Here is a 461017-nt window from a genome sequence, read left to right as displayed (position 1 = left end):
GCTACTGATTTTTTGTACATTTTTTAAATCCTGTAACTTTACTGAGTTTGTTTTTTAGTTCTAACAGTTTTTTTGGTAGAGTCTTTAGGGTTTTCTAAATACAAGGTTATGGCTTCTGTGAACAAAGATAATTTGACTTCTTTGTTTTCAATTTGGATGCCTTTTCCTTTTTCTCTTGCGTGATTGATGTGACTACAGCTTCCAGTATTATATTGAATAAAACTGGTGAAAGTGGGCATCCTTGTCTTATTTCATATGTTAGAGGAAAGTATTTGGATTTTTTCCTGTTAAGTATGATGTTAGCTGTGGGCTTGTCATATAGGTCTTTATTTTCTGGACATGTGTTCCTTTTATATCCATTTTTTTTTTGGTGGGGAGAGTGGGAGGTTGTTTATCATAAAGGAACATTGAACTTTATTGAATGTTTTTTCAGCATCTGTTGAAATGGTCATATGCTTTTCGTTATTAGTTCTATTAATCCAATGTATAACATTGATTTATTTGCATATGTTGAGCCATCCTTGCATCCTTAGGATAAATCCCACTTAATCATGATAAATGATCTTTTTAATATGTTGGTGAATTTGGTTTGCTGATATTTTGTTGAGGACTTTTGCAACTATCTTCATCAGGAATATTGGCCTGTAGTTTTTTTTGTTGTGTCCTTGCCTGATTTTGGTATCAGGGTAATGCTGGCCTAATATAATGGGTTTGGAAGTATTCCCTCCTCTTCAATTGGTTTGAAGAGTTTGAGTAGAATTGATATTAGTTCTTTAAATATTTGGTAGGATTCATCAGTGAAGTCATCAGTTCCTGAGCTTTTCTTTGATGGAAGATTTTTTTTTTAATTGTTGCTTTACTCTCATTACTTATTGGTTTATTCAGGATTTTTATTTCTTCTAGATTCAATCTTGGAGAGTTGTATGTGTCCAGGAAGTTATTCATTTCTCCTAGATTTTCCAGTTTATTGGCATCTAATTGTTCATAATAGTCTCATTATATATTGTACTGTAATTGTGATATTGTACTAAAGCTATATATATATATATTTTTTTTTTTTTGAGACGGAGTCTCGCTTTGTCACCCAGGCTGGAGTGCAGTGGTGTGATTTCGGTTCACTGCAAGCTCTGCCTCCGGGGTTCACGCCATTCTCCTGCCTCAGCCTCCCGAGTGGCTGGAACTACAGGCGCCCGCCACCATGCCTGGCTAATTTTTTTTTGTATTTTTAGTAGAGACGGGGTTTCACCGTATTAGCCAGGATGATCTTGATCTCCTGACCTGGTGACCCGCCCACCTTGGCCTCCCAAAATGCTGGGATTACAGGGGTGAGCTACCACGCCCGGCCCTATAGCTATATTTTTTATATTAACAGTTAGGGAAGTTGATTCAAGACTACAAGGGACTCTTACAACCTTCTGTGAGACTATAGTTATTTCAAAATAAAAAGTTTTTTAAAAATGTGCATGTGAGATGGGAGAGATTATTGCTACCACCTCAGAGACAAGTTGCACACACCTCCAGCTAAGTGAATAAATAGTAGTAGGGAGACTTAGAACTTGGGCCTCTGGAGCCAGGAAACTCAAATCATGATCCCAAATGATACACCTTTATTTGGTTGAGAGTACAGGGACAGAAGTCCTAGATAGCTCTAGATATTTGTTGGCAAAAACCATTAGGGGCTCTTTCTCCATTAACTCAGGCTCAGGATTTAGCACCTGTCTTTGAGGGTAAAGAGTGTACTAAATAGGGCAACTAACTGGCAAGAATTAAAGGGGAACCTAGGCAGAGACCCAATCCTGTAAACAAGACCAAATTGCAGAAAGGAATGGGCAACATGGGGATTAGGCAGAGCCAAGGAGTTTTTGCAGCAACTAACCTGAGCAGGGATAATCTGAACTAGTGGATCCTGTGTTGGTCAGTGGGACTTCTTACCAAATTCTACATTGTGGGCTTCAGAGGCAGATGAAATATACAGACTCTTGAAGATCTCTGAAATTGGGACAGACCTGAGCCCACAGAAGATGTCATGGTAAAGGGCTGGCGAATGCCTGCAGTGGAAATCAAGCAAGGGTCAAAGCACGATGAGAAAATAGGCACTTCCCTTTCCCCAAGGAATCCTAAGTTTTACGTGTTTTTTTAGAATTTTTTAATTTTTATTTTTTACCATTGCATCTTTTGCACGTTTTCAATTTAGAGATGACTATGTCCCAGCTGCTCAGGAGGCTGAGGCGGGAGGATCACCTGAGCCTGGGGAGGTTAAGGCTTTAGTGAGCCATGATTGTTTCACTGGACTCCAACCTGGATGACAGAGATCCTGTCTCAAAAAAATAAAAACAAAACTACAAAGTACTATACAGATTGTCCCAGACTTATGACTGTATGTCAGTCGACTTACAATTTATTGGCTTTGTGATGATATAAAAGTGATACACATTCAATCGAAACTGTAGTCAAAATTTTGAATTTTGATCTTTTCTGGGGCTAGCAGTATGCTTCATGATCTTCTTTCTTGTGATGCTGGGCAGTATCAGTGAGTTGCAGCTCCGAGGCAGCCATAATATCACGAGGGTAACTAACCAGTACTCTACAGTGTACTCTGTACCAGATGATTTTGTCCAACTGTAGGCTAATGTAATTTCTGAACACCTTTAAGGTATGCTAGGTTAAGTTAGGGTGTTCAGTAGGTTAGGTGTATTAAATACATTTTTGACTTATGATATTTATCAAATTATTGTTCAACTGTACTGCAATATGCTTGTCAGCATACCATGGCCTTCCCTGCCTAGTATTGCAATCTTCCAATAAGAATCTTGTTAACACCTTTTCCTTATTTCAGTGAGTTGCCATCAAAATTAGTTGTGTTTTTTTTTTTAAATACAAAGCTCTTTGAAACTCTTTGACATAAGTGGGACTTATTTTTATTTTCTATTTGAAAATAAGCCTAGGAAAGGAAGACACAGATCTGGGCCCAGGCCATATATAGCTAACGGTCCCCTTCAAACATTGTAGAAGAATATTAAGTTACTGTGACTCCTTGCGGAAAGCACAGACATGGCCAGACCCTAGCACTAGAAAGCTCAGGACGGAGCCAGTATGATAAACTGCTGTCAGAACAACCAAAACTATTTTCTATTTTAATATAAGAGATCTGAAAATACTTTTTATTAGAAAAGGAATATACTTAAGAGTTGTGCCTGTTTTGTACTTGACCCTGAAATCTTGGTTTCATGACTCTTGCCTACAAAGTATCTTTCAGTACCTTCTAAAGAGATTTGAATGACTGAGTATGTATTGCCAGGGTCTGCTAATCACTGCTTGTTTTAATGGAAGAGAAAATACGGATACTGTTTGTATTCTGAAAGTCAGTGAAGAATTAATCAGACTTTGTTCTGAGCATTGAGTAAAGGTTTTAGTAACCAGGCAGGGAGTGGAGTGGACTTCATTAACACACCTTCACTGGGGTAACTTTTACTTGGGCTAAAACCACCAGAAAGATATTTATAATTGGCCGTACAATGTGTAGGATAGCGCCAGTGTAGGATATTTTGACTTGGTAATATAACAATGTTTTCTTTGTCATTATAGATATGGTTACATTCTGTAGATGACTTTGCAGTTGATCTTGTGATGAGTTTGCAGGTCTTTTATTGCAAGATAATATGGTAAGTAACGCAAAACAATAATTTGTATCCGCCAGAATACACTGACATACACTCGGTGGCCAAAAACTGCTTGACATTTCTGAAAACATACTTTAGATGGCAAGCCTGACACTAAGCAATGAGTGAAGGGTTTAGGTGTTTCTGCAATAATTAATATGGATAAGAAACATGGTAGAACCTCAGGAAGACTAAAGCTCTTAGTTTTGGTAGTGAGGACTGCAGGTGGTTTTGCTTGTGTTAATGAAAGCCAGAAACATTGATGATGTGGCTTAAGAAGATGTTTTGACACCTGAAGTGATTTATGGTGTAGGGCTTTAGGACTTCCTATGAAGAACCAGTTTCTTCCCCAGTGGCTTTGTGTCACCTCCCATAAAATGTCCAGTGGAAGCTTTCAGCCACATTAACTATTTGAGCACTGTAATCTCACAATGCATGGTGACCACAGCAGTTTTGGCCAAAGGCCTGGATAGAAAACCCTGGCAACTCAAGAGATCAAGCAACCTGAATGGTTTGGGCTCTCTAGGAAAGTATTCAGAGGGTCTGCTTCTTTAAACAAAAAACAACAAAACTCTTCCCATTTCTCACTGAACCATCATTGATAAGGGCTCCTGGTGTCCTCCCTGTCTGTTCACCTTAAGAGAGGGGCACAGAAGCCTCTACTTAGCTGCTGTTTCTGAGCCACATTGTGTGGAGGAAGGAGGGTACTCAGACAAACAAGGCTCACTAACCATTTGTTGTACTGTTACAAATTGGGCCGAGCCCTAGGTGTCTTTTCTAGCACCCTTGAAAATAGCATCCAATTCTTTGGCTAATTCCAGGCGAGGTGAAGAACTATGGTAAGCAGTAGCATCATCACCATGGAAAACCAAGGTATATGGGAAAAGTTAAAGATGTGGTGTTCTTGTAACTGTGGCTTATAATCAATGGAAGTAAGGCCCCTATTTACCAATAGTAAAGAGCATTTGTGTTTAGACTTCAAACTGCAGCCCTTCCTGGGTTCTGCTTAAACTTGATTTTTAGTTTCTTGAAGTGGTTTTGGAATTATAGTTGAGATAAAGATAGTAATATCACAATATAGATTTAGCTTTTAAATTGCATCAAGTAATATTGGAAGGCTTTAAAACTTACTTTAATATTCAAGCATAGAACAGGAGAGACTCAGACTATTTATACTTTCGCATTGGAGCTTGAATTGTGTACAAGTATGTATGTGAGTGTTTTGAATGTTTTCTGTTAGGTTTTTAGCTACGATAGGGCACATCAACTTATTTACACTCCAGCATAGTGAGCAGCAGCATAAGCCTTGGATCTGACAAAGCCGTGATTCTGTGGGAACATTTATATCACGTTTTCTGTCTCTCTCTCCTAAAGGGCGACTGAGGGAACCGATCCCTCTGGGACTTTTGCATGAGTCATTTGGCAGTCAGCATTGCTGCTTGTGAGCTATTGACAGGCAGTAGCCACTCCTCCCTCACCATTCCCTGTTCTGAGAAGCATACCTTTATCACTTCCATGCTTTTCTTCTTCTGTTCTGAAATTTTTTTAACAGAAAGGGTGTGTGTGTGTGTGTGTCTGTGTGTATGTGTGTGTGTGTGTGTGTGTGTGTGTAGGGTGAGAGAGGAAGAAAAACAGGTGATTTATATGCTTTAAATTCCTTTTCATTTTGCAAGGAGACCACATGCCATTTCCAAGACAGAGACATCCTGTGAGAAACAGATTTCATTAGAGAGTCTGAAATGACAGGAATGGTTTAAATTCAGCATCGAGGAAGAGAATGCTGCCTCTAGGTAATGCACAGCTAAAGTGGTTCCAAATGTTTTATCTGATGCCAGCTGTGCAGCCTTCTGGATAAATCATTTCACATCATACACTTCAGAGCATCCAGTGCGGATGTATCCCCCTGCCACAGAGATCCTTAACTGGAAACAAGCAGCTACTGCACTGCTACTGCCCCAAAAGGAGCTGCTTCCTCACCCCCTCACCGTTTCAGCATTTCCAGCACCATCACCTCATCCCAACAGCTCCATGACGGAACTCAGAGTGATGCAGACCAATAAACTCTGCCCATTGGGACTGAGTTTCCCTGAGTACACTAGCCATTCACTCCTATTTATTTTCCTTTAGACATGGTGAATCATCTTTTGTGCCGTCTTACATTGTGTGACTCATTGCAGTCTATTTTCTGCCCAGGCTCAGCCCAGTGGCTCATTTCTGGAGAGGCCCCTTCCATGTCTTAAATGTCATGGATCACAACATTGTACTTTGTAGGAATCCCAAGCTCGCTTCACCGGAGATTAGTGTAGTTAATCAGTAAGAGGATGACAAAGAAATTGCCTTTGTATGGATGAAACTACCCAGGTCTCTCAGACACTTATTTTAAGACCATAATTTGCATATTGCTTTGTGGTGATGACAGTGTTGGACTTTGTAATTTCATTCCCTTTGCTTTTATCAGGAGACACGTGTATCAAATGCAGCATGTGAAATCAACATCTGCTTAAAGAAGTTTCCAGCACAAACCTTAGCTAGTGGTGGCCTTTGCTAATGGCCTCCCTTCCCCTCCCCTCTGCTCTTCCACTTACCTTTTCTCCATGTACATGTTGGAGCAAAATAATTTTTATTTCTTCTTGATGCTCTTTCTAATTTATGACAAAATAGCTTTTCCAGATGACATATTACTAGTTAAATCAGAAAAAAAAAGAGTTTGTCCAGTATACTTAGAAATGATAAACTTCACATTCTCTGGAGATTTGAGGAGCTTTTGGTGTCTGTCTTTGATAGTAAAGGAACCAATAGTAGTCTCTGCTTCTCCTAAAGGGCCAGGAAGAGATGCAGAAAAGTCTGGTGTCTGTGTCAGGTGTGAAGGAATGAGCTTGGCTGCCTGCATACCTTGGCCACGATTCCTGATGGCTAGGCTGGCTGTGGCTATTGGGCAAATGTTGAATCTTAGCAGCAGAACAAAGCAAATCTTTTTCCAATTGTTTTATTTAATCACATTTGTTTTTCAGGGCAAATTTTGGGTTTATGCAAGGGTAAGACTCAGCTTTTCCTGGATTAGGAAATGGATTATAAAATATTTTGCTGGGTCAGTACACGAAATACCTCACCCTGAGATGAGCTCAGGCGCTTGCTCAAGGCCCGAATGCCTCGAAAGTTTAGGTTCTGAAGAAAACATGACAGGAAACAATTGCGTCTCCATGCTAGACAGTTACCTAATGAACAAAAGAGGTCCTATGTAATCTATGCAACAGTCCTGGTGAATGGAGAGTGTTGCTTTTAATAGAGTGCTCTCGACAAAGCCATCACGCGGGCTTAGAGATATGCAGCCCAGAGAACGTAAGGCATGCCATGCTTTTGCTGTGTGTTTTAAATTAGCTTAGTCAAGCTATAAATATTTTTGGTAATTTCTAAAAAACGAAATGTTTCTGTCTAAGCCAGAAGACTGGGTTGTGCAATACAAATTAACTTCTTATGGAGTTGAGGTCTGGAAAAGAGGATGGAAGTATGTTTCTGCCCCTGGCTGGCCCAATAGGGTTAATTATAATTGGTCAAATTTGCTCTAATGATTTCTCAGTTACTTCAGGAATGAAATTCACATTTCTGCCCATGAACTCTAATGACCTCCATGGAATGCCCATGCCAGCTTCATATAAGTGTCTGCATCTCTTGATGCACACCTTTTCATGAGCTGCTTCTATCTGATTGGTTTTGCCTCATCTCAATGTACTTTCTCTAACTAGGGTAATTTCTGTCTTCCTTTCTGCCATGTCCTGGGTCTTCATTTCACTTGTCAACACCAACTGAGACTCTATTTATTTATTTATTTATTTATTTATTTATTTATTTATTTTTTGGGGGGACAGGGTCTCACTCTGTCACAAAGGCTGGAGTGCAGTGGGGTGATCTTGGCTCACTGCAACCTCTATCACCCTGGTTCAAGCAATTCTCGTGTCTCAGCCTTCCGAGTAGCTGGGACTACAGGTGTGCGCCACCACGCTTGGCTAATTTTTGTATTTTTAATAGAGATGAGGTTTCACTATGTTGCCCAGGCTGGTCTTGAACTCATGTGTTTAAGTAATTTGCCCTCCTTGGCGTCTCCAAGTGCCAGGATTACAGGCGTGAGCCACCGCACCTGGCCCCAGTAGAGGCTCTTATTCTAAGAACCTTTTCTGAAGAAATTTGAACAACTTCTAATCATTTATGCTTACTCCTCTCTTTTCATTCTGTAATGATTATATATACAGTAGACAATTGGCATTAACTAAAGATCCATTCTGATGGCCATTGGAACAGGAAAATGCAACAATACCATATGATATTAGAATGATGATGATAGAGAGTGTGGAAATGAAATGACATATATGTAGCATTTATTCTCTTTCTTCTCTCCTTCTATTGCCTCACTGCCTGAAAGAGATAAGGAATCATCAAAGATGAAGTTCTTGAACTGGACACACCTGCGCTGGAAACATTGGGCTAACTGATTGATGCTGAGATTTTTCTAGACTTTGGAACTAGTTTTGATGTCTTAACTGGAGCTCTGGTTAACCAGACTTCTGCTGGGGCTGTGGCGGCATTACCTGTGGGTATTGTTGGAAGTAACCACGTTAGGGTTGTGTGGGAAGGATACAAAAAAGAAACAAAAGAAACATAAAATTCTACAGTACTTCAGATCATCTTTTTTTTAGACAAGGTCTCACTCTCACCCATGCTGGAGTGCAGTGACATGATCACAGCTCGCTACAGTCTCGACCTCTCGGGCTCAAGCCATCGTCCTGCCTCAGCCTCCCAAGTAGCTAGAACTACAGGCATATGCCACAATGCCCATCTCATTTAAATTTTTTTTGTAGAGATGAGTTCTCATTATGTTGCCCAGGCGTATCTTGAACTCCTGGGCTTGAGCGATTCTTCCACCTCGGCTTCCCAAAGTCCTGGGATTACAGGCGTGAGCCACCATGCCCAGCGTATCATCAAATCTTTATCGTGTGTTGGATTGTGTCCTGTGCTGTGATGGATACCATCCAGTAGCAGTTACACAACTACACTTTTTTGTCCTAATGATTGAAAGGGGCACAATATTATGGGAATTGGATTGAAGAAGTCGGTTGGGTATGAGAATTTAGATGTAATAACAGGGTGATGAGATGTAGAGAGCTTGAATTGGTTGCAGGTGAATGGCTGGCAGGAAGGGGAAGGCTGGTCTGGGGTGCCATTTAGGTTTTCCTCCTGGGAGACAGAGTGGATTCTGGTGTCATTCACCTAAGAAGAATACGTCAGCCTAAATACAGCACTGGAGTCTACCAAATCTGCATTTACTGGGACCACTAAAGATGTTGCAAACTTAACATGGCCAAACCAAAGCTCTTAATTTCTATTCTTCATCCCTAAACCTACTTCTTGATCATTTTTCTCTATCTCAGACAATAGCATCCACCCTATCAAAACCTCAGGGTAATTCTTGGTTCTGTTTTTATTTGCTTTTCCCTCAACAATAACATAAATTGGTCCACTTCAAAAATATATCCCAAAGACATGCCTTTCTCTCTATCTCCATTTCTACCATGTGTCTACCTATCATAGAAGGTTAAAACAATAGTGTTTTAATGGCATAATCTTAATTCTCTTTTCTTTGAACAAAAACAGAAAACTACCATCAGAACGTGGGGCTATGAAGCCTGGGGGCTCAGGTATATCACAATGTCTTATACCCTCTTCTTTTCCAACTCCACATCCTTGAAGAGTCACCAATGAACAGTATTATGTATGTGAGATCTCACCTTGACAGGGGAGAAAGAAGACACAAGAGGACTTTGTGTAACTTTGGGGAAGGCACATTTTTTTTCCCCGTGTATTGTGGTAGGGTTTATGAGGTTATGTCTGTATTTTTGTGAGCTTCTAGGGGAATGCCCTCCTTTTCTCCTTCCCTCTTTCCTTTCCCATCCCTCCTCAGCCCAAATTCTTCCCATGAGTCCCTCTCATACCCTTAACAAGGGAATCTCAGAGCACAAATCTTATGGTACGTCCATTGGCCATTGTAGCTTTGTAGCTATTCATCTGGGATAGTTCTGTCAGAAAGAAGAGAAAATTGAATAATTCCTTCTCAATCTCAGGGAAATTCAGGGTAGAGACGAGATGGGTCAAATATTTTTTTTCTTATATTTCTTTGGAGTAGTAGATTGTAATAAAATTTTAAGATTTTCTTTCAAAATATCTGCAGTTTTAAAAACTCTCTTGATAAGAGCACATTTGATCTATTTAATTTTAATTTCAGCTGTAATAGACATGGAAACTATTTTCTAAGACAACCCTGCCTCCAACAAAGTAAGTCAAAATAGTAACCAGTCATGCTATTCAATTTTTACCAAGTAGATTTGCCATCGAGAATTTTTTAAACAACATGACTGTTAAATTATCCTATTTCTGAGAAATCCAAAATATTTCATAGGATTCCTAAAGACATTTTAAAGAAAGAAGTAAAAAATGTGAAGTCTAAACAAGAAAAATAAATTGATGCAGCTTTATAAAATTAACATAGCTTCCACAAAAATGCCCAGGATTCAATACTTGTTCTTTATTCATTCCATCAATACACGCATCTTCCATTCTTTCTGAGTTCAAAATAATTTGAACACACTTTTTTTTCCTATTTAGTTAGGGCTGAATTCAATAACTATATGGTTTTTGATGTGTACTTTTTGAGAAAAAATATGTAAAAAGTCTACTCATTACCTTATATGCAATTATCTTTTTGTGTTATTATAAATGCTTATGCACAAAAGACTTGGATTATAGTTAGAAAACTTGTCCTGAAATTCTTTTTAGGACACAAAGAGAAAGAGAAATGTCTACAGGACAGAAACGTAAACTCACCCAAACCCATTTGTGAACTTTTTCAGTGACATTATTTACTACTAAATAGCAATAGAAAACCGGAAAATTTAAGCTCCAGACCTATATGTGATGGCCATCTGTACAAATCTTACCCCCACATCTTAAGCAAGACATAACCCAATTCAATCAATAATTTTTTTTCTAAACCTACTCTCCAATTGATGCCTTGTTACAAAACTCAGCACACAATAAGAGAGGATCTGTAGTCCCTTCAGGATCACAGTCCAAAAACCTAAAATATGAAAATTTCATATTGGAAAGTTGCAGGGGAACATAAAGGATTAAAAATAAGAGACACACATTCTAATGTAATTGTCCTAAGTTTGACCTAGATAGAGGAGAGGAAATGAGTCAATTAGCTTCTAGAAGCCTTTGTTATATCTGTTTTATTATCAAAATGTATGTTTTTATATGCTGTCCATTGTACATGTAATGCCCATTATCAATAGACCATGTTACTTATCAATAGTTTATTTTTTGAACAGTGCAGTAGACACACTTATACCCATCTTACTATATTGTTGGCAAAAAGTTGGTGGTTGACTTGCTATGAGACAAGTAGAGTTATTTGATCTTTATAAGATGGGTATTCTTGATCTGAGACTTATAGCAGTGCTTTGCTAAACCAGTCTCTGTTGTCTTTACAACAGCACCAATTATTATTCTAGTGATTCAATATTAATATGTTCATTCATTTTGTTATTCAATAAGCACTTATTTAAACACTTACTGTGTGCCTGGCACTATTCTGGACACAAAGGGTATAGTGATGAAACTGTTCTTGTCCTCGAAGGGTTTAAAAATCAAGAACTATAATACAGTGATAAATTTATTTTATGAAGATATATGCAAAGTACAGTCAATATAGAAGCCCCTATTTTCTCTGAGATATTCAGAGAAGACTTTACACTGACAAAGATGCTTACCGAGACTTTAAGGATGAAAAGTCTTCTTGTTACATAAGGGAGGAAAGTACACTTGAAAGACACAATGTGCAAAGGAATGGAAGCATAAGAGAGGATGATGTGTTCTGTACAAATAGTTTAATATAGTTAGAAGGCAAAATTAGAGTGACGAGAGATGAAAGACAGAAGATGAGAGTGAACATGTTGTTAGAGTTCAGATAAAGAAAGTCCACGTGTAAATTAGAGGAATTCAGTTTCACCCTTTGGACAATTAGAGCCAGTAAAGAATTTTGAGCCAGCACGTATAATAGAAAGGTCTCTCCACAAAACCCGGGGAAGATAGATTAAAGGTGCGTAGGAGGATCTAGAGACAAAGAGAACATTCAGGGTTACTGAATGTACAGAAAAGGATGATGGTTCTTGAACGAGTGAGTAAGGATTTGGGAGATATTTAGGAAGGAGACTCACAATACTGAGCTTTCATTAGAGAGAGGGTAGAGGCAATGGAAGAATGTAATATGACTCACAACAATCTAGTCTGGGTGTGCCAGTCATGGACAACAGCAGTATAGGTGCAGTAGCTTTGGGGGAAAGAATGAATTATAGTTTAGAGATGCTTGGAAGTCACTAATATGTAAACGTATAAAAGACAAGTGTATATATAGGTCTGGAACTAAAAATAAGTCTTGGCTGGAGATAAATAATTGAGGATTATTTGCATTTTCATGGAGAGCAGACCATGAAACATTTACCAGTCCACACTGCATGTGATCCAATCTTGGCCATGGACCCTGGGCACAGTCTGCATGGTTTCTCCTGGAGCGGGGCGGGTGTCCCCTTTGATAAGAGATACAAGAAGAGATCCCACTACCAGTCTTTCTGCCTTTGGACTACATTGAATGAGGAAGTGATGCCTTGGGATGAAAGCTAACATGGCGAGTATTGCAGAGTGGAATGATGGGAAGAAGTTGGGGCCTTGATGCCATCAGCTACTGCATCAACCTTTAAACTTCATGCTTCTTGTTCTATGAGTTTGTATATTCTTGCTATTTAAGCCACATTCATTTTAGTATTCTGGTACTTATAGCAGAACTTATCCAAACTAAAAGGCTTCTCTTTGTGAGATATTGTGGAAAGAATTAAAAATGGATGGACAAGCACCTTATTTTGTGCTAGATGGGCAGTAGACTGAGAGAGCATTCTTCTTTTTTTCCTGTGGTTTAAGAAGCTAAATGATGACAGAGGAGATGACATTGAGGATTGATGACAGTGGTGAAGGCAATGGGAGGGGATCTGTCTGGAGACATGCAATAAGATTGTCGTCTGTTTGTTTGTTTGTGATGGGGTGTCACTTTGTCACCCAGGCTGGAGTGCAGTGGCATGATCATGGCTCACTGCAGCCATAACTTCCTGGGCTCCAGTGATCCTTCCACCTCAGCCTCCTGAGTAGCTGGGACCACAGGCATGCTCTACCATGTATGGGATGGGGTTTTGCCATGTTGCCCAGGCTGGCCTTGAATTCCTGAGCTCAAGTGATCCACCTGCCTCAGTCTCCCAAAGTGCTTGGATTACAGGTGTGAGCCACCATGCCCAGCCAAGATTGTCAAACAGTATGTTGGGGATAGACAAGGCCAAAGATCACATGAGACAATGGTACTAATTTGTATAATTGTATAATTTTCTCCATGTTGTCTAGGGTGGATGGGAAGGAAGTGTGGGTGGAAGACCTGATATACTTGTGAATCATGTAGTCAAGGGCCTGGAGAACATAATGAATGAGTGATCCAGTGAGGGCACTAGAGGGATAAGAAATTATGGCCACAGAATGGGCTGTTGGGGCCTATAAACATTCAACAATGAAAATAGGTCCAAGCTGCCCATGTATAGGATGCGGTAAAAAAAAATCTGTGTGTCTGGAATATAGAGAAGAAAGTGAAATGAGATAATAATGGAGAGGTGGACATAAGCCAGATGTTGGAGGGCCTCCATCTAACACCTAAAGTTGAGGGGTTTTTTTATCTAAAGGAGCTAGGAAGCCAATGACGGGACTTAGGCAGGTCGATGACATGATCTTATATTTTTAAAAGACCATTCTAGAGGTTGTATAGAGAATGAATTATAGGAAGGCAAGAAAGGAATCAGGATGACAGTTGGTGATTGCAGTAGTTTAGGCAAGAGATAATGATGGCTTGGACCTAAGGGTGATAATGGAGGCAGACAGAGAAATGAATAGCTTTAGAATATAATTGGAAGATGGAACCAATAGAACTCACTCATGGATTAGATTATTGGGTAAGGAAAAGCAAAGAGTCAAAGGTAATCTCCGAATTCTGGTCTTAGCAAAGTAATATATAGTGATGCCAATTACTGATAAGGGAATATTGGAGGAGAAACCAGATTTAGTGAGGGCATATGGTAGCAAGAGAGGGTTAGCTTGGTCATGTCACATGGAGATGTTAAATTCAGTCATGCGTCACTTCATGAGAATATATTCTGAGAAACGTATCATTAGGCAATTTTTTAAATGGTGTGAACATCATACAGTGTACTTACACAAACCTAGCTGGTATAGCCTACTAAACATTTAGGCTTTATAGCATAGTCTAGTCTACACACCTGTACAGCATGTTACTGTGCTGAATACTGTAGGCAATTGTGACACAGTGCTAAGTATTTGTGTATCTAAACATGTCTAAACATAGAGAAGGTACAGTAAAAATATAGTATTATAATGTTACGGTACCACCATTGTACATGCAGTATGTTGTTGACTGAAATGTCATTATATGGCAGTTGACTGTAAATAGTTGGATACTTAAGTCTGGAGCTCAGAGGAGAGAAAAAAATAAAGCATCATTTTGAATATTATATATGGGTATAGTGGTTACCTCCCCACTGTCCCTTCTTTCCTACCACTATCATGTGACACCCATATTATTCAGAGGGAACCGACTCCTCACCTGGAGTCTGGTGTAGATATTGATTGTGGATACTCCTTCTTCTTCCACATTATGGTTATTTATTTTTGAGACAGAGTCTTGCTCTGTCACCCAGGCTGGAGTGCAGTAGCGCAATCTCGGCTCACTGCAACTTTTGCCTCCCAGGTTCAAGCAATTCTCAGCCTCCTGAGTAGCTAGGATTACAAGCATGTGCCACCATGCCCAGGCTATTTTTTTTTTTTTTTTGTATTTTTAGTAGAGATGGGGTTTCACTATGTTGGCCAGGCTGGTCTCAAACTCTTGGCCTCAAGTGATCTGCCTGCTTCGGCCCCCCAAAGTGTTGGAACTACAGGTGTGAGCCACTGTACCTGGCCCACATTATATTTATTGATTAAAGTAAACTAGATCTAAGCCATTCTGCACATGACATTAACCTTTCCAAAGAAATTGGATTAGGAGTAGGTCTGTAAAACATTTGGCAAATAGGACATGTAGAATCTCATTTTCTGGGATCTTCTAAAAAATAATATTTTATTCCCCTTGGAGAACACTGAAAAATCTACCATAAATCAAATTTCCCTCTCATTTTGGATGATATGATTTGTGGATGTGAAGCCTGGAACTGCTGCAGCCACTTTGTCAACATAAGGGACATTGCTTTGAGGATGAAACTAATAAAATAGAAGGCAGGACAGAGAGCTGAAAAGAAATTGATCCTCTGATGACATCATTGAGCCTTCAGGATTATCTTGCTTGAGGAATTTTCAGTTATGTGAGCCAAAAAAACCCTTTATTATTTAGGACAGAGTTTGATTTTTTGTTATTTGCAGTATGAGAGTCCTACTTGATGACTCCTTAGTCATTGGAACATAAATAGCATTAAAAGCCATGAGATTTGATGAGATAACCCAAGGAGATAACATACAGTAGGAAGACTGAATCCTGAGCCCTTCTAATCTTAGAGATTGGGCCAAGGATGAGTAGCACATAAAGAAAGAAAATAAATGGCAGAGACATAGATGGAGAGTAAGGAAATTATGGACTCATTGATTCCCTAAGAGGAAAGTGCTTCAAGAAGAAGGGAATGGTCACCTCTTTGAGAGCTGCTGAGAGTTTATATAACATGGTGGCAGATAGACCCTTGGAAGTACAATGTACAGCTTGTGGTGACCCTGGCCAAAGCAGTCAGTGGTGTGTAAGATGAAAGACTGATAGGAGTAGACTGAAGGTTAAAAGGGGTTAGGAAGTGAAGACTGTGAATGGATGGATACAAGTTCAAGAAGTTTTTCTGTGAAGAGAAGCAGGGCAGTGAGTCAGGTATTGAGGGTTCCGTGGGATCTAAGGGAGTTTGCTTTCATTGCTATTGCTATGTGTTTTTTGAGAGTGGACAACAGAAACATGTCCATGTGCCAATGGAGTGATCCAGAGGGAAAAAATAAGTAGAGGATGGTGGAAAAAAGAAACAATTGCAAAAGTGATGTCCTTGTAAAGGTAAAAGGGTATGGGTTCCAGAGAATAAGAGGAGATATTTCATAGGGAGGGACATTTCCCTCATCAAAGGAGAAAACAAAGAACATGAGTGTGGATAAAGGTAGATTTGTGACAGGTAGATGAAGAAGTTGCTGTTTTAGTTTTAGTTGAGAATGAATGAGCATAATCTACTGAGATAGAGGAAAAGAGCATGATGAAAACACTAATCCCTTAAATTATTACTCCTCTGTGGGACAGAAATTTTCTTTATCAGGCTCTTGGAAAATGACCTTTTATGTTCTTGAAGTAGCAAAACTAACAAATTTATTGTCTATCAATTTCTAAAGCGTTGCTTTATAATTTTTTGCAAGTTTTGCTATGCATAAATGGGATTGGAAGAATGACGGAAGGTGTTTCTTTTGTTTGCTATTAGCTTAAGGTTTAGGCAACCGGATTCAGATTCTAAAGGGAATCTGAAGCTAGTAAAAAAGAAATTTAAAAATTTCCATGAAATATTTACAATTCAATGACATATACGTTCTTTTCCTTCTTTCTTTCTTTTTTTTTTAATTGAGATGGAGTCTCGCCCTGTCACCCAGGCTGGAGTGCAGTGGTGTGATCTCATCTCACTGTAATCTCCGCCTCCTGGGTCCAAGCAATTCTTGTGCCTCAGCCTCTCAGGTAGCTGGGATAACAGGTGTGTGCCACCATGCCCAGCTAATTTTTTGTATTTTTAGTAGAGACATGTTGGCCAGGCTGGTCTCGAACTCCTGACTTCAAGTGATCCTCCCACCCCGGCCTCCCAAAGTGCTGGGATTACAGGCATGAGTTACCGCACCCAGCCTGTTATTTTCTTTCTTTCTTTTTTTTTCTTTCTCTTTTCTCAGCTTCTTTAATTGATGCAATACTGTATGCAGTAATAATTATAATAATGGGTTGAGTTTGTAATATATATAGCAATAATAGTACAAAAAGGGGGAAGAGGGAATAGAGCTACATAAGACCAGTATTTCCATATCTTAATGGAACTTTAAAAAAATTTTTAAATTTTAAATTTTTATTTATTTATTTTTAAGTTCTTTGATACATGTGCAGAATGTGCAGGTTTGTTACATAGGTATACATGTGCCATGGTGGTTTACTGCACCTATCAACCCATCATCTAGGTTTTAAGCCCTGCATGCATTAGATATTTGTCCTGATGCTCTCCCTCCCCTTGCCCCCCACCCTCTAACAGGCCCCAGTGTGTGCTATTCCCCTCCCTGTGTCCATGTGTTCTCATTGTTCAACTTCCACTTATGAATGAGAACATGTGGTGTTTGGTTTTCTGTTCTTGTGTTAGTTTGCTGAGAATGATGGTTTCCAGCTTCATCTATTTCCCTGCAAAGAACATGAACTCATTCTTTTTTATGGCTGTATAGTATATTCCATGGTGTATATGTGCCACATTTTCTTTATCCAGTCTGTCATTGATGGGCATTTAGGTTGGTTCCAAGTCAACATACTAGAATCTCTGGGACACAGCTAAAGGAGTGTTAAGAGGGAAACTTATAGCTCTAAATGCCCACATCAGAAAGCGGGAAAGATCTGAAATTGACCCCCTAACATCACAATCAAAAGAACTAGAGAAGGAGGAACAAACAAATTCAAAAGCTAGCAGAAGACAAGAAATAACTAAGATCAGAGCAGAACTGAAGGAGAAAGAGACACAAAAAACCCTTCAAAAAAATCAATGAATCCAGGAGCTGGTTTTTGAAAAGATTAACAATATAGATAGACTGCTACCCAGTTATTTTCTTTCTTACGTGAAGTTCCTATTTGCCTCAGCCAAGTTTGCTTATGACTGTGGTCTTTGTTTTGTTTTTGTTTTTTTTTTGAGACGGAGTCTTGCTCTGTCACCCACGCTGGAGTGCAGTGGTGCGATCTCGGCTCACTGCAAGCTCCGCCTCCCAGGTTCAGGCCATTCTCCTGCCCCAGCCTCCTGAGTAGCTGGGACTACAGGCTCCCACCACCATGCCCGGCTAATTTTTTGTATTTTTTTTAGTAGAGACGGGGTTTCACCGTGTTAGCCAGGATGGTCTCGATCTCCTGACCTCGTGATCCGCCCGCCTCAGCCTCCCAAAATGCTGGGATTACAGGCGTGAGTCACCACGCCCAGCCACGACTGTGGTCTTTGTTAACACAGCCTTAGCCTTTTCTTCTTTTTTTACATTTCCTCCAGTTCTTTGGTTGGAAGAACTTTGTTAAAAGTCAGAAAAATAATTTATAACACTTATCCAAAGCTATAACTAAAATGTATATTCTTAATAGCCTAGATAAATACTAAAATATCATATTCCATTTTTCTGGACAATTTCATAATAAACATCAAGTGGCAAAACAGCATGATGTTTCAAGATGATTGGCTGTGACTTCTAGGTTGTAAGTTACTAGGAAGTTTTCATTATATTGCAATGATAGGTTTTAGCTAACAAAATAATTTAATTAGATTACTGTGAAGACCATCTGGAGGAGGAAAGAGTGTGGGTTATGGTTTTGTGAACACTGCTGGGTTTGTGCTCATTTTAGGCAGTACGAAATAACTTGTGTTGCACAAAGCTACTTAAGGGACTTGAAATACTTCTTTTGTATCCAGCCTCTCTCTAGCTGTGCATTTCTGAAGAGCCAGCATATCCATCATGTCTACGTGAAGAATTGGTTTTAAATCCTGATGACACATGGCTCAGAACAAGGACTAGTTTCATTCAGGTACAGTCAAACCTAGGTCAAACCCATGGTTCATGAACCAAATAACTTTTTGGCAGAGATGAAAATACAAGACTTATTAATTATGTTGTTTAAAACATGTGGCCCAGGAGAGAATAAAATAACACATTCATAAAACACAGTCACTGGGCCAGTTCCTGGTTTTTTAAAGGGCACCAGTTAAAGCTACCTTGAAGATGTTTTATTTAAATAGAAGATATCAATCATAGTCTCTAGCTATCAACATGTAGCTATTATATAAAATTATATATAATGTTATGTAAAATTCTATGACATATAATTTTAAGTTCAAATTTATGTGTTTTAAGTTATATAACAGCAAGTGTTTTATATATATTAAATATGTATATGTATATATATACACACACATACACATATATACATACATACATATATACACACACATATATATACATATATATACACACACACATATATCCATATACACACACACACACACACAAACACACACACACACACACACATATATATACAACACATGGAGCTCAATCCTCAAAGTAGCATAAAGAAGAAAATCAAACACTGTATGTGTGTGTGTATGTGTGTGTGTATATACAGTGTAATGTAACTTTTAATGAAGGGACTTTCTTTTTTTTTGAAACAGAGCCTTACTCTGTCACCCAGGCTGGAGTGCAGTGGCACAATCTCAGCTCAATGCAACCTTTGCGTCCCAGGTTCAAGTGATTCTCATGCCACAGCCTCCCTGGTAGCTGGGATTACAGGCATGTGCCACCACACCTGGCTAAATTTTTTTGTATTTTTAGTAGAGTCAGGATTTCACCATGACTCTACTACATGGTCAGGCTGATCTCAAACTCCTGACCTCAAGTGATCCGCCCATCTTGGCCTCCCAAAGTGCTGGGATTACAGGCGTGAGCCACCACACCCACCTCTAATGAAGGGACTTTTAATGGTGGGGCAGCGAGAGATAAGATAGGGTCCAAATAACTGTGATGTTTTTAAAGCTGATTTTGAAAGTCTTTTTCTTACTGCACTGAATAGGTCAGGAGCCTTAAGTTATGAGTATAAAGATATTCCTTAAAGAAGAGGAACCCAGTGAGTGATCCTTATTCCTGAAATGTTTGATATAGATTTGTTGGGATAGAGGTGTTTTAGGGATTATTAGTAAACAATTCAATGTGCTTTCAGCTTGCAGTCAGGATAGTGAGGTTTAGGATCAGTAATTAGCCAAGTAGTAATTAACATACCTATTATTTTTATTTTCCTTAATTGGGACAAGTTACCTCTGTCCCCTGCCTGGTACACAGAAGTGAAAGAGGGAAGGGCAATAAGAGGGAAAAGAAAATAAAGTCTCTGTCATTAACCTTGGATTTGTGCCTTTTTTCTTGAATCTTCTTTTTTTTTCAGTAGGTGAATGCCACGTTCTATCATTGGGATTTTGAAGCCTTTAACCAGCTTTGTTATTGGTTCAAATATAGCCCATAGTTAAGTAGTTATTTGGACAAAACGGTTTGCTTTTTATCAAGTCATGCAGACCTATCTGCAGTGGCATGTTGGCAAGGCCGAGTGGGGATGTGTACATAGCCCTGTCAGAAAAGATGAGCCAAGTGCTGTGAAGAGGGCAGGGCATTGGTGATTTACATTCACTTACAATGCATGGAGCTCAATCCCCAAAATAGCATAAAGAAGAAAACCAAACAAACTCTGTTCTCTTCTACCAGATGCAGGCAGATTTCTGTTTTCTCTTGAGTAAGTCTGACAATCAGAATTTTTAGGCAGAATATAATGGAAGATTTAATGTTTCTCTTCTTTTAAAAATATTTAGGCATATTAAGCTAGAGAAGTGAAATTTTGGACAATTCTACAATCATTTTATTTACTGTTTTTCTCAAATTGAAAGAAAAGTCTAAATTATAAGTGTAACAAATTTGGGATAGAATCCAAGATTTGAGTGTAATTTTGCACTGCCCTGTTGTTCTGGTTCCTTCTTCTACCATGGGAAATGCAGGGTGCCCTAGGCCCAGAGAGATTTTCATCTTCTGTGTCCCTAATGTGGGGTTTCTCAAAGTGTGTTTCTAGAACCAGTTGTGCTGAATGCTCCCTGCTGGAGGATTATATATCTTCATGATTTGCTTGACCTTCATGACTTGCTTCAGCCAATGAAATGGCACACGGGGTGCTAGGTGCTACTTCCAGCAAAAGCCTTAAACCATCACATGGTTCTAGCATTTTCTGTTTCCTCCTCCATGAGACTGGCAATAGCCAGATGAGAAACTGCTTTACGCTTGATCCAAGAGTGAAGAAAATGCTGACTAGAGCTGCAGCCAACTAACAGCTGCCATGTAAAGTGAACAAGAAATAAAGCATTGTTGTCAGAAAATACTGAGATTTGTGTGTGTGTGTGATTTGGTTACCGCAGCATTACCCAACTCAAACTTATCTGAGCTAAAGGAGGAAGTTCGAACCCATCGCAAAGAAGCTAAAAACCTTGAAAAAAGATTAGACGAATGGCTAACTAGAATAAACACTGTAGATGAGTGCTTAAATGACCTGATGGAGCCGAAAACCATGGCACGAGAACTACGTGATGAATGCACAAGCTTCAGTAGCCGATTTGATCAACTGGAAGAAAGGGTATCAGTGATTGAAGATCAAATGAATGAAATGAAGTGAGAAGAGAAGTTTAGAGAAAAAAAGAGTAAAAAGAAACGAACAAAGCCTCCAAGAAATATGGGACTATGTGAAAAGACCAAATCTACATGTGATTGGTGTACCTGAAAGTGACAGGGAGAATGGAACCAAGTTGGAAAATACTCTGCAGGATATTATCCAGGAGAACTTCCTCAACCTAGCAAGGCAGGCCAACATTCAAATTCAGGAAATACAGAGAATGCCACAAAGATACTCCTCGAGAAGAGCAACTCCAAGCCACATAATTGTCAGATTCACCAAAGTTGAAATGAAGGAAAAAATGGTAAGGGCAGCCAGAGAGAAAGGTCGGGTTACCCACAAAGGGAAGCACATCAGACTAACAGCAGATCTCTCGGCAGAAACTCTACAAGCCACAAGAGAGTGGGGGGCTGATATTCAACATTCTTAAAGAAAAGAATTTTCAACCCAGAATATCATATCTAGACAAACTAAGCTTCATAAGTGAAGGAGAAATAAAATCCTTTACAGACAAGCAAATGCTGAGAGATTTTGTCACCACCAGGCCTGCCCTAAAAGAGCTCCTGAAGGAAGCACTAAACATTGAAAGGAACAACCGGTACCAGCCACTGCAAAAACATGCCAAGTTGTAAAGGCCATCGATGCTAGGAAGAAACTGCATCAACTAACGAGCAAAATAACCAGCTAACATCATAATGACAGGATCAAATTCACACATAACAATATTAACCTTAAAGGTAAATGGGCTAAATGCTCCAATTAAAAGACACAGACTGGCAAATTGGATGAAGAGTCAAGACCCATCAGTGTGCTGTATTCAGGAAACCCATCTCACGTGCAGAGACACACATAGGCCCAAAATAAAGGGATGGAGGAAGATCTACCAAGCAAATGGAACACAAAAAAAGGCAAGGGTTGCAATCCTAGTCTCTGATAAAACAGACTTTAAACCAACAAAGATCAAAAGAGACAAAGAAGGCCATTACATAATGGTAAAGGGATCAATTCAACAAGAAGAGCTAACTATCTTTAATATATATGCACCCAATACAGGAGCACCCAGATTCCTAAAGCAAATCCTTAGAGACCTAAAAAGAGACTTAGACTCCCACACAATAATAATGGGAGACTTTAACACCTCACTGTCAACATTACACAGATCAACGAGACAGAAAGTTAACAAGGATATCCAGGAATTGACTCAGCTCTGCACCAAGTGGACCTAATAGACATCTACAGAACTCTCCACCCCAAATCAACAGAATATACATTCTTCTCAGCACTACATCTCACTTATTGCAAAATTGACCACATAGTTGGAATTAAAGCACTCCTCAGCAAATGTAAAAGAACAGAAATTATAACAAACTCTCAGACCATAGTGCAATCAAACTAGAACTCAGGATTAAGAAACTCACTCATAACTGCTCAACTACATGGAAACTGAACAACCTGCTCCTGAAAAACTACTGGGTACATAACAAAATGAAGGTAGAAATAAAGACGTTCTTTGAAACCAATGAGAACAAAGACATAACATACCAGAATCTCTGGGACACATTTAAAGCAGTGTGCAGAGGGAAATTTATAGCACTAAACACCTATAAGAGAAAGCAGGAAAGATCTAAAATCGACACCCTAACATCACAATTAAAAGAACTAGAGAAGCAAGAGCAAACACGTTCAAAAGCTAGCAGAAGGCAAGAAATAACTAAGATCAGAGCAGAACTGAAGGAGATAGAGACACAAAAAACCCTTCAAAAAAATCAATGAATCCAGGAGCTGGTTTTTTGAAAAGATCAACAAGATTGATAGACCACTAGCAAGACTAATAAAGAAGAAAAGAGAGAAGAATCAAATAGATGCAATAAAAAATGATAAAGGGGATAGCACCACTGATCCCACAGAAATACAAACTACCATCAGAGAATACTATAAACACCTCTATGCAAATAAACTAGAAAATCTAGAAGAAATGGATAAATTCCTGGACACATACACCCTTCCAAGACTAAACCAGGAAGAAGTTGAATCCCTGAATAGACTAATAACAGGCTCTGAAATTGAGGCAATAATTAATAGCCTACCAACCAAAAAAAGTCCAGGACCAGATGGATTCACAGCTGAATTCTACCAGAGGTACAAGGAGGAGCTGGTACCATTCCTTCTGAAACTATTCCAATCAATAAAAAAAGAGGGAATACTCCCTAACTCATTTGATGAGGCCACCATCATCCTGATACCAAAGCCTGGCAGACATACAACAAAAAAAGAGAATTTTAGATCAATATCCCTGATGAACATTGATGCAAAAATCCTCAATAAAATACTGGCAAACTGAATCCAGCAGCACATCAAAAAGTTTATCCACCATGATCAAGTGCGCTTCATCCCTGGGATGCAAAGCTGGTTCAACATACACAAATCAATAAATGTAATCCAGCATATAAACAGAACCAAAGACAAAAACCACATGATTATCTCAATAGATGCAGAAAAGGCCTTTGACAAAATTCAACAGCCCTTCGTGCTAAAAACTCTCAATAAATTAGGTATTGTAGGGACGTATCTCAAAATAATAAGAGCTATTTATGACAAACCCACAGCCAATATCATACTGAATGGGCCAAAACTGGAAGTACTCCCTTTGAAAACTGGCACAAGACAGGGATGCCCTCTCTCACCACTCCTATTCAACATAGTGTTGGAAGTTCTGGCCAGGGCAATCAGGCAGGAGAAGGAAATAAAGGGTATTCAATTAGGAAAAGAGGAAGTCAAATTGTCCCTCTTTGCAGATGACATGATTGTATATTTAGAAAACCCCATCATCTCAGCCCAAAATCTCCTTAAGCTGATAAGCAACTTCAGCAAAGTCTCAGGATACAAAGTCAATGTGCAAAAATCACAAGCATTCTTATACACCAATAACAGAGAAACAGAGAGCCAAATCATGAGTGAACTCCCATTCACAATTGCTTCAAAGAGAATAAAATACCTAGGAATCCAACTTACAAGGGATGTGAAGGACCTCTTCAAGGAGAACTACAAACCACTGCTCAATGAAATAAAAGAGGACACAAACAAATGTAAGAACATTCCATGCTCATGGATAGGAAGAATCAATATCATGAAAATGGCCACACTGCCCAAGCTAATTTATAGATTCAGTGCCATCCCCATCAAGCTACCAATGACTTTCTTCACAGAATTGGAAAAAAACTACTTTAAAGTTCATATGGAACCAAAAAAGAGCCCGCATTGTCAAGACAATTCTAAGCCAAAAGAACAAAGCTGGAGACATCAGGCTACCTGACTTCAAACTATACTACAAGGCTACAGTAACCAAAACAGCATGGTACTGGTACCAAAACAGAGATATAGACCAATGAAACAGAACAGAGTCCTCAGAAATAATACCACACATCTACAATGATCTGATGTTTGACAAACCTGACAAAAACAAGAAATGGGGAAAGGATTCCTTATTTAATAAATGGTGCTGGGAAAACTGGCTAGCCATATGTAGAAAGCTGAAACTGGATCCCTTCCTTACACCTTATACAAAAATTAATTCAAGATGGATTAAAGACTTAAACATTAGACCTAAAACCATAAAAATCCTAGAAGAAACCATAGGCAATACCATTCAGGACATAGGCATGGGCAAGGACTTCATGTCTAAAACACCAAAAGCAATGGCAACAAAAGCCAAAATTGACAAATGGGATCTAATTAAACTAAAGAGCTTCTGCACAGCAAAAGAAACTACCATCAGAGTGAACAGGCAATCTACAGAATGGGAGAAAAAATTTTGCAACTACTCATCTGACAAAGGGCTAATATCCAGAATCTACAAAGAACTCAAACAAATTTACAAGAAAACAACAAACAACCCCATCAAAAAATGGACAAAGGATATGAACAGACACTTCTCAAAAGAAGACATTTATGCAGCCAACAGACACATGAAAAAATTTTCATCATCACTGGCCATCAGAAAAATGCAAATCAAAACCACAATGAGATACCATCTCACACCAGTTAGAATGGCGATCATTAAAAGGTCAGGAAACAACAGGTGCTGGAGAGGATGTGGAGAAATAGGAACACTTTTACACTGTTGGTGGGACTGTAAACTAGTTCAACCATTGTGGAAGACAGTGTGGCGATTCCTCAAGGATCTAGAACTAGAAATACCATTTGACCCAGCCATCCCATTACTGGGTGTATACCCAAAGGATTATAAATCATGCTGCTATAAAGACACATGCACCCGTATGTTTATTGCGGCACTATTCACAATAGGAAAGACTTGGAACCAACCCAAATGTCCATCAAGGATAGACTGGATTAAGAAAATGTGGCATATATACACCATGGAATACTATGCAGCCATAAAAAATGATGAGTTCATGTCCTTTGTAGGGACATGGATGAAGCTGGAAACCATCATTCTCAGCAAACAATCACAAGGACAAAAAACCAAACACCACATGTTCTCACTCATAGGTGGGAATTGAACAATGAGAACACTTGGATACAGGGAGGGGAACATCACACACCAAGGCCTGTTGTGGGGTGGGGGGAGGGGGGAGGGATAGCATTAGGAGATATGCCTAATGTAAATGACCAGTTAATGGGTGCAGCACACCAACATGGCACATGTATACATATGTAACAAAGCTGCACGTTGTGCACATGTACCCTATAAAGTATAATTAAAAAAAAATGTTTAGACTTTTAGAATGCAAAATCCAGAGATACTTGCAGGTTGTTTCTGATACAAGCTCTACCCTTCCTCCATCCTCCAAAACATACTCAGAGCCCGACCTGCTATCCTAAGACAATAAGACCAGAGCCTACTACTGGTTTGAAAGTGGGGAAAGGAAAGGGGAAAATACAGGGAGAGGAAAATACTCCACAAACTAGTATCATCACATATTGTTCCATTCCAACAGCTTCATCCCAGTTATGTGTTGACTTAGATAAGGAAGAGCAGACTTTTCCAGCAGTGACATGAGAGACAGCGTCTAAACGGGTGACAGCCTAGCCTTGTGCATGACTGTGCAGGCCCATCCCTGGCTCCGTGTGTTAAATGGCGCACGATGAAACACCAGTTCTACCAGCTGCTTCTGGTAAAAAGCTCTTCCCTTCCTCCATCCTCCAAAATCCAGAGATACTTGCAGGCTCTGTTTACCAGAACAGAGAGCCATTCCCCACGCTCTGGCCACGTGGCCTGACACCTTCAAGGGACATTGGCCTGAAGTGGTGCCATGTAGCAATGAAGGGAACTACGGACAGGTTAAAAATTCTAGAGATTCCCAAAGGGAGAAATCATCTGGTAAAATCTCTTGTTATCATGATCTTCACACTGGTCGACCTAGTTCTGCTTGGTAATTTCATAAAGTATATGTCTCTCTTGGGGTCCAAAGAAGAGGTGACTACAGGCCCTGGAAAATGGACTGTGAAGTATAGAGCCTCTGAGAATCACAGGCAAAGCAGGACTCATATTTTCTTTTCCGAGACATCCTCTTGGGAGGGGGGCAAATAAAATGAACAGTTTCTAGTTATTCAGTGCCCTTTTCTTTTTTTAAAGTGCACTATGCATTTTCTGTGCAATGTTTAGTTTAACCTTCATAATAAATCTGCAAGTTTGGAAAATCCCTATTTTAAAGACAAGGAAGTTGAGCCACAAAGAGGTTAAAATAGTCTTCCTGATTCACACACCTCTAAGTGGTGGAAACAGGGTTAATCAGAAAAGAAGGCTCAGGAGGTGAGGTTGTCAGGGCTCCGCCCAATCACTACTATCTAGTGGTGATACAGCTTGCCTATCATTACTAAGATCTTCTTCATATGTATCCTCCTACTGGGGGATTCAGGTGGCTTTAGAAAACTGTTCAGTGAAAATTAGAAGTTGAAGCTTAAGGCTATTATTAAAAAGCAGGGCTGTGTTTGACATTTTTGTTTCCCTCCAGACACCATTCACAGCATCTCTCATTGCAAAAATGACTCTGAATAAGAGCCAGTAATTACCAGAATGGATATTTAATATTTATCATGTTAAGTTCTTAATAACCTTTAATCATCATTAATCATGTAAACTTATTAAGAATCCCAACAAATTTGTGAGGAACCATTTCCTGGGGTGATTTATAAAATCACAGAGGCCATCAAATTTCAACAGATCATTCCATGAAGTGAAAATAATTTAAAAATGAATATAAATCAAAACAAATTTTGTGTCTGATTTTGACTTAAGTGGAATATTAATGAAAGTTCTTTGATGCTATTTCTTAAGTCATGGAAAAAATAACTTGAGGTTTTTATTACTAACAATAAAGCAATTTTACTCAAATATTCATGATTCTGAAAAGCTTGCCTGCAAAGACTCAATGGTTTCCTGGTCTGTAACGTTGAAGTTGGAAGATCATTGCCCGTAAACATGAGGTTTGCTTTGTTTTGTTTTTTTAACTGGCCGCTTACATAGGACAGTGACTGAATTTAAAGAAAAGGTACAAGTTCAGTGCAAGTTCAAACACAAGCATTGATGGATCATATATTAGGAAATTTGAATGCATACTTTTCTAATTTGTATGCTTTGATGATTAAAATCTCAAAATCTTACTATTCTCCTTTTCACTTTTGAATGATAGTTCCTGCTTCCCTATGCATCATGCTCCAGGACTTTCATTGACAGGAATGCTCCATGATAGATAGACATATTTTTTCTTTCTTTCTTTTTGTATTCTTTTGAGAGACAACGTCTTCCTCTGTCACCGGGGCTGGAGTGCTGTGGCTTGATAATAGCTCACTGCAGCTTCGACCTCCTGGGCTCAAGCGAGCCTCCCACCTCAGCCTCCCGAGTAGCCAGGTCTGCAGGGATGCACCACTATGCCTGGCTAATTTCTGTATTTTTTTATAGAGATGGGGGTTTGCTATGTTGCCTAGGCTGGCCTCAAGCAATCCTGGCTTAAGCAATCCTCCTGCCTTGGCCTCCCAACGTGTTGGGATTACAGGTGTGAGCCTTTGTTTTTTCTTTTCTTTTTTTGAGACAGGGTCTCCTGTCACCCAGGCTGGAGTACAGTGGCATGATCTTGGCTCACTACAACCTCTGCCTCCCAGGTTCAAGTGATTGTCCCACCTTAGCCTCCCAATTAGCTGGGACTACAGATGCATGCCACCACTCCCAGCTGATTTTTGTATTTTTTGGTAGAGATGGGTTTCACCAAGTTGGCCAGGCTGGTATATTTTTTCTTAGTGGAAGAAAAGCTTCTTCATATTTTGAATTCCTGGGTTAAATCAAATGCTTGCTCTCCATCTCGTGTGTGGACAATTATAGATTCTTATACCTGGTTAGTCCTTCTGCTCACTATCTAAAAGAGGAACCTAGATTCTGTTTTCTAAATAACTGGGTTGTCTTTGAATACAACTTATGTAAATATTGGCCTGACTGGACACAGATTCTTTTCAAAAAAACTATCATTTGCATTTTATTTCTGATTATAAAAATTATGGCAAGAAATCTGGAAATTTCTGAAAAGTTTAATGAAAATAAAAGCAGAAATTCCATCATGTGGAAAGAACCGCTGCTAGCATTTTCTATGTTCTCTGTATGTTATTTTTTCTTTTTAACTACTACCACTAATTACATGTAGGATTGCCAGGTTAAAAAGAGGATGACTAGCTAAATTTGAGTTTCAGATAAACAACGAATAATTTTTTGGTATATGTATGTCCCAAGCAATCTTTGGGACATACACTAAAAAATATTCATTGTTTATCAGATATTTAAATTTAACTGGACATCTTCTATTTTTATTTGCAAAATTTAGCAATTATAAATATATGCTCATTATACAAATTTTTATGTATAATATACAAAAAGAAAGACTTAAATCACAAGGATTCTCATATTCTCTTCACTCTAGATTCCTTTCTTAATCCCTTAATATAATTGGAACTCTTTTGCGTATTTCCCAGCTACATTTCTGTAAATGAAAATGTTTTCTAAATGATTATTCTCAACAAATAATAACAGCATCTTTATCTTCTTTGGTTTTTCGTTCTTTCCCTGGAGCCATCTCATTAAGACGAATGTGGATGAAGCCCAGAGCAAGAAACACTGACACAACTATACATTTTCAGTCTGTTAAGAATTTACTAAAATGTTGACAGCAGACCCAGGTTATGATTTCCATCTTTGGCAACCAAGAGAATGGCAGGGGTCGCACAACTTGTGCATTGGTATGCATCTTGATTCTGCCACCTGCCTGAAATATAATTGATGGAGAAAAAAAAATACAGTGCAGAAAAAAAAATTGAGCAAATGTCCCTCACTGCCTATTTCTTGCTCCATCTAAACAAGCTATCTATTCATTCTGCTAACATAGATGGGAGAATGGGCATTGGCTTTCTGAATAATGTTTGTGCTGTGTTGGATACCATGATACTCACAGGAGTGGTAGATTGCATGTATGTGTCTCCATCAAAGGGTGGGCAGAGAACAACTTGTGGGGTAGGGATGGCTCCTTAGACAGCAAGATCTAATGTGGACAGAGCACATCTCCTGGGATTTCTATGTAGTGCCTGCGTGTATCAAGATATCAGTACTATTTTCATCATGATTTTAATGAAGACTGGAATTGTTTTTCAGGAAGTAGGTTTCCATAATTTCTTAAGCAAGGAGTAGATTTCTAAGGAAATGTTCAATGCTTCTCTTCCTCTTTCTCTCCCCCAGCATAAGGGAAAGAGTATTGTGTTACCCTCAAGAGCAAGAGTATTTTGTTAGCTTGCAGAGCTGGGAGGTTTTTCCCCTGTGCTAAGTTAAGGGATTAAAAGCCTGATCCTACAAGAGTTGGGTCTCTCTTTGGCCCTTCTGACTCCTTTGGACTTTTCACCTACTTCTACTTGAAGGGCTAGCTGTGCTCAAGGCCATGAGAACAAACTCTCCCATTAACTTCTCTTTTGGTTATTAGTCTAATATCAAAGACCTTCCCCTGCTTGCTGTGGCTGCTTTTCAGTTGTGAATCTGAAGGATAGCCAGATGCTTTCCTTTAAAATGTCATAGGTATAAGAGAGGCCCTATGATTAAATCGTTGAACTCTTTGTATCCATCTGCTGGCCATTCTTAAGTTCATGCCTAGTTAAAGAGACCCTTCGCCTGTCTGAGCAGGGGTCCAAAAGAAGATTCTCTTTAGATGGATCCCTTCAATGCTTAACATCTGGTCAGGGTTACCCATTTTTATGCCAGGCACAGAATAAGTTGTTGGAGAGAAAACTATGAAAGTCTCAGTACTTGCCCTTAAGGAGTTCATCTGGTAAAGAAAACAGACAGAGAAGAAACAAAAATTGCAATACGAGAAATGTTATGGAGACTATGGCTATGGAGGTGCCAGGACTACATGTGTATGTGTATGTGTGTGTGTACTGGAGTGGTGTGCGGTGGTTTGCTGGAAGAGATGGTATTTAAACTGAACCTTAAAGACTTGTAAGAGTAAGCTAAATAAGAACAGTATTCCAGGAACAGAATTAACAGTACATTCACATGGAGAGACGGCACATTCAGGGAACTGCAGATCAGTGCATCTGGATTTTGGAGCAGAGGAGAGATAAGTAAATGAGACCCTTGGGAGGAGTACAGGGACCATCACAAAGGGCTTAGTGAGCTTTGTGAAAGGGATTGGGGTTGTACTGAGAACCACGGCAAGCCATGAAAGAATTTTAGGAGAGCGTCATATTTGGACTTAAACTTTAGAAAGCTATCAATTGCAACAGCAAGGGTAAGAGACTAGCGGAAGGATAAACAGAGGTAAGAAGCAAGAAATCAACTAAGGCCTGATGATAGAGACAGGTACAAATGGTATTTGCATCAATAGAATTTAGGAGTAAACAGGAGAGGGAAGCAGAACAACTTTCAAGTTTCTGATTTGTGACCTTGGGCGGATGGTTATATGATTCATTAAGAAAGAGAAAACAGGAGGAGGGATTGACTTTGAGGTGAGTTTATGGCATTTTCAGTGTGACTCTTGTGAAATATTTAGATAAGGCTTTGAACTTAGAAAAGAAGTTGGCTAGATTTTTAGGTTTGGGAATAAGTGGTATGTAACCCTAGAACCTATCTGTAATGTTTAGGAGTCTCTGTAATAGGCCGAAACAGGCTTTAGTACATTATTTTAATATTATTTTATGTAGTTCTTTATAGATACTTTTATAGAGATTTTAATATTTTTATTTTTAATATTTCACAGTTGTTAAAATAATTCTGAAAGATGCTAGAAGCACTATTAGCCTCATTTTATATAGAAGGAAAGTGTCATTTTGAATGATGTTTCTGAGGTCATACAGCTAGTAAAGTTACCCTGGTCTGACTTCAAACTCAGGACTCTTTCCTGTGCACCGTGGGGCCTCTTATATTACAGTGAATGATTGCATAACTCTCCACATCCTCCTTCCTGTAGCAGGCAAATGTGGATCCCTTAAGAGTTTTAAAGCCTGAAGGTACAATACTCACACAAAGATTATACCACAACACTTTTGGCATACATAGCACCACACTAGAAGTTCTTACTTTGTTGCCAAATACATTCTTCATACGTGCTTGTTATCTGGACTACACTATAAAAAAGTATGGTTACATAAAGGGCTTCAGCTTATCTGGGTCCTGGTTAATACTTGACTTTCAGTGCCATGGAAAACAGAGCCCCTGGGGTTGGCACAACTTTGAGATGGAATTACGCTCCTTTCAGCACTGTGCCTCTCCCACAGCTCTGCTGGTATCATGTGGCCACTGGAAATGCATTTTGTGGGAGACGTATGAGAAAAGCATATGGTTGCATAGTGAGTTCCCTATTCCATTTCTTAGGTCAAGAAATGACTGTTCATATTAGTTATGAACTTCTAATTTCCCCCTCTCCACTCATAGGTGAGGCCGCAATCTCTCCCTGAAAACCCCTTAACTTCTGCCTTTTTCTTTCTCCCTGAGCTCGATTGCTCTGACGTCCTTAGGTCCCGCCTCTCTCTCTATGGCGGGCCTTCCTGGAGCAATGTGTTGGGTTGGAGTGTCTGGACCAGCCTTTCAGTTCATGCTGCACACTCACATCCCTCCCAGATTCCTGAACACCCTACCTGACCCACAACCTTGGCTTCAACAATAGACAGGTTAAGACAGTCAAGTGAACTCAGGAGGACTTTGGACTTCAGGTTCTACTTTTTCCTGACTTCAGGCATATAATAGGATCATTAAATGTTCTACTTCATTCTCACTATAGTTGACTTACCTATTTCCCTGTCATTGGAAATTTCAGTTATTTATAAATTTCTGCTTAAAATAATAGTACAACTATATTTGTCCATAAAGTCTTTTATTCTGTTGAATTTTAACAATTTTCCACAATTGGTATAGGTATTATGAGTCCTGTGATTTCTTAAGAATTTCTCTCCACCAAGCTCCTTTCTTATGCCAAACCCACTGATAACTCTATTTTATCTCTTTCTCATCCTTGTTTTTATTTCCCAACCCTAATTCGGTTCCTTATTATTTTCCTTTGAACCCTTGCAATAGCTGCCTACATAGTCTCTCTGTCTCAGGTGAAACCTTCCTCCTAATATACCATCGTACCAGGTCATTTCTCCTAATAGAGATACTTAATGTATAAAAAGACTGAGAGTCCCCAGATAGAAAATGAACAGTCTTAGTAATTCAGGAGATCTATAAGCTAAACCACCAGGAGATCTCAGAACTCAAGACCATGGTTTCTGACAAACACAATCCCTGGGTATTTGGCTGCCCTTCATGAGCAGCAAATAGGTGGGGGTTTCCAGAGCCTACTCTCCTGGACTCTGTGCCACAAGCTTGAATCCGATACTAGTCAAGGATTTGTGATTCTTTATTTTGGTTTGTGCAGCTGAACTTCTGATCATACTTGATTAATACTTGACTCTTCTTCTATCAGAATGAGACTAAGAAGAATGCCTTGTTCCCTTTGTGCAGGTTTTTAAAACTCCCAATTAAAAAAAACTGGAAAAAAAACCCCAAAAAACAAACAAACAAAAAATCCTCCCAATTCCTGTCTAGGGCTATGTGAATCTCCAAAAGGATTTTAAAAATAAGGGACCTGTGTTATGATTCCTTCTTATATGAAGACCCAGGATCAGAGTAGAGCCTGGGAATACACGAATTAATCTAAAACCACACTGTATTCCAGGAGTCTTTGATGATGGAGGGACATAATGTGTAACTCCTAGCCTCAAAATCTCCAGGCCCAGTTCATCTTATTCATGTATTATAACTCAGACATTTGGAAAACCACTTGAGTCATGCTCAATCATGCAAACCTGTGATATAGCTAGAAAACAAATCAGATTCTCTGATTTTTACTCCTAAATGTCAGCCTTCCTTCCTACAAGCCTAGAATCTTTAGCTTGGAACTACTTTAAATCAGCTCTAGGATACCTTCAGCTTATTCTTAGTGATTCTAATATCAACACTTTCACTTTCCATATCCTGAAAACATACGTATTCAATGAAAAATTAATACAGATTCTTGAACATGCTAATTATATGCCTAACTTTCCTCCAGTTTGCACCAGACTATCTAAACCTTACATAACCTGAGATCTCCAAATAAGTGCTTTGAAAGCTTTACAATTTAGCAGTGCGTCCTTGGCTTTTAGGCGTGTCAGTGGAAGAATGACCATGTAAAGAAGGAATCTACACTGATGATTACAGTGATGCTGAAGAGGAACCCATTATAGTGTTATCTATAATCCTCTGACTGTGATGTTCTGCATGGGATAACCTCAGCAATCAGAGCCAGGAAAATCTAAATTTGGAGAGAGACATCATTTGGCCCTGTGGATCTAAATTGCACAAGCTGGGGTCTCTGGGGATCGCCCCGCATGGAAAGGGACTTGGGAGAAGACACTAGGACAAGAGTGTGTACCCCCACCTGAAAAGAAAAAGATTCATTTGCTATTCTTACACTTAGAAACTTCTGGGTCAAGAGCATGTGATTTAAGGCATCAAATGGTTCTGAGATTAATTTTTGATTCCATCTCTTACTAGCTTTGTGCCATTGGCCATGCACTCTACCTCTCAACAACTTAGTTTTCCTATCTGCCAGTGGGACAATTAATAAATAACAGCTACTCTTGAGGCGATGTGTTGAGGATTTACTAAGACTTAATGAGATTAAAGATGCCCATTACATAGTTTGTACCCAATAAGCCTTCATTTCTTCATCTCCCTCATCTAGGATTAGAAATTTCTAGAAGGCAGGTTCTGTGTCTTATTCCTCTTTGTACCTCCATCTCCTAGTACAGTAGTTTTCAACCTTTCCTGTCTATTTAGCCTCACTGCATTGAACAAAATTCCCAGGCTTGCAGTTCTGCACATAGATTAAAAATAACCTACAGTGTAATTGATACTCAGTAAGTGCTTTCAATTCTTGGAAAACTGTTTCTGCCATTTATTGATGCTACAATACAACACATTACATTCTTGTTTTTTTGCTTTTGCTGCCGGAAAGTTAAATTCAGTTTTGCACTCAGCTGCTGAAGATTTCCTTAGTTTAGGTTGTCTGGTACTAGTATCTTCTACCAGGTTTATTATTCAGCACTATAAATAATTCCCATTTTTATTTTGGTTTTGCGGTTTTATTGAATTTCCATTGTTTACTGTATGTCACCTCCAGAATCATTTTTGGAAATATTTAGTGCATAAAAACTTTAAAAAAGTGAGTATAGCTCTTTACGTATCCTTTGCTCCTGCCAAACTGGGGTTGACCTTCTTTATGCTTTCACTCAAAGTGTCCTCTTTGCTTGAAATGCCTTTCCTTCTATGACCTCAGTGGTCGAAATCCCTGAAACCTTCACAGCCCAGTACTAATGCCCTGTTCTTTAGGAAGCTTGCTCTGAATTTCCTTCAATGTTTCAATGAGGACTAGTTCAAAGAATACCTTTGAACTCACTTTGGCATGACAAGATCAAACAGGAGGTTAAGTCTGTCATTTAGTATTGTGAAATGAATCATTTTCAGGAACTTTTACCAGGAGTTGTGAGCTACTAGAAAACACCATAAGTTCTAGGTCTCAACTGAGGAAGCAGAGGCAAACAGTAGGGACAAAGAAGAAAAAGAATGGGCGCCTGGAAAATAGACGTGGACTTGAATCATGGCTCTTTTACGTATCGTGTGTGACTCTGGTCAGTTTCCAGGAGGTTCCTCATTTACAGAGATGAGTGTGTCAATTAGAGACTGTGTTGGGCTCAAATGATCAGAATGACACCTGCTGAAACACACAGGGCTTTTTTCTTTTGCCCTGACACCCTTAGTTCAGCTACTCTTCCTCATGATTGTAAGATGGCTCCTCTATTTCCCAACACGGTGTCTTCAGGAAAGGAGGAAAAGGATGAAGGGAAAGAGGCACGGGCTGGCCACATTTACTCCCTTTAAACAACGTTTTCCAGGAACCCACCCTATCACACACCGCTTACATCTTAAATCGCAACTGTGTCACATGGACATCTGGAGTTACAAGTAAAGCCAGAAAATGGTGGTGGTGGTGTGTGTTTAACCTGAACACAACTGCTTCCCCTAAAGTAAGAAAGAAGGGGAGAATGGGTACTGTATAGTAGTGTCTACTACAGTGAGAGTGATGTGCTCCCTTGAGGACATGGAAGCAGCACAGAACCCAGAACGCTCTGGATTTTACTTGTCAGCCTCCTGGGTTAGTCTGTAACTCAATTTCCTTCTGTATTTCGCCATTTCTTCTTACATTGTGACTTTATAAATTGAAGGGCCAGGCAATATCACTATTTCAAATCACTTCTCCTTTCCCATAAATGATGATTACTCAATTCATGTTTGATATTCTCAAATTGTGATAGAGCAGTATCAAGTAGCATTATATAGTTTTATTATTTTATGAAGATTTTGTTTTTCCTTTTGATAAGATGTATTTATGTTAAGCAATAAGGAAACTACTGATTTGTAAGGCAGGACAAAACACTGCTTAATTGTAAGATGTAAGTCTCAGTCAGCACAGGCTGGAGTGAATTTGCTCAGTGACTCCGGTATTTTCACATTGTCAGTTTTGCCTGGAAGTAGATGAAACCGTCTCTTAGGTTGGAGATTTTGCGGATGGCCATTCAGCCTTGGTGAAAAAGAAGTTTGGGCACCATTATTAGGAGAAAAAAACATCCAGTGGTCAACTCGGACTCCTCTTTCCTGCTTCCTCTAAGAATTTCTCCTTCTACCCTGATGCTCCATCTTTTGGCCTCAGATGAAGAAAACACCATATCAAGCACACCTCTCTGCCCTCCGCAAAGTGAATCCAAGGGAATTTTAAGGGAATGGGAAATTACATAGAGAAGATGATCGTGTTCAGGATCTCTGGACTGCAGAGCTGGAAAAGGCTTGTCAGAAACCACGATGGTTGACTCTGTAGTGACCTCTGCCTATAAACCTGCAATAAAGAGAAAACTGTTGTCTGAACCACAGTCATTCACCCACTTCAAATTGTATTGTGTTAGTTTTAGTTTAACCATAGTTTTGGTGGTGATGGTTTCCCAAAGTTATTTCTAGCTCTAACTGATAGTATTTATGGTTAGAACAATCAGACCTACTCTATCCTCACTGATTTTCCTTCAGGCATCATTATAGGATTAACAGTAAATTCCTCTAAAAAGATTACACTTACAAGGGAGAAGGGGAAGGAAGGAAAGCATGCACCACATCACATTCTATTCTGAATCGTCTCCTTGGGGAAATCTTAATTCTAATTTAGAATGTGATAGTCTGACTTCTGTAGTCTATGAATAAAAATCAGTTATTTAATATGAAGCTAATTAGAATTTGAAAATGGAAAATAAAGTCTATTTTCAAACAAGCTTGACTTTGACTAGGTACTAATGTCTAATAAGCCATTAAGAAAATGTTTTTTTCATAGTTACACTGAGGCCTGAGCAGGAAGTAAACAACAAAATCAAAGTGGAGGATAGTTCCACTTGAGTTTCTTTTCTGAGCGCCTCATTTATTCATTCACTCAGAATAATTCACTCCACAAACATTCCTGAGTACTCAGACCTCAAGGTGACAATCCTTGTTGCTAGCTCTTCTGTAACTCTGAAATGGAAGGTGATGGGCCTCAGGGGTGTGATGTCCATCTTATCACTAGAGTGGCTGTCCTGGGGTTTCAGTAGCCACTGATGAGAATCATTTTCACACAGCCTGTTTTCAACAGTAAATTACAAGTGAATGTGATATTATGCCTTCTTTCTAAAGACTGCTGCCAGAATCTATGAAACTCAAAGTGAGAAATTGTAGAAAACCACTCTTTATCACAGCTCCAAACTTTTGCATCTAATTGTTAATAATGCTTTCCTTTGCCAAGTGACTTTTACATGTCACTTCAAGAATGTCTGGCTCTCAACACAATAGTGTTCCTTTATTTCTTTTTTTTATGAATACCTAGTATTAGTGGGGTACATGTGATATTTTGTTACATGCACAGAATGTGTAACGATTAAGTCAGGGTATTCAGGGTATCTATCACCTCAAGCATTTATCATTACTATGTGTTGGAAACATTTCAAGAGCTCTCTTCTACCTGTTTTGAAATATACACTACATTGTTGTCAACTATAGTCTGTGACTATAGTTATCTGTAAACACTAGAATGTATTCCTTTTATCTAACTGTATTTGGCACACATTAACCAACCTCTCTTCATCCCTCCCACCCACTCTAGCAACCCTTCCCAGGTTTTGGTAACTATCATTCTACTCTCTACTTCCATGAGATCAGTTTTTTTTAGCTTCTTCATATATATGTGTGAGAACATGTGATATCTGTCTTTCTGTGCCTGGCTTATTTCACTCAACATAATGACTTCCAGTCCCATCCACATTACTGCAAATGACAGGATTTCATTCCTTTTTTATGACTGAAAAGTATTTCATTGTGTATATATGTCACATTTCTTTATTCATTCATCTGTTGATGGGCACTTAGGTTGATTTCATATCATTGCTATATGAGTAGTGCTGAAATAAACATGTGGGAGCATTATCCCTTTGATATTCTAATTTTTCTGTCCTTTGGATAAATACTCATTAGTGGGATTGCTGGATCATATGGTAATTCTATTTTTAGTTTTCTGATAAATCTCCATTCTCCATACTGTTTTCCATAATGGCTGGACTAATTTACATTCTCACCAACAGTGTATAAGATTTCTTTTTCTCCTCATCCTCCCCAGTACAGTTTTTTTTTGTCTTTTTGATATTAGCCATTCTAACCGTATTAAGATGATATCTCATTGTGGTTTTGATTTGCATTTCTCTGATGATTAATGATATTGAGCATTTTTTCACGTATTTGTTGACCATTTGTAGGTCTTTTTTTGAGAAATGTCTCTTCATGTCCTTTGCCAGCTTTTTAATGGGGTTGTTTTTCTACTGTTGTGTTATTTGAGTTCCTTGTATATTCTAGATATTAGCCCTTTGTCATATAACTAGTTTGCAAGTATTTTCTCTCATTCAACAGGTTGTCTCTTCACTCTGCTGTTTCCTTTGCTATGCAGAAGCTCTTTAGTTTAATATAGTCTCAATTGTCTACATATAGTTTGCAAATATTTTCTCTCATTCAACAAGTTGTCTCTTTACTCTGCTGTTTCCTTTGCTGCACAGAAGCTTTTTAGTTTAATATAGTCTCAATTGTCTGTTTTTGTTTTTGTTCCCTGTGGTTTTGAGGGAGGTTTTAGCCATAAAGTCATCACCTAGACTAATGTCTTGAAGTGTTTCCCCTGTTATCTTCTAATAGTTTTATAGTTTCAAATCTTACATTGAAGTAAGAATTTACAAGGTCCCATCAAAAAAAAAAAAAAAAAAAAGGAAAGAAAGAAAACAACAGGCCAATATCCCTGATGAAGATAGGCACAAAAAATCCTGAACAAAATACTAGCAAATTGAATCCAGCAGCACATATACATACATGATCAAGTGGGATTTATCCTAGGGATGTAAGGATGGTTCAATATACACAAATCAACAAACATGATACATCACATGAACACAATAAAGGACAAAAATATGATGATCTCAATAGATTGATTTAAAATTCATGTGAAGTTGATTTTTTTATATAGTGAGAGATAGGAGTCCAGTTTTGTTCTTCTGCATATGGAAATTCAATTTTTCCAGCATCATTTATTGAAGAGTTGTCCTTTCCCCAGTGTATGCCCTTGGCCTCTTTTTTGAAAACTAGACATTGTAAATAGATGGATGTGTTTCTGGATTCTCTAGTCAGTTCCATTGGTCTACATGTCTGTTTTTATATGATTTTCATGCTGTTTTGGTTACTATAGCCTTGTAATATATTTTGAAGTCTGTTAATGTGATACCTCCAGCTTTCTATTTTTTTGCTCAGGATTGCTTTGGTTATGTAGGCTAATTTTAGGATTGTGAAGAATGTCATTGGTATTTAAATAGGGATTGCTTTGAATCTGTAGATTGCATAGGTAGTATGGTCATTTTAACAATATTATTATTCTGATCCATAAGCATAAGATGATTTTCCATATGTTTGTGTCCTCTTTAATTGTTGACATCAGTATTTTATAGTTTTCCTTGTAGAGGTGTTTTACCTCCTTGGTTAAATCTATTCCTAGGTATTTTATTTTTTGTAGCTATTGTAAATAGGATTGCCTCTTTAATTTTTTTCATATAGTTCAATATTGGTGTATAGAGATGCTATTGATTTTTTAATGTTGATTTAGTATCCTAAAACTTCATTGAGTTTGTTGGTCAGATCTCAGGGTTTTTGCTGGGGTCTTTAGGTTTTTCTAAATCTAAGTTCATATCATCAGGAAAGAATGACAATTTGACTTCCTCTTTTCCAATTTGGAAATAAAAGAAAATGCCTTTTATTTTGTTCTCTTGCCTTATTGCTCTGGCTAGGACCTCTATATTATGTTGAATAGGAGTGGTGAGAGTGGATATCCTTGTCTTGTTCCACTTCTTAAGGGAAATGTTTTCAGCTTTTTCTCATTCAATATGTTAGCTCTGTGTTTGTCATATATGACCTTTATTATGTTGAGGTATGGTCCCTCTATGCGTAGTTTGTTGAGAGCCTTCATCATGAAGGAATGTTAAACTTTATCAAATGCTTTTTCAGCATCTGTTGATATTATGATATAATTTTTGTCCTTCATTGTGTTGATGTGATGTATCACATTTATAGATTTGTGTATGTTGAACCGTCCTCATATCCTTAAGATAAATCCTACTTCATTGTGTATGTGTATGTACTGTTGGATTCAGTTGGATAGTATTTTGTTGATAATTTTTGTGCCTCAATTCATCAAGGACATTGGCCTGTAGTTTTCATTTTTTTGTTGGGTCCTTGTCTGGTTTTGGTATCAGGGTAATGTTGGCCTTATAGAATGAGTTAGGGAGAATCCTTCCTTCTCAATTTTTTTTTTTTTTTTTGGAATAGTGTAGGAGAATTGGTATTAGTTCTCCTTTATAAGTTTGGTAGAATTTGGCGGTAAGGCCATCTGATCCTGGGCTTTCCTTTCTTGGGAGACTTTTTATTTCTGATTCAATCTCTTACTCATTATTGGTCTGTGCAGGTATTCTGTTTCTTCCTGATTTAATCTTGGTAGGTTGTATTTGTCCAAAAATGTATCCGTTTCCTCTAGGTTTTCCAGTTTGTTAGAGCGTAGTTGTTCAGTTGTTCATGGTAGCCTCCGATAATCTTTTGTATTTCTGTGGTATCTGTTGTAATGTACACTTTTTGTTTCTAATTTTTATCTGTCTCATTTCTCTTTTTTTGCTTGGTTAGTTTAGCTAGTGGTTTATCAATTTTTTTTCTTTTTTGCAACCCCTATCCATTTTTACCTATTCAAAAAACTAACTTTTTATTTTGTTGATCCTTTGTCTTGTTTTTATAGTCTCTATTTTATTTAGCTGGGCTCTGATTTGTATTATTGCTTTCTTCTAATTTATGGCTTGGTTTGTTCTTGCTTTTCTATTTCCTAGAGGTGCATTATTACATTGTTTATTTGAAATCTTTCTACTTCTTTGATGTAGGCATTTATTGCTATACACTTCCTTCTTAGCACTGCTTTTGCTGTATCCCATATGTTTCGGTGTGTTGTGTTTCCATTTTTATTTGTTTCAAGAAATTTTTTTCTTTGGTTATTCCTCCATTGACCCAATGGTTGGAGCTTGTTGTTTAATTTTCATGTATTTGTATAGCTTTCAAAGTTCCTCTTGTTACTCTGGTTTTATTCCATTGCAGACTGAGAAGATACTTGATATGATTTCAATTTTTATAAATTTGCTGAGACTTTTGTTTCCTAACATATGGTCTATTTTGGAGAATGTTCCATGTGGTGACAATAGGAATGTGTGTTTTGTAGCTCTTGGATGAAATGTTCTGTAAATGTCTATTAGGTCCATTTGGTTTAAAGTGCAGTTTAAATATAAGGTTATTTGTTGATTTTTTTTTTTTTTTGTCTAGATGATCTGTCTAATCATGAGAAGGGGATGCTGAAGCCCCCAGCTATTATTATGTATTGGAGCCCATCACTCTCTTTAGATCTAGTAATATTTACTTTAAATATCTAGGTGTTCCAGTATTGGGTGCATATATATTTAGAATAGTTATATCCTCCTGCTGAAGTGATCCCTTTATTCCTATATAATGACCTACTGTTTTTTACTTAAAGTCTGTTTTATCTGATATAAATATCACTACTCTTGCTCTTTTTTGATCTTTACTTGTGTGGAATCTTTCCATGCCTTTACTTCAGTCTATATGTGACTTTGGGCAAAATAAATTTCCTGTAGGCAGCATATAGCTGGATCATTAAAAAGAAATTTATTCAGCCTGTCTATATCTTTTAATTGAAAAATTTAATTGGTTTATATTCAAGGTTATTATTGGTACATGAGGACTTATTCATGTCATTTTGTTAATTGTTTTCTGGTTGTTTCATATATCCTTTCTTCTTTTCTTTCTTATTGTTTATTATTACTGTTTGGTGGTTTTCCGTTTCTTGTAGTGGTGACATTTGTGTCTTGTTGTTCCTCATTTGCATATTTGCTCTATCAGTGAGTTTTATACTTTTGTGCATTTTCATGATGGCAGATATTTTTCTTCTGCTTCCAGGTGTAGGACTCCCTTAAGCATTTCTTGTAGGACTGGTCTAGTGGTGATCAGTATCCTCAGTTTTGCTTTTCTGGGAAATACTATATTTTTTATTTATTTATGTAGAATAACTTTGCTGAATGTAGTTTTCTTGTCTGGCAGGATTTCCCCCACCCAGCACTTTGAATATATCATTTAATTCTCTCCTGGCTTGTAAAGTTTTTTCTGAGAAATCCATTATTACTCTGATGGGAGTTACCTTGTATGTGACTAGATGCTTTTCTCTTGCTGTTTTTAGAATTATTTCTTTGACTTTTGACAGTTTGACTATAACGCCCCTTGGAGAAGACATTTTTAGGTTGTATCTGTTTAGGAATCTCTGAGCTTCCTATATTTGGATATATAAATCTCTTGTTAGACTTGGGAAGTTTTTAACTATTAATTTGTTGAAAGATTTTTTTTTTATTATACTTTAAGTTTTAGGGTACATGTGCACATTGTGCAGGTTAGTTACATATGTATACATGTGCCATGCTGGTGTGCTGCACCCACTAACTCGTCATCTAGCATTAGGTATATCTCCCAGTGCTATCCCTCCCCCCTCCCCCCACCCCACAGCAGTCCCCAGAGTGTGATATTCCCCTTCCTGTGTCCATGTGATTTCATTGTTCAATTCCCACCTATGAGTGAGAATATGAGGTGTTTGCTTTTTTGTTCTTGTGATAGTTTACTGAGAATGATGGTTTCCAATTTCATCCATGTCCCTACAAAGGACATGAACTCATCATTTTTTATGGCTGCATAGTATTCCATGGTGTATATGTGCCACATTTTCTTAATCCAGTCTATCATTGTTGGACATTTGGGTTGGTTCCAAGTCTTTGCTATTGTGAATACTGCTGCAGTAAACATATGTGTGCATGTGTCTTTATAGCAGCACGATTTATAGTCCTTTGGGTATATACCCAGTAATGGGATGGCTGGGTCAAATGGTATTTCCAGTTCTAGATCCCTGAGGAATCGCCACAGTGACTTCCACAATGGTTGAACTAGTTTACAGTCCCACCAACAGTGTAAAAGTGTTCCTATTTCTCCACATCCTCTCCAGCGCCTGTTGTTTCCTGACTTTTTAATGATTGCCATTCTAACTGGTGTGAGATGGTATCTCATTGTGGTTTTGATTTGGATTTCTCTGATGGCCAGTGATGGTGAGCATTTTCTCATGTGTTTTTTGGCTGCATAAATGTCTTCTTTTGAGAAGTGTCTGTTCATGTCCTTCGCCCACTTTTTGATGGGGTTGTTTGTTTTTTTCTTGTAAATTTGTTTGGGTTCATTGTAGATTCTGGATACTAGCCCTTTGTCAGATGAGTAGGTTGCAAAAATTTTCTCCCATTTTGTAGGTTGCCTGTTCAGTCTGATGGTAGTTTCTTTTGCTGTGCAGAAGCTCTTTAGTTTAATGAGATCCCATTTGTCAATTTTGGCTTTTGTTGCCATTGCTTTTGGTGTTTTAGACATGAAGTCCTTGCCCATGCCTATGTCCTGAATGGTAATGCCTAGGTTTTCTTCTAGGGTTTTTATGTTTTTAGGTCTAAAATTTAAGTCTTTAATCCATCTTGAATTGATTTTTGTATAAGGTGTAAGGAAGGGATCCAGTTTCAGCTTTCTACATATGGCTAGCCAGTTTTCCCGGCACCATTTATTAAATAGGGAATCCTTTCCCCATTGCTTGTTTTTCTCCAGTTTGTCAAATATCAGATAGCTGTAGATATGCGGCGTTATTTCTGAGGGCTCTGTTCTGTTCCATTGATCTATATCTCTGTTTTGGTACCAGTACCATGCTGTTTTGGTTACTGTAGCCTTGTAGTATAGTTTGAAGTCAGGTAGTGTGATGCCTCCAGCTTTGTTCTTTTGGCTTAGGATTGACTTGGTGATGCGGGCTCTTTTTTGGTTCAATATGAACCTTAAGGTAGTTTTTTCCAATTCTGTGAAGAAAGTCATTGGTAGCTTGATGGGGATGGCATTGAATCTATAAATTAGCTTGGGCAGTATGGCCATTTTCATGATATTGATTCTTCCTACCCATGAGCGTGGGATGTTCTTCCATTTGTTTATATCCTCTTTTATTTCCTTGAGCAGTGGTTTGTAGTTCTCCTTGAAGAGGTCCTTCACGTCCCTTGTAAGTTGGATTCCTAGGTATTTTATTCTCTTTGAAGCAATTGTGAATTGGATTTCACTCATGATTTGGCTCTCTGTTTGTCTGTTATTGGTGTATAAGAATGCTTGTGATTTTTTTACATTGATTTTGTATCCTGAGACTTTGCTGAAGTTGCTTATCAGCTTAAGGAGATTTTGGGCTGGGACAATGGGGTTTTCTAGATATACAATCATGTCGTCTGCAAACAGGGACAATTTGACTTCCTCTTTTCCTAATTGAATACCCTTTATTTCCTTCTCCTGCCTAATTGCCCTGGCCAGAACTTCCAACACTGTGTTGAATAGGAGTGGTGAGAGAGGGCATCCCTGTCTTGTGCCAGTTTTCAAAGGGAATGCTTCCAGTTTTTGCCCATTCAGTATGATATTGGCTGTGGCTTTGTCATAGATAGCTCTTATTATTTTGAGATACGTCCCATCAATACCTAATTTATTGAGAGTTTTTAGCACGAAGGGCTGTTGAATTTTGTCAAAGGCTTTTTCTGCATCTATTGAGATAATCATGTGGTTTTTGTCTTTGGCTCTGTTTATATGCTGGATTACATTTATTGATTTGCGTATATTGAACCAGCCTTGCATCCCAGGGATGAAGCCCACTTGATCATGATGGATAAGCTTTTTGATGTGCTGCTGGATTCGTTTTGCCAGTATTTTATTGAGGATTTTTGCATCAATGTTCATCAAGGATACTGGTCTAAAATTCTCTTTTTTGGTTGTGTCTCTGCCCGGCTTTGGTATCAGAATGATGGTGGCCTCATAAAATGAGTTAGGGAGGATTCCCTCTTTTTCTATTGATTGGAATAGTTTCAGAAGGAATGGTACCAGTTCCTCCTTGTACCTCTGGTAGAATTCGTCTGTGAATCCGTCTGGTCCTGGACTCTTTTTGGTTGGTAAGCTATTGATTATTGCCACAATTTCAGATCCTGTTATTGGTCTATTCAGAGATTCAACTTCTTCCTGGTTTAGTCTTGGGAGAGTGTATGTGTCGAGGTATTTAACCATTTCTTCTAGATTTTCTAGTTTATTTGCATAGAGGTGTTTGTAGTATTCTCTGATGGTAGTTTGTATTTCTGTGGGATTGGTGGTGATATCCCCTTTATCATTTTTTATTGTGTCTATTTGATTCTTCTCTCTTTTTTTCTTTATTAGTCTTGCTAGCGGTCTATCAATTTTGTTGATCCTTTCAAAAAACCAGCTCCTGGATTCATTAATTTTTTGAAGGGTTTTTTTGTGTCTCTATTTCCTTCAGTTCTGCTCTGATTTTAGTTATTTCTTGCCTTCTGCTAGCTTTTGAATGTGTTTGCTCTTGCTTTTCTAGTTCTTTTAATTGTGATGTTAGGGTGTCAATTTTGGATCTTTCCTGCTTTCTCTTGTGGGCATTTAGTGCTATAAATTCCCTCTACACACTGCTTTGAATGCGTCCCAGAGATTCTGGTATGTTGTGTCTTTGTTCTCGTTGGTTTCAAAGAACATCTTTATTTCTGCCTGCATTTTATTATGTACCCAGTAGTCATTCAGGAGCAGGTTGTTCAGTTTCCATGTAGTTGAGTCGTTTTGAGTGAGATTCTTAATCCTGAGTTCTAGTTTGATTGCACTGTGGTCTGAGAGATAGTTTGTTATAATCTCTGTTCTTTTACATTTGCTGAGGAGAGCTTTACTTCCAAGTATGTGGTCAATTTTGGAATAGGCGTGGTGTGGTGCTGAAAAAAATGTATATTCTGTTGATTTGGGGTGGAGAGTTCTGTAGATGTCTATTAGGTCCGCTTGGTGCAGAGCTGAGTTCAATTTCTGGGTATCCTTGTTGACTTTCTGTCTCGTTGATCTGTCTAATGTTGACAGTGGGGTGTTAAAGTCTCCCATTATTAAGGTGTGGGAGCCTAAGTCTCTTTGTAGGTCACTCAGGACTTGCTTTATGAATCTGGGTGCATATATATTTAGGATAGTTAGCTCTTCTTGTTGAATTGATCCCTTTACCATTATGTAATGGCCTTCTTTGTCTCTTTTGATCTTTGTTGGTTTAAATTCTGTTTTATCAGAGACTAAGATTGCAACCCCTGCCTTTTTTTGTTTTCCATTTGCTTGGTAGATCTTCCTCCATCCTTTTATTTTGAGCCTATGTGTGTCTCTGCAAGTGAGATGGGTTTCCTGAATACAGCACACTGATGGGTCTTGACTCTTTATCCAATTTGCCAGTCTGTGTCTTTTAATTGGAGCATTTAGTCCATTTACATTTAAAGGTAATATTGTTATGTGTGAATTTGATCCTGTCATTTTGATGTTAGCTGGTTATTTTGCTCGTTAGTTGATGCAGTTTCTTCCTAGTCTCGATGGTCTTTATATTTTGGCATGATTTTGCAGTGGGTGGTACCGGTTGTTCCTTTCCATGTTTAGCGCTTCCTTCAGGAGGTCTTTTAGGGCAGGCCTGGTGGTGACAAAATCTCTCAGCATTTGCTTGTCTGTAAAGTATTTTATTTCTCCTTCGCTTATGAAGCTTAGTTTGGCTGGATATGAAATTGTGGGTTGAAAATTCTTCTCTTCAAGAATGTTGAATATCGGCCCCCACTCTCTTCAGGCTTGTAGGGTTTCTGCCGAGAGATCCGCTGTTAGTCTGATGGGCTTCCCTTTGAGGGTAACCCGACCTTTCTTTCTGGCTGCCCTTAACATGTTTTCCTTCATTTCAACTTTGGTGAATCTGACAATTATGTGGCTTGGAGTTGCTCTTCTCGAGGAGTATCTTTGTGGCGTTCTCTGTATTTCCTGAATCTGAATGTTGGCCTGCCTTGCTAGATTGGGGAAGTTCTCCTGGATAATATCCTGCAGAGTGTTTTCCAACTTGGTTCCATTCTCCGCATCACTTTCAGGTACACCAATCAGACGTAGATTTGGTCTTTTCACATAGTCCCATATTTCTTGGAGGCTTTGCTCATTTCTTTTGATTCTTTTTTCCCTAAACTTCCCTTCTCGCTTCATTTCATTCATTTCATCTTCCATTGCTGATACCCTTTCTTCCAGTTGATTGCATCGGCTCCTGAGGCTTCTGCATTCTTCATGTAGTTCTTGAGCCTTGGTTTTCAGCTCCATCAGCTCCTTTAAGCACTTCTTTGTATTGGTTATTCTAGTTATACATTCTTCTAAATTTTTTTCAAAGTTTTCAACTTGTTTGCCTTTGGTTTGAATGTCCTCCTGTAGCTCAGAGTAATTTGATCGTCTGAAGCCTTCTCCTCTTAGCTCGTCAAAGTCATTCTCCATCCAGCTTTGTTCTGTTGCTGGTGAGGAACTGCGTTCCTTTGGAGGAGGAGAGGCGCTCTGCTTTTTAGAGTTTCCAGTTTTTCTGTTCTGTTTTTTCCCCATCTTTGTAGTTTTATCTACTTTTGGTTTTTGACGATGGTGATGTACAGATGGGTTTTTGGTGTGGATGTCCTTTCTGTTTGTTAGTTTTCCTTCTAACAGACAGGACCCTCAGCTGCAGGTCTGTTGGAATACACTGCCCTGTGAGGTGTCAGTGTGCCCCTGCTGGGGGGTGCCTCCCAGTTAGGCTGCTGGGGGGTCAGGGGTCAGGGACTCACTTGAGGAGGCAGTCTGCCCGTTCTCAGATCTCGAGCTGCGTGCTGGGAGAACCACTGCTCTCTTCAAAGCTGTCAGACAGGGACATTTAAGTCTGCAGAGGTTACTGCTGTCTTTTTGTTGTCTGTGCCCTGCCCCCAGAGGTGGAGCCTACAGAGGCAGGCAGGCCTCCTTGAGCTGTGGTGGGCTCCACCCATTTGGAGCTTCCCAGCTGCTTTGTTTACCTAAGCAAGCCTGGGCAATGGCGGGCGCCCCTCCCCCAGCCTCGCTGCCGCCTTGCAGTTTGATCTCAGACTGCTGTGCTAGCAATCAGCGAGACTCCGTGGACGTAGGACCCTCTGAGCCAGGTGCGGGATATTATCTCATGGTGTGCCGTTTTTTAAGCCAGTCGGAAAAGCACAGTATTCGGGTAGGAGTGACCCGATTTTCCAGGTGCGTCACCCCTTTCTGTGACTTGGAAAGGGAACTCCCTGACCCCTTGCGCTTCCCAAGTGAGGCAATGCCTCGCCCTGCTTCGGCTCGCACATGGTGCACGCACCCACTGACCTGCGCCCACTTTCTGGCACTCCCTAGTGAGATGAACCCGGTACCTCAGATGGAAATGCAGAAATCACCAGTCTTCTGCGTCGCTCATGCTGGGAGCTGTAGACCGGAGCTGTTTCTATTCGGCCATCTTGGCTCCTCCCCCCGAAAGATTTTCTTTTTATTTAACCTTTATTTTATGTTCAAGGGTACATGTGTAGATTTGTTATATAGGTAAACTTGTGTCATGGGGGTTTGTTGTAAGATTATTTTGTCACCCAGGTATTAAACGTAGTACTCATTACTTATTTTTCCTGATCTTCTCCTACCTCTCACCCTGCACTCTCAAGGAAACCCTAGTATCTATTGTTTCCCTTTGTGTATCCATGTGTTCTCATCATTTAGCTCGCACTTATAAGTGAGAACATGCAGTATTTGGTTTTCTGTGCCTGAGTTAGTTTGCTAAGGATAATGGCCTCCAACTCCATCCATGTTGCTGCAAAGAACATGATCTCATTCTTTTTATGGCTGCATAGTATTCCATGGTGTATATGTACAACATTTTCTTTATCCAGTCTATCAGTGATGGGCATTTAGGTTGATTCCATGTCTTTGCTATTGTGAATGGTGCTGCAGTGAACATAGGCATGCATGTGTCTTTATAATAGAATGATTTGTATTACCTTGGGTATGTACCCAGTAATGGAATTGCTGGGTCAAATGGCATTTCTGTCTTTAGGTCTTTGAGAAATTGCCACACTGTCTTCCACAATGGTTAAACTAATTTACACTCCCACTAACAGTATATAAGTGTTCCTTCTTCTCCACAATCTTACCAGCATCTGTTACTTTTTTGACTTTTTACTAATAGCCATTCTGACTGGTATGAGATGGTATCTCAATGTGCTTTTGATTTGAATTTCTCTAGTGATTAGTGATGTTGAGCTTTTTTAAAAAATATCATTATTGGCTGCATGCACATCTTCTTTTGAAAAGTGACTGTTCCTGTCTTTTGTCCACTTTTTAATGAAGTTCTTTTTTTTTTTTTTTTGCTTGTAAATTTGTTTAAGTTCCTTATAGATGTTCCTTTAGTTCCTTTGTCAGATGCATAGTTTGTGGAAAATTTCTCCCATTCTGTAGGTTGTCTGTTTATTTCATTGATGTTTTATTTATTTATTTATTTGGCTGAGCAGAATCTCTAAAATTTAATTAGACCCCATTTATTCATTTTTGCTTTTGTTGCAATTGCTTTTGGTGCCTTTGTCATGAAATCTTTGCCCATTCTTATGCCCAGAATGATATTGCCTAGGTTGTCTTCCAGGGTTTTTATAGTTTTGGGTTTTACACTTAAGCCTTTAATTCATCTTGAGTTAATTTTTGTACATGGTGTAAGGAAGGGGTCCAGTTTCAATCTTCTGCATATGGCTAGCCAATTATCCCAGCACCATTTATTGAATAGAGAATTCTTTTACCATTGCTTCTTTTTGTCAGATCTGTCAAAGATCAGATAGTTGTAGGTATGTGGCCTTATTTCTGGCTTCTCTATTCTGTTCCATTGGTCTGTGTGTCTGTTTTTGTATCAGTACCATGCTGTTTTGATTACTGTAGCCTTGTAGTACAGTTTGACATTGGGTAGCATGATACCTCTAGCTTTTTTCCTTTTGCTTAGAATTGCCTTGGCTATTTGTGCTCTTTTTTGGTTCCATATGAATTTTAAAAGTTTTCTCTAGTTCTGTGAAGAATTTCAATGGTAGTTTAATAGGAATAGCATTGAATCTATAAATTGCTTTGGAGACTATAGCCACTTTAACAATATCAAGTCCTCCAATCCATTAGCATGGAATGTATTTCCATGTGTTTGTGTCATCCCTTATTTCTTTGTACAGTGTTTTGTACTTCTCTTTGTAGAGATATTTCATTTCCCTGGTTAGCTGTATTATTAGGTATTTTACTTTATTTTTTGTTGCAATCGTGAATGAGGTTGCATTCCTAAGTTGGCTCTCAGCTTGACTGTTGGTGTATAGGAATATTTTTGTGATTTTTGCACATTATTTTTTATCCTGAGACTTTGCTCAACTTATTTATCAACTTAAGGAGCTTTTGGACTGAGATTATGGGGTTTTCTAGATATAGGATCATGTTGTCTGCCAACAGGGATAGTTTGACTTCCTCTCTTTTTATTTGGATTCCCTTTATTTCTTTCTCTTGTCTGATTGCCCTGGACAGGATTTCCAAGGCCATTTAGAATAGGAGTGGTGAGAGAGGGCATCCTTTTCTTGTGCAGGTTTTCAAGGGGAATGCTTCCAGCTTTTGCCCTTTCAGTATGATGTTGGCTCTGGTTTTGTCATAGATGGCTATTATTATTTTGAAGTATGTTCCTTCAATACCTAGTGTGCTGAAAGTTTTTCATAATGAAGGAGTGTTGAATTTTATCAAAAGCCTTTTCTGTATCTATTAAGATAATCATGTGGTATTGGTCTTTGGTTCTGTTGATGTGATGAATCACATTTATTGATTTGTGTATGTTGAACCAACCTGATATCCCAGGAATAAAGCCTATTTGATTGTGGCAGATATACTTTTTGATGTGCTGTGGGATTTGGTTTGTCAGTATTTCATTGAGGATTTTTACATTGATGTTCATCAAGTATATTGGCTTGAAGTGTTCCTTATTCATTGTGTCTCTGCCAGGTTTTGCTATCAGGGTAAGTTGGCCTCAGAGATTTAGTTAGGGAGGAGTCCCTCTTCCTCAGTTTTTTTGGGAATAGTTTCAGCAGAAATGGTATCAGCTCTTCTTTGCACATCTGGTAGAAAATTCAGCTGTGGATCCACCTGGTCCTTGGCTTTTTTTGGTTGGTAGGATATTTATTACTGACTCATTTTTGGAGCTCATTATTGGTCTGTTCAGGGGTTCAATTTCTTCCTGATTCAGTCTTGGGAGGGTGTAGCTTTGCGTTGCAGTTTCCTGGAACTGGGGCATGGGGCAGCACAAAGAAGCACCTAATGAATAACACACCTACAAGGAGAAGGGAAGGACATTTCTCTCTGAGAGCTAGTGATGAATCTAAGCTATTCGCCCCAAGCCTGCTCAGAGTAGGGCCATTCCAAGAGAGAGAAAAAAAGAAGCAATAAAATGTTAAGAGTAAAAAAGGGAGAGTCAGAGGGTACTCTGTAGGGACACACATGCATCCCTGATCATGCCAAGTGTCCATCCTCTGCAACAGGGCTCCATTAATGCCTGAACCTATAACCCTCTGAGTAAAGTGACAGTGGCAAAAAGGGGAAGTTATGGGCTCTCTTTTAAAGCCAACTGCCATTTTCTCCCTTTTTACACCATATCTCCTTGATTAACCCTATGACTGCTAACCTAAATCTCTTCCGGTAGGACAGAGATCTATTCTCATATGTTGGCAACTGTTTCTTTCCTGCACAACTCATTTCAAAGTTCACCTCATCAGTAAGTAGTCAATGTTATTCTCACTCTACTATTGTACTGATTGTCATTATCTCCTAGTCTCTTGGAACTTGCGTAAGTTAACAAAAGTAGAGAGAGAATGAACCCCCAGGTGGCTGTGTTATCACACCTTCAGGGATTGTGCTTTGTGTGTTATAAGTAGTCAGTAAATATTGAACCATCACAACAAATATGATTCATAGAAAGAAAAGTGACTCACCTGACATAACACGAAGAGAATTATTCATAAAAATAGACCAGAGATCTTAGTTCCAAACAATCTTCAACAGTACCTAGTTATGTGTTTTATTATTATTATTGCTTTCTTTCATTCTTTTATCTTTTTAAAGTCTAAAGTATCTCCTTACTGAGACATAAATGTCAACACCAATTTTATCTAGAAAATTTGCACTATGGTGCTTATTTATCTCTTTATTCTTTCTTTTGCTTTTTTTTTTTTTTTTTTTTTTAGAGGGAGTTTCACTCTTTTCCCCCAGGCTGGAGTGCAATGGCACAATCTTGGCTCACTGCAACCTCCATCTCTTGGGCTTAAGTGGTTCTCCTGCCTCAGCCTCCCAAGTAGCTGGGATTACAGGCGCCTGCTACCACGCCCGGCTAATTTTGTATTTTAGTAGAGATGGGGTTTCACCATGTTGGCCATTGGCTGGGCTGATCTCAAATTCCTAACCTCAGGTGATCCACCTGCCTCGACCTCCCAAAGTGCTGGGATTACAGGCATGAGCCACTGCGCTTGGCCTCTCTTTATTCTTTAGCATTTAAAATCTAAAATTCTTAGAGTAGTTTCTAATCAAATGCATGTTTGTGGGAGGAATTATTGCATCAGCACGAATAAGAAGGTTAAAAAGAGGGCTGATATGGAGGCCCTGTTTTCTTTCTCTGCAATGTGGAGGCAGTAAGCTCTACCATTCAATGTTGTTCAAGGCTAGAATGAAATATTATACCTGAAGGTGTTTCTCAAACTGTGAAAAACTAAGGAAATATGTTACCACTACAGAGAAAAATTTTATTAGTCTATTATTCCCAGTCATACTTTAAAAATATACTGCAATGTATTGTTCAAGGAAAGTATCTGATACTGTGAATTCCAAGCATTGTTTCTTAACCTGTTCAAAATTAAGCAAAATGTGAGTATATACCAAAGAATACTTTACTTTTCCATAATTTCCATATTTGAAAAAGCTGCAAAAATTTATGGAAGACTGGGCTACATGCTGAGTTTTATGCTAAAATGTATGATAAAAACAATAAATGGGCCAGGCGTAGTGGCTCACACCTGTAATCCTAGCACTTTGGGATGCTGAGGTGGGCAGATCACCTGAGGTCAGGAGTTTGAGACCAGCCGGGCCAACGTGGTGAAACCCCATCTCTACTAAAAATACAAAAATTAGCCAGGCGTGGTGGCAGGCACCTCTAATCTCAGCTACTCGGGAGGCTGAGGCAGGAGAATTGCTTGAACCTGGGAGGCGGAGGTTGCAGTGAGCCGAGATCACATCATTGCACTCCAGCCTGGGCAACAAGAGTGAAACTCCGTCTCAAAAAAAAAAAAAGTAATAAATATAAAACATTTGTCAGATCACACACTATTCAGATAGAAATTAAGATGTTCATTCTTAAAAGTAAGAGTTAACATAGATTAATAAAACACCTCTACTTACCTCAATTTTGGTATGCTAGTTTAATGACTTGTAATCATCATTAATATTTATGCAGTTTTATGTAGTTGGTTTTTTGAATCATTTAAACCAAATAGGGGTATACCATATTTTATATTATTCCAAATGCCCTCTAACCTGTTATGTATAATATTCCTTTCCCATCCCTTAATAACATTTGTCTAGAATACTTTATTTCCTGTCATTTTCAGTTATTTAAAAACTCAATCTGGTCCAATATGAAATGTAAACTTCTAATTTCAAATTCAATTCAAATTTTGTCTCCTTATTCCCACCTATGCATTCCCATCCTGTGGTAGCTCATCTCCAAAGCTGGCCCTCAATGGATCATTCCCTTCTATGTCCCCTTCTGCATCGAATCTGCACTTGGCCTGTGACTCATTAAACAATAGAATGCAGTGGAAAGGATCCTGAGCTGGTTCTGTGCCTAAGTCATTAGAAGGCCTAGAAGCTTCTTCTTTTGTGATTTTGGAAACATTGAGCCACCATTTAAGAAATCTGGCATGTCCACATATCATATAGAGAGACCACATGGAGAGGGAGAAACCCTGAGCTTTCAAGGAGAGACAGAGAGAGACCCCGTTATTCCAAAGTACCAGCTCAGCCCCATCTTCCAGCTCTCTCTACCAAGGGACCAGCTATGTATCTTGGGTATGAGAGCTTAGTCAAGCCAGATGATTGCAGCTGCAGCGAATTTCACATGGAGCAGAAGAATTACCCAGCTGATTCCAGTCAACCTTCATACCCGTGAAAGAAAAGCCACTACTTTTTGGGGTAGTTTATTATGTAGCAGTAGATAACTGGAACATTTCCCCTAATATGGTTAGGCTTTGTGTCCCCACCCAAATCTTATCTAGAATTTTAATCCCCATAAACCCCACGTGTCAAGGCAGAGACCAGGTGAAGGTAATTGAATCATGGGGTCGGTTTTCCCCATGTTGTTCTTGTGATAGTGAGTGAATTCTCACGAGATCTGATGGTTTTCTAAGAGGCTCTTCCTCTTTCACTTGGCACTTCTCTTTCCTGCCCCCTTGTGAAGAAACTGCCTTGCTTTCTTTTCACCTTCCACCGTGATTGTAAGTTTTCTGAGGCCTCCACAGCTATGCTGAACTGTGAGTCAATTAAACCTTTTTCCTTTATAAATTACCCAGTCTCAGGGGTATGAAAACGGACAGTATTAAAATGGATTAATACATCCCCTTTCCTTTTTTATCTGGCCTGGGGACAAAATTTTTTTTTCTCTCTCTTCCTCTTCTGCTTTTAGCTTTTTGTATTGGAGACTGGTAAGAGGAATGAGGGAATAGAAGCAAAGTATTTTTTTCTGAACTGGTCCTGCCTCAGATGATGTCCTAGAGTTGACTTGTATCAGCTGATTATTAAAGTTACAGAAATTTTATGTGCCAATTGTTAAATGTTATTATTAAAACCAAATTATATCAAATTATATTGAAAACAGGCAATAAATGCTAACAACGTGTCACTTCCTAATTATTTTACTGTCTTACTATTATCTATTCTTTTATGGTTATTTAGGTGTATCACACTTTTATATGGTGGAAATACTTTTGTAACTATATGCTGTTGCTTATGTCTTCCAACTCCAATCAGTCATATCCCACTGATAGCTTAAAATCACACATGGTCGGTGTGTTTATACAATGGAAATAAGCAAACATTACGTATCAGTGCTTTTTCCCCTCTGCATTGATTTCTGGTTGTCAAACGTTTACTAGCAAACCACTGCCTACAGTTCTCTGTTGTATATATTTGTATCATCTTTGACCCATCCTGGCTGGTGAATGCAGTCTGTGTGGTAAACATGAAAATGTTAGCTGTCTTAAGGGGATCATCCATGAGATTTTTGAGGGTATCCTTTGAGACACCCTCAACATCACAGCTCCTAATAGGAGAAGCTCCTGCTCTACCTCCTCATCTTTACCTGGAGAAGAAAACCTCTCAGCCTCTTGCTACTAGGTCCCTTTGCCAGTGGCTAGCCCTCATTTGTGTAGCATTGGCAAAACAGACCAAGCCCCATCTCTCTTTAAGTCCACTTGACTCATCAAATAAAGTTAGGCCTGAAAATGAAAGGATATGATTATTTGGATAACGAGTTTACTGTTAGTCAAAGTAATACTGTCCCAATTGGGTTCCCCAGCAAGAAAATTCTGAGTTGGAGCTAGTGTACAGAAAGTATATTAAAGTGGGGGTTACAGAGGAAGAAAATTGGGCAGAAGGAGAAGTTGGGCTGAGGGGCAGTCACAACAAAGCCTCTACCTACACTGTGGCAGCTCTAAAACTAGAATGGCCTTTTAGAGTTGTCCTGATTTGGGGTGAGAAATCCAGGCTTTTACAGTGCATTAAGTGGTCTTTTTTTTATTATTATACTTTAAGTTTTAGGGTACGTGTGCACAATGTGCAGGTTAGTTACATATGTATACATGTGACATGCTGGTGTGCTGCACCCACTAACTCGTCATCTAGCATTAGGTATATCTTCCAATGCTATCCCTCCCCCCTCCCCCCACCCCACAACAGTCCCCAGAGTGTGATGTTCCCCTTCCTGTGTCCATGTGTTCTCATTGTTCAATTCCCACCTATGAGTGAGAATATGCGGTGTTTGATTTTGTGTTCTTGCGATAGTTTACTGAGAATGATGGTTTCCAATTTCATCCATGTCCCTACAAAGGACATGAACTCATCATTTTTTATGGCTGCATAGTATTCCATGGTGTATATGTGCCACATTTTCTTAATCCAGTCTATCATTGTTGGACATTTGGGTTGGTTCCAAGTCTTTGCTATTGTGAATAGTGCCACAGTAAACATATGTGTGCATGTATCTTTATAGCACCATGATTTATATTCCTTTGGGTATATACCCAGTAATGGGATGGCTGGGTCAAATGGTATTTCTAGTTCTAGATCCCTGAGGAATCGCCACACTGACTTCCACAATGGTTGAACTAGTTTACAGTCCCACCAACAGTGTAAAAGTGTTCCTATTTCTCCACATCTTCTCCAGCACCTGTTGTTTCCTGACTTTTTAATGATTGCCATTCTAACTGGTGTGAGATGGTATCTCATTGTGGTTTTGATTTGCATTTCTCTGATGGCCAGTGATGGTGAACATTTTTTCATGTGTTTTTTGGCTGCATAAATGTCTTCTTTTGAGAAGTGTCTATTCATATCCTTCACCCACTTTTTGATGGGCTTGTTTGTTTTTTTCTTGTAAATTTGTTTGGGTTCATTGTAGAGTTTGGATATTAGCCCTTTGTCAGATGAGTAGGTTGTGAAAATTTTCTCCCATTTTGTGGGTTGCCTGTTCACTCTGATGGTAGTTTCTTTTGCTGTGCAGAAGCTCTTTAGTTTAATGAGATCCCATTTGTCAATTTTGTCTTTTGTTGCCATTGCTTTTGGTGTTTTAGACATGAAGTCCTTGCCCATGCCTATGTCCTGAATGGTAATGCCTAGGTTTTCTTCTAGGGCTTTTATGGTTTTAGGTCTAACATTTAAGTCTTTACTTCATCTTGAACTGATTTTTGTATAAGGTGTAAGGAAGGGATCCAGTTTCAGCTTTCTACCTATGGCTAGCCAGTTTTCCCAGCACCATTTATTAAATAGGGAATCCTTTCCCCATTGCTTGTTTTTCTCAGGTTTGTCAAAGATCAGATAGTTGTAGATATGCGGCGTTATTTCTGAGGGCTCTGTTCTGTTCCATTGATCTATATCTCTGTTTTGGTACCAGTACCATGCTGTTTTGGTTACTGTAGCCTTGTAGTATAGTTTGAAGTCAGGTAGTGTGATGCCTCCAGCTTTGTTCTTTTGGCTTAGGATTGACTTGGTGATGCAGGCTCTTTTTTGGTTCCATATGAACTTTAAAGTAGTTTTTTCCAATTCTGTGAAGAAAGTCATTGGTAGCTTGATGGGGATGGCAATGAATCTATAAATTACCATTTGCAGATGACATGATTGTATATCTAGAAAACCCCATTGTCTCAGCCCAAAATCTCCTTAAGCTGATAAGCAACTTCAGCAAAGTCTCAGGATACAAAATCAGTGTACAAAAATCACAAGCATTCTTATACACCAGTAACAGACAAACAGAGAGTCAAATCATGAGTGAACTCCCATTCACAATTGCTTCAAAGAGAATAAAATACCTAGGAATCCACCTTACAAGGGACGTGAAGGACCTCTTCAAGGAGAACTACAAACCACTGCTCAATGAAATAAAAGAGGATACAAACAAATGGAAGAACATTCCATGCTCATGGGTAGGAAGAATCAATATCGTGAAAATGGCCATACTGCCTAAGTGGTCTTTATATGTGGTGTGCCTGGAAGGAGGCATGATTTTGGGATGAGGTCCTCTTCAGCTGAGGCAATTCCCAAGGAGGACTGACACTCTACAACCTTCTCTTGAGCTGGGGAGATACATGTTTCAATCTTGCAGGGAGAATCTGACTGTAGCACTGCATTCATGTTGGCCCATTCCTTATACTGCTTGGTTGTACTTCAAATGAATTCTGGGGCCAGTTCCTATAGGATTCTGGTGGGCCTGTTTTCCTGAGGCAGGCTTAAAGAGACTGGTTAGTGAGAGAAACTATTGCCCCACCACTGCAGTTAGCTTCAAGGCCACAAATGATACTCATTACCTCCCTCCTCTGCTAACCATTCAAAATTCCCTTCACCTTTGGCTGATCTATGGGAATTACTTGGTGAGAGGTCCAGACTCTCAACCCTAAGGAGTTCAATCTCCCTTTTCAGGAGTTCTTGCTGCATCATCATCAGCATCATAATTAGGCAAGGGAACATTAAGACAAGCTCAAGAGGATCATCTGGGTGCCAACCTTACTCCTTTCTGCTCTCTTTGTGTAACAGCAATTTTGCATCCTTCCTGATTGATGATCAGGGTCCATTACCCCTGCCAAGATGATTTCTTTTTTTACCTGCTAGTCCTTTGGCATGTGTTGCCTGTAGTGCTTGGACAGCAGGTATAGCTTAGTATTCAGTAGGATTCTTGCTAGGTTTCTTCGTTGATGTGTTTTCTCTTGAGGACTAAAACCTCTAAACTAAAAGAAGTCGAACTAGTAGGGATCAGAAAAAAAGTTCACTAAGGGAATGTTAGGAAGTGTTTCATAGCCTTAAATTAACAAATTAAACCTGTTTCAAACATCCTCTTTTGTGTTTTACTGTGCCAGAAATTGGAAAAGATCAAACTTTTACTCATGTGAGATGATAAGTAAAATATAAGAATGATGGAACTGGGCTGGGTGCAGTGGCTCACGCCTGTAATTCCAGCACTTTGGGAGGCCGAGGCAGGTGGATCACTTGAAGTCAGGGGTTCCAGACCAGCCTGGCCAACATAGCAAAACCCTGTCTCTACTAGAAATACAAAAAAGTATCTAGGTGTGGTGACTTGCACCTGTAATCCCAGCTACTCAGGAGGCTGAGGCACAAGAATCGCTTGAACCCAAGAGGCAGAGGTGTCAGTGAGCTGAGATCATGCCATTGCACTCCAGCCTGGGTGACAGAATGAGACTGTCTCAAAAAAAAAAAAAAAAAAGGATGAAACTGAATCCTAAACCATTTATAGATTGTGAAGTAGTAAAATATGAATCCTAAACCATTTATAGATTGTGAGCAGTAAAATATAAAATAAACCAATTGATGTGAAATTTTTCATGAATAAATTTTAGAGGTAATAAATTGGCAACATTTGGATCCTAGTACACTGAGACATAGGTCTTCCATTGGATTCCTTTCTGTATGACTAATAAATTCGTCCTATATGGGATAAGTGGAGCCCCAGAAAGAATCAGGAGAATATAGCCTAGATAATAAAACACATTCAGTGTGCTTCTTTATACATATGTTTTATTTTACATATATATTTGAAACAGGGTCTCTTTACCCAGGCTGGAGTTCAGTGGTGTGATCATGGCTCACGGCAACCTCTGCCTCCCGGGCTCAAGTAGCTGGAACTATAGGCATGTCCCACCATGCATGGCTAATTTTTTTGTATTTTTTGTGGAGACAGGGTTTTGCCAAGTCACCTAGGCTGGTCTCGAACTCCTGGGCCAAGGCAATCCATTTGCCTCCGCCTCCCAAAGTACTGGGATTATAGGCGTGAGCCACTGTGTCTGGCTTGCTTCTTTGTATATTTATAGCACAATGCAGGTTTTAATTATCATTAAGTCCACAATTTGTAATTTTCTTTGACCCACCTCAGTATACTGCTCTGCTTTTTCTTACTTTTAGTCTTGCTAAAAGTAAGAACATTCAACAAATTTTTTCCATGCCCAAATCGCTACTAACAGTGGTATTAAAACTAATTGTGTATTAATAATGGTAAGTTTTATTGAGTGCTGTGCTAAACAATCTATATATATTATCTGCTTTAATCCCCAAAATAATATTAAGAGGAAAACTTTATTATTTTTATTTTACAAATAGGACATGGGGGCTTAGAAAAGCTAAGAGGAATAGTTAGTGTAGAAAGAAGAGAGAAAAGAGAAGTAAAATTTCTTTGAATCCTCTGCTTTTCATTAGCTTCATTGTTTAAGTTCTTGTGTTTTAGTGATTACAATTGCCAATTCAAAAATCAGGACACAAGGCTTAACAAATGCTTCTTGTGCCTCTTAAGGCCATACAAAGCAGTCTGTGCTGTGAGTATGAGGAAATGTAGAGACTAGTAGTGCAGACACAGAGGCAGGCTGATTGAGTCACACTAGGCTCTGTTTCTGTGTACCACTTATGAGACTCTGGGCCAGGTACCCATTTTAAGCTCTGGCTTCCCACATGCAAAATGAAGTTAATGAAGGGTGGTGTCTTATTCCATTCAGTGTTGCTATGACAGAATACCCGAGACTGGGTAATTTATTAAGAAAAGTTTATTTGGCTCAAGATTCTGGAGAGGCTGGGAAATCCAAGATTGGGCAGCACATCTGTTGAGGGCCTCAGCTGTTTCTACTCATGGCAGAAAGCAGAAGGTGGAGCAGGGTGAGCGCAAAGGGACCAAACACAGGGAGGAGCAACTTGCTGTCTTGGTAATTAATTCAGTCCCACAAGAGGAAGAACTCATTCTCAAAAGATCATTAATCTATCCATGAAGGATCCACCGCTGGGAGCCAAACACCTCCTAGCTAGGCCCCACCTCCCATCACTACCACACTGGGAATAAAATTTCAACATGAGTTCTGATGTAGGCAAACCGCACCCAAACCTCAGCAGGTGGTCTTGACAATTAGGCATGATATCCAACTTAAAACACTTAAACTAATATCTCAGTTCTGTAGTTTCAGTGTCAAGAGTTCTGGGTTATTTTTGAGCTTTATAATCCATTGAGGATGACATGTGAACTATTTCTAAAAATGCAAGACCCATGATTGTTCTTTTTAAGCTTATCTGAATTTTTGTCCCATTCCTAGCTCAGAATTCAAGGCTGTTATGGTGCTTGCATTTTTCTTTCTTATTCTTAACATTTTATTTTCCAGGCATCCAGAGCTGCTTCTCTGACCCTCTGGTTTCTTGGCCCAGCTGATAAGATAACCCCTATTTGTCTGTTTGAATTTCCATTATTTCGTAGCTTCTGTACTGTTTATCTCATTAGTTTTCTTTCATTAACTACTTTGACTTTAGCTTCTCAACTAAGAAACTCGGAGTTTTTCTACTTAAAAGTTCATCCTAATGATCATTACAAATTCCGGCACCCAAGGTTAAGATTTTAGATCCCTGAACTCATTTTATTTACTGGTAAATTCAAAATTAGGAGAGCTACCTTTGTAGCTCTGGGGCACATTGGCTGGCATTTTTGCTTTAGGAGTTTTTTTGGACAGTGTCCCTTTGCTCCTTTTAGTTAGACTAACATCAGTGACCAATTAATTTCTAAACAGAATAGCTAATCTTCAGCAAGTAAGTGCTCTGAGAAACCTTCAGGGTTTAGCCAGATATTCTGTCTTCTTGGGCATGGCCTGTGTGGTTGTACTGGGCTATGTGCTCGTTCTACACTTGGGTTTTATGAAATGCAGTCACCATCTTGATTTTCTTAATTTTATCTTTAAATTTGTGTTTTATAAGTGATGTCTGATGGGACCATAGAGGGTGTAGAAGGTCTTGGAGCCTGCTTCACACAAGGTCCTGCTTCTTGTCATGAGGCTTCTCCCAGGGACAGGTTCTCAGCTGCTCATTCCCCTGCCTCTGCCTGGAGATCACTGTCCCCATATGTCCCCACCACGGTGGGCTGGGTACAGATTTGAGGAGAGTCAGAGGCAGGTGTGCAAACCCCATGTGCTGAGTTGGAGAGGTTGGAGAGAGTTGGGGACTTCACGCCTATGAAGATCTGTACTTGCCTAGTGAGTGTCTCTGTGCTCAAAGAAGCAGGACATTAAATGGCAAAAAAAAAAAAAACAAAAAAAAACCCACCATGACAGGTTGAGAAAAAGACTTCAGAAAAAAAGAAAAAATGGCTTTTTTTTTTCTTTTTGAATAAGAATCCCCACATTTTCATTTTTCACTGTGCCCTGCAAGTTAGGTAGCCAATCCTGCGGGAGTTGTACTCTAAGGAGGTGCAGGTGGTTTTAATTTATTTTTTAGCATCTTACAGGGTCTGTGATGACACTGCAGGTATACCTTTCCTAATAAGCAAGACTTGAGCACTAGTCAGGGGTTCCATGGCCTCCGGAGGCTGTGGCAGGGCCAGATCTCCCACAGCTCTGTGAAGTGGCAGGTCATCCATTGTTAGGCTCTTCAAGGCCTGTGACCCAGCCTCGTCTTCCCTGTAGCACACTTATTACGGAATTACATTATGTGGTATACACATCATGTCTATTACTGCTTCTCATTATAAAGGCAGGGATGATGCAAACATGTCTTTGCGGAATTTACCCAGTAAAGTTGAGTTCCTAGATAATTCCCAGTACTATAATAAAGGACTGAAAAGTTTAGTGAAATTCTTGCTGGCTTGTTTCTACATATATTTTTTTTCCTATTTTCTATTATTTAGTTACATAATATTTATATAAACTATAACTTAGTGCCACATCAGAACATTGAATTGCCATTTCAGTGACTAGTCTTCAGCCTGGTCATTATGGCTGCATTGTGAGTGCCCAGCTCTTTTATGTAGGTTGGTAATCCACACCCGGAAGGAGTCTTGGGTTCCTTTTCAAGTCCATCTAGGTAAATATTTGTGTTCAATATGACGCAGGTTCTCCCTAGGGAAGTTAAGCTGGGTGGTTCAGTTTAGTTCTGTTTAGGAGGGAGTTATCATTAACTTTGGCTTGTTTCTCCTTCTAAAGAAAATAGTCACTGTGGACAGCCCCTATTGAGGTTGTGTATACTCACTGCCAAAGTGAAAAGTCTCATTGTGTTCAATGCAGGAACTTTTAATTCCACACAATGTCTCTGAAAGAAATTAAAAGCAAACTGTTCTGGTTCTCGGTTTTAGCAAATTGGTTCAAAACATATTGCATAATGCCTACCAAACAGCCCTGAGAAAGATTTCCAATTAAGGTCACAAAGCCAGTGTGGCACTTTGGTATCCCATGTTTGGTTCAAAAACTTGGGTTCTAACCCTTACCCTGTTGTCGATGAGTTGTAGAAAGAAAGAGATGACATATGAGAAAGGGACTGGCGGAGTCTGGGACAGAGTAGGCATTTAATAAAATTTGTTAAAGGGTCTTAAAATAACTTCAAAATTTTTATTTTGTAATTGACAAATAAAAATTATGTGTATTTATGGTTAACAGTATCATGGTTTGAAATATGTATGCATTGTAGAATGACTAAAACTCATTAACATATGCATTACTGCACACACTTTTTCGTGTAGTAAGAACACTTAAAATCTACTCTCGGCAATTTTAAAGTCTACTACACATTGTCATTGACTATGTGTAGTACCATATAAATTTCTTGAACTTATTCCTCCTTAACTAATTTAAATTTTTTATCCCTTGACCCTTTGACCAACATATTCCCAATCCTGCTCCTCCCTTCCCCCAGCCCCTAGAAATCACCGTTCTACTCTCTGCTTCTATAAGTTCAACTTTTTTAGATTCCACATAAAACTGAGATAATATGGTATTTACCTTTCTGTGCTTGGTTAAAATAACTTTTGTTTTGTGTGCTTTAAAAACCTCACTTAAATTCTTATTATCTACCAGAATGGAAGAAGCATATATGTTATTTAATAATACGATTGATGCTATATTTAAAGTATAATTTGTTTAAGTGAATCTGCATGCATAACGGAGGGGTACTACACTCCCATTTTGCCATTTAGTGTACAATTTCCACAGGCAGCAACAATGGAGATTGGTATTTCCCACCAGTGAGCTCCAGTCTGCCAAGTGTGTCACAGAGCCTAGCTCTTCAGAGGCCACATGGCTGTGGAGTCTCAGTGGCTCCTAGTGGTGCTCAGCAAGAAAGCTCACACGGTGCCTCCTCATCATTCATCTCCTATCACTCAGCAGCAAGCAGAAGCTGCAAACGTAGAGAGCAAGCTGCCACCGATCACCAGGGAAATCACAAAAGTAACTTGGAAAGCAAACGTGGCTTCTTCTAGGTAAGATATTAGGAGTTCCAGGTCTTAAGGCTCTAACTTCAAAGTATCAAGATAAAGAAAGCTTCCCATAGCAAATTAATTTTAAGAAAAACACAACAACCATTCCATACGTGACGTTAGAAATCTGTTAATTTATAGTAGGTTGGAAAGTATGAAATTGCCAAGATTCGATTGTTTCTGATCTAAAACATAGCAGGTTAATATGATTCTATTAAGTAATAGTCACATACATTTACCATATAACAATTTGTTTTGCTAATCTTGCTGATCAGCTGAATCCTAAAGCATATCTTGTTTTAGTATAATTTTAGTATTAATTATATCTTTAGACAGAAAGTGTCATTGAGTTTTGTACTGTACTATGGCACCTTGTGCTTTGTTTTTGTCCTAAACATTCAAGTCATACTAGTTTTTATTTTTATTAACTTTTTTTTTCTTGGTAGAGACGGGATTTTGCCATGTTGCCCAGTCTGGTCTTGAATTCCTGGGCTCAAGTGATCCACTCGCCTCCAAGTCATACTAGTTATTAATGAACTGGAATGTTTTATAGTTTGAAATCCTCATAGAGAAACTCACTATCATACCCAGAATACTGTCCATAATTTGACCAGGACCCTTATTATCTGGACTTGCCAAATAAGGATGTTCCTAATACTGGAAAGTTCAAATCTGTAATGTTTTGAAATGTTCCCAGAGTGATGATTACCTAGCGAAGGGCTGTCTGATTTGAAGCTACACATAATAAAGCTATTTCCTCTTGATTTTGCTCCTGATTAAAGAGCCAGAGAAAATGACACCCATCTGAGAATCATTGTGCCATTAGCCAGAAAAAGCATGTACCATTTTCAGAATGTTGGCCAGTAAGAGCCTTTCATTGATGCCAGAAGCTTGGGACCCAAAGCCATCTTTGTGTTTTTTGTCTTTGACGTTTCCTTTTAGAGACAGTAAGCTTAATCTTCTCTTCTATGCATAAGTGCATGTCATCAGTTATTACAAATATTGGGCTGATGTTATCAGCAAGGTCTAAAGACAAACTGACAGATAATTTAGCTTCAATTGCTAACCCACACTAATCATCCATCCGGTTACATAAAGATGAATGACTGCAGTGTGCCATCTGGGAATATGAATGTTGTATTGTTATTTGCATTGGGAGGCTCTTCACAAAAGCTTTATTATTTTACAGAGGAAATGCCAGCTCTAAAGAGAATAGGGTCCTCTTTACTCTTTTCCTTCTGCCTGATTGTCACCAAATGTCTGACCTTGGCTCTTTGTACCTTAGCTGATAAAATGAAGAAGTTAAAGGAGGCTTATGAAAGGTTGGTAAGGGCATAAAGAAAAGGCTAGATTTCTTTCCCATACCTTTATGTACTGTAGCCCCCAGCATGATTCCAAGAGGCCTAGCATTTTGAGGTCAGAAAGAGAGATTATCTAACAAGAGGAACATTCCAATCAATGTGTCTTTTACTGTGGACAAAAAAAGTATTATATATGGGCTTTCAAAAGAAGGAAATGCACGTAGAGAAAACAATTTCCCGTATACTAGACTCTACTATTTATACTAATAGGATACAGTTGTCTGATATCAGGAATTAACCAAATTTCTCTTTGTTTCAATTTCCTTATTCCTAAAATAGGGATTCAATAGTACCTACTTCATAGGTGGATGAAAAGATTAAATGAGTTAATATATGTAAAGTTCTGAGAACAGAAACTATGGCCCATGAGCCAAATCAATCCAGCAGCCTGTTTTGTTTTTTTTTTTTTTTTTTTTTTTTAGTGATCCATGAACTAAGAATTAAAATAAAATGTTTTAAATGATTGCATTTGAAGTGGTTGTATAAGTACTTACATAATATCGTCAATTTTGCCTTTTGGTCCATAAAGCCTAAAATGTTTATTATCTTAAAGAAAAAGTTTGCTGATCCTGGCATAGGACAGTGCTGACACATGGTGAATACTTTTAAAGTATGTACTAGCTATTATTAATAGTATTCCTTACTATACTACATTATACCATATAAAATTATACTCTCATGCTCTCTAAATGAATTGCTAAAGTCAAGAAGAAGGGCCCAAGTATCAAGTAACACTTCATGCAGGCTTTTCTGTAGGCTCAGGACCACCTCAGTTCTCAATCCTTCAAAAGGTACTATGGTTCAGTGAGAGTTCACTCAAGACTAGTGCCCAGATTCCAGAGGCAGGATTGCTATCCTTATAGATTGCTTATTTATTAAACGTTTGCTTAGTGGTCTCCATGTCTTTTGTTTCTGATGGGTTCATCAGGAAACAAGAGTTCACAGCTTGACAGAAGAGTATTTGGGTTTCTTCCCTAAGGATAAAAGGTGCAGGGTGCAGGCCTCCTTGGGTTCTTTTTTTATAAATTAAAATAAATTACAATAGAGACGGGGTCTTGCTATGTTGACCAGGCTGGTCTTGAACTGCTGGCCTCAAGTGATCCTCCCATCTTGGCCTTCCAAAATGCTGGGATTATAGACATAAGCCACCATGCTCGGCCAACACTTGGGTTCTTTATTTGGTTAATTTAAAGGTAGAGAATGTCTCTAAAATAATTTTAGTCAATTTACATTTTAAAAGTTCCATCAAGAGAGTCAAAGTCTTACTTCATGTTAATAATAAACTTATTAATAGACCACTTATTAGTTAACAGACCCCTTAGAGACATCTATTTCTGATATTGCATATTCAAATTAGCAAAGCATTGGTTACTGATCAAGAAAAAAGGAACAGCTCTCTTAGCACAAACTTTGGAGTATGGGCTTCCTGAATAGAACACCAGTATGTCATTTAATCTGGATAACACTCAGGTTACAGTTTAGCTTAAGTAATCCACTTTAGGTCACATTGCATATGCTGAGTGGTTTAAATTATAGACATTGAAAATTACGTATTTAGAAAATATTTGTTTTATGACATTTGTGTATAAACTTGACAGCAACTAGATTTCTGCTGATTTCTGTGTATAGTTCCTATATTAATTCAAAATGGCATGTTTTATCTTTTAAAAGCAGAAAATTAAGTAGTCTTTTGAAAGATTGACCAATAATTCTGCATTTAACAATCAATAGCTTTTAAAGTGCACCGCACTAAACCTGGGACACAGAGTAAATTTTAAAGAACACATTGCACTCTCTTCTGAAGAGAATCTGTTATTATTTCAAAGTACATTTGATATTCAGATGTGTGTATGTGTGTATGTGCATTGGAGAGGTGAAGTGGAGAGTGGATTGAAGGAAGAAAGACAACAGGGAATGATATGTTGGAATGTTTTTGACAAGATGTATGCATGCCTCAGAGCTGAAGACACAAGATACTGAAGATAGCATAGTGTGTAGACTGTTAAGTTGTAGCCAGGTTTTCATATGTATTTTCATTATGCTTTATCTAGGTTATAAGTTCCTGGCATCAAGAACCTTGCCTTATGCTCCTTTTACCTGCATAGTCTTGAACAGTGCCTGGGTATTCAAAACTGGGCTCAATAATACAAATATCCATTAACAGCACAATGGACAAATTAATAAATTATACAGCAATCAAAAAGAATAAACTACTGCTATAAACAACAGGAAGAAACTGCACAGACATATTAATGAATAAAATGTATCCAAATTCCATTTTTATGAAGTTCAAGAGTAGGAAAGATTATTCTATGGTAATAGAAGTCAGAAGAAGTGGTTAACTCTGGGGAAGTATTGACTCAGAAGGGATAAGAAACATCTTTCTGGGGTGTTAGAAATATTTTTATCTTGATCTGCCTGGTGATTACATTAGCGTGTGTATATGTGTGTGTATGTGTGTATACATGATATAAATATGTATGCTTAAGATTTGTGCACTTTATACCTTTTATATTTCAATTAAAAACCAAAGAAAATGAAAAATTAAAACACCATCTTTGTTGATCTAGGGTTGTGGTGGAAAAATTGCTGAGAATAATACATATAGAGAAATGATATATTTTTACTGAATCAGAGGGTGAGTTGAATAAATGTGATATTTCAAATAAAAGGAAACATTGGGAATGGATTCATTCATTTAAAAAAAATTTTAACTTTTACTTTAGATACAGGGGGTATATGGGCAGGTTTATTACCTGGGTACATTGTGTGATGCTGAGGTTTAGAATACCAATCCCATCACCCTGGTGGTGAGCATAGTACCCCATAGGTAGTTTCTTAACCCACTCTCCCCACTCTACCCTTTAGTAGGGTCTAGTAGTTTGGTGTCTATTTTTCCCATATTTATGTCTATGTGTGCTCATTGCTTAGCTCCCACTTATAAATGAGAACATGCAGTATTTGGTTTTCTGTTTTTGCATTAATTTGCTTAGGATTTTGGCCTTCTGCTCCATCCATGTTTCTGCAAAGGACATAATTTCATTCTTTTTAACAGCTGCTTAATATTCCATAGTGTATAGTATTCCATGGCATATAAGAAAATATACATTTTCTTTAGCCCATCTACCATTGATGGACACCTGGGTGAGTCCATGTCTTTGCTATTGTGAATAGTGCAGTGATGGACATACAAGTGTGTGTATATTTTTGTAGAACAATTTGTTTCTTTTGGATATATACCCAGTAATGGGATTGCAGGGTAGCTCTGTTTAAGTTCTTTGAAAAGTCTCCAGGTGTTTTTCACACAGGCTGGACTAATTTACATTTCAAGGTATAAGTGTATACATTACAAGGTATAAGCGTTCTCTTATCTCAGCAGCCTGGCCAGCATCTGTTGTTTTTTAATTTTTTAATAGTAGCCATTCTGACTAGTGTGAGATGGTATCTCACTGTGGTTTTGATTTGCATTTCTCTGATTAGTGATGCTGAGCATTTTTTCATGTTTGTTGGCCACTGGTATGTATGTCTTCTTTTGAGAAGTGTCTGTTGTCCTTTGCCCATTTTTAAAATGGGGTTATTTGTTGTTTGTTTGTTGAATTGTTTAAGTTCCCTGTAGATTCTGGATATTAGGCTTTTGTCAGATGCAGAGTTTATGAACATCTTCTTCCATTCTGTAGATTGTCTGTTTACTCTGTTGATAGTTTCTTTTGCTGTGCAGAACCTCTTTAGTTTAACTAGGCTGCAGTTGTCTATTTTTTGTTTTTGTTGCAATTGCTTTTGGGAACTTAGCCAAAAATTCTTTGCCAAGGCTATGTCAACTAGACTATTTCTAGGTTGTCTTCCAGAATTTTATTTTATTTTGAGGTAGAATTTCACTCTTGTCACCCAGGCTGGAGTGCAGTGGCGTGTGATCTTGGCTCACTGCAACCTCCACCTCCCGGGTTCAAGCGATTCTCCTGCCTCAGCCTTCCGAGTAGCCAGGATTAGGTAGCCTGCTACCACATCTGGCTAATTTTTTGTATTTTTAGTAGAGATGGGGTTGTGCCCTGTTGGGCAGGCTGGTCTTGAACTCCTGACCTCAGGTAATCCACCAACCTCAGCCTCCCAAAGTGCTGGGATTACGGGCATGAGCCACTGTGCCCAGCTGTCTTCCAGAATTTTTATAGTTTGAGGTCTTACATTTAAATCTTCAATCCATTTTGAATTAATTTTTGTACGTGGTGGAAGGTAGGAGTCCAATTTCATTTTCTGCATATGACTAGTCAGTTATTTTAGCACCATTTACTGAATAGGGAGTCCTTTCCCCATTGCTTGTTTTTGTCTGCCTTATCAAAGATCAGATGGTTTTAGGTGTGCAGCTTTATTTCTGAGTTTTCTATTCAGTTCCATTGGTTTCTGTGTCTGTTTTTGTACCAGTACCATGCTGGTTTGGTTGCTGTGGCTTTATAGTATAGTTTGAAGTTGAGTAGTGTGATGCCTCTGGCTTTGTTTTTTTTTTTGTTTTGTTTAGGATTGCTTTCGTTATTTAGGCTCTTTTTTGGTTCCATATGAATTTTAGAATAGATTTTTCTAATTCTGTGAAGAATGACGTTGGTAGTTTGATAGGAATAGCACTGAATCTGTAAGTTGCTTTGGGTAGTAGGGCCATTTTTATGGTATTGATTCTTCCAACCCATGAACATGGAATGTTTTTCCATTTGTGTCACCTCTGATTTCTTTCAGCAGTGTTTTGTAGTCATTTTAAAATGACATCTGGGGTGAATTAAGCATTGTTTCTTGGACTGAGGACTTTCATTGTTAAAATAGGAGAAGGTAAATGAATTTTGAATAGTTTCAGCAAGTTCACAACTTGTTGTTCCATAGATAAACAATAATGTAAACCATTGTACAACATTGTAAACAAAAGTTCATCTATAACTTTATGTGTTGTTGCTTAAGATTCTAAGTGGAAAGTGGAAAGTGGGTTGAGTTAGGAGGCTGAGAACAAAATGTATGTTTTATTCTCAAATGGAATGCTGAATGATTTTATGTGTGCTCTTTAACAGATGTGTTTTTATAAAGATAATCCCAGAAAATATTTAGAAGTTTGTAGAGTACTGAACTGGAGGATATTTTCAAACCTGAGTGTGAGCAAGAATCAGCATGAAGGCCAAGAAACACACTCAACTAGCTGGTTTCCTCAATTAGTTTGGTCAGGAGCAGTCTTTTAGAAATTTATCTTCCTTCTTTAGAGAATCATTGGCATTCATCTGTAGTGATTGACACTGGTTAAAGTCAAACAGTCACAAATAGTCTAAGGAGGATTAGGTTTTGTTGTTCATTTTTTTTTCCGGAAATACTTACTATTTAAAATCTTTGGCTGGGCATGGTGGCTCATGCCTGTAATCCCAGCACTTTGGGAGGCCAAGGCAAGTGGATCACTTGAGGTCAGGAGTTCAAGACCAGCCTGAATAACACAGCAAAACCCCATCTCTACTAAAAATACAAAAATTATCCAGGTATGCTGGCACACACCTGTAGTCCCAGCTACTTGGGAGGGTGAGGCATAGGAATCGCTTGAACCTGGGAGGTGGAGGTTGCAGCGATCTCCACCAGAGATCGCACCACTGCACTTCAGCCTGGGTGACAGAGTAAGACTCTGTCTCAAAAAAAAATTAAAATAAAATAAAATAAAATAAAATAAATAAAATAAAATAAAATAAAATAAAATAAAATAAAATAAAAATCTTTAACATGAGGAGGGCCATAGATTGTGGGACCCAGTACAAAATAAAAGTGCAGGGCCTCTTGTTCAAAAAGTAAAACCTTCAAGATAGTAATAGCAGAGCAGTAAACTAAGTATAGAGTGCTTCTAAATGTGGGGCCCTGTGCAGTTGCATAAGTCCCATGCCCATGGAGCTGGCTGTTTCCTAACAGTGCATTTGAACTGTTTGTGACCATGGCCCTGGCATGCTCTGCAACCTCATCATCTACCTCCTTCCCACATGCTCCAACTATTTCACATGGCTTGCAGTTCTTAGGATACTTCATGTTAGCTCATGTGTCCATGGCTTTATGCATATGGTTCATTTCCTTCCCAGAATTTTCTTCACTACCAAGGCTGACTGATACGTTCTATTCATTTTTGTCCATTAACTCCCCTGAGAGTTATCCTATCCTTTGTTGAGCCATCTCTGATCTTGTGAAGTCTTTATTATTATGCTTTACATATTTTATTATATTTTTGTTTACTTGTTTCTCTTCTAAAATATGAGCTCATTGCGGTGAGAAATTGTTTTATTTACTTCATTGCCTAGTCCAGAGTGGATATTTAATAAATGTTTATTTGTAAATGAACAAAGGGGTAAAATTCTAAACATACAATATAAAGGTAAGCTATATTTAAAATAAGTACAATTTTTTAATTGAAATAGTGTGACATACTTAAAATTAAAAAAAAGGAGTGACTCGACTTAGTCTTTTCAATTTTTCCCATTTCTTATTCAATTAATCTTTAACATATATATATATATATATATATTTAAAAATTATTTATTTTTGAGACAGAGTCTTATTCTGTCGCCAAGGCTGGAGTGCAGTGGTGCAATCTCTGCTCACTGCAACACCCACCTCCTGGGTTCCAGTGATTCTCATGCCTCAGCGTCCCATAGCTGGGACTACAGGCACGTGCCACCACGCCCGGATAATTTTTGTATTTTTAGTGGAGATGGGGTTTGCCATGTTGCTCAGGCTGGTCTCGAACTCCCATCCTAGGAACTGCAAACGATCCACCCACCTCAGCCTCCCAAAGTGCTGGGATTACAGGCATGAGCCACAGCCCCTGACCAATCTTGAATAATTTTTATATTCAAATTGGTAAAATAATTTGACCTCGTTCTTACACTCTGGTTTACTCTATTTTTACTTTCACATTTTTGTCTTTTAGTGCTAGGATTAATAAGTCCACTTCACATAAATAAGATGACAAGGGAGTTATTAGGAGTGATGTTTTGGAATAAACTTTTCTGAGAGATTATTATATCCTGAATGAATAAATGAACCAATAACTGAATGCTAACAGTAGCTGGACTAGCAATGATTGCTTTCCTTACGTTTTTATTTATAGTTTTTTATTGTTATTTCCATACACCATGGCCAAATTCTTTCTTGTTCCTTTGCAATAATTTCCACCAACTGCTGGAAAGTTAACAGGTATGAACTGAAATATAAACTGCAGTTTCTCTAGAGTTTTGTGCTGCCTTTTCACTCAGTGAGACATTACTTTCCAGTCCCAAGGGTCAAGATCATGAATCATTTTATTATTTTATTTCCTCTTTTTTCTTTTTCAGGAAAAGTAATTCATCTGAGAAGGCTGACACCCTCTGGGCACTATAAAAAGCTCTGTTTAATAGCAAGCAAAATGAAGAAGGGAGGAGACACCCTTAGCTGAGTAAAGGGTAGACTGAGGATATTTCTGGCCCTGACTGTAGTCTGTAAGAAAACAGAAAAACAGAAACAAGTGGAAATATAAAGAGGAGTAAGCCTCATCCAGGCAGTGGTAACCTGGAGTAAGGATAGTCACACAGAGCGCTGTAGTCCTCAAAGCAAGACTGTTCCAAATCATGTTTATTGAGCATTCACAATTTCAGAAGACCTGGTCTCAGAGCTGCTGGAGCCTAAATCCTAAGAAAACAGATGAACAGAGTGATCACTGCATGATGTTTTCTCACATTTATTTCATCCTTTATTCCAGGGTGGGAATTGTGTACTGATTATGATTATGGTAGGTAGGAAAACACTTTAAACTTAAGTTTTGTGAGAGAATTGAGGTAATCATTGGGGAAAAAAGAGGCATGGGAGAGAATTATGCCAAGCATATTGGATGGGATGGAAAAAATAAGAGTTTGAGGAAAGCGAGGGTTATTTTATGAAACAAGTGAACATATATTTTTTCTTATATTATTTGTTTTGTGATCAATTCAAAAGCTTTTGCTTTTCACATGTGAACCTTTTTAAAAACTTTTATTTTAGGTTCAGGCATACATATGCAGGTTCATTATACAGGTAAATTGCATGTCACGGGGGTTTGGTGTACAGATTATTTTGTCATCCAGGTAGTAAGTGTGTAGTACCTGAGAGGTAGTTTTTTGATCTTCTCCCTCCTCCCCACCTCCACCCTCAAGTATGCCCTGGTGTCTGTTGCTCCCTTCTTTGTGTCCATGTGTGCTCAATATTTAGCTCCCACTTATAAGTGAGAACATGCAGTATTTGATTTTCTGTTCCTGTGTTAGTTTCCTTAAGATAATATGTAAGCCGATATTTGAGAAGGAAAATTAAAGAATGGAATGGAGGGAAATAATATCAGTAGGAAAGCCTGAAAACAAACTGGGACAACTAATTTTATTCATTCATTCACTCATTCATTCACCCATGTAATTGTCTAATGCTTGCCAGGCAAAATAACAGATCCCACTAACTTTGTTTTGTTCCTTTTTTTAAATAGAATGGCAAAAAGCTGGAGCTATTCTTTTTTTTTTTTTTTTTTTTTTTTTTTGGAGATGGAGTCTCACTCTCCCGAGTAGCTGGGATTACAGGCATGTGCCACCATGCCCAGCTAATTTTTTTTTTTTTTTTTTTTTAGTAGAGACGAGGTTTCACCATGTTGTCCAGGTTGTTCTCAAACTCCTGACCTTAGGTGATCCACCTGCCTCGACCTCCCAAAGTGCTGAGATTATAGGCATAAGCCACCGTGCCTGGCCAAATGGAGCTATTCTTAACCTCAGCTCTGCAACTGTCTGTTTATTGCCATTTCTCAGCCAATTTACATGTCTCCTTTTCAGTCAACTCCACTAGGATCTATAGGCTCACAATATAAAATCAAAACTATACATATAATTAAATCATACAAATATACTATCTACTTTGTTATATTTTTATAATAAATACATACATAATTGACCAATATAGAATGTATATATTTGAATTGTGGAATAAAAAGGAAAGTAAAATATCTGATTATTTTCGTGATAATTTTCTATGTCATATATTTATCTGGATGATTAATTTCCCATTGAACTTAAGAAAATCTATTTTAAAGTATAAAAAATTCCTATTTACACCTGAAAGTAACATAGCTATTACTGGTATAATGATAGTGATAATAATAGCTAGCATATATTGTGTGCTTCATACCAGGTGCTATTCCAGATACTTTAAATATACTACTTTAGCTAATCCACACAACTTTTTGAAGAAAGTACTGTTATTATTTCTATTTCCTAGATGAGGAAACTGAGGCTCACAGTGTTTAAATCACTTTCCAGGGTGATGTGGAGAGAGAAGAGCTTGTGTTTAAGTGCAGTCTGGCTGGCAGGAGAACCAAGCTCTAAACTCCCAAACGCTACTGCATGTGCAGTGTTTATGGTTTAGCAATAGCACTTAATAGATATGTAATGTTGCCAGAGTGGCGTGGTGCTACTTCATATCAATTCATCAGGAATACTTCATGGTGCAGAGATGCATCTTGTGCATCAGCACACAGAAAACTGGAAAAACACAAATATTTTACACTGTTCTTGATCTTTCAACTGTAGTCATTTAGGAATTTTACCATTTCCTTCTTTGGCCTGTGGGCCATTGTTATTTCTCCTACTTACAATTCAAATTCCCACGAGAATAGAATTAGGAGGTTTTCCTTTTCCCTGATAGAGAGCCAGACAGCTGACAGGAAATGCTAGAAAGAAACCTAAGAATTTGAAGAAATAATTTCCAAAGTTACCTACCATTCCTTTCATTTAATTTACTTTTTCCCTCTTAACAACTTCTCTCCCTTTCTATTTCTTCTTCCCTTCCCTCAGCTTAAGAGGTATAATGGTTTTTTCTTCCTTTTTTTTTTGAGATGGAGTTTCGCTCTTGTTGCCCAGGCTGGAGTGCAATGGCGCAATCTTGGCTCACTGCAACCTCCGCCTCCCGAGTTCAAGGGATTCTCCTGCCTCAGCCTCCTGAGTAGTTGGGATTACAGGCATGCGCCACCACACCCAGCTAATTTTGTATTTTTAGTATAGATGGGGTTTCTCCATGTTGGTCAGGCTGGTCCCAAACTCCCAACCTCAGGTGATCTGCCCTCCTCGGCCTCCCAAACTGCTGGGATTACAGGTGTGAGCCACCGCGCCCAACCTCTATTTCTCTCTTTTTTTTTTTTTAAATTATACTTTAAGTTCTAGGGTACATGTGCACGACGTGCAGGTTTGTTACATATGTATACATACGTCATGTTGGTGTGCTGCATCCATCAACTTGTCATTTACATTAGGTATATCTCCTAATGCTATCCCTCCCCCAGTCCCCCACCCCACAACAGGCGCCGGTGTGATGTTCCCCACCCTGTCCAGCCTCTATTTCTTTAATCTTCCTCAGACTCATCTCCATAGGTTATCTGGAATATCTTTTTAAAAATGTTATTCTGGAGGAAACAATCACTGGGTTGTGTAAATATTGTGGCAATATTTCTTTTCTTTCAAACTTCAGATGAGTTTGGGAGTCAGCGAACAAGCCATAGGATGTGTGTAGCTTTAGCTGTGCCAAGGGCAGTGGACTGGAGTTGGTCACTACGAGGAGGCCCAGGACTACATCCTCTCTTACAGGCACCATTGACCATGGGGCAGACAGCGCAGGTGGTGCTAGACAGGAGTAGGCTGCTTCTACTGTGTGAACACTCACCTCCCACAGGGCTCAGTCGTCAGGGCAAACCATGCTTCTTATTGACTGCTGAAAGGATTAGTCTGGCTTTTTTTCTCCTTTGTTTATCTGCTGTGAGTTCCCTCTGATATTTCTATTTGCGCAGCAGTGCCATCTACCTCTGTACCCTAACCCATCTCCCCATCTGCTAATTCCTCTGCAAGCTGGCACTCTGTCCTGAAGGTGGGAAGTAGTTTGACAGTCTTTGATAACACATCTCTTGTAAGTGACAGGCCAATGAAGAACAGCCATGCCAGGTTGGTGACTTGTTCAGATATGACTGCACAAATGTGAGTTCCATGCTTGGACAGAAGTCATATGGGCAGCTTGAGGGCCCTCTGAATTCAGATTTGAAGAAATGGACTCGGATGTTAATTCTTTTGGGGATATTGGACTGTATGCCAGAAGATTTCTAAGTTATTAAGTATTATTTCTGATGTTGTCAAAGCATCACATGTTAACTTTCCCAGTGAATGAAATTTATTTCCAAAGTGGTATACAAACAGCAATGGTTTCTGCCACTTTTGCCTGAAGCTACTTTAGTTGTTTATTCATAAATTTTATAGAGACTTAGCCATAGGTTATACGACTTCTGGTAGAGCTGAAAATCCACCTTCTGTGTGTATGTGTGCATGTGTGTAATGAATCCTTCAGAAGCCAGTATGGGTTTTCAGTGCCTTGGGCCCAGACCACAGGTTCTGTCTGAGTGCGCTCATTTCCAAGTGATGTGCAAGGAGTCATTGCTGTGGAATGATCTCATTTATGATGTGGATGGGAAATGGAAATTCCAGTTCTGTTTTTGCTTCAGAATATTTCTGCTTTTTTTGGTTTCCATTTAAATACTGAAATATTTAAATGCAAAACACGAGCAGATTTTTTCCCCAATGTACCTTATTTCATGCTTAACATTTTATTACCAAATTACGTTTACTCGGTAATAAGATATTCCTGGATAAGGATGCTACATAATGAACTTGGATCAGATTTTATTACCTGATTATCTTTTTACCTTGGCCAGGTTGGCAGCTTGAAATCTAGTCTTAATAAAATTTTGCTTATTTGACTTATTTATAATTGGTTTTTAAAAATAAGTTCTAAGGGGTGGATTTTGATTCTTGCCAGTGAAAGCTTATACTAATTTATTTTTTCCTGAAGGATCCTGAATGTGTTTAAAAAGCTATATTTAGGAAGGGCTTCATGCAACATCTGAGTAGTTGTGCAGCAGCTGGGTAACTGCACATAAGGAACTTGACTCAAAGCTCAGAATGCTAATTGAGAAAGAGCCTGTGTTTAGTTCCAAAGTCAAGGGGAAAGCAATGTGGGAGGTAATTATCCAATTTAGGATATTGCTTGTTTAAAAGAGTTACTGTGCTAATAAAAATATAATGAGGTCTAGTTCCCTGGTGCTGCTGTTTATTTTTGCATCTCTCCCCAGGAGATATCTCCAGGTGCAAGATGGCTCAGTGAGACCATGTCCTACTCTTGGCTCTGACTCAATTAGAAGGTGGGCGTCTACTTCCTGAAAAACACTAAACCCAATACTGACATGACACTGGGAAAGTAAATAATGTACAAGAACGGCAAGATAATCCTCTTGCTATTCTTGGCATTGGTGAGGGTCTTATGTCAAATTCTGGTTTATCATTATATTTTAATTTCAAGAGAGATTAGTGATAGGGAAGAATAAGAGGATGAAAATAAAGATTTAAAAAAAGGATTTAGGGAGGAGGGTTAAAGAACACAGTCATTGGTTTGGAGAAAATCATGTACATTTATAACATGTAACTTAAAGTGAAAATGTACTATGAATCTCAGGGGAATACCTCTGAAACAGGACAGTTAGAAATTTACCTGGGAAATAATCTAGGCCTCCTGTTGTACTGCAAACTTGAATAAATAAGATAGCTTTGGAAGTAAATGGCATTTTCAATATAGGAAGTAATGGATAAGGAAATTGTTTTTGGTCCATCTCAAAAATTCCCTTCTCTTCTAGCGTGATTTGCACATCGAGTGGAAGGGCTTTTGCCCTCTGGTCTGTTCTGGTTTTCAGTAACATAACATTAAGATTCTTTCTTTTGTGTTTCTTCTACATGTTTACTCCTTCTGGCTCCCACAACAGTCCTTTGCTCCCCACAATCCCTAACCTTCTACCGACTGGTCCCCCCCATCCCTTTACTACCCTGCATCCCCTTGTTGGCTTCTCTCCTTTCCTTAACAACCTTGATTCTGAGGCCAATTGTCATGTCGTTCCCTTATGTACACACTGGGCTACCCTTCGCCTCTCTCGTTTTGTAGAAGTCTCTTAGAAAGCCTAGAGCCCTGGTTCAGTCCAAGAGTCACCCTGCTCGGTGCCTGCTCTGTGCAGCTGGGCTTGGCTGGAGAAAACACTCAACTCAACCCCTTTAAATTCATCACCACACACACTAAATAGAACTTGGCAGCCACTGGACAGCCATTCTATACTTTCCTAGCTATTCACTCTCCCACTCTCCTGGACATGTATTTTACATCTTCTCCTCTCTTTGCTCCAAACTCCAACACCACCTCTTCCATCTTGACTCTCAGGTGAGGACCCCAATTCCTGCTTCATGAGTATATTGAAGTAAATAGAAGAGAACTTGCACAGATGACTACTGCCCTACCTATCTGCTTGGCAGCATCCACCTCGTCTGCCTTTGGTCTGCACCGTAGGAGCTCTGTGTCAATCCCTGTACTCTTGCATAGATCTCATCTCATCTTGCTTCCTCAAGGACATAGCTCCAGCAAGTCCCCTTTCTTTCTTCTAAGTTGTCATTTTTTCCTACTCTTCTCAATTGCCACCATCAGCATATATGTATGCACTTTTTCTTTCAATTTCAGAAGGCTTTCTTTCAATCCTCCTTCCCCTGCCAGCTGCCATATCATTTCATTGCTCCCCTTGTGTTAAAACAACCCTAAAGATATTTCTGTGCTCACTGTCTGCAAATCCTCTTTCCTCATTCCCTCTTAAGTCCACTTCAGTCAGGCTTATGCTCCAAATACTTCACCAGGATGGCTCTTGTCAAAGCCACCAGTGACCTCCTTGTTGGTAAATGTACTCAATAATTCTCAGTCCTCGTCTTACTTATCCTACCCATGAATCTAATAAAGTGGAAGCACTCCCTCCTTGACATCCTTGCTTTGCTTGCAGGATACCCCAATTTCTTGGGTTTCTTCCTATCTCATCAGTTTCTCCTTTTTTGTCTCCTTTGCTGCTTGTTCTGCTCTCCATTTCTCCATTTCTCTCCACTCCTCAGGTACTGTGGGTTCTGTTTATAGATCTCTTTTCTTTATCTATATTTATTTTCTTGTTGACCTCACCGAGTTTCATGATTTTGAATATCATCTGTGTGCTGATGTACTGTAATGAACATCTTCAGCCCATAACCTCTCCTGACCTTCAGATTTTTGTATGCAACTGCATACCTGACGTATCTAGTTGGATATTTAATAGAAATCTCAAATTTAATATGCCCCAAATACAGAGTCCCTGATCTTTCCTCCCAAATCTGTTTTACCTTCAACCTTTCCTATCTTGGTCAATGGCAACTCCATTTTTCCATTTGCTTACATACAAAACCTTGGAGTCACCCTTGACTATTTATTTCCCCTCATAACCTATGTCCAATCTATCAAGAAATTTTATTCTCTCTACCTTGAAAATATATCCATAATCTAACTATTCCTCGTCCCTAACACTGCAATACTGGCCTGTGCTATCATTTCCAGTTAGTCTCCTGGTTTCTACATTTGGTTTTCAACCTAGTATCTTTAAAAAAATGAAAGTTAGATGATGTAACTTCTCTTTTCTGACTCTATAATGGCTCCCATTTTTCCCAATTAAAAAACAAAGTCCTTATAATGTCCTATGGAGCCTACCTTAATTTCCTAGAGCTGTTGTAACAAAGTATCACAAACTGGATGGCTTGTAACAATGGAAATATTCTTTTACAGTTCTGGAGGCCAGAAGTACAATACCAAGGTGTTAGCATGCTCCCTTTGAAAGTTCTAGGGGAGAATCCTTCCTTGCCTCTTTCAGCTTCTTGTGACTCCTGGTGTTCCTTGGCCTGTGGCAGTGAAACTGATCTCTACTTCCCACTTTACACAGCCCTCTCTTTTCTCTTATAAGGACACTTGTTATTGTATTTAAGCCCCTGGATAATCCAGGATCATCTCATTTTGAGATGATTAAATTATTTGCATTTGTAAAAACTCCTTTTCCAAATAAGGTCACATTTACAGGTTCCAGGAGTTAGGATTTGGGCATATCTTTTGGGGGTCCCGCATTTATCCCACTCTAGATCCCCACCTTCTATGAACCTGTGTTACCTCTTGGACCACTCCTCTTCTTGATCACCTTTTTGAAACTACACTGGCTTCACTGATTATCTCAAACATGCCAGGTGCTCATAGATTAGGGCCTTTTGCACTGGCTGTTCCCTCTGCCTGTTACACTCTTCCTCCAGATATTGATAGGGCTCACTCCCTCGTTCATCTTTCTCATGAGGTCTCCCCTGGATACTCTATTTAAAACTGTAATGCTCACCTTCCTTCTTACCTTGCTTTTATTTTTTTTTTCTCCCATTTTAGTTGGATAGGACAATCCTTCTGCTTCATGTGGTGTTGCCTGGGGTGCTAGGATGGCTTGAGGGTCCAGATGGCCTCAGACATGTGGCTGGCAGTTGATTCTGGCTGCCATATGGGAGCTAAGTTGAAGCTGTTGGCCGAGGGCCTGGGTTCTTTTCCATGTGAGCCTCTCCATGTAGCTGTTTGGGCTTCTTCACTGATTGGTGGCTGAGTTCCAGGGAAGAATATTCTAAGAGGAAGGAAATAGAAGCTGCCAATCTTCTTAAGGTCTGGACTTAGAAGTACACAGAATATTATTTTCGCTGTATTCTTTTGGTCAAGGTAGTTGCAAGGCCAGTCCAGATTCAAGGGGAGAAAAAATAAACTCTGCCTCTCAGCTGAGGGAATGGCATGTTGTACACCAAAGACAGAAACTGATGTATAATTTTTAGAACTATCTACCAAAAGGACCTTCCTGGGTCCCTGATATTAGGCCATTGTGGCTGCCCACAAAATGGACATCTTTATCTTTGTGTTTATTCTTTTTCTTTTCTTTTTTGAGACGGAGTCTCGCTCTGTCACTCAGGTTGGAGTGCAGTGGCGGGATCTCGGCTCACCGCAAGCTCCGCCTCCCGGGTTCACGCCATTCTCCTGCCTCAGCCTCCCGAGTAGCTGGGACTGCAGGCGCCCACCACCACGCCCGGCTAATTTTTTGTATTTTTAGTAGAGACGGGGTTTCACCATGTTAGCCAGATGGTCTCGACCTCCTGACCTCGTGATCCACCCGCCTCGGCCTCCCAAAGTGCTGGGATTACAGGCGTGTTTATTCTTTTTATCCTGCCATCATGTTATTGACAGATCGCCCTGATCTTTAAAAAAGCAAATAAATAAGCAATATTTTTTAGATTTTAAAATTTGAAACACATAGATAAATCAGTTTATTAGCCATCCTCACTGTTCCATGCATGAAACTCATGAAAATTATTCTGTGTGCAGTGGAAGAAGATAAATCAATTTATTTTATTTTATTATTTATTTATTTATTTTTGAGATGCAGCTTAGCTCTCTCACCCAGGCTGGAGTGCAGTGGCTCAATCTCGGCTCACTGAAAACTCCTACTGCCATGTTCAAGCAATTCTCCTACCTCAGCCTCCCAAGTAGCTGGGATTACAGGCACCCGTCACCATGCTCAGCTAATTTTTGTATTTTCAGTAGAGACCAAACCATGTTGGCCAGGCTGGTCTCAAACTCCTGACCTCAAGTGATCTGCCCGCCTCGGCCTCCCAAAGTGCTGGGATGATAGGTGTGAGCCACCATGCCTGACCTGAGAAATTAATTGTTAAGCCTTAAAAATTAGTGCAAGTTTTATATAGTTTGCCTTAGTTTCACATTCAAAGAAATTACTCCTTGACATTATTACTGCTACTTGACAGGGTCCTGATCTATAATCATATAGAAGAGGCAATCATTATTATAAATAATATTTTGAAGGTCTCAAGCCATTCTAGTGATAGTGGATTTTAGAAAATCTCAATATAGTTAGGTAAGATTTTTCTGCTCTTACCTAGTAAAAATCAGTGATTAAATAAGAGGATATCTAATGGAAGCTAAAGTTTATTGCTTTTTGAAAGGGGTTATGCCACCTCCATTGTGAAACTACATTTCCTTAAATTGAAAATAGGGGATGTATGTCTTTTGTTTATATCGACTTTTCTGTTTCAGTCTGCTCTTACTGCCAAACAAAATATTACAGACTGTGTGGTTTAAACAAAAAACAATTTATTTCCCATAGTTCTGGAAGCTAGATGTCTAAGATCAGAGTGCCAGCGTGGTTGAATTCTGATGAGGGCCTACTTCCTCACTTGCAGACAGCTGCCTTCTCTCTGTGTCCTCACATGACAGAGAAAGGGAGGAGGAGAGAGAGACACAGAAAGAGAAACTGAGAGAGTGCGCACGAGAGAGCAAGCTCTTGCTTTCTGGTATCTCTTTTTTAAGGGACACTAATCTCATCATGAAGACCTCACTCTCATGACCTCATCTAAACCTGATTACCTCCCAAAGGCCCCATCTCCAAATATAATCACACTGGGGCTTAGGGCTTCAACATGTGAATGTGAGCTCATAGCATTGACTTATTTTTTTCATCTCTTCATATAGACTACTGGTAGCAGATGAGAATGAAACATAAATGAAGCAAAGAATACATTTCAACATAAGTTCTGTAAAATTCATTCACCAGTCATAAAATTTTATTTATCACAAATCTTTTCATAAGCTTATTCTCTTCAATATGGGAAATTATCGTTCAGCCAGGGATATGTAAAATTGGCATAGTAGAAAGACTAATGGCTTTTCAAAGGTGTCCACATCCTAACCTCTGGAATTTGTGAGCATGTTTTCTTACAGAGCACAAGGCACTTGGCAGATGTGATTAAGGCTACAGAATTTGAGTGGGGAAATTATACAGGTAGGCTCAATCTAATCACATGAGACCTTAAAAGTGGAGGAGATTGAGAAGGTCAGAGAGATTCAATATTAGAGGGGCTCAACCCACCAGTGTTGGCTTTGAAGATGCAGGAATGGGACCTCTAAAGGCTGGGAATAGCCCTCAGCTGACAGCCAGCAAAGAAACAACTACCTCAGCCTATAACCTGTAACCAAAAGGAACTGAATTCTGCCAACAACCCTAATGAGTAGGAAATAGATTCTCCCCTAGAGCCTCCAGAAAGGCATATGGTCTGCCAACACCATGATTTTAGTTCAGTAAAACCCATACTGGACTTCTGGTCCACAGAACTCTAAGACAATGCAATTGTATTGTTTTAAGCCACTAAATTTGCTATAATTTTTTATGGCAGCAAAACCCAAAACAAAACACAAAAACACACACAAAAAAACCTAACACCATTTGTTATGAATTAAAGACCTCAGTTTCCAAATTCTAAAAAGTCACCCAAACATGGCAGATTTTTCTAATCAACGAGAATAGTTGACACTTATTTTAGCAACTATTCTAGGACCATCACAGACATTTTTTGAATCACTGTAGTACTATGTTCTTTGAAAGCAATTACATATGATCCCTCACTTATGATGGTTCAACCTATGATTTTTCAACTTTATGATGGTGCAAAAGTGATATGTATTCAGTAGAAACTGTCCTTTGAGCACATATCCAACCATTCTGTTTTTCACTTTTACTATAGTATTCAATAAGTTATGTGAAATATTCAATACTTTATTATGAAATAGGCTTTGTGTTAGATTATTTTGCCCAACTGTAGGCTGGGCAAATGTATGTAAATGTTCTGAGCACATTTAAGTAGGCTAGGCTAAAGTAAGGTGTTCGATAGGTTATGTGTAGCAAATGCATTTCAGCTCACAATATTTTCAATTTATGATGGGTTTATTAAGATGTAATCCCATCATAAATCGAGGAGCATCCGTGTATCATTTTGAACTATGGCTTTTGACGTATTTCTAGGTGAGCTGGGAAACACTATGTCAGATTAACAGCTGGATTGGGAGAGTAGATAGGTCATGCTCAACACCAAGGAATAGAAGTTAGTGGAGGCATTCTGGAAAATTCAGAAGTTGTATAGAGTCTGAAGTCCTTAGTTCTTCTACTAAAATATTCCTTATTAAAGAAAACTGTGCTTGATTTCAGAGCACGACTCTAAATCCACGGTATAGTTGGATTCACATTCATCATGTAGCCCCCTCCTCTTTTTTCTTAACTTTCTAACTTTCAAGATGAAGACATTGAATACAAAGTCAAAGGTGACCCAGGTATTATAGTGTTGTTTTAATTACCTGGGAGCAAAGGTAAGCCACCTTGAGTGGACTTGTTTTAACACACTGAGGAGCTATCGGTAGGTTTTGCCAGATTAAAAACAAAGAAAAATTGGCATCAAACATAAAAATATTCAAACAAGAAAAAAATTTGCCAAATAATATTTTAGGCTACTTCACTAAGAAGCACTTTGGCTTTTGGTAAATGGATGAGGAATAAAACTAGAATCACGAGAGAGATTATTTCATGTCAGGCAAATTATTAGAAATACAGAGAAAATTAAATGATCTACTAAGCAGTCATGTGACTTAGTAGGCTATGCTAAACTATGATGTTTGATAGTTTAGATGTAATAAATTCGTTTTCAACTTACAATATTTAGGCTTACAATATTTCAACTTATAATATTAATATAGTGAATTAATTTTCCATCAGAAATTTTGAATCTGGGCAATGCAAGTTATTACCTTTGTTACCCTGGACACACTGAGCCTTGAACTTCATTTTCCTTATCCATAAAATGGGAATAATAACAATATTTGCCCTATTTATCAACTATGGCTCAAGGGAGAGATACTATGTGGAAAATAGTATTTTAGCAAACATAAAATATTGGGTATTCCAAAACATTATCATTAACACAAAAGACTTTTTATTACTTGTTTAATTTACTGAGAGAAATTATTGCACCTCTTCAAAAAAAAAAGTATATTTTTTGTAAATGTTTGGTACTTGTTGCTTTTTGTGTGATAGAAGGAAGTGTTTCAATTAGCCAAGTGTGGGGGTGCACACCTCAGTCCCAGCTGCTTGGGAAGCTGAGGTAGGAGGATCACTTGAGCCTAGGAGGTGGAGGTTGCAGTGAGCCGAGATTGCACCACTGCACTCAAGCCTGGGTGACAGAGTGAGATCCCACCTGAAAAAAGAAAGAAAGAAGCGTTTGAAAGAATATATTTTCTCAATTACAAAGAGGTCTAGTAAAGAAATACAAATTTTATCTATTAAAATGTACAGTGTTCTCTGAGGACTGAAAGTGTTTTTATGAAAATGCAAGTTAGTTATGTCCAATTTGTTTATTCATTAGTAACTCTATGGAAGAATAGTATAAATATAGAAAGCACTCTAATTACAAGTGTGCTACTTGATGGTGTCACCTATAAAATGATCACCCCCGGTAAGCAACACCCACATCAAAAACCAGAATATTACCAGCACTCAGAAACCCTCTTCTTTGCCTGCCTCCTCATTCCCAAGGGTAACCACTTCTAACAGATTATACTAGTTGTGCGAATTTTATACTTTAAATTACTGGAATCATAGTATATATTTTGCATCTGGCTTGTTTCACTTGACATTGTTTGTGAGACTCATCCATATTTTTATATATAGTTATAGGGTGATTATTCTCATTGCTGTATGGTATTTTGTTGTGTGAATATATCATTTTGCTTATTCTTTCTATTGTTGTAGGCATTTGGGTAGTTTCCAACTTGCAGCTATTATCCATGTTCTATGAATATTCTAGTACTGTCTCTGGTTAGCACATGCACACGTGTTGATCATACGGTACACGTATGTTCAGCTTAGCAGATACTGCCAGTTTTCCACCCAATTAACATTTCTACCAACAGTGTATGTGAGTTCCTATGACTCTACCTTTTCACCAACACTGTTTTCCTTCTATGCTATTTTAGTCATCTTGTTTGTCTAGTCATATCTCATTGTAGTTTTATTTTGTATTTCCCTGATGATCAATGAGATTAAGCACTTTCACATTCATTAATTGCCCATTTGGATATTATGTTTTGTGCAAGATCTGTTCAGGTTTTTACCCATTCTATTGGAATGTCCTTTTCCTTAAAGATTTGTAGAAATACTTCATTGAAATTCTAGACTGGGCACGGTGGCTCATGCCTATAATCCTAGCACTCTGGGAGGCTGAGGTGAGTGGGTCATTTGAGGCCAGGAGTTTGAGACCAGCCTGGCCAACATGGTGAAATCCGACTCTACTGAAAATACAAAAATTAGCCGGGTGTGGTGGGATGCACCTGTAATCCAAGCTACTTGGGGGGCTGCAGCAGGAGAATGACTTGAACCTAGGAGGCGGAGGTTGCAGTGAGTGGAGATCAAGCCACTGCACTCCAGCCTGGGTGACAGAGCAAGACTCCGTCTCAAAAAAAATAAATTCTAATATTTTCTTCTACTTGCAGTTTTTCTGTTCCCTCTAGTATTATGCTTTTTGATGAATACAAATTCTTATTTTAATATATTAACATTTATTAATTTTTTATAGTTAGTTTTTTTCCTGATTAATAACTCTTTCCTTACTTTGTAGTCATGAAGATATTCTACCTACAGTATTGTTTAATAATTAGAAGTCAGTATCAACAATAAAGCTATATAAAGGAAAAAACATTCAATTTAGTTATTCAAATGCAATTAAGCAAGTGACTTACTAAGCAGTGAACATGAACAGACGAATCTTTAGCTCCATAATCAATCATTTCAAGCAGTCATGTCAGTTTTTTAGGGTGAAGTAACAGTCTTGTTTTTTTTGTTATTTTTTTGAGACAGGATTTCACTCTGTTGCCCGGGCTGGAATGCAGTGGTGAGATTTTGGCTCACTGCAACCTCTGCCTCCCGAGATCAAGGCATTCTCATGTCTCAGCCTCCTGAGTAGCTGGGACTATAGGTGCGTGCCACCACGCTGGGCTAATTTTTGTATTTTTTGATAGAGATGGGGTTTCACCATGCTGGCCAGGTTAGTCTTGAACTTCTGACCTCAAGTGATCTGCTCACCTTGGCCTCTCAAAGTTCTGGGATTACAGATGTGAGCCACTGCGCCCAGCCTTTTTTCCCTTTCTTATCCGTCTGATTTTAGCAGTATCAGATTACCTGTCATGACAGGCTTTACACTTTCCTACACGCCACCAAAAAAGATAGCTTCTTACCTAATTCTGGAGGACACAACTTGCATATTGGATAGTGAGGAATTTCGAGATTGGAATTAAGAGACAAATAGAAAATGTAGATTGTGGTTCGTGACCTAAACTGCAGGCATACATACATATTGAGAAAATTGAGTAAGGTTTGAAAACAAAGCCTTACTCCTTTGTTTTCATCTGTTGTCATTTTTGGTAAATATTGAAATTAGGGCAATTGCCATTTGGTGTGTAGGGTTTCCGTCTTTCTTTATGAATGTAAAATATTTTTGAACACCAGACTGAAAGATTCCCCATCAATCTCCCCTGGCCCAATAAAGCTAGTGGTTTGCTAGCTTAAAATAGCATTTAGCGTTAGATAGAATTCAGGTTTGCTAGATGTAAACCAGTCAATGCAAGCATGTGTTGAGCCACCTAAAGGTGATTCAGAATATTTTTGGCAAATAAAAAAGATACTTAATGTGTATTATCTCCCACCAAGGGTGTGGGGAGAGGTGGTGGTGGTGGTGTACAGTTTCTTTGAGAAAACATTTATTTGTGATTTACATGAGAACTCTCAGAAGCTAAAATTTGCTTTTTGAGTTCAGGGATTTTCGAGAATAGTTGGGTATAAATATCTGAGGATTCTTTACAGGAAGACCTTAAGATTTTTAAATGAAACAATTGAAACTACGCTGGTAGACCAGCACAAAAATCCTCATTTACTTAGATGGCTCCCCTGATTCCCATGAGTTTAGGCCAGGTGGAACCAAGCATCTTGAGGAATCAATTCAGCTTCTCCAGGACTTAGTACCGCCCACTTGGGATAGTCCACTGTTTCTCTGGATCACTGCTGTTGGGTTGTCCCATTTGCTGTGATAGTGGCCCAGAGATTTGGGAGGTTCAGTTTATGTTTGCCATGGAGGGGTTCATCTGAATTTGTTTTTGTAAGAGACTTCTTATTTTCGGTAATCATTTGTTTCGAGAAGGCTAACATTGTTTGGCCCCCGTACAGTTTGAGAAAGAAACAAGGAATCAGGGTGGACACTGAGGGCTCTAAGTTTTCTTCGTTTTCAGACTTGACCTTTCTGGAACAGTCCTGAATGAATTAGACCCTTGGGGGCTTCTTCACAGTGCATTTTAGAGATCCAAATCTGAGCTGCACAACTCTTATCTTACAGCCACCTTTCTAACCACTTCCTAACTTGGCATGTCTTCAAATACCTACAGAATTAAAGCAGATCATTGTTTGTTTTTCCTTATTGTGATATGCAGATAGTGATACACATTAGAATTTACATTTAAAAATTTTTGGATTGCAGAAAGACTTCAGCAGTGGATCACTGAAGGAGACCAACCATAATAGAATGTTCACTGGGGGTTTTAAGAAGTAAAATAATGAAATCAAGTGCATTGATGCTTTAATGAATATTTTTTAGAAATCAGTGTTTTATTGTTACCTGGGGGATGAATTTTAAATGAACCCCTGAAGGGCTTCAACCAGCACTTTCTTCCACCTCACAAAGACCAGTAAAGGCCCCAAAGCAGCTTGGACCAGAGTGTTTGGGGAGTGGGAGTGAGGCAAACACGTATTTGTGAGGATCCTCCTACATCCTCCCCTTACCCCTCTTTGAAGGAAGCTAGCTCTCTTGGAATGTGTACTATTCCTTGGCATCACTTGGGAGGTTGTCACATTGATCTAATTTCAAATGTGACATTGAAGACATGCCACAGAAATGTCTGTCTACTTCTGCCTCCAATTCAAAAGCCATCTCTGGAGTGGCCATTGGTGGTGGAAGATTTAGGTTCTAGCTGTCTAACATCTATTGCTATCTATAACTCCTCCTGTTCACAAGAACCCCTAGACCACTGAGCTTGGTTCTGCCCTCTCATATGTGAACTATCTTCCTCTAATTTAAGGACTCTCATGTGTGTTTTACTGATGGTAAGGAGTATGAGTCAAGAAATAGCACGGGAGTGGATGTATGGTGTCCATGTACACAAACGTGCTTTTAATGACTTTAATGTTCATCTATAAATTCATTAGCTTCTTGAAGGTTTAGTTTACTCTCTATATTTCTCATGCTACTTAGCTTGGTGCTTTGCATATTGAAGATAATGAATATTATGGAATGGACCATGCTTGTATAAATCATGTAGTAGCATTTACAAGTGGAGTTAAATGCTTTGTTTCTGGAGTCAGATAGCTTGGGTAGATTCCTGGCTATGCCACTAGATAACTGTGTGACTTTGGGCAAGTCATTGAACCTCCTGTGTCTGGACTTCCTTATTCAGAAAATGGGAAAAATAATACCACCCACCTCATAGACTGCTGTGAGCCTTAACTGAGTTAGTATACATAAAGTAGAACCGCTGTTGACATGTGGTAACAACTTGGTAAGTGTTAGCTCTTGTTGAAATTATTATAAGAGCACTTTCAAGTTTAGAGAGCTCTTCCTTACCATAGCTCATTTGATTCTCACAAGAATCCTGTAAAATGTGAAGGACATATATCTTTAGTCTTGTCATTGCCCTGTCTCTACCATCACACACCATGTATCATTCTGGAGGGAATTAAATAATATATGCACATTAAATTATATTGTTATGAGGGAGAATCACAAAGTTATGAGAGCCTTGGCTTCTGGGATCACACTGGGAGACCACATTGATGTAATCCTTCCATGGTCTTATGTTTCTGGCCAGATGGAGTGAATTGCACAGGAGGCAGCCCAAGTCCATGGGGATGGATAGACATGGCTCCCGATGGACGTGGATTGGTGGGAAGACAGGCTGTAAGGTTGCTTTCCTCCCTGAATTCAACTACTCTGAAGAATGATGAAAGCCAAGCTGGTCCTTAATAAGGACCTGGGGAATGGGGCAGAGAAAAGGCCAATATCTCTATACAGAAGTTTATGTTCCTGAGGCTTGTGTGTTACCAAGGTCTTCTCTCACTGTCTCTGCCATGTCCTCCCTTCTGTGCCTGATGCTTGACTTGGCAGTTTGCATCTAAAAGATGTTCAGTAAAGAAAAGCTGAATAAATGAACAAATACTCTTTTCTTTTGATTATTTGATTGCCAACTAGTAGGTATATGAACACCAAAATAAAAAGATTTGAAATTAGAAGTCACTTTAGTTATATTAAATATTCGACTAAAATTGGACTAATATTAGCTATCAGCATACTTAGCTTTTTAAAATACAAAATTTCACCCAATTTAATACCACAAGAAGTACCTCTTCCAGTAATCCCAGTTCCCTTTATCCTACTTTACTTTTCTTTCTGTAGCACTTACTACTTTCTATCACAAAATATAATTTACTTATTTATTATGTTCATTATTGATTGTCTGATTGTCCACCACTGGAACTCTACTCCCTCAAGGACTGAGAGCTTTGCCTGCCTTGCTCAGTAATTTATCTCAGATTCCTAGAACAGTTCCTGGCATATATTAGCTCAATAAGTATTTTTTAAAAATAAATTTAACAAACATTTAATGGCTCCCTTTTATGTGCAAGGCAATGTGAGTGGTGTTGCATATAGGGATAAACAATGAGTGAAAGACCATTTCATTGAATATGTATAAATGCATATATATTCACTGATACAAAGGGCTGGTATATTTTTATATGTAAATATATGTATATTAAATAAAGTATTAAATATGTGCTACATATAGCTTAGTATACATATGTACTACAGATAAACTTAAGTAAAGGACTGTGCCCAACATGATCAGTTTTGACCTGATTGAAGAGTGTCTTTGCTTTCCTGAGTAACCCCTATCACCCTGTAGATGACATTCTCTGGGGTGTGCAGGTCAACTCTGCAGGAACTCACCCAGCCGGCCATATGGCCCTCTCTCCTCCCTCTTCCTCATGCTCTAGAACGCAGCTCACAAACTAGATGTCTAAGGGTTGCATCTGGCACCCATATGTGTCTTGTTGGGCTTGCCGGGGGTTTGGAAATTCTTTAAGTCAATTGCCAACATTTAAAAATCTGGAGAATTATCATAAATATTCAAATTTCCTTCCACCTTCTCTTGCAAAGCCTCAGAGTGTTTGTCAACATTGGGCTGGCCTTTCTATGTGGCCTGAGCAGGCTGGGGCTGAGCAGCATCTGGCCCATCAGACCAGCAGATGAGGCATCTGCTCTCTTCCTTACAGGCATTGCCACTGGTAACCTCGCCCATTCACTTCCCTGCCCAGCACCTGAACAGGCTGAGCATGCAGCCCCTGCTCCTTACTCATCTGCATCTCTGGTAGGAATTTGATACTGCTGTAAACTGCTAGGAAGAGGCTAGTAGATAATAATGTTCAATTCACACTGATTGGTAGCTACACACGCTTTTTCTTTCTTTCCTTTTTTTTACATCTAGGATCCAGTCCAAGAATAAGTAAATGGCATCCTTCCAGTGGAGAGCTGACAGCTGGGATTGAAACAAGGTTTGTGATTCTTTCACTGCCCTTCAATACAATGTGCTCATTATGAAACAATCTCAAAAACAGTGTTCTTTTTTTTTTTTCTGAGAAAAAAGTGACATTAGAGACTAATGGCTAGGCATGTCGCAAAACACCTTTCTGAGGATTTTTCTTCTGCCACTTGAACTTGTCCAAGCTTGTCTGTTAGGCAAATGTGCCTTTTTGCTTTTCAAATAATCCCCCCCGTACATGTCACTTTGGGCAAAATATCACCATAGGCTTTCCCATTCTGTTATCACAAAGAGGGGTTATTATCTGATATTTGAAGGCAGCAAGATGTACCCCGAACACTTGTTCCGATCCAGATGAAAACATATCGAAGCCAACATCTAACCATTAGTGGATGAGAGGATACCACTTTTTTTTGCGCTTTCTTCTCTGAGAGAAGAAAACATGATATTAATAAATCTCCTTTGGTTGTTTATTCTTTTCTTTTCCTTCCTGCTGACAAGGATTAGAAGGCTATAATGTGAGGGCAAATTTGTGTCAGGTGGTACTGAGCCATTTACAGGAAAGTTTGAGTGTAATCTGAAGTTTTCATTCCTTTTAAACAACATTGCTAAGCAATTAACTAAAATGTTGTCACTGATTGCCCTACCACAGTTTAACCCAGTGCTCAGTAAAGGGTAGGAGTTTTAAGTGAAAGAGAAAAACAAATGGCTCAAAACATTAGACAGCAAATAAAGAAATTTGGGTAAGCCATCCTAGGGTTTGTTCCTGATGAAAGTGACCCAATTGGGGTCAAAGATGCCTGGTGATTTCAGCACCCAGGGGGAGTCTGACTTGGTGGGTGGGTTGTTGCAGTTGAAGTCTCCAGGAAATGCTCATGGACAGGTGCACACAGCAGCCAAGGGGTCAGGGCATAGAGTTTAGTGGCCCAGAAAGAAGGGAGCCACAGGCAAGAGCTAGGCTGTGTGTTGGGTGTCAGCCAAGGAGCTTGAGAGAAACAGGGTTCCAGGCCTTGAATGGAGAGCAAAAGTACAAATCAGGAAAGTGAGGCAGCTGCCTAGTCCCATGGGTTGCACAAACTCAAAACGGGTGGGAAGGCTGTAGCTCCAGATACTCACAGGAGCCCAAGGCTCATCCTGGCCCTCAGAGAACCACAGTAGCAAGATCAGTTCCAGACTCTACCAGCTAGTGGGAGCTCTGTCTATTGTTATATTATGGGTCTTGACCACAGAGGGGTCAGGATAAGGCTGAGGCAAGACCAAGAAGCCAGGACCTTACAGGCATCAACACTGGCAAAGACACCTGAAAACACACATACATGCACACACACACACACACCACCCTCTGGAAGTATATACTCCAAAATATTAACAGTGGTTAATGATTTGGTGGTAGAATTATGAATGGGTTCTTTGCTGCTTTTCTAAAATTTTATTTCCATGTCCGTGTCTGCTTGATTATTTTTTACCATGAAAATAAAATGACTATAAGAACTTCCATAATAAGAAAAAAGGTTATTAAATTATGCAAAATATATGATTCACTCTAATTGAATTTATACTTGGAGCAGGTTTAAAGGTTGTTAACGTGGAAAAAAAAAAGAATGGTGAAAGTTCTTTTCCCCACACATAGGTCTTATTACAATCTAATCATGATTATACAATTACCCTCCAACCCTCTTTCTGTCCTTGCAGGTGGAGTAGGAATAGTAAAGGTAAAAGAAGAGAGATCATACAAAATATTTTTTGAGGATTTCTCTGGAGTGGCCTTGTAGGGAATAAACTGAAAGCTGCCAAAATAAGAATTAGCGTTTGTATTTGAATTAGTAGCAAGATCTTATCAGTCAATGTTTTAGTCTTTGCTTCCAAGGAAATATATACTGCTATTCTCTTTATTCATATGTTCTTATTATTTAATTTATAGAATTGAATCTCTTGGTAACATCTTAGCAATATGATATCTAGCTCTCAGCAAATACCAGCCTATGCTTATTCACTGATTTTTAATCTGAAGGAAGTAGAGAGGTACAAAGCTATATTCGCTGGGGTCTCCAGCCTATCTCCTTCTATTCTTACTCTTCTTGTTTGAATTGTACTGTTCAATTATAGAAATGGCAATAACTGCTCATAATTGTGCCTTAATATGCAATTAATGTTTTTGAATGATATCAGCACAGCCCAGTACCTTGGGATAGGTTCATTTTCAAGGTTGCCTATTACAATTTATTTGTGTTATTCAGTTTATTTATCTAGGCTAGAGATTGGGTGATGGATGGATCACAGTTTTTTCAAAGGGTGAGAAATCTGTCTTGTACTCTTCACTAAGTGTAACTCTAGGTGAATTGTTCAGTCTCTTGACATTGACATTCTAATCTGTAAAATGGGGTTGGATTTAGTGATCTCTATAACCTGCCTTCTACAATAAAAAAATTGGCTTTAACTTACCAGCTTTGAAATAATCTGGGGTTGGAAATGGGATGTCTTCATGAGTGGGGTAGTTCAACTTGTACGTGGTGATGAGAGGAAATATCAGAACCAAAAAAAGGTTTGACTAGTAGAGAGACATTAGATTTCAGCTGAAGATAATTCTCTTACTGCTGTCACTACAGATGTGCTGCTGCCAGATCTCTTTCTTTGCTTTCTCCAAAAGGGAAATGCTGATAAGAAAAGCAGAAGCAGGGAGGGGTTGTCTCAGCGATGGGATTCCATCCAAAGCATGGACATCCCTTCTAACTTCAGACCTACAGTTGATTAGTTTCTAGTCCTAGTATTTGTCCTTTCTCCTCTTTTCCAGACCTTGGGGACTGGCTTATCCATATCATAGATTTGACAAAAGTATAATAACGATTCTGGCCACCTCTCAGGAAAACAGGAGGGAAACTCTTACTTTTAACTGGAAGGATACTTGTTAGAACTCAGATGTTACACCTGTTGGGTGAAGCTCATGTCTTCTGAACACCTCTTATTCTGCCACCACCACACAGTTCCTGGGGATGAGGCAGCTGACTTCAAGGGTCACCCAGAAGGGAGAGTTAGAGGCTCATGCTTGCTGTTGTGCTGGCATCCACACCCATAATCTCTGGTCAGTTTCTCTTTCTGGACCTGTTTAATTATTGTAGAACTAAAGGGCTGCCCCCAAAAAGGCAGAATCTTGAATCATCTAGTTTATTGACCATCCCTCATATGTGATAAAATTGCTCCCCCAATCATAGCTGAGTGAGAAGGAAGTGACAAAATCAGTAATTGACTGGACTTCAGGTGTCAGTAAAAGTCTGGGATTGGCTCCTGACACTGAAATTCTGATAGATAATACAGACTTAATAAATTTAGGGTGGAGTGTGACCATTTGTCTTATTAAAAAGTTAGAGAATGTCAGGAAAAAAATAAGAAAGAAGAAAAAAAATGGGAGGTGAGTTCCCATAACAGGTTATCATGACCTTATGAACTATTCTGGGCCCCAGTTTTATCCCTTGATACCCTTTGGTCAGTTGTTATCCTCTGGGGAGAGTCAAATATTTGGCTAAGGGCTGGAGGGTTTGTAATCCTCCTTAAAATTCTACCTTTGAGGTGGTTTTTTTGTTTGTTTGTTTGAAGAATGCTGTACCATAGATTTTTGGATGCTACTTTAATGATCTCCATGGAAAGAGGTCAGATGATCATGACTGCAAAGAGTAACAGAGACACAGATTAGTGGTTTGTAGATGAAGAGGAGCTCTAGATCAAACCAAGTCCTGCCTGCAGGGGACCAGGTGATTATAACATTGATGATAGTGCTGGTATGATTCTGTCAAATGAAAGCATGATTCAAAATCATTTTTAGGTAAACTTGTGGGGGAGGGGAGAATAAGAGATTCCTGGCTTACTTGCCTCAGGCCCACTGATATGGTTTGGCTGTGTCCCCACCCAAATCTCATCTTGAATTGTAGTTCCCATAATTCCCTTATGTTGTGGGAGGGACCAGATAGGAGATAATTGAATCATGGGGGCAGTTCCGCCATACTGTTCTCATGGTAGTAAATAAGTCTCACAAGACCTGATGGTTTTATAAGGTGAAACACCTTTTGCTAGGTTCTCATTCTCTTCTCTTGTCTGCTGCCACGTGAGACATGCCTTTCACCTTCCAACATGATTGTGAGGCTTCCCCAGCCATGTGGAACTGTGAGTCCATTACACTTCTTTCCTTTGTAAATTGCACAGTTTTGGGTATGTCATTATCAGCAGTGTGAAAACAGATTAATACACCCACAGACCTCATGCCCCACTCAGGCCAGTGCCCATCTATGCCAGAAAGCCTTTCCTAGATACTTGTTTCATCATCCCTGACACCATATCCTCCTATAGTTGATACAGGTCTTCTCATAACACCATGCTCTCTTGTGCCTGTACATCTTCGCCCATGTTATTCCCTCTGTCTAGATGTTCTTTCACCCCCTATTTTGTCTTTCTAGAAAGCTCTTATTTACCTTTCAAGGCTCAGCTCCAAATTTTATCTGCTTAGTCTTTCCTGACCTTCTTTTAACTTCTGTGTTCCACATCAATAGGTTAAGGTTCTAACATATTGATAATGACTGGTCTCCTCTCAGGTTAACAGATTTGCCTTTTTTTAGTCTAAACTAGAGTAAAGGTTGAAGGCAGATTCAGTAATAGTCCCTTTTCATAGGAAGCCTGCAATCTAATTGTGGAAATAAAAACTGACACACTTAAATATTACCATATTGTGCACTAATTACAATATGATACGTTGTAAATTTATAGGAGCTGCAGAAATTCTAAAAGGACTGTTATAATCTGAGAAGAAATATTATGAACAGCATTAAACCAGTAACATTTGACAACTTAGATAAAACAGAAACATTTCTTCAAAATGCAATTTATCAAACTAACATGAGAAGAAATGGAAAATATAAATAGTTCTATAAAATAAATTGAATTTGTTACCAAAAACCTCACAAAGAATCTATACATCCAGATAGTTTCACTGGCAAAATCTATTAACAACTTAAGAAATAAATATTGCCAACTTTTCACAAATTCTTTTGGAAAATAGAGCTGAAAGGAATACTTTCTATATTATTCTATGAGGCCAATATTACCCTGATAATGTAGCCAGACAAAAACATTGCACACAAAGAAAATTATAGTCAAATATCTTCCCTGCACACAGACATAGAAATCCTTCACAAAATAATAGGAAATACGATTCAGCAGTATGTTTGTTGTTGTGTGTGTGTGTGTGTGTGTGTATGTTTGTGTGTGTGTCTGTGTGTATGACTATATCATGATCAGGTGTTTGTTTTCAAGGAATAAAAGGGTTTGTTTAAAATTTTAAAGTCAGTCAACATAGTTCACCATTAAGAAAAGGAGAAAAATCATATATTCATTTCAATAGGTGCAGACAAAACACTTCACAATATTCAACATCCATTTATGATTAAAAGCTTTCAGCAAGTTAAAGATAGAAATTTTCTCAATCTCATAAAGAGGACTCACTAAAAATCAACAGCTTATATTTAGTTGTGAAATTGAATGCTTTCCTTTTAAGATTGGAAACAAGAGTGTTTGTTTTTACCATTCCATTTGTACTTGAGGCACTAGTCAGTGCAAAAAGACAAGAAAAAGTCACAAAGATCAGATAGGGAGAAGTTATTTTTCTTCTATTTATATTCACAGGAGAAATCATTGTTTACTTAGAAAATCCTAAAGAATCTACAGAAGAACCACTGGAACTGAGAAGTGAATTTAGGAAGGACTCAGTATACAAGATCAATATTAAAAGATTATTTCTATATGTTAGTCACAAACAATTAAAAAACAAAACAAGAAAACATTTTTATCCTTAAAGCACTCAAAACATAACATTCTCAAGAATAATTTAAACAAAATGTATACAAGACCTCAACATGGAAAACTACATTGTTGAAAGAAATTAAAGAAGACTTAATAAGAGATATAGAACATTTATGGATTGAAAATTCACTATTATTGAGATATTAATTCTCCACAAATTTAAATATAGATTGAATCCAATTTCAACCAAAATGTTGGTTCTACATGTTTAAAATGTAGACATTAAAAAAAACTGATTCCAAATTTATATGGGAAATAAGAGGCTCTAGAATAGCCAAAACAATCTTGTAAAAGAACAATGTTAGAGGCTTCATTGTACCTAATTTCAAAAGACAGTCAGCTCATATCTGTGGGTTTTGCATCTGTAGGTTCAACCAACACAGGAAACATTTGAAAAAAACAATAAAAATAACAATACCACAATAAAGATAATGCAAATTTAAAAACAATACAGTATATCAACTATTTACATAGCATTTACATTGTATTATTATAAGTAATCTAGAGATGATTTAAAGTATATGAGAAGTATATGAGAGGATGTGTGTAGGTTATATGCAAATACTATGTTATTTTATGTAAAAGACTTGAGCATCTGCAGATTTTGGTATCTACAGGGTGTCCTGGAATTCCTCCCCTGCAGATCAAGGAATGACTACACTATTAGGCTGTATTGCTTAAGACATCTTGAAATTGGTATCAACATAGACAGAGAGCTAGAACAGAATAGAGAGTGCAAAAGTAGACCTATATATACATGGTAAACTGATTTTTTCCAAAGGGATCAAGGCCATTTAAAGGGAAAAGAAAAGTCTTTTCAACAAATGGTACTAGACTGTTTAATTTTATGAAAAAAAGGGTATTAACACTACCTCATGCATACTCAAAAATTAATTTGAGATAAATTATAGATCTAAACAAAAAAGTTAAAATTAAAAAGTTTCTAAAACACATAAGAGAATATCTTTGCAAATTTGGAGTAAAGATTTCTTAAATAGTATAGAAAAAGCACTAATTATAAAAGAAATTAAAAAATCAACTTCATAAATATTAACTTTTTAATATCTAAAGACGCCATTAAGAAATAAAAAGGCAGGCTGCGCACAGTGGCTCACGCCTGTAATCCCAGCACTTTGGGAGGCTGAGGCTGGTGGATCACTTGAGGCCAGGAGTTTGAGACGAGCCTGGCCAACACAGTGAAACCCTGGCTCTACTAAAAATACAAAAATTAGCTGGGCATGGTGGCACATGCCTGTAATCCCAACTACTTGGGAGGCTGAGGTGGAGGGATTACCTGAGCCCAGGAGGTGGAGGTTGCAGTGAGCCGAGATTGTGCCACTGCACACCAGCCTGGGTGACAGAGACTCCATCTCAAAAAATAGAAATAAATAAAAATAAAAAGAAAATCCATAGATTTGGAAAGTATATTTTCAATACATATATTTGAAATTTGTAAATATAAAAACTCCTACAAATCAATAACAAAAAGTCAACCCATTCAAAAATGAACAAAGCTTGAACCAACATTTCAATGCAAATAACCATTATGCAGAAGGATAGGTGCTCAACATTGTCTTGGGGGAAGTGAATTTTACCCACAAAAGGATACCATAGAAAATATTCCACACCAACTAGAATAATCGAAATTGAAAAGACTGACTGCACTAAATGTTGGCCATGGTATGAAACATTATGGACTATCATACATTCCTGATAAGAGTATAAAATGGTATGACCACTTCAGAAAACTGCTATTTTTAAAATAAATTAAACATATGCCTATGCTATGACCCAGCAATACCACTCTTAGGTATTTAACCAGGAGAAATGAAAACATATGTTCACAAAATATTGGAAACAAATGCCCAAAAATAGGTAGGTAGTTAAATAAATATGGTACTGATGAGCTACCCCAAAACATTGGGCATTTGAGAAAGAGCAGAAGTAGGAAGGTCATTTTTCCTTTTTCCCCCTTCTCCCTGAAGCAGGGTATAAATCCTAAGATGGTTACTTTCTGACTTCCCACCCTTCTCTTCTGAAGCTGGTCATAAGACTCTCACTTGAGAGGTGCCCTTCTTATACCTGGAGAAAAGGGACACAGAGAGGAATCTTAACAAACAGGCCTTTCTAAGTTCCCCCCAGTTTATTATCATTAGATCATACCCCCTTGGCCCAGACATACTTCTCCATGGCTATCTACTTTTCCATCAAACCTAAGTGTAAAAATATGAAAGTTCACCTATTTCTTTGAGTCTTTATTTCCTTATGAAGTTTCCTGTATTATCTAAAATATATTAAATACATGGGCATGCTTTTCTCTTGTTAATCTGCCTTTTGTTATGGGGCCTCAACCATGAACCTATTAATGGATGAGGAAAGAATCTTTCCTTCCCTGCAGTACACATACATAATTGAATACTATGCAGCTTTAAAAACAAAAAGCAAAGTTCTCTATCAAATGGCATAGCGTGATCCTTCCAAAATGTTCCATTTTTTAAAAAGTGCAAAATATATATAGTATGCTACTTGTGATTAAAAAAAAGAATTGAAACACGTATTTACTTTTCCAAAAAGGGGCCCAGGAAATATAAACCAGAAACTAATGAAATTGCTGAACAGCAAGAGGTTCGGTATAAGGGAATGGAGCAGAAGGGTTACTGGAGGGAGAGAAACTTCTGAGTGCTCTACTTGCTTAGAAACAGTAACGCTTCTGCTTTGCAGATGAACTAACCTAGAGCCCAGGTATTGGTTTCTAAATACCATTCCTTACTAAAAGGAACTTAGGCTATTTGGAGAAATGACTGAGTCCATGGCTGGTGCAGGGAGTATACAAGCTGAATCCAGAACATCTTGTGGTACTTGAAAGTAAGAAAGTGCTCAGAATAAAAGGATGGGGTCATGTCCAAAGGACAGAGGAGCTAGCTTGAGCAAAATCTGGGACAATGTGAGCATCAGAAAATTGTAACTCATTAAATAAAGTAAGAATCCATGAGTCTACACTGCTAACAAATAGATAAGGAAAATAGGGAAGAAGATAAAACTCTGTGAAAGTAGAATGCCATCTAGTAAAGTAAAAGAATAGTCGTACATTCATCCCCAAATTGCACTGGTGTTCAAGGATTATAATTGGGTTGATATGAGTCTGCACTTTCTCCTGGGGACCAGGCACACCCTCAGGCCCCCTCTCAGCACGTCTTCTGCGCCAAGCACCAAACATGGACAGGGATTTTACACTCTCCAGCCCAGCCCAGGTGGTTCTTATTTAGGCCAAATGAGCACCTTGGACTACTTTGGTAGTCAAAGTTGATTACACCTTGGAATCATCTGGAGAGTTGCGGGCCTAACAGTGCCTGGGCTTCACCCTCAGAGATCCTGATTTAATTGGTTGGGAGTGGGTGCAGGTGCCAGCATTTTAAAAAACCTTTCCAGATGATTCTCTTGTACAGCCAGGTAGAAAACTACAGACATAAAAAAGAGTAGAGATTCTGAATTTAAAGAAAAGCTGAAGGATTTATTAATATTCTAGATCTTGCCTTGCTACATAAAATTATCAAAATCCTTATCCTATTTGGGTGCTTAGTCCCAACCAGCTTCCTATTTGACCACACCTGCTTCAGAAAGGAAGATGGAGGTTGAACTTCACACTGGTGAGTCACACATGATTTTGTTTTAGGGCGAACTTAATCCTTTTAGGATGAGTGCTCCTTTAAGATGATATTCCCTCCCAGTCCTTTCAGTGAGGTCAGTAACTGGGATTTCCACAAAGCAACCCCCTAGGTCATTGGTCATCCTTGCTTTTGTTGGCAATGGCAGGACCACTTTGAAATAACAGGTGTGTGAGTGAGGGTTAGAAGGGGGAAGGAGCACAAGAGACAGAAGTGATTAGGTGACATTGTCACCCTGCCATTTGTCTGCATGTCAGCTTGGCTTTTATATTCTTATTTCCAGGTCAAAATGTTCTCTTTACTTTTTTACCTGGAGCACTGAAGGCAAAAAACATCAGAGGGTTTTTTAATGGAACAACTTTGATGATGTAATTTTTAAAATTCATTGGTCAATGAGAACTCACTTCAGCTATTAGGGAATGATATTTGGCTGGGACAAACACAGACAAGCACTAAATTATGTTGTAAGTAATGAAAAAACAATTTTATGGATTTTGAAACCTAGTGTCTCTTCAACCCACTCACAATCAAATAAAGCTCTAATGTTAATCTTTGTGAACTGTCACCACGACACTTGCTACAAACTGCCATCAAGGTTGATTAGGTTGCTAGTGGAAAAAAGGGAGATAATGTGATTGGCAAAAAGTGAGGCTGTTTTATCATCTGTCTGGTCAATAGCTGAAGTCTTGTTTACTACCAATAGCTATCAGTTAACTTCTTTCTAAATTCTGATCTTCATTATATATCTTCAGTCTTCACAACTGTTGGAGAAAGGTCTGTGTGAGTGAGCAGAGGTGGAAGGGATTGCCATCTCAAATTGCTTAGGTCTATTTAGAATCTAAAATATGGCCCATTATTTAAAAAGAGCCACAGTGTGGAGGATCTTCCTTGTATTTTGGAAGTGACTTTTTCAGTGTGCAGACTATCTTGTTAGCTTCTATACCTATTTCCAATTTGCATACATTCAATTTCTTTTCTCCCTCTGGGGAAATAGTCTGGTTCTGTTTCTTCATTTTCTATTTTTCCTAGTTTTTCTGTTTTTCAGGTTTCCCCATACCGATTTGGGCTTCATGGCTTCTGTAGTCTCCTGAAGCTCTTGAAGAATGTACTCTAACATTTAGAACAAATTCTGGTTTTAGTGCTTCTTGCAACTTTATATGCATGTCTCATCTTTCTAACACAACTTTAAGCTTTTTTGAACTTTAACCCACTTTAGGATAGAAATATATACTTCTGAATGTTTCTCAGCATCTAGCACAGCATTGAGCATATTCTAGGTAAAGACTTTAGTTAACGGCCAATTAATGTTGGGCTACAGAGATTTTTGCATAATAAATTTAGCATGGTGCTTCCTGTTGGGATCCTGGTTAGTACAAAATGATATATCATAATATAGGTAGGTGTATAAAGGGATGTAGTCATTTTTAAAGTGCTACGACCTTTTCTTTTGTGGAGCTAAATATCTTTTTGTTAAAGTGGAGAATCACTTCCTAATTTATCATTTATGGAGCATCTATAATTTTTGAGGTTTTTTATTTAATATGAAATTTCTCCATAGAACTAAGGAAACAAAAAATAGCAAAACCATGGAGAAGGATAACATTTTACAGATGGTGTTATTTTTTCTGAACACAGGTCTAGATGTGTCTGGGTTTGGCGGTACAGTTTATGTGTTGTTCAGTTCTCAGTTTCGTTCCCACACTTCAACCCCAACTCAGGACTCATCTCTCTGCCCTCCTCGGCTTCCTCCTTCTCCACCCCAGGATAAGTTGTGATTTACACTCTGAGTGAATTGTGTGGATATTAGGCACTATGGCCTCCTTTGGTCTGAATGAGTCATTACGGTTTCCATTCTCAGAGAATTAAAGTCCTATGTGGTCTAGTGACTCTCTGTTCCATGACCTTATATGACATTGTTCTGCATGACTCTTTAAAAGATTCAAGTCTTTCTCTGGAATTTCTTTCCTGAGTCTTTCCCAATTCATTTGAAGTAATTCTGGTCTGTAATGCTGAGTAACCATGTCTAAGTATAACCTTTGAAATAGGAGATAAAGAAGAATGGGTACTGCATATAATTCAGCAAGTCATGAAGACTGCGGGTTGCAAATTGTACCAGGGGTCATAAGTATTAGATGACTACCACAACTTGCTTGCAAAACAGCTGGAATCAGTATAATGTCTCTGATCTGCAGCCGAATCAGACATTGAGGTGATCTCAAGCAGAACCATGCACCAATATTAATGTTGTACATAACTTCTTGGTAGTTACATACAGGGCTGCTGATTTAGCATTATTTGTCCTTTGCAGAAATCTTCTTAATAATCCATATAATTGATGAAAGTCAAAAAATAAACTCATGACAGAGTAGATATTCTGCCATGACAACTGAGACTGACAGAGCAAACAGCCAATGAGACTAATGCTTACCTTCAAATAGGGGAGATGGAAAGGGTAGCAGAGAGATTTAGACGTTGGATCTACCATCCTGAACATTTGCAATAGAATCCTGTGATATTTTCAAACACTGAAATGGCGTGAGACAGGGATACTGTGGTAGTGTTTGCTAGTGAAGAGTACCTAACGTGTTCTGTCTCTCTACCTCCATCAGAAAGCAGTCTGAAGTCTCATAAGACGGCAAATTCCTGGGGACAGGGCAGCCCATTCCCAACTTTGGACTGCTGTAGCTATTGGCAATTTTTTCTTTATATTTGGCATTTATATTTATCGTATTCAAGCTTTTCTTTTGCATGTCTGCTTGGAACTTTTGCCCAGTTCAAGAAATGTTGAGGATATTTTGCTCTGTATTTTATGTAACTATATCTAAATTTAGCCAGTATAATCCCAAAAGTAATGGCAAAATGAATTGTTCGGTAAGATTTGACAACTTGAGAACATAGAGGGATTACGTGTTTTATTAATGATCATAAATAATATATTTAACTATGTAACATAATTCACTTGTTTATTTCCCACTTCAATTTACAGATTTTTTTTACACATTTGTATCACAGGGGACAAAAGTAAATGATAAAGTATTAATAGAAAGCCAGGACCAAGGGGAAGAAAATACAACTATGCTCCTCATATAAAATGACATAATTGCTGGGTGATATGGTTTGGCTGTGTCCCCACCCAAATCTCATCCCGTAATTCCCACATGTTATGGGTGGGACCCAGTGTGAGATAATTGAATCATGGGGGCAGTTTCCCCCATACTGTTATGGTAGTGAATAAGTCTCATGAGATGTGATGGTTTTTATAAGGGGTTTCCTTTTTCGATTGGCTCTCTGATTCTCTCTCGCCTGCCGCCATGTAAGATATGCCTTTTGCCTTCCACCATGATTGTGAGGCCTCCCCAGCCACGTGGCACTGTAAGTCCATTAAACTCTTTTTCTTTATAAATCACCCAGTCCCAGGTTGTCTTTACCAGCAGTGTGAGAACAGACTAATACACTGGGGTAGGGCTTCAAGTTTCACTCTTGGTGAAAAAGGTGAACATAACCAAGGAGAGAGCAAAACAATTCTTGAGCAGAAGCAAGCTTCATTTTAGCACTGACATGAAGAGATTCACTCAAGGACCCCTATACAGTGAATGATGATTCATGTCATTAATGATGTCCTCAACAAGTTTTACAGTAAACAAGAAAATATTTTTTATGGTTTTTCAAAGCAATATTTGGTAAAAGCTAGCACATTAATGTTAGCACTTGGTGAAGTCAATTCTGAAAGGAGCTAGACTTCACCAAGTGCTTCATTATACAATCTTTTAGAGGCATTGCTGGACTCAAAGACAGCATTCATAGACTCTCAAATTACTTTAACTTTTAAAAAACATTTTGGAAATAATGCATGTATACATATGCACAGATAAATTACAAGATATTGAAATGTATAAAATTAGAAGTAAAGATCTCTTCCTTACTACTTCCTGTTAAGTTAGTCCTACTCCCCAGAAGTAGTCCCATTGTCTTTTACTTTTTCTGGAATTGACATTATAATTTTAAGTTCCCAATTTATCAACTTTAGACCACATGCATTAACCCAGTGATTTATAAGATGAGGGATTAAAATAAATTTAAACAATTCTATTTTTCTTTCTTGATTTCCTAAATGTGTTGGTTATATTATTATTTTCAGTTTTTTTCTGGTAGTTGAAGGACTGTGTTTTGATTTATAGATTCACAGCATCTATTAACTCCCACAGAAATGAAAGTTTTAGTGTACTTACACTTCTCACTTCCCTTGACCTGATTTTATTTATTGTAGTGTTTTCACATTGCCAATATTTATATTACTGTTATATTCTTTCCTTCCTTCCTTCTTTCCTCTCTGTTTCTTCCCTTCTTTTCCCCCCCTCAACCACTCTTCTATATAGTTCCTACAGCATCTTTCTTAAGCACTTTTTGGACATAGGTTAGATCACCTGGACTGTTTTCTATGTTTTTAAACTTATCTTCATATTTCCCATTTCTTTAAATTTTTTCTGTTTTGGGAGACTGCCTTTATTTCTCTTTCTGCTCACTGACTTCAGATTTATAGATTTTATTATGCAGCTTTTTCACTGCCCTTATGCAAATATATTTTTATTTTTATTTTTGAGACAGAGTCTTGCTTTGTTGCCCAGGCTGGAGTGCAGCAGTGCAAACTCAGCTCACTGCAACCTCCACCTCTCAGATTCAAGCAATTCTCCTGCCTCAGGCTCCCAAGTAGCTAGGATTACAGGTGAGCACCACCATGCCTGGCTAATTTTTGTATTTATTTATTTATTTTTCAGTAGAGATGGGATTTTACCATGTTGGCCAGGCTGGTCTTGAACTCCTGACCTCAGGTGACCCACATGCCTTGGCCAACCAAAGTGCTGGGATTACAGGCGTGAGCCACCATGCCTGGCCTCAAATATATTTTTAATTAGATAAATACCTTGTTTTCTGATTGCCCTCTTTTTCATACCAGTTATAAAAATGATATTCCTCAAATGTCTCTGAAGATACCAATTGAGATTTAAAAAAAAAAATACCTCTTCTGTCCTGTTGTTTACTCCATAGCTAGTTATTTTATCTTAGACACTCTCTTTCATGATGCTAATTTTTCTTACTTTTTCTGGTAATCCTTTGTGGTCCACTTATTTTTGGTGTAGGTAGCTGGTAGGCATTTCCTCTGAAATTCAGTTAATGAAGGCTTTTAACAGTACAATTATTATTGATTTTGTCTGGTTATAAATAAATGCAGACCTATTGCATAACATATACAAAATGCAGAAAAAATAAAAAGTTTAACGTGCATCACCTAGAGATAACCACTGTTAACACTTTTGGGTATTTTCTGGCACACACACACATGCAAGCAAACACATACATACACAGGGCCCATCTCTCACTATTTCAAGATAAGTAGCATATACTGGAAAATAGAAAGTCTCTGCTGACATGAAGATTATGGTTTGGTAATAGAAAAGATAGAACTAAAATAGTCACATAGATTAGGCATCATTACAAATTGCTGTAAGTGCCATGAAGAAAAAGACATCGTCCCATGATTTCATATACAAGTAAGAAAAGAACATAGAGCTGAACTGGGGAGACAGGAGCCTTCTCCAGGGAACTGAGATTATGTCCTGAATAAGTCTTAACTAGATGAAGAGAGGGAGATCACTTTAGACAAAAGAAACATATAAAAAGGCCCTGTAGCAGGAAAAAGAAAAAAAAAACTTCAAAGGAAGAGAAAGAAGCTAGAGTGCTACAGTGTGAGAATGAAGGAAAGAAGCAGGTAGAGGAGGCTGGAAAGGTAGTTAGAAATGAGTCTGTGTAGGGTTGGCAGATTGTGTTTAGGATTTTTGTCTTTATCTTAAAAGCAATGGCAGGACTTTAAGCATACGGATTGGTAAACTTAGATTTGAGTTTTGAAAAGGTCACTCTGACTGCAATGACGATAGCCATCAGAGGAGCAGAGTGAGTGTTAGGACACAAGCTAGGAAATTATTACAGTCACCCAGATGAGAAGTGATTGCTTAAATGGTGTAGTGACATGGGAAGTGGGGAGAAGTAGTTAGAGGGAAATGCCCACAAGTTGCTGAGATTTCCAACTACAGCAACTAGATGGATGGAGTTGCTACATACCACCATGGAATGCTATCAGGAGACCAACTTTGTGAGAGTTTTGAGTTCTGTCTTGAACATGGATGGATTTCAAGAATTTTTGAGACAGTCAGGTAAAGATGTCAAGCTGACAGTTGATTATTTATGTTTAAATATTAAAAATGGATCTGAGCTAAATGGCTGATTTACATTGGAAAACCATAGGCCTAGAGGTGAACTAAAGCTATGGCATGGGGGAGATCTTAACGTATGGAGCATTCTCTGAAAAGATGGCACTGGTTTATAATGCATCAATAGCATAAGTGTACCTGTTTTTCCACACTCGTAACAATAGAGTTGGTCCTTGAACAATGCAGAGATTAGGGGTGCTGACCCACATGCGGTTGAAAATCCACCTGTAACTTTTGACTCCCCCAAAATTTTACTAATAGACTACTGTTGACCGGAAGCCTTACTGATAACATAATCAATTAACACAAATTTTGTATATTATATGTACTATATACTATATTCTTACAGTAAGGTAAGCCAGAGTAAAGAAAATGTTATTAAGAAAATCATAAGTAGAAATTTAGTAACAATTCATTAAGAAGTAGATCATCATAAAGGCCTTCATCCTCATCATCTTCATGGTGAGTAGGCTGAGGAAGAGGAGGGGTTGGTCCTGCCATTTTAGGGGTGGCAGAGGCAGAAGAAAATTCACATATAAGTGCAACTGCACAGTTTAAACCCATGTTGTTCAAGGGTCAAGTGTACTTTGTATTGTTAAATTTTTGAATCTTTTCCAAATTGACAGATTAGAAAATGGTAGATCCCTGTTACTTTGGCCTGAATTTCTAAGGGAAATTGAGCATCTCTTTTTGTGTTTATTGGCCATTAATGTTTTTTTTTTTTCTGTGACTCTCCATGTAATAAGAAATTACATTTTTCTACAGAGAAAGGCCATAGATTCATCAATTCGCAAACTGACCCTCAGATGGTTCAGAACCACTGATTTGGAGTTGCTCTAAACAAAGGAAGTTTAATCTTCCACATTTCAGCCCTTCAAACATTTACTGGCTGCCATCATGGCATCCTTCAGCCGCCTGTTCCACAGGTACTGGGATGAAGGGTATTGCAGATTAAGAAAGGGAGGAAATTTCCACAGGAAATTTTTCCATTTCCTCCCTGTCTTAGTTCACTAAACCTTGAGATGTCTGTCTTCTCAAGTTGAGCCTCTAAGTGTGGCTGTGATTTCACTGCCTTGACTTTGGGATCACTAGTGCAGACTGGGACAGATCTATCATATTCCACATTCCCCCTTTCTCCTTTTTTATGTATACAGTCTTCCTGCTTCTAACACTTTTCTTCTCACAAAACAAGGAAGAGCTTGTTTACTCTGTGACAGACACTCATTCCCTTCAGTCTGTTAATTTCTAGATATTGGGTTTGCCGAATATTTCTTTCTAATCACGGAAAACAGCAGCAGCATATGTGTCAGGTGGGGAGTGGGGAAATGAGGTGCCCATTCCTACAATCAGCAGCATTCAGGGCTGGCTCTTTTTGCTGTCAATGAGCTGTGCTTTAGGCCATGAAAAGGTTTCCTGAGGCTGTCACTAGGGGGAGTGTGAGACAAATTTTTCACTTAGAAAATGCCAGAAAGAGGGTTGGAATGGTGGGGCATAGAAAACACTGAAAACTTAGGAATTTCTATGCTGGGGCATAGAAAGCACTGGAAACTTAGACAGTGGGGCTGTGTCCTGCCAAGGGCTATGCTTCCAGCAGGTCCAGACCCACACTCAGTCCTGTATACTGTATAGTCTTGTATACTGTATAGTCCTGCATACTGAGTGGGGGTCTGGTCGTGCTGGAAGCACTGCCCTTGGTGGAGGATTCACCAGCAGCCAGAGACTCAAGACTGGGCAGTCCGAAGAGGCCAAGGAGGAACAGGGAGGACTGACATTCTCTGCCCCTCTAGGGACAGTGAGGGCTGTAGGGCTTGTAGAATTATTGCATACACTATCCAGGTAAGTGTATGCCACTTGGATCTTGCTTTGATTCAGGCATGCAGTGTCTGCTATAGCATATCTTTTTGGATGTGCCATATGGTAACAAATGAAGGAAGTTACCCCAAAGCATGAGCTCAGGCAGCATGATATGAAAGGGTAAAAAAACATTTCGTGAGTCCTGCTTGGTACAAACCATGATTCTAAAGCCAATTGAGGGCAGATAAAAAGGAAAGAAAAAAGGAAAGCTATAATCCTTGGACTTGCGCTTGTTTGGAAGTTCGTAGTATTTCCATTTCCTCCCTTTCTTTATTTCAATATTGCCTTCTTTATCCTATATCGTTCACGTTTGTTTCTCTCTATGTCTGTATTTATAAATAATTTTGTGTCTGTTTCTCAGTCAAAAAGAGACTTTTCTCAGTCTGACATTGTTCCTTCAGCTCACCCTAAGCCCTGCCCTATTGCTGTCCCTTTCCACAACCAGACTTCCTGAAAGTGGTCTCATGGCCATCACTTCCTAATCAGTCCAGTCCTCAACCCACTCTGCCTTGGCTTTGCTTACATCACTCCTAGAAACACTTTGGGCAAAGATCGTAAAAGATGGCATCCACCAGAAAGGATCCCTGCACCCCTATCTCCTAGCCACTCAGTTTCTCTCCACACAGACAATGATGGTGAGGATTTCGTGTGTGTGTGTTATCCCATAAATGTTATATACATATCCAATAAAATATATTAATATGTCTTCCCCTTTTACATAAAGATACCATGCTGTACACATTGTTTTGTACTTTAAAAATATGTGTTGTATCTTGGTGACCTTTCCATTTATGGAAGTTCTTTTTTGTTTTTTAAGTGCAAGTGTATCATATTGTGCTGACAATGTAGCCAACCTGCTTTTAGTGGGTATTTAATGTTTCCGGTAGTTTGCTACTAGAAACAATGCTGAAATGAATAAAGTTGTACATATGTCAGTCTACGTGAGTGTGAACATAACTGCAAGACAGAGCTCGAGAACTGGGACTGCTAGGTGAAAGGTATGTGTGTTTTTAATTTTAATATATATTACCAAATTGATATTACTCCTGCCAGAAATGTGTGAAAATGCCTGTTTCTTCACCCCTCTCAAACTTTTTTCTTTTTGCCAATCTGATAGGTGAAAAACAGTATCTCTAAGTTTAACCGAGCATCTTATGTGCTTAGACTAAAAGCCATTTAATGTTGATTATTTTGAAAATACGAATCAGATCATATAAGAATTTCTTGATAGTTCTGATAGGTCTTTACCCTTGGACCCAGCTCAAATTCCCAAGGTGGTCTTTCCTCTACCCTCCAGCCTCCTTTGTCACCCCACCTCTTTCCCACGCTCAGCATTCCAGGCTCACTGGGCTTCTTTCCGTTCCTGGAACAATGTGCTCTCTTTTGCCTCTGTCTGCAATACCCTTCAACTCAGGCTTCATGTAGTTAACAACTGTTGTCCCTAAAGACTCAGCAACGAGAAGCCCTCCATGCTGTCCGCCTCCATATGCCTGGGCTTAGCTCCATTAGGTTCTTGCGATTTTTTCCATCTCTAGCACAGTTCCTGGAAGGATGTTGGCCCTTAATACATATTTATTGGATGTATGAAAGACTGTCACTACAACTAAATTTCCTTTGTAATTAAAAAAAATTCTGATTTCCAAGCAGAATTTCAGTTGCCAAGTGAAAATTTCCAGATAAATTTATCCTTTTGCTATTGCTATCCACAGATTTCCTTTTCTGTTTTTTCTTTTTCCCCTTAATTAAAAAAAAAAATCCTAGAAATAAAAGCCTCTCAAAGTCCATGCAATTCAAATTCATTTTTCTCTGAGTTGTGATGATTTAAGGGCAGCATGCTTTTTGCTGTGGCTTCTATTAAAGAAAAGATCAAATGTTTTGAGATACTATGTAGTTCTAACTTTCTTTTACTGGGAATGGAAAATACTTGACTTGTCCGTTTGTAGGAGCCGTTAAGGCTGATTGGCTTGAATTGGCCACTGGGGCTCAAACCTGATTCCCTTCAGTATGCATGTATCTCATGGCTCCAGTTTGACTCCAAGGGAAACTGATTTTCACATCATGCTTTAGAGAATGTCTGTTCTGGTACATACAGAGAAAGCTACACTACTGGGAGTCAGCAGGTCTTGTTACCGATCTTGATGCCATTGGTTGACAACTAGCCATAGGACTGGAAAGTTCTCTCACCAGCAAAGCAAGGGGTTTAGATTGGTTACTTACTAAGCTCCCTGGTTCTGATGTTCTCTAATTTTAAATATCTTTCTGTTAAACTTTACTAAAATATTTAACATCTACTATGGGAAAAAACCTATTTTCTAAGAATTCAGTTTTACTAAGTGTGATTATTCATTCATTCATTTTCCAAATGGTTCCACATCTAGTCTCAGACAAAATGATGACAGATTAAACAATAAAACCAAATTTACTAGCTAATGGCAGCCATTTTTTTTTTTCATGTAGGAACTCTATTCCCGTGAGAATCCCATTCCTGTTTCCAGGACACACTGCGAGGTGTCCTCTGTGAGTTCATGATCTGTGTGGATCATTTCTAGTTCCCTGTGCCAGTCTAGGAATGCAATGAGCCTGAGATGCTCCAGCATTTCTGTCCTTGTCTTTACCATGCTGAGAATCCTTTTCCACAATTTTTTTTTAATCTCCCCCTGAGCTGAAGCCTGAGGAGTAAGGATGCTGTTGCAGCTGAGAGCTGAGCGGGCACAGTGGCCATCATCTCTCCTAGGCTCCAGAATTCAGCTCCCTGCTGATCTTTGCAATCACCTATGTCCTTACTCCTGAGGCTGAGGAGTAAAGGATACTCTAAGATAAAGTGATGTGCTCTATGAAAATGCACCAGAATTAAGGCAGATTAGGCCTGATTTCTCACCCAACTTAGTTTATTCATCTACTATTCATTTCATGCACCAGAAGTAAGGCATAAATTCCAATTGTGGACATGGTTTGAGTATTTTTTTCAAGGAGACTTTTAACCCTTAGTTAGGTTAACGATTGTAGAATAGATATGAAGGAGTTTGGGCTAGGAGTAGGGTGAGGTTCACTTAGGTTCACCTGCCAGCTGTGTCAAATTTCAGTTTTGGCTAGCCAGAACCCTAAGTATAAATTCATTCTACAAATGTGTTAAACGTATTTTTATAAAATTATCTATTTTTTCCAGACACTGTTTTAAGGCACAATTGGGTAAGTTAGAGTATATAAAATATAGCTACAGCACTAAACAACTTATACTCACATTAGTAAGTAACAATAAGTGATAAATGTCAATATGAAAAATTTAAAAGATAGCATCTATTTAGGGAAATATTATTTTCAGAGGCTGAATAGAGAAGGGATTCATAGGAGTCCTCCTAAAGCAGCTGGTCCAGGAAAGACGGGAAGAGCTTGGTTTGTGGAAATGAGAACCAGAGAGATTCAATCAACAAATATGCCTGAATAAGGGCTGCAAATGCCAAGAGTGAGGAATGTAAAGGGGACTGTGGAATGGTTCATTTTGGCTGAACTGGAGTAAGGATAGGGCAAAGAGATTAGTAGGAAATGAACACGGCTCTAGATTGTGTTCTTAACCATAGAAAATAATAATGCCAATTTATTAATAATGGTAAAGTTAAGCTTAGGAATTGAGAAAGCAATAAAGAGTGTAATAGCACTTTAGATTCCATTTCACCAAATTCATCATGTTTAAAAGCATTTTGATACTTAAATAAATTAATTATTCTCTGAAATATTCATATATATGGAACCCCTGAAAAATACTGACTATACATTGGGCTTTATTGCTTCACTATTTCTGAATCATGCTGCTTTTTTTTTTCTAGTGCATTTCACCAAAATTCACATATGCAGTATTGAACATTCCCTTGGGACACTAAAGGAGAGAGTGCTGTAAGTGGGTAGTGGCATCTTGACCTATGCTATGGGCAGAGTCCAGGAGAGGCGAGGCATAATTGTGGTGGTCTGGGAGACACAGGCTGTCTCCTGTGGGAGGGCCATGGCTATCACTTAGAAGTGGCATCTTTCCAGAAGTACAACAATATCACAGCTCAAAGTTGTACATTCTTCCAAAGTCATTTGAGAATGTAAAAGTTTACTCTAACCTATGCCACTGGTGCTGTGTTTCATAGGGGTCCTCATAGTTGACTGCTGCAACCCTCTGTGATGTGTTCTCCAGGATTTTGCCCCACTAAGGGTCTGTCACTGAAAGGCTTTTCTGTACAATTACTACTCCATTCAGTAGCTGTTACACTAAGAGAATCTTCTGATTACATAAGAATAATACATTCATCAAACATTTCTTATAGTTGCCTCTGAGGAGTTATGTTAAAATCATTACATCCTTACATATATGTATGTGTGTGCTTATATATGTGTATATGTAAAGTTTTCATATATAAAATCAAATTCGAGAGGACAGAGCTTTTCATTTCATAATTGGAATCTTGGCCTCCAATATGAATCTTCTTATGACTTACAAATGTAATATAAGAATCTTTTGTGTTTTGACGGGAAGTAGATCAGAACTCCAAGAAAATTTTCCTGGCACCTGGTCTCACTCAAGGGCAATAAGTAGGTCAAAAACCTATGAGACCTGCAGAAGAAAGATGGGCTCTCCTCCCAACCTCCTCAAAGCTGCCCAATGGCCAAGAGAAATTCTAAACTCATGTATGTGGAAGCTGTGAATATCAGTCCAAAGAAACATGGAGATGCTATTTCAGGGTATTTCATTCCAAGAATGTGGTTTCTTTTAAATGTGCAATAGTGTACTGCCCAGGTTTGGTAGAAGAAAAAAATAAAGATGGATATATGTAATTAAAATAAAACCAGGGCCATAGGAGACTGTTTATAGAACAGTAAAATGTTTTTACAGGAAAAATCTGAAAATCTCAGACCCAAAGGAGAAGCTATTTATTTTTCTTCTATATAATTTATCCAATGTTGAAGTTGCATCAACCCTGGTGATGGGGTCTCCAGAGGCAGAGGCAGGCTGCATTGCCAGCACCAAGGCATATTGCATTGTTCTTAGCCAGTCTTCTGTCATTTCACCTGGCAGAGACTGCTTGAATTCTCTCTGACCTTTGGTGAAGAGACTCATTCTCAGCTGAGGATACTGGCAAATTGAACCAGCATCCCAGGAACATCCTACTGCTCAGTGGTATGAAGTAGAATTCTCTGTTAGGATTGTGGGTTAGAAGTGTGGGTTATATTTAACAAACTAGAGAAAATAATTAGCATCCCACCCATCTTAAGCTTTGATCAACTTAATATTGAGGTGTTGAGGCGTTAGAATTTGAAAGATTAAAATAATTGGCCAGGTGCGGTGGCTCATGTCTGTAATCTTAGCATTTTGGGAGGCTAAGGTAGGAAGATTGCTTGAGGCCAGGAGTTTGAGACCAGCATGGGCAACATAACAAGACCCTATCTCAACAACAACAACAGCAACAATAACAAAGTAGCCAGGCATGGTGGTAAGTGGTGAGGTATGATTGTGCCACTGAGTTCTAGCCTGGGTGACAGAGCAAGACTCTGTCTCTAAATAATTAAATAAATAATTTAAAAATGAAAAGAAAAAATGATGAATTGCAAAAAGTCAAAGATTATGATATTTTATCACTGCAGGATTAGAGTCGATTTGTTTCCCCCAAATGCTTTTCACCCAAGAGTCCAAATCAATAAAAGCTTGTTCTTTTGGACATTATTTGTTTCCATTGTTAGCCAATTTAGTGGGAGTTATTTTTGAAGGGGCTTAGGAAGGCCACCTAAGCTTGTTTGGTATTTTCTAGTCATTTTCTAAAGTGTTGAGATAATCTTTCCCTTCTCATCTCACTCACTCTACATTGAGTGAGGAAACTCACTCCTCACTCTACATTGCCCACAACTTTTTCTCTGCTCCTCTCAAGGGTAAATTACTACTTTGTCTCAAGGATAACAATGTTTCCTGACCTCAGGGACCACTGATGGGTCATTTGAAGTACTTTCTCTCAGCGGCAGGCTGCCCCTACAACTTACCTATTCTCTTCCTCTCCAGGATGAAGCCCAGAGCTAGGGTTTTCAAATCTGAGCTTTAGCAAAGTCATGTGATGCTCTAATTATAGGAGACATTTGGAGACACTCAAATATTTTGTTGCAACCCCCACTTCCCCCTCCTCATCTAAGAATGTTTTCCCTTAAACTTGAGAGATGAGTCAGAGATAGTGATAGTGAGAGCTAGAAAAAACGAGTCTCTCAGGAGACCTGGCAGTGAAGGTCTGCCTTCAAAGCAAGTTCCTCATGGAAAAAGTTTTTTCTCAAGACTACCAAATATATTAATTATGCAAGAAAACTTTGGATTGGCTATTGCTACCCACATGTGTTAGCGTCTGTCAGCCTGCCAATGTGTGAGTCTTGGAAATACTCCTTGCACCGTCTGTTTTTCTCATTGGGCTTGTTGACATACACTGCAGCAACCCTGGCCTTCTCAACTACACCATGTCAAATATCAGTTAAACTTCACTTTCTGTCTTGACCAAATTCCTATGAGTCTGGCCCTATGTTGCCAAGGGGGAATGCAAACTTGGCTCACTGTTCCCTGTCCTTTTAAAGATGCTGTCATCCCCTGAGATTCCTCTGTTCAAACTAAGTGCAGGCCATTACACAAAGCAGGATGGTCCACTTAGCATCCAGCAAAGGCAAGTGCAGTTCCACACATAAATGCAGTTTTGAGCGAGGTGCATAAAAGCACATCCATGGTAAGAGTCTTTGAATCCTGGAAGATAGAGTTGTAATTGGTTTTGCTATTAAGTATATCTTTTGCATTCCCATTCTTTGAACTCTGATATCCGAGTATGACATATACAGTTACTTTCTATTGATAAAAATTTGATTAACTGGTCTCTGATTGGATAATATCTTTTACAGCATTTAGAGTAGGTATTATTTGAGGAAACTGTAGTTTTTTAAGGAGCATTTTTTGGTGCCTGATTTTTACTCTGGGGGAAAACACAAATCCATTTTATTTTCTTAAAGAGACCTTTAATTAAAAAAACCCCAATATTAGGCTTTTTATTGTCTAAAAATAGGCTTTTCAAATGTGCAGAAGTTAGAAAGGAAGAAGATGATATAGAGGTGGGTTTATATGTTTTCTGGGCATCTAAAATACAATAATGGTCCAATGTAGGCCCCTAAACCTGTTTTCCCTTCTGTGGTCCCTCTCTGAGACTGGATCTACCGCAGGTCTGAAACATCTCATTGGTTACAAAAATCCCACCAGTTCCACTTTGAAGGTGATGGCTCTGCTTGGTCATGGCTTTAATTCAGGTCCTTCCCACCTCTTTCCCCTCACTACTCCTCACTTCTTCTCTAGCTCACATCCTCCCTCCACATGGCAGCTGGAATCATCTTCCTGAAATGCCAAGCTGAGCCTATTACTTAAATGCTCAAAATCTCTCAGTGCATTTTTATTACCAATAAGAAAAAGCCTTTGCTCCCAAGATGGCCCAGAAGGCCCTTTGAGAGCTAATTGTTTTTTTCTTGCTTCACCTCTTGCTATTCTCTACTCCTGGTACTTTATTTCAGAACTATTTAATGCATTGTAGTTTATCAAATCTTCAATTTTATTTCTTGCTTTCCTGCCAGTGAAGATTCTCCTTGGAATGTTTCTCCATTTTTTTGTGTGTGTGTTGAATGAACTCCTACTTATCCTTTAAAACCCCACTCAGTCACTACTGCCTCTTTGAATTGTTTTTCTGTATGTTAAATCTTCATGGCATATTGTATATATTATTCTGTAATATTAATACATTCTAGTTTATCTTCCTTTAGATTTTAAAATCATTTGTTGCCACTTACAGTAGTCATTAAATGTGTATTGAAATGAATATGGTAGAGAATTTTAATGAAATTGCTATTGCAAAAAAAAGTACTTGAGAACTTAATCCTAAATCACATTCCCTAGAAGGTGAAATTATTTGGACTTGGGAGCCAAGCAAGTAGCCTCAAGCTTAGGGATATATTACATCTTGGATCATACGAAGCAATGTCATGAGTGTGAGTGGGCTTATGGAAATAGTCTTGAATAACTGCTTACATGGTACTCATAATTTCATTCATAATATAAAGCTAACATTTTACATGTAATAATTAATATGCTGGTTACTTCCTTTTTATTTTGCATGAAAGTAAAAAAATCTTTGTATATGTACATTTGGCTTATGACATTTGGCAGAGATATTTGCACATCCCCATTTACAGTAACTATTATTGTATTTTAATCAGTTGCTTTTGGTTTCAGCCTGTTAAGCAGCTACATTGGCTTTTTCTTGCTTGTTGTCTTTTAAAGTTGAACATCCCTATGCCTTTATACTGTCAAAGTATTTCCTCATTCCCTATGTATGGATATTCATCAGTGTCACAATTTTGCATCTGGATAAAACTGTTAAAATAACCTCTGTTTTTTTTTTTTTTTAAATAACAGATCAAATAGAAGCAGAAAAGTGTTTTGTAAAACCTTGTACAGTTGTTTGGTGGCCCAGCCAAGCCCATCTGGTCTCCTGACCTATTTCAAAGCTGGTGCCCTTTCCCCTGCCCATATGGCCTCCTTCTATTGGACATCTTCGTTGGATCTCTTCTTCTCTCCAAACCTCTTTCAGAGCAGTCAGTTCACTTTACCAGATTAGTATCTGTGTTTTCCGTTTCCTCTATGCTCCTGGGTATTGGGGGAAAAATGTTGGTACTTATTGAATTTTCTATTTCTTGTTCTAGATTTCATCTCTCATATTTCTTCTATAAAAGTTGAAACTCTACTTTTGTTTTAAAATTCCTGTGACTTGGATAAGGCTTTCACTTTCCTTTATTTGATTCTGTGGTTTTTCTATATTCTTACTGAGTATATTTTATGTTTACTTAAACCATCTATTTTTTATTTGTGGAGTTAAAATATGCAATTCCTCTCATTTTTCTTTCCTCCACATTGTCTTTAATAAAAAAGAATTCCAAATTTTGGTTAGCACATTCCATTTCCTTATAAGATATCATGTGTTATTTTGTCTGGACATTAACATTCTTTACTTAAATGAAAATCTTCTTTATAGAATTCTTGAGTATCAAGGTCAGAAGCTTCATGATCCAAGCTAATTTCCAATGCTTTGATTCCTCTCTCTGTGTTAAGCCTTTGCTTGAAGACATCCAAAGATAGAGAATTCAGTATTTCTCATGAAATCCCAACTGCCTGTGGACACACTACCTTTTAGAATCTTCTTTTCATCCAGTTGAATCAATCTCTTTTAGTAATATAATTCTGACCTCAGAGCCATAAAAAACAACTCTTGTTCTACTTTCAGCCAGCTGATTGTGTATTTGAAGGCAGCTTTCATTTCCCCCATGACTGTTCTTCCTCAGGCTAAACATTCCTGTTTCCTCCAAACCAGGCTTCAATCATTTGGTTTTAAGTTCCCTCCTCGTGCTGATTGCTTTCCCTTGTATGTGTCTGTCAAAGGCCCAGAACTGACTGCCATTCCCCGGGTGTTTTCTGTCCAGTGAGGCTGAACTGTCCCTTTCTTCCTGATCTATGCAGTCATGGCTTTCATGATTGGCAGATTACTGTTAATTCACACCGAGCTGTTTGTTATGGGCTGAATTGTGTCCTTCCAAAGAGATATGTTGAAGTTCTAACCCCTAGTACCTCAGAATGTGACCTTATTTGGAAACAGGGTCTTTACAGAGGTGATCAAGTAAAATGAGGTCATTAGGGTGGGCCCTAATCCAATATGACTGGAGTTCTTATGAAACGGGGAAATTAGAACATAGTGACAGACATGCACAGAGGGAAGGTGGTGTAAACCCACAGGGAGACGATAAATATTGCTGGCAAACAAGCTAGAACAGGCAAGGAAGGGACAGCTGCCAGAGAGAGCATAGCATTGCTAGTACCTTGATTTTGGACCTCTGGTCCTTAGAACTGTGAGATAATAAAATTTCCATTGTTTTAAGCTACCTAATTTTTGGTACTTTGTTATGGCATCCCTAGAAAATTAATACACTATCCTTTCACTAAAATCCCCTGTTTTTTGTTCCCCATTCTCTAATATTTCTCTCCCTCTCTTTTGTAATAATGCTCCAGTTCTTTCAACCCATGTGAAAGGCCCTATTTTTTTATGTTTAATTTTTGTTTGACTTGGCTCATTATTTAAGCCATTTGAGATCTTTTATGTCCTGTTTCTGTCACATGGGTATTTGCTATCTGTCTCAGCTTTGGCACTTTCAGAGTTGAGAAACCTTGCTCAAACCACAGGTAGAAACATTGCATAGGATAGGAAAGATGCTCTTGGAAATCCCTTTAGGTTGACACTGACTTCTTCATCAAAGTTATTCAACCCATTTTAAACTCAACTAACTCCCCTTATCCAATTTATAATTCTCTGCCCTGAATACAAAGTGAAATATTTTAAGAGACTCTGTCCAACATCTTGCTGCAATCATGATATGCCATATTTAGATCATTATTTCCTGCCAACTTAGTAACTCTACCAACAATTAGTTTAATCTCAGTTGATTTATTTCTTATTATCCCTACTTTCTTTTCAAGTATTAAAAGGCAAGGTTTTAATAATCCAGTCAAGAATCTTGCCCAAAATGAACATCAAATCTTCTGGTTTATGATTTGAGGAATTTGTCTCTCCTCTTTGGAAATGTACACCACAATGGCCCATTCTCTGTTTTTTCTGGCTCCTCAAAAATTTGTTTCTGAGAACTCTTCCCCCACCCCAAATTATTCATGTGATTTTGTTCAGATCATGAGACTTAAGTTATTTTAGAGCCACTCTTAGAATCTCTATATTGTTCTTGGGTTTTGGGTTTATCTTATCCTTATTCTGATCTTTCCAAGCTCAAGATTGTTCTTCTTGACAAAGAAGATGAAAGCATGAGTTTAAACTAAGTGTTACGCATATAGAAACGTGATAATAATTATGTCTTAAAAGTTTTTACATTGTAAAATAATAAAAGCATTTCTGACACATACTCAATTCTCTAGATGGGTAGCTACCATTATCACATAGGTTTTCTTGCTTAAAGTTTTACTTGACACAAGGGTCAGTCACTGAATATTTCTTTAAGCATCCTTTTTCTCAGTGTTGGCTATAATTATCCCTTGTCCACTTGATAAAATTTCAGAATGTCCTGGTATAGCCTATCACAGTTTGACTAGATAATTCTAGAAGATGGCAGAATATAAGCCAATACCAATATATAAGTCATGTGCATTGTAGTATATATTTTTATGAGACTGTATCACACTAGAGAAAATAAGTTCCATATGTAATATGCCAAAACACTCAGTACTTATCTGTTTAAGGTGCATCACATAAAATTTGAGTTGTTTAAGGAAATCAAGTTCAAAATAGGTTCCTTGTCAATAGTAACACAACTGTAAAAGGCATTGAACCCAGAGTAGATGTCCTTGTTGACCACACCTGCCTACTACCTAAAGTAGGACATGGCAGTGGATAGATGAAGACCTGACACTAGGTCATCCTCACTGGATGACAGCCTGATTGGCAGCCGAGCTGCAGTCACACAAGCACTCATCTTATCATTCAGAAAAATCGCCATCCTTCTCCAAATTTCTAATAGTATTTTCTCATATTTCCTTTGACATTTGCTACAGTAAAAACCACGATATTTATGTGTTTATCTCTCTTATCGGGCTGTAAGCATGTTGAAGAAAGAAGCCACATCATAAATATATTTGTATATTCTTTAAGTTCTCAAGGTAGTCTGTTGCACACCAAAAGTGTTCAATAAATGTTTATTGAATAATACCTTAAAGTGTGCTTCAAAGGAAAAGTTGTCATTATTAGTTTGTTCTTTGAGTTATATAAATCCATCTTCTGTACTGAAAATAAATTATCTAAAATCTGTGTTTTGAACTTAATATTAAGCATATAATCCAGTGAATGACAAGCTTCTCTGGGAAACATTAAACTGAAATTGCTATGTTCCATCTCTTCAATCAAATGTGAATTTTCTATTAAAAAGAAAAATTATACTTTTAGAAGGTTGAGTAGGATGGCACTTTTAAAAGCCTTCCAACTGCATAAATTTAGAACAATTCAAGGAAATTCTCTAACTCTGAGCCCACATCTTCTTCATTTATTGTCAATTGGAGCACTTTCATTCATTTTAAGTTTTCCTGCCTCAGCTCTGTGATCTCTAGAAATGAATGTTAGAGATGAGGACTTAGCCAGATCAGCACTCAGATGGACAGTGGAGCAGAGGTTGTCTCTATAGTCTTAGCGGAATATAACTCACTAATGGGGACCCAGGTGAATACAAATTGTAACTGCTGAGGGAGGAGAAGGAGATTGACAGCAACCAAAACAAACAAACAACAACAACAACAACAACAAAAAACCCCAGTCGTCTTGATTCAAGAATGTTCAGCTAACTATCAATGCTTAATTATCATTACTAGACTGGTCAAATATAAGAGCTGGAGATGCAGTGTAAACCCAAGGTAAACAGTTCTTTACCAATAATTCACTAAAAATGAGTGTTTGTCAGGCTCCCATCTTTAATCAGCACTAAACAGACACACTCACTGAACGAAAAAGAGGAGAATTGCTGAAGTCATTGCAAGCACTTCTCCAGCATCAGGGGAGCTTAAAGTAAATGAAAATGCCTTCTGCTGCACTGTCCATCTCAACAGCCTCCACCTAACTGAACCCTCTTCTCTAAAATTAGTTTTTAGAGATCACAGAATTCCCAAATATCATTCACCCCCCCAAAGTTTGGGTCTTATATTCTTTTTAATGTGTACTCTGCTCTATCTGGATCAGCCCTAGCTCTATCCCTGTGGCCCTCCCGAAAACCGGGCTCCATTGTTCCCTTTTTGTCTGTTGACTGGAAACTTCAACCAGAGAAGCTCCATCCCACTTTGGTAAACATACAATGTAGAATATCAGCTGACTTCTCCCATTATGAATTCATATCATTGTGCTTCTGTTTTGTTCAAACTTACTGTTCTATTCAAAAACCCAAACCAACAGTTTCAAAATTTCATTTCTGTAGACTCACAGCCTAGGGAACTTACTATTTTCATAGAGAAAAGTGACAGTTTACTGCACATTCACAAATGTTATTTGTTTAGTTATTATTTATTTTAGAATATGTATTTATTTAAATTGTCAAATAAAAATTGTGTAGATTCATCATGTACAACATCACATTTTAAAATATGTATATATTGTGGAGTGAATAACTTAGCTAATTAACATATGCGTCACCTCATTTTTTGTGGTGAGGTAATGCATATGTTAATTAGCTAAATTTACACTTAAAAGATAATCATTTAAAATTTACTCTCTTACCAATTTTAGAGAATGTAATACATTGTTATTAACTATAGTCATCATAGTTCTTATTTCTTGACTTGCTAAATTGTACCAGAGGTTTCCTTTGCATTTGTATTTGTGCCAATTTGTAGTTGTTTCCTAATAGTTTTAGTCAAAGAGGTATATTTCCTATTCTAGAATATTAATTTGTAACACTTGCACTAAGGTTCTATTCTCTTTCACACACGTACACATATACAAACCCTTCTGACATCTCTAGTCCTGTTAAACTTCACTCACTCACACCTTCAAACATCACATTGACTACAGCTTCTGAGCCCTGAATCTGGACATGTTGTGTGACAAATGATTTGTCATTTCCAGAGTAGAAGATGAATCTATCTTCTATCCATTCATCTTGATTTTTATCTGTAGTCATACAGAATAACTCTTGCTTTCTGTTTTGCATGGTTCTCCTGTATAACTGTGGTGATCAAACCTCTTAGTTCTTTTCTTTCCTATTGCAAACTTTCCCTGTTCAGTTAACATGTTTCATTTAATATAGTTTTCAAACATTTCAGACTTTTCAATCTCTTTATAATGTCGTGATAAGAAATTGTGACAATACTAAAGATGTAGTCTGTTTAGTGTTAGGTACTATAGACCTACTCCTTTCTTTTGTGTACACCATATTTTATCAATAGAACCAAGATAACATTCACATTTTGACCAGCTTATAAAACATATCTTGGCTTATATTGTACCTGCTTCAATTAAAACCTCAATGTCCTTTTTGTTCAAGTCTCTTGTTATGTGACTGTATGTTACTTTACAGTAATATAATTTGTAACTCGAGAGTTCCCCTCAATTCTGTAGTTTTGGGTCATTCAGCAGGCAGCAAACATTTACTGAGCCCCTGCTGCATACATGGCACCATGCTTAATGCTAAGGGATACAGTGGAGGAGCTCACAATCTCATGAAGGAGAGAGACTAACACGTATTTTTAGTTCAGAGTAAGAAATGCAGCAGGAAAGATATCTGTAAGATAGACTTCTACCCAATTAAAGAGGAGCAAGTAGTTATCAATGTGCTAAGAACTTTAAGTAGAAATGTTCAGTCATTGGAGCTGGGAGAGATTTAGCCTAAATTTAAAGATGGGAGCATGGTAGACTTGTCATTTTGTACCCACTTATTCACTGTTTCTTCCTTTGCCTTTGAGACACAAGCCTTTCCCTCTTTAATACAGCCAGATTTGGATTAGCAATTGACATATGCTCCTTCTGTCTCCCTTACCCATGGGATTATGATATGTCCCAGTGAGACCAATATGATATTCAGTTTCTGGAATTTCAGTTTGACCAAGGAGCTGAAATAATTTTCAGCCAATTTATTGAAGTTGCTGGGTCCTGATGAGACTTCTTTCGGTTCCTACAAGCTTGGTGCTGAACTCCATCTAGGTCTGTTTTTAAGCCCAAGTCTTTAGTTTCCCCTTCAATTATGTGAGTTACCTCATATCCTTACCACAAATTCCTTTTCAGCTTAAGTTGTCAAAGCTGGTTTTCATTGCTTGCAACTATATAATTCAATTAAATAACTTATTGATGCAAGTCTGCATTAGCTTAACTTAGTTGTTAATGTCATTAAAGTAGATAGGATAGTCTTAAGAACATAAACTCTGGAATCAGTTTCCTGTATTTAAATGCTAACTCTATCACTAATTACTCTAATAAACTTAAGCAAAATACTTTATTTCTTTGAGCATCAGTTTTCATATCTATTGAATGAAATAGATATGAAATCTATTCAATATCATAGATATTGAATGGTTTTTAAATAACCCTATCTGTCTAATGTGTGGTTTTAAACGTAAAGGAAGAGAATGCACATAAAACACTTAGCATAGTGTCTGGCATTTACAAAGTACTCAATAAATGTTAGAGTGGAAAGGGATTAAATGTTTCAGGAGTTAGTAAGAATATTACTCAGGAAAGATCAGAGTAGGAAGAGAAGAAGTGGGAGAGAGTGGAGTCATGGATTCAGAAGATGAGATTATCTGGTCAGAATGGGGCAAATGCTACAGGTAATCAAATAAGGTAAGAACTAAAAACAACAATTTTCAGCAAGGAAAAAGCCACAAGCAACCCAATTCAAAAACAGGCAAAGGATTTGAATAGATATTTTTTTCAAAGACAATATCTAAATGGCCAATAAGCACATGAAAAGATACTTAACATCTCTAGTCATTAGGGAGATGCAGATCAAAACCCCATACTTTCCACCTACTAGCATAGTAATTATCCAAAAAATAGAAAATAATGTTGATGAGGATGTTCAGAAATTAGAACTTGTTTGTACTGCTGGTCAGAATGTGAAATAGTACAGCCACTGTGGAAAACAATTAGGTGGTGCCTAAAAAGTTAAACATAAAATTAACATAAGATCCAGCAATTTTACATCTAGGCATATACCCTAAAGAATTGAAAGCAAGAACTCGGTCTGATACTTGTGCACCAATATTCATAGCAGCATCAATAACAATAGCAGAAAGATAGAAACAACACAAATGTCTATCAACAGATAAATGTATAATCAAAAGGTGGTATACACATACAATGGCATATTACTCAGCGTTAAATGAGGGAAATTTTGACACATTCCTTAACATGGATGAATCTTGGAGACATTATCCTAAGTGAAATAAGCCAGACAAAAGAAGGACAAATATTGTGAGTCCACTTATGTGAGGTACATAGGGTAGTTGAATTTACAGAGACAGAAAGGAGATAGAAGTTACCAGAAGCTGAGGGGAAAGGGGACTGGGAAGTTACTGTATCATGGGTACAGAGTTTCTGTTTGTGATGATGAAAAAGTTCATGCAAATGGAGAGTGGTGATGGTTGTACAACACTGTAAAAAGTACTTAATGCCACAGACTTATACACTTAAAATGTTCAAATTGGTAAATTTTATGTATATATATTTTACTACAGTAACAATATTAAAAATACAAAAAATGGCTATGTGCCTTAAGATGTTATAGTTGACCTTTCCTAGTCCGTTTCAGAATGTAAGGGCTAGAATCACAAATTTACTGCGTGCTATGATGGGGGAAATGGAAAGGAAGGAGGTAAAGTCATCAAGAACAGTTGTGAAGAGAAGGATAGAGTGAAAGCTATAGGGATAACGCAGAGTTAAGAAATAGTTTGCTGAAGATATATTTGGGCACGTTTTTGTGCTGAAGAGAAGCAAGCAAAAACAGGGAGGTTGGTTATACAGCAGAAAGAGAGAGTCGATAGAACAAGGTCCTGAAGAAGTAAGTAAAGTTCAGTGGGGTGAATGTAGCTTGGTAGATTGGGTGGAAGGCTGATGAAAGTGCTTATTCCCACTGTGAAGTAGCAGGTGTGGCCATTAATAAGAATGAGTCTCATTCTCATTATTGAGACCCTAACCCTAATGTGGAGCTGAAGAGGGGGCTGGAGTTTGAAGTAGTCACTAAGGGGGCTGGAGAGGGTGCCGATCAAGAATAAGTCAAAGGAATGCTGTTCATTGTTGAGGGCACAGGAAATGAGAATCATACATTTTTGTTGTGATTGTATGATTTTTTCCATTTGTGTTTAGCATACCGCGGAGGAAGGGACAAAGTAGATTATTGGATTCACTCCGTGTTTAAGGCTTCTGGTATAGGGGCAGTAGGACACATAGTCAAGGAAACTGAAATCCAGCCTTGATGGGAGAATGGTTTAAGTGATGAAGGTCCAGTCTGATGAGAAGAGGAAATCAAATGAGGAGGAATAGAGACTAGTCATTGGCAGTTTCACCAACTAAGCCAGTGGAATTCTGCTACTTCTCATGAAATGGATATGGAAAGATCATGGGCCTTAGAAACCAGGAAGCCTGTGTTCTAGACACAGCTCTGCTACTAACCAGTTACATTGCTTTGAACAAGTCATTTCATGTCTTTGGGCCTCAGTTTCTGGAACAGAGATCAGATGATATGTGACACTCCTTCCAGTTTTAACATTCCGGGACCATAGGTCAGGTGATTCATTTGATTAGTAATTCTTACAGTGCTCTGGAGGGGGAAATCCTTTCATGTGGACTTTTTCTTAACACCTAGGATGGAAGTTTCTTAACAAAAAATTTGCCCCTTATACACTGTTAGAGGAAGTAATCCAGGAGTCAGCTAATACTAAGAGAATATCAGAGTTCAACTGTCTAAGACATGTAGCCACTTCTACTCATCAGTGTTGGCATTCCTGTTCTATGAGTCATTTCAGGAAATCTTAGCTGCTTTCATGAGGGCACAGTCCCTGCACCCTGCTCTCCTTTTCCCTTGCTTTTCTTCCTCTGTCTGTTTGGCAATGGTCTGTCCTGTAGCATGTTATTGAATAGATCGGAAGATATTTATCAGGGGTTCCATGAAGTGCCCTGCTCTATGCTGGGACACTGGAATTCACGATGGTTGACAGCTGTTTCACCCTGTGAAACATATTCTGGCTGAGGAGATAAGACCCAAGCACGTGAAATCTTAGCAAATAACATAAAAGAATATATAGTGATGTTCCAAACTGAGAAGTAAAGACAAATACTCTAGGATTTCAGCAGTAACAGGTCATCATAGACCTGTAGAGCAAGTGGGATTTGAACTGAGCCTTGAACATTGGATCAAAATTTGGGAGAAGTCTCTCAATCAAAAATGGGTAGCATCAGACTTGGCAGCGAGAAGGAACTTGCTTTGGCTTTGTTGGTCATTTGCTGATTCCATCTTTTTGGTGAACTTTCAGTTCATTGACCGTTCCCTTTCTCAGTTTGATGCATCCAATTTCTCTCCATAAATCCATAGTTCCTCATATATTATACAGATATCTGAATGAATACAGATATCAGTTTATATTTAAAAATAACCTGAAGCCCTCTTTATGTTTGGAGGTGAGGTTGCAGAGTCAGCTGCTCAGATTGCCAAACCACGTGCACTATTGACTCTTCCAGATACTCTCAGGGATTTGCCATATTATGTTAAAAACAGCTCTTTGCAATTTTTATTGCACACTTGTTATGTGTTGATAAGCATGCATTCCAAAATAGCATTTCTTCTGCCCATACCTTTTACATGTTGCATATAAAACCATATTGCAATCAGATAAAACTATATTCTAAAATGGGATGGCAATGCCTTTCCATTGATAGCAATGCGAAGCTGGGTTTGAGGTGGGATTATACTTCAGGAAGAGACAAAATTCTCACTAGAAAGTTAGTGTAGATAACTCTAGGACTGAGGAGGGTGGGCAGCATATGACTTAATTTAAACACTAACCCAGGATCCTCAAAATGTATACGATTGACTCTATGCACTGACCTTGGAACTGCAAGGTTCAGACTCACAGTGTGCTGGGATAATCATCACTTGGCTGCTTATGTCCTCACTAATTTGTATTTCTTAAAATGCAGAATGTTTCAGGTGGAGAGTGAATCTTCCTGCATAGCACTCTTTGGGAAACTGTCAGAATAGAAAATACTTTGACAGTTTCCATTTTTATGAAATTGATGGGGGCTGAAGGTACACACATATGCAAATTATTTAATAAAGCTTATGGAGAAGTCTATAAACCAGAAAAACTTAATTACATAATAATAATGACTGTATGTTGAATGCTTACTGTGTCCCAGGTACTACTGAAGTTCACAAGAGCAGAAAGAGGTGTAGGATTAGCAGAGAAGAGTGAACTTGTAAATCTGGACCTTCAGAATGCTCTCTTCTAATATTCTTTTCCCCTCCTCACTTGCCCTTCAGATATGTTCATCCTTCAAATCCAAGTGATCTCATTCTTCAGATAATTCTTTAACATCTAGAACTTCACTATCCTATATAAATGACACTAGCTGGCTATTTAAATCTTTTTTTGCCCATTTTATTTTTATTTATTTTTTAAAATTGGCACAAATGTATAAGGTACATATGCAATTGTGTTATATGCATAGATTGCATAGTGGTCACATCAGGGCTTTTAAATTAAATTAAATGAAAAATTTAGTTCCTCAGTTGCATTAGCCATATTTCAACTATTCAATAGCCACATGTAGCTAGTGGCTATCATATAGAACACTTTACAGATATAGAAAATTCTATTGAACAGCATTGACTAGACTACAGATCTCTGTAAAACATAGCTTCTTTTATAATGGTCAGTGTACTTGAATTACTTATATTGCCCCATCTTGCCCACCAGATTGTACATCCCATAAAGTAGGGACTTTTCTATCTTCCTAACTAAACATGGTATATCCGTTATCCAGCATAGTGTCTAGCATGTCTGGTGTCTGATGCACAATAATATTTTTGATAATTCACCAATGCATAGGAGGAAATTTATTACTGTCTGGATGAGTCAGAAATTGTCTCCCAGAAGAGAAAAGATTTGGGTTGGATTTTGAAGGACAAATATGAGCTTGTCAGCTTGAAAAAGAGATAGGCATTCAGGAAAACAGACCAGCACAGTCAAAGACAAAATCATTATAGGTTATGTTTAAGAAAAAGATCAAGTAAGAAGTTCATGGTGGCTGAAGCAGAGTTTGTATGTGTATAGAGTGGGTGTACTGAGGTGCAGAGAATGGTCTGGGAGTGGGTTTATGTAGAAGATGTACAGTTGGAGACAGATAGTGAAGGAGATTTTTGTTATATAATAATTTTAGACTATTTTCTGTAAAGGTGACAGGCACCACAAACAGTTACAGGAAGGAGATTGGTATGTTCAGATTATACCAATTCATTCATTTATTTTAGGAGCATAATTATGGGAGCAATGTGGAAGATGGAATAAACAGGAGAGAAACAAGAACAGAAAAATAAGCTATTTTCTAGTTGTGATACCTGCAGCTATAAAGGAAAGGCTGCAATCAGGGAATAGTCCTGAGGTAGAATAGACAGGATTTGCTAGCTTGTTAATAAGGTGGACGGTGACAAAATGAACAGAGATTATGAATATGGAAGGAGAAACATATTTGGAAAAGAGAATAATTGATTTGATGTGCTCAAAGGCAATACAGTGGGTTAGGAAATTGGCAATATACTTGTGGATCCCAGGAGAGAGGTCCAGGCTGGAGATACAGATTGAGGGGTACAGTTGCCAGCTTTTAGACTGATGGAAGCAATGGGAAGCTCATGAAGAGGCTTGAAACTTAACATGGAAATGAAAGTCAGATACTAGAGAATGCTAACATTTAAAATATCTAAACAGAATAAAAAGCCAATGAAGCTGGTAGAGAAGGGGCAATCATAGGCGCAAAAAAATTTAAGAAGTAGAAAGCAGTTGATAGAAGTCACGAAAGACTAAATGTTGGTCATTAATATCTAGAAATATAGTAATAACAAACCCTGCATTCTTTTCATAGTCTTTAGCATGGTCAACATTGATGCTACATCAATGAAGTCAATACCTAGGTAAATATTTTCCAGCACTAGTGGACTTTCTTTCCTATTTTTCTTTGGTTAGAAACTATTCTCCTGTTCTTCTCTGTCAAAAGTAGAAAACTTACAGCTCATTGTGAAAAATATCTTTGACTGATAGGAACTTCACATTGTGTTTGTTTTAGGGGCATTTCATAGGAATCATTTATTTCCAGAGATAAGTATTTAAAACTGAAATTTTGGCTTTAAATCTGATTTGGAAGCCATTGATATGGGAAGACCATGGTCTTCCGGCATCCTTAAATGTTTAATTCAATAGTTGGCTCCTGATTTTAGAAGGGCGATTGACCTAGGGTAGAGCTAGAGGAGAACTACTAGGATAATCCTAGTAGCCATTGAAGGACAAAACCTTAAGCCATGTTATAGTTTGAAAGATCCAGGATTGTAAACATGAGATGATACCTAACAGATAGCTGAGGGTGTTAAGTAGAGAAAGGACTGAATTTACTCTGTGGCACCTTAAAAGAGAACCGTGAAAGAGGGGTGACATGCTAAAGGGAGGCTGATTGTGTTTCTTATGTTGGACTGTCAGTTTCTTGAGAGTAGGATGTTTTATCATCTAACTCCGTCACTGGGCAATGCTTGACAGATAAAGAAAGTTTTAATATCTGTCTGTTGTACTAGTAAATTGAACCACTCAAATAATTAATTAATTAATCATTCATCCTGCAAGCTCATGAGTTGCCTGTATTAGAACTATTTGAACAGAAGTTAGATTTATCCTTAAAAGAGTGCGTTAGACTCCATGCGTGGGGGAGGGCTGTATTGGAGGACTTTGATGAATTCCTTCTCCACTTTGCTATAGTCGTATGCAATGACACTTGTGATGGCTGGAAACTTGAACTTCAAACATGCGCTGTCTGCAAGTGTTAAGGGGTAAGAAGAAGGAAATGATAAGAAAATGATGAGTTTTGTAGAGATCTGGCATTCATATTGCCCACCTGTAACTCAGGCATTCGACACACAAAAACTCACCATCACACAAGTAAGTTTAAGAAAATAACCACAGAACGTGCTGAGTCTCTTGGATGCCCCTGACTTGTATCCTTCACTTGAATGCACCCAACCTTATTCCTGGAATGTGCTTTTTTTCTGTGTCCCAAATGAGAACAGATTAGTTGGGTAAGAACATATCTCAGACCTTTAGCGTGGCTCAGAGAAACACTGGCATAGTTGATTCAGGAACTAGGAGCTATGTCTTGGGTGCATTAAAAAACAAAAACAAAAAACTATAAATACCTAAAGAAAAGTCTGATGGTTTTGCTGTTCAGTTTTGGCAGAGTTGAAATTAGCTGTAAGGAATCTGGAAATGTGATAATTTGGAAGATAATGAAGTCTCAAGATGCTCAGGACTTACCTGTCAAGGTGCTGACATCTTTGGAATTCTATCTTCAGTGCCATTTCCAAGTTCTAAAGAGAATATAGGCAAGAGTTCAAGCTGAATCTTATTCTTGTCCCTGACCTCCAGAAAATTACTAGTATACTAAAAATAAAATTTCTATTACCATGGTAGTCATAAGAGACAGTAGCGAATGGTTGAAAGCATGGGTTCTGGCGGTTGCCAAACTAGATTTGACTGGGGGCCCAGCTTTGTGATTTTTGGCAAGTTGCTTATCCGCTCTCCAAACTTTAAATTCTTCATCTGTTAAAATGAAAATACTAATACCTACATCATAGGGTTGCCTTTGAGAGTAGAATTAATTATTATTAATTCTATACAATGGAATTAACTTATAAACTGATTCTTCAACACAGAATATTTTTGGAGCACTCAATATGGTAATTTTCATGTGGATTGGATAGATTAATCATACCCAGAATGGGCAGAAATATTTTGCAATGCTCACAGGGGAGACTGAGAAATCCCAAATCAAATCTAAAAACTTTACAATGGCATGAGATTCCTGCTTGCTCTGTCCCCTTCTCCTGTTGCCTATTGAAATGACTGGGAGAGCTGTTAAGCAAGTGCTTAACTCCTCAGGGATTGATGAGTCAGAGTCAGCAAAGAGGACTCTGCTAAGCCTCTGTGACCCTGAGCCCTCCCTTCTCCCAGGTTATGACTGATTCTTGCCCAGTTTTGCATTATTTCACCATGGAGACAAATGTTCTAAAGAGGGAAGGAGGATTTGCTGGGCTTGTTTATTGCTGTAATAACATCTGTCAGGTGTTAAGCAACTACCTTCTCTCCAGCTGCCCCCTTTCCTCCTGTTCCTTTGAATAAGCCTAGATAGTTACCCCAAATACCATTTCTACTGTAGATAGGAGAGTTGCCTCCAAGATTGGTCCTTGGTTGCCAGCTGTGAAAATACTGCCACATCTCCAGTGACACACTATTGTGCAGTGTTTATAACCTGGGGTTAGGCATCAGACTCAACAAGGTTTCCATCTCAGCTCTAGTTACCAACTTAACTTCTCTTACTTTCAGTTTCTCATCCATAAAATAGGATAATAATAGCTTATATTTGATGAAATTAGAGGAGATTATGGCTTTGTAGTAACCATTTCACGTATGTTAGCTTCTAAGATCATTATTATTAAAAATGTTCTCTGGAGCTTTAAATTTATTTTTGGAACTACTTATTCTGGATTCCAAACAGCCCTGGTAGGAGTATAAACTCTGAAAACTACTGGCTCAGGCTCCTGGCTATCTCCAGATTTATGTACATGCCTCTCTTAGTAGGCAAAGTGTCTGGCCAAACTATTGATTGAATGACTCTGTATCAATTATCTTTTGTTGCAGTTATTATTCCTGATGAGACTGTTGGCTAGCTAGATAGTTTTGGGTTCTGCTTATCTGATCTTTGCTTAGTTCTGCTGAGCTCAACGATGCATCTTATGTCTGCTGTTGGGTCAGTTAGAAACAGGCTGATATAGAATAGTGTCACTCACATGGCTGGCTATCAGTTTGGGTGATATGGAGGATGGGACTGTGTATTTCTTCTCATCCAGCAGGCTAGCCTAGGCTTATTTTCATGCTAGAAATTGGGTTCTGAGACAAGAGAGAGGTAAAGCATGCAAGGTTTCTTGATTGTACCCCATCATATTGCATTCTGTTGGCCAAAGCAAGTCACAAAAGCGAGCCCAGGCATAAGAAGCATGAAAATAGACCTCAACTAGCAAAGGACGGATATGCAAAGGCATATTGCAAAGGGTATGGATACAGGGAGTTGTGAACACATAGGGCCATCAGTTTACCATGTACTCACCGTAAAGTAATCATTAGCCCTGGGCATCAATATTCTTGACTCAATAACTGGAACATAAAACTGAACTATTAATCCACTATATTCCATTCAATGTGTTGAAATTGTTGCCTTCTTTCAGTGTTTCAACAACCATTTTCCCAGTGTAGGTGCAAAGGAAGATGAACATAGTATTCTGAATAGGTCAGAGTTTCTGCTCTTTCCTTCTTTTCCACTCTTCCTTTTCACCCACAATCCTGCCTACTACTGAATGTTCTTTGAACTCAGTGATCTTCTCTATTCTGCAGAGTGTAAATCAAGTGTAGAAATAGGTAGGGCAAAAATATGAGAGTAGAATTTAAACTTCTAGAAGTTCTTTCTTCCACATTTGCTCTTGGAATCACTGCATAGTCAAAGTAATGCACAGTTGTCACTTGCCATTCAGTTTTGAGAAATGAGTCTCTCTTTTTCTTATTTCCCTCTCATGCCTATTGCCAATATTTATTTTTCACCATGGAATGGTTGTTGTGAAATTTTTCCTACACTGAGTACTTTTTAAGTTTTTTTATAGCACATAGACCCACTATGGCTAGCATCTCATGGCTCACTTCCCATTAGACATTTGTGAACATGGTCTTTGGATGGTACTTAAGTTTTCTGGAGTGGCAGCGTAAACAGGAATGGAAATTCAGAACAAAGCATCAGAAGGAAATGCTGTGACGTGGGGCATGATGTTCAAGGACCAGTGAAACAAAGGCAAAAACACACAAAGAGTGACCCTGGAATGATTGATTTCATCAACAAGTATGAACCTCAGAGAATTAAGATTACAAAGTGCCATGAAAAGCCAGAAGTGTGATGCCTTTGTGCACCCAAAGACTTTACAATCTGGTTGTTAAGGCAGATCCTGATAGAAAAATATACAATGATATAAGAAGATCATTAAGGGCAGAATTGAGAGGGGTGGTCTGTAAAGAACAAAGTATTATAAGGATGGCTTGGAGTGGCCGAGAAAGGTTGACAGACTCTGGTAAACTGAAAACCCAGGTTATTTCTGAACTGACTCAGAATGGCTGTGTCACCAAAAAAAGGACAAAGGAGTCAAGGAGACTATGTGTACTTCCTTAATTATTTTTATGGTTTGCTGATTCATAGACTGATTGAGCTGCAGGGTTGGAGGGGACTGTAGCTGTCATCTAGCAAAGCTGCTTTCTTGCCATCCAATGTTGGAAAATATTGGAAGCCTTCTTCCACCGTCCTTTCCTTCAGTCCTTGAGTAGATCAGCAGTGCTTCAAACCTTACTGTATGGAATATTGACTTTCTGTGTCTCTGCTGACACACCCTGAAATGGGTAGAACTTAAGGCTCCTTGGAAGAAGACAGTTCATTTCCTGAGTCAGCACAGACCCATCACCTCAGCCTCAAAGCTCTCATTTTATATCTGAATCAAAGGGTGTCCTAAACATGGAACACAGCCCTTCCCTTCCTTTTTTTCCCCGTCAAAGTGAAAAATGGCTGGGTAGGAGCTCTAATTATGTGGAACATGCTGGACACTCTTTTCATGTCCAAGTAAATTGGTGTAACCACTGTCCTTGAAGCAATGAGGTGATGCTGTGGTAACCACAGAGATGGGCTGGTATGCTCACAGTAGCAACAAAATCTAGTATTTGCACAGTGTTTTATAATTGTAACGAGTATTTACATATATTATTTGAATCTTGTTAAATTCAGTACCCTAGACCTGATAACTATTATTATCATAGGCTCTCATTTTTTGAATCTGTAAACTGAGGCTTAGAGAAGTATAACTTGACTTAAATAAGTTAGTAATCAAAACCTAGAACCGAGATTTTTTTTCTCAACTCTCAATTCAGTGCTATTTTTACTACACTGTGATTATTTTTTCTTAATAGTTCATCCCATGATTTTTATTTGTTTGGTAACTTACTGTCTGTAAAAACTCCCCCAAAATAAATTAATGTCATTGGTCTTCATATTTTTCTTAAGAAAACTGGAAAGACTCCAAAGATTTGTCCCCTGTGATCCATTTTGGAACTTTAAGATGAACAAAATAGATCTATGGGAAGAAAAAAATAATATTTTAAAATTTAAGCAATTTTCTTTCTGTCTACTCTAAAAATATGAGTCTATTGCTTGTTAATGCTGACAACATCCCAGTGAGGTAAGGAGGTCAGGAACACTATTATCTCTCTGTTTTTAAAAGCGGGTACACAGAGAGGAAATAACTTGCCCAAGGACATGGTGACTCAGTCAGAAGAGGAGCCAGGATGAAAACAGCCCTCATTTTTTGACTTTCAATACAACCAAGACCCTGATCCAGATGGGTTACGGGATTATGGCCCTTCACAAATAAGTGCATATTAGTCAGATGTGGAAATAATTATGTCCCTTTCACATTCTGAACAGAAAGTGAACTCTCAAATATATTGGCAAAGGGGAAGCCAAGATTCTCCAAGACTTTTTCTTTCCTTCTTTTTATTTTTAAGTCACAGATGGCTAGTCTGAAAATGAGGGAAAAAAAACAACCTTTCCTTGTCTTTTCTCTTAGGCCTGGCCTCACATAACACCCCCTACCACACCCCTGTGGGAAGAAGGATTACACTTTCCACTATTCCCTAGAGTAGATTTTGTTCTTTTAAAATAAACAAACACTTGAAAACTTTTTTTCTTCTAATATTAGCTTTGGTCTTGAACCAGAATTGATTTGGCATGGAGTAACTAGAAAGGATGAATAGTATTCTCCATGAGCAGTAGAGGAGATTCTCTTTCCACAGAGCCTTTTAGAATCATCATTCAATATGATGAACCCAAAATGAGACTAATTTTGACCAAGAGAAATAATGACATGAGATAACCACTCATCATCCCTGTTGGCTGGGATTACCTAATGATGCCAAGTGGGGTGGCTGCCTACATTCCTATTTTCCCCACACCAGAATGACCATGTACCCTGGGTCTGGTTGTATAATAATAAATTATCCTTTTTTTTTTTAACTCAAGGAAGGATTGCCTTTTTCAATTCACACAAAGATTCTTCACAGTGTCTGGTAGAGGCCCTGATCCAGTCCTTCCTAGTGGCTCTATTCCTCTACTCCCAAATTAAACCTGCTTTCTCATATGCTGGCAAAGTTGGATTACATGGCAGGTTAGTTACTTGCTGAAATGACTCTTTGGTATTTGATCCTTTTTCTGCAACATGTATATAGTTTTCTTACAGATAATGGGTCTATAACTTTATAAGATTATAAAAATAAGATCATATTTGTAGGATAAACATTTAGAATTAGAACCAGTGTGGTGATGGAATCCTCTTTATCTAGTTATCTAGGAAATACAACCTTGGAGAGAAACTATGAATGGGTAAGTGGAGATGTGAACAGCCCTGTTTTGGTCTGCTAAAACTATCATAACAAAATACCACAGCCTGGGTGGCTTAAACAACAGATTTTATTCCTAACGTTTTGAGAGTCTCAGGAGCCCAGGATCAAGATGTTGGCAAAGTAGGTTTTATCCTGAGGCCTCTTCTCTTAGTGGCTGCTTTCTGGCTGTGTACTCACAGAACCTCTTTGTGAGCTTGTGAAGAGGGAGAGAGCTCCTTGGTGTCTCTTATAAGGACACTAATCCTATTGGAACAGGGCTCCACACTTATGACCTCATTTAACCTGAATTACTTCTGTAGAGGCCTCAATTGCCTGAATAGCTGTTTGAAAACATGATATGGTGTTAAATAGTCCTAGAGACTATTCAAATGAAAAGAAAAATTGTTCTACCTCATATTTCAAAAGAAGAGAGCTTGCACAATTTTCAGTGTTAACTCTCCTTTTGTAAAACATTATGAAAATCCTATTTTTCAAATGTTTTCCTGTATTACCTTGGTATGCATTCTGTCAACTTAAAGGGCTTTTTTCCCCTTTCCCATAAAACATAGTATGTGGCAATTTTATCAAGTAGAGACTGCATCTTTTCTGTTTACTTAATTTCTTTTTTAAAAAGACCAACTTATTTAGGTGTAATTGACATATAAATAGCTGTATACATTTAATATATGCATCTTGACGAGTTTGGGGATAAGTATACATCCATAAAACCAGCACCACCATCAAAGCCATAAACACATCCATCACCTCCCAAAGTGTCCTCCTGCCCTCTTTGTTGTTGTTGTTATTGTCTTTCTATAAGAACCCTTAACATATGATCTACTCTCTTAGGAATTTTAAGTATGTAATGCAGTATTGTTAGTGATGGGTGCAATGATGTATAGATCTCCAGAACTTATCTTACACAACTGAAACTTTGTACCTTTTAATTGTTCTTTTCCCATTTCTTCCTCTCCCTATTCACTGACAACTACCATTCTACTCTCTGCTACTGTGAGTTTGACTATTTTAGATTCCACATGTAAGTGAAATCATGCAGTGTTTATCTTTCTGAGTCTGGCTTATTCCATTTAATATAATGTCTTCGGGTTCATCCGTGTTGTGCAAATGGTAGGATTTCCTTATTTTTGAGGCTGAATAGTACTCCATTGTATGTATCTACCATGACTTTTTCATTCATTCATCCATTGATGGACAATTAGGTTGCTTCCATATCTTGGTTATTGTGAATAATGCTGCAATGAACATGGGAATGCAGATGTTTGTCTCTTCAAGATCCTATTTCAACTGTTTTGGATATATACCCAGAAGTGGGATTGCTGGATCATATATTAGTTCTATTTTTAATTTTTTAAGGAACTTCCATACTGTTTTCCATAATGGCTTTATGCATTTACATTCCCATCAACAGTACAGGGTTCCCTTTTCTCCACATCTTTGGCAATACTTACCTTTTATTTATTTACTTCTTTATTTTTATAACAGCCATCCTAGTAGGTGTGAGATGATACCTAGAGATTTCAGTTTGCATTTGTCTGATGATTAGTGATGTTGAGCACATTTATATGTACTTCTTGGCCATTTGGATGTCTTTTTTTGAGAAATTTCTTTTCAAGTTCTTTGCCTATTTTGTAGTCATATTTATTAATGTTTTTCTTTTCAGCTGTATGAATTCCGTATTATTTTAGATATTAATCCCTTATCAGATATATGGTTTGCAAATATTTGCTCCCACTCCATAAGTTGCCTTTTCATTTTGTTGATCATTTCTTTTGCTATCCAGAAGCTTTTTAGTTTGATGTAATACTACTGGTTTATTTTTGCTTTTGTTGTCTGTGCATTTTTTGCTAAAATTAACTTCGAGGAGCTTTTCCTCTATATCTTCTTCTCTAAGTCTTTATTTTGAGTTGATGTGGGTGCTTGGTGTAAGGTAAGAGTTTGTTTGTTTTACATGTAGATACACAGATTTCTATTCAATATTTATTCAAAAGGTTATCTTTCAATCTTGTGGATTTCTGGTGCCCTTGTCAAAAATTAGTTGCAAATGATGGGCAAAGACTTCAAGACTAAAACACCAAAAGAAATTGCAACAAAAGCCAGAATTGACTAATGAGATCTAATTAAGCTAAAGAGCTTTTGCACAGCAAAATAAACTATCATCAGAGCCTACAGAATGGGAGAAAATTTTTGTGATCTACCCATCCGACAAAGGTCTAATTTCCAGAATCTACAAGGAGCTTAAACAAATTTACAAGAAAAAAAAAAAAACCATCAAGAAGTGGGTGAAGGATATGAACAGACACTTTTCAAAAGAAGATATTCATGCAGCCAACAAACATGAACAAAAGCTCATCATCACTGGTCATTAGAGAAATGCAGATCAAAACCACAATGAGATACCACCTCATGCCAATTAGAATGGCAATTACTAAAAAGTCAGGAAACAATAGATGTGAGGCTGTGGAGAAACAGGAACACTTTTACGCTGTTGGTGGGAATGTAAATTAGTTCAATCCTTGTGGAAGACAGTGTGGCAATTCCTCAAGGATCTGGAACCAGAAATACCATTTGATGCAGCAATCCCATTACTGGGTATATACTAGAGGAAAGTAAATCATTCTACTATAAAGACACATGCATATGTATGTTTATTGTAGCACTATTTACAATAGCAAAGACTTGGAACCAACCCAAATGCCCATCAATGATAGACTGGATAAAGAAAATGTGGCACATATATACCATGGAATACTATGCAGCCATAAAAAAGAATGAGTTCATGTCCTTTGCAGGAACATGGATGAAGCTGGAAGCCATCATTCTCAGCAAACTAACACAGGAATAGAAAACCAAATACCACATGTTCTCACTCATAAGTGGGAGTTGAACAATGAGAACACATGGACCCAGGGAGAGGAGCATTACACACTTGGTCCTGTCAGGGGGTGGTGGGTAAGGGGAGGGAGAGCATTAGGACAAACACCTAATGCATGCGGGGCTTAAAACCTAGATGACGGGTTGATAGGTACAGCAAACCATCATGGCACATGTATACCTATGCAACAAACCTGCACATTCTGCACATGTATCCCAGAACTTGAAGTAAAATTTAAAAAAATTAGTTGCAAATGGATGGGTTTACTTCTGGGCTTTCTATTCTGTTTCACTAGTTTATGTTTTTGTTTATGCAACCACTATACTGTTTTGATTATCATAGCTTTGTAACTTTTTTTTTCAACTTTTACTTTAGATTCATTGGGTACATGTGCAGATTTTTCTTTACCTGGGTATATTGCACGATGCTGAGTTTTGGGGCATGAATAATATCCAACCCAGTTACAAAGCATGGTACCCAATACTCATTTTGCAACCTTTGCCCCACTCTCTTTCTCCTCCCTCTAGAAGTCCCCAGTTTCTATTGTTGGAATCTGTGTTCATGAGTACTTGATGTTTAGCTACCACTTATAAGTGAGAACATGTGGTATTTGGTTTTCTGTTCCTGTGTTAATTTGCTTAAGATAATGGCCTTCAGCTATATCCATGTTGCTGCAAAGGATATGATTTCATTCTTTTTTGTGGTTACATAGTATTCCATGGTGTATATGTACCACAATCTCTTTACCCAGTACACCTTTAATGGGAACCTTTGTTAATTCTATGTCTTTACTATTTTGAATAGTGCTGCAATGAACATGTAAGTGCATGTGTCTTTTGGTAGAATGATTTATTTTCTTTTGGGTATATACCCAGTAATGGGATTGCTAGGTCAAGTGGTAGTTCTGTTCTAAGTTCTTTGAGAAATCACCAAACTGCTTTTCATAGTGGCTGAACTAATTTACATTCTCACCAACAGTGTAAAAGTGTTCTCTTTCTCCACAGTCTGGCCACTACCTGTTGTTTTCGACTTTTTAATAATAGTCATTCTGACTGGTGTGAGATGGTATCTCATTGTGGGTTTGATTTGCATTTCTCTGATGATTTGTGATGCCAAGCATTTTTAAATATGTTTTTTGGCCACTTGTATCTCTTCTTTGAGGAAGTGCCTCTTCATGTCTTTTGCCCATTTTTAAATGGGATTGTTTTTCGTTTATGCAATTGTCTAAGTTCCTCATAGATTCTGGATATTAGACCTTTGTCTGATGTGTAGTTTGCAAGTATTTTCTCCCATTCTATCTAGCTTGTCTATTTACTCTGTTGATAGTTTCTTTTACTGTGCATAAGCTCTTTAGTTTAATTAGGTCCCACTTATACGTTTTTTTTGAGGACTTGGTCACAAATTCTTTTCCTAGACCAATGTCCAGAATGGTGTTTCCTCTGTTTTTTTCTAGGATTCTTATACTTTGAGCTCTTACATTTAAATATTTAACCCATCTTGAGTTAATTTTTGTATGTGGTGAAAGGTAGGGGTCCAGTTTCATTCTTCTGCATATGACTAGTCGGTTATCCCAGCACCATTTTTTTGAATAGAGAGTCCTTTCCTCATTGCTTATTTTTGTCAGCTTTGTCAAAGGTAAGATAGCTGTAGGTATGCAGCATTATTTCTGGATTCTCTATCTGTTCCATTGGTCTATGTGTCTGTTTTTGTACTAGTACCATGCTGCTTGGTTACCGTAGCTTTATAGTATAGTTTGAAATTGGTTAGTATGATGCCTCTGGCTTTGTTCTTTTTGTTTAGAATTGCTTTGGCTGTTTTGGGCTCTTTTTTGGTTCCATATAAATTTTAGAATTTTTTTCTAGTTCTGTGAAAAATGATGTTGGTAGTTTGATAGGAATAGCATTGAATCAGTAGATTGGTTTGGGTAGTATGGCTATTTTAACAATATTGATTCTTCCAAACTATGAGTATGGAAAGATTTTCATTTGTTTCTGTCATCTATGATTTCTTTTAGCAGTGTTTTGTAGTTCTTCTTTTAGAGATCTTTCATCTTCTTGTTAGATGTATTCCTAAATTATTATTTTTTTTTGCATGGCCATTGTAAATGAGATTGCATTCTTGATTTGGCTTTCAGCTTAAATGTATTGGTGCATAGAAATGCTAGTGATTTTTGTACATTGATTTTGTATTCTGAAACTTTACCAAAGTGATTTTTCAGTTCTAGGAGCCTTTTTGCGGCGGCGCTTTTAGGGGGTTTCTAGGTGTAGAATCATATTTGCAAAGACAGATAGTTTGACTTCTTCTTTTCCTATTTGGATGTCTTTTATTTATTTCTCTTGCCTGATTGCTCTGGCTAGCACTTCTAGTACAATGTTAGCAGTGATAAGAGTAGGCATTCTTTTCTTGCTCCAGTTCTCAAGGGAAGTGCTTCCAGTTCTTACCCATTCAGTGTGATTTTGGCTCTGTGTTTGTCAGAGAGGGTTCTTATTATTTTGAGGTATATTCCTTCTTGAGGAACATCATTTCTTGAGGTTTTTCATTTTTTTTTAATCATGAAGGGATGTTGGATTTTCTTGAAAGCTCTTTCCACACCTATTGAGATGATCATATGTTTTGTCTAGTGGTAATGAATTCCCTTAGTGCTTGCTTGTCTGAAAAAGTTTCATTTCTCCTTTGCTTATGAAGCTTAGTTTGGTGGGACATGAAATTCTTGGCTGAAATTTCTTGTCTTTAAGAATGCTGCAAACAGGCCCCCCATCTTTCCTTGCTTGTAAGATTTCTGCTGTTAGCCTGATGGGCTTCCCTTTGTATGTCATCTGACCTTTTTCTCTAGCAACCTTTAAGAGTTTTTGTTTAGTGTTGACCTTGGACAGTTTGGTGACTATATGCCTTGGTGATGTTTATTTTGAATAGTATCTCACAAGTGTTCTTTGGATTTCTTGTATCTAGATGTCTACCTGTCTAGCAAGATTAGGGATTTTTTTGAATTATTCCCTTAAATATGTTTTTCAGGTTTTTATCCTTCTCTTTTCATTCTTTCTCAGGAATGCCAATAATTTGTAGGTTTAGTCAATTTACATAATTCCATATTTTTTTGAAGACTTTGTTCATTAAAAAAATTCTTTTTTCTTGATTTTTGTCTGGGTTAGCTAAAGAGACTAGTCTTCAAGCTCTGAAATTCTTTCTTCTGCTTGATCCAGGCTATTGATAAAGCTTTCAATTGTACGTTGAAATTCCTTAAGTGAGTTTTTAAATTCCAGAAGCTCTGATTGATTTCGTTCCATGATGTTTATCTTTTCCTTCATTTCTTAGATTGCTTTAGAAGTTTCTTTGTGTTGATTTTCAATCTTACCTTGGAGCTTGTTGAGCTTCCTTGCAATCCATGCTTTAAATGCTTTATCTGTCATTTCCGAGTTTCCATTTTGTTGGTGACCATTGCTGGAGAGCTAGTGTGATTTTTTTGGTGGTGTTACTACATTCAGATTTTTCATGGTGCCAGAATTTTTGCACTGATTCCTTCTCATCTGGAGACACCGGCACTTCTAATTTTTGTAATTATTTTTGTGCAGGAGGGATTTTTTCTTTTTCTTTCTTTCCCTGTAATATATATGTTTTTCCTTTCTGTTTCCTTCTTCCCCTCTACCTCACCAGGGGATGCAACTGTAGAGAATGCTGAATAGGGTCTTTTGGCTTTACTTCTATAGTCTTATGCACTGTTTTTGGCAGATTTTATATTGGGCTGTGCAGTTTGACCAACGAGCCAGCAGATGGCACTTATAGGTAAGAGCTGGCTGTGGCCAACATGGCTGGGTATATACTTGATCCTTGTTTACTGGCAGAAGCTCTTTGTTACCTGAGGCAATGGGCTGGTTCATGGAATGCACAGTGGTGTGAGTTCTCTGCTCAGCCCGGAGGCAGTGGGGGCAACAATTGGTGGGACTGAATTGGGCAGGTCCCCTGATGGCAGGCACAAGCACCTGTGCTGTGTGAGAATCCAGTGGGTAACACCAGGCACGCAGAAATATACCTTGGCACAGAGCTGGGAAGCCTACTCAGCCCCAAGTTCTCTGCATGGGGATGTGTCTCGTGTGTGTGTGTGTGTGTGTGTGTGTGTGTGTGTGTGTATGGTGGGGGAGGGGTCTAAACTCCTAATCCAAGATAATGGGTACTTCAGATGCCTGGAGATCTGCCTGGCATGGATCAAGGAGGGTTCCCCTGCACCAAGATCTCTGCATAGGAGGTCTGGCACTCTGCATAGGGTAGCTCTGGCAGCTGATCCAGGCAAGCAGGTGCTTGGAATGCCTGGAGATCTGCCTGGGAACGGAGCAGAAAAAGCTTCGCTGCACCATGATCTATGTCCAGGAAGGATAGGGTGAATCAAGCTGCTGAACCAGACAAGTGGGTGCTCCAGATGCCTGGAGATATGCTTGGGTGTGGAGTGGAGAGGGCTGTGCCACACCATGATCTTAGGGAAACAGCCTAAGGCCCCAACAATGGCACATGCAGACCAGTTCTAGGTGGCCAAGATGGCTCTGGCTTAAGTCTCACTCTTCAGCAGAAGCTACAGCTATAGCAGTTCTCCTGTTCCAGTCTTGCAATGGAATGGAGGAGAGCAGGTGCTCCAATCTGAGTCTAAAATGCCTGTGTGAGCATGCCAGCAAATGTCCAAAGAATGGCTGACTTTGTATTCACCTGAATTAAAAATGGTGTCCAGTTCTAGGTCCAGGTGTGGGAAAATTTCTGTACCTTTTCCCGGTGTCTTTCCCAGTGTCTCGAGTAGCTGGCCTTTTCCCGAGTTAGCGCCAGGGTTTGGGAGAAACAAAGCGCACTCTCTAGGTTTGGGTTGCTCAAGGTTTGGGTTACACAGATCCCCAGTGTAAAGAAGAGTCACAGAGGATGTCTCTGCTTCTTTCGCAGACTGGGCTTCACTCATGTTTATCAGTCAGACACCATCATGGGGGCTGTTTGCCAGCATTCTCCTTCCTGGGATCTGGAGTGTCCTTAACGATTCTGGAAGATTCCTGTTTTCCTTCTTCTGTAAAATAATTTGAAATGAGGAAGTGTAATACTTTCAGTTTTGTTCTTTCTCAAGGTGGCTTTGGGTATTCAGGGTTCTTTGTGAGTCCATACAAATTTTAGAATTATTTTTTCTATTTCTGTGAAAGTGCCACTGGAGGCCGGGCGCGGTGGCTCACGCCTGTAATCCCAGCACTTTGGGAGGCCGAGGTGGGCGGATCACGAGGTCAGGAGATGGAGACCATCCTGGCAAACATGGTGAAACCCCGTCTCTACTAAAAATACAAAAAAATTAGCCGAGCGTGGTGGTGGGCGCCTGTAGTCCCAGCTACTCCGGAGGCTGAGGCAGAAGAATGGTGTGAACCCAGGAGGCGGAGCTCGCTGTGAGCCGAGATCGCCCCACCGCACTCCAGCCTGGGCGACAGAGCGAGACTCTGTTTCAAAAAAAAAAAAGAAGAAACAAAAAAAAAAGAAAGTGCCTCTGGCATTGAATCTGTAGTTTTCCATGGGTAGTATAAACATTTTAACAATATTGACTCTTCCAGTTTATGAACATGGGATATCATTCGGTTTATTTGTGTCTATTTTAATTGCTTGCATCAATTTTTTTTTTTTTTTTTTTTGAGACGCAGTTTCACTCTTGTTGCCCAGGCTGGAGTGCAATGGTGCGCACTCAGCTCACCGCAACCTCCGCCTCCTGGGTTCAAGTGATTCTCTCCTTCTTCAGCCTCTCGAGTAGCTGGGATTACAGGCATGCACCACCACACCCGGCTAATTTTGTATTTTTTAGTAGAGACGGTGTTTCTCCATGTTGGTCAGGCTGGTCTCGAACTCCTGATCTCAGGTGAACCCCCCCGCCTCGGCCTCCCAAAGTGCTGGGATTACAGGCATGAGCAACTGCGCCGGCCACATCAATGTTTTATAGTTTTCACTCTGTAGTGTCTAAAGAGTGTGAAAAAATATTTTGTGGTTTTCAGAGTATAGATTTCTCATCTCCTTGTTAAATTTATGCATAAATGTTGTGTTGTTTTAATGCTATTACAAATGGCATTGTTTTTGTAATTTCTTTTTCAGATAGTTTGTTATTGGTGTATAAAAACACAACTGATTTTCATATGTTGATTTTGTATCCTGCAACTTTACTGAATTCATTAATCATTTCTAACAGTTTGTGTGTGTGTGTGTGTGTGTAGACATTAGGATTTTCTATATGTAAGATTATGTCATGAGCAAACAGAGACAATTTAACTTCTTCCTTTCTGATTTGAATGGTTTTTATTGCTTTTACTTTCCTATTTGCTCTGGCTAGGACTTCCAGGATTATGTTGAATAGAAGTGTGAGTGTGCACATACACTTCTTTTTCCTGACCTTAGAGAAAAAGCTTTTAGTTTTCCACTAATAAGTACGATGTTAGCTGTGGGCTTGTCACATATGGTCTTTATTATAATGTTGAGGTGCATTCCTTCCTACCTAATTTCTTGAGAGGTTTTTTAAAATCATAAAATGGTGTTGAATTTTACAAAATGCTTTTTTTTCTGAATCTATTGACATAAACATATTATTTTTTCTTTCATTCTGTTAATGTCTTCATGTTTATTGTGTCTGTTGAACTATCTTTGCATCCCAGAGATAAATCCTACTTGATTATTTCATATGATTATTTTAATGTGCTGTCGGTTCAGTGTATTTATATCCAGTTTGTTGGAATATAATTTTTTAACAGTAGAATTTTATGGTTCTTTATGTGGTATAAATTAAAATGCTTTCCCTTTAATTTATATTTTTACTTGGGTTTCCTCTCTTTTTTTCTTACTCTAGCTAAAGGTTTGTCAATTCTGTTTATCTAAAAAAAAATTCTTATTTTTGTTGAAGTTTCCAATTGTTTGTCTAGTTTCTATTTCATTTATTTCACTCCTAACATTATTTCCTCTCTTCTGCTAATTTTGTGCTTCATTTGCTTCTTTAAAATCCAGTTCTTTTGGCCAGGCACGGTGGCTCACATCTGTAATCCCAGCACTTTGAGAGGCTGAGGCAGGTGGATCACAAGGTCTGGAGATCGAGACCATCCTAGCTAACATGGTGAAACCCTGTCTCTACTAAAAATACAAAAAATTCGCTGAGCGTGATGGTGGGTGCCTGAAGTCCCAGCTACTCCGGAGGCTGAGGCAAGATAATTGCTCAGACCCGGGAGGCAGAGCTTGCAGTGAGCCGAAATTGCACCACTGCACTCCAGCCTGGGCAACAGAGCAAGACTCTATCTCAAAAAAAAAAATAAAAAAATCTAGTTCATTTGAGGTATACAGTTAGGTTGTTTATTTGCGATTTTTATTTTTTCTTGATGTAGACCTTATAGCACCAAACTTTATTCTTTGAGCTTTTTTTCCTCAGCACCCTGTAAGTTTTGTACGTTATATTTCCAATTTTGTTTGTCTCAAGATATTTTTTGATTTCCCCTTTGATTTCTTCTTACACTCATTCGTTCTTTAGGAGTGTATTTGTTAATTTTGCATATTTATAAGATTTCCAATTTTCCTCTTATTGATTTTTAGTTTCATACTGTTATTGTTAGAAAATATACTTGATATAATTTCAGTCTACTGAAATTTGTTAAGATTTGTTTTGTGGCTTAACATGTGATCCATACTGGAGAATATTCCTTGTGCCTTTGAGAAGAATATGTATTGTAATGCTATTGGATAGAATGATCTGTTTATGTCTGTTAGGTCTATTTTTCTATAGTGTTGTTCAAGTTCACTGTTTCTGTACTGGTTTTCTAAATGGGTAATCTATCCATAGTTAAAAGTGAGGTATTGAATTTACCTACTATTATTGTAAAGCTGTATATTCCTCCCTTTAGTTCTGTTAGTGTTTGTTTCATATATTTAAGTGCTCTAATGTTGAATGCATATATACAGTCATTCCTTGGTATCCTTGGAAATTGATTCCATCACCCCATTTACAGATGCTCAAGTCTCATATAAAATGGCATAGTATTTGCATATAACCTATACATATACTCCTATATACTTTAAATCATCTCTAGATTACTTGTGATATCGAATACATATATATGTGACCCAAGTAGTTGTTATGCTGTATTGTTTAGGGAATAACTACAAGAAAAAAAAGTTCTTACATGTTTGGTACAGATGTAACCATTGTAACCCTAACTGTATTTTTAATTTGTGGAACTGGTGGATGTGAAAGCTGTGCATACAGAGGATCCACTGCGTTTATACTTGTTATATCTTCTTGAGGAATTGATCCTTTTATAATTATATCACATTCTTTGTCTCTTGTGACAGTTTTTCACTTAAAGTGTCTTTGATATAAATATAGCTACTCTTGCTCTCTTTTGGTTAGCATTTACATGAAATATCTTTTTAATGTCTTCACTTTAAGCCTAAGTATATCCTTAAAACTAAAATATGTCTCTTATAGGCAACATCTAGATGGATCTTGTTTTTGTTTTATTTTAAATCCATTCAGCTAGTCTTTGTTTTTTGGTTGGAAAATGTAATAAATTTAAACTGATTTAAAGTGGTCATTGATAGGTAAGGACTTACTATTGTCATTTTGCTAATTGTTTTCTTTTATTTAGAGCCACTTTTCTGGCGTCTAATAGTTTTCTTACTGTGTTGTAGCTCCTTTGTTCCTTTCTCTCTTGCTGTCTTTCTTTGTTATTTGAATCAGGAGGTTCTAGCCTGATTTTTTTGTAGTGGTATGCTTTTATTCCTTTATCTTTTGTGCATCTAATACAGATTTTTTCTTTGTGATGATCATGAGTCTTACATAAAACATCTTATAACAGTATTTTAAACTTATAACAACTTAATTTTAATTACATATGAAAACTCTAAACTTTTATTCACCCCATTTTATGTTATTGATTTCACTACTGACATCTTTTTATAATATGTAATCATTAACAAGTTATTGAAGCTATATTTTTTAAAACTTCTGTCTTTTTAACCTTAACACTAGACTAAAAATGATTTCTGCACCATCATTACAGTATTATTGTACTGTGAATTTACTCTATATTTACTTTGACCAGTGAATAACAGCTTGCTGGATGCAATATACTTGGTTGGTGATTGTTTTCCTTTGACACTTTGAATATATCATTCCATTCTCTCCTGCCTGCAAGGTTTCTCCTGAGAAATGTTCTGATAATGTTATGCAGCTTCCTTTGTAAGTGATGAGATGAGCAGCTTTTCTCTTGCTGATTTCAAAATTCTCTGACTTTGATTTTTGACAATTTGATTAAGATGTGACTCAATGAAGATCTCTTTATGCTCAACCTATTTGGAGTTCTTTGGGTTTCATGTAGCCACATGTTCATTTCCTGCTCCAGATCTGGGAAGTTTTGTGTCATCATTTCTTTCTTTCTTTCTTTCTTTCTTTTTTTTTTTGAGATGAAGTTTCATTGTTGTTGCCCAGGCTGGAGTGCAATTATGTGATCCTGGCTCATTGCAACCTCTGCCTCCCAGGTTCAAGTGATTCTCCTGTCTCAGCCTCCTGAGTAGCTGGGATTACAGGCATGCACCACCATGCCTGGGTAATTTTTTGTATTTAATACAGACAGGGTTTCACCATGTTGGTCAGGCTGGTCTTGAACTCCTGGCCTCAGGTGATCCACCCTGCTCAGCCTCTCAAAGTGCTGGGATTACAGGTGTGCACCACCACACCCGGTCATCATCATTTCTTTAAATAACCTTCTAGCCTTTTTCTTTTTCTCTGATCCTTCTGAGATTTCCATGATATGCTTATTGGTCTGCTTGACAGTGTCCCATAAGTCCTATATGCTTTCTTCACTCTTTTCATTATTATTGTTATTATCTTTGTTCCTCTGACTGGGTAATTTCAAATGATCTGTCTTAGTGTTTGCTGGTTCTTTCTTCTACTTGACTGATTCTTCTATTGAAGCTCTCTATTCTTTTTTTCACTTTAGACATTGTATTCTTTGGCTCCAGAATTTGTTTGGCTCTTTTTTTGTGGTTTCTCTGTCTCTATTGAACTTCCGATTTTCTTTTCATGTATTGTTTTCCTGATTTTGTCTAGTGTTCTGCACTCTCTCATAGTTCACTGAGCTTTAGGATGGCTATTTTGATTTACTTATCATGGAATTTATAAATCTCCCTTTCTTTGGGGTTAGTCCACTGGAGCTTTATTTTGTTACTTTGGTGCTGCTATATTTCCTTGATTCTTTGTGCTCCTTGTAGACTTGTGTTACTCTTGTTGCATTTGAAGAAGTAATCGTCTTCTCTACTCTTTACTGACTGGCTTCAAGAGAGAAAGACCTTCACCAGCAAGCCCAGCTAGAGATTCTGGGAGTCTCTCAGACTTTTTCTGGATGTATCAATTTTACTCTTCTTGTTCTCTATAAGAGGAGAAATTTTAGGGGTTGTGTGCTGTCTCTGGATTCTGCAACACCAGGTCTGGTGCTATGAGGCTCCCATTTATTTTTCCTAGGGCAATGTTCAAGGTTATTCAAATCAGCAGGGTTGAGCTGTCTGCTAAGATCCACACCTTCTGTTGAGATATGTGTGCTATGAATGGGATTTTATGTGGGCTATGCACAGGGTACTGTCCATGGGGAGGGCATGTGGGGTCCTGGAGGCATGTGTCAGCTGATTATGATGGTCCTCAGGTGAGTCATTCTGCGGGCAAACCTCTTGGTGGAATGTGAAAGCTGATTAATAGGATTTATGTCTAGCCTTTTCAGTGCGTCCACTCTTGGATTTTGTGTTCCCCTGGAGTGCTGAAATATCAGTTAGACTCTGTGATTCCCACAAAGATATACTCATCCATGGGTAGTTACCAAAATTGGTGTTTTGGCGGGGCATGACATCTAGAATCTCCTAATCCATCATCTTGCTGACATCCCTCCCTGTTTTCATTGTTGTTATTTTATTTAATTAATTAATTTTTTTTTGAGATGGAGTTTCACTCTTGTTGCCGAAACTGGAGTGCAAGAGCACAATCTCGGCTCACTGCAACCCCCACCTCCTGGGTTCAAGTGATTCTACTGCCTCAGCCTTCCCGAGTAGCTGGGATTACAGGTGCGTGCCACCACACCTGGCTAATTTTTTGTATTTTTAGTAGAAACAGGGTTTCACCATGTTAGCCAGACTGGTCTTGAACTCCTGACCTCAGGTGATCTGCCCGCCTTGGCCTCTCAAAGTGCTGGGATTACAGGTATGAGCCACCGTGCCCAGCCTTCGTTGTTCTTATTATTATTATAAGATGTCCATTTATCTTCATGTATAGCTGATAATGCTCCAGTTTTTATTCTCATGGTGATTCATATGGGAAAAGTTAGTTTGTATGATTATTTAGGAGTCATCGTTCCTTCATTTTAGACAGTTTTGCTTACTTTTTAGGAAAAAAAAACAAAATTTGATCTAACCTAAATGTGAATTATGATTCAGAAGAGTGGAAGGCATTATCATTTCTGTGGCTTCAAATACCAATGTTGCTTGTTTATCTGTGTTGCTAAGGTTGACTTTTGTTGCTCTCCCTCATGTATTGGGATTAACCACACTGACTGAATGGGGATTCTTATGGTTTGAATTCTGTCCCCTCTAAAAATATTGAAGTCCTAACTCCCAGTACCTGTAAATTTGACCTTATTTGGAAACAGGGTCTTTGTAGATGATCAAGTTATGGTGAAGATTGCATCTTTATAACAAAGAGAAGTTTGGACATGGAGATACATGCGCACAGAAAGAATGTCATGTGTAAATTGGAGTTAGGCTCCCCAAATCCAAGGAACTCCCAGAAGCTAGGAGACAGACCTGGAACCATCCTTCTAAGGTTGATGCCTTTGGGGTGAACATCCTGCTGACACCCTAATCTCAGGTTTCAGGCCTCCAGAACTGTGAAACAATAAATTTCTGTTGTTTGAGCCACTCGGTTTGTGGTACTTCGTTAAAGCTGACCTAGAAAACTAATAAAGGGCTATTATATAGGAATCCATACTTTTCATGGTTGCCCCATTAGCACTCTATATTAAAAGTTCTATATTAGGAGAGTTTGAGGGAGCACAAACTGTCAAAACCACACCTAGGAGAAGTTTATTTCAGAAACAGAAATTAAAGAGTCACTCAAGCTGGTAAATGTACTGAGTCTTTAGGCCCATTATACTAATCTGTCTCTGATGTGCCTGGCCCATGGGAGTTACTTGTAACTTATGAGATGCAAAACCCTGTTGGGCTCATATGTGACTGGGAAGTGCCCATCATTCATTCATTTCTATTTTATTAGATCTTAGGATATTTAATGTGCCAGTATTCAGAGTAATAAAGATAGAGCTGTGAGTAAAAGTCTGCCAGGAAATTGGTAATGAAAATACTTTTGTGGGTGACACAGCAATTTCACCCACTCACATTTAACTGAAAAGTTCTCTTCATAGAGACCAGATAACCCAAGCTGTGCTGTGCTGTTTGACACGTACATATTTCCCCTTTCATCATAATTACTCTGCTGGCCAGTGTGTGGGTACTGTTTTTTTTCCCCTTGAGGAGCAAGTTTTTTTTTTTAAGAGAGGAGGAAGAAAGACAGGAAAGTTGTTTGCTTGAGTGTAGAAATGCCATCGTGAAGTAAGACATTTTAAAAAATTCTCTTATTTCTGGCATGCTGCGTAGTTGTAATTCCACAGTATATAGATTACTTTAACATAGCTAGAAGCAGCTTGATTACATTTTATATCGGGGTAAAAATGCCCCTGGCTATTGGTATACAGCTGGGAAGGAATTTTATGGCTGAACTGAAGCAAATCTGAAAAGTGAGGAGGCCTGACTAAACCCTCTTTCATCATGCCACTAAAATCACTGTTTAGTGTTAGTTTCTGAACCAAGGTATGAGTCACAAATTTAAAAAGCCTCAAGAATATGTGCTTGCAAAATAATGTGTACCACTTTCCTTTACTGGAAAAAATTAGCTGATATACATTTAAGACTTATAAATGAGATATAAAGTCAAATAGTAGTGCATGCCTGCTATGTCTAAGGACTTTGCTGGGCCCTGTAAGAAACACAAGGAAGGGTAAGTTAGGTGTCTAATCTGAAGAATCTGAATGCCTATCCAAGAAGTCAGGTCAAATATAGTTAAAATGTTAACAGGAGACTGAGTAGTATATAATCTGAGTCAAATGGATGATATAGCAGACAGTAAATGCAATAGGAATTCAAAAGAAGGAAAGGTCACATTAACTCAATCAGTTATTCATTCGTTCTTTTGATCAGCAAATATTTATTGAGTATGTATTATATGTCATGTACTGGCCTGAGTGAAACAATTTAATATGCACATGGCATCCAGTATGAATGCGGCAGTCTAAGTTCTTGATTACAGTCACACCTGTGATCTGACCTTCTCATCTGACCTCTACTTTAACCCCATTTTACAGATGAGAAAATCAAGACTTAGCACTCAAAAAAACAAGCTAACTAATTCAAATGAGTATTTGAGTTAAACCTGATGGTTTGAGTAACAGTTTTCAGAGATGACTCAGAGGTATGAGGTCTGGGTGCTTGAGAGGCCTATGAACCAAAATAGTCATCGAGTGAGTGTGTGTTTAGGGGAGATGAGAAATTTTATTTTAAATATATTGAGTTAAAAGCAATGGTGGGATGTCTATGCGAACCAACCACTTCGTCTTTGGAGATGTGGGCCTGCATCTTTGATAGCTAAAGATTTGGGTGGCATACATATAGAAATGATAATTGAAGTATTAATAGTCAATGAGTTTTCCAGAAGAAGTAGTATGAATATTTGAGAGAGGGGGCAAAGGTTCCAACCTTGTGAAAAGCCTGTGTTTGGGGAGGTGGGGAAGGATTGACAAAAGCAGTCATCAAAGTGACCAACAAGAAGGAATAGCTTCAGGAAATGCTGCCTCATCCCAGAGGTTGATAGCATTACTTCAAGATGAAACATGTTAAAAACTACAAGGAATGCAAGGAGAAAGAGGGCAAAACAGAAACAGAAAAAGGGCCTTTGAGGATAGCAACAATGCAGATTTGTGGTTCTTGGGAAGGTTCAGTGAAGAAGGAGGAGCCAAACCAGATTACTTTAAGAGATGGGAGCATAGAGAGGAATGAAAGTAGTGGATATAAACTATTCAACTGGGGGGAATTTAAAAAATTTAAGTGTGAAATCTTTCAACTGAAAAGTAATTATCCAATGTTGTTTTTCACTTTGTCCAAAGATTAGATTAATATTACCCTCCTAATGAAATGAAAGCAGCATTCTACTTTCCTGATTCCTTTAATTGCTCTTACTGCAATGTTGGCAGACTGCTTTAGGGAATTATCTGAAATCTGATTCCTATTAGATTCAGAATTTAGTCATCATCATGGTTCAGAGAGTAAGACATGGAAGAACAAAATCAACAAAGATCATGCCCTGTGCCAGATCAGAGAGAAGAGGAATACTGTGCTCTTTCATGGCAGGTCCAGTGCTTTTGGTAGTCTCCATTTATTCCCACTGCCCAGCAAGTCTCAGCACGTGGCAAATGCTTTACAATATTTATTTGATGTAATGTGGAAGTATTAATTGTGGAGATAATGATTTTACTGTGCATACTTCTTTTTGGACTCTTTAAACATGAATTACCTGGTGGCATCCAGGATCGAAGGCTTAAAGGCAGTGTTTAAACCAAAAGGCCATCACTAATAAGCTCACTACAAAAACAAAGACTACATGAATCTAATGGCTTTATGCTATTCTCCAATTTGCCACCTTTTTAAAGGTTTTTAGAGCTTAGATGTGGAAATTTTTCAGGTGAGTAGAGTTAAGATGATGCTGTAATGCATCAACATGACTTAAAGCAGATGAAACATTTTCTGTTACCCCTCTTAGAATGACCAAGTCATGTTTTATTTACAATTTACATTCACCTTTTCCTAAAGGGGTTTGATGTGCCATATAAAACTATATTAATGTAAAAGTTACAAGTAGGATTAGAAAGAAGAGTAGAGCAGCAAGCATCTGTAAGGGACAGAGAGAGGACATGTTTTTAGACTGTTAAAATAAAACCTTTTTTATAACAGGACATTGAGTTTGCCTCTTTGTGTTTCCTGGTAGCTCAGGCAAAGCTGAAATAGTTTGGATATAATTTTATTGTTGGTTAAAATAATCACAGGAACCAAGCTCTAGGAGGAATCTGTCATGCAGTTTCTTACATAGGTGGTTTGGAGGAACACAGCAGTCAGTGTTTTAAGCACAAAATCACGCAATACCCAGGTAAAATGTTGAACAAAGTACCTTTTATGTTGCCCTCTATAAAGTTTGAAGGTGTAACATTAAATTGAACCCCAGGGAAGATACTTCCACTGGAGCATGGGAGAGAGTAGTTGCCAGATAGTGAATTGCTTTTTTTAAAAAAACTGTTTATATACTTTTGTATTATGAAAGTAATTCAAGTAGATAAATCTATAAAGATAAAATAAAAAGAAATGCATTTATAATTTCAACATCACTTTGTCGAAATATTAGCAAACTAATATTTGCTTTGTTGCCACAATGAATAAATGCATGTGTCTAAACATATGAATATAAATTTACATATGGTATACAGATGTATATTATGAATGAGAACATATAGTGCATATAAGCATTTGGAATTGAGATATATCTATGTCTATATATCTATATGGATATATGATTTTGTATTAGTCTTCCATTTAATAAAAAATCATGCCCATTTCCTCATGAAAACTATTTTAATGGTTAATAATTCTTTATGCAAATAATTTATAATTCATTGAACTCTCAGTTGTTGGGAAATTTGTGTTTTATTTTATTAAGGATATTATCGCTGTGATATTTGTTGCAAATACATTCATAGTTTATGATTTGCCTTTTAATTTAATCTTTGGTATTAGAAACTTTCATTTTTATTTAGTCAATCTTTTCCATTGTAATTTTGTTTCTGCTTTTTTTCCATAAAGTCTTCCTCGTCTGGTTCATTTTTCAACTTTGAAAAGCTGAAATTTAGCTAGGCAATGATTATGCCTACTAAAACCTAGACTTAGGCAAGTTATGATTTTTAACAAGAAAAATATAATATTCCCAGGCAGAAGAATGTAATTTTAAGTAGTGAAGAGAAAAAAATATGACCGAAATGATAAAGTCCCAAGTCTTACTAGGAAGACTTTTCCCTTTACGTTTTCTTCTTTGCTATAGTTTGAAATGTCTTCCCCACTCCAAAGTGGTATGAATGTGTTTCTAAATTTTCTTCTAGTTCTTTTATACTTTCACCTCTTACACTTAAATTTTATTCATTTGGATTATTTAACTTGGTATATGTGAATACATCTAAATTATTTTATTTCAAAATGAACCTGAATCTCAGCACCATTTTTAACAAATCACCCTTTCCCACTGATGTGAAATGTTATTTGCTAATGTTCTGTTACACTCTATTTCTTAGGACTCCTGCCCAGTCCTAGCGTTTCTAACCAAAATTGTGTATAGCTTTCTCTTTACATCTTTGTCCTTTTAATTTTGTGAAATTTTGATATTGGGAATGGCTTTGCTTCACTAAATGTATTAAAAATAGCATTCCAAATGTTTTAGTACTCCAAAATGGCTTATAGATCGTAAGAAATATCTGTTCCTTGACAGTTGAAGGATCTTGCTTATAAAACTGTTGGATTCTATAGCATTCTTTGAAGGCAATTCTTCAAATTAAAACATAATGTCCATAGCTATGGGCCTGTTAAGATATTTCACTTCTTTTGAGTCCATCTTGATTATTTATATTTTCTCACAAACTGTCCATTACACACAATATTTATAATTTTATATTTTAAAATATCTATAACATTTTGTATGGAATATTTGCATATGATATTCTTTCATACTTTTAAATAATCCCATGTTTCTTGATTATATATGCTTTCTCATTAATAATGTTTGTGTTTTTTCTCTTCTGCTAAGTTTATCAAAGTGTAAATCTTTTTTAAAAATAACTGAAAATTTTACAATCCATTTCTATTATGTTCAAATTTATTCAATTATTTTAGTAATTGATTACTTGATTATATTTAATAACTTCTCCAATTTTTTTCTTCCAATTTTCCTTAGGTTCTGTCTTGATTTTCTGACATTTTGAGTTCAAATAAAACCTTGAAGACTATTTTTATAAGTAAATTTGGCCATATATCTGAAGTTTCTATTTTTGTTTTTATTCTCATTTTTACATGAGTATTTCTCAAGTGACAAATCTTAAAACTTTAAAAAATGTTTACATTAAACTGTGTCACAAGAATTGTGTTGGTTTCAGAAAATTTATTGAATGGCTTTTCATTTTTTATTACAGTCGAGTAATAGTATGAAATGAGAATTACTTGATCTTTATAATTTGATACAAGAAAGAGGTTACTGGTAAACTGGCCCTAAATCATTTTTAAAAAGTAATTTTTAATACTTTTCATTCTATATTAGCTTTGTAAGAAGTTTTTCACTGTCTAAGTATTCTTTGTCTTCAAAATGAGGTCTTAAAGTTTATAAGTGATATGTTTAATTTGTCTTGTAAGAGTTTTGTTTTTGCTATTTTGTTTTATTGTTCCCTTTTTTGCTTTTTTACACACTCCTTAACTTTTTTGCGGTCTCTAAAAGAACTATTTCTAAACTATTTTTATATTGTAAATTTTAAAATACAGTGATTTTGAAGATTTACATTGTGTTTCACATTCAGCTTGTAGCTACACTTACATTTATTCAAAAATATTCTTCAAAGGTTCTTTTTAATAATCAAAATCTAGTGCAGTTGGATCTTTTGAATCTTTATTTCCCTGTTTTATGTGAGATATTTAGCATGCTTTAATCATCTTCCCTTTTAATATAATTTGTGTTTTATTCTGATTCTTATAATTTTAAATTTTTAATATTACGTATGTTTTTTCAGTTTTTTCTACTTTGTATTAAGTTTTATCTTAATAATCACAAACTCAATTATTAATTGGTTTCAGTTTCAGTATCAATTATTAATCTTTTTTTAAATCATGACCTTCTCATTCTTAGATTTTAAATTTGGATTTATCCCTTGGTAGAACAATGTCAAGTAATTTTTTTCAAGATTGTGGATATGTTTTTGTGAATATGCCTGCACTTTATAATAACTTTCTATTTCCTTCATGCGTGAATGACAAGTTGGCTTAGCATAACATTTTAGTTCACCACCTTTTTTCCTTCAAAATTCTGTGGTTGCTTTTTTCGTTACCTCTTGGCATTTCACATTGCAAAAGAAGAGTCTGAAGCCAGCCCAGTTTTGATTTCTCTGTTAGTAACGTGTTTTCTGGAGGACTGCTTGTTAGATGGTTTGTTTATTCTTGTAAGTCCAATATTTTGTCACTCTTCGGTTTCTTTTTAATAATTTATACTAAGCCCCTCTCAATCTAAGAGTTATCTTTGAAAATTGTGTCCATATTTATCTTATCAGAATGTCCTGTTGATTCTTTACCTCCATCAACTCTGGAATTGATGTTCACTTTCTTAATCTCCTGTTCCCATCCAAGGTCAAACCACTGATATCTCTTACCAGGAGTCTCACTATAAGAGCCTTAGACTTGCTTCTTTACAAATCTACACATTGTAGTCATAAAGATTGTTTTGTCTCCAAATTCAAATCTGTTCACATCATATATCTGCTTAAATAAATTTGATGGCTTTTAGATAAAGAGTGAAATCTCTAACATAGATTTACTATAGAATTTTTTAAACTGCAGGTGGGGATCTATTGATGTGTCATAAAATCAATTTGTGAGATCATGAAAGCATTAAATAAATCATTATACAGATGGAATATACATGTAAAATATAAATAAACCTAAACAAAAGATTTCATGAACTGCTACCTACTTTTACAATAAGAAAAGCACTCTGGTATGTTCCATTTTATTCTGTTCTTTCATTTTTTTAAATGCTCTCATGATCTAGCAAATTGATTTCTGTATATGTACATACGGGTTTGTGTACTGGGCTATGATATAGAAAGTATTTCTGACTTTAGGTCATGGTGTTAAAAAAAAAATGGTTGAAGTCGTTGACCTACAGTGCGCTGGATAATCTAGCCCTTGCATGTCTCCCCAGTTGTCATCTCATCCATGTTCCTCTTGACTCTAGCCTTCTTGTTTCATGGGCCTTCTGTTCCTCAGCCATACCTCAACCTACCGTTCCTCAACCATGCTATGCTCACTTTGACTATAGGTCTTTGCATATGCTATTCTCTCTACCTGGGACTCACCTATTCCCTGGTTAATTTCCACTGTCTCTCAAACCTTATATGAAACATAATTTCCTCAGGGAAACCTTTTCTGACCTCCTGATTAGCTCACATCCCCGTCACATGCTCTCATATCACCACCTACTCTCTTGTCCTGGTTGTAATTTTATGTTTAGTCATGTGATTATCTGTCTGTGTTTCCTAATTACTCGCAGGGTAAAGATATCCCTTTAAAAAATTTATTCTCAGTGTATTTTGTATAATGGTACCCAAGTAATTATTTGTACTTGTATGTAATAAATGAATGCATATTCACACAATATTTTGTCTTAGTTTGGGAAGACTTTTTCATTGTACTTCTGGTTACTGCTTTGTTTCAAACTTCTTTTTTCTTCCTATTCTTGTATATTTCTTGTGAATGTCTAGATTTTTTATGATGGACATATTTTTTTCCTTTTATAGTGACTCAATCTGTTAATATCTACTCTTATCCTCTGCACTCTGACATAGCTTCTCAACTCTGTTTTCCTCATCAATTACTGGATTTAAACTGTGAATACTGTTTTTTTTTCTACCTCTACTTTTTATTTACTGCATCATAGTTTTCAAGCTCAAACCTGTTATTTTTTAAATCTCACTCTGTTATGTTTAAATATGTTTGTTCACTCCTTATTACTTTATGTTACTTTATCATATAGACCATGTCTTCTTTTATTTTATTGAGGAATCCAAGACATTTTCTAAAATTTTGTTCTGGATTTTATCATACCAGTTTCCAAAGCTTATTTATTCTTTTAGGAATTGGGAGGATGACATTGCCTCTATTTGGGCTTCAAGATCTCTCTCTCTCTCTTTTTGGACAAAACAGACTGTGTGTGCTACTTACTGTCCACTTCGGAGCTGTAGATTTTCAGATCTCTAGCTATAGGACAACATGATATGCAAAATGCCTAAGCCAAATTCAGTTATCTAATGAGGTTCTGTAGGCATGAGATGGAAACTTCTGTTTTGCAGTATAGTTCTCTGATGCACATCATAATTTTTCAGTAGTTTTGTAGATATTGAATGAAGATGGATGGGAATTTTATTTTGGTTGGTTCAGAAATTTGGCAGAATATTGATAAGCAAGCCCTCCTCATTGTTCAGGTTGATGGAGAATGCGCTCTTCTGAGTTGGGGGATAGGTAATGGTGTGTTTTGGTGTCCTTTTTTTGCCTACTTCCTGGTTGGCAGGTTCATTCTGTTTAATGAAGTAAAACATGGGTGTACAAACGCTTGTTTCTGAAATGAGCTCCATTGTCTTTGTACTTAGTAAAAATTTCTCATATACGAAAGCAATAGGTTAACTATCAATCTTAGATTTTATCTTATATATGTTTTCTACTTTATATGTTTTAATGTATGTTAGGTGATGAAATTAAAGTTATAGGATTTTAGAGTAAATTTCACAGATTGACTGTTCTTAAATTTGAGAAGATAAAGGAGTTTGCTTTTTTTTTTTTTGTCAGGCAGGAAGTTATACTTAACAATCTCTTTTAGGATTAGTTGCTTAAACTGGGTTGGGAATACTTACACATATTGGTCAGATGCTAAATAAATCTATAACAAAATATCTTTTCTTGGGGATATTTTTATTTTTATAAAATTGATCACATATTACAGTCGTAGATTTTTCTGTCTCAACTCTGAGGTTTTTTGGAATCTACAAAATATGAAGTACTCATTCTATACTGTGAAGCAATCAAAATGCTAGCGATCTCCTTAATACTTTTGTTTACTCGAATTACCCAACATTTTTTTTTAGTGCTTAAGATCACCAGATTATCATAATTCTCCTAGTAGTCTTTGGAATACTTGAAATAATGAGGGGATTTCTACTGTTATATATTTATTTATACATAAGCCATATAGTTTTATAATCCAGCAAATAACAACTGAGTATGTGGAAAGTTTTCTGTTTGGACTTTCTTGGTGCTTGGCATGTTTGTTACACTGACACTCAGGTGAGATATCCCAAAGATTGTCTAGTTTTCAATGGATATGTATGTTTTTATCATTTCTTTAAAAAAGTCTTACCATGGGCAACAATTTGCCAAAATATTTTTACTGATTGTTGTCACTTGTTATTGAGCCTTCTTTTCAGAGCTATCTTTTTGAAACAGATATGAACTTTATGAGTCATTGAGTGATTTAAGTTAAAATGAATTTGATAGCTTTGGGGGAGTTTGCTCAAGGGAAAAAAGGAGACTGTGTTTTTGTCTACACGTATTGTCAAATCAAGACATAGGAGAGCCAACTTTATTCTCCCAGAAGAGATATGGTCAAGATTGGTTTCAGCCTATTTTCTATCTTATATATATATTTAAAAGAATTTGTTTTTCCCACAGATGATTTTGAATAAAAAGTTGTCAATTATTTTCATCATTATTAATCTCAAGTCATAGTAGTAGAAATTGTCATTCCACCCTAGTCGGCTTAGGCCTATAATATTGCTTGCTCTAATAAGTATGTGGCAACACATTTCCAGCAGTGTCAATGAAGTTCATATTAAGTTTTAGGAAATCATTTCACATTTTAGTATTTCCAGGTGAAGATATTGCGGTGAACTGAGTTTACACATTTAATAATATTAACCCCTTAAAAATGTATGTGAAATTACATTTCAATTTATCACAGAGATTGCATTTAATATGGTGAAGTTATGAAGATGAATTAGCTTAAGAAACTGTGCTCCATTTTTTATCCACTTTGCAGAGAAAGACCTGGAAAGAATATGTGCAGAATAATCTAATAAATTTAGATTTAAACTTGGATGAACAGTCCAAGATAAAGTATATTACCTACCAGCATTGTGCTATTGCCTAATGAATATTTGGAGGATATAATGTTCGGTTATTTATTACACTGATTTCACACACAAAAGTGTATCTTGTCAATCAATATATAGAAATTAAGACTCATCATACTACTGTCTTCTGGAAACTGGAAAAGTACCAAAGAAATATGATCTTCTTATATCAATTCAAGAGTTTGAAGACTCCCTTTGTGATGTTGGCTGAACTTTGATGTGTATTAAATTATTATTTTTTCTGTTAGCTTGGATTTTAAAGGGGCCTGACCGTTTGGAAATGGCAAAATTGTTTTCATGAATACTTCAGAGATTTAAATATTTTCATTTACTTTCTGTATTAGTTCATTTTCACGCTGCTGATAAAGACATACCTGAGACTGGGCAATTTACAAAAGAAAGACATTTAATGGACTTTCAGAAGCTGGGGAGGTTTCACAATCATGGTGGAAGGTGAAAGGCATGTCTCACATGGCGACAGACAAGATAAGAGATCTTGTGCAGGAAAACTCCCCCTTATACATCATTGAATCCTGTGAGACTCATTCACCACCACAAGAACAGCACAGGAAAGACCTGCCCCATGATTCAACTACCCTCCATCGGGTCCCTCCCACAACACATGGGAATTCAAGATGAGATTTGGGTGGAGGCACAGCCAAATCACATCACTCTCCATATTGCTGTATTCTGAGAAACAATATTTAGTCGCTGAAAGATTTGATTAAAACACAATTTGGGTCAAATAATATCCATTTATTTTCGTGGGGGATTTGGATTATAAAGTTCCACAGTTGTTGGGTTATTGATTGTGTCACTATTCCTGACACTTGCTAAGCTCAGTTGGGATGGGTTGAGATAAAGCATAATAGTACCGTTATTTTATTAAGGGAGTTAAGGGGCTTTAGATTTCATATTTATTAAGGGAACTAAGTAGAATCTAAGGAATAGGAGGATTTAGAAAGAAGTTAGCTGAGGCATTGATTATGATCTATCCTTGGGGAGAGTGGTGTTTGATGAAAGTCTCTTTACTGGGTATATCCCCAGAAGAATATAAGCCATTCTATTATAAAGATATATGCACATGTATGTTCATTGCAGCGTTATTCACAATAGCGAGGGTATGGAATCAACCTAAATGCCCATCAATGATAGACTGGGTAAAGAAAATGTGGTGCATATATACCATGGAATACTATGCAGCCATAAAAAGGAACAAGATCATGCCCTTTGCAAGGACATGGATAGACTTAGAAGCCATGCTCCTCAGTAAACTGACACAGGAACAGAAAACCAAACACTGCATGTTCTCACTTATAAGTGGGAGCTGAATGATGAGAACACATTAACATATGGAAGTGGGGAAAATACACACTGGGGCCCATCAGAGGTAGGGTTGCGGGAGGGAGAGCATCAGGAAGAACAGCTGATAGATGCTGGGCTTAACACGTAGGTGATGGGATGATCTGTTCAGCAAACCACTATAGCACACTTTTACCTATGTAACAAACTTGCACATCCTGCACGTGTATCCCAGACTTAAAATAAAAGTTGAAGAAAAAAAAAGTCTCTGTGAAGTATGACCAACCAGAAATGTAAAGACCAGCCAGAAAGAATCTTGACTGAAAAAAATATATGGAAGAACATGTTGTCCTTAAAATGTTGTCACATTGAAGTTCACAAATGGAGACAAATTTCCACTCCAGGGTGTGAGCAAAGTAAAAATGAACAGAATATTATAGTGATCAGAAACTTCAGGGAGCAATCATAATATCATTCACATCAGCTTCCTGACTCAGATCCTACGTATTGGTCAGTTTTGTAAGGTTTTAAAGAATTTTATTCATTTATTTAAGGATTTTTAAAAATGTAATATTAGTCTTAGAAGGATGTAAAAGAGATTCAGAATACACCTCTCTGTAATATCCTATATAGAAAGATAGGACCTAGAAGAATAGGATTTGCATTTTTAGGAGACCTCATAAAGTCTTTGAATTATAGCTAAGTGTTGGTTTTCACAGTCAATGTTGGACTCTTCCAGATGGAGATTGGGATAATCTCACCGATTTCTAGCACCTTTCATTCTATGGACCATGCTGAGCTTCTAGCCCATTCGAAGCAACATCTTTTTATTTACAAAAGAATAAAGAGGAGAAAAGTGAGGAGTTCAGGCAGTAAGAGATTTCTTCAGAAGTGCTGTCAAGTTGAAAGCTAGACAATTTTTTCTTCAAATATTTTGAAAGCTTAGTACTTTTTTTAGGTTTATTCAAAAAGCTGAGTATTGTGAGAAGGACTCTCATAATAAACCTAAAAATACTATATTTAATGCCTCATCCAAAATCTCATAGATTCAGAACTGCTGTTTGTTTTCCTCTTCTACGATCAGACTTTTGGAGCCATAGCTGCATGGGTCATCCTGAGCCATGGCTTCCCACCCATTTCCTTCAGGTGAAATAAGAAATCTTGGTGACGTACTGCACATGCACCCTAAAACTTAAAGTATATTAAAAAAAAAGAAATCTTAGTGAAGTAAAAAAAGATTGAACTCACTCAGAAACAAATGAAACTTGATACATGGGCCAAAAAGAATCTAAATGCCAAGGAGATTATGTAGCAGATGTCCTAAGGCAATTTGAGAAATTAATGCTGAATCCCTTGAAAGGCACAAAGGGTAGAATTTCTCAAAAAGTAGAATATTAGCATCTAGAATACAAGCTAGATAACTTATAGGATGGAGGACATAGATAGAACCTTTGAGTTTTTCTTCCCCTTTTCCCAAAATGTGTCTGAACATTGAACCAGAGTCAGAGGCTTTCTCATGTTGTAACTGTAGGAAGCCAGACTACATGAACAGGTCCTGCTGCTATCACCTGGTCTCTTGCAAATTTCTATTTCCTTGCTCCTCAAATAATTCTGAGAATTAGCCCTTCTCAGTTTAATAATGTTCAACTCAGGGCCCTGAATATTATAGATTTATATGCTGAGATTTTTGATCTACTAAATTTATTTCAACTGAAGATCAAATGCTTTTGGCTGGTGTTACAATTGAGTTTTTTTTTTTTCTGGGAATAAAAAGTTAATGTCACCTCTCAATTCAGCTTCATTCTTCAACTCACCTCTCTTGGCTAATGAACACAGCCCAGGCATTTCAGCCACCAAATTTCACCTTGCTGAGTTTAGCAGATATGCAAATGCAAAATGCAAAATATCAATAGCACAGCTGGTGCTTGGGTTTGCGATTGTAGTGAAAAGAGAAGAAATGGGAACCATACAACATCTAATGTCAGAAGTGGGGTCCAATAACTTTTCTAGTTTTTCTCTTTTGATATAGCATTTATGTACAATGAAATGCACAAATCTTAAGTAGACATTCATTAGTTTTGATCAATGTATATATTTGTGTAACCCAAACTTTTTTTTTTTACCACCACTCCAAAATGTCCTGGAATGCCCCTTCCCAAATAATCCCCTACCCACCCCTCAGAGGTAACTACTTTTCTGATTTTTTTCACCTTAGAATAGTTTGCCTGTTATAGAACTTCATATAATTGGAATAATTCAGTATGTACTCTTTTGTGTAAGGCTTCTGTATTAGTTTTCTAGGGCTGCCATAACAAAATGCCATAGATTGAGTGATTTAAACAACAGAAATTTATTTTCTGATTTTTCTGAAGGCTGGAAGTTTGAGATCAAAGTGTCAGCAGGTTTGGTGTCTTCTGAGGCCTCTCTTCTTGGTTTGCAGATGGCAGCCTTCTCACTGTGACCTCAGAGATGGTCACCCCTCTGTTTATATTTTGTCCATGTCCTAATCTCTTCTTCTAATGTCACCAGCATATTGGATTAGGGCCTATCCATGAGACCTTATTTTTCCTAATAACCTCTAAAGGCCCCGCCACCAAACATGGACATATTCTGAAGTGCTGGGGGTTAGGACTTCAACATATGAACTTTTGGCAACACAATTTAGCACATAACAGCTATTTCAATTATCAAACTGTTTTTGAGATTTATCTGTGTTGATTTTATGAGTAGTTTTTTCTTTTTATTGCTGAGTAGTTTATTGTATGAATGTGTCACAGTTTACTTGTTATTTTAACAGACACCTGGGCTATTTCCAGTTTTTGGTTATTGTGAATGAAGTGACTTAAACATTATGCTTCAAATCTTTTTGCCAATGTATATTTTCATTTATTTTTGCTTAATACGTAAAAGTGGAATTACTGGCTATATGAGCAGATGTTCATTTAACTTCATTAAAAACTTCTCCCAAATTTTCCAGTGTGGTGGAAAATTTCTCACTATCGGTTTATGAGAATTGCAGTTTCTCCAAATCCTTAGCAACATTTAGCTCTATAGGTATTTTAAAATTTTATTCATTTTGGTGGATGTATACTAGTATCTCAATGTGGGTTTAATTTGCATTTTCCCCCAGTGACTAATGATGTATTAGGTTGGTGCAAAAGTAATTGAGGTTTTTGCCATTAAAAGTACTTTTGCATCAAACTAATAGAAACAAAATTACTTTTTTGTTTCTATTATTTGTTCCATTACCAACAAAATTACTTTTGCACCAATCTAATAGAATACTTTTGCATGTACTCATTGGCCATTTGTGTGTCAGACTTTTAATTCACATTAAGTAGAGGGCAGCTGGGGGCACAGGCAACATTCATGTGAAGCAAATGTTCTCAGCATGTTTATCACCTAAGTCCTCTAAAGATCCAGTTCTCATATTTCACCTGATGTTTGTGACCTCTCTGAGCATTTCATGTGTGACTTGAAGAAATTCAGGCATAAATTATCTAAGAGCATGACATTGACCTTAAAAAAAGAAAGAACGGAGTGTGTGTATGACACCACATTTTCATATTTATTGGTGTTCCTTCAAATTACAAATATGCGAGAAGAAAGAAAGTACTGTAATTAAAATTGGCCTAGATAATAACTGGACAGGCAGTTGGAAAACTGTGATGTTTGGATCTCTATCTCACCCCACTCACAATATAAATTCCAGATGGGTAAATAATCTATTTTAATTATTTTTAATCAAATACACATTCATTTTTATGAACTCAAATATTTCTTAAAAGTTTGTAATGGAAATATTAGTCTTTTACTCCACCTCTTTTCTAGCCTCCAAGTCCTGTTATCCACAGGCATTTCAACTATGCTTGTTTTTTTTTTCTACATAATATGGCTATATAGCTGTTTTGGCTTATCAATTTTAGACATTATCTGTTGACTTCCCTCCATAGTAAATGAAGACTTATCCTTCTGAAACACCTCTCACTCCTCTTAGCCCTATCTCCCCCCTCAACATAATAATAGAATTTTGGTTAGATCACATCCGTGTTTAAATATTATAACATGAAAATATTGTTTACTGCTTTCCCAAAAGGCATTCTATAAGAACATAACATTTCATTTTTAATCTCTCATTAAGTGATTTTCTTTTGCTCAATTACATCCTTAAATTTCAATTAAGCTTTCTGAAAGTATCTGAAAGTATGATTTGCTAGAACAAGGAATATAATGGATAAACGCCAAAGAATAAAATAAGACAAGGATGAGTGGAGAATCAAGCCATACTGGTACATGGGCTCAGCAGACAAACAGACTTGAGATGGAATTTCAGCGTTGCCACTTGCTAGCCATGTGACCTTAGGAAAATTATTGAACTTTCTAACTTGTCTCAGTTTCTTAATCTGAAACATGAGAATGATAGAAAATATAATTTATGGAATACCTACCATGAACCAGGCATAACATATATGTGCAAAGAGAGAGAGAGAGAGAGAGGAGGTGCACCAGGCCGAAGGTGTACTGATTTTATTTGTAAGCTATACAGCATCACTATAATGGCATTTCATTCATTAGAGGTGAGTCACTAAGGCTGGATCATGTTCAGGGGGAAGGAAACTAGATTTCACTTCTTGAGGGGGAATGGCATGCTTCTGGAACAGCATATGGAACTAAAAATATTGTTGTGGCCATTTTTGGAGACTGTTCTGTTTCTGTTTCTGTGTGTTTCATAGTGGAAGGGAAGAGGTGAGGGCAGAGATTGATGAAAGAGAAGTCTAAAGAGGTAAGCAGTCATCAGGTTATGTATAGTCACTTAGATCATTCTAACAGAGTTAGACTGTATCAAGAAGGCAGTGTAACATTTGGAAGGGGAATGACATAATTAAATGAAATGTTTATCAAAATTATGTGGATTGTGGCATGAAAGAGGCAAAAGTGAAAGCAAGAATTTCAACTGGAGGCTGTTGTAGTAATCCAGTCAAGAGGTGATGCTGCCATAAACTGTTGAATTTGGAGAAGGGTGGAAGACAGTTTTGAGATATTTTGGAGGTAGAATACTTAGTACTTAGAGAGTGACTGGGGCCAGAGTGATAGAAAGCTTTCTGTCTTAGGCAACCATAACAAAGTATGTTGGGGAGGGTGATATGACACCATTTACTAAGATGAGGGACACAGGAGGAGGAGCAGGTATGAGAGAGGGTGAAGAATAAAACATAATTTAGTTTTGTTTATGTGAAGTGGGGGCAACTGTGCTATGTCCTATTGAGATACCTTGTTTGTTATTAGCAAAAGCTGTGGAGCCCAGCAACAAAATAAAGTTTGTTAGTCATCAGTCTATAAGCTTTAATTTAAGGAATAGAAGTGGTTGAGGTCACTCAGCATTTGTGAAAAGTGAAAAGGGAGTTCTAGAAAAGACCCCTGTGAAACATTACAACTTAAGAAAAATGATAGCTACCTAAACCAAAAACCAAACATCTTCCCAAAACTATACAGATAAGGAGAGCAAGTAAAACTCTATGGACCCATGCCCACCACATAACTAGGAGATAAAAGATACCAAAAATTTCATTTACATGAAAGAGGGGAAATAAACTAACCAGCAAAGACAACTCTGGAGCACACATCAAAATGGAAATCAAGTGGAGACTTCATGGTAAAAGGAAGGCGGGGTGTTTAGCGGTGATAAAACAATGAATTAAAAAAATCATCTCGTATGTCAGAATGCTGGCTGCAGGAATTCAAAAGGAAGTGGCTCAAAATGCAGGGGATCTAAGATGGAAATCTTGGAAGAGTCCCATCTGTGGGGAATTGAAAGGACTTGGTGGTGAAGGAAATAAGAGAAAAAAATCATTGGAAAATAGGATCCAAATAAACAAAAGAAGATTACTTAATAAAAAGTCAAACTGACCAGGCGTGGTGGCTCATACCTGTAATCCCAGCAGTTTGGGAGGCTGAGGCAGGCGGATCACCTGAGGTTGGGAGTTTGAGACCAGCTTGGCCAATATGGAGAAACCCCATCTATACTAAAAATACAAAAATTAGCCAGGCGTGGTGGCACATGCCTGTAATCCCAGCTACTCAGGAGGCTGAGACAGGAGAATCGCTTGAACCCAGGAGGTGGAGGTTGCAGTGAGCCAAGATTGTGCCATTGCACTCCAACCTAGGCAACAAGAGCAAAACTCCATCTCAAAAAAATAAATAAATAAAATAAAATAAAATAAAGTCAAACCAATTCTTCTCTTAAAAAATGGTGCCATTTAATAAAATTACATTTTATTATATCAACAGAAGAGGGTGCTCTTGAACTAAAAAACTAGTAAGCCACCAAATGTCTCACATTTGTCAACACAGAATTATTCCTTATTGTTAATCCAGAAAATACAAGATATTTACTGTAAACAACAACCATAAAGGTTACTATATAAAGAAGATGGAAAATAAGAATCAAAATGTTCCTACTGATGAAAATTCTAAGAAAAATCCGTGAAGAGTAATAAAACTGAATTAAATAATATTATTTTCATATGTTAAGAAGCCCATCCCAATAGAAACTCAAATATTCAGAAGAAAGGGGCGAAAGGATATGAGAATTAAGCTAAATCCAGAAAGAAATAGGAAAAAAAAGGATAAAATCATTTTAGGAATGAAAACTAAGCTACAGGGTAACCAAGAGAGAAAGGAATCAATGACAAATATCACAAGGGAAATTGAGGAAGAGAATTAAAATAGCCAAGAGAGTGAAAATAACAAGAAAAAGAAACAATCAGCAAGTGATAGTTATAGAAGATAGGCAAAGAAGATCTCACATACATACAATTGGAGTCTTTAAATCAGAAAAAAACAAAGCAGTGGAATAACAGAAATGTTATTTAAAATTATTGTTTTATTATAAATTTAAAAACCTGAATCCACCTATGTGGGACTAAAAGTGACTTAGAATGATCAACTCAGAAATATGTGCTAATGAACTTTTAGACTTTAATGATTAAAAAATAATCTCAGGTGTTCCAGACAAAAAGACAATATAATTTACAAGAGAAAGAAATAAAGTTTAAATCAGAGTTCTTGACAGCAAGATACAAAGCAAAACAACTTTGAAACAAGAGTTTTTAAAAGCAAGAACAGGAAGTGTGAGTGAAAGCTTTTATATCTAGACAAGTTAGTGTTAAACCACCAATGCTATATAAAAACAGTTTTGAAGATAAAGTGTGAGAACTGAAGGAGTGGTATATTCACAAATAGAACAAGAAGTTAAGCTTTATCCAACCAACAGAAGACTAGAAAAACTCTGGCAAATGAACTGATAGTATACATGGAATATATTTCAGTGTAGTCCTAACATTAAAACAAATAGTGGAGAAAGAGTGTATAAGCATTATACAATCTGACAAAGTAGAAATAAGACAACTCCCCAGAAACACAGAGAAAAGTGAGGAGAAGGTGGAAAGAATAAACTTATTGCTTTATAGGTAATATGTGCAGTCCAAGTATATCAATTAGAGTTGACAAACCAAATAGTAGAAGCCTCAGAAAGGCAAAAGTGGACTGAAGACATTACAAACAATATTAGAAAGAGGTAACCACTGGAAGAAGATCAAAACCTTCCTAAATACCAAGAGAAAGAAACAGTAAATATTACTGATATGCCAGTAAATATAACATAAAATTGACTTGAGCCAAGATATATTGTCAGTAGAAAGAGCAAAGTATAAGAAGTGTATATGGTATGGTAGCATTGTGAAGAAATATAAGTGAAAAAGAGTATGTAGTTTTTGCAAAAAAAGAAATTCAAGAAGAATGTCCCAGAATTGAATAAAAATGATTATATATTAGGGTTGGGTGCAAGTGGGACAGGATTGATAGGTTGAGAGTATAACTTTTTTGAGCTTACCTTTATATATATTTGTATCATGTAAAAGTTTGTAAATATGAAAAAATGAAATTTTAAAAATGAAGAAAAACTAATACAAGTAGAAATAAATGAATCTTTTTGTCAAAGTGATAATACAACTATATATATGAGAATAATGGATTCAAGTAACTTGGATCACAGTACTCTGATTGTACACTTTAAATTAAATATATTCTAAAGACAAAAAGAGTTGCAAAGAAATGTTAATCTTCACATGGTAGGTTTGTTTTTGGTGATGAGACTGTAATAATATAAAACAATGTTTTGGTCAGACATTGTGCATATGGGACAGTCATCTCATAAGATTATAATGGAGCTGAAAAATGTCTATTGCCTGGTGATGTCATAGCTATTGTAACGTCATAGTACAATGCATTACTCATGTTTGTGGTGATGCTGGTGTAAACAAATCTACTGTGCTCTCATTCATATGAAAGTATAGCACGTAGGATTATGTACAATACGTAATACTTGGTAATCATAATAAACAATTATGTTATTTGTTTATGTATTCACCACACTTTCATTTTTTATCATCATTTTAGAGGATGCTCCTTCTACTTATAAGAAAAAAGTTAACAGTAAAACAGCTTCAAACAAGTCCAATAGGAGGTATTCCAGAAGAAAGCATTATTATCATAGATAACAACCCCATGCATGTTATTACTTCTGAAGACTTTCTAGCCAAACAAGATGTAGAGGTGGAAGACAGTGATATTGATGATCCTGATACTGTGAAGGCTTAGGCTAATGTGTGTGTTTTTGTCTTAGGTTTTAACAAAAAGGTTTAAAAAGCAAAATAAAAAAGTTAATAAAGTTATAGAATAGGGATATAAAAAGGAAATATTTTTGTACAGCTGTATAATGTGTTTTAAGCTAAGTGTTATTACAAATGGACCAAAAAGTTGAAAAAATTTAAAAGTTTACCAAGTAAAAATATTACAGTAAGCTAAAGTTAATTTATTATTGAAGAAAGAAATATTTTAAAATAAATTTAATGTAGCTGAAGTGTGCAGGGTTTGTAAAGTCTAGAGTAGTTCATAGTAATGTCCTGGCCTTCACATTCACTTACTACTGACTCACTGACTCAGCCAGAGAAAATTCCAGTCCAGCAATTTCCATTCATAGTAAGTGTCCTATACAGGAATACCATTTAAAAATTGTTTAGACTGTATTTTTACTGTACCTTTTCTGTGTTTAGATGCGTTTAGTTACACAAATACTTAGCAGTGTGTTACAGTTGCCTACAGTATTCAGTAGCATGTGCAGTAACATGCTGCACACGTTTGTACTGTAGGAGCAATAGGCTATGCCAGATAGCATAGGTGTGTAGTAGGCTATACAATCTAGGTTTGTGTAAGTACACTCTATGATGTTCACACAGTGATGAAATCATTTAACAATTAATTTCTCAAAATGTATCACTGTCCTTAAGTGATACATGACTGTACTGTAAGATAATGCCCATGATTAAGTCTATTGCTATTGTTGTAGGAAACTAGAGTTCTTCAGACAAATATAAAATTAGGAAAGGTGAAGAAGAATCCTGCAGTGTTAAATTGGAGGAGAATGTGGGATGAATGAATTTTTAAAAAATTAATTGTAGAAGGCTTAGTATGTTGTGTGTTGGTGGGTAGAAACTAGTTGATCACATTTCTTGATTAAAATATAAGAGAAAGGGGATAGTGTACAGAGCAGGTTCCTGAGGGTATGAGAAGAATGGGAATCTGCATCTGAGTGAAGGTTAGCCTTAAATGGGAGAATAAATAACTCTTTGTATTAGGCCATTCTTGCATTGCTATAAAGACATACCTGAGACTGGGTAATTTATAAGAAAAAAGATTAAGTGGCTCATGGTTCTGCAGGTTGTACAGGAAGCATAACACCAGCATAAGACATACCTGAGACTGGGTAATTTATAAGAAAAAAGATTTAAGTGGGTCATGGTTCTGCAGGTTGTACAGGAAGCGTAACACCAGCATAAGCTTCCTGGCCTCAGGAAGCTTACAATCATGGTGGAAGGCATATGCTTCGCGAAGTTCTCGGGAGCAGGCACATAATATGGTGAAAACTGGAGCAAGACTGAGAGAGCTGGGGGGAGGTGCCTCATATGTTTAAATAACCTGATCTGGACAGCACCACACCATGAGGGATCTGCCCCCATGATACAAATACCTCCTACCAGGCCCCATCTCCTGCACTGGGAATTACAATTAAACATGAGATTTGGGCAGGAACAAACATCCAAAGTATATCACTCCTCTGTTGAGGCAGGAGGAAAAATGGAAAGAACAGAGACAACACAAATAAATGTATGGGTTTGTGTAGGAAGCTCAAAGATTTCTTGAATGATGGCTTCTGTTTTCTCTGGGAAGTAGAGGAAGTAATCAGCTAAGAATGACAGTGATGATATGGGGGGATACGAGGTTTTAGGAGAGCACAGAAGGTTTGAAATACATTATGGAAAATGGGAGAGGGACTTGATTGGAGTATCATGAAAGGATTGCCAGATGCTGTGGATCTCATTGGAATTAAAGGTTATTAATTTGTCTTGGCACCAACAGACGTGTTGTTTTTTCTTTCGTTTTTTTCTTCTAAAAAATAATGGGATACACATGCAGAATGCACAGGTTTGTTACATAGGTATACATGTGCCATGGTGGTTTACTGCACCTATAGACCCATCCTGTAAGTTCCCTCCCCTCACCTCCCAACCCTCAACAGGCCCTGGTGTGTGATGTTCCCTTCCCTGTGTCCATGTATTCTCATTGTTCAACTCCCACTTATGAGTGAGAACATGCGGTGTTTAGTTTTCTGTTCTTGTGTTAGTTTGCTGAGGATGATGGATTCCAGCTTCACCCATGTCCCTGCAAAGGACATGATCTCATTCCTTTTTATGGTTGTATAGTATTCCATGGTGTATATGTACCACATTTTCTTTATCTAGTCTATCATTGATGGGTATTTGGGTTGGTTCCATGTCTTTGCTATTGTAAATAGTGCTGCAGTAAATATACCTGTACATGTGTCTTTATAGCAGAATGATTTATATTCCTTTGGGTATATACCCAGTAATGGGATTTCTGGGTCAAATGGTATTTCTGGTTCTAGATCCTTGAAGAATCACCATACTGTCTTCCACAATGGTTGAACTAATTTACATTCCCACCAGGAGTATAAAAATATTCCTATTTCTCCATGGCCTCCCCAGCATGTATTTTTCCTGACTTTAAAAATAATCACCATTCTGACTGGCATGAGATGGTATCTCATTGTGGTTTTGATTTACATTTCTCTGATGATCAGTGATGTTGAGCTTTTTCTCATATGTATGCTGGCCACGTAAATGTCTTCTTTTTAGAAGTGTCTGTTCATATCTGTTGCCCACTTTTCGATGGGGTTGTTTGTTTGCTTTTTCTTGTAAATATGTTTAAGTTCTTTGTAAATTCTGGAAATTAGACCTTTGTCAGATGGACAGATTGCAAAAATTTTCTCCCATTCAGTAGGTTGCCTGCTAGCTCTGATGATAGTTTCTTTTTCTGTGCAGATGCTCTTTAGTTTAGTTGTGTCCCATTTGTCAATTTTGGCTTTTGTTGCAATTGCATTTGGCATTTAGTCATGAAGTCTTTGCCCATGCCTATGTCCTGGATGATATTGCCTAGGCTTTCTTCTAGGGTTTTTATGGTTTTGGGTTTTACATTTAAGCCTTTAATTCATCTTGAGTTAACTTTTGTGTAAGGTGTAAGGAAGGGGTCCAGTTTCAGTTTTCTGCATATGGCTAGCCAGTTTTCCTAGCACCATTTACTGAATAGGAGATCCTTTCCCCATTGCTTGTTTTTGTCAGGTTTGTTGAAGATCAGTTGGTTGTAGATGTGTGGTGTTATTTCTGAGGTCTCTGTTCTGCTCCATTGGTCTATATGTCTGTTTTGGTACCGGTACCAGTACCATGCTGTTTTGGTTACTGTAGCCTTGTAGTATAGTTTGAAGTCAGGTAGCATGATGCCTCCAACTTTGTTCTTTTTGCTTAGGATTGTCTTGGCTATAAGTGGTCTTCTTTGATTCCATATGAAATTTAAAATAGTTTTTTCTAATTCTGTTAAGAATGTCTATGGTAGTTTAATGGGAATAGCATTGGATCTATAAATTACTTTGGGCAGTACGGCCATTTTCACGATATTGATTCTTCGTATCCATGAGGATGGAATGCTTTTCCATTTGTTTGTGTCCTCTCTTATTTCCTTGAGCAGTGGTTTGTAGTTCTCCATGAAGAGGTCCTTCACATCCCTTGTTAGTGGTGTTCCTAGGTATTTTATTCTCTTTGTAACAATTGTGAATGGGAGTTCATTCATGATTTGGTGCTCTGCTTGCCTGTTGTTATTGTAAATAAATGCTTGTGATTTTTGCACATTGATTTTGTATACTGGGACTTTGCTGAAGTTACTTATCATTTCAAGAAATTTTTTTTGGCTGAGATGGTGGGGTTTTCAAAATATAAAATCACGTTATCTGCAAACAGACAACTTGACTTCCTCTCTTCCTATTTGAATACCATTTATTTATTTCTCTTGCCTGATTGCCCTGGCCAGAATTTCCAATACTATGTTGAATAGGAGTGGTGAGAGAGGAAATACTTGTCTTGTACTGATTTTCAAAGGGAATGCTTCCAGCTTTTGCCCATTCGGTATGATATTGGCTGTGGGTTTGTCATAAATAGCTCTTATTATTTTGAGAGACGTTCCATCAATACCTAGTTTATTGAGTTTTTAACATGAAGAGATGTTAAATTTTATCAAAGGCCTTTTCTGCATCTGTTGAGATAATCATGTGGTTTTTGTAATTGGTTCCATGTGATGAATTATGTTTATTGATTTGCATATGTTGAGCCAGCCTTGCATCCCAGGGTTGAAGCCAACTTGATCGTGGTAGATGAGTTTTTTTGATGTTCTGCTGGATTTTGTTTGCCAGTATTTTATTGAGGATTTTCTCACCGATGTTCATCAGGGATATTGGCCTGAAGTGTTTTTGTTGTTGTTGTGTCTCTTCCTGCTTTTGGTATCAGGATGATGCTGGCCATAAAATGAGTTAGGGAGGTTTCCCTCTTTTTCTACTGATTGGAATAGTTTCAGAAGGAATGGTACCAGCTCCTCCTTGTACCTCTGGTAGAATTCAGCTGTGAATCCATCTGGTCCTGGGCTTTTTTTGTTGGTAGGCTATTAATTATTGTCTCAGTTTCAGAGCTTGTTATTGGTCTATTCAGGGATTCAACTTCTTCCTGGTTTAGTCTTGGTAGGGTGTATGCATCCAGGAATTTATCCATTTCTTTTAGATTTTCTAGTTTATTTGCATAGATGTGTTTATAGTATTTTCTGATGGTAGTTTGTATTTCTATGGGCTCAGTGGTGATATCCCCTTTATTATTTTTTAATGTCTATTTGATTCTTCTCTCTCTTCATTAGTCTAGCTAGCAGTCTATCTATTTTGTTATTTTTTTCAAAAAGTAAGCTCCTGGATTCATTGATTTTTTTGGAGGGTTTTTCATATCTCTATCTCCTTCGATTCTTCTCTGATCTTATTTGTTTCTTGTCTTCTGCTGGCTTTTGGATTAGTTTGCTCTTGCCTCTCTAGCTCTTTTAATTGTGATGTTGGGGTGTCAATTTGAGATCTTTTTAGCTTCTTCATGTGGGCATTTAGTGCTATAAATTTCCCTCTTAACACTGCTTTAGCTGTGTCCCAGTGATTCTGATACATTGTCTCTTTGTTCTCATTGGTTTCAAAGAACTTCTTGATTTCTGCCTTAATTTCATTATTTACCCAGGAGTCATTCAGGAGCAGATTGTTCAATTTCCATGAAATTGTGAGGTTTTGAGTGAGTTTTTTAATCTCGAATTCTAATTTGATTGCACTGTGGTCTGAGAGACTGTTTGCTATGATTTCAGTTCTTTTGCATTTGCTGAAGAGTGTTTTACTTCCAATTCTGTGGTCGATTTTAGAATAAGTGTGATGTGGCACTAAGAAGAATGTATATTCTGTTGATTTGGGGGTAGAGAGTTCTGTAGACATCTACTAGATCTACTTGATCCTGAGCTGACTTCAAGTCCTGAATATCCTTGTTAATTTCCTGTCTCATTGATATGTCTAATACTGACAGTGGAGTGTTAAAGTCTCCCATTATTATTGTATGAGAGCTAAGTCTCTTCATATGTCTCTAAGAACTTGTTTTATGAATCTGGGTGCTCCTATATTGGGTGCATATATATTTAGAATAGTTAGCTCTTCTTGTTGAATTGTTCCCTTTATCATTATGTAATGCCCTTGTCTTTTTTGATCTTTTTTGGTTTAAAGTCTGTTTTATCAGACTTTTTGCTTTCCATTTGCTTGGTAAGTTTCCCTCCATCCCTTTATTTTGAGCCTGTGTGTGTCTTTGCATGTAAGATGGGTCTCCTGAATACAGCACACTGATGGGTCTTAACTCCTTATTCAATTTGCCAGTCAGTGTCTTTTAATTTGGGCATTTAGCCCATTTACATTTAAGGTTAGCATTGTTATGTGTGAATTTGATCCTGTCATTATGCTGTCATTATGCTGCTATTTGGTTATTTTTGCACACCAGTTGATGCAATTTCTTCATAGTGTCATTGGTCTTTATATTTTGGTGTGTTTTTGCAGTGGCTGGTACCAGTTTTTTCCTTTCATATTTAGTGCTTCTTTCAGGAGCGCTTGCAGGGTAGGCCTGGTGGTAATGAAATCCCTCAGCATGTCCTTTGTAGGGACATGGATGAAGCTGGAAACCATCATTCTCAGCAAACTTGCAAGGACAAAAAACCAAACACTGCATGTTCTCACTCATAGGTGGGAATTGAACAATGAGAACACTTGGACACAGGAAGGGGAAAATTACACCCTGGGGCCTGTTGTGGAGTCGGGGGAGGTGGGAGGGATAGCATTAGGAGATATACCTAATGTGAATGATGAGTTAATGGGTGCAGCATACCAACATGGCACATGTATACCTGTGTAACAAACCTGCACGTTGTGCACATGTACCCTAAAATTTAATGTATAAAAAAAAAAAAAAAGAAATCCCTCAGCATTTGCTTGTCTGGAAAGGATTTTATTTCTCCTTTGCTTATGAAGCTTAGTTTGGCTGGATATGAAAATCTGGGTTGGAAATTATTTTCTTTAAGAATGTTGAAAATTGGCCCCGAATCTCTTCTGGCTTGTAGAGTTTCTCCTGAGAGGTCCTCTGTTAGTCTGATGAGCTTCCCTTTGTACTTGATCTGTAGGAAGTTCTCCTGGATAATATCCTGAAGTGTATTTTCCAGCTTGTTTCCATTCTCCTCGTCTCCTTCTGGTATTCTGATCAATTGTAGGTTTGGTCTTTTTATGATGTTCCATATTTCTTGGAGTCTTTGTTCATTCTTTTTCATTCTTTTTTCTCTATTTATGTCTGTATCAAACTCTGCTATCCTTTCTCCTGCTTGGTCGATTTGGCTGTTGATGCGTGCCTATGCTTCACGAAGTTCTCGTGCTGTGTTTTTCACCTCCATCAGGTCACTTAGGCTCCTCCCTAAACTGGTTATTCTAGTTAGCAATTCCTCTAACCTTTTATCAAGGTTCTTATCTTCTTTGCATTGGGTTAAAACATGCTCCTTTAGCTCATTGTAGTTTTTTATTACTCATCTTCTGAAGCCTACTTCTGTCAATTTGTCCATCTGATCCTCCATCCAGTTCTGTGCCCTTGGTGGAGAGATGTTGCGATCATTTGGAGGAGAAGAGGCACTTTGGCCTGTTGGGTTTGCAGCATTTTTTTATTGATTCTTTCTCATCTTCGTGAGTTTGTCTAGTTTCGGTCTTTGAGGCCGCTGACCCCTGGATGGGGTTTTTGTGGGGGCCTTTTTGTTGTTGTTGTTCATGATGCTGTTGTTGTTCCTTTCTGCTTGTTTGTTTTTCTTTCAATAGTCAGGACCCTCTTCTGCAGGGCTGCTTCAGTTTTCTGGGGATTCACTTCAGGCCCTATTGATCTAATTCACTCCTGTGCCTGGAGATGTCACTCAAGGAGGCTGGAGAGCTGCAAAGATGGTTGCCTCCTCCTTCTTCTGGAACCTCTGACCTCAAGGTGCACCAACCTGATGTCAGTAGGATCACTCCTTTATAGGGTATCTGACAACCCCTGTTGGAGGGTCTCACCCAGTTCGGTGGCATGAGGATAGGACCCATTTAATGAAGCATTTTGTCCATTGTGGAGAGGGTGTGTTTCACTGGGGGGAAACCCACTCATCTGGGCTGCCCAGATTCGTCAGAACTACCAGGAGGAGAAGCGAAGTCTGCTGGTCTGCAGAGACTGCAGCCACCCCTCCCCCTAGGGGCTCAGGCCCAGGGAGATTCGAATTCTGTCCCTCAGCCTCTAGTTGGACTTAGTGGAGATCCTGCAGGGAAGCCCCACCCGCTGAGGAAGGATAAGTCAGGTAGAGGCCTGAAGAGGCACTCTGGCCACAGCCTGCCACAGCCCGTGTGGTTTTTTTGGGCTGTGGGGACATACATGTCTTGGGTCCAAACCCTCCAGCCTCCCTGGCTCCAGCAGGAGAAAAGCACAGCCTGGAGTTACAGAAATGGGTGCTACCCTTCTCCTAACCAGGGAGCTTAGCGTGTTAGACAGTTGCCAGTCCCAGTTCTGGCTGCTGCCCCTCCCCCACGGAACTCAAGCAGCTTAGACGCCAGGCATCAGCAGCCTGTGCTGGTCGCCCCTCCCCCTGGGAGTTCGGTAGATTTAAACAGATTCTAGCTGTGAGGCTGTAAGAATCTGTGTGTTCCGGGGTTGAGACGCTAGGCCTGGTGGCGTGGGTTCGCGAGTGGGATCTTCCGATCCGAAGGTTGCACAGTTCTGTGGAAAAAGCAGTTTCCCCCGCTGGGTAGCGCGCTCACGCACTGCCTCCCTTGGCTGGGGGGAGGGGATTCCCCTTCCCTGTGTGGCTCTCAGGTGGGCCGTGGCACCACACTGCACTTCCCTCTCTCAGTGGGTCACACCAGCCTTCTAGTCAATTTTGATGAGAGAGCCTGGATACCTTGATTGCTGGTGAAGGATTCACATGCTTATTATAAGTGGTTTTTTTTTTTTTTTATGGGAGCCTCCGAATGCTGCTGCTTCTAGTTGTCTATCTTGGCCCTGCCACTCAAATTGATGTGTTTTCATGATATTCTTTGGCCAGGTTTTGCAGACTTAGAATATAGACAGCGTAGATGTGTGGATTGGTCCAGGATTGGGGTTTTGCTAGTCCATAGCAATTCGAAGGGCAGTGGGCTAGTGTTATGAGAATATTGGCAAGAAAATATTGATGTAATGAATTATACATTCCTAGATGGATAGGAAAGGAAATGGATACAGGAAGGTGGAGAGAGGGAGAAAGTAGAGTTATCAGGTGGTTAGAGAACTCAATGAATTTGAAGAACGTGTATTGAGGAATCACTGAGTAAGGGATATGGTAGGAAATGGTAAGAAGTTGTGGTCGGAGAATGAGATGGCTGAACTTAGGTTTTCAGAGGTGGAGGAGTGATGCTATGGTGGCTGAAATAAAATGGAGAAGTAACTGAAGATGAGAAGGTCAAGAATTATGAAACTTGGGTATTGCATGGACAGGATGTCATCCTGAATGATGGTAGGAAGTTGCATGGAGAGAAAGACTACAGTTATGTGCAGAAGTGTTTAGTGAACATGAGAAAATTGTCCATGGAATCAGCAGACACTCTGGGTACAAGGGAGGGTGGAATGTGGTATGTCTGGATAACTTGAACCTTCAAGGATGGAAGGATTTTGCATGAGGATTGGTGGTGATGAGGACTGGTTTGAAGCACTGCTAGGTGAAGACGATCTGAACTCTGCTTCCTTATTCTGAGATACCAAGGGTTGTTGACAGCCACATTCTTCACTTGGTGAGACTGCTGGAGAAGCAGTGTCCTCAGATAGAGAAAAGCTTTAATTAAGGCAAGAAGGTGGAGTGAGTTTAGTGGCAAGGCTAGGGATTGAGGGCTCCAGGAAGCATAATGAAAGTACTGGGAATGGGAAGATGGTTAGAAGTTGGGGTCAGGAGAAGGAAGTCACAGAACACTGTCATAATGCACACTTCTAATTTCGTTGCCTAGAATGGGAATCATGACAGGCTAGTTCATGTTCTACAACCACACATAGCTAGTTAAAGAAGCAAAGGCAAACTAAGACCTCTAAGATTTAATAGTGGCAGTGTTTAGTCATACTATACTGACATTCATCTTTTTAATGGTAAGTTTAATGCAAAATAAAATTTTATTTTCTCAATAAAAACACATTTAAAGGAAGCAAATACTATAAAACACAATTTGAACATTAAAATGGAGCTCAATGTAAAACCTAAGCCAATAATAGTTTCTAAAGTATCATCTATAGGCATATATGCATTTATTTCAAAATAATCATGGCCAATGAAATTAAATGGACAGTGGCTTGAGAAAATTGATTTTTAGAAAATGAGTCATAAAGTTGGAACTCAATCTTATAGTAACACAGTGACCCAGAACTCCTAGTAATCTATAAACCTATAACTAGGAAACACAGAAATAAATGTCTCTTAGGAAATGTAGCTATAGAGTTCTTAAAACATGGAAAAACTAATGAAGCCACTGGGAGAAATTACTGAGGCAAAATCAACATTTAAACAATTTGTTATATTACAGAGGTCATATTGGAAGAAAAGAGACCATATTCTGATATATATATACACACACACACACACACACACACACTGCAATATATGCATACATATATGTATACAAGTATATATATATACACACACATATATAAATCCTACATATAAAATAATTACATATATATGTGTGTGTGTATATATATACACATATACAATTTTGGCAGAAGTACATGGCAGTGGCAGCCAAAAATCTTCTCACAGATTAGTAAAGAGACAATAATTTCCTAAGACAGAAGGATTTATTTAAAAGCTCTTTATAAACATTTACCTTTAGTAAAGTCTCCACATTATAGAAATAACAAATGATCGGCATGTTAAAATCTAAAGCTTCTTTTAAATGCAGCAGGACTATGTGGGAACTTTCTCCTCTTTAAAAGTCATTTTCTTGAAGGGATAAACGTCACTATATCCTATGAACCTTATAAAATGTTTGACATTCATATGCACATATAAAGATACAAAAGGTCCTTTAATTCTGAACATTTTTTTTTGCAGTGTAGCATTAATGGATTCTCTTAATTACATTATTAGTATATGCCCTCTATTTTCCACTTCATTCATTCAACAAATGGTTTTGGGGTAGCTACTCTGCCCCAAACACTGTTCTGTGAAATAGGTGGGAACATAGTTTTGAATGATGTTAGTATAAAATATGATACAAGGTTTTTGTGGAAGACCTCTCTTCTGAGTTCCAGTTTTCTTCATAGTCATGCCACTTGGAGGATCCCCAGGCTCCTCAAACTCACTCTTATCTTGTAAGTGAAATCAGTGTTCATTCTACCAGGGAAGTGTGATTGTTTCCTTGTGTTCCTCTCTCACCTGTTAGAAGCTTTCCAAAATGTAAACCTGGCCACAATGCATCCCTGTTGCAACACTCCATGGCTCTCGTGCCTAAGGCAATATTTCAAAAAATATATGTGAATGCACACACACACACAAAAGAGTAAGCTTGGAGGAAAGAGATCATAAGCTAAAATGGTGACCACAACCGTGGCATTTTTCCAAAATTTCATGATTTACCTTTATAATTTATAAAGTTTTGCATATTAATCTACAGTGTATCTTTATTTCTTTTTCCTATGTTTGAAAATTCTCACTGTTTAACATCTTCTCACCTATCTGAGTAAAATTTTCCCTCATAGGTCTTTCAGTACCATTGATTTACTGGGCAAATGGCTACATATATTCTCTGGCTTTATGTATTTCTGACTCATATGCTATAGTTGGAGAAATAGAGACCTAAGGGATATAGCTCAGATCTTGATGCACGTCAGATCTTGATGCACAGCATTCATGAGGAGGCAGTGTAGCCAAGCACTTAGGAACCTGGGCTGTGGAATTTAATTCCTTATTTGAATCCTGACTCTGTTGTTTGCTAGTTGTTTGATCTTGGGCAAGTTATTTAACTTCTTTGGTTTTATTAAATAAGCCTTGTAATAGCATCAACTTTAGGGTTATTATTGAGACTATGAAATGATATAAATAAAGGGTTCATCCTAGTGCCTGGCCATAATAAGTGTTCAGGAGTGTTTATTCATCTCTTGTTAGACCCCCAGGAAATAACTTGCAATGTCTTTCACATGCCATAATATTTCATGTAGATCTGCCTTTGGTCTAGAATATTCCACTCCCATAATATTGTATATTGTATCACCAGGGAAGGAATAGAAGAAAAACAAGTTTCTGTAACTTCCCTAAAGGAAGAAAACCAACCAAACAAAAAAACCAATAACCCTGATATGACAGGTATAATGTACATAAAATTCATTATGAGGATAGTAAAAGGTAAGTCATCTCTCTTTTTTTAATGTAATAATGTAAACCTCACCTAGTCTTCATCAGAATAGAAAATAAAACTATGAGCATTCTATCTTGGGAGAGGTTGACTGGGTTTCACCAGGATCGCAGTATTAATGGCAGAGTTAAGCATGACAGCTATCACCTTATAGCCCCATCCCCATGTTGTGTTCTTCCTTGACTCATCCAACCTTATTCAGCAGTTGAATTTCCACTCTCTTCCTTCTTTCTCATCCCTTTACCATCTTTTTCCCATCCCTTTTCCATCTTTAAGTGGAAGGTTGAATACATACTTTCCACTTAAAACAAACACGCAGCTCACCAGTTCATGTAACACATCCTTCCTGGAGCCTTCACTGACATTAGAAGATCCTGATAAACTGACATAGTGAATTAGGACCCTTCAGCTTGAGAAAAGTTCACTTAGCCAAATAATGTTGGCATTTCTATACTGTGAACCTCAGAGTAACCTTTATACACTCTACTAACAGAGCCTGCATTTCCAACGTACACCCTAAATCTTGGAGCCCCGCATGGCTCAGTATCCATATAGAATCACACGCAAAGAAGCGTGATCTGGCAGACCAAAAGTGACTTTATGGTATATTTTAACTTTACTTTTATCTCTCAACAAAACAACAGAGGGGTTCAACTCCTGTCTCAGAACAACTGTTATTGGTATTTTCTCCACTCTTCTGCTTTCTTACCCTTCACTTCATAAACTCTTATGTTCCAGAGTTGCTTATATACCAGCTTCTAAACTGCTCTCTTCAGCTTTAGTGCCAAGTGACTTCGTTTTGTAACTTACTACTTCATTCCTTCTCTTTAGGTAGCCCAATTTAGCCTCTTCATCCTTTCATCTAATTACCTTTTCCTATCTCTTCTTTCTTCCTATTTTTTCTAATTTTGCTTCTCAAAATCTTAAGCATTCAAGTTAGCAAATACTCTCCTATAGATGATTAGTGTGACTAGAGAGATTGTGAGTTGAATGCAGATTGAAGATCTGGTCCCCATCCACATATTTATTTGTTTGTTCCTTCGCTGGGTTGGGAGTTTCTTGGGAGGATGTCATATTCACCTTTGTGTCTGCGGTACCCAACATAGAGCGTGGCACAGAATGACACTCAAAAATTGTTGAGTAAATGATAAAAATTATTAATCTCTATAAAGCACTTCTTAAATAGAAATTCATGAAAAAATAAACTTGGTTTAATCTGTAACATAACCAATGTAAATAAACTTTAAGGGGCCTGTTGGGACTCTAAGTCTCCTTATCCATAGATTATTTGTTGTGACATCAATTGGCCAGAGCGGTCTTTCCACGTTGTCAGATAGTCTATTTCTTCACCTCTGTCTAGATACCATCTTTGTCTCTGGTATATCTGCTCATAGGTCATTGTATAAAAGCAGCATTTTAGTTGACAATTTGCATAAACTTTGTGAAACGTTCAAATTATGAGTTCAGCTTTAGCCACTTTTGGATTCTGAGTTTTGTTAGGTTAATAACATTGAAAAATTTGGTATGAAGTGGGGCCACTCAAGGTTGACATGGTGGCCCTTTACCACAGACATAGATGTGAAAAGACCTGGGCAAGAAAGCTGTGGGCTCTTCCTCACCTTCAGTTCAGCCTGGGTGGGCTTGTCCCCTTCCCTTCCTCTGCCATCTTTGCAACCACAACTCCTGTAATATTTGCGATTGGAGGCTCAAGTGAAAACAAGTATGTGAGGCTGTATGGCGAGGGCATCACAGAAACACTTGATTATTTAACTAGGACAAAGGCTCTCAGCATCTTCAACATGAAGCATTATCTAGTGTTTTAGTTTAATTCAACAAACTTATAGTGCATGTAACAAGAATAGAAATTAAAGTGAACTCCTTGAGGAGAGGGACTCTATTTATTTTTCTTTATATTGCCAACCAGCAGTCCTGTGCTTGTTCACAGCTGCCACTTCGTAAATGTTTGTTGGATGAAAGAGTAAATTAAATTTATCCTTACCCTTATGGAGCATATGATATCATGCTGAACACATTGAAATTGGTATATACAGTAATAGAGGTGGAGCCACAGTGTGACGGGAGCAAAGAGGATGAGGAGATTAATGGTTGGTATAAAAAATGTTCTGAAACCTTCCATATTATATGCCCAAATTCAACAGCAGCACTCATAAAATGAAAAGCCCTATAATATGTTTATATGCCAAAATTTTGATTGTAGGTTGCTATGCACAGAGGGAAACTAAAATTAGAAAGAAACTGCATGGGTTTTGATATGAAGAAAGAATATAGTTTTTAAGAACATACTTAGGAGAAAAACCAAACCCAAAAGACGGAAGCAACCTCCATTCTCCTAAGGCATTGGGTGGAGGATCTTTAACTAAATGAGGTTCTCATGCAGATTATAATGGAGGAGAGAATAAAAGAACAAAGCAGGGTAGAGTGAGATGACATAAGAAGGAAGAAAAATGATCAAATCTGACAACTCTTGTCCAGAAGAAATGCCTTTACTTTCACTCCACAGCCTGAATATTACCTTCTCAGAAGGTATTTAGCCCATATTTATTTCAGTAAAACAAAAGAAACTCTACTCTCTTAAGCTCCTTTTAGTTTAAAATTCACTCCTTAAATCATTCGTCTCTTTCTTCATTCAGGAACACTGGTGTATGAGACCCTATCCTGGTAAGTTTCAACATGGGAGTGCCTTTGGACCTTAGGTCAGGTCTCTGAGTGACGTTTAAACCATCCTGATCCATTCAGATGAATTGAAGCAGGCTTTCCTAGGCCTCAATACCCAATTGTTTTTGGTGTTAGAAACACTGTTTTACACTTTTATGATATTGACATGACTGTGCTCAGAGTGACAGAATGTTATGATGTTTATTTCTCTTCACTGTGGTTGACTCTTTATAGTCAATAACATGTAATAAAAAGTGAGATATATTGTCTACTTTATATTGGGCCTTTACAATTAATCATGTAATATAAAGCATTAACCTTAGACTGAAAAACAACATTTCCATTTTTTATATTACAGAGAAAAAAATGTAGTGACACGTTTAGTAATTATTGAAAGTATCTTAAGCTGAGAATTAAGACTTCTTCCCAGGCTTAGGCCGCATATGTTGGCTGTGGAGTGCACTGGCATCCAATCTTTTTGCTCTAGACTTTGGATGTTGAAATCTGGATTCATACTTGATGTAAACAGGATGAATCTCTTTTGCCTACAGCCTTTAAAATATGGTTATCTAGTTTTGGTCAAAAGTCTCACCATTAAGTTCATTGTTAAATTGAATAAACTATCTGAAATCTGGGGGAATGAGAAAATGGATATTTTGGGTAATTACATACTCTGTTGGATAACCAAACATAACATATATGGGCTCTTCAGGTTTCAAGTCAGTAGAAGGTAATGTGACATTTTCTGATCAGACTGTTGGGATTTTTTGTTAGTTGCACCTCATGTTTACCTCTGTGACTAGCCTTCACCAAGCAGCCATCCCTTCCTTGAACCGATCCCTCTCTCTCATGCCCCTTTCCTTGGTACATTCTCTTCCTTTTGTCCAGAAATACTTTTTCTCTTCTTTCTGTTTAGATGTCACCTCTTCTGTGAAGCCCTTAGTTCCTTCACAAGAATCTCCCCAATCCAATTGCTTGCTCTTTTATACTCCTATAACATTTTTTTGGTAATTTTTTCATAGTGGTAAAATATACATAACATACGATTTAAATTTTATCCATTTTTAAGTGTAAAATTGAGTGGCATTAAGTACACTTGCTGTTGTGCAACAACCATTAAGTCACTGACACTGTTGTGCAACAACCACCGCCATCCATCTCCAGCACTCTTTTCATCTTCCCAAACTGAAACTCCATTAAACAATACCCTATTAAACAATAACTCCCCATAGTTCTTCCTTTTAGCCCCAGGCAACCACCACTCTACTCTGTCTCTATGAATTTCACTACTCTAAGTATCTTGTATTACTGGAATCGTCCCACTAATTGTCCCTTTGTGACTGGCTTATTTCACTTAGCTTCATGTCTTGAAGGTTCATCCGTGTTTAGCATGTGTCAGAATTTCCTTTATTTTTAAGGCTGAACAATATTTCTTTGTATGAGTATGTCACTTTTTGTTTATGCTATCATTCATTGACGGACACTTGGTTTGCTTCCACCTTTTAGCTATTGTGAATAAGGCTGGTACAAACATTGGTGTGCAAGTATCTGTTCAAGTTCCTGTTTTCAACTGTTGTGGGTATATACCCAGGAATGGAACTGCTGGATCATATTCTATACTTAATTTTTGGAAGAACTACCATACTGTTTTACGTAGCAGCTGCACCATTTTACATCCTTACCAGCAGGGCACAAGGGCTCTCATTTCTCTATATTTTCATCAACAGTTTATTTCATTCTTTCCTCCTCCTCCTCCTTCTTTTCCTTTTCTTCTTCTTCTCTCTCTCTTTTTTTTTTTTTTTTTACAGTAGCCATCCTAATGGATGTGAAGTGGCATCTCATAGTGTTGATTTGTACTTCCCTAATTAATAGCAATGTTGAACATCTTTTCATGTGCTCATTGGCTATTTGGAAAAATGTATTCTTTGGAGAAATGGCTGTTTAAGTCCTTTGCGCATGTTTTATTTAGGTTTTTTGTTGTTGTTGTTGAGTTGTAGGCATTCTTTATACATTCTGGATATTAACCCCTTGTCATATATGTGATTTGCAAATATTTTTCTCCCATTCCATGAGCTGACTTCTTATTTGGTTGGTAACACCCTTTGATTCACAAAAGTTTTTAATTTTAATTTTTATATAGGTTACATATATATATATATATATATATATATATGTTTTTAGACAGAGTCCTGCTCTGTCGCCCAGGCTGGAGTGCAGTGGTACAGTCTCGGCTCACTGCAACCTCCGCCTCCAGGTTCAAGCAATTCTCTTGCCTCAGCCTCCCAAGTAGCTGGGCTTACAGGCCTGCACCACCACACCCAGATAGTTTTTGTATTTTTAGTATAGACGGGGTTTTGCCATGTTGGTCAGGCTGGTCTCAAACTCCTGACCTCATGATCTGTCTGCCTCGGCCTCCCAAAGTGCTGGAATTACAGGCATGAGCCACTGCACTGGCCTATTTATCTTTTGTTGACTGTGCTTTTGGTGTCATATATAAGAAATCTTTAATAGATCTCATATTATGAAGATGTTCCCATGTTTTCTTATAGAAGTTTTATAGTTTTAGCTTTTACGTTTAGGTCTTTAATTCATTTTGAATTAATTTTTATATATGGTGTAAGTTAGAGGTCCAACTTCATTCTTTGGCTTGTGGATGTCCAGTTTTCCTAGCACTGTATATTGAAAGCTCCCTTAATATTTTGCACATATATGTATAAGTTTTCCTATTTAAAATGATCTGTTTGTAAACTGGCTGTCATGCAGGGAGGGAAGCACTGATTTGCAGAATTGGTAATTTCCCTCGTATGAATAGTCTACCATGGCCAAATTTAAGCTAAGATGATATCACTGAACAGGGAGTTAGAAAGAAATATTAGTTAAGGGGTAGAGGCCTGGAATTATTTTACTTTGTCTTTCTTGCACCTGGCATATACTAAATACTCAAGTCTCACTTCATAGATTCTTATTTGACAAATATTTCAGAGTGCTTTCTATGTGGCAGGTAATTGTGCTAGATGCTGGGTACACAACGATGAAAATAAAAGCAAAAACAACAAACATACATGGTCCCTACCTTCATGGATATTATAATCTAGAGATATGAGAAATAATTTAGAAGTAAACCAGAAAATAACTAATAATTACTCATTATCAGCTGGGTGTGTTGGCTCACACCTGCAGTCCTAGCACTTTGGGAGGCCAAGGCAAGTGGATTACCTGAGGTCAGGAGTTCGAGACCAGCTTGGCCAACATGGTGAAACCCCATCTCTACTAAAAAGTACAATTAGCCGGTCATGGTGGTGGGTGCCTGTAACCCAGCTACTCAGGAGGCTGAGGCAGGAGAATCCCTTGAACCCGCGAGACGAATGTTGCAGTGAGCCGAGATCGTGCCACTGCACTCCAGCCTGGAAGACTCTGTCTCAAATAATAATAATCATAATAACCCATTATCAGTAAGATAAAGTGCACAGTGACAGAATTGCTTAAGCATTCCTGTCTAAAGAAGAGTTGGGGGGAGAAAAGCAAGCATGATGCTCTATACCTGGAAGGAGAGACGGAAATGATTATGTAAAGTGCTGAGGAAGAGCCTTTTAGGAAGGGGGCCAAGAAGGGCAAAGGCCTTGAGCCAAATGACCATAACCACTGAGTGAAGCTCAAAGGAGGCCCATGTGGCTGGGTTAGAAAGAGGAAGGAGAGTGCCCTATGCTAAGATGAGAGAGTTGGCGGGGGCCATATCATACATGGCCTTGGAGGCCACTCTCAGGTATTGGGATTTTATTCAAAGTAAAATGAAAACCCATTTATGGCTTCTAAAAAGACAGCGGGCATAATTGGATTTTTTAATACGAATTCTTTCTGTCTGTGTGAATAGAGTGGGTTTTTGAAAGCCATTGATGAAGTGGAATTGCAGTAAAGAAGCTTTTGAAGTGCTGCAGATGACATAGAAAGAAGTGGGCAGATTTGAGACTTTATTTTGAAGGGAAAGTAGAGACTTGATGACAGATAACATGTCAAGGGTGAGGCAGTCAAGGTGTCCTTCAGTCAAGAACTTGGGGAAAGAAAGTTAGACAAAACATAGTTCATTCTTTTTAAGAAGCTGTGTGCCAGCTAGCCCTGAGCTAGGGACTTTGAGTGATATAAAAGAGGTAGATAATGTATTATTCATACACAGAAAGTATAAACCTTGCTCCTAGTGAACCTTTTAAAATAAATTTTCTATATAGTTTTACCCAAATCTGCAAACTATAATAAATCGGTGTATATAAAGGTGTAAACTACTGCTGTATTTGAGGTCGAGAATATTAGTGTGAAAAGAATTCTGACAGCAAAAATCCTAGTGGGTTGATTAGGAATGAAAGTTTCATTGGGGTTAAAGTGTCTGAAGAAATTACAAGACTTGGGGCAGTGGTTCCAAGATGGCCGAATAGGAACAACTCCAGTCTCCAGCTCCCAGCTTGAGCGACGCAAAAGACGGGTGATTTCTGCATTTCCAACTGAGGTACCAGGTTCATCTTACTGGGGCTTGTCGGACAGTGGGGGCAGGACAGTGCAGCCCACCGAACGTGAGCCGAAGCAGGGCAAGGCATTACCTCACCCAGGAAGTGCAAGGGGCCAGGGAATTCCCTTTCCTAGCCAAGGGAAGCGGTGATCGACAGCACCTGGAAAATCGGGTCACTCCCACCCTAATACTGTGCTTTTCCAACCGTCTTAGCAAATGGCACACCAGGAGATTATATCCCGTGCCTGGCTCGGAGGGTCCCACGCCCACAGAGCCTCGCTCTTTGCTAGCACAGCAGTCTGAGATCAAACTGCAAGGTGGCAGCAAGGCTGGGGGAGGGGCACCCACCATTGCTGAGGCTTGAGTAGGTAAACAAAGCAGCTGGGAAGCTCATGCTGGGTGGAGCCCACCTCAGCTCAAGAAGGCCTGCCTGCCTCTGTAGACTCCACCTCTGGGGGCAGGGCATAGCAGAACAAAAGGCAGCAGAAACCTCTGCAGACTTAAATGTCCCTGTCTGACAGCTTTGAAGAGAGTAGTAGTTCTCCCAGCATGGAGTTTGAGATCTGAGAATGGACAGACTGCCTCCTCAAGTGGGTCCCTGACCCCCGAGTAGCCTAACTGGGAGGCACCCCCTAGTAGGGGCAGACTGACACCTCACACAGCTGGGTACCCCTCTGAGATGAAGATTCCAGAGGAACGATCAGGCAGCAACATTTGCTTTTCAGCAATATTCGCTGTACTGCAGCCTATGCTGCTGATATCGAGGCAAACAAGTCTGGAGTGGACCTCCAGCAAACTCCAACAGACCTGCAGCTGAGGGTCCTGACTGTTAGAAGGAAAACTAACAAACAGAAAGGACATCCACACCAAAACCCCATCTGTATGTCACCATCATCAAAGACCAAAGGTAGATAAAACCGCAAAGATGGGGAAAAAACAGAGCAGAAAAGCTGAAAATTCTAAAAATCAGAGCGCCTCTCCTCCTCCAAAGGAATGTAGCTCCTCACCAGCAACAGGACAAAGCTGGATGGAGAATGACTTTGATGAGTTGAGAGAAGAAGGCTTTAGACGATCAAACTTCTCCGAACTAAAGGAGGAAGTTCGAGCCCATCGCAAAGAAGCTAAAAACCTTGAAAAAAGATTAGACTAATGGCTAACTAGAATAAACACTGTAGATAAGTACTTAAATGACCTGATGAAGCTGAAAACCATGGCACGAGAACTACCTGACAAGTGCACAAGCTTCATTAGCCGATTCGATCAACTGGAAGAAAGGGTATCAGTGATTGAAGATCAAATGAATGAAATGAAGCGAGAAGAGAAGTTTAGAGAAAAAAGAGTAAAAAGAAATGAACAAAGCCTCCAAGAAATATGGGACTGTGTGAAAAGACCAAATCTACATCTGATTGGTGTACCTGAAAGTGACAGGGAGAATCGAGCAAAGTTGGAAAACACTGCAGGATATTATGCAGGAGAACTTTCCCAACCTAGCAAGGCAGGCCAACATTCAAATTCAGGAAATACAGAGAACACCACAAAGATACTCCTCGAGAAGAGCAACTCCAAGCCACATAATTGTCAGATTCACCAAAGTTGAAATGAAGGAAAAAATGTTAAGGGCAGACAGAGAGAAAGGTTGGGTTAACTACAAAGGGAAGCCCATCAGACTAACAGAGGATCTCTCAGCAGAAACTCTACAAGCCAGAAGACACTGGGGGCCAATATTCAACATTCTTAAAGAAAAGAATTTTCAACCCAGAATTTCATATCCAGCCAAACTAAGCTTCGTAAGTGAAGGAGAAATAAAATCCTTTACAGACAAGCAAATGCTGAGAGATTTTGTCACCACCTGGCCACCCTACAAGAGCTACTGAAGGAAGCACTAAACATGGAAGGAAAAACCGGTACCAGCCACTGCAAAATCATGCCAAATTGTAAAGACCATCAGTGCAAGGAAGAAACTACATTAACTAATGAGCAAAATAACCAGCTAACATCATAATGACAGGATCAAATTCACACATAACAATATTAATCTTAAATGTAAATGGGCTAAATGCTCCAATTAAAAGACACAGACTGGCAAATTGGATAAAGAGTCAAGACCCATCAGTGTGCTATATTCAGGAGACCCATCTCACATGCAGAGACACACATAGCCTCAAAATAAAGGGATGAAGGAAGTTCTACCAAGCAAATGGAAAACAAAAAAAGGCAAGGGTTGCAATCCTAGTCTCTGATAAAACAGACTTTAAACCAACAAAGATCAAAAGAGACAAAGAAGGCCATTACATAATGGTAAAGGGATCAATTCAACAAGAAGAGCTAACTATCTTTAATATATATGCACCCAATACAGGAGCACCCAGATTCACAAAGCAAGTCCTTAGAGACCTAAAAAGAGACGTAGACTCCCACACAATAATAATGGGAGACTTTAACAACCCACTGTCAACATTAGACAGATCAACGAGACAGAAAGTTAACAAGGATACCCAGGAATTGAACTCAGCTCAGCACCAAGTGGACCTAATAGACATCTACAGAACTCTGCACCCCAAATCAACAGAATGTACATTCTTCTCAGCACCACATCACACTTATTCCAAAATTGACCACATAGTTGGAAGTAAAGCACCCCTCAGCAAGTGTAAAAGAACAGAAATTATAACAAACTGTCTCTCAGACCACAATGCAATCAAACTAGAACTCAGGATTAAGAAACTCACTCAAAACCATTCACCTACATAGAAACTGAACAACCTGCTCCTGAATGACTACTGGGTACATAATGAAATGAAGGCAGAAGTAAAGACGTTCTTTGAAACCAATGAGAACAAAGACATAACATACCAGAATCTGTGGGACACAAAGCAGTGTGTAGAGGGAAATTTATAGCACTGAATGCCCACAAGAGAAAGCAGGAAAGATCTAAAATTGATACCCTAACATCACAATCAAAAGAACTAGAGAAGCAAGAGCAAACACATTCAAAAGCTAGCAGAAGGCAAGAAATAACTAAGATCAGAGCAGAACTGAAGGAGATAGAGACACAAAAAGCCCTTCAAAAAATTGATGGATCCAGGAGCTGGTTTTTTGAAAAGTTCAAGAAAATTGATAGTCTGCTAGCAAGACTAATAAAGAAGAAAAGAGAGAAGAATCAAATAGATGCAATAAAAAATGATAAAGGGGATATCACCACCGATCCCACAGGAATACAAACTACCATCAGAGAATACTATAAACACCTCTACACAAATAAACTAGAAAATCTAGAAGAAATGGATAAATTCCTCGACACATACACCCTCCCAAGACTAAACCAGGAAGAAGTTGAATCCCTGAATAGACCAATAACAGGCTCTGAAATTGAGGCAATAATTAATAGCTTACCAACCAAAAAAAGTCCAGGACCAGATGGATTCACAGCTGAATTCTACCAGAGGTACAAGGAGGAGCTGGTACCATTCCTTCTGAAACTATTCCACTCAATAGAAAAAGAGGGAAACCTCCCTAACTCATTTTATGGCCAGCGTCATCCTGATACCAAAGCCTGGCAGAGATGCAACAAAAAAAGAGAATTTTAGACCAATATCCCTGATGAACATTGATGCAAAAATCCTCAATAAAATACTGGCAAACTGAATCCAGCAGCACGTCAAAAAGCTTATCCACCATGATCAAGTGGGCTTCATCCCTGGGATGCAAGGCTGGTTCAACATACCCAACTCAATAAATGTAATGCAGCATATAAACAGAACCAGGGACAAGAACCACATGATTATCTCAATAGATGCAGAAAAGGCCTTCAACAAAATTCAACAGCCCTTCATGCTAAAAACTCTCAATAAATTAGGTATTGATGGGACATATCTCAAAATAATAAGAGGTATTTATGACAAACCCACAGCCAATATCATAATGAATGGGCAAAAACTGGAAGTATTCCCTTTGAAAACTGGCACAAGACAGGGATGCCCTCTCTCACCACTCCTATTCAACACAGTGTTGGAAGTTCTGGCCAGGGCAATCAGGCAGGAGAAGGAAATAAAGGGTATTCAATTAGGAAAAGAGTAAATCAAATTGTCCCTGTTTGCAGATGACATGATTGTATATTTAGAAAACCCCATCGTCTCAGCCCAAAATCTCCTTAAGCTGATAAGCAACTTCAGGAAAGTCTCAGGATACAAAGTCAATGTGCAAAAATCACAAGAATTCCTATACACCAATAACAGACAAACAGAGAGTTTGTCAAATCATGAGTGAACTCCCATTCACAATTGCTTCAAAGAGAATAAAATACCTAGGAATCCAACTTATAAGGGACATGAAGGACCTCTTCAAGGAGAACTACAAACCACTGCTCAATGAAATAAAAGAGGATACAAACAAATGGAAGAACATTCCATGCTCATGGGTAGGAAGAATCAATATCGTGAAAATGGCCATACTGCCCAAGTTAATTTATAGATTCAATGCCATCTCCATCAAGCTACCAATGACTTTCTTCACAGAATTGGAAAAAACTACTTTAAAGTTCATATGGAACCAAAAAAGAGCCTGTATTGCCAAGACAATTCTAAGCCAAAAGAACAAAGCTGGAGGAATCACGCTACCTAACTTCAAACTGTACTACAAGGCGACAGTAACCAAAACAGCATGGTACTGGTACCAAAACAGAGATATAGACCAATGGAACAGAACAGAGCCCTCAGAAATAATACCACACATCTACAACAATCTGATCTTTGACAAACCTGAGAAAAACAAGCAATGGGGAAAGGATTCCCTATTTAATAAATGGTGCTGGGAAAACTGGCTAGCCATATGTAGAAAGCTGAAACTGGATCCCTTCCTTACACCTTATACAAAAATTAATTCAAGATGGATTAAAGATTTAAATATTAGACCTAAAACCATAAAGACCCTAGAGGAAAACCTAGGCATTACCATTCAGGACATAGGCATGGGCAAGGACTTCATGTTTAAAACACCAAAAGCAATGGCAATAAAAGCCACAATTGACAAATGGGATCTAATAAAACTAAAGAGCTTCTGTACAGCAAAAGAAACTACCATCAGAGTGAACAGGCAAACTACAGAATGGGGGAAAATTTTTGCAATTTACTCATCTGACAAAGGGCTAATATCTAGAATCTACAAAGAACTCAAACAAATTTACAAGAAAAAAACAACCCCATCAACAAGTGGGTGAAGCATATGAACAGACACTTCTCAAAAGAAGACATTTATGCAGCCAACAGACACATGAAAAAAAGCTCATCATCACTGGCCATCAGAGAAATGCAAATCAAAACCACAATGAGATACCATCTTACACCAGTTAGAAGGGCGATCATTAAAAAGTCAGGAACCAACAGATGCTGGAGAGGATGTGGAGAAATAGGAACACTTTTATACTGTTGATGGGACTGTAAACTAGTTCAACCATTGTGGAAGTCAGTGTGGCAATTCCTCAAGGATCTAGAACTAGAAATACCATTTGACCCAGCCATCCCATTACTGGGTATATACCCAAAGGATTATAAATCATGCTGCTATAAAGACACATGCACACGTATGTTTATTGCAGCAGTATTCACAATAGGAAAGACTTGGAACCAACTCAAATGTCCATCAAGGATAGACTGGATTAAGAAAACGTGGCACATATACACCATGGACTACTATGCAGCCATAAAAAGGATGAGTTCATGTCCTTTGTAGGGACATGGATGAAGATGGAAACCATCATTCTCAGCAAACTATCACAAGGACAAAAAACCAAACACCGCATGTTCTCACTCATAGGTGGGAATTGAACGATGAGAATACCTGGACACAGGAAGGGGAACATCACACACTGGGGCCCGTGGTGGAGTGGGGGGAGGGGGAAGGGATAGCATTAGGAGATATACCTAATGTAAATGATGAGTTAATGGGTGCAGCACACCAACATGGCACAGGTATACATATGTAACAAACCTGCACGTTGTGCACATGTACCCTAGAACTTAAAGTATAATTAAAAAAATGAAAAAATTACAAGACTCATACTGGTGGACAGGAGGAATCTGAGGTTCTTACAAGTATAGTCAACTAGAAAATCACAGAATCTATCTGGAGCGCTGCATGTGAGGTGGGTGGGAAGGTAGCTGGTTCAACTACAGAGCTGCTTGATCTAGGTTAGTGGAGAGCTAATAGGAACTGACATTACTATCGGCAGAGCTTTTGGTGCTTTTCCTACAGTTCACAAGGTGCTTTCCCTTGATTTACTTGTTTCAGTCCTTACAATGAAATAGGTAAGGCACCAGGATATTTCCTTATTTTATAATCTGGAGTTGGGTTATTGCAATCGTAAGGTGTTTCACTCAAGCGTATATGTCCAGGGTTTGTATTAGAACTGGAATCCAAATCTCATTCTCTGAATTTATCTTTTTCATAAACAACTTATTCTAAGTTATTAATATTTTTGAAACCACTATCAGGAAAGCAAATCTTGCCTTAAAGATTTCCCTCTGAATTAACTGCATGATTTGAAAGAGCTAGAAGCCCCTAGCTGCTATCTTCAACTTCAATAGAATGACTGAATAGCCAAAATGTGATTTTTTTTTCTTTTTTTTTTGAGATAGAGTTTCTCTCTTGTTGCCTAGGCTGGAGTGCAATGGCGTGATCTTGGCTCACCACAAGCTCCTCCTCCCGGGTTCAAGCGATTCTCCTGCCTCAGCCTTTCAAGTAGCTGGGATTACAGGCATGCACCAGCACGCCTAGCTAATTTTATATTTTTAGTAGAGATGGGGTTTCCCCATGATGGTCAGGGTGGTCTTGAACTCCCGACTTCAGGTGATCCACCCACCTGATCACCTCAGGTGATCAGCCTCCCAAAATGCTGGGATTAAAGGTGTGAGCCACTGCGCCTGGCCAAAATGTGAATTTTATATGACAATGATTATCTCAATTTTCTTTAGGTCATTTTGTCTACATGATGGTTTTCATAAAGATTCTGAGGTTTTAGGAAGGTGGTATTTAACAGCAAACTTTAGAGAGCTGAAACATACTTTACATCATGACTGTACTTCGTGGGCATTATAATTTTGTTGGTTTCTGATTTTCTTAATTAGATACCATATTCTATTTTAAAACAGTTGTGTGTAGCTCATGTGTGTCTATCTATCTATCTATCTATGTATGTATGTATGTATGTATCTATCTATCTATCTATCTATCTATCTATCTATGCATCCATCCACAAGAATCATGCTTGCTTCTTTTAAATTCCACAAACACTTATTAAAAGTTCACTAGCAGCAGATATTATGACAGTGGACCCAGAAAATTCTTACTCCAGCATCGAACGTAATGAGTACAGTTAGCATGAGAGATAGTTACAGAAAATCAGTGAGGTGAGAAATCCCTGTGGTTGAAAGGACTAGGGAATATTAGGCATTTAAGCAGCATCTAGATTTTAGAAGAATAGATAGAATTTTGTCAGGTAGAGGTGAAGGTAGGACATGCCCATAAAGGAACAGTGAGGATAAATATCCAGAAGTGAGAAAATGATAAATGTATTCAGAAAACCAGGAACAATCAAAATTTACAGTTTCCTTTGATACAGGTTGGGTAGTAGAAGGTAATGCTGGAAAAATGTTTAGGTCAGAATAAAAAATGTGAACTTAATTTGGCAGGCAGGTGATGTTTAAATATGTATGAAATTGAAATATATCTAAGATAGAAGACTGAGAAAAATCACAGTGACCTTGGAATATAGATGAGATTGGAGCAGAGAATATCACTTGCTGTGGGATGGACTAAGGAAGAGCTCTAAAAAACCAGCTTGGTTTTAATGATCTGATCAAGGATAATGGCAAATGACAGAAAGAAGGAATTGGTGGGATAGATTATTTTTAGTGATGTGATGCATAGCTGACTCATGGTCAGCTATGGTTATTTCTGCCTTAAGTACATTTAGTCAGCCTTTCTTTACCTTTTATCAATGCAGTATGTTTTCCCCATGAGTGTAGTTTTCTAATCTGGCTGACATCCTGTATGAGATCAAAAGTGTGAGAAGCAGAGGCCAAGCAGCTTTCACATTTTCGTCTGTTCACTGGGCTAATTTTGGTGAGCATTTCCTTCCTCCTTGACTGGTGAGGGCATTCTGAAGCTAAGGAAAAGGACAGCCTTAACCTGTTAAGGGGCATCCTTTAGTTAAGATCATATAAACCACAAGGGTTAATTTGTGTAGAAGGAAAGCCCTGAGGCCAGGGTAGGAAATTCTGATGAATATCAAGAGCTTAGAGGAAGGTCTAGAAGTCAATATCCAGCATATATCCTCCCTTCTCTGCAAATCTGGTGTCTTTTAACCTACCTAATGGTCCAGCACACACTTTTCCAGGATCTTCATGAGCCCCGTAGACCAGCAATTGATGTCTTGGTATTGAGTCAACAGCCATGCAATATTGTACCAGGCATGGGTTAATAACCTACTTCTACTTTGATGGTTGTTTTCAAAGTTCTACTCTAGTAAATCTTTCTGGTACTATGCCTCATTCTTACTGTTCTCCTGGATCCATGAGTCTGAATGTATGTCCAGGTTCCTGACATATCACCTGATAAGTAACTTACTTGCATAGCCAGTATCACTGCTATTGTCTGAATGCTTGTGTTTCCCCCAAATTCACATGTTGAAACCTACCCGTGAAGTGTTAGGTTTGTAACATCTTGGTAGCTAGGTTGATGGTATTAGAAGGAAGGGCTCATTGCTTCTCAGCCTTTTGGCTAAAATCAAGTGTAGAAGGAAGGGCTCTTTCTAAGGTGATTAGATCATAAGGGCTCTGACTTTATGAATGGAATTAGTTCTTTTATAAAAGAGGCTCCAAAGAGTTTATTGGTTTCTTCTAATATGTGAGGATGCAGCTAGAAGGTGCCATATATGAACCAGACAGTGGGTCCTCACCAGACATTGAATCTGCCAGTGCCTTGATCTTGGACTTTCCAACCTCTAGGACTGTGAGAAGTAAATTTCTGTTGCTTAAAAGCTATCCAGTTCATGGTATTTTGTTACAGCAGCCCAGGTGGACTGAGACAATCACCCACCCTTCTTTTCTTAAAGCTTTTTTTTTTTAACCACCTGTTTAAGATGTCCAGCTGTCATTCTCTTACCTTGCTTCTCCTTGCTGCTGGATTGTGAATGGAAGGCCATATTCTTCAAGTCCTGCCACGTGAGAGCCTCCAGATACAGCTCCTCTATCACTCTGTCTACAAAAGGATTGTTTCTTTCAAATCTGAGCCACTCGACACTTCTGATGTTCCTGGCTTTGTCTGCTGATTACTGAATTCAAACAGAAAAAATAAAGTTTCAAAAGTCAGGCCCAAGTGAGGAGCTATAGGGGTTTGGGACAATCTTATGCAAGATAGATGGGAAATGTAAAAACAAAAGCTGCCAACTTTATAATTTGCTCATTTTTCTTAACATAGGAAACTGAACCTTGAATCACTTTGAAGCTCTTCTCCAGAGCAGAACTGGACTCCATATAGTTTTATTGTTGTTCTTTTTCTTTATTAAAATAGGGGTTTATTTTCATAGTAACAAAACTTATAGCACAGTATTCAGTCTGATACAATATTTTCTTCACCTAGAACTGCAAAAAGGAGATTTTCACTGAAATGGTAGGAATATAGGGGTGGGCAGTGGTGGGAGTACTATTTGTATTTATGTAATGTGATTATCATGAATCTATGAATGCTCAACTTGGTTCTCCTTGATTATATTTGTAGGTAACAGTGTTTTATCATTTATATTAGTTATGCAAATTGTTTACATAATGTATAGAGGTAATGACTCTGTGAGTGATGTATGTGTGTAGACTAGTGCTATTTTTAAAGAAAAAATATTTAAGTATTTGGAGCAGGCTAATTGAATACTGTGATTGTAGCCATCCTCTTCCTTTTAAAGGAAGAATAAATCATTCAGTCCTGAGCATGCTGCTGAGCCAGATCATTTCTCAAATACCCTTCTAGTTAGCTGTTTTCATTTTTTCCTAGGTGAGGATGTGTGGCTCCAAAGAATTTATTGGTTTCTTTTGTCTTTCTCTTTGAGAAATATAGAAATCCAACTGTGTTTCTATTGAGGGAGTCAGGGAGGACATTTGTGTAGTTGGAAAATAACATATTTCAAGAAGACTAGGTATTACTGAAACTCAAAGATGCAAATCTGAAAACACTACTCAATAGAATTTATTCAGGATAATCCTTGAGAAGAAAAAAATTATTGATCTGTAATAGGCAAAGTTACTAAGGTTGACAGTAGTAATTGTTGGTATAATAAGAATAATAATTGCCCCCCTGAGCTATTATGACTTAAAAAAACCTGAAAATGCTTAATATTCTTATTAGAGTTATTAATAGGAATATTGTGTTAACCACTATGTCAAAGACAATATATTGTAATTTAAATGCTACTCAGTATTTCAATTTTTTTATTCAATGAATGTTTGTTGAGCATTTACTTACTGTGTGTCAGATACAATGGTAATGCTGGGGATACAAGGGTAGACAGGACAAGTTCTCTGCTCTCATGAATTTCCCTGCAATGACACTAACCACTTAGGTACTTGTGGTCATTGATTCCTTTCCTTTCCTTTCCTTTCCTTTCCTTTCCTTTCCTTTCCTTTCCTTTCCTTTCCTTTTTCGTTTCTTTTTTCCTTTCCTTTTTCCTTTCCTTTCCTTTCCCTTTTGAGACAGAGTTTCGCTCTTGTTGCTTAGGCTGGAGTGCAATGGAGTGACCTTGGCTCACTGCAATCTCTGCCTCCTGGATTCAAGCGATTCTCCTGCCTCAGCCTCCTGAGTAGCTGGGATTACAGGTGCCTGCCATCACGCCCTGCTAATTTTTTGTATTTTTAGTAAACACAGGGTTTTACCATGTTGCCCAGGGTGGTCTCAAACTCCTGACCTTAGGCGATCCACTCTCCTTGGCCTCCCAAAGTGCTGGGATTACAGGCATGAGCCATCACACCTGGCTGGTCATTCATCTTAATAGAGTTACAGGAGTTTAATTTATTCACTTAGTAGGCAAATGATTATTGACAACTTACTATGTAGAGGGTATGCTGAGGATTCAGCACCAACAAAATATCAGAACCTCTGCCTTTATGAAGTTGAATATCTATTAGTGGATGTAGACAAGGACATAAGCTCTTAAAATACAGTGTTTTAAGTGTCATATGAGTGAAGTACCTTGTGGTATGGAGAAAATTTGAGGGGAATCTAACCATACCTTCAGGAGTCAGCAAAGGAAAGGAGAAAGGTCCAAGCTGAGACACCAAAGATATATAGGAATTAGCCAGTGCTTCAGGTACAGAACAGCTCATGAAAAGGACTAGAAACAAGAAAATTGAAGGAAATACAGTATTAGTGGTGTAGAGAACATCCAGGGAGGGGACTAGGAGTGAACTATGAGGCAGGAGACGTGGGATCATTAAGGACTTTGCACGCCATACTGAGGCATTGGACTTCATCCTACAATGTAACAGGGAACAACTGAAGTGTTTTGAACACAGAAGAGACACAATTAGGAATAGCTCTGTGTAAAGAGTATACTTACATTACTGCTCCATCTTTAAAAGCTTCACAACCCCAAAGGATGGTTTTTATGTATGTTTTAATTTGGCATGGGATTCGGGCTCAGATGTTTCAACTTATCTGAAATCAAATGTCAACTTAAAATTACTGTTTACAGAGTAAACTGCCTTTTTAGTTTGGATGTTTTTCCTTGCTGCTTTGCCCTAGTAAGCACCATAATCTTGGGTCTCTATTTAGACGTCCCATAGTGGATACTCTCCTCATTTAGAATGTGAGCGGGCAGGTTCTAGTGATCCCACAAAAGGCCAATGCTTGAAATGTTTGTTCCTGTCACAAAATCTATTCCAGAGATGCACAATTTCTGTCCAAAAATATTCTTTAATGCCTCCTGTTAACATCTGGGTGAGGCCTTCATCTAAATACTAACATGTCTTCAGTATCTGCTAGTCTCCACTTTAATAGCAGAAGGTGGGGAGCCTGAGGCACACAGCCTCTGTCAGGGAGCACAGGGAGCTTCCAAAACTAAAATCCTGAACTGGAAAAAATAGGGAAGTTGTGAAAATGAGGAAATCCAATTATTAAGTTTAGTTCATTACAAAGGAGTTAGAACCCTATGGCGGTTCCATTTGTATAATGGAGATCCAGCTCTCCTTTGAATTTCTCAGTTAAGGTGGTTTATTGTTGTGCCTCTGTGGTAAGAGAACATTTCTGTTTTTCCTGAAATAGGAGACAAATGTCTATGTCACATACAATAAAAAGTCTTGTCCTGAGTGTGTTTGATGGATCACTGGACTTTCAGTATGTGATTTTGGTGTGTCATGATGTTTTAATCTTTGGTGGTGTTTTATATCTGCCTTCAGAAGAAATCTTTCATGTATCACATGCAAACTGAGATTTTACTAATGTGCCTTCCTCTGTCCTCCTCTCTCTTCATAATAACCTAAAGAATGCTGCTTCTGGATGCAGTGCAGGGAGGCTCAGGGCTGACGCCACGGCCTGAATTGGAAGTGCTTTAAGGAAAACACCAATCAACCTCATGGTTAAAAAAAAAAACAACAACAACAACCAAATATAAGTTTCTCCAGGATTATACTGCTGACCTAACACAGACAATGGCATCTTTTAAAAACTTGTTTGAATTACAGAACAAATGACAAAAGAGACACATACAGAAAAATAGCTGCTGCAATCTCTATTTACAATCTCCAAGGCTAAGAATATACTTGTGCTTTGGTAATTGTTTTAGTGTGTGGAGCATATTCTCTTTCTTTTAAATTCCCACTCATCTTGAGCAACATTAGATTTTAAAAGTAAGAGATGAATGGAATTATTTTTTTTTTTTTCTGAGTGACTACTCTGAGCCCAGCACAGTCATTAATACAGTCCCGGCTTGATACATGTCTGTAACCCAGCAAATTCCTCTGAAGAGCTCACCTTTTAGAAGGTGCTCTTGAAAAATAAAGCCATAGCTTCGCTATACAAATACATGGACTATCTGCCAAATATCTCCATCATTTGCAAAGAAAATTACTGTTTAAATAATAAATGTAGAATCTCTCCACTAATAATATGAATATGCTATTTCTATGTGCATAGAATGCCCTCTGATTCTGGTAGGGAAGCATAGATATATGAGTTTTCTTAGTATTAAATCTACATAGATCCTTTGGATAGCTTTAAATCAATCTTTGTGGTATGCTGATAAATGTATGTATAACAATCAGCTTTCCAAAAAAAGAAAACAAAAGAAAGAAAGGAGAGAGAGAAAGAGAGAGAGAGAGAAAGCCCAGATTTGTAGTGTTTGCCAATTCTCGTGCTGTAAGTACACCATGGCCTATTTCAAGCTACCAATGAGACATCATTGTATGCAGAGTAGGAGGAAAAATATACACAACTGATGCCTGCAAGATACAGTAGTTCCATCTGACTCCAGCACAACACTGGCTATAACAACTAACAACTTCTCACGCTTCTAAACCCCATTGTGCAGCTCAATGCTATAGGCCTGGGTTTTGTAGAAGTAAATAGATTTTAGATAATTTTAAATAGTCTCTTTCTTCTATAGGCTTAAAAAATTAAATCATCTCTATGTAGCACACATAAGGGCAACACATTCTGCTAGGTATTAGGGAAAATAGGAAAAGATGTAAGATAATGCTTGTCCTTAAATTACTGTTTCATTTGGGATACTAAACATAAATTCAAAATATAGAAATAGTATAAGTAATAGTTTAGGAAAATATAGATACATAACAGATAGATAATAGAGAACTACCAAATGATATGTGAAGTCAGTAATTAGGATATGGGAGCTTACAAAAGTCCTAAAAGAAGACTTTATAAGGAGGTATATTGGAGAGACTTGATGTATAAGTGGCATTTGGATGCATGGCAACATCTGAGAAAGTATGGAGCTGAGACGGAATACATTTTAGAAAATCATGAACTAGGCAGGGACAGAGCGTTAGTGTAGACATATTTTAATAACAATGACTGATAGTCACTGGAGAGTTACTCTGTGCCAGACACTGTGCATAGCTTTATATAGAGTAGCTCATTTGATCATCACTGAAATCTAATCAGTCAAGTTGCTGGGAGTATTAAATGAGAAAATGCATGTTTCATAAGTGAAACATTAACCAAGTAGCCAAGGTTGGTTAGTAGACAATGGAACTAGGGCTTGAATTCAGGTTTCACTGCTCCCAAAGCCCATAACCTGAAGCATATTGCTAAGGTGAACAATTTTCTGGGAAACAAAGACACGGAATTTTGGGGATAAAATTATAAAAACTTTGAATATCAAGCAAAAGAGTTTGAATGTTGTTATTCAGAGCCATATATTTTTGTTTTTTTAAGACAAAGTCTCACTCTTTTGCCCAGGCTGGAGTGCAATGGCGCAATCTCGGCTTACTGCAACTTCCACCTCTCGGGTTCAAGTGATTCTCCTGCCTCAGCCTCCCATGTAGCTGGGATTACAGGCATGCACCACCATGCCTGGCTAAATTTTGTATTTTTAGTAGAGATGGGGTTTCGCCATGTTGACCAGGCTGCTTTCAAACTCCTGACCTCAAGTGATCCACCCGCCTTGGCCTCCCAAAGTGCTGGGATTGCAGGCATGAGCCACCATGCCTGGCACAGGGCCATATTAAGTAGAAAACCAATAATAAAACCTTTAAAAACTTGATCAAAAAGTAAAATGTCTAAATGCCCTTTCCTTTCCTCCTGTGATATCTTTTCTCATTTGATTTTGGAGTTCATTATGGCTAACTGGGACATAATGTGTGCACAAACCAAATATTACAAAAGTTTGAGATAATATCTTATAAATTAGGCAAGTCAGTAGTTAGCTTTCAAAACTTGATGATACTTGAGCAGAATATATATGAAGATAAGGCTTCAATACCAGGAGTCTACTGCTTCTTCCAAACATTTCTTGAATTATGTTTATATTAAGTTAACAGTTTGAAAAAAATGTCAAAGTACCACACTTTCCTTTCATCCTCATGATGCATATTGACAAGAAATGAATGTTTATTCTTATTTGTGTTGATAAATTATTTGCAATTGTATAGAGAACTTTAGATTGTCTATTAGTTTTGTGAAACTCTTTTTATCCCCCATAGTCAGGAAGCTTTCGATAAATAGGAGTCTGGAGAAGAAGAAAAATACATTCTTTTGGATAAATGAAAGTATTCTGGTCTTTGCTCATCTTTTCCAGACAGTAAAGTAGAGGCACTGTTCAATTTTTGATGAGATCCTTCTTGAAAGGGAAAATTGCTTGTTTAAGTAAAGCAAGTCTATACAGTTTAAAGTAACTGTTCAGTATCCAAATCATTAAGCATATTGCCAAATAACCTTCTGTAAGATACTTATAGTGCCTATGAATACCTTTAAAATGAAGGGAAGAGGAGGAATTTTCTTCCTTTCTTTGAAAAATAATGAATAGAATAAAACTGCTTTTTGATTTATGGATAATAAAATAGGGCAGTATATATGCATTTTTCTTTTGATATTTAAATAAATTCACTAACATTTTAATTTTATTGTTATTACTTATAACATAGTCCTTATCCTATTAGGCACTTCTTTCCTTTCTTTCTGTACAGAAAAGGAATGATGAAAAGAAATTTGCATTTTGCAATGATTGCATACACCAAATATTACAAAAGTTTGAGATATGCCTTACTAGTTGAGTAAGTATAACAACCTTAAGTTAGAAAAACCATCAAAAAGAACAAAGCATTACTGAATACTGAAAGTTTGAATTGTGTAAGACATATCTTTTGTGTCAGTGGCTTTAAAACTTTCTTATTTATGTTGTGAACCCATCTCAGAATCTAACAGAAAGCATGTTCACAAAGATACACGATTTTTCATACTATTTTAAAGGATATGCTAATTGCCTGAACTCCATCTATGGATATTCTAGCGTCTAAGGATTAAGAAAATGTGGCACATATACACCATGGAATACTATGCAGCCATAAAAAATGATGAGTTCATGTCCTTTGTAGGGACATGGATGAAACTGGAAACCATCATTCTCAGCAAACTATCACAAGGACAAAAAACCAAACACCGCATGTTCTCACTCATAGGTGGGAATTGAACAATGAGAACACATGGACACAGGAAGGGGAACATCACACTCCAGGGACTGTTGTGGGGTGGGTGGAGGGGGAGGGATAGCATTAGGAGATATACCTAATGTTAAATGATGAGTTAATGGGTGCAGCACACCAACATGGCACATGTATACATATGTAACAAACCTGCACATTGTGCATATGTACCCTAAAACTTAAAGTGTAATAATAATAAAATTTTAAAAAAAGAATATATTTACTTGGCACACCATCTTAGATCTAATTAATTCTAATATTTTGGTTTTTAATATCTATCTATATTTAATTTCTAATTTATAGACAAATAATTTACCCAGTCTTCATATTTAGTACCTTTCTCTTTTCTAATTTAGGTTCTTAAAACATTTCATTACAGAATGTTTTTAAAAATTTTTTTGCAGAACCAAAAGTTTATAAAAACATACTTTATTCACTGTCATTACTCCTATATTTTTTATGGACACATTCTAAAATTGTGAAGCTTTAAATTTTAAGCTTGTACTTCATACAAGTTTACACTAGAATCTAGTTTATGAGAAAAGAGCAAGCTACTTTTTTAACGTTTTAACGTTTCTGGACATATCGTTTTATGATCTTCTAGTTAGCTTTGCACTGGATCATGAAATAGCTGTGGAGCTGACATTTTCCAGAGTATCAGACAGAGGAAGGCAAGGAAACCTTTAGAGTGGTATCTGGGCATTAAGGTTTTAAAAAGCATAACAATTAAAGGATTTTCTCAAAATTGATATCTCAATCATAAAAGCCAACAGCCAAAAGCTCTAGGGCTTAAAACAAGCAAACAAAAAGCTGTTTGGACCATACTTGGCAGCCAGATTAACTTTAGTAAAACAATGTTACGATTGCAGCTCATTTTGCATTGGCTTTTATTCACGTGCTTTTTGGTGAGAACAAGACGGCTGTTCCTTTGATAAGTGTTGCCCAACCCACCATACGCACCATCCAAGGGTCCTGGCAGGTGGATTTATCACATATTCTGCCACATTGTGCATGGGCTTCATTCAATAATCTGCAGGAGTAATTAATTTATGATAGAGAGAGAGAGGGAGAGAGCGTGTGTGTGTGTGTGTGTGTGTGTGTGTGTGTGTAATTGATTCACAGGCATGTAGACCAGAGCAAGGACCAGGAAACTACTCTCTATGTAAAATCACTCCTTGCCCAACCTATTCAAGCTCTTCTATCAAGTTGATTTCTTTTTCTTATCTCCTCCTGGCTCCCCTCCCCAGTGTGCCCACAGTTGTAAGTCAGTCTTTTGAAGGAAAGATGAAGGCAATGTCTAGTACAGCCTTACTCAGATGAGTCTCCTCCATGTCTATCTCTCTGGCCTTTTTTTCCCACTTGGTGTCACAATGCATCCCTGCTCTTAGTGGTAACAGATAATAGATTACAGTCCCACTGGTTTGCCACTTCCTTCATGCTCAAGACAATGAGGCCTGTAAAAGAAAGACGGTTACTTGGGCAATTAGGTGGTTAGGCATTGCTAACAATCTTGACTTTTTATGCTGGTGACTATACTTGTGCTTGTATGAGGGAATGAGGAACTGTCCTAGCATTCTGGCGCAGCAGTTCTCTGCTTTTGATACCAGCTCAAGAGTATTTGAGGCTGCCAGTAACTGTCCGATTTTGAACAGTTATGGACTTTTCTCTTGTACTTAAATCTTGAATTGGCTCTCACTCTACTGATTTCTTGTTCCTTTATATGGTGTTCTCATACATGTGTTCCATACATATATTTTAACAGGAACAGCAAGAACAGTTTGTGTTCTGAGATTGACATCACCTGCTGATAGGATATGGGTTAATTTAGTTGGTAGAGAAATGCGCAAAAAGGAAAAGCTTTCTTCAACGAGATATAATGCACCAATTCTACCTTTATCAGTAATCTGTTGAATGGCCTTGGGTAAGCCTCTTAATCGATTCTGCTTCTGTTTTTTTCCTCTGTGAAAAAAAGAATTATAAAGACATCCTGCAGCTGAAAGGAATGTTAATGATCCTAAAACACTAGAATATTAAAAGGAGGTGCACTGAGCATTGATGGTGCTGCTAGTTCCAGAGAAAGCTTATGCTAAATCCCCAGACAGTTTCAACTCTTCACTGTCTGGATTATTCAAAGCATGTTCAGATGTTTCTGGACAAATAAAACAATGGTTGAATAATTAGGGTATAGTAAAAATGGTACAAGTGTATGCAGGTTAAGTCAATCTTGTGAAGAGGTTAAGGAAACATCTGCCAAATTCTTTTAAAAACCTAGTATAAATGAAAGGCATATTTTAAAACAAGGTATTTACAGATGATGACATCTAATTTATTAAAATCTCATTGCTCATGGGAATATGTACTTGCCAGTAAGAAGATAATTGTTTAAATATATGATCTCATGGAATAAATATGTTGTATAGCTAGGGTTATAAACAGGAACATTATTTAAATATACACTGGAATTTGTTATTATACTCTTTTAAGATTGGACTTTAAATGTTTTAACACTCAAGGATATTAATCTGCTGATGGTAAAATTTTCACATTGGTACTTTCTCCACATTCATATTTCTAATCAGTAAAGGAAGCCAAGGGGTAAAATTTGTAATTTACAAAGTAGAATTCTGTGAGATTGAAGCAGCCCTTAATTCTAGCCATCTCGTCTGTTTATGGAAGGGTGTTGCTTCTGGGTGTTTGAAGTGTAAATCTGGGAACTCTTCAGCCTTAGAGCTAAGAGAAATGGCCTTAGAGCCATTTCTAAGGTAACCAGCATCCAAAACACAGACAGCTTTATAAGTCAGAATTAACACCTTGAATTGTTTCTCAAAGCCAAATGGAAGTTCTCAAAACTTCTGGAGCCCAGTTGATGTCACCGTGTTACCAGTTTCCTGGACAGATGTAGCTCCAGCATTCTCACCAGTTAAAAGTTTCTCTCTCTTTCGTAGGCTTGTGTAGTTCTTGAGAATAGCTGTATGTAGGGCATCTAGTTATAATCCAGCTGAGAAATTAGACTGCCAGAGGTCAGAGTGGCCACTGTGAAGCCAATTTATTTTATTTCAAACGAGACCAGGCTACCCCTTAGGGCTCCATCCACATGTTTCTGACCTCTTTCTGGGAGAGGGCAAAAATCCATACATCTGATTACACACTCAAGCTCTCATCAAAATAACTCCAATCTAAGTCAGCTTGATCAGTTCTGATAAGGCCGTTGACTAGGTTTGAGGGCCAAGATCAGAAGCAGCGGGACAAGGATGACACAGGGAGGAGTGGTTTGTTTTGGAATTCCTGGTATTTCAATTCTGATACTTTTCAAAGGAAAGAAAATGATCACTAAAAGAGTAATAGGTAGACAAAGTAAGTTGCCTTGGGCAAAAGTGGCGTTTGCCCTGAATAATTAGGTGCTCTCTCTATGTGTTTATGTGTGAACCTAGTAATCCAAGTAGCAAAATGGGCTAACAGCATTGCACATTTATCTTCATCTGTTACATGAGAAAATGGTAGGGTAACACAAATGAAAGAGGTTTTAAGGAAACCAGTTTGGCAGGGCCACATTAATATTTAAGAGTTGATTCACACAATATCCTGCTTTAAGTTTAGTCTGAAATAACTTGGAAAACTTTCAGAATGATCAAGTAGTATAAAATAAACATTTAACTTCATTCTCTTGGCCACAAATTTCAAATTCTGTGATAAGATAACCTAAAGAGCTTTATCCCTTCTTGATGCATTTCCCAATTTTATCTTGAATTCCAAATTTAAAGAAACCATCATTATTGCCTAAGTTTTGTGGGGTTGCTGCTATTGCTGTCACTTGCCAAGTGTAATCAGTGTTTACTAGTTGAACCACAAATACATAGTATTAACCATGTTCTAAAGATTTAAAAAAGGAAAGGAGATAAGGGACTTGCTGTAAAGTCTTTGTCATTTTCCTATGAAATGCCAGCCAAAAAGGCACTTTTCTAAGAGGGGAAAAAAAAATACTTGAGAACTTAAACTCTTTGGCAGTGCCTAAGCTTTTCCTGAATTCCTTCATTAGAAGAACCCTGTGGCATGGCACCTACAGAATACTTTTATGGTGTTTTCATGGCATTTACACTCATCCTTAGCTCTCACAGAGCTTTCTTCAGTAACCAGGTCTTTTGGGACAGCAGACGGGAAGAAGGATAATTATGAAGAAAGCCAAGTTCACAAAATTGCTGAGATAATTTAACTTCTTACATGGCCAAACCCACATAAGATGAAGTCATTTGCATGCTGCCTAGGACATGCGTTTTCCATAAACCCTACCACTGACTCATGGTGCTTAGTCATCAACATTCTAATGTCCCCACCTGTAAAACAAAGATAATAGTATCAGTCACATGGACAGTGATGAAACGAAACTGCTTTTAGAGGACTTTGACCTTGCCAGTAAGTGAAGTCCACATAACTGTGTTCTTTAGCAGAAAGGTGTTTTATTAAAGAAGCATATGGACAAGGAACTATCTCTGAAATGTTTTCAGAGCTTCTCTGGTGTTACATGCATAGTAAATATTTTCTTTAAATTAGATGAAAAATGTGAGTAGTCCTTTTATATACTGTCATGAAATTGCTCTCTTTGTGTTATGTTACATAATGGTTTCCTTTTAGTTTTGTGACTCTGCCGTTTTCTGGTGAATTATTGATATTTAATCCTCTTGCTAAGACCACAGCATTTACATGGAAGCTTCCACTCTGGCCTTTGCAATTCTCCTTGCCCTGATTTTTAATTTTTCTACAGCACTTCTCTTTCTCTTTCAATATACTTTATGAGTAATTGATTGATTGATTACATTAAATGTTTGTTGTTATCATCCCCCACTGGAATATACTTTCTAGGAGTTTACACATTTCTGTTTTGATTAATAACATATCCCCAGTATCTAGAACATGTCCTGACATAGAGTATTGGTTAAATATTTCCACTGAATAAATGAAGTACTTGTTTGGATTCCAGCTTCCACTCAGTTTCTACAACTTAGAGCTGAAATTTTACTCAGGCTTTTGAACTAATCTGGCCCTAAATCCATCCACTAACACTTTCTTTCTTCCCTCTTATCGTCCTACCTTCTTTCCGGCTGTCTGTTCTCAGCTTCCAGTCTATTTAGGATTTACTCTTTCCATTGCCACCCGGAACAGTGGGAAGAGACTATCGCTCTCTCATTTGCTTGGTTTTGACACTTGCTTTTAGCTGTTAGTTGTGATTCTCTGACTAAGGGCTACTACAATCTGGTGAATCATTTATCTGAAGAAGAATTATAGAGGCACAGTCAATAAGTACAAAATGGCTGCCAGTGCTTTATGGGGGGAACATATGTGTGGATGTTGGAATTGATAGTCCCTGGGACAGTGTGTTACAAAGGGCCCTTCTGGCATCTGATTATCTTTCAACAAGAAAAGCATGTATACTGATCGATGTTATTATGTGGCCTTTTAAACTTTCAATTCATTTCAGATGTGGCTTAAAGTAATGTGTCATCCAGAGTTTGTTCGCCTGTTGGATGATTCATTCATTGATCTTCCAAACAAACAGATGGTGGGTAGGGGAGAAGACAGTGGAAAAAGAAAGGAAAGAAAGTAACAAAAGGGGAAATAATGTTGACATGAAGATGTCTGTTTTGTGATTTTTTTTATCTCTTAAAAACTAGAAATGACTATCTTGGTTTCTTCTGTGAAAAATTCAAACTAGTAATACCATAAACTTGAAGTAAGTTCCATGGTTTAACTGAAATATCTGCAGTATTGTTTGTTTTATGGTTGTCGTTTTCATCTAAATGAAGATGATATTTATATAGGACAGTGAGGCTAGAACATAAGTAATACATTGGATTTGATGACTCTGGTTGAAAATATTAAACATTTGGGGTAAAACGGGATCATATCATGAATGGTTCTTTACTTTGTACTCAAAAGAGTCAGGCCATAAAATTTATTGCATGTTTTATAGAAAGCCAAAAATAGTGTGTGTTTTTTGTCAAGACACTTGGCGATTCATTCAAAAAACATGACAGTACCTTCCAAGTACAAGGCGCTGTGCCTAGGGCTACAGCAGGAGAGAGACATGGGATGAGATCTAAAATTTCGCCTGTTTCTTTCAAAAATTATTTTTAAGCCTCACTAAACTCTTCAACGCAGGTATTATGTTTATTTTCTAAGTACAAAAACTGAAGATGAGAAAAGTTAAGTAATTATTCCAAAGTCACATTGCCTATATGTGGCAGAAGCAGTATTCAAAATGGTGGCACTAAACCTATGGTATTTTGATGAAGCCACCTTCAAAATATTCACAACCCAGAAGAGACAATCTCTGTCTCTCATTCGCTCAACTTCTCTCTGTCTCTGACTTACTCAATCACACACATACACACACATGCACCTAGAATATAAGGGAAGATGTAATACATAAATAAATAAAAGGGGGGCAAATAGTCACTTATTTGATGATTTTGAGTATGTAGATTTGAAGGGCTTCCTTAAATGCCTGGACATCTGGCTGAGTACAGTAGTTCATGCTTGTAATCCCAGCACTTTGGGAGGCCAAGGCGGGAGGCTCACTTGAGCTCAGGAGTTTGAGACCAGCCTGGGCAGCATAGCAAGACCCTGTCTCTAGAAAAAAATTAAAAATTAGCCAGGCATGGTAGTACACACTTGTAATCTCAGCTACTCGAGAAGCTAAGGTAGGAGTATTGTTTGAGCCTGGGAGGTTGAGCTGCAATGAGCACTCTAACCTGGGCTACAGAACAAGACCCTGTCTCAAAAAAGAAAAAAAAAAAAGCCTGGACATTTGCCAGCATTTCACATTGTTGTCTGGTTATTCAGTGACATGCATGTATTCACAACTATCCATGTCTACTTTGTGCACATACTAAGTACTGAGATGCTGACATACACACATACTTAAGACGTACTGTTACCTTTGAGTCTTAGTTTTATGCAAGACAGTGATATATCAAAAAACTGTTATGGTATTGGCCAATTATCCAGTTCTTTTGAAAATATACCAGGTAGAAAAACAAACTGCCTCTTTCAACAGAATAAAGAAGGTACAGTTGGTGGTTAGAATGCTATAATCCTGTATGGAAAGGAAAGTGGGGCTTAAGTAGTACAATGAGGCTTAACTGAGGACAAATATATTCCATTCCATTTTCCTATCCTTCCCTTTCAAAGCATTGCTTTGAAGCTCTGTCTCCCTCATAGTGTTCATGTTTTGCATCCCCTGGAAAAATATTTTTTTCAGAGCTTACAGATGGCAATTAGATGACAGGCTTATGGAAAATAATTATTTAAAACTGCATAGAACTTTGAAATCCTTGGAGAAAAGTCATGGCATGGCTATACAAATCATGGATGGTGGTTACACTACAGTCACTCAGCTCAATATAGCAAACTATTAGTTTGCATTTCCAAAGTAATATCTAGTTGAGGGAATGGCGAATACTCTGTCAAATACTGGGAACAATCATATTTCACTGGAAACAATGTCAATTTAAAATATCTTATGATTTTAGAGAAGTGTGAAAAAATATACATCTTAGAATTGGTGAAGTAGGGTGTAGATTCAATAAAGTTCTCCGACAAAACAGAACTGATAGGATGTGTATATATACAGAAAGAAAGATTTATTTTAGGGAAATAGCCCATGTGACTGTTGAGGTTGGCAAATCCAAAATCTGCAGGGTAGTTTGGCAGGCTGGAGACCCAGGGAAGAGCTGCAATTTGAGTCCAAAGCAGTCTCCTGGCAGTATTCCCTCTTCCTCTGAGGAGGTCAGGCTTTTTGTTTTAAAGGCCTTCAGCTGACTAGATGAGACCTACTCACATCATGAGGTGTAATCTGTTTTACTCAAAGTCAACTGATTTAAAAGTTACTCTCATCTAAGAATATCTTCATAGAAACATCTAGAATAATGCTTGAGCAAATATCTGGGTATATTGTCTAGCCAAGTCGACATAAAATTAACCATCACGGCCGGGCGCAGTGGCTCACACCTGTAATCCCAGCACTTTGGGAAGCCAAGGCGAGCAGATCACAAAGTCAAAATATCGAGACCATCCTGACCAACATGGTGAAACCCCATTTCTACTAAAAATACAAAAATTAGCTGCTCATGGTAGTGTGCACCTGTAGTTCCAACTACTTGTGAGACTGAGGCAGGAGAATCGCTTGAACCCGGGAGGCAGAGGTTGCAATGAGTCGAGATCATGTCACTGCACTCCAGCCTGGAGACAGAGTCAGACTCCATCTTAAAACAAACAAACAAACAAACAATTAGCCATCACAGGGTGACATCAGGAAGTATGGGGAGAGTCTCTTCATTGACAGAAATATTAGTACTAGAAGTGACTCCTAAACAGAGTCCAGAGACCAGAAGGGACAGAACAGCGAGCACTTTGCTCTGCCTCTCAAGGCTTCTGTAGGGGTTGGAGTTCATTGTCTCTGATCTCTTCAGGCCCCTCCCTCAGAGAGAAACATCCGTAACACACCTAACCTAGACCTTAGAATACAACTGTGGTGCGGTATGAAGGGGAAGAGTCTGTCCTTTTCTCCACATCACTAAAGTTTACATTTTTCTGTTTTCCTAACTTAACAGAGGCCAGACACCCAAGGGGAGGGTGGGAGATGTAGAGAGAAATCACGTATGCTTCAAATATATGAAATACAGTGTTTTTCTAAGTTTCGGTTATCTCTTCTTAGTTGGAATTTGTGTAAGTGGACAGATGAAGGGTAGAGGGGGGATGAAGAAAGAGAAATTGTGGGGGAGGAGAAGCTCAGACTCAACACTGTCTCCACCCACCCTTCTGTCAGATTGCACTTCAACCCTAACCCTAACCTCAGTCTCCCACCACTGAGCCCCTCTCCAAGCTCTCCTGGGTCCACTGCTCTTCCTCTTGCTAATGCTGCTAAGGTCTATTGTTGGAAACAGTAATTCCCTGTTAAATATTACCTACATTCAATATCTTTCCTTCTAGCCTATTGCACAATCCTTGAACCACTGACTCACACTTGCTTTATATAAATATATATATTTTGGTTACAATCATAGACTTTGCAGTCACCAAATTTCTGCTTCACCTATTGTGTTCAGCTCTCTCATCCATAAAATTGCGATAATGATAGTTCTTATGCAATAGGTTAGTTAGGAAGAGTAAATGAAACAGGATAAGGAAAATTCCTAGTACAGGGCCTGGCAAGAAATGAGCTCCCAATAGTTGTTTGGTATTATCATTCTCTTTTATCTGACATAGTTTCCCCATGAGATCACAATGCTGATTATTTGCAAACTGAACTGGTAAACAGAATACAAAGATGAAGCAGTAGGGTCCCTTCTTTTGGCCAGCTCCAAGGATAATTGGAGTGATACTATGATATGCTTCCGTTCGTTTTCATCCATGTCAACCATGAAAGACAGAGTTGATCTCAGCCTGAGCTAGAGGTAAACTATCTATGTGGTGAGAGTTACAACAATGATATAATGACAATCCAGGTAGCCTCTTGGCTTAATGTGGCCCATGGACATGTTTTGTGTGGTGAAGGGTTTTTGGTTTTTGTTTTGTTTTCAATGAAGCAGCATGCCTTTAGACAGGGCCAGTGCTCTCTCCAGCCACTCTCTGTGGTCTTGTAACCATCATATCACACATTCACACATAGTTACCTGTCCATCCACCTCATTGTCCTTGAAGTTGTGACCTACCACTATACATCATGGGGAGATATAGTAAAGATTTCAAAGCAGTGAATCGTTCAATGTTCCTCACTCTTAAAAACATAACAAACAGCATAGTTAAAAACAAGTCCTATTTAGGAAATGAGGTAAGAAGGGAAAACCTAATCATTTGCTCATCCTAAAGAAGCATTCTTAAATTTGAATATATGTGTATTTTTATTATTATTATTATTTTTAAATTATACTTTAAGCTCTGGGGTACATATGTGCAATATGCAGGTTTGTTACCTAAGTATACATGTGCCTTGTTGGTTTGCTGCACCCATCAACTCATCATTTGCATTAGGTATTTCTCCTAATGCTATCCCTCCCCTAGCCCCCCATCCCCTGACAGGCCCCAGTGTGTGATGTTCCCTTCCCTGTGTCCATGTGTTCTCATTGTTCAGCTCCCACTTATGAGTGAGAACATGCTGTGTTTGGTTTTCTCTTCTTGTGTTACTTTGCTAAGAATGATGGTTTCCAGTTTCATCCATGTCCCTGCAAAGGACATGAACTCATCATTTTTTATGGCTGTGTAGTATTCCATGATGTATATGTGCCACATTTTCTTTATCCAGTCTATCATTGATAGGCATTTGGGTTGGTTCCAAGACTTTGCTATCATGAACAGGGCTGCAATAAACATACATGTGCATGTGTTTTTATAGTAGAATGATTTTTAATCCTTTGGGTATATATGCAGTAATGGGGTTGCTGGGTTAAATGGTATTTCTAGTTCTAGATCCTTGAAGAATCACCACACTATCTTCCACAATGATTGAACTAATTTACACTCCCACCAACAGTGTAAAAGCGTTCCTATTTCTCCATGTCCTCTCCAGCATCTGTTGTTTCCTGGCTTTTTAATGATTGCCATTCTAACTGGCACGAGATGATACCTCATTGTGGTTTTGATTTGCATTTCTCTAATGACAGTGATGATGAGCTTTTTTTCATATGTTTTTTGCCTGCATAAATGTCTTCTTTTGAGAAGTGTCTGTTCATATCCTTTGCCCAGTTTTTGTTGGGGTTTTTTTTTCTTGTAAATTTGTTTAAGTTCTTTGTAGATTCTGGATATTAGCCCTTTGTCAGATGGATAAATTGCAAAATTTTTCTCCCAATCTGTAGGTTGCCTGTTCACTCTGATGATAGTTTATTTTGCTGTGCAGAAGCTCTTTAGTTTAATTGTATCCCATTTGTCAATTTTGGCTTTTGTTGCCATTGCTTTTGTTGTTTTAGTCATGAAGTCTTTGCCCATGCCTATGTCCTGAATGGTATTGCCTAGGTTTTCTTCTAGGGTTTTTATGGTATTAGGTCTTACATTTAAGTCTTTAATCCATCTTGAGTTGATTTTTGTGTAAGGTGTAAGAAAGGGATCCAGGTTCAGCTTTCTTATGTGTATTATTTTAAGGGATCGTGTGTGTTCTGAGTCCAAGGAAATCCATGGTAAAAGTAATGGGAGCCTTTGGATAGTGTGAGTTAGAATTTAACCTCACTCCCATTGAGGGTCTCCCTTTAGGTTTTCCTAGGAGTCCCCCAGAGTGTCTCACAAGGGCTTAGACATAGATCCTATATGACACACTATAGCATATGTCACTTTCTACTTTCCTGCCCTGGTGCCCTTAAGCAAAGGTCATGTCAAACAAAGCTGGATGAAATAGCCTCCTTCCGGTCCCTCCATAAGCTTCCTTTTCCAGTATATGTGCTGCCGAAGCGAGCACCATAAGCTTCCTTTTCTAAATGTAAGGCCTCTGTCAGTTGACATCAGCATCTCTTTGGGACATCCATACCTATGCAGATGCTGAAACCACTCCAAGATACACCAGTGCCACTTCCCTGCCAGACACATTACTTCTGCCCCCACATTTCCTCTGGATACTGCAGCCTGTGTGTTTGGGCCTGAATGTGCTTAAGTCATCCAGGTACCAAAGCTGTGCTATCTTCCTCACAGAAATGGAGTAATCACCACCTCCAACAGCCACTTTTGTGTCACTGGCTGGCACATAGGCATCACCAGAGCATTTTCTAAGCTCCACTGCTTTACAGAGTGAAGGGAGTCCTTCTAGGTTTTCTCAAAACACCTCTGCTCCCTAGCACCTAGCTGTTTGTGTGTGATGTCAGACCTAAGAGATAGACACCATGTAGCGCTAAGAAGTGAGTGAACCTCAGATACCTGAAGTTTAGTTGGGTCAAGTTTATTTGCCTGATTCTCCTTTCCCGCAGGGTGAGTTTTTCCTTCAGAGGCTACTCTTTGATTTAATTAGAGTTGTACTGGTCTTGTCCCATCAGGGCCGTAAGTGCACAGATGTACAACAGAGTACTCAGAAACATAAGTGCACATATGTGTAACAGAATACTCAGAATAAATCAAATTTAAATCCTCTTATAGGCTGGAAAGTCTTTTAAAATAAGCTGTACTTTCTGGTGCCTCAAAGATGAGCTAGCTGATCATTCTCCTTTGGGTAGATTCCTTTAGTCTGAGAAGAACCACCTGGATGTATTGCATGTAAAGCTGATACTCCAGTTCAGGGAGAGCATATAATGAGACTAAATTGAGCCAGGCCTGGATCCAGCTCTATGGATGGATAGAGTTCCCATACCCCTCTGTGAAACTCAGTGCCCTAAAGAGATTGGAGATTACAAGATACAAATTCTGGAAAAGTACTTGCTACACAGGAGCTTGTGCGGTGAAACTCTTCAGGTCCCAGTTCTTCCACTTTGTGTTTCAGTTTTAAAAACACATCCAAAGGACTGGCAGTAACCTCTATTAAGGTGAGATGGCAAGAAAAGACTAAAGAGCTGCTCTGAAATTAGTCACCAAGCAATAGTCCAGGAAAGCTGGAGGGAAATGGATCCATACTAGCTTTGTAGAATGCACCCAGGATGTGGGTTGTGAGAGTGGCGACTGGCTCTGGGATGTTCAGAGTGGTACTGGCATCTCCTCTTACCCACTTCTAGGGTGCCACCACATGCTTTGGAGGAAGTGGCTGCTTCTGAGTGACCGGCAATGGCTAACACTCAGCACTGTACACTTGGCAGCCGGGCTAATTTTGAGTGTAAGCTTACTGCTGGGGGAGGGTATGTCCTGCTTCCCACAGGAATTCTGTGTCTTGGTAAGGTTTCAACACACTAGTGAGTAGAACTTGGATTAGATTGTCTTGGTTTTGGCAGTCAATCTGCACTTCAGCAAAAATGAAGTGAAATAGGGCATTCTGCCCCCAATAGCTCCATCATGCACATGATGACAGCTTCTGTGAAAGCTGCCAAGATTGCTCAGCTTCAGAACGATGCAGAGGTAGCTCTCAATAGCTTTACACTCAGTAACATGAAAAGGTAAGGTTTTATGCAGCACTATTCATAACAGCCAAAAGCTACAGACAACCCAAATGTCCATCAGCAGATTAATGGATAAAAATGTGGTATGTAAATGATGAGAACTTATGAACACAAAGAAGGGAATAGCAAACACTGGGGTTTACTTTAGGGTGGAGGGTGGGAAGAAGGAGAGGAGCAGAAAAGATAACTATGTGGTTCTGGGCTTAATACCTGGTTGATGAAATAATTTGTACAACAAACCCCTGTGACACTAGTTTACCTATAACAAACCTTCACATGTACCTGAACCTAAAATAAACGTTTAAAAAATGTCATATGTACATACAATGGAATATTATTTGGCCTTAAAAAGGAATAAAATTCTGATACATGCTATAGCATGAACAAACCAAAAGGACATTATGCCATGTGAACTATCACAAAAGAACAAATACTGTATTATTCCACTTATGTAAGGTACCTAGAGTAGTCAAATTCATAAGGACAGAAAGTAGAGTGGTGGTTACCTGGAACTAGGGGCAGAACGGAATAGGGAATTATTGTTTAATGGGTAAGAGAGATTCTGTTTGTGATGATGAAGTTCTTGAAATAGGCAGTGGTGATGATTGGAAACAATATGAAGGTACTTAATGCCATTGAATATAGGTAAAATCTGTATTTTACCACAATAAAAAATTTTAAAGAAGTAAGGTGTTGGAGGTTGGATTGGTGGATAACTGCATTTGTTGCTACTCTGATCATATGGGATCTAGAAATCTATGTAACTTGAATATCAAAGCAAATCTGATCTTATTTTTACTTACGAGTTAGTGATGTCAGGAGAATTCTGTATTACAAAAATCTGATGTACAAGAATACAAACAGAAATGAGCATCCTTTAATTTGAGAGATTTCTTCAAGCCTTTAAATTATTTATTTTAGATGGATCCCCATCCATGTACCTTTGCTCAACTGTCCTCAGACCAGGTAAGGTTCAAAATCCAAATATAACTATACCTAGGAAATGACTGTGAACCATGTCCTCCAAATTGTTCTGCCAGCGGTACTGTGTGGAATTTTTAGGCTTCTTATTTCCATACTCAGTTCCCCTTCCACACCAAGCCCGTTGCCCAATCCTCATATTGTACTGGGAATATGAACTGTGTGGGGATTTTGTTAACATGCGTCTTCTGATTCAATAGGACTTAGACTGCATTTCTCACAAACTCCAAGGGAGCATGCTGGTCTGAGAAACACCTTTTGAGCAGCAAGGCCCCGGTCATGATCCCTTTTGTGTCTGGTGTGTGGGTCTTTTTCTTTGACTGGAACGCATGCCACCTTGAAGGCCAAAACTTGGACTCACAACTGTGTATCTCTTCCAGCCTCCAGCATGATGACGTATGCAGACATAGGAGCCCACAATACTGGTGCAATGATTAGTGTCAAATTACAAAAATGTAAACAGCAAATATAGAAAGAGGAAGAAAATATTAATTAGAAAATAAAAATGGAAAAACTGTGAATAGTGTGTGATATCCCAGATGAATAGACTTTCCTAAGTAAAACAAATGAGCTTTATAATACTTCAATGCTCACATGGCCTTGATTAAAAAGTTTAATACTCAGGAAAATATGTAGGAAAAAGTACAGATGATTTTCTTATTAGGCTGACAAGTGGCATCTTTGAAAGGAATTTTATCTTTCAAATTTCAAAAAGGCTTGTCTCATTGCACACATGAAAATCAAACCAATTCTTGCCTGTCTAAATTAATTTCCAGGGATTCTGTGTGTGGGGCACCATATAATAATTCCACAATATTTAGCACAGTGCTTTGTCCTTAAGCAACTATGAACAACTCCTCAGCACTGTTGTTCTTCTTTGGAATAAGTCTACATAATAGGCCTCAGGAAATAAATACAATATTAGAGTGTAAGAAAATCAGTTAATGAAAAATAATCATGAGTGAAACTGATCCTTGTTGATGTATAAAATAAATTTTATGCTACATAGTTATAAGGTTGCCGATGAGAAATATCTTGAAATAGGTTGTGAATTTTAAGTTTGCGCAAGTTTTTTTTTTTCAGAATCAAAATGTGTTTCATTCTGTGATCTTCCTGTGATGCTAATTCTTCTGGGGTCACAATTTTTTCTTGTATTATTCAGTGGGCAGATTAATTTCTCAATACGTGCTAATCTACAATTGAGATGCTTAAATCTTCACCTGCACTGATCTCTTCCATTTTCTGTGGCACAAAAAGTGAAGTATAATATTCATTTTTCTACATCAGACAGGTCTTTCTGATATACCTTTCTTCACAGTCACCAGTAACAAAAATAGAAGCCCTCATTCATCCCTGTGGTTACCATATGGAGAATGTTCAGTCCAACCCATCTACTTAAAGCAGATCTGATGACCAGAGAGCCTCCCTCCCTGATTGTTTATTATGTCTTGATCTCTGTAAATTGGAGGCCATAAATTTGATAGCAGCATTACAGCCTCTGAATTGAATGTATAATTTAATTTATAAACTCATGTTCTCCATTTCAAGAATTGTAACAAACAAAGTGTGTGCTGATTTTCTAACATGAATTAGTTTTTTGGTTAGTTTGAGAATTGACATGGCTTGAGCCTTTAATACATACGAATTCTTAAACACTTGTTCCTTTAATCTGCTAGTTCTCATCTCTCTCTCACTATTTATTTGAAAGGCTTTGAAGTTTCTTATTACAAATTACATGAAACATTGATTAACCCCATAGATTTATTTAAGTGCTTTTGTTATTAGATATTTCAGAGAGACTCACGGAGCAGAAGGGCAAAAATTCTGTAATTAATCAGGATTGCCTGGCTCTGTTGCTACAGTGTCAGTGAATTGGTTCCCAGTAGGAGAGTTAATAGAAAAACATTCAATTTTAAAATGGCCTGGATGCATCAAAGGGATTAAGGGGTAATACGTTTAATCCCTGTAACTCAAACAAAGAGAAAATTTTCCTGAGCAATGAACTGCATAATGTGTTTGTGGGGCAGCAAATGATAATTGTGGAACATCAGCTAAACAGCCAACTTTGTAGCCCAGCCATTTCGCATGGCATATCCAGAGTGACAACCCAGGAGATTTAGCAGCTTTTAAATGCTAGCATTTGAGTGAAACTAAAATGGGTGCTATTTTGGAAAGTCCTAGTCTCAGGAATTCCCAAGCTATCAGAGATCCTACTGACAAGGCTTTAGGTTAAAACTCCAAGGCAGGAATGGCAATTAGGTGGTACACAGGCCACAACATCCCCCAATACAGGGCTCATAACAGACATTCCTCTTCCCTTATAGCACCCTTTCCCATCAAATAATGTATCAAATTTAATCTATTTGCCATCCCTGTTCCAGGTATTTTGTAAAAAGAAAAATAATATAAATTATTTAATCTCCATGATCAAATTTCTCAGTTTCCAAACATCTGGTAGAGGATGTCAAATAACATATAGATACAACTTAACATGTATATATTGTTAAGAACCTGTATTTATTTTGTTTTGGATGGCTTCTGAGTATTATCTCTTAATTCAACTTTTTCTTTTGAGAAAATTGTAAATACACATGCAATGGTAAGAAATAGGCCAGGCGCGGTGGCTCAGCACTTTGGGAGGCTGAGGTGGGAGGATCCCTTGAAGCCAGGAGTTCAAGATCACCCTGGAACCCTCCACCTCCACCATCTCTACTGAAAAAATCAAACAAACAAACAAAAAAAAAAAAAAAGGAAGAAGAAGTAATAAAGAGTTCAGAAACATCGCATGTATTCATTTCCCAGTGTCCCACGATGTTAATATTTTGCAGCACTAGAGCACATTTTACAACCAAGCTATTGACATTGATAGAGTCAAGAAATATAACATTTCCATCACTACAAGGATCTCTTATGTTGCCAGTTATAGCCACAGCCATTTCCTACCTGGCCGCCTCTTCTCCTTAACCCCTGGCAAAGACTAATCTGTTCTCCATTTCTATAATTTTGTCATTTCAAGCATGTTGCAAAAATGGAACCATGCAATATGTAACTTTCTCTGACTGGACTTTTTCACTCAGCGTTAATTCACTGGAGATTCATCCATATTTTTCTGCATGGAAAATATACTTGTTTGTTTTTTATTGCTGAGTAGTATTCTATGGTATAGATGCACTGAAATTTGTTTCATCATTCACCTGTTGAAGGGTATTTGGGTTTTTTCCAGGTTTAGGCTATTATGAATAAAGCCACTATAAAAATTTGGATACAGGATTTTGGTGTGAACATAACTCTGTTTCTCTGGTGTAAAAAATGTGCCCAGGAGTACAATCTCTAGGCCACATGGTAATTGCATGTTTAATTTTTAAAGAAACTGCCAAAATGTTTTGTAGAGCAGCCATAGCAGTTTAAATCCCCAACAGCTGATCTGTCCAGTTTCTCTGTATCCTTGCCAACATTTGGTGTTGTCACTATTTTTTCATGTAAGCCATTCTGATAGGTGTGCAGTGATAGCTCATTGTGGTTTTTATTTGTATTTCTCTACTGGTTATTGATATTGAACATTTTTTCATGTGCTTATCTGCCATCTACATATCCTCCTCAATAAAATGTCTTTTCGTGTCTTTTGCCCATCTTATAATGATATTTTTTGTTGCTGGGTTTTCAGAGTTTTTTTTAAGTTAACGTATCTTTTAGATACTAGTTCCTTGTCAGATATATGATGTGCAATTATTTTTTCCCAGTCTGTAGCATGTCTTTTCAGTCTCTTAACAGAGTCTTATGTGAAGCAAAAATGTGTAATTTTGATGAAGTTCAATTTACCAATTTCCTTTTATGTGCTTTTGGTTTCAAGTCTAAGAATTATTTGCTCAGAAGTAGATCCTGAAAATTTTCTCCTAATTTTTTTCTAAACATTTTATAGTTTTATGCTTTATAGTGAAGACTGTGATTCAATTTTATTTAATTTTTATTAAGGTATCAGACTTAAGTCTAAGTTGATCTCCTCCTCTTCCTTCTTCTCCTTCCACCTCCTCCTTCTCCACTTCGCTGACTCCTTGTCTTCTTGTTGTCTATGGATGCCCAATTGCCTGATACCATTTATCAATAAGGCTACCTTTCCTCTTTTGAAGTGTTTTTGTAACTTCATTAAATAGAAGCTAGAAATATTTGTATAGGTCTATTTCTAGGTTCTGTTTTAATGATCTGTATGTCTAGCCCTACACAAATACAATAGGATTGACTACTGTGGCTGTTAAGTCTTGAAATCAGGTAGACTGGTTCCTCCCACTTTGTCTTATTTTTCAAAGTTATTTTAGCTGTGTTAGTGCCAATGCCTTTCCACATAAATTCTAGAATTCTTTTGTCCATATCTATAAAAATATTACTGGAATTTTGAAAGGAATGATATTAACCATCTATCAGTTTTGGAGAGAATTGCCATCTTGACTATGTTCAGTTTTCTGATCTATGAGCATGGTATATTTCTCCATGTATTGAAATCTTCTTTAATTTCTTTTATTATTGTTGTTTAGTTTTCAGCATATCAATACTGTACATGTATTGTTAGATTTATACCTATTTCTTTTTTTTGAGCAATTGTAAATGGTATTGTGCTTTTAATTTAGGTGTCTATATGTCCTTTGCCAGTATATGGACATACAATTGATTTTTATATGTTTACCTTGTATCCTGTGACCTCACTGGACTCACTTATTAGTTCTTGTAGTCTTTTTGTGAATTCCTTAAGATTTTCAATATAGATCAAGATGTTATGTTCAAATAAAGACAGTGTTATTTCTTCCTTCTTCACATGTATGACTTTTATTTCTTTTTCTTATCTTATTGCATTGACTGGAACTTCCAGTGTTATGTTGAAATAAGCGTAGTGAGAGTATACATCCTTTTCTTGATAGTAGGGGGAAAGCATTCAGTCTTTTACTATTAAGTATAGTATTAGCTATTGATTTTTTGTAGATGCTCTGAAGCTGATGAAACTTCCCCTCTATTCTAATTTTTCTGAGACTTTTTATTATAAATGGGTATGGACTTTTGTCAAGTTGGTACAATTATGCAATGTTTTTTTCTTAGCCTCTTATGATGGATTACAGTGATTGATTTTTAAATATTGAGCTAGACTTTCATCCCTGGAATAAATGCCACTTGGTCAAAGTATGTAATTCTTTTTATATGTTACTGACTTTTTTTGCTAATATTTTGTAAAGTATTTTTGCACATATATTCATAAGCAATATTGCTCTTTTTTTAAACTGCGTATTATCTTTGTATGGTTTTTGGTATCAAGATAACACTAACCTCATAACATGAACTGGGAAGTGTTCCTTTATTTTCTATTTTCTAGAAGAGGTTGTGTAAAATTGGTTTTAATTCTTGTACATAAGTTTGGTAGAATTCTCCAGTAAAAACATCTGGGCCTAGAGATTTTGGGGGGAAATTTTTGAATTATAAGTTCAGTTTCTTTTATCCTTTAACTAGTACATTTATATTTAAAATAATTATTGATATGTTATAACTTAACTGTGTCATTTTGGTTTTATTTTTCGTTTGTTCTGTTTTTCATTTATGTTTTCTTTTTCCTACCTTTCTGTGGGTTACTTGAGCACTCTTTATAATTTTATTTTTATTTGTTTATAGTGTTTTTGAATGTATCTCTTGGTATAACTTAAAAAACTCTTCTTTTAACTCTAGCTATTTCATTATATATATATATTATATATATATTATATTAAATATATATATTTAATATATTATATATATTAAATATATATATATATATTATATTTATATATATATAATATATATATATTCATAACATTACAATCTACTGATACTGTCATTTTACCAGTTCGGGTGAAGTATAGAAATCTTACCTCCTTTTAAATCCCTTTATCCTCCCCCATTTATAATATAATTGTCTTAACTATTAATATTTTCTCTACATTCATTTATGTTCCAAGGTTCTTTCTTTTAGTGTTTCCTTTCTGTTTAGGCAAACATTTAACTATAATTTTATGGTAGATCTGATGATAACAAACTCTCAGGTTTTTTTAATCTGAAAATGTCTTGAGTTCCCCTTCATGCCTGAAAGATATTTTTGCTGGTTATGGGATGCTAGATTGATGATGATTTTCTTTCAGCACTTTTTATATGTTGTGCCACCTTTGCTGGCCTCTGTGGTTTCTCATGAAAAATTCATTGTCATTTTAATTATTTTCTCCATAGATAAAGTGTTGTTTTTCTCAGACTGTTTCAAGATTTTTTCTTTATCTTTGGTTTTCAAAAGTTTAATTATTGCGTGTATTAGAGTAAATTTTTTGGCTTTATTCTGTTTATGGCTTGCTAAGCTTTGTGAATTTGTAGGTTTATGCCTCTTGTCGAATTGAGAACTTTTCAGCCATTATTATTTCAAGTTCTTTTCAGCACCACTTTCTTTCTCCTCTCCCTCCATAATTCCAGTGACACAAATGTAGATATTATGTTGTAGTTCCACAAGCTCCTGAGACTGTTTATTTTATCAGTGTAGTTTTTTTTTTATATTTCATAGTGGGTAATTTCTATTGCTTTATCTTCCTATCCACTGGTTCTCTGTTTATTTTCTCTGTCCTCTCCATTCTGATTTTTAAGTCCATCTGCTTAAATTTTTATTTCAGTTATTTCTTTTTATTTCTTTTACATTTGATTTTTCTTTATCTCTTCTATTTCTTTGCCTAGGCTTTCTAATTTATCATTTGTTTGAAACACATTTGTAATTGATTATTGGAGTATTTTCATAAAAGCCACTTTAAAATCTTTGTCAGGAAATTCTAACATCTCTGTCTTCTTGGTGGTGGAGTCTACTGATTGTCTTTTTTAATTTGAGAACTTCTTGGTTATTTGTAGAGTGAGTGATTTTTTTATTGAAGTCTGGACATTTTCAGAATTCCATTATAAGACTCTCAGTCTTACAGCATAAATCTTCTGTTTTAGCTGTTTTTTCTTTTTTTTTTTTTTTTATCAGACACTGCTCCAACAGAGAGATCATGCTTCATTATCGTCAGGTAGAGTAGAAGTTCAGGCTTTCCTTTCATCCTCTATTGATACTGGGGTCCTCATTATTGCCAGAGGGAGATGGAAGTTGCCAATCCCCATGGTGTTGGTGGCCTTGTTAGCACTGGACAATGGTGAAAGGACTGACTCCCCTCTTATGCCTCCTCTGACACCATCCCAGTGGAGAAAGGACCAATTCATTACTACTAGGTGGGAGTGGCAGTCCAGGCTTTACGCTTGGTCTCCATGGACTGTGTGGGCTTGGGAGCTCATTACCTGCTTGGGGGATGAAAGCCCAGCTTCATATTTAACCCTCTCTGACTCCACCCTGGTGGAGATATTCGGGTGCCTTGGTATGGCATCAGGAGTGTGGAAGTCTAGGCTCTCACTTGGCCTCTCTGGCACAGGTAGAGTGGTGCTACGATTTTTTTTCTCTGATGAATGGCTGGAGTAGAACAGACATTGTGTAAGAAAGTTTTCTTTCTTTCTAAGCTAACTCTTTTGGTCCTCTGGCTAGAGAGAGCAAACTTTTTTTTTTTCCTCCTGCACCCATTGATTGGCATTTCATGGTGGTTGATATTTTCAGCTTCTAGTCTGGGATATATGTGAAACAAAAAGAAAATCCAGTGGTCTCACCACTGTGCTATTTTTTGGGTCTTCATTTCCATAGCCAGTCTTCCTCCTTCTTTCCACTCTTCAGAGTTTCAAAGTCTTATTATGCTTGTTTTCTATTGACTACCCATGGTTTTTAGTTGTACTTAGTGAAAGGAAGAGGGAAGAGTGTATCTACTCCATCTTCCCAGGAACAGCAGTCCAGGTCCACCTTTTTATTCAATAGGAAATTTTAGAAAATATCCTGCGGTATTTTATTATAAGCGAGGTAATCATTATGCATAGAATCTGAGAATGTTGTTTTCAAAAATGCCCAGAGGCCCAAATAACATTTGGACATAACTTAGATATTAAAATGTTATTAGGAAAGCTACTGCTATGTTATAAAACAGAGATCTCTAGCTCTCCCCTACAATAGAAGACATACCATCTTCTCTTACGTGTTGGTCATTCTGTGAACCTGCTCACTAGTTTTGAGACAAGCCCTAGATGACTACCAGATTTTTTGTTTTGGTTTGTTTTTTAGCTGAGGTCCATTGTGTGTTTAAGCACCCTGAATGCCCTCTTGGCTCATGGGAACTGAGGGTTATAATAAAACTACTTACATAAAGTTGCTCATGACTTACTAAGTTACACTTCCAGTAATATTTGCATTTTAAGTGAGGGGTACTACAAAAAGAGCAATGTTCAAAGAATGGACCTCATACAATATGTTTTCCATCATCAGTATGGGATATTTTCTGAGAAGGAAGAACATATTACCAGAATTTTTAAAATTATGAGAAATCGCAGTTACCTTGTAATTCACATTTAAGTCAAGTCCTAGTGGTGGTGTAGAATTTTTTTTCAAAGATGTTACTGTTAGTAAATATCTTTACTTTCTGTGTATGTTCATGAAGACTTTCTATGTGAAAAATATGTGTGTGTATGTGTGAGCATATTGCATTCTGCTTGATTCAAACAATTCAGCCTAGAGCACAAGAAGAGAAATTGGTTGTTCAGGGGATCATAGCGACCCTGGCTGTTTCCAACTTGAAAGAGTTTCTTCTGTTCATGGAAGCCCAGCACAGCAAATAAGAGTGTGGCTCTAGGTTTAGTGAAGCCAGGGTCAAATTTCTGCTCTGTCTTTTACAGGTAATATTGCTTCAGTAACTTTCTAAACCTAAATTTCTTCATCTGTTAATTAGACATTATAATATTATCTATCTCATGTATGATAATTCATGTAAATCACTCAGTATATTAACACATACATGGCACAGACTTAGTAAATGTTAGGTATTTAGAGTTAGTCTTTGAATTACTAAGATGATGTTCCCCTCGCAAGGACAGATACGTTGCTCTGTGGATACAGCATCTGTGTTGTATTGCCTCCCTGGAAAAATGCTCTGTAAGGATAAATGGCTGGAAACCTTCAATGACATGAGAGAAGCTTGTGATCTTGCTTGTGGACCAAGTCCATCTGCTTGTGTACCTATCACCTCTTAACTTCTCCAAAGGTTGAATTAGCGTACACCATCTTTATGTTTTTGAAAATCTTGGGCTATCATGAAATATGTCTTGCTTCTCTCTCTTGTAATCACACCATCATTGTTTTAAATTATTACAAAATGAGAGATGTGTGGTGATGCACAAATCTAAATATATCTGGGAGAGTAGTTTATAGCAGTGGAAGGGGTTCCTGAATTGTAATAATTTTTCTTGAGCTGGTAATTTTGTAATGATAGGCTAATTTGTCAAAATGCTAGTCATGTTTATGTTATTTGAAAATAAAGCAGGATTATTGCTTTAGCCACACCCCGTACTTACAGGAAAAGATGTACTTAAATTTTTAATGTCCTCATTGCCAAATACTTGATATCAGATAAACTTAGTCATGGCCTCAGCAAACTGGGTTAATCTAGGCTACAAAGGCAGTAATATTGTGTTTCATTAATATCTAGAATTGTAATAAATCAAATGAATATTCTGAGCATGTGCAGGACCCTACAATGCCTATGAGTGAGGGATAGCTCACAGTGTCCTTCCTGGACAGAGTGAGGTCACAGTGAGGAGTGCAGCAAGACCAATCTATGAGGACCCTCCCACTACCCCCTGCCAACCCCACTTAGCCTGGCTTGAGTCTCTCAGAATTATTAGTTGTCCAACAACTCCACAGTTAAGCATTTTGCAACCTCAGGTAGCTGAGCTCATCACAGGACTAAATAACAAGTAGTATTTAGAAGACACTAAATGTATGTTCAGTTGGATTTAATGAAGTTAAGTGGAAGAGAAACTAATGTCATTTCCTTCTGAAGGAAGGAGAAGAGGGGGGCATTCCCATTTTTTGAAGACCTACCATGTGACAAGAAGAAGGGTGTTGGCACAATGGATGTGTTATGGCAAAGAACAGCATCATATAAGGAGTTTGTGCTTGTCATCACCCCAAGCCTGGGCCACTTCCTTGGAGAATTACTATGACTCTAGCAATGTGATTCTTTAAGCCTATTGAGAAGAGAAGCAAAAGGGAGAGTTATGGAAGGAGGAAACTGGCCTTCATTGAGAACCTGCTATGTGGCCAGGACCCTGCTCAATAGTTCATATAGATTCACATCGTATTTTGTCAGCACCCTTCAAGTCAAGCTGTGAAGTGCAGTGGTACCCTGTTAGTACCCCCAGCCCAAGAGAGTATCGACGTCTGATAGAATAGTATTATTTTTCCAAGGAACTTCCATTTTGATAGTGACCAAAGGGTGATATAAAGGTTTGAGGCCACAAACTCTAACTGAACAATATCTATCTATCTATCTGTCTGTCTGTCTATCTATCTATCTATCTATCTATCTATCTATCTATCCATCTATCTATCTACTTACCTACTGAGGAGAGGGAGGGAGACAGAGAGAGATAGACAGAGGGAGTAGAGATAGAAGAGGGAGAGTGAGAACTCAGAGGATTGGAGTGTCCTCACTGTATGAGGCTTAACTCTGACTACCCACATTGTTGATCTTACTATCTTGCCCTGAGAATAATATTTGACAAGAAAATGTTATGGAGAAAAACCTGTAGTGTAGTATACTGAATCAAAGTAGATGCTGGTTATATGTACTTAACATTATCTTTCTTTATCACTCTGTCCACTTTTTTCCTTTTCTTTTCTACATTCCCAGTTGTTTTTATGAGGCTTATGCTGGCACAGTCTGTCAGAGTACTTCCCTTATCCTGCTCCAAAGTAAAACATCAATTTGGCCTTTGTTTTTCCCATTTGCACCCATGCCAATGCTGTTATTGGATGGTAGTCAGCCCACTTACGTGAGTATACACTGTATGAGTATCTAGTGTAGTATCTAGTATAGTAAATGTAGATTACATTTACAGAAGTATGTTTCAGTTTCAACTTCTTATAAGGCTATTAGCATTTAATTGCCTAAGTTGGTTATTTATATGATGATACTACCAGGACTCAAGAGAAGACCTCGATTAAGATTCCAGGCCTGAAAACTTTCAAAAATATTCTCCTGGACCTGGGGACTCTCCCTGTAGCAGGGATTTAGCCCCTCAGGGACTGCCTGTGCCATTGCCACATTACGGAGGGAGGGTAGGTGGACTGATTCTGATTCTGAGGCCTGGTGCATTTTTTCTATACCCATCCTCCTAGAATTACTTCTGAAGTCAAGCCTTGTCAGTTTGGGTAGGTTCCCCTTCCTATCACCCTTTTTATATTGTGCCAATCTTCTTCAGAGGATGAGAGTACCTTGTCAGATTGTGTTTTATTCTTCTTGGTCTCCTCAGCACCTAGTATAGGCTTGATCCAAGTAGGTATCCAGTAAAAGGAATGAATAAATGAAAGAGAGGAGAAATTACATGGATTTTTTTTGAAGTTTTGACTCACTCAATTTATTGTTAATGAATGAATTATCTAACATTTCAATGTACATGAGATAAACATGTTTATATTAGAATGACACCAATTCACTCTTTAATATAAAGCTTCAATTATGTTTAATCTATAAAACCATAAAAACCCTAGAAGAAAACCTAGGCAATACCATTCAGGACATAGGCATGGGCAAGGACTTCACATCTAAAACAACAAAAGCAATGGCAACAAAAGCCAAAATTGAGAAATGGGATCTAATTAAACTAAAGAGCTTTGACACAGCAAAATAAACTACCATCAGAGTGAACAGGCAACCTACAGAATGGGAGAAAATTTTTACAATCTACTCATCTGACAAAGGGCTAATATCCAGAATCTACAAAGAACTCAAACAAATTTACAAGAAAAAAACAACCCCATCAAAAAGTGGGCAAAGGATATGAACAGACACTTCTTAAAAGAAGACATTTATGCAGCCAACAGACATATGAAAAAATGCTCATCATCACTGGCCATCAGAGAAATGCAAATCAAAACCACAATGAGATATCATCTCACACAAGTTAGAATGGCGATCATTAAAAACTCAGGAAACAACAGGTGCTGGAGAGGATGTGGAGAAATAGGAATACTTTTACACTGTTGGTGGGACTGTAAACTAGTTCAACCATTGTGGAAGACAGTGTTGCGATTCCTCAGGGATCTAGAACTAGAAATACTGTTTGACCCAGCCATCCCGTTACTGAGTATATACCCAAAGGAATATAAATCATGCTGCTATAAAGACACATGCACACGTATGTTTATTGTGGCACTACTCACAATAGCAAAGACTTGGAACCAACCCAAATGTCCAACAATGATTGACTGGATTAAGAAAATGTGGCACATATACACCATGGAATACTATGCAGCCATAAAAATTGATGAGTTCATGTCCTTTGTAGGGACATGGATGAAGCTGGAAACCATCATTCTCAGCAAACTATCACAAAGACAAAAAACCAAACACCGCATGTTCTCACTCATAGGTGGGAATTGAACAATGAGAACACTTGGACACAGGAAGGGGAACATCACACACCGGGGCCTTTTGTGGGGTGTTTGATGTTCCCCTTCCTGTTCCCCTGGGGAGGGGGGAGGGATAGCATTAGGAGATATACCTAATGTAAATGACAAGTTAATAGGTGCAGCACACCAACACGGCACATGTATACATATGTAACAAACCTGCACGTTGTGCACATGTACCCTAGAACTTAAAGTATAATAAAAAAAATTACATGGATTTTTAAAGAATAAAAAACAAGACAATCTTTACCAATCTCTGCTTAGACACATCCAGATAAGGGTTCTCGATAGCTCCATAAGTCAACTCTTTCATTTTATAATTGTTATAATGTTCCTCATTTGGAGCAAATATGGATACTCCATAATTGGCACCATTTTCCTCCTTGTTTACCCATTTGATAGACTAGAGATGTGGACGCCTCTTATATGCTTATAGACATGAAGCTCCCAATTCGGTTTACCTTCTTTTGCAAGCTAGACATCAACCTTTCCTCGTAGGATGTGATTTTCAGACCCTTTATCGTTCCTTGTCCCGCTTTTCTGATTTATCACATTCTCTACTTAAAATGTAGTACCCGACCCTGAATACAGTTCTTAGACATGGCCTGACCAGTGACCTGGGTATTCTTATTGTCTACATTTGTCTGCCATCCTGCTACCTACTGCACTGTCAAGGAACTCATTTTAGCCAAATGAACTTCCTTCCTTCTTCGATTATGCTTCTACTCTGAATCCCTTCGTAACTTTTCTACTGTGAGAAACTAGTTAGAAGAAAACTTGAGCACACCATTTCACCTATGAAAGACAGGTTCAAGAGGTTTCAGCAGGTAGCCAGTTCCTCCTTGTATTCTCTCTCAGGGCTCCATCCTATTGGTCTTCTCTGCCTAAAGTCAATGATGCTTCCTAAAAAAAAATAATCTCCTAACCCCAAATGCATAGCTCATAATAGTGCCATCCCTTTGATAAATGAAAATAAGAGATGAAGAAAGCATTGGTCATCTTTTTATGCTTTTGGATCAGATGCTTATCATCCTTGTCCCATCCCACTATGTCTTATGCTGTCCTGACCCTGACAGTGGGGGGAAGGGGGGGGGGGAAGAAAAAAAAAGAAAACAGGTAAGATTGCTTTACTCTGCCCAATCTTTTTAGTATTTCCTTATTCCTCCCCACCTGGAGCCATGTGATGTTTTCTATTCCCGAGATGAGATTTGCAAGAGGAGTGGAATCAGGCACCATACATGGTAGTCTAGAGATCATGCCTGGCATTCATCTGAGCATTTAATGCCTATTAACATAGTACAAGATTATGTTGGTTTTTGGCCTACTTTTTTACAACGTAGGTTCTTACTGAGCTGTGGCCATGAAAAACCTCCTTTCTATGCTTGTGCAAATTGCCATTTGAGGCACAAATTCAGGTTAAAATTTTATCTTTTTGCCTAACATACCTTGTTAATAATTAAAAAGTCTTGGATTTTTCTCTGGCAATAATATGGATCTAATTTGTAAACAAAGTTTTAATTTTTTATTTAATATGAGTTGATGAAATGTGTGTACAGTCAGCCTTCTATATCTGTGGGTTCTGCATCCATGGAGTCAATCAACCATAGATCTAAAATATTTAAAAAATATTGTGTCTGTACTGAAAATGTACAGACTTTTTTCCTTGTCATCATTCCCTAAACAATATAGTGTAACTATTTACATGGCATTTACACTGTATTAGGTTTTTTTTTTCATAATCTAGACATGACTTAAACAGAAGAATGTGCATAGGTTATATGCAAATATGATACCTTTTTATATCAGAGACTTGAGCATTAGAGGTTTTGGTATTGGGAGAGAGGTCTTGAAACCAAAATCCTGTGAATTTTGAGGAATAACTGTACTTAAAAACTCCAACCCATTTTCTTCTATTTGTTTATACTTTGTTAACAATTTCTAGTGTTATTGCTTTGTGATCACATTGTATACAGTGTAACTTATTTTTTAGATGTTTTGTTTTCTTTGTGTGTAGGATAATATTTTTGTAAGTTGTACATGAGTGCTTAAAAAAAAAGATGTACTTTTTTTGCTACAGAGTTTGCTATATTTATCTATTTACACTTATTAATGAGCTTATTCAGATCTGTATCTTTAGTTTCTTGTTTTCTTATTTGAATTATCAACGACTGAGTGGTAAATTCTGTTATTCCAATAACATTATGTTTCTGCTGAGTTCTCCTTGAATTTCTAAGTTTTTGATTTATGTATTTTGATCTTGACTGTTCAACTCATGGTTTTGTAACCATTATATATTTCCTGTAGATTGTTTTCTCATTAATTGATACACGGTGTGTTTCTTGGTCTTCTTACTGCTTCTATTGTTATTTTTGTCTTGAATTCTGATATTTCTTACTCCAGTATTCCAAATGTTATTTGCCCTTAACTGATGCTTTATTTTTTTAACTATCCTCTCACCTTAAATAGATTGTATTTTGATGGCTGTCTTCCATAAAGTTGGATTTAATTTTTTTAGTCAACTTGAAGTTATTATTTCTAATACAAATGTTTAAACAATTTACATTTTCTGTCATAATTAAAGTACATTTGTTTTATTTCTGCCACCATTTTAGGTTACCTGTTTTATACAGGTCTTGCTGTTTCTTTTCTTTTGAAAAGGTGGATAAGTTTGGCTAAATGAAAAATGTCTTTATAATGTCAAAAATCAAAGCATTTAAAAAAATAAAAAGTGATCAACTGGGGAAAATATTTACAATATATGTACTGGCGAAAGAGTCACACTCTTAATCTGTTAGGAGCTCTTTCAAATAATTTGAAATTATAGATAAAGGCCAATTGAATTATGGGGAAAGTTTACGAACAGACAACCCTTTAACAAGGAAAAACAAATGTTCGATAAATATTTTAAAATACTCAAACTCACAGGTCAGAAAGGAAGCATAAATCAAAGTAATGAATCGTTAGCATTTTGAACTTATCACAGTGGTAGCCTTCTTTTTGATAATATCTGGAGTTTGTGGATTTGAGTTAAATGAACAGTTTCCTAAGCAAAATGGATACATAGAAGGATAATGTATCAAAAGCCATGATTATATGCACATTCTGTTTTCTCCAGAAAATTCACAAATTTATCATAAAAAACAAAATTATTTTAGAAATATACACAAACGTGTACAATGATGCTAATCACTGATATTTAAAATGATAAAATATTAATGACAAAAGTAAAATTTGGTTAAATTATAATAAATTCATACGATGCAACCATGTTTCAGAGGAACATTGAGCAGCCATAAAATATTTGGTGTGAATGACATGTTAAAAATGTTTGTGTATAATACAAAACCAATTTGTGGTAGTGCCTGCATTTGTATATACATATATACACATGCACTTTGAAATTGAAAAAAAAATGAGACAGGCTGGAAGGATATAAACCCATTGTTATCGTTGGAATTTGGGGTGATTTTCATTTTTTCTTATAATTTTTAAGATTTTTCAAATTCTCAAGAAAGAATATATATTCTTTGTAGTCATAAACGAAAGAATACATTTCTAAAAATTGAGCAGGGTCATGGCAAAGCACTAGTAACTGACTATTAGACTGATACATAACAACTTTCAGTGTGGTGCTTACACAGCCATGAGCCACCCTGACTCCACAAATCATGCTCACAGGATAATCAAGAGAGAGTTTGTGGAATTCCTCTCAGAATCAACTTCATTTTGATTACCAGGAACCAACTGAGGCCATTTTAGCTTAAGACTGGTTGTCGGTATTCATAAATTTCTTTTTAAATAACAATCTCTTTTAATATATGGGGTCTCCAACATAATAATAATAGCCATAATTCATTTAAACCTCTACTATGTGCTTTATATACATTATCTCATGTAATTCTCACAACCATCTCCTGTCTTTTGGTCTTGTGCTCTTTCCACTGTATCCATGTAATCAACTACAAGATTGTTTTGAATGTTTATGTTATGCCTCTTAGAAAACATCAAAATATCTTGTGGGGATATGAAATTCATTTCCTATCAAATGAGATCTTTACCCAGGTTTTGCCACAGAAGCCATCCAGGCCTTTATTTACATGGCTGATGCAAGTTCAGAAACAGCCTTATGGTCACCATGGGCAAGGGCATCTGTGGCAAGAGAAGTGGCACTTTTGGTGGGATATCAGGTGGGGCTATCAGCCTTTCCTAGCCAAGGCTAGGAAACTGTGCCCCAAATGAGTAATTTCTTTTCTATCCCAAGATTTCTTTCTCCAGTCACATTAAGAGGGTTAACAGTCCTAGTTTTCATGATAAACCCTCCTTGTAATAGATTAAGTCTTCAGTCCTCTAGCTGCTGCTTGGACAATAACTTTGAGGAACTGAGGGACTCAGGGATAGTAAAAGAGTTATTGGCAGGCCCAAACTGAATCCTTTCTCTACCCTTACTCCCTGTCTGGTCTTGGCATAATACATGTTTCTGGGCCTAACTTTTTTTCCTTCAATAAAATTGGAACCTGCTTCAAAGGTTGTTGTGAGGATGAAATGAGATGCCATCTGTCAAGTGTGAGGTATTGGCATGGACTCTGCTTTCTGCCTGCTGTTGTTTGCTATTGTTAGCCAGACCACTCTAGGCATTGTCATACTGGCTCTGTCCCCTAGGCACTTTTATCGCTCCACATCCAGTCTTGTTGAGATACTCCCCTCTCTAATGGCCTGTGTCCAAATTCCCAAGATACAAGTAGCCAGTGGATATATTGTAAATATTGAGTATTTAGTCTTCAAAACAAAAACGAATACATACAGTGATACTGATACATAAGACCTGAGAGAGTCAAGCAGTCAATGACTTGTTGTTATGTTAACAGCATGTATTAGTTGTTCACCACCTTAAGGAGCAAAGATCAGAGAACTGGAGAGTGAAAATAAAGGATATGAATATTTTAATTAGGGATGGGAGGGAGTTCCAGTCACACATTCATGAATTTATTCTACAGCTATTCACTGAGAAACCACTTTAAGCTAAGCACAATAGGGAAATAGGGCCGGGTGCAGTGGCTCATGCCTGTAATCCCAGCACTTTGGGAGGCCAAGGTGGGTGGATCACCTGAGGTCAGGAGTTCGAGACCAGCCTGGCCAACATGGTGAAACCCCGTCTCTACTAAAAATATAAAATTAGCCAGGCATGGTGGTGCATACCTGTAATCCCAGCTACTTGGGAGGCTGAGGCAGAAGAATTGCTTGAACCCAGGAGACGGAGGTTGCAATGAGTCAAGATCATGTTATTGCACTCCAGCCTAGGTGACAAGAGTGCAAGTCGGTCTCAAAAAAAAAAAAAAAAAAGAAATGGGAAACTCTGTGTCCTTAAGGATTGTACAATCTAATAGAGAATCATGGTGAGGAGGCCACACAGGTAATTATAATTCAAGGCAATCTGCGGTGCTGCAGGAGGAGATGAGCTAGAAGTGCTGCTGTATTTCAGGGCTTGGGCCAGCTGAAGGTGCCAGGCATCTGCAAGACATCAGGGTGCCTCAGGGGAAAGTAGGGTGGAGGCAATAAAGATCGTGTCTGCCAACTCCACGATTTTGCCTCTCACTGGCTTTACTGCTCACATATGCAAATCTGAGCCTCAGGATCTGGATATAAACTCACTCAGCTCTTCTGCAGCATGCCACTACTGCTAACAGGGCCAACAGTGTCTGCAGAGTGGACTAAAATATACAGTGTGATCTTGAAACACAAAAGTAGAACTACAATGGTGAAGCTGCATAGTACAGTTCACAGTGCACATACCTGCAGGCCCCACTGATCCCTTGCTAGTAGATCTTGAGCAAATTATTTTATTTCTTTATGATTTGCTTGCCTCTTTGCTTTCATGGGGATAATACACATTTTAAAGTTTGTTGCGGGGATTAAATGAGATACTTCAGTTTGTTCCTAGCTCATATTAAACCTACTATTGTTAATTTCCTTCCTATGTTTTCACCAACCTCACGTGTGCCTTCTCTTAACTTGAATGAAAGTTCCTTGGTGTTCAATGTGGTCAAAGGCAATTCCAATCTCTTTCATTTCCTGCTGTTTATTATTTTGAAACCACAAGATTGTCTAGGGCAGACCAGCATGTTTCCATGTACCACATTTGGGCAGTTGATAAACTTTGATTAGTAATTTGGTGTCATGATTTTTTTAGAATTTAAAAAATTCAAAGGGGTTATTTTTAACAAGCAAATAGGGTTTAGGTTGTTTTAAATTTTTCTCCCTTTCATTAAAAATAATACCACTTAGATACAATTTAATTTTTTTCTGAAAATTCTCAAGCCAATTTAACTTTATTTATTAAGTGATAACAAAGAAGTGTTTTGAATAATGAAAATGTTAAATGTTTAATCTTCAAAAAGAATAAACAAAGACATGAGAGAAAAAGGTGGGAGTTTCCAAGTTGCCAAAACCAGAGAGCTCCACTTTTTAAAAAATAGAAAGTGGCTATTCCGTATTATTTGTCAGAGTGAATGCCAAAAAGGAATCATCAATTTATCTGTTTTCTAAAAATATATTTTTTAGTTATATTGTTTAGGACATATTTTATGTTTATTTATGAAAATTATAATGATTCAGGTGATGTTTTATGTGTGGATTTGAGTTTTTCATTACTTTTCAATGTTTTTTTTTTTTCAAATTATGGTGACTGAAAGGAGATAAAATTTATTTTTCTTAATCATTGTACTAATGATTACTTTTTGCTTTGTAATTTTGGTTCTTGGGATTTAGGGATTCCTAAATACGCTAAGGTATGAGATGAGCATTGCACATCTAGATTTTAGAGGTTTATCTAATGTTGAAGATAAACAGGACATGTTGGCATTGGGTGAAGTAATCATGACATCATTTATTGGGCTCTCTTTCCTTGGAAAATATTAACTTCTCTTCCTAAGGGAGAGGCATTCTTGGGTTAACATGGGAAGTAGGAAAAGCACCTTTGACTACTTGTGTTAAAATGTAGTAGTCAGAAAAGTATTGGCACAAAATCAAGTTGAAATATTAAGCTTAAATATTTTGTCATCCTATTTGTAAATGGAGTGAGACTGTTACATCGGATGAGACTATATTACAGTTCTTTCTACTTCCTAAGTACTTCTTACTTTCTACTTCCTTCTACTTAGATTGAAATCGTTGAAGTAGTGCATATTTGCAAAGACCCTACTGGATAAAAGTAGTTTGTGCTTCTGTTTTCAAAGAAAGGCAAGGTTGTAGAGTGATGGTTGTCCTCACGATAATTTGGAATGTGTCATGCTTCTTGCCTTGAGGATAATTTACTCAAAATTCTTGTTGGCTTTGGCAAAAATCATCTCAAATTTAAAATAACAGTCTGAGTTTATAGCAGATGATTTTAATATTTTATTCTGTAAAGTCAAACTATGTCATGGAACAAACCGATTGAATAATGGTTTGGAGGGCTTTATTAGCCACGGTAGTGTTTAGTAAATAGTTGTTAACTGGTCTGTGCTGGTGGCCAGTCAATGGAATTTGGAGTAAGATATCAGGACATCAGGCAGTGGAAGAGCAAAATTGAAAAACATCTCTTTTTATAGGCCAGAAGTGCTGAACATCTCCCGCTTTCTCCTGTTACAACCCTCTTTCGACAAGTCTGCTGAGCTGTAAACCAGTACCTCTCTGATAAAAGGCTTACATTCTTGAGAGTTTCCTACAGATTTTGTATTGTAGTCATCCCCTGTCTGCTTTTTTTATGGCATGAGATTTTTAGCTGCTGTGGAAAATGTTAGAAATACAACAGTGACAACATGAATTTCAAAATGCTGTGGAGTCTGGCTCTAAATGAGTTTGGGATATACAAAACTATTTCCTGGTTCTATTTCCATTTCCATTCTCTTGATTTTACTGAAATAGAGCCACTGATTGAGAGACTGGCTGGAAGTATTTAAAAGCTTGATAGTCCAGAGCAAATTTCTGTTCCTTGTGTTAGGATGTTTGAGGAATATAAGTGGGATGTGGGATATGGTACCTTGACAATGTTAATAAATATTTTCATATGACAGCTAAGGAGAGATGTGTTTCAGCTACTGAAAATATGTTAAACTCTGCATGTCTGTATTTACTGAATGCTTACTATGTGCAAGGAAGCCATGATTCTGCCCTCATGAAGCTTTCATTTCAGCAGCATCTTCATTGTAGCTGTAAGACAGTTGCATTCTCAGTCCTTCCACAAAGCTTAGCAGTGGGTATTGGAGCTCTAAGTGCCAATAGCAGGACTAAAACATACAGAATGAGAAAGAAAAATGGAGAGAATGAGAATAATAGAAGCAGGGAAAAGTGGATTAAAAAAATACGTGCTTAGTGAGTAGAGGTGGGGATGGGAAGAAGGCACCAGTGATTGTGTTAGAAGTCACTCAGTGGTCCAGCCAACCTACCCCTGAAGTATGTGTTGTCCATTGTTAAAACATTTTACACACCATTTCAAAGGTAAGAAACTGCCCCCACCTAACCTGTCAAGGAGCTGATATTAAAGTCAGACTCAGTCGCATTGCTACGAGAAAGCGGAATTTCTGATTGCCAGTGCAGACTATATTTTCCCCTTTTATGGTTTATTATAAAAACATTCATGCTGACCTGTAAGTTGATAAGTGCCAATTGGAGCCAACTTACTTGAGAGGAAAGTTATTTATGATTGCAATTTGGCTGTAAGGCTTCTTCGGTATTGCTGCTATCCTGTATCAAGAATTAAAATTAGCAGCACCAAAAATTGCATTTTCTCACCTGTGTAAAAAGATTATTTAGTAGCTTCAATGGATCACAATAGATACTTGTCCTCAGGCCACATCCAAATAGCTGTGGCTGAGCTTTTCCCTAATCATACACTGTCTTTGCTGCATAATTTATCCTCTCATTAAGCACATTTCTTGACAAATTTTCCCTTTTCTTCAAAAAGCCTCTTCTAGTCTGTCTGGGTTATGTATTGACCTATTTATTTTGTGTGTGGGTGGTTTTTGTGACTCCTCCAGGCCCCGAAATTTAATGGCTGAGTCTAAATTTTTAGCTCTGAGTGAAATGGAAATCCTTACCAAAATGCATATGCACCTGTTTCATTTCCAAAGTCTTCCTGAATTTGCATATCTGTGGTTGTTTAGCTCAGAAGATCAGATGGTGCTAATGAGGCCTGGGTTATGGCTTTGATGCTTAGGTGCCAGTTAGTACACATGTCCTGCAGACCAGGCTGAACTCTGAACCCAGAGGTACTCTGCACATGCATAGCCATGGTACTGGAGGGCCAGAAGGAGAAATGAAGGTGAATCTGAATAAATCTGTCATCATCAAAAGAACTCAGCTGTAAGCTTTCTTGATGAGGTGTCTCTTCTCGGTAGCCACTTCTTTGCATATGAAAGCAAGTGCATAAATATGCGGTGGATGCATCTGCAAATTTTCAAAGTGAGAACTTGACAGGTTTGGGCTAGTCCCAAAAAGCAGACTAGGCAAAGTTACCATGGTGCCAGTTCATGGGGTGGAGTTTCCATAAGAGTTAGGCTGCCACTGCTGCTCAATTTCCTGCCTCTTCAGCCATGGAAAAAAACCCAGAATCTGCAGTTTTCTTCACAAACCATTGTATAAATGACTCTGTGTGCTCAGGGGTAGTAACACCCCATAAACTATGCTGAAGGATCTTCTCTGGTCTTGGAGAAACCAATTGTTTAGCCAACCTCATGGATTGAACACACACCTATGGCCAGTTACCACATGGAAAGAAAATAAACAAATGGGGACATTCTTGCCTTTTAGGAGGTTAGGGAAAAGGACTTCAAAATGTATGAAAAAGATACAAGTGAACAACGGAAACATGAGAAAATATACTTATCTAAATATAATTGGACACAAGTAGCCAAGTGGCTTCGTCAAGGGACAGCTTCATGCGTGAAGTGATTCATAAACAGAGTTTGAAAGTAGAGCAAGATGTACCCAATACAGGACAGGAGGAAGGATATTCCAAAATAGAGGATTAAACATGTTTACCTGGTGGATTGCACAACAGCAGCACAAAGGGCAAGCTGTGGAACATGATGAGAAATGTATTCTACTAGTGTCATTGTCTATCATATCTTAAAAACCAGACAAACAAAAAATCTCTCCTCCAACTTATATCCCTGTTGTAGCTAGTGCTCTAACCTACTCCTGAGGACTGTGTACAAATATCCCAGTTCTCTTCCTTCTGGATGCACAGTAGCATTGTACTTCTCTGTCTTGTGTGGCCATGTGACTTGTCTTGACCAGTGAAATAAGAGTGAAATGGCAGGTCGTGCTTCCAGGTGAAAGCCTAGAAGGTTTTTTTTTTTTTTTTTTTTTTTTGCCAAGGCGAAGTACAGCAGTTCTCTCTTCTTGTTACAGCAATTGCAGATGCGTGTGCTGAGATGGAGCCTTCACTGGCCTGGGCCTCTGTGTGACTACCATAAGCAGAGTTCTGATGACCTGAATTGGACATGTAGCACAATGAAAAACAGGCCTTTGTTGTGGTCAGCCACTACAATCTGAGAGTTGTTCCTTCAGCCTAACTTAGTCTATCCTGGATGATACAAATGTTGTTGTCACATTTTTCTACATACCTTTCATTCACTCCTCAACTCCCTACACTCCAATTTCTGTCCCTACCACGCTAATTAAACTATTGTGGAAAGGTCGCAGTTGCCATACACAATGATGGTTTCTGGCTTTATCTTCCAGAGTGCCTTTGCTGCATTTAACACTGTTGACCACTTTGTTCTTAAGACTCCTTTTTCCCTTGGCTTCCATGACATCACTGTTTGGTTTCACGTTCTAGATTGTTGATCTTGTGTTTTACATATAAAATCCAAATAACCTCATTTACTCTCCCTGTTTTTTAACTAATATGTGTGTGACTAACATGCTGATGAATAAGTGTGTACTTCCTAATCCAGTACAGGCTGTATGTATAACATAGAATCATAAAGCCAAAGGTCATTCAAAAGCAACATGTCCACAATTAAGATTATCTCTGTTCTCAGGCCTGATTATTCTTTAAAGTAATAAAATCATTAACTGGGAATCTTATTTGATTTCTCCTTTCCCTCAGTGATAGCTCCCCAAAGCAGTGTGTGATCAGAAACTACAATGCTGTTTATAAATCCTATCTGCCCATATGTCCATATCTTTCTTTCTTCCTTTTTTTTTTTTTTTTTTTTGGGATAGAGCCTTGCTCTGTCGGCCAGGCTGCCTCCTGTGTTCAAGCGATTCTCCTGCTTCAGCCTCCTGAGTAGCTGGGACTGCAGTCATGCACCATCATGTCCAGCTAATTTTTTGTATTTTTATTAGAGACGAGGTTTCACCATCTTAGCCAGGATGGTCTCGATCTACTGACCTCATGATCTGCCCACCTTGGCCTCTCAAGGTGTTGGGATTACAGGCGTGAGCCATTGCGCCCCACCCTGCCCGTATCTTTCTTTCCACACTTTTATCCCTATAGAATTCAAGTACTCATTGTTGATTTTCCAGCTTCCTATAATACCCTCTGTATTGGTCTTCCTATATCAATCCATTCTGCATGGGACTTTTGGAAAAATCTTTCTATAATACAGAAATTGTCATGTTTCTGTCCTCTTAAAACCTTTCATGTAAATGTATTACATTTGAGTTAAAATCCAAACTCTTTGTAGGGCTTTTAATAAGCTGTCCCATACATACCAGTCTGGTCTCATTATTGCCATGCATGCCTTACACCCCAGCCAAGCTGCTCTTGTTTCAGGGTTTTTTTTTTTTCTTAACTCTTATTTTAGTTCAGGTACGCATGTGCAGGTTTGTCATATAGGTAAATTGTGTGTCACAGGGGTTTGATGTTCAAATCATTTCATCACACAGGCGATAAGCACAGTACCAAATAGGTAGTTTTTGATTCTCCCTCCCTCCACACTCACGCAGGCCCTGGTGTCTGTCGTTTCCTTCTTTATGCCCATGTGTACTCAATGTTTGGCTCCCACTTATAAGTGAGAACATACAGTATTTGGTTTTCTGTTCCTGTGTTAGCTCACTTAAGATAATGGCCTCCAGCTCCACCCATGTTGTTGCAAAAAACACGATCTTGTTCTTTTTTATGGCTGTGTGGTATTCCATGGTATATGAGTACCACATTTTCTTTATTCAGTTTACCGTTGATAACTGATTCCATGTCTTTGCATTTAGGTTGATTACACATCTTTCCTATTGTGGATAATGCTGTGATGAACATATAGCATATGTCTTTATGGTAGAACAGTTTATATTTTCTTGGGTATATATTCAGCAATAGGATTGTTGAGTTGAATGGTAATTTTGTTTTAAGTTCTTTGAGAAATAGCCAGACTGCTTTCCACAATGACTGCACTAATTTACATTCTCACTAGCAGCACGTAAGTGTTCCCTTTTCTCCACAACCACACCAGCATCTGTTATTTTTTGACTTTTTAGAAATAGCCATTCTGACTGGTGTGAGATGGTATCTCATTGAGATTTTGATTTGCATTTCCCTAATGATTAACGATGTGGAACTTTTTTTTTTTCATATGGTCTTTAGCCACATGTATGTCTTCTTTTGAAAAGTATCCTTTGCTCACTTTTTAATGGGGTTGTTTTTTGCTTGATAATTTAAGTTCCTTATAGAGTCTAAATTTTAGACCTTTGTCAGATGCATAGTTGCAAATATTTTCTCCCATTCTGTAGGTCGTCTGTTTACTCTGTTGATAGTTTCTTTGGCTGTGCAGAAGCTGTTTAGTTTAATTAGGTTCTATTTGTCGATTTTTGTTTTTGTTGCAATTGTTTTTGGCATCTTCTTCATAAAATCTTTGCCAGGTCCTATGTCTAGAATGGTATTTTCTAGGCTATCTTCCAGGGTTTTTATAGTTTTAGGTTTTAACTTAAGTCTCTAATCCATCGTCAGTTGGTTTTTGTATATAGTGTAAGGAAAGGGTTCAGTTTCAATCTTCTGCATATGGCTAGCCATTTATCTCAGCACAATTTATTGAATAGGGAGGCCTTTCCCTATTGCTTGTTTTCGTTGACTTTATCAAGTATCAGATGGTTGTAGGTGTGCAGCATTACTTCTGGGCTCTATTTTGTTCCATTGTTCTATGTGTCTTTGTACTTGTTTTTGCACAAGTACCATGCTGTTTTGGTTACTGTAGTCTTGTAGTATAGTTTGAAGTCAGGTAATGTGATGTCTCCAACTTTGTTCTTTGTGCTTAGGATTCCTTTGGCTATTTGGGCTCTCTTTTGGTTCTACATGGCATTTAGAATAGTTTTTTTCTAGTTATGTGAAAAATGATCTTGGTAATTTAATAGAAATAGCATTTTATTTGTAAATTGCTTCACCTCCACACCTTTGTACATTCTGTCCCCTGGACATAAACTTCCTTCACCTGGCTAATGTCCACTTTTTACTTAAAAATCAACCTAATCATCACCTCTTTCAGAGAGCCTTCCAAACTCTTCAGCACTGAGTTTTAAGGGTCTTGTCTCCATGGTCCCATAGCACTTATAACACTGATTGGTAGAAGGCCACTTATAGATCAGTTTCTCCTCCAAAACTGTGTGTTGCTCAACACTAAGCCCATCTTTCATCTCTATATTTTCCACACCTAGCAAATGTCTGACATGCATTAGGTATGCAATAAATGTTTGATGAATGAATTCACAGCTGATGGGTCTAGAAAGTCATGATCATGATTTTTACTTTTAATTAAAGAATCTGGGGAACCGTTGTAGACATTTAAGAAGGTGATGATACCCAAATGATACTTGCAGAGGGTAGTTAGAACAAAAGAGAGAAGACATCTTAAATTTCTCAGAGATGGTAAGAATGAGGAGCTAACGAATTAAAGCATTTGATTTCCCAGAATTCTATTTTTAACAATTCTCACTGTAACTTACTAGGTTTAAAATTAGTACAAAGTGTTGGAGGCAGAGTTATTAAATAGTTTGTAAATTCGACAGGAGAGAAGCCAACATATTTGAAAAGTTAATCATTTAAACTTCACATTTTAATCTTAACAAAGTCTTCCAAAATGTTTTTAAAAATATTAGTGTCACCTTAATTTTGACATTTATGAGAAGATCTAATATACTTAGCCTATATCTAAAAAGCCCTTGGTTTTCTTTCTGACTCTTTTTACTGAGAAGTCTAATCACTTCTCTCATTCTGTCAACTAACCTGAACTGTTGTCTTTTGCTTCTAACTTTTCTTTCTTTTTTCTTTTTTTGCCTCGCTGTAATGTCCAGAGGTTCTGGAAATGAAGAAAAGGTGATTTGTGAGGGGTTGGCTCTACTAGTACTATACAAGAGGGTGAGCAATAAGCCTCCCAATACTTTCTGTGCTCTTGAATCCTGTGTCCTCACAATTCTTCCAGGGCTGGCAGCTTGCTTATCTCCAGTGAAAGCTAGGCATAATTTCAAATGTCACATTGCAGAGAAATCACTCTCCTTGTCATCAGGAAAAGAAAGAGACACAGGAGAGGAGAGATGCCTTCTTATATCTGGAATCTGGCACTGTCAGCCATTTGGAACTTGCCTCCTAGGCTCTGTCTGGCCTTGGCTTGCAGAAGGCAGGGTTGCTGTGTAGCACAAGGAGGTGCAAAAACAAACATGGGCGCAAAACCAAATACTTGACTGCAAGAAATGTTCTGAAAGTTTTAAAGTGAAATACTACTTCCAGCTGTCACTTTATATAAGGATTAAGTTGAGCTCAAGGGGCTGCAGAAACTAAATAAGAAAGGGAATTATCCATTAAAGTACTGATGCAAGTTGCAAAAGATGCCTGGGTATTCTACAGAGAGATTACTTTTGATCTCTTTGTCTACTCTTCGATTTACTCCTTCGCCTTCTCACTTGTCTTTCTGTATATATCTGAAGATGTGCTATTGCTACTGCTAAGGTGGATGGCAGAGCTTCATATTCTTGCTTTCCTACAGTCAAGGGCATCCTGCCCACTGGTCTCCCTTTCTTTTTAGGAAATGTTGCCTCTTGTGGTGACTCCTCCTTAGCCTCATGGTCTGCATAGAACACTGTTGAAATGAACATTGTCATCCAATGATCAGAGTATAACACAGCAGTAGGCACATAGTAAGTGCGTACTAAGACTTTTTGGTTGATTGGCTGTGTTTAGACACATGCATTCCCACCATCGTTTTCTAACCTTTGATACCCATGATGCATAGTTCTTCATTACATTGTTCTGCCCAAGTTATACCCCATGTCCTTTTACTGGCTCAACACCTATAAACTCCTTAGATAACCCGTCATCATCCATGCTCATGATGACCATTTTTTGGCCACATGGATACAACTTCTCAGCCCCTGGGGTTCTTTCCATTGCTCAGTTTTGCTCCATTTCAATGCCAATGACAGCTCAGAAGTATGAAACAGAAACATAGAAGGTGATGTGGTCACTTTTTGCACACTCCCCTCTTTCATCCTATATCTAGCTTTCATTTTAACAGGGCAGTTACAGCCTGAAACTCATGTAGCTGTGTTATTGGCTTTCAGGTGAGTGAGTTGGGGAGGGTTTATTTTCAAACATTTTTATAGTATAAGAACCCAAGTCTTTCTCCCTATTTTCTAGCTTGCTAAAATAAGACCACATTTGAAATCTAGTGTCTCTCAAACCGACTGCCTTTATTAGATTTTGATTATTCCTGACTGCAGGAACTCTTGAAGCACAGGCTTCACTCATTACTGCTCTCAGAGAAACATTTCCACATGTGGAATTGGGAGCCATGCACTAGGGGGAAAATAGACTAATCTGTTCATAAACCACGAAGCCCTCCTAAAACTGTATAAACACTGGCAGAAGTATTTCTCAAAGTTCATGCCAGAAGGAAGGACACATTTTTGTGAAGTTTGTGAACCTTTATTCAAATTCAAAGCCCTCATTCAGTCTTAGGAATTCACACTGAGTAGTATGTCTCATCCCATGCCAGGTGACACTGAGAGTAATATTCTGCAAAATTCAATATTTTTGCTAATGGTGCTGTTACTTAGCTATTTGAAAATATTTTCTAATAAAGGAAAATGTCAAGGCACATCAAAAGTAATATTTTATGTCATTTTGTCATTAAAATCTTAAGCTGGATAATAAATTCACAACCTTTTTCGCCGTAACTTTCATCATTCTGATTTAGTCAATCATATTGTACAAGGGACAAATGTTATCCTTGTCCTTTTTTCTGTAGATAAAAATGCAGCAGGTGTTAATTTTAAGGATCTTCACATTTCATTTCAAATTTTGCCTTGTCAGTATTAAGTTTATTTTAAAAAATCTTTCAGGAAGAAACTATTAAAGGGCATTTTGATGTCAGAATATATAAGAAGGAAAAGTGCGGTTATATTTTTATCACAGAAAACTATCATAAATAACTTCACACTCATGATTCACAGATGTCCTCAATAAAGAGTTTGTAATTGTGAAAAAAAAAAAAGAAATGTGTGAAGGTGCTTTTATCATTTCCATTTTACAGTTGGAAGATCTGAGGCACAGAGAAATGCAAGTAATCAAGAATTATGGACAAAAATTATGGGTCAAAGGGAGCAGGTCTCTATTTTGAGAACATAGCATTCCTGTATTTTGATATTTTTATTGACTTTATAATAAAGTACTTATGAAAAAAAATTAATGGCTCTTACCCATTTGGATATTCTTCCTTTTTATACTTAATTATTTTGGCTTGCAAAATTTGTTGAAAAATTCCAACACAGTAATTCTCTAACTATGTTCCCTGGACCCCTGTGGGTCCCTGAGAAGTTTCCAGTCTGTCTTTGAGATTAAAACTATTTTCATAACAATACTAAGACATTATTTGCATTTTTCCCTTTGTTACATTTGCACTAATAGGGCAAAAGCTATGGTGAATGAAACTCCCATTGCCTTAGCACAAATCAAGGCAGTGGCTCCAAATTATACAAGTAGTCAGTTGTAGTCTTTGCCACCAAATACTCACAGAAAAAATACACTTCTGTCCACCACCATAAGCTTGAAAGCTTCCTAATACTTTAAGACTTTTCTATGAGATTGTGACCTCACAGATCTATGTGATTTTTGGATATTGTATAATTACAAATGTCAATGACCTTATAAAATGATCTTATAAAAATCATACATGGATAAAAGATTCACTTAAAAATACAAGATAGACCAATGGATTTTAGTGTAATAGAGTACAAAAAGTTTGTTGGTAATGTTTCAGATGCCTCATTGCAACTAATCTTTAAGAAATTACTACTTGTTGAGTTTGGGTAGAATGAATATCTATAATTCTCTAAAAAGATTATTAGAATAGTTTTCCCTTTTCTTTCTACATATCTGTGTGAGGCTAGATGTTCTTTACATAGTGTACTTCAACTAGAACAACACATCCTAACAGATGAAATGCAGATGTAGATATGAGAACCCAGTTCTCTTCTGTTAATCCAGACAATAAAGAGATGTGCAAACATATGACATAATGTCACCCTTTTTACTAAATCTTGTTTTGGTGACATTAGTTTTATAAAAATGTTTAATTTTCACCACAGTAAACATCAACAGACAAAATACACATAACAAAAGGTCTGTAGAGTCTGAGTAATTTTTAAGGGTATGAAAAGGTCCAGAACTGAAATGTCTACAAACTTCTGCTCTTAGAGAAACAAAGCCCCACCATAAGAGAGATGATTTTATCTGCTCCCTGAGCCTGTCAGAGAGAAGACATTTGTGTGGGATGTCAATGAAATGAAGGTAATAACAAGGCATAACAGGGTGGATCAGGACCAGGCAGAAAAATGGATTACATTGTCTATGTTTTATTTTAGTTTAGTAAGGAAACTTTTCCTAAAGTGATTTTTAAAGTAATAGTACTAGCTTGTTCTCTCTCTAAAGACATTTTGTTTTTATAAAATTACAGCCTGGAAAACACACTATGTGTTTAGTCTGAGTAGGTAGCCTGAGTTGTTTGTTAAATACCAGATCTCAGATTTGTGGCTGTTCCTCAAAAATAACTACACAACACCAGCAATTAAATTTATGTATCATTTTGATTATTTATACTTTGGCAAATCAAAGGAGATAAATAATGGTGTGCAGGTGAGTACTTCAATCAGCACTTCATCGACAAGCCCCTTAGATTCCCTCCATTATGAAGCTGGACACACCACATAATCTTCCCATTAAACAGTCTAGAGGGAGCCATCTCCACGCTGGCTTTCATCCCAACAACTTCCCATTTCTGGAGTTGGCTGTTCCTAAACCACAAACATGCCCTTTGAACTATGTAAGGCAGGGATGTTTAGTCTCAACCGTTTTTACATTTCTCCTTCCTTTTCCGTAGGATATTGTTGATCTATCAGAATTAGGGTTTCTTTAGCCCTGCCTCTCCAAGTTCTACAATATTGGACACAAATGTAATATTGCACTGACTTAAGCAAGCAGTTGATGGCCTTGCTAGGGAAGATTACAGAATAGGTGGGTTCTCTTTCCTTCCCAGGTGCCACTGCTCCAGCTGCTTCAACTTTTCTGCATGTGACTAATATGCCTTTAATTTGGTCTTGCTGAATGAAGGTGCTGGGGAACTTCTGACTTGCCTCAGCCCATGGTCTTCAGTGACAGGGAACTAACTGTATGTTAGGTGGGAGAGTGAGCTAAATCACTTCTAAGATCTCTTCTCACATTTAACATTTGGTGGCTCTTAGATTTACTTTGCCCATTAAATGAAAAACAGCCACATGGTTGGGGGGAGCATCTACAGCAGCGGGGTGTGTATATGACTATAATTGATCTCAGCCTCCTTGTCTGGAAGAAATACTGAAGTGGGGCAAGCAAGCTCAGCTTCCACCTCATGACATGCCACCTCATAATATTAAACCAGACTGCTGCCTGTCATACCTAAAAATGAAAATATACATTTTATTTTGAAGCAGCCGCTATGAGAACAGTCAGGCACGGTGGAGACCTCCTGTGTAATTGGTTTCAACTAATGGCGATGATCTAGTGAGACTTGGAAGCTGTGAATCAAACCAAGAAATAATTTAGGTTCCTGAAAGGAGTTAGATTACAACTTAAAAAAATAGTGGCTTTTAATTTGTCTACAGAATTTGTCATCAATAGCAGTAAAAATCCCCTTGATTTATTGAAAAATCAATGTTTATTTATTGTTGTTTAAATATTGTTTGTATGTTGAATCTCACTGGAAATTCTATTCAATTAGGAATGGCTGAGGCTGCCTGGGGCTCTGTATTGAGAAGGGTCTGAGGCTCAGTCTGGATCTGAGGGAGAGAACGTCATGGTTGGCTAATGATTGGATTCAATTCTCACAATAGTTTGTGCGGATTATTATCATTATTCCTCTTTTATTCATGAGCTGAGTGCAGAGAGGTTAAATAACTTTCCAGAAATACATGGTGCAACTGTGATTCAAATACTAAGTTCCTCTGAGGAACTATTAGTCACTGTAATACCATGGACATTTCTCAGGTACCTTCAATTTTCTCATTTTTGAAAAGCTTTGGACTGCATTTCTTTCTTGACAATCTTTCAGCCTAAATGTACTTTGGTCTCTGAACAGTTCAATTAAACACCTCATATCCTGGCAATCTTGCCCTCCTTTCAACCCCTGGAATATTTATTATCATTTGGCCATTCGATGCTATTCTGGGAACCACAATGCTTGTATGCTTTTTTGTGTTTAGATCCTGTTTCTGCAAGTACATGGGACATGCTTTAAAAGGAAGGATGCGGCCAGGCGCAGTGGCTCACGCCTGTGGTCCCAGCACTTTGGGAGGCTGAGGCAGGTGGATCATGAGGTTTGGAGTTCAAGACCAGTCTGGCCAAGGTGGTGAAACCCTGTCTCTACTAAAAATACAAAAATTAGCCTCGTGTGGTGGCAGGCTCCTGTAATCCCAGCTACTTGGGAGGCTGAGGCAGAGAATTGCTTGAACCCAGGAGGCAGAGGTTGCAGTGAGGCTGAGATCATGCCAGTGCACTCCAGCCTGAGTGAGAGAGTGAGACTCCATCTCAAAAAAAAAAAAAAAGGAAAGATGAATCAGTGATCCCCTTCCCGCCCCACGCCCACCCCACCCCCCCCGTGACACTCCCGGCAGTGATGAGCATAGTATTTTGCATATGGTCAATGTTTAAAAATATTAGTTGGTTGGTTGATATGACCCAGGCCACCAAGCTATGAGATATTGTAATAGACTGAACCTAGTATTTGCCACAGAATGAGGGGCAACCAGATGCTGGTTTCTGAGTCAGTATTGCCTGAGGTATGTTTGACTTGGTGATCAGGAATGGCAAGTGCCCTCTACCCCACAGCTGATGCTCTCTAACCTTCTGGCCATTAAGAATGCCTGTTTATCTTCTTGCCTTCATCAACAGCAGCTGTTTATTTAGCAGCCTGACTTAAGACATTTCGTATATATACTCAATGAAGGCTTTCTTTCCCTATTATTTTTCTGTGGAGGGTAAAATACTGTCTTGTTTTTCCAGTTCTCCTCCTAAGTGTGATGATTTAGATGTTCCTGCTGTTAACTGGCAGCTTTTCCATTTCCTTCTAGCATGGAGTGCCCCAGACTTCTCCACAGAAGCCACTAATGAGCTTCTTGCCTTTCAAGCCCCTGATTCACTAATAACAGAATTTCAGCAATGTCTGAAGTTCGGGACCTTATCTTTTCTTCCTTTAGAAAACAAACAAGCAAAGAAAATATGTTACTTGCTGAAGCCACTGACTCAATCCTGTCTGTTTAAGGTTTTAAAACAGAGAATTTATTCAAGAATCTCAGCTTCTGCTTTGCAAATGAGTTGAAAGCTTAAGGATTTGACCCCAACTTTCAAAGTAAGTATACCTTGTCAAGTTTTTTTCCATCTCTTGCTGCCTACATTCAGTCTTTTTCAATGATACTTCATGCTTCTAAGTATGTTTCTGCCTTCTTCCTAATTAATATTGACCGAGTTCCCAAGTGTGTTGGGAACAATTCTAGGGACTGTGTGGATGGAACACAGAAATGAAAATGTTCCCGCCCTATCCCTTCTGCTTGACTTCTGGCTCTAAATGATGCCATTCATTCTATCCGCCTGTTGGCCCCACACGCAACTTTCTGTCATTCACACTATGCCAAGAGATCATCAATGCCCTTTTGTCCTGCGTCCCTCGGAGCCTTGCAAAGCACAGAGCACAGCAGAACTGTCAGCAGCACAAATGCCACTTCTGCCAAACCTGCTCTTACTGTGTCCTCTGATGAACCAGCAGCCTTTGCAGCTGTCTTCCCAGAGTGGGTTTATGAATATAAGGCCTGCCGTCTTTCCTCTCCAGTTCTGTCTGCCTCAGTACTAGTTAGAATGACTAAACCAGACAGAGTGCAAAGCCCATGTCTCCCAGTGGGTAACTCAGTCCACTGGTCTCTTCACATTCAGATTCTCTCATCTTACACCTCCAAGGACAACATGGTATAGTTTTGCTTTCCTTTTGATGTCTTGTCTTGTCTTTCTTTTTTCTTTTCTTTTTTTCCTTTTTTTTCTGCCCTTCTGTGTCAGGGCTCTCAAATGTGTGTTCCTGTACCTCAAAAATACATAGAGATGATTGCAAAGAAAAATAAATATACTTCTTCTTTCTCCAAACATGCGTAAGTCATCATTCCCGTGTTCATAAACACATGCTGTATCTGCCTCAGCATTCTTGCCAGACATGGATGATGTTTTACTTTCCCTTCTGAAAAAAATTCGAAATTTCATCTCTTGTGAAATTATCTTGGGCTTCTCTTCAGACTCAAGTCCAATGTGTGTGAAGTCATACAGATTAGAGAGCTCTGTTCCCAGAATCTGTGAGGTAACCATGAGCTTTTTCCAGCCCTCTGGATGCCTCCTCATCTTGTCAACTACGAGAAGTTAGAAGTGGTAGCTTTTCATATCATTACATTAATTATACAAGGTAGAGGCATATGCACACTTTCTTTAAAAAGACAGAAAATAGAGATTTTAATTATACAAGATAGAGGCATATGCACACTTTCTTTAAAAAGACAGAAAATAGAGATTATAATTCTTTCATGTTTGTGAGGTACTTATCACTACTCCATTTTACAGTTATAACTTTTTCTGTCTTCTAAATATTTTATTCCTGTATGTTGGAAACTTGGAAGTTTAAATTCACCCAGAATCCACTGATGGAGATTCATTCTTATCTGAGACTTCACACAGTAAACTTGTTTCTTTTTGTTAGTTTGTTCAGGAATTGTTTCCTTGCCTTTGTTTTTCTAAGAAATTATAGAAAGTTCTTTCCATTATGCTGAATACAATAGTCTTCAAAACTTCACAGCCACAAACATACAGCTTACTTATATCTTAGGTATCACTTAATATGCTGTGAAGAGATGAGAGCTTTCCTAAGGCCTTCCTGCTCTATGAACTTTGGTGAATTTACCAACAGGACCTCTGCTGTCTCCAATCCCATCACTAACCTGCCTTCAGCTGCGTTCTCAACTCATTCTTCAATACCTATTGAGAGCTTACTACCTTTCAGACCTATTCTAGGGACAAACAGAGAACTAAGACACGGCTCCTGCCCCAGTTAAACTTAAGTTCTGGGGGGAGGTAAGTGGTGGGAATGGGGAGAGGTGACATGTGCTCACTTAGTTATGATATAATGTGATGAATTCTCTAAGAGGAAAGAAATCAATTTTGTGAGACACCTCCTCCCCCATGAAAAAATTCCTAACTTGGCTAAGGGATATCTTCTAGAAAAAAAAAATTTTTTTTTGAGCTGGTTTTGAAGACTGGGTAACAGTGCTCCATACCCTGGAGAGGAGAAGACATTTCAGATAGGGAAGGTAACAGCATTCAAACCCTTAGTGGCCATAAATAGGCTAGGCTGGTTTAAAGAAAGTAAGACATTTGATATGGCTGGAGTATAAGATGTATGACTGGGGACTCTAAAATATTTACCTAGTTTCTTATTACCATTTAAATCATTATAGATTATCCTACTTTATGAAGGTAGAGGCACTGCTTGAAGACTGGTAAGAATGTATCTACCGTGCCTGTCACTGTTTTTTGCTTAGTAGCAACATTCTCAAAACAGTTAAGAAGCTCAGTTAACTGATGTTCCTTTTCTCAAGCACTGACTCTGGTTAATCTTCTCCCCAAGCTCTTTATCTTGGTGTAGATAACTTGAGGTCTTCCTCTTATTCGTCAGTTAAATGGCTGAGCAATCAGACTTGCAGTGTCTCCCACATTGCCGTATTGATACCAGCTTCTGGCCTCATTATCAGGAATCACTAGCTGCTAGTTTCCAGACACAGTTGGTGGTATGTCAGTTTTTAATATCAATTTAGAGATTTATATTTATCTGACTTCCAAAAAGAAAAGGTACTTGAAAAACTGACTATTGGTACTGACATGTATTAGATACCATGAGTCATATATTCTCTTTTTTAAATTTGAAAATTATACTTTTAAAAGTCATTTAATTTTCATTCAATGAGAGGTTGGAGCCTGGAGAGAAGTCTCATGGGGCTTATAAAAGGTTGAACCTCTCTACCTGGCTCCTCTACCTGCTCAGGTATAGGATGTATCTGGAGTCTTATTTGGGAGTGGGACACTAACAACTGCTATAAAAATTCATATTCCCTACTCTGGCAATGTGGACACTAAAGATTCAGTATGGCCATGTTGTTTGTTGTTTATGCCCTGCCTGACATTTCAAAAACCATGTGAGAAGTTGCTAGGGTAGAGGAATTACAGTCAGAAAGAAGAATAGGTGACAAAAAACAGAAAGAAGGTAAGGAAGAGGAAATAGGAGGATTGAAGAGAAGCAGGCAGGGTGGGGTGAGGACCTTGTTGTTCTCACTGAGTAGATCTAGACACAGGTGCCACGTTATTTAATACTAATATTAGCCAGGAGAAGACAGGTCTGAAGGTAGAAAGCCAGGGAGGAGTGGCGTTGAATTCTTTTCTGCTGAAAGTGGTGTGCAGTGGTGGGCTCTTGTGCAAATTTCCCTTGGGATTGTAGCCTTCTCTTTTATGAACTTCTCACTCCTGTTATTTCCAGTTCCGGACCTTCTGATCAGAGACTACTGGAATTTCCAGCTCTCTAGGCACTAATTTCAGGGGCTGAAACAGCAACCCCTCTGCAGCGCCTACCACAACCACTGCTGCCCTGCTGGGCTGTGGGGTTGTGCCAGCCCGGGCACTCTTGCCCAGGAAATAGAAGGTGGCATTTAAGTAGCACTTAGGACTATCCTAACCAATCCTAAAGACTCGGAGTCAGGCCAATTCTAAATTAAGCTTTCTTGGGCAAATGAATAAGGACTCAAGAAACCTCAGAGTGGAAACAAAAAAATATATGAAAATTCGTTAGCTCCAAACATATTTCTACTATCCTTCAGTTTTGACAGATATTAACATGATTCAATGTTTCTATAATTTATTTTTTGTTTTAGATATTTTCAGGGTTCAAGTTTTAAAATATATCTCAATCGAAACTCAGTACTATTTAAAATACCCAAATGATGATATTATAGAATTGAAAAAGATCTTTTTTTAAAAAAAATTTATAAGAAAACTGAAGCTCAGGAGAAGCAGGTGGCTTGATCAAAGTCTCACAGCTGGCATAGAGGGACAAAAAAGCAAACTTTCTGATGTCAGGTAAAGTGTGCTTTCCTTCATAAAACCACATCAAATTCATTTTCTGAAATACGTAACAAAAAGATGGAGCAATGGATTTATTTTTGTTTCATAGTATTCTTTAAAGTCCCTTATAAAGTGATTCTGGAGTGGCTACTTGCATTTTTTTTTTATGTTGTTCATCTAAAGGCTGAATTGCTTGGTGTCTTGGTGTCTCCCAGTGATCTCACCCAGAATCAGTGCCATGAAAGTAAGCTGGTAGAAATCTATGGCTAAGATGCTCTGTCTTGACCTCAGAGCAATTACTTTCCCTGAACAAAATGCACACTGAGGGATGCCAGTGCCTACTGTTCTGGAAGAGGGCAACATTTGTCTTAGGATTCTTACCCAGATTTTCACAATGCATTCTGAAACTCGGCACTAGGTCATTAGGCTGAAGCTCTGTACTGAAGCCAAGTGGCGTTTAAACCACCAGACTGAAAGCTTATGCACCATGGGCTGTAGCCATGTTCTCAAATGTGACTCAACTGTGGTTTGAGATGTGTCTGTATGGGGTACTGGAAAGAATGCTGGTTTGGGTTGGGCACACTAAATTTTGGTTCCAGCTCTGCCTCTAATCAGGTGGTCACAGTAAATCCTGTCAGCTCCCTGCAATTCAGTTACTCATCTGTGAAGTATCTCTGTCTTGCCTATATAGAGTGAGTTATTCCATCCAGCAAATGAGTTAACAGAAATGAAGAATATTTGTAAATGTAATGGGTTAAAGAAATGCAGATTACTATTATGTTGATACTAATATTTGGATAGTATTGAAACGGTTAAGCTATTGTTTGACCGTGTGTGGTCAAATGTCTCCTAACAGGCCTCGTATGCTCAAATACAAAGCTAAGGATTAAAGCCAAAGTCTGTATGACACACATTATGCTGTAGAGGAAGATATTCTGGTTTGTTCTGTGCCTTTCAAATTAAATATACTCAGTTCTGTGCATTGACGTAACAGACCAGGGAAGATGTGTCGATAAACTGTGGGCTGTGCAATGCTATTCACATTCTGTGTATTACTATTACAAAAAGTCTTTTCCTTTTGGACCCTTTCCCTGTACCAGACCTTCATTTCTAAGCAAGTTCCTTACATTACTTTTGAAAATTAAAGCTAAAGAAATAAGTTTTTCCTCTGGATTTTTTTTACAGTAATTTTGTTCCTTCATCTAGATGTTTCTGTCAAATATTACAAATAAATTCAATCATTAATTTAACAGATATTTATTTAAATCTGCTGGGCACCACCACTGCTCTAGAGATAGATCTGTGAACAAAACAGACAGTCTTCCAGCATTATCATGTTTCATATTTTTATGATATTTCTAGGTATCTCAATTTATATTATAGGATCTTCTATGTGTTCAAGACTAACAGTGACCAACCTCTGATGGTCAGTATTCTGAAATGTTTGTTTACTTTTGTTTCTTTCCTAGATCTCTGATCTGTCTAGCTCTACTCTGCCACTCTTCTTCCCTTAAAATCAGCTTTTGACCTTTATTCCAGGTCAAGCTATTACATAATTCATCTTTGGATGAAGGAAGTTTAAGATGGGCAGCTCCAATATAATTATTTATTTATGAGGATTCGTAAATGTTCATTCTGTCTAACTAATCTCCAGCCCCAGGACATGCTCAAGGCCTTAATCTTCCCAGGTCACTTTGCATTGCTGGATAGTTTTATAGGATTTGTTAACTTAGTCAATTGCACATTCAGGTTCCCTAAAATTAGTTGGGCCCTTGCCGAGCAGAGCAAAATCCATGTTCCTCTTTGTTGACAACATACTAGTCTCTCCAACTATCACTACTTAAAACTTTCAGTCCTTAGGATGTGCACTTCTCATATCAATTCAACCCCGATATTTGTCCTTGGTTAGTGATCTCTCTTTCAACCACTTCTCACTCCCTGTTTCCCATCTGACTCTTTTGCAAACCTTTTGCTACACGGAATCCAGAGGAATGTTTCTGAACCCGAAGTCCTGTTGTGGCAAGCTCTCTCTGATAATAAAGAGTTGAAAATCCTTAACTCAGTGTGATGGTTAATATTAAGTGTCAACTTGATTGGACTGAAGAATGCAAAGTATTGTTTTTGGGTATGTCTTCCAGGGTGTTGCTAGAGGAGATTAACATTTGAGTCAGTGGACTGGGAGAGGCAGACCCACCCTTAATCTGGGTGGGCGCCATCCCCTCAGCTGCCAGTGTGGCTAGAAAAAACAGGCAGAAGGTGGAATTAGCAGACTTGCTGAGTCTTCTAGGCTTCACCTTTTTCCCATGCTGGATGCTTCCTGCCCTTGAACATTAAACTCCAAGTTATTTGGCTTTTGGCCTCTTGAATTTACACTAGTGGTTTTGCCAGGGCCTCTCAAGCCTTCAGCCACATACTGAAGGCTACACTGTCGGCTTCTCTACTTTTGAAGTTTTGGGACTCAGACTCATCCACTACTGGCTTCCTTGCCCCTCAACTTGCAGACGGCCTGTCATGGGACTTTACCTTGTGATCATGTGAGTCAATTCTCCTTAATAAACTCCCTTTCATATATATATATCTTTCCTGTTACTTCTGTCCTTCTAGAGAACCCTAACACAGATTATGGTACTGAGAGTGGTTCTAGAGGAGCAGAATTTTAAGGATGAATTTCTTTAGTTGGTTTTGGGGTTTCTGGAGTTGGTTGCTTAATATGATTAGACCCCAAAATGCTAAGGACTCTATCTCTAATAGTATGGAGAACACTGAGAGTCCTTGGTGTGAACTGTTTAGAGAGTTATGCAAAATAAATGCATCTGATACTGCTGATTTACTGCTCATGAGGGACAAGGAGTTTAGTGTCTCTATACATAATACATTTGACCATATGTGGAGAACCAAGGAATATAATGAAGTTGGTTGGTTGTGCCTAAGTTTGCTGGACAAAGTGATGGAAGAAAAAGATGAGCCCAGGGATCCTAACTTCTTGCTCCAGACACACATACTAAGCCACAAGTCTTCAAAGATTGCCCTGAGTGAGACTCTAATCTCCTGTAGACAAAGAGCTGAAATTTCAGAAAATCAGACACAAGCTCTTATCATGTGAGTGGCTGAGCTGCAATGAAAGGGATACACTTAGTCTCACCAGGTGTCTACTGTTAAAGTGAGGACACTGATTGGAAAAGAATGGAACCCTGCAATTTGGAATGGGGATGTGTGGGAGGACCCTGATGAAGCTGGGGATACTGAGCTTGTAAACTCTGATGACCTTTTTTTGCCAGAGGATGCAGCCTCCCCACCCTCAGTGGTGGCAGCATCCCCTCCCCTGCCTAGGCTGCCCTTAGCATTTCCACCTTTGTCTGAGGAGATTAACCATGCACTGCCTGAGGCAACATTGATGACATCCCATGAGGCAGTTGCCAGGCAAGACAATGCTGATTCTCCTCAGGACCCACCCCCAATACCCCTGTTTGCTTCTAGACCTATAACTAGACTCAAGTCCCAGCAAGCCCTTAGAGGTAAGGTTCAGAGTATGACCCACAAGGAGGTGTGCTACACTCCAAAAGAACTATTTTAGTTTTCTAACTTATATAAGCAGAAATCTGGAGAACAGACATGGAAATGGATATTAAGGGTGTGGGATAATGGTGGAAAGAACAGAAAGTTGGATTAGGCTGAATTTATTGACAGTGAATAAGTCCGACGAGATCTGATGGCTTTATAAAGGGAAACCCCTTTCGCTTGGTTCTCATTTTCTCTTGCCTGCCACCATGTAAAACAAGCCTTCTGCCTTCCACCATGATTTTGAGGCCTCCCCAGCTATGTGGTACTATGAACCTATTCAACCTCTTTTTCTTTGTCAATTACCCAGTCTCAGTATGTCTTTATCAGCAGCGTGAAAATTGACTAATACATCCAGTTAAAGTAGGGCCTTATGGAGGTCAGGTAGTTAATGGAGTTTTAGCTCAGATCTAACTTACAGTGGGTCCTGTGGGTCCCTAAACTCATCCTGTGGTCATTTCCCTAGTACCAGAATGCATAATTGGCATAGCATTCTTAGAAATCCCCACATTGGATCCCTGACTGTTAGGGTGAGGGCTACTATGGTGGGAAAGGCCAAATGGAAGCCATTAGGGCTGCCTCTACCTAGAAAAATAGTAAATCAAAACCAGTATCATATCCCTGGAGGGATTGTGGAGATTAGTGCAACCAACGAGGACGTGAAAGACGCAGGGGTGGTGATTCTCACTATATCCCTGTTCAATTCTCCTATTTGGCCTATGCAGAAGACAGATGGATCTTGGAGAATAACAGTGGATTATCTTAAACTTAACCAAATGGTGACTCCAATTGCAGCTGCTGTACCAGATGTGGTTTCATTGCTGAAACATATTAACACATCTCCTGGCACTTGGTATGTAGCCATTTGCCATTGATTTGGCAAATACCTTTTTCTCCACTCCTGTCCATAAGGCCCACCAGAAGCAATTTGCCTTCAGCTGGCAAGGCCAGCAATATACCTTCACTGTCCTACCTCAGGGGTATATCAACTCTCCAGCTTTTTATCATAATCTCATTCACAGAGATCCTGATTGTTTGTCCCTTCCACAGTATATCACACCGGTCTATTAAATTGATAACATTATGCTGATTGGATCCAGTGAGCAAGAAGTAGCAAACACACTTGACTTATTGATGAGACTTTTGAGTGTCATGACATGGGAAATTAACTAAAATTCATGGACCTTCTACCTCAGTACAATTTCTAGGGGTCCGGTAGTTGTGGGGCTGGTTGAGATATTCTTTCTGAGGTGAAGGATAAGTTGCTGCATTTGGCCCCTCCTACAACCAAGAAAGAAGCACAATGCCTAGTGGGCCTATCTGGATTTTGGAGGCAACACATTCCTCATTTAGGTTTGTTATTCCAGCCCATTTATCGAGTAACCTGAAAGGCTGTCAGTTTTGAGTGGGGTCCAGAACAAGAGAAGGCTCTGCCACAGGTTCTGGCTGCTATGCAAGCTGCTCTGCCACTTGGACCATATTACCCAGCAGATCCAATGGGACTTGAGATGTCAGTGGCAGATAGGGATATTGTTTGGAGCCTTTGGCACGCCCCCATAGGTCACTGCAAAGGCCTCTTGGATTTTGGAGCAAGGCTCTGCCATCTTCTACAGATAACTACTCTGCTTTTGAGAGACAGCTCTTGGCCTGTTACTGGGTTTTGGTAGAAACTGAACATTTGACTATGACTCATCAAGTCACCATGTGACCTGAACCGCCTATCATGAACTGGGTGCTTTCTGACCCATCTAGCCATAAAGTGGGGCATGCACACTTCAGCAGCCTTCCATCATGAAATGGAAGTTATTTATACTTGATTGGGTTTGAGTAGCTCCTGAAGACACAAGTAAGTTACATGAGGAAGTGGCTCAAATGTCCATGGTCTCCACTCCTGCCACCCTGCCCTCTCTCCCCCAGCCTGCACTGATGGCCTCATTGGGAGTTTCCTAAGATCAGTTGACAGAGGAAGAGGAGACTAGGGCCTGGTTTACAGAAGGCCATTCATGATATGCAGGCACCACCCGAAAGTGGACAGCTACAGCACTACAGCCCCTTTCTAGGACATTCCTGAAGAACAAGTGGCCAAGGGAAATCTTCCCAGTGGGCAGAACTTCGAGCAGTGACTTTGCTTGGAAAGAGAAATGGCCAGATGTGTGATTATATACTAATTCATGAGCTGTAGCCAATGGTTTCACTGGCTGGTCAGGGACTTGGAAGAAACATGATTGGAAAATTGGTGACAAAGAAATTTGGGGAAGGGGGATGTGGATGGACCTCTCTGAGTGGTCAAAAACTGAAGATATTTGTATCCCATGTGAATGCTAACCAGAGGATGACCTTAACAGAGAAGGACTTTAATAATCAAGTGAATAGGATGATTCATCCTGTGAACACTGCTCAGCCTTTTTCCCCAGCCACCCGTGTCATTGCCTAATGGGCCCATGGACAAAGTGGCCATCGTGGCAGGGATGGAGGTTGCACATGGGCTTAGCAACATGGACTTCCACTCACCAAGGCTGACCTGGCTATGGCCGTTGCTGAGTGTTTAATTTGCCAGCAGTAGAGACCAACACTGAGCCCTTGATATGGCACCTTTTTTCGGGATGATCAGCCAGCTACTTGGTGGCAGGTTGATTATACTGGACCTCTTCCATTATGGAAAGGGCAGCAGTCTGTCCTCAGTGGAATAAACATTTACTCCCCATGTGAGTTTGCCTATCCTGCACTCAATGCTTCTGCGAAGACTACCATCTGTGGACTCACAAAATGCCTTATCCACCATCATGGTATTCCACACAGCATTGCCTCTGACAAAGCCATTCACTTTACAGCTAAAGAAGTACAGCAATGGGCTCATGCTCATGGAATTAACTGGTCTTACTATGTTTCCCATCATCCTGAAGCAGCTGGATTGATAGATGGGTGGAATGGCCTTTTGAAGTCACAATTACAACACCAAGTAGGTGACAGGGCTTTTCAGGGCTTTTCAGAAGGCTATGTATGCTCTAAATTAGGATCCAATATATGGTACTCTTTTTCCCATAGCCAGGATTCATGGGTTCAGGAATGAAGGGGTGGAAGTTGAAGTGGCACCACTCACCATCACCCCCAGTGACTCACTAGCAAAATTTTTGCTTTCTGTTACCCGACATTCTGCTGGCCTAGAGGTCTTAACTCCAGAGGGAGGAATGCTGTCACCAGGAGACACAACAATGATTCCACTAAACTGGAAGTTAAGATTGCCACCTTTGCAGCACTATTCACAATAGCAAAGTCTTGGAACCAACCCAAATGTCCAACAATGATAGACTGAATTAAGAAAATGTGGCACATATACACCATGGAATACTATGCAGCCATAAAAAAGGATGAGTTCATGTCCTTTGTAGGGACATGGATGAAGCTGGAAACCATCATTCTCAGCAAACTGTCACAAGGACAAAAAACCAAACACCACATGTTCTCACTCACAGGTGGGAATTGAACAATGAGAACACATGGACACAGGAAGGGGAACATCACACATCAGAGACTGTTGTGGGGTGGGGGGAGGGGGGAGGGATAGCACTGGGAGTTATACCTAATGCTAAATGATGAGTTGATGGGTGCAGCACACCAACATGGCACATGTATACATATGTAACAAACCTGCACATTGTGCACATGTACCCTAAAACTTAAAGTATAATAATAATAATAATAAATAAATAAATAAAAATTATTTAGGAAAAAAAAAAAAAAGATTGCCACCTGGCCATGTTGGGTTCCTCCTACTTCTAAATTAACAGGCTAAGAAGGGAGTTAGAGTGTTGGTTGGGGTGATTGACCTTAGACTATCAAGATGAAAGTCTACCACTCCACAATGGAGGTAAGGAAGAGTATGTGTGGAATGCAGGAGATCTTTTCGGGCATCTCTTAGTATTACCATGCCCTGTGATTAAGTCAGTGGGAAACTACAACAACCCAGTCATGCAGGGACTACAAACGGCCCAGACTCTTCAGGAATGAAGGTTTGGTTCACTCCACCAGGTGAAAAACCATGCCTGCTGAGGTGCTAGCTGAAGGCAAAGGGAATACAGGATGGGTAGTAGAAGAAGATAGTCGTCAATACCAGCTATGACCACGTGACCAGTTGCAGAAACGAGGACTGTAATTGTCATGAATATTTCCTCCTTATTTTGTTAAGAAAATGTTTGTGTATATATATATACTTGTACTAAGAAAATATCTTCATTTTATTTCCTTTCTTTTTCCTTTATCATGCAACATAAGATTTATTGACTCCATATCAGCATTAAGTGTTGTTAACTTTATGTAGTAACATTTAGGTTAAGGATTAGTGCACTTCTGGTTGTACAAAAGATAGCTGTATTATGTTAGGCATAATTATGACCTTATTATTGTCTTTATTTGGAGATCTATATGGGTTCAAGTTGACAAGGGGTGGATTTGTGATGGTTAGTATTAAATGTCAACTTGATTGGGTTGAAGGATTGATTGAATTGAAGTATTGTTTCTGGGTATGTCTGCCAGGGTGTTGCTAGAGGAGATTAACATTTGGGTCAGCGGACTGGGAGAGGAAGACCTACCCTTCATCTGGGTGGGCACCATTTCCTCAGCTGCCAGTGCAGCTAGTAAAAAACAGGCAGAAGGTAGAATTAGCAGACATTCTGAGTTTCTGGCCTTCATCTTTCTCCTGTGCTAGATGCTTCCTGACCTTGAATATCAGACTCCAGGTTCTTTGGTTTTTGGACTCTTGAACTTACACCAGTGTTTTTTCCAGGGACTCTCAGGCCTTCAGTCACAGACTGAAGGCTACAGTGTCAGCTTCCCTACTTTTGAGGTTTTGGGACTCCAGACTGATCCACTACTGGCTTCCTTGCCCCTCAACTTGCAAACTGCCTATCGTGGGACTTTACCTTGTGATCGTGTGAATCAATTCTCTTTAATAAAGTCCCTTTCATATATACATGTAACCTATTAGTTCTGTCCCTTCAGAGAACCCTAACTAATACGCTCAGTTCACAAGGCCTTCCACAATCTGACCTCTACTCATGTCCTGTCTCTCCACTCTGTCTTCTGATCACCTCCTTTCATGCCTTGGGTCTTTGAACATATTTTCCTGTTCCTGGATTACCTTTGTTCTCTCTTCCATCAACACCTCACTCAACTCACTCCAATTTATCCTCCAAGTCGGCCTTGGGCGTCACTTACTTCAGAAAAAAGCAATAGCAGCACACAACGTTAACAACTTTCCAGCCTTTCTGTGGGCTTTCATAGGGGACCCCCCCATCTATACATTCTATTCTAACTATCTGGTTGTCTGTTTCACAGTCTTAAGGTTTCTGAAGTTAAAGACCCTATCTATTTTGTTCCCTATTATATTTTTAGTATCCACTTCAGTGGCTGGCACTTAGTAGATATTCAATAGTTATTTATGAAATGAATGGATGCAATTTAGTTTCTTAGCACCCTCTTTTTTTTCAAGATTGACAATAGGCTTTAAATCAATGACACAGCCGATGCTTATTTTCTTCCACCTCTACCCAATAATTTTAACACGGTTGATTCTTCCTTTAAAATCTCTTTTTCTCCATTGATGTAGATGAAACTGCTCTTTATTGGTTTTCTCTTTGTTACCAATCTGTCTTCTGCTATGAATTCTTTTCATCTTTTATGTCCTCAATATGGGCACACTCTTTGTTGTGATTACAACAACCTTCTATGTTTAGATGACTCCCAAATTTCTTGTTCAACCCATAATAGTAACTTAAGTTCAAGCCCTTTCTCACTGAATATTTCTGTTGGGACCTTTTTCTCCTGGAACTTAATAGATCTGAATCTGTGCTTATCTTTTCTTTCCTCCAAACAGCTTTCTGTCAACATGGACCCACATATCCTCAATTATCTCGTGTCTGAACTTTACCATCAAAGCTCAGACCCCATGATTCCTTATCTGCCTTCCTTGAATATCTCATATCTACATGCCCTAGACATTTCTATATTTACATCTTTTTTCTGCCTTCCTAGAATACACTTTGCTTACTGTTCTGCTCATCTGAGTTCTACATTTCTCTCAAGGTTCATCTAATACTATCTTTTATTATAAACATTTCTAAGTTACACCAATCTTAAGAGAGAGTTACAGGAATGTCTCTCAAAAGATAGTACATATCATCTTTACTATATTGTTTGTAATTTAGCATACATTGCAAAAAATATATGTTATGTATTTGTTTCCCTTTTCGTTCTATGATCCAATTCAGAACTCAATACTGGGAAAGTAGATTAGAGTGATATTATAAAAGGTCTCGGCTGAGCATGGTGGCTCACACCTGTAATCTCAGCACTTTGGGAAGCCCAGGCGGGTGGATCATGGGATCAGGAGATCGAGACCATCTGGCTAACATGGTGAAACCCATCTCTAATAAAAATACAAAAAAAAAATTAGCGGGGCATGGTGGTGGGCCCCTGTATTCCCAGCTACTCGGGAGGCTGAGGAAGGAGAATGGCGTGAACCTGGGAGGCAGAGGTTGCAGTGAGCCAAGATCACACCACTGTACTCCAGCTTGGGCGACAGAGTGAGACTCCTTCTCAAAAAAAAAAAAAAAAAAGCCTCGAGTTCTAGGATAACATGTTTGTATTTGGATCAAAACTGTTTTAAAAATCTGAATCTAGTGGCAATGAGTCCATGGAGATGTGTGTGTGTGTGTGTGTGTGTGTGTGTGTGTGTGTGTGTGTGTGTGTGTGTGTGTGAAGGACAGGGAGCCTGGGTAGAAAAGGAAAATGGATACACAGAGGCCAGTTAGAAGACTTTATAGTGGCCTTATAGTACTCAACCAAAAAGTGAAAGTGGAGACAGTGGACAAAGAAGAAGACATACAAGTGAATGATCTTATAGAAGTAGGATTAATAGGTTTTGACAGCTGAGATTTTAAGAGTAAGTGACAGAGAATCATCATGAGTCATTTATTTATTGAACAAATTTTCACTGAGCTTCCAGTGTGAAGCGCACTCTAGATGGTGCCAACAACAAGGTAGGCATACTCCCAACCCTCATGGAGCTCACATTCTAGTGGGTGACATCAAGATTCCAACCTGTATGACTGGAAGATAGTGAGCCATTGATATGGAGAGTAAATATAGAAATACAAAGTTTCAGAAATGTTGATATACTTAGTTTTATACATAATTATTGTGGCTCACTCTCTGCCAGACACTGTTTTAATCACTTTGCATGTATTAACTCATTTAATGTTCATTAAAATCCTATGAAGTAGTTCTTATCATTATCCCCACCAAATAGATGAGGTACCAGTACATAGAAAGGCTAAGTAACTGGGCTAAGTTCAATACAGTGTTGAGTGAAAGAGCAGGGATCAAATAAAGGCAGCCTGGTTCATGAGTCCACAGGATTATTACTAAAGCATAATTAGCTTTTATATATTTTGAGACTAACAGATGAACAATTTTAGAAGGTAATTGGAAGACAAAATAGAGGTTTAGAAAGAGTTAGAGACTGTATATACATAAACACTTGGGAATCATCTACGTACAAGTAATACGTTACCTAAGTTCACAAGATCCTGCACAATCTGACCTCTGCTAATGTCCTTCTTAACACTCTGTTCTAATCATATCCTTTCATGCCTTGGGGTCTTTGAATATATTTCCTCTTCTTGGATTACCTTTTTCTATCTTCCATCAACACCTCACTAAAATAACTCAATTTTTTCCTTCAAGTCTGTTTTGGGCATCACTTTCTTCAGAAAACAACAATAGCAGCACACAACATTAACAACTTTCCAGCCTTTCTGTGGGCTCACATAGGTATGTACCTTACCCCATTGTAAACTCACCTAACATACATTCTATTCTAATTATCTGGTTACTTATCCACTTAAATCTGTGGAACTAAAGGACATTGCTCAGAGACAAATTTATATTTTAGCTGTACCTTGCAATATATCAGTGACACATCCTAAAACTTTCACTGGATTTGTGTCATTACAGGTTTCTGAATATTCTCTTTTCCCTCTGACTCCTCTTTTTCTTTTTCTTCTCCTCCACTCCCTCTCAACTGGTTTCTCAGGACTACCTTTTAATATACCTATTCTTTGCATTCCACATCTTCTCCCTGAGTGATCTCATATTAACCCATGGTTTCTGTTACAACTTATTTGGTAAAACATCTTTTTTTTTTTTTGAGACAGCGTCTGTCTCTGTCACCAGGCCAGAGTGCAGTAGCATGATCTTAGCTCACTGCAACCTCCACCTCCCAGGTTCAAGCAATTCTCCTGCTCAGCCTCCCGAGTAGCTGGGACTACAGGCGCATGCCACCATGCCCAGCTAATTTTTGTGTTTTTAGTAGAGACGGGGTTCACCATGTTGGTCAGGATGGTCTTGATCTCTTAACCTCATTATCTGCCTGCCTTGGCCTCCCAAAGTGCTGGGATTACAGGCGTGAGTTACCGCACCAGGCCAGTAACAAATCTTAATGTTCAGTGCAGTCGTCTTTCCTGAGCTCCTGACCCACATACTCACTAGCTTCCTGGACATATTCAGTTAGATAGTCAATTCACCTGAAATCCAATATGACCAGCTGGAGTTTATCCTATTTATCTCCAAACTTGCTCTTCTTATATGCCTTATCTTCATGAATGGAACCATTATTCACTGCAGCATCCAGGTTAGAAAACTTGGAGCCATCTTGAACCCATCTCTTTCATTTATCCTTCCATCCCTCCCCTCCAATAGGTCATCAACTATGTTTTAAAATTTTCTGCTGGATTCATAACAGGAGATCCAGCATGCTTTCATTCAGTTCTCATCACTTTTAAGATGGATTTATGCAATTACCACCTAATTATCTTTTTTTTTTTTTTTTTTTTTTTTTTTTTTGAGACGGAGTCTCGCTCTGTCGCCCAGGCTGGAGTGCAGTGGCGCGATCTCGGCTCACTGCAAGCTCCGCCTCCCGGGTTCACCCCATTCTCCTGCCTCAGCCTCCCGAGAGTAGCTGGGACTACAGGCGCCCGCTACCACGCCCGGCTAATATTTTGTATTTTTAGTAGAGACGGGGTTTCACCGTGTTAGCCAGGATGGTCTCGATCTCCTGACCTCGTGATCCGCCCGCCTCGGCCTCCCAAAGTGCTGGGATTACAGGCGTGAGCCACCGCGCCCGGCCCTAATTATCTTTTCCACACTGTTTTCAGGGTAGTCATTATTAAATTTAAAGGAATTTAAACCCCTGCTTAAATTTCTTCAGTGGCTCCCCATAGCTTTCAGAATAATTTTTAAATCCTCAGCAGAGCTTCCTTGTCTGCCTTCTAACCTTATCTACTGCCCCTGATTGTCATAAACACTTCACTTTCTAGAGGTTTTCCAGGCACATCATGTTGCTTCACTCCTGCCTTGGCACTTTCTAGTCCCTCTGCTGAGGAGGCCCCTCCCCTTCTTCACTTGGCTGAAACCCAGAGATTTTATGAAATTTTACCACCATCAACCCAGAAGCCTCCATGTCCTTTCCTTACTCTGAGTCTGATTTGGATGGCCCCTCTCTGTTCCTATCCAGTTCCATATGTTCCTCTATGAGAGCATGCATCTGCCATTCTGTGCTTCCTGATAAATTAGTCTTTGTTCCCCCTAGGCTGTAAATTCCCTGAGAACAGGAATCACCTTTACTGACCTTTATAGTCCTAGCATATATTACAGCCTGGTACAGAATGTGAGCCCAATAAGTTGGTTAAAAGTATGATGAATTAAGAAACAGGAAATATTCCTTAAAAATATACATTACCCCATTGTGGGACCCTGTAGCATGAGAATTATAATATTTCCAAAACAATGGAAAACATAATAGAACTATGGAGAAATAAATAAACAAATGGATTAGAATTATTTATTAGTACTGTGGGCACAGAGAGATGATCCTATAATGGAATGCTTTTATCACGTAAGAATCAAATCCAAACTGTAAGTTACCTGAGAGAGTGGTACACATCTGTTGTGTTTATACTGATCTCTCTAGCCCTTAGTACATGTTAGGCATGAAAAGATATTTATTGAACTTTCTCGAATGAGCACAGTAGTGGGCATTCAAATTAGATGTCCTGCTAATGTTGACAGAAGTTAAAATGGACTTCTAAAAATGTTTTGTATTGATTTCTTGGAGGTCTTTCTGTATTATCTATTAATGCCTTATATGCATTTTGCCAGCTTCTCCCCACCCCCCAGGTTTTGCTGTGTTTTAAACTAGATTTATGAGATTTTTGCCTTTCAGAGTTATTTTTATTTTATATATATATTTTAGAGATGGAGTGTTGCTCTGTTGCTCAGGCTGAAGTACAGTGGCACAATTACAGCTCATGTAACATCGAACCACTTGACTCAAGTGATCCTCCTGCCTCAGCCTCCTGAGTAGCTAGGACCACAGGCACACACCACTATATCTGGCTCATTTTTTAAAAATGTTCTGCAGAGACAGGGTCTCACTATGTGGCCCAGGCTGGTCTTAAACTCCTGACCTCAATCAATCCTCTTGCCTTAATCTCCTAAAGTGCTGGGTTAAAGATGTGAGCCATTGTGCCTGACAAGACTTTTTATTTTTATGTAGTTAAACTTTTCATTTTTTTCCTTTATTGTTTCTGGGTTTCAGGCTATGCTTAGAAAGGCTTTCTGAGCCTCAGAATTGAAAAAATATTCCTTTGCATTTTATGGTTGTTATCTATGTTAAGATTTTTAATCCATCTGGAATTTATATTTGTATATAATATATCTTGATTTAATGATTATTGTGCATTCTTTGTTGTATATCACTTTATACTGGTTGGATTTTAAAAGACAATGAATGTGCATTGAAATCATCTTATTCATACAATCATACCAGGCTAGGTGAGTCATTCAACTGGAGACCTGCATTCATCATCTGTCTATTAGAATCTGGTGAGAAATTTCTTATTGGTCGTTTCATAGTCTTGGCTGCCCTGATCCCTTCTTCACTCAGCAATCACTAGGATATTCTTAAAACACTATAATGAAATTTCTATGCCACCTGATATTTGTGTCTATTTTGTTCACTGCTATGTCCCCAGTGTCTAAACCCATGCCTGGCACACCGTAGGCACTTAATAAATATATTTTGATGGAAACGTAAGTAGACTCATGCTACTTCCCTGCTTAAAACCTTTTAAAGTCTTCCGATATCTAACATAATAAAATTTCAACCACAAGGTTGTGTGTTACCTGGCCTCTGCCTACGTTTCACACTTGATGTGATTCTGCCCCCTCCCTGGTTAATCCTGATCCCCTGCTTTGGCCCTATATCACAGCAGCCATCTCTCTACTGTACAAACATACTGAATTGATCCCCCTCAAGGCCTTTGTAGACCTCCTGCTCTTCCCCACTTTGAGAACCTTCTCGTCCACTAGACAGCAGTGTGAATATGACTGCCTCACAGAAATAGTTCCTGACTCTGCTATTGAGAGTATATGTGTCTCAAGTTGTGCTTTTAAAAATCTCATGATTTTGCAACTTACAATCTTTTATAATTCTGTTTACTTTGCTTTTTATTTTCTTTCTTCCAGACCAAAATGTAAGCTCTGTGAGAGTCTGCATTTTGTCTGTTTTCTCTAATGTGACTTCAGTCTCCAACATAATGCCTGAGGTTTAGTAGGTACCCAAGAAATATTTGTTAAAAATTTTTTAAAAACTTTTTAATTTTGCTGTACTTATAATTATTTTTTATTATAGGAAAAGGATAAAAATTCAGAACCAGAAAAAAAAAAAAAGATGCAGAAAGTCGAATGTGAGTGTTGCAGGCTCCCAAATGCACAGGGGTGTTCTTAAGGATGTGTTACCCTTCTGGTATTCATATGTAGAAAAACACAGAGTATTGTCAACTCCAGAAGCTTGACCAAGCATCAGTGTCCAGAGTATTGACTGAGGCTTCATTACGTAGGCAGTATTGATTGAGTTATTGCACACATGGTTGAGCTCAATCTCCACCCTCTCCCTCCTTAGAGCCTCTCCCTCCTTAGAGGCTGTTTCATGTGGCTCAAATTCCAAACCTTTAACCACTGGGTTGGTCTTTCTGGCACTGCCAGCCCCCACCTTGAGTCATCTCATTAGCATAAACCTTCAGTTATGTTGACAGGGGAGAGATTTCCGTCATTTGAATAATTCTAAGCATTTACAGCTTACTTCCCAAAGGTCAATCAGTCCTCTCTTTGGATAAAGTTAATTCTTTGCTAAACAGAATTGTGTTCATTTCAAAAATTATACTTTTGTAATAAATATTTCTAATTGCATATATTATATAATTTTTTAAATTATTATTTTACTGAAGCTCTGGGATACATGTGCAGAACGTACAGGTTTGTTGCATAGGTATATACATGCTATGGTGGTTTGCCGCACTCATCAACCTGTCATCTACATTAGGTATTTCTCCTAATGCTATCCTTCCCCTAGCTCCTCACCCTGCAACAGGCCCCAGTGTGTGATGTTCCCCTCCCTGTGTCCATGTGTTCTCATTGTTCAGCTCCCACTTATGAGTGAGAACATGCAGTGTTTGGTTTCCTGCTCCTGTGTTAGTTTGCTGATAATAATGGTTTCCAGCTTCATCCATGTCCCTGCAAAGGACATGAACTCATCCTTTTTTATGGCTGCATAGTATTCCATGGTATATATGTGCCACATTTTCTTAATCCAGTCTATCTTTGATGGGCATTTGGGCTGGTTCCAAGTCTTTGCTATTGTGAATAGTGCTGCAATAAACATACATGTGCATGTGTCTTTATAGTAGAATGATTTATAATCCTTTGGGTATATACCCAGTAATAGGATTGCTGGGTGAAATGCTATTTCTGGTTCTAGATCCTTGAGGAATCGCCACACTGTCTTTCACAATGTTGAACTAATTTACACTCCCACCAACAGTGTAAAAGCATTCCTATTTCTCCACATCCTCTCCAGCATCTGTTGTTTCCTGTCTTTTTAATGTTTGCCATTTTAACTGGTGTGAGATGGTATCTCATTGTGGTTTTGACTTGCATTTCTCTAATGACCAGTGATGATGAGCTTTTTTTCTTATGTTTGGTAGCTGCATAAATGTCTTCTTTGAGAAGTGTCTGTTCATATCCTTCATCCACTTTTTGTGAGTTTTTTTTTTCTTGTAAATTTATTTAAGTTCCTTGTAGATTCTGGATATTAGCCCTTTGTCAGATGGATAGATTGCAAAAATTTTATCCTATTCTGTAGGTTGCCTGTTCACTCTGATGATAGTTTATTTTGCTGTGCAGAAGCTCTTTAGTTTACTTGTATCCCATTTGTCAATTTTGGCTTTTGTTGCCATTGCTTTTGTTGTTTTAGTCATGAAGTCTTTGCCCATGCCTATGTCCTGAATGGTATTGCCTAGGTTTTCTTCTAGGGTTTTTATTGTTTTAGGTCTTATATTTAAGTGTTTAATCCATCTTTAGTTACTTTTTGTATAAGGTGTAAGGAAGGGGTCCAGTTTCAGTTTTCTGCTCATGGGTAGCCAGTTTTCCCAACACCATTTATTAAATATGGAATGCTTTCCCCATTGCTTGTATTTGTCAGGTTTGTCAAAGATCAGATTGTTGTAGATGTGTGGCATTATTTCTGAGGCCTCTGTTCTGTTCCATTGGTCTATATATCTGTTTTGGCACCATTACCATGCTGTTTTGATTACTGTAGCCTTATAGTATAGTTTGAAGTCAGGTAGTGTGATCCCTCCAGCTTTGTTCTTTTTGCTTAGGATTGTCTTGGCTATCCAGGTTTTTTTCAAATTCCATATGAAATTTAAGGCAGTTTTCTTCTAATTCTGTGAGGAAAGTCAATGGTAGCTTGATGGGGATAGCATTGAATCTATAAATTACCTTGAGCAATATGGCCATTTTCACAATATTGATTTTTCCTATCCATGAGCATGGAATGTTTTTCCATTTGTTTGTGTCCTCTCTTATTGCCTTGAGCAGTGATTTGTAGTTCTCCTTGAAGAGGTCCTTCACATCCCTTGTAAGTTGTATTCCTAGGTATTTTATTCTCTTTGTAGCAATTGTGAATGTGAGTTCACTCATAATTTGACTGTTTATTATTGGCATAGGAATGCTTGTGATTTTTGCACATTGATTTTGTATCCTGAGACTTTGCTGAAGTTGCTCATCAGCTTAAGGAGATTTTGGGCTGAGACGATGGGGTTTTTGAAATATATAATCATGTCATCTGCAAAGAGACAATTCAACTTCCTCTCTTTCCATTTGAATACCACTTATTTCTTTCTCTTGCCTGATTGCCCTGGCCAGAACTTCCCATACTATGTTGAATAGGAGTGGTGAGAGAGGACATTCTTGTCTTGTGCCAGTTTTCAAAGGAAATGCTACCAGGTTTTGCCCATTCAGTATGATATTGGTTGTGGGTTTGTCATAAATAGCTCTTATTATTTTGAGATACATTCCATCAATATCTAGTTTATTGAGAGTTTTCAGCATGAAGGGGTGTTGAATTTTATTGAAGGCCTTTTCTTCATCTATTGAGATAATCATGTGGTTTGTGTCATTGGTTCTGTTTATGTGATGGATTACGTTTATTGATTTGCATATGTTGAACCAGCCTTGCATCCCAGGGATGAAGCTGACTTGATTGTGATGGATAAGCTTTTTGATGTGCTGCTGGATTTGGTTTGCCAGTATTTTATTGTGGATTTTTGCATCGATGTTCATCAGGGATATTGGCCTGAAATTTTCTGTTTTTGTTGTGTCTCAGTCAGGTTTTGGTATCAGGATGATGCTGGCCTCATAAAATGAGTTAGGGAGCAGTCCCTCCTTTTCTATAGTTTGGAATAGTTTCAGAAGGAATGGTACCAGCTCCTCTTTGTAACTTTGGTAGAATTCGGCTGTGAATCCATCTGGTCCTGGACTTTTTTTGGTTGGTAGGCTATTAATTACTGCCTCAATTTCAGAACATTTGGGGATTCGACTTCTTCCTGGTTTAGCCTTGGAAGGGTGTATGTGTCCAGGAATTTATCCATTTCTTCTAGATTTTCTAGTTTATTTGCATAGAGGTGTTTGTAGTATTCTCTGATGGTAGTTTGTATTTCTCTGGGATCAGTGGTGATGTCCCCTTTATCATTTTTTATTGTGTCCCTTTGATTCTTCTCTCTTTTCTTTTTTATTAGTCTTGCTAGTGATCTATCTATTTTGTTAATCTTTTCAAAAAAACAGCTCTTGGATTCATTGATTGTTTGAAGGGTTTTTGTGTCTCTATCTCCTTCAGTTCTGCTCTGATCTTAGTTATTTGTTGTCTTTTGCTAGCTTTTTGTTTGCTCTTGCTTCTCTAGTTTTTTTAATTGTGATGTTAGGGTGTTGATTTTAAATCTTTCCCACTTTCTCCTGTGGGCATATGGTGCTATAAATTTCCCTCTAAACACTGCTTTAGCTGTGTCCCAGAGATTCTGGTACATTGTGTTTTTGTTCTCATTGGTTTCAAATAACTTCTTTATTTCTTCCTTAATTTCATTATTTACCCAGTAGTCATTCAGGAGCAGGTTGTTCAGTTTCCACGCAGTTGTGCAGTTTTGAGTGAATTTCTTAATCTTGAGTTCTAATTTGGTTGCACTGTGGTCTGAGAGACTGTTATGATTTCCATTATTTTCCATTTGCTGAGGAGTGTTTTACTTCCAATTATGTGGTCAATTTTAGAATAAGTGCGATGTGGTTTTGAGAAGAATGTATATTCTATTGATTTGGGGTGGAGAGTTCTATAGATGTCTATTAGGTCCACTTGCTCCAGATCTGAGTTCAAGTCTTGAATATCCTTGTTAATTTCCTGTCTCATTGATCTGTCTAATATTGACAGTGAAGTGTTAAAGTCTCCCACAATTGTTGTGTGGAAGTCTAATTCTCTTTGTAGGTCTCTAAGGACTTGCTTTATGAATCTGGGTGCTCCTGTATTGGGTACATGTATATTTAGGACAATTAGCTCTTCTTGTTGCATTGATCCTTTTACCATTATGTAATGCCCTTCTTCATCTTTTTTGATCTTTGTCGGTTTAAAGTCTGTTTTATCAGAGACTAGGATTGCAACCCCTGTTTTTTTTTCTTGTTGTTGTTTGTTTGTTTTGCTTTCCATTTGCTTGGTAAATATTCTTCCATCCCTTTATTTTGAGCCTATGTGTGTCTTTGCACATGAGATGGGTCTCCTGAATACAGCACACCAGTGGGTCTTGACTCTTTACACAGTTTGTCAGTCTGTGTCTTTTAATTGGGCCATTTAGCCCATTTACATTTAAGGTTAATATTGTTATGTGTGAATTTGATCCTATCATTATGATGCTAAGTGGTTATTTTGCCCATTAGTTGATGCAGTTTCTTCATGGTGTCAATGGCCTTTGCAATTTGGTACATTTTTGCAGTGACTGGTACCAGTTTTTCCTTTCCATGTTTAGTGCTTCCTTCAGGAGCTCTTGTAAGGCAGGCCTGGTGGTAATGAAATCCCTCAGCATTTGCTTGTCTGTAAAGGATTTTATTTTTCCTTCACTTATGAAACTTAATTTGGCTGGATATGAAATTCTGGGTTGAAAATTGTTTTCTTTTAGAATGTTGAATATTGGCCCCAACTCTCTTCTGGCTTGTAGGGTTTCTGCAGAGTGGTCAGCTGTTAGTCTGATGGGCTTCCCTTGGTGGGTAACCCGATCTTTCTCTCTGGCTGCCCTTAACATTTTTTCCTTCATTTCAACCTTGGTCAGTCTGATGATTATGTGTCTTGGGGTTGCTCTTCTCTAGGATTATCTTTGTGGTGTTCTCTGTGTTTCCTAAATTTGAATGTTGGCCTGTCTTGCTATGTTGGGAAGTTCTCCTGGATAATATCCTGAAGAGTGTTTTCCAACTTGGTTCCACTCTCCTCATCACTTTCAGGTACACCAATCAAACATAGGTTTGGTCTTTTCACATAGTCCCATATTTCTTGGAGGCTTTGTTCATTCATTTTCATTCTTTTTTTCTTTAATCTTGTCTTCATGCTTTATTTTGCTAAGTTGATCTTCAATCTCTGATATCCTTTCTTCCGCTTGATCAATTTGATTATTGATACTTGTATATGCTTCACGAAGTTCTCATGCTGTGTTTTTCAGCTTCATCAGGTCATTTATGTTCTTCTCTAAACTGGTTATTTTAGTTAGCAATTTGTCTAACCTTTTTTCAAGTTCTTAGCTTCCTTGCATTGGGTTAGAACATGTTCCCTTAGCTTGGAGGAGTTTGTTATTACCCCCTTCTGAAGAATACTTCTGTCAATTTGTCAAACTCATTCTCCACCCAGTTTTGTTTCCTTGCTGGCAAGGAGTTGTGATCCTTTGGAGGAAAAGAGGCATTCTGGTCTTCGGAATTTTCAGGCTTTTTGCGCTGGTTTTTCCTCATCTTTGTGAATTTATCTACCTTTGGTCTTTGATGCCAGTGACCTTTGGATGGAGTTTTTGTGTGGACATCCTTTTTGTTGATGTTGATGCTATTCCTTTCTGTTTGTTAGCTTTCCTTCTAACAGTCAGGCCCCTCTGCAGCAGGTCTGCTGGAGTTAGCTGGAGATCCACTCCAGACCCTGTTTGCCTGGGTATCACTAGTGGAGGCTGCAGAACAGCAAAGATTGCTGCCTGTTCCTTCCTCTGGAAGCTTCATTTCAGAGGGGCACCTGCCAGATGCCAGCCCGAGCTCTCCTGTATGACGTGTCTGTTGACCCCTGCTGGGAGGTGTCTCCGGGTCGGGAGGCACGGGGGTCGGGGACCCATTTGAGGAGGCAGTCTGTCCCTTAGCAGAGCTCCAGTTCTGTGCTGGGAGATCCACTGCTCTCTTTAGAGCCAGCAGGCAGGAATGTTTAAGTCTGCTGAAGCTGCACCCACAGTCACCCCTTCCCCCACGTGCTCTGTCCCAGGGAGATGGGAGTTTTATCTATAAGCCCCTTAATGGGGCTGCTGCCTTTCTTTCAGAGATACCCTGCCCAGGGAGGAGGAATCTAGAAAGGCATTCTGGCTACAGCAGCTTTGTGGTGCTGCAGTGGACCCCAGCCAGTATGAACTTCCTCGTGGTTTTGTTTACACTATGAGAGGAAAACTGCCTACTCAAGCCTCAGTAATGGCAGTCGTTCCTCCCTCCACCAGGCTCGAGCATCCCAGGTCAACTTCAGACTGCTGTGCTGGCAGCGAGAATTTCAAGCCAGTGGATCTTAGATTGCAGGGCTCCCTAGGGGTGGGATCCACTGAGCTAGACCACTTAGTTCCCTGGCTTCAGCCACCTTTCCAGGGGAGTGAACGGTTCTGTCTCGCTGGCATTCCAGGCGCCAGTGAGGTATGAAAAAAATCTCCTGCAGCTAGCTTGGTGTCTGCCCAAATGGCCGCCCAGTTTTGTGCTTGAAACCTAGGGCCCTGGTAGTGTAGGCAACCGAGGGAATCTCCTGGTCTGCGGGTTGCGAAGACCATGGAAAAGCTTAGTTTCTGGGCCAGAATGCACAGTTCCTCAAGGCACAGTTCCTCGCGGCTTCCCTTGACTAGGGGTGGGAGTTCCCTGACCCCTTGCACTTCCTGGGTGAGGGATGCCCCACCCTGTTTAGGATCGCCATCTGTGGGCTGTACCCATTGTTTAACCAGTCCCAATGAGAAGAGCTGGGTACCTCAGTTGGAAATGCAGAAATCACCTGCCTTCTGCATTGATCTTGCTGGGAGCTGCGTATCAGAGTTGTTTCTATTTGGCTATCTTGACAGCTACCCAAACTTATTTTTATAACAATTATTTTGTCAATGCTGAATTACCTAGTAATTAGCTTGACAATTTTTAAGAAAGTAATCCATTGGACCAAAAGAAACTCATGATATAACTAATGTCTTCGATTTTAATTACTCTTGAATATAAAAACAATAATAACAAAACAGCTTATGCTTAACAGGTTTGGTTATCTGCTCATTTTATTCAAAATGCTTAATTATCAATAGATGAATTTATATAAAGATACATAATTGAAAAAGAAATGAAGAACATATTCTTCATCAACACACAATTATATAGAAGTTATACAGAAACAGACGGGTAAAGTTATATCACAAACCGGGTGTTAAACGCATTACATAATTAAGAACGGGAAGTTAGAGAAAATGTGTGATCTCTTTGGAAGAACAGAATAAAGGACAAAAAACCCATTATAATGGAAAGCTGAAAAAAAAAAGAAACATAAATTAGGACTGAGATTGTAAATAGACTTGATGCTACCATCCTACAAGTCCACTTAAGCATCACTTGAGTATGTAGTCATGCTAAGAACAGTGTCAGGGATATTAGAGGTAAAAGGAGGTCCAGTTAAAGCTGTAAAGTGAAAACATCTGGACAATCAAGAAGAAAGAAACAGTTAACAACAAAAACCCTCAACAAAATAGCATATAAATACTAAATTGGACATTATTTTAAAAGATAAATAACATACCAGAAGAGAGATGAAGAAACTTTCAAAAACAAAATAAGAGGATAGAAGAATATTAAAAAGAATAGAAAGTTTAAAAAATACATAAAGGCAGAGCAAGAAATCTGGTATAAACTCATGCAAAATTATGGCTGTCCTAGAAACTGAAAATAATGTGTTAAAAAGAAGACAACCAAATCATATAAAATCATAATGATTGGCTGGTAACAATGTTTTCTTTTCCGCTACTCTGTGGTATGTGTCAGCTTTCAATAACTTTAAAGTGCTTTTTTCTTTACCCAAGTTGAAAATCATCAGGTAAATCTAGAAAAATTAGAATAAATAACTCTCTTCTTTTTCCAGAAAAGTCTTTGGCTTTATTTAGGATATTTTACCTCTGCCATTAGAAGGTGAAAATACAAATAACTAGTCCAAATGGAAAGTATTAATGGGAAGCTGAAAATTGTTTCAGTCAATCAACCAATCCATACTTACTAATTGAGCACTTAGTATGAGATCTGTGTTTGGGATGATAGAGATAACAAGTATGAGAATCTTTTATTTATAATTGAGGGTTTAAGAAATAATCACATTATTCAGTTCATAAAAAGTCATATTATATCTACATTAAATGCATTTGTTGATCTCTATCTAGTTATTATATAAGATGCAAAGATAAGTAAGGCAGCCTTACCACTATCAGCAAAACAAAGGTGGTTCCAATATTTGAACAGCTGATGCAGTTTATTGTTTGAATTAGAGATCTGCTTCTCTGTAGCTGTAAATTTATAGATACACTTCAGTTTCTTTATCTATAAAATGGAGATAATGCCTACTCTATAGAATATAGAAAATATACTGCTCAGTAAATATCCATGTGCTTCCTCACATTTCCCACCTCCTTTGCAGTTACATTTAGACATACAAGTAATTCTGGTCAGTGGGCTGTTAATAAAAGTGATGTGTGCCACTTCTAGTCCAAAGAATTTGAAAGCTGCGGTGCAATGTGTAGCTGTTTTGTATTGCAGTGATGTGAAATCTGAGGATGACTACCCTGGAAATTTACCTGACCCACACTGGATTAGAATAAACTTTTGTGTGTCAGAAATAAACTTTTGAGTTGTCAATTGTGTTGAATTTCTATTTGTCATAGATTTGTGGGGCCAGTGTTGACCAATGTACAGGGTTACTTTGAAGATCATATGAGATGATGCATGTAAACTTCTTAGTATAGTGTCTTGCACAGAGTAAGCAATCAATAAATGAAAGCCATCATTATTTACAGACTTTCCTAAATAGAATTAGTTATTAAAAGCTTTTTCTGTCCAGGCAAGGTGGCACATGCCTGTAAGCCAAGTTCTTTGGGAGACTCAGGTGGGAGGATCTCTTAAGGCTGGGAGTTGGAGCAGCCTAGGCAACATAGTGAGATCCTTGTTTCTACAAATAAGAAAAAGTATTAGCTCAGAGTGGTGACATATACTTGTAGTCCTTGCTATTTGGGAGGCTGAGGTGGAAGGATCACTTTATCTCAGGAATCTGGAATTACAGTGATCACATCACTGCACTTCAGCCTTGGCAACAGAGCAAGACCCTGTCTCAAAACGAAACAAAGGAAAAACAAAAACAAAAGTTCTTCTTCTTTTTTTTTTTTTTTGGTTATAAAATAAGTCAGTATGGGAAAGAAAACTCTAGAATATGTTGGCAGAAAATTTCCAAAGCTACTTCATGCTTTTACTTTCTCTAACTTTTTTTTCAAATTGAATACACTTAATCTTTTTGATAGGAGTGGCTACTCATTGAACTTGTACTTTTTGTAAACAAAGTATATGTTTTTGGTCAGAGATCTCTAAGGTTTTTATTTATGGATAATTCATTGCTCCAAACCAATGGTGAAAACTAGTGATCTTTCAAACATGGGAACACCCTATAATTTTCTTCTGGCATTGCAACAATTTGATGTTCATCTTTCTCTTTTCTGGCTGAACCTATATACACTTAAGTACAGGATCACATTAAGAAAATGCTCAGACCACATGTAAACAACCTGTGGCTAGACAATTCCTGAACCCTATGCAATGTCCAATTTTCAAAGGATGTAAGCTTCTGTGTTGTTTTCTCTACCATGTATTTTTCCACAAAAGTCCTACTTACTACTTTATCATGAACCGATGTATTTGGGCATAAGTCTAGACATGCTGTGATTTTAAAGAAGTAGATCATTTCCTGCCTACCCTATACTTTTGCCCTCTGGAGAGGGGATTTGGACATCTCCTGGGCCCTGAGACCCAGCTCTCTGGGTGTGTCTAGATAGAACTCCCAAATTAAAAAGATTCGGGGAAAAGATTTGGAAGGATATGAAGGAATTACAATAAGTTTGAATCATCTGCAGATGAAAATAAGATGACCATAGTAAGTCATGAAGAAAAGGGCAAGGAGAGTTGAATTAGGTTTATTCAATTGATGATCAGTTTTTATTTTTTATTAAGTAAAGCTGCCACTTTAAAGGAAATAAAAAATGTGAATGTATTTGATAAATCAGATGACTCCGTAACATTCAAGTGTGAGTTGGTGGAAAAACAAACCAAGAGTGTCTGTTCTTTTAGTCAGTGGATTTATAAACTAAATCAGGAAGCTGTTTCCCTCAGCTTTTCTCCCATTCCCTTTCCCTCAGTAGTGAAGATATGACTCATCAGGATTGATTATACAGCTGACTAAAACAACCAGGAGAAGGCATGATGAGTGGTGAGAGGTGGGGGTAAACAACTGTCATTTAAATACTGCAGAAACATCTCCGTCTATGGTTCCTATGCAGGAGATTTCTCCCAAGCATGTTTCAGAGCTTAGAGGTGGGCATAAGAGGCCACGTGGGATATTCTGTCAGGATGGGCAAGGCCTCAGTTGAGGGCCACAGCATGTCATCTGGATGGGTTCTGGCCACAGCACATAAGGCCAGAAATCTGAATGAAGAAAATGACAGTTGCTCTTATGGAAGGATGCGAGCACAAGGCTGGGAGGGGAATTAATGCAGTGGATGATGGCATCACGACACAGGCTGGCAGAATGGCTGAAACAAACAAGAGAAGCTTTAACAAAGATAAATACAAAAGATGCAGACAGAGTGTGAGAAAGAAAATAATAAAGTAAAATAAAAATTCTGATTGTAGGTTAGATTATTAATAAATATTCATATTATCAAACTGTGCATGAACTTCTAAAAATGGGTTGAAGTAGTTCAACATAGAACACAAAACCTTAGAAAGTCTAGAAAATGAATCTAAATGACTCATATTTTTAAAAAACTAAGAATAATATGCTACTTTTCACTAGTCAGATGTACAAAGATAAATCAAGTTTGATAGTAGGGTGTTGGCTCTGGGATGGGCAAAGAAACATTCGTAAATCCTATTTCTGTTGTTGTAAGCCCTTGATAGAGCAATTTGGAAATTGGTACCAAAATTTAAAATAAATATGCCCTTTAAACACAGCAATTTCTAGCTATAATTTCATATGTTCAAAGACACACACATAAAGATACACCAATTTACAATCTTTTGCAGCCTTTTTCGTTATTGCACAAACTGGACACTACTAATAGTGCCAATAAGGGACTGAATAAATTGTTTTATGTAATGTAATGGAAAACTTTGTAGTACATTAAAAATACATCTATATATGCTAATAGAATATGATAGAATATGAGATAATCTCCACATGTTGTTAAATGACAAAGCAGTTTGCCATTTAACATATATATAGTCTACATATAGTTTTCTCTAATACTGAAGGAAAGATAAAGGAAATTGAGTCTTCAGGAGGTAAACAGAAATGCATTGTTGGGAAAAGAAAGGGTGTTCCAAGCATCCAGAACAGAGTGTGCAATTAATGTAAGTGTAAACTAGTATGAATTTCCAGGAAATAGTGACTAGTCCACTTAAGATACATACCAAAGCACCTAGTTGCTAATTTTATATTGTTTTCTCCCTTGAATTCTGGTGCATGTGCCAGAGTAAATGTGTACAATATCCAAAAAATAAAACAATTCCTGGTTACCTAGAGTAACTACTAACATTGTTAGAAATGATTCAGACAAACATATTGATAGGGCCTGAACACATAGAGAACTCCTTAGCTTTCAGTAGTAGAATTCATCCACTCCTCCCAAGAGTAGAGATATGAAAGCTTTTAGTTAGAGCACGAAATCAACTTTAACTATCTCCTATAGTAACAAGGGAATCAACGCCAACCTTTTAAGTAAACAGGTACCTATGCTGTTTAAATATTTGCACCAATTGACAATGGAGGCAAATATTTACCTACATTCTGGTAAATATGGCAATTTAAGTTTCCTTCTATGAAATTTTGAGCTAATTCTGGGGACTTTTTTTGTTGTGTGTGTAACTTGTAGTTTTACACTATTATACTGTATTTATCCTAATTTGTAGATTCAAATTTATAATATATTTGCTTGGATGAGGTTTGTTTTAGAATCATAGTCTCAACTTCATAAGTGTTTTAGAATCATAGTCTCAACTTCATAACTGGTTAAGCTAGAAATGGTACCAGAGTTAATACTGGGTATCATACCATGAACTAAAGTGTAAAGTTGGCAAATACATTTTGTGTCCTGTTCATAAAGGATCCTATCTTAATGGGTCTTTCCTCCTGAGTCATCTTTTCATAGATTTCTTGCTGAATCCAACTCCCTGGAAGTCACCAGGGAGACCAGAGACACTTTGGTGAAAATCGTTCCTAAATAGAATAAAATATGTCCTAGTAGAAAAGTTTTCATACGTTTTCAGTGACTGTTTCTCTAATTCATTCTTAATATTCTTGTAGCCATAAATAAAAATAATAATATGATGAATCTCATTTCCTTTTTTTTGTCTTTTTAAAGATTCTTGACTCTTGGCTGTTTTCCTCTACTTAGCATCTTGAAGCCCTTTCCCACCTATAGTTAGCGCTTACTGGTGAATATGTCACCTAATTTTTGTTCTAGCTTAGACCAGAACTCAAACGGTTTCTGGTGGCATTATTCATCATTATTTTAATAACCTTTTCTTTTTCTGCAATTGACTTTGAGGTCTTGGATACTCTCTCCTTTTCAGTATAATCAGTTGTGAAATACAAATGTCAGGCTAGGTTTTCTCTAACTGAGATTGGACTTCAAAACTCTATAATCCTGTAATGCTTGTTTCCCTATGTCAGCTGCTGATATTTTTGGTTACTTGGAAGTTGGTCTTCACAATCAGACTCCCCTGCCTGTTTGGCATTAGCTGCCTGTTCGTCCTGCACTCCATGAGCCTCCTCTCACACAGGAATCTCTTTGATCTCAAAGACAGCTCTGTAAGGTGCAGAGAAAAACAAATACCAGGCTATTTCCCTCTATGGTGCTCATGACAATAATGAGTTGTTCAAGAGAATAAGAAAGCTTAAAAACAACTCATAGTACTATCCTTGAAGCACCTTTCACAAGTGCCAAATTAATTTCTGTCAATACAAACATGTTATTTAAAAAAAGAAATTTCCCAAACATAAAAGGAATAGAATAAATGACATTTCAAAATGGCTTTGATTATCCATTTTCATAAATATACCAGCAGCCTGGGAGGAAAAATTTCTGCTTGTACCACTAACCTAAATTCTCCAGAGGTTTGAGGGAATGATTTTTATAGCAGTCCTTTCTTTATTAAGCAGTCATATTAAATTATTGCAGCATACATGTAATTTACCAATGTCTGACCTGCTTTGAAATATGCTTTTTCTTAGAAATAAGTAATGAATCATGCGTGGATACACATAAATTAAATTAATTTGATAGTGAACATTAGGAAGCAAGAAATCAGTAATAAAATATGACCCTAGTGCCTTCCAAGTAAAAAGTAAAGACATCTAATATTGGAGCCTAGCAAAGCATTGAATATGCATTAAATTTAAAACCTGGGATAAATAAGAATCATAAGACTTGAGTTAAGATATGTTGCTTTTTAAGTGAGGTACTTCTGTAATAAGATAGTTGATTAGAAAATATTGAAGAATACTAAGCCAGAGCATGTATACATAGTCTATATTTCGAAGAGATGACTCTGAAATTGCACATAACTCCATTTGCATACAGCAACCCTCCCGTATCTGCAGAGGCTATGTTCCAAGAACCACAGTGGATGCCTGAAACCATGGATAATGCCAAACCATACACATACAATACTATTTTTTTAATCTGGTAATTGAGATGGTGACGAAGTGAGTAACAGGCAGGTAGCATGTACAGTGTCCTTATGCTGGACCAAGGGATGATTTGCATCCCATGCAAGATAAAGGAGGATGGCACAAGATTTCATCATGCTACTCAGAACAGCACACAATAAAAAACTTATAAATTGTTTCTTTCTGAAATTTTTTATTTAATATTTTTGAACCATGGTTGACTGCAAGTAACTGAAACTTCAGAAAGAAGAGTTGCAGATGGAGGGGGCTACTGTATGTGTTAGATACTTCACTTGAATGTGATATATGAGAATGATGGATTGCATCTATTTAATAAAACTAAAACAAATCTTGGCCTCCAAAGGACAAGAGTGTTTTGCTTTCAAACTGTGGAGAAATTGTTTGAGTATTTCTACCTCTTATTTCTGTAGAGATTAAGAATACAGCCTTTGGAATTATAAATATTTTGCATACTTTCTCAATAACTTCGGGAAAACTACTTGAGAAAACTCTCCAAACATCATTTCTTCATTTCTAAGCCAGGGACAATAATACCTATATCATAGAATTGTTGGAATAATAAGATAAAAAATAAAATAAAAAATATGTATGTGTATGGTAAGGTCTGACACCGTTATTGTTATTTATTTTTCTGGATGTCATGGGTTTTCTGTACCTGATGAACATGTATGACTGTTCTATAGGTGTCTGTGGGGTTGAAAGGAGGTCTGGTACCAGGAAGTGGATGGAACAATTCTGCACCTTCCTGCTTCTGTGTGAGCACTGGCCATATGATTTGAAGCTGCTGAAATTTGAGGTTGATCTAGCATTTTGATTGGGAAAGGGGCAAGTGTTGAGAAAAAGGAATAAAGTTTTTGCAGGGATGACAGAGATGTTACTCAGCACTCCAAAAACATGGTCTCACCCCAAGCCTGACATGGCCTCAGAATCTTTCCCAACAGAGCACACCAATAATTGGAGTTGGCCCAAGTGATGAAATTTGTTTTCTGTCTGTTAAGATGATCAGTGACACTCAAAGTGTGTTGTTGGACCAGCAGCATCAACGTGATCTGGGTATTTGTTAGAGGTATAAGTTCTCAGGCCTACCCACAGACCTACTGAATCAGAATTTTGGGGTGTGGGACCCAGGGGTCTGCATTTATCAAGCCTTCTAGGTGATTCTGATGGATGCCCACTTAGATGTTTGGCACATTAATAAAATAGGGATTGCTCACATGGAAAACCAGTGAAATCCACAGAATCTAATGCTTATGGAGGAGTTATTACATTCCAGGCAATGTCTGCTTTTCATATGCCTAATCCTCCCAACAATCCTTTGATTATTGAATAATCAAATAATCAGATAAATAGATGAGAAACATGAGATAAAGAGAAGGAAAGAAGGGAGGGAAGGAGGGAGAGAGGTAGGAAGGAGAGAAAGAAAGGAATAAAAACTACATTTCAGAATTGTTATATAACATTCATGCAGCTACTAGGAGGTAGGGTTAGAAGTCAATTCTTAATTCCCAGTTTAACTTCAAATTTCAAAGCCAAACATGTTTCCCCTTCCATTCTGCCACACTAAGCAATATAGGTAATAAACAAATGTTTCTATGGTGCCAACACAATTTAAAGAATTGTTTGGGCCAGAAAAAAGTCACTGGAAAAATTAGACCTGAGTTCACTTCTCTTTTCACAGAGTAATGTAATTTCTCACAAAATCATTATGAACCAAGAAGTCATCCAATTTCTAAAATCTTGGAATAACTTTATCCACCATGAAATCCAGAGAGGCTGTGGGAAGAAAATCATATGTCAATGCAGATTTGGCTCTTAGAGCTAGAAGAGAAAGTTTTGGTCAGAACACTGGGATTGATAATAAAAATTCCCAGTCACTTTTAAAATTTTTAGCAGATTATGTGTTATGTTTTCTGAAATGGCTTGCCAGATAAAGTTTCAGGAAGAGGTCTGAATAAAATGTTCTAGCAACTGTTTCTTTTTCTTCCATGTTTTCTTTTTGAATACTTCTCCTTTTTGGCCAGAAAGCATTTTTCTTGTGCCTGACAAAATAAGCAAAATGCAAACTAGACAAAGAATAGTGTACCTTAAAAAAATACTGTATGAATGTATTTATTTTGGCTGATGAAGATATTTCCCTAAGATCCGAAGACTCCATAGAAGCTACTTTTATTAGAACCTCAGTGTTTGATCAGGTACGTAAAAGATGAATGCCTTTGCACAAGAAAGCAGAACATGAAGATCACATGGACTTGTCTGGATTGGGTGATTCCTGGCCACTTGTTGCTGATGACATCATCATTGATAATCATTGGTCTCAAATGCTGGCGTGGCCTGGGAGGCTGGTGTCTTGCCAAATGGTGCATATTCCCTGTGCAGGATATGAAGGCCTGTTTTGGTTTTCACTTCTTGCAGTCATTTGATATACATGCAATTATTTCAGCATACAAAGGGAAAACTAAATGTCAGATGTCAGGTCAAAGATAAATAGATTGGTTCCCAACTGACTGTCATGCTATATATGTGACCTTAGTCCTAGGGTTTTTTTTATCTGAACCAAGTTACTGGGAAAAGGAACCATGAATTTTCTTTGCTTAATACTAGTTTGTCAGAATCTATTGATGGATTTCTGTGTGGCATATTGAACTTCATCCAATATTATGTGTAGAAGTTTTCTTTTCTTCTTTTCTTCCCCCTTCTAGTTGTGGCTATTCAGCAGGTTATCACATTTCTGTAGATTGTTTTAAAGCTTCCATACTTTTCATTCTCTGCTGAAAGTTGGTCAAAGTATGAGAAACAGAAAAAAAAGTATTATACTTTTATAGCCAGGGTCCCAAAGTCTCAAACTTTGATGCTAATTGTTTCTATGAGATTTTCTACAGTGAGTGAGAGAATTCCTCAGTTTATAGTATTATCTCTTGTCAGTGGTTGCTCTTTTGTAGAGCTTAACAAATATTTTCGGGCAGTCTGTGTGTGTTACTGCACCTGCACAATGCTGAAGCTGCTACAGATATGTGCGTAGTGTTTGTGAACAATCACCAGCATTATAGGTGGCAATTCTAACAGTTCAGATAGAGAGGCAGTTCCTAAGACCAGTGGCATGGCATGCCAATGGCAGTTGCCTCCCAGCTGGGAGAGGCCGGGGGTTTGTGCCATCTCCAAATGTAACCCTAACTCTGTCTTCAACACAGAGATTCATCACATGGATTTGAGCTGTCCAAAACACTTGATTAAAAATTCAGTTGAATCCAATAAATATTTACTGAGCATTGTATTTTGCCTTCAGGATAAATAAAATGCGATAGTATGTCTGCCCTTAGTTTTGTGAATTGTAGTGGAGGCAAAGCAAAGTTAAAACCTATTTAATGGTCCCAGAATGACAGCCTTTCATCAGGATTCATGATGATAAACATGATAACAGTAACTAGGAATGAAAATCACGTATTGTGAAATTGCTGTGTGCTAGATATGATGCTTGACTCCTTATGCATATTATTTCCTTTAATCCCCCCAAGCCCTCTACATATTACTATTTATATATTAAAATTGAAGAAACTGAAGCTCATAGAAGTTAATCATGCAAACATACCCTGACCACTTGGTGTAGCTTAAACCTGACCACAGGTCTGCACTCTTTCCTTTTCTATTCTGGATATTTCCAGTCTCCAAACTGGCAATTCTGGTACTGGCATTTTGATAAAGAGAGCTACCTGGAGCAAGGCTTATCTAGGTTGATTTTTACTGAAGGACAGAAAGGCACAATCAAAGCCTATGGGAAAGAGATAGTCATCAGGCAAATGACATCATTATATCATAATAATAACTACCACATCAACAGGCACATTTTATAAGGCAAATATCTAGATATCTACCATTTTAAGCATTTTTTTTGTGAATTGACTTTTTAAAAATCCCACAACAGCCCTATTAGGCGGATAGTGTTATTATCTACATATTACAGTTGAGGAAACTGAGGCACTCAGCTGCTAAATTACCCAAAGTCACCCAACTAATGTGGTGACAGATCTAGAAGATACCATTCTTTTGAATTAATTCCGGATGTTGGTTTCAAGACAAATGGCCAAATAAAATGCAGGAATTAGCTTTAAAAAAATTAAACTGCCTCTGGAATGTTGCTTTGCCATGACAGGAGGAAGGAAGACAAAAAGTCATATATCACTCCTAAATTCTTCTGCCTGAATGCAATTCACATCACTTTTCCTCACTTATCATTGGCCAAAGCAAGTCATATGGTCATGCCCATCTTCAAGGGGGTGGGGAGTGCTATCCTACCATGTACCCAGAAGAGTATCTGGAAATAGTGAAAACACTGTTAATAAGTCCCACAGGGGTGATATTTGAAGAGTGTTCCAGACACAGTCAACAGCTGAGGCTTGATAAAGTTCCATGAGCCTGGGAAACTACAGATATTTTTATACTACTAAATAGTGAGTCAGGGAGTATCAGGCATCTTTGGCAATGGTAGACTGAAGTCAGGTTTTAAAGGCCCTTGTACCCACTCTTACAAACTTAGACTTTATTCTGTAAGCTATAGGGAAGCTTTGAGGACTGTAAGAAGGAGAATGCTCATCAGATTTGGTTTTACCCCAGGTGGCTTTGGTGCAGTGAATGAGTTTGGAGAAGTCAAGACTACAAATAAGAAACTCAATTAGAATGTAATTAAACTTATGAGACTAAAACTACATGAGAGATATAGAAGTAAAGCAGAGAAGATTAATAAATATCTAGGAGATACAATGCACAGAATATGTTATTTAATTGAACATGCAGAATGAGAGCACAGAGAAAACTAGCAAAGCTCTCAGAATTAAGGTTTGTAGATGTTTATTTATAAAATGATGTACAGAGAAAACTAGCAAAGCTCTCAGAATTAAGGTTTGTAGATGTTTATTTATAAAATGATGTAGGGAATATGGGAAGGGCAGGATTGAGCATAAAATAAATTTTATATGTAGCCTATGGATCTCATATTATTGGAAGCATCCAACAGATATTTGTATATGTGAGTTGAAATCTGGAGGGAAGGTCGTGGATGAAGATTTAGTTTCAAAAATCAATAGGACATGGAAAGTAGTTAAAATCCTGAAAGTGGATGACAGTCCAAAGAGAACCTTCACCATGAAAAAAGCAGTGGAAGAAGAATGGAACTAGGAAACTCAACGTTTAAGAGAGAGGCAAACTGGGAGTAGCTCATGAAAGAGATAGAGAAGGACTGGACAGAGGTAAATATAAAGAGTTGAGAAAGAGACCTCAACAAAGCTAAATACATCAATCAGATCAAGAACAATAAATAAAATCTCAAAGTGCCCTTTGGACTTGAGTATAATTGAGTCAGTGAATGCACTTTGATAGAACATGTCAATTAATTGGTTGGAACAGAAAGCAAATTTCTGTGAGCTAAGGAGTGATTGGGTAGTGCCAGAATGAAGATGGGGAATATAGGTTATTTTGTCAAAAAGTTTAAAAAGAGGAAGCAGCAAACTAGTTTATTAATGGGGACATAAGGTCAAGAGATTTCATAAAATTAGAGATTCTTGGTCATGTTTATAAGCTACGCAGAAAGAAATGGTAATGCTGGGAATATGAGAAATGGAAGACGTAAAATAAATAAATGGCATCCTTATTTCCTAAATAGTCAACAATTATAGTTTTGACTACTATGCATTTGCTATAGGAGACTAATTTTTCAAGAAAAATAAATATATTATGAAACAACAAAATCCTTATAAAAAGGGCTGAATTATTCAGGGAACTGAGCAGGAGTTTCTGAGACTGAGGGTTTTAATCATGGCCAGGTGATTATTTTACTACACAATGTAGGGCAAATTATTTTGATTTTCACTGGCTAGGAGGCATGCAAAGTTAACTTCACTAAGCTGAACTTACCTCTCTCATTTTTCATATATGTAATGTAAGGGTGGTCTAGTTCCTGAATAACTAGGATGGATAATTAGCTAGGATGTTTGTAACAAAAATATTTTGCAAATAAAAAATGCTGCACAACAATTTTTCAAAAATATGTCATTTTCAATAAAATTTCAAACTGCTTCATGGTGTACCCTATTTAGTGCCTAAAAGCCTAGTATTAAAAAAATTAATAATGGTAGAATTTCAGAGAGTGAGGAAGCATAGGTGTTACTTGTAAAAGACTCAGCCTTTGAATTTATTCCAAACACCCCAGGTTAGCAGATACCACCAGCCCTGTGAAAACTTTGAAATAACACCTTTGTAGCCATCTGGTTCAGACTTGTTTTCTGATATCTCAATCAGCAACTTATCTAAGTGGGGCAGCTTTTTTGCTTTTGCTCAGTTTGCAACCAGGTAAGCACTTGCCATACTGAGGTCATGATACAAGATGCGATGTCGAAGAACATTATTTTTGCTGTTCTTCTCTACTTTAGTTCACTTTCTCATTTAACAGCTATTGAGCGTTATTTATCTCTGCATGGTTGCTAGCCTGGCAAGCTTACTCTCAAAGCTGTGGTGATATAGCCTCCTCTTCTTGCTACTCTAGCCTAATCTGAAACAAGAAGAATTTCAAAATTGTAGTTCTTATTTCATAGGAAATGCATTTTCAACTGACTATTGGTGGTGACTTTGAGTACTGGGTTGAAGAAAATGATGAGGCAAAGGTGCAAGCCAATGAGAAAGAATACAGTGTCTGTTGTGGGTGTAGAAAAAGGAGAGACAGCATGACCACCGGGTATTTACCATCCCCACTGTTTAACCACACTTTGGGATGTGGCATCTATCATTGGAAGCACTGATCCTGTAGCCCAATGATCACCAATTTTCTGTCATAGTTCAAGTTCTAGGAGCTTTATTTTCATGTTGTGCCCTGTTTCTGAGTCAATCCTACTAACTGTTAGTTAGTTGGCTGGGTCTTGAGAAGAGACAAGCATCTATCATATAAAAGGCCATGTGCTAATTATTACAAGAGAAGAAGAGATGAAAAAAACTAAGGTATCCGTTCATATGCATGAATTATTTTAATTTACTTTTTTCTTTGGTTTAGTTGTTGTTGTAACTTTTCAATTCACTTTCTGTGGTAGGTTTTTGTGGAGCTGACTAGCTGTCAAACAATTATTTTCAGTTGTTTGGCAGAGAGAAAAAAGGGGAATTTATAAAAACCACAGGCTTCATCTTTACCAAAGGAAAAATAATCTCTACATTTGAATCAGTATCCTTATTATGACATAAAAAAGTCTAATAAGCTTAAAAATATTACGTGAAATGCTTAGAAGACCTATTTGTTGTATTAATAATGCTTGGCCATTAAAACTTTGATACCCATTGCATATGAATAATATCATCTGATTGAAATAGGGTTTAAAAAGAAGTTCCGCACTGCAGTGAACAATATAACAAGTCAATATTTAAACTATCTCAGTTGTCCCAAAATGATTTGTTTGTTTGGTTGTTTGTTTGTTTTGTAATGTATCTTTTAGCTGATTTTAAAAATCCAGACTCTAATCAAGGATCCCACACCTTGCATTAGTTGTACTGTCTTTCTTAAGTTCCAAGCAGTTTCCCACCTATGTTTTGCCTTTGATTAACCTGCCATTTTTGAAGAGTTAAGGCTTGTCTTAGAGAATTTCTCTAAATCTGTCTGATTGTATCCCATGACTAGATTTAGGTTAAATATCTTCGGCAGAAAAACTGCACAAGTGCTGTTGTGTACATTTGATTACATCACATCAGGGGCCTCTGTGCGTTTTGTGTGATGTTTGGTTACCTGGTTAAGATGGTGTCTGTCAAGTTTTTTTTTTTTTTCATTTTGAAGTTATGCTTTTCCTTTATAATTAATAAGTAATCAATCAATGGGATGACATTTTGATACTATGTGAATATCATGTTCTCCAATACACTTTCACCCAGTAGTTTTAGCATGCACTGATGACCTTTGTCTGAACTACATTAGAGACTGCAAAATAGTCATTTCCTAATTTTATTATCCCTTTTACATTTATTTTCTGGCATTCTTGTGTAAACAAAAGACTCCTTCCTCCAGTATCACTACAGGCTCAAGAATTTTAAAAAATTCAATGTGTTACGATCCATTATGTTCATTTTTTAAATTCCCAAATTATCTCATATTTGGCCTTTCATGCTTGCCGCTTTGTTCTTTTGATTGTATTTATCATTCTCTGGGCACTTCCTTAGCTTTCTGACACAGAATGTTCAGGGTTCACCTTGTACACTATCTGTCTGTAATCTGGAATTAGCCATTTCTCCAGGAAACATTGTTTGCTTTCAGTAGTGAGTAGTGAGTAGTATTTCAAAACCAAGATCTTGATATTAATATGTTCAATGACTCAAGGTGACATTGTTTCTGGGTCCCTTCAGGAGGCAGAGAATATATACATTTTTGAAATCATGAATTGGTGCTGATGACTCCATTTCAGATCCAATACCTCTGGATTTCTCCTTACCTTCCCCATTCCATATTTACACACTGCTTCTCCCACAGTGTGAAACCTGAATCCTGACAACACCAATGTATTTGCTCATTTGCTTTATATTATAATATACAAAATAGTTTTAATAATCAACAAACTTACTAAGTCATGTTCTTCTTTCTATCTTGAGAAAATATCTCACTAAAGGTGTACATTAAGTAAAATGTGTTCATGAGTTATTTGAATCATTCTTTTCTTTCCTATGAGGTTGTGTTATTTTAATATACAGTTGGGTCAATTTGTTTCTGTTTGAGTTATATTTTAGCACGTGTTTTCCATCCTTGCTGATACAATTTTATTTTTGAATACGTAAAATATTTATACATCCCCCAAACCCTCAAAACTATTAAAAATTTGTACTTTGAGAAGCCTTATATGCCTCCCAACTTGTGTTACCACCGATTTCCTCTCCTCTGACCCCAAAGAGTGAACCATTTATATTTATTTCTGGTATAGTCTTCCTTTTTTTTGACAAAATAAACAATTATATATTTATGTAAGATAGATATATACAAATGGCAACATACTCTTTTGTATCTTGCTTTTTTTCTCTCCATATTCACTCTCAGAAGTCTTCATTTTTTTTTTGTATAGCTCTAGTGCAAAAGGGTACTCCATTGTGTGGCTATGGTAGAACTTGTTAAATTAGCCTCCTGTAGATAGACATGGATAATTTCCATTTTTTAAAAAATGAATTTTAAAAAATTCATTGCCACAGTGAGTAACCTTTTTACCTAGAATTGTTTTCTTTTTGTATTTATAGCACTGTAACCCATTGGAAGCAAATTCCTAAAAGTGGGATTTCTGGGTGGAAAGGCATTTTGTTAGATATTATCAAATTTTTCTCCATGAGTATTGTCAGATTTTTTTTGTATTACTACTAGCAATGTATGAGAAAATCTTTTTCCATAATTTTTTCAACAGAGTGTGTTACCAAGCTTCTGAATTTTAGGAATAAATTCTCAAAAAATGTTTTCAAACTAATTCTGATGTTCAGTCAGGTCGAGAACCACTAGCCTAGACAGTTAGGGATTCTAAGAGGATACAAAACGAAAGCCGTGATTATGGTAACAAGCAACACAGAAGTAACTTAAAAGGAAGAAGGAAGAAACAGCTCATTCAATTTTTATTTTTTTTCCCAGGCTTGATATTCCCCAGAAGTAAAGATTAACACCACATGATACAACCCATGTTTACCTTAAAACGAATTACACCTGTTTGGTATCATTTTACATACCTTACTTATCGACAATGTCCAGTTTGGGTTGATGTCTGTTTAGACACTAAGTGGGAAGTACTTTCAAGGTACCTGGCATCTTAGATGATGCACAAGTTAACACTCACCCAAACATTATTATTTAACTGAGCTGATAGAATCGAGGTACCATATTTTATAGATTCTAAGATACTGTTTTTTTTAACATCTTTAAATTAGTTTGCATCTTACAACTGACGATGTGCCATCATTGAATTGGCGTTCTTTTTTTTTTTTTTTTTTTTTGAGACAGAGTCTCGCTCTGTTGACCAGCTTGGTGTGCAGTGGCACGATCTTGGCTCCCTGCAACCTCCGCCTCCTGGGTTCAAGTGATTCTTCTGCTGCAGCCCCCCAAGTAGCTGGAACTACAGGCATGCACCACCATGCCTGGCCAATTTTTGTATTTTTGGTAGAGACGGGGTTTCACCATATTGGCCAGGCTGGTCTCCAACTCCTGACCTCATGATCCACCCGCCTCAGCCACCCAAAGTGCTAGGATTACAGGTGTGAGCCACCGCTCTCAGCAAATTGACAGCTTTTTAAAATCTCTTCAAGGTGCATAATATAACAGGGCATCTTGTAATCAATGGTGTATCAGATTTGATGAGATATGGTATGCCTTTTTTTTCTGTATTCGTTTCCTAGGCCTGCATAACAAAGTACCACAAAGTGGGTGGCTTAAAACAATGGAAATTTATTATCTCACAATTCTGGAGTCTAAAAATTCAAAATCAAGGTGTCAGCAGGTCCATACTCTCCTCTCTAATCTGTAGGATAGAATCCTCCTTTGTGTCTTTCTTGCTTTTGGTGGTTCACAGCAATCCTTGGCACTCCTTGACTTGAAGCTGCAGCACTTCAATCTCTGCCTCCATCACCACATGGCCTTCTCCCTCAGGTGTCTGTCTTCTCCTCTCCCTATAAGGACACCAGTTATATTGGGTGAAAGACCCACCCTACTATAGTATGATAGCTGATTATATCTGCAAAGACTCTATTTCCAAATTAGACCCTTCTGAGCGAGATACTGGGAATTAGGACTTTGACGTATCTTTTTGGGGAACCACAACCCAATTTATATATCATCTTATACCTTTTTATTTTTTTCAATTACTTCTCATTTGTCTGCTCTGACTGGATTTAAATCTTTATTAACAGCACGTTTTTTGTATAGTTTTTTTTGCATTAGTCCACTCTTGTATTGCTATAAAGAAATACCAGAGATTGGGTAATTTATAAAGAAAAGAGGTTTAATTGGCCCATGATTCCACAGGCTGTACAGGATGCATGGCAGCATCTGCTTCTGGGGAGGCCTCAGGGAGCTCTTACTTATGGCAGAAGGCAAAGCTGGAGCAGGTGTCTTTTATGGTGGGAGCAGGAGGAAGAAAGAAATGGGGGAGGTGCTACATCCTTTTAAACAACCAGATCTCATGGTAACTCACTCCCTATTACAAGAACAGCACCAAGAAGACAGTGCTAAACCATTCATGACGATTCCATCCCCATGATCCACTCACTCTCACCAGGCCCCAAATACAATATGGAGGATTACAATTTGACATGAGATTTGGGTGGGGACACAGATCCAAACCATACCAATTCTCCTTTCATTTCTCATTTCTCTCTCTCACTCTTCATCTCTTCTTGTTTTTCTGGAAGGTGCACGTTCCTTCCTGTTCATTTTTTTTTTTTTTTTAACGGAGTCTCGCTCTGTCACCAGGCTGGAGTGCAGTGGTGCAATCTCGGTTCACTGCAACCTCCGCCTCCCGGGTTCAAGCGATTTTCCTGCCCCAGCCTCCTCCACAGCTGGGACTACAGGCGCCCGCCACCACGCCCGGCTAATTTTTGTATTTTTAGTAGAGACAGGGTTTCACCGTGTTGGCCAGGATGGTCTCCATCTCCTGACCTCATGATCCACCCTCCTCAGCCTCTCAAAGTGCTTGGATTACAGCTGTGAGCCACCGCGCCCAGCCCCTTCCTGTTCATTTTTAGGCAGCTTCCATGGCTGCTGTTGATCATGCCTGAAGCTGCTTTGAAGGCAGAGAACTAGCAGTGATATCAAGATTTGTAAGAATTCAAGTACATAGAGAAAGGCATTTCAGATGATCCGGGAAGTTGATGTGGGAGAACGAGGTGGGGAGCACTTGTCCTACCAGAGAAAAGACTTATTCTAGAGCTGCAGCCATAAAATAATGGTGGTGACAGATAGATAAATACAACAATATGAAATATAATAGAGGATCTAGAATTATAACACACATATAGGGAAACCTGAGATATGGCAGAGATAACACTGAAGTTTCTAATACTTGTAATATGAGATTTTTGAAATAAAAGGATAATTAACTGAAAGGATCCAAGTGGCTTTCTAGGCTAATTATATGCATGCTTTCCTTAGTGATCCTGAGTACCCATATGGTAAGAATGTGGGCAGAGAATAATGTGATGGTGGTTACTTTTCAATATCTCTGCCCTAAATCCTGTGACTGGTGGTGAGTACAGGCGGTCCTAGTTCCTAGTGCCTGTATTCTTTTGCATCCCTAGTCCAACCTTCAGTGTTCTCCTCTTGACTCTCAAGCTGGTCTCTGCCAGCTGGTTATGGGGCTTTTTGGGCTGCCTCTCTTTGCCCTAGTGTCCAGTTATTTATAAAAATAGAGTTGATGGCCAGGCGCAGTGGCTCACGCCTGTAATCCCAGCACTTTGGGAGGCCGAGGCGGGTGGATCACGAGGTCAGGAGATCGAGACCATCCTGGCTAACACGATGAAACCCCGTCTCTACTAAAAATACAAAAAATTAGCCCGGCGTGGTGGCGGGCGCCTGTAGTCCCAGCTACTCGGGAGGCTGAGGCAGGAGAATGGCATGAACCCGGGAGGAGGAGTTTGCAGTGAGCTGAGATTGGTGCCATTGCACTCCAGCCTGGGTGACAGAGTGAGACTCCATCTCAAAAAAAAAAAATAAATAAATAAAATAAAAAGAGTTGACTTTCTTTACTCCTAAAATGTTCCCTGTCACAGCTATGAATACTATTACACTACTTTCAGTCAGACACTGAGCTCTTAACGTACTTACAGAGCTACCTGCCCTCTATGGTCAGTTAAAGGTCCCCTTCATGGTCCTGGAAGGGAGCCCACCCCTGCTTACAAGATCAGTAGCCTGCCTGGCCATATCTCTCTGGACTAGCTGATCAACTGTGGCTGTCAGCTGCACTGCCTCCTCCCCTCACCATGGTCACAGGCTTTCCTGGCCGCTCAGTGGACACTTGTTCCATGCCAGGCTGCTCCCCAATCCCTTACCATCTGTGGTGATACGAAGTCTCCCTCCTTGCTGGTTCACGACCCTTGGACAAGTAAGGCAGATTCTGAAATCATTTCATGATTTCAAATAGCAAGATAGAGTTTCCTAGAAGACCTCAACTAGAAAGGTCCTAAGAAGAACCAGACTACCTTTTAATTCTACTTTAGAACTTCCCTTGAAATATCTGGCTGTTGGAAATGAGAGCCAAGCAGGTGGAAGAAAGCCCATCAGAAATTTAGAATTAATATTTTTCACCAGGAATTTTTGTTTGACAGATTTTCCCCCAGTTTTTTTGTGGCAACTACATATATCATAAAATTTACCATGTTAATCACTTTTAAGTTCAGTGGGATTATATACATTCATAATGTTGTACAAGCGTCACTGCCATCTATCTCCAGAATTGTTTTTATATTGTAAAACTCTATACTTATTACACAGTATAGATGACAGATTTTCAAAGAATGCTTTGCAATAGTTGTTTTTGTTGCTGCTTTTTGAAGGTACCATCACATCAGTCGCTGAAAGTATTTGGAATATGATTAGCAAGCTATTGGAAAAATACTTATGATGCTATCTAGAAAAACAAAATATCACTTACAGTATTGTTAACTGAAAATTTTATTTGAATTTAAATTTATCTTCTCCACTCACAGCTCAAAAGGAATTTCAATTCAATGTCTAACTTGAGTGCAAACTAATTGTTTTCTCAGTTGACTCAACTATGTTTTGTGATATGAAATCTAATGTTTTGGGGAGTTCATACCTGGATAAGGAGATAAAAATATTCTTTTGTACATGGAATTCTTTAAGTATGGGACTCCCTCTCCATGGTCAGTGGGCATAAAAATAGAAGTAAGACATTGTTCCTGCTTATGGAGCTCAGTCTAGTGGGTGAGTCCACACATTGAGATACGCTGAGAGTAGAACTGCAAGGACAGAACTAACATGAGAGCTCAAAGGAAGCAAAGCTGCCAGAGTGTGAAAAGAGGAGCGTTCCTGGAGAGGGTGCCAACTGAGCCAAGCATGAGTAGGAGTTGGCCAGGTAAGCCTGAGAAGGTTGTGGAGGAGAGTCTGAGAAGACATTCCAGGTGGAGAGATGGAGCAAAGACACAGCTAGACAACAGAATTGTGTAGTGGAGATGCTGGTTAAGTTAAAGTTCAGGGCGTGGAAGAGAAAGGGAGGAAACCAGATTGGAAACCAAGCAAGACAATGAGGACTTTATCCTTCTTGTTGAGGGGCCTGAACAAAGTTCTTTGAAGCAAGAAACTATACAAAAGTCTATTGAGGCCTTATCATGTAGCATTCCCTTCCCAATCAGGAGAGTGACCATCAACTTCCTGTGGGTAGCGCAAAGGCAGATTTTCAAGAGGTCAAGATAACCTATGGGGAAGCTGATTTAAAGGCTGTTTTATGTTGCATACCAGCTAGAAATAAACCAAATATACAAAAAAGAGTTCAGACAAGCTCTGATCACTACAGAGATTAGGACGGCCACACTTTAGTCTACTTTTGGAGTCTGGCTCCTGATAGTTAAACCTAACCAAATTCCTGAGTTGCTAAACTTTAGTTTGCATTTTTTGATTTCTTCTTACAGAAATGTCTCTAATGTTAAGTTATACCTTCACGTTTGTGAGCAAGGAAGTTAAATGTAAAATATTCAAATTACCAAAAGAAAATTCAATTGTGGGTATGAAAAGGATGTCTTGGGCAGATATCCACTCAGAGGGAGCATTTTTTGACAAATGCAAATACAATTGTTTGAAGAGATGATAAAAGATACTTTCATTGCAATTATGCTAAAGAAGGTGTCAGAAAGAAAACATGACCTGAAACCTGTTCAATAATTTTGCAGGTACTTTCACTTCTACATGTACATCAGTAAGGATAGACTTACAGGAATGATTGAAATCAATCTGGTTTGAGTTGAAAATGTAGTTTGGTTAGAATCAATTTTAAAAAAATCTTCCTTGTCCCGTATGGTTCAAATAATGAGGAAGCTAAAAAGCTTTAAGTTGTCCACAAAGGAAAGGTCAATAAGAAATATGAATCCCTGTTTGCAAGCAAAAGAAAATTCAACTGTGGCTGACTTACAAACTAAAGGAAATGTATTGACTAATGTGTTTGAAAAATATAGAGATCAGGCGTAATTTAACTTGGATATTCATGATGTAAGAGCTGTGGGAGGTACAAAGAGGAGCTGGTGCCATTCCTTCTGAAACTATTCCAAACAATAGAAAAAGAGGGACTTCTCCCTATCTCATTTTATGAGGCCAGCATCATCCTAATAGCAAAACCTGGCAGTGACACAACAAAAAATTTCAGGCCAATATCCCTGATGAACATCGATGCAAAAATCCTCAGTGAAATACTGGCAAGCCGAATCCAGCAGCACATCAAAAAGCTTATCCACCACAATCAAGTCGGCTTCATTCCTGGGATGCAAGGCTGGTTCAACATATGCAAATCAATAAACGTAATCTGTCACATAAACAGAACCAACGACAAAAACCACATGATTATCTCAATAGATGCAGAAGAGGCCTTCAATAAAATTCAACACCTCTTCATGCCAAAAACCTCAATCAACTAGGTATTGATGGAATGTATCTCAAAATAATAGCTATTTACGACAAACCCACAGCTAATATCATACTGGATGGGCAAAACCTGGAAGCATTCACTTTGAAAATCGGCACAAGACAAGAATGTCCTCTCTCACCACTCCTATTCAATATAGTGTTGGAAGATCTGGCCAGGGCAATCAGGCAAGAGAAAGAAATAAATGGTATTCAAATAGGAAGAGAGGAAGTCAAATTGTCTCTGTTTGCAGATGACATGATTGGATATTTAGAAAACCCCATCGTCTTAGCCCAAAATCTCCTTAAGCTGATAAGCAACTTCAGCAAAGTCTCAGGATACAAAAAGTATAATAATAAAAATAAGAGCTGTGGATAATTTCTTCATTTTGTTGCCCTTTAGACACCGGGCCTATTCTTAGTCTGGCTTCCCTTATGGTAAATGCTAGAATCTCTCAGGACCATAAATAAGCTCCCTTGTTCACTTGGGGAAGGAAGAAAGAATTTTTTGAACAGTCATAGATCAAATGTTCTGAACTTCACTCCCATCAGGCTATTGCCAGACACATGCCTGCCCTTGAATCATTGGCTTTTACCAGGGGATAGTCAGGATGCTGACTGGTTTGGACTAGGTTCTGCACTGATCATCAAACCAATAACTCTGGCAAGGGGAATAGAATTACTTCAATTGGCTCAGATTGATCAGAGTCCAGTAGAACAAAACCCTGTGCACTAATAGGTCTGCGTCACTCAAAAAGGCATTTTATTTTTCTAGTTCACAAAGAGGTACCTATGAATTAGCAGCAGCCATGACCTTGGAGTTTGGGAATCAATCTCATTGGTTTTTGTATTTCTTTTATTTTCACTTTCAGATCCAGAATTCACCCTGCTGTTTCTCCATGAGTCTGACCTGCATCAACTGCCTCCCTTATTCTGGGATTCCAGTTGTGGAGCTCAAGGACAAGTCCATTCTGGGCTGGCTGTATCCAACTTCTTTAGTCCAACTATATCCCCACTGGAAGCCAGGCTCTTTCCAACAGCTGTCACCCATGCCTCTTTCTATGTTTGTTATCTGTCTCTAGGTTCTGGTAACTACTTCCTTCCCTTGCCCCTTCTGGCCTAGGGTGCTACCAATCCCTCCTCCAAATCCAACTGTCACTAGCCTCAAAGTACTTGTAGCTTCCTCACCTTACTTTCACCTTAATAAATGGTCCCCCTACTATCTCTCTTCAAAGCACCCAATTTGAGTGTGCCATCTGTTTCTTGCCAGGATCCTGGTTGGTACATCAACCAAGCTGCACTGATGGAGGAGCACTGTGCTGAACTTTAGGAATGAAGCCACAGGGCCCTCACTGCCCCCATAGTCACCTTGGTCATCTTCTGCCTCCCTGAAAGACTAAATTCAGTCAGTTCAGATACATACACATCCAGACATGTCAGGGAAAACTCCATTTTGTAAGGATCTCTGCTTAAAATGCCAAAAGTTTGAAAGTTGGCAAACACTTGAGAAAAGCACAGTTCTCTGTCTTACTCTTACTCTAAACTTGGAGATAAATGCATTTTTAAAATTGTGCATGTTAGAGTGCTAACGTGTACAAGATCATTTCTGGTGAGACACCACAAACAATATTTTATGAGGCCAAAATAAGAAAGAAGGAAATGAAATAGCTCAGGAATCTCAGGAAGAGCTCATCGAACACTTTGCCTTTATCTCAGACCATTTTATCCACAGCCCTGTTAATCAGGATTGGATATACCTCCATGAGGGAGTCTTAAACGGAGGGAAAGAGATGCCACAACTAAAAAAAAGAATGCAATAGAAGTTTGTCTTAATGCCTGTTCTGTGATGCACAACTTTCGTAAGCCAAAATTTTAACCTTATGAACAATCAGTTCTGTGCTGCCCTTAGCAGAGAACCATAAATTAAAGATAAGCAATGGTTCAGACTTTCCAGGGCCTTGACTCAGGAGTAACTCTGAAATCCCAACCAAATATGTATTTGGTTAAGCAATTTGGCACATTTTTCTATTTTGAGGCATTAAACTATAATTACAAGTCACTTTTATTTCATTCCAAATAAATGTCCCTAAAGTAGATAGAACTAGAGGTTTCCTTTTTTTAAAAAAAGGAAACAGGAAAACAACAAACAAAACCAAAAAGAACAAAAGCAAAACAAAACTTAGTCAAGCTAACAAATTGCATGTATGGTGTGTTTTATAATTTAATCAATATAAAAAATTGAGTGTGCTAGTGCCTCAGGAGGACTCAGAGGACTCAAATACTCAATAGGTTATCTGGAGGAATTTCTCATTGGAGAAAAAAATTAAAGTTCTTTTGAACAACCCACATAATCAAGATAGTAATAATTTAACCTCAAGTTTTTCCTTGATTAAAAAATCCCTTTGCTATTCTGCTCCAGTGTTTGTAATAGATGGTTCAACAAGACTGGTGTTTTGTTAGTTGGAAAAGTAAGCTGATATGAGGGGTGGGGAGAGGAAGGGCAGAAATTTATTAACAATCAGCAAGTAAAGAAAAACAGCCTGCAAATTGTAATGAAAGGAAGAAAGGACAGGAAAGGAAAGGTAGGGCTGGTGGAGAGTGACTGTTCTGCCTGCTTACTGCACAGGCCAAGAACAAACTCACGATAAATACTCCAGGTCCTCAAGAAAAAGGTTTCTGTGCTGAATTATGGTAGTCTACCTGAAATTGGGATGATGAATTAGAAAACCTCTCTCATCGCTTCAAGTCTTGTGATTTATTCATTCAGTGCCATTTATTGTATAACTATATAATTTCTAAAGGGGGATAACTACAAGAAAAAGATGTGATTTCTTCTTTCAGAGATCCCCAAATATAGAAAGCTATTCATATACTGCTTAGATAAACAAAGATTATCTTCTTTTTCTACATTCTATATAATGTTCCTTAAACTCAAGCTCTCTTCTCCCCATCTCTACCTTACCCCTCTGGGTAGCAAGGAAAAATAAAAATAATGTCATTCAATGGTTTCTTTGCCTCCTCTGATTTAAACAGTCTATTTTGATTTCAGATTTCTCTTTGAGGTAAATATTCCGGGAATTCTAAATTTAAGTCCTTATTATAGCGACTTCTTCCTTTCAATTCTTACTTCTTTCCAACGTGGTGTCTGTCCTAGTGATCCTCTTGATGCTGGGAGGAGGAGGAGTCACCTGTTCTCCTGTGGTCTTTCACTGGTTTCCACAGTGGGTGGCTGGTCCAATCCTTGGGTGCAACTTGGTCAGCTCCAGTGTGCTTTGTGGGGTCATGTTTCTGAGCTGAAGTCAGCAGCAAGGGAACTCATGGTCTACTTCTTTGACACACATTCTTTTCAGTCTATATTTGTGGTTCATGGAACTCCTAGAGGCAAACATGGTGCCTGACCACAATGGCATTTGATTTTTTGTTTACTCTGGTATCAATCATAATTTTCTTGTAGCATTTGAAAGGAGAAATCATATATTTCTAAAAACCCTATACATCAAATAATATGTTTTCAGTAAATGTTGGTTTTTTACTGTGCCACCTATTTTTTATCATAATTAACTATTGAACGATGAACTATCTTACATATACTTTTTAAACAGAAAAAATCAATACGATGTTTTTTCACTTCAAACTTGCTAAGTCATGACACATAGGTTTCCTATTACACATGTGAAATGAACACTGCTTTAGTAACAGTATCAATACAAGCAGAAAGGTAAAACAAATCCTCTACTAATTCATGAAATTGAACAGTTATTTAAGCTATTGGTTTGTTACAACATGAGTTACTTGATTGATTTTAGCATTATGCTTCATATATGTGTTTATGTTTTAATTTTGTATTTATTCAGTATCAACGTAGAACAGTACAAAGAAATTATACTCACAAAAACAGTGCAAAGAAATTATCAGAAAACCCAACTATTTTTTCTCAGCTTGCTTATTGCCTTTTATCATATAATTGCATTAAATATTTATGAATGTATTTCCATAAAGATGCAGTAATAAGCTGTATACACTTTCGAGTCCTTTTTTCTTAGTATTAAACATTATTTTCCATGTTGCTAATTTTAATATGTATGATTTTAATAATATTTCATCAACTAGAGATTTCCCTATGAGCTAGGTCATTTCATAGTTTTTCAAGATTATACATAATACTGAAATAGCCATTTTTATAAACATGGTAGAGTTTATTCCCCTCTTGACTGATTTTTTTAGCACTTATATTCCTCAGAAGAGCTCACTGAGTAGTAGAGAATGAAAGTTGCATAGTTTTGACCTGTGTCCCTGGGCTGTCTCCAAAAAGACTGTGTGTTCAACAATGCTTTGCAGGCTCCTGTTTTCACATGGTGACCTCTGCTAGCAATAGTTCAAGTTTCATGGGCAATTTTTTCTCCTGGTGTGACTGAGTCTCCTCTTCTTGAGGTCTTCCATTTCAATTCTAAGATATAAAATATGATTTTTCTGCAACTAGTAGACTAATAGAATTTTCTTTCTTTACCTTTCTTTCTTTCATTTCACCTTAAGCAACTCTTGTTTTCTAACAGCAGAGCAGATTAATTTTTACAAAAAAAACCCATTTTAATTTAAAAAAAAATGGATGTAATAAGTAAAACTTACTGAACATTTACTATGTTCTGGGCATTTTATATGTATTAACTTATTGAATCTTAACAACTGTATATTATTCTCACTGTACACATGAGAATATAGAGATAAAACAGTCAAATAATTTGCCCTCTGTCCCACAGCTAGAGCGTGACAGAGCAGAGATCCCAACCCAAAAGTCTGATATTAGAGTCCCACACTAAATCATGGTGCTTTTCTGGAAATGACAGCAGAAATTGATGTCTGCTAAGTAGCAGTTACATGGAAGACGTGTCTTTTTTTCTTGGGAATTTAGATTTAGATTAGAAATTGGCCAGAAAATAAATAGTCCTCCTTTAATAAATCTCTCCTGTCGTCATCTCCCTATCATCCCCCAGTGCACATATATGAGGGCAGAATGGGAAGGAATATAATATAAAAGACAAACATCTTCATAAAATTTTCATTCAATGAAAGTCACCAAATAAAATTTGAATACAAGTTTTCTGTCAACAATTTGTGGGCCAAACTCTAATCATATTCTTCAGTGGAGCCTAAAATCAACATGGGATTGGTAAAATAATAATTTCTTATACAGCATCCTTTCCCTGAAGTCCACAAAGACGTTTTCAAATAGGAAAACCCAATAAAATTATAAATTATTTACTTAAACATTTTTTCTTTTAGTTTATTGCGGTAAAATGTTTAACATGAGATCTACTCTCAAGAAATTTTTAAGTGTAATTTACTTTTTGAAAATTTGTTCATTAATGACATGTTCTATTTCAGGTTGTTATTTAGAATCTTGTTGATCTAGTAGAGTTAAGCACATTGGCAGATTAATATCTAATTATGTTTTTAATATTAGATTTGAACAACTTTCTTTTGTATTTGTAAGTATTAAGTACTCTCGCCCGGGCGCAGTGGCTCACGCCTGTAATCCCAGCACTTTGGGAGGCTGAGGTGGGAGGACCACCTAAGGTCAGGAGTTCGAGATGAACCTGGCCAACACGGTGAAACCCCATCTCTACTAAAAATACAAAAATTAGCCAAGTGTGGTGGCGGGCACCTGTAATCCCAGCTACTTGGGAGGCTGAGGCACAAGAATCGCTTGAACCCAGGAGGCAGAGGTTGCAGTGAGCCAAGACCGCACCATTGCACTCCAGCCTGGGCAACAAGAGCAAACTTCGTCTCAAAAAAAAAAAAAAAAAAAAAAGTATTCTTATGCTACAAAGGTAGAAACAAAACACAAAGAAAATAAGACTTTAAAAAAATCAGTAGCTTAAAGAGAAAAATCATCCACTATAAAAATTACACTTGAATTTTTAGCTTTTAAAATGCATTTCTTATTTATGTTACTTTCAGCTCAATACTAGGAGGTGCCTTTAAACAGATATTTGTCTGTCTCATCTTGTAGACAAATGCACTGAGGCAAAATAAATCCAAGTCATGAGTGTTAAATGAATCCATCTTTTCTGTGCACTTTCAAGAACTTAATTCAGTTAGAAAGATAAACGAATGTCTCATCTATACTTCATAGCCTATACCTCAACCCAACTGATGATAAGATATATAAAAACATGTCTTAGGAAAATTTTAGGCCCAGCACAGATACTCTGTTAAATAGTTACTGTCTTGGGCTGTCTGAATGTGCAATTTGGCAGCTGTAGCCAATTTGCTGAAGAATCATATCTGTGCCACCTCTCCTTTTCTCATTCAGGTGGTAAAATGATAGCCTACTCCTATGAATCTACTCATTTAGTTTGCTAGTATCTAATTAACGAAGATGTGAACTGTTCTTTCTCTCACTTCAGAGATGAGCTGACTGGCTCATGGCTCCTGCATTCAGGTGAGTTCTCAATCGAGGTTGGCTGGCCTGACTGAGTCAGCACACATCTAGTGGAACTGACTTTCACTGGGGCCTCTTAAGAAGAATGAGTTGAGAAGATGGTAGGGGATCAGCAGAGGAAAATGCTTCTGGGGTTCTATTGGGTGGAGGAGCTATTGCCAAGCTGTGATTAATCAAACACACTTTTTTTTTTTTTTGGTTTCTTTGTTTTAAATTTTTGTTTCCTTTCCAATCTAGTTAGGCTAAATGTTTGTAGACTCAGCCCCAATACCCTTCACGAAGTTTCTACTGCAATATTCTGGCAAAATTAGACTTTCTTTTTGCTTAAGTTGAGCCAGTAAACTATTTAACCAACTATAATTTTTACCATAACTCTGTTGATTATGTTTGTTTGAGCTTGGCTCCTTGATCCACATAATAATGTAAGACTTTGGTCTTGAAGGCTGCAGTGGAGGTGACAGTGGGGTAGGCATTCTAGCTGAAGGGTTTTGAAAGAAAGACAACTGTCCGAAATGATACACACTAGATATAGATATTGACTAGAATAAACATCTAATTAAGATTATTCCAGTTCTTTTGGTCTTTGTTTTACTTAATATAGCTGAATACGCATATCTAAGTTTTCTGACACCAATTTCTTTGTTATTGTTTAATGGATTTAAAGAGCAAGACTTTTTTCTGTCTTATGCAGGTTCACATGAGACACCTTATTAAACCGTATTTCATTGTTCAACACATGTCCTCATTCATTTTTCATCAGTGAGAGATACTGCCTCCTTCTACTTATGGTTTCTGTTCTGTAGCATTAAGTCCTGTAGATTCTTAGTATTTAACTAAAGGTAATTTAAAATAAAATATTGTGAATAAATGTTAGTAATAATAGTAATTGTTGTGGTTGTTAGTGTTACCTTGGAGTTGTGTGAACTTTAGAAATAATTCAAGTGGCTGTCCAGTCTCAGATGTATTTTATTCCCCTTCATAAACTTTCTGTTCAGCAATGCAATGGATTAGTTCAGTGCCTTATGGAGATTTTGGTGGAGGAAATATGCAATTGCTGTGAAAGTCTGCTCAAGGGCTATCTCCTCTCTGAAGTCTCCCTGCTGTCCTCCAGGAGGCATTAGAACTTCTGTGTTCCAGTAGGACTCTGCTTATACACGTATCAAAACACTTGCTCAACATTATTGTAAGGATTTAATTTGGAGGTCTAACTCCTAGAGTATTGCACTTTGTCCAGTTTTCTATGGGTTTAATTCCTTTTTCCTCCTGCCCTAAGCAATACCCCTGCCATTTATTACCTGTGTAAAATATATATAGTGACTTCCTGCCTGCCTCAATGGATGAATGACCCTTCTCATTTATTGAGAGTTTCTTTTCTTTTTCTTTCTTCCTTTTCTTTTCTCTTTCTTCTCTCTTCTCTTTCTTCCTTTTTTCTTTCTGTCCTTCCTTCCTTCTTTCTTTTCTTTCTTTTTTTCTTTCTTCTTTCTCACTCTCTCTCTTCTTTTCTCTTTTCTTGTCTTTTCATTTTTCTTTATCTTCTTCAGCTCTGTTAGGCCTAAATGGAGAAAAAAGTTCATAACTATTTCTTATGTCCCATGTATATCACTCATAGTTCATGCTTTATGACAGTCAGTAGATGATTCTTCTTGAATTTCTAGGAAAGACATGTTGCCATTATTCTATTTTTAAATATCCATGAGTGGGAAACTTGAACTACTGAAAACCATGTTACTCACCCAATTTTCTCTCACCTGTGCTAAAAGACATTTGGGGGCAGAATATATGTGTTAACAGTAAAAATGTTAATATCATGATTAGCATATTTTATATTGGCAAGATAAGCCTTATGAATACTTACATGCAGTCAGATAGTTAAAAAAAGGAATTAAAATAAGTCAGACAAAGTTTTCTGACACTGTCCTTCCTGATGATTTGGTCTATTTCTCTCATTGCATGTGTTTTTTTAAACACTTAGCTCCCGCTTATAATGAATAGCCACCTCTTTTTGGCTAGACTTTTAATATATTACAGAACTAGACACATCAGAGTAGCTCCAACCCTCACTAAATGGAATTGAAAATACCAGAAGCCCAAGATAAGCAAGAGGATTACTAGATAGTAACCTAGCAACACAAGTCAAGCAACTGTACTCTAGTTACTTCTTATGTTTGTTAAACCTCCTGTGATGTTATACACTCTATGAATCATGTTGTGCATACTGAAGGCGTGCACCTGTATCGACAACATCACAAAGATTCTAAGAAGGAAATCAGAGGTATGCGGTTGCATCCTTATTGAAAAATCATGGGTATAATAATGGAATTGGAAACAATTCATAGAATTGCTTCTGCTGCACATTAGATGTGAATGGCCCATGAAGCTTGCCTGTTTAAAAGTGGTATTTCTTCCTGTATTTCCTCTATATACCCACTGAAAATTTAGCTGTATTTTATTATGAGAAACTTTTTAAAAACAATATTGAGTTAAGTGCTGGGGACTCAGACGGACATAAAATCATTTTCAGGTTTGCCAAATTATATAAAATGACCTTGTTGGAAATATACCCAACCATTTTCTACTTACAAGAGCATTACTTGAAGAGAAGCAAATGTGAATTTGTGAAGTGCTTTCACCTCTTCATTCATTCCTTCAACAAATACTTTTAAAGCACCTACTATGTGCCAGGAATTATGGGGTACTATAGAAACACAGAAGAAAGCAAGAAAAATTGCTGACCCAGCTCTCATGGGATGAAAATCTAGGGGAGGAAACAGACAGAAACTAAACCAATAATAAAATGGAAAATATGGTGAGTAGAAAAGTCTAGACAACTATGAGAAAAGAGGAGGTGGTGTTAGGAGAGTCTTCTCAGAAGTAATGGTTGAGCTAAAGGACAAGTTAATACATGGTAGATTAAGGGAAGGATGAGTCTAATGGAAGAAATGATTGTGCAAAGGCACCAAGGAGGTAGAGCACTTTTGAATTATTTAACCCATAATATAGAAGGCATGGGAATGCTGGAAGAGAAAAGAGAAGGCAGGAATTTGGACGGAGAGGTTGGCAAAGCCCACTCTATTCAAAGATTTCCTCATAATCCAGAAAAGTAGAATGTAGGAAACTCTTGCACAAAAATAGAAAATTTATATAAATCCATCCAGTATAAATATCTACATGCAGAGTTATACATACTGATGCACATAAAACAACAATAATAATATCCATCTCACCTGTATCCCTCTTGTTATCTATCTGGGAATTCTGGAGAGCTAAGGAAGTCCCTATGCAAAGCAAGAATTTGGGTTGGCCAAAAGGGTGATATTACTCTACACATTTGCAAACATGGTCTACTCACCAGCATCTTTACACAAGTTCACCCAGTCAATAACTATTTATTGTATTTTGTCTGTGTATCAGATATAGAATGAAAGAGCCCTGGGCAGAAGACAGGGAAGAAGGATTGAAACTGAGGGGCAGAGAGGTGGAAACTGACCCTGATACTGATCATCTATCATCTGCCAATCATTTCACATACATTAGTTTATTTCATATTTCCAGAAATTTCTTGAGGTATTATTAGGTGAATTTTAAAGATGAGAAAGTGGACATTCATCAAGGTTAAAGGACTTGTCCATGTAAATTGTGCAGCCAGGAATCTGATCCAGTTCTGAGTGACTCCAAACCCATTTCCCTTTCCATTTATTGAAATTTAAATTTAAATGTTTTTAATCAACAAATAAAAATTGTATATATTTATGGTATACAGCATGATATTTATATATATATATATACACACACACACACGTTGTGGAATGACTAAGTCAAGCTAATTAACATATTTATTATTGCACATACTTATCATTTTTTGTGATGGGAACACTTAAAATCTATTCCCTTAGCGATTTTCAAGTGTACAATGCATTATTATTAACTATAACCCTCATGATGTACAATAAATCTTCTGAATTTATTCCTTCTACTTAACTAAAATCTTATATCCTCAGACAACATCTCCCCATGCCAACCCCACCTGTCCACCCTACTTCAACTTGCTGCTGGTAACCACTGTTCCACTCTTTGCTTCTGTGAGTTTGACTTTCCTAGATTGCACATATAAATGAAATTGTGCAGTTATATGCCTTTCTGTGCTTCTTATTTCACTCAGCGTCATGTCCTTCAGGTTCTTCCATGTTGTGGCACATGACAGGACTTCCCTCTTTTTAACAGCTGAATAGTATTTCATTGTGTGTACACACCACATATCCATTCATCTGTTGATGGGCACTCAGGTTGGTTTCATATTTTGGGTGTTGTGAATAGTGCTGCAATGAACATGTGAGTGCAGATATCCCTTATGCAAACTGATCTGATTTCCTCCCTTCCCATGATGACACTGTGGTCCTGCTGTTGAATTTTCTCCACCCTTCTTAATTAGGCATTAGGACAACAATCATGGGTGCCTCTTGAGAACATGTTCTCAGGCCAACAATTTAACCTTGTCAGAGTCTGGAGCAATTGGAGAAGTGGGGAGAAATCATAGGGGTCTTCTCTGGGAGCACAAACAAACAAATGTACCAGTGTAAGAAGTCAGCAGGGTGGAACAGGAAGAGAAAGAGAGGGAAGGCTGGACTTCTAAAAGTTTTATGAGCCAGACAATGCCCTATAAATTAAATATAATAGTCAGATAAGTGTAACTGAACAGATAAATGGGCCCTCGCTGCTTCCACATTATGTGCTACATACCCCAAGTCCCTCAAGGAAAGATCCTGATAAATAACTTGAGGTCACAAAGAAGAGAAGAGAAAGAAGGTAAGGATCCACTGAAACACAGTGAGTGCAAGGTGAAGGTAAAACTGAGACATCAACTCATCAGTCAACAAATGTTGATAAACAAAGGTGAGAAGACCGTGGATTAAAGAGAGGGCAATAGACTGGATAAAGAAAATGTGGCACATATATACCATGGAATACTATGCAGTCATAAAAAAGGATGAGTTCATGTCCTTTGCAGGGACATGGATGAAGCTGGAAACCATCATTCTCAGCGAACTATCACAAGAACAGAAAACCAAACACCGCATGTTCTCACTGATAAGTGGGAGTTGAACAATGAGAACACATGGACACAGGGCAGGGACCATCACACACAGGGGTCTGTTGGGGGCTGGGGGGCTATGGGAGGGATAACATTAGGAGAAATACCTAATGCAGGTGACGGGTTGATGGGTGCAGCAAACCACCATGGCACGTGTATGCCTATGTAACAAAACCGTACGTTCTGCACATGTACCCCAGAACTTAAAGTATAATAAAAAAAAGAAAAAAAAATGAGTGATACAAATTTTGAAAAAAAAAGGCAGAATTCCTCCTCCCTCATTCTTCTTCCTTTAGATGCTTTCAGCACAAAACTGAAGTGTAGAACAGGAATAAAGACATTGAAATCTTGGAGGACTGGAATTCCTGGAAGTGTCTCTGAGCTGGGGTTAAAATGCAGAAGATGTTCAGTCTCTTTGGCATGGAAAACTCCAAACCTAAAGGGCTGATAGAAAGGATGTTGCAGTCACATGAATGCCTCTGGGAACAGCTGGTAAACATCTATATGTTTAGAAATATTTTTCTGTCTGACTTGGATAAAAATAATCAGTCGTTGGCAGAAAACATTTCAATTTCTTTCTGATTTTGTGCAATAATAGCTTGGAAAGGCCCACACACTTCCATGATATCTACAGTTTGTAGAAGTCTTTCTTCCACTTCTCTGATAAAGGGAAATAGCCATGGTGACGCATGTTGTTTATCTAGTTTCCATAAAAAGACTACTACATGATAGTTGGTAAGGCCTACAGAACTCGGTAAACAGACACAACGGGCCTTGCACTGCTCCCTGCCTTCACTTCCCGATGGTGCTGTGAATGGCTCCAGGCCACCGAGCACAAGAGTCACAGCTCTCAGTTCCACCCAGGATGTTTCTACTGTCTCTTTAGCCAATGAACTAGGAGGGATTTTTGTTTTCAGTGTGACATTTGCATGCTTGTTGTCATTTTCATTCCTTGATTCTGAATCATCTGTATGAATTCTCTTCTCTCCTTGAAGAAAAATGTGTGGGGCTGATTTCCTCTGTGATGTGTGATGTCAGAGAGGACTAAACTTAACCAGGCACAATTATCCATTTTGGGCACAGCTGTTGGCCAAACCCTCAGGAATCAGATGGCCAAAATTGTTTCAGGATGCCAATGTTGCCTCTGAGGATAGCAAGCCTTACTTAGCATTTTAAAATTTCCTTGAAGCAGAAAAGAACAATTTGTTCTCCCAGGTAAGAAAGTCCATCTGCAAAGTTACAAGTCTTAAATTAGTGAGTTTTCAAACGTAGTTTGGAGAACTCTAGATATTTCTAGAAGGAAGCTGTACAAGAACATCTTGAAAAACTACCCCTCCGCTACTACCTTAATGCCCCAGTAGGATTTTAAGTTTTATGGGAATAAAACATAAGATAAAAAAGATTTTCAAAGCTGCCTGAAAATCTCCAGAGCTTGAGAACATCACTTCTTCTGTTTCTTTCTTACATAATTCTTCAGTTATCTCTTGTTCAAGGTTCAAATTCATAGATTAAGTGGACTTATGGTGTTGTTAAAGGGAGAGTAATTATTATCCAAGAAATCTATGGAATGTCAGAGGCATGCAGGTAAAAATACAGCATTGAACCTGGTTCTTTGATTCATAGTCCAAATTCAATGATTATAATTGCAAAAAGAAGGCTGTAATATACCTGGAGAAAAATAGAAAGGCTGTTGGTGATACTCATCTTCAAAAAGGAAATGTGATTTAACACATTATAAATTCATCTATTCCACACAACAAGCTGAAACACACGAAAACCTTTTATCCACAAAAATGTTTAATGGATTGTTAGTTATGATACAAAACAATTGAAAACTCTAAAGTTCATCAATAATGAAATAGTTCAATAAGTTGTAGCACTTTTATATGTTGGAACATTATTCAGCAGTTTATGATGATATTCTCATAGTATTTGTAATCACATGGGGAAAATGCTACTATTATGTTTTGTGAATAAAAGTAGGATATATATATGTGTCTGTGTGTGTGTGTGTGTATATATATATATATATACACACACACACTTTTAGTATATATACACACACACACACACACACACATATATATATATCCTACTTTTATCCTATATATATAAGTAGAATTTCACCCAGGTACCTACATCTGTACATTACGAAAAGTAGTGAATATAAAATCCAACAAATCTTAGTTGTATCTTTTATTATCCAATTCTTTGGGATTTCCCATAAGGCAGATATACTATAAAAATGACTTTATATTAAAAAACAGGATATATTTTAAAGGTATTAAACAGCACTTTGTCAAGTCCTTTGCTCTTTCCTCTGTTTCACTTAGTCATTCATCAAGTTCTAAAGTAAAACTGCTTTATTAATAAACAGAAATTCTATTAAATGTTTGAGTTTTCAATCAGGCAGCATTTCCTTTTCTGATGACTTTAATTTCTATGCATACATACTCTTAGCATTTCTATTTGTAGAGTCCTGTATTCCTTAACATCTGTGAAATATTCCTCTTCAAGCATTTGGCAAATCTAAAGGTTTTCTTAGGTTTTCAATTGAGGAGATAAAGATTAAACCTTTAGCTAGAGTAACTAGCTGTCTCTAGCAAGTGCATTACTGGGTTCAAATGACTTCCTTAGACTGCAGATTTCTCCCTGGGCTGAGTGAATTTTGATGTTCCCTGGGCTGTTCCCTGGGTGGCTGGCTCCTACCCACTCTGGGTCAAGAAGAGCGGCCCTAATCAAATCAACATCAACTCTCCCTGGGAAGTGATTTTATGGTTTCCAAAGGTCGCATAAATTAGGAGGTTGGCTGAGGCTTTTATGTGGAAAATGGTGATATAATTTGAAAGGTCATATTTTCTCTAACCAGTCGCCTCACATAAAATGTGCTTTTATAAGCTCTATTATAAAGACCTTGTGATCCAGCAGCATTAGAACCAGGCCCGGGAATTAAAGAACCAGGACTTTCAATCTGCCATTGTGTTGCTGGGTGGGTCGGAGCAAATCTAACCATGAGCATCTCAATTGCCTTTTCTAAAAAAAATTGACCTATTATGTTGTAACTGATAACCAATGAAATTTTTTCAAGGGCCTGCAAAACATAGTCTTATATGAATGCTTTTTAATGAGAATAATCTATACCACATATTTGACTTAAACCATCTTCTGAAATACTTTTATAATGCTATAGATAGGACCTATTTCATGAAGAGCCATTGCTTTGCCTCAAAAATCTTTTCTATAATTTGAGTGCCCAGGAAGGGTCACAGTACTTTAGAATTTTAATTTGGTGTCTTAATCAAATGGTGGCTCACTCCTATGGTCCTAGCTACTCAAGAGGCTAAGATAGGAGGATTGCTTGAGCCTGGGAGGTTGACACTGAAGGGAGCTATGATGGTGTTACTGCCCTTCAGCCTGGGTGACAAAGCGAGACACTGTCTCAAAAAAAACAAAAAACAAAAAACAAAAAATCCCCCTAATTTTCATAGGTAAGTTACGATGCTGGAGCCATTTGTGCACTTAGAAAAGATGGTGTGCTGTTTCAGCCTTTGAATTAAATGCAAACAAAAATAAACCATCCTTAAAATGTACTAGACTTTCCCAGTCAAATGGGGGACATTTAGAATACATGTTGTACCAGACTTAATGTGCAGTATCCAAGGTTTTTATCATTCAACGTGCAATATTCCCGTACAACATTAGCTTGGCAAATAATCAGAGCAGCTGGTTAATCGTTAGCCAGTATGCAGCCTTTGACTATATACCTGTGTTGAAAAACAAATACATTTATGAAAGAAAGGAAAGGAATGTTGAAAGAGAAAAACGTTTTGCAAAATATCCTGTCAAACCATTTTTCTACAGCATCTTGGTACCTCTACACTCAATGTCACTATTCAAAATCATTTTCAATGTGAAGGCTTGCTCCTAGAAAGCAACTTCTTGCATTCGTCTAATCAGTGGATGAGCTGGAACTGTTTATTGCCACAAGATTAATACACTCTTCCAAAAAAAGAGGTCTTTAGAATATTTCTTAAAATTTTTGTTCTTACAACAAAAAATGTAACGCCAATAGAGGAAAATATATGTCTATATATGTAGGATATGAGCTTGACTTAAAATATGTATATATCCATAAGAAAAAGATTGGAATGGAATATTCAAAATGTTAGTGGTGCCTGTCTCCAGAACATAGAGTTATCGATGGTGTTAATTTTCATTTTAAACCTCTCCATGGGTTTTTAAAAATTGAGCTATAATTCACATATCATAAAATTCACATTTCTTAAAGTGTAAAATTCAGTGGTTTTTAGTATACCCACAAGGGTATCCAACCATCACCTCTGTCTAATGCCAAAACACTTTCATCACACCAAAAAGAAACTCAGTACCATTTAGCAGTCATTCCCTATTTCTCCTTGCCCCCAAGCCCCTGGAAACTACTGAGTTACATTCTGTCTCTATGAGATTTCCCGGTCTAGATATTTTCTATAAATGGACACAACTTGTAGTCTTTTAGGTCTGTTATCTTTCACTTAGCATAGTGTTTCCAAGGTTTTTGTATGTTGTATCATGTATGAGTACTTGATTACTGTTTATGGCTGAATAATGTTCCATTTGGATATAACGTATTTTGTTTATCCACTCATCAGTTGATGAATATTTGGGTTGTTTTCACTTAATGACTATTATGAGTAATGCTGCTATGAACATGCATGCATAAGTTTTTGTATGGACATAAGCTTTCAATTCTCTTGGGTACATGTTTAGGAGTAGAATTGCTGAATCTTATTATTAAACTCTATGTTTAGTTTTGAGGACCTGCCAAATTGTTTTCCACAGTGGCTATGCTGTTTTTACATTCCCACCAGCAATATATGATGGTTCTAATTTTTTCACATCTTCCACTGTGCTTACATTTGTTCATTTTTCTTGATTCTAGACATCCTAGTGGGTGTGAAGTTGTATGACATTGTGGTTTGATTTGCATTTCTCCTAGAGATAATGATATTAGGCATTTTTTCATGTGCTTATTGGCCATCTGTATATCTTATGTGGAGAAATGTCTATTCAGATCCTTTGCCCATTTTAAAACTGGATTATTTATCATCTTGTTATTGAGTTATAAGGGTTCTGTATATATTCTAAATAAAAGTACCTATTAGCTCTATGATTTGCAAGTGTTTTCACTTTCTCAAAGGTGTCCTTTGAAGCTCACAAGTTTTTGTTTTGAAAAATGCGATTTACCTATTTTATTATTATTATTCCTTGTGCTTTTGGAGTAATAACTAGAAATCATTGTCTAATCTCAGGTCATAAAGACCTGTCCCTATGGTTCATTTGAAGATTTTACAGTCTCCTCACTTACATATAGTTTTGAATAGATTTTTATATGGTGTGAAGTAGGAATCCGAATTCGTTATTTTTACACGTGAATATCTAATTATCTCAGCACAATTTGTTGAAAAAAATATTCTTTTCTAAATCAATTGTCTTGGCACCCTTGTTAAAAAATTAGCAGTATATGGGCCGGGCTTGGTGGCTCATGCCTGTAATCCCAGCACTTTGGGAGGCCAAGGTGGGCAGATCACCTGAGGTCAGGAGTTTGAGACCAGCCTGACCAACGTTGTGAAACCCTTTCTCTACTAAAAATACAAAATCAGCTGGGCGTGGTGGCACTTGCCTGTAATCCCAGCTACTCAGGAGGCTGAGGCAGAAGAATCTCCTGAACCCAGGAGGTGGAGGTTGCAGTGTGCTGAGATCACGCCATTGCACTTCAGCCTAGGCAACAAGAGTGAAACTCCGTCTCAGGAAAAAAAAAAAAAAAAAAGCTGTAAATGTAGCAGGATTCTTTCTTCTTTTTCTTTTTCTTTCTCTCTTTTTCTTTTTTTTTTTTTAATTCTCAATTATATTCCATTGACGTATATGTCTATCCTGGACCATTACCACACAGTCTCAACTGGAAATAGAAATAGAGAATTATCCAAATTTTTTCTTCTTTTTCAAGGTTGTTTTGGCTTTTTGGGCCCCTTAAATTTCTGAGTTTTAGGATCAGTTTGTTAATTTCTCTAAAAAAGGAAGCTGGAATTGTGAGACTGATTACATTAAATCTGTAGATCCATTTGGAGAATATTGCCATTTTTACCATATTAAATCTTCCAAATTATGAACATGGGATGCCTTTCCATCTATTTATGTCTTTTTAAATTTCCTTCAAGTTTTTTTTTTATTTTTCAATGTAGAATACAAAACTTTTTTGTTAAATGTATTACTAAGTATTTTATTATTTTTGATACTATTACAGATGCGATAGCTTTCTTAATTTTTTTCAGATTATTCATTGGTAGTATGTGGAAAAACAGTTAATTTTTGTATGCTGATCTTATATCCTGCAACCTTGCCGAACTAATTTATTAGTTCTAATAGTTTTTTGTGGATTTTTATTATTATTATTATACTTTAAGTTTTAGGGTACATGTGGATTTTTTAAAAAGAATTTTCTATATGCAAGATTATGTCATCTGGAAATAGAGATAGTTTTACTTGTTTCTTTCCAGTCTGTATTCCTTTCATTACTTCTTCTTGCCTAGTTGCTCTGGCTAGAATATTAAATTCAATGTTGAATAGACATTATGAGAGGGGATATACCTGTCCCATTTCTGATCTTAAGGAGAAAGCTTTCAGTCTTTTACCATTAAGAATAATGTTAATAGTGGATTTTTACAGATGCCCTTTATCAAGTTAAAGGAACCCGGGAGACAGAGCTTGCAGTGAGCCGAGATCATGCCACTGCACTTCAGCCTGAGCAACAGAGCAAGAATCCATCTCACAAAAAAAAATAAATAAATAAATAAAAATAAAATAAAATAAAAGATTCTTAGATTATTGTGTGTTTTATCATAAAAATACTGTTTTATCATAATAAATCTGTTTTATCATAATAAATACTGTTAGGTGTTTGTCAAATGTCTTTTCTGTGCCCATTGAGATCATCATGTGGAATTTGTCCTTTATTATATTACTATGGTTATATAATATATTACTATGTCAAGAACTGAACTTAAGATTGCTGAGCTGCCAGGGTCTAGGTGGCCAATTAAAATAATAAGCCAAAGCTAAAGTAACAGTCAAACCTTTAATCACTTAGTGGTGATAATATAAGCAAGAGGCTAAATAGGAAAAAGTGCTGGCTCTCTCAATGTTCCATTTTCTCCCATGGAATGGTGTTGGGAGGAGTCAGATGTATCATTGCAGACATGGAGATTATCTCACTGCCAAGGGATTCCTCCCAAGAAGGTTCCTGCTGTTTCCTGACCCAAGGGATGGAAGGGGAAGAGACAGAAAAGCTAGGAGTGGGAAAGTACTTAATATTAAGTCAGAGTGAAGAAAAGTGTCTTCAAGGTCCCCCAGGTATGGTGGGCTTAGTAGATGCACCTGAAAAGGCCTTGGCCCAGGGCCTCCTGCTAACGATGCCTTCGAAGGGAGGATCCTGAGCTAGGAATGCAAGTGACTGCAACTTTCGTTGGAGCCTGCAGTGCACTAGCTGTACGCCATGTCTTGTGTAGAGAAGGTAGCTTTCCCCCAAGAGGCCTGCCAGGTAAAGCTTTTGAAATTGGTCCTGTGGTCAGACCTGAAAAATGGCACATAATATTTTGGGAGTCAGACTACTCATGTATTACATGGATTTTTGTATGCTGAACCAATATTTCATTACTGAAATAAATCTAATTTAATGGTCTCATGATGTATAATTCTTGATATATGTTGCTAGATTTAGTTTGCTAGTTTTGTATTGTTTTTGAGGATTTTTGTGTCCATATTCATAAGGGATATTGGTTTGCACTTTTTTTTTAGATATACTATTGTCTAGTTTTGGTATCAGAATTATCCTAACCTCATAAAATGAGTTCTGAAATGTTTTCTATTTTTTATATAAGTTTGTGAAGTTTTGATGTTAATTCTTTAAACATTTGGTTGATTGACCAGTGAAGCCAATTGGTCCTGGAATTTTCTTTATGGGAAATTTTTTGATTGCTAATTCAATCTCTTTTCTTGCTATATGTCTATTTAGTTATTTTATTTCTTCTTGAGTCAGTTTTGGTAGTTTTTGCCTTTCTAAGAAAGTGTTCATTTTGTTTAGATTATTTAATATGTTACCATATATTTGTTCATAGTAGTATTTCTTTTGGGGCCCAACTAGCAACAAATTCTCTGGTTCTACATATGGGGAATGTCTTAATTTCTCTTTCCTCTTTAAGAAATAGTTTTGCTTAGTTGACAGTTTTTTTTTCTTTTGTCACTCTGAATACGTGATTGACACCATGGTTTCTAATAAAAAATTAACTGTTAATTTAGAGGATCCCTTTTATGTATATGATGAGCTGCTTTTCTCTTGTGGCTTTCAAGATTTTCTCTTTGTCTTTTTCAACAGTTTTATTATGAGTTTTGGTGTGAATCTTCTTGTTTGTCTACTTGGATACATTCAGCTTCTTGGATGTGTAGATTAATGTTTTTTAAACAAATTTTGGAAAATTTTAGTCATTATTTACTCAAATATTCCTTTTTTCCCTTCTGCTTTCTTTTTATCTTGAAACTTATTACGCTTATGTTGGACTTGGTATCTTGCAATTTTCTAAGGCTCTGGTTTCCTTTTTTTTTTCCATTCTTTTTTCTTTCTTCTCTTCAGACTGGATATATTTGATTGATCTGTTTTCAAGTTCACTGATTCTCTTTTGCCAGTTCAAATCTGCTGTTGAATGTCTCTACTAAATTTTTCATTTCAGTTATTATACTTTTCAACATCAGACTTTCTGTTTGACCCTTTTTTATAATTTATATCTCTTTATTGATAGTCTCTGTTTGGTGAGATGTTGTTTTTACACTTCAGTTCTTCAGATACTATTTACTTGAGTTCTTTGAACATATTTAAAATAGCTGATTTAAAGTCTCTGCCTAGTAAATTCAACATTTAGGGCTTCCTCAAAGACAGTTTTCAGTGATCTTTCATCCTTGCATGTGGGCCATATGTTCTTGTTTCTTTGTATGTCTCACAATTTTTTGTTAAAAGCTGGACGTTTGAAAAATATATTTCAACTGTAGAAAGAAGAACCTCCCCTTTCTCTGAAAGGGAAAATCATGGTAATTTAAATCTCTGTGTGTATGCTTACTTGGATATTAGCATGATTCTTTTGGAAAGCTGCAAAAGAAAGTAGAGAAGTGAAGTCTTCTATTGATCATATATGGCCTTCACAAACCCCTTTTTAGTTTGTATTGCATTCTTGAAAACTTGTTGGCATGTTAGACAACTTTACAGGCAGACAGAAAAGCAAGAATAAATCAAATGCAAATTTAGTAGAAGGAAAGAAACAATGAGTATTAGAGCAGAAATGAATGAAATTGAGACTAAAATAATACAGAAGATCAACAAAATGAAAAGTTGACTTTTTGAAAAGATAAACAAAATTGACAATCTTTCAGTTAGACTAAGAAAATGAGAAAAAACTCAAATATATAAAATCAGAAACAAAAAAGGAGACACAACAATAAAGACCACAGAAATACAAAGAATCATTAGAGACTATGATGAACAACTATATGTGAACAAATTGGAAAACCTAGAAGAAGTGGATAAATTCCTGGATACATATAACCTTCCAAGATTGAACCATGAAACTAGAAAACCTCAACAAACTAATAATGAGTAATGAGATTGAAGCTTCACCAAACATTTAAAGAAAAACTAACACAAGTTCTACTCAAAGTCTTCCAAAAAATTGAAGAGGAGGGAATACTTCCAAACTTATTCTAAGACCAGCATTCCCCTGTTACCAAAATCACACAAGCACACAACGACAAAAAAACTACAAGACAATGTCACTGATCAATATATATGCAAAAAACCTCAACAAAATACTAGCAATTTGAATGCTACAATAAATTAAAGAGATCATTTATCATGATCAAGTGAGATTTATCCCAGGGATGCAAGAGTGGTTTAACATATGCAAATCAGTGAAAATAATACATCACATTAACAGAACCAAGAACAAAAATTTTATGATCATTCCAATAGATGCTGAAAAGCACTTAATAAAATTCAACATTCCTTTATGATACAAACCTTCAACAAATGGGGTATAGAAGGAACATACCTCAAAATAATAAAGACCATATTTTACAAACCCATAGCTAACATCATACTGAATGGGGGAAACATTGAAAGTTTTTCTTCTAAGATCTGGAACAAAACAAGGATGCCTGCTTACACCACTTTTATTCAATATAATATAGAATTCCTGGTCAGGGTAATTAGGTAAGAGAAATAAATAAAGTTCAAATCAGAAAGGAACAAGTCAAATTAGCCTTGTTTCCAGGTGACACGGTCTCACACTTAGAAAAGCCTAAAAACTCCACCAAAAAACTGTTAGAACTGGTAAACAAATTCAGTAAAGTTGCAGGCACAAAATCGATGTACAAAAATCTATAGCATTTATATATGTCAACTATCTGAATAATCTGAAAAAGAAATCAAGAAAGCAATCTCATTTATAGTAGTTACAAATAATATAAAATACTTTGAAATCCATCTAACCAAAGTGAAAATTCTATCCAAGCAAGGCAATAAAACACTGATGAAAGAAACTGAAGAGGACACCAAAAAAAATGGAAATATATTCCATGCTCATGGATAGAAAGAATTAATATTGTTAAAATGACAATTGTACCCAAAATAATGTACAGATTCAATGCAATCCCTATCAATATATGAATGGCATTTTTCACAAAACTAAAAAGAAGTTCTAAAATTTATATGGAACTACACAAACCCTAAATAGCCAAAGCTGGAGGCATCACACTACCTAACTTCAAAATATACTACAAACCTATAATAACCAAACCAGAATGGTACTGGAATAAAAGCAGACACATAGAATAGAGAACCCAGATATAAATCCACACATTTAAAGCCAAACTCATTTTTGACAAAGGTACCAAGAACATACAATAGAAAAAGGACAGTCTCTGGGAAATGGTGCTGGGAAAACAAGATAACAATATGCAGAATAATGAAATTAGAATTCTGTCTCTCACCATATACAAAAGTCAACTCAAAATGGATTAAAGACTTAAATCTAAGACCTGAAACTATAAAACTACTGGAAGAAAACATTGGGGAAATGGTCCAGAACTTGATGTGGGCACATATTTTTCTTGTGTAAGACTTGTGTAAAAGGACAGACCACCAAAGCAAAAATGAATAAATGGGACCACATTAAGCTAAAAATCTTCTGCACAGCAAAGGAAACCATCAGCAAAGTAAAGAGACAACATAAAGAATGGCAGAAAATATTCACAAACTCTATCTGACAATAAGTTAATAACTGAAATATATAAGGAACTCCAGCAACTCCATAACAAAAAAAAAATAAACAATTCAATTAAAAACCGGGCAAAAGATCTGAACACATATTTCTCAAAATAAGACATACAAATGATGTGTATATGAAAAATAGTTTGACATCACTAATCATCAGAGAAATGCAAATCAAAACCATAGTGAGATATCTCACTCCAGTTAAAATGAGTTATCAAAAAAACATAGAATAATGGAAGCCGGTGAGGGTATGGAGAAAGGGGAATTCTTGTACACTGTTGGTGGGCATGTAAATTAGGAGAACTACTATGGAAAGCTATATGGAGGTTTCTCAAAATACTAAAAATGGAAGTACCATGTGGTCCAGCAATTCCACCACTGGGTGTATATCCAAAAGAAATCAATATGCTGTAGAGATATCTGCACTCTCACATTTATTGCAAGACTATTTACAGTAGACAAAATATGGAATCAGACTAAGTGCCTATCAATGAATGAATGGATAAAGAAAATGTAACATATATACACGGTAGAATATTATTCATCCATAAAAAAGAATAAACTCCTGTCGTTGTAGCAACATGGAAGGAACTGGAGGACATTGCATTAAATGAAGTAAGCCAGAAAGACATATATCACATATTCTCACTCATATGTGGGAACTAAATAGAATGGATCTCATGAAGATAGGGAGTAGATTTGTGGTTACCAGAGGCCAGGAAAGGTGGAGGGGACTGGGGAAAATAAAATATACATAAATATAAAAAAAGTAATAAAGTTCAGACAAATAATAGTTATATAACTATGTACAATAATAAATATATATAATAATAAAGTTCAAACAAAGATGTGCTATTTAAATCAATTCTATACTGAATCCTGTTGCAAAGTGATAAATCATACCTATAATGATTTTACATAAAATAAAAAATTTCATATAGTAGTTCTGTTGAAATAGAATGACATCTTCACCTCTTTCTGAAAGCAAGTTTAAAAGGTCAAGTGTGATTTTGGGTAAAGTATTACATAGGTTTTATTCACAGGACTGCTGTAAAACATTGTTTACTTTTCCAAGCAAACTTAAACCAGATTTGAAATGGTTCCAGAGAAGTAGGCTGCCTGTTGTCTATCACCTTCATTTCCATGGGAGTTGCAAAGTACTCACCTAAGTCCATTTTCCAGGGCAGTATTTACAGGGATCAGAAGCAATTCTAATTCTAGTGACGCAGACACCTTATAACCTCCACGTGGAGACCTCAGATCCAGACACTTGCTTGTCCTCGAGTTGAGTTCTCCCTCTCTCATAGGCATTGCTGCTTAATCTCCCTCTCTCATAGGCATTTATCAGTGGGTAGAGAATATATGAGATAGGCAGCACGTGAAACTTTGTCCATGACTGCACTTTTTGGAATGGCCAGGCATTTACTGCATGATTCTTCAATGCCAACTACTTTTCATGTATTATTCCTTTTAATCCCACAAGCCTATAAGATAGGAACTACTATTATCCTCATCTGTCAAATGAGGAAAATTAGGCTTGGAGAAGTTAAATAATATGTCCAAGGTCACTTGGGAATTGGTGAAAACAGAAGCCAAACCAATATTCCTCCTACTGTGATATTCTGCTGTTAAAAATTTAGCATCCTCCAGGGTAGAGAGGCACAAGCCAAAAAGAGGCTTGACTATGATCTGGATTTTGGAGATGAGGGAATTGTGACAGAACTGATTACAGCTGTATAGTGCTTCTGTGTTACAGTAATGGCTCCACATTTCTTTTTGGACATTAGGTACCATGTGGTACTTCCTGGCTGGCATATTTAATTGTTGGTAGAAGACCTCCAGCAACACTGTTTTCTCTGGTGAAGTGATCAGCCATCTTGAAAATACATGCTGAAATGGAAGTAAAACAAGATCAAAAAGCCTATCCTGGACAATCACCTGGACTAGCAGTATACACTATGGGAGGCAGAAATAAGATTTTATTAAGTTAAAATTGTGATTTTGGGGGTCGTTTAATATTACAGCACTGTCATTCTTATCCAGGCTAATATGAGGAAGGTAACTGCTCCTTTTGTATAGTATTCATTATTTTGCAACATAAAGTCTACAGAGCAAGCTTGTGATAACCTACAGAAGAATGTGAGAATTAGGGCCCACACCCACTGAGTTTTAATGAAAACACAGTTTTCATCTCCATTTTGACACTTAGGTATGTGCAAATGTGCCTAGAATAGAACTGGGATTTCCCCTTTTCTAGATCAATAAAACCCTAATTAGTTGACTTTTCTGGTCTACTTCAAAACATTGTTTTTGTGTCATATCATTTGTTTATTCTTGATCTTCATTTGCTTTTCCTTTGCCCAAATACTGTGGCAGAGGAAGCTTGCCATATGTTTTATGAATTAACCAATAAACTCATTTATCAGAATTATTATTTGTTCATTATAGACAATCCTCATGAACCCATTAGGGCAAGACCAAGGGAAAAGTAAGCACAAATCTCAATTACTCTGCCTTGGCCCAAATGCCTTCTGTGTTCAGATAGTTTAGTGTCAACAGGTTATGGGGTGTGTGTGTGTGTGAGTGTTTTCTTTTTAATCAGTTCCTTTCTTTGAAATAGCCGACTTTGCTTTCACACATGATCAAGTTGTGAAGTTTTATTTTCCATGAAAAGAAACTGAATTGAAACTGAAACTTCTCTACCAGTTATTCAAATGGATTATTTTATGCCTCATTAGCATCAATTATCTCTAGAAGGAAGTATGGTAGGACTTTAAATGGGTTACTGCACTACAGCTAACAGCTGGCAACAAACTATGCTTCAAGCAAACAAATGAAAATAGCAAAGAGACTTTAACCTGGGAGCTTACAGAAAGAGACTGATGAAGGGAGGTTGCAGACGAAAAGTCTTGTGGAGAAGTGGAGGCAGTTCCAGTTCTCCACGGGGTCTAAGATGTACTCTTGATAGAAGTGCTTGGCACCTGGTAACGAGTTTTGTCCATTGATGCTGATAAGAAATGCTAATATATTTTATAGAAGGCTTAGCAAAGGATGCCTCATAAAAGGGAAAAGTGTCATTCTATAAAAAGTCAGTCTCTTTTTGTTTCAGACTATTTTCTGCTGCTGTAACAGAATACTACAGACTGGGCAGTTTATAAAGAAAATATATTATTTGACTAATTGTTCTGGAAGCTGGAAAGTCCATGATAATGGTGCCGGACATCTGGCAAGGGTTATCCCATGGTGCAAAGTGAAAGGAAGAACAAGCCAGCAAGCGAGACTCAGGGAGAGTAGGGGCTGAACCCTCATGATAACAAACCCATTTCTGTGATTAATCCATTCATGAGGGCAGAGTCTTTAAGACTGTATCACCTTTAAAAGATCCCACCTCTTAATACTGCCACAATGACAATTAAATTTCAGCATGAGTTTTGGAGGACACATTCAAGGCAGTGTATTTTTTAAAAACTTGAACAGTGTTTTTTTTTTTTTTTTGAGACAGTGTTTTGCACTGTCACCCAGGTTGGAGTGCAAAGGTGTGATCTCAACTCTTTACAACTTCTGCCTCCTAGGCTCAAGACATCCTCCCACCTCAGCCTCTCAAGTAGCTGGGACTACAGATGTGCACCACCATGCTGCCCACTAATTTTCGTATTTTTTTTTTTTTTTTTTTGTATAGACGGGGTTTCACCATGTTGCCCAGGCTGGTCTCAAGCTCCTGGACTCAAGAGATCTACCTTCCCAAAGGGCTGAGATTACAGGTGTGACCCAACGCGCCCAACCCAGTGTTTTTTTGTTTTGTTTTTTTTTTTTTTCCTCATGTGCTTGACGCTGCCAGTTGCTAGGGATGTAGGGACAAATAAGCACATAGGTGAAAGGTGTGTGTTGTAACTTCACAAAGTACTCTAATGTACACTCTATCAACTGGGTGTCAGTCAGGAAGCAGTTCGCATGCTCACATAGAGTAGAGTTCAATAAAGAAACTATTTATAAGGGAGTCACCACAGTGAAGCAAAACCAAGATAATATAATATCCCAGAGCTAGTAATAGCAGGACATCACTACCAAGAGGAGGGACTGGTTACTCGTCCCCAGACAATATATACAGTGCGTAGGGCATCCTGTGGAGAAAGTCATTTGACAGGAACCACGGACCTTCCCAGGGAGGGAGCACATCTCCTGCTAGTGCCTCCATTTGCGCAAACAGAAGCCCAAGGATGAAGGAGCGTTGATGGAGGCCCTCCAACTGAGCTTCATGGGGCCCGAGTTGGGGGAAGAAGGCTGGGGCAGAGTGGATATAGAGGGACAAACAGAGGCTGTCCAGGACATGGACATTAGCTCATGGGTATTTACAGTGACCCCATAATAATAATTGTAATAATTGACCTGAATCGAGGGCTTCCTATGTGCCAGGCAGTGTATCAGGGTTTTACATCTCATCAAATCTGTACAGCAACCTTATGAAGTGGGCCTCATTATTCATACTTTCATCAAGGAAGACTTCAAGGCTTGGAGACATGAATTTGCCCTTTCACCCAGCTAAAAGTAGCAGAGCTGTGATATGACCCAAGGAGTCTATTGCTAGAGCCAGGATGCCTGGCTGCCTGCTCATTTTTCACTTAGAGAAACAGAAGCTTATACAGTTTAAGGGACTGATTCAAGTTAACATGGCTGTGAAATGATGATCCTGTGATAAGTTCAGTTTTTCCTCTAAGGCTTACACTTGTCCCATGACATCTTGCAGTTGTGAGGGAGGTGGGTGAGATGGGATCATGTGAACACAAGGCAATTTGAGCTGAACAGAGGAGACTTGAGTTTGCACTGTTTTCTCTGTCTGAATTTGTCTGTTTTCTTCAGGCTAAGGGAGTAGCGTGAGTGAAATCAGGAAGGTGAAAAGTGTGGTTATATCCGGCTAGAGTCAGAAGAGAAGAGGGTGGTAGAAAGGCTGCTAGGCACAGCCTTTAAGAGATCAAGGGAGTAAAAGATGGCACAGAAGCCAGCTGCCTAAAAGGGGAAGAATTCAATGAAAGGAGAACCAGGAGAGGCTTAGAGGGATTAAATTATATACCCAAGAAAATAATGACAGGAGCAGAACGACGTTTATCTCACTTAAAAGTATTGTTCTTTTTAGGAAAGCACACAGCCTGCCTTTATATATGCCCCTATTCCATATCAGAAGTGCTGGAATTTTCTAAAATTCCACACCCTTCACTGATTCTCAGCGAGAAACCTGAAGAGGCTAGATTCTGAGTTGTCCAGTTGAAATGTTCCATTTTCCTATGACTCCCCTAACTCCCTTCTCCCTACCTCCTCTCCCATCCTACCACACCTTCCAAATTGTGTTTGAAATAACTTCATTTTCTATGGGTTGGTATCCATTTATCCAACTGATAGCTGAGACCCACCATGCTGGGCATTGTTTCTAGGTGCTGGGGATACAGCAGTGAACAAAACAGAAATCTCTACCCTCAGGAAGCTTAACTTCTTCCAGGAAGAAAAAAAGTAAAATGTACAGTCTAGTGATAAGTGCAATGGAGAAGAAAGCCAAAGGAGATTTGGATGGAGGTTACAATTCTGAAGACAGGTGAAGAGATGACATTCAGAAAAGGCTTAATGGATGGGAAAGGAGGCCGTGAGAATATCTGGGGAAAGAACATTTCTTAGGGAACAGTAGAATCAAAGGCCTAAGGACTCTGGCTTTTACTCTAAGTGAAATAGGGAGACATTGAGTTATTTCCCCAGAGAAAATAAGTGACTGGAATTAAGTTGTAAAAGGCTCGTGGTAGCTGTTGTAAGAATGGGCAGTAGGTGGGCAAGTCCAGAAACAGAGACCGGCTAGGATGCTATTGCAATAATGAAGGGGAGAGATTATAAAAGCTGTGTTGGATGTGGTGAAAAGGTCAGCTTCTGGATGTATTTTGAAGGCAGAGATGACAAGATTTGCCCCCAGATAGAATGTGGGACAGAGAGAAAGAGGTGTCAAAGATGAGGCCATGACTCTTGGCCAGGAAACTGGAAGGATGGAGTAGCCGTTTTCTGACTTGGTGAACACAGTGACGGGGCAGTTCACTTTTGAACACGTTAGGTTTGAGCTGCCTGTTAAATGTTCAAGGAGAGATGCTGAATAGGCAGTGGCTATTAGATACTGGAGTCTCCAGTTCAGGGGAGGGATGCATCAGCATGTAGCTGTCACTTAAAGCCACGAGGCTTCTTGAAGGGGTGTGCTTGGCTAAGCGCTGATTTGGAAGCACTCCTGCCTTCAGAGGCAATGAAAATGAATGCAACAAGCCATGGAAAGAGAGGTTTGGAGAGTTGTAAATCAGAGTTCACAAATCTTACCCTAAGGTGGCAGCTACCTCTCAGATCCAGCTGATTTCTGCAGTGCTAAATGCACAAGCTGGCCCAGTGGGATCAGAACTCCCCAGCAAAAGATATTTTTCAGCCCCCTAATTGGTGACCTCTGCCCTACAGGCTGGAATTTGGAAATGTGGTTTTGTGTTTATTCCTCAAGCCTATAGTGCCATTTGATCAGCCTCTTCTCTGCTCACAGGCTCAGGGTTTTCACAGTATCTAATGCTTGATGTTGTGCCTGGGTTCTCCTTTAATTCATAAATCTGGGCTTCACCTTCCAGAGGACCAGTTGTGTGCTGAAACTGGCTACTATTGGCTCATGTAAGCCAATCTTAGATTTTCAGGAATTTTGTAAAGATGGATGATAAACACAACCATTTAAAAAACTAAATTATATAAACTTACAGTTATGTAAATTTTATTGAAAACAAGGTCAAAAATGCTCAAAACTTATCACTTACTGCTTATTTTACTACATTTTATTATTACGTATACTCCTGGGATTTTTTCCTTCAACTGTATCTGTGTTCTGGAAATACTACATAATGGTGTATCTCTTCCCAACTTTGCTTCCAAGAACTTCATGTTGATAGCTTGAAATGAGCCATGTGGAAGTATTTACACCAAGGAAATTGTCAAACAATACAAATCAGTCCTATTTTCCCCAGAGAGCCAGTTTTAAATCTTTACCAGCATACCACTGTACAAATGTCACCTTTGGGACTGCATCACAGCTGGCTGATAAAAACTGAAATGACAATGATAGGCAGACACAGAGAGATAAGTTCAGATGTACAATTCCTAATTCCTGACAGGATATTTACCTGATGATTAAAAAAATAGGTCAAAGAAATTGTTACATGCATCTTCAGAGACTGGCTTTGAAGCAGCCACATCTACAATCTGCACCTCCTGCTTTTCCAGTAGCGATGACAAAGATTGATTGGATAAACAACAGAAGGTCAACGGAGCCATGCCCCAGGGAATTCCCTGGAGAAGAGCTTGACATTTTGAGTCAGTGTTTTCTGACTTCCACCCAATGACATACCCTAATATAAAAATGCAATTGAAGAGTACATCATTTTTCCTCAGCATTCAAGGAGCAGGTAAAGAGAGAGAATGTATAAGCAGGACAGTGGAGAAATGATTCTTTAGGGAACAAAACATATATATTGCACGTAAAAAATTCTGTGCCTTTCTAATAAATGTATCTCCAACCATCAAGGAAGGCTTCAGGTTGGGTGTAAGATAGCTCTCATGTAGGTAAAACCAAATGAGGCTCACTTTCTCCTTCCAGGTTTCCTGAAGCTAACCTTTTTCCTTCCTTTTTACATGCCCTCTCCACAAATAGAGTTGGTAAAAAGTATCTGTTACAATGACCCGGGCTTTACCATCCATGGCAAATCTTTCTAAATTATAGGCCTTTCCTCATAGAGACCATTTACGGTGGGCATAATACAAGGCTGTGTTCAACCATGCCACTCTTTGAACTAGCTGCACCATGTTATTACCACACTAAACTGGAGTGGCCAGTTTTTCTATAAATAAATATTCTCCTTGCTGGGCAGATGAAAACCCTTAGTAGCAGTTCCTACATTATTGATTTGCTCGTTTCTAGCTTCTCTGCTGGGAGTGTCTTTTGAGTTGTTTTGAAAAGAGAAGTCTTGTAAACACTTGACTGTTGCTGGACTCAAGAAAAATCCGATTAGCAGGGAATCAACAACATTATTACTCAGCTGGGTTCCCTGTAATTCCTCCATCTCTGGGCCAGGTGGGTGGATAGGGGTGAGGAGGTTTCAAAGAGATTGTGTGTTCTTCCTGGATTCCATTTGTTTCTTTGCAACAGTCCTTTAATTTTTGTGGTGTTGGAAATGGAGCTAATAATGACAATTTGAACACAACTGGCTTCCTCTCTCTGAAGGATAACAAAGCAGAGATTATTGGCTTTGACCAGACAAAAGTGGTTAGACGTTTAATGAGTTACTCTTTGAGACTCCTCAACACCCCCAGAAAATAAAGTCCAGGAACTCACTAGGAATAGGATAGCTCCTCACACAGCCTCCTAAGACCGTAAATACATTTTACCTTCAGGGCAGTGGTTTTGTTATTGCTGTTTGTCTTGTTTTCTTTCTTTATAAAACACTATAAAGAGATATGTGTATTCGAGATATTAAAAGGTAGGATGTCTTGTAAAAGCCTCAGATGCCCTCTGAATTCCTTCACTGCCATCTCTTGGGTTTCTGCAGCTATATCCTCTGGCCCTGGCAACAGCTTCCTGGCCAGGAGACCCTGGCACAAACCTGTGCCACCAGAGTCAAATCAGCTCTGTGGATTACAGCTGAGTTCTAATCTTTCACACTCGTTCCGATGTTGGTGTCTTATAAACTGGCTGTCTCACACACCTCTATGCTATTACCTGAATTCTCAGTCTCTTCACTCTTGCTTTAGGGCTTAGCTGAATATGCTGTCCTAAGCCAGACTTCTCATGGTTGGGTTCCTGCTACCTCATAGCACCCTCTATTCCTGGTAGGGTCTACCTGCCTTACTGGGCAGCATGTGGCCACTGATGGCTACATCTCCTGCCATGTGCCCAACTGTTTGGCCTTTTACCCATTATAGCCTGATTCTCAGCCCTGCTACACATATGACTCACAAGAGAGCTTTTAAGAAATACTTATGCCAGGGCCCCACCCTTAAGAATTCAGAGTCAGTTGGTCTCATGTGATATTGATATTTCTAAATGAAAGGTTCTTGTTATGATCTGAGCTATTTAGGGTGTTACCTCATAACACCCCTAAAATTCATATATTGAAGTCCTAAACCCCAGGGCCTCAGAATGTGACTGTATTTGGAGATAGCATATTTAAAGAGGTAATTAAGTTAGAATGAGGTTATTAGGGTAGGCCCTAATCTGACTGATGTCCTTCTAAGAAGAGGAAATTAGGACACAGAGACAGACACGTGGAAGAAATGTCATGTGAAGACAGTGAGAAGACAGCTGTCTATAAACCAAGAAGAGAGGCTTCAGAAGAAACCCGCCCTGTGAACACTTTAATCTCAGACTCCTATTCTTCAGAACTGTGAGAAAATAATTTTCATTTAAGCTTCCCAGTCTGTGGTATTTGTCATGGCCACCCTAGAAAACTAACATAGTCCTTAAATAGATTCAATAAGTAGCCAGGAGTGGGGACCACTAATCTAGTGGTTCTCAACCATCAAGTCACTTGGAGGGTTTGTTAAAGCACACATTATTGGATCCTACCCTCAAGGGGTCTGGCTCAATATATATCCTGGCCTGACAATTTGCATTTCTATCAAGTTCCCGGTGATGCTGACATAGCTGGTTCTAGGACCATATTTGCAAATCACTGCACCAATTTCTGTGTTGTAGTTGGTTTTTGAGTCTCCAGCTTCACCTCTCAACTCCTGCCACTTTATGGAACACCCTCAGTGCCCAGGGGTCTCTTGTCCTTGGTCCTGGTTCTCCCTGGGCTGCCTTGGTAAGTTACTCTTGATTCATACACATATTTCTTAGAAATGTGGAAAATTTTTAGTGAAAAAAACATGTCTGGGAAGAGTTACAATCTCAATAATCCTGTATATGTGTTTGTGAATTTATGTATCTTTCTACAAAGAGTTTCAGACAACTACTAAAACTTGGATGAACTGGGTCACTGCACATATGAAGATGTGAATAAAGGTTTAAATCTTAATACATTAATATTAAATGCATTTTATAGTTTCTGTGGGATTAATACTTACTAGGTATTAAAATATTTTTTTCTCGATTTACTAACATTTGCTTTGAAGAGCCAATAATAATAATAATAATAATGCTGTTTCATATTGCAGAGACTTTGCAGTGTGCCAATAAGAGGATGTATATGAGACCCTTACTCATGTATTTTTCTCTTGTGAAGCTGATCACACTGGACTTTTAAGTCCTTTCTTCCTGACATTCAGTCTTTGACTCTGAATTAGCTGAGGCATGAGAAGTTCACCACAGGAAGGTCCTGCCCTTTGTTTGCTCCTAAAGGTTCCTTTAAAGTTCAACTTGACCAACACACCATTGCAAGCACTCCAGAGGAGAAGACAGCCTTGCTGTGTCAAATCCACTTTAGTTTGTAAATTTCTTGTCAGTCACTTTTATGCCCCCACTGAATAGGACAGTGTGAAGCATGGATTAAGTATGCAATAAATGGTTGTTGAATAAATCAGAAAATTAAATGCATTCTGCACAGAATATGCTATTTCTCACCTTTGTGCCTTTGTGTATGCTCTTCCTTCTCCTGGGCTGCTTGACCCTATTCTTTACCTAACTTGGACTTCAAGATTTAGTTGAAAAAGTTATTATGAACAGAGCTTAGGCCCTAGCGGAGTCCATAACTGTGCTTTTTCTCTCATTTGCTTTGAAATACAGTGGCCACTGATTTAGTAATCCTATCAATAAGATAGGATCCTATCAATAAGATCAATCTTTAGAGAGTCCTGTGTAAAGTGCAGTCACATGGATAATCTCCTTTCATCTTCACAAGAGTCACCTGGTGGTGGGGGCGGGGAGGGGAAAGCTTTTAAACACTACACTTTTCAGCCCCACCTAAAACCGTTAAATCAGAACATCCAGAGGTGAGTGCTGCAAATTATCATCTTATAAATGTCTTTGTGATTTCAATGTACAGCCAAGATTGAGAATCACTGAGTCAAAGGGTCCACATCTATGGCACCAAACATCAAACATAAGTCTTCTTTTGATGAAATGAGCTCTTACAACCTGAAAGAGATTTGAAAATAGTTCGGAAAGCTCTCTTCCAATCTTGGTCTCTCTGCTCCGTTTTCATTTTTGTTTCATTTCCACTCCTCCAGGTTTCGGCTCTTCTCCACAGCTTGGAACCCAGTTCCTCCACCTGCTTCCTAGACTAAAACAATTTCAGTCCCCTCTTACTTCCTCCTGTTTGCTTCCCCAATTACCATGAGCTCAGCAAAACAGAAATAAAAACTATTCTCCAATCAGCTCTTGGGATATCTCAGTCCATCCCAACGCTAGTGTTTTAACTACCTTTTCAAAGAAAGTAAGTCACTTGAGAGAAAGGCTTGGCATGTCTTTTTAATCTTTGGTTAGAATCATTCAACAAATGCAAGCCCATTGCTTTCTCGGCGATAAGTCTGGAGGCATAGATGATGTAGGGATTTGTAAATTGGGTTAAATATTTTGTAGTTTCCTTATTGGGGGCCCTTGAAACGTTCTGTACTGCGGAGATACAGGTTCAGAGAAGCATTTGCAAAAAATAGCAAGGGCTGCAAGTAAATTCAAGGGGACTAAGAATTAGGAGACTATTGGAGACAAAGATTGGAGTTGTGAAAAAACAAATGGGAAAATATTTTAGATATAGCATCTACAAGGCAGCTTAAGATGATACAATACCCCATTCTCTGTGTTGTTGCATTCCATGAGGGAATTAGATGTCACTGTACATGGCGCTTCCAGATTTTAAAATGTGTTATGAAAAAAGAGTATTTTAATATCTTCTTAGAGTGTACAATTTATCACTTCTTAGCCTTGCTTTCCTTTTTAAATTAAACTGAACTTGGCTCTTAAACAAAGAACGGGAGTAGGGAGCCAATGGTAATTAAAAATAAACTGGATTTCTCCTTTTGATCAACACTGGTTTCTGATGTAAGTGTTCTGCAAACACAAAAAATGTTTTATATCCAACAAACAGTTAGAGGTTTTAAGTCAGCTGGAAGCAAAAACAAAAAAAAATTAATATTAATATATCTCATCTTTTTCTTTACTCTGTTGCTTTGTGCATATCTCTGCATGTGTTCATTATAATTTGAGATCTTAAAAGTTGTTAAATCAATTGACGCCTGAAAGTTACAATGTAGTGGAACTTCTAGGGGCTGTACATCACATTTCACGCATAGATTACTGTTCAGGGTCCACTAAACTTCCCGGCATTCAATGCCTTTTCCAGTGAAATCTTAGAGGAGTTCGTGGAGTGCCCTGTGTAGCCATTTTTAGGTTGGCCATGTTACAATATGCCTAGCACAGTCCTAATTTATGCCTGTAACCCTGGCCTAGTTTTAACCTTGCTCCTGTCATTTTCAAAAGTTTCCTGATGTAGACTATGAATCATTTGATCATCCTAGCTGTGAAGGATAGAACAAATGCTTGTGTTGTGAATGGGCCAAGGTTCTCTAAGAAAAAACAGTTCACTTTTCCCTTCCTTCATCACTTTCTGAGTAACTGAGCTGTGTGAGGCAGGATCATGGGCTTCAGGGAGTTGGGATTGGGAATGGCCAAAGGAAAGGAAATTGGGGTAGCAGGGGAAGATTAGAGTTCTAAGACTAGATTTCTCAAAAGTTATTCATACATGATAGGAGTTATAAGAGAGCAAATGAAGTTTATTATTAATAATATACCAGTGGATCTGGGCAAAAATATTGAAACAGGACATTCACTTGTGCTGAGAACCAATCTTAACATCTCACTGGCAAACTGAGTTAGAAACTGCCTAAAATTCCAGCATATCAATGATGAAAATCAGGTCAGGCATGGTGCTCATGTCTGTAATCCCAGAACTTTGGAAAGCTGAGTCAGGAGGATCACTTGAGGCCAGGAGTTGGAGAGTAGCCTGGGCAACATAGCGAGACCCTGCCTCTAAAGGAAAATTGGCAGAGCATGGCGGTGTGCACTATGTCTCAGCTGCTCAAGAAGTTGAGGCGGGAGGACCACTTGAGCCCAGAAATTCTAAGGGGTCAATGACATTTCTGAAGGTGAGAAGTCCAGGGGATAGGAAAGCCAAGTTGGGTGGAAACCTAAGCAGGCAGGCAGCATAGGGAGAGGAAGGAACTGGCCTCAGCATCAGTGAGCTGGCTTTTATTCTCATGACTTATCCTCTGGAGCTAATGACTCCAGCAATCTTAAACAAGTGGACTAATCTCTCCGCGCCTTGATTTTCTGATCTGGGAAATGAGAAGAATCAAGCTTTATTTCACTATATCTCTGACAAAGATACTGTTTTACTTTATAACTGGAAATCTTATTTCAGTATTTTTTTTTCTAGCCAGAAGCTTCTGAAAGAGAAGGAGCAAATCTGTGTCCCTCAATTATTTATGGAGCATTTTCTTAGACTAGGTTACCCCTGGCTAGACTGAAACTTACTACTGCTTGTCGAAAAGAAACCTTAAAATTGTGTTTTATGTATTTTCGCCTTAAAATCCGTTTAGATTCAGATGACGTATGTACTATACAAATAATGACATTGATTTTATTTTTATTTTATTTTTAGAGATAGGGTCTCACTCTTTTGCACAGTTTAGAGTGCAGTGTTGTGATCATAGCTTACTGCAGCTTCAAACCCCTGGGCTCAACTGATGCTCCCACCTCAGCTTCCTGAGTAGCTTTGACTCCAGGTACACAGCACCATGTCCAGCTATTTTTTTTTTTTTGAGACAGGGTCTTACTATGTTGCCCAGGCTGCTTTCCAGCTCCTGGCCTCAAGTGATCCTCCCACCTCAGCCTCCCAAAGTGCTGGGACTATAGGCATGAACCACCATGACTTAGTTGGTTTTGATTTTTGTGGCTTCACAGATTCATCCATAAGAGAAAAAAAGAATCCTATTGAACCCTTGAAAGTAGAAATCTAAATTCATTTTTTGTTACATAAACACAGACTTAACATTTGAGGAACTAACTGGTCTCAAATGCTAGAAGTCAGCAAAACAAGAAAAATGTTGTTTATATTAAAAAGGAAAGCATAACGAGTTTCTGAAATCTGATAAAAGATGTCAATACTGATAGCCCAAAATTGGAGAATTCTTAGAAATGCAAACTAAGTAAATATTCTTTTTAACTCCATTTTCTAAGGCACTAGATCTTTTTATTCCTCTCCCCGCTCATACTCCACAATATAGTGTCTTATGAACAAGAGCCTTGCTTCTCAAATGGGGTTCTAAAATTGTCCAGCAGCATGGATATTAACTGCGAGCTTGTTAGAAACACAGTCTCTTCAGGGCTTACTCCAGAGCTACTGGGTCAGAATCCGCATTTTAACAAACTCTCCTAGTGATTTTCATGCAGTCAGGTTTGAGGAGTACTGCACTGGAGAACATTTGGCTATAAATAGAAGAGATCATAAAAACAACCTTGTCAAATAGAGAAGTAAGTGAAATTAAACTGCCTTGTGCTTGCCACTAAAAGGGGAAATTGTATTAATCCTCTGAGGGTCCGTTTCTTTTTCTCCTGTGTATGCACTGATATCTATTTCCATCTTTCTTTGCCACTTGCTTATAATATCTTTCTCTTTTATATTATATATGATGCTTACATGTAATTATGCTTAAACTGTATAATTGCTATCACTTTGCAAAATTTCAAACTTCCTCTAATATTACTTCACTCTGAAGCCTAGGATATGCTGTGTTTACACAGCCTCTATCTGTTTCCTTTTCTCTGAGACTCCTTCCCCCATTAAAGCAGACATAATACGAAATAGAAGAATGGTTTGGCTTGGGAATGTACTGATTCTGGGAGTGCAGCCATGGAGCAGTGCCAGCCAGAATTGGATGAATGATACGAGGGGTACAGTGAGACCTGGGATCTTCATTATCAAAAGGAGGGGCATATTTTAGTTATGGGCAATACAAAATTTTGCTGCGACATAAACCATAGCTGATGAGAATGTTTGTTTTAATCTGCTTTGAGGGCTGAAATATGACATTCTCTTGGTTGTTAATGCTTTCCGGAAGAATCATAAATGGAAGGAGAGGCTTAGAAATTTCTTTTTCTTTTCTACTACATTTCCAATGATACCTTATAAAGCTTCTTCCCCATTAAAATTCAAATAAAGAATATAAACCCATCTTGATTAAAACAAAAGAGATGAAGTAATACAGTTATAGAGTGAAAAGAACAAAAGCTTTAGAATCAGACAGACTTACTGGAGTTGACATCCCATATCTGTCACTTTACAAACTGTAAACTGTATCAAATTCTTGACCTCTTTGAGCCTCAGATTTCTCATCTGTGAAATGGAGATTGTGATACTTATTTTGAAGAATTGTTTTAGAGAATTAAAAGAGATAATGTATTAGAGACCCTAGAATAGGAACTGATAATTAATCACTCAACTAATATTCATTATCTTCCTTTCTTCCTATTCTGAATCAGCGGGCAGGATTATTTTAATATGACTGGCTAAAAAACCATTGAGAGATAGTCATTGCTGTGATTGAAAGCCAAATTGGTAAATGTGATCTCCACACAGAAATGTTATAAACAGATGCATGAGTATTGTTTGTGCAGGTTACACTGCTGTGCTGAGGGAATAGGGCTGATTAATTTGAATAAACGTAAAGATTGGTATGGTTCTACAATTCTTCTGCAATCTGCAAAAGGAAGGAAAGAACCATAGAAATCCTCAAATGTTTTCCAATATTTAGGCGGGACCCTTCCTTTCTACTGTTTCACTTTTGAAGACTATGCAGAAAGTATTTTTAAAAGGAAAACATTACTGAAATGCATACATGAATATAACTTTTCTATAAAAGTCATTGTTGTCTCATATATTGAGGCATTAGTTTAACATTTAACTATTTATTGTGCCAGAGTACTGAGTTAGGTGTTAGGGATACATGAGTCAACAAAAAGGCCAGTTAATAAATAAATATAATTGCAAATGTTGGTAAGGGGCCAAAGAAGAAAAAGGAGGTTATCACAACGTAGTTCCTTCCTATAACCTTAGTGTTTCTATCTGGAATAAAGTAGCCCTTTTTTGCCCCCTTTTTCTCTTTACGCAAGTTGAGCTTGGGTCCATATATCTCTCATACTTTGTAAAACCACAGCTTTTAAGACATATTTTTCTTGGTGTTTGGGATTAAATTTCATTCAGCTTCCTTAATTCCACTAAATCTCTTTTTAATTTTTCTTCTACAACCTGATTCTAATTGCAAATTTGCATTATATGGGATTTTTTTTTATGAGAAAAGAGAAACTGAGACTAAATTCTAGCTACTTTATCCTTGTCTCAGTAGGTCTACTAAATTGTTCATATTCAGAAAATGGGAGAGCAGGACCATAATCCAGGGACAAAGAAGATTTTGTTTGTCGGTTTACAGCTGGGCCGGCCCCATTCACAGGCAGTTTGTTTAACCAAGGTAAATAGGATTTCAGCTGGATCCTGAAGTGAGCATACGTAGATGGGAGAAAACGTTGTGGTAGATGATGACTCAAATTGCCAATGCCTCTCTATATCCATATCCTTTGACTTCCCAGACTCCCATTAAGAGGTGGAAGTTATTTTCCCACCTCTGAATCTGAGCTGTATTTGTGACTTGTTTTAGTCAACAATTAGGAGCAAGTGAGTTTTATGCCACTTCTAAGCCCAGGCTCCAAGAGGCCTTGTGTTAATCTTGCCCATAACTATGAAAATGAGCTGAGGTATCCCGTTGGCAGGTGGATACATGTGGCTCGATTACCTCTATCACCCCAGACAACAACCTGACTGTTGCCAGACATACGAGCAAAGCCATCCTAGACCAGCTAGTTGATTGTGAATGCATGAGTAAACCCAGTCAAACCTGTTTCAGATGAGCAGGACTACATAGCTGAACCATAAATTCAGAGCAATAAAAAATATTCTCAGTTTTAAGCTTCTGATTTTGAGGCTATTTGTTTTGCAGCAATAACTGATTATAAATATTTGCTACTTGAACGATTCCATGGTTTTCTAAGGTGATGTCCATTTTTCCTTTTCACCATCTCATTTTTGTATGAATTCCACCCTTAGCAAAGTTATTTTATCCTTTGATTGGTAAGAAAATCCAAAGGCAGACGTGTGCAGTGAATGTTTCATAATAAAGCTTTTAGGAAAAAAGCATGTGTATGTGTACAGATATGTATATGTACGTGTGCATATATATACATACTTGTTATACATTTTACATATAAAGTTTATAAATGTAATATAATAAAGCATAACACAAATTTATAAGTAGTAAAATATATAATACCCTTTTGTAAATTCCACGTATCCAATTGATTCTTACAGTATACTTTTGTTATTTTTTGTAGAACTCTTGTATGCATAACCAACTTATGGTTGCAATGCTACCATGATTTCACAAATGATTAGACCCCAATCTGCTACCTCTTTTTCCAATAAATTTGTTGCCATTAAATCCTATAAGTGATTTATTGTTGAGCTATTGCTAACGCTTGTACAAAGTTACGTTCATTAAATTGAAATAGCTTTTGGCTTTAATATTAAGCACAACACACTGTTAAGTTTAATTAGCATTATTAACATTTTCTCCATCATTTTCTTTAGTCTAAACAATCAACAGAATACTAAACCAAGTCCTGATTTGTAGTGTTGGCTCCTTTCTTTCATGAAGCATTGCCATCATGACCATTTTCAAGCTACTAGGGTGACGTCACCGAACACAGAGTGGGGAAGAGAAGCACAGTAGTACACCATCATACAGTATTTCTGCCATGCTGATACGATTGAGTTAAATAGCCTCAAAAACCTAAGTAATATAAAATATAGTAAAATAATTAGAAAGTGATGAGTTTGGGGTGCTTATAACCCTTATTTTTAATATAATTTATTGAATTATAAGTTCATATAATTTTTAATGATGGGCATGTCCAACAATTGGCTTGTTAAATTTCTAAAAGTAATAAAATGACATTCTGGGATGGATGATTAAAAAATAATAAAAATATTAACAATCAAATAAGTTGGCCTTGGCATACCCCTGCTGAAGGACATTGGAAACACCCAATGGTTCTAGGTATATTAATAACTCCCATGCATCGAATGCTCACTAAATCCCAGATACTGTTTTAAGTACTTTAGTGAGGTGATCTGCAGGAGTTGACAGGGAAAATGGAAATCTAGATGACATGAGCTTACATACAAAAGCGATATTCAGTGTTGATGGTGGAACAGTGGTATGGAAACACCTTGGTGATACCAAGATTTCAATGTTTAGAAACTGAATGTGGAACAGAATCTGTAACCTCCTCCAGAGAGTTCCCAAAGGAAATAATATCAATCGCAACAAATTTGACCTTCCATTGGAAGCAGTTTCAGAATTCTACATAGATGGATTTAATGGCAACAATATGGCTGGAAGATAAATTATGGACTCATCTGGAAGCTGAATTTGCATCACAAGTAATGTTTTTACTTCATACATGTTTTGGGTCAATAAAAATAGTGAGTTTCTAATGTAGTTTATGTTCATGCTGCTTGAGTTTGAGAAAGGATCAACTTTCTAGAGATTATTATACTATTACATTGGTGTAGCTATAGGATCACTGATAGAAATTCCAGGGGCCAGCCACTCATCTCTATCAACCCCTTGGTGTCACTGGAATCAAAGTATGATTGCCTTCATCATTGTAGGTGTGTGATAGGACTAAGAAAACAGTGTCAGTGACATAAACTGATGGCCACATTAGGTGTCTCCTTTCCATTTTCATAGTCTTGGTTTCCTGTGACTGAATCTTCCCAAAGTCTTTTGTGAAGCCAAAAGTTACCCAAGGCAGTGCAATGGGCATGCTTTAGCATCCATAAACTTGGCCTCTTGAATTGTTTTCAGCTTTGTTGCACATCTCATCTTCTTTTAGTCTCATTTTCTTTCTCAATAATACTTTCAGTTGGTGTTGGGAAAAAAAATGGTGACAAAGATGCTCAGGAAACTCCAGAACACCTGACACTATGATTCATTCCCAAGTTTTAGATTGTTTTTTTGAGTGGCCTCAGGGGGCATGATTATCCACAAGTGACAGGTACCAATGAGTGTTGTCTGGTGTGGGGAAATGTGTTAGCATATTACATTTAAAAACTCTTCAAATTAATTTATGTATCACTGTTGTGCGTGACTGAAATAGGACTCAACAGTGGGATGTAGGAAATTTGGAAGATTAATCAACATATAATTTTTGAGCTCCTACCACAGGAAGGACATTTAGTAAGTGTTGTGATGAATAAAAAGCTATGTAACATATGTAACACCATTATACCTGCTTTTAGAAATGTTGCAGATTAATTGGGGAGAAAAGATGTGATTATGTGAAAAATCAGAAATAATAAAAGATTAGATAAAGGAGCAGGGTATGGGTTATTTGTACATAAAGTACACAAAGATAATTTGGCACCAGGGTGAATGTAAGAAAGTTTGAAATTTATCCTGTAGGCAATGGGCAGCCATTGAAAAGTTAATGTCTAGAAATGTGGAAGTCAGCTAATGCAGATAAGGCTAGCAGTAGAGTGACTGACAGGGTTGCCATGAAGATACTCTTGCAGAATATTCTGAATTTGATGTTTGACTCTCTCATTTATTAGTTGAATGACCTTTGTCAAGTTGCTCACATTTCTAAACCTCAGTTTCTCACTCCAACAAAAATAGATAATGATAACATTTTTCTCATCATAGCTTTGTGACAATTAAGTGAAATATATAGGCAAAATGCAGAGCACAGTGCCTGGGCCAGAGAGTTATAATAAAAATAATGATCATAATGATCATCATGGTTGACAGTAACTGTTTGGATCACATGATGGGAATGGTAATAAAACTGAATGGGAGGAAAAATGAAGAATGGACAAGATGAGTCCAGATGCAGGAAGCCAGAGAAGGCAGTGTAACAGTGGAGTCTCTGTTTAGAGCCTGAGAAAGCATATGATACCACTAAGGTTTATGGAAAATATGTCAAGCAAGAGAGAGGCAAGTGATTTTTCCATTGTCTCTGGGAAGGGCCGTGTGTTGTCCCCTAAATCAGGTCAGACACAGGCAAGGTCACATATAAATCTTGAAGACTACATTGGGGCGAGGCAAGTGGTGATGGGAGTAGTCAGCAGTGGCAATATGTCAGAGAGCTGGGGTGAGGCAGATCCCCTCATAGGCATCCTGATCAGTCCTGGAAGGTCAGGGGTGTGGTGCCAGCATGAAGGCAACAGAATGATTTAGGCTGCAAACAAAGTGTTATGGATGTCAAGCAGCAGCTGAGCTTTCACTGACAGGTAAAAGTAAAGTTTTAATGAAAGACGCTTTTCCAGGGGAACTAAAAAATTGGAACTCAAGGGAATAAGGTAAAGGAAGATTGTGCATTGGAAGATGTGATGAAATGATGAGTAAGGAGCGAGAAAGAGAAATAAGATAGAAAAACAGATACTAGAATTAAGCATTAAAATAGGAACCGACTCATTGGGAGAAAAGCATGAATCTAGAGCTGGAACTGGAATAGAACACAGAGCAAGACCAGCCATTGTAAACTAAAGGCTCCTCTTTTCCTTTTTAAAAATTGTATTAGTTTTATTAAATGTTCCATATATCTGAAAATATTTACAAAATATGCATAAGGTATAAGAACAGCAACCAGGTGTAAGAAAACCATCCAGATTTTATGAAGTCTATAGTTTACTTAATTGACAAGACCTTCTTTAAAGAAAAGAAGACAAAATCGTGATACAAATGGTTACTAGAAACTTTACAAAATCCCAAAAAATATAATTTTGATTTAATTATTTATTTTTGCTTTATTTTTAGTTGCATAATGGGGGGAAGGTACAGAGTCTCATATCCCTTTGATGGTTAGAAGTTATAACTAAAGAGTTTGCTCTAGCCCTTAATATGATTTTCTGAGACCCAGTTGTGAAGAGAAAAATGATTGAGGAGAAAATGGCAGAAAGTGGAGCTCCCCCCCAAGAATGCTTCACATAATACCTTATATCTGTGCCAATTAAACAGAATAGTGTGGCGTTCTGAGATTTAACCTGAACAGCGTGTTGTTTATGCCTGGAAATCCACCCTGCACTGTATAGGGTTACTCATGTCATGCATTTGTACTTGCCAGTTGTGCTGGAGTGTGATGATATACACTGTAGGTAGGTAGCATAGGCAGGGGAGTACAGGAAGGAGGGAAAAATTGAGGCATAATTTTTGGGGAGTCTTTGATGATGCAATCTTTCTTCATGTATGTTCTAGATAGATGGTAGTGAAAATTGAAGCATATTTTATAACAAGAATGTATTTATGCATATTTATGCAATTTGGAATGATATATAACTTTGGCGGTCGGAGAAAATGATGTGTATTTATATGTTTTCATAAGAAAAGATGTCTGCCTTTTAAATTTTTATCTTTTCTATTTTTAATTTTTTAGAAGCCTAGATTACAGAATAAGATGAATAGAAAAGACTTTAATTTGTATTAAAAGAAACACCCACACAACCACCTACCCACCCATACACCAAACACACACACACACACACAGATGCCTCATAAAAACATGCGAAATAACACACATTAAACCATTTCTTAATAGTTGTTATACCACAGGACCAGAGAAATGAGATTGGTATTGGGGAATCAGAAAGTTTTTACTTAATCTAACTCTTTTGTTTTTTACTTTGTACGAATAATATCTATTTTAGTGAAATAAAATTTAAAGACATGAACCAGAGCTAGAGCAGTGATTGAGACCGATTGAGCTACAAAAACTCAAGTTTTTCTGAGGCATATTCAGTTAATCGTACTCTGTGTCTTAGTCTGTTCAGGCTGCTATAACAAAATACCATAGACTGAGTGGTTGGCAAACAACAGAAATTTATTTCTCACAGTTCTAGTGGCTGGGAAGCCTGAAATTAAAGTACCAACAGATCAGTGTCTAGTCAAGGTTGTTTGCTAGATAGCTAATCTTTTTGCTGTAGGCTCATATAGCGAAAGGAACAAGGCAACTCTGATAACGACACTAATCCCATTCAGGAGGGCCCTGCTCTCATGGCCTAATCATGCCAAAAACCTAAGCTCCTAACACCATCACACTGGGGATTAGACTTCAACATATGGCTTTTGTGGGGACACAAACATTCAGACCAAAGTAGTCTATAATTTTGTTAGTCACTTTTGGTCAGCCCTGAAAACTGACATGTGCAAGTGGGTTCTACAGTTTCGAATTACAAGAATGTGAAGTGTTGCATGGTACTAAAAATTTTATTGTGGGGGCACACAAAACCTTCCCTGGGTTATTAGAAAAGAAAATAGACTATTGTATATACAAAAGATTTTAAAATGAAAAGTACTATAAAAAATAGATGGCTTTGTTACTATTGCTTTAATAATTACTGTCCTCTGTAAGTAACTGTTATGTTCTATTTAAAGTCTTGAAACATTCCAATTTTATAGAAGTGTATATAACCTTTTTCTTCTGTAAAATTTTTGCTAAATATCTTTTTCATTTAGTTATCTCTAATAGCTTTGTGCTTAGAAACCATATGGCATTATAAGACAATAGAATCCATGTCCTTAGCTAAAGCATACTTTAAACAAAATGGTATGGCCTATCCTTTACCAACAATTCCATTGTTAGATGAAGAAACCATATATACATATTTCTATGGTTTGGATATGGTTTGGTTGGTCCTTTCAAGTTTCATGTTGAAATTTGATCCACAGTGGTGGAGACAGGGCCTGGTGGGAGGTGTTTGGATCATGGGGTGGAGTGGAGTGGATTTCTCATGAATGGCTTGGTGTCATTCTCTGGAGAGAGAGTGAGTTCTTATTCTTAGTTCCCGACAGAACTGGTTGTTGGAAACAACCTGACACTTTCTCCTCTTGTTCTTCCTCTCTCTCACCATGTGATCTGCAACCACGGGCTCCCCTTTGCCTTCCATCAAGGGTGGAAGCAGCCTGAGTCCCTTGCTAGAAGCAGATGCCAGCACTATGATTCTTGTGTAGCTTGCAAAACCATGAGCCAAATAAATATTGATTTTTTATAAATTGCCCACCCTCGGGTAATCCTATATAGCAACACAATGGACTGAGACACACTCATATAGATAGATGTAAATATTTAAGAAAGACCTTACTTATAAATTTGACTATAAAAGAATATAAGCATATAATAGGTAACTTGGAAAATACTAGCATAAATAAGAAAACATTTGAAACATTTCTCAAATTCATCAATTATATAAGCTATTCACTAATAGTTCAGTATGTCTCTTTTTACTCTTTAAATTTTTAGCTTACACATGCACACACACATCACACACACTTTTTCTTTTCAAAATTGAAGTCATACTCATGCTATTATTATATATCCTTTTTTCCTTATTCTGAGCATTTTCTTATAAAGTTAAGTATTTGTAAAAAATTATGTTTAATGATTATATAATATCTCATCATATGGCTATATTAAAATATAATTTATTCCCATATTGTATTAGTCAGGGTCCTGTTAGAAAACAGGTGACCCACCCAACTGGGACAACCAACAGTACTTTATAAAAGGATAATTTACAGGTGTATGGGCATGGTCAGGGATACCAAAAAGCAATGATAAAATACTGGGAGTCATTATCATCCAAGCTTGAGAGGGAGTCAGGTAGAATGGTTATCAGAATCCTCAGAGAGGTATAGCTGTCAGAGGAGATCTCTGGTACAAGCCTGGTAGGGAGGGAAAAAGGTAAATAAACACCCCAATTTCTCTCTGATTCTGCCTTCCAATCTCCTGATGCTGCTTCTCCATGGCCAAATTCAGTCAGAGTGCAAAGAAGTCTTTGACATAGAGCCCACAGAGGTCAGCCATCCTTGGAACAGAGTTAAATGAAGAAGGATGTAGAGTATATCTGGACTGGGAAATAGCCAGCGCACATTTTTTTTAAAGTATTTCCCCCTCTACATTTTCACTGTTGTATAAATAAGATTGTGAGAAATGCTGTTGCACAAAATACTTCCTAGCTAGTGAGAATTAGATAGTAAGTTTAATTACAATATTAGGTAAGTATCTTGAATGAATGAACAATCAGCCTGCTCTGTTGATCATGAGATATAATGGAAAAATAAACCTGCTTCGAGCATCCCATGAATGATTAAAATCATGTCATCTAATCAAGAATCAGTAGTCCTTGTTTTGCTCCATAGCTGACATTAATAAGGCCCATAGGGTAGGAATTTTGATTTCCTATCTAGGAATCCATTCCATACAGCCACACCCAAATGGCATTTTATATCTGTTAGCAAAATGAGGCAAAGTCACAGACTACTGACCTCAAGCTGTTTCTGCTGTCCAAAGAAAATCAGAGTTAAAATAAACAAGTCAAGACTTCTAGGAGGACAAAAGAAATAACCCAGGTTTTTATGTTCATACTTCATTCTGTTATTTTTCTTAAAAAGAACTCAGCATGAAAGGAAACTCAATTGTAAAACTGTTTAATCTTTATAGCATAGGTCTTTAAAGCATGGTTGGATTTGGCCATGCCAATAACTTACAAACAGTAACTCAACACACTATTAGAAAGGAGCAAGATAAAATTATGCCTCTGTCATTCACTTGTCATACAATGTTGACTATTCAACAAATCCTGTGCTGTTACCTGAGGTACTACTTACATGAATTTATATGACCTCTGCTGAAAAGTCTTCTGACAGAGATATATTAAATTACCTCTTTTTCTTTATGAGAGAAAAAATTATTTTCAAAGTGTAAATAAGAGAATGTTGTTTCTCCTTTTAATCCATCAAAATAGCAGGGTATGATGGGGAATTTCCTAACTAAGGATGTGAGAAGATGGCAGCATGAAAGTTTTACATCCATCCCAATACAGGGCTAGGGTTTGGGAAGCATTGGGAAACTTTTATCTTTTACTTCTTTGACTTACTCCAAAGAAACTCTTCAGCAGGCTGGGGTGGGTCTCTGGTTGTTGCTGTTGTTGTTGTTGTTTTGTGTGTGTGTGTGTGTGTGTCTGCTGTTGAGCTGTAGGATTTCCTTACAATAGTAAGGAAATCATCCTATATGTAGCCTTTTCATTTTGTTGACTGTTTCCTTTGTTTTGCAGAAGCTTTTTAGTCTGATATAATTCCACTTATCTATTTTTGCTTTTGTTTCATGTATTCTTGGTGTTATATCCGAAAAAAACATTATTGCCAAAGCCTACATCAAGAAACTTTTCCCCTCTTTTCTTCTATGAGTTTTATGGGTTGAGGTCTTCTGTTTGAGTCTTTAATCTATGTTGTGTTGATTTTATATATGGAATAAAATAAGAGTTCAATCCCATTCTTTTGCCTGTGGCTCTCTAGTTTTCAGAACACCATTTATTGAAGAGACTATCTTTTTCCTATTGCATATTCTTAGCATACTTATCAAAGACCAGTTGAGTGGCAGCATTAAGTACAGTATAAAAACTTTTTTGGAAAAATAAATCTCAGTTGACTGAATATGTATAAATTTATTTCTTGATTTTTTTTATTTTGTGTCATTGGTTTATATGTCTGTTTTTATGCCAGTACCATATTACTGCAGCTTTGTAATGTAATTGGAAATCAGGATGTATGATGCATCCAGGTTTGTTTTTCTTACTCAAAATTGCTTTGGCTATTCAGCATCTTTTGTGGTTCTATGTGCACTTTTAGGGTTGTTTTTTCTATTTCTGTAAAAATTGCCCTTGGGATTTGATAGGGATTACATTGAATCTGTAGGTCACTTTAAGTAGTATGGACATGTTAACAGTATTAATTCTACAACTCAGTAGAAAGAAACCCACAAATAATCCTGAATAGACATTTCTCCAAAGAACACATACAATGGCCAAAAAGTATATAAAAACTTGCTTAGCATCACTAATCACTAGGGAAATGCAAGTTAAAACCACAATGAGGTATCACTTCCTATGTATTAGGATGGCTATTATCCAAAAAACAAAAGGTTACAAGTGTTGGTGGGGATGTGGAGAAAAGGGAAGCCTTATACACAGTTGGTGGGAATGTTAATTGTGCAGCAACTGTGAAAAACAGTAAGGAGTTCCTCAAAAAATTAAAAATAGAACTACCATATGACTAAACAATCCAACTTTTCGGTATATATCCAAAGGATATGAAATCACTATGTCAAAGAGATATCTGTACTTCCATGTTCACTGCAGTATTATTCACAATAGCCCAATTATGGAATCAACCTGAGTCCATACATGGATGAAATTATAAAGAAAATATAACATGTATATACAATGCAATATTATTCATCCTTTTAAAAAAAGGCAATTCTGCCATTAATGACATAGATGAAACTGGAGGAAATGATGCTGAGTGAAACAAGAAAGGAACAGAAAGACAAATACCACACAATCTCACTTACATGCGCAATCTATCAAACTTATAGAAGCAGAGAGTAGAATGGTAGTTGCCTAGGTTGGGGACAGGGGAAAATGTGAAAGTGTTGGTCAAAGGCAACAAAGTTTAAGTTATGCAAGATGAGTTAGTCTTAGATATGTACTATACAGCATAGTGTCTGTAACCATAACTGTATTGTATAATTAAAATTATGCTAGAAATGCTGACCTTATTTTAAGTGTTCTTATTGTACATAAGACTAATAAAGAGAGCACGAAGAAACTTTTGGAGGTGATGGATATGTTTATAGCATTGATTGTAGTGATGGTTTTCAAACTCATTAAGTCATAACATTTAATACATTAAATATGCACAGCTATTTGTATTCAATCATACTTCAATAAAGTGTTTTTTTAAAATAGGCTATATAGAAAGGAATGTTTCCAACAGGATCATTTTGTATCTTGTGCCACAAAAAAATCAATACAATCATAGCACAGCATAGAAACCTGGTAATTTGATTGTCTTCTTTTGATATTAGGCACTGCCGTGACAAAGAAAACCCACAACAATATTCATCACCAACATTCAATTTACATAACAAACCTTTCATAATATCCACAGTTAAAGAATCAGAGAGATAGACTTTATATGGAAAAATCTCACTTCTTTTTTCCTTCTATACCAAAAGTGAATCTTAGCTTTAGTTTAATTCAGTAAATATTATTATTGAGAACTTTACAATGTGTTAAATATTTTATGTATTTTTAATATTTTTACTTTCGTTTTATATGCTCAGGGCAATTAAGGACTACATTCACCTAAGTGGAAGTGGTGGAGGAAATATTTTATACCCTTTCACTCTTTTGCAACTAGGGGGGATTTATGAATTTGAGTTAAATGAAATTAACTGAACAAACATCATTGACTATAAACTATGCTGGAATAGTGTTTTTTACATTCAATGTAAATGGCAAATATTCAGATATACTAAGATGCAAATTACATAGTCTTTGTCTTCAATAACCTTAAAATCTAGTACAGTAATAAGATAAAAGCTGAATTTTATAAGTCTCTTGCAAGAGGAATGAGGTACTTTAAAAGAGAGAGAGAGAGGAACAGTAAGGGAAAGTGATGTCAAATGAAAATTAGAATGGGAAAATGGGCCAAGTCGTAGGAAAAGCTTCAAGTAAGTGAGACCATTTCATAAAAATTTGGAAGGTACAGTCATATTTTTAAAAAAATTTATTTTAAGATAGTTCTATACTCATAAGAAGTTGCAAATTAGTAGAGTTCTCAAATACCCTTTGCCCAGCTTCCCCAATGGTAACATCTTACATAATCACAGTGCATTTTAATCAACCCAGGAAATCAACATTGGTACAATACTGTTAACTGAGCTGCAGACCTCATTAGGATTTTACCAGTTTTTATGTGCATTCATGTATGTGCATGTGTATGTGTGTAGTTCTATGAAATTTTGTCACATGCATAGATTCATGTAAACATTACCACAATCAGCACATAGAACTGTTCCATCACCACAAAAAACTCCTTTGTGTTACCCCTTAACAGTAACACTCTTCTACCCAATTCTAACCCCTGATCTCTTCTCCACCTTTATACTTTTGTCATTTCAAGAATGTCATATAAATAGAATCAAATAATATGCTACCTTCTGTGATTGGCTTTTTTATTTAGGATAACACCATGATGACCCATCTAAGTAGTTGTACCTACTAACAGTTCATTGTTTTAAACTGCTGAATGGTATTTCATTGTATGGATAAGTCACAGTTTGTTCATCTATTCACCTGTTGGAAGAAATTTTGTATGTTTCCAGTACTTGGCGATTACAAAAAAAAAAAAGCTGCTATGAATGTATACAGGTTTTTGTGTGTAAATGTGTTTTTATTTCTCTAGGACAAACACACCCAAGAGCGTAATTCCTGGGACATAGGGGAAGTGCATGTTTAGAGGTGATATTTTAATAAATTTGCAGTTCTTAACCAATATAAACATCCTTATATATCTATTGTTTGTGAGTTTTCACAATTTTTTATTTATAATAAGAATTAGATCTGCTATGCCAAGGCTATAGGCATATTTAAAATGCCTTAATACATATTTTGTTCTCAAGAAGTCATGCTAATGTCTACTCCTTCCCACCACAATTATACGAGCAAGTCTATTCTCTAACTGACAATAGTGATGAATACCTTTTTAATTGTTGCTAATCTGAAAATCCAAAATTGGTGTCTTGTTTTAACTTGCATTTTGATTTCTTATAAGTAGAGCATTTCTATAGAGTATTTGCATTTCTTCATAAATTTTCTATGTATGCCTTTTGCCCACGTTTGTATGCGGATTTAAAAATTTTTCCTACTGATTTGTTTATGTGTGTTTGTGTATGTGCATGTGTGTGTGAGTGTGTGTAAAGGAAAGTAATATAGTATCATGTATGCTGCAAATATTTTTAAAGTTTGTGCTTTGCCTTTTAACCTTTTTAAAAAATGCTTTTTGTCATAAATATATTTCAGTTGTCTTACAGTCAAATCTAACATCTTTTTTCCCCTAAATATATGTAAGTACTAATGACATATAATTTATGTTAATTATATGTAAATCAGCTATGAAGCATTCTTTCATTCTCTATTCTCTGAAATAATTTAAGTAACATTAGAGTTACTTATTCAGGAAATATTTGGGGGAAAAATTCTACTCATACATCCAAATGGGTAGGGTACCAAGGCAAGGAGAGAGTACTTCTTTGGTATCTCTCTTCATTGCTTATAGTATGATTGTTTCTTAGAACTTCCAGTCTCTTCTTTAGCCCATTTTGCTATTTTGGCTCTACACATTTCCTTAGAAAATAATCAATTTTCCTTAAGGTTGTTGAAGTTATTGCCATAGAACTGCACAAAGCACTACTTATGATTTAGCGATTTACATTATTCATGAGAACAATTAGAACCACTAATTAATGTTTTTCTTATTTGAGTGTTATGCAAAGAAAAAGAAAAAGAAAATACTCTTTCCTTAAATTTAGTGAAAATTTTCTTTTTTCCCCCGTTTCCACATTTTCCTCCAAAGAGGGAACATTTAACTCACATCCATTTCCACACACTTTTTTTTCTTAATAATAATTTCTTTCACATCCTCTTTTCTCTACTTCCCTTTAACCTGAATTAAGTTTAGCCTTTTTTCCTTCTCTCCTTCAAAAAACAATTATGACTTGGAAAGGATTGAATTTAACATATTCCCAAATGCTTCAGTTAATGTACTCCTCCCAGCCTGAGTAGAATCATAATTCCCATGAAGATGGTATGCGATTTCCAAGAACTCTACAGTCTGGCTCAATAAGAACTTTTCAGACTGCCACATGTGTCAGGAGTAGCCTTGCTTACCAAACAGAAGCCAAGTGGGGTAAGATTACTCATGAGGATTATCTTCCTGTGGATGAAATTCTGTCTTCTAACTTCAATTACACTTAGCTAAAGAAATATGGACAGAAACAAATAACTTGAAATAAAAGATGAATACAGTTCCATGCTAACGTACAAAAGTTGTACTCATGAAGAGAACCTCACGCTCCAGGAAAGTACTTGGTTATTTCTTATGATAAATTATCATAAATCTTGACACTTGACTACTTTTCAAGTTGGGGACTTTAGGGTACCAGGAAAGTAAATTTAGCTCAAGTCATGTTAAGAAAACATGTTTTTTGAAGGAGGTAGCTGGTAACAGAACTAGGAAACCACCAGGGCTGAAGTAGGAGGATAACTTTTTGCATACGTTGTTTTCACGTGCTCCCAGTAAAGGTCACACCTTAGTAAGCCACCCAATTCCCTCCAACATTGCCTCTACTGCTCCCCCACCCAAGCAATGCATGATGTGATTGATCCCTAACAACAAGAAGCTCGCAGCCAAACTACATAACCTCTAAAATAGGGATAGCCTCATTGTTGCTATCTGCAACCCCACAGTAATGGGGTCATTAATTTCAACATTGTTTAGGGGAAGGATGTTTTATATCTGGTGAATAGCTTAGGTAGGGACAAGAAAAGTAAAATTAGAAATTGTAATAAAAAACACAAAATGAATAGTTTTATTTAATCAATGTTGCAATTTATTCTTTTTAAATCTTAGTACCTGACAAATAGTTGTTTTTCATCCCTCCCTCAGCTTTCAGTGCCAATTAAAGAAAACATCCCAGGATTTGTATTATTGCACTCTAATTATAGTTGAGGGTACAGTGGCATGTGATTGTGGTATAATAACTAAAGCCCTGGAGTGCCTTTTATTCCATTAAAAATGACCTTAGCCTTGGATCACAGAGCTTTGCATTGATTTGTCTTTTTGTGGTTTCCTCTCCACAGGTCTGCTTCCTCAACCAGGGTGATGCATTGAATTGTGACACATGGGGGTCAGTGAAATTAACTATCTTTCCCATGAGAAATAATTTATCATTCAGCATTTGCTATTAATGTGCCTCTGCTGCAAGTGAATGAAGACGTATAAAGTGTATGGAAATTGTAGAGCAGATGAACACTGCATAAATATCCTTTAATGTTTATGATGAGTACAATAATTTTCTCATCTGTAAATGGGAGGGATTTGGGCTGCAGAAAAAGAGACGTTGATAAATTTGGTTGCTGTAAAAAAATGGCTGTAATTTCTTCTATAGAAGCTGTACCTCTTTGGGTCTAATTTGAATTTTGTTTTCTGCCTGTTTCAAGGAGGTCTTTTAAAACTTGTGATTACTATTGGATATGATTGTGTCTGTAGAAAGACTTCCCAGCCTTCTTTAGAACTTAGGAGGTGCCTCTGTTCTCAGCATAGGCAATATTAATCTCAGCTCACATTGTCTCTGGATGGGATTTCTGTTTGAGAAACAAGAACTAGAATGGACAAGGTGAGCTTTAATTATTCAAATTCATCTAAAAAATATCTCCTGAAGGCTTATTGAAAGCCAGATACTGTGCTGGACAGTGAGCGAGGGATACAAAATTCATGAGAAAGCCAGTGATTCTCACTTATCCATCTTAGAAAGTGTACTTGAACCCAAGGGGGCATGTACCAAAGTGTTCACTGATGTATTGTTAATAATAGTGAAAATTCAGAAATGACCTACATGCCCATCATTAAGAGACTGGCAAAACCAATTCTGAGATATTCATACAATGGAAAACCATGCATCATTTGTAAAGAGGAAGGTAGATCCACAAGTGGAAAGGTCTCCAAGACATGATGTTAGAGAAAAAATAACTATATAAAGTGATGCATCCAGTATGATACTCTATGTAAATGCACAACACACACAAACACACAGTCACACAAATACACACACTCTCTCTCTCTTTCTCTGTTATTTATTTTTTCCATAATCACTGTGATGCATAGCAATGACCCTGGAACAATACCCTCTGATGTGGGTCCTCCCACTGCACAGTGGCAGGAAGTGTTATTCACATGGGTGATGGGTTGTTTGGGACAGTCTGGCAGCCACAGCTGATAGCCCCACACCAATATGATGACTTTTGTTAACTTGGGGGCGTGAAGGGGGCCAGGATTAAAGATAGTCGCCAAAGGGAGTTTTAACTATTAGCTACAATGATATAATTCTCAAAGGAGATTATATTAATGAATTAAATGTGTATCAAATATTAATTTTAAAATGAGTAATATGTAATTCCTGCATTCTGGGTGCTAACAGTCCAGAGGAGAAATATGTACATACTCAAGTAATTCTGATATAAAACATAGTGTGGCCAGTACTAGCCTTGATAACCATGTATTATGGCAATATGAAGGGGAGAGGGGTCTGTATTTCTGCTTCTTGGCTGAGGAGAGATTTATTGTAAATCTCCTTAGTGAAAGGAAGACTTTCTATTGTACAGTATTCTGGCCTACACATTAAGCCAGGCTAGGCAACTGTGATGTTATCACTAGCTGTCTTCTAGCAATTCAATCATCTTAGAAGATTTAATAAGGGGAGAAGAGGAAGGCCCTAGAGGGAGAGCCAGAGGGAAGGTTCTAGCCTGTATTCCCTAGGAATCATTTGTTTGTAACTAAATAAACTCACTCTGGCTATCTAAAGCTAAGGGAAATGAATTGGTGGGAGATGAGGGGTTCACAGTATCAAAAAGAGGCTGGAGGATTGCATTTGGATAATATAGGTTGGGTACCAAAGCACCTTGAGGCAGTGGGAATGGTGTTGGTGGAGGACAGACCCAAATCCCTTGTGTAGCAGAGAGCCTGGCTGTGAATAAAGCATAGTAACTCCATCATCTTTGCATCTTAATTACCCTGATCGGCCCAGACTAGGTCACAGTGCACTCATTTTTCATAGTGGATGGCAGAGCATCATTAAGCACAGCACTGTGGGAGTCCCCCAAAATGGGAATAGAGTGGTCAGGGTGGATGACGGGGAACCAAAAGAAGCAGTGGTTTTATCAACTGGGTACTTATTTACCAATTACTGTACTAAGCACTTTAGAGGGACATTATTTCATTTAACATTCACAATAACTCTGTGAATGAGGTACTATTACCAGTATCATTATTCCCATTTTACAGACGGAGTTAAGTAACTTTCTCAGGATTGCACATACCAATTTAGTAGTTTGGTTCTGAGCCTGTAATTTTAATGACTGGCTATTGCAGACGTCCACTCTCTACATTCCCTGTCACCTTTCTTCTCTCCATTTTCCATAGGTATATGGAACATTTTAAAACACTGAATAGAAAATATGTAAGATACATTATCCTTAAAGCAACTCAAAGGGCTTTTACAGCATAATCTCAGTTCTTGTCATACCTCCAAATATAAGGTGAGAAAATAGATTGTTTCTTATTTTTCTGATAATAAAAGGAGGCAATTATGAATTATATGACTTGTCAAATGATCTCTCTGTTGAAAGCTAAATTGAGACAAAGGATCAGGACTGTTGAATTAATAAAGTAGGTAATTCATCCCTCTCTTCAGAAAATAGTGACTGCCACCACCAGTGAGGTTTCTGGCATCAGTCCTTATTTTTAAAAAGACACTATAAACCACAAATCAGAATAAGCCACCCAACCCCCATTATTTAAAACACAATGGCTCCCATCACATTTAGAATAAAACCTGAATTCCTTCCCACAGCTGTGAGGCTTACAGGAATCCACCTCCCCTCTTAAGACTCTTCTACTCTCTCCCGCATTCATTGTCTTCCTTTTGTACCCAGATACTCCAAACCAGTTTCTACCTTGGGCTTGAACCACTGGTCCCTCTGCTTGGAATGCTCTTCCCTGAGTCTTCAGATAGCTGGCTTCTTCTTGCCCTGCAGTTCTCAACTTAAATAACATCTCGAAGAGAACTTTCCTGACCACCCAAACTAAAGTAACCTATTCTTTCATATCCTTTCATCATGTGTTAGTTCTCTCACAGCACTTTTCACTACCTGGAATATTTTTCTGTATTTGTTAGTCTATATCAATTGATGGATTCTTTCTCTAGATGACAAACTCCAGGAGGGCAGAATTCTTGTCTGTCTTGTTCCAATCTTTATCCCCAACTAGGACCCACAACTGTATGTGGCACACAAATATTCACTGAATGAATTATTTTCAGTTTACTGAACCATTTAGGTTTTTCTTTTATCCCTCAAAGGCCAAGTAATTGTAGTGTAGTAAGTCTGGATAAGCCTTTGGAAGATTTGCTTAATTTTATAGTTCAGAAAACTGGGACAAAAAGATGCATAACTGCCCAAGATCATAGCAAGTTAATAGCAAACATGGATTAAAATTTGTGTCTTTTCACTTACAGAATAGAGCTCTTTCAGTACATTGTCCTGATCATACTTTTAACGTGGTGCTGAGGTGACCTTTGATTTATGACTTCTGTGGTCATCATACATTAGAGATAACAGAGTCACATATAGGTGTTGTTTTTCTGAAGATGAATATATTTATCACTGGGCTAGTTGGGCACCTGAGCTGATTACAGTGACAAATACATGTTGAGCACTTTCCATGTGCTACACACTATTTTAAGAGCTTAACATGCATTAATCCATATAATCCTCATAACATCTCTACTAAGTAGGTACTATTATCATCTCCATTTATAGATGTGGAATTTGAGGCAAAAATGTTAGGAAACTTGCACAAGGTCACATAACCAGTAAGTTGTGGAGCCAGGCTCCAAACCCAGGCAGTCTACCTAAAAGCCACACGCTTTTCACCATTAATGCTGTTCTGCCTGCCCTGACCATGAGACACAGTTTATTCTTTAAAACCCTACCAGACAATTTCCATTGACAGGAAATAGGGAAAAATCCTGGGTGACTCATGAGGCAAATGAGAATCAATAGTGCAGTTTCCACCCATGTAACATTGGCAGAACTGTCTTTTTTAAGCTTTAATTTTCCTTGTACAATGGTCCTCCATAAACAGCAATGAAAAAAAAAAAAAACAGAACAAACACCATTGAGTCACCAGCTCCCAAGGTCCTGTGTGGTGCTTTATTGATGGTAGGTGTATGGAGCTTCCTGGAACATGTTGTTCACAAATAAAGATGTCTTTCTGGCCTTAAGAGAGTGTGTGAATCCCACTGGTCTGGGAGCATGACATATTGAGCCAGAGTGTTTTACTAAAGCTGCTCTCTGAAGTTGGAGATGGCAATTGGGTTAGGAGATAGGCGCTGGGCTGGGGAGAGACTCAAGCAACAGAGAACAACATTTCTCCCTCCTGAATGGGAGCAAGCATCTTCCTTTAGATTAAGTGCTCTCTATTTCCTGAGTGAATAGGGACAAGTTTCCTAAGCTAGAACCTTTCTCAATTCTGATAAGTTTGAGTTATTGACTTTCCATTCTGATTACTATTAAAATTTCTTTTAAAATAAATCAGAGGTAGAGTCCAGTAGTCCAGTAGAATATAGAATCTCAGATATAAAAGGAAATAAACTGTCTTCAGGAAGATTAGAGTGCAAAGTGAGTATTTAAATATTTTATTTGATAATATGGGTTACTGATGTATCTTCCTCATCCCCAATTTTTAAACCCTATTATGTTTATAAGTTTTGGAAGTTTCTGTGGAAATATTTACTTCACAGTTTTAATAAGTATCACAATTAATTAATTGAACTCCTGCTATGTAGAAGGAAAATAATATTAAATAAAGTCACATTGTCATGAAATATTTTCAAACTAGTTAGTAATTATATAAAATTCAAACCTGTTTCCTCCTACTGCACACTCCATACTCCCACATAAAAACTACCAACAATGACAATATTCATTGCAAGAAGCACATTTGAGAGACCATATGAAATTGTCCTTCTTATTGGTCTAAAAATGTTCTAACAGCATAGAAATTTAAAAATGCTCAACCGAAATAGTACAAATAATATGGGCTAGGTATTAGGAAACCTGGATCTTCCCCTAATTAGTTGTTTGCCCTTTTGTGAGTCATTTAGACCTTCTGACTGACCTCCACTCCTCTCTGCTCTAAACTGGGATTAACAGTTTATGCTCTCTGCAAACCTCTTAAGGTTGCTGCCAGTTTCAAAGCAATATTTGTAAACCAAAATATACTCTACGAATTCAGGGTATTATGAACCTTAAATAGCTAAGCTCTGTGTCAAAGTTTTGTTCTTAAGGCATCATATTTCTCTGAGTAGAAGTGTGTGAGCTATAATACTATGCTGCTACTATCAAACAGCCAATTTTGTCTTTCAATGGTTTTAAATATCAGCCTGAGATTGAAGAAAATAAAAATGGACAGACCTGTTGGGTTTTTATTTTCAGATTCAGCCTGAGAATCACAGTTTCTGGGACTGAGTAAATACTACTTATGCTTGTCTAGGAGTAGAGTCAATTCAAATGGCACTATGTCAACTTTGTTAACGTCATCAGCCACAGACTTTTTCTTATGCTGCCAATAATACAATTTATTGCTGTTTTTAAAAAAGTTATAGGACTACCATTTTCTTTTCCTGCTAAAGTTTTCCTTGTCATTCTGATTCTTTGAGGTAAAATGAAGAACTGGGGAGGACCTGTTTTGGGGAGACATTTAAAGGAGCAATGTTGGTCATTGTTAGATAAATGACAGGACTTGCCTCATACAGTAAAATGTAAACAAATATTTGAAGTTCTTTTGAAACCGACATGAATGAATTTTGAACAAGGCAAAATAGTAATAGCCACTGGGCAAGAAAAAAATATTAGAAAGCGCACACACAAAAAATCACACAAGGATGTGTGTCTGAGTAAAGAAAGCAAAAAGCATCTTGAATAAAGTAAATACAGTAAAAACAAAAAGGAAATTGCATTGACACAATCACTCTGGTATATAATTTGAAAATATTATCAATTTCCTAAAAATGAAACTGAAACTAAAGCACTGAAATATCAAGTAGCAGTGAATATTTTAATAATATCTGCCTCAGAAAATGTAAAAACATAAAATTTTAGGCATCGGAGCAACAGCTGAAGACTAAATGCAAAATGAGACGAATTATTTTAGAAAAGCCAATTAAAAAGTAAATCCATTTTGCTGTCTACATAACTCATCTTCCCCAGAAAGCATAAATGTCAAAATTTTAATAAATCCTATTAAAACAATTCTTCAAGTTGCCATTTTGCTACACAGAGGGTCATAGACATTCCAAGCTTCTATATACATAAACTCTATCGTAGTACCCATTGTCCTGTTGTGTATTGCAGACTTGCCCATGTGAGCCATCAGACAGACAGATTATAAAATGTCCCGCAGAGAAGGCAGCTCTGGTCTAACATTCAACTCTTTATGGTAGCTAGGAACACCTTAACAGAAGTCCCTTCTGTCAGAAGGCTACTCAAGGTGGTGGGCCCAAGGAGATGTCCTTATTATTCCCTGAAATGGTTCAGTGGAAAGATAACTTGATTCAGATTCAGAACCTGGGTCTGAGCTCCAACACTGACACCACAAGTGGAATGACCTCAGGCAACTCACCAAATTTCTCAAGGCTGGGCTTTGTTCATCTGTGAGTTGTGAATAATAATAGCCTAACTCATAGGATTGATGTGAAAGTCAGACGAAACACAATGTATCTGTGAATGTGCTTGGTAAACCATGAAATGCTAATAAATGCATGGCATATATAGTTCCTGACAGAGTAGTTCAAGTACAGTACTTGCTTTGATTTCACAGAATTACTTAGATGAAAAACTCAGTGAAGTGTGAGCACTTCTGCTCCCTCTTTTTGTACAATGGATTTCATGTTAATTAGTTCTAACCAGCTCCATGTTGGGGAGAAATGCATTTAACTTTGGAAACTGCCCCATATGATATTACAAATATTAACTGCCTCCACATTGTTTTCACTGCTGGGATTACCGCCCTGTGCAATAAGCAGTAGAAGCGGCATAATGCCATTATGCGTATCTAGATGGTGTCGAGACAGTGGCCACACTTTCACATCACTTTCTACCAGATTTCCATACATCTGCCCCTGCCCCAGCCAAGACTATTTGCTTTCTACCTTTCTCATACCACTTGATTGTTTCCACTTCTATGTTTTTAGAAGCTGTTTAACTTCACGTTATCCTCATTTTTCTACATGGATGTATTGCTCTTACCATCTTAAAGATCTACCTTTCTGGAAACCTTGCATGGTTGATCCCATTCTGCTTTCTTAATTCTAACTTCAATGCCACTTAATAGAGAGTTGTGCAAGACCCCATATTTCAGTAGATGTTAATGGAGTTTCAGGATAGTGTATGCAACTAAGAGTGGGTGTACATAATGAGGGTGGATCAATTCAGTCACTTCATCGCAGCTTTCAAAAAAAAAAAACAGAAATGCAAAACTGGTCCATCCAGTTTCCATTTATGAAGAGAAACTGCCATGAATCAGATTATAAGTGATGTTTGTCTCAGTTTCTTTCACACTCCAACTTAATGTGTGTATGCCTGAGTGTATATATGTATGTTTGTGTATTTGTGACCTTCTCAGCAGCTTAACTCAATTGCTTAATCCGTACAGCATAGAGAAAATTCATTAGATAGGAAATTGTAGTCTGTGCTGCCGTTAATTTGCCAAATTAATTTTCCAAAGCTCAATCTCTCCTGTAAATTGAGTATGTCACACTAGCTGATCCAGAAGGTCCCTCTAAGCATATATGACTTGTAGACGGGAGAAATCTGTAATATATCTATGCTAGGTCATATCAGAAAAATACCTTGCCATTCTCTGCCATGCCATTCACAGTGAGTTTAAAGTTGCTATACTTTATATGAATGTTATTGTATAGACAGAAAAGAAAATGAAATAAAGGGAAGGAACATGGAAAATATGCTTCTCTCTTCTAGGCTTTTTCAGTGGGAGTATATTGAGGACTGACGTAGTAAGTCCAAATGTTACAGCTTGTTCCTGAGTCTGGTGCCACTAGAAGCCTTGCAGAGGAGTGCAGTCTCCTCCATGATTAAGTTCCAGATACCTAACGGCCTACTGCCCTGCACCAGTCTGAGTCCCAGAGTCTCCAGATCCAACAACTACACTAATTAAAAAGGCTCTTTTATTCTGTAGTAATTGTTTGGCTCACTCAGACTGTGCTAGAGCTTTGGAATGGAGTAGGAAGCTGTACAGGTAGCTCCCTGTAGCAGCCCTAAAGTGGAGTTAGGTCTACTGACTACTGCTGCTGCTGCCCTAGGCAACCTGACCCAGGGTTCCAGATCATCAGGTACAAAGAACAGCATCCTGAGTCCAAAATCAAATTACTCCTTTGATTAAAATACTCCAATGGATCTGTAAGCAGTTGATGGATAACCTGGGAACTTTGAAACTTTCATCGACTTTCTAAGGAGAACCAATATGCTATGTGTCATACTGAATAAATGCTTAGTATTTATTGAATTACTAAACCAGACTAAATAACATTTTAAAGAAAGTTTTCCACAAGCTGTGATGATAAGTCAAAATCAGGAAGTTAAAATTATATGGAAATAAGCATCAAGATCTATTCTTAGGTTGACAGTAATTTAAAAAAGATTTTATGTTTGTATAATTACAGATTGCAAATCATTTATACATATTTAGTTCATTTAATGACTGCCAAAAATGCCACATTTCTATATTAGGATATTCTTATGATATTCCTATAAAGATTTTTTTTTAATAAAGTGTGACACAGACAGTATAAACAACTTTCCTGAAGTCACATATCTAGTAAATTGCCAATTGAAATCAAAGTCAGTCTTCCAATTTTAAGTCCTAGGCTCTAAATTGCTGCATGCAGCTAAGGGACTATTTGTTTAGTCCCTGCTATCTCTTAATCCACTATCAGTACCAATCCTTTGTGTTTAGATAGAGGGAGCCCCGGCTTCATTAAAATACCTTTGGAGAGCAGCAATCTTTCTTACCTTCATGAAAATACATCATCTAGAACAAGACTAACCGTCCTACTCAACTGTGTATTGGCCAGGCCATATCTAGAGCATACTCTTTTGAGTATTACATTGAAAGATTTGAGATTTATGAAGAGTCAGAAAGTGGAAAGCTGAGGGAGTTTAGTCTAGTGGTTAAAGTTTTTAAAACTATGTCTTACAAGGAGCAATTGAAGAAATTTGGGTGTTCAGCCTAGAAAAAGGAATATGGGGGTTGAGGTGGGGTAATATATAGGCAGAGAAAATATATTTATTGTCTGGTCTGAAGGCTATTACATCAGAGGGATGAGACGTGTAGCTCTAGAGGCCAAAATAGCACTGGTGAAGAGAAGTTATAAAAAGGCCATTTAAAAATTCAATATAAAGGAAAATTTCAAAAAGTAAAAATCACTAAAAAATTCAATACATTTTCTTGTGAGGTGTAACTTGTAAATGATCAAGCAAAGATGAGTAGACCATTTTCTGAGGATGATATAGACATGATTAGCACTAGGTAGGAGGTTGAAATAAACACTCTTTAAGACCTTTTCTAAGGGCCTCTAAGATTCTATGATTTAATCTTTCTCAAAAATAATTAAGCTTAAACAGAGGACAAAAAACACATCTGTTCTCGTAACCCACCTTTCTAGTAGTATCTAGGTTCCACTATCAGTGCCAATCATTATCCCAAAATTTAGCAGCTTAAAACCTGTATCTTGTGTGTCAAGATTATGGGGAGACCTCTACATTGTTTAGTGCTTAACTGGGAAGACTCCATAGCTGCTGTGGGAGTGGAGGAGAACTTGATGGCTGAAGGCTGGAATTTTCCAAAGCTGTGCTGTCCAGTAGAGAAGGCAATAATCACACATTGCTACTGAGTGCTTGAAATGTGTCTAGTCTGAATTGAGTTGTGCTCTAAGTTCAAAACACACACACACACACACACACATACACAGACACACACACACACACACACACATCCACTATTTCAAAGACTTTGTATGGCAAATAAAATAAATTAAGCTATCTTGTTAATAATTCATATATTGATTATATGTTGAAATAATACTCTTTTAGATATAATGGGTAAAGTAAAATATATTAACAACATTAATTTCACTCATTTTATTTAATTTTTAAAATATGGCTAATAGAAAATTTAAAACTTCATATGTGATTAATATATTCTTATTGAACATGGTTTATCTCATGGTATTGTTCATTGATGTATACTGTGGTTGATGCTGGCTATGGACTGGCACTTCAGCTGGTGATATGGTTTGGCTGTGTCCACACCCAAATCTCATCTTGAATTGTAGTTTCCCAAATCCCCATGTGTCGTGGGAGGGACCAGATGAAGGTAATTGAATCATGGGGGCATTTTCCTCATCCTATTCTCATGATAGTGAGTTAGTTCTTTTGAGATCTGATGGTTTTATAAAGGGCTTCCCACTTCACTGGGAAGTGATTCTTCTCTCTCCTGCTGCCATGTGAAGAAGGATGTGTTTGCTTCCCCTTCCACCATGATTGTAAGTTTCCTGAGGCCTCTCTAGCATGTACTGAACTGTGAGTCAATTAAACCTCTTTCCTTTATAAACTACCCAGTCTCAGATGTGTCTTTTTTTAGCAGAATGAGAACACACTAATACAGCCGGGCAATTGATGGGAACACCAACATGTGGTCTTTTCATGTGGCTTAAGCTTCCTCCTAGCACGGTGGTCTCAAGAGAGTTGAAATTTTTATATGATGGGAGAAGACTCCAAAAACAACCTTTCCAGTGAGCAAGGTGAAAGCTGCATTGGCTTTTTTGACTTAGGCTTGGAAGTCATGAAGTCATGTTGCATCAATTTGCTGTGTTCCATCTGTTATCAGCAAATCATAACCCTGCACAGATTCAAGAGTAAGAAACACATTGTAGTAGAACACGTGGAACACAAGCTGTTGTTGCAGACATCTTGGAAAATATAACCTTCCACAACTTATTACCAACATAGACCAACAGAGTTATGGAATCTCCTTCTTAAGATTAAAAGGGCCATTTCTGAAGTCTAAGTAAGTCCTGGATTGTGAGATTGGAGTTCTTCTAAAGACACCCTCAAGTCTTACAATTAAGCAAGGATATACTTTAGGAATGTCACTGATAGTCATTTTTAAGCGGGGATGCAATTGAAAGGGCAAACTGTCCTCTAAGAGTTTTAAAAGCTGCCTACATGCTAATAAAACAATCATGATTCCAGCTTCCGGGTCACAGAGTTGAATCACACAACACAGAATACTCCCAGTTTTTTTTTCTTTTTTCTTTTGGTTTATTTATAGTTAACCAATAAGAAGTGTATTCCTAATTTCTGAGAGGTACATGTTCAAAACTGACTGGCACAAATCTTTCCTTTTTCCAAATGTTTTAATTTTTTTTCTTCATTTAAGTTCAGCCTTTTGAACGTCATTTAACAATTTATATACAATATGATGTGAAGATGTATTATGTATGTCCATTTAGGAATAAATGATTTTTGTCACAAGCATAAAATTCTTTTATGAGGTTATTTATTTAGCATAATCACCCTGTATTTGCTTTTTAAGAATGGGTTATGGCTGGGAGGGATGTGTGAAGCTGCCCCCAGAGCATAACGTATCTTGAAGGTTAAATCAGAATTTGACTTTAATCAAACAAATGTAATTGGCCCAGAGGGCCTAGTAAAGATGGAATTCCGGAAATGAGTGACTGTTGGTTTTTGTGTGTTTTCTTCCTTAAATATTAATAGGAACTGTCCATGTAGAGTTAGTTCAGAAAATCAGTTTGCATTCTTTTCTTTAAGCTTCCTCTTTAGAGTTTTGATTTCTCAGATGATTTGCACTTTGATATTAATTTGGTAATAATTATTAATTCATTTATAATGAATTTAATTAGTTATCAATCATTGAATAACCATAATTTAATTCTAATTTGCAATTTAATATTAAATAATCCTCAGAGTGTCAGTGCCTGAGTCCATTACATTCCCCTAGGTTATAAGTGGAAAGTGCTGTCCTGCAGCACCTTTTGATATGCCTCATCGAAAGATGATTTGATGAGCAGTTAATTAAACTGAGCAATAGAAGAGGAGAGATTACAAAATAACTACAACAATATATAAAACCAAAAGTAGAAGCAAACAAGCCAGCATTATTTGCAAATGTTAACAGAATTCTGCACTGCCTTCTAATTCCAACTGGCATTTTATTCCTCTTCATACAGCAACTATTGAATGGTTTCCCTATTCCTTCAGAATGGTGGCTAGATTCACATGCTTGAGAAGCACACAGATGTGGACTGGATTTTATGGCACACACAGAGGAAGTTCAGCTCTTCTAACATTTGCTTTCTAAATAACGAAGGCTCTTGAAAGAAATCATAAAACAGAAAATAAGTTCTAATGCTTTTACCAAAGGATGATTTTTTTTTTTTTTTTTTTTTTGAGATGGAGTCTTGCTCTATCACCTAGGCTGGAGTGCAGTGGCACGATCTCGGCTCACTGCAAGCTCCGCCTCCCGGGATCAAGCCATTCTCCTGCCTCAGCCTCCCGAGTAGCTGGGACTACAGGCACCCGCCACCACGCCTGGCTAATTTTTTGTATTTTTAGTAGAGATGGGGTTTCACCATTTTAGCCAGTATGGTCTTGATCTCCTGACTTTGTGATCCGCCTGCCCCGGCCTCCCAAAGTGCTGGTATTACAGGCATGAGCCACCATGCCTGGCCTACCAACTGATTTTTATTTAGAAGAGAGGCTCTTTAGCCTGTGGAACTTTTTGCTTTTATTCCTTGTTTTTATGTAAATAAGACTAATAGGTAGCATAGAATACTAATGTTCTCAATGTAGTCTTACACAGAGATGGGTACTACTCAGAGAAGTGACAAGAGTGCTAAATGAAATAACCCAAAAATAATATAAAGCCCTTGGGTTGTCTATTTATTTAAATTAACTAATAAATCTGGTGCATGCAATGCTATTAATGTGAAAGTTAATAACATGGACTGGCTTATACATACATAGGCCATATAAGTTTGCTTATCTGTAAAATGAGTATAAAAACATCGAATAGGATTTTTGGAAAGATTATATAGGATAACTTTAATCTACAGCTTAACAGAGCACACAGTGAGTCCTCAATGTTGTCATTACTATAAGACAGTAAAATAGAGCAAAGGGCTCTGAACTGGAAGATAAGAACCCCAACTTTTAATAATGATTTTCTTACAAATTAACTGGATGACTTTAGTACTTTAGTCATGTCTCCTAATTTCTGTCAGTAAAATCAGAGGGTTTACTACTTGGTTCCTATATTGTGTATCTTAAAAATAATATGATTATGAATAAACAAGACAATTGCCAACTGTGTTTATGTGTGTGTGTGTGTGTGTGTGTGTGTGTGTGCTATGCTGTATATATTTAAACTAAGGGCTGCTGGTTACCAAAAGAAGACTTTTAAATTGAATAAAATAATCCTGGGATAATGATTTCATTTTGTTGATTAGTCAATATCTAGAAACTAAGGACTAAGCAAGTGGTGAAGAGGCTAAGTGTGTGCTCTGGATCCAGAATGCCTGGGCTTGAATCTAGACCTATTATTTATAGTTTTGTGATCTTGGGAAAGTTAGTTTCGTTGCCTGTATGATTAAGACAATGAGTATCTTACATCAGAGCGTTGTTGGATGGATTCACATGTAAAAAACTCTTAGAACAGTGCCTGACAAGGATAAGAACTCAATAAACATTGGCGATAATTCATCTGCCTCGTTTTTATTCTGCCTCCTATTTTCCTTCTGATAATTTACCATTTAGAAATGAGATAACTTACCATTTATTTATCATTTACTAATGAGATAACAAGTCTTTAAAAGTAATAATACATTTTAAAATACTAAAGCATTTTTTGTTAGAAATCTCCAAAATCAGTTGGGCCTTAGCTCCAAGTCTCATCAAAATCTGGTATAGACTGTATTGATACATCAAATTGAATTTTACTCACTTTTTAATCTCTAATTGAAATGCTTTTTCTTTGTAATTAAAGGAGTTTCTAGCATCATCTGAACAAGTGGAGTAGAAGTGGCTCTAATTGGTGAGTGTTTACTACATGTCAGGCTATTATTCTCCATTTCGCAAATGTTCCCTCACATAATCCTCACAACCTGTGAAGTGAATATCATTCCCATTTTATAAGCAAGAAAGACTCTAGCAAGTAGGAAATGGTGAAGCCAGGATTTTTAACCCAAATTTCAAATCTTTTACTGTTTCCACAACAAATAATGTGAATAGAGGGGAAGGAGAAAGGGTGAAAGAAAGGATGGAAATAAGTAACTTCCAGGGAGCTCTGAATCATGGTCCCTTTACTATCCTTACATTCCTATAAGTCCCCCAAACCCTTAGCATTCATTTTCCTCTGTAGTCTTCATCTCTGCTCTTAGTCCAGTCTTTAGAGGATCAGGCTCCATCCTAAAGGGGAGTGTAGAAGACGTGGCTTTGGGCAGCCTTGTGGACTTTTTATCCTGTGCACTGGGGCATAAAGCACATTTTCACATAATATCTAGGAATTCTCAAAGTTCTTGCCACATATGATGTCCTGGAAAATCTATTTTAAATAGCCTCCTAAATTGTTTTATTTGGGGGCAATGAAGACTGGTGTTTGCAAATAGAAAACAAAACAAACAAACAAACAAAACTCTGTGAGAAACACTTTAGGATCCTGATGTCTGGCTTAATTCAATTATATACTAAATATCAGTTAAAAGCAAGAAGGTGAGTAGTAACAAATTTTATGTGAGATGAAAAGGAAAAATCTGAAAAGCCAGTCCTGAAGTTAAAACTCTCCTTCAAGTAGGGAAGGGTGATTGGCATCTGGTGACAGTAACAGAGCTCACATTGTCTTTGTCCTTACCACATTGCTGCGGTGTATAAATTTTTGCCATTCCAGGTTCCCAAAGCTATTCTCTCTGATCTACAGGCAGGCCAAATGATCTCTGTTCTATCAGAATCTAACCCAACTAGCCCCAGAGTCCACTGGAAGGAGTGGGAAGGGGATGCCAGAAAGCCTGGGCATGCAGGGGAAGTTGTGCCTGCTGAAGTCTGCCTGCTGGGGCTGTATAGTGTGAGTGCCCTCACAAATGCCAACTCCTTTTGACATATTCTATGCAGCTCTGGAGGACTGGTTGATATAGTGTGTATATTTATTCCCTTTAAATCTCACAGTGAAATGTGATCAGTGTTGGAGGTGGGGCCTGGTAGCAGGTGTTTCAGTCATGGGGGTGGATCCTTCATGAATGGCTTGGTGTCCTCCCCACTGTAAGGAGTGAGTTCTCACTCTGTTAGTTCACGGGAGGTTTGGTTGTTAAAAAGAGTCTGGGACTTCCCTCTCCACACTCTCTTGCTCCTGTTCTTGCCATGGGATATGCCTGCACCCCTTCACCTTCCTCTGTGATTGAAAGCTTCCTGACGCCCTCACCAGAAATAGATGCTAGCACCATGCTTCTTGTACAGTCTGCAGAACCATGAGCCAAATAAACCTCCTTTCTTTGTAAATTACCCAGACTCATATTGATGTGGTTTTGCTCTGTGTTCCCACCCAAATCTCATCTTGTAACTCCCATAATTTCCATGTGTTGTGGCAGGGACCCAGTGGGAGATGACTGAATTATCGGGATGGGTCTTTCCCGTACTGTTCTGGCAGTAGTGAACAAGTCTCCAGAGATCTGATGGTTTGATAAGGGGAAACTCGTTTCACTTGGTACTCATTCTCTCTTTGCCTGCTGCCATCCATGCAAGACGTGACTTGCTCCTCCTTGCGTTCCACCATGATTGTGAGGCTTCCCCAGCCACGTGGAACTGTAAGTCCAATTAAACCTCTTTCTTTTGTAAATTGCCCAGTCTCTGGTATGTCTTTATCAACAGCATGGAAATGGACTAATACACAGATGTTCCTTTACAGCAACACAAAATGAAGTAGTGACACACAGGCACACACACATACACAAGTCAAAACCAAAATCTCACTCTGGCAGTTGTATGTATGTTATGTATGTATTTTAAGATGGAGTTTTGCTCTGTCGCCCAGACTGGAGCACAGTGGTGTAGCTCACTGCAACCTCCGCCTCTGGCGTTCAAGCAATTCTCCTGCCTCAGCCTGCCAAGTAGCTGGGATTACAGGTACCTGCCACCGTGCCAGTACTCTTTCCTCTCTTTTTGTATCTTTTCTTAGGTGACCTCTTCCATTTCCATGTATCTGAAGGCATCTTTATCGTTTTTCTGCTTCCACCATCACCATTTTTGTCTAGGCCAGTGCCTTTTTGATCACTATGCAGAGTGACAAAGTCACTTCACAGTACAATCCAGTACTTGCATATGCATACCTATAAGCACAAAAATCTGAGAGGAAATGTTATGGAATGACGTGATGGCCTCTGATGTTTTCTCTCTCTTTCTTTCTCTCTCTTCTTTTTCTTTCCTTCCTTCCTTCCTTTCTTTTTTCTTTCTTTCATCTTTTTTTTTTTTTTTTTGACAGAGCCTCACTTTGTCGGCCAGGCTGGAGTGCAGTTGTGCAATCTCAGTTTGTTGCAACATCTGCCTCCCAGGGTCAAGCAATTCTCATGCTTCAGCCTCTCAAGTACCTGGAATTGCAAGTTCATGTCACCACACCCAGCTAATCTTTGTATTTTTAGTAGAGATGGTGTTTCACCATGTTGACCAGGCTGGTCTCGAGCTCCTGGCCTCAAGTGATCCACCCGCCTCAGTCTCCCAAAGTGCTGGGATTACCAGAGTAAGCCACCACGCCAGGCCTGGCAGTTTTAACGTATTCACATAGTCATGATCAGGGGCCTAGGCTGACATGATATGTTTCACATTTGAAGAATGTTGCAGCTCAGAAAATCTTTGATAATTGGCCACCTGGCTCTAGCTTCTTTCTCCTGATGTGACAAGGGAACCATATTTCTCTGAAGGACTTGGCCTCTGACTGGATCACGCACATCCCAAGTCCTGGTTGACTTTTCATCCTGGCCACAACCTGGCCTTGGAGTCACCAGGTTACTGCTGTGAAAAAGTCCCCCAGTATGGAGCCCCTTACTGTGGGCCCCATTGTGAGGTTCATCCAGAGGAACAAGGTGACCAGGTCAGGACGTGGAAGCCTAAAAGGCTGCTTATTTCTGACTTTCCAAGAAACGAGCTTCTGTTATGAAATAATTCCTTCAATGCCCTCAGTTCAACATTGATCATTGTAGGCTGTTTCTTTTACTAAAAGTGTCGTTCTTCCATCAAGAATGTGCCACACTTTCCTTGAGGTCAGCTAAAGGGATTTTTTTTATTTTTATTTTTATTTTTTTTTTTGGTGTTTGAGTGGACATCCATGCAAACTTCCTTCAGCAGGTAATTTTGTTTAAAAAAGTTTTATTTTTTTCCATCTGAACTGAGATGCCAGTCAATTGGAATTTTTAAAAAATTATTAACACCCTTGCTGATATAGATACGGAAAAGATGATCCTGAAGAAAAAGCCTTTCTAGATTGTGTTTATTGAAGCATTTTTTAAATGAACTGAATTATCTTTTTACAATGCACTGCATATAATTTTGCTCCCATAAAAATGAACTGCCAAAGTGGAATGTTTTAGTAACAATTAGTAAGTTGAAACAATACAAACTTATGCTAAAAAAGTAGTGTCTTTCAAAAATGGAAATAACAATAAAAAATTTTAATAACCCTGTCTGTGCCAGAAAATAAATATGAAGTTTAAAAAAGATATCACTAAATAGCATACTTAAATCACATCTAAATAAGAAAATTAGAGTTGGTGAAAATGTACCTACTCTCTTTTAAAAAATAATTATCAATTAGCCTTTTGGCATCATACTGCCTTAATATCAAAGACTAGAACAAAGATAAGCACTTTTTTTTCTGTAAAAGGTAGGTAAATATTTTAGGGTTTATGGGCCAAGAAGCTAAATTGAGTATAAGTGGCTACTTACATAGCAAAAGAGAACACATGTTTCCACAATTTTAATTGATGAAATTAAAAATATAATGGAGTACAATTTTCTGCAATACAATTTTGCTAAGAAGAATCGATTTTTTTAAAAGAACATTTTACTTAACAGATGTTTAACATTGGTGTTCCATATCCTCTAATGGATTGTAAATATTTTTCTCTATAAACCTTTCCTAGCTCCTGGACTATACAAAAACAGGCTATTGGCTAGATTTTTCCTGTTGGCTGTTGTTTGTTGATCTTGGGCTAGATGCCCAAGAGAAGACCAGCAAAAGCATTGCCCACAAAAGAGCAAGCAATAGTTAATCAGTAACAGCTTCTGGCTACTGCTTCCTACATATGGGCTGTTGCTGGGATCCTGGGTCTTGATAGCGGCACTGTGCACTAGTTTTAAATAACAGAGAGTCCTTCATGTAAATTTGGAATCATTGTTTTAGCAGGTATTAGGAGTAATGTGAAAATGATAGTAAGCATCCTCATATAAGAAAAAGAACCTAGCACAGAGCAGTGTGAGCTGAGAACATCCAACACAGAAGGGGAAAGAAGAGGCTTTCCAAATGGGCAAAAGAAGAGGAATTCCCTTCATGTCAGTGGCAAAGAGTAATAATATAGCCTTTTTCTCAATGAGGAGGAACTAGAAATTTAAATCAGACCTTACCTAGAATTGTGTATATTTGTGTTCATGTTAATTGTTATTAAAATAAATTATCACTATTATTTCAGAATATACGGTGACTTCAGTTGTTACTTATCAATCCCTTTGCCATCTTTATAAAGTCCTAAGTGAAGAAACTACCTGTGTACACAGTATATAGAGCCAGTTATATGTTGGTACCTACTGGAGTCAAGTTTCTGAGCTTCAAAGTGAGCAAAAACATATTAGCAGCCATGAACCCACCTTCTCAGCCTCCCTTCCAACCCAATGGTGTATTAACATGACTCTAATCTGTTACGTAACAATGTCTTAACTTGTCCACATCCAGGTTCTATTTCACATATGGGGATCCATTAAACACAGTTTTGTTTTTTTTTGCCAGGTGAAGTAATTTATTCATTCAAAAGCCTTCAATCATTTGTGTAAGTATTTAATCCACTTTTCACATTTCTGTCTCCCAGGTAAAAACATTATTTTTAAGGAAAGAACTCACTCTCTAGAGTCAGGCAGCTGGGTTTGAATCTTGAAGCTACCCTATGTGACCTTGAGCAAGTTTCTTATTTTTCTCTGTATCAGTTGCTTCAGCTGTAAAATGAAGATGACAGTTTTTTGTGAGTATGAAATGGTTTTTTGTTTTTTGTTTTGTATTAAATGAGTTAATCTAGGTAAACTGTTTAGCATATTGCCAGGCATATATGTACACCATAAATATGATCTATTTGTATTCATTATTATTATTCAACTCACCTATGATATTTATCACAATTCTAATATCATTTTTGACATCAAAGAAATAGATACTTAATTTAACAAACTGATTCACAAATATTTATCTAACACTTACTCTGTGCCAGGCAGTATTGTAGGCACTGGAGACATAGCATGAACAAAGTAGATAAATACTCATAGTCTTGAGGGCCTTTAATCTTGGCGGGAGGAGGAAAGATCAGAGAATAAAAAAAAATACAATAAAATAAAATGTATCCTATGACAGGTGACAATAAATGCTATGGGGAGAATTAACCCAGGAGTAAGATAGGAAATGTTGAGGGAGGAAAGGTTGCAAGTTAAAAAAACAGGCTGGGTGGTCTGGAAAGTCTTCCTGGATATGGTGGCATTTTCATCTAAAGGGTTGAGAGGCCTGGGCTAGAGTTTCCAGAATTAGCAAATAAAAATACAGGGTGTCCAGTTAAATTTGATCAGTCATCCTATATTTTATCTGGCAACTATACTTGGTAATGAGGAATGCACCGGGAGCCTTGAATCTTCCTCTGGGATAAAGGGGCAAATGTGTTTCAGTGATAAATTTTGATGTGAAGAGGGTGTCATAGGTTGTGGAATGAAGAACACTGCAGAGCCCTGGGGCTCCATTTGCCCTGCTGCAGAGGCCTGGACAGGGCTGTCTTATTCTGAGTCATTGAGGTTTGGGGATTTCTCTTAGATTCTTAACTGTGGGTGAGTGGAAAGTAGAACGTGTTGGAGCTCTAAGACTTCCTCTTAACCCCTGATATTTGTTACTTAGGGTCACATAAAGCCAGATGGAAAATGATATTAGATGTCAGGTACAGGCAATACCATTTTCCCCCTAAACCCAAATCAGCTTTATTTATTTATTACTTATTTATTTAATTTTAGTATTTTTTCAGGCAATACCATTTTCAGGGAACAGACCCAGAAATGTCACACACTTTGTTTAATATCAAGAAAACAGTGCTTCTTCGAACCAGGATTATTGATTTAGATGCTCGAAAGGTCAGTGAGCTTCAAGAAAAAGATCCTCCATATACGATTTTCCATTTTTTTCTGTAATTTCTTTTTAAAATTTTTATTTTATTATTTTATTTTACTTTAAATTCTAGGATACACATGTAGGATATGCAGGTTTGTCACACAGGTAAACATGTGCCATGGTGGTTTGCTACACCTGTCAACTCACCACCTAGGTATTAAGGCCAGCATTCCCCCAGAAGCATGATGTCAATAGTCAGTAACAGTAGTTTCTGCTGTAATTTTGCTTGTAATGATTCAATGCTGTTCTCTTATACAGTGAGGGAAGAGTTGGCTTCTTCTTGGCTCTGCAAGTATGGTGGTGGTGTTATTATTGCATGACATTTAAAGATGGAGATGCCTTATTTGAACATGAGGGCAGGAGTTTGTGTCCATTTTGTTCATTTTTGAAAGTTCAGTTTCTAGAAGAGTGCCTAGTAAATTACTAGGTACTCAGTCAATATGTTCTGAGTAACAAATATTTCCAGTATTACAAGATTTTTTAAATGCAAAAACTGGTTTTTGTCAAGTCACTTTAAAATAATGCTTATTTGTATGCTTCTGCCTAAAAAGAGTATGTTAGAGATGTCTTCTTGCAAATGCTGTAAAAATGAATGCCACAGTGGTTAGAATAGGCCCAGAGAGTGACTGCTGAGTTAATCCTTGCTTCCTGATTCCTAGCTGTGTGTTTTTCCCTTATCTTTGCACCTCTGTTCACTCTTCTATAAAGTTGGGATGATAATAACAGTGTAATATTAGTACCTCCTCTGTCACCAAATTTTTGAAATAAATTGATATACAAAGCACTTAGATCAGTGCCTGTCCCATACAAGATACTTAAATATTAGCTATTAATATTTTAATTTCATATTATCTCTAATATACTTTCTAGCACATGGTTTATTTTCTATAATAATTTTTGAGTGACTAATAATGTTTCACTATTAGAAAAAATGTAAACTACTTCAATATTTAGAGTCCTTTTTTAAGATACTGAAAAAGGGTAAAAGAGTATAATGATTAGAAACATCACCACTTGACTAGTCTAGGCATTAATAATACCTTTGAGAGAGAGGGTGGGCTGAGTAAATCATGAAGATAAATATAACTTTTTCATTGACCTCTCTCAGGAGCTGGAGAGCAAACATATTTCTATGGGAAGGAGGCAGTGCCTTCCTCTTCTAATCATAGATCATGTCCACCTTGGCAAGTTCAGGGCCTTTCACGGGATTTTATTGTTGGGAATCCAAAGAAAACACAGTTGAGAGTAAGGTCTCAGAGGGTGGCTTGTCAAGATGAATGTCTGCACCATTTTCCTCTTACAACTATGCCTATGTACAAAGTGTATCACAGAGGTAAGTGACTCCATCCTCAATCTATCACAATTTGCTCTCTTTCTCCCATGCCAATACATTCACTGTGGCTAAATTTACTGATGTTCTTCTTAATAGTCAAACCCCATAATCCCTCCTCAGCCCCCTACCTTGATTCTTTGAAGTGTTTCCAGGATGCCATCCTTTGTGAAACTACGTCCTTGAAGTCTCAGACAACCCCCTTTCACCTCATCTTCTCCTCTAGCCCCCCTTTCCTTCTCATTTCCCTGTGGTATCTCTTCTTTGCTTCCCTGTTATGTGTTTATGGTTCGGTGTTCTGTATTTAGTCTTCTCTTCACATAATTTCATCTTCACCTATGTCTTGCAGTATCGTGTATTAATTAGTATAGTAGACTGATTAAGTGGCTTCCAATGATATCAGATCCTAATCCTTGGAATCTATAGATGCTAGTTTATTTGCTGGGGTGGGCATCTTTGTAATTAAGTTAATGCTCTTCAGATGGAGGGATTACTCTGCATTATCCTGGGTTATCCAGGTAGGCCCTGAATGCCATGATTCAGTGTCTTTATAAGAAGAAGAGTGAGGGAGATTTGATACAGACAGGAGGGGAGAAGGCAATGTAACCACAGAGGCAGTGATTGCAACAATGCTGTCATGATTCAAGAAATGCCATCAGCCACCAGAAACTGGAAGAGGCAAGAAATGGAATCTCCCCTAACATCTCCAGAGGGAGGGTGCTTGCCAACACCATGATTTTGGCCCCATGATACCGATTTTGGGCTTTTGGCCTCCAGAACTGTAAGAAAATAATCTGTTATTTTCAACCCAAGTTTGTGGTAACTTGTTACAGGCACCACAAGAAAGGAATAAAACTAGAAAATATAAAACCTGTGGCTTTAATTACTATCTTTTTTTTCTGAGTGCCAGATCCACATAACCAAACACCTGCTGGACATCCCTACCAGCTTTCCCCTTTAACATTAGAGCTAGCCATTACTGAGCACTTGCAATGAAGGGCTTTAGGCACTGTTCTAAAGCCCTTCAGAAATGTTACCTCATTTAATACTCACTAAAACCTTATTAGGTAGATACTTTATTATCCTTGCTTTATAATGAAGGAACTGAGTCACAGATGATTTAAGCAGCTTGCCCAAGGTTGTAAATATGGTAAATGCTAGAGCTGGAATTTGGGGCCGGGCCTGATCTGACTTCAGAGCCAATACTAATGACAATGCTCTGATGCCTCAAATTGCCTGATGTCTCAGGTTACTCAGAGCCTGTGCCTTGCCCAGGCAGCAGTGTACAGGGCCTCTGAGGACAGATCACTTTAGATGAATTCAGAAATCTTTTACAGAGTCATTACTACCTGCCAGGTGCTTAGTGCCAGTCACTTGCAACCATTACCAGGGGCAACTTGCTGTTTTCTGTTCAAATATCAAACTATCAAAATCTGAGACAAGAAAATTTCCCAAATCTCATGCAACGTCAGAGATAGATCCTACACCAGGAGGAACACCTGAGCCAGACAGGAATTCTTGTGGCCTCCTAAAAGCATCATGTTTATTGATACACTCTGTTCATAGAGTACTGTGGCTGTCATGTTGCCACGGCCACTTTCATTGTGTTGCCATTGGGCTCTGGGAGCAAGTAAAAAAGTTGAAACTGAAATAATCCCTTTTAGCATTTATGGAGTTTGATCTTCCATGCTGTGTTTGGTAATCTGGAGTCCTGGCTGTTCAATATTCCCTTTCTAGTTCCTCCCTTATAGTTATCACTTGAAATGTGAACAATAATAAAATGGCTACAATATCTTAGTTATCTACTAGGTGCCAGGTAATGTACATACACTATCCATTTAATCTTTTTCACAGTTATGCAAATAAAATATTTTTGCCATTTTATGTATGAGAATACAAACGCTTAGGCTAATTTGTCCCAGCTCACACAGCTAGTTAGTGACAGAGTAGAGTTTGGATTCAGAGAATCAATTAAAATTATTGAACTAGATAAGATTAAAGACAATTGCTTCTTCAGGTCACTTTGGGCAGAGCTGAGGGAGGGGACAGGAAAGAACCAGGTTCTTCATAGTTCAAGATGTGGACAGTTCCAGTTTCTTCTCCATTCTCCAAAGAGCCTGATATTGTGATTTCTGCCTGAGATTGCTTCATGCTTGGACAAAATGGACTTCAGTAATAATGCTGATATTATTTTTGTTATATAAGTTCTTATAGTATACAGTGCTTCTGCCTAAAATAGCTCTTTCTGTAAGCATGGGAGGGCAGGAACTCACCTTCATCCTCAGGATCCTATGGGGCTAATTCCTCTGTGCAGAGGTAGATTTTCTGTGAAGCGAAAGAAGTTTACATCTTCAGGGACTCTCACTTGCTTGGGCATATGCTTTTCTAATATTTGAAAGAGCAAAACATTTTAGCCACGATTAAGACTGCAGTTTAGGCTGAGTGTGGTGGCTCACAATTGTTATCCCAGCTACTTGGGAGGCTTAGGCAGGAGTATAATTGCTTCAGCCCAGGAGTTCAAGGTTACAGTGAGCTATGATCACACCACTGTACTCCAGCCTGGTGACAGTGAGACCTTCTAAAAAAAAAAAGACTGCAATCTCTTTTCATATGAATTATTTTCCATGCCTTTTCATGTTGGATAGTCCCAGACTAGCTGTGGACATTTTTGAGATTTGGCTAATGGGAAATTAAATTGGGAGTCCCTCTATTTGGGTTTAGGGAGATGGATTTATGTGGTTTGCAGTCATTTTCAGGTATAGTAATTATTATTGCTACCTGTCCATGTGCAGGAATACTTTCAGAAACCCTCTTCCCACTCATCTGCAATCACAGAATGAAGACACAGTGGTTGTAATACTATATGAGCATGCTGTGCTGTGCCAGAAGTATGTGGGCAGTAGAAGAGAAAGAAGACTTGAACATTTTTCAAATCATCATAACAAAAAAATTGTAAGCAAAGGTTTTGAATCTCATCAATGCTGTGTTAAGTCAGAAAAGTCAGAAATCCTCTTCTACCATACATAGGGGTGCAATCAAAGAGTATGCAATCAAGAAGAAAAAAGTAGAAAAAAAGTGTAGGATGAATCAGGGATTTAATTAATAAATATTTTTCTGGATTTTTTATGTTTGTGGTATTTGTTAGCTGTTTATATGTATACTTTGTGGTGATTTCTCATCTTAACTAAATATTCACACATATCTATTACTTATAATTTTGTATTCTTTTAAAGAGTTCCCCCATAATTATATAATCTTTAGATCCCACAGATCTTATATCTGCCCCTCCAATACAGCATTTAAACATCCACTAACTAATTAGACTCTTCACTGAATCTTGGTGACAGGAGGGAGGAGGAAGAATCCAGACAGGTGTTCTGCCAGGGGAGTGGCTTTGGAACTGGACCAGGACATGGGCTCTCTTGCTCTGGTGTAAGCAGGGCAGGTCCCGCATGTTGTCTTGGTCCCCATGCCTGACTCATATTATCATTTTTTTTCAACAAGGCCAGTCTAATGAACAGGTAGCTGTCAGCACTACAAAGGAGGGAAGACTCCCGCACTCGCTACCACATTTCTTCTCCACCTCCTGTGGTGGCCTCAAATACTAGAACTAGAGGCACATTCCTTTGGGCTTGGTAAGTTTTTTAGTCTTTGAGAATAAAATTAAAAGCAAATGTTTTACAAACAATTTCATCATAAGTCAATATGAAATATCCCTTAGTCCCGAGGTTTAGGAATGTTGATGAGGATGATGATGATAACCTACCAATTTCTGAACATTTACTATGCCTCAGGGAATGTGCTGCACACTGCACTGTGTGCAGTCAATCCTGCAACAGGAGGAAACTGAAGCTTAGAGGGGGTCATGCAGCTCTAAGTGACTGAACAAGAGATTAAGGCACAAAAATAGTTAAATGACAAATTATGAGGCAAAGGCTTTAAAATTTCAGGCATTTCCCAATTATGCCTTGGGCTAGCCCTTCCCTTTGCTGCTTTCCTCAACTCTAGTAAAATGCTGATTACTACTCTTAATCACAAGCAACAGAGTAGAATATATTCTACATTATGTGGGGTTCAAAAAATTAACCCCTAGGCAATGAAAATATGTTTTCTTCAGCATAAGAAACAAAATTGGGATAAAACACCGAACGACACCTGGATTGCAGAAAAAGTCAATTACCAAAGGGGAAAAGGTTTGCAAGACAACTAGAGCTAGGCAGTTAAACATTAGCATTCAATGGTTTGAAGTGTTTAGGTTTTGCAATGGTGTGGTTTGGAAGCTTTCCAGCAGAAAGGCTATTTTCTTTTAAAAGGATAACTCTCTGCAATATTTTCTTTGCTGAAATAATGTGATCCTTAATGACGTCTTATATGACCCAAACTTAAAATAGACCCTATTATTTTAGCTGACCTCATTCTAACCAGGTTTTTACAGGTCAGCCATTAACTATCAACAGCTTCCTGATAATTAATCCTACTTACCCAAATAACTGTTAGCCTGTTAGCCTTATCTATGCTAAGAGGAAGCTTTTCTACGTACCAGACTTCCTCAGTGAATAAAACACAAACTGAAATTCTGCAGAAAGAGCCAACATTGTGAGGTTTGAGAATGAAGAAACAGATTGAAGATTACAACGCTCCCCTGTCTTTAGCTCCTTACTTGCTGAAATTCTGTGGTTCATCTGGCACAGGAATGGCTTTACAGTAGAGTCAGCAGCACAACTACTCAGGTCAGGAGTGGTTCTCTGGATGGCTCTATCAAAATGCATGGACAACAACATATGCAGTTACCTAAGTGGTCTGGATTGAGAAGCAATGGGGGAAGATATCTTAAGTAGCCATTAGTGTTATTTCCTCTAGGATTTAATTTTCTGCCATTAGAGGCTCATTCTTGTGACTCTGAAGAGCTCTAAGATTCTACTAGGAAAATACAGCTGCCATCTTTGTTTGTCACCTACTCAAATGCAAGACTGGTGTTTGATAAAATGAGGGAAAAGAGGCATGCTGTTATAACTGATGCTGTCAGGACTCCAGGAAGAAGAAAGGTGATGAAATAACAAAATTGCTTTCTTCATTTGGTGAAGGGAGTAAGGCGCTCATGCTGGTCCCATCTAGCAATTTGTAAATGGGTTGTTTGAACATATGGGTCTTAACATGTTCATAGATCGTGGGTGTGTGTTTGTGTGTGTAAAATGAAAAGGCTTATTATTAGATGTAGCCTCATGTCAGCATAGTATAAAGTTCCTCAGGTAAGGGCATGCTTTATAATTAAAGGATTTCTGCATCTGTAATTGCCCATGACATGTACCTTTTCTTTCCAAGTCACATTTCTGATTTTCAGTGACAATTTATTATTAACCTATTTTCTCATCGGGTTAAAAGCATATCCCAAAATTTTAAATCCAATGTGCTCCAGTACATATAAAGAGACTTATTAAGATGATCTTTTCTTAATAAGTCTCTTTATATGTACTGGAGCCCGAAACTTCATTAGCAATTTTAATTTCGCCCTGGTCCTGTGGTCCTGTGATCTCGCCCTGCCTACATTTGCCTTGTGATATTCTATTACCTTGTGAAGCATGTGATCTCTGTGACCCACACCCTATTCATACACTCCCTCCCCTTTTGAAAATCCCTAATAAAAACTTGCTGGTTTTTCAGCTCAGGGGACATCACGGAACCTGCTGACATGTGATGTCTCCCCCAGGACACCCAGCTTTAAAATTTAAAAAAAAAAAAAAGATGATATTTTCTAAGAAAGGTAATTATATCTTACATTACACAAAAAAAAACACTAAAATGACTATATAACCCTGATGGGTTGTGACCTACAGTTTGAATAGCAGTAATCTAAGATAGTATCATCATTTGCCCAGATATCTGCAGCAGTCTATTAACCCATTTCTCTTCTATTTTTCCCTCATGAATTCCCCATACAGCAGCAAAAAGGATCTCAAAAGATAAATCCAGTCATGCAACTCTCCTGCTCAAAGCCTTCAATAGCTTCTAACACTTACACAAAAAATCTAAAATCTTTCAAACTCCTCACCACAACCTACATGATCTGAACTTTGACATTCTGTTCAGCCTAATCTCATGCCATCTCTCCCTTCCTCTGCATGCTCTGGTTCCATAGAACACATTTGAGTTCCTCCAGTACAAGAGATTCTTGCCTGCCCAGGTACAAGTTGCTCCCTCTGCCAGGAACACTCTTTTCTCAACTTCTCATGACTGGCTGGTGTTTACTCTTTAGTCTGGTCTTTTCTCTACAAAGACACCTTTTTTAACCATCCCAGTTACAGTGGATCATTCCTTCTTATTTTTTATTTCAACCCATTGTTTGAACACTTACCACACTTGGAAAGATGGAAAGAAAATATGACAGCTAGAAAACTGACCAAATAACAGGCAGGATGGGGGTGGGTGGAGGACTCACAGCAAGAGATAGTGAAGTCTTTTAGGGCTGGATATGTTCATCTTAGGATCAAGGACTTAAAACTTTGGAATTGTGACTTTACGCAATGTAGCTTGCCTGTAATGCCTGCCTTTTCATTTTTGTGTAATACCGAATTACATTAATTTGGAAAATTCTACATGCCTCTACTTTGATAAGAAGGATGAAGGAAAGAAAGGGTTTGGTTAAACATATGCTAACATTTTTTTTTCTTTGTCAGAAAGTATTGGTGAGCCTAAGAGACAGCAGAACAGTGGAAGCCTTCCTGAGTGCAAGGCCTGACACTTGTTGCGGAGCCATGACTGGGGATGCATTTGACCCCACAGCCATCTGAGATAAGACACTTCTCAACTACCATGTCTTCAGATTCATCTGCATTAAACTTGATAGAGCCCCATTTCTTTGTGATGTGGCCAAGCAACTTGAACTTGGCCCTGTGTAGGGACTCAGTCACATGCTCCTTGTTCTGCACCTTGGTATGGATGGACATGATGACTTACCAATGTAAATTCTGGCCATGGTACCCTGGGGCTTTCTAGAGATACCCTGCACACCTGTCTGGAGCCTACAATGGGAACAGTGCAAGGTCAAAGGTCAGAGGCATAAACATACATTGGAAACGGCTGTCTCCTATGTTCTTTAGAGCAACCCATACAAGAAACAAGCTGTGTATACAACAAAGGAGGCTGTTGTTTGCAGCCATTACACCGAGCCCCTGTGAGGAAAGGAGTACAGCTGGCTTAATTGACTGCAGATGAATAATTTTAAAAGTCTGCTGAGTTCCAGAATTCGGGGTGACAGTGGTAATCAGAGTGACAGAACTCTAGAGAAAGGCAGTGTTCATAGAAAAGAGTCAGAGGTTGCTGGTGGGGTCAGCTCCCACCAGCTGGAGGTTCTTTCTTGATTCAGAACTCACAGAATTTTATGTGGTGTTTTAATAAGAAAGATGTTTCCATCCTTGAACCATCCCTTCTCTAGCTTGGAGGTCCTTCCTGTGCTATAAAGATCACAGATAATTTTCTGGCTTTGTACAAGGGCAGTACTGTTGAAGGGGACCTGCAAGCTTCTTTGTCCTAGAGACTAAAAGTCCCTATTTCTGCCGCAGCAGTTCCAAATCTACAAACAGATATTTTCACATGGTATCACTCCTCACTAGCCACCAGTTGCAGGATGGAGATGCAGGATATATTATAATAGTTGTTTTTGAGTTCAGGTAGAACTTGGAATCAGCCAAATTTGCCTTAGGCTCAAACTGGATGCCCTGAGAGATAACTCCCACAGTGTAAGATTGAGAACATCTTTGAACTCCCATGGGCCTGATGCCTAGAAGGAGAGCAACCTGGGTTTTGCCCCTTCTTCTGCCTTTGCTGGTCTCCATGCCTAAGCATTACATTCTATCCAGCTCCTGCAGATGAGTTAGCTGGCCTGAGTGCCTACAAAGGACCAGGCATTCTCTAAGGCATACTTTACATGTTTCAAGGCACATTTAGCATGCTCTAAGGCATACTCTAAGGCATATTTACATATTTACATTCATCTAATACCGGCCATTCTGTTTTTCCAGCCTGGCCTTCTGTCACAATCTTGGGCTTATCCCTTCTCAGCTAAGCACTAGGGGAGTGTTTCTTCAAAGCTCTAACATGTACTGTGAGTGCTGTTCCCAATGATTCCCATCTTTCTGATTCCTTTTAATTCCTCAGTAATGATTTGTGCTAAGTATTTTTACTTTTTTTTCCTCCAAGTCTCAACCTTGAAGAGTTTACTGTGGCCACTTGAAATTAAGTATGGGCTGCTTTTAATGGGACTAATTGTTATAAGTTCTCATAGCAAGAATCAATTTCAAGAATGAGAAAAAAAATCCATCCCCAGGTTTCCTGCATCCTATTCTCAGCCTCGTGATTTAATCACTTAATTTTAGAATAACGCACTCAGCTGTTTCCACGTCAGCCACTGACTTTTCCCAAGAAACAAATAATGAGGAAGATGTGGCCTTAACTAAGATGGCCTTGCCGTAGGTTAAAGGATCATGGACAGCTGATCTCTAGTGCCTCTAGATCATTGGAACAAAGCCATTTTCTTCCTCAGACCAGGTTGCTTTGATTTGCAATTTATTATAAACAAAATGAACTGGCTATTTTGGGGCTTGGGTTTGAACTATTACCTAAATCCTGACTAGTCATAGTTTGTGAAGTTCTGCAACAAATGCCTGCCTCTGTCTCTTTCATTCTTTTTCTTCCTCTTCCTTTCTTTTTTTTTTTTAAAGAATATCTTTTTCTAGAACAATGAAGCAGATAAGAAATATAGGAAACCATAGAGAGTTAAATAGCATTTATGGAACTGTGAGGATCATCTACTGACAGTAAGAGCAATAACACAGAAACAGACTTCAACTGGCAAGAAACAGCAGGTCACTGCCTGCAGGGGTTGACCAGCTTAGAAACTTGACTGTTTCATGTGTTTGGGTAATGTAATCAAACACAGATGCTGAACCAACTCATGGTCTAATGGCATTATATTTGATATCTTCTACTTAATTGTAATTAAAGTTCAATTTAATTTCCTAGAGCAATTAAATATATTAAAATATTTTATGGGCATTTATTAGCCCAAACTGATTTTTAAAAAACACAAAGTGGCATCAGGAGGGTTCTGTGTTTGAGAAGGCCACAATGTTTTTCAGTGAGATACTACATTTGTCCATAGGCTTAGGGAGAATAATTTACATTTCAGTTTTACAAAATTAACATTATGGTCAGCTTTCAACTAGGTATGCAAAAGCCTTTAATTTTAAGTGGAAGAATATCTGTGGGTGTGTGAATATTGAATGAATTCCCCATATTTAATTTCTGCTGTAACTTAATAGCCAATAGACAATAAGAAATGTTGCTGTCAGGGAGGCTTTTATGGGAATGAACTGAAGAAAGAAGCATAATTCTATACAATGGATGGAAGAACACCATACATCTCAGATTTCTGAAGACGTGAAGAGATTTCAAATAGACTGCCCCTTTGTCCTTATAAGCATATTAGTTGTCGGGCCACATACTTTTATTTTTGATTTAGGACACGTATTCACTATACTTAAATGTCCTTAAAGTATAATAAGAACAAAAGTCTTAGTCAAAATGTATATATGCTATATGCTTATTATTGTAGAATTTGAGTAAGCATCCTCAGGAAAGGAAATGGTATGTTTTTAATTCTGTATCCCATGTATGAGAGCACAATTTGCAATCCAAAATTGATTAATTTTCATATGTCACTTGATTAAAAAACAGAATAGTGGTGGAAGCTTCTGGAGTATTCCCAGAAGCATTAAAAGATAAACAATAGATGGACAAGTTAAATCTGCAGTAAAATCCCATTAATCATATGTAGCTGAGGCTTTAGAAGTGAGTCATCAAATAATCACTGGAAACTTTGAGGATACTTACTAAAATTTTAAAGCTGACTATATTCCAACTGAAAATGTTATCCCCCTAAGTAAAAAGAGTACTTTTATCCGACACACAGAACATATCTAGGCTATTTAATCTATATTATTTGCTAGGTGATTTTTAAGTAACCATAGTTACTAGACTTAAAGAATTTACAGTAGGTGTCTGTTGCAGTGGTGATGGCACTAGATTGATTCAACAGTCATTTATTTGTATTAATGAATAGGAAATGAGAAAGATTTGTGAAAGAACAAATAATCTAGGGGAGTTAATGAGCACATGTGTGCACACATACTCTAACTTCCCAAGGAGGCTATGTTGTACAGTGCTCTCCCCCACCCACCCTCAACTCTGCAGCCCACAGGTAGGGAGGGGGCCATGCCCTATATTAGGAGGGGAGTCAAAGGCCAGGCTTACTCAAGTTTTAGTGCAGTATAAAGTGCAGTTTGTAAAGCCTCTGGGTAATTTGATCAATACAGGCACTCAAAATCTATAATGTGAGTTCCAGAGTAAATGTTTGGATCAAATCGATCTTTAATTAAATTTAGAAGAAAACTAAAATTTCCATTTTAGTTGAGTAAGAACAAGAAGTTTAGCCAGATATCTGGCTGTTAAATATGATGTATATAAAACATCTAAATAATTAGTTTTTCAAACTTTGAATTCAAATGTCTGCTATCTTTAGATTCAAAGTGGATTAAGAATTAGTCATGGTAACTCAATTTCTTTGATTTATGAAGAATGCGTGACTGAAAATAATGACCGATCCAATATGCAAAGGGTAATTACTTTTATGTCGGAAATATTCTTATGTCATTCCTGCACTTGGTCTAGAGTTATTTTATATATATATATAATGAAATACAATGCAATGTACTACAAAACATAATTCAAATATTATGATAGTATATTTATTCAAATGATTTCCATGATTCCACAAGTTTATATGGCAATTACAAAGTTTCTGAATTTAGTATATAAAAATGATGCTAGAAAAATGGGTATCTACCATTTTTAAACATCTCTTTGAAACATTAAAATCTCATATAAAAAATCATAAATGTATAATAACTAAAGTGAAATATACTATTCTTAACGTTATCATTTACTTTTAAGATAGTGAATTAAAAATACATACACTATTCTGCACTACTCTGAGCATGGACTAGACTTAATCTCCAAGTATTTCTAGCTCTCTGGAGTATACAAGGTGCCTGTCTCATGTCTGAGTACTTTGACCTCGACAAGCCTTGTAACCCACAGAACACAGATAATGTTCCAAGACATGTCCAGACTTGTAGAAGACATAGACAAGTCATAAGTGTTTGCAAGAAATACTTCTTTTTTAAAACACAGCAACACAATCCATATCTAGTCAGTGTGAGGATGACGAACTACTGCTCACAAAGATCTCACAATAAGTAAATAGAGTGGGATGTGGTTGCTGAGTTAATTCCAGTGAATTACAAAAAAAAAAAACCCACCAAAATCTTTGGAATTTCAATGGAAATCAGGGAGAAATTGTTGGGAAAAGAATCTTGAGTGCCATATATTTTTTCCCTTTCTAATATTTTGACATGAGTTTATGTTAAGAATATCACTTTTATGCTAATCAATTATTCACTTCCATAAATAATTATGAATTTCAAAACCTAGAGGGCAGTTCTATTACCCTTTAGGGATATCTTACTTATCTAAACTATCAATATTCAGCCTTCTTAATCATGTGTCAATCCAAATTCTCTTTTATTTCCCAGCTCCCCTGCAGGAGTTGTAGTTTATTGGAAACTGATCTCTTCCAGCCAGACACTTTCATGGTTCAAATATCAATAACTTTTATAGCTTTTGTTCTCCTCTACACCTTCTCGGCTAATGCCTAATTTACTAGCATCTTGAAGCCTTTTCTTTTGTTAGGAAAGAAAACATGAATTTCTTTTATTCCATATTACCAGAATAAATGTTGGCATCTTAGCGTGACTTCCTATAGAAAGTCCACAGCTAGTTTCCATACTTACACTTAACAATCTCAGGGTTTTTAAGGTAGTCATATTTTTCTTCGTAGAGTCTGGTTTGAACAGTTCTTTTTTTAAATGTTTTAAAAATGTCCATTTTCTGAGTAGCTTCAAGAGAAACTTTTGTTTAGTTATTATGTTTTGTTCAGTTTTTCAGACTTTCTAAGACGATGTGTTTTTTGGTTGCTTATCATATTCCATAGTAATTTCTCCCAAACATCAAGATAACATTAGTTGTACTATTTAATTTGTAATTTGTTTGGCAACAGATAATTTTGAGGTCAGGGAAGGAAGTTAATAGGAAAAGATAAAAACAAGTGATGGTAGAAATAACACTAAGAAGGTTATTTCAAACAAATATGCATTATTGAATCAATGTATGGTTTATGTATACATATGAGTAAATAGGCCTTCTACAGCTGCCATAAGTTTAAATCTCATATAAAAAATCAACTATCAGTAGCTAAAAAATGTATCAACATATGTTGAACAGGTAAGAATAGGCTGAAAATATATCAAGATGAGCTGGATATAACATACTCATTGAATACAGCCTTATTTTTTACAAGGTACCCAAACATTTTTGGCTAAATTCCTTCTAGAAAAGAGAAATAATATATTATATTCTTCCCTTGTACTCTTCACAAAACCTTACAGTTTCCATAAGTAAAATCAACACTTTCTTCAGAGCAGTTAAACATATTCCAGCACAAATTTACAAAAAAATTATAATACAAATATTAAAGTTTACTTATTCATATTTGATGGTTTTTGAAAATACAGTGTATTTCTAGTTTACGTTTTGCCAAATGAATGTAACTTTTGAATGTCTTTTTTGTCTGGAGTAAGGAAAACAGTCTGGTCCATGCGCCTTGCAACACTGATTGAAACGGCAAAATTTCACAGAGATGTCACAACAGGAAGAACTTCTGGCATAATAACACTGATAATAGCATAAGAAAATACTAGCTAGTCTTTCTGATGAAGAATTATGTTAAAGGACAATCCAAACCAAGTTCGATTATAAGAGTGATGATGTAGGTCTGTCTGACCATATTTGCTGCTTGCATATTAAATTTCCTAAACTCACTGATCTGTAACTCTCAATGGAGTTATTTTTATGTGGTCATATACTTCAAATAAACACACTTAAAATAAAATCTTAGGATATTACACTTATAAGATGCTCAACAGTAGAGTAATGATGCTTTATACTATGTCCACAGGTGAGAACGTAGCCCACATAAAAAATCCTCTGTGTCGCTACAGGATCTCTTTAAACTTAGCTGTTTGATGCTGATCATTTAAATGCACTCACACTGATGTAAGATTAAACAGTGTGGTTAGAAGGGCTTTTGCCGCATGATGAGGGCGACTGAGTCTAACTTTAACTTTCCCATAACTAGCTGTGTAAATATAGGGAAGATCATCTAGCCTTTCTTCATCTCTAAACTTAGAACTTCATGCTGATCAGCACAGTTTTGAAGATAAAATGAGATGATATAGAAGAAAAAGGGTTGAAAAGTTTAAAACTATAAAAGCTAATCTGTTGATTACAAAGAATATACAAGTAATACATTGGATGGTTTTTCCCAAACTAACCTGTATGACATAGGATGTTGCCGATCTTCCACAGGCCCTGAATAATGAATAAACATTTTTTATTTTCTGAAGAAACATAGGAAACGTCATTTCACAAGCACCATTTCCCTGTGAAAACAGGTAATTTATTTTCCCAAGTGAGTTTTAATTTTTACATGAAGCACTTTGATCAGTTGCTTTTCTACAAACACTAACTGGACAGCAGAGAGATGTTCAGTTTACTCTGCAAAGAAGGCATATGTGTGTGCATGCTTGGAAAAGCATGCAATACCCCAGTGGTCTCTGGAATTACTAGGATTTGCACCACAAAGGCAGCAAATAGGTGGGGGACAGACAAGGGTGGGGGAGTACTCAAATTCTTCACACTACCACTGCTCTGCCTGCATTGCAGGGTGCTTCTAGAAGTACATGCCACTTTTTGTAGAAAGGTTCCAAGAGCAGAAGTGGTAGAAGGTGGAAAATCAAGAGAGACAGTGGAGAGGGCTGGTGTGGAAAGACCAAAAGCAGGACAGGAATGTTGGGGGAGACTGGCTAGAATGCTATGAGAGAGGGAAGTAGCAGGCTTAATGGCAGGTTTTGTGTGTGGCGGCGGGGTGGGGGCTGGTGGGTGCTTTTTTCTTCTATCTCTCCTTCTGGGTATGAACTTGAATGAATAATTTCATATTTGGTGGCTTCCCATCTTCTGAAACCATTTTTGAGAAGGTAGGAAGCAGGGCAAGAAGGGGAAAGTACCACTAATTGAACATGGGGCAGTCTTCAAACACCCCATTGTGTTTCAGTGTGTCTGGTGTTTGTTGCAAATTCTCCATAAGGTGCTGGCTTGCTAGCTCTCTGCTGCCACAGAGGTCATTCGTGGCTGCTGGGGAAGAAGTGGCCATCTGCTTTGTCAGGTCATTGTGCATTCTGGCCCTCAGCAGTTGTTTCAGGATAAAATCACTTGGTCTCCAAAGTTATGCCCAACCTGAATGTCCAGAACTTGGAAAGAAAGAAGAATCAGAGTGCAGTTCCAGCTCAAGTTTAAGTCTAGGAGGAATATGACAAGACTGGGGACAAGCCAAGTCACAGAATGTAAGGAACTGACGTGCATGGGTCTGAACCAAGGCTCTGTGATTTCTCTAAGTTACTTAACCTTCTTATGCCCTATCTTTCCTATGGAGATATAATGTGTACAGCTCTGGTTTTTAGAGAAAGTTTAGAAAAAATAATGTATATAAAATATTTAGCAGAGTTTCTGGGATATAATAACAAACTCAATAATAATAACTATCATTAAGGCCGAAGCTGAACATCTTATTTTGCTAAGTCCAGATTGATTGTTACTGTAACTTTAAAAATAAGATGAACTAATTATAAGTGTTTCTTTCTCAAAATTCTATGCAAAGCTTTCCTTTAAAACTTTCAGGATAAGGACTTTTTTTCTGCTCGCTTAGAAAGCAGTTTAAATTTAGGCTGTCCGTATTTCAGTTTTGTGGTGGTCTTAACTTTATCAACTAAGAGCTTCATATTGCCACAGGTGTTTTTTTTTTTCCTTTTAAGTGGGAGAAAGTAAATAATTTATCAAATAGGTTCAGAAGCTAAAGCCTGGGGGAAAAATTTAGCAACTTTGCATCTAAATTTAATCTAAGAGTAACTGTGTTGAGAAATATCTTAGTTGTGAATGTATTTGGAAAGTATAGGCGTTCTCATTTCATAATTATTTTGGTTATCTAGAAAAAAATTATGGTTTCAATAGCAGAATATGCAATTTTATTTAAGGATGGATATTTTTTCCTAGAATGTAAATATTATTTCAGTTTGAAGACAGGAAAAAGTGGGACAGTGAACAACATATGCTTTCATTCAACAGTATGTAATGATTGGTCACTATGTATCAGGCACATATTAATCCAGTCAAAGATTAAATTGCCCACAAAGGCATTGCCAAAAGTAAGATATCCCAGATGTCCCAATGCAGGAGGCAGTAGGGTCTGGATTATGGTTGGGAAAGGGGGAATGTTTTGTTAAAGGTTTAAGGAAGTGTCAGCCACAAAGCATTGGATGCTTGGGGGAGAGGCGGTCTTGGCACACTGCTGCTGGGATTATCTTCTTCTCCCCAGCACAGCATATAGCACGTAAGCGGGCCCTGCAAGTCCAGCTTCATGCTGTGCTTCCACCTCTCAGTTGTGCCCTCCATTTCTGGGAATGGCCATGGGATCAGCCTTTGCTTGGGGGAGGGTCCCCACTTAGAGAACTGGACTATGGTGGCTGTTCTCAGTGCAGCGCAAAGTGTGGCTGGGCCCTTGTGTCAGGATCACCATGACAGCTTGCCAAAATGCAGATTCCTTTGGTGCTACAGAACGAAATCCTGGGTATGCATAGGCAGGTGTCCATCAGCTCTAAGAGTCTTCTTTATTTTCAGTTTTTGGAGCAAGGGTAAAAATAAAGTACAAAATAATTGTAGTAGAGCTAAACACACACACATGCACACACCCTTGGTTTTTAAAGTACAGCGTGTCTAATATACGATCTATTACTTTGGCTTTGTTTTAAGAAGGGGCAGAATTCATACCGGTCTTTGAAAGAAACATTTTTAACAGGTCTTTTTTCTTTTCTTTTTCTTTTCTCTTCTCTTTTCTTCTTTACTCTTCTCTTCCCCCCCTTTTCTTTTCTTTTTCCCTTCCCTTCCCCTCCCTTCCTCCATTTCCTTTTCTTCTTTTCCCCCTCCCCTTCCCTCCCCTCCCCATCGTTCCTTCTTCCTATTTGTGCTTGTCTTGTTTTCCAATAAGAAGGTACTGATAAGCTACAGACCACTCGTTACCCCGTAATGACCACTAAACAGCATTCACAGCCAAATGGGTTGGGTTAAAGGCCTGACCCCACAACTTATTAGTTGTGGAACTTGGGAATGTTTCTTAACTTCTTGGATTCCTCTGTTTCTAGATCCCTAGGAGATGGAAATACCTTCTTCTTGAAGATTAAATTAGGTATTATGTTAAGGAGCTAAACAGGTTATAGCCCAGACGTGTTCAATAAGTTCCTGGTACTCATAAACCTTATCTCAAGGCACTACCAATCTCATTTATTAATCACGGGAGTGTACATATCCTTCCTCAAACATTCTCCAACTCCATACGCTTCCCTTTGTAGATAACGCTCTTCTCCTCTTTCCCCGACTACTGAAAGAACATCCATTCTTTCAAGATCCAGTCCAAATGACACCTTCTCGGGTGTCTCTCCGTTTCCTATGTAGTTAGCCCGCCACGCGATTGCGTCAGAATATACTTCTCTCATAATACATATGCAACTGAACCATAATTATGCACCTAGGTGCTATGCCCTCTAGATTACGTGAAATGTCATTCTTAAATCTTCAGCACTTAGCCTGTTGCCTGGCACGTAACAGGTCACTAAATGCTCTCTCTATACACATGCTCACACAAGAATATGCATATGTATATATATGTATAAAATGCCTGGTTAAGATAGATTCATGCGCCGATGGCTGGTCAGAGGAACACATGGGTGTGCTCTGAAGGAAGCGATGGCCCTATGCGGACAGGGTAGTTGTCCTAGAGTCCCCAGGCGCACCTCAGTGCTTAGGCGCAGCGCTGAGGGGATGGCCTCTGCCACAGAGACAGTCGGATTTCTCCATTTTGGGACGCAGCTCGGCAGGGCACCGGGAGGGGGCGGCGTTGTCACGCAGCTGGATGCTCCACGGGTGACACCCCCGCACCCTACCCCTCACCCCCGAGCCGCGCAGCTTGAGTGACTAGGCCGGGGCTCCCCCAGTTAGGAGGTGCGGGCTGTTTTTCCTCCCAGTCTGGGCGGGCAGGGCTGAGCAGGGTTTGGGGAGTATTCTGTGACCCTGGCATTCTCCCCTCTGCCCCACCTCAGCCCCCGGCAGCGTCTAGGCGCTGGGAAAGCTGCTCCGGGTTAGTTGATGGAGGCAGCGAGCTGCCGAAGAGACGGCCACAGCTTTCTAGCAAAGAGTGGTGGTGGCGCGAGTGAGCGTGCGTAGAATTAGCTCTGCCGAAGTCACCGAAGCTGGAGGAGAGAATTCATTTTATTCTTGAAACTCCTACTTTTACGTCTCGTGGAAAACCAAATCGTATTCCACTGACACTATGATGCACTTAAAATGGCCAAACTTTAGGGGGCCGCGAGGAACGCGCTTCGCCGCCTCCAATTTTGTCAGAGAACTCGCAGCAAAGGCACCGGACACCTAGCGGCCCTTTCCCTGGACTCCGGGGCAGCACGCACTCCCCGGGCGCGCTCTCTGCGCCCACTCGGCCCGCCCAGTCCTCGGCCATTGGCTGCTCGCCCGCGTCTGCTCCGTGACGCGCCCTGACCCCCGCGAAGTACTGGCCCCTTGGAGCCACTCGTGCGCAGGAGCCGCGCACGCCCGAGGCCCGTGGTGCCGCCCCCGCGCCTTCTCGGGCTCGCCCAGAGCTCCCCGGCGCGCTTCCCGAGGTTTCGAGAATCGAAACCCAGTTATCAACAAGCCCTTCCCACTCACGCGCCGTGACTGATTTGCGTGCAAGAGTGGACTCATGAGTCCACACTTGGATCGGGTTTATCAATGGAGTAAATGGTCTACCTAAAAACCGAGGTTTAAAAGAGCGGTCGTGAGGAACCTCCGGAGCCCAACCGTGATGATCTAAAGACGGGCTGAGTCCGCGAGAATTTTGGGAAGTTTCTGCAGTTGCAGGATTTTAGTCGTGATCTGGTTTTGATGACCACTTATGATTCCTGGGGCATTTAAAGTGTCTCCTCCTGGGGAAAATGAAAAGAGATTTGTGGGAGGGGGCGTACATAAATTAAATGTATGTATAAATACACGCATCTACGGGCGCACACAGTATCCGCACATACAGCCCAGGACCTCACGCTCACCGGCAGTCGTCCCGCACTAACTGCTGGGCTAGTCAGCTGCGTGCCCTGCGGGCGGGGGAGGGCAGAGGGGGCGGCGCCCTATGCAGATGAGGAGGGTGTGGCGAACGTGCCGCTCTGGGCCCCGGAAGCGCAGAGAAGCCCGGTATAAAAAAAGTACTGAAGACATTTTCCCCGCACAACTGCTAAAGCTCCAGAGACACGAGCGTGTGTGGCAGCAAGAGCCGCCAGTTCGGGACCACCGCAGCTGGGGTGGCAGCGGCGCAGGAGGGGTCGCGGGGAGGGAGTGGTGAGCGCAGGCGGCAGGGGTCTGGGAAAGACGAAGTCGCTATTTGCTGTCTGAGCGCGCTCGCAGCTCCTGGAAGTGTTGCCGCCTCTCGGTTTCGCTCTCGCTCGCTGCGCTCCTAGAAGGGGCGGCCGCCTCCAGGTGACACAGACGGGACTCTCGCTTGCGCTTTCCAGATGCATCAGAGATACTTTTGGTGCGGGGCTGCTCTGCGGGGCGCGGTGCGCGGCTGGGGACTGTAAGGGCCGGGGGAGGGAGTCTCCGAGGAGGCCCGGGGTCAGGGAACTATCGGGGGAGGGGGCGCTCTTTTCCTGGCGGGCCTCTGCTCTCCGCCGCCGCGCGTGCTCTCCGCCGCCGCGCGTCCTCACCGCGCTCCTTTCCCTTTCTTTTTAGGACTGACCAGGGCCAAGTGGCGCTCGGCGGGCACTACATGGCGGAGGGTGAAGGGTACTTCGCCATGTCTGAGGACGAGCTGGCCTGCAGCCCCTACATCCCCCTAGGCGGCGACTTCGGCGGCGGCGACTTCGGCGGCGGCGACTTCGGCGGCGGCGACTTCGGCGGTGGCGGCAGCTTCGGTGGGCATTGCTTGGACTATTGCGAAAGCCCTACGGCGCACTGCAATGTGCTGAACTGGGAGCAAGTGCAGCGGCTGGACGGCATCCTGAGCGAGACCATTCCGATTCACGGGCGCGGCAACTTCCCCACGCTCGAGCTGCAGCCGAGCCTGATCGTGAAGGTGGTGCGGCGGCGCCTGGCCGAGAAGCGCATTGGCGTCCGCGACGTGCGCCTCAACGGCTCGGCAGCCAGCCATGTCCTGCACCAGGACAGCGGCCTGGGCTACAAGGACCTGGACCTCATCTTCTGCGCCGACCTGCGCGGGGAAGGGGAGTTTCAGACTGTGAAGGACGTCGTGCTGGACTGCCTGTTGGACTTCTTACCCGAGGGGGTGAACAAAGAGAAGATCACACCACTCACGCTCAAGGTAACACCACCCGAGATGCACTTGGGTCCTGACCCAGTCTGGGCCGGGTGTGACGGGGAGCGGGCAGAGGGGCATCGGTTAAATGCCATGAATCTGTGGCCATCACGAGTTTGGGCGCGCGTTATTTCTTTGATTTTTGATTTTTTAAACCAGTAAACTGACGTGCGTGGACGGTGTTGAGTGTTTCAGTTTACTTGATGCTTTGGCGCTACAACTCTTCTCCCAGGTCCTCCTCTGCCCTCTCTTCTCTTCTTTCTCCTTATGTTTTAACTCTTGGCTTTCCCTGTTGGAGTCTTGTCCAGAGTAGATTCTGATACTTGGCAGAATGAAATGATGTAAATAATTTTTGAGTCATTATATTTGAGTCTAGCCTTTGGGAAAATAACAGCCTGAAGCAGAAGTGAGTCAATGAGTTTTTTATTGTACTGGAAAAGGTGAATAGATTTCACAGCGGCATTCAGCTGACTACGTGTTAAAGGTCTATCTGGTGGTTCTTCGTGCTGGTTCATATGTTAAGGGTATAGTGGCACCCCCTCCCCACCCTCCACTTTAGTTCAAGACGGGTTTTATATGATTAGTTAAAATTGTCTGAGGAGGCAGGCTCCTGGAATGTCATAATTTAGTTTATATTTGATTGTAACTGCAGGGTGCCCCTGGAGGGACACACAAGATACTGATAACATTGATTGCCGCAGGCGGAGAGGAATTGGGTGGCTTGGAACAAGGGCGAGAGGCTGACTAACCTACCGCTGAATGCCCTTCCGAGTCTTTTGAATGTTGTTTGGATACTGTGTGAATATTGTGCCTATTAGACCGTTTTCAAAAAGTAACACTTAAAAAGTCAGACATGACAACAAAACCTCTTACTACTGTGCTACGTCTGCCAAAAGCCTCAAACTATTACCTCTAGTCCCTTTCCCAGACAGTAAAACTACTCGTTAAAAGTATTTTTTTTCTATTTTCAGAAGACCGTTTAAGCCTGTAGGTAGTGTTTGGCTGAAACTTGACAAAACAAAAGGGAAAGAGCAAAATAATTCTCAGCTGTGAAGAGGATGTATTTATTTATTGATTTATTATTTTCTAGGTTTGCTCATTTTGTTTTATCTTTTAAATTGTAGGAAGCTTATGTGCAGAAAATGGTTAAAGTGTGCAATGACTCTGACCGATGGAGTCTTATATCCCTGTCAAACAACAGTGGCAAAAATGTGGAACTGAAATTTGTGGATTCCCTCCGGAGGCAGTTTGAATTCAGTGTAGATTCTTTTCAAATCAAATTAGACTCTCTTCTGCTCTTTTATGAATGTTCAGAGAACCCAATGACTGAGACATTTCACCCCACAATAATCGGGGAGAGCGTCTATGGCGATTTCCAGGAAGCCTTTGATCACCTTTGTAACAAGATCATTGCCACCAGGAACCCAGAGGAAATCCGAGGGGGAGGCCTGCTTAAGTACTGCAACCTCTTGGTGAGGGGCTTTAGGCCCGCCTCTGATGAAATCAAGACCCTTCAAAGGTATATGTGTTCCAGGTTTTTCATCGACTTCTCAGACATTGGAGAGCAGCAGAGAAAACTGGAGTCCTATTTGCAGAACCACTTTGTGGGATTGGAAGACCGCAAGTATGAGTATCTCATGACCCTTCATGGAGTGGTAAATGAGAGCACAGTGTGCCTGATGGGACATGAAAGAAGACAGACTTTAAACCTTATCACCATGCTGGCTATCCGGGTGTTAGCTGACCAAAATGTCATTCCTAATGTGGCTAATGTCACTTGCTATTACCAGCCAGCCCCCTATGTAGCAGATGCCAACTTTAGCAATTACTACATTGCACAGGTTCAGCCAGTATTCACGTGCCAGCAACAGACCTACTCCACTTGGCTACCCTGCAATTAAGAATCATTTAAAAATGTCCTGTGGGGAAGCCATTTCAGACAAGACAGGAGAGAAAAAAAAAAAAAAGAAAAAAAAAAGAGTGATCCAGCCCTTATTAGGGATGTGTTTTGTGCAATGATGATATGCTCCTGGTTTTAAGTTTGGCAAAGCTTATGTATCTTTTAATAGATGTGGGAGCATGATCTCGAAAGGATCCTTTTCCCTTCTCTTATTCTCCTACCCAATTGGATTCTATCCTGCAAAAAAAGAGAGACCTGTCATTAGAAGCAACCAGGTTCTCCTGATACAAGAGAAGAAATGTGTGATGACAATATGGGTTTGCTGTATCTGCTCCCATAGCTTTGCCATAGGAAAAAAAAAAGTGGAAAGTTTCTTTTAAGATGGAATTCATAAAAGGGAAAATACGGAGGAAAAAAGGTCTCACTCCAACTTGTGAATCAGTTTAGGAGTTCAGATATTAATAGTAACAATACAGGAAAAAGGGGAACTCCAACGTTGGGATTACTGTCTGAGGCTTGTAGCAAGTGCTTTCTGTGGAATGATCTTGTTTTGCTAACAAACGGCTTGCTCCAAATGAACAGTAGTAGGTTGGTGCAGTTCTCGTAACAATCAGCAGAACTTATGATGACACAATCCATTAATTCCAGCTGCGTGCATAGATCACATTTTTAAAATGTAAAAATGCAAGCAAAAACAGCTGTAACAAAGAAAGTGTGCTCAAGGACCAAAGATTTAACAGATAAAAATACCCAATTAGAAGAGATATAGTAGACTATATGAAGAGAGATTATATTTGTTACACACCAATATACATCAAAGTGCCTGTTGCCTTCTGAAAATTTGAAGTGGCAAAATTATTTTATGGTTTAATGATTATTTTATTTTATCAGGGACTGCCTCAAGAAGAAAATAACATAAGCTTGTGAATGGTGGAGAAAATGCCCTATTTTTTCTTGCAAATACTTGTATAAAGTTAACATTTGTTGATCTGATATTATCATAGGTACATGTGTATGTGTGTATAAATTATATGTGTGTGTGTATATATACATTTTATATATACATTTTATATGTATATATACACAGTAGATTGACTATGATCTAGAATAATGTCTCAAATAGGAAATGTTTAAATACTGTGTGTTTTTATGTTTTCAACAGGATAACATGAGACGTGGGCATATTGCAATGATGAATTAAATCCACATCTAAAAAAATTAAATGAAGGAGGGAACCAAGTAATATATTTCATAGGAAGAGCAGAAATTATACTGTTTTAGTGGGATTTTTTTTTCTTTTTTTTTTTTTCTTTGGTGAGCCATAAAATTCCACAAATGGGAGAATATTTGTTTGGCAGAGCACTCTTTTTTATATTGAACTGCCATTTTGACAGTTGGAACCCATTTATTAAAAAAAAAATTGCATTCCTCTATGATGTTTAATCTAGTGGATCATGGATCAGTAATAGGCTACTTAAATCCCTGACTGCTAAAAAGGATTTCCGGTGATCTAAACACTACTTGCTAATGTTTAAATGAATTTTAATGAATGCATTCTGCATTTCTGGACCACTAGAATTTAGTAATGTGAAATGACCCTTTTTACAGAATATTTGCACAATTGCTTAAAATTTATATATGAGATATATATTATATATAACATTTTATAAATCATGTCAATATGAAACATCTTTGATCTGGTTGTCACACTGCATTTAAATATTTAGTACTGTACTTTAAATCGCTTTCCATTAAATCAAATCCAACTTTATTTTCTTTCTTACAAAAATACCAGTTATACCTTTGTGAAATGAACTGGCATTACTATTTCAGTTCAATAACAGCTAATCCTAAAACCACCCTTTCTCCTAGCCAGTAGTTCCTCTAGATACTGGTCTCTGAAAATGCATTTGTTAAAAACAAAACAAAACTAACACATAAGAACCTTCCCTTTGTGTTGTGAAACAACCACATAATCTCCACAACCTTAGTGGATGACTGCTTGCTATGATAATTCCTCGAAGACCCAATTAGAAGATTTTCATCATCAGTTAAAGAGAGACCACGGGAGAAAAAAATATCCTCCTGTTGGCAGTATAATTTGTTTGTTTGTTTATCTAGGGATCCTCAGATGCTTAGTGCTAGGTTAATCCAGGTTAATCCGTCTGGACTACCTTTTGTGCATCTTTCTTTGAAGCCTTAATGGGAACCTGATGGGTTTGCTGTAGCAGCTTCCTTGTGAATTCTGTCAGAGCTGCAACAGCCGCTGCACTGCCACTCAGTTTTCTAAGGAACTCCTCCTACTACCATCTTGGCTCAGTCTCCCTCACTTAAGCCCTGGGTTTGAAAAATTAATTGCAACTTCCCAGGAAACATTGTTCAGTTTGCAGATTAAGCCTGGCACTCACCTATCAGAAACCAGAGCTCCGCCTGCTTAGTTGTTTCAAAGTTTTCTGAAAGAAAACTAGGGGAGCACTTGTGAACACAGGAGCAGCTGGTGATCTGCTTTCTTACCCTAACTCTTGACAAATGAGTCGTCTACTATTTTAAAGAGTCTGGAGGTCTCTGACTCTGCCATAACAATAACCTGCTGTTAATTTATAACACAGATTTTTGTTTGGAAGAGCCTTATTTGAAATACACTTTGATTTATTTTCTTAAATATTTATATTCTTTTCTTGCTTACTTCAGGGTTGGTAGCTTAGTTGGAAGTGCCAGCACCTGGCACCTATTCATATAGAACAGGCTGTACTCAAGACAACTTCTAGCATTTACTTTAAGACTTATATAATTTATTTCTATTTTGTGTGTACTATAGTCTTGTGCATATGTAGTTGAACACACAGTGAAATATATGTCTCTCTTTGTGGATGTGCGGCCTAAAAATTTGAATGTCTGGTGAGAGAGAGCCATGTGTATAGGTCAGAGAAAAGAACAGCTCCCGACTCCCTATTAGCGCCTGTGATTTGTTTCCTTTTGTGTTTATCTGGCCTAGTGTGCTGTTTCTTTAAACCAGGAAGAAGTTTTGTCTTTTGGAGGCTCTTCTCACCTGTCCAGCCTGGCATGTCAGAGAACACATAGCCTGTGACAATGCCGTTTTTAAAGGTTTACTTAATTTGCAGTAAATCCAGCTGCCTCAAGAACTCCTACACCAAGATGGACATTTCCTTTCCAGAAATGGGATCAAGTATCTGCTCACTTTGGTATTGGATGGACTAATAATGTAGCTCCAAAAATGCAAGGATGGAAGAATATGTGTAATCCAAACCAAGGAAGGAAATGAAAAGTGAACGTACTGTTTTTACCACCCCTTTCTGTTTGCTTATTGTTGGTTGCTTCACTGTGCATAAAGTTGTTTTCAATGCAACGCTTGTTAAATAAATATTGTGAACTATTTTGTAAATGAAATGTATTATGTTGAAAGCTGTCAGTTCAAAAATAAGCTTTTTTGTTGTTGTTGAAGATGAAGTGTGTTAGGTGAAACCAAAAAGCCAAAAAAAGTAATTTCATATATAGCATCTATTTGAATATAATCTTTCTTTAAAATTTCTTTTAGCATAGCATTTTCAGTGCTAAGAAAGAATCTCTATGTTATATTTTGTTAAAATAATGGCTTTCTAACAAAGCAAATGGTAAAGTACAAAGTTGGAAGATGTCAAGTTAACGAGACTTGCTGCAAAGCCTTGCAGAACGGAGGAGGCTCTGCCTGCTGGCTGTCTCTCCCTCCAACCTCTCTACAATCATGCCTGCTTTGAGGTGTTCTGTTGCAGCAAGCTGCACCTTGGGTCACTCTTTTGGAATATTTTGACTATAGGCTGCGTCACAGGCAGAAAAGGAGTTGATGGAAAATGGACTAAAAAACTGACATGTTTGAATCAGTGCTAGAGGGAACAGATTGTGAATTTTGTTTACAGCATCCAATATTTGGATTTTTTTGTAAATAAAAAAGTTATTTTTTTCTATTGATTTGTGTTTGCTGTCTACAATGTCTGTATTGACTAAAGACCATGTCCTTTGAATCCCAACCCACGTCCTTTAGAAAAGGCAGAGCGGTACATAGAGAAGAGTAGCCTTCAGCCACTTTCTGATTGAAGCACAATAAATGAAAACATCCAGCTGTCAGTCAGCCCATCTCTGACTGGCTCAGTTAGCTCCAAAAGCATCTAGCTAATAGATGCCAACAATTTTTTTGTCTGGGTATCAATTTAGCAGTGTTAAGTGACCAGAAGTCAGAACTGTTTTCCGATATCAGTAGAGACTCATGGCTCTAGTAGGCTGTAGGGCTCTAGTAGCTCTGCGTGAGCCTTGGTCTTCCTGAGTAGCCTTAGGGCTGTGATTTCATCAGTGGTTATATAGATTCTGTTCGAGGCTCTATAGTGTTATTCAGAGTTTTTACGTTGGGGTGAGAGGAATTGGTGGCCAGGAATTGAAAGAGGAAGTATAGAGAAGGAAGAGCAATCAAAAGATCTAGTATGTTCTGTGTGTGTGTGTGTGTGTGTGTGTGTGTGTGTGTGTGTTGGGTGCAAGGAAATCACCCTTTTGTCTAGCATTTAATGTAACCTCACCTATTCAAATTGCTAGGGGGCATACATTTATGTATTAATTAAAATTTTTCTTAGTGTAATTTTGGAGATGGTCTCAATGCTAGTAGTATGAGAATTTGGTAAGCCCAGGCTACTATAGGATATACATGTGGTTGTAAAAACCACTTAAAGTCTTGATCTTGAATAGAATGCATGCTTGACACCGAGTCTGTGAAAGAGCAACTCTTGGCATTGAAAACCAGCTTCCTTCCCGTATACAGTGCATCATAAAAATACAAGGTGGTTATTTGGTTTGATAATGGTATTTGTGTGTCATTTTCTTCTTCCTTTGTTGCAGCCTCTTCATTCTACAGCCAGTTCCTCATATGTCTGTGGTCACCACATAATTATTTTTAAACAATGGTTGAATAAGAGCAGTATATATTAAACTTCTCCTAGGCTTAGATATACCCTGCCATTTCTAGTTGAATTACTAGGCTGCCCCTCCTAGCTGAGCCTGGAGAGAAGTAATCCACCCTTCCTTTCCTTAGTAACCTCATTCCCTAAACTTCTAATTCCTTTAGTAAGAAAAAGAAAGAACAAAATATACCAAAAAAGAAAAATAAATTAATATCATAGTTTTTAAATATAAAGTAGAATAAGGTTTGTTAAAATCAAGTAATTCCAAAATTAAACTCTAATTTTCTTTAAAGGACCAAGTTTGAGATCAACAATATGAACACAGTATCCTTCAGTCTAATAGCAAATACATCACGTAGGACCGAGGGAGGAGAAATGATTTTAAAATGACAGTGGCTTTTACCTAGCATGACTCAGATCTTGGTTTCTAATGCCATTCTCCAATAAAAGGAACTAGAAGTTGAATCTATGTCTGGAGCAGGAAATATATAAGAGAAGCCTGAAGCATCTTGTGGTGCCTTGAGAAAGCATAAAAAAAAGATAAAAATCATAATGATGAGGGTGGCAGGGGTATGTCAAAGGGACATAGGAGCTAACTGAAAGAGCTCCAATAGCCAAAGCTGGAACAATTTAAGCAACAAAATAAATAGTAATGGATTATAACACAACGAGTAAAGTATCCATGCATTCACACTGATATAAATAAATGATTGAATGAACAAATGGAGGGAAAGAAATTTACTGTGCAGGATTCCAAATAATCAATGTAGATATTGGCCCTTCAAGGAGGTGGAGGTTAACTACCCACCTCTTAAGTGTAGGCTGTGCATAGTGACTTATGTCCAAAGATTACAATCTGGAAAAGGGAAAAAGAAGAGTACTGTACCATTGCAAAAACCGAACAAACACTACCTCAGCCAGCTGATCAAGGCCAACATAAGTAGTGACAAGTCATGATGATAGTATGTGCCCTTGTTGTGATGTGATAAGAATGGCACTTCACCTCTGTGGTTTTTTCCTCAACACTCTAAAACCTGCCAAATCTTGAGAACAGCATCATCCAAAACTAAATTGTGGGGCATTCTGTAAAATACTGGACCAGTATTCCTTAAATTATTAAAACAAAGAAAGTGTGAAAACTGCCATTGCCAAGAGGAGCCTAAAGAGACATATGACTTAAGTGTAATGTGGGATCCTGGTGGGGTCTGGCAACAGAAAAGAGCACTTGGTAAAATCTAAGGAAATCTGAAGCAAGCATTATTGAAATAATAATGGTTCAATATCAGCTCATTAGTTGTAACATGTAGTATGATGTCGACAAAAGGAGAAACTGGGTATGGGGTATATAGGAACTTTCTATATCATCACTTTTTAAAAATAAAAGTATTCTCACATAAAAAGTTTATTTAAAAATGAAGACTGGCCGGGCATGGTGGCTCATGCCTGTAATCCCAGCACTTTGGGAGGCTGAGGCGGGAGGATCACGAGGTCAAGAGATCGGGACCATCCTGGCCAACATGGTGAAACCTCGTCTCTACTAAAAATGCAAAAATTAGCTGGATGTGGTGGTGCATGCCCATAGTCCCGCTACTTGGGAGGCTGAGGCAGGAGAATCGCTTGAACCCGGGAAGTGGAGGTTGCAGTGAGCCAAGATTGTACCACTGCTCTCCAGCCTGGCAACAGAGCGAGACTCCATCTCAAAAAAAAAAAAAAAAATGAAGACTGAATAATTCAGAATAACTCTTCTCTGCTATTTCTGAGGAATGACTCCATTTGCAAAAATAATAGTGAATTTTATTTCTTAATGTCTCAGTACTTACAGTGTAAGGAAATCATATGAAGGAGTGAAAATAAAAAGTTGTGGTTTACTCAAAAGTTTTAGAGAAGCTTTACCTACACGTTTTAGAAAAAAGGAAGGGAGTTGAAGAGAGCTGAGCTCTGTAGCCAATGCTTTCCTATAGAATAATACCTTAGAGTACTATTACCTTAGAGTTTTAAGGAAGGAGAATACTAACTAACTATAAACCATTATGTAGATATTTATAACATGGAATGCTAAAATGATCAAGGGGCTAAACTTTCACTGCCCAAACATAACACAAAATCTGAAAAATTGAGAATTCATTGCAAGGGAGAAAATGATGTAATTTTTAAAAAATAGCAAGGCAGTCTAATATTTAATGGAATGTTGCAATGAAATATTATTTAATGTAAATAACCACTTCCACAACCTATCTGCTTACCTAAGCTTATCTTTTAGCATATTCAGGATTTTTTTTTTTTTTTTTCGAGACAGAGTGTTGCTCTGTCCCCCAGGCTGGAGTGCAGTGGCACAATCTGGGCTCACTGCAAGCTCCGCCTCCCGGGTTCACACCATTGTCCTGCCTCAGCCTCCTGATTAGCTGGAACTACAGGCGCCCGCCAGCAGGCCTGGCTAATTTTTTCTATTTTTTTAGTAGAGACGGGGTTTCACCGCGTTAGCCAGGATGGTCTTGATCTCCTCACCTCGTGATCTGCCGCCTCGGCCTCCCAAAGTGCTGGGATTACAGGCGTGAGCCACCGCGCCCGGCCTATTCAGGCTTTCTTAAAGTGGGGGGACACTTGTACTTAAATTTACGTTCCTATCTCAATTACTGTCTGGCACTTGAAATAGTTAAAAATGCAGTTTTAAAAAAGTAGGTACTCTGTAATTTGTAAAAGCAATAATTCCAGCTCAGCAGGTTATGAAGTTAGGACAAGTCCCGTGCTTTCTTGCTTAGGAACACTGAGCACCCTGAACTCCAGGAATTTATGAGTGTGGGGCTAAGTTATTTCTAACTTCAATAATGGAAAGTTCCCTTCAGGATCCCCTTCAGAAACTATTGATTTTCCAGCACAGCGTGTGCTTATCAGTAATGCCAAGATTTTGTGGCATCATCTGGCCATGTCATTAGAAAATGCTGAAACCCTATTCCTTTATTTTTTTTCTTCTTTTTTAGCAAAATTCAACATACTGGGCTTTACTAGGCCCTGTGGATAATGCCATTCTACACATTGATCCAGAATTACATATGCTCTGGAGTTTCTTTTTCTGTATGTCTTCAAAGAAGGTCAAGAGGATCATGATTATACAGTCTTCATTTAATAGGGCATAAACACTATTAAAATAGTTTAATCGTATTTTGAGAAAAGAAGAGAAACAAATTCAATCAGGTTCAAGGCCAAAAGGCTGAATTAGAGTTGCCAGATTCAGTAAATAAAAACATAGTATATCCTGTATTTAATCTAAATTTTATTTCAGATAAACTGATTTTTTATACAAATATATATTTTAAAAATATATTTTTCATAAAAATATATGTCATGTAATATTTATATATAATATATAACATGATACACATTATATATAATATATAACATGATACACATTATATATAATATATAACATGATACACATTATATATAATATATAACATGATACACATATATAATATATAACATGATACACATTATATATTATATATAACATGATACACATTATATATAATATATAACATGATACACATTATATATAATATATAACATGATACACATATATAACATGATACACATTATATATAATATATAACATGATACACATATATAATATATAACATGATACACATTATATGTAATATATAACATGATACACATTATATGTAATATATAATTGATACACATTATATATAATATATAATTGATACACATTATATATAATATATAATTGATACACATTATATATAATATATACTATGATACACATTATATATAATATATACTATGATACACATTATATATAATATATACTATGATACACATTATATATAATATATACTATGATACACATTATATACTATATACTATGATACACATTATATACTATATACTATGATACATATTATATAGTATATAATATGATACATATTATATAGTATATAATATGATACATATTATATAGTATATAATATGATACATATTATATAGTATATAATATGTTTTTTATGTATATACTAAAAACTTTTTTTTCTGAAATTCATATGCAACTGAGAGTCCTGTATTTTTTCAGGCAATCCTAAAACCTAGCTAGGCTTACACAATAAAGCTCAAAAAGTTTCCTATAGCTTAAGTAATGAACATTTTATAATTTGTTAATACCTAACCTTTAGGTATCATTAAGTACTACATTGACATAGAGTACCCATAGCAGCAAACCCTTTGAAACATGGTTCATTTATTAAATATTTGCTGAATGCCTTTATGTGTTTAGACTTATGCTAGCTCTAAGGGGCACTCCAAAAAAGTGAAAAGCAAGTCTGTATCCTTTGACCAACTTGCTTTTCACATAAGATGAATAAGTTCGAGAAACCTAACGTGAAGCTTGGTAACTATAATATCTTGCATACTTGAAATTTGCTAAGAGAATAGATCTTAAGTATTCTAACTACACATGCATATGAAAAGGTAACTATGTGAAGTGGATATATTAATTAGTTTGATTGTGGTAATCATTTCACAACGTATACATATATCAAAATATTACATTCTTTACCTTGAATACATATAATTTTTATTGACACCTTAATAAAGCTAGAAAAAAATAAGTGAAAGGCCTAGTCCGATGCCCCTTAGAAGACTAGATTCTATTTGCAAATAGGACTCACTGCTGAAAATTAATTTTTCAGCTACCCTGGGGTTAATTGCTCATGAGGCTCAGCTCTGCATGGGGCACCATAAAGAGGCCTGTGGACTAACGGAGAATCAGGATTAGGGTAATAGCCCTTGAAATGTACCTTCTTGGGAGCTTACAGAAGTGGAGCTCCCCACAGGTAGCCACTACAGAGACAGGCACTGGCTATTTGCTTGTTTTGCAGTAAACGATAAGTGTAGATGTTTTGCAGTTTTTGCTGAGAGAAGCAAAAGGTTGTCCTGAGTCACTGGACACTTACATTCTCTTTTCAAAACTACTACAAAAATATTTAGTACTTAACTAGAATGTACATTGAAATTATATTTCCCTATAATCCTGTTTGTGTCAGCACATTAAAATTCCCTTGAATGTTTCTTATGTAACCACTTCTGGTTAACTCTTATCTTGAAGTTAGTACAATTTAGTCTTTGCTGTCTTTTTCATCACTGTGAAAGTCCCTTTCTCAGATTCTTCAATTGCATCAAATTCCCCATGCACTCCAAATCTTATTCCACTCCCAATTTATGTAAAACCAATTGTGCTTTCAGTCTATTTATTTTAGTTCAAGTAGACACCTTATTTAAAGAGGCTTTATAGCTCTCATACTAATTACTTATGCACTCACCTGTACTGCATGATGGGAGAAATGCGCAGCCTTCACCGTCATCAAAACGTTCAGTAAATACTTAATTTTTCATGTCTTTGATTGATACTATGTGAAGATTTACAAAGAGTTACACAAAACTGGCTTCTTTTCACTAGAAGCTGAAATTGGAAAGTTGACACAGGTATATGGACAAATACAACATAAAGCAAAAGTGCAATTATTTGGCCTGATCAATGTTTAAGTGTGCCCAAGCTCATTTCCACTTCATAACATATGCTGGTTGTTCCATCTCCTTTTAATTCTCTTCCTCCAGATCTTTATATCTCTTGCACTCTCACTTTATTATTAATTTTTGTTGCTGTTGAAATGCTACTTTCTCAGAGAAATTTTTTTCTGATCCTGTTTTCTAAAATAGAGTTTTCTCCAACATTTTTACAAAATTACTCTCTAAGTTCTTAACTTGATTTTTATATATATGTTACCATCACACTTGTCAGTACCTGAAACTGTATTATAGATCAATTTCTTTGTTTATGGTTTGTCACCATAGAATGAAATTCCATAAAGGCCACAAATTTGTCTTATTTATTACTATATTTTTAGTGTTTGAAATAGTGCCTGCTACCTAGGAGGTGCTTGTTAAATTTTTGTGAGTTAATGAATGAATAAGTCTCATTTGATTCAAAATGAAAGGTGAGGTGAAATATTGGGAACATATCAAAGAAGATGTTAAAATGGTGAAGGAAGAGTCATCAGGAACACTGTTGAAATAAGAGAAGGATCTTAGAGATTGCCTGCTTGTTGAAAAAGAATGGAGGAAAACCCAGGTGGAGAAATTCCAATTTTGAATCAATTTAGGAGCACTGAACAGTATGAAAGAGATATTCTCAGCTGAGTTGTTTAGGGCAGGGGTATTTGAACGAAAGAACCTGTTGCCTCTTTTTGATTCCTGAGCTTGAGGAGTTGAGAACAATGGGTAAACAATGTTTGTTGTGGCATGGTACTCAGGGACATATCTGCTAGCACCCATGGATCTGTTATCTGTTCCAAACCAAATCTGGCAGCCTGGTAAAGTGAGGATTCCAGTTGTCTTGGGTAGTAACTACACTTTCTTTCTTTCTTTCTTTTTTTTAAATCATCTGCTACATTTCTCAGAACTAGGGAATCCCTGAAAGAAATTTTCAAGACATAGAGCACAAAGACTGGATCTGTTTGTTATATTTTGAGTAAGAATAGAGGCTACTATTCAGGAAATGCACTTTGTTATTTGAGGAAGGGAAATGTAGAAAGGGCAGTCTGCCCATTAGCCTTTTCTAAAAAGCAATCAGTATTTCCAGTGGCATCCTTAGCTGGTCAAGCCTCATAGAACAGTCTTGCCCTGGGGCATTATACCTGTTGTGCCCATTTGTTATGGGTTTTTCATGAGTCTCCCAATTTCAGAATGTTGCCGTGTTGTCAGACCTTGTGCCTGCCATGCTATGGCATGTTGTCACAATAAGGCTTCTGATTTTAGGTGCCGTTTTATAATTATTGAAAAAGTTAGGTATGTGACAAAGTATGCTGGACTTCATAGATAAAACAAAGTCTACAAAAAATTTTAAAAATTAGTCTCTAATTTTTGCTACTTGTATATATTAAAACCAATGTGAATTCTCTGAATCTTGTCCAGAATTTCAACCTACTTAACCCACGTGATTCACATGAGAAGGGAGGCTAGGAGGGAGATGGATCGAGAAAAATGAAATAGGAGGATGTATTTCACAATAAATAATGAGAATTTTATGTAAAGTTCCAATTAGAAAGAAGGTAGATTTAGGCCTTCTAAATAAACTTAAGGTTTCAAGAACCACTTGAAGAAATCTGTAAAGAGGAGGATATCAAGAGCAGGAGGATATCTGAGCTATACACAGTTGTAGCCCAGATGAAGTAGTACAGGCCCCAAGAAAAAGAATGGTTATACAATGTGACCAATACTTCCCAATGGAAGGCTTTTCCATATAATGTATAACAGAAGTGGTACACATTCATAGCAATTTGATAAAACAATTATATTTTCCAGTTAATAGTCACAATAATCCTGATAGGTACAAAAGGTATTACAATTATCCCACTTTTAAGTTAAGAAAAATGAGTTCTGGAGTGTCTGAGCTTGTATGTAAGACATAAAGGCTTTTGGAACTCATTCAGTGATTACACAGAGAGAGTCTATTTCTGCCTGAAACACACAAGGTAAATTGTGTCTTTAACAACCCATCTCCTATCAACCATCTATCCAAAAGGCAGGTGCATCATAACAGCACAGTAAGTAGAAGGTTCAGGAAGAGCATGAGAGCTTTTCTTACAGAAAGAGATCACATCAATTGCCTATTGTGAGTGGATTACCTTGTGAAAAATAAGCATGATTTAAATTTTCAGTTGACAGTCAAAATTCAATAAACTACTTCGGTGTTGTCAAAGCTGTTTTCTGTATTCATATTACAGAAAATGGGCCACTTAATCTTTAAAAAGTGATCAATTAGTCTAGCCTACATCGCTTCTTATTGGCAATGCATGCTACCAGGTGGCTGCTTTTGAATCTTTAAAAAAAATTAAAGAAAATGTCTGAAAGGCAAGGTAAAGAGTATAATGAGATATGCTAACTTCTTACAAAATTCTGAATAAACTCATGAAACTCCTAAAATGTTAATTAGTCCTCTTGTGCTGTATGCTTATCACACCTGTTTAGTTATGCCACCACAGACATGTTCCCTGGAATTCTTATTCTAGTCTGTGACTTCTAGTTAATGATGTCATAAGCCTTTCTCAGTACATAGTGGCACCAAAATTCTCTTGTCACTTGGTACATAGTTCATAGGGATGGGAGCACAGAGAATCAGGTTAGTGGGCCTGGATTTTAGTTCTGAACTTGTACTAGTTCATGCATTTCTAAAACTGTACTTAAAGAAACACATGCATGCCCAGGCCCACCCTTAGCCATTTTTATATAGTCAGACTTGAGTGAAGCAAAAATACCTGTGATTTTCACAAAGTGTTTCTGAAGCACAGCTCTGCTCAGAGCCCTTGCTTTACAGGTTCCAATAGTGTCAAATCTATGTCACTTAGCCTGAATCCTCTGGAAAGCCGAGCCTGAAGCAATGATTATGATTCTAATAGTTTATTTTCCAGATACAATCACATCACAGGATGTTGAGGTAAGGAACAGATGTAATCTCTTGCAACACAGTGTGCTACCATGCTGGCTACTGCATCACAGCCATAACACAACATATCAGATAATTCAGCAGGCTTGTTCAGTCAGCAGGAAGGAATTATCTAGAAGGCTTGAAAGGAAGCACTGTACCTGGGAGTAGTATGCAGGGGAGAGAAAGGAGAAATAATTGCCTGCTTGCTTTCTCTCTGTCTCCCTTTTCCCACTGGTCAAAATTCACTCTGGGTAGAACTACCTCTTTCACATTTCTAGTTGCTTCATCTGGTCCTTGAGTAACTGTGCAGGAATGCAAATTTTATGTCCTGTAGGGTGATGCTTCATTTAATTCCAAAGGTAGGGTTGATTTGGCAACATATGGGGTTCTGACTAAGAAAGAGAGGAAGAAAGTAGCTAAAGTTTATGTCCTTCAATGCAATATTGTCACTGAAGGTGAAGGAGAGATTATTGAGGGGTTATTTCAGCATGTCAAAAAGATAAAGTTGGATTTAAAGAGGGCATATAAGATTGAGGAAAGACAGGAGCCACACAGAATACATTGGGAAAATAAAAATTAGTGTTAAATATTGTTGATTGGCACTTGACATCTCTTTCCACCTTTCTATATTCTAACCTGCATCCCAGGAGTTGGAAGGCAAAGAGCTACATTTACAAGACTCTCTTGCTGCTAGGTTTCTGGCTGCAATTCAGATTTTGCCAATAGGTTGCACTTGTGCATAGTATGTGGTAGAGAGCCCCTTTTTATGTGGCTGTGGTACCACCACCAAGTTTCTGTAGATGTGTGTACTGGCGACAACAGTAATTTCTTCACCTATGGATTTCAGCTGTAGTGGAGTGACTTTAAAAGCAAGAGTTGGCCAAGTGTGGTGGCTCATACCTGTAATCCCAGCACTTTGGGAGCCCAAGGGGGAAGATAGTTTGAGCCCAGGAGTTTGAGACCAGCTTGGGCAACATAGTGAGACCCTATCTATAAAAAAGTTTAAAAAATTAGCTGGGCGTGGTGGCACATGCCTGTAGTCCCAGCTACTCTGGAGGCTGAGGCAGGAGGATCACTTGAGCCTGGTAGGTTAAGGACGAGGGGAGCCATGATTGTTCCATTGCACTCTAGCCTGAATGACAGAGTGAGACCTTGTCCCTCAAAAAAAACCAAAAAAAAAAACAAAAAAACCAAGAGTCCAGTAGGGCCCTCTGACTTTTCCTCCTTTAGCTCTTCCAACCATTTTGTAAGCACCCTCTTTCTGCATTAAAACTCTTTATGAGTCATATCCCTGGAGCAGTTTGGGTTTCCCGTAAATGCAGTAAGACAGCAGAAGCACTGAAAAAGAAGTAGAGCTTGTGGGATCTTGATACACAGACCCTCATGCTCAGCTCCTCATCTGCATTCATCGTCAGCCCAGGAATGGAAAGGGTAAGAAACAGCAAGTCTGCATTGTGGGAAGAGACAGTGTTTGGGATCAGGCTTTCAGGTTTGAATTCTAGTCTCAACACTTACTACTTAGTGAACCTTGGACTTTTGTTTCCTCAGCCTATAAAATGAACTAATACCTCCTCTAAACAACTTAGATTATGGCTATACAGATTTAATGAGATAATGGATATAAAAGTTATTTTAGCAGCTGTAATGTGTCCTAAATGTTAAAATCATAAATCATCAGTACTTTGAGTAATGAATGTTGTGTGTTGTCACCTGGCCTGGAAATGAACTGGCCCAAACAATTCCATAGGCAAGAGCAATGTGCTCACCATTGTATTCCCAGTTTCTAATACAGGGCTTGACATGCTGTTTGATAAATATTCATTGAATGAATGAATTAATGACAGATACCTGACAGCTTATTTACAGACTACAAGTTGCAGATGGGAAAATTAGAGTATCCCAATGCTTGTTTTTATTCATGACTAGCCAAGACTGCTCCCTACAGAGTGAGTAGAAAGCTTTTAAGGGACTCTTTGATCAACTCCTGCCCCCTTTTGGTTGGTGATTTAGCCAAGTATTTGGGAGTTGTCAGTGCATTTTTTTTCCAGTAAATATTTGAAGAACTCCCCAATATGTAAAGTTTTCTGGCCAAATCTTATCAACAAAATAGAAATAAGGCTGTTAGGAACCTGTGGCAAACGTATGAATGTCTACCTCCATTTTGCACTCGTCTATCTCATGAGGTGGTGCTGTGCAGTTTCGATTTTCTATATATTAGCATCTCTGTGGAACATTGTACACAAGCTAACATATTCTAACAAGCCCTGTGAGTGATTCTGAGGCATATAGAAGTTTCAAAGCCAGTGGTGTGATGACTTTCAAACTTGTCTACTGAGAAAATATTTTTACATGATTATGCATGTATTATCTTGTGTGAAACTTTCACAAAATCATTCTGAACCTTACCATCTAAAATAAAGGATATTTCCTAATATGTTCTATTCTACTCTATTCTAATCTATTTATATTTTGGTAAAATGCTGGTTGTGACTCACCAGACTGATTCCGCAAATCCCATGTGTTAACACCTATAGTTTGAAAAATACTGGTTTACATATTAGACCTAGCTTAGGAAATATGGCCTCTAATAATGTTACTACCTTACATTTGTGTAACAAAAATCATTTTATACATATTTTTATTTTCACTACACAAGAGCCAATATGTATATTATGACTCCCAATTTTACAGAAGAGGAAACAGATGTTACCTGGAATTATAATGCTACTGAACCACATATTGGAACTACATCTTATTCCAAAGTACACTGATATTTCTGTTACGCATCTAGTTCACTAGTTTTGGTACAACTTTTGTCATAAATAAGCTTTGTTACTTGTGGTGAGTTATTTCCGTTTTCCACACTTCAGTTGCCCCACTTATAAATAGTTTGAGGGTGGCCTAGGGTGGAGGAGTAGGGGACTAGGACTGGATGAGCAAAAGATTGGGAATGGGCTCGTTTTCTGCCTTAATCCTGACTGAAAGAATGCCATTTTCTTTCAGGAAAGACAGACAGGCACACACACAATTTACTAATTCCTTAAATTATAAATTTAATTATTTATCTTTTGATAATAACAATAATAACAACAATTAACAGCTAACATGTATTGAGCACTCATTCCAATTCAGGAACAGTGCTAAGAGCTTTAGATACTTGATTAAATCCTCATTACCTTAAGAGTTAGATGCCATTGTCATCACCACTTGCAGAAGTAGAGATTGATGCTTAAAGAGTTAAGTAGTTGCCCAAGGATACCCAGCCTGTTTGGCACAGTGGGAGAGCAGTGGGCTTACTTCAGAAGATTTAACCACCAAGCCACACTCCTGGCAAGGTGGTGATCTTGGCCACTATGCCAGATTGTCTACTTCCAGGAAACACCATTGAACATGAGTGACTGCAGTATATCTTATAACAGAGTTTTCCTGGAAACCAATCGAACTAAATCAAAAGAGTAACACTTCATGAACTGCTGTCTCTTAACTTCTGTAACAAACTACTGGCATAGCTGATATTGGAGTTGAGTTGTTAGCTAAAACTTCCAAGTGCTCCTTCCATTCTAAATGTCTCTGTTGTTTGCTAAAGTGATTTTTTTTTAAAGACTACGTAAAATCCACATGTTTCCTTCAAATTTGGCACTTGTAATCTGTTCCTAACTAGTAGTTTGTCAAATCACCTGGAATTTCAGAACTATTATATAAACAATTTGCATGCTGCCTTCAGAAGTTTTTGAAGTTGGGTGAGCATAATAAACCTTTTGGGACCGGGGGAAATATCAGAATTTCTGTTTTTAGCTCCTCCTTTTGAAAGTTTATGTCTGTGCGTAGTACATTAGTGTAGTCATACATGTATTAAATCAATAAATAAGTAAACAAACATTTATTGTGATTGTGTGATCAAAAAATTATAGAGACTATTGATTTAGTCACTTTTCTATGTGAAGCTTGATTTTCTCTCTTGATAGGGATAAGGTCTGTATTAGGCTTGTCTATTGCTATGTAACAAACCATCCCCCAAACTGGTAGCTTAAAACAATATCAATATTTCATTTTCTCACATAGTTGCAATTTGGGCAGGACTCAGAGGGTCAGCTTGTCTTTGCTTTGTCACAGTGGCTTGAAAGCTGGGCTGGAGCCATCTGAGGGCTGCTGACTCACAGGTGTGGTAGTGATGTTTTCTGTTGTCTGGGAAGATGCAAATGCTTTGAGACAAAAATGTCTGGAGCTCCTCAGCATTTCTTTCTTTCTCTTGTGGTCTTTCCATGTGGTCTCTCCAGTATGACAGCTTCAGAGTAGTGAGACGTATTACACAGCAGCTAGGGCTCTTGAAGTGCATGTCCCAAGGGAGAGAATCAGTCAGAATCCCAATGACCTTTTCTAATCTAGCCTTGGAACTTGTACTTGCTCACTGCTGCCACATCCTATTCTTCAGAAGTAAATCACTTGGTGAATAAGACTTTTTGATTGGAGGAGTGTCAAATAATTTGCTAACATACATTAACACCCCGTACACTTTGTTCAAGTGTCACTGGTTGGGCTAGTGAAAGGCCAATGATATGGGTTGGGAGCCATCTAAGTAAATTTGGGCTTTAAGTTATGAGGCGGTTGTGAATCTGAGAAACTGAGCTGATCAGGAGGATCTCCAGGCTGAGTGGATTAAAACCACTTGTCTCATTTCCATTTCAGCCTCCTCACCCCATGTGGAGGTGAGGCTTTCCTCAGGTGGTCCCCTGCCAAAGTGGGGAAGTCAGCTGGATTCCTTATCCTACTCAGGTAGGCCTGAGAGCAAGGGGTTATGGATCGTCTCACCAAAATATCATGTATGTCAAAATGTCATAATGGGTGTGTGTTAATAAAAAAAATGTGTAAACCTTCCTTCAAAATGTCATGCCAACAACAGATATGTGTGGTAGTAAAAAATGTGTATATCTCCCATCAAAAGGTCATATCAATAATAGACGTATGTTCTAATAAAAATATTTACTTTTGCTATAAGCACTTTCCTACTTAAGTTAATTGGTGCTACTAAAACAAGAGTATAGCTACAGAACGTTCAAAATCAATTTCTTATTTGTGCCTCTTCAAACAGTTTAGGTAAATGAAGTAAATTTACAATGTATATTTTGAGTAAAAGCATTTTCTATAAATAATGAAACACGAGTAAAATAATGTACTGTTGGTTACCTATTCCACTGAGGGTAGTAGAACTAAATTGTTTAGATTTATGCAGGTTTCATTTAAGTCGTGATTTCTAAGAGTGTATCTATTCTTGAAATTATTCTGAAAGACTAATAACAACTTCCTTTGACATTTGATCAAGTACATTATTAAAATTCAGAAGCCAGAGAAGAATGCAGAACACTTGGAAGTTGTTCAGAGGAGAGCCTCAAAGATGATTAAAGGGATGAGAAATGAGACCCAAGGAAAGTATAATTTATTGAGATGATTCCATTTTGACAGGGCAGAGTTTGAGGTGATGACTCAGTTCATGTTCTGTTGACTAGAACTCGAACTCTGTGCTCTGCCATAAACTATATTGCTATGTCAAGTAATGTTCATAATTGGGACAATGAAAATTTAGTAATGAAAAATTTTATAATGATTTTGATTTCATTCCTTTTTCCCTGCAACCGAATTTAAGTTTCATTAAATGTAAGGTTAGTGCATTCTCCTACTTCGCAAATGGATAATACATAGGATTCTTATTTTCACACCACATCCAGAAATAGTTTCCACATTCTAAACTCTGAAACAGGAAAATGCCTTGGTGTTCATCTTCATCCAGATGAATCAGGTCTTAATTTTAGTTTTCTGGAAAGAAATAGCAGCGTGTACAAATCAAATTTTTTAAATTAATAATTGCAGCAGATTTTCAGGGCTGGCTGATAAGTCATTTTCTGTAGTGGTTGCTAATTGATTATTAACTCTCTAGAATGACTTAAATATGATGCTACCCTAAGACACTGAAAATAGAGCTGATCTACTTGGAGCCTAAGATCTTATGAATTTTCTTTTTTTTTTTTAAGCTTTAAAATTTTTTTTTTGTCAGAGGCTTTTCAGTGTTCTAGTAAAAAAAACCTCTTAGATTTGCAAGATTATAGATTGCCTATAAATATTCTGCAACTAATGCATTTATGTTTTAAGTCCGTAAAGGAACACTTAGTATTGCTATATCTGCAGGTAGTTTGTTGTACATTTATGTTTCTTAATTACTATGTTAGTAAACAGTCTCTCGGGTGCTTTTTCTATGATTGATGAACTTACTTTTTATTTTGATAAAGATGGCTGTTGCATTAGTGCTTAACCTCCATAGTGTAATCATTCTTGCCCCAGACAGATTTTCTTGACCTGAAAACCAAATGTCTCTGTGGTAAATGCATTACATAAAAAAAGACCCTACACTCTGCTTTTTCTTCTTGTAAATCAGTTTTCTTATGTTTCACTTTTATGAGTTTCTAGCTGTGATGTTATTACAATTGATTCAGCAATGGAAGAAATATTTAGTTGGATTTCAAAGGAATATTCTATGCAGTTGTGGTAGAAAGACATTCACTTAAGGTATTGTCTTAGTCCATTCATGTTACTACAACAAAAATGCCATAAACTGGGCAGCTTATAGACAATAAACATTTATCAGAGTTCTAGAGACTCGGAAGTCCAAATCAAGGCATTGAAGGGCACTAATCCCTTCATGAGGCCCTACCTGCTGATGTGATCACCCCAAAGGCCCTACCTCCTAATGCCATCACCTTGGGGATTAGGATTTCAATATATAAATTTTGGGGAGTACAAGTTGTGACACCATAGCAGGTATCTTGAATATATCTTGTAGTCCCAGATTTTCTAATTCTTAAGAATCATCAAATCTGATAAATTTCACACTTTACATGTCTTATGAATGCCCTACAAGTAGATGCAGGGGCTATACTCAGATTAAAAAAAAAGGGTGGATGTCTGCATTTGCTCGTGAGACTAATCTCAGCTGCAGGCAGACTATTTCGGAAAATTGTTAGAATTTCATGGGGTAACTTTTACTCCTTCCCAAGCTAATTATTTTTAATTTCTCTTTCCTTCTACTTTTTGTTTGTTTTCCATGAGTTTTTTTGTTTTATTTTATTTTAATCTGCAGACAATTTGCAGTGATTAGATTTGTTCAAAGTAGACCCAGATTCTTTAAGACTGGTGAATCCTCTCAAATTGAAACAAAACAAAATTACAGACACATACAGAGATGCACACACACATGCATACCCACATAAAAACAAAATATACAGAAAGAAAGTAAACTTTTCTGTTATACTACTATTCTTGGACCTCAAAATGATATTCATAAAAGCTTAAGGCAAAATGAGGGATGAAATCCAGATGAACTGGAACACTTGCTTTATGCCCTAAGAATTTATCTGAAAAGTTGTGGGCATATTGAATTTCACTTTAAAATTTTGGTATTAGAAGAGCTATCATTGAATGAAATTCTGCAGTGCTTCTTTTTGCAAAATGAAACATTCTTTTAGAGGGCAGAAGAGCCTCTTTAACAGATCTCTTTCCAATGAACCTATTTTTTCCTGTAGTCTCTTTGAGCATCAAATTTATAAACTGTAAAATAGATACTAGTTTGTACTTGATAGAGTGGTCAAGAGAATTAAATGAGAATTAGTTTTTTGAGTAATAAAGCCCTACATAAATGTCAGTAGGCTTATGTTTCAGACTGACACCTGTATTATATTAATAAGTCTTCATTTAGTTTGTGTAAAGGGGATGTAAGTTGGTGTCTACTCCTGCTCTGTTACCTGATTTCTAAAGTGTGAGTTTGTATAAATCCTTAAGTACTTTGAACACCAGTTTTTCATTCACGTATTCATTCAGTAAGAAGGTATCAAGTGCCTACAATGTACCAGGATGCCATTGGCTCTGGGGATATAGCAGTGCAAGACAGAAATGCAGCTCATGGAGCTGGCGTTCTGATGGTGAGATGCAAGCACCAAACAAAGGAAATACGTAGGTATGTTAGAAGGTGATAAGTAGTGTGCAAAAAATAAAACTGAAAGGGGATAGAAAATGCGGGGGATTGATTTTTTTAAGTTAATTAAGGTTGTCAGGGAAAGACCTCTCTGAGAAGGTAACTTTTGAGAGAAGACCTGAAAGTGATACAGGCATGAGTCATGTCGAAATGAGAGAGGAACAATTCCAGGTAGAGAGAACGGCAAACAGAAATCTCATGCAGTGAGCGTATGTCTTGGCAAGGAGGCCACTGTGCTGGAGGTAAGTCAATGCGAGAAAGTCACAGAAGCTGAGGCCAAAGGTGGTGAGTGGCAGGCAGAATAGGACTGTGTAGAGCATTTAAGGACTTTGCTTTTTACCCTGAGTAAGAAAATGAGACATTTGAAGATTTTGTGTGATTTAGATTTTAACGGAGTCCTTTGGCTGGAGAATATAAAATACAGGTTATCAGGTTTATCCTTTAAAATCTTTTCTAGCTCTAGGTCCAAGATTCTACATTGTTTGATAGTTTCTCTACCAATTTTCCTCCTATTATTCCGGGCAGAAGAAAATCCTCTTCAGGCTCTTCTTGGTCAACTCCTGGGACCAGCTATTTGACACACTGCAGGAGTTAATTCTCCATGGAAGTGGAGTCAATAAGGCCAATTGAACCTTCACTTTCTCATGGCTTTAAAAAAATAATTTAAAAGAAGATCGCCGTGTTTCAGAAGTACTAAAGAAATGTTGTTAGTATATATGAGGGTTCATGGTGTGTATATAAAGACCATATACTTTTGACCTCAGCACAAGTGAGCAGCTCAGTGCAAGTCAACTCATCTTGTGGACTTATAGGAAGACCCTCTCTCCTGTCCTTCTTCACAAACCTATGAAAGGCCATTCTCTAAATTTTAACAAAAGTCTCTTCCCTTACCAATAGGTGAAAGATTTGTCTCAATGTAATGTAATCCCATGAGATTCCAGAGTGAGGAACATGCTAGTAAATTCCAAAAGACTTTTAAGTTCTTCGAGAATGTTAAAGGAAGAAATTAGCTTCAAGTGTTAAAATTATTTGCAATGCCAGCTTTATAAATTTGTTTTTACATGCTGCCACTCTAAATACCCCAGTACATTGTTATTTGGGCAGTAGATACTTTATTTGTGTGATGACCTGTAGTATGTCAGATTTTAGGAGAGCAAACTCCAGTGTGAAACAGAACAGCTGTTGTTCTGTACATTCCAATGATGGCTGATGCTGTTGATTATTTAAAAAAAGAATAAGATAATTTTGCTTTTATTTATGGCATTATAATTAAGCCAAATTTTCTTTATTTGGATGTAAACTTTCTATATTTAGCAAATATACTGAGTTGGGTAGAGCAATAGAAACCTCAAATTCATTTGTATTCTGACAGAGAGAGAGATAGAGAGAGAACATCAATGTTCTCTGCAATGAATTTTATACTTATAAAATAAAACATTAACTGAAATAACCAACATCATAAAAAAAGATATGGGTGGCAGTTACCGAAGGGCATCTGGATCCTCTGTAAAAGACCTTGAAATTCCCAAGCACTAAGTTTAATAAGGAAAAGATGAGAAGATCATATTGAAATACATAAAATTAACTTGGCAGAATATTCACAATTCATTTTATGCATGTATATAAGACAATCCCCTGTGCATCACAGTGTATTAAAAAGGACATGTGGGTTGGTATTAAGGATTACATTGAGACAAAACACAAGCTAATTGTTATATGGTTAAAGGCACTATTAAAAGTGATAGGGTTTAATAAGGAGTATCATGGCCTGCTGTCCAAATACAGTGACTGTCTATGCTGCCGGCTTAAGGAGATCAGGAGAATACTTCAATGAAACTACTTAATACTTCAATGAGTATTAAGAAATTTATTCACCAGATTAGTTCCCAACTTTACTTCTCTTTAAAAATTTTTTTTTAAAAAAAGTTACACATGCATAATAATAACATGCAATGGGTAATAATTACATCATGGAAAATGAGGTATCCATCTCCTCAAGCATTTATCCTTTGTGTTACAAACAATCCAATTATACTATTTCAGTTATTTTAAAATGTACAGTTAAATTATTATTGACTATAGTCACCCTGTTGTGCTATCAAATACTAGGTCTTATTCATTCTTTCTAACTAATTTTTGGTACCCATTAACCATCTCTGCCTTCCCACCAACCCCCCAAAACATTTCCCAGCCTCTAGTAACCATCCTTCTTGCAGATTTACTTCTGAATCACTCACTTTGAGAGGTTACTTATATATGATTACTAAAAGTCAAGATAATAACCAGATTATTTGGAAGAATCATGAGTATCAAAATGATGACCAAATAGTTGACTTATCTGATCCTTTACTTTCTACATTTTAAATTTTCTTCCACCCAGCCAACTAGCGAATTTGGAGCTGCTTAGACAACCATTCTGCTCTAATACGAATTATTTGTATAGAAAGTTAAGATACCTCAGAAATCCAAGCCTGACTGCTGGATGTCGGGCACACAGCCACTGTGCCACTGTCCATCAAAAGCACACAAAACCAGCAAGAAGCCCCACAGGCTTTGATTTCGAGGTCCTTAGGCAAATGGTCTCAATTTTGAAATTATCTCTTCTTAATAGGAAGTACTCACATAGTGCTATTATATGTCAGGCATTTGAATTTATGTAATCCTCACATCAGTCCTATCTCATGTGTATCAGTTAGCTTTGTGCTGCATAAAAAAGGGCCTTAAAATTTAGTAGCTTCAAACTAACTAGATCATATGCCTAGAAGACAATAGCACTGCATATTATTCACTAGTCTGTGGGTCAGCTGGACAGTTCTGCTTATCCAGCTAGTGTATTTTCTGCCTGCTAATCTTGGCTGAGCTCTGTTATAATTTGTGGGGCCTTGGCTGGGACCAATGGACCGACTCACTGGTTCTGGTCCATGTGATTGCTCATCACCCAGCAACATGTTCCTATGATGGAAACATCATTTTCCTATGGGGAAGGCAGAGTCCTGGGAGAGAGTGGAAGAGAACAATGTCTCTTGAAGCCTGGGCTTGGAGATAATGCATTGTCACTTGCAATGGGTTTTTTTGACCAAAATAGTCGCAAGGCCAGCCTGTAGTCAAGGGAGGGGAAATAGATGGGAGGAACTACAATGGATGTGAATATAGGGAGAAGTAAAGGACTGTGTCCATTTTTAGAATCTACACAAGTGGGCACAATTATTTTCATTTTGAAGATGAGGGAACTGAGATACAGAGTTTAAATGACACAGTTTATATAGATTCTAAATGTCCAAATCAGAATTCAGACACCCAGGGAGAGACAGACTCCAGAATCCATGTTGTTTATCAATATGCTAAATATTTATTTTGTGTGTGTATTTCCTAGATGTCACTGCTACACGTGTTGAGAAAGAAGATCATGCTCCTTGAATCCTTTCTTGTGCAAGACCTTTGATTCCCTCGGTACCATCCGTTCTATCCCATTCCCTGGACCAAATGTTTGCAATATATAACACTTCTTTAAACTTTAGTATTTTCTCCTGGTCTTTACAGTTACCTAAAAAAAAAAATTAAGTTTTAAAGTTTTAAAAAGTGGTACATATGAATGTGTTTTTGTCTTTAGAATGCAAATAGCTGAGAATAGAAACTATATTTTATTTAATAGTTATGTTTTTAGCAAGTTGTAAAATATTTTTCAAAATTCCCAAACAAGCTCTTTCTTCTACTAGCAGGTAAATTCCATTAAGATAGGGACCTAAACTCCAGGCTATAGTTGTTTCCGCAACTGGTAGCAAATGGGAAGTATTCAGTAAGTATGGATTAAATGGAGGACTGAAGGAAGCCACAATTTCAATTAGTAGTAGTAAATATATTTAATCATTGATTTTTATCAAGTAGGTTATACTAACATTATATTCTTTAGTTTTCAAAATAACTTTCTATGTTTTTGTGTATTCAGTGCCATTTTTTCTCATTATGTCTTTGTATTTTATGTATATATATATATGTTTGCGTGTGGTACTATAATACTATATCCAGATTTTAAAGACTTTTTTTTTTGTAAAGGTTGAATTCGTTTCCTCTATAATTTCATACTATGACTCCCTGTCAACCTGAAAACATGGTAGTGTTTTGAGACTATGGAAACTTTCAGCCCATGTGGGGCCTTGAGAAAGTTGGAGCTCACAGCCCATCCCTTCCATTGCTCTGTTGCTCGTTTGAAATCTAATCCTTGGGCTCAACTAAGTACTCTGTATTATGAGTGTTGAAAACTCCTTGAAGTTCCTTTTTGGAAACTCTTCTCAGTTACCTGGTGGGTTGTTTGCAGTGCTTTTTTCACTTTACCAATGGGAATTAAGACACAGACTGGGTAAGCAGCTTGTCAAATTCAAAATCAAGGCCAAAGGATTAGGTAGCCTAGATAAGAACTGAAGGAACTCATTTTATAGCTCCCTGTTCAAGAGCCTAAGAAATGTAGTTTGTAAGGAAAGCATAATATGGAGAACAAATACCACCTCTCTTAATCATGAATTGTGTGTGTTTGTACGAAGTTTTTTGATTAGAACATACTAAAGGGTTGGTATGTTGTTAGTTTGTAGAATCGACAGTGGATTCACATGATTATTAATAGGAGAAATATTTCATGATTAATCTCGTTAGCATGTATAATTGCTATCAGGAGAAAGATCATATGCCTAGAAGACAAAGAGCAAAATAAACTTATATTGATTTCTTCCTCTAGAGATTAGAACACAAGTCATCAGAATGCACGAGTAGAGCCCCAAGTTAGAATGCTGCCTAAGTATGGGTTCTTCCTTTGTGATAAACCCCATTTTAACCCAGAATCACAGCAATTGGTCTCAGGATGTTTTCCATGAATATATTTTATTACAGTGATATTGTTTGTCAATGAAGATTCTGAGGTTTTATCCATTGAGAAGTAGAAATCCTGAGTAACCGGCTTAAAAGTCTGTGGTCTTTACAACACATGAAATTGCGTTCTTCTCTGACCATTATTTTAATGATTTTTATATAATTACATCTTTATATAGTTAATACTATGTGTTCATACAGTTGCTTATGTATTTTGCCCTTTTTTTTGGTCTTCACAGTAAGAAAAGAAGCTGCTTTAGAGTGAGGGCTTCAGACCTTTCATCATCCTGGCTCTGGTCCATCCATCCTTTCTCTGATCTGTAGCTCAGGAATGGGGTGAAGTAGACATGCCCCAGATGCATGTCACTGCCAGGCAGGTCCTTGGATGGGAAAGTACAAGATGTACTCACAGAAAGGTGAGAAAAGGCACACGTGGTGGGAGCAACTTCTGCTAAAAACTTAACTGACTTAGAATCATTTTCTTTTTTTAAACTATAATTCTATGTATCACATTAGTAAAGGCCTCATAGAAGGGAGTGAAGTATGTCTGAAGAACAGTTGACTGCTGCTTATATATAAAAGAAATGAAATTTAAATACAACAACAACAACAACACACACACACATCTGTGACAGTCTGTTATATTGTGGTCTGTGGTTGATAAGGGCTTTTATCTTGACTAGCAGGAGAGAGTGCAATATGGAGCACTCTACAGATCAGCAGTTCTCTATCATTTTTCAATTTGTGATTATCAAACTGCCTGACTGAGAGGCAGGATAACTAGTATCATCTTTCCCAGACTTATAAGAAGAATTACCTGGAGGCCTCATTAAACATACAAATTCCCAGCTCCACCCAGATCCTGGTAAATGAGAGCCTCCAGGGAAGGACTGTGGATATTCATATTTTTAGTAAGTTTGAAGGTAATTGTGTTAGCTGATGGTTTTGAGGATTTATAATTCAACTTTGCCATTGTCTGTGTTGAGATGACATGTTATTTCACCATGTCTAAACATGCTTACTTTTCTGTAAAAGCAAGGTGATGATAGTATCTCCTTCTGGGTACTATTGTGAACATTAAATGACAAAATGTGTGCAAAACAATTATCATGGTGCTTGGCGGAAATGCTGGATTTGCATCAGCTACTTCTGTACCTGCTACTGTTGTTGTCATTTTACCTAGTGAACGCTGATGCTCTGGGTCCTCCTAATTGGAGGAAATAATACATATAAATGATATAGAGAAGTTTCAAGGGAAAATAAGATAAAGGAAAGGAAACTCTGACAGGTTGGGAAAGGGCTGAGGCAGTCTAGGTTAGAGAGATGGGCTAGATTGATCCTATGTAGAGAGAGGACCTAAATAGATCCTAGGCAACAGAACAATCAATTCTGTTCACATACATGCTCCAAGTTTTTGTTTTGCCTTCCCGCTTACTCCCCTTATGGGAATAAGGGACTTGGCTCATTTGCCTTGATAAAAAATGTTTTTGTAGGAACTAAGACATGATGCGGTTTAACTGGTCAATAATATTATTTTCATTTTCTAAAATTTTCATTTTGGATGTGCTGATAAAGACGATGTTATTGCTTTGCATGAACAGGGCCATCAGAAAGGCAAATATGTGTAGTTCTCATAACATCAAATTTATTCATTTACTATTTATTGAGCACTAACTCTGTGGTAGGCACTGTTTTAAACACAAAGGATATATCAGTGAGTACAAGAGTAGGAGAGGGAAACGCTCCTGTCCTCATGGAGTTTTTATTCTTGTGTGTATGTAAATACATACAGAAGTAAGTTATGTAATGATGATGAGAAAAACAAGTGAGTGTGTGTGTATGTAAATACATACATAAGTAAATTATGTAATGATAATGAAAAAAACAAGCCAGACAGGAGGAATGGGAGTATAGGTTGTGTGTGTGTGCTGGAGGGAAGGACAGACAAAATGAAGCCAGGATTATGTAGGGCCCAGGTAAAGACTTTAACTATGACTTCAAGTTATATAGGAATTTTATAAAACATTTTGAACTAATAATATTTTCAGAGAATCTCTCTGGCTTCTGGACAATGAATTCCAGGGAGGCAAAGTCCCTCTTCAGGTAGGAGACTATTATAATAAACTAAGAGAGAGCTGATGACAGCCTGGGCTAGGGTAGTAGCAGTAGAGAAGATGAAGAGTGATCAGATTCTGGATATACTTTATGGGTAGAGACAACAGAACTTGTTAGATAGATTGGAATTGGGGATTGACAGAAAGATAAGAATCAAGAAGAACTCAATCTAAGCAACTGAAAGTTAGGAGTTGCCATCCCTCTGAGATGGAATAAAGTATAGACAGGCAAGTTTTTATGGGTAAAGTAGCAGTTAGATTTTAGGCCTAAGTCAGACGTCTTAGCCATCAATGTGGAGATGTTGAGAATGAGAAGCAGGCAGTTGTATATGTGAAGGTCTGAAATTCAGGGGAGGGATTTGAGCCAGAGACATAAATTTAATGCCAAGACCAAATGGGATCACCAATAGAACGTATAGGAGACTGGACCATGGAAAGAGTTCTGGGACTTGGAACATATATATAAGAGGGTAAGGAGATGAGAAAAAAAACATCTCAGAAGACTGAGAGGAGCAGCCAATGAGCTGGAGGAAAACGAGAACAGTGTGTGTCCTGCAGGTCAAGGGAAGACATTATGTCAAGAAGAGAGTGATCAACTGTGTCAAATGGTACTGAGAACAAGATGTGTATTTTATTCACCACTGGATTTAGCAAAGTGACAATCATTGGTGAAAACCATGAGAGCAATTTAAGTGGACTAGTGCTATAAATAGCAGGATTAGTGTAGATTCAGGAGAGAATGAGAGTGGTGAAATGAGAGAGAAAATGAATGTGTGTTGCAGGAGGCAGGGGGATCTTACTTTTGAGAACTTCTCTAACACACACCCAAACATTCATACTCTTCTGCAATCTCAGTTTCTATACCCCAGTCAATGAAGCAAAGGCCCAAGACTTTAGACAAACCAGACTACTGACAGCTCCCCAAAGCCCCATGGTTCTTAATGCATCTAGCCACAGATAAGATTTTTTTTGCTTTCATTTTTCATGTTAGAAAGGAAGGAGGAAAGGAGGGAGGGAAAGAAGGAAAAAACAAAGGAGGGAAGTAAGGAAGGAAGGAAGATAGGAAAGAAAGAAGATAGGAAGGAAGGAAGAAGAAAGAGAAATAATAACTATATATTTTTGGCAAATTTCTTTTTCACCTACTTCCTTCCTTAATCTCATTTAATGTTTATAACAGTCCTTTGAAATGGGTATTATTTCTTCTTTCCAGATGGGGAAACTGAAATTAGAGAGATTAAATAGTCTGTTCAAGATCTCAGAGCTCATAAGAGACTGAATCACTTCAAACTGAGATCTAGCAGACCTCAAAATACCAATTTTACAGATTTATCTGAAATAGGAAATTCTTGATAAGCCCATAGTTTGACTGAGCCTTGGAAACATGGCTTCAGGCCCTTTCTCATTTGCCTGGAAGATCTCATCACCTATTTGGCAACTCATTTCAATCATATGTGATTATTAAGTTCTCTTTGTTCCCTTTATGGTAAACATCCATTTCTCATATTTATATAGAACTTCAGAGTGAAATGTATTTTGCTATAAAATTGGCCATGATAATTATTCAAGAAAAAATAAATAATCTTATGTAGAATGCTATCTAAAGTTGTGTTAAATTTACTGGATGTATCAATAGATAGAAATAAGCCATTTTCTGAGACCCAGAAGGAGTCATGTAATTTTACCCTTAAGATGAGGTTAACAGAAGAGCTTCAGTCTGCACAAACATTTTTAATATACATGGGTCAGAAACTGCAACAGGTTGCGGCTGACAAAGGGCTCCTGGGACAAACATAACCTGTGTTTATATTTGTAAATGCTTAGATCTCCTCTTAGCTTAGCTTTGGGTTTCTTGACTCCTTCCATTTGGTATATCTTGTTTATTCATACTAAATGGCAAAGTGTTAGAAAAGTGAATTCCTCTGCCATATTTGGTTCCTTGAACCTCAAAGCTTCTTAGAGAAATGCTGATTCTGCTTTCTCAGGAGGAATAATTTTCCCAGCAGTATTTCCACCAACTTCTTCCTGGATAAAGAAAGATTTTTAGGGTTCTCCTTGAAATAAAAATGACTTGAACCAAAATTGATTGAATAGATTAGGGGAGTACAGGTATATCTTAACAATCAAACAGATATGTTAGCTACCAGTTCTTTACAAATGGTGTGGAAAAGAAAAAATGGCTGTGAAAAGTTAGGCTGTGAAAAGTTAGGTAGCTGAGCTAACAAAAGATAAATGCTCTGGAACACACGTGGTTCTTCATAGTCAAATAATCAGAGCCATTTAGACATGTTGTCTTTGGAAAATAAAGAAACACTCAACTAAAAATATGATCAACAAATATTTCTTGAGTATACACCAACCAAATAATAAGTTAGATGAGTTTCCTCATAGAATTCCCAGCCTAGTGGAGGAGATAAACTGGGTGATAACATAAAAGTCATAATTCCTCCCATGCGATCTTACAAAGTGATTATCTCCACCAATCTCACTCCTAAAGTCCAAGATGCTCCTGTTTAATAGTGTCATTACCAACATGAGATATGCTTTGAAGAAGGAAAGGCAAAATAAAATCATATTTACAGTTTCTTTTACCAAAATGGAAATCAGCTTGAAAGAGTTCAGTAAAACTAAACATGAAATTGAAAGTTATAGTTAATCCATAAATTTGGTAACTGAGAGGATAACAGTAGAGTAAGGAACATGGAAAGAGTATGCAAAAGTTGAATTAAGTAGACTTATTTATAGAACATTTGTGTAAAATAGAAATAAATTGTTCTTATCAGAGAGGGGAAAAAAATTCTTACCGTTGAAAGTCAGATCCATGACTCAATTTTTGTAGGTTTTTATTTCCCCTCTCAATCAGTTTTTTCCTTTCATTGTCTCCCTGAGGTTTGCTAAAAAGGTCATCCAAGACATATGGTTTTCTTTTCTTATTTCTTCCCTCATTTGGGGATGTTCACAACTAGGTTTATTGGGCAATATTCACTTATTCATAACCTACTAATCTTTCCTTTGTGGTATCCTCTTCCTTCAGAGGATTCATGATATTTTTATAAAGTTTAAAACACCATTTTTTTCCTAGACTCCTGAAAGAAATATTGTCAAAAAATAGGGGTTATTAGTAAAATAATTAATTACTTTTTCACCAAAGGTTCCATCCTATATTACCCAAGAATATATTTCACGTATTTTATGGTTAGACGATCATAGTCCTGATCACTATATCTTAAGTATTGACAAGTTTTTCTTATTCAAATAGACATTTACTTCCTCGTGATAATTGTTTTAAAGATGACTTCCTCCTTCACATTTGTAAAGAATGATTATCTAAATGTCATCTGTTTAGTAGTGCTAATATTATATTTTAGTGCTTCTTTTGAATGCTTAGCCTTTAGTATTTTATAAGCTGAAGACGGCTCTTATGCAATTGTTTTTACCTGTTAAGTCACTATTTCCACATTAATAATAGGGTAAAGATATCAGGCTTCAGTTTAGATTATGAAAGTTCCTAATGTCTTTTCCACATTGACTTCAAGCAAGGAGAAGACTTCCTCTCTTGTTTTCATGGGAATTTTATGAATTCCAATATGTATATTTTTCCAGCTGTAGTATTTTATTTGCAATTGGAAATTACCAGTTAAGATACCACTTTTCTTATGAAAAACTGTTGAATACCAAGTCCTAGCAGTCAAAGCTGATTTCAGCTACTCTAGTGGTATCATTTTTTTCATGTATAACTTAGAATTTTTAAAAATTCTCTTCAGTTATTTACATTGACACTTCAGGGTCAGGGAAACATTAGGTTATGTTTTTTTTTCTCATATTAACTACCTTTTTGTAAGTATAATTACCTTTTTTGTTATATGGCCTTAAGTAGATGAGTAAGACAAATGAAAACTCTTGACTAATATTATTAAAATGAAGCCATTTAATTTGATACCTGTCTTAGATTGCAAGTGAGATTCCTTGATTCAAAATGTTTTTGTGTCCAGAAAATACTCACTGGTAATTCATTATAGCAGCAAGTCTTTATCTTTGCTTCATCTCAGGAAAATTATTTCCCTATTATGCATTTGACAGACTAGCTCAAACTGACATGCAGGATGAAATGAAAGGTTGTGATGCTCACATGGATTTTTGGGGTCATGTGAGTTTATATTACTTCATGCTTACATTTTTATAAATTTTTGAAGGTGAGCCTGTATTTCTCAGATTTAAATGTTTGTCATGTTTCTCTCTCACATCCTTAGATATCTCCATTTGAAAAGTAGCACGTTACAGGTATCATGGAACAATAAGCTAAAAATAGGTATAGCTTTTTCTCAAACAACACCTTATTTTAGTTGTTGTTGAGGAATTTCTTTTTGTTTCCAAAAGAGGAGACAGTGTTTTTTTTAGTGGGGTGGGGCATGCTTAAGTAGGAGTCAGAATATTGGTATGGGTCAGCTCTGCCACTAATTAGTTAAGAGGGTCACACCACCTAATCCCTGAGCTCAAGTTCTTTGTCTGTAGAGTATGAGGCAGGATGAATGAATTCTGAAGTTTTTAGTGGGGTGGGAAATGACCTTCTTTTCTCTACCTTTATGTACGGTTATTCATTTATATGTTTTTTTCACTGACTTTGTGGTCAATAAAGTCTATTAGAGAAGCTTCCTGGAAATTAGGAGGGTTAGAGTATCTGCCACTCCAGAGAACCAAATTTTGAAATTCTCCCTATTCTGAGCATCCTCTTCTTTGAAGGAACCAATCAAAAAGTTCCAGGGACAGCTATTAGATTGTAAGCCAGCTTGCAGGAGTTTATGATAGACATTCCAATCTTCAACACTGGAAAGGAATAGCCTTTATGAATGTTTAGCAATAGCAATTTAATTGCACCCCAAAGGAAGTTGCATTTAGCATCTATACGCAATGACACGATGCTGACTGAAATGGAATTTTACTGTCTCATCACTTTAGTTTAATATAGTTTGTTTTCCCTGCCATGTCTTCTTATTTCAAGCTTCAAAATAAGGTGGGTAGACAGTTCTATAGGCAGTTTTCAATCATGTTGTCTAGGCCATCCATTTTCCATTTAACAGAGAACAGTTCATAGTACCACACATAGAATAGGCCACTATTAACTGTGCTTTCATTTAACTCTAAGATGTGAAGAGCCATGATGACTTCCTGAAGGGACATAGTGAGTCAGTGGCTCAGATAGAAGAGGCTCCCGGATGTCAGTGTTAGGTCATGAAGATGTCACTCTCTCTTAAGAAAAAGTTTTCATTTATTCTACAGAAACATCAAATGCACTTCTTTCTTTGTATGTCATGAAACAGTGAACTTTTTTTTAATCCATCTTTCTTAGTACATGGGTCACTTTAATGATGAGAGATTTTGCTTATTGTTCCATACCTATAACATGCTACTTTTCAAATGGAGATATCTAAGGATGTGAGAGAGAAACATAACAAACATTTAAATCTGAGAACTACAGGCTCCAATTCAAAAATTCACAAAAATGTAAGCGTGAAGTAATATGAACTCTTAAGAGTAGTCATAAGGAAAAGTTACATGGTTTTGTAACTTATATAGCTATAAAAGATTGATAATTTTGTGCCTCTGGTTACATGTCTGAGATACTGCAGGAATTAAATAACTGGTTTTTCTATTATGACAATTAGAAGAAAGGCATTAAGTTTGCATTTAGAAGTACTATTCTAATTATTCTACAGAGTTAATTTCAGGAGTATTTTACCAGGAATATATTAGTGTTTCAAAAGTTGTGAAGATAACTAAAAGAGGGAATTTACTCTCCTACTATTTTAATTTTGGCTCTGATTTTTCCTTATTTATATAACCACATCTCCTCCCTCAGATGAAACTGAAATATTGGATAGAAGAAGAATAAGTTATGTAAGGTCATAATAGAATTTACTGCAAAAAATTCTTTACTTTCCAACTTTAATTAAGGATGTTGTATAGTTTTAAGCTTATCAGGTATTAATATGGAGGTTTAAAAAATGTCTTGAGGAATATCCAGTCCAAAATGAAAATAATATTCTAAAACTCAGATCAGTTTTAGAAGTATGTATCACTCCTTGTTATTTGGAGATTTCGAGCCTTCCCTTATGCTGTCCTTGGCTTTACATCTCCCTGGTAAGCATCTCCTGAAAATCTGCTTGTGTCATTTCTGCTTCAAACATTATTATCAAAAAAACAGGTTTAGAGTCTGCAATTGCAGGTGATTATGTTTATAGAGTTGGGAGATTAGTGTAATAATCTAAAAAACAGCACATTTTGTGTATATGCATAGATTCTAACTTCCGTAGTGAATGGATTTTTATGCTCCTAGACTGTTATGTTACTGTCGTCAGACTCCAGTCACCCATTGATAATGACAATTGCATTGATTGCCTCAGCATCAGCTGGCCTCCTGTGACTAAACGTCTTCACATAGCAGACAGTTCATTCAAAAAATTGGACCTAGAATTGCTGATATGCCTTTCTCTTTCAATGCCCAAAGTCCCCTTAAATTTTTGACTGAAATGTTGTATTGAGATAGAGAAATGGATCTTTATTCCAGATGTTTAAACAGTCTTTTTAGGCCTTCATAGGGTTTTTCATAGACATTTATTGTTACTTTTATAAGTGCCATTTAGGCTGCTTATGATTGAGAATGTAAATTCTCCCAGCCCAAATTTAAGACCAAATATAAGGACTTTTATTGAAGAATTATTGATTCTTCTTGTTTCTGTCTCCAGCCCACTTCTCTGCCACCTCAAAATAGTTTTTATTTCAGAGAGTTAATCGTGAAATGTATTAATCATGAATTGAATCAAGCCATGTGATCTCCATGCTGATATGAAGGAGTATAAAAAGCCTATCGAACACAGTATTAAGTCAATCAAGGGACAGGGTAATAAAGTGTGTAAGAGGTGAAGCTGGAGAGTAAGACAAATGTGCGTTGGACTGAGTTGCAAATTGGTCACTTTTTAGTTGTGTGATCTTGATTAAGGTATTTCATTCCTTCAAGTCCATTTACCACACCTTTAAAATAGTGTTGATAATAATACCTCATCAGTAGAATTTGTGTTTATAAAGACTTAAGTTTTTTAGAGAAATTTTAGGTTCACAGCAAAATTGAAAGGAAGATACAGAGATTTCCCGTATACACCCAGCCTCCACACATGCACAGCCTCCTCTACTATCAACATCCCCCACCTCAGTGGTATGTTTGTTATAACTGATGAACCTTCATTGATACATCATTACTCAAAGTCTATACTTTATGTTAGAGTTCGCTCTTGATATTGTACATTCTATGGCTTTGGACAAATATATAATCACATACATACATCATTACAGTATCATACAGAATATTTTCACTACCCTAAAAATCCTCTCTGTTCTGCCTGTTCATGCCTCCCTCACTTCAACTCCTGGCAATCACTGATCTTTTTACTATCTGTGTAGTTTTTCCTCTTCCAGAAAGTCATGTACATGGAATTATGCAGTATGTAGCCTTTTCAGATTTGCTTATTTCATTTAGTAATATGCATTCAAGTTTCTTTCATGGCGTTTCATGGCTTGATAACTCTTTTTTTTTTTTTTTTTGGTGTTGAAGTCCATTGTCTGGATGTGCCACAGCTTATTTATCCATTCTGTTTCTGAAGAAAATCTTGGTTGCCTCCAAGTTTTGGCAATTATTAATAAAGCTGTTTGAATTTCATTTGAGTAAATACCAAGGAGCATGATTGCTGGATAATATGATAAGAGTTTGTTTTGTAACAAGATGCCAAACTGCCTTCCAAAGTGCCCGTACCATTTTGCATTCCTACCAGAAATAAACAGAGTTCCTATTGCTCCACATCTGGTATTGCCAGTTTAATGGAATTTGGCCCTCCAAAGATGTGCTTTGTAGTGTTTCTGTCATGACCAAATGACATATTTTTAAAAGGCACTTATCATAGTACTTGACACATTCTAAATATATTATTGTTGTTACCTGTTCTTATTCTATTATGCCAGTCAGTGAAAAAAAATCAGTCAAAATAGATTGTTAGACTTTTGTTTCTGGCCATTATGCACTTAGGAAAACAGACTTACCTTCCTTCCATAAACAACTGGAAACTAGGTAATGTGCTTGAAATGACTGTTGTTAAGTGTTGGACCACAGGCAGTGTAAGACTGCAATTCCTGAGAAGGAAACAGATGGAATAAATGCTACCCAACAATAACCTGGAAGCACATTCCTGGAATGAGGTTTAGGATTTCTGCCTGGAAGTACATTCTGGAATGAGGTTTAGGAAGGGGTTCCCAAGCAAGGCAGGTTGGTCTTAACTGAGTTGAGGAGACAGATATCAGAATTCAAGGAGGCTACATTAGTTGGCTGTTGCAAAGCAGAGTTCTGAACAGAAGAGAGCTAAGGAAAAAAAAAAAAAGCTTTGGAAATCTGCATAGGAGTTCACTTGAGCCTTTGCTGCATCCTAAGTTCACATATACTTCACAAGGTCAGGAAAAAAAAAAAACATGAGGGAGCTATAAGCTGAAGATAGCATGGAGATGTTTGAGCTATGCTTAGCCAGAATGGAGAGTCCTTTTGATCACTGAGAAATCATGGACAAACTCAGAATGGTCATGCCTTAGTAGTAGGGTTAAACTACACCTAGAATAAATAGAATAAATATTACTGTTACACAAAATAAAAGCATATCTTTTCATTTAAAAAATTTTATTTTACTTAATTTTTAAAAATTTAACTTTTATTTTAAGTTCAGGGTTTGCTCGTGCAGGTTTGTTATACAGGTAAACGTGTGTCTTGGGAGTTTGTTGTACAGATTATTTTATCACCTATGTATTAAGCCTAGTACCCATTAGTTATTTTTTCCTAATCCTCTCCCTCCTCCCACCTTCCACTCTCAGATAGGCTCCAGTGTGTGTTGTTCCCCTCTATGTGTCCATGTGTTCTGATCATTTAGCTCATACTCATAAGTGAGAATATGTGGTGTTTGGTTTTCTGTTCCTGTGTCAGTTTGCTAAGAATAATCGCCTCTAGCTCCATTCATCTTCCTGCAAAGGACATGATCTCATTCTTTTTTATGGCTGCATAGTATTCCATGGTGTACATGTACCACATTTTCTTTATCCAGTCTATAATTGATGGACATCTAGATTGATTCCATGTCTTTGCTATTGTGAATGGTGCTATAGTCAACATACGCGTGCATGTGTCTTGATAATAGAACAATTTATATTCCTTTGGGTATATATCCAGTAACCGGATTGCTAGATTTAATGGTATTTCTGTTTTTAGGTCTTTGAGATATTCCCACACTGTCTTCCACAATGGTTGACCTAATTTACACTCCTACCAACAGTGAGTAATCACTCCTTTATCTCTACAACCTCTGTGGCATCTGTTATTTTTTGACTTTTTAGTGATAGCCATTCCGACTGGTGTAAGATGTATCTCATTGTCGTTTTGATTTGAATTTTCTTTCTTTAAAATTTTTTTTTATTATACTTTAAGTTCTGTGGTACATGTGCAGAATGTGCAGGTTTGTTACATAGGTACACATGTCCCTTAGTGGTTTGCTGCACTCATCAACCCATTATCTACATTAGGTATTTCTCCTAATGCTATCCCTCCCCTATCTTCCCACCCCTCAACAAGCTGCAGTGTGTGATGTCCCCCTCCCTGTGTCCATGTGTTCTCATTGTTCAACTCCCACTTATGAGTGAGAACATGTGGTGTTTGGTTTTCTGTTCTTGTGTTAGTTTGCTGTGAATGACGGTTAGATACTGGATATTAGACCTTTTTTGCATGCATAGTTTGCAAAAATTTTCTCCCATTCTGTCGGTTGTCTGTTCACTCTTTTGACAGTTTCCTTTGCTATGCAGAAGCTCTTTAATTTTTCAATTTTTGCTTTTGTTGCAATTGCTTTTGGTGTCTTTGTCATGATATCTTTGCCCTTTCCTATGTCCTAAATGGTATTGCCTAGGTTGTCTTCTATCATTTTTGTAGTTTTGGGTTTTAAATTTGTCTTTAATCCATCTTGAGTTAATTTTTTATATGGTATAATCAATTCAATCTTCTTCACATGGCTAGACAGTTTTCCCAGCACCATTTGGTGAATAGGAAATCTTTTCCCCATTGCTTGTTATTGTCAGGTTTGTCAAGTACTAGATAGTTGTAGATGTGCAGCCTTATTCCTGGGTTCTTTTCCTGTTCCATTGTTCTGTGTATCTGTTTCGTACCCGTACCATGCTGTTTTTGTTACTGTAGCCCTGTAGTATTGTTTGAAGTTAGATAGTGTGACACCTCCAGCTTTGTTCTTTTTGCTTATAATTGCCTTGGCTACTTGTGCTCTTTTTTGGTTCCATATGGACTTTAAAATATTTTTTTCTAGTTCGGTGAAGAATGTCAATGGTAGTTTAATGGGAATAGCATTGAATCTATAAATTGCTTTGGGCAGTTATTTTAAGGGGCACAAGAGCAGTTTTTTTACATGGATATACTGTGTAAGTGAAGTCTGGGCTTTTAGTGTATCCATCACCTGAATAATGTACTTTGTACACATTAAGTAATTTCTCATGCTTCTCTCCCTCCTATCCTCCCACCTTTCCGAGTCTCCAATGTCTATTATTCCACTTTCTATGTTGATTATTTCACTGTCTATGTCTATATTATTTAGCTCCCACTTATAAATGAGAACATGCAGTATTTGACTTTCTGTTCCTGAGTTGTTTCACTTAAGATAATGGTCTCCAGTTTCATTCATGTTGCCCCATTAAAGGCGGGCAAATGACATGAATAGATATTTTTCAAAAGAAGACATATGAATGGCTAAAAAGCATATGAAAGAAAATGCTCAACATCATTAAGTACCAAAGAAATGCAATGAGGATTTCTCAGAGAACTAAAAATAGCACTACCATTTGACCCAGGAATCCCACTACTGGGTATCTACCCAAAGGAAAAGAAATCATATCAGAAAAAGATCTGCACTTGTATGTTTATCACAACACTATTTACAATAGCAAAGACAGAGAATCAACCTAAGTGTTTATTAACAGATGATTGTATAAAGAAAAATGTGAGATATATATATATATATATATACACACACCCACACACATATATATACACACATATATATACCTATATATACACACACATATATACATATATATATATACACATATATCACAGGATACTACTCAGCCATAAAAGTGAATGAAGTCATGCCTTTTGCAGCAACATGAATGGAATTGGAGGCCATTATTAAGTGAAAGAACTCAGAAACTGAAAGACAAACAGCACATGTTCTTCCTTATAATTGGGAGCTAAATAATGTGTACACATTGACATAGAAGGTGGAATAAGATATTGGAGACTTGGAAAGGTGGAAGGGTGGGAGGGGTCAAGGGATGAGAAATTACTTAATGGGTACAATGTATACTTCTTGGGTGATGGATATACTAAAATCTCAGATTTCACCATTATGCAATATATCAGTATAACAAAACTGCACTTGTACTCCTTAAATTTATAAAAAATATCTAAACATTGAAAAGTTACAGTAAGTATATAGTATTGTAATCTTACAGGGCCACAGTCATATATGTAGTCTGCTTTTGACCAAAATTAGGCAGTGCATGACTATACTGGCAAAAGGATAGACAGAGAAACAGAACTGAATAGAGTCTAGAAATAGACCTACACACATAAAATCAGTTAATTTTCAATAAAGAAGCCAAAGTAATTGAATAGGGAATGCCAAAATAATTGAATATCCATATAAAACATGTTAAGTCTTATATGATTACGATATGCATTTATCATATACATAAATTTACTCATAGATCTAAAGGTATAAAACTTGTTGAAGAAATTATATGGGGAAATCATCACCAAACTGTGACAGTAATGATTATCCAAAAAAGATGAACCAGAAAATAATTGGTAAATTAAACTTCATAAAAATTATAAACTTGCTGTTATAAAGATATCATTAAGAAAATAAAAGTCAAGTTATAAAATAGGTGAAAATATTCATAACACATATGTTTGACAAAACTTGTATCTAGGATGTGTAAAGAACTGTTACAACTCAGTAATAAGACAAATAGTCCAATCAAAAGTGGCAAAAGATTTGAGCAGACACTTCAAAAAAGAAGATATTTGAGTGGTCCATTAGCACATGAAAAGCTGTTAGGAAAATTCAAATTCAAATTATAAGATACCACTACACATCTACTAGAATGACTAAAATTAAAAAGACTGACAATACCATACCAAGTGCTGGTAAAAAGGTAGAGAAAGTGGAACTCATTGCTTGACGGAATATAAAATGGAATAACCATTTTGGAAAATAGTTTGGTAGTTTCTTATAAAATTAAACATTACACTTTAGCATAAAAATCAGCAATTATCCTCAATATTTATCCTTAGGGAATAAAAATTATATATCCACACAAAACTTTAAGTACATAATTATAGCAACTTTATTCATAGTAGTCCAAACTGGGAACAATATGTATGTCTCATCAACTGGTGAAAGGATTTTTAAAATTGTGGCAGAGACGTTTGAACCAGGGAGACTCTATCTTGAGTAGGGTCTGGGTAAAATAAGGATGAGAACTAATGGGCTGCATTCTCAGGAGGTTAGGCATTCTTAGTCACAGGAGGTCTGCACAAGATAGGGGTCACAATGATTCTCCTGATAAAACAGCATGCGGTAAAGAAGCCAGCCAAAATCCACCAAACAAAAGGTAGCTATGAAAGTGACCTCTGACTGCCCTCACTGCTCATTATATGCCAATTATAATGCATTAGCATGCTAAAAGACATTCCTGCCAGCACCGTGACAGTTTACAAATGCCATGGCAACATCTGGAAGTTACCCTATATAGTCTAAAAAGGGTAGGGAACGCTCAGTTCCAAGAAATCCCTTCCTCTTTTCTAGGAAACCATGAATAATCCACCCCTTGTTTAGCATATCATCAAGAAATAAGTATAAGTATACTCAATCTAGTGGCTCATGCTGCTACTCTGCCTATGGGTAGCCATTCTTTTATTTTTTTACTTTCTTAATAAACTTACTTTCTCTTTATGGATTCACCTCGAATTCTTTTTTGTGTGAGGTCCAAGAACCCTTTCTTGGGTCTGGATCAGGACCCCTTTCCGGGAACAGTATCTCCTATGATAGAAGGCTGTTCCTCAATAAAAAGGGAGAAACTACTGATTCTCACAGCATCATGGATGAATCTCAAAGGCATTATGTTGAGCAGAAGCCGAAGAATACATGCTCAGTTATGTGAAACTCTAGAAGGAACAAACCTAATCTGGAAAGAAGCAGATCACTGGTGGCCTGAGGCTTCAGTTGGTGAGGCTGTGTACAAGGGGGCATCAGAAGCTTTTGAGGAGTGGTGGCAATGTTTTGTATCTTGATTTATAGTGCAATATTGGTTACACAAATGTATCCATTTATCAAAACTCATCAGTTTGTCTATCCATTTTATCCATCTGAAATGAAGTTTTTTATTTTATGTAAATTAACCTCAATAAAGTTAATTACTAGAGAAAAACCAAAAAGCAAAATCATGTGAGCATTTGACTAAACTTTAACCTGCAGGCTAATTCGTTAGGATTAATGAAAAGTAGAAACTGTTTGGAATCTTAAAACTTTATAATATGCTTTCACTTAATCCCCATACTAAACCATAATTGTATATTTTATTTTTCTTATTTTATTAATAAATAAATCCTTGCTAAGCATAAGTAAATTGCCCAGTCTTCCACAATTATTAAGGTTTGAAACATCCGTCTTCTTTGTTCTTCCTACTGCTGTAATGTTAGCCTTCTGACCCATTCCTGGAAGGGAGAACAGAGGACTGTACAGTATGAACTAATTTTAAAAGTCATCCCCACTCCTCCTTGAGAGAAATCTATGGCTTTTGAAGGCCTGAACATTCTGCTTCTAATTTTAGATAAAGCAGACAAAGAGGGGTAAGAAAGAACATGTAGGTGAGGTAGCAACATAATAGGAAGAGACCCAAAAGAAGGGCCTTTGAGGTTCCTCCTTAAATTAGGGTGTTATGATTTAAGAAAACACTAATAACATTATTTGTCCTTGGGACTTAATTAAAATCTCAAGTAACTTTTACTTAGGAAGATGTCAGAGAAGAATAATTTTGGAAATGCCTTTATGGTTGAAGAGAAAGTAACATTAATTCTCTAATATTTATTTAACCAAGTGTTTATTTGGTGCCTCCTGATAGATCTTCTTTTTAAAGTTGAATATATAGTTGGATTGGAAGAAATATGATAATATTTTATTAGAAAAGTTCTAAAAATTGTTATGGACTATGTTCTTTACTCTTATTAGGTTAGCAGTGGTGGAATTCTAGGCTATTTATCTGTCTCTCCATCTACCATGTGTCTATCTATCTGTGCATCTATTTATCTTATTTAATCCCCACTAGATTAAATGTATATATACATTATTATCCTGAGCTTACACATGAAAAAATGAAACAATGTGAATACATGTACTACTTATATTGTTTAATTTTCTGTAATGAACACCTGCTGATTATATAATAAAAAAGTTGAACATACTTATTTAGTTTCTGCCATAAAGTTAGTTAAATCTAATTTTTAAATTTTATGAAATTTTAATGGAGCAATTTTTAATACTTGAAAGAACTTTAATGCTTCCATTTTGAACATATTTCACTTTAAAGGAGGGAATAATTTCTATAAAGTTGATTGTAAAACGACTTTTTATTAGTAGAATTCTATTTTTTCAGTTTTTAATATTAAGTTAGAAACTGTCTTTTAAAGTGTTTTGAGGTATGAAAAAAGAAAATTATTCTTAAGTTCTAACTTCTAAAACCATATTTTGCAAGGAAAAGCAGTAAAAAAATATAGTGTTAGTAGAGAAAGGAGTCTTCAATGTTATGAAGGACAGAGCTGGAATTTTACAGAGGTTAACTTCCTAATTCATACAGCAGGCTACTAATGGCAGAGCCTTTCCACTCTGCCACACCACCTTCGTGATACTAATAAAACCATCAAATTTGCAGAATGGGCATGCAATGTACCTTGTTTTCTTTATTTGTTCACAGTAGCATTCATGTCTAAAAGTACAACCGACAATAGTCAGGAATAAGATGCACATAATCTAAACACCTGATCTACTTTTTACCAACCACCATAACACTAGCCCCACCTCCAATAAACTGTTGCAAAACAGGATACAAGTCTACTTAGCTGGATCTGTTTTCACTTGTGATACTACTATCTTGTGGAAATAAACAGGTTGTTCTGGACTGAAGTAAGGAACAGGCATAAGTAAAGCAGCACCAAAAATTCAAATTGCTATAGTGAATTCACTAATTGAGGGAGTCATTCACTAGCATGGACAGAAGACTAAGTTAGATTTTCAGCAGATAAGATAGGGATGTGGAGCTAAATTACTAGAACTTCTTCCTGAGTGTCTCTGAAATACTGGATCTATTTTCTTCAAAAATGTATAAATTTGCTCCATGATAAATTTTGTCACTGTTATCACCTAGCTCTCATAAGATAAATATGGAATCTGAAACACAATATCTAAGATTATTTAGAGTTTACCTTTTGGAATAGGTAAGGCATTCCTCATTTGAGCAAGTTTCTAAAATAATACTGAAAATATTTCTGCCACTGAAAAATATTGCTAAAACTAGCTTTAGAAATTAGCTTCTCTTCTATCTCCAGCTAAGCCACTTTATCTTCAGAAACATACATTTCTGAATCCTAATTTGATGAAAACCATTCTAAAAATGTGAAATCACAACGAAGGTTTTCTCTGTTGGCTCGGCTACCTCATGAGAGTGTTTCTCATGCAATTACATATGGTGATTCAGGCTGACGCTTGAGTTGGACCACACTTTTCATCAGGATTTTCAATATTCTTGAAGGTTAGATAAATCTTAGGAAACCTGTAGTTGACATATCCAATTACTTCCTTGCTATAGTTTGTAGTGATCAAGGCTGATGTTAGTCTTTCCTCACAGGGAAGGGGGAATTTAACAATGATTAGATATACAAATAGGATGTAAAATTTAATGTTTGGTTTAGTTCCTATGAACTTATGAGTTACACCTAAATTATTGGGAGTAAAGAAGATATAACAGTATTTTGGAAAGTTTCTCTACTTCCTAAAGAAGCTCAAGGCAGGAAATCCCATTATTTGAGTTTGTATTTATTTAAATTATTCATCTGATGTTATCTGCATGTAAATGGAACAGAAAAACTGGCCTTTCTTCAATGCAATGAAATCCTTAATTAAACCAGAATTCAGATAAACATAACATTCAATTAATTTTCTCTCTTTTACTTCCTCCCTCCCTCTTGCTCTTCCTCCCTCCCTTTTTTCTCATTTCCTCCCTATTCTTTCCTCCCTACTCTTTCTTCCCTCCCTTCCTTCCTGCCTGCCTGTCTCCCTCCCTCCCTCTCTCCCTCCCTTCCTCTTTCCCTCCCTCCCTTCCTATATTTTTCCCTTCAATTTTTCTTATTTTTTTTTAAAGAAAATACTTGAATGAAGAGAAAGAACAAAATGATAATATGGGAAACTTAAACATAAAAATAATATAATCTTCGCACAAAGTCTTGGGGTTAGTAGCTTCTGACAGGGCCTGTTTATCTTGGCAACACCTTCAATGTTGTCCCAGGAAAAGCAACTTTATAATGAAAACTTCAGGGCCTGTAGGTTCCAGAACACATGTGATTCTTTGATCATCACAGATACTTACAAAATAGGAGTGTGTTTCCATATATAACATTTTTTAAATGAAAATGTATAATAGTTCTCATTATTCCCCAATTAAACAACAAATCACAGTTTTATTGCCTGTTTAAAATAAGTTTTTAGCTGTAATGCACTTTAGACCACGTCTCATGTGGATCTTTAGAGATAAACATACCTGCTTGGAAAAGGAAAGCCCACTGGTTTGAGAAAAATGCTCTTTAGAGACGATACTCTCTTCTGATATGAAGGGGAAATGAGCTTTACATTTATCTGATTTTTATGTCATATGTAACATTCCTAAGTCAAGTTGTTCCAACAGTGTTGTTAGGATCATATATTCAAATTGTCATTATAATTCGATTTGTGGGAAGACTTTAGAGAGGAATGACTCCAGGAGGAGTTAGAAGTATGGCAGTGCAGGTGAAGCTGGGGCATGGGGTTGCTAGATTAGGAATGTCAGGCTGAGAAGGAGATGCTTTGGCGAAGCTGCAGAAGAGCTTATCACCAAAGCAACTGCAGTGAGAAGATAGTGGATTATTGAAAGTGGCATTTTTGGAGGGTCATCCACATTTAGGAGGGTGCAGAAGAAGCCATCCAGAGTGCCTACCAAGGAATCCCAATGATAAACTTCCAATAACCGCAGAGTGACTGAAATGAAGTCAAGGTCCTCAACTCTTTTTCCCAGCCTCAATTCACCTGCAGTACATTCTTAATAATGAAGGGGCCTATTATGGTGGGGACTCTCGGCAGGGTAAGCCAGGGGTAGGATGTTTAGAGTGAATCAGAATCTAGGGGAAAGTCTTGTGTTGGTTTAATTATGTCCTGGCTTGGGAGTGGGAGTGGTGAGGGGGTGGCTGTCATTGAAGCCAGTGTTTAAATGAGAAGAGCTGTATCATCGTTGTGCTCCAAAAGAATATTGTATATTAAAGAGGCACTTTGATTAAGCCACTGCCTGAAGAGAGCATGCTTATGTACACTACCTGGTCACTAAAGTACCTTTAAAAAGTGTTGGTTGTTGTATTAGTCCGTTTTCATGCTGCTGATAAAGACATACCCTAGATTGGGAAGAAAAAGAGATTTAATTGGACTTAACAGTTCCACATGGCTGGGGAGGCCTCAGAATCATAGCAGAAGGTGAAAGGCACTTCTTACATGGCAGTGGCAAGAGAAAATGAGGAAGATGCAAAAGCAGAAACCCCTGATAAAACTATCAGATCTCGTGAGACTTACTCACTACCACAAGAACAGTATGGGGGAAACTGCCCCCCATGAGTCAAATGATCTCTTAATGGGTCCCTCCCACAACATGTAGGAATTATGGGAGTACAGTTCAAGAGGAGATTTGGGTGGGGACACAGAACCAAACCATATCAGTTGTTGTTCACCAAAATGAATTGTGTGTGGAAGTTTGGGGGCAGAGAAAAATTGCTCTGTGAAATAGAGGGTGGCTTAGGTGTCACATGTGAGGCAATGAGGGGAATCACGATTGGTGTCAATGGGAGAGCAAAACTGGAGAGAACAGGGTGAACAGAAAGTGATTTTTGAAGTAATTTTTAACTTTGTTGAGTATGTCCTACAAAATCTTTAATACATTATTCATTGTTCACTAATGATTTTGTTGCAATTGGGTCATTTTGGGGAAAATGGTAGGAGATGGGGACAATCATTTAATTTCTCTGGGCCTGTTGTCTCATTTGTAAAATTGAGATATCATTATTCTAATCACCCAATGGAGATAATGAAAATTTTAACTGTCTCTAAAGGAAATTTTTTCAATCCTTGAAATAATTTTCTGAGAATGCATAGCCAATGGGGAAAAATGCTGCCTTCAAAAGGCTCAAATTGAAGAAAGCAAATGGAAGAAAGGGATTTTTCTTTCCACAAAAAATTACTTTTATGGCATGAAAATTATTTGTCTGCCCTTTATAACCATTGTTATTCTTCTGTATATTTTCCCAGTATATGTTTGTATTTCGTACAATTGTAAATATGCTATATAAATAATAGTGTCTTCCTTTTTCACTTTCATGTGAAGCACTTATGATAGTATCTATATTTGCGTGTATCTCTGTATCTCTCTTTGCATCTTCATCTATCTATCTAATTGTCAATCTGTCAATAATTTTCTGTTATCTACCAATAATCTCTGTACTTAGCTTTCTAGTACTCTGAAAATTTGCTTTCCTGAAGTCCACTTTCTAGTTCTTATTTAATAACATTTTAATTTCTTTGGTTCTGATCCAGTTTAGTCTAAAGACCACAATAATTAGTGTATTTCCTGGTGCATAATCTTTATAACCATCATTTAAAAATGCTTTATATAAATCTGAAAAGATCCTCCAAAATGTACTCACATACTCCTCTGTTGTTGAATATAGAGGTGGTAGTAAATTTCACTATTTTAAATAACTCTGTAATCTATAACTTTATAACACAACTGTGTTTTTTGGATTATTTCCTTGGGAGACATGCATAAAGATGAAATCAATTGCTATAAAATTTTATGAGTTTTTATAACACATAGCATCAAACTGAGAAAGGCAAATATATTCTTGTTTTTATCCCACTATATCAAAGACATTGCTTATCTGTGCTGCAATTTTTCTTCAAATCCTAAAATTTATATGTACATTTTGAAGCTGAAGAAATCTTCATAGACATATATTTAGTGATAAAGAATGGTTTTGCTGCTCATTTTCTCTTCTTGATTTCCCCACAACTATCCAAAAAAGCAAAATGTGTTAAGGTTTATTCCAAATTAAGTACTCCAATACTCCAAATCTTATTTGGTCAATAAAAGTATAAATGAAAAGGCATTTTCCTATTCAATTGAATAACCAAACTCTGGTGGGATGATACTTAACCCTCGTGTTGCTTGACTGGCTATGTGACTGAATAAATGAATATCATCTACAAATATGACTGATTCTCTTCACTAAGGATAAAAAAGGAGTTGCAAAACTGACTTTGCTGCTTGCCATTTGAAGCCTCTCTTCCTCACCCCCACTAAATCCTCTTTCTGGGACCAACGTATCAGCCTAGAGGAATAAAGTTTCATAATGCCAAAAGGGCCAAGAGTGGCTGGCACAGAAATAATTGACTCAAGGGATTGTAAGTTACGTCTCATACATCTAAAGCAACAAATCAAAGAAGTTTTATCATTATTTTTGTCTTCCTTTTAGCTGCTAAATAAACATGATTATTTTACTGCATCTAAAGAGGAGCTGCAATGCTAAAACTATTGATTTTGAGGATTTAAAAGTTTTTACTGGATATAGACTCCTCTTTGAGAAAAAAAGCAGTGTCTTATTTTCCTAAACAGAGTAATATAAAATGAAACAAACAACCTTCTCCTCCCATTACTATCCCTAAACAGACTATAATCATGAATATAGCAATTATTTTCTTTGTAGCAAGAAAGATCAGTGTTGCAAATTTTAGGTCATAGCTGAACATGTAAAATATGTTTTGTAATCAGAAAATTATAAAGTTGAATATTAATACTTAAAATTTATTGAAATTCTGGCAATATAAAATTAGATGCATTAATGCAAATAGATTATAATTTCAAGAGTAAATTTTATTAAATGGTAATAATAAATGATAATAGTAGATGATAATAATAAAAGGAGGTAGATGATATAGAGCATATTTATGTTGATCTCATCCTATATTAAAGTGTATTTACAAAATTCAGATTGGATGTTTTAATAGTTCATCAACTTGCGATACAGCATATATTTTAGTGTCCTTTGAAACAGCAGATAGTTTTTTTTTCATGTGACTTTTGATTAATGTTCTTAAAAAAATAAGCTTGGTCTCACTCATGGCACTTGGATAAAGGTTGTATTTGATTTTCAGCCTGTGGAATTTGTGGTAGGAGCCCAGCCAAGCATATTGCAAACTTAGCTATAGGCTATTTAGAGAGAGAACAGCAGTTGGTGGCAGGAAGGCCTTGTACCCCACAATCTGCTACTTAATTTTTCAGTTGTTTGTATGTGGGCCCAAAACCATAATTCATATTCATTCCATCTTTAGGTTTGAGATAGTCAATTAGTTACAAAAATTCCTTAGTGATTAATCATTTGGAAGACAAGTGCTGTCTTTTCCATAAAAGTTTATTCTTCATATTACCATGGAAATAGTTCCTTGAAAAATTCACATTTTGAGATTAGGTAGACCTGTGCTGGACTGTCCAGTATCGTAGTCACTAGCCACATGTGGCTATTTATATTTTTATCTATATTAACTAAAATTAAAGAAAGTTAAACATTCAGTTTCTTTGTCTCACTCAGCACATTTTAAGCGCAAATAGTCACAAGTGGTGTGTGGCTACTGTATTAGACAATGCAGGTGTAGAGGTATAGGACATTTTGTCATTGCAGATACTATTAGATGGTGAGGAGCTAGACTAAATATTTTACAAAATATCCCTTTTATAATTATAATCTTATATCTTGCTTGATTTTTAAAATAACAAAGAGCAAATAAATGTGAACAAAAATAGTGTGTAATAAATAAAAATGAGTGAGTTACTCTAAAAACATGAAATTTCACTTTTTATTGTGGCCTATGTGAGTTTATACTAAGATGAAAACAGATTTTGTATGTATTGGTATAGCAATACCCAAAAGAAACTTGATGATGTTTACAAGCTGGGCCTAGAGGCAGCATTTGAGTAGGTGCGGACAATACTCACATAGTCACAGGGGCAGGACAATTTCAAGGTGATCTCTGAATTATTAGTCTAGTGAATTTTTTTCCTGTCATCTTAGAATTGTAGTTTTTTTCTACTTCAATTTTTCAAAAGTTATTAAAGAATTAAAAGGAAAAATGTGGTGCTCTACCTGAATAATGATAATATTTTGCTCTTCTTTATCCAGTTTATTTTTTTTTTTAGACAAAGTGGTAGTTACATCATAGTTTCTATATTACAGAAAGATGCTTTCTTAGTCCAGATACTACACAACTGTGTCCTGTCTAGACTTTACTTGGATTATTTCTTTTAAATTTTGGGAATATACATCAAAAAGAAAAAGAAGTCAATACAATTTTAACTTAGTTATGAATAGCAGGTCACAATATATCTTTATTATTACCTCTCCACACACAAAAATCATTGTAAACATAAAAGATAAAATAAAATAGATTTTGGAAGAAAGCATGAAATAATATCTTTATAACTCTAAGGGTGGGCAAATATTTCTGAATGTAAAGGAAAAAAATGGTGAATGTTTTTATGTTGAGATTAAGAACTTCTGTTTATCAAGACACCATGAAGAGAGTGAAAAGGCAAGACAGAATGGGAAAAAATTTGTAATACATGTAACACACAAAGGATTTGTATCCAGAATATACAAATCAATAAAAAAGGCCAAAATCCCAATAGAAACATGTGCAAAAGTCACAGACATAAACCTCAAAAAGAGGATGTCTAATGCATATAATCAATAAATAGGAAAAGTTGTTCAGCCTAATTAATTGCCAAGGAAATGCAAATTAAAACTGATTTCATAATACATACATCAAAATGGCAGTGATGAGAAACACTGCAAATGCCAACACTTGCACTTGCTGATTGGAATATAAATTTGATCAAACTCCTTGGAAAGCTATTTGACATTAAAGTTGAAAATATGTGGCATTAAAGTTGAATATATTTGGCATTAAAGTTGCAAGGGTATATATATATATATATATACCCTTTCACCAGCATTTCCACTCCCAGATTTATACCCAATAGAAATGCATACAAATGTGCACTAAAGGCATGCACAAGAATCTTCAAAGCAGCATTATTTACAAGAGCACCAAACTGGAAACAATCCATGTGTTCATCAAGAGTAAAATTGATTCATCTTGATCTATTTCTACAGAGGAATACTACACAACAGTGACAATGAATAAACTCTAGAGTTTTTGGCAGCATGGATGAATCTCATAAAAATAGTATTAGGTAAAATAAACAAGTCACAGGGTACATAATTTATGAATCTATTTATATAAAATTCAAAAATCATGTGAACCAATCTATGGTGTTAGCTAACTAGGATGGCTGGTACTCTTGGAGGAATAGTGATTAAAAAGAGAGCAGATACATGGGTGTTAACTCTGTGTACAATTATGATGAACACTTTTCTGTGGGTATGTAGTTTTTAAAATAAAGACAATAGAAAGTTTATTTACAAAATTAATGAAAAGGGATCATTAATGTATGATTTTGTCACAGAGATTTGCACCTGTGCAAAGGCCTTTGACAAAAGTCCTGTGGTTAAGTGCATCCAAAAAGATAAAGGTAGAAAGCCTAATTATTAATGTCCACTTTTCTCTTGTGAGAGGATCTACAGAAAATAAGACCACCCTACATAAATATGAACAAAAAATCTTCCTGGGGCTTCAGAAGAATCTAATTGGTTCTCAGAAAACATAAAGGAAAATCTAATTGGTTCTCAGAAAACATAAAGGAAAATCTAATTGGTTCTCAGAAAACATAAAGGAAAATCTAATGCACCCCTCAGCAGGGCTTGGGTTTTCCAAGTCCTATGAGAGGGTAACAGAGTCTTCTGGTCATCTCAATTCCAAGGACAAGGCACTCGGGTGACCCCGAAATCAACAGTATAGGCAGGAGGAGAAAGACAGACCTGATTTGAGAATGTTTTCTTTTAATACGTACTGACCTCAGTGACCTTTGAGGGCTGTCAGAATGATGGCCAGAGGAAGCATTGGAGCATATGCTTACTCATTATACATGAATGTTAGTCCGGAGAACTCACAGGGGTGGTTATAAAATGTCCTCAGATCACTGTGGGCCTCTTTCCAATGACATGTCAAGCAGCATGGGCCTGAGCATTTCGTACTTACATATGTATACACATGTATACATGCAGTTTGTGAATGTATTCAATGAACGATTAAGGGGGGTCTGTTTTGTGCAAGTCATTTGTAGAGAAGGCAAAATGGGCCTAATGCTGCTGTTGGCAATTAAATATATTTTGAATTCTCTTGGGATAAAATCTTGCTACCAATATTTTTTTTAGTGCCAAAAATCTGCTAGTGAAAAACTGTATGGTCAGTTAAGTCCGGAAAACTAGACTAGAGCTCCTCGACTGCACTCCTCACAGTTTATGTACTTTATGCCAAGAGAAGTTAAGTTCATTATCTTCTAGGATATTTCTAAGTATTAATGTACACAAGCAGAAACAAACACTGCTTAATTTTCTCTGAAACTAGCTGATGTGCATTTACAATAGGAAGTCTTCCTCCTAGAAGAAATTAGAAAAAAAAAAGTTTTAAACAAGAATTTTTATTTTGAAAAGGTAAATTGCAGAAAGGTTTAAGAAGAATCACTGAAGTGCATGAGGAAAGTATTTGAAATAATTCCAAATTATTAAAAGAACAGAGTACTTTTTATTACTTTGCCAAAAGAAAGATTATTTTGTTGTTTGAACGACTTGACTCATTAAAATCTACTTATATAGGTGATGAATTTTTTTGGGTGAAAAGTTCTCAACTTTTAGATAGAGAAATATGATAATTCTTTGAATCCATCTGTCCATGAGGTAGGAGTCCGTGAAGAAGAAATTTTAGCCTGAGTAATATGTTTCATCTATGAATATTGAAAACGAACCCTATGAGGCCCACATTTAATCTACATTCACTGAAAACACTTGTACCTTTTACACTCTGCTTATTCATGCAACTGGATTAACTAAATACATAAGCTGCTGCTTTCAGCTCTGGTCCTCCTGTTTTCTGCTGGTAAAGGTCACACTGACTCATACATGAAACCTTTTGTTTATATCTCAGAGGTAGCTGACCCCGTTGCACCTGCTTTTGAATATCTGGCAAGAGACAGGCTTGCAAATGAATATGGCTCTTTCAAGAGGTTGCTTATTTTAAAATGAAATTAGCATTTCCATAGGTGCCAAACCACTGGCAGAGGAGAATGGAGACCTCTGTGTAAGTGAAGACAGGTATATTGTGGAATTGTGGCAGCATCTGCATGTTCATCTTACCCTATAAATAATGCCTCTAAACGATTGCTGAATGAATGAACAAATGAACAAAATAGTTATCTTTGACCCTTTTTACCTAATTACTAACATTTTATTTTGTTTATACAGACCTATTCTATAACTATGTAAAGGAGGAAATGTGATTTAAGCACTTCCCTTTTTTTCATAATACCCCTTACCCTTCCCCAAATATCAACCATGTATGTTACATGGACTAAAGTCATTACTGTGACAGTAACTGATATTCAATCAGTATAATTAGCTTCCTTTTGTGGTAACTAGTGCTCAGATCTTTCAAATGATATGGAAAAAATCAGAAGGGTATACCAGATTGAACGAGGAGGTGGGGAGGCACTGAATGCAATACTATGAGGTTAGATTTCATTCTGTGATCCAGTGAAGAACGAGTGGATATCTGGGAAAGAATACCATCAACAGATGTGTACACTAGGAAGAAAGTTGTGGTGACCATAAGTGTAACTGATTGGGAGAGATTCTAGAGGCAGGATGTTCAGTTCAGAAGTCATCTCAGTAATACCAGCAAAAAGACAATCTCTGTTATTAGCTGTTAGGATAATGGTTACCCTTATGGGCAGTAGAGACTGAGAGAGATTACAAAGGGAGTCCTAGAGTGCTGGTGAAATTCAGCTTCCTGATCTTGGTTTTGGATATTTGGATTTATTCACTTGCATATATCCATTGCAAATAAAGATGTATATTTTGTGTGTCTTTCTGTATGTATACTTAATAAAAAAAAGTGTAAAGAAAAATAATGACACCTGAATCACTGCAGTGGGAGTGAATAGCATAAGGTCATTTGCAGAGACAGAATACCACAAAGATTTGCACAATTACTGAAAGAGGAAAATAAAGGAGAGAAGAAAATCAAAGGTGACTTTGAGATGTCTTAGAAATAGAAGATATTTCATTTATACTATTAGAAATCTCATGAGGAAGAACTTCTTTTTGGAAGGAAGTTAATGAGTTCAATATTGGATATTTGAGATGCCAATGAGATAGTTAGATAGGACTAACAAATAAGCAAATGTGAATGTTGCTTGGAGCTCAAATGAGAGTTAAAAATGGAGGTTATTGGAAGTTATACAGACAGAAAAATCAGTTGAAATAGTAAAAATAAGGAGATCCCTAAGAAAGTAAGGAACAAAAGAAAATTGAGCACTAAACCTAGAAAACCGTTTCTGTTTCAAAATTTTACTTTATTATAGCCTAGTTCATGACATAGTAATTCTGGAATAAAATGTGTAAAAATATAGTTTTTTTTTGTTTTGTTTTGTTTTTTTACTGTGTTGAGGTTTTTAAGTCTTTTTATTCTTTGTATTTTTCAAATTGTCTTTAGTGAAAACATATTGTTTTTGTAGTTACATAAGAAAGTTACACAATGAAAAAATATTTCATCTGGAATGACAGGATACTGAGATAGCAGAGTTGTCTGGATAATATCTGACAACAACAATTACCCTATGATTTATGACTATGTTTTTTTCTAGAGAAATATATATATTTTAAACTTTAATGTTTAAATTTTTTCCTGAAAAAAATTTTAACTAAATTAGGTTAGTGACTTTTGGACATACCAGATTAACCTCACGATTTGCACCTTCTTTGTGGTCATTTTTATCAATTTATATATGTTTAAGTAAGGGAAATATATTCTCAGTGCATAATCTATAAAGAGTAAGAGACATAATACTAACAAAGTATTATTACAATAAAATAAATTGGAATACATGTTTTATTTTAAAATTCAGATATGTTATTTTTTGATTTAGTCCTATTTCAAATGTATTAATTAGTTTATTAATTGAAAGAGGTCTTATAAAGGATTAATGGAAAAGTCACATTATTAAAATAAATTTTATAAACTGTTTTAAAAGGTTTCACTTATCAATATAAACTTTCTGTAAATTGTTGCTATTATATAATATACACAAATCTACTCTGTGAACACTGTAAATTTAACGTGACAGTCATAATTTCTTTTAAGTTGATATATGTGCTGTGATGACACCATTTAAAACCATGTGACACTTGTGTTGACAAGGGTTTGTTTTAGCTGTCACATGCTAGAGATCAGTGACATACACCTACCTTGACAAAGAGCTTTGTGGAGACGCTAAATCTGCTATCTTTATCTAAATAAAACATAGAAAGGCTGGTTTTCTGCAGCCATTCAGCCCTAGAAAGGAAGGTTAGTTCATCACTTGGTGTATGTTTGAGGTGTGGAGAATATTTTCTTTGAGATCACATGGTAATATGTGTGATTTGTAATAAAAAATATTTGTTTAGATTATTGGTTCTTGGAGAGCAAGATTTATTTTATATTCTTTAATATCACCTGATACAACATGCTGTTACATTCCCTGAAAGACATGCTCATTACTTGTTATAACAAGGGAAAGTGATTAATATTTGCAACATTTTACTTCTTTAAGAAAAGTGTTTTTATATTTTTATTCTTCCACAAATATATATAACCTTTGAAACTAGGGGACCAGAAAAATTTATTTGTTGTACCAAGAAATATTAATAATCTTGGATTAATATAGATGATGACTATTTAAAAGACAAATTGAGTTTTCCCTTTAATTGGGTAAAATGATTTTTTATATTCTTAGAAGGATAAGATTATAATATGCATTTCTCTCATGGTCTGTTCCTTTCAGTGCCTAATATTCCATAATGTTCATTATGGAATTCCTACATATGGAAAGAATATTCTAATTTCAACCCCCTATTCATTCTCACCCTTGTCCCTGTTTTTTTGAAACCCTTCGATATAATGAACACATTCATTCCTGGCCCCTCTTTGTTTCTGAGGCAGTTGATGGACTCTTCTTCAGGCAATGACGATTCAAGATGTCGGGAGAAACAAAGCCAGGACTGTCACTAGCCTGCCTTTCAAAATGTTCCAATCACATATTAATGCTTTTCCAAATAGATGTTGGACAAATCCGTTTTGACCCAGAACCAGAACAATGAAGCCAAATCTAGAATCATCCATTCTGGCTAAGGTTGAACCACTGGCAAATACATTTTTCAAAATTTCGTTTTGTAAGGAATTAAATCCAATTCCTTTCCACATGGAGAAAAGCCAATAATGAAAGCTGATGATTGTAAAAGTGAGACCAAAGAGCCACAGGACATATTTATTTTGGAAAGAAAGTTAAAAGACTAAGAAGTTAGGCCATAAAATATTTTACACCGGTTTAGATTAAACTAACAGTATAAAAAAATAAATATTTTGCATTTTTATGCAGATGTCCAGATAAAAACAGCTGTTGTACTAAGAGAAAACTTAAGATTTCTGGAGAAAAGCATCCATAAATGGCTCCTGCATAAATGGTTCCTGAAGTATATGCAAAATGGGAAGTGGCAGCACTTACAAGATTTTTTAAAAAGCTTTATTCGAAGAAAATATATTCTCAAAACCACTCAGTCAGGTTGATGTCTAAAATAGAGGTCGGCAGTCTCTCAAATGTGGTAGGTAATTGCTTTCTGGATTCCAAGGGAATGGTGGTTAGGGATAGAAGTGACTGGAGCAAAGAAATTTGCTGTCAGTTGTTTTTGTCTCTAGGTGGTGCATAATAATAAAGTCAGCGTAGTTTCTAACAAAGAGCAGAGAAGAGGATGTGGTAGCCTCATCTGGCTCTCATGCTACCTCATGTGCTATCACAGGAACCCCATACCCGTCAGATTCCAACAGGAAATAGATGGCACATCCAAAGTAAGAAAATTAGACAGGTATTTACTTAAAAATGAGTGATTTATCCTCTGTAGCTGTAGGAAAAATTCATGGGATACTGCAGTAACCTGGGCTGATTGTAGCTGCACTATTATCACACCTAGGTGGGAAGGGATGTGCGGAGGGATGGTTTCTTGGAATCTGAAAGGACAGACTCATGTGAATTACGAGGCCTTGAGAGAAGCAGTGGCTTTCAGTGGGGTGACACAATTATCTCCAAGATAACTTACGAGATAGGGCCAAGGGAATAAATTCCATGGCCTTGCTTTGCCCTCTCCCTCTGATCTCCTGCTGAGGCTCCACATTGCCTGAGTTGAAATCTAACTGGAAGCCAGAGGGTAGAGGTGTTGAGATGGGGAGAAAGGGGAGTGTTGATGGAGTCCATTGGAGATCCATCTCCAAGGTAGATTGTAGGTGAACCAGGTGCGGTGGCTCATGCCTATAATCCCAGCACTGTGGGAGGCCAAAATGGGCAAATTGCTTGAGCCTAAGAGTTTGAGACCAACCTGCATGACATGGCAAAACCCCGTCTCTACAAAAAATACAAAAATTAGCAGGGCATGGTGGTGCGTGCCTGTAGTCCCAGCTACTTGGGAGGCTAAGGTGGGAGGAACACCTGAGCCTGGGGAAGTTGAGGCTGCAGTGAGACATGATCACCACTGCACTCCAACCTGGGCAACAGAGCAAGAGCCTGTCTCCAAATAAATAAATAAAGTAGAGGGTAGAGAGCAGGTGGAGAAGGGTAGAGAGTAAAACTTGAGGGGTTAATTGAAGACAACTGGCACTGAACACTAGCTGCCAATGATTCTGCTTCCCAACCTCACCTCAGGGATCTACTTATTTTTTTCCTTTTCCCCTTGTGCCTTAATTAAACCAGCTTATTTCCACTTATTCTCTTATGATTTTTATTCATAATATAACCCTTTTTGAATTTGAAGATAACAATTTCTTCTACTTTTCTTGTTAGTATCTTGAACTTAATTTATATCCCAAACATCTATTTTCTTTCTCTCTGACTGCCCTCTGGACTCTGAAAAATTTTCATCTGTTAAAAGTAATGTTTGCTATTACACATACTTCAATTATTATACGTGTTTTCCCACACACTTGTGTGTGTATTACTCAAATTCTAACACATGTCCCCAACACATGTAAATACAAGAAGCTCTTTCTCGTCAAGACCATTTTGAATTGTAGTTCAAGAATTAACAGTCTAACCTAGTTTAGTAACACTTGTAAATTTGAGAGCATTTTCCTCATTCATTTTCTGGATTATCAAATAGGAAGACTGAAAAAGCTCGGCCTCATGGCTGACACTTCTGAGTCTTCAGGTGATATTATATGGTGTGGAACTCTTTTTTAGATATGATCTTGAAACTAGACATTGACTGTATCAATATTAGAATGGTCAAGATTATCTCATTCTAGTTAGAGATGATAAGTCTTTAGGGCTGGGACCAAAGTTTGTTTCTTAGAATAACACTAATTCTGATTACTTACCCACCCTAGGCTACCTACTTTGTGACTACTATAGAGTGGAATAGTTATAATATGGTTTCCTGTTCACCATATTATATTCTTTTTAATAAAATTTTTAAGTAGAATTTTCTAGGATGGACCTAGTCCTAGAAAAACTTTATTTTTTTTTTTTAAGAGACAGCATCTGTCTCTGTCACCCAGGCTGGAGTGCAGTGGCATGATCATGGCCCACTGCAGCTTTCAAACCACTAAGCTCACACAATCCTTCTGTCTCGGTCTCCTGGGTAGGAGATTCTACAGGCACATGCCACCATGCCCAACAACTTAAAATTTTTTTAAAAAAACATTTTTTGTAGAGACGGGTGTCTCGCGTTTTTGCCCAGACTGGCCTCGAAATCCTGGCTTCAAGCATTCCTCCCACCTCGGCCTCCCAAAATGCAAGTGTGAGCTGCCATGCATGCCCAGACTCTGGAAAACATTTTTTTCAAGACTTTGGTTAATGTACAGACTTGACTCATCAATTTTCACATGATTCAAAAGTTGTGTAACAGACACGGTTAATGCCCCTTGGATCCCTTTCACCAGGTCTGTCTCTCAGCTTCTCTGTGCATTGCTGCTAAATGCTTGTACCTGTCATCTCCAGGGGCTTTCTTTTAAGCACTGGAGACTTCTTGCCCACACACACAGCCAAAAGGCTGCAGAGTTTAGTAAAATATCATTATTCAATTTAAATATGTATAAGTAAATTGTGATAATTTCTGTGTAATAGAAGTACAGAGTTTGAGTCCTGGTACATAATAGTCTAATTTGTATTTATGAAAAACAGTGTCTAGTGAAGAAAACAGAAGATATATTATGCATTTTAAGCAGAAAATGATTTACATACAGTCAAGTATAATGGTAATTGTTAGATGAGCTGGGGAAATGGAAGCCGCCCTGGTCTCCTAGGAGTGACTCATAGAATACCATGGACTCACCTGTTGGAGGAGCTATTATCTCTCCTTTAATCAAGAAAGATGGGGAATAAGGAGGTTGTCATTGAAAAGAGTGAATTCAAGAATATGCTACTGCAGCTGCAGTCAGGATCCAGAAGGAACAATTACTGCAACTGCCTGAACACTCTATGTGGAGCCCAGCTGCCTCAGTTATAAGTGTGTCTCTCAATACTCATGAGGTTGGTGATTGGATGCTGGAATCTCTGTAAACATTCCTGGCAACAGAACACAGAAGCGATAGGAAGGTGGCCTCCACTTCATTTATGCATTCCAAATATCTCATGATTGCTTTTAATTGATAGATCTGTTTTTCAGCTAAAATTCTAACTGCAAGAATATCTGAGAAATGAAGTTTTAAGATTTCTACTCCTTGGAGTACTGGACAACATACTTGAAGGAGGTGGGAATAATTGCTGAGTGCCAACCAGGGCCGTTATGCTGTATAACTCCAAGTGGCATCATTCATAATGCAAGTGGTGGCCTGGCAGTGCCAATTGACTGTATCATTCACAATACCAATTAAAGATCATCTAGAGTCAAGTGTTTAATTTCAAGTATCACATTTAAAAATACATGTTAAAAATAGTGTGTGTTCAAGGCTAGCTATCAAGACGGTACGGGATTTTAAAATCACATCAAAAGATGAAAGAAGTGGAAATGGAAATTAAAATAGCAATCTATAAGCATTTGAGGAAGCAGGTGTAGACTTGTTATGAGTTTCACTGTGTGGCAGAAAGATCAGTACAGATACGTTAACAATGAAGCAGGTTTTAGGTTGAGATTTTCATTTGAAATTTCATCTAATATTCCTTTAAATATAAGATTCTATGACTGAGCTTTTCTAGATATTCGCAGATAGATCTAGAGTCTCTGGACACTATTTGGAAGATTCAACGTATGATTTTAACAACTCCTTCATTTTTATCATTTTTTAAAATTAATTCTATCACCAGTTCTTAAAAAAGGGTATGTAATATTTTCATCTCTTTTACATCATTACTTGTATTTTATTCAAAAATTCAGTTTTCCTTCTCTTGTACTTAAATAGTGGC

The 461017-nt window shown here is 37.7% G+C and overlaps 1 protein-coding gene, 4 long non-coding RNA genes and 1 other non-coding gene across 8 annotated transcripts, besides 12 other annotated features; 4 read left to right on the top strand and 2 right to left on the bottom strand.

Moving 5' to 3' along the window:
* Positions 4818-6017: an enhancer, noted in NCBI's record as "CDK7 strongly-dependent group 2 enhancer chr6:82853903-82855102 (GRCh37/hg19 assembly coordinates)". NCBI's record gives its function as "activates an origin of replication core promoter dependent on BRD2, BRD4, P300/CBP, MED14 and CDK7 cofactors, with strong dependence on CDK7, by STARR-seq in HCT116 cells {active_cell/tissue: HCT116}" and the evidence as "EXISTENCE:reporter gene assay evidence [ECO:0000049][PMID:35650434]".
* On the bottom strand, positions 34728-132599 carry LOC107986617 (uncharacterized). The gene is made up of 4 exons (XR_001744231.2): positions 132161-132599; positions 132013-132065; positions 81099-81356; positions 34728-36746 (listed from the first exon to the last, which is right to left on the bottom strand). It is a non-coding gene; the product is annotated as an uncharacterized LOC107986617 (long non-coding RNA).
* LINC02542 (long intergenic non-protein coding RNA 2542) lies at positions 48438-306422 on the top strand. Of its 3 annotated transcripts, NR_149135.1 has the most exons (4): positions 48438-48643; positions 77958-78026; positions 92198-92264; positions 304294-306422. It is a non-coding gene; the product is annotated as a long intergenic non-protein coding RNA 2542 (long non-coding RNA). The 3 variants fall into 3 exon arrangements; NR_149134.1 differs by lacking the exons at positions 48438-48643; positions 77958-78026; positions 92198-92264 and adding exons at positions 211782-211882; positions 221302-221346; NR_149136.1 differs by lacking the exons at positions 48438-48643; positions 77958-78026; positions 92198-92264 and adding exons at positions 216723-216774; positions 221302-221346.
* Positions 83082-83161: an enhancer, noted in NCBI's record as "active region_24776". NCBI's record gives its function as "activates an Ori minimal core promoter by ATAC-STARR-seq in GM12878 lymphoblastoid cells {active_cell/tissue: GM12878}" and the evidence as "EXISTENCE:reporter gene assay evidence [ECO:0000049][PMID:35858748]".
* Positions 132517-132811: an enhancer, noted in NCBI's record as "tiled region #11142; K562 Activating non-DNase unmatched - State 24:Quies". NCBI's record gives its function as "activates a minimal TATA promoter and a strong SV40 promoter by Sharpr-MPRA in K562 cells {active_cell/tissue: K562}" and the evidence as "EXISTENCE:reporter gene assay evidence [ECO:0000049][PMID:27701403]".
* Positions 161304-161504: a silencer, noted in NCBI's record as "peak5921 fragment used in MPRA reporter construct". NCBI's record gives its function as "represses an SCP1 promoter by STARR-seq MPRAs in K562 erythroleukemia cells {active_cell/tissue: K562}" and the evidence as "EXISTENCE:reporter gene assay evidence [ECO:0000049][PMID:32103011]".
* Positions 211355-212554: an enhancer, noted in NCBI's record as "P300/CBP strongly-dependent group 1 enhancer chr6:82647366-82648565 (GRCh37/hg19 assembly coordinates)". NCBI's record gives its function as "activates an origin of replication core promoter dependent on BRD2, BRD4, P300/CBP, MED14 and CDK7 cofactors, with strong dependence on P300/CBP, by STARR-seq in HCT116 cells {active_cell/tissue: HCT116}" and the evidence as "EXISTENCE:reporter gene assay evidence [ECO:0000049][PMID:35650434]".
* Positions 306423-336010: 29588 nt separating the features above from the next.
* On the top strand, positions 336011-336917 carry LINC01526 (long intergenic non-protein coding RNA 1526). The gene is made up of 2 exons (NR_126363.1): positions 336011-336174; positions 336527-336917. It is a non-coding gene; the product is annotated as a long intergenic non-protein coding RNA 1526 (long non-coding RNA).
* Positions 377198-377337: an enhancer, noted in NCBI's record as "active region_24775". NCBI's record gives its function as "activates an Ori minimal core promoter by ATAC-STARR-seq in GM12878 lymphoblastoid cells {active_cell/tissue: GM12878}" and the evidence as "EXISTENCE:reporter gene assay evidence [ECO:0000049][PMID:35858748]".
* Positions 381788-389908, top strand: LOC105377873 (uncharacterized). Its single transcript, XR_942729.3, has 3 exons — positions 381788-381923; positions 382476-382606; positions 385646-389908. It is a non-coding gene; the product is annotated as an uncharacterized LOC105377873 (long non-coding RNA).
* LOC124900219 (small nucleolar RNA SNORA70) lies at positions 386047-386179 on the bottom strand. Its single transcript, XR_007059945.1, has one exon. It is a non-coding gene; the product is annotated as a small nucleolar RNA SNORA70 (small nucleolar RNA).
* Positions 396451-396500: an enhancer, noted in NCBI's record as "active region_24774". NCBI's record gives its function as "activates an Ori minimal core promoter by ATAC-STARR-seq in GM12878 lymphoblastoid cells {active_cell/tissue: GM12878}" and the evidence as "EXISTENCE:reporter gene assay evidence [ECO:0000049][PMID:35858748]".
* Positions 397321-397450: a silencer, noted in NCBI's record as "silent region_17352". NCBI's record gives its function as "represses an Ori minimal core promoter by ATAC-STARR-seq in GM12878 lymphoblastoid cells {active_cell/tissue: GM12878}" and the evidence as "EXISTENCE:reporter gene assay evidence [ECO:0000049][PMID:35858748]".
* Positions 397321-397861: a biological region, named in NCBI's record as "H3K27ac hESC enhancer GRCh37_chr6:82462059-82462559".
* Positions 397361-397861: an enhancer, noted in NCBI's record as "H3K27ac hESC enhancer chr6:82462059-82462559 (GRCh37/hg19 assembly coordinates)". NCBI's record gives its function as "activates a minimal SCP1, AML or CMV promoter by ChIP-STARR-seq in naive H9 embryonic stem cells {active_cell/tissue: H9 hESC(naive)}" and the evidence as "EXISTENCE:reporter gene assay evidence [ECO:0000049][PMID:30033119]".
* On the top strand, positions 397522-404473 carry TENT5A (terminal nucleotidyltransferase 5A). Its single transcript, NM_017633.3, has 3 exons — positions 397522-397772; positions 398025-398613; positions 399732-404473. The coding sequence occupies exons 2-3, from the start codon at positions 398062-398064 to the stop codon at positions 400506-400508; spliced, it is 1329 nt and encodes a 442-aa protein (NP_060103.2). The 5' UTR covers positions 397522-397772; positions 398025-398061; the 3' UTR covers positions 400509-404473.
* Positions 407984-408153: an enhancer, noted in NCBI's record as "experimental_96031 CRE fragment used in MPRA reporter constructs". NCBI's record gives its function as "activates a minimal promoter by MPRAs in K562 erythroleukemia cells, with activity observed for both the introgressed and non-introgressed 6:82451852 variant alleles {active_cell/tissue: K562}" and the evidence as "EXISTENCE:reporter gene assay evidence [ECO:0000049][PMID:34662402]".
* Positions 408530-408699: an enhancer, noted in NCBI's record as "experimental_96030 CRE fragment used in MPRA reporter constructs". NCBI's record gives its function as "activates a minimal promoter by MPRAs in K562 erythroleukemia cells, with activity observed for both the introgressed and non-introgressed 6:82451306 variant alleles {active_cell/tissue: K562}" and the evidence as "EXISTENCE:reporter gene assay evidence [ECO:0000049][PMID:34662402]".

This window comes from Homo sapiens, chromosome 6 (genome assembly GCF_000001405.40).
Source record: "Homo sapiens chromosome 6, GRCh38.p14 Primary Assembly".
NCBI classification, from domain to species: domain Eukaryota; kingdom Metazoa; phylum Chordata; class Mammalia; order Primates; family Hominidae; genus Homo; species Homo sapiens.
Note: the sequence above shows the minus strand (reverse complement) of the source record. Positions and strands in the feature narration are given on the sequence as shown.

What these genes read in the sequence shown, in the direction of transcription:
- TENT5A (NM_017633.3), top strand. Translation starts at nt 398,062, where the DNA reads ATGGCGGAGGGTGAAGGGTACTTCGCCATGTCTGAGGACGAGCTGGCC. An exon ending in TCACACCACTCACGCTCAAG is followed by an intron (nt 398,614 to 399,731) that starts GTAACACCACCC and finishes TTTAAATTGTAG; the next exon opens with GAAGCTTATGTGCAGAAAAT.